Source organism: Scyliorhinus torazame, chromosome 8, assembly GCF_047496885.1.
Source record: "Scyliorhinus torazame isolate Kashiwa2021f chromosome 8, sScyTor2.1, whole genome shotgun sequence".
NCBI classification, from domain to species: domain Eukaryota; kingdom Metazoa; phylum Chordata; class Chondrichthyes; order Carcharhiniformes; family Scyliorhinidae; genus Scyliorhinus; species Scyliorhinus torazame.
The window spans coordinates 28,661,004-29,150,607 of record NC_092714.1 but is presented as its reverse complement, the minus strand read 5'-3'; the positions used below and the strand labels follow the sequence as shown (position 1 = coordinate 29,150,607).

Sequence of the window (489,604 nt, the reverse complement as noted above, 5' to 3'; positions counted from 1 at the left end):
GAAGTGAGAAGAGACCTTCAAAGGTGGGGCTCACTCCCACTCTCCCTGGCGGGGGAGTGTGCAGACGATCAAGATGAACGTACTGCCAAGGTTCCTCTTCCTGTTTAGATCCATCCCGATCTTCATCCCCAAGGCCATTTTCCAAAACATAGACAGGCTAATCATGGCGTTTGTGTGTGTGTGTCTGTGTGTGGGGGGGGGGGGGGGGGGGGGGGGGGGGGGGGGGGGGGGTAAGAACCCGAGAATTCCCAAACCCACACTGCAAAGAGGATAAGTCAGAGGGGGCCTGGCTCTACCGAACCAACAATACTACCACTGGGCAGCAACGGCAGAAAAAGTGAGGGGCTGGGTACAAGAACCTGACATAGATTGGGTACAAATGGAGGAGGCATCCTGTATAGGAACAACCCTCCGGGCCCTGGCCACAGCAGCACTCCCATCCTCCTCAACAAGGTACACAACGAGCCCAGTGGTAGCGGCCAGGCTGAGAACGTGGACCCAGTTGAGACAGCACTTCAGGATAACCAAAAATATCCCTCATGGCTCCCAAAGGGGCAATCACAGATTCCCCCCAGCCATGCTGGATACCACCTTCAAAAGATGGAGGCGGGACGGGGGCACACTGATGGTCGGGGACCTTCTACGTAGGGGCGCAGACAGGCGACACTGGATGAAACTGACGAGGAAGTGGAAACTAGCAAAAGGACAGGAATTGAGACACCTCCAAATAAGACAACTTTGTCTACAAAGAGACAGTAGGGTTCCCCGGGGCCCCGGAAAACGCACTACTAGAGGACCTGATAGGCACAAGCAGCAAGAAGGGGGGGGGCTATGTGGGAAAATATACAGACAGCTACTGGACAGAGCCCCGGACTCCACTGGGCAGGACCAGACAAAAATGGGAGGATGAACTGGGGACAAAGGGTAGGTTGGGAGGACTCTCGAGCAAAGCACTGAGCAGCAGGGTGAACTCCACCTCCCCCTGTGCAGGGCTAAGCCTAATGCAGCTCAAAGTGGTGCACAGAGCGCACCTGACCAGAACCCGAATGAGCAGGTTCTTCCCGGAGGTAGAGGACAAATGTGAACGGTTGCCACAGGGGCCCGGCCAACCATACCCACATGTTTTGGGCTTGCCCCCAAGCTTGCTGGGTTCTGGACAGCCGTCTCCGAGGCAATGTCCAAAGTTGTGGGGAGGTGAGCGTGAAGCCATGCCCAATAGTGGCCAATCTTCGGGGTATCGGAGCAGCCAGAGCTACACATGGGGAAGGGGGCCAACGCCCTCGCTTTCCCTAATCGCACGCCGGAGAATCCTGCTCGGCTGGCGATCGGCAAGCAGCACCACCCAAAGCTGCTGACTGGCTCCCTGACGCTCTCGAGAATTTCTCCACCTGGAGAAGATTAAGTACGCCACCCCGAGGGTCAGAGGAGGGCTTCCTGGATACTTGGGGGCAGTGTTATCGGTCTGTTCCAAAACCTGTTCGAGGCCTGAAATGAGGAGTAAGCCAGGAATGAAAAAAAAGATGAAGAACCAAAGGACTGCACAACCCCGGGGGTGGGGGGGGGGGGGGGATATGGAGCTCGCTATCCAAGACATTTACGTGGCGGGGATCCGATCAAACTTATGTAAGACAGCGCCTGCTCGAAAAAGGGGCCCAGGACTTGGAGGACACTAGGTAACACCAGCTACCTCTCTGGAGGTCACGTTTCAGAGCCTTACTGCGTTCCCCGCCGACCACGAGCGACCCCCTTGTAGGCCTCCCCGAACCAGAGAGACTACCTCCAGGCTTGTGCCGCGCGGATCCGCCCGCACCATCATGGGGGGGCTGCCCGGGCTATTTTTGCGGCAAGTGCTCAACACCCCCCGACAGCACTGCCCCGGCCCGCAACGCGAACTGTAGTAACTGCGGGGCGAAAAACGACACTTCGCCAAGGTCTGCCTGGCCAGGTCTAAGAACTCAAACTCACAGACCCGATCCACAGACCCAGCGAAAGTGGCAGCGTGTCTGCCGACTCCGCCTCCGCACAACACGTGCGACTCAATGGGGGGCCGCCATCTTGGCCATCCTCCCCCACTGCGGCCGGCCACGTTCGATCCATGGGTGCCGCCATCTTGGACCCCATTGTCCTCACCGCCCGCCACACTTGACCAAGGGGGGGCCGCCACCTTGGCCGCCATCTGCTACACTGCCCAAGCTGTACGAACGACATGGACAGCAGCCATCGCGGGGGCCGCCCCAGCATCTCCCGGTCACGCCGCCGGCTACCCCCAGCTCAGCGCGGTCACCCTGGACCAGTCGCGAACCGAAGAACCTCCGGAGCTCCATGATGACCGTCCGGGTAAACGGGTACGAGACACCTTGCCTTTTCGACTCTGGGAGCACAGAGAGTTTCATTCACCCGGACATGGTAAGTCGTTGTTCGCTCCCAATATTCCCGACGCGACAAACTATCTCCCTCGCCTCTGGGTCGCACTCGGTGCAAATCCAAGGGTGCACTACTGCAACCCTAGCGATCCAGGGCGCGCTGAGTACGCTAATTTTTAAAACTATATGTGCTCCCAGACCTCTGTGCTCCTCTCCTCTTAGGACTCGATTTTCAGTGCAACCTCAGGAGCCTAACTCTTAAATTCGGTGGGCCCCTGCCCCTCCGCTCACCATATGCAGCCTCGCGACCCTAAAAATCGACCCTCCCCCCCCCTTCTTTGTGAACCTCACCGCTGATTGTAAGCCAATAGCCACCAGAAGCAGGCGGGTGTAGCATGCAGGACAAGACGTTCATTAGGTCCGAGGTCCAGCGTCTCTTGCGGGAGGGGGCATAGAGGCCAGCAAATAGCCCCTGAGAGAGCTCAGGTGGTGGTCGTCAAGACCGGGGAAAAAGTTCCGGATGGTGGTTGATTACAGCCAGACCATTAACCGGTTTACGCAATTCGATGCGTACCCCCTTCCCCGGATTGCAGACATGGTAAATCAAATCGCGCACTACCTCGTGTTCTCTACGGTAGATCTGAAGTCTGCATATCACCAGCTCCCAATCCGCCCGGCGGACCGCCACAACACGGCGTTTGAGGCCCGACGGCCGCCTTTTCCATTTCTCTCCGGGTCCCCTTTGGCGTCACAAACGGGGTTTCGGTGTTCCAACGAGCAATGGAACCGAATGGTGGACCAGTACGGGCTGCGGGGCCACACATTTCCGTACTTGGACAATGTAACCATCTGCGGCCATGATCAGCAGGACCACAACGCCAACCTCCACCGATTTCTCCAAAACCGCCCAAAAACTCAACCTCACCTACAACAAGGAGAATTGCGTTTTCCGCACAACCAGGCTAGCCATCCTCAGCTACGTCATGGAAAACGGGGTCCTAGTGCCCGACCCTGACCGGTATGGGCCCCTCCCTCCTCCAATTCCCTCTCCCTCTCTCTGCCCCAAGGCCCTGAAGAGGTGCCTCTGGATTTTTCTCCTATTACGCCCAGTGGGTCCCCCAGTATGCGGACAAAGCCCGCCCACTATTTAAGGCCACCATTTTTTCCAACTGGCAGCCGAGGCTCGCTCGGACCTTCAAACTGCATCAAGGCGGACATCGCCAAAAGCTGCAATGCGCAGCGGTGGATGAGTCCGCCCCCTTCCAGGTGAGAGAGCGATGCCTCAGAGGTCGCTCTCTCGCCTCCACTTTCAACCAAGCAGGCAGACCCGGTAGCGTTCTTTACCCGCATCCTCACCACCTCTGACATTCGACACTCCTCGATCGAAAAAGAAGCCCAAGCCATCGTGGAAGCCGGACGGCACTGGAGGCACTACCTCGCTGTGGTAGGAGGTTTACCCTCATCACCGCACAACCAGGCTGCCTTTATGTTTGACAATACGCAGCAGGGCAAGATCAAGAATGACAAGATCTTGAGGTGGAGGCTGGAGGCTCGAACTCTCCACCTATATACGATATAGTATATCGTCCTGGGAAGCTCAGGGAGCCCCCAGATGCTCGGTCCCGCGGCACATGCGCCAGCGCACAAGATGACCGATTACGTGTTATCCACGATGACCTCTGCCACCCGGGGTCACCCGACTCGCCCACTACATCAAGGCCGCAACCTGCCGTACTCCATCGAGGAGGTCGAAGCTGTAACCAGAGACTGCAAATCTGTGCGGAGAGGAAACCGCACTTCTATTGACCAGATAAGGCCCACCTGGTAAAGGCGTCCCGGCCCTTTGAACGCCTTAGTATCGATTTAAAAGGGCCCCTCCCCTCCAATAATCGCAACACGTACTCCTGAACATCATAGACGAGTTCTCCCGTTTTCCGATCGCCATTTCCTGCCCCGATATGACCACTCCCACAGTCATCAAAGCCCTGCACAGTGTCTTCACCCTGTTCAGTTTCCCCAGCTATGTCCACTATGTCAGCACGTCATTGATGACGATGAACACCTTGCCAAGGTCATCCCCACATCCCCACTACTTGCCTTCAAATAACCGCGCAACCTCAAATGAACCATTGTTTGCAGCAAACTACCCAGTCTTCAGAACAGTGACCACGACGCCACACAACCCTGCCATGGCAATCTCTGCAAGACGTGCCAGATCATTGACATGGATACCACCATTACACGTGAGAACACCACCCACCAGGTACGCAGTACGTACTCGTGCGACTCGGCCAACGTTGTCTACCTCATACGCTGCAGGAAAGGATGTCCCGAAGCGTGGTACATTGGCGAGACCATGCAGACGCTGCGACAACGAATGAACGGACATCGCGCAACAATCACCAGGCAGGAATGTTCCCTTCCAGTCGGAGAACACTTCAGCAGTCAAGGGCATTCAGCCTCTGATCTCCGGGTAAGCGTTCTCCAAGGCGGCCTTCAGGACGCGCAACAACGCAGAATCGCCGAGCAGAAACTTATAGCCAAGTTCCGCACACATGAGTGCGGCCTCAACCGGGACCTGGGATTCATGTCGCATTACATTCATCCCCCACCATCTGGCCTGCGAAATCCTACCAACTGTCCTGGCTTGAGACAATTCACACCTCTTTAACCTGGGGTTACCCCATCTCTGGATCTGTAAAGATTTAACCACCTGCTAATGGTCGCATTCCAAGCGTTGTTGGCATCTTTGAATTTGTCTAGATATGTGTTTCTGGAACATACCTCTTCATTCACCTGAGGAAGGAGCAGCGCTCCGAAAGCTAGTGACATCGAAACAAACCTGTTGGACTTTAACCTGGTGTTGTAAGACCTCGTAATGTCCACAGCGACAGGGGCTCGTCGTTCATGAGCGACAAACTGCGTCAGTACCTGCTCAGTAAGGGCATCGCCTCGAGCAGGACTACCAGCTATAACCCCAGGGGAAACGGGCAGGTGAAGAGGGAGAACGCGACGGTCTGGAAGACCGTCCCACTGACCCTACGGTCCAGGAATTTCCCGGTTTCTCACTGGCAGGAGGTCCTCCCTGATGCGCTCCACTATATTAGGTCTCTCCTTTGCACGGCCACAAACCAGACCCCTCATGACCGCTTGTTTGTTTTACCTAGGGGAGCTACCTCAGGGGCCTCGCTTCCGCCCTGGCTGATGACACCAGGTCCAGTCCTCCTCCGAAAACATGTTCGGAGCCATAAGACCAACCCCCTGGTAGAGAGGGTCCAGCTCCTGCACTCCAACCCACACTATGCGTACGTCGAACATCCCGATGGCCGGCAGGATACCGTCTCCGTCCGGGACCTGGCGCCCGCAGGCTCCGACACCACAACCACTACTGCATTCCCCACACTAGGTCCCATCCAACCTCCCATGTTCAGCGCCCCTACCCCTATCCAACCTCCCATGTTCAGCACCCCTACCCCTATCCAACCACCCATGTTCCCCGATATGGTTCACGCACTCCCTCCCACCTGCCGCACCGGTCCACAGGAATGAAGCTCCGGAATAGCCGCTCCAGGAGTCCACGCCTGTGCCTGCTCCGTGCCCAGCTCCACAGCCACCCGAAACGGCTGCAACACCAGTGCTTCGGCGGTCGCAACGTACGATCCAGGCACCAGGCCGACTGAATCTGTAAACCCGTCACCCCCGCCGGACTTCATTTTTTAAACAGGGGGTGAATGTGGTGAATGGAACTACTGTTAATTCACCAGTGCACTGTGATATCATGTTACTGCTGTATCGTGTTACGTTATGTGTTTAACCCTGTGGGCTCCACCTATGGGCCATTGTACTGCTTCACCCACAGAGGGATATGTCGGGGCATGTACGGGCTCGCCCATGGCTCCACCCCTTACAGGAAGTATAAAGGCAGCTGACCTGCGGGGCCGCATTCATTGTTGTACCGGTCACAGGCAGGCTCAGTTGTAAGCTGATTAAAACCACAGTTTACTTCTCAACGTGTCTCTCAGTGAATTGATGGTCGCATCACCCGCCTGGTTGTGGGTTGCCGCCAGAGCTACGTCCGACGCGTCGCTCTTGACCTGGAAGGGGAGGGACTCGTCGATAGTGTGCATCGTGGCCTTTGCAATGTCTGCTTTGATGCGGCTGAAGGCCTGGCGGGCCTCTATCGACAAGGGGAAAGTTGTGGATTGGATCACGGGACGGGCTTTGTCTGCGTAGTTGGGGACTCACTGGGCGTAGTGACTGAAAAACCCTAGGCAGCGCTTCAGGGCCTTGGGGCAGTGGGGGAGGGGGAACTCGATAAGGGGGCGCATGCGTTCAGGGTCGGGGCCTATAACTCCATTTCGCACTACGTAGCCGAGAATGGCTAGACGGTTGGTGCTAAACATGCATTTATCCTTATTGTATGTTAGGTTAAGGATTTTAGCGGTCTGGAGACATTTTCAGAGGTTGGTGTCGTGGTCCTGCTGGTTGTGGCCGCAGATGGTGACATTATCGAGATACGGGAACGTTGCCCGTAAACCGTACCGGTCAACCATTCGGTCCATCTCGCGCTGGAAGACCGAGACCCCGTTAGTGACACCGAAGGGAGCCCTTAAGAAGTGATAGAGCCGCCCGTCTGCCTCGAAGGCAGTGTATTTGCGGTCACTAGTATGGAGGGGTAGCTGGTGGTAGGTGGACTTGAGGTCCACCGTGGAGAAGACCTTATAATGCGCGATCCTGTTTACGAGGTCAGATATACGGGGGAGAGGGTACGCGTCCAGCTGCGTAAACCTGTTGATGGTCTGACTGTAGTCGATGACCATCCTATGCTTCTCCCCGGTCTTTACCACCACTACTTGAGCTCTCCAAGGACTGTTGCTGGCTTCAATGACCTCTTCCCTCAGTAACCTTTGGACCTCTGACCTAATAAAGATCCGGTCCTGGGCACTGTAGCGTCTGCTCCTGGTGGCGACGGGTTTGCAGTCCAGGGTGAGGTTCGCAAACAGGGAAGGCGGATCGACCTTAAGGGTCGCGAGGCCGCAGACAGTAAGGGAGGTTATAGGGCCGCCGAATTGGAAGGTCCGACTTTGCAGGTTACACCGGAAGTCTAAACCCAGGAGTGTAGCCGCGCAGAGGTGGGGAAGAACATAAAGGCGGAAATTTTTGAATTCCCTTCCCTGGACTGTGAGGTTTGCTAAACAGAACCCCTTTATCTCTACAGAGTGAGAACCGGAGGCTAGGGAGATTCTTTGATTAACAGGGTGGATAAAGAGGCAACAGCGCCTTACCATGTCGGGGTGCATAAAGCTCTCCGTGCTCCAAGAGTCAATCAGGCAGGACGTCTCGTGGCCGTTGATGAAGACGGTCGTCGTTGCTGTTGAGAGTGCTCGAGGTCGAGTTTGGTCCAGGGTCACCGAGGCCAGACGCAGTAGTTGTGGATTTTGTTCAGGCAGAGCGTGGTCGGCCGAGCTGGGGTCCTGGGGCATCCAAGATGGCGTCTCCCATTGGTCGCGCATGGTGGTCGGGGGTGGACAAAATGGCGGCGCCCATCCATCCAGCGTGGTGTCCGAGGGACAAGGCGGCGGCGCCCGGGGTCCGCACGTGGGCCTGGGATACGAATTGGCGGCGACCGCTGGTCGCCGGGGGCCCCTGGAGAAGTTAGCTGTGGTGGTCCAGAGTTGCCGCTGGAGACCGCAGCCACCGCTCGTGCCTGGCAGACAAAGAACAACAAAGAACAAAGAAATGTACAGCACAGGAACAGGCCCTTCGGCCCTCCAAGCCCGTGCCGACCATGCTGCCCGACTAAACTACAATCTTCTACACTTCCTGGGTCCGTATCCCTCTATTCCCATCCTATTCATGTATTTGTCAAGATGCCCCTTAAATGTCACTATCGTCCCTGCTTCCACCACCTCCTCCGGTAGCGAGTTCCAGGCACCCACTACCCTCTGCGTAAAAAACTTGCCTCGTACATCTACTCTAAACCTTGCCCCTCTCACCTTAAACCTATGCCCCCTAGTAATTGACCCCTCTACCCTGGGGAAAAGCCTCTGACTATCCACTCTGTCTATGCCCCTCATAATTTTGTATACCTCTATCAGGTCTCCCCTCATCCTCCTTCGTTCCAGTGAGAACAAACCGAGTTTATTCAACCGCTCCTCATAGCTAATGCCCTCCATACCAGGCAACATTCTGGTAAATCTCTTCTGCACCCTCTCTAAAGCCTCCACATCCTTCTGGTAGTGTGGCGACCAGAATTGAACACTATACTCCAAGTGTGGCCTAACTAAGGTTCTATACAGCTGCAACATGACTTGCCAATTCTTATACTCAATGCCCCGGCCAATGAAGGCAAGCATGCCGTATGCCTTCTTGACTACCTTCTCCACCTGTGTTGCCCCTTTCAGTGACCTGTGGACCTGTACTCCTAGATCTCTTTGACTTTCAATACTCTTGAGGGTTCTACCATTTACCGTATATTCCCTACCTGCATTAGACCTTCCAAAATGCATTACCTCACATTTGTCCGGATTAAACTCCATCTGCCATCTCTCCGCCCAAGTCTCCAAACAATCTAAATCCTGCTGTATCCTCCGACAGTCCTCATCGCTATCCGCCATTCCACCAACCTTTGTGTCGTCTGCAAACTTACTAATCAGACCAGTTACATTTTCCTCCAAATCATTTATATATACTACAAAGAGCAAAGGCCCCAGCACTGATCCCTGTGGAACACCACTGGTCACAGCCCTCCAATTAGAAAAGCATCCTTCCATTGCTACTCTCTGCCTTCTATGGCCTAGCCAGTTCTGTATCCACCTTGCCAGCTCACCCCTGATCCCGTGTGACTTCACCTTTTGTACTAGTCTACCATGAGGGACCTTGTCAAAGGCCTTACTGAAGTCCATATAGACAACATCCACTGCCCTACCTGCGTCAATCATCTTAGTGACCTCCTCGAAAAACTCTATCAAGTTAGTGAGACACGACCTCCCCTTCACAAAACCGTGCTGCCTCTCACTAATACGTCCATTTGCTTCCAAATGGGAGTAGATCCTGTCTCGAAGAATTCTCTCCAGTAATTTCCCTACCACTGAAGTAAGGCTCACCGGCCTGTAGTTCCCTGGATTATCCTTGCTACCCTTCTTAAACAGAGGAACAACATTGGCTATTCTCCAGTCCTCCGGGACATCCCCCGAAGACAGCGAGGATCCAAAGATTTCCGTCAAGGCCTCAGCAATTTCCTCTCCAGCCTCCTTCAGTATTCTGGGGTAGATCCCATCAGGCCCTGGGGACTTATCTACCTTAATATTTTTTAAGACACCCAACACATCTTCTTTTTGGATCTCAATGTGACCCAGGCTATCTACACACCCTTCTCCAGACTCAACATCTACCAATTCCTTCTCTTTGGTGAATACTGATGCAAAGTATTCATTTAGTACCTCGCCCATTTCCTCTGGCTCCACACATAGATTCCCTTGCCTATCCTTCAGTGGGCCAACCCTTTCCCTGGCTACCCTTTTGCTTTTTATGTACGTGTAAAAAGCCTTGGGATTTTCCTTAACCCTAATGACCTTCACGAATTGGCCCTTTTTGCCGCACCCCCTGCGGATGGATGTGCGGGCCGGGCAGTGCTGGCGGGGGTGTTTTTCCTGCCCGCAAAAGAAGCAGCGGGGTCCATCGGGGTTGGCGGGCTGCCTTACAGCGCAGGCCTGCGGGGGAGCGGGGAAGTACTCTGGGGCGGCCGCTATGGGATTCCACGCTGCCCAGGGGGCCGCCACACGGCCGGGCACGAAGGATCGGGTGTTCTTGGAGGCAACGTCCATGGTCCCTGCAAGGGCCCATGCCTCCCTAAGTCCCAGGGTGTCTTTCTCTAAAAGACGCTGGCGGGTTTCTGAAGCGCTCATACCTGCTACAAAGACGTCCCGGACTAGGAGTTCCGTGTGCTCGCTCGCCGAAACTTGCGGGCAGCCACAGCTTCTGCCCAGCACCAATAGCGCGCGGTAGAATTCCTCCAACGATTCCCCGGAGTTTTGTCATCTTGTTGCAAGCAGGTGACGAGCGCAGACCTGATTTACTGGGCGAATATTGTGTTCTTTTAAAAGTTCGATTGCTGCATCAAAATCTTCCGCCTCCTCGATGAGGGTGTAGATCTCAGGGCTTACTCTTGAGTGCAGGACGTGCAGTGTCTGCTCCCCCGAGGGTGTGCCTCCAGCCGTCTCAAGGTAGCCTTTAAAACACGCCAGCCAGTGTTTAAAAATCGCCGCTGAGTTCGTCGCGTGGGGACTGATTTGCAGACACTCCTGCTTGATTCGGAGGTCCATTCTTTCTACTTCGTTCTAGCTTATTAAATTGATGCACGATCAATAACTACTAAAACGACTGAAGGCTTTAATAAGCTAGAGCTGTTCCCCAGCAGCTCAGGTACAGAATGAGGGCTGCTGGGACGGCACGGGTTCTTATACCTCGCCTATCAGGGCGGAGCTATTATACTATACAGCCAATGGTAAACCCCTAGGTTTAACCAATGGTACTTCAGCCTTTCAGGTACCGTAATACCTGATAATACCACAGGGCCAAATGGCCTCCTTCTGCACTGTAAATTCTTTGAAAAATCTATGAAAAATAAGATATAGGAGCAGAATTAGGCCATTCGGCCCATTGAGTCTGCTCCAATATTCAATCATGGCTGATATGTTCTTCATCCCCATGTTTGTGCATTCTCTCCAGACTCTCTGATCCCCTTATTAATGAAGCAATCCCCTTATTAATCAAGAACACCAGATTTGTGCTTGGGGTGATGTTACTTACAGGGCTCCAGACCAAGAGCTGGAACGTGGAATTAGACAGATAATTATTTCTTAAAATATAAGGACCAGGAGTCGGCAATTTAGCCTCTCGAGCCTGCTCCGCCGTTCAATACGATCATGGCTGATCGCATCCTGGCCTCAACTCCCACCTTCCTGCCTGTTCTCTATAACCCTATAACCCATTACTAATTAAAAATCTGTCTAACTCCTCTTTAAATTCACTCACTGTCCCAGCATCCACCACACTCTGGGGTAGCAAATTCTACAGATTCACGACCGTTTGGGCGAAATAGTTTCTCCTCATTTCGGTTTTAAATTTGCTACTCCTCATCCTGAGAATGTGATCTCTCATTCTAGAATATCCCATAAGAGAAACATCTGCCCCACGTCTACTTTATCTATACCTTTTATCATATAGACCTCAAATTGATCTCCCGTCATTTTTTTAAACTTTAGAGAGTTTAGGCCTGACCTGCTCAATCTTTCTTCATGGCAGTGGTCAGAAGTGTGTGAAAATACACACAATGAAGTAATGAAACTTTACTGCAGTCAGAGCTTTTGGTTCATTATAATGCTAAGATTAAGTTGCAACTTGCTTGCGACTTGGTGGCACGGCAGCACAATGGTTAGCACTGTTGCTTCACAGCGCCAGGGTCCCAGGTTTGATTCTCGGTTTGGGTCACTGTCTGCGCTGAGTCTGCACGTTCTCCCCGTCTCTGCGTGGGTTTCCTCCGGGTGTTCCGGTTTCCTCCCACAAGTCCCGAAAGACGTGCTTGTTAGGTAATGTTTCGCACATTATGGCTGGAATTCTCCCGTCATCAGGATTCACTTTTCCCGCTGGCAGCACCCCCCCACCAGCAGGTTTCGCAGCAGCGTGGGGTGGTTTCAATGGGAATTCCCATTGGCAAGTGGCGGGAGGATAGAACTTCATGAACATTCATTGCAGTCTCAGCTACATCTCACGAAGATTTCTTTTTATGATGTGGAGATGCTGACGTTGGACCAGGGTGGGCACAGTAAGAAGTCTTACAACACCAGGTTAAAGTCCAACGCATCACACAAGCTTGCCACCCGCACATTGATTTTGTATACACCTCCCGCTGCCTCAGGAAGGCAGACAGCATTATCAGAGACCACTCCCACCCAGGCTTTGCCTTCTTCCAGATCCTTCCATCAGGCAGAAGGTACAGAAGTCTGAAGACCCGCACATCCAGACATAGAAACAGCTTCTTCCCCACAGCTACAAGACTCCTCAACGACTCCCCACTCGGACTGATCTGTTCCCTATAAGAACACTATTCACGACGCCCTATGCTGCTCTTGCTCAAGTATTTGCTTTGTTTGGCCCCTTGCTCCGCACTGTAACCAATCATTGTTTGTCAATGTACCATTTGTCAATGTTTCTCTGCTGATTATTCTTGTGTCTACTATGTACGTACTGTGTACGTTCCCTTGGCCGCAGAAAAATACTTTTCACTGTACTTCGATCAAATCAAATCAAAATCAAGTCGCCATTATCTTGTCTTGATCAGACTGAACCCCTTGTGCGCACAGCTTGTCTCCCAGGAAGGTGATGCTGAGCACCCGACTTGACGTTTCTCCCTGTTTAATTTTAGACCCTTTTTTCTGATACTCTTTAGGATCCTTAGCTGATGCTTATCGTGTTCCTCCCCAAATAACAATGTCATCTACAAACACACAGATCCCCGGGATTCCTTAAATTATATGCTCCATGGCACGGTGAAATATCTCTGAAGGCGAGGTGATGACAAATGGCATTGGTAAAAATACTATACCTCCCGAAGGGTGTGTTGAATGTGCACATTCTTGTGCTCTCCTTATCTAGCTTCAATTTCCAGAAGCCTCATGACCCGTCCAATTTGCTGAAGCAGACTGCTCCTGCCATTTCACACATTATCTCCTCCCTTTTTGGTATAGGGTAGTGTTCCCTTTTAATATTCAGATTCAATCCGTCGGATCCAGGCAGATTCTTACGTCCCCATTACGCTTCATTACACAGACCATGGAATTAACCCAGTCTGTAGCGGCTTCAATATGTTTATGACACCCAAGGCAGTCATTCTCTCTAACTCTACCTTTAGTTTATCCCTCAATGGCGCCAGCAGATGTCTTGGCGCATGAATCACAGGCTTTGCATCGTCCTTCAACTGAATCATGTACATATATGGTAACGTACCAAAACCGTGGAAAATTTCAGGGGAATCATTCAATATGGAGTCTCCTGAGGGTTGAGAGTCTGTCACAGCATTGTCCACACTATAGACTCGTCGGACTAGCTGTAGCTCCTCACACATCTCAACTCCATTTAAGGACTTGCAGTCCGCCACCACCACAGAAAATGTCAGCTTGTACCTTTTGGTTTTGACATCGACTTCGAGCTCACATGCTCCCAACGACGATATTTCATTCCCATTATAATCTCTTAATAGTACCGTTCAGGTAACTATTTTCTGCTGAATTCACAGCTTTTTTACATCAGACAGGTTGATGAGGTTGGCCCTCGCACCAGAGTCGAGCTTGACTGTTAATACTCTGCCATTTAATTTTAATGGCACCGTCCATTTATCTGTATAATTATCTGCCTTCCAGTTACCATTACTGCAGATTGGTACAAATATACTACTGTTTGATATACTTTGAGTCTCCTTGGGCTGGATTCTCCATTTTTGGGACTATGACCCCACGCCGTCGGGAAAACTGTGGTGTTTAACGCCAGGAAAACTGGCGTCAAAAGGCCACAGATTCTCCGTTTTGCTGGGGATTAGCAGGCAGCTGTTGTCGAGCTCCCACCTCTAACTGCCGATACAGCCCGTTGCACATCCGGGTCAGAGGCTGCGCATGGGCATGGTAGCGGCCTCCAGCAGCCACGCTGTGCTCCATGGCGGACTCAGCCCGCGGAGCTGGACCGGCAAAATAGTGCCCCACATTGGCCGCTCGAGCGCCCGGACCGCCCGCATACATTGCCCCCAGCCCCGAATGAAGCCCCCCCCACGACCGCCGATCGGCCACCCCCCGACTATGGCAGCTACCACACGAGGATCCCAAGCGGTGGTACCATGAGAGATCCACGCCATCGGGAATTTGGCGGGTCGGGGATGGAGCATCGCGGGGCGGGCCTGAGGAAATGGCCTGAGGCGGTGGATAATCGGGGCGGCATTCTCCACGAGTATACTGCCGATTTCCGGGGGGGGCGGAGAATTGAAGAACCAGCGCAGCTCCCGATTTTGTGTGCCAAAACGGATTCCGTCGTCGGGGAGCGGTGTGCCAGCCCCTTGTCTTTGCTGGAGATCACTTCTACAAAGAAAATGTTTTCTAGACACATCTCATCAATGGCACTGATACTCTTTATTTGGTCAGGCCGTTTTCTTGCATAACGTTGGGCTGCAAAATGAATGCTGCCATTACAGATGGCACAAGTTTTTTCATAAGCAGAGCACTGCCGCGGCATATGCTGTTTGCCACATCGTGGACATAAAATGGAGGAACTGGTTGGTCACTCAAAATGGCCACCCGCACTGAGAGCACATTTCTTAATTCAACTACATCACCACGCATTCGCTGCCTCTTCTGATTTCGCACCAAAACTACGGAGATTCAACGTGTCGGGCTGCTTTGCAGCCAACTCACTAGCATGACATATTTGAATGGCACTTTCAAGTTTCAGGTCTACTTCGCGTAGTAATGCTTTATTATTAGAGATTCCAAAAACCATCCGGCCCCTTATCATCGCCGACTGGAGTGTTTCGAAGTTGCATAACTGCGCTTTCAATCGCACGTTAGTGAGGAAACTATCGAATGCCTCTCCCGCAATCTGGGTGCGCATGCGGAATTTATAGGTCCCAAAGGTTTTTCTTTTTCTTGGGGAGCAATGCTGATAGAATCTTTCAAGCACTTCTTCGAAGCTTTTGCCGTCAGCTTCATCTTCAAATGCAAACGTATTGAAGATCTCAATTGTTTGGGGACCTGCTACAGTGAGCAGCAACGCAATACGCCTCTCATCGGGGAGTGCTGCAGACCAAGGGCTGTAACATAAAGTTTAAACTGCTCCTTAAACACCCTCCAATTTTCATCTACATTACCGGTAAACCCAAGCTGTTGAGGTGCATTGATACCATTCATTCCAGGCTTCAAAGTTTTACCGCGAGTTGAGCACGAAATGTCAATAGCTTGCAAGGTTAGTCGCAAAGATTTGTTTCTTTTCTTATCCTGCAGAGTTATCTTCTGTGTTTCAAATGTTCTTGTCCAGAATCTTCAAGCTCTGGTTAAATCATCATTCCTGGTACCATGTCAAGTTCTGCAGACTGGCTGAAGTGAAAGAGGTACTACAGAACATGTAGTTTAAATAATTTATTGTACAGCAAACTGCATAATTAGATAACTAGGATCAATTAACTAACAAACAACTAACACGAAACAACTCGTGTGGACCTACTGCAAATATGTCTATTTCCCAGCATGATCAGCCCTTAATCCCGGATCACATGGTGATGTGATGAGTTTACATTGCCACCTCGTGGTTGGAGGTCGTGCACAAAATTATGCACAGACTTACATTATGCATATCATCACAACCTTGAGGAGGACACGTAGGGAGTAATTGCTGAACTATTGAACTGACCTGGCTTCTCTTTTCCATGAACATAGAACATAGAAAATACAGCACAGAACAGGCCCTTCGGCCCACGATGTTGTGCCGAACCTTTGTCCTAGATTAATCATAGATTATCATTGAATTTACAGTGCAGAAGGAGGCCATTCGGCCCTTTGAGTCTGCACCGGCTCTTGGAAAGAGCACCCTACCCAAACTCAACACCTTCACCCAACACCAAGGGCAATTTGGACATTAAGGGCAATTTATCATTGGCCAATTCACCTAACCTGCACATCTTTGGATTGTGGGAGGAAACCGGAGCACCCGGAGGAAACCCACGCAGACACGGGGAGGACGTGCAGACTCCGCACAGTCAGTGACCCAAGCCGGAATCGAACCTGGGACCCTGGAGCTGTGAAGCAATTGTGCTATCCACAATGCTACCGTGCTGCCCTTGAGAACAAATAAATCTACACTATATCATTTAACCGTAATCCATGTACCTATCCAATAGCTGCTTGAAGGTCCCTAATGTTTCCGACTCAACTACTTCCACAGGCAGTGCATTCCATGCCCCCACTACTCTCTGGGTAAAGAACCTACCTCTGATATCCCTCCTATATCTTCCACCTTTCACCTTAAAATGAAAGGTGGAAGATCGTAAGTAGATTCATAGAATCATAGAATAAACAGTGCAGAAGGAGGCCATTCGGCCCATCGAGTCTGCACCGGCTCTTTTTTGAAAGAGCACCTTACCCAAGCCCATGCCTCCACCCTATCCACCCTATCCCCATAACCCAGTAACCCCACCCAACACTAAGGGCAATTTTGGACACTAAGGGCAATTTATCATGGCCAATCCACCTAACCTGCACATCTTTGGACTGTGGGAGGAAACCGGAGCACCCGGAGGAAACCCACGCACACACGGGGAGAATGTGCAAACTCCGCACAGACAGTGACCCAAGCCGGGAATCGAACCTGGGACCCTGGAGCTGTGAAGCAATTGTGCTAAACACCATGCTACCGTGCTGCCCCAGATTGCAGAGGCCTCAGATTCATCATAGAATCCCGACAGTGCAGGAGGCGGCCATTCAGGCCATCGTGTCTGCACACTGGCCCCTGCTCCGATAGAGCACCCTACCTAGGCCCAAACCCCCACCCTATCCCTGTAACCCCACCTAATCATTGGACACTAAGGGACAATTTTTTATGTTTTTAATACATTTAGAGTATGTCATGTGAGAGTACCTTAAAGAAATGGGTGTTTTTTATAGAATAACTGTAGTGAGAGTACCTTTAAGAAATGGGTGTTTTTACTGCAGTGATGTCAGAGGGTGGGTAGAGCTAGGCCTTCTGTCAGCTTTTACTTCCACTTTGGGCTTGCAGCTACAGGGTGAGTTTTGTTTCGTTTTAGTTTTGGAGAAGCTGCAATCACAGCAGGATGTGTATGAATCTCTGCAAGCTTATGAATGTCCATTTGGTGATTTCAACGTGGTAACTGTTCTCAGTAGTGAAGTTAAACCTGATGTCTTTCTGTACAAAGGGTTCTTTTTGTCTTATGGGGATGTTAAAAGGAAAGTTTAAGGACTACTTAGAGTGGCGTATTCTTTGGGGGTTGTACTTGAATTAATGGTTGCTAAGATGTTCACTGTGTGTTTTAAAAAGGTTAACTGAGTTCATAGATTAAACATTGTTTTGCTTTAAAAAATACTTTTAGATTTCTGCTGCACCACACCTCTAGAGTGGGCCGTGTGCTCCCCATACCACAATCTATTAAAAGTCGTGGGTCAGGTGAACTCCATGATACACTTTGGGGTTCTCTAAACCCTGGTCCACAACAAATTGGGGGCTCATCCGGGATAAAAGTCTATCCATTGGATTGGCTTAGTGAACTTAAAGGCAGTGAGGGGTGAGCATATTGGGGTTACTTTTCAGGTGTGGTATTTCAGTTTAAGTAGGGAGTGTGTTGTGGACAATGGTTCTTTCAGAGGCTCTGACGTTTTTGGGGGTGGAGATGGTCACACGCAGTACCTTACGGACAGAGACTAAAAACAGGCTTTTAGAGTTGGCAAAAACATTGCAGTTAACATTACCTGACAAAATGCGAAAAGGTGAATTAATTATGGCGATGGCTAAGCATTTAAAATTGCCTGCGATACAGTTTGACTCATTGGAAATGGCAAAACTTCAGTTACAAATTAAACAAATGCAACATAAGAAAGAATTAAAGCAGCTTGAATACGAAAAAGAGAGAGAGAAAAAAGACAGAGCAAGAGAAAGAGATAGAGAGGAAAAAGACAAAGAGAGAGAAGAAAGGAAAACAGAAAGAATAGCCCTAGCAGAACAAAAAGAAAGAGAAAGGGAGATACAGGTCAGGGAAAAAGAAAGAAAGAGAGAGAGAAAGAGAGAGAGAGGAAAAAGAAAGAGAGAGAGAGTTTGAACTTCGGAAAATGGCCATGAAACATGACAGTCAGTTAAAATTGGCGGACAAAAAGGGAAACGTACAGTTAGAGGATAGTGATGAGGATAGTGAGAAAGAGCGTCATAGTCAAATGCTTGGTGGGGGTCTATTTAAATATGTCCACGCAGTGCCAATGTTTGATGAGAAGGAGGTGGAAGCCTTTTTCATTTCATTTGAGAAGGTATCTAAACAAATGAAATGGCCACAGGACATTGGGTATTACTGATTCAAACAGAGATGGTAGGTAGGGCTAGTGAAGTGTTTGCATCACTATTGGAGAGGGTATCTGGGACGTATGAGGAGGTGAATATATTCATCTTAGGTGCGTATAAACTAGTGCCTGAAGCCTACAGATATAGGTTTAGAAATTTAAGGAAAGAATTTGGTCAAACATAAATGGAGTTTGAAAGGATCAAACAGAGTAATTTTGATAGGTGGATTAGGGCTTTGAAAATAGACCAAACGTATGAAGCTCTCAGAGAAATTATATTTTTGGAGGAGTTTAAAAATTCAATTCCTGATGTAGTGAGAACTCATGTGGAAGAGCACAGTGTTAAAACTGCAGGGTTAGCAGCAGAAATGGCAGACAATTATGAATTAGTTCATAAATCAAACCTTGGTTTCCGACATCAGTTTCAGCCGGTGAGGGATAGAAACTGGGGAAAAGAGAAATACTCAAGTGGTAGAGGTAAAGGAGACTGATGGAAGATAATAAGGAGAGTGTACCTCAGACTAAAAAGTAAATCCAGGCGGGTGGAAAAGAAATGAAAAGTTTCAAATGTTTTCACTGTAATAAACTAGGCCATGTAAAGTCACAGTGTTGGTGGTTGAAGAAAAGCACTGGGAAGGCTGATGTGGTGAAACAGGATAAGACCGTAGGGTTTGTTAAAGTGGTAAAGGAAAGCCCAAGTGAAGTGAAGGAGGTGCAAAAGATTGTACAGCGTGATGAAGAGGTGATTGATAAGAAGGTGCCAGATCTCTTCAAAGAATTTGCTTGTGTGGGTGAAGTTTACGCATGTGTATCAGGAGGAGCAGGTAAAGAAGTCACAATTTTAAGAGATACGGCGCTGGTCAATCTTTAATGGTAAGAGATGAGGAGTTATGTAGTTTGGGAAGAATGTTGCCAGAAAAGGTGGTAATATATGGAATTCAGGGTGAGAAGAGTAGTGTTCCATTATATAAGGTAAGGGTGGAAAGTCCAGTGAAGGGTGGTGAAGTGGTAGTAGGAGTAATAGTGAAACTATCTTGTCCAGGAATACAGCTTACCTTGGGTAATGATGTAGCTGGATCGCAGGTGGGAGTGATGCCTACTGTGGTTGATAAGCCAGTGGAAAATCAGACAACTGTAGTGTTGAAGGACGAGTATCCTAGGATTTTTCCGGATTGTGTCGCAACAAGGTGCAAAGGCACAGGTAGGAGAAATCAAAGAGGGAAGATAAAGTTGAAGTGCAATTATCAGAAACGATTTTTGATCAGATGGTTGAAAAAGAACAAGAACAGATGGAGGATGAGGCAGATATTTTTAGTTCAGGAAAATTGGCGGAGTTACAACAGAAAGATATAGAAAGAAAGAATACATGGAAGAGGAATCTGAGTGTATACCGGAATGTTATTACCGTAAAAATGATGTCTTGATGCGAAAATGGCAACTTTTACATATGCAGGCAGATGAAAAGTGAGCAGAAGTTCATCAAGTAGTATTGCCGGTAGGGTATAGAAAGGAGGTGTTGCGAGTTGCACATGAGGTACCAGTGGGAGGTCATTTGGGAGTAAGGAAAACTCAAGCTAAAATACAAAATCATTTTTATTGGCCTGGACTACATAAAGATGTAGTTAAATTTTGTCGATCATGTCACACATGTCAAGTGATAGGGAAACCTCAAGCAGTGATAAAACCAGCACCCTTAATACCCATTCCAGCATTTGAGGAACCTTTTACAAGGGTCTTAATTGATTGCGTAGGACCGCTTTCTAAAACGAAAAGTGGGAATCAATATCTTTTGACTATAATGGATGTGTCTACTAGGTTTCCATAGGCCATTCCAGTACGCAATATAATGGCTAAAACGATTATGGAGGAGTTACTTAAATTCTTCAATAGATATGGACTACCCACAGAAATTCAATCGGATCAAGGATCAAATTTTACCTCAAATTTATTCAAAGAAGTTATGGATAGCTTAGGAATAAAACAATTTAAATCAACTGCGTACCATCCAGAATCGCAGGGAGCATTAGAAAGATGGCATCAGACATTAACGACAATGTTGAGGGCTTATTGTCATGATTGTTCAGAGGATTGGGATAAAGGAATTCCATTCGTACTGTTTGCAATTAGGGATGCACCTAATGAGTCAACCAAATCCAGTCCTTTTGAACTAATTTTTGGTCATGAGGTAAGAGGACCACTTAAATTGATTAAGGAAAAATTGGTGAGTGAGAAATCGGAACTTACATTATTGGATTACGTGTCAAATTTTAGGGAACGATTAAATAGAGCAGGTGAATTGGCTAGACAGCATTTAAAAGTTGCACAACATGTGATGAAACGGGTAGCAGACAAGAAATCCAAAGTTTGTAATTTTGCCAGTGGAGATAAAGTTTTAGAATTGTTACCAGTGGTAGGTGAACCTTTAAAAGCAAGGTTTTGTGGACCTTATCAGATTGAAAGAAATTAAGTGAGATGAATTATGTGGTAAGAACGCCGGATAGAAGGAAAACTCACCGAGTGTGTCATGTGAATATGCTTAAAAGGTACTTTGAAAGGGAAGGAGAGAAAAAGGAAGTTTTAATGATTCCAACTCAAAGTGACGAACCAAATCCAGATGGCTTTGAATTTGACATACCTCAAACTAAATTGGAAAACGAGGATGTTCTTAAAAATTGGGATAAATTTTCAGAGGAAAAACAGACCGACTTGAAAGAGTTATTGATATCACATGGGCAAGTTTGTGGAGATAAGTTGGGAAGCACTAAAATGGCAATACATGATGTAGATGTGGGGAATGCTGTTCCAATCAAACAACATCCATATAGACGTAACCCTTTAAAATCGGCACAGGTTAACAAAGAGATTGAGAGTATGCTTAAAAATGGCAATATTGAATTGGGTTGCAGCCATAGTGATAGTACCAAAACCAGATGGTATCCAATGGTTGTGTGTGGACTATAGAAAGGTTAATGCAGTTACAAGAACGGACTCTTATCCTATCTCATGTTTGGAGGATTGCTTTGAAAAAGTGTGACAATCAGCTTTTATTTACAAATTGGATTTACTTAAAGGTTACTGGCAGGTACCTTTATCCGAAAGGGCGAAGGAGATTTCAGCTTTTGTGACTCCAGATGGTATATACCAATTCATAGTTATGCCATTTGGCATGAAAAATGCAACAGACACATTTCAACGGTTAACTAACAAAGTTGTTTCAGGATTACCCAATTGTGCGGCATACTTCGACGATCTGGTAATTTTCAGCTAGACATGGGAAGAACATTTAAAACGTCTGATAGAGTTATTCGATCGACTTCAGGAGACGGGTTTGGTGATAAACCTAACCAAAAGTGAATTTGGAAAAGCCCAAGTGACTTTCCTTGGCCATACAATCGGACAGGGTCGAATGGTCCCACGGGATGTGGAAACAAAAGTTATTGGGGAGTTTCCGATACCCTCAACACGAAGCGACAAAATGCGATTTCTTGGCATGAGTGGATTCTACCGGAAATTTGTGCCAAATTTTAGTAGTGGGGTTGCTCCACTGACGGTCGTACTAAAGAAACGTAGCAAATTTAAGTGGACAGCGGAGTATCAACAGGCAATTGACTGCCTGAAGGCTGTGTTGACCACTGCTCCTGTGTTAGCCATCCAAAATTATACCAAACCATTCAAAGTGGCTGTTGATGCAAATGATGTGGGCGTAGGTGTGGTGCTTCTGCAAGACGATGATGAAGGACTAGAGCGGCCTATTGGTTATATTTCAAAGAATTTTAATTCTCACCAGAAAAAGTATTCAACGATTGAGAAGGAGACTTTGAGTTTGGTGCTGACTTTGCAACATTTTCACATTTCTGTGACCAGCAATCCGTCTGACACCATTATATATACTGATCATAATCCGTTGACATTTTTGGAGCGATTCCGGAATAACAATGCAAGACTGTTTTGCTGGAGTTTATTGTTAGAGTCATTTCATTTATAAATAGTACATGTGGCAGGATGAGAAAATGTGATCGCTGATGCTTTGTCACGAGTGTGATGAACAGAAGCAGGTTCGGTGGAGGAAGAAGAACTAAAATGGACTATATTATTATAAATGTTGGTGTGTTTTGTTTTGTTAAAAAAAGAAATGTATATTCACTGTCCATATTTCTTTAAGGAAAGTAAAAAGGTGAAAAATGAAACCGCCTTGAAGTTGATGGGGTTTTTTTTCTTGGGGGGAGGTGTCATATGAGAGTACCTTTAAGAAATGGGTGTTTTTTATAGAATACCTGTAGTGGGTGTACCATCAAGAAATGGGTGTTACTGCAGTGATGTCAGAGTGTGGGTGGAACTGGGCTGTCTGTCAGCTTTTACTTTCGCTTTGGGCTTGCAGCTACAGGGTGTGTTTAGTTTTGTTTTAGTTTTGGAGACGCTGCAGTCTCAGCAAGATGTGTTAAATCTCTGCAAGCTTATGAATGTCCATTTGGTGAATTCAACGTGGTAACTGTTCTCAGTAGTGAAGTTAAACCTGATGTCTTTCTGTACAAAGGGTTCTTTTTGTCTTATGGATGTTAAAAGGAAAGTTTAAGGACTGCTTAGAGTGTTGTCTTCTTTGGGGGTTGTATTTGAATTGAAGGTTACTAAGATGTTCACTGTATGTTTTAAAAAGGTTAACTGAGTTCATAGAATAAACATTGTTTTGCTTTAAAAAATACTTTTAGATTTCTGCTGCACCACACCTGTAGAGTGGGCCGTGTGCTCCCCATACCACAATCTAGTAAAAGTTGTGGGTCAGGTGAACTCCATGATACACTTTGGGGTTCTCTAAACCCCGGTCCATAACAAGTACCCAATTATTTTTTTCCAATTAAGAGGCAATTTTAGCATGGCCAATCCACCTGCCCTGCACATCTTTGGGTTGTGGGGGTGAGACCCACACAGACACGGGGAGAATGTGCAAACTCCACACGGACAGTGACCCAGGGCCGGAATCGAACCCATTTAGTGTGGCCAATTCACCTTCTTTATGGCCGTGGGGAGGAGGAAGCTGTGGTTCTGGTGGGGTGCCCATTGCTAAGTGCCAAACAGCTGGATGCTCCAAGGCAGCTGGTTTGAGGTTCAAAGTGTCCAAAGTGGGTGGTCCGATCTTGATGAGGGCTGTATTACGTGTCACTGCTCCGGTCAAGCTTCTTTAACGTGGATACGCGGAGTTGTCGATGATGTTTCTGCGAGTTTTCAACCATGTTGGGTGCGAGCAGCCCTTTGCACTACTAACTAGCCATTTTTCCCGGGTCACACTGCTGCCTATCCTCCTGCTCCAACACCACTATTTGCTGGCAGATATGGTGGGCAGTTACTAATTGGGCATCTAGTTGTTGATCATAAAGGGAGCAGAGGTCAGAGTGGAAGGGCCATTGTCAGCTTCCTCTACCACAACCCATCAAGCCGCACTAAACTCCATCCATTCTTTCTGTATACACTTTCAAGTCCCTCGATAACTAAAAAGACCTCAATTAGGTAGCCTATCGGCCTTCCCTTTTCTAGAGGAAAGATCCCAAACCTATTCACTCTTTCTTTTCAGTATACATTCCAAGCACTGGATTATTTTTTGTTGTCATTCTACGGAATATTTTGCTTGATTGAGGATTAATAGGAAAGGGACTTTTGCCTGAGAAGACAAATGTCCGGAATCATCCTCATAAAATATCTCCAGTGTTCTATTCTGGTGAGCTACTGCCATGGGAGCAATTATTGCAAATATTCTCACTGGGGCTTGTTGAAACAGACCGTCAATTGTTAGTGCAATCAGTCACCTTCCTGGCCTCAAAATCCAGGAAGCTCGCAGGAGAGCAGGAAATGTACGTGTAAGTTTTCCAGTCGGCAAAGCAAATGCCACAACTTGTTAACATTTCCTGGCAGGTCTTTACAGGCTGCTTGCTCATACAAAGTTCCAGCCCCCCCACCCCGGTCCCATGTTGAGCTTCCCAACACTGAGCTTCCCATGATGGACAGAGAGTTCATCATGACGTTCGAGTAGGACGCCGACAAATCTTGAGAGGTCGGCCCAACTTGAAATTATCAGGAGTTAAGCCTGTTGCTTTTATTTTGAAATGGGAACTCTAAAGGGCACTCCAATTGGCGTGGGCTGGGTTTTTTATGACTCATGCGGGTGTCCTGTACGACGCAGCGTTGTGTTGCTTATGGCGACTTCAGTAGGAGCTCCTGACATCCTCGCATCACATCGCGAGATCACAGTCATGCCCAATTTTAAAAATATATTCATTTAAAGGATGTGGGCTTCGCTGGTTAGGCCAACATCCATTGACCATCTCTAATTGCCCCTAAGAAGGTGATGGTGACATGCCTTCTCGAATCGCTGCAGTCCATGTGGTGTAGGTACACCCACAGTGCTGTTAGGGAGGGAGTTCCAGGATTTTGACCCAGGGCCAGCGTAGGAACGGCCGATATATTTCCAAGTCAGGATGGTGAGTCGCTTGGAGGGGGACTTCAGAATGCCAGAAGTGTCCACCCCCCATCCCCCCCCCCCCCCAACCACCGCCACCCGCCCCCACCACCTCCCACCACCGCCGCCTCACCTTGTCAATTAATGGGCTATTGACTGCAATTTTGAGAAGCCAGTTCATTTTTACACTTGGCGCATGGGTGAAATGGGCATGTGAGATGCACCTAATTGAAACTTTCTGGATCCAGGGCGGGATATAAGGGCCAGAAGCAACAGAGAATTGAAGAGGTAGGAGTTTAAAAGTGAGTTGTGAGTCGATGTATTATTAATTATTCAGTGGAGGGCAGCACAGTGGCGTAGTGGTTAGCACTGCTACATCATGGCGCCAAGGACCTGGGTTCGATCCTGACCCTGGGTCACTGTCCGTGTGGAGTTTGCACATTCTCCCCGTGTCTGCATGGGTCCCACCCCACAATCCAAAGATGTGTGCAGGGTCGGTGGATTGGTCACGCTAACTTGCCCCTTAATTGGAAAAATTAAAAATTGATTATTCAGTGAAGCTTCCTATTCATTGGCGTTAGTTTAAGAGGCTTAAATCGTTCCAGAACTGGCTTTTTGTAGACAGGCCTCATCATAATTAATGTCAACCCTCTGTCAACTGGAGGATTTGAGATGGATATTGTTTATTCTGCTGGAGGGACTTATTCAGATGAAGAGAAGAGGGTAAAAAGGAAAGGAGGACAGTTGTCCACAGACAACGTATTAGAGTCTGCCCTCAAAAGCGGGAGGCACAACCTGAGGGCCAGCAAGGGAGAAGGGACAAGAGAAGTCATCAAAGCCTGGCTGAAAGAGTCTACAGGTTGAAGTGCAGGGTCAGGCTTGAGGTGACTGAGGTCCAGTGCTAAAGAAGGCTCAACCTCTCGAGAGAGACAGTGACTTTTAATATGTTTCATGATAGGCCCCGAGATAGCTTCCAACTGTCTAGGTGGCCACTCAATGTCAGGGGCGCTGATGGTTACAATTGCATTTAATGTTTATGCCTAGGATTCATTCCAGGGTTCTGCTGGAGATCTTTGCGAGTGTCACAATCTACATAAAGCTTGTGAGGATGCACAGAAGGATGAACACCTTTATATAGTACGAGGCAGATGAGGACAGTGATCCAGAAGATTCACAGCCATTTCAGGCTTTCAAATGATTCATCAAGTCATTGATTGCACACACGTGACCATCAAGGTAACTGTTGGAGAGGCTGGACTCTTTATAAGTCGAAAGGGGTTTCACTCACTGAACGTTCAGATAGCGTGCGATCACCAACTGCTGATCCTGCAGATTTGTGGTAGGGCGCGGCACAGAGTCACGAAGAAGATGTAGAAATGAGGCAGCTTCAGGTAGCCAGGGAGACCAGACTTGATAGAAAGGAGCTTCCAGAATCACAACTCCGGATCTTTGCAAACATTCTCTTCCCTGCTCGTGGCTTATGAGGCCCTTCTGGCAACACTTTCCCCTGACCTGTCCACTGAAGTAGACTATCCAGCCCAATTGATATCCAGCATTGGTGTGCAGGCCACCTCTCTCACCATCACATGAAACACAGTAAGGACATTTCACATACTGTTACATTTTGACAATGATGTGTGACAGCTTTGTACAACATGCGACTGCACTGGAGACAGCCTGATTACTCTAATGCCCTGTTAGCCTGGATGACTTTGGCGGCTGTCCTCTGGTCGGCAGGTCCTGTGGGGGCCCTGACTGGACGGGAGAGCCCAGCGCCATAGCTGGGCACTCCTCAATCATCAGGGTCTCCTCTAATGCGATAGTCACTGGCAGCACAGTGGAAGAGCCACTGTCGTCACGAGGACTGCCCTGGGTTGAGCCCTCAGATACGAACCGCAGGTCATCCGCCAATGACAGATGGGATGCTAGTAGATGCACTCGATGCCTCTTCTGTCACTCACATTGGCAATGACCTGCTGAGGTCTGGACACAACCCCAGAACACCCTGATTAAATTCCTGGAGCTGCTGCGCCATGAGAGTCACCACTCTCTCTATGGAGGATTCTGTGTGTTCCGAGCTGAGGATCAACCCAGTACTCATGCTCTGCATGGACTCCTCCAGTACAGAGACCATGGCACAAAAACCCTCAGGAATCTCTGCCAGATCTTCACTAAACTAACATCCCACTGGACATCCAGCATTTGCCGCCTAAGAGATTACTCCAGAGGTTCATCATCTGCCTGGGGCTCAGCATCATCGTGGTATCCATTGTCGGTGCCCTGGGGTCTCTCTGCTTCCGACAGCTCCTCAGGTGAGTGTCCCGCAACACTCAGACCCACAGAGGTGCCTGGATCTGAGGTGGTTCAATGTGCAGAGAGAAGATGTAACGCGGGTGCATCTGGCTGGATATAGTCTTCCAATTTTAATAGAGAGTCTCCGACACATTCATTGGTCTGGAGGATGCTCCATCTGAGGGAAGAAAAACATAATTGAGTTTCATAAACATTTAAGATTCAGAGCACGTGAATTCTTCTAAAATTCTGGCATTTGAAATTTGACTAAACAATGACTTCTGAATGGACATACATAAGGAATGAGTATAATTTCATCTCAGTCTTACACCCATTTCCCTACAATTCTCATACCCTTCCCCAATCATTTGTTCATTTGACTGCTGCCTCTCCACGATCAAGATATCACACACCGCACTCACACACAATCTCCAGAATCCTCTGCCAGAATGAGCAATGCCAGATTCGGTGCTCTACTGCCTGTCTGCTTTTGCTCCTGGGCAATGTGAATCCTCTTCTCCTACAAGGACAATCGTGCTTTCATAATTGTGCTTTCTCTATGCCCGAGCATTCCATCCTCTGCTGCGATATCACTGGTTTAGGTGTGCAGCACAGCGGGGGACCAGTCTACTCCCACTCAGACTTTAAAGACACAGGAAGATGCGCCAACTGCAGCTCGTAGCTTCACACTCAAGAACTCCAGCAAGTCCAAGTCCCCACTTGATGATCAATGTTACATGGGGCCTTATTGCTCACCCTGGCAGAGTGGAGAAAGGCATTTACCCTCTTCCTGCACTGCACCTAGGTCCTTCTGATGACCCAGGCTTCTGACGAGAGGTGCCACCTCTAACCAAGCCTCCTTCATTAGATGGCATCTCCCGAAAACAATATTTTGTGTTGATCACTGACAGTCATTAGAGAAGGGGGAGGTGGGGGGTGGGGGGGGGGGGGGGGGGGGTGGGGGGGGTGCTGATTCGCTTAGGCAATTTCCATTCAATTTGCCATTGCTTCATGTTCCTGAGGAGTTTGCCAGCTTCAATGTTCCAAAATACTCTTTCCCATGGTTCTTCCTCACCTAAATGTCTTCATGCGGTTTTTTTTTCGACCCCTGCCCACGGCTGAACATATTTAGATGCCCCCCCTCTTCCCACCCTCCCCCACTCCAGCAGCACTGGCCCGCTCTCAGTGTGAGTTTCTCACTGGCTGGCTGCTAATTCGCCAGCCAGCGGGTGATTGTTTCCTGTCACCAGTCGCAGGCAGGCGCGGATTTCCCATCCATCTCTGTTCCTGCCAATCGTACTCGCATATCATCCAAAAAATTCAGGCCGTGGAGTATTTAGGTTACTCTGAGACTTTGCATGGGACATGGAGCCTCATGGTGGCATGTGAGAATTCAGATATTCATCCTCTAACCTCACAACTTGTAATGGATCTAAATTCCTGACAGGCCATTTCGGAGGCAAGAAAGAGGGACACTATTGGCTCACTTGGCCTGTTCACATTGTTAACCTACTCAATGTGTGCTGAGAAATTGGAGACTATAGCTGTCCATGTCAGGTCATCTTGGAACTAAGTCGATACGAAAGAAAAATCAATTATGTACATAAGGACAAGACACAGTCCAGAAAAAAATTGTTCCAGCCCTACTCATGTCTCCTACCTCACCTCTTCACTCCAGTACATTGACGACTGTATTGTTGCCATTTCTTAAACCATTTGTATATATAAATGATTTGGAGGAAAATGTAACTGGTCTGATTAGTAAGTTTGCAGACGACACAAAGGTTGGTGGAATTGCAGATAGCGATGAGGACTGTCAGAGGATACAGCACAATTTAGATTGTTTGGAGACTTGGGCGGAGAGATGGCAGATGGAGTTTAATCCGGACAAATGTGAGGTAATGCATTTTGGAAGGTCTAATGCAGGTAGAAAATATACAGTGAATGGTAGAACCCTCAAGTGTATTGAAAGTCAGAGAGATCTACGAGTACAGGTCCACAGGTCACTGAAAGGGGCAACACAGGTGGAGAAGGTAGTCAAGAAGGCATACAGCATGCTTGCCTTCATTGGCCGGGCATTGAGTATAAGAATTGACAAGTCATGTTGCAGCTGTATAGAACCTTAGTTAGGCCACACTTGGAGTATAGTGTTCAATTCTGGTCGCCACACTACCAGAAGGATGTGGAGGCTTTAGAGAGGGTGCAGAAGAGATTTACCAGAATGTTGCCTGGTATGGAGGGCATTAGCTATGAGGAGCGGTTGAATAAACTCGATTTATTCTCACTGGAACGAAGGAGGTTGAGGGGCGACCTGATAGAGGTCTACAAAATTATGAGGGGCATAGACAGAGTGGATAGTCAGAGTCTTTTCCCTGGCGTAGAGGGGTCAAATACTAGGGGGCATAGGTTTAAGATGAGAGGGGCAAGGTTTAGAGTAGATGTACGAGGCAAGTTTTTTACACAGAGAGTATATATTGGATCCAGAGGCGTGACGTCAAACCCAGATGGCAGCTGGGGACTTTAAATTCAGTGAACTAAATAAATCAGGAACAAATATCAGTAATGGTGACTATGAAACCGCTGGATTGTGATTAAAAGTCTGCTGGTTTGCTAATGCCCATTAGTGTCCTTCCTGTGGAGGATACCTGTCATCCTTACCCGCTCTGGTTCGGTGTGACTCCAGACCCACAGCAATGTGGTTGACATGAAACTGCTCTCTGAAGTAGCCGAGCAAACCATTCAGTTGTACTCACCACCACCTCAGGACAATGAAGGCTAGCCTGACCAGCGATGCCAGTGTCGCATGGGTCTGTGCTGCCTCTCCGCAGCATCACACAGTAACAGATACCCAGCAATGTATTGCTTACGCAAAGCAAATCCCAAGTGGTCCATGAACGTCATCTGAACCTGCAATGTTTGCAGCCTTGAAAACCACTTTCATGTATTTTTCATTCTGTCCAAGTATCGGTAGGATTTCCTGCCCTGTGTATTTTAAAATATTACTGAGGTCACATGATGGAGAGTCTAGCTGAGGAAGTAACAGTGCTCACTGACATGTGAGCGGAGAGCTTGAGACCCAGCAGAAATTTGACTCTGATTGCCCAGGAGTGAGTAAGTTGTCACTGTATCCTGATATCAAAGAGACAGATGTATAATGTCACGAGGCTCACTTGGATGATCGGATGAGATGGACTGATGTGTCTGGCATGTGTTATTTATTGAAGCAGTTTTCAAGTTCAAAGTCAGCTCACTCCAGTTCTTCAGTAATCCACTACCACAAGGCGCAGTAATCAGGCTGATTCTCTATCAATGTCTACACAAAGTTACACAAATTTGCAGATGTTCATGCAAAAATCCACCTTCAATAACTTTAAGTCTACTTTGAATGGGTGGCACGGTAGCACAGTGGTTAGCACTGTTGCTTCACAGTGCCAAAGTCTCAGGTTCGATTCCCGCTTGGGTCACTGTCTGTGCGGAGTCTGCACGTTCTCCCTGTGTCTGCGTGGGTTTCCTCCGGGTGCTCCGGTTTCCTCCCACAAGTCCCGAAAGACGTGCTTGTTAGGTGAATTGGACATTCTGAATTTTCCCTCTGTGTACACAAACAGGTGCCGGAGTGTGGCAACTAGGGGCTTTTCACACAAACTTCATTGCAGTGTTAACGTAAGCCTACTTGTGACAATAATAAGATTATTATTATTATGAGGTTCTATACACCTTGGAGGAACATTTTTTCGAATGGAATCTCGAGCAAACCCTGACAAAATAACAGCCACTGCATTCTATCTTGATAACAGGAGCACTAAGCGCACCTTGACAGTGACCTTCCACATGTCATGTATGACATGACCCCATTTTGGTTTGTTGCAGAGTCCAGATGGACCGCACACTAATCTTCCCTTATCACCTGAATCTGGTAGCTGCAGAGATGAAGACAGGGATCACCAAGGTCCAAAAACTAGCAAGCACAAGCTGGGTAGAACCAGCATCAATTCTTTGGACATCAGTGCTGGTAATTCCTTACCCTGGAGCTGAGTACTGATAGGACACTGGACCAGATCCCAACAGGGATCGGCGCTGGGGCCTCTGTTGTTTGTAGTGTACATAAACGATTTGGAGGAAAATGTAGCTGGTCTGATTCGTAAGTTCGCAGACGACATCAAGGTTGGTGGGGTGGCAGATAGTGTTGAGGATTGTCAGAGGATACAGCAGGACATAGAAAGGTTGGGCGGAGAAATGGCAAATGGAGTTTAATCTGGACAAATGTGAGGTAATGCATTTAGGTAGGTCTAACATCGAGGGGAAATATACTGTAAATGGCAAAACTCTTAGGAATATAGAAATTCAGAGAGATCTGGGCGTGCAGGTCCACAGATCTTTGAAAGTGACAACACAAGTGGGCAAGGTAATCAAGAAAGCATATGGAATGCTTGCCTTCATTGGACGGGGCATCGAGTATAAAAACTGGTATATAAAGTCATGCTACAGTTGTATAGCACTTGGAATATTGCGCACAATTCTGTTCACACTACCAGAAGGATGTGGAGGCTTTGGAAAGGGTGCAGAGGAGGTTTACCAGGATGTTGCCTGGTCAAGAGGATGTTAGCTATGCGGCGAGGCCTGGGTAGAGTGGATGGGAAAGCACACTTTCCCAAGGTGGAGGGTTCAGTCACTAGGGGACATAGGTTTAAGGTCCGTGGAGCAAAGTTTAGAGGAGATGTGCGAGGCAGATTTCTTACACAGCAGGTGGTGAGTGCCTGGAAATCACTGCCAGGGGAGGTTGTGGAAGCAGATACATTAACGGCATTCAAAAGGCATCTTGACAAATACATGGATAGGATGGGTATGGAGGGGTCTGGCACTAGGAAGTGCTGAAGGTTTTGGCCAAGGGTGGTGTAGCCATCTGGGAAGCACACTTCCCGATTACAAAATGGACACTTTGCAAAGATTGCAGGGGAAATGGACAATACTGTCCATGCCAGACACATCAGGTGCAGGGTTTGTCTGTTGATTGGAGCCGTAGCACCCAGACAAGACCGATACTGCAAAGCCATTACCATACTAATGAGCCATCTCCGGGGACAAAAGAGTAACATTTAAGTAAACGATACCAAGGCAGACACCCCGGCGCCAGAGCAGACCAGAACAAAGCAGGCCAACGGCCACCCAGGACGTGCCCAGCCATCAGGGCACCCAGCCCTCTATTGGAGGAAATTGATAGGAACGATTGGGAAATGGCCCAATTAATTGTGGCCAAGTTCACGGCCCGCCCAAAAGCACGCAAAGCCCCCTTTGGGTATAAGAAGAATCTCCCAAGAGAGAATCTCTCTCTTGTGGCTCCGGCTCTCACCAAGGAGAGACCTGCCCTACAGCAACATCAGAACAAGTAAGTCTAAGGTCAACGCACGCTACCAGACAAACGCTCTTAGCTGTTATTCCATACCAGTTCAACCCCAGCAGCCTCAGAACCGAACAACGGCCATTGTTCCTCTGACTGAGTGGGCACCCGAAGCTAAGTAGAGGCTTTAGCAGTAGTGATAGTTTAGTTTGTAGAGTTTTATGCATGAGTATATTTGACTGTGTGTGTAAATAAGTGAGCATTGAGTTTGAACTTACTAACTGGTATATCGAGTCTTTGATCAGTAATTGGTTTTGAACATTGTGGCGGGATCGAAAGATACCTGCCGACTCTAGAGCAAACGTAATTAGAACCATATTGGCCGCCATCTTCAGAGCCAAATTAAGAGAAACACAATTAGCAACATTTACTGGCGACTCCACCGGGACTCGACCTAGAAGTGGCCTAACCAGTCCGAGAGAACCCAAAATTTGAATTGGAATCCAATTAGAAACAGAAAAACCACAAGTTTGAGAACAATACTGATCAAACCTCCGAGATTCGGAAGTGTGTTAATGCATGCGTACTAACAGGGATATAATGTAAACCTGAGAGATTTTGTAAAACTCTCGGGAGCTTTGTAGGCCGGAAAATAGCGTAAGCCATACCCGTGTTTACATCACCAGTTTATCACCCCCTGTTCCAAATTCAGTAGAGAACCCAGATAGAGAAAATGGCAATGAAGGCAATTGCCTTATGAACTCCCAGGAATTTGAGGTCGCAGCAACCAGTAGAGTAGGACGGTGTCCTCTATGGGAAGAGGAAATCAGAAAGTACCTCAAAGGGAAGGGATGGCCCCTTTGGAGTGAATTCTGCGTGAATGACGAAACAGGTCCCGGGAGTATAGGACATACTTGGTGGGAGAACCTGTCAGAGATCCGCAAGAAGAGCTTAGGGAAAGCTCGCAAGCCGATGGCAATCGTGTCCTGCTTGGCACAATTGCGAGGCACAGAGGAGGTCGTTAGGACGCTCCGTAGAGAGATAGAGGAGAGAGACAGAAATAGTGAGGGAGATGTGAGCAAGTTTGAGAAAGAGAATAAAGATTTGAGAGAACAGTTAGCAGCGAGGGACAGAGAGGTGGATGATGCCAAACGGCACACCAGTCTTGTCTTGCCCATTTGAGTAGTTTTCGACCCAATATGATAAGGCCTACCAGGACACGCAACGTGAGGTCTTGGTAAGACAAGGAACCGAGCAACACGTAGGGAAATTTCAGAAACAGTGCAATGATTTAAAAGCAGCCCTACGAGCGCTCCACACTTCCACGACGGAACAAAGGCAGAGCTCCGTAGATCACGCAAAGTGCCGGAAGCAAATTGCAGAATTGCAATCTCTGCTTTCTGTCCAGAATGGGTTTCAAAGTACATTTGGTCCCCAATTAGACCAGGTAAACGGCCCCGATTGGCAGGAGTTAAATGAGACTGCCCACAGATACGTACATGGGACATGTACGCAAGAAAAACCCCAAAAGAGAAAAGCACCCCAACCCCCGACTGAACAGGCAGAACACACCCCGATGAACCCTGTAACCACACACCGCAGGGCCGCAGCAGAAGGAAACGCAGATTTCCTGTATACAACCCCGTTAACCGTGACCCAGTTACGGAACCCGTGTGGAAAGATTACACCGTTCCTTCTCACATCAGACCCCCACCAGTTTCTCGCTAGAGTTAATAACAGAGGAGACCCCGTAGAAGGCCTAAACAAGTTTCGGCAAACGTAGACAGAGCACCCCACAGCGTTTGCTGTACGCTTGTGGATACATGACACAGCAGTTTTCGGAGAGTTAGCCCGCGCCCATTTGTCCCCAGACTAACATGACCAAATGGACTTGAATCCTAGTCTCTCAGGCGATAGACGCAGGACAGAGAGCTTGCGCAAATTACGACCCCTCAGATGAGGCCCACAACAAGAAATGGGTTTGGAAGAGATTGTCCCGTGCGTGGGAACAATCAGTCCAAGGCAAAACCGCATTTGCAAAACCCGAGGAAGATCAGGCAGACGTGAATCCAGTTAAAGCGCACCAGAACCCGCATGGGTAACTGAGAGCAGGAACAGCCCACCACAGCTAAAACCTCAGGAATGCTATAACTGTGGACAATTCAGACACTTTGCACGAGAGTGCAACACGCCCCAAAAGCAGCAGAGAAGCCAACAGACAGACACCCTAAATAAGAATAGGGCAAAGCCAATCCAGAGCATTAGCGCCCGTTCAGAAAACATAGACATGAACGGCACCAACTGACGGTGTTCTAGCTCCCCAACTTGGGTCTGCGACACCCTTTGGGACAAGTCCGGTAGACCGGTTGTAGCAGGCAAAGTCCGGGGACACCCCGTAGAATTTCTTTGGGACACAGGAGGGTCCCGCACCACACTCAATTCCTCCACGATGTTTCAGCGGGACACGTGGCCCACAACAGACACCATCACACTCAGCGGCTTTACAGGTCATTTACAACAAGGACACATCACAGCCCCTCTAGCGATACAAATAGGGAACATTACAACTAAACACCCCGTAGTTTTGGTCGATCTACCCCAGACAGCTGAACACATCCTAGGAATCGATTTTATGAGTTCCCACAACCTCTCTTTTGATCCAGTTAATAAATGTGTTTGGAGAATGGCAAAGACAGCACGAATCCTGCCATGCTCACAGTTGGAGACTATGAAAACAGGAATAGCTCAGTAGGAGACTTCTGGTTCGACCCTCGAGCCATTTGTCAGGACAGACAGGTTAGGGAAGTTCTGCAGCAACACAAAGCAGCATTTGCACAGCACAAGCACGACTGTGGCAAAATAGCTGGGTTAGTGAATATTACAGGTCCTGATCCCAGACCCCGAAAGCAGTATGGTTTTCCCCAAGAAGCAGAGGGAGAAATCTCCAAAGTAATAGAGAGTTTGCTGGATCAAGGCGTACTCAGATCAATAGTCTCCACAAACAACCAATTTGGCCCGTCAGGAAACCCGATGGATCATGGCGGCTGACCATTGATTACCGGGAACTGAACAAAGTAACCCCAGTAGCAGCCCCCACCATAGCCACGAGTCCTGAGACCATGCTCAAACAGGGACTCCAGTCAAAAGAAATTTTGGTTTTGGACATTAGCAACGGCTTTTGGTCCATTCCATTGGATAAAGCGTGTCAGTACAAATTCGACTTTACATTCCCGGGACAACAATATACATGCCTTCCTCAAGGCTTCCACAACTCCCCCTCCATTTTCCACCGACAGCTGGCAAATGGACTAACAACATTTTCCTGCCCTGATTGTCTGGTCCAGTATCCAGACTTGCTACTACGGACAGACACAAAGGGAGAGCACATTTCGCTTCCCGCTGAACTCCTAGCACTCCTAAAAGAAATTGGATGTAAAGTCAACCCAAGAAGGCCCAGATTTTGCAGAAAAAGTGATTTACTTGGGTACAGTAATCACACATTGTAAACGCGAGATCGAGCAAAAGAGAATTGACTCGATCGTCAAATTGCCCTTTCCCCATAATGTCTCAGCCCTCCGGTCATTTCTAGGACTGGTTGGCTACTGCAGAAACCATATCGACGGTTTCGTCACAAAAGCAGCGCCCCTATCCGAACTTCTCAAGAAACAGGCACCTTGGGAATGGCTTCCACAGCATACGGATACCGTGGATGCTTTAAAAAGAGCCCTCAGCACAGCCCCCGCATTACAGATCCACTTTCCCCGTACGCAATTGAAGTTGCAAGCACCGACCGAACCTTTTCGGCTGTACTCCTCCAGGAACGCCATGACCGATTAGGCCCCATGGCAAACGCCTCACGCGTGTTAGATCCTGTCGAGCAAGGATTTTCTGCCTGCGAAAGGCACCTGCTCGCAGTTTTTTGGGCAATACAATACTTTTCCTACATTACAGGACTCAACCCCATCACCATTCTCACTGAACACACCCCAACACAGCTACTGTTAGACGGTTGACTTAAAGATGGCACAGTCAGCCAAATCTGCGCAGCCCGTTGGACCCTTCTTTTACAGGGACGGGACATTACAGTTAAAAGAACCAAGACCCACACCTTCCCAGCCAATAATTTGTAATATGCAGGAACCCCACATGAGTGTGCGATCATCACCACAAAACACAACACAGGCCCATTTATACCTAAGACAGCTCCCAGGAAAACAGATAATACACCCCAGAGACCCCAGCCCACAGACACGTGTGCATCCCTGAAAATTTATGTGGATGGCTCCTCCACAGTTTTGAACGGAAAGAGAATTACCGGTTGCGGCATTTATGTAGAGGACGTGCAGGGACGCGCCCTAGATGAGATTTCATTAAAGTTGCCAGGACACTTAGGCTCGCAGGCAGCAGAACTGGCAGCCATAGCGTACATTGTAGACCACCCTGACTCGTTTCCGACCCCAGCAGACATCTATTCGGACAGTTTGTATGTCTGTAATAGTTTAAGGGAATTCCTACCCCTGTGGGAAACTAGAGTATTTGTTTCCGCAGACGGAAAGCCCCTACCCTCAGCCCCATTACTCTGACATATCCTAGAGACAGCTAAAGATATAAAATATGGCGTAATTAAGGTTCGCAGTCACCACCGTTCTTCCCCCCCTGGTAACGTTAAAGCAGACGCCCTAGCGAAGGCAGGTTCCAGGCATGGTTCCTTTTGGAACCCCCCCCCGAGAGCACCCCAGTACACGCGGTTCAGGTCTCACAGACCAACACTCAGGATCTAGCAAAGGCACAGAAGGAAGATGAGAAAATCAGTGAAGTTTTAAAGGGAACCTTCCCAGCCACATATGACAAGTTTAAAAATGCACTCACCACACACGATGGTGTGATTTTAAAAGAAGGCATTTATGTAGTTCCCAGCCAGGACAGGAACCAGATTATTTGTCATTCCATGACAATCATGGACACCAAGGCATTGAACCCACCCTAGCCCACCTCAGACCGCTCTGCTGGTGGCCTGATTTAAAAGCCGATGTTACTCACTACATCGAAAATTGCTTAATCTGTGCCCAGAACAATCCGGACAGATACGTAAGAAAGGCTCAGCTTAGTCATACCCGTCCCGTTAATGGCCCCTGGAAGAATTTGCAGATAGATTACATAGGACCCCTACCCCCCTGCAGAAATGGTTACAAGTATGTGTTGGTGGTCATCGACACCTTCACAAAATGGGTGGAAGCTTTTCCATCGAGAACGAATACGGCCAAGACAACAGCTAAAATACTAACACAGCACATCTTTACAAGATGGGGCCTCCCACGCAGCATAGAGTCCGATCAAGGCTCCCATTTTACAGGCCGAGTAATGAAAAACGTCCTCACAATTTTCGGAATCAGGCAAAAATTTCACATAGCACACCACCCCCAGTCAAGCGGCATTGTAGAGAGGATGAACAGAATCTAAAAGCCACGCTCAGGAAAATGGTGCAACAGAACAACTGCACCTGGGACTCAGTTCTCCCATTTGCTTTAATGTTCCTAAGAAACACGATATCCACATCCACGGGATACACCCCTCACACCCTCATGACTGGACGCCCCATGAAAGGGACAGAGAATTTATTAGGACTGGATTTGGCCAGCCCCGCAGTCACCGCCCTCACGCATGAAAATGCTGTACAGCAGTTACTTGAGAATATAAAGGCAGCCCAACTCGCTGCAGCTGTGAGACTTGGGACCAGGAGGAAACAAAGCAAGGCTTGTTTCGAAAAAAAGGTACACGCCACCGAGTTTGTAGTAGAGCAGCAATGATGCTTTCCCTATACAACCCCAGTTCATTCCTTTCCCCCAAATTTTCCGGGCCATACTCCATTGCAGACAAAGTAAGCCCCTCGGTATACAAAATCACATATCCCAATGGCATGTCTGCGTGGTTCCACATAAACCAGCTTAAGGCTTATGGCTCGCCGAACAACCATTCACACCACATCTTGCTTGCAGCAGCAGACGAGCACGCCCCGCCCATAGATGACGTATTCCAACCCTCCCCCAGCCAGTCCAGCCCGTCCTCAGATACATCTTCAACCCCACCCACAGAGGCACGACTCCGCCTCTCCCTTCCTTCAACCAGCAGCGACAGTGATAGCGACAGCAATGATGACAGCCACAGCACACCACATTATAATTATACCCCTGCACCAGGCCTCACTCCCAGTGAATCCGAGCATGATTCCAGCGATCCCTTCGAAATCACATACATCAAAGCCACAGACCCAGACCCACCGCCCGACGATTATGGATTACAACCTGGTAGCTCCAACCTCGACACACGATTCTGGCACCGAGACAATTCATTCAGGCTCATCCGGAATGATGAGATGGACCCCAATTTGCCCCAAGCAGCTTTAGCCAAACTACTCCAGTCAAGAGTATGGCAGCCGGGAGAAGATGATGACATAGAGTCTGACTCCCACCAAACGAACCCCTTTGCGACCCTGTTCTCTACTGAGCAATGAGGTGTCCAGATGATGGAAAAAAAGAACCGATGGAGAGATACGGTGTCCTTTCTGATGGAACCTGCACCATGTTTGTTGTATGTTTGTTCATTTAATGTCCATGTTCGTTGTTTGTAAATTTGAAAGTTTTTCATGGCCCCACGCCACCACTCTTTTAACGCCCATTGGCAGTTAATGGAACAAGTTTGTCACCAGTCAACCATTCAGAGGACCTAGTTTGTCGACAGACACCACTGATAGCTACTCTCCTGATTCGATCACGAGAGGCAGCCCCCCACGACGACCACATTCTTACCCGTTCTTGCCGGTCGCTCAGGCAGTGGAGGAACGGCACTGGTCCCTGCCCTGCCTGAGGACCTCCCTCTGGTCAGCTACGCTCGGGTAGAGCACAAACGGCACTGATCACCGTCCTACCTGGGGATTCCACCCATTTCTTACCCGCCGCGGCCCATACGCACCCCATTTTCGCACTTTCAGTTCAAAATTCTTTTGTTTGTTTTTGGCGATACCTTCGGTTGCTTCCGTATGCTATTTACATCCTCAAACACTAGGATGGTAGATCGCACAGGCTGCGAGACAGCTCGCACTATGTCAGTATTTTACTCGGATGTCTTGTCCCAAATATTTGGTTTAAAAAAAAAATGAGGGAGTCACAGATAGTGATCAATCATAATGGGTAATTAGCAGCAAAGGACAGACAGACAGGCATACGAGATCTTAAGCAAGATAACAACAGATATTATGCTTGTGTCCATAGAACTCCGGAACCTCAGGAACCCCAGAGGAAGACAAAGAAGAAGACTGAAAGACGGAAAGATGAAGACGACCTCCATCTTTTTCACCTGGATCTTAGCGGGATCCCTTCAGTTGCGCGCGGACGCTACCCCCTGACCCCTACAACACAGGCCGTGAATGATTCCCACCCTTGCCACACAGAACCCCGAGATAATTAGCCCTAAGACAGTTAACGATACCCCGACCTGGTGTGATAAGTTTATCACCTGGTATTCACTATCCTACATTGTAGAAGCCCTCTTAGTACTGGCGATACTTTGCAGTGTCGTGCAGACACTTAGAATCAGAAAATGGCGAAGGAGAGCCTATCGCTCTCGCACCCCGGTATACACGTTTAGGTCCCCTATTTTCGGACTTCACCAAACCCCCGAACCCCTTGACATGAATTAAAGTGCATCCGCTTCTCTTTATGTGTGTTTTGTTCAATAAAGAAATGTAAGCCTCTGTGCCTGACTGTCAGGCCAGAGAAACCTGTGTTGCTGTTTTTTTGTACATTTAACATGTTGTGGAATTATTGTTGATTGTTTGAGGGAGGATAGTTTATTGAGGATAGTTAGAGGTTCCGTTTTTTAAAATTTTGTAATGCATGCCTGAACGTCATAGCGCCCCGTAGAGTTTTATACTGATGTATGTAAGTAAAATGATTTTAGGTAAAGAATTGCATTTCATAGGATAGGGCAGTGTAGAGCGCACAAACTGCTTCTGGGTGTCCCGCTTGTTCAGAGAACGAAGACGACGCAGTAATGTGATCCTTCACGCTTCGCGTTGAGGATCACAAGGAGGGTGTGTAGCCATCTGAGATGGCCACTTCCCGATTACAAAATGGACACTTTGCAAAGATTGCAGGGAAAATGGACAATACTGAGAAAGCAAGCAGGTGCAGGGTTTGTCTGTTGATTGGAGCCGTAGCTCCCAGACAAGACCGATACTGCAAAACCATTACCATACTAATGAGCCATCCCCGGGGACAAAAGGGTAACATTTAAGTGAACAATACCAAGGCAGACACCCCGGCGCCAGAGGAGACCAGAACAAAGCAGGCCAACGGCCACCTAGGACATGCCCAGCCATCAGGGCACCCACCCCTTTATTGGAGGAAATCGATCAGAAAGATTGGGAAACAGACCAATTAATTGTGGCCAAGTTCACGGCCCGCCCAAAAGCGTGCAAAGCCCCTTTTGGGTATAAGAAGAATCTCCCAAGAGAGAATCGCTCTCTTGTGGCTCCGGCTCTCACCGAGGAGAGACCTGCCCAACAGCAACATCAGAACAAGTAAGTCAAAGGTCAACGCACGCTACCAGACAGACGCTCCTAGCTGTTATTCCATACCAGTTCGACCCCAGCAGCCTCAGAACCGAACAACGGCCATTGTTCCTCTGACCGAGTGGGCGCCCAAAGCTAAGTATTGACTTTAGCAGTAGTGATAGTTTAGTTTGTAGAGTTTTGTGCATGAGTAGATTTGACTGTGTGTAAATAAATGAGCATTGAGTTTGAACTAACTAACTGGTGTATCGAGTCTTTGGTCAGTATTCGGTTTTGAACCTTGTGGCGGTATCAAAAGATACCTGCCGACTCTAGAGAAAACGTAATTAGAATTAGGGAAGGCGACCATATTGGCTGCCATCTTCAGAGCCAAATTAAGAGAAACACAATTAGCAACAGTGGTCAAAACATTTTTTTTTAAATTTGTAAAACTGCGAGGAAGGGATACTTCACCGCAAGAGTGACTCTGTTGAAACAAACTTTCATTTAAACACAGAATTAACCATATTAACATCAAAGAAAGAGCTTTACAATTAACAGTTAAACAGTTCTCAACAAAAGAAAAAACATGAATTTACTGGGCACTATTTAACTGGACATGTGGTGGGGAAACACTTCTCTGCAACGGTACTTTGCCATTTTCTTTGGCCAAGGGGAGTTTCTCTCGGTCAAGGGCACACTGAGAGTCATTTCCTGCTGGCGAGCCCCAAGGCTCCTCACAGATTGGGGCGCCATTTTGTCTGTCCAGGTTGGCTGGGTTGCACTGTCAGGCTACCAGGCTGGAAGTGCCAAAATGCCTGGATGCCAGAGGGAGTGCCAGCGTGCCACCCTGTCCTCTCCCTGACCACCCATGGAGTCTCTAATGGCCTGGGACGCCATCCTAGGTGCCATTACGCCTGGAGGAAGCCAGTACTAAACGGCACCCTGGTGAGGTCTCCCAGGTCTCTCAGGCACAGCCATTAGGTTCTGGGCACGGGGAGAATATGGCGCAGACATAGCCTAATGGCTCATTTAAATATGCTGATCTGGATCACACCCAGTGAGGGCGAGATTCAGATTGTGACGTCTCGCGAGATTCTCGTGAGATTTAACGGCTTCGCCCTGACACCAAGTCAGGCCCGATGTAGCTGTTAATTTTATACTTGGTACTGACTCCAATTTAGCAACCCACACATAAATAAAGTTAATAATCTAATCTTTTATTCTTGTCACAAGTAGGCTTGCATTAATATTGCAATTAAGTTACTGTGGAAAGCCGCTAGTCGCCACACTCCAGCGCCTGTTCGGGTACACTGAGGGAGAATTCAAATGTCCAAATTACCTTACAGCACATCTTTCGGGATTTGTGGGAGGAAACCGGAGCACCCGGAGGAAACCAGCTTCGAGCAGTAGTCCAAGCACTGAGTAGTTAATATTTTAAGTTTAACTTTCGCTGTTGATCAGTGTCTTAGTCCATTTTGGTAGGTCTGCTGATTATGCAGACACAGGGAGAAGGTGCAGACTCCACACAGACAGTGACCCAAGCCGGGAATCGAACATTGCGCTGTGAAGCAACAGTGCTAACCACTGTGCTACCGTGCCACCCAATAAAAGCCTCCCTTCCCCCCTGCGCCTCAACAATGTCTTACAACACCACTTGAAGTTATAAAAGCCCAGTTTGGACCCATGTGCTTAACCTTTGGTAAAGCAAGTTCATATCTGATGAAGCTAAATGGAGTTCACAAGGAGTAACAAATACATCATGAGAAAAAACTTTCTAGTGTGCTTGAACACAGAATAGAGAACAGAGCGCAGAGCAACTTCTTGTCCAATTCACAAATGAGACATCACAGTGATACACTCCATTATCCTTATGCAATTATCTGGCTTAACCACTTGAGTGTAAAAGTATTGTTATTGTTCTGCATCTACATCAACGATAAGAAAGAGAGAGTGATAAGGATGCATGGCTCCTGTCTTCCAGGTTCAGTCGTGGTCAGGTTTAGCACCCGCAGGAAACCCAGCAGCCAAACGGAGGTGAGGGCTGCTTCATTGTAAATAAAAGGATCTTTACAGCACTGCATGTGGTCCAAGAGGAGCGGGAGAAGCCCACCAAACGTAGTTTCTTCCCTGTTTGCCACCGAGCCCCACCCACCCACTGCCCCTTCAATCTGAAAACCTCTGCTCACCTGGGATCAGGGATCAGGGTCCCCAGTATCAGGAATTTGATTCAGCTTGCGATGGGGGAACCAGAAACAGCCAATCAGCATCCATCCCCACCCTGCTCCCCCATATTGGAACCCAACCCCAGGGGTTACTGACCTTCCCCTTGTGGCCATGAATCGGCGATCACTCTCAACATCTGGACCCCCCCCCACCCCCCACACTTTCTCTAACCCAGCTGGATGATTCCTACCTGCTCCTGGCCTACAGACTTCCCCAGAGCGTCCCTTACCCAACAGGGGCTTGAGCTTGTCAAGCAGGTTGACTTCCGAATGGGTGTCTGCTTCCAAGAAAAGGAATATAGCATGAAATCAGAACTGCACAGCTTTCAGGGAGATCTGGGTTTATCAAACAAAATCCTCCCCTAGCCCAGTCAAAATTGGATCCACAGCAGCAACCCAATACAACAACTACTAACATCTATGATCCTGTGATTTATATAGCACCTCTAATACAGTACAAATGTCCCAAGGTGCTTCTGAGGATCATTATTAAACAAAATACAACACCATGCCACCTATGGGGATGGTAGGGCAGGTGGCCAAAAGCTTGGATGATGAGGGAGGTTTTAAGGGGTGTTGTAAAGGAGGGAAGTAAGGTAGAGACGTGGAGAGGAGTGGCATAGGTGCGCAGTGGTTAGCACTGCTGCCTCACTGCGCCGAGGACCTGGGTTCGATCCTGGTCCCGGGTCATTCTCCATGTGGAGTTAGTGCATTCTCTCTGTGTCTGCTTGGGTCTCACCCCCACAACCCAAAAAGTTGTGCAGGATAGGTGAATTTGCCAGACTAAATTGCCCCTTAATTGGAATAAAAGAATTGGGTCCTCTAAACTTTTTTTTAAAAAGTGAGGTGGAGAGATGCAATTTCAGAGTTCAGGTCCTGGACAGCGGAAGGCACAGTTGCCAATGGTTGAGTGCTGAAAACCAGGGATGATCGAATGGCCAGAATCCTCGGAGAGTTCTCGGGCTGGGTGGATTATGGGGATAGGGAGGGGTGAGGCCATGGAGAAGTCTGTGAATTTGAAAACAGAGGTGTTATTTAACCAGGAGCCGATGAAGAACCGTGAGCACAGAAGTGATGGTGCAAGGGACTTTGTGCAAATTCAGTAATCGGCAGCTGAGTTTATGAAAACCGTAAACTTACGCAGCGTAGAATGTGAGAGGCTGACATGCTGCCAGATGTGGAAGTAACAAAGGCATTGATAAAGCTTTCAGCAGGAGATGAGGTGACAAAGGGGCGAAGTTGGACAAATTGCGGAAGTGAAAATAAGCAGTCTTGGTGATGATGCAGATACATGGCCAGTATTACATCTTGGGATCAAGGATGTGAATAGTCTGCTTCAACCTTGTCGGGAATGGAACCTGTGGCGAGGGAACAAAGCTTATGGTGGGGGCAAAAGTCAATGACTGTCATCTTCTCGGTGTTTAGTTGGAAGAAACACAGTGATAGCACAATGGTTAGCACGGTTGCTTCACAGCTCCTGGCTTGGGCCACTGTCTGTCTGGAGTTTGCACGTTCTCTCCGTGTCTGTGTGGGTATCCTCCAGGTGCCCCGGTTTCCTCACACAGTTCAAAGATGGTTAGCACAATTGCTTCACAGCTCCAGGATCCCAGGTTCGATTCCCGGTTTGGGTCACTGTCTGTGCGGAGTCTGCACATCCTCCCCGTGTCTGCGTGGGTTTCCTCCGGGTGCTCCAGTTTCCTCCCACAGTCCAAATATGTGCAGGTTAGGTGGATTGGCCATGCTAAATTGCCCTTAGTGTTTAAAATTGCCCTTAGTGTTGGGTGGGGTGACTGGGTTATGGGGATAGGGTGGAGGTGTTGACCTTGGGTAGGGTGCTCTTTCAAAGAGCCAGTGCAGACTCGATGGGCCAAATGGCCTCCTTCTGCACTGTAAATTCTATGATTCTATGATAAATTGCCCTTTGTGTCCAAAAAGATTAGATGGGGTATTGGGTTACGGGGATGGAGTGGAGGTGTGGGCTTAAGTAGGGTGCGCTCTCCAAGAGCTGGTGCAGACTCGATGGGCCGAATATCCTCCTTCTGCACTGTAAATTCTATGATTATATCTAACACTCCATCTGATGCTTCAGAGACAGTGCAGTGATCAAGAAATGTTTTGTAATGTAGAGCTGAGTGTTGTCAGTTTACATATAGAAACTGACACCATTTTCAGATGATATCACTAAGGGTCAGCATTTAGATGCGAATTACAAGGGGCCAAGGATCAATCCGTGGGGGATATCAGTGTAGTAGCTGGAAGAGCAGCTATGGGTGGGTATACTATGGCTACAATTAGACAGATTAGAATTGCACCAGGTGAGAGCAGCTCACTCAGCTGAATGGCAATGGAAATGACTTGGAGGTGAATGGTGCGATCAACTATGTCCAAGGCTGTAGATAGGTGAAGAAGGACAAGGAGACCTTTGTTACAGTCACGTAGGATGTCACTTGTGACTTTAATAACAGCTAAATTGATACTGTAATGGGAAAGAAACCTGATTGGTGTGATTCAAAGGTGGAACACCAGGAAGGTGCACACTGATTTGGGAGCAGACAACATTTCAAGGACTTTGGAGAGAACGTTGGAGGTGTTTGCAAGGATGGAGATGTTAAGGGTTGTTTTTTTCAGGAGAGCTATGTCAGCAGTACAGTTGAAGGAGAGAGAGAGACAACGGGCACGATTTAACTAAACGGGAACAAAGTTCCATAGCGAGCGCGTTTAGCTGCATGTTTCGTGGCGTTCGCAGCGGGGACAAATGCATTATCGAATGACATCAGCAGGGAACACGTGGCTGAGGCCGCATGCAGCCCCGTTTTGTGCACTGAGGAGGCCCCCATGAGTGCCGTTCTGTCTGGTCCCTGTTGGTGGAGACAAGTACTGAATGGCGCTCATCCAAGGTCTCTGAGGCGAAGGGGATAGATCCCAAATGCCTCAGCTGCCTCGGGAAACTGCGTATTAAAGTGAGACGAGCTGTCCCGCTACAATCGGTGGGGTTTACATCGCAACCTCTCACAAGATCGTGTTAGATCTCGCGAGGCTTTGCGAGCTGGGTAGATCCCGGGAGCAGGATCTACCGCCTTTTATCGGCCACATTGCGCCTCAGCGCGCTGCCTTTCGGGCACAGTGTGGCTGATCACTCTCGCCCAATATTTGAAGAGAGAGTGTCATTGACAATATCAGCCAAGCCTGGGAGCCAGCAAGAGAGAAACATATCAGCCATGATTGAATGGCGGAGCAGACTTGATGGGCCGAATGGCCTAATTCTGCTCCTATATCTTATGGACTTTAATGGTTAGCAGTTTAGTTGGAATAGGGTCCAAGGAGCAGGAGGTGGAGGATCTTATGAACAAGATGAACTCTGTGAGGATGTGATGAGAGATTAGAGAAAAAATAGAGAAGGATGTGGGTTGTTGTAGGGTGGAAGAGTGAGTACATAATGGGCTAGGGAGGTGAGCAGCAGAAGCAGCTGTTCTAATTGTATACATCGTAGTGATAAAAACAGTCCATCTGCTCCCTGCATATGCTGTTGGAGGTGAGATCAGAGGAGGTAGGGGCAGAGACTTAAGAAGAAGGTTTGCAATAACGAAAAGTAGCCATGTATCTTTGCAGTCTAGGATAAAGTGGGGATACATTGTAGTTTTGGTAGACTGAGAGGAGTATCCAATAATGCTTTATGTTATGAAGCCCAATCTGGCAGTGAATGTCCACTATATCCATTCAAGTGTATCTCTCTTGCACTTAAGAGAACGGAGATAGGGTCAGACCAGCCCAGAGATGAGTCATCCACTGAATTTTCCTTCCTCCTTTTGGAGACAACTGACCTCCCAGCCTTCCCATACCAGCCTCCCCGAACAGACGCCTGAATGTGGCGACTAGGGGCTTTTCACAGTAACTTCATTTGAAGTCTACTTGTGACAATAAGCGATTTTCATTTCATTTCATTTCCAATCAGCATCTTCTTACAGCAGCGGGAGCGAGATCAGGCATTCAAGTTATGCAAATTAATTAAATGGAGTTGCCCCAGTGGAATAGCACAGTGCAATGATGCTCCACCATTGTATGCATCAACGTCATGTGAGAATGACCTTTCAGAATTTCCATCCCATTTCCTCAAATTAATGTTTCCAAGTAATTTGGGATAAAACATGAAAAAGTGACAGCCTCATTGTCTACCTTGTAGATCCATGTTTGCTGTGGTTGGCCGGGGTTCAAACTATTCTTTATTGGGAAGTAGCTGGTACACTGCCCATCAAATTGTCAAACTTGGTTCTAGATCTGGTCCTGTGTAATGAGGCAGGATTGATTAATGATCTCATAGTTCGGGATCCTCTTGGAAGGAGCAACCACAATATGGTGGAATTTAAAATACAGTTGGAGAATGACAAGGTAAAATCAAACACTAGTGTTTTGTGCTTAAACAAAGGCGATTACAATGGGATGAGAGAAGAACTAGCTAAGGTAGACTGGGAGCAAAGACTTCATGGTGAAGCAGTTGAGGAACAGTGGAGAACCTTCCGAGTGATCTTTCACAGTGTTCAGAAAAGGTTCATGCCGACAAAAAAGAAAGACGGTAGAAAGGGGAAAAATCGACCGTGGATATCTAAGGAGGTGAGGGAGAGTATCAAATTGAAGGAAAAAACATACAAAGTGGCAAAAATTAGTGGGAGACTAGAGGACTGGGAAGTCTTTAGGGGACAACAGAAAGCTACTAAAAAATCCATAAAGAAGAGTAAGGTAGACTATGAAAGTAAACTGGCTCAGAACATAAAAGCAGATAGCAAAAGCTTCTACAAATATATAAGACAAAAAAGAGTGGCTAAGGTAAATATTGGTCCTTTGGAAGATGAGAAGGGAGATTTAATAATAGGAGACGGGGAAATGGCTGAGGAGCTGAACAGGGTTTTTGGGTCAGTCTTCACAGTGGAGGACATAAATAACATGCCAGTGACTGATGGAAATAAGGATATGATAGGTGAGGACCTTGAGATGATTGTAATCACTAAGGAGGCAGTATTGGGCAAGCTAATGGGGCTAAAGGTAGACAAGTCTCCTGGCCCTGATGGGATGCATCCCAGAGTGTTAAAAGAGATGGCTAGGGAAATTGTAAACGCACTAGTGATAAATTATCAAAATTCACTAGACTCTGGGGTGGTCCCAGAGGATTGGAAAGTAGCAAACGTGACACCACTGTTTAAAAAAGGAGGTCGGCAGAAAGCGGGTAATTATAGGCCGGTAAGCTTAACTTCGGTTGTAGGGAAAATGCTGGAATCTATCATTAAGGAGGAATTAGCGGGGCACCTGGAGGGAAATTGTCCCATTGGGCAGACGCAGCATGGGTTCACAAAGGGTAGGTCCTGTCTGACTAATTTGGTAGAATTTTTTGAGGCCGTTACCAGTGCAGTAGATAACGGTGACCCAATGGATGTGGTATATCTGGATTTCCAGAAACCTTTTGACAAGGTGCCACACAAAAGGTTGCTGCATAAACTAAAGATGCATGGCATTGAGGGTAAAGTGGTAGCATGGGTAGAGGATTGGTTAACTAACAGAAAGCAGAGAGTGGGGATAAATGGGTGTTTCTCTGGTTGGCAACCTGTAACTAGTGGGGTCCCTCAAGGATCAGTGTTGGGCCCGCAGTTGTTCACAATTTACATAGACGATTTGGAGTTGGGGACCAAGTGCAATGTGTCAAAGTTTGCAGACAACACTAAGATGAGCAGTAAAGCAAAAAGTGCAGATGATACCAGAAGTCTGCAGAAGGATTTGGATAGGTTAGGTGAATGGGCTAGGGTCTGGCAGATGGAATTCAATGTTGCCAAGTGTGAGGCTAGCCATTTTGGGAGGAATAACAGCAGAATGGATTATTATTTAAACGGTAAGATGTTAAAACATGCTGCTGTGCAGAGGGACCTGGGTGTGCTGGTGCACGAGTCGCAAAAAGTTGGTGTGCAGGTGCAACCGGTGATTAAGAAGGCTAATCGAGTTTTGTCTTTCATTACTAGAGGGATGGAGTTCAAGACTAGTGAGGTTATGCTGCAATTGTATAAGGTGTTGGTGAGGCCGCATCTGGAGTATTGTGTTCAGTTTTGGTCTCCTTACCTGAGAAAGGACATATTGGCACTGGAGGGAGTGCAGAGGAGATTCACTAGGTTGATCCCAGAGTTGAGGGGATTAGATTATGACGAGAGGTTGAGTAGACTGGGACTGTACTCATTGGAGTTTAGAAGGATGCGGGGGGATCTTATTGAGACATATAAAATTATGAAGGGAATAGATAGGATAGACAGGGCAGGTTGTTTCCACTGGTCGGGGAAAGCAGAACTAGGGGGCATAGCCTCAAAATAAGGGGAGGTAGATTTAGGACGGAGTGTAGGAGGAACTTCTTCACCCAAAGAGTTGTGAATCTCTGGAATTCCTTGCCCAGTAAAGCAGTTGAGGCTCCTTCTTTAAACGTTTTTAAGAAAAAGATAGATGCCTTTCTAAAGAATAAAGGGATTCAGGGATATGGTGTACGGGCCGGAGAGTGGAGCTGAGTCCACAAAGATCAGCCATGATCTCATTAAATGGCGTAGCAGGCTCGAGGGGCCACATGGCCTACTCCTGTTTCTAATTCTTATGTTCTTATGTTCTTCACAAACCAGATCCGCAGCAGAAACTGTAACATTTAGAACTATGTGCCACAACTTGCAAATTACAGATTTTGCTCGCTTGGGAGTTGCTCTTTTCCTGCGTGAATGTGTGACAATTCTCACTGGAAGGTGTACGTAGGAGCTGGGAGTTTCAGATGATCGCCCCTGTGAGAGCAATTAGTGGCTGCGGGCAGAGTCAGACATCAATAGTCTTGTGGAGACATGTGGAAACACAAGTTCACCTCTTAGGGTGGGCAAATTAAAGCAATATTGGATACCTGTGTGTGTGGAAATAAGAAATTCAACTTCTGAAAAGTTAAAACACCCAATGAGAGGCATTTAGCATTGTGCACAGACTTACAAATTCGAATGAATGTGCCACAGTGCCTCAGAATGAAAACAGAAATGACGGGGGCCCCCGCCGTGTCTCGAATTCTCCGCCACCAGAGATTAGGTGGGGGCGGGAATCGCGCCGCGCTGGTCGGCGGGAATCGCGCCGGTCGGCGGGAATCGCGCCGGTCAGCGGGCCCACCCTCGGCGATTCTCCGGCCCGCGATGGGCCGAAGTCCCGCCGCTGTCAACCCTCACCCGCTGGCGTGGATTAAACCTCCTTTTGAACGGCGGGACGGGCAGGCTCCGGGGTCCTGGGGGGGCACGGGGCGATCTGGCCCCGGAGGATGCCCCCACAGTGGCCTGGCCCGCGATTGGGGCCCACCGATCCGCGGGGAGGCCTGTGTCGTGGGGGCATTCTTATTCTTCCGCCTTCACCATGGTCTTCACTATGGCGGAGGCGGAAGAGACCTCCTCCCCTGCGCATGTGCGGGGATGCCGTGAGCGGCCGCTGACGCTCCCGCGCATGCGTCGCCCGGCGAAGACCTTTCGGCGCCGGCTGGCGTGGCGGAAACCACTCCGGCGTGGGCCTAGCCCCTCAAGGTGAGGGCTTGGCCCCTAAAGGTGCGGAGACTTCCGCACCTTTGGGGCGGCCCGACGCCGGAGTGGTTCCCGCCACTCCATTATGCCGGAACCCCCGCTCCACCGGGTAGGGGAGAATCCCGCCTGGGGTCTCTGAACTGGGATTATTTTAATTAAACGATTCTTTGAAAATGTCAAAGGGTCTTCTTTGTAGCATAAGCAGCATGCACTAGAGAAATCATCTTTAAAATGAGCTATAGGGCGGCACGGGAGTGCAGTGATTAGCACTGCTGCCTCACGGCACTGAGGACCGGGGTTCGATCCCGGCACTGGGTCACTGTCCGTGTGGAGTTTGCACATTCTCCCCGTGAGTCTCACCCCCACAACCCCAAAAAATGTGCAGGGTAGGTGAATTGGTCATGCTAAATTGCCCCTTAATTGGGAAAAAAAGAATGAGATACTCGAAATTTATTTTGCAAAAATTGAGCTATGATTCAAAAAAAAAAGAAACATGGTGAAAATTGGTGGAGTACCGTAAGAGTAAACAAAGCAGACATCACAGGACAGGCACAGACAAGGAACGCCAATCGACGCATTTTAACTCATCCAGCTCATGGATGGGGTCTTTTTGTAAGAAAGAAAGACTTGCATTTACATAGCACCTTTCATAACCAGAAAGTCCAAAAGTGCTTTATATTTTTAAGTTAAATCACCGTTGTAATGTAGGAATCACAGCAACCAGTTTACTGATGGCAAGCTCCCACCAAAGCAATGTGATAATGAGCACATAGTTGATTTTTCGTTGGCCAGAACACTGGGAATAAATATTGGCTAAACCACTCAGTTCGCCATTATATTGGCGTGCGTGGGGTCTTTTAAACCTGACTGACAGGACCTCAGTGTAGCATCTCATCTGAAAGGCAGAACCTCTGACAGTGCAGCACTCCCTCAGCTCTGAAGCGTGGCCTAATAGTAATAATAATAATTGCTTATTGTCACAAGTAGGCTTCAATGAAGTTACTGTGAAAAGCCCCTAGTCGCCACATTCCGGGCTCAAGAGGCTAGGCTCCTGGGGGTGGTTTAGCACACTGGGATAAATCACTGGCTTTTAAAGCAGACCGAGCAGGCCAGCAGCACGGTTCAATTCCCGTACCAGCCTCCCCGAACAGGCGCCGGAATGTGGCGACTAGGGACTTTTCACAGTAACTTCATTGAAGCCTACTTGTGACAATAAGCAATTTTCATTCATTTCAAGAGGAATAAATGGTACCACTGAGCGTGACGTGGAGTATGTATTAGTCCATGTTCACGTTCAATGGATCTGTGCTCAGAGCTGGTTTCAACATATCTGCGTATGGTAACAATGTGCTTTAGAACATAGAACATAGAACGATACAGTGCAGTACAGGCCCTTCGGCCCACGATGTTGCACCGACATGGGAAGTCAAAAAACAAAAGCCATCTAACCTACACTATGCCATTATCATCCATATGCTTATCCAATAAACTTTTAAATGCCCTCAATGTTGGCGAGTTCACTACTGTTGCAGGTAGGGCATTCCACGGCCTCACCACTCTTTGCGTAAAGAACCTACCTCTGACCTCTGTCCTATATCTATTACCCCTCAGTTTAAGGCTATGTCCCCTCGTGTTAGCCATTTCCATCCGCGGGAGAAGGCTCTCACTGTCCACCCTATCTAACCCCCTGATCATTTTGTATGCCTCTATTAAGTCTCCTCTTAACCTTCTTCTCTCTAATGAAAACAACCTCAAGTCCATCAGCCTTTCCTCATAAGATTTTCCCTCCATACCAGGCAACATCCTGGTAAATCTCCTCGGCACCCGCTCCAAAGCTTCCACGTCCTTCCTATAATGAGGTGACCAGAACTGTACGCAATACACCAAATGCGGCCGTACCAGAGTTTTGTACAGCTGCAACATGACCTCATGACTCCGGAACTCAATCCCTCTACCAATAAAGGCCAACACTCCATAGGCCTTCTTCACAACCCTATCAACCTGGGTGGCAACTTTGTTGTATGTACATGTATGATCTATGTACATGGACACCGAGATCCCTCTGCTCATCCACACTTCCAAGAACTTTACCATTAGCCAAATATTCCGCATTCCTGTTATTCCTTCCAAAGTGAATCACCTCACACTTCTCTACATTAAACTCCATTTGCCACCTCTCAGCCCAGCTCTGCAGCTTATCTATGTCCCTCTGTAACCTGCTACATCCTTCCGCACTGTCGACAACACCACCGACTTTAGTATCGTCTGCAAATTTACTCACCCACCCTTCTGCGCCTTCCTCTAGGTCATTTATAAAAATGGCAAACAGCAACGGCCCCAGAACAGATCCTTGTGGTACACCAATTGTAACTGAACTCCATTCTGAACATTTCCCATCAACTACCACCCTCTGCATTGCTGATCCCCGACACTCCCCAAATTCAGGGGATATATGCAGATAATCTTCAAGCTTGAACGTAACTGTTGAGAAATTATTCATACACAAGTTCACGGTGCAGTTGTTATGACATCCTGCTTATGACTCTCCGATATGACTTTGCACATGTTTTCCGAGTTGCTCCCAGTGTTGGGAATCCTGCCCTGGTGAACACCAGCTGCCTTTGACACACATTGTGCAACTTATCCACAATGAAATTGTGGTTTGAAGTGAAAACTGTTTCTGTGTAAATACACTAACATTCCAAAAAAATGTATGTGGACATGTACTGACTGAACCTGTTATACAGACAGTCACGGCTAATTGTTGGTTTGTTGTTAAGGGGCCTTAACAGTAAATCAGTCTGTCTTCTTGGTTTCAGAATGCTAGGTCTCTCCAAACCAGCAAACTTCATAGTCGCAGATGTAGTCATCTTGTCAGTGGCTCAGAATGTTTTGAGGCCTATTAATGACTTACCTGTCAAGTTAAAACGAACACTGTCATCTGAATTCAGCAGGTATAGCAGAAAATTATTGAGTGTTATCAGCTGAATCACATGTCCACATCCATCATTTGCAGGCTGCTGGAATTTAAAAAACAGGCTGCTGTGCTGATGAATCAATGTAATAAATAATCAGAGAGAAGCATGTGTTCTTTCTGCTCATTTAAACATCAGTTCAGTCTCATGAATTAATTAGTTGCACAAATGTAAAATCAGTTCCTGTTACATGAATAACTCTTGCTTCGGGGCAGCAAATGCGACTTGTGGGGGCAGGGTCAAGCAGCAAGTTCGCATTGCACAGTGCAGGAGCCAGGCCGGGAAGGATTTTAACCCCTTGGCCTCCACTCTACATCGTGCACCAGAAGCCGGTGAAAGTTGCGACATGGCCAACGGAGAGATTAGGGTTTTGGATGACATGAAGCAATGGCTTCCATATGAACACAACAGTACTGTGCTGGTCGTCCACTGATCTCGCCCGCCTGATTTCCCCGGCTGGCAGGCTGCTTCTGTGCCTCCAACTTGCCAGTATTGTCCAGTATTGAGGCCAGTTGTCCAATTGGCAGTAGCCCTTCCACCAGCATTAAGCAAATGCAGTGTAAAACACAATGGAAACAAGTCCCAATTTAGGCCTGTGAATTAGGGTTTCTGCTCACCCTGAATGCAAAATCTCCATATGTCAGCAAATGACTCTTATATCATGCGCACAAACTTTGAAACTGAATCTGAGAAGATTGGACACAATTGTATGTCACTTAGATTCCAGAAAGTCTACAACATTTTGGGCACATTTTCACCAATGGCACTCAACACGGCACGGAATGAGAAAATGCAATATTTTGCCCTGTTGTGACATCCGGCATCTGAACAAGATACAGCACAGATTTCACATCTTGTTTATATTGGGAGATTGAAGAGGTGCAGAGAGAGTCAGTCCAGATGTTGTGGGTCAGCTCTTGTTCTTAAAATTTTTTCTCAGGCTATGGGTCTGGCCGGCAAGACCAGTGTCTATTAGAGTTTTTTGAAAGAGTTTTTACAGCACAGAAATAGGCCCTACGGCCCATCCTGTCTCAAGCAGTCCTTTAAACAGCTGAGGGGCGCGATTCACCAGAAAAAATTCAAGTGCGATCTCGTGTGGGTTCGGGGGGTGGTTTCACGATGGCTGCAATGCCGAGATGGAGACCGCGATTCAACGTCAATTCGCCATTTGTTTTTGCCTCGGGGAGTTCCTCCCCCATCGAGGCCACACTTTGAAACTTTCCCAGCACTGGGGGGCTGAAGTTGCCCGCTAGACTGCTTCCTCAGAGATTGAGGGTCATCTTGAAAGCCTACCCTGACCTCTACACCCCCCCCCCCCCTTTCAGGGCCCTTGGTTTCAGTACCTCCCCCTCCGCCCCTCCAACATATCTGTGGCCCATTCATACCCCGTCACCCGCCCTTTCATAGGCATGCACCCCACGTTGAGGCCCCAACACTTGGCAGTGCTAACCTGGCATCCAGGGCACCTCAGCACTGCCAGCCTGAAACCTTGTAAGTGCCCCTGGAAGTTCTGATGGGGCACCCTGGCAGTGCCAGGTTGGCAGTGCCAGGGTGCCAGGCTGGCAGTGTCACGGTGCCCGGGTGCCAGCCGAAGTGCCAAGGGTACGACCTTGCCCTGTCCTCAGCCACTCTGGGGGCTGTATTGGCCTCTGAGACCCCTGAGGTGCCATCACGCTTGACCCATAATTGTGGAAATCTGTACTGATTGGTGCTGGACTGAGTTGTCGCATGCACAGTCGTTGACTCCCGGGCACCCGGTGAATGTGGTGTCAGGATATTTAAATGAGCCTAATTATGCATTTAAATATAATTATCTGGATCACCACCGGTGAGTGCGTGATCCAGATCCGGATCGTGAAGGGGGCGCAAAGCTCAATTTGGTCCTCTCCCATGATTCACCCGTCATATCCATCTCTGCATTGGGTGCGATGAGGTGGGAAAATCACAGCAAAAATAACTAAAATCCTGTTGCATATTAAAGATTTTATATTAGCACAAGGGTATGAAACAAGGACATGAAATACTTCCCCATCCCTCATTGAAGCAAGGGGGTTGCCGAAGGATTTGGACAGGCTTGGAGAGTGTGCAATGAAGTGGCAGATGGAATACAATGTGGAAAAGTGTGAGGTTATGCACTTTGGAAGGAAAAATTTAAGCATAGGCTATTTTCTAAATGGGGAAATGCTTAGGAAATCAGAGGCACAAAGGGACTTGGGAGTCCTTGTTCACGATTCTTTTAAGGTTAACGTGCAGGTTCAGTCGACAGTTGGAAAGGCAAATGCAATGTTAGCATTCATGTCAAGAGGGCTAGAATACAAGACCAGTCTGAGGTTGTATAAGGCTCTGGTCAGACCCCATTTGGAGTATTGTGAGCAGTTTTGGGCCTTGTACCTAAGGAAGGATGTGCTGGCCTTGGAAAGGGTCCAGAGGAGGTTCACAAGAATGATCCCTGTAATGAACAGCTTGTCGTATGAGGAACAGGTGAGGACTCTGGATCTGTACTCGTTGGAGTTCAGAAGGATGAGGGGGGATCTTATTGAAACTTACAGGGTACTGCGAGGCATGGATAGAGTGGACATGGAGAGGATGTTTCCACTTGTAGGAAAAACTAGAACCAGAGGACACAATCTCAGACTAAAGTGACGATCCTTTAAAACAGAGGTGAAGAGGAATTTCTTCAGTCAGAGGGTGGTGAATCTGTGGAACACTTTGCCGCAGAAGGCTGTGGAGCCCAAATCACTGAGTGTCTTTAAGACAGAGATAGATAGGTTCTTGATTAATAAGGGGATTAAGGGTTATGTGGAGAAGGCAGGAGAATGGGGATGAGAACAAGATCAACCATGATTGAATGGTGGAGCAGACTCGATGGGTCGAGTTGTAGCCATGTAAAATGGCTGACTCCCGATTAGAATGGTCAAACCCCGATTTAAAATGGCGAACGGAAGAGGCTGATGGGAAAATCAGCCAACAGGACTCAAACGGACAGCTGCAGGTAAAACAGTGTATTCGCCTCTGGGGAAGTCAGTCCAGACTGATACCTGCAGCCATCAACATCACAACAACCCAGCCATCTGCATTTTAATCAGCCATCCCCGGGAACAATTGCTACAAATTAGCAACATAAAGCCGACCCAGACCTTTCGGCGCCAGCAGGGGCTGACACAAAGAAAGGTAAATGACCACCCCCCGATCAAGGAATCGCTCCAGTATTGGAGCATATCGAACCAAGTGATTGGGACCAAGTCCAATCACTTGGAACCAGGTACAAGGTCCGCCCCAAGAGGCGGGAAGCCCGTGGGGACTATAAGAATAGGGGCCAAGTTCAACTCGACCCTTCTTTTCCTGCTCGCAGCCTTCGAGACCCTTCTACAAGAAACTGTAAGTTTTACTCCAGCGATCGCTACCAGATAGGCACTCCTGACTATCGACTTGTTCCAGCTTTTGAATCCCGCAGGCTCAGAACCAATTCGAAAGACCATTCGTATCCCTGACCTGGTGGGCCATTTCCAAAGTTAAGTATTGGCCTATTAGTGGTAGGTAGTAGTCTAGAAGTAGGATTATTGTATAAGTATTAATTGCTGTATATAATAAATGAGCATTGATTTAACTCTTACTAAGCGGTGTGTTGCATTATTAATCATTACTTGGACTTGAACCACGTGGCGGTATCAGAAAGATACCTGGCGACTCATGAGCAAAGGTGACAGAATTAGAGCTAATAAACTAAGGCTAAAACGAGCAACAGAGTGGCCTAATTCTGCTTCTATGTCTTATGGTCTTATGGTCTTATTGTGAGTTGCCTTCTTTAAACCGCTGCAGTCCGTGTAGTGAAGGTACTCCCAGAGCGAGTTCAGGGATTTAGACCCAGAAAAGAGAAAGAGACAGTGGAGTAAATTCAACTCAGAATTGTATGGGATTGGAGGGAAGCTTGGAGATGGTGGGGTTCCCATGCTTCTGCTGTCTTTGTGTTAGGGGCCATGCGTTTGGGACATTATCTTTAATGACTAGTGCTATAGTTAGTCTTGTAACTCAAAAAAATTCAATGTCTCTTAATTTAGCATTTCACCTGAGGCGGAAGGCAGAAATTCCGATCCGTACTGTACATGCAGTTAGCTAATTCCTCTCTGTTCTTTAAAAATTCATTCAGGGGATGTGGGCGTCGCTGGACCAACATTCACTGCTATCCGCAGTTGCCCTTGTGAAGGTGGTGGTAAGCTGCCTTCTTGAACCACTGCAGCTCCTGAGACGTAGGCACAACTACAGTGTTGTTAGGGAGGGAATTCCAGGATTTTGACTCAGCGACAGTGAAGGAACGGCGATATATTTACAAGTCAGGATGATGAGTGAGTTGGAGGGGGCACTCCAGGTGGCGGGGTTCCCAGGTATCTGCCGCTCTTGTCTTCTAGGTGGTAGTGGTCGTGGGTTTGGAAGGTGCCTGAGGAAGCTGCAGTGGGTCTTGTAGATGGTACACACAGCTGCCAACATTCATCCGTGGTGGAGGGAGTGAATGTTTTAAAAAGTGGCAGCAGTCAAGTGGGCTGCTTTGTCCTGGATGGTGTCGAGCTTCTTGAGCATTCTTGCAGCTGCACTCATCCAGGCAAGTGGAGAGTATTCCATTACACTCCTGATTTGTGCCTTGTAGATGGTGGACAGGCTTTGGGGAGTCAGGAGGTGAATTACTCATCGCAAGATTCCTAGATTTTGATCTGCTCTTGCAGCCACAGTATTTATATGGCTAGTTCAGTTCAGTTTTTGATCAATGGTAACCTCCAGGATATTGATAATGGAAGATTCAGCAATGGTAATGCCATTGAATGTCAAGGGATGATGGTTAGATTTTCGCTTGTTGAAGGTGGTCATTGCCAGGCACCTGCATGGTGCGAATGTAACTTACCCGAGCCTGGATATTGTCCAGGTCTCCCTGCATTTGAACACAGTCTGCTTCAGTATCTGAGTAGGCATAAATGATACCGAACATGGTGCAGTCATCTGCATACATCCTCACTTCTGACCTTTAGGTGGAAGGAAGGTCATTTATGAAGCAGCTGAAGATGCTTGGGCCTACGGTACTACCCTGAGGAACTCCTGCAGTGTTGTCCTGGAACTGAGATGCTTGTTTAAATGTAGTCATTGTTTAATAGGTTAATGCCTATGTTCCACATAGTACAGAAAGGAATTATGTGGAAATGTTTGTATAAAACAGCACCAATACTGATTTCTACCTTGATGTCTGCAACCCTGAGCACTGCCTTGGACTATTAGGCAGCGGCCCAAATTTCCATAGGTTGGCTTAATTCCATCTTGTGATCCCGATGACAGATGCTGATCCACGTAGCCAAATGACACCAACATAACAGCAAATAGAACAAAGGCAAAGATGTTTCTAAAAATAATTACAGGATACCAACTGCTATACAGTTTCAGCTTTCAAGCTACACAGTAGGTGGATGTAGTCAGACAGTGCGCTGGAAACCAAGTGCATGCCAATGAAGCTTGTCATGTTAAGTAAAACATTTCAAGGCAGATTGTTGGATGAGGTGCAAGTCACCATAGGGCAAGAGGTGGGAAGCAGCAGGTGAGCAACCCAAGGTCACGGCTAAGCAGATTGTTCCAGAGGAGGATTGGCAGAGACCTGAGAGAAGCTTGGCTCCTCTCACCTGTGGCAAGGGGAGGAAGGAATGCTCAGGGAAGGACAGAAGGAAAGATCAGAGTATATGTAATGTGCCGTGACCTTGAATCAAAATGCAAGTGCTGGAAAGTATGAGATGCTAATGGAGAACATGGAAGAAAAGAAAACAATCGATAAATGAGCCTGACAAGGGATCTGTCAGATGTGGCCCATTTGCACACCCATCTTATGTAATGCACTTAACACTGGGAACTCAGCAAAGCAAACATTACAAAGTGGTGAAGACATGTTGATAAGAAAATGGCCAGTCATCAGAGCAACTTCAGAACAAGAGCTCACTCAAACTATGAAAGGAAACTTCAATCTAGTCTTCCCTGAATAAGAACAGGCGCCTCCCTAAATCAAAGCGTGGTCAGGGTAAGTGAGGGTGGGAGGAGAGGTTGGGGTTGGGTGAGCAGTTCTGAAGAAGAGTCATATTTGACTCAAAACGTTAACTCTGTTCCTCTCTCCACTGACAGACCTCCCGAGTGTTTCTACCACTTTCTTTTTTAAACATGGGTTATTCATTAATTGATCCAGAAAAGCAGCATGTTATCCAATCGATTCCACAAAGCACTGACAATGAGCTTGGTTTTGACTTTTTGTCTTTTCCTGGCCCCACAAAATAGTTTCACATTTCCAATGGCTGTATCCTTTCTCCGCAGCCACCCCGTTGGAAAATGATCACAGCATGCGTGTCGCACTCCCCAACGATCCACAAGCTAAAATGGCAGTCACCATCAGAAAGTTTGTTAGCCAATCGTAGGCTCCCTCAGTTAGGTTACTGACTTCATTTTGAGGCTGTTATTGTACCATTAGCATCACGCGATACAAGTTAAAGACAACATAGAACATAGAACTTAGAACAGTACAGCACAGAACAGGCCCTTCGGCCCTCGATTGTGCTGAGCTTTGTCCGAAACCAAGATCAAGCTATCCCACTCCCTGTCATTCTGGTGTGCTCCATGTGCCTATCCAATAACCGCTTGAAAGTTCCTAAAGCGTCCGATTCCACTATCACAGCAGGCAGTCCATTCCACACCCTAACCACACTGAGTAAAGAACCTACCTCGGACATCCCCCCCCTATATCTCCCACCCTGAATCTTATAGTTATGCCCCCTTGTAACAGCTACAACCACCCGAAGAAATAGACTCTGAACGTCCACTCTATCTATCCCCCTCATCATCTTATAAACCTCTGTTAAGTCGCCTCTCATCCTCCTCCGCTCCAAAGAGAAAAGTCCTAGCTCCCTCAATCTTTCCTCATAAGACCTATCCTCCAAACCAGGCAGCATCCTGGTAAATCTCCTTTGCCCCCTTTCCAATGCTTCCACATCCCTCCCATAGTGAGGTGACCAGAACTGCACACAATATTCCAAATGTGGTCTCACCAGGCTCCTGTACAGTTACAGCATTACCCCACGGCTCTTAAACTCAAGCCCCCTGTTAATAAACTATAGGCCTTCTTCACGGCTCTATCCACATGAGTGGCAACCTTCAGAGATCTGTGGACATGAACCCCAAGATCTCTCTGTTCCTCCACATTCCTCAGGATCCTCAGAACAAGGCCAGGAATGGGGCTTGAATCTGAAACAAGGACAGGAGTGAGGCCCGAATCTACAACAAGGCCCGTAATGAGGGTCTGGTTTAGCACAGTGGGCTAAATAGCTGGCTTTCACTGCAGAGCAATGCCAGCAGCGCGGGTTCAATTCACGCACCAGCTTCCTCGAACAGGCGCCGGAATGTGGCGACTAGGGGCTTTTCCCAGTAACTTCATTGAAGCCTACTTGTGACAATAAGCAATTATTATTATCATTATTATTATGAGGCTTAAATCTAGAGCAAAACCCTGAGTGTGGCTTGTATCTAAAATAAGGGCCTTGGCTCCTGATCCAGTATGGAAACCTCTACAGGTAACCTATGGCATGTGCGAGAAAGCTGAGATAAAATAAAGTTTCTTCAACCAATAAAATTGAAGCATTTTTGCTGAGCTAACCTCCAGGGAGTAGGTTCATCAGGAAATTGGAAAGAGCCTGCAATTCACGACTTTACAACCCCTGCTCCGCCCACTCCACCACCCACTCTGTGGAGTTTTACCCTTGCAGTATGTAGTATGTCAATGGTATCAGTGGTTGGGTGCCCACTGGGAGGTCGAGGCTGATTGAGAACTGGACCTCTAGCCAAGTGGGGCGCTTGTCGGTGATGGCTACAGCAGCAGTTAACTCCGTGTCGGGAATTCTGAAATTGACTGGGGAAAAGGGGGCGGAAGGCTGGTGGTAGAGATGCCAATCCTCCAGGATAGACCTGTAGCCTCCAGGAATTGAAGGCCAACCTCAGGACACTGCTGTGCACAACACTGATGGAAACAATCACTGAGGCATTTACAGGGAAATCAAAATTTTGCAAATGTGGCAAAAGCAATTTGGCTGACAGTCAAGCATTATCCAATTTGGAATTGAGTCTTTTTGCTTTCCAATAGGTTAGGAAGGCAGTGCATCAACACAATAGATGTATTGGCTTATTAATGGCTGGGACATGAGGCAAGTCATAGAAGCAAATCTCCAGGGCTAAATTCAATGGCATTTGGCAGCCCAAACCGGTGGTAACTGGAGGTGAGATTGATATGATGTTGACGGCTCTTCTTCTTTGGCAATCACTCGCTAAGGAGTATGGTTGTCCACCTAAAAATCTCTGTGTTACTGGTCATGGGTCCTGTGGGTGAGAGCTGAGTGCGGTGAAGGGGGAGGAGGTTAACATAGCCAAGGTGAGCAGAGCCTGGGGTGGAAGAGGGTGGGGGTGAGCACAGCCAAGGTTCTGCGCGGAGGGTGGGGAATGGAGAGTGGGCAGGCAAACTATCAGGGTTGCCGGTGAAGCGAGGCTGCCAACTTGAGGCTGGGGGAGGTGGAGGCGGGTTTGAGGGTTGAGTGCAGGAGTGTTTGACAATACTCAACAGTGGTGAACATCTCAGCCTTCATCACTATTGGGACTAATGCAGATTATTTCTGTAAACCATTGTAATTGTTTATTCCAAAGCTATTTACCTTAAACAAGACATCCTGACCTGATACCAACATCTTTCAGGAACAAGGGACAGGATTCTCTGACCCCGACGCCGGTCCGTCGATTCTCCGGTGACCGGAGAATCGGTGCCATTGGCCCTGGCGCAGTCGGCGGATTCTCCGCGCGAGGTGGACCGTGTGGCCTCCGAGAGAGGCCGAGTCCCGCCAGCGCCATTCACATGTGGTCTTACCTGGCAGGACCTTGCTGTCCATCCTGCGGGGAGCGGCCTGGCGGGGGGGGGCGAGGGCAGATCCGACCCCGAGAATGGCCTCCACCATGGTCTGGCCCGCAATCAGGGCCTACCGATCAACGGGCCGGCTTCTCCTGGTGGTGGCCTCTTTGCCTCTGCACCGGGCCCCTGTAGCTCTCCGCCATGTTGCGTCGGGGCCGGCGCGGAGAAGGAAGCTAGCGCACATGCACGAGTTCACGCCGGTCACAATGTGCATGCGTGAATTTGCGCCGACCGCAGCGCGCATGTGTAGGCCCGCGGCATCTGTTTGACGCCGGTATCGGCAGCTGGAGCTGCGCGAGTCGCTACAGTGCTGTGCTGGCCCCCTGTAGGGCTCAGGATCGTTGCACCTGGGGGCCTGTTAACGCCATCGCAAAATGCAACGGCCTCAGTATCAGAGAATCCCGCCCAAGCTTTACATAGAAGCATAATTAGAAAATAGAAGCAGGCGGAGGCCATTCACGCCTACTCCGCCATTGATGATCAAGTTCAATACACTGATCCAGCCTTCCCCCCATATCTCTTGATCCCTTTAGCCCCAAGAGCTATATCTAATTCTTTCTTGAAATCGCACATCATTTTGGCCTCAACTACTTTCTGTGGTAGTGAATTCCACAGATTCACCACTCTCTGGGTGAAGAAATTTCTCCTTATCTGAGTCCTGAAAGGTTTACCCCTTATCCTCAAACTATGACCCCTAGTTCTGGATTCATCCACCATCGGAAACATTCTTTTTGAATCTAACCTGTCTAATTCTGTTAGGATTTTATCAGTTTAAATCAGATCCCCTCTCCCTCTTCTAAACTCCAATGAATATAATCCTAACAGACTTAATCTCTCCTCACGTGACAGTCCTGCCATCCCAGTAATCTGCCGAGGATCTGCACTCCCTCCATCGCAAGAACGTCCTTCCTTAGATGAGGACACCAAAACCGCACATAATATCCCAGCTGTGGCCTCGCCAACGCCCGATACAATTGCAGTAAAACATCCCTATTCCTGTACTCAAATCCTCTCACCATGAAGGCCAACATACCATTTCCCTTCTTTACTGCCTGCTGTACCTGCGCGCTTACTTTCAGCGACTGATGCACGAGGACACCAAGGTCTCGCTGAGTATCTACCCCTCTCAATTTACACCCACTCAAGCAATAATCTGCCTTCCTATTTTTGTTACCGTTATCAACCATTATCTTTCCATAGTTAGTTGAACTCTCTCACTGTGCTTATTACCCAGGCCTTCAAGATACACTTCAAGCACTCATGACTGACATCACATTGTCATGTATTTCTTTGCATGAGAACTTCACATATTAAAAGAGATGCTGTGAATTCCTCTCATAATATTTCAAAGTTCATGTTGGGAAGTGTATGGCTCCATGGTACAAAGTTACTCGACTGTTAATACTTTAACTTTCCACTTTGCTCACATGGATGAGCAGGGTAACACAGAGAGCAACTTCCCCACTTCCATGTTCAACCCTGTGTAGGATTATATTCATTGGAGTTTAGAAGAGTGACAGGGGATCTGATGCACCAGATGCCATTCTCCAGTTTACTCCACAATGTCAGTCTCACTGTTATGATTAAGGAACGGGCAGCACGGTAGCACAGTGGGTAGCACTGTTGCTTCACAGCTCCAGGATCCCAGATTGAATTCCTGGCTTGAGTCACTGTCTATGCGGAATCTGCATGTTCTCCCCGTGTCTGCGTGGGTTTCCTCCGGGTGCTCCGGTTTCCTCCCACAAGTCCCGAAAGACGTGCTGTTAGGTAATTTGGACATTCTGAATTCTCCCTCAGTGTACCCGAACAGGCGCCGGAATGTGGCAACTAGAGGCTTTTCACAGTAACTTCATTGCAGTGCAAACGTAAGCCTACTTGTGACAATAATAAAGATTATTTTTTAAAAATCAGAGCCATTAAAAACCCAAAAGCATAAAATATAAGTAGTTAGTGAAAGTTCCGTGAATTTGTACAATTCCACAAAATATACACAGTTGCATATAACACTGACTCATTCTGTGTGTGGAATGCACTGCCAGCAGAGGTGATGGAGTCAGTCATTCGGGACATTTAAGTGACTCTTAGACAGGCACATGGACAGCAGTAAATTGAAGGGGTGTAGGTTAGGTTGATCTTAGATTCGGATAAATGGTCTGCACTGTTCTATGTTCTATGTTCATAGTCATTCAGTTACCATTCAATTCATCAGTTCAGTCATGGAAAAGGCTCTTAAGTCTCCAACAGCTATGGAAATACATCTTTGCTCAATCATTGATCAGAAGAATATCTTCCTCCCCCCATAAGAAGAATGAGAGAAAAGGCTGTCTTTCTTTATCATTTACAAAATTGAATTCTGACAAATATTTCCTCTGTTGGCCACCTTGGCAGCTATGTCTCATTTGGTGCAGTTTTATTTCAACTCCAACTCATGCTGAAATTTGCGGGCAAGGGATGCTGTGAATATTTTTGTACAACTAAATGGGAGTGGGTGATGGGGGGATGGGGATGTGGAGCACCAAAGAAAGTGGGCAACAAGTAGGTCTTAAAAGGTCTTCTGTGGCAAATCAAAGTCTCAAACTAGGTTTTTGTTCCAATTTGGAGGTTACGGAGACCTCTGACACCATAACAGGTACCATTTCTCCCTGAAAGCTTCCTGTTCTCTGTTGAATTTAGTGCTATTGGCAATGGGTGCTGGCTTGAAATGAGAGATCAAGTTATATTTGAGATATTAGCTTGAGCTTCCATGACTGTGCACAGAGCAGGTAGAGAATCATGGGCAATATGCTACCCGCAGCCTGCCAAGTCCTGTTGGACCTCGTTTCACTACCTTTATAAAGAGCCAAATTTCCATATTGGTAACTCTACCCCCAACAATCCATGCGATGCTATCAAATGCTGCTCTTCCATTGTCCAAGTACAGCTATGGGAATAGCTCTAAAAGTTAACTCTCCCAGTCAGTAGCCTTGCTTATTGAAAGCGTGGATCATCCAATGACCGTGGATTCTTGGCACTGGTAAGTTTCCAGATAATAACCAAATAAAATCAGGATGGTGGCTAAGTAGCTAAGTTATCTGTGTTCGATCTGCCCTCCTGCAAAAAAGACTCTACTCCAGGGGAATTAACACATAAGAGCTTGCCCATGATGCAATATTGGAAAGGTGGCAGGGGTTGGAGGGGGACCTTCAAGAGTAAAGGTTGACCTCTGCCCTCATTTATCACATTGCTGTTTGAACAACCTTCATGTGTGTCAGTTGACTGCTGGGGTTCTTCTACATTATAACAGCGAGTACACTTGAGAAGTATTTAGTAGATTATGAAGGAATTTGGAATGTTCTGTTGTCATGAAAGACACTGGGGTGAATTCTCTGCCAGCGGAATTCTCCATTCTGTCGGCGGCAGACTCCCGCCCAATTGTGTGGGGTGGCCACAATGGGAAGTCCCTTAGCCAGCGGCAGGAACGGAGAATCCCGCTGCTGGTAATGGCACGCCCCCCGAGGAACCCGCGGCTGTGGAGGCGGAGTTCACCCCACCATATCCAATGCTTTTTCCTTTACAATCATTCGACATTTGAAACTTGTGACACTGAGAGTATCATGATGGATGATGACTTAAATCAGGGTGCAATGGGCTGATACCAGGGTAGCTTCAAGGGCGAGGGAACGTTAACAGGAAACCTGCAACTTCAAATTGATGTCACGGTTCCACAGAAACAGCAACTGCTCAGAAAACTTCCTCAAGCTGTAAAAGGGCTTGTCAAAATGTAAACTAATAAATCTTGCTTATAGGCAGTCTTTGCACAAGTCAATATTCTGACTTATGACTTCAATGGTGGTGGTAACTAAAGTGTTATGGGCCAGGGTTTAGAGAACCCCAAAGTGTATCATGGAGTTCACCTGACTCACAACTTTTAATAGATTGTGGTATGGGGAGCACACGGCGCACTCTCCACAATGTTTATTCTATGAACTCAAGTTAACCTTTTTAAAACATACAGTGAACATCCTAATACCATCAATTCAAATACAACCCCCTAAGAATACAACACTAAGTAATCCTTAAACTTTCCTTTTAACATCCATAAGACAAAATAAAACCTTTTAACAGAAGCACATCAGGTTTAAATTCACTACTGAGAACAGTTATCACTCTGAATTCACCAAATGATCAAGAGATAGTCTTTACATGGCAGAGAGAACAACATTACACCTTCTCTGGCTGGCTGCAGTTCCAACACTGAAACGAAACAAAAAAAACACAGAAACACCCAAGCTTTTCTCAAAGTGAAACTAAAAAGCAGAGCCAGAGCTCAGCTCCACCCACACTCTGGCATCACTGCAGTAACTTTAGCAGACTACCATTTCTTAAAGTGACATTCTCATGACAAAAGAGGGCGATAAAATGCACTTATGTATCAGTTCAATACCAATTAATAACAGACTTTAAATATAATAATCACATACTTTGAACCAATGGTGGTGTTTCTGCCTGAACTAGCAAAAGCAAAGCTATTCATCATTATGGATGCAAAGAATTGTTTTGCATTGGGTGAAGAATTCAGGCTGCTGACTAACTTTCCAACACCATCGGGAAGATACAGAGAGCTGTCGAGCTTTGCAGTATCTCAGCAGGAGGCTTCATTGAAAAAGTGGCTGTCGTGGGGGATGATTTTGTATTCTTCAGTTTAGAATAACCTAAGGCACCATTGCAGCAATCGTGGATGAACAATGAGGCACGTAGAGCTTTCAGGCACATTCTAGAACATACCACTGGCACATGGAAACAGCAGTACCTTCACAAAGGGCAGCTTGCAGTGCAGTTCTTTGAAGCTGTCCGATATTATTGTCATCCATTCGCATCATAACTTTTAGCATGAGGTGGCCTGATCATTGAGGAAGGCCAGAGCCAAGACAAAATTCCTGACAACAGGGTATCTGTCACCAGTGGAACACCAGAGCAGCAAGGAAGATACAGCAGGCATTAACCCAGAAGACATTCATCTCGGGCTTTCAGCTGAAAGGAACTTTAGGAACAATATAAACATAAGCTTTGAGGAAGAACTTCAAGTACCTTCAGCAACCCAATCAGTTCCCCTTCTTCGGCTAACATCCATGTGAACTAAGTCCTGCAACACTGCTACCTTCTTCTTTACAATCAAAAGAAAGCTCTTTGAGTAAAATTCAAATACATTACAACCGTTTTTTCATTTACTTTGTATCACGTGTCAGTAATGCTGGTGTTTATAGTTGCATTTCGTCCATCTATCATTGGTGCACAGTGTGTGAGCTCAGACCCCTAACCTGCCACTTCTGCTAAGTAGCATAACAATGGAAAGTTTAGGCGTGGAGGTTGACTGGTGGATTTCAGCAGGAGCCCAAAGGATTCAATTGGCTTTGTTTTCTGAGAGAACGATTTGCTGTCTGAGACCACTTGATAGTTTTCAGTGGGGTCACAGCTCAGAATACAAGCTGGAGTTTGTAATTGTCACCGGCCCCATATGACCATGCATAGTAAACATTTAACGAGCTATGAGGTTGTGTAAACGCTTTTAGGAATCAGATGTAAAAGCAATACAACATATGAGGAAACATTTTGTGCCGTCATTATTGAGTATAAATCTATGGGGATCAGCTCTCCTGCAACTGAAACATTAATGCCTCTAATTCTATTTACAGATTGACCCCTTGTGCCTTTCTGTTTGTCTTGGTTGGTGCATGAACAATGGCATGACTCTCCGGAAAGATTTCTAAGTCTGGAAGCGAGCGTGAGCTGCCGCGAGCTCCCCGGCTTCTCGGCCTGGCGAGGCTGGGAATGCTATTGAACGTTAATTGGTCCACTTAATAAGGCCCCACGGGATTCACGCCAGAAATGAAGGCTCGCCAGCCAATTTGCTGGGACCGCACTCGCCAACCCCCCACTAACAATCACGAGCAGCACATAAACTGCACACACAGCTAGCCCCACTGAGCTGACAGACATGGCGCCGAGAACACCGGCCCCAAGATTTGGAGACATGGACCTCGGGAGGCTCCTAGATGTGGTGGAGGCCATGAGGAATATCCCGTTCCCCCGAGGATCCCAGAGGGTGAGCCACATGGCAACCAGCGCCGCGTGGGACAAAGTGGCAGGGGCCGTCAGCTCGGGAAGCGTGACCAGAAGGACTGGCTCCCAGTGCCGCAAGAAGGTCAACGACCTACACCGAGCAGCACGGTGAGTTGACACCAATGCTCCACTTCAAGACCTTTCTGCCCCCACGTGAGCATCCACCCTCCAACCCTCTTGTGGCCCCTAACCCTCCCTGTGAGCCACGCATGCGGCAAACAATGCCCCCTCTGTGACTCCGCAGGAAAAGCTCTGCCACAATCGCCGGGCGAGGGCCCAGACTGGCAGAGGGCTGCCAGACATAAGAACCCTCACGATTTTCGAAGAACGGGCCCTGGAGGTGATGGAGGTGGCCGAGGACAGGGCGGTCACCAATGTGGAGGTCGATGCATGGCACAGAGGTGAGGATCTACTAGGCCCCACCTGGAAGACCTGTCACACGAGTTGTTAATACCGTACAGACTGACCCATCCCTCCCACTGACCTCGTGTTAATTCTCCTGCAGGTCCTCCAACCGATAGTGCCGGTCCATCCGGAGTGCCCCCTCCCCTGCCTCCCCTGAGACCACCTCGGAGGACAGCCCCGAGGATGCCACGATCAACCAGTCACAGCTGACATCCCCACCCTCCACAAGCACAGATACACACCTCGGTGGGCATTGTTAGTGGTCAGGCTTCTTTAGCACAATCTGGTAAGGACCAAACAATCACTGATGCACATCAGGTGGAGGCAGGAACCTCCAGGCGAGACAGCAGTCGGAGGTCGGCTGGATCCCAGGACCCAGCTGGGTCCAAGCCAGATGCTGAGCCTATGGAACATATTATCCCAGAGCTGTTGGAGATGCTAGGGAGCGACCGGGATATTCAGAGGGAGATAGATGTCAGCGACACTCCAGCAGATCCATACATGATTGGAGGAGTCAGTGATGGCACAGGTGATGCTGCCAGCAATGTGTGGCACTGAGGCCAACACTGCTAGGGTGGCGACCATAGCGGAGAGCCTGGTGTACGACATCAGCAGCATTAATGAAGGTGTCCAAGGTGTGGTGGAGTCAGTGAAGGCCATGGCTGAGGGTCTTGGCAGAATGTCAGATTCGCTGGGGGATGTCACCCAGTACCAGGCTGGCCTTGATGACGTTCTGCGGGGCATGTCCCGCTCTCAGATGGGAATGGCCGAGGCGCTGCGGAGCTTGTCCCAGTCGCAGGTGGGCATTACTGAGGTGCTGCAGAGTCATGGCCCAGTCACTGGGGGATGTGTCCCAAACACTGAGCAGCATCACCAAGAGAGGCGGCACGATGTTGTGGACAATGGGGAGCCCCAGGACTGGCAGAGCTGGGGCTCGAACCAGCTGCCCCTCCGCCCTGTGGTAAACCCAAGGACCCTATGGGTCCCAACCGGGAGGAGGCATCGCTGGTCATCACGCAGACAGCACACGGAACAGGGTGTCATGTACATGTGCCGCCAACATGTGTGCTGCAATCCTCTGGCCCCAGAACCCCCAGAGGACACCTGCCAGGGGCATCAAAGGCCATGGTAAGCAACTGGCTGCCTCCTCCTCTGATGTGCATCCTGGGGACACACCTAGACATAGTGGTTGAGCTAGGAAGGCTTGGCACATTGAGGATCACTGAGGGCACTGGGAGGGGGGGGGGGGGGGGGGGGGGGAGGGGGGGTTGGGGGGGGGGGGGGGAGAAGGCAGGGGGGCTAGGTAGGGGGTGGTGGGGAGAGTGCGGTGGCACCATTGGAAGAGCAAGGCATCGTTGGGCACCTTTGAAATATTAAAAACCCTTCACTGCAATCAGTATGATGCCTCTGCCACTTACTTCTGCAATGAGGGGAAACCTCCGAATCCTTGGCCCATCTCTCCAGGTAACCCCCTCCCGCTGGCTTGTTGATAAGTTTGATTTGGATCAGGTGAAAAATAGCCCATCACCAATTGCACAGCTTAGTGAAGACTGTCACGCTGAGGATCACGAGCCAGCAGTGCCCCAGGAAGACCCAGATACCAATGAGGAGGGGTCAAATCCATGAAGACATTTGGCTTGACCAAGGATATACCGAAGATGCAGCCCATGCATGGGAGATGAGCGAATGTCAGTGCCACTGGTGCCTTCGCTTGTCTAGGGATGTGGTACCTCATATTTTCCGTATTTCCCATGAAGAACACATGCCGTATAGTCTTGGAGGGCGCCCGTGTATTAATGAACCACGTATAAGTTCTGTGACGTTGTAGGAGAATTCTGTGAGGCACCACTAGGCTGCCATTCAGGAGCAAACGGGTAAGTAGATGGGTTCACCAGGGTGTGCGCGCATCCCTGACATCACACACTCATTCCTGTCTAGCACGCATTTCAAACATCACTGAGTGGAACCAACTTCCTTCACTCAGCGTCACGCATGGGGCGATTGGGAATGAATAAAGGAGTGGCGTTCAACCTTCAACATGGAGATGAAGTAAAGGTGCAGGGAGACTTTGGTACTCAATGATGAATATCTTGACCCAAATCACACAGTCATGAAATAAAGACCATTGCAAAGTGTCACGACACAAGGAACAGATTTATGCGCGGCAGCACCAGAATAATCGCGAACCTGAATGAACATTTACCATGAGGACACATAATGTCTGCCTGAGATGCAGTGGTCACAGGTGCCTTGTCCAGCCATCATTTTCAAATAGGAAATGCCTTTGTTCTCGTCACTGATGTGGACCTGAAGCCTAAGTCAGTGTCATGAGATTATGTGAATCTCAATGGAACTAAAGGACAAGATGGGAGATAATTGTGGGGGGTGGGGAGGGAGGTGTAATTTGGATCCCTTGAATTAATGTGGGACCTTGCATCAAATCATACAATCAATTAGTCATTCAATATATGAAGAGGGATAAATGCAAAATATATTCACAATAATGCAGATTCTATACTGTGATTGAACACCTACACTACCTTTGTGCATTCAAAACTACTCAAATTTCCTACTCTACCATTACACCTAGGTGCAGCCCCGACAGCCGCAGCAAAGTAGGATGCAGCCTAAAATTTCAATGCCACGTGGTCTGAGATTACTTTGACGAGTGTCCTCTGGTGGCCCAAGGCCTGGATGGCCTTGGTATAGAATCATTGAATCATAGAATTCCTACAGTGCAGAAGGAGGCCGTTAAGCACTGGCCTTCTGAAAGAGCGCCTTCCCTAGGCCCACGTCCCTGCCCCATCCCCGTAACCCCATAGCCCCACCCAACCTACACATCTTTGAACACTAAGGGGCAATCAAGCACGGCCAATCCATCTAACCTGACAGTGGGAGGAAACCGGAGCACCCGGAGGAAACCCACGCAAACATGGGGAGAACATTTAAACTCCACAGAGTGACTCAAGCAGGAATCGAACCCGGGTCCCTGGCGCTGTGAGACAGTGGTGCTAACCACTGTGCCACCGTGCCTACCGCCCCTAACTATGCTGAGGGTTTACTGCTCTGTAGCATGTGCACCTTCCTCGGCCCGACCTGCTGGAGTTGATGGTGTCACAGTCAGACAATGGGTTGGAGTGGCAGGACACCTCGGGTATCTGGCTGGTGCTCTTCCTCACTTTGGGTACTTGAGGGCCCCTCCTTGACGGAGGTCAAAGTGCCCATCTCCCTCTCGCCTAGTTAATGCTGGAATGCACTCATGGCAGGAACAGTGTGTGCAGTGTGAATTCCGCAGAAACTACTGACCCATGACAATGTCCCTACTTGGGACATTGGAACCGGTTCTGGGGGCGGTGGGACCATTACAAATCGGATGGTCTCCACCTGGGCAGGACTGGAACCAATGTCCTAGGGGGTGCTTTTGCTAACACTGTTGGGGAGGTTTTAAACTAATGTGGCAGGGGGATGGGAACCAGATTAGGAAGTCAAAGGTCAGTAAAGAGGCAGCAATGAAAGCCAGTAAGGTACTAGATAATAAACGCAATGTGACTAAAGGGAAGAGTAGACAGGGAAGAGATGATGAACACAAAGGGACAGATGGTCTGAGGTGCATTTGTTTCAATGCGAGAAGTGTAGCAGGTAAGGCAGATGAACTTAGGGCTTGGATTAGTACCTGGGAATATGTTATTGGTATTATGGAGACTTGGTTGAGGGAAGGGCAAGACTGGCAACTAAACATCCCAGGGTTTAGATGCTTCAGGAGGGATAGAGAGGGAGGTAAAAGGGGTGGAGGAGTTGCATTATTGGTCAGAGATGATATCACAGCTATGATGAAGGAGGGCACGATGGAGGATTCGAGCACTGAGGCAATATGTGTAGAGCTAAGAAATAGGAAGGGTGCAGTAATATTGTTGGGACTTTACTACAGGCCTCCCAAAAGCGAGCGTGAAGTAGAGGTACAAATATGTAGACAGATTATAGAAAAATGTAGGAGCAATAGGGTGGTCGTGATTGGAGATTTTAATTTCCCCAACATTGAATGGGACGCATGTAGTGTTGGAGGCGTAGATGGAGCAGAATTTGTAAGGAGAGTTTTTTAGAGCAATATGTAAATAGTCCAACTCGGGAAGGGGCCATACTGGACCTGGTATTGGGGAATGATCCCGGCCAGGTGGTTAAAGTTTCAGTCGGTGATTACTTTGGGAATAGCGATCACAATTCCGTAAGTTTTCGAATACTCATGGACAAAGGCAAGAATGGTCCTAAAGAAAGAGTGCTAAATTGGGGAAAGGCCAAGTATAACAAAATTCGGAAGGAGCTAGGGACTGTGGATTGGGAGCAGCTCTTTAAGGGTAAATCCACATTTGAAATATGGGAGTCTTTTCAGGAAAGGTTGATTAGAGTGCAGGACAGACATGTCCCTGTGAAATTGAGGGATAGAAATGGCAAGATTAGGGAACCATGGATGACGGGTGGAATTGTGAGACTAGCTAAAATGAAAAAGGAAGCATACATAAGATCTCGGCGACTTAAATCTGATGAAGCTTTGGAGGAATATCGGGAAAGTGGGACAAATCTCAAACGCGCAATAAAGAGGGCTAAAAGGGGTCATGAAATATCTTTGGCTAACAGGGGTAAGGAAAATCCCAAAGCCTTTTATTCGTATATAAGGAGCAAGATGTCGATTTCGGCGGGAGAACAGCTGGGGCAGGCCAGTCGATTTCGGCGGGAGAACAGCTGGTGAGTCAGTTTCAGCGGGAGCATTGCGGAAGGAGGTTGCTGGGAGGTAAGTCAACCTTTAAAAGCACTTGTCTTTGCAGGGGCAGGCCAGTCGATTTCGGCGGGAGAACAGCTGGTGAGTCAGTTTCAGCAGGAGCATTGCGGAAGGAGGTTGCTGGGAGGTAAGTCAACCTTTAAAAGCACTTCTCTTTGCAGGGGCAGGCCAGTCGATTTCGGCGGGAGAACAGCTGGTGAGTCAGTTTCAGCGGGAGCATTGCGGAAGGAGGTTGCTGGGAGGTAAGTCAACCTTTAAAAGCACTTATCTTTGCAGGGGCAGGCCAGTCGATTTCGGCGGGAGAACAGCTGGTGAGTTAGTTTCAGCGGGAGCATTGCGGAAGGAGGTTGCTGGGAGGTAAGTCAACCTTTAAAAGCACTTGTCTTTGCAGGGGCAGGCCAGTCGATTTCGGCGGGAGAACAGCTGGTGAGTCAGTTTCAGCGGGAGCATTGCGGAAGGAGGTTGCTGGGAGGTAAGTCAACCTTTAAAAGCACTTGTCTTTGCAGGGGCAGGCCAGTCGATTTCGGCGGGAGAACAGCTGGTGAGTCAGTTTCAGCGGGAGCATTGCGGAAGGAGGTTGCTGGGAGGTAAGTCAACCTTTAAAAGCACTTGTCTTTGCAGGGGCAGGCCAGTTGATTTCGGCGGGAGTGGAGCTGGCTGGTTAGTCAATTTCAGCAGGAGCTGAGAATTTTTTATTTTTTTTATTTTAAATTAGTTTTTTAGGCGGGAACAGGAAGTCGACCCGCGGACGTCTGGGAACACCCTCACCAATTAATTCTGGTGGAGAGGAAACCCGAGACACTACACGTGTAGTGTCTCCCACCCGCCCTCCTCCTCTAACCTAATAATAAAACCCATTGGTCTGAGGTAAGTACCATATTTTATTATATTATTATTTTTTATAAAAATTTAATTTAGTTGTTAGCCAGATCTTGGTAGAAAGTTAGAGGAATGGCAGGGAAGGGAGTGCAATGTTCCTCCTGCAGGATGTTTGAGGTGAGGGATGCAGTTAGTGTCTCTGCTGATTTTACCTGCAGGAAGTGCTGCCATCTCCAGCTCCTCCAAGACCGAGTTAGGGAACTGGAGCTGGAGTTGGAAGAACTTCGGCTCATTCGGGAGGCAGAAGGGGTCATAGATAGCAGCTTCAGGGAATTAGTTACACCAAAGATTGGAGATAGGTGGGTAACTGTAAGAGGGACTGGGAAAAAACAGTCAGTGCAGGGATCCCCTGCGGTCGTTCCCCTGAGAAACAAGTATACCGCTTTGGATACTTGTGGGGGGGACGACTTACCAGGGGTAAGCCATGGGGTACGGGCCTCTGGCACGGAGTCTGTCCCTGTTGCTCAGAAGGGAAGGGGGGAGAGGAGCAGAGCATTAGTAATTGGGGACTCTATAGTCAGGGGCACAGATAGGAGATTTTGTGGGAGCGTGAGAGACTCACGTTTGGTATGTTGCCTCCCAGGTGCAAGGGTACGTGATGTCTCGGATCGTGTTTTCCGGGTCCTTAGGGGGGAGGGGGAGCAGCCCCAAGTCGTGGTCCACATTGGCACCAACGACATAGGTAGGAAAGGGGACAAGGATGTCAGGCAGGCTTTCAGGGAGCTAGGATGGAAGCTCAGAACTAGAACAAACAGAGTTGTTATCTCTGGGTTGTTGCCCGTGCCACGTGATAGTGAGATGAGGAATAGGGAGAGAGAGCATTTAAACACGTGGCTACAGGGATGGTGCAGGCGGGAGGGATTCAGATTTTTGGATAACTGGGGCTCTTTCTGGGGAAGGTGGGACCTCTACAGACAGGATGGTCTACATTTGAACCTGAGGGGCACAAATATCCTGGGGGGGAGATTTGTTAGTGCTCTTTGGGGGGGTTTAAACTAATGCAGCAGGGGCATGGGAACCTGGATTGTAGTTTTAGGGTAAGGGAGAATGAGAGTATAGAGGTCAGGAGCACAGATTTGACGTCGCAGGAGGGGGCCAGCGTTCAGGTAGGTGGTTTGAAGTGTGTCTACTTCAATGCCAGGAGTATACGAAACAAGGTAGGGGAACTGGCAGCGTGGGTTGGTACCTGGGACTTCGATGTTGTGGCCATTTCGGAGACATGGATAGAGCAGGGACAGGAATGGATGTTGCAGGTTCCGGGGTTTAGGTGTTTTAGTAAGCTCAGAGAAGGAGGCAAAAGAGGGGGAGGTGTGGCGCTGCTAGTCAAGAGCAGTATTACGGTGGCGGAGAGGATGCTAGATGGGGACTCTTCTTCCGAGGTAGTATGGGCTGAAGTTAGAAACAGGAAAGGAGAGGTCACCCTGTTGGGAGTTTTTTATAGGCCTCCTAATAGTTCTAGGGATGTAGAGGAAAGGATGGCGAAGATGATTCTGGATATGAGCGAAAGTAACAGGATAGTTATTATGGGAGACTTTAACTTTCCAAATATTGACTGGAAAAGATGTAGTTCGAGTACAATAGATGGGTCGTTTTTTGTACAGTGTGTGCAGGAGGGTTTCCTGAAACAATATGTTGACAGGCCAACAAGAGGCGAGGCCACGTTGGATTTGGTTTTGGGTAATGAACCAGGCCAGGTGTTGGATTTGGAGGTAGGAGAGCACTTTGGGGACAGTGACCACAATTCGGTGACGTTTACGTTAATGATGGAAAGGGATAAGTATACACCGCAGGGCAAGAGTTATAGCTGGGGGAAGGGCAATTATGATGCCATTAGACGTGACTTGGGGGGGATAAGGTGGAGAAGTAGGCTGCAAGTGTTGGGCACACTGGATAAGTGGGGCTTGTTCAAGGATCAGCTACTGCGTGTTCTTGATAAGTATGTACCGGTCAGACAGGGAGGAAGGCGTCGAGCGAGGGAACCGTGGTTTACCAAGGAAGTGGAATCTCTTGTTAAGAGGAAGAAGGAGGCCTATGTGAAGATGAAGTGTGAAGTTTCGGTTGGGGCGATGGATAGTTACAAGGTAGCGAGGAAGGATCTAAAGAGAGAGCTAAGACGAGCAAGGAGGGGACATGAGAAGTATTTGGCAGGAAGGATCAAGGAAAACCCAAAAGCTTTCTATAGGTATGTCAGGAATAAGCGAATGACTAGGGAAAGAGTAGGACCAGTCAAGGACAGGGATGGGAAATTGTGTGTGGAGTCTGAAGAGATAGGCGAGATACTAAATGAATATTTTTCGTCAGTATTCACTCAGGAAAAAGATAATGTTGTGGAGGAGAATGCTGAGCCCCAGGCTAATAGAATAGATGGCATTGAGGTACGTAGGGAAGAGGTGTTGGCAATTCTGGACAGGCTGAAAATAGATAAGTCCCCGGGACCTGATGGGATTTATCCTAGGATTCTATGGGAGGCCAGGGAGGAGATTGCTGGACCTTTGGCTTTGATTTTTATGTCATCATTGGCTACAGGAATAGTGCCAGAGGACTGGAGGACAGCAAATGTGGTCCCTTTGTTCAAAAAGGGGAGCAGAGACAACCCCGGCAACTATAGACCGGTGAGCCTCACGTCTGTAGTGGGTAAAGTCTTGGAGGAGATTATAAGAGACAAGATTTATAATCATCTAGATAGGAATAATATGATCAGGGATAGTCAGCATGGCTTTGTGAAGGGTAGGTCATGCCTCACAAACCTTATTGAGTTCTTTGAGAAGGTTACTGAACAGGTAGACGAGGGTAGAGCAGTTGATGTGGTGTATATGGATTTCAGCAAAGCGTTTGATAAGGTTCCCCACGGTAGGCTATTGCAAAAAATACGGAGGCTGGGGATTGAGGGTGATTTAGAGATGTGGATCAGAAATTGGCTAGCTGAAAGAAGACAGAGGGTGGTGGTTGATGGGAAATGTTCAGAATGGAGTACAGTCACAAGTGGAGTACCACAAGGATCTGTTCTGGGGCCGTTGCTGTTTGTCATTTTTATCAATGACCTAGAGGAAGGCGCAGAAGGGTGGGTGAGTAAATTTGCAGACGATACTAAAGTCGGTGGTGTTGTCGATAGTGTGGAAGGATGTAGCAGGTTACAGAGGGATATAGATAAGCTGCAGAGCTGGGCTGAGAGGTGGCAAATGGAGTTTAATGTAGAGAAGTGTGAGGTGATTCACTTTGGAAGGAATAACAGGAATGCGGAATATTTGGCTAATGGTAAAGTTCTTGAAAGTGTGGATGAGCAGAGGGATCTAGGTGTCCATGTACATAGATCCCTGAAAGTTGCCACCCAGGTTGATAGGGTTGTGAAGAAGGCCTATGGAGTGTTGGCCTTTATTGGTAGAGGGATTGAGTTCCGGAGTCGGGAGGTCATGTTGCAGCTGTACAGAACTCTGGTACGGCCGCATTTGGAGTATTGCGTACAGTTCTGGTCACCGCATTATAGGAAGGAAGTGGAGGCTTTGGAGCGGGTGCAGAGGAGATTTACCAGGATGTTGCCTGGTATGGAGGGAAAATCTTATGAGGAAAGGCTGATGGACTTGAGGTTGTTTTCGTTGGAGAGAAGAAGGTTAAGAGGAGACTTAATAGAGGCATACAAAATGATCAGGGGGTTGGATAGGGTGGACAGTGAGAGCTTTCTCCCGCGGATGGATATGGCTGGCACGAGGGGACATAACTTTAAACTGAGGGGTAATAGATATAGGACAGAGGTCAGAGGTAGGTTCTTTACGCAAAGAGTAGTGAGGCCGTGGAATGCCCTACCTGCTACAGTAGTGAACTCGCCAACATTGAGGGCATTTAAAAGTTTATTGGATAAACATATGGATGATAATGGCATAGTGTAGGTTAGATGGCTTTTGTTTCGGTGCAACATCGTGGGCCGAAGGGCCTGTACTGCGCTGTATTGTTCTATGTTCTATGTTCTATGTTCTAAGAGGGTAACTAGAGAAAGGATTGGCCCACTCAAAGACAAAAGAGGGAATTTAAGCGTGGAGTCAGAGGAAATGGGTGAGGTTCTTAATGAGTACTTTGCATCGGTATTCACCAAGGAGAGGGACATGACGGATGTTGAGGCTAAGGATGGATGTTTAAATACTGTAGGTCAAGTCGGCATAAGGATGGGGGAAGTTTTGGGTATTCTAAAAGGCAAACGTGCACCACTGTTTAAAAAAGGAGGTAGGCAGAAAGCGGGTAATTATAGGCCAGTGAGCTTAACTTCGCTAGTAGGGAAGATGCTGGAATCTATCATCAAGGAAGAAATAGCGAGGCATCTGGATGGAAATTGTCCCATTGGGCAGACGCAGCATGGGTTCATAAAGGGCAGGTCGTGCCTAACTAATTTAGTGGAATTTTTTGAGGACATTAACAGTGCGGTAGATAACGGGGAGCCAATGGATGTGGTATATCTGGATTTCCAGAAAGCCTTTGACAAGGTGCCACACAAAAGGTTGTTGCATAAGATAAAGGTGCATGGCATTAAGGGGAAAGTAGTAGCATGGATAGAGGATTGGTTAATTAATAGAAAGCAAAGAGTGGGGATTAATGGGTGTTTCTCTGGTTGGCAATCAGTAGCTAGTGGTGTCCCTCAGGGATCAGTGTTGGGCCCACAACTGTTCACAATTTACATAGATGATTTGGAGTTGGGGACCAAGGGCAATGTGCCCAAGTTTGCAGACGACACTAAGATAAGTGGTAAGGCAAAAAGTGCAGAGGATACTGGAAGTCTGCAGAGGGATTTGGATAGGCTAAGTGAATGGGCAAGGGTCTGGCAGATGGAATACAATGTTGACAAATGTGAGGTTATCCATTTTGGTAGGAATAACAGCAAAAGGGATTATTATTTAAATGATAAAATATTAAAACATGCTGCTGTGCAGAGAGACCTGGGTGTGCTAGTGCATGAGTCGCAAAAAGTTGGTTTTCAGGTGCAACAGGTGATTAAGAAGGCAAATGGAATTTTGTCCTTCATTGCTAGAGGGATGGAGTTTAAGACTAGGGAGGTTCTGCTGCAATTGTATAAGGTGTTAGTGAGGCCACACCTGGAGTACTGTGTTCAGTTTTGGTCTCCTTACTTGAGAAAGGACGTACTGGCACTGGAGGGTGTGCAGAGGAAATTCACTAGGTTAATCCCAGAGCTGAAGGGGTTGGATTATGAGGAGAGGTTGAGTAGACTGGGACTGTACTCGTTGGAATTTAGAAGTATGAGGGGGGATCTTATAGAAACATATAAGATTATGAAGGGAATAGATAGGATAGATGCGGGCAGGTTGTTCCCACTGGTGGGTGAAAGCAGAACTCGGGGGCATAGCCTCAAAATAAGGGGAAGTAGATTTAGGACTGAGTTTAGGAGGAACTTCTTCACCCAAAGGGTTGTGAATCTATGGAATTCCTTGCCCTGTGAAGCAGTAGAGGCTCCTTCATTAAATGTTTTTAAGATAAAGATAGATAGTTTTTTGAAGAATAAAGGGATTAAGGGTTATGGTGTTCGGGCCGGAAAGTGGAGCTGAGTCCACAAAAGATCAGCCATGATCTCATTGAATGGTGGAGCAGGCTTGAGGGGCAAGATGGCCTACTCCTGCTCCTAGTTCTTATGTTCTTATGTTCTTATTAAGGTGGACAAGTCCCCAGGTCCGGATGGGATCTATCCCAGGTTACTGAGGGAAGCGAGGGAAGAAATAGCTGGGGCCTTAACAGATATCTTTGCAGCATCCTTGAGCACGGGTGAGGTCCCGGAGGACTGGGGAATTGCTAATGTTGTCCCTTTGTTTAAGAAGGGTAGCAGGGATAATCCAGGGAATTATAGACCTGTGAGTTTGACGTCAGTGGTAGGCAAACTGTTGAAGAAGATACTGAAGGATAGGACCTATTCACATTTGGAAGAAAATAGACTTATCAGTGATAGGCAGCATGGTTTTGTGCAGGGAAGGTCATGTCTTACAAACCTAATAGAATTCTTTGAGGAAGTGACAACTTTAATTGATGAGGGAAGGGCTGTAGATGTCATCTACATGGACTTCAGTAAGGTGTTTGATAAAGTTTCCCATGGCAGGTTGATGGAAAAAGTGAAGTTGTATGGGGTTCAGGGTGTACTAGCTAGATGGATAAAGAACTGGCTGGGCAACAGGAGACAGAGAGTAGTGGTGGAAGGGAGTGTCTCAAAATGGAGAAAGGTGGCTAGTGGTGTTCCACAGGATTCCGTGCTCGGACCACTGTTGTTTGTGATATACATAAATGATCTGGGCGAAGGTATAGGTGGTCTGATTAGCAAGTTTGCAGATGATGGCAAGATTGGTGGAGTTGCAGATAGCGAGGAGGACTGTCAGAGAATACAGCAAAATATAAATAGATTGGAGAGTTGGGCAGAGAAATGGCAGATGGAGTTCAAGCCAGGCAAATGCGACATGATGTATTTTGGAAGATCTAATTCAAGAGCGGACTATACGGTCAATGGAAGAGTCCTGGGGAAAATTGATGTACAGAGAGATCTGGGAGTTCAGGTCCATTGTACCCTGAAGGTGGCAACGCAGGTCGATAGAGTGGTCAAGAAGGCATACAGCATGCTTGCCTTCATCGGACGGGGTTTTGAGTACAAGAGTCGGCAGGTCATGTTACAGGTGTATAGGACTTTGGTTCGGCCACATTTGGAATACTGCGTGCAGTTCTGGTCACCACATTACCAGAAGGATGTGGATTCTTTCGAGAGGGTGCAGAGGAGGTTCACCAGGATGTTGCCTGGTATGGAGGGTGCTAGCTATGAAGAAAGGTTGAGTAGATTAGGATTGTTTTCGTTGGAAAGACGGAGGTTGAGGGGGGACCTGATTGAGGTCTACAAAATTATGAGAGGTATGGACAGGGTGGATAGCAACAAGCTTTTTCCAAGAGTGGGGGTGTCAATTACAAGGGGTCACGATTTCAAGGTGAGAGGGGGAAAGTTTAAGGGAGATGTGCGTGGGAAGTTTTTTACACAGAGGGTGGTGGGTGCCTGGAACGCTTTGCCAGTGGAGGTGGTAGAGGTGGGCACAATCGCATAATTTAAGATGCATCTAGACAGATATATGAACGGGCGGGTAACAGAGGGACGTAGATCCTTGGAAAATAGGTGACAGGTTTAGATAAAGGATCTGGATCGGCGCAGGCTGGGAGGGCTGAAGGGCCTGTTCCTGTGCTGTAATTTTCTTTGTTTGTTCTTTGTTCCAAGGCAATGACCACCCTTCTCATGGAGACTTCCAAGAGCTCGCGTGGCAGAGCCATGACATCAGACAGAATGTGGACAAACTGCTCCATCCTTCTTTCCAGTCTGGTGACGGCCTCTAACAACTCTTCCAGTCTCTGCATCCCCAACATTGCTCTCAGGGCCAATTCCAGAGGTTTGTCATTGACCTCAGGCTCAGCAGGGGCCTCAGGCTCAGCAGGGGCCTGGTCTCTAGCAGAACTCAAAGCATCAGAAAACTCAGCTGTCACTGTGTCCTCCTCCTATGGACATGCGCCTGTGATTTTATCACCAGACTGTGACCCTGACCCTACTCTAGAACAACATCAAGGTGTGTTTATCTGTGACAATGGAGGCAGGAGAATTGCGTGACCTGTCTTCATTTGATGATTCCTCTACTTCCTCATCTGAGGTGCTTTGGACTGAGGCAATTGGTTGGCATCTATCTCTGCCTTTTCTTGCTGGCGGGCTGCCATAGAGGTAAGAAACAGTTAGTGAATGACTAGGCAGATTCCTGCACCATAGGTCACTCATAGTCACTGTCCACCTGCTTCTGATGTATACTCGATGGATCCTCACTGCTTTGTTGGAGGAGGACGATCAGACCTCCATGCAGGAGTGATCTCCTGTTGGTTTAGCTCAGTGGGCTAGACAGCTGGTTTGTGATGCAGAACAAGGCCAGCAGCGCGAGTTCAATACCCGTACCAGCTGAGAATTCTGAATTCTCCCTCCGTGTACCCGAACAGGTGCCGGAATGTGGTGACTAGGGGCTTTTCACAGTAACGTCGTTGCAGTGTTAATGTAAGCATGCTTGTGACAATAAAATTATTATTATTGTTATTAACTCTGTCCTCGCCAGTCGCTCTGCCGCTTTGCTCCTTATAGGAGGAGACTGTCCTGAGCCCTGGGACTCCCCTTACAGCCTTTGCTGCCTCTCGTCAGTTGTGGCCAGTGTTGTTCTGGATAAAGGTAGCTGGATTGACTGTGAACACCATGGACGAACGAACATTTCAGAAGCATACACACCTGTTGTGTGCGCTGAGCCCACCCCAGTAAGGGATTAAGATGTTGTTTGTGCAGGAATGTACATGAAATGGTGATCTTAAAGCAGCTGGCGACATTCAATGCTAATGACCCATCTGCTGGTATCATGTGACACCCCTGTGGACTCTAACCATTAGACTGCCTGATGTCCTTATGTGAGTGTGAGTTCAGAGTGAGGAGCCAGTTACCCTGGCCGTCCGTATTAGATATTCATTTGTTTTTGTACTGAAAAGTGATCTATTTTTACGTGATACGGGTGTAGAGTTCCCCAGAAACTTCCTCCCAGGACAGTGTGGTCAGGTGGGAGGACAATCGGGTGAGAAAATCCACCCCACCGCCAAATGGAAATCATGACTACACGCTCCAAAATTGAGACATTGCACAGTACTCCGGGTGTGGTCTCACCAAAGCCTAATAGATTTGCACACTCTAATCCCCTTATAATAAAGTCTAATATTCCATTTGCCTTTCCAAGTGTTTACTAGACCTCCATGCTGATTTTCTGTGTTCCTTGCACGAGTACACCCGAGAGTCTCTGAACATTAACATTTAAAAGTTTAACGCCCTGCAAATAATATTCTGCTTTTTTGTCACATTTCCCATATTTGACACCACCTCGCTGTCCACTCAAAAAGCCCTTTTCCATATCTTGCGGGTGGGAATGCAGCATCTAAATGGCTGCCGGAGTCCTTTAAACTGCTCTCAGCTGACGCACATGAGAGGATACTCCCTTAGGAAGCCTCGGCAGCTCTGAAATGGAAGGTTCAATGACCAGGCAAGATCAGTCAGCAGTAACTCACATCCTGCTTTAATGTTCCGGAGATTCACAGAGATTCAGGAAAGATGATGATCTAAATCAGGAAGTAGTGCTAGGTGGTAGCAAGCTTGGTTTTTGAACATGTTACTGTCTTCATACTGATGCCATTTTTAAAAATGAAGGCAGTAATGGTGTTGAGAGAGATTTAGGCCTGAAAGGATAAACTTTTGGTGACATTCACCGCACCCCCCCCCCCTACCCTGCAGCATGTAATAATAATCTTTATTAGTGTCACAAGTAGGCTTACATTAACACTGCAATGAAGTTCCGGTGAAAGGCCCCTAGTCGCCACACTCCGGCGCCTGTTTGGGTACACTGAGGGAGAATTCAGAATGTCTAATTCACCTAACAAGCACAAGGGGCTTTTCACAGTAACTTCATTTGAAGCTTACTTGTGACAATAAGCGATTTTCATTTTCATCTTTTTGGGACATGTGGGAGGAAACCGGAGCACCCGGAGGAAACACACGCAGACACGGGGAGAACGTGCAGTCTCCGCACAGTGACCCAAGCCGGGGATCAAACCCAGGTCTCTGGCGCTGTGAAGCAACAGTGCTAACTACTGTACTACCGTGCTGCCGATATTCACCTCCGGCAGTGCATTGGCTGCTGGCGGGATCGTCCGGTCCCACTGATGACTACAGTGTTTTGCATGGTGTGCCATTCTCAGCTTTGGGGAAGATTGATTGCCATCAGCGGAATGAAGATTCCGCCGGGGGAAAGAACCGGAAATTCCAACCTGCCTTCCATTTTGCAGAGAAATGCAAGAGGGATATTGGATTAGAAACACTCACAAATCTGAGAAAATAAAAACGTGTCCATTTAATCAGGTGATGCACTTTACACAATATGCAGTCTGAAGCCCCCTGTAAATAACGTATCTCAACAGGAGTCTCCTGTACATAACGTATCTCAACAGGAGACCCCTGTACATAACGTATCTCAACAGGAGACCCCTGTACATAACCTATCTCAATAGGAGTCCCCTGTGCAAAACGTATCTCAACAGGAGTCCCCTGTACATAACGTATCTCAATAGGAGAGCCCTGTACATAACGTATCTCAACAGGAGTCCCTTGTGCATAACGTATCTCAACAGGAGTCCCCTGTACATAACGTATCTCAACAGGAGTCCCTTGTGCATAACGTATCTCAATAGGAGTCCCCTGTGCAAAACGTATCTCAACAAGAGTGCCCTGTGCATAACATATCTCAACAGGAGACCCCTGTACATAACGTATCTCAACAGGAGTCCCCTGTGCATAACATATCTCAACAGGAGACTCCTGTACGTAACATATCTCAACTGGAACCCCTGTGCATAACGTATCTCAACATGAGGCCGCTGTACATAACATATCTCAATAGGAGACCCCTGTACATATCAAATCTCAACAGGAGTCCCCTGTGCATAATGTATCTCAACAGGAGACCCCTGTACATAACGTATCTCAACAGGAGACCCCTGTACATAACGTATCTCAACAGGAGTCCCCTGTGCATAACATATCTCAACAGGAGACCCCTGTACATAACGTATCTCAATAGGAGTCCCTGTGCATAATGTATCTCAACAGGAGACCCCTGTACATAAAGTATCTCAACAGGAGACCCCTGTACATAACGTATCTCAACAGGAGACCCCTGTACATAACGTATCTCAACAGGAGTCCCCTGTACATAACGTATCTCAATAGGAGTCCCCTGTGCATAATGTATCTCAACAGGAGACCCCTGTACATAACGTATCTCAACAGCAGTCCCCTGTACATAACGTATCTCAAAAGGAGTCCCCTGTGCATAATGTATCTCAATAGGAGTCCCCTGTACATAACATATCTCAACAGGAGTCCCCTGTACATAACATATCTCAACAGGAGTCCCCTGTGCATAACGTATCTCAACAGGAGCCCCCTGTACATAACATATCTCAACAGGAGCCCCCTGTCCTTAACGTATCACAACAGGAGTCTCCTGTACATAACGTATCTCAACAGGAGACCCCTGTACATAACATATCTCAACAGGTGTCCCCTGTACATAACGTATCTCAATAGGAGTCCCTGTGCATAACGTATCTCAAAAGGAGACCCCTGTACATAACATATCTCAACAGGAGACCCCTGTACATAACGTATCTCAACAGGAGCCCCCTGTACATAACATATCTCAACAGGAGACCCCTGTACATAACATATCTCAACAGGTGTCCCCTGTACATAACGTATCTCAATAGGAGTCCCCTGTACATAATGTATCTCAACAGGAGTCCCCTGTCCATAACATATCTCAACAGGAGACCCCTGTACATAACATACCTCAATAGGAGTCCCCTGTACATAACGTATCTCAACAGGAGTCCCTTGTGCATAACGTATCTCAACAGGAGTCGCCTGTACATAACGTATCTCAACAGGAGTCTCCTGTACATAACATATCTCAACAGGAGACCCCTGTACATAACATATCTCAATAGGAGTCCCTGTGCATAACGTATCTCAAAAGGAGACCCCTGTACATAACGTATCTCAACAGGAGCCCCCTGTACATAACGTATCTCAATAGGAGTCCCCTGTGCATAACGTATCTCAATAGGAGTCCCTGTACATAACATATCTCAATAGGAGTCCCTGTGCATAACGTATCTCAAAAGGAGACCCCTGTACATAACGTATCTCAACAGGAGCCCCCTGTACATAACGTATCTCAATAGGAGTCCCCTGTGCAAAACGTATCTCAACAAGAGTGCCCTGTGCATAACATATCTCAACAGGAGACCCCTGTACATAACGTATCTCAACAGGAGTCCCCTGTGCATAACATATCTCAACAGGAGACTCCTGTACGTAACATATCTCAACTGGAACCCCTGTGCATAACGTATCTCAACATGAGGCCGCTGTACATAACATATCTCAATAGGAGACCCCTGTACATATCAAATCTCAACAGGAGTCCCCTGTGCATAATGTATCTCAACAGGAGACCCCTGTACATAACGTATCTCAACAGGAGACCCCTGTACATAACGTATCTCAACAGGAGTCCCCTGTGCATAACATATCTCAACAGGAGACCCCTGTACAAACGTATCTCAATAGGAGTCCCTGTGCATAATGTATCTCAACAGGAGACCCCTGTACATAAAGTATCTCAACAGGAGACCCCTGTACATAACGTATCTCAACAGGAGACCCCTGTACATAACGTATCTCAACAGGAGTCCCCTGTACATAACGTATCTCAATAGGAGTCCCCTGTGCATAATGTATCTCAACAGGAGACCCCTGTACATAACGTATCTCAACAGCAGTCCCCTGTACATAACGTATCTCAATAGGAGTCCCCTGTGCATAATGTATCTCAATAGGAGTCCCCTGTACATAACATATCTCAACAGGAGTCCCCTGTACATAACATATCTCAACAGGAGTCCCCTGTGCATAACGTATCTCAACAGGAGCCCCCTGTACATAACATATCTCAACAGGAGCCCCCTGTACATAACGTATCACAACAGGAGTCTCCTGTACATAACGTATCTCAACAGGAGACCCCTGTACATAACATATCTCAACAGGTGTCCCCTGTACATAACGTATCTCAATAGGAGTCCCTGTGCATAACGTATCTCAAAAGGAGACCCGTGTACATAACATATCTCAACAGGAGACCCCTGTACATAACGTATCTCAACAGGAGCCCCCTGTACATAACATATCTCAACAGGAGACCCCTGTACATAACATATCTCAACAGGTGTCCCCTGTACATAACGTATCTCAATAGGAGTCACCTGTACATAATGTATCTCAACAGGAGTCCCCTGTCCATAACATATCTCAACAGGAGACCCCTGTACATAACATACCTCAATAGGAGTCCCCTGTACATAATGTATCTCAACAGGAGTCCCTTGTGCATAACGTATCTCAACAGGAGTCGCCTGTACATAACGTATCTCAACAGGAATCTCCTGTACATAACATATCTCAACAGGAGACCCCTGTACATAACATATCTCAATAGGAGTCCCTGTGCATAACATATCTCAAAAGGATACCCCTGTACATAACGTATCTCAACAGGAGCCCCCTGTACATAACGTATCTCAATAGGAGTCCCCTGTGCATAACGTATCTCAATAGGAGTCCCTGTACATAACATATCTCAATAGGAGTCCCTGTGCATAACGTATCTCAAAAGGAGACCCCTGTACATAACGTATCTCAACAGGAGCCCCCTGTACATAACGTATCTCAATAGGAGTCCCCTATACATAACATATCTCAATAGGAGTCCCTGTACATAACGTATCTCAATAGGAGTCCCCTGTACATAACATATCTCAATAGGAGTCCCTGTGCATAACGTATCTCAAAAGGAGACCCCTGTACATAACGTATCTCAACAGGAGCCCCCTGTACATAACGTATCTCAATAGGAGTCCCTGTGCATAACGTATCTCAAAAGGAGACCCCTGTACATAACGTATCTCAACAGGAGCCCCCTGTACATAACATATCTCAACAGGAGACCCCTGTACATAACATATCTCAACAGGTGTCCCCTGTACATAACGTATCTCAATAGGAGTCCCCTGTACATAACGTATCTCAACAGGAGACCCCTGTACATAACATATACCTCAACAGGAGACCCCTTTACATAACATAAATCTCAACAGGAGACCCCTGTACATAACATATACCCTGACATGAGACCCCCATACATGACATATGTTTCAACAGGAGCCCCCTGTACATAACATATACCTCGACAGGAGACCCCTGTACATAACATATATCTCGACTGGAGGCCCCTGTACATAACATATATCTCGACTGGAGACCCCTGTACATAACATATATCTCAAATGGAGACCCCCTGTATATAACATATATCTCAAATGGAGACCCCCTGTATATAACATATATCTCGACATGTGGACTCACAGAATGCAACTGTCCAGTAAAAGTAGTTGGTTTAATAAAGCGTAAGCTGTTTAATGTTCCATTCCTTTCTTTCTGAATGCTCCCTCAGTCCTTAGGAGATGCTCCACTGAGCAGCTTGACTTGACAGTTCCATCAACATTGAACATTTCCACATGTTTGATTGAATGGGAACAGTCAGCAGCAACTATGTCTCATACACAGAGCTTCTCTCAAGTGGTTCACACGATGCTCTTCAATCACGTTATTGAGCATTCAATTGCATTTCCATCTTTCCACATCTTCCATCATACACCATTAGGCTGCACTTAGCATGTAGAATAGCTTTTCCTTCCAATGGCCTTGCACCCTGTTTCACAAAAAGCCATCCTGTTTGTATTACAGGCAGAAGCAGGCAAAGCAACTGTGCTTGTCTCCTTGCGTGTATTCACATCAAGATTTTTATTTTCTCCACTTCGTCCATATTTAACTGTGTGGGATATGTTTGCATATCACTGTAAAGGTGATGCTCCAGTCATAACGCTAGCAATGTCACATCAGCAGAGGTGCTGGGGGTCTAGAACGTCTAGGGCGGGATTGAACGGGGAAAAAAAATCAGTGTCCACCCCTGGGCGCATTTAGCGGGGTGTTCCTTGGTGGCTTCAGTGGCGAGAAACCCCCGTTATTCAATGTCACTTGTCGGGTTTTTGTGCCCTCAGCGGGGAATGCGGGTGGCAGTGCTAAGGTGCCAGGCTGGCAGTGCCAAGGTGCCCATGTGCCAGAGGGAATGCCAGGGTGTCACCATGCCCTGTTCCCGACCACCTGGGGTCGTCCAGTTCAGGCCTCGCTGGGGAGGCCTTTAGTTCCCGGGCCGCGGGAGAATACGGCGCAGACATATTTAAACGAGCACAATAGCTCATTTAAATTTACTGATCTGGTTCAAGCCCAGTGAGGGCGTTTCGAGCGTCGCAAATTTCGCGAGAGGCCTCTTGAGAGATTCAACGGCCTCGTCCCAACACCAAGTCAGGCGCGACCTGCTGGTCATTAAACCGTGCTCCTAGCTAAGGTTCACGGAGCCATATTGTGTTTGTTTTCTGGACCATTTCTGGGTCATTTTGGTATGTTTTCCCAGAAAGCCCTTTAGATTCAGAGTACGATCTCTTACCAAAATTCAACCATTTCCACATCTAAAGCTCGTAAAAGATACGTAACTAAGCTGACTGCCCGCAAATATTTGTCCCAACTTAATTTCGGGAAACCATAAGTATTTCAGCTTTGAGAAGCTTTTGGATGGCAATATACCTAAAACTCTTGCACATGTTGGAAACGCAAAAACCAGCAGCTGGTTGTGCTTGCTCGTCACAATTGAACAGGCTTCACAGGTTGATAGGCTTTTCCTCCTGAATTGTCATTCTTTTATCATAAAAAGTATCGATACCAGTGCATCACGTGTACTATGGGATATGACTGGAGAAATGGACTCGGAACTACCTGGATAATAGTCCACATTTTTCATTCTAGCAGTTAATGTAGGAGAAAATATAATGATTATACAACCCAATGCTGTTTTAAGCATGAGCAAACCTCCATCCATGTGGTACAGCAGCCTGAAGGGTTCTAAATATGCACTATCGGGATTTTATTTTAAGAGAGAGGAATTTGGAATTGGGCCACAGCGAGCTGGTTGAGTATACATTCTTGGTAACATAAAAACTGGGGCCTGTTTATTTTTCTAATTGCGAGAAATTTTCAGGACAAATTCTATTCCCTTGTGACTTTTTGCTTGCACTAAACAAGCATCACAAGTCATGCTTGACAAGCTTTATATTTGTGCTTCCCCTTGACAATGTCTTTTGCCTCAGCAGAAATTAGGCAAGTTTATCAAAATGTTAAATAGCCCGACTTCAAAGTCATTTAGTTGAGAAGATCGAAAGGAAGGAAATCTGAAGTAGTGGAAAATCTACGCAAGTGTTGTGGAAGAACTTCTTTATCTCAAAGAAAACATGCACAGTGGGCTAAATAGCTGGCTTCAATGCAGAACGAGGCCAGCAGCGCGGGTTCAATTCCCGTACCAGCCTCCCCGAACAGGTGCCGGAATCTGGCGACTAGGGGCTTTTCACAGTAACTTCATTGAAACCTACTTGTGACAATAAGTGATTATTATTTTAATTATTTTTATTAATTGCAAATAATAAGTTGCTGAGAGGAATAGTTAAGGCAAAAATATTGAAGTCATTCAGAAATGCAGTTGACCGCTATGATGGTCAGTTAATGCAGCAGAGGTTTTCAAAATTAATTTACGGGATGTGGGTGTCACTGGTGAGGCCAGCATTTATTGCCCATCACTAGTTGCCATCCCAATTAAGGGCCAATTTAGTGTGGCCAATTCACCAACCCTGCACATCTTTTCGTGTTGTAGGGGTGAAACCCACGCAGACACGGGGAGAATGTGTATACTCCACAGCCACCCAGGGCTGGGATTGAACCTGGGTCCTCGGCGCCGCGAGGCAGCAGTGCTAACCACTGCGCCACCATGCCGCCCTGACACCTCATTTTTCGGTATGCCTGGAGTTGCTCCTGGCTTACTCTCCTGCACTCTTCATTGAACCAGTGTTGATTCCCTGCCTTGGTGGCATGGTAAAGTGAGGGATATTCCGGGCCATGAGGTTGCAGATTGTGGTTGAGTTCAGTTCTGCTGCTGCTGATGGCCCACAGCGCCTCATGGATGCCAAGTCTTGAGTTGCTAGATCTGTTCGCTGTCTATCCCATTTAGCACGGTGGTAGTGCCACACAACACAATACAATGTCAGGTATCTTCAATGTGAAGACAGTCACTTTTACCGATACTGTCATGGACAGGTGCATCTGCAGCAGGCAGACAGGGTAGTTAAGATGAGGTCAAGTATGTTTTTCCTTCTTGTTGGCTCCCTCACCACCTGCTGCAGTCCCAGTCTAACAGCTATGTCTTTTGTGTCCCAGCCACCTCAGTCTGTGGTGGTACGACTGAGCCACTCTTGGTGATGGACATTGAGATCCCCTAACCAGAGCATATTCTGCACCCTTGCCACCCTCAGTGCTTCCTCCAAGTGGTGTTCAACATGGAGGAGTACTGATTCAACGGCTGATGGTAGACGGTACTTGGTAATCAGCAGGACGTTTCCTTGCCCATGTTAACCTGATGCCATGAGACTTCACAGGGTCCAGAATCGATGTTGAGGACTCCCAGCGTTATTCCCTCCTGACTGTATACTACTGTGCCGCCACCTCCGCTGGGTCTGTCCTGCTGGTGAGACAGGGCATACCCAGGAATGGTGATAGTGGGGTCAGGGACATTGTCTGTAAGATATGATTCTGTGCATATGACTATGTCAGGCTGTTGCTTAACTAGTCTGTGAGACAGCTCTCCCAACTTTGGCAAAAGACCCCAGATGTTATTAAGAAGGACTTTGCAGGATCGACACGGCTGTCGTTTCTGGTGCTTCGGTCAATGCCGGGTGGCCCATCCAATTTCATTTCTGATTTGTGTTTTTCAAGTGGTTTAATACAACTGAGTGGCTTGCTAAGAGTAAACCACATTGCTGTGGGTCTGGAGTCACATGTAGGACAGACCATAAGGACAACAGATTTCCTTCCCTGAAGGAACAAGATGAGTTTTTGCGACAGTCGATTAATCGTCATCATTAGACTTTTAATTCCAGATATTGTGTTGAGTTAAAGTGGTGGGATTTGAACCCGTTACCCCAGATATTACCCTGGGCCTCTGGATTACTAGTCCAATGACAATACCACTGTGCCACCACCTCCCCCTGAGCTTCAATGGGCTAATCTTCCTTTCCCTTCCTCCCTTCCCCTGCCCTCTTGTTTTCTTCTAAATCACAATGATCATCATTAAGGACAGCTTAAAAGCCTCTTTGCTCCCCCTCATTCATTGCTCCACTCTATAGAGCAATACTAGAACATCATTTTATAGGAACAGGTCATTCAAAGAACAAAAAAATAAAGAGCAAAGAAAAGCACAGCACAGCACAGCAACAGGCCCTTCAGCCCTCCCAGCCTGTGCCGATCATGATGCCCTCAACATCTTCTGGCAGCACATTCCAGGCACCCACCACTCACTGTGTGAAAAACTTACCCCGCACATCTCACTTAAACTTTCCCCCTCTCACCTCGAACCTGTGCTGCCTTGTAATTGACACTTCCACCCTTGGAAAAAGTCTCTGACTATCTACCCTGTCCATGCCTCTCATAATTTTGTAGACCTCTATCGTGTCTCCCCTCAGCCTCCGTCTTTCCAGTGAAAACAATCCTAGTTTATTCAACCTCTCATCATAGCCAACACCTTCGAGACCAGGCAATATCCTGGTGAACCTTCTTTGCACTCTCTCCAAAGCTTCCACGTCCTTCTGATAATGTGGTGACCAGAACTGCACGCAATATCTAAATGCAGCCGAACTTGAGAAAGGACGTACTGGCACTGGAGGATGTGCAGAGGAGATTGGATTACGAGGAGAGGTTGAGTAGACTGGGACTGTACTCGTTAGAATTTAGAAGGATGCGGGGGGATCTTATAGAAACATATAAAATTATGAAGGGACTAGATAGGATAGATGTGGGCAGGTTGTTTCCACTGGCGGGTGAAAGCAGAACTAGGGGGCATAGCCTCAAAATAAGGGGAAGTAGATTTAGGACTGAGTTTAGGAGGAACTTCTTCACCCAAAGGGTTGTGAATCTATGGAATTCCTTGCCCAATGAAGCAGTAGAGACTCCTTCATTAAATGTTTTTCAGATAAAGATAGATAGTTTTTTGAAGAATAAAGGAGTTAAGGGTTATGGTGTTCAGGCCAGAAAGTGGAGCTGAGTCCACAAAAGATCAGCCATGATCTCATTGAATGGTGGAGCAGGCTCGAGGGGCCAGATGGCCTACTCCTGCTCCTAGTTCTTGTGTTCTTATGAACCAAGGTTTTACACAGCTGCAACATGTTTTCCCAACTCTTGTACTCAATGCCCTAGCTGATGAAGGCAAGCATGCCATATGTCTTCTTAATATGGCCTCCTGTGTTGCCACTTTTTGGGGAACTGTGGACCTACACGCCCAGATCCCTCTGTGTGTTAATGTTCCTAAGGGTTCTGCCATTTACAGTATAATTCATACCTAGATTTGATCCTCCAAAATGCATCACCTCGCATGTGTCTGGATTTGACTGCCATTTCTGTGCCAAGTGTCCAATCTATCTAGATCCCATTGTACCCTTAGGCAAACCTCGACACAATCAGCAACTCCGCCAATCTTTGTGTCTTTTGCACATTTACTAATCACCCACATGTTCCTCCAGATCATTTATATATACTGCAAACAACAGAGGTTCCAGCACTGATCCCTGCGGAACGCCAATAGCTACAGATCTCCATTCTGAAAAACACCCTTCCACTGCTACTCTCTGTCTTCTATAACCAAGCCATTTCTGTACCCACATAGCCAGCCCACCCCGAGTCCCATGTGATTTTAGTTTTTGTACCAGCCTGCCTTGATTCCTGTCATGATTAACCCAGCTACCTACCTCTCCCTTTATTCCTCAATCTTTTATCTCTCCACAGACACAACCAAAGGTTCCTTGGTGGCATTTATACTCTCCTTCCCTGTGATTTAAATAAAGGTTTTCTATCCTTCTGGAGGTGAAATTTCCCCCTGATTTCAGTTCTACCTCTTTGACTATTCAGCCCGTTTTCTATTGTGAAAAAATTGACTGGATTTAATTCAATTTAATTTAATCATCTTGAACAACTTGTTTATCTTGCACATTCTGTACTAGCTAAGAGATTCAGGAAAGAACAAATGAGTAGTGACTGATTTGTGAGTCAGGCATTGAGCTACATTCGTTAGTGCCTGTGGGTCTGCCTGCGAGCTGTGGCCTTTTGAACTTCACGGTATTTCTAATTTTTACATTACGTGTTGGAGGTTACAGTCATGTTGCTGTTGTTGCTGAAACCCTTAAAAATGTGTTGAAGAGGGATATTCTAGGATTCATGAATAAACATTGAAGTAAATTCTGCATTTTTAAAACTACATTTCAATCTTTGTACTGTGCAGGAAGCACATTACAATGCCAGAAGATTAGCTGCTGTTTGATAAGAACATAAGAACTAGGAGCAGGAGTAGGCCATCTGGCCCCTCGAGCCTGCTCCACCATTCAATGAGATCATGGCTGATCTTTTGTGAACTCAGCTCCACTTTCCGGCCCGAACACCATAACCCTTAATCCCCTTATTCTTCAAAAAACTATCTATCTTTATCTTAAAAACATTTAATGAAGTAGCTTCTACTGCTTCACTGGGCAAGGAATTCCATAGATTCACAAGCCTTTGGGTGAAGAAGTTCCTCCTAAACTCAGTCCTAAATCTACTTCCCCTTATTTTGAGGCTATGCCCCGAAGTTCTGCTTTCACCCGCCAGTGTAAACAACCTGCCCGTATCTATCCTATCCATTCCCTTCATAATCTTATATGTTTCTATAAGATCCCCCCTCATCCTTCTAAATTCCAACGAGTACAGTCCCAGTCTACTCAACCTCTCCTCGTAATCCAACCCCTTCAGCTCTGGGATTAACCTAGTGAATCTCCTCTGCACATCCTCCAGTGCCAGTACGTCCTTTCTCAAGTAAGGAGACCAAAACTGAACACAATATTCCAGGTGTGGCCTCAACACTGATCCCTGAGGGACACCACTAGCTACTGATTGCCAACCAGTGAAACAACCATTAATCCCCACTCTTTGCTTTCTATTAATTAACCAATCCTCTATCCATGCTACAACTTTCCCCTTAATGCCATGCATCTTTATCTTATGCAGCAACCTTTTGTGTGGCACCTTGTCAAAGGCTTTCTGGAAATCCAGATATACCACATCCATTGGCTCCCCGTTATCTACCGCACTGTTAATGTTCTCAAAATATTCCACTAAATTAGTTAGGCATGACCTGCCCTTTATGAACCCATGCTGCATCTGCCCAATGGGACAATTTCCATCCAGATGCCTCGCTATTTCTTCCTTGATGATAGATTCCAGCATCTTCCCTACTACCAAAGTTAAGCTCACTGGCCTATAATTACCCGCTTTCTGCCTACCTCCTTTTTTAAACAGTGGTGTCACGTTTGCTACTTTCCAACCCGCCGGGACCACCCCAGAGTCTAGTGAATTTTGGTAAATTATCACTAGTGCATTTGCAATTTCCCTAGCCATCTCTTTTAGCACTCTGGGATGCATTCCATCAGGTCCAGGAGACTTGTCGACCTTTAGCCCCATTAGCTTACCCATCACTACCTCCTTGGTGATAACAATCCTCTCAAGGTCCTCACCTGTCATAGCCTCATTTCCATCAGTCACTGGCATGTTATTTGTGTCTTCCACTGTGAAGACCGACCCAAAAAACCTGTTCAGTTCCTCAGCCATTTCCTCATCTCCCATTATTAAATCTCCCTTCTCATCCTCTAACGGACCAATATTTACCTTAGCCACTCTTTTTTGTTTTATATATTTGTAGAAACTTTTACTATCTGTTTTTATATTCTGAGCAAGTTTACTCTCATAATCTATCTTACTCTTCTTTATAGCTTTTTTAGTAGCGTTCTGTTGCCCCCTAAAGATTTCCCAGTCCTCTAGTCTCCCACTGATCTTTGCCACTTTGTTCGTTTTTTCCTTCAATTTGATACTCTCCCTTATTTCCTTAGATATCCACGGTCGATTTTCCCTCTTTTTACCGTTCTTCCTTTTTGTTGGTATAAACCTTTGCTGAGCAATGTGAAAAATCATTTGGAAGGTTCTATACTGGTCCTCAACTGTTTCACCATAAATTCTTTGCTCCCACTCTACCTTAGCTAGTTCCTCTCTCATCCCATTGTAATTTCCTTTGTTTAAGCACAAAATACTAGTGCTTGATTTTACCTTCTCACCCTCCATCTGTATTTTAAATTCCAGCATATTGTGATCGCTCCTTCCGAGAGGATCCCTAACTATGAGAAACTGAATCAATCCTGTCTCATTACACAGAACCAGATCTAGGACCGCTTGTTCCCTTGTAAGTTCCATTACATACTGTTCTAGGAACCTATCGCGGATACATTCTATAAACTCCTCCTCAAGGCTGCCTTGACTGACCTGGTTAAACCAATCGACATGTAGATTAAAATCCCCCATGATAACTGCTGTACCATTTCTACATGCATCAGTTATTTCTTTGTTTATTGCCTGCCCCACCATAATGTTACTATTTGGTGGCCTATAGACTACTCCTATCAGTGACTTTTTCGCCTTACTATTCCTGATTTCCACCCAAATGGATTCAACCTTATCCTCCATAGCACCGATGTCATCCCTTACTGTTGCCCGGATGTCATCCTTAAATAACAGAGCTACACCATCTCCCTTACCATCCACTCTGTCCTTCCAAATAGTTTGATACCATTGGATATTTAACTCCCAGTCGTGACCATCCTTTAACCATGTTTCAGTAATGGCAACTAAATCATAGTCATTCACGATGATTTGCGCCATCAACTCATTTACCTTATTCCGAATACTATGAGCATTCAGGTAAAGTACACTCACGTTGGCTTTTTCACCTCTGTTCTAAATCTTAATCTAAATCTCGATCAATAACCTCTCCTAAGTGATATTTCCTCTTAACTTTTCTCCTAATTTTCCTTGTCGTTGAACCCATATCTTCATGTAACAACCTGCTGCGTCGCTTACCATTAATGTTTTCACTTCCCGTTTTATTCCTTTTAGTATTCCTGGTCCTATTCACTGAGCTCCCCTCAGTCACTGTACCTTGTACTGTCGCCCTTTTTGATTTTTGACTATGGCTTCTCTGCCTTACACTTTCCCCCTTACTGCCTTTTGTTTCTGTCCCTGTTTTACTACCTTCCAACTTCCTGCATCGGTTCCCATCTCCCTGCCACATTAGTTTAAACTCTCCCCAACAGCTCTAGCAAACACCCCCCCAGGACATCGGTTCCAGTCCTGCCCAGGTGCAGACCATCCACTTTGTACTGGTCCCACCTCCCCCAGAACCGGTTCCAATGTCCCAGGAATTTGAATCCCTCCCTCTTGCACCATCTCTCGAGCCACGCATTCATCCTATCTATCCTGACATTCTTACTCTGACTAGCTCGTGGCACTGGTAGCAATCCTGAGATTACTACCTTTGAGGTCCTACTTTTTTGTTTAACTCCTAACTCCCTAAATTCAGCTTGTAGGGCCTCGTCCCATTTTTTACCTATATCGTTGGTGCCTATGTGCACCACGACAGCTGGCTGTTCACCCTCCCCCCCCCCCCCCCCAAAAATGTCCTGCAGCCGCTCCGAGACATCCTTGACCCTTGCACCAGGGAGGCAACATATCATCCTGGAGTCTCGATTGCGTCCGCAGAACCGCCTGTCTATTCCCCTTACAATTGAGTCCCCTATCACTATAGCCCTGCCATTCTTCTCCCTGCCCAGCTGTGCAGCAGAGCCAGCCACAGTGCCATGAACCTGGCTGCTGCTGCTTTCCCCTGGTGAGTCATCTCCCTCAACAGTATCCAAAGCGGTATATCTGTTTTGCAGGGAGATGATTGCAGAGGACACCTGCACTGCCTTCCTACTCTTGCTCTGTCTTTTGGTCACCCATTTTCGATCTCCATCAGTACCTTTCACCTGCGGTGTGACCAACTCGCTAAACGTGCTATCCACGACGTCCTCAGCATCGCGGAAGCTCCAAAGTGAGTTCATCCGCAGCTCCAGAGCCGTCAAGCGGTCTAACAGGAGCTACAACTGGACACACTTCTTGCACGTGAAGGAGCCAGGGACAGTGGACGTGTCCCTGAGTTCCCACATCGCACACGAGGAGCATGACATGGTTCTGGGATCGCCTGCCATATCTTAAACCTTCGGTCAACTTCAACAATTACAATTTCCCCCCCAAAATTAAATAAATAAATAAACCACGAAGAACAAAATAAATAAATAAAACAATGAAAAGAAACAGAAAAACAGAAACACTACTTACCAGTCACTTACCAGGGATAAAAAGCACTTCCTCCCCACCCAGCTTTGAATTCCCACCTAGATTCAAATTCCCAAACTCACTCTTGGTTCTGTCTCACTCTGGCTGTGTCTTCTCTGGCTCACTGGGAGAACTCACTGGGAGTGAGTTTACAAGTTGCTCTTTTTAAACTGTCCTGAATTGACTCCCCTCCCCCACCTGCTTTTAGATCAAGGGAAATTTAATTGACTGACACTTAACTGCCAACCAGTTATGTGAGTGGGTGGGGCAGCCCTTGTTAACCTACACTGCACAATTCTAGCTTAATTTAAATTAATTTAAACTCCTGAAATTTAAAAGGAGCTGCCTTACTGATTTGATTCAATTCCCACCTAGATTCAAAGTCCCAAACTCACTCTTGGTTCTGTCTCACTCTGGCTGTGTCTTCTCTGGCTCACTGGTAGAACTCACCTTGTTTTCTCAGCTTGTTTTCTACATCCACTCAGAGAGGCCTGCTTCCTGTCCTCATTGTACCATATTTGACTTCCTTTCCTTATCTAATGGCCTGTTGAACCATACACAATTCAGGTCAACGGCAAGTGGTTGACCTCCTTACAGACCTCCGACAATGTCATGACTGGAAGGTCTTCAGATTTTGTCTCCTTTATCGTCGGAAAACACAGATGATGTCTGCTCACCGCCTCTCTTTAGAACCGCTGATGAGATTGTGAGGAAATCACAGGGGCAAGTCTTGTTCTGCAGTACATTCATAATGCATTGCAGCAAGGCACGGCTCTGCACCAGCCTTTTATTTAATCTTCCTGTTTCATATTATCCGAATGTTCTCTAACCTCTCCTTCCCCCACCCACACCACCATCAAGCCTCCATCTGCTTTGCAGGAATGGGACAATCTCACGCTGCCTTCCAGGTGATACTTGGGATGCCTTGATTCAAATTCAAATGAATGAATTTAAACATGAATTTCCATCCTCCCAATAAACTTTATTTATGACGCAGTAGATTGGTTAATCGTCACCCACATTCTACCGTGGCAGTGGAGAGCAGCAATGAGTAGAAACAATGAACTCGTTGAGAGGGAGTCACATTTGAAGGGCTTGAATTTGGATTTTTTTTTGTCTTATTTACGCAAGAGACTGGGAAGAGTCCAATTCAGGTCATTTTTTTTACACAACAACCTGTAGGAACAGCTGATGAAAACTAACAATCATATCCCTTTTCGTCCACAATTCAGTTTTTTTCTTTTGGGCAGGGAGCTGTTATTTTCATGTTTGGCAATCTCCCCCAATTTCCTAGGCCCAGAGGGTTTAGGTTGACCTAGTCAAGGCCATAGGAGCTGTCAGGTGTGTGTCAGATACACCTGAAGCTTCATCAGCTGAAAGCGCGCAACGTTTCAGCATGGTGCACTGGTAATCTGCCCACGTCTTGCCCAACCAGTGCCACCCGGTCAAGCAATGGGTTTTAGGCTTCTAATGGGCCCACCCCTCTCAGTCCCATTAGCGAGTCAGAACGGAGCAATGCCTGCTTCAGCTATTGGAACCACAGAGGAACGAGACGATGCCAAGTAGATATGAACATCAGAAATGAGAGGCAGAGTGGGCCTCACAAGCCTACTCCATCAGTTAATAAAATCATGGTTGATCTTCTTTGTGGCCCTGACTCCACTTTCCTCCCTGCCCCACATAACCTGAATTGACTCTCTTGTCGATCAAAACCTGTCCAATTCAACCTTGAATAGATGATAAAGCCATTGTCATGCCCAGAATAATTCAATATTTTGAAATATTATATTTACAATTCAAATTCTCTATCATATTAGAATAGGATTTGCGATTCACTGATATACAAAAAGGAAACAAGTCCCTCAAAAATAATCAAGATGTGGAGATGCCGGCATTGGACTGGGGTGGGCACAGTAAGAAGTCTTACAACACCAGGTTAAAGTCCAACAGGTTTGTTTGGAATCACTAGTTTGGAATCACTGGACTCACCTGATGAAGGAGCTATACTCCGAAAGCTAGTGATTCCAAATAAACCTGTTGGAAAAATAATCAAAAGTATTGTTTTAATATCTGACAGGTTTCTTTCAAGGGGATTGGAAGATCCACACAGCTTAACCTGAAAGATTATTGTACCTGCTTTCGACATGGTACTGGTAACAATAAAGGAGCAATGAAAAGATTCAAAGACCTGCAAGAGCATTGTTGGCTCTTAAGTCAATGACCGATGGAAAGATACAGAGGGAAATCAATCAAAAAAATAGTGAAAGGAATCGAGGGAAGGAGATTGAAAATAATTATTTGTGTTCAAAGGTAGAAGTTTCAAGATTATCAATCAAAGAAGTAATGTTACCAAATTTTCCTGGTTTTTTTTCTTTGTTCGTTGACAGGACGTGGGCCTCACTGACTAGGCCAACATTTATTGCCCATCCCTAAGGGCATTTAAGAATCAACCACATTGCTGTGGATCTGGAGTCACATATACGCCAGGCCAGGTAAGGATGGCAGATTTCCTTCCCTAAAAGACTTTAGTGAACCAGATGGGTTTTTAAGACAATGGTTTCATGGTCATTAGATTTTTAATTCCAGGTTGTTGTTGAATTTAAATTCCACCAACTGCCCCGGAGCATGAAGCCATGTCCCAGAGCATTACCCTGGGTCTCTGGATTACTATCCAGTGATAATACCACTACGTCACTGTCTCTCCTATAAAAACCAGTCCCATTCCCTTAAACCTGGCTCATTTATGTTGGAGCAAAATAATACAGGATGAAAAGTCACACATGACTAGGACGTGGTTATGATTTTCACATCTTGGATGAGAATCATCCAAACGGTTATCAGTCTGAATGAGCAAGCCAAGAGGCCAGTGTACCCCAGCCAAAAAGCAATAAATTATGGACCAAATGTTAAAGGTGCTAGTGGCAGCCATTTAGCATTGCCACTGCCCACTCTCTGCTACTGCTAGAGCTCGCAAGCACAATTTTTATGATGGTGGTTCCCTGTCTCTAGTGACTCTTACACCACTAGACTAGAAAGGCTTGAGGTTCATAAGGAGGAGGTGTCAGAAATTCTGGAAAGTGTGAAAATAGATAAGACCCCTGGGCCGGATGGGATTTATCCTAGGATTCTCTGGGAAGCTAGGGAGGAGATTGCTGAGCCTTTGGCTTTGATCTTTAAGTCATCTTTGTCTACAGGAATAGTACCAGAAGACTGGAGGATAGCAAATGTTGTCCCTTTGTTCAAGAAGGGGAGTAGAGACAACCCCGGTAACTATAGACCTGTGAGCCTTACTTCTGTTGTGGGCAAAGTCTTGGAAAGGTTTATAAGAGATAGGATGTATAATCATATGAAAAGAAATAATTTGATTAGAGATAGTCAATACGGTTTTGTGAAGGGTAGGTCGTGCCTCACAAACCTTATTGAGTTCTTTGAGAAGGTGACCAAACAGGTGGATGAGGGTAAAGCAGTTGATGTGGTGTATCTGGATTTCAGTAAAGTGGTTGATAAGATTCCCCATGGTAGGCTACTACAGAAAATACAGAGGCATGGGATTCAGGGTGATTTAGCAGTTTGGATCAGAAATTGGCTAGCTGGAAGAAGACAAAGGGTGGTGGTTGATGGGAAATGTTCAGACTGGAGTTCAGTTACTAGTGGTGTACCACAAGGATCTGTTTTGGGGCCACTGCTGTTTGTATTTTTATATATGACTTGGAGGAGGGCGTAGAAGGATGGGTGAGTAAATTTGCAGATGACACTAAAGTCGGTGGAGTTGTGGACAGTGCAGAAGGATGTTACAAGTTACAGAGGGACATAGATAAGCTGCAGTGCTGGGCTGAGAGGTGGCAAATGGAGTTTAATGCAGAAAAGTGTGAGGTGATTCATTTTGGAAGGAATAACAGGAAGACAGAGTACGGGGCTAATGGTAAGATTCTTGGTAGTGTGGATGAGCAGAGAGATCTCGGTGTCCATGTACATAGATCCATGAAAGTTGGCACACAGGTTGAGAGGGTTGTTAAGAAGGTGTACGGTGTATTAGCTTTTATTGGTAGAAGGATTGAGTTTTGGAGCCGTGAGGTCATGTTTCAGCTGTACAAAACTCTGGTGCGGCCACATTTGGAGTATTGCGTGCAGTTCTGGTCGCCGCAGTATAGGAAGGATGTGGAAGCATTGGAAAGGGTACAGGGGAGATTTACCAGAATGTTGCCTGGTATGGAGGGAAGATCTTATGAGGGAAGGCTGAGGGACTTGAGGCTGTTTTCGTTAGAGAGAAGAAGTGACTTAATTGAGGCATACAAGATGATCAGAGGATTAGATAGGGTGGACAGTGAGAGCCTTTTTCCTCGGAAGGTGATGTCGAGCACAAGGGGACATAGCTTTAAATTGAGGGGAGATAGATATAGGGCAGATGTCAGAGGTAGGTTCTTTACTCAGAGAGTAGTAAGGGTGTGGAATGCCCTGCCTGCAACATTGGTGGACTCGCCAACCCTAAGGCATTCAAATGGTCATTGGATAGACATATAGACGCTAAGGGAATAGTGTAGATGGGCTTTAGAGTGGTTTCACAGGTCGGCGCAACATCGAGGGCCGAAGGGCCTGTACTGCACTGTAATGTTCTATGTTCTACTTCACTTATGTTGCAGTGCAGTCTTCAAATTGTGCTACTTTATTCAGTACAATTATGGTATGGCCTGCCATCTAGGGGAACCTGGTTGAGCACTCAAACATGAATAAAATGGGCAGATTGAGGACTGAACTGGTTGTCACTGAATGTGAACTTAGCACTGGGGGTGTGAAAGAAAAACGTGAGCAAGCTCTCTGACAGAATGGCAGTGTTTTAGATCCTATCTTCTTCTGCAAGGATCCTGAGAAGTTCATGAAGCAATTTTCATTCAGTTAGGGCCCCTTACGTATATGAAAACCGCAGTGAATTTTTTGTAGGGGAAGATGTTGAATTGTTTAGCCAAAAGCCTTTGTTAGCTGTAGGTCAGTGCAAGTACACTCAACTGTGAATTGAAAGGTTATGGGTTCATTTTCACTCCAGGCACTTGAGCATAAAACCTAGGCGCCAGTGCAGTACTGCGGAAGGGCTGCATTATAAGAAGGGTACAAGGCATTAAACTGAATCCTGTCGACTATCTCAAGCTAAAAGGCCCCATTGCACAATTTCAAAAAGGAACAGGGGATTATTATCCGGTGTCCTGACCAACGTTTATTGTCAACCAGCACCACAAAGCGAGATTATCCGGTCATAGAATCGTGGAATTGTTAAAACACAGAAGGAACCCATTTCCAATTCTCTGAAGTCCAACTTCCTGTGTGCTAATCCCGAGCCTTTTCACCATTCCTCTGTAATTAATTTTTCTTCAGGTAATTATCCAATTCCCTTTTGAAAGTTACAATTGAATCTGTCTCCATCTGCCACCACACTCTCAAGCAGTGCATTTCAGATCCTGTTTTTAATTCCCTGATGGGATGTGGGCTTCGCTGGCTAGGCCAGTGGTCACTGACCCTCCTAACCACTCAGTAGTGTGAAAATGCTTTTCCTCAGGCCACCATTGCCTCTTTTGCCAATGACCTTAAATTGATGTCCTCTGGTTCTTGATCCTTCCGCCAAAGGGAACAATTTCTCCCACTCTATTCTGTCTAATTTGGATATTCTGAATTCTCCCGAACAGGCGCCTGGGTCTGGTGACTAGGGGCTTTTCACAGTAACTTCATTGCAATGTTCATGTAAGCCTACTTGTGACACTAATGAATATTATTATTATTAAAAGGTTGCTCCAATAAATTGAGGCAAATCTGTGGAAAGATTTAAGGATGAGAAAGAATGAACTTAAAGTGAAAAGGGGCAAAGTGCTATTGTCACATTACAAGGAAAAGGGCAATGTATCCTGTGTGAGAGGGGACCTAGACCATAGTAGTTTGGATAAAGAACAAAGTTGTGAAGGTGGAAGAAACAACCTGTGAGAAATCAATTGTAGTGGTTATGAAAGTGTGGATTAGGACATTACTTTTCAGAATGACGAAGGTGGAGGTGCGGCTAGGAAAGCTCTAGAAGTGGTAATGTGCAAATAGCTGGGTTTGTGAAGTATGAAAATTCAAGGAAGAAATGTCCCCCTATTTAAAGCATCGATGACTTGAGAAATTACTTTAAATCTGGAAAATGACCACATTTATGAGAGAATCTGCAGGTCCCATAGACAATTATCACATATTGCCGACACTTTCACTGGCTTGAGCTGTGGCCTAATTAGGTATGAACATGGCTCTGTGTTCCTTCTTAATTTATTATCAAGGTCATCCGTATTTCTGATAATATCTGATACTTCAAATACAGCTGGTATCTAATCAATTGATATGCTGAAATCTGCCTTTCTGAAATGTTCCTCTGTGATGAACGGTTATTGTATTACTGTACCCTTATCATCATGTAAGGTGATGTCCCCTTTAAGACCGGGCTTGGAACCCTGGGGGACTCCGCCTCTGGCTCCGCCCACCTGGGAGTCGTATATAAGGGGCCGCCATGTGGGCGGCACCCAGTAAGCACCCGTCTTGGCACCAGGCTAGTTCTTAGCTTATTAAACCCTTCTTTACCGTTTTACTCTCAAGCGTCGTTATTGAGGGTACAACATCCTCACCATTAATTCCTCAACACATGGGTTTGAGTAACTTATTAAAGAGGTTCTCTCTTAGAGACATTTGTTGATTCCAAGACTCCTCACCTGTTATAAAAAAATCCACGATGGGCATTTTGATACCAAACTGCAAAAAGGCACCAGTCACTAAAATTAAGCACAGTAGGAATGGCACATGAGAGAAACTGATGAATGTACAAGGCTCTGTGCAACCTTACCCACATGACGTCATTGTCATAAATTCTTTAGTACCAAAGGCAGCACCAATTCCCTAACTCCCCGCACACCAAATCGGCCCCCCCCCCACCCATCCTCAACATCTCCCTCCCCAACCTCTTCACAAAGAACCAGGAGTATTGACTCTATGGGTACCGAGCTCAGACTACGCCTATCTGTTAGGTCGAGAAACACATAACCATGAATATTCTATAAAGCTGTGTCTCAGGTACGAGGAAACCATCATTATTGCTGAACATTTGGAATTTTACATTTGTCTTGATGAATGCAAGATGACAAGCATGTTTTTTTTTCAGCCATAGTCAAGTTCTGTACTACCAGGTGACAAGAGAATCTCCAGCTACTTAATTCACTCAGGCTTTAAGCAGTGAAGGAGAGAATCATAGCGAGGCCCAATTGTTACAGCCTTGCTGCAGGCTTGGTGAGCAGGGCAGGGCAGGTCACTTTCTTTCCACACATTTTCCCCCACCTTGAAGAGACCCATTGCTGTGGGTCTGGAGCCACACATAGGCCAGACCACGTAAGGATGGCTGGGTAGCACTGCTGCCTCAGCACCAGGGACCCGGGTGGGTTGTGTGGTGATTGCATGCTCTCCCAATGTCTCCAGGTGCTCTACTTTCCTCTCACAGTCCAAAGATATGTAAGGTAGGTGGATCTGCCAGGCTAAAATTGCCCCTAAGTGTCCAGTGATGCGTGGGGATAGGACAGGGAAGTGGGCCTAGGTAGAGTGCCCTTTCAGAGGGTCGGTGCAGACTCGATAGGTCAAATGACCTCCTCTGCACTGTAGGGATTCTAGTGAAACAGATGGATTTTTACAACAATCAACAACTATTTCACGGTCATCATTAGATTTTTAATTCCAGATTTTTAATTGAATTCAAATTGGATTTGAACCTGGGTCCCCAGAGCATCACCCTGGGTCTCTGGATTTTAGCCCAGTGACAATATCACAACGCCACGGCCTTTCCCTCAAATATGCAGTGAGTCAAATTCCCCCTGAGACAAATTTCATGTCCATAGTCCCTTTAATAGTAATTGAGGAGAGAAGGTGACATCTGCTTGCAATGCTGGTCAGATTCCAGGTGCACTGTGCCACGAATCTCCTGATGGGATCTCATCTGTGTTAACGGGAGTGCAATCCTCCAGTGCTTTCCAATTGTCTGCTTGTGTGCTTTCGTTGAACCACAAATTCATTTGTTACAGTTTCCAATGTAGCACACCCAAGACATATTCATAACACAAACTTCCATTAAAAAACGGTTTCATTAGTTACAATGGTAATGCCCATCACCAACTCTGAGGGAACCACTTAAAAAGCACTCTCTCGTGCATTTGTTGAATGAATCCCTAGCAGTTTATTACCATCTTCACATATGCTTCACCATCTGCCTGTATATTGAAGGAGTATGCAGGTCATTTCCAATCAGTTTTCTCTTTGTTAAGTCTACTGCACCACAAGACACAGATTCCGACCATATTGCCGGCAGCGTGTGGTCTGCCCAATTGGCCACATTCGGTATGTGGACTTAATATCCTATCGTTGGAGTAAATGTAAGCCTGTCCCAGTGAGGAGGGGGGGAGAGAGTGGGTAGCTTTAGTATACTGGCACTCTCAAAAATATTAACAAAATGCATCTGAGGCATAATGGTGTTCTGATCAGGGATAAAGTGACCAAAAATATTATTGTGTCATCGCTCGTTTAACTCATTAATGTCAAGTGGATTTGCTCAGGAGTAGGCCACTGCTCTCCTACGGAACCCTTCTCTTGCTGCCACCCAACGTCCTCTATCATTCTTCTCATTCTTTTTCAGTTCACCATTGGCCCATTCTCACCACCTTCTCTTGTTGAATTACCTACTGGTACTGACCCTCTTTCTACCCTTCTCCCTGCCCCCATTCCTATCCTCATACCATTTCATCACTGTCCTCGTGTGTGTCCTTCCTGTATTTTGCCTTCTAATGTTTTATTTTCTCACTCATTCAGCGCCTCCTTCTAGTGCTTTCCCAAAAACTCTCTTGCTGATTTAACTGTGTAGCCATCTGGGATGGCCACTTACAGCCAGGAGCAGAGAAACCCGCAGAGCATAGCAGGTAAAATGGACAAAGCAAGACTCAGGCAGGCTCAGAGCCTGAAATGTATATTTACAAGCAAGGAGTCCAGACGGTATCGAAACTCCGACCAATTAGCATTTTGATGGGCCGATTAGCATTTGATGGCCCATCTCACCAAGACAAAGGACTGGTACTTGAGCGAGCGGTACAGTCCCGGACATTTCGGCGCCACTTCCTGTACTAGGGAAGCGTAAACAACAGGGTCAGTGACCGCTTGGGACACGCCCAGCCATCCAGGCACCCGCCCATTTATTGGTTAGAAATCGAACAGAGTGATCAGGGATCACCCAATTAGTGGGGTCCAAACTGAAGGACCGCCCAAAAGAGCGCAAAAACCCCCAAGCATAAGAAGAGAGTCCGCCATGTGTTCGTCCTCTTTTGTACCTGGCGCCCGGCTACGACCATCTCCAATCACAGCACCACCAGAAGCAAGTCCAAGTTCAACGCTCGCTACCAGACGGATGAGCCTAGCTGAGCAGCAGTTACTCCTACAGACTCGATAGATCCAGAATCGAACAACGGCCACTGTTCCTCTGACTTAAGCCAGGTGTCTGAAGTTAAGTACAGGTCGTCTTAGTCGATAGATGTAGTTAACTAGTAGTGTATGTTACATGCCTAATTGTGTGTGGAAATGACCTTTTTACACCTTGACCTTGAACTAACTAACTGGTGTTTGGCTCTTTGATCGATAGCCGGTTGAACCTTGTGGTGGTATCATTCGATACCTGGCGACTCTGAGCATTAGAATATAGATATCAAAAGAAGGGAGTGCAAACTCACTGATTGCCGTAGTTACAGCAGAGCCACAGAAAAGGCAACAGCTGCATCCCATTCCACTCTGTCAGTACTCATACCCCACTACCTCATTGGCCCTCTGATGTTTCCATGTTCTCCTGCCATTTCACCTCATCAGAACTCTCTTCCTCGCACATTGGAGATAGAACATAGAACATAGAAAAATACAGCATAGAACAGGCCCTTCGGCCCACGAGGTTGTGCCAAACTTTTGTCCTAGATTAAGAACAAATTAATCTACACCCCATCATTCTACCGTAATCCATGGACCTACCCAATAGCCGCTTGAAGATCCCTAATGTTTCCGACTCAACTACTTCCACAGGCAGTGAATTCCATGCCCCCTACTACTCTCTGGGTAAAGAACCTACCTCTGACATCCCCCCGATATCTTCCACCATTCACCTTAAATTTATGTCCCCTTGTAATGGTTTGTTCCATCTGGGGAAAAAGTCTCTGACTCACTACTCTATCTATTCCCCTGATCATCGTATAAACCTCTATCAAGTCGCCCCTCATCCTTCTCCGTTCTAATGAGAAAAGACCTAGCACCCTCAACCTTTCCTCGTAAGACCTACTCTCCATTCCAGGCAACATCCTGGTAAATCTCCTTTGCACCTTTTCCAAAGCTTCCACATCCTTCCTAAAATGAGGCGAGCAGAACTGCACACAGTACTCCAAATGTGGCCTTACCAAAGTTTTGTACAGTTGCATCATCACCTCATAGCTCTTAAATTCAATCCCTCTACTAATGAACGCTAGCACACCATAGGCCTTCTTCACAGCTCTATCCACTTGAGTGGCAACTTTCAAAGATCTATGAACATAGACCCCAAGATCTCTCTGCTCCTCCACATTGCCAAGAACCCTACCGTTAACCCTGTATTCCGCATTCATATTTGTACTTCTAAAATGGACAAGCTCACACTTTTCAGGGTTAAACTCCATCTGCCACTTCTCAGCCCAGCTCTGCATCCTATCTATGTCTCATTGCAGCCGACAACAGCCCTCCTCACTATCCACAACACCACCAATCGTCGTATCGTCTGCAAATTTACTGACCCACCCTTCAACTCCTTCATCCAAGTCATTAAATAAAATCACAAACAGCAGAGGACAAACAGAGGATGGCACTGGATAATCTATCTGTTGCAGGGTGTTAGATACCCTTTGGTAGGTCTTGATGCAATCTCTGTGGTCTTAAGTAGGTAACTGTATGTATTATTTACAAGAACAATGCACATATATGGTATATACAGTAAAGGATTCAAGCTAGGAGCTGTCTTTGTGCTTGCTTGTACACACAGCTCTGTCCAACAGTAGACAGGCGCTTGAATGCAGGTCATATGTATCCAACATTACTGTGTGGATGGCCCTATGCTCTGTCTCACATTAACCCTATATGTGCCAGACCCTTATCTACAATAGCCATAAAAACTCAACCAGTTTACTAATCGCTTTCAAAGAAGGGAACTTGTCTGGCCTACATATGACCCCAGTCATAGAGTGTTAACCATACTTTCCCTCAGGATAGCCAAGGATAAATAATAAATTAATCAGAACTGCCCGTCTCCAAATAAAAAAAAGTGATCATTTCCATTTTCCATTTCACATGAGTGATTATCAAATCCAATTTAACACTCAGCAGCATGATGAGTTATTAAGGCAGGCAGTCGAAAATCTGGTCAAAGCGGCATGTTTCAAATTGAGTCTTACAGGGTCAAAGGTAGATAGAGAGGTTAGTGAATAGGTTTAGTAAGAGGATTACAGAGTGTAGGGCCTAGACAGCTGAAGGTAAGGGGCTGATGGTGGAGCAAATGAGGGACGTGGAAGACGTCAGAATTGGAATGGGTTAGAGTTGGAGGAACAAAGATATTTCAGAGGGTGTAGGGCTGGAAGAGGTTACAGAGATAAGGGAGTGGCAATGGAGGGCTTTTAAAGTCAGGAGCCAACACAGATCACTGATAACAGGGGTGTTGGGTGAACAGGATTTGGTGTGAGTTTAGTACAAGCAACAGAATTTTACATCAGCTGGGGATAACCAATAAAAATGCAACTTTACCAGTATCATTGTTGTCTATTTTTTCACGGGATCTGTACATGGCCGCCAATATTTATTGCCCATCCCTAATTGCCCTTGAGAAGGTGGCGAGCTGCTTTCTTGAACCGCTGCAGCCTGTGTGGCGTGGGTGCACCCACAGCGCTGTTAGTGGAGGAGCTGCAGGGTTCTGACCCCAGCCACAGCCTGAGAGAAAATAAAAGTAAAATAAAGGTTTTAGGTTCTGCTGAAGGATTTCTATGCAGTCTGCCTCTTCTCCTTCCGGGTGATTGCGGTTCTGCTCTGCATTTACTTCACATTTTACACTTCACACAAACTTTGCTCTGTTACCTTTCACCCAGATGGCGGCTCCAAATTATTCATGATTGACTGTGAATATTTATATCAACATTTCACATAAAATTTCCATAAAATTCACAGGGTCATTTTAAAAATGGAAATTTAATTAGCACTCCACTTGCCTTGCCACTTTCAACGCGGGTTCCACCTTTGCATGAACTAACATGGGAAATTGTACATCGCGAACACCATGAATTTTCTCAATTCTCAGTTATGTTTTAGTATCTGTTACTGTCTCGAGAGTAATTAACACCCTGCCTGCATCACTAGGAAAAGCACAGTAGTCTATGTGAGTATTGGAGCAGGAGAGCTCATAATGACTATTACAACTCAGTACTTTCTCAAAAGAATATCATCTGAGTATTATGCACAATGGGGTGGTCTTGTGGTGCATTGGGTAGTGTTTCTGTCTGCTGTCTCTGAGCCAGAAGCTCTGGGTTCGAGGCCCAGCCCAGGACCTGATGACCTTGGAAGATGCATTCATAACATGGCAAAACAATTGAACCTGTAAATATCTTGTACTATACCTGTGCCAAGGGGTTGTAGATAGTGTCGAGGGCTGGTGCAGGTTACAACAGGACATTGACAGGATGCAGAGCTGGGCTGAGAAGTGGCAGGTGTAGTTCAACCTAGGTAAATGTGAAGTGATTCATTTTGAAAGGTCGAATTTGAATGCTGAATACAGGGTTAAAGGCAGCGTTCTTGGAAGTGTGGAGGAACAGCGGGATCTTGGGGTCCACGTACATAGATCCCTCAAAGTTGCCACCCAGGTTGATAGGGTTATTAAGAAGGCGTATGGTGTGTTGGCTTCATTAACAGGGGGATTGAATTTAAGAGCCGCGAGGTTTTGCTGCAGCTTTATAAAACCCTAGTTAGACCACACTTGGAATATTGTGTCCAGTTCTGGTCACCTCATTATAGGAAGGATGTAAATGCTTTGGAGAGGGTGCAGAGAGGATTCCGCAGGATGCTGCCTGGACTAGAGGGCATATCTTATGAAGAAAGGTTGAGGGAGCTCGGGCTTTTCTCACTGGAGAGAAGAAGGAAGAGAGGTGACTTGATAGAGGTGTACAAGATGATGAGAGGCATGGATAGAGTGGATTGCCAGAGACTTTCCCCAGGGCAGAAATGGCTGTCACGAGGGGACATGATTTTAAGGTGACTGGAGGAAGGCATAGGGGAGATGTCAGAGGTCGGTTCTTTACGCAGAGAGTGGTGTCTGTGGAATGCACTGCCAGCGGAGATGGTGGAGTCAGAGTCATTAGCGACACTGAAGCGACTCTTGGTCAGGCACATGGACAGCAGTAAATTGAAGGGGTGTAGGTTAGGTTGATCTTAGATTAGGATCAATGGTCAGCACAACATCATGGGCCAAAAGGCCTGTACTATGCAGTATTGTTCCATGTTCTAAGGGGTAAGGAGTGGGAGAGTGTCCTGGTCAGCCATGCTTAAAGTGGAGTGGTGCACCTCCAGCTACAGTTTCTGGTGGCCATTGACCTCTTCCAGGAAAAAAAAACTAGCTACAGAAAGTGTTTTGCCTGCCTCATTCACCTCTAGGTGCAGGAAGAGTGTAAGGAACAAACTCAAGATCTAGATTCCGTGGGTTATATTCCACATTCAGAATGTGGAGCTTTGCAGGTGGTGAGAATCCAATTCAAAGCTCAGTTGGCCTGCGGACATTTCCTTCCATTAAAGTAAAGAATAGAAAATTTGGCGGGGAAATGTCTCGAATTTAATCCTCAAAAGCACCAGCAGCTCATGAACTTTTATGTTGTGGCCACAGACTAGTACAATCCACCCTGACAAGTAACGTTCAACAGTTCACTGGTCTGCTTCAGGCAATTTAACCTGCCTGAGATCCTTTCAGTCCTGCTGATTCGGAAGCATGAACAATCCTCTCCAAACCCAGCCCTGGATCCACTCCCCTCTGATGGCGCGGGGGGGGGGGGTCTTTGGAAAGTTTGTCTCTCGAGGCGAAGCTGATGTTTTTGCGCAGGAAGCGTGATTTTTTTTTCTCAGGGGGTGCAAAGCCACAAACAATGTGCTTTGATATTTTATCGCACCACTTAAAATAGAGCCTTCAAAGCAACAAGCATGATCCAAAATTGTTTCTTATCGTCACTCATGACCTTGTGGATGTCATTAAAGGCCCATTTTCTTTGCTGGTGACAATAGGATGTTATAGATTTCTCATCTGAAGGAGCAACCAGTGTCCTAGCCTGCAGAAGGCCACATCAATAACTCCATTGAAGAAAAGTAAGTTAACGTTCGAACATCTTCATCTCCCCATTTTTCCTTTCTAAACTACCATGGTTGCACACTGTCTGTGGTTCCAAATCATCAGAGCCTTTTCTCGGTAACATGTTTGAAGTGGTGAAGGTCATTCAAAAAGCTAGTCAGCGAATGGTCATTTTCATGAGCATTCATTCTTCTTTGATAATGGTGACCACTGCAGTATCTTAAAAAACATTTTGTATCATGGTTGACAGAGATTTGATAGAAGTATTCAATATTATGATAGGTCTGGGCAGAGAAATAGAGAAAGTGCTCCCACTCATGAAGTGATTGAGAATGAAAGGGCACAGATTTAGAGTAATTAGCAAAATAAGCAAAGATGACACAAGGAGAAACTCGTGCAGAAGAGTGGTGGTGTGCCAGTAAACTCATTTGTCAGGCCAACCTTTAAAGTGGTAGAAAATTCCACCACACTATTCTCCGCACATTTCAAAGAACAAAGGACAATGAATAAAGAAAAAAGAAAAGTATAGCACAGAAACAAGCCCTTCGACCCTCCAAGCCATGCTGACCACGATGCCTAAATTTTAAAAAACCTTCTGCCCTTACTCGGTTCATATCCCTCTATTTCCACCCTATTCATGTATCCATCCAGATGCCTCTTAAATGTTGCTAATGTGCCTGCTTCCACCACATCCTCTGGCAGCGCGTTCCATTCACCCACCACTCTGCATGAAAAACTTACCCCGCACATCTCCCTTAAACTTTCCCCCTCTCACTTTGAACCTGTGCCCCCTTATAATTGACATTTCATTTGAGAATTTATATATTCTGTTGGTAAAATGTTTATCAAGATCCAATTTTGAATGGCAGAGATAGAAGAGTCATCTGAATAAACAGGGAAAGTCTAAAAGAGGAAAATGGGTAACTGTGAGAATTATTTAAATTATTCAATGTGAGATTATTAGTTAATTAGTACAGTGAGTACAGAACACAGAGCTAAATTCTGTTGGACCTGGTGAGAGTATACTCATGGTTATTGTAATTAAGCAGCCTAACTGATCATGAGTTCAAACCCCACAATGGCAAATAGTGAGTGAATTTGTGAGTTAACAGCAGGCAACAACTGTTAAACCTCTAGTTTGTTATAAACATCTAATTGTTTCAGTAATGCCAGAGTGGGACTAACATCTTTGCTGGTGGGATTGCTAGTGCTGTTGGGTGGAGTTTAAACTAATTCGGCAAGCGGAGAGGACTCAGACTGTTGGCAGAATAGGGACACAGCTTAACACAGAAAAGCAAATAAGTCAGTGGAAATACAACGATAGTAAGTTTCAAGAGAGCAAGACCAGGCTGGATGGCCTCTACTTTAATGCCAGGAGTTTTACAGGTAAAACGGATGAGTTAAGGGTGAGGATTGGCATGTGGAATTATGATATAGCAGCCATCACGGAGATGTGGTTGAGGGAGGGACAGGATTGGCAGCTCAACATCCGGGATATAGAATATTCAGGTGAGATAGAGGAAGGGTCAAAGTGGAGGAGGCTTAGCGTTATTACTTAAGGTGTCAGTTACTACAGTAAGGAGAGATGATGGCTGTGATTTAATGGCCACGTCATGCTTAAGCGAGAGCGCGACGAGGCTGTTGAATCGCGGGAGAGGCCAAAAGCGAGAGCCGCGCCGGGCGCCGATCGGTTTGCGATCTAACTGGCCCGCTCCCATTGCCGAAATCAGGATCCCGCCGTAGCGTGGCGAGAAACCAATAATCACCACTTAAGCCAAACCTCCATACAATTAACTGGAGCAACCCCCTATCTAACGGCCTCCCGTGATCTAACAGCCTCTGCAGTAAATGGTCACGCAGGCACCGATTAGTATCCCCTTTTAAAAATGAAGTGATAGTGGAAAGGCTGCTGCATGTACCCAAGGGGGTGAGTAGCTGTCTTCGCTCACAGGCAAAGGGGCCGGGCACCGAGGTTGCTGCCCTGGTGCTCAGAGGGGGGTGGGGAGTTCTGGGGCCATCCTCAATCAAGGTGGTCCGCCACCGTAGGGGGAGTGGGAGTTGTGGAGCAGGTTGGTGCGTCCTGCCCATGGCCTCGGCTGAGGAGAGGTGGGGAGGTGTTTCAGTGCCCGCGTGTCCACCATGCCACCCCCGGATCGTGTGTTTCCATTCCGGTGGCAACCCAAATACCTGCCGCCTGCTGCACCAACCCACCCAGAACTCCCATTGACCGTGGAGGCCTCTGGATGCGCGCCTGAAGGCTATTGCACAGTGGGAATTGGCAATCGTAATAAAGTGAGTACCTCACATTTCCCAAGTGGATCCCCTTGGGTAGGCGTGCCATGTAGCACGTGGGAGTTATTGTCCAGATTCCCAATCAGACCATGATGCCTGGACATTGCCTGAACACTGCAGGAAGCAACACCAGGGACACAGCGGCAACATCCAAACACCCAGCGGCCAGGGTCAGCACCAGGAACATTTTGGCGGCTGGAAGGTGGGTGAGTGCACCAGGGAGGGGACCAGCGCCCTGTCCAGATAATGTTACCTGCAGGTGTCTGAGGTACAGGGTGTGTGGTCCGGTGACCAGGGGTCCCAGCTGCAGCTGGGGCTGCATGGGCAGGGCGTGCCGGTTGGCAGGGGTTGTGGGGGGAGGGCGGGGGGAGCGATGGGGGACATGGACGGCTCCGGAGTGGAAGACATCGCTGGTTGTCAGTCTCGCACCCTCTCCCAAATCCACGGTATGGATGATATCGTGGACCCCACGGAGCTTGTCCGAGTGGTGCTACCGGCAGGCCAAGGGGCCGGACACCGGAGGAGGAGGCGGCAGCCCATGTGCAGGGCCCCGCTCCACACCCTGAGGACCCGGCCGTCCATCAGGCCAGGGAGGGTCGCAGAGGGGGTGGCCAGCAACAGCCCAAGGTGTAGAGGCGTTGCTAATCTTTTAAACAGATGATGGGCAGCATGTGCCGCAGGAGGCTCAACAAGGGGATGGTGCAGCACTGTGCCATGTCCTCCAAGATGTGGCACCATGTGGAGGCGAAGGATACCCGCTCCCGGTGGCTGTCAGGGTCACCGCAGCTCTGAATTTCTAAACCTCAGGATCATTTCAGGGCTCGAGCGGGGACTTGTGTGGCATCTCACAAGCTGCAGCCTACAAGTGCAGCCGTGAAGTCACGGATGCCCTGCTTGCCCGGACAGAAAACCATAAAAAGGTCTTACAACACCAGGTTAAAGTCCTGAGGAAAGTTACCTGAGGAAGGAGCCTGAGGTCACCTGAGGAAGGAGCAGCGCTCCGAAAATTAGTGTTTGAAACAAACCTGTTGGACTTTAACCTGATGTTGCAAGACTTCTTACTGAGCCCACCCCAGTCCAACGGCGGCATCTCCACATCATGAAAAGGTTGACATGGACCAGGTCCAATAAGATGCCTGGGCAACAGGATTGTCCACCATCAATGGATTTCTCCAGGTCCAGGGGGTAATAGATGGCACACATGTCGCCTTGTGCTCACCAGGCCGTCAGGGAGTGCCCTACATCAACAGGAAGTGGTTCCACACCCTGAACATCCAGCTCAGGTGCAACCACCACATGATAATCATGCACGTGTGTGCCCGCTTCCCAGGGAGTGTGCATGATAGCTACATTCTGGAGCAGTCGGACATCCCTAACCTCTTCAAGAATCACCGCAGGATGGTCGGTTAACTCTTGGGGGGATAAGGGGTACCCGCTGAGGACCAGGCTAATGACGCCAGTAAGGAGGTCAGTGACCGATGCGGAGACCCGATACAATGAGGCCCAAGCAACCACCTGATCTGTCATTGAGCGGCACATCAGATTCCTCAAATGCAATTCTGATGCCACGACCACTCTGGTGGTGCACAGCAGTACACCCTCACCCACTTCACCTTTAAGGCCTCGTCTGTCATTTCCCCCTCTCCCCAACCCCACCTCTTCCAGCCCCCCGGAGGGAGGAGTCCAGGACCTCCATGTCCGGGGAGATGGGACATGGGATTGGTGCTCGGCCTGCAGAGCGGAATAAACTGCCATAGGCGTCATATTGATCGAAGTCAACAAATTTGAATCGGTAACAAAAGTGTCCCCAACTACCTTACACTCCCCATGCTGCTACCCCACCCACCCCAACCCTCCCCCCACCCTTTCCCCCACAAATGCACCCTCCCCCCTTACCCTCCACTTCCCCCCCACCCCCCACACCCTCTCTATGATCCCAACATGCTGAGCCTTCCCTGCTCTACCACTGCATCTAGGTGTGTCCCCAGGATGCACATCGGACGTGGAGATAGCCAGTTGTTTACTACACCCCGTGATCTTCGATGCTCCTGTCGGACGTGCTCTGGGGGACCTGGAGCCGGAGGGTCCCGGTGCACATGCCGGTGGCACATGCCCCACTGTGCCTAAATAGAGTGAACGTGGAAAGGATGTTTCCGCTAGTAGGAGAAACCAGGACCTGAAGGCACAGCCTCAGACTGAAGGGATGATCCTTTAAATCAGAAATGAGGAGTATTTTCTTCAGCCAGAGGGTGGTGAATCTGTGGAACTGTTTGTCAGAGAAAGCTTAGGAGGCCAAGTCACTGAGTGTCAATAAGACAGAGATAGTTAGGTCCTTGATTAGAACAAAGAACAAAGTGCAAAGAACAAAGAGCAAAGAACAAAGAACTATACAGCACAGGAACAGTCTCTTCAGTCTCCAAGCCTGTACCGGTCATGATACCAACCTTAGCCAAAACCCTCAGCACTTCCTTGTGCCGTACCCCTCTATACCCATCCCATCCGTGTGTTTGTCAAGATGCCTTTGAACACCGTTAATGTATCTGCTTCCACAACCTCCCTTGGCAACGCGTTCCAGGCACTCACCACCCTCTGTGTAAACAAACTGCCCACTGACCTTAAACCAATGCCTCCTGGTGACTAACCCCTCCACCCTGGGAAAGCGTGCCTGTCCATCCACTCTATCCATGCCCCTCATAATCTTGTAGGCCTCCATCAGGTCGCCCCACAACCTCCGTCGTTCTACTGAAAACAGTCCGGGTCTATTCAGCCTCTCTGCATAGCTAACACCCTCCAGACCAGGCAACATCCTGATAAACCTCTTCTGCACCCTCTCCAAAGCCTCCACATCCTCTGGTAGTGTGGTGACCAGAATTGTGCGCAATATTCCACGTGCGGCCTTATCAAGGTTCTATACAATTGTAGCATGACTTGCCAGTTTTTATACTCGATGCCCCGTTCAATGAAGGCAAGCATTCCGTATGCTTTCTTGATTAATAAGGGGATCAGGGGTTATGGGGAGAAGGGAGGAGAATGGGGATGAGAAACGTTTCAGCCATGGCGGAGCAGACTCGGTGGGCCAAGTGGCCGAATTCTGCTCCTATGTCTTATGGTGCCATTGTCAAGGGGGGTGGAACACAGGGGAGCTGGTGGCCGCCGTCCCCACTCGTAGGATGGCTCTGGGTCGACATCCAATGCCCCCTCCTCCTGGTCGGTAGGGTTCACCTCAGGATGGAGGTACAGCTGGATCGAGCGCCGGCTGTCCCTGCGTCATCTGGCTCTGCCAGCCCTGACGGCTCCCCAATGTCTGCAGCACAGTGTCAACACCCTCAGTGATGCTCCTCAGTGACTGAGACATGCTCTGCAGCACCTTGGCTATACCCACCTGAAACTGGGACATGCTCTGCAATGTCTCAGCTATACCCACCTGAGACTGGGACATGCTCTGCAGCACCTTGGCAATGCCCACCTGAGACTGGGACATGCTCTGCAGCACCTTGGCAATGCCCACCTGAGACTGGGACATGCTCTGCAGCACCTTGGCAATGCCCGCCTGAAACTGGGACATGCTCCGCAATGTCTCAGCTATACCCACCTGAGACTGGGACATGCTCTGCAGCACCTTGGCAATGCCCGCCTGAAACTGGGACATGCTCCGCAATGTCTCGGTTATACCCACCTGAGACTGGGACATGCTCTGCAGCACCTTGGCAATGCCCACCTGAGACTGGGACATGTTCCGCAGTGTCTCGGCTATAACCACCTGAGACTGGGACATGCTCTGCAGCACCTTGGCAGTACCTGCCTGAGACTGGGACATGTTCCGCAGTGTCTCGGCTATACCCACCTGAGACTGGGACATGCTCTGCAGCACCTTGGCAGTGCCTGCCTGAGACTGGGACATGTTCGGCAGCATCTCAGACATGCCCACCTGAGACTGGCACATGCCTGCAGTGCTTATCGAGCTCTCCTCCGAGTTGCTTTCTTGGGAGGTGGGGGTTAGGGGGGAAACCACCTTGGATGGGCCAGCGCCTTCGGCTGCAGTGAGGGTAGTGATGGTCTGGAATGCACTGTCTGGGAGGGTGGAGAGGCAGTTTGCCTCACATCCTTTATAAACTACCTGGATGAGTATTTGGCACATCTTCGCATTCAAGGTTATGGGCCAAGTGCTGGCAAATGGAATTAGGTGGGCAAGTCAGGTGTCTTTCATGTGTCGGTGCAGACTCGATGGGCTGAAGGGCCTCTTCTACACTGTAATATTCTGTGATTCCCCGATTCTGTGAATGCCATTCAAGAAAGGAACATGTCGTCACTCGCCTACACGTAACCCTTGTTCCATGCTATGTAGATGATTTTTATTGCCTTCAAGGCACCCAAGAATAGCTTTGCTCGGTGTTCACTAAGAGAGAACAGCTGCTGTGGGATATTTTATATTTGCCCAAACAGCAGACAATGCATTAATCTACAACCAGAAGAGAAGAACAGGCTGCCTAATAATCCAGCAGCCCCTTACCCAGTACAGCTCAGTTTAGATCAGGGGCAGAATCCCTATTATGCTGGTGGGATTATTTGGGGGGTTTGGAAGATGATTCCTTGCATGGTGCCCCCTCTAGTTGTTGTTTACCAGAGTGAACCAATTGACATTCCCTTCTCGGGTCCTTGGACAATTTGCATGGGAGGGTGGGAACGTGGATAAATCCATTCAGTCAAAGGAAGGTGTTTAATTAAACAGACCATGGCTTTTGAGAGCTCACTGACACTGCTTTTTCAGGCTGGAGCAAGCACAGAAACGGAGACGAAACTGGGAAGGTGGTCACATTAACCACACACCCTCCCCAATCGCTCACTTTTTTCCTCAAGGCGGTTGCAGGGGGTGAGGAACCGCACTGAGTAGAGCCCTCTGAAGGATGGGAAGAAGAGGAAAACTGCACAATGAAGCAGACATGGATGGAGGGAAAAGTGGACGAGGAGATCAACAGCAGAAATGTGATCCCTCCACCCTGGAAACAGTGCTCCAAGACAATCCAGGACATCAGGAGGGCATGACAGGCATCAATCAGGTATCAATCCCCACACTCTGACTTGCCCTCATGATCTATTTGGGATTCCTCCTGAGGTCTCCAGTATCACAGATGCCAGTCTTCAGCCAACTTAATTCACTTCATGTGATATTAAGGAACAGTTGAAGGTACCTGCTAAACCAAAGGCTATGGGCCACGGCAACATCCTGACAGCAGCACTGAAGACTTGAACTTCAGAACTAGATGTGCCCCCAAAGAAGCTGCTCCAGCACAGCTACAACACTGGCATCTAACTGCATTGTGGAAAATTGCCCAGGTACGTCCTGTCCACAAAAAGCAGGGCAAATCCAACCTGACTAATTACTGCCCCATCCGTCTGCTCTCAACAAACAACAAAGAACAAAGAAATGTACAGCACAGGAACAGGCCCTTCGGCCCTCCAAGCCCGTGCCGACCATGCTGCCCGACTAAACTACAATCTTCTACACTTCCTGGGTCCGTATCCTTCTATTCCCATCCTATTCATATATTTGTCAAGATGCCCCTTCAATGTCCCTATCGTCCCTGCTTCCACTACCTCCTCCGGTAGCAAGTTCCAGGCACCCACTACCCTCTGCGTAAAAAACTTGCCTCGTAGATCTACTCTAAACCTTGCCCCTCTCACCTTAAACCTATGCCCCCTAGTAATTGACCCCTCTACCCTGGGGAAAAGCCTCTGACTATACACTCTGTCTATGCCCCTCATAATTTTGTATACCTCTATCAGGTCTCCCCTCAACCTCCTTTGTTCCAGTGAGAACAAACCGAGTTTATTCAACCGCTCCTCATAGCTAATGCCCTCCATACCAGGCAACATTCTGGTAAATCTCTTCTGCACCCTCTCTAAAGCCTCCACATCCTTCTGGTAGTGTGGCGACCAGAATTGAACACTATACTCCAAGTGTGGCCTAACTAAGGTTCTATACAGCTGCAACATGACTTGCCAATTCTTATACTCAATGCCCCGGCCAATGAAGGCAAGCATGCCGTATGCCTTCTTGACTACCTTCTCCACCTGTGTTGCCCCTTTCAATGACCTGTGGACCTGTACTCCTAGATCTCTTTGACTTTCAATACTCTTGAGGATTCTACCATTCACTGTATATTCCCTACCTGCATTAGACCTTCCAAAATGCATTACCTCACATTTGTCCGGATTAAACTCCATCTGCCATCTCTCCGCCCAAGTCTCCAGACAATCTAAATCCTGCTGTATCCTCCGACAGTCCTCATCGCTATCCGCAATTCCACCAACCTTTGTGTCGTCTGCAAACTTACTAATCAGACCAGTTACATTTTCCTCCAAATCATTTATATATACTACAAAGAGCAAAGGTCCCAGCACTGATCCCTGTGGAACACCACTGGTCACAGCCCTCCAATTAGAAAAGCATCCCTCCATTGCTACTCTCTGCCTTCTATGGCCTAGCCAGTTCTGTATCCACCTTGCCAGCTCACCCCTGATCCCGTGTGACTTCACCTTTTGTAATAGTCTACCATGAGGGACCTTGTCAAAGGCCTTACTGAAGTCCATATAGACAACATCTACTGCCCTACCTGCATCAATCATCTTAGTGACCTCCTCGAAAAACTCTATCAAGTTAGTGAGACACGACCTCCCCTTCACAAAACCGTGCTGCCTCTCACTAATACGTCCATTTGCTTCCAAATGGGAGTAGATCCTGTCTCGAAGAATTCTCTCCAGTAATTTCCCTACCACTGAAGTAAGGCTCACCGGCCTGTAGTTCCCGGGATTATCCTTGCTACCCTTCTTAAACAGAGGAACAACATTGGCTATTCTCCAGTCCTCCGGGACATCCCCTGAAGACAGCGAGGATCCAAAGATTTCTGTCAAGGCCTCAGCAATTTCCTCTCCAGCCTCCTTCAGTATTCTGGGGTAGATCCCATCAGGCCCTGGGGACTTATCTACCTTAATATTTTTTAAGACACCCAACACCTCGTCTTTTTGGATCACAATGTGGCCCAGGCTATCTACACCCCCTTCTCCAGACTCAACATCTACCAATTCCTTCTCTTTGGTGAATACTGAGGCAAAGTATTCATTTAGTACCTCGCCCATTTCCTCTGGCTCCACACATAGATTCCCTTGCCTATCCTTCAGTGGGCCAACCCTTTCCCTGGCTACCCTCTTGCTTTTTATGTACGTGTAAAAAGCCTTGGGATTTTCCTTAACCCTATTTGCCAATGACTTTTTGTGACCCCTCCTCGCCCTCCTGACTCCTTGCTTAAGTTCCTTCCTACTTTCCTTATATTCCACGCAGGCTTCGTCTGTTCCCAGCCTTTTAGCCCTGACAAATGCCTCCTTTTTCTTTTTGACGAGGCCTACAATATCACTCGTTATCCAAGGTTCCCGAAAATTGCCGTATTTATCTTTCTTCCTCACAGGAACATGCCGGTCCTGTATTCCTTTCAACTGCCACTTGAAAGCCTCCCACATGTCAGATGTTGATTTTCCCTCAAACATCCGCCCCCAATCTATGTTCTTCAGTTCCCGCCTAATATTGTTATAATTAGCCTTCCCCCAATTTAGCACATTCATCCTCGGGCCACTCTTATCCTTGTCCACCAGTACTTTAAAACTTACTGAATTGTGGTCACTGTTACCGAAATGCTCCCCTACTGAAACATCTGGTGGGTGAGTAAATTTGCAGACGATACTAAAGTCGGTGGTGTTGTCGATAGTGTGGAAGGATGTAGCAGGTTACAGAGGGATATAGATAAGCTGCAGAGCTGGGCTGAGAGGTGGCAAATGGAGTTTAATGTAGAGAAGTGTGAGGTGATTCACTTTGGAAGGAATAACAGGAATGCGGAATATTTGGCTAATGGTAAAGTTCTTGAAAGTGTGGCTGAGCAGAGGGATCTAGGTGTCCATGTACATAGATCCCTGAAAGTTGCCACCCAGGTTGATAGGGTTGTGAAGAAGGCCTATGGAGTGTTGGCCTTTATTGGTAGAGGGATTGAGTTCCGGAGTCGGGAGGTCATGTTGCAGCTGTACAGAACTCTGGTCCGGCCGCATTTGGAGTATTGCGTACAGTTCTGGTCACCGCATTATAGGAAGGACGTGGAGGCTTTGGAGCGGGTGCAGAGGAGATTTACCAGGATGTTGCCTGGTATGGAGGGAAAATCTTATGAGGAAAGGCTGACGGACTTGAGGTTGTTTTCGTTGGAGAGAAGAAGGTTAAGAGGAGACTTAATAGAGGCATACAAAATGATCAGGGGGTTGGATAGGGTGGACAGTGAGAGCCTTCTCCCGCGGATGGATATGGCTGGCACGAGGGGACATAACTTTAAACTGAGGGGTAATAGATATAGGACAGAGGTCAGAGGTAGGTTCTTTACGCAAAGAGTAGTGAGGCCGTGGAATGCCCTACCTGCTACAGTAGTGAACTCGCCAACATTGAGGGCATTTAAAAGTTTATTGGATAAACATATGGATGATAATGGCATAGTGCAGGTTAGATGGCTTTTGTTTCGGTGCAACATCGTGGGCCGAAGGGCCTGTACTGCGCTGTATTGTTCTATGTTCTATCTACCACCTGGCCGGGCTCATTCCCCAATACCAGGTCCAGTACCGCCCCTTCCCTAGTTGGACTGTCTACATATTGTTTTAAGAAGCCCTCCTGGATGCTCCTTACAAACTCCGCCCCGTCTAAGCCCCTGGCACTAAGTGAGTCCCAGTCAATATTGGGGAAGTTGAAGTCTCCCATCACCACAACCCTGTTGTTTTTACTCTTTTCCAAAATCTGTCTATCTATCTTCTCCTCTATCTCCCGCTGGCTGTTGGGAGGCCTGTAGTATACCCCCAACATTGTGACTGCACCCTTCTTATTCCTGATCTCTACCCATATAGCCTCACTGCCCTCTGAGGTGTCCTCTCGCAGTACAGCTGTGATATTCTCCCGAACAAGTAGCGCAACTCCACCTCCCCTTTTACATCCCCCTCTATCCCGCCTGAAACATCTAAATCCTGGAACGTTTAGCTGCCAATCCTGCCCTTCCCTCAACCAGGTCTCTGTAATGGCAACAACATCATAGTTCCAAGTACTAATCCAAGCTCTAAGTTCATCTGCCTTACCCGTAATGCTCCTTGCATTAAAACATATGCACTTCAGGCCACCAGACCCGCTGTGTTCAGCAACTTCTCCCTGTCTGCTCTGCCTCAGAGCCACACTGTCCCTATTCCCTAGTTCTCCCTCAATGCTCTCACCTTCTGACCTATTGCTCCCATGCCCACCCCCCTGCCATACTAGTTTCAATCATCAGTAAAATGATGGAAGGTGTTGCTGATAGTGCTGTTGAGAAACACTTGCACAGACATAACCTTTTAATTGATGCTCAGTTTGGGTTCAGCCAGGGTCACTTGGCTCCTGACCTCATTCCAACCTTGGCGGAAAAATGCACAGAAGAGCTGAACTCAAGAGGTGAGGTGAGAGTGACTGCCCTTGACATCAAGGCAGCATTTGACCAAGTGTGGCATCAAGGAGCCCAAGAAAATTTGAAGTCAATGGGAATCAGGTGGAAAACTCTCAATTGGTTGGAGTAATACTTAGCACAAAGGAGGATACTTATGGTTCTTTAAGGCCTATCTTCTCAGCTTCAGGACATTACTGCAGGAGTTCCTCAGGAGTTCGCCATGTCCAAAATATCATAAAATCTTTCATCAATTACTTTCCCTCCCTCATAAGGTCAGAAGTGGGGATGGCCACTGATGATTTCACAGTGTTCAATGTCATTTGCAAATCCTCTGATACTGAAACAATTCATGTTGATATGCAGCAAGACTGGGACAATATTTAGGCTTGGCCTGATAAGTAGCAAGTAACATCACATCACACAAGTGTCAGGCAATGGTCATCGCCAACATGAGGGAATCTAACCATCATCCCTTCCCATTCAACAGCATTACCATTACTGCCCCCATCATCAACATCCCAGGGGTTACCATTAACAAGAGGTTTAACTAGAACAGTCATTTAAATACTATGGCTACAAGAGCAGGTCAGAGGCTAGGAATTCTGCGGTGAATCCTGACTCCCCAAAGCCTGTCCACCATCTACAGGGCACAAGTCAACAGTGTGATGTTAATACTCTTCACTTGCCTGAATGGGAAGCTTGACACCATCCAGGACAAAGCAGCCAACTTGCTCATCACCCCATCCACTATTGTAAACCTTCGTTCCCTTCACTATCAATGCACAGTTGCAGCAGTGTGTCCTTGGACAGCACTTTCCATACCCACGATCATTACCATCTAGAACGACAAGTTCAGCAGATGCATGGGAACACCACCACCACCTGCAAGTTCCCCTCCAAGCCATATGCCACCCTGACTTGGAACCATATCACTGTTCCTTCACTGTCACTCAGTCAAAATCCTGGAATTGCCTTCCTAACAGGTGATCCCAGAACAGGTGAACTGGAGCAGTTCAAGTCAATGGGCTCACCACCGCCTTCTCAAGGGCAATCAGTGACTGCAAAAATTCTGGCCTTGCCAACAATGCCCACATCCCATGACAGAATAAATAAACACTTACCTGCACAACAGGCATCATGTTAACACCCCTTGCAGCTCCACTGATTCCTCTCTCTCCTCCCCCCCAGCATCCCTCATCCCCACTTGAGCAGCCATCAATCACACCTGCCTTCAGCCTATCCTTACGCATGCCTCACAGTTACCCTCCTCAAGCTGTATCCTTCCCTCTCTCCACATAAAACATTACAAGCACTCACACCTCTCTGCTTTATAGAAGAGAGCACACTACCTGACTCAAGTAAAGATCAGGTGGCCATCTCGGCATGCCCACCTGCTCCACTGTGAATGAGGTCTTGTTCCAGGTAATTCCCGACGTCAGTCATGGGAGTGCGAACCTCCTGATGCTCAGATATGTTGAAATAACTGATCCTCTGTTGCAGACTCTTTGTTGGCAGGGGGGGGGGGGTCTAACTTCCTTCCAGCTGGATCTCTGTGTCCATGTCCTCTGCACTGAGGAGGGCCATGTGGCTGAAGAGAGGGCAGTGGGTGCAGCACCTCCTGCTGGCTGCTATTAGTGTCACTTCTGCACCTGACCCTCAGAGGCGGATGGCAGAGCTGCAAAAGCTGCTGCAATGCCATGGTGAAGACTGGCAGCAGGAAGGTACTGAGGGTGAGTAAAATGAAACGCAATTGGCAATTACCCGTCAAACTGCATTCTCTAAGAGAAGAACTATGGTCGCACAATGGCTGGGGCTGGCGCACTTCAATGTATTTGATCAAAGCCTTCCCAGCTTGTCAGTTTCACTGAAGAATCTCTTCCTATTCTGCACACATCTCGGTGGCTTTGGTGAGGTTCTGACCGGTCAGAACACTGCTCCCATGGTTGGAAAATTAGGGCTAAAGGACCTCATTATTGACTCCTTAACAATCGCAACAACCTCTTAACTGCTTGCCCAGCAGATCCAAGGAGCTTCCCGGATCATTTTGAACGCCACCCTGGAGAAGGCAGGCAGACAGTGGCTTGACATTGGGAGCCCAAACCAACATCAATTTCTGTGATTTTCCCATCCCATTCACTTCTGAAACTGCCTCCAACTGCCTCCCCTCAATGTTCAGGCCCCGAAGTGGACCTTAAGGTTGAAATGCAAGGTGATTCATGGGCAGAGCTTTCCAAGTCTCGTGAGGATGTATCACACACACTAGGCACTCATTACAAATGGTGACCTGGGGTGGCACGTGACACACAGATTAGCATTGCTGCCTACAGCGCAGAGGACCCGGGTTCAAATCCCGGCCCTGGGTCACTCTCCATGTGGAGTTTACACATTTTCCCCATGTCTGCGTGGGTTTCACCACCACAACCCAAAGACGTGCAGGGTAGGTGGATTGGCCATGCTGAACTGCCCCTTAATTGGGAAAAAAATAATTGGGAACCATAAATTTAGAAAAATAAATAAATAAATGGTGACCTTACCTGTGACTTTCCAAAGCTGTTTGCTTTTTGTGAGCACTCAGCTAATCATCAGGGTCAGAAACCTTATACCCAATATTTGGACGCAATGCCGCTTGATGAGTCAACACTGCCCATTAGCTCCATTTTCTGCAAAGTAGAGATTGGATTGGATTGGATTGGATTTGTTTATTGTCACGTGTACCGAGGTACAGTGCAAAGTATTTTTCTGTGAGCAGCTCAACAGATCATTAAGTACATGAGAAGAAAAGGGAATAAAAGAAAATACATAATAGGGCAACACAACATATACAATGTAACTACATAAGCACTGGCATCGGATGAAGCATACAGGGTGTAGTGTTAATGAGGTCAGTCCATAAGAGGGTCATTTAGGAGTCTGGTGACAGTGTGGAAGAAGCTGTTTTGAGTCTGTTCATGCGTGTTCTCAGACTTCTGTATCTCCTGCCCGATGGAAGAAGTTGGAAGAGTGAGTAAGCCGGGTGGGAGGGATCTTTGATTATGCTGCTCGCTTTCCCCAGGCAGCGGGAGGTGTAGATGGAGTCAATGGATGGGAGGCAGGTTTGTGTGATGGACTGGGCGGTGTTCACGACTCTCTGAAGTTTCTTGCGGTCCTGGGCCGAGCAGTTGCCATGCCAGGCTGTGATGCAGCCCGAGATGTTTATTTTTGTTCAGTAAAAGGTTAAACTGGAGTTGGTGCACACAGATTTAGATGTTGCGATCTGGGTGGCACTGCTTGCAAAGATGATGAAATGTAATTGCTTACAGGTTTAAAAATGTGAACATTTCGCAGCAGGGAACTGGCACTAATTAGATAGCTCTTTCACAGCGCTAATATAAATGTGATGGGCCAAATGGCCTCCCTCTATGGCGCACAGGTCGGCAGGCTTGACTTTTATCTTCCACCAGAAGCATACAACGACCACAAGCCAAGCATGGGATTGTCTTTGCAAGCCGTTTACAGAGCCCACAACGATGAGATGGGGGTGGGGTGGGGGGGGGGGGGGGGGCGCTTAAATCAGAGTGAGGCCATTCACAGGTAACGTCAGGAAGCTGATGGAATTCTGGAATTCTCACCAACTCTTGCACCCCCACCCCCGCCCCTCCCCACCCTACACCCGGAAAAATAATTAAATTCTGTTGAGATTGGATGTTGAACTGAAAGTTTACAAACTGAGACTGGTACATTTTTATTCGTGAAATCGCTTAAGGAGCCAAGCCAAGGAGTCGAGATTCAGATCAACCATGATCCAATTGGTGGCACGGTGGCGCAGTGGTTAGCACTGCTGCCTCATGGCGCCGAGGACCCGGGTTCGAGCCCAGCCCCAGGTCACTGTCCGTGTGGAGTTCGCACATTCTCCCTGTGTCCACGTGGGTCTCACGCCCACAACCCAAAGATGCGCAGGGTAGGTGAATTGGCCACGCTAAATTGCCCTTTCATTGGAAAAATAAAATAACCATGATCTAATTGAAAGACAGAAGATGTGGAGTAGTCCACTCCTGCACGTGGAACCTGCTTTGTTTATTTACTCGTTTTATGGGCTGGCAAGACCAGCATTTGTTGCCCATCTCTCATTGCCCTTGAGAAGGTGATGGTGAGCTGCCATGTGGGACCCCTGCAGTCCACAGTGCTGTCAGGGAGGGAATGCCAGGAGCTTGGCTCAGACACAGTGCAAGGGACATATTTCCCAGTCAGGGTCGTTGAGTGGCTTGACGTGAACACTGTGTGAAAAGAAACATCACTCAATATTTGGAAATGGGAGCCGAGCCTCTCACAAAATGTGTTTCCCCTTTAAGAAAACGGTCATAAAATTGATACACTTTCTCCTCCCCATCTGCCGGCTTTCTTAGCAATCTGGAGATCACTTTCTCTTATGTTCCAGCACAGGGCGCTGTGCTCAGTCGTTTTTCGCAGGTTGCTTTGTTCGCTGGTTCAATGTTCATGTCCATGTTCAACTCTGAAGAATTCATTTAATCCGCGGTTTTAGTGACGTTTCCTTTACGTGGACATTTGGATGCTGTTTTTTTTTCTCTTTCATTTCTTTTCCGTTTGATGTTGGATCCCCAGCATCCTCCCCCCTCCCCCCCCCCCCCCCCTCTCCCTCTCCTCCTCCCTTGTGCCAATACAGAGTCTGCATCGATTCCTCCCCCCTTTGCCCAACTCTTGTGGCTGGCAATGGTGAAGGGGCATCTCGGATCTGCCCCTCAACACCCTGGGCTGTGATGTGAATGCCCCCGATTTTTCGGTGAGTCCTTTAACCTTTCTCAAACTCCGGACCAAATGTGTGTGTGTGTTGTAATAGAGAGAGAGAGCGCGAAAGGGGCGAGGGGGTGGGAGGAAGAGGGAATGATCGCGACCGAGTGAAAGTGACATTGTTAGAATGGGTAAAATGCTCGCTGAGATTTCTATTCTTGCATTGCACTGCAGTCAGTTTACCTGCGGTGTCTCGATGATGTTTTATCGTGTGTTTGGGGGGGGGGGGGGCGATTAGGATGAATAGAGAACACAGAAGATCAATACATAAATAAATTAGAGAGGCTGGGGGGCAGGAAAACAAGTTCCACAATTTATATTTTGTGCTATTTGGATGCCAGAGTCCATTGTACATTCAAGTGACGATTCAGGATAGAAGAAGAGGAGCATGGGGGGGGGGGGGGGGCACACATTTGTAATATTTAGTTAAAAGGCGGAGGCTATTACATTTTTTCCCTCTAAAACGCTATTGGATTATGTCAGCTACCATTCTTAAATACAGTCTAGAGCAGCAGTGTTAAGCCCAGGTTACAGTTATGAGATGGGAGTAGGTGGGTGGTGGGTTGGGGGGGGGGGTTATTAATGCTAACGCGGGTGCATGAATGTGCGGGCAGAATATGGGAGAGCTTAATGTATGCAGACAGAGGGTGATAGAAGTATTGTCAGATCTCTTGCTCACGGAGAGCTTCCCATTTCTGGTCAGGCTGCCTGGTGTCTCCATGGCTACAGTGTCGGCATCAGCACCGGGGACAGCGCTTTCTGCTCAGCAGCGGGATGGTGGGAGGGGAGGGGGAGAAGGGGGGGGGGAGGGGAAGGGGGTGGCGAGGGGAAGGGGGGAAGTAACTGAACGGGTCAGTTTCAGTCCCGGGGGAGTGATTGAGTTGCGCTCTGGAGCGCTGCCAGGGAGATGTATCCAATCGATAAAGCAATTGCTACCCAAACATTGAAAGTTTCTCTCAGCCGTTTCCCTGATGAAGCCTTCATTGTAAACTTCATTGAAAATTCCCAACCAGCCACAACAGCAACCCCGGAACTCGAGTAAAAAACAACGCCGTTTTCCAAATAGATTGCCATTTTAAAAAGGGTTGGGGGGGTGGAGTTGTAAATTAATTGCCCATAAAATGGGATTTCTCTTTTTCTGACAATCTCCAAGACGATGCTGCTCCTGTGTTACATTTGACAGCAAGCGTGGCCCAGTCCCATTAGTTTTATAATTACAATGTGTGTGGGGGGTTAATCTACCCCGAATGGGTGAGGTTTGTGGATAGATGCCCCTTCGGATGGGGGATTTGGGGAAGCATGGGCGATGCATAATATTTTAAAAAAATAATCCATGCAGCTTGCAAATGCTCCTTTTGCCTAAAAGAAAACAGGCAACACGAGCAGAATGACTCGCCAAGGCCAATTTTCCAAAAGCTCATTCATGACGGTTTCTGGGGCGTGACAGTTCCTGAAGTGGACAAGGGGGCTGCTGACTTCTTTAAACGTAAAGAATCAAAGCGATCGATGTGTGACGGCTGAATTAGACAGGCAGAGAGTGGCGGAGTGGCAGCTCACTGGGCTGCAGTCGGACCTTGTGAGGGATTACATAACACACGGGAAACATGGTGGTTGTATTTGGACAACGCCCACTCACTTTTCGATTCAGCGTGTAGAGATTAAAGCGGTGCTGTTCCTCCATCGCTAGCTTCGTTATAAAGGCTAACACGTCTGTCCCAATTTGCCCCACGGGCACAATTTTAAAAAAAAAATCAAATCCAGGCAGAAATAACTTTTGGTCGAAATTTGTACGGTAGGAGAGACTACCAGTTACTACAAAAAAACAGCATTATTTATAGACCGTAATTGATCATTTTGGAGTTTTTAAGCCAGTCCCTTCTTTAGCCTGCTTGCAAACATGTAGATTGGTAACAGGGAAGGTGTGTAAGGAAGAGTAGAAGAGAAAGGTACAGGAGTTCCTCAGGGTAGTGTCCAAGGCCCAACCATCTTCAGCTGTTTCATCAATGACCTCCCTTTCATCATAAGGTCAGAAGTGGGGATATTTGTGGATGACCGCACCATGTTCAGCACCATTCGCGACTCCTCAGATAATGAAGCAGTCCATGTCCAAATGCAGCAAGACCTGGACAATATCCAGGCTGGGCTGACAAGTGGCAAGTTACATTTGCGTCACACACGTGCCAGGCAATGACTATCTCCTACAAGAGAGGATCTAACCACCGCCCCTTGGCATTCAATGGCATTACCATTGTTAAATCCCCCACAATCAACATCCTCGGGGTTACTATTGATCAGAAACTGAACTGGACTAGCCACATTAATACTGTGAGTACCAGGGCAGGTCAAAGGTGAGGAACTCACCTCCTGACTCCCCAAAGCCCGTCAACCATCTACAAGGCACAAGTCAGGAGTATAATGGAATACTCTCCACTTGCCTGGATGAGCGCAGCTCCAGCAACGCTCAAGAAGCTCAACACCATCCAGGACAAAGCAGCCCGATTGATAGCTCCCTCTTCCACAAACATTCAAACCCTCCACCACCGACAAACAGTGGCAGCCGTGTGTACCATCTACAGCATGCACTGCAGTAACTCAACAATGTTCCTGAGACCACCAAATCCACGTGTTCCAAATCCACGACCACCAGCATCTAGAAGGATATGAGCAGCAGATACCTGGAAACCCCACCACCTGAAGGTTCCCGTCCAAATCAATCACCACCCTGACTTGGAAATATATCGCCATTCCTTCCCTGTCACTGGGACAACATCCTGGAACTCCCTCCCTAACAGCACAGTGGGTGTACCTACACTTGAAGGCCTGCAGCGGTTCAAGAAGGCAACTCACCACCATCGGGCAGCATGGGTTCAAGTTGCCTTCTTGAACCGCTGCAGGCCTTCAAGGTTCAATTCCCTGCTGGGACACTGTCTGTGCACGTTCTCTCCGTGTCTGCGTGGGTTTCCTCCGGGTGCTCCGGTTTCCTCCCACAGTCTAAAGACGTGCAGGTTAGGTGGATTGGCCATCCTACATTGGCCTTAGTGTGCAAAAAGATTAGGAGGGGTTATTGGGTTCGGAGGATAGGGTGGAAGTAAGGGCTTAAGTGGGTCGGTGCAGACTCGATGGGACGAATGGCCTTCTTCTCCACTGTATGTTCTATGTTCAATGTTCACCACCTTCTGAAGGGCAACTAGAGACGGGGAATATATGCTGGCCTAACCAGTGCCGGCCACATCCCGTAAATTAATTTTTAAAAAGAGTAGGGTTCAACAGCATCAGATCATGAACTCTGTCCACTATTTTCAACCCCACCCCACTTCCAGTGCCAGTTTGTATCTAATTCTCATGTTTTTGCCTTCAAACAGTCCCTACCCTTTTCCTACTGTTAACACATTCTACTATTCTGCTTGCAGACATTGCTGACCTTTATTCCACTATTAACACCTACTTTAATCTTTAATGCTATCATTACCACTCCTTCTGTCTTGTTTTCCATTACATCCCTTGTCATGTAATCTCTCCCCACCTCCAACCGATCCCTGGCCTTCCATTTTGCTTCCACTTGCCCCTCTGCCCTTTACAACAGCATAAAACACATCACATTTCTACCCTTCCCCTGTTCTGATAAAGGGTGGAAATGTTAACTCCACAGATGCTGCCAGATTTCCAGCATTTTTTCTTTCTATTTTAGATGAGTTAGGGTGGGAGTAAACTCTTGAGAAGTATAAACAACAGCATCTTGTTCTGTAAATCCAATGTACTTTCATGATGAACCCATACAGATATTTACATCGGGGAGGTTTTGGACGAGCTTAAAAGAGCTCATTAAGCTTTAATTCAAACTCAATCGAGTAGACTTAGACTATAGATTTGACACTTGGCTGCCTCTTGAAAAACTGCAGATTCGAGTATAAAATAACCGCTTTATTCCCAAAAACATCTCATCTCCAGGTCTGTACTTACACTCAGTCACAAAAAGGAAACTCAACTCGAATGTTGCTTTAATTGTTCTTAAGGAAGCTGAGCAGTTTCAATTTGAATGCACATTTCTTAACTTTGCCTTTGACACTTGGGAATTTTTGCAGTTCTGAAAACTGATATTATTTTGATTGTTTTTTTTGGCATGATCATTGCAGCTAAATCTGACTGCTGTTTGCTTTTCGACTTCCCATTTGTCAAATCCCCAATTGCATGATTGCCAGACAGCACCACAAATGTGTTCTCAGAAACATCTGCATCTTTTTGGATGAACGTTCTTGATGAAATGCTTCACAGCTCCAGGGTCCCAGGTTCAATTCCCGGCTTGGCTCACTGTCCGTGTGGAGTCTGCATGTTCTCCCTGTGTCTGCGTGGGTTTCCTCGGGTTCTCCGATTTCCTCCCACATTTCCCGAAAGACGTGCTGTTAGGTAATTTGGACATTCTGAATTCTCCCTCGGTATACCCGAACAGGCGCTGGAATGTGACCACTAGGGCTTTTCACAGTAACTCATTGTAAGCCAACTTATGACAATAAAGATTAAAAAATAGTATGGACCCAGAGCAGAGATGTGCTCATTCACTGGCTCTAATATGTCAATTTGCCATTATTAGTACAGTAGAGCGTGCCATTCCGGAGGTTGAGGGCTAAGGCCATGTAAATGCAAATTACACTGCATCTGACCTCTCTGTGACCTGGGAGCAGCCAGTGTTGACAGTGGTAGCGAAGGTAAACAGATCTTTCATCTCCTGTCAGTGACATCTCACACCAGAGCTGTACTCTGCCTTAACGCTATCATTTTGCTTCCACTTCCCCTACTTAATGTCATCTTAACTCATCTGTTGCATTTAGAGATTCCCTTTATGGATTGGAACCACAAGGACTGAGCGTGGCAAGATGTTTATGGCGGGAGGTGTTCATAATGTGTAGCAATGTGTTATAAAGAGCCACCTACTGAAGGATTCATCTCTGTTCCACAATATGGAAAGACGAGAGCAAAACATTTTTCAGCACAGCTGTTTTGCAAAAAAACTGTTTTGTCAAGTGGAGTCATTGAACTAAATTTATTTCTGACATATTACACGGATCCCAAATTTTACAAACTAATCTCAGTGGCAGTTCACTCATCAGAGGGGCTGTGGGTTTGAGTCTCACTGCAGGATCTTTGAGCAGACAACCTACGCCAATATTTCAGTGCAGTACTGAAGGAGTGATGCACGTTTTGGAGGAGTCATCCCGTCCAATGTAACATTAAACCATGTTCCCATCTTCCCTTCCAGGTGGATATAAAATATTCCACAACATTATTTTGAAGAAAAGCGGAGAGTTCTTCTGTTGTTTTGACAAATATTTATCCATCGACGGGTATCTTGAAATCAGGTTACATGGCCATTATTAAATTGCTGCTTGTGGAAGCTTGTGTGCATAAAGAGGTTGTTGCATTTCCTAAATCATGACAGTGCCCCCATTTCAAAACGCACATTATTAGCTCTAAAGCGCATTGAGGTGTCTTGATATTTCAAAAAGTTGTCATATAAATGGCAGCCTTCCTCCTAATTATTCTTTCACAGTATGTGGGCGTCACTGGCTAGGCCAATGTTTATTGACCATCTCTAATTGCCCTTGGGAAGGTGGCGGTGAGCTGCCATCTTGAACCACTGCAGTCCATCTGGCGTTGGTACACCCACTGTGCTGTTAGGAAAGAAGCTGCAGGATTCTGGACCTGAAGATGATGCTTCAGTTTAGGTCTAGCACACGCTGTATTCTCAGAGGCAATGTTAAGCTGCGCTTTTTGTCAGATATTAACATTTCATGACCTTATTTGAAGAACAGGAATTCTCCTGAATGCCTAGCTAACATTGCGCCGTGTTAAACAATATCACCAAAACATATTAACATAAAATTTGCTTCATTGTTATTTCTAGGGTCGAGTTGGCACACAATGGATGGCAGATTTCCCTACATAACAGTTACTGTGCTTAAAAAATAACATACAGTATGAACCACTGTAAAATGTTTCCATGACAGAAAAAGGCACGATATAAATGCAAGAATTTTTGTTGTTGTTGTTGTTTTGAAATCAGGTTTTCACTGGATTATCATTACATTTTACACCACTCGCATTATTTAGTTTCTTTCTCTGAGAAAATGAATGGATAATATCAATGAACCTCATACCTGAGAATCCAGAGTATGACTTCCATTTAAACTTTTTTTCTCTACGTTTAAAAATATTGTCTAAATATATTTTGTGAAATGAGCATTGACATTGCCTACAAAGCAACCGTCACTTTCCCCAATGTAATTCATTGCATTTGAGGTGTTTTCAGAGATTTCCTTTCAATAGAGTGCTATATATAGCAAGCCATCCTTTTGTTTTTTAAGGTTTAACAATAGCATTATTAGCCACCTAATGAAAACACTTCACAAGTGGTGCTGCTTTTATCTATGTTCCAGTTTCGCCTCCACCATCACACCACCATTTTATGAAGAGAGTACAATGCATGGAACAAGCAATTCATATCAATTTTATTTTAAACATTGGACTGGTCGGTGCGTTATACTACGTGATAGTAATATCTTGTTACTCTTTTGCTTACTTCCAGAATAGTCTGATGGCTGTTGTTCAGTAAAACTGTCAGTCTTCAAATTAAGCAAATAACATTTATTGAATAACGAATATAAATATCTATGAGTTTGTTCACTCTTCTACAACTATAACTGAAGATTAGGTAAATAAGAATAAGTATATATAATGATTAACTACACTTGCCAACTAAGCTATATCTCTAACATTCTGTTCACTAGTCACTCCTGATACGAAGAGGCCGGAATCTCCTCTGAGTGCAGTCTATATACACAGATCTGGTCCTGCGATCTAGTGGTTGTCTAGCACTATTATACAGATGTTAACCCCTTTCATACCAGCAGATATCCAGATCACTACATCCCCCTTTTTTCAACATATCTATGCGACAGAGAAAATTGTATAACAAAATAAGTATAAATCATGAGATGTATATTTGTACAAGCAAAACGTGAGTAACGACTATACACAATAATACAGTATTTTATAAGTTCAGTCTATTAGATTTTCTTTGTCGTGTCGATCTTCTTAACTGACGAGGTGGTGAATCTGAAACTTTGACAATCTTGTGGATGCAATCTGATTTTCTGGTATGCAGTAGATTGTCACAAAATGAAATGAAAATGAAAATCACCACAAGTAGGCTTCAATGAAGTTACTGTGAAAAGCCCCTAGTCGCCACATTCCAGTGCCTGTTCGGGGAGGCTGGTACAGGAATTGAACCGTGCTGCTGGCCTGCTTGATTTGCTTTAAAAGCCAGTGATTTAGCCCAGTGTGCTAAACCGGCCCCTGCTGGTTTATGAGTCATTGAAGTTTAAATGAGTCATTGAAGTTTAAATTTGGAAAAATTGGTTGTTGAGGCCTAATTTTCTGCAAAGCACGTCTCTTACATCAAAAAATCATGCCTTCTGCTGATTTTACAATGTAGGAACGTGGAGCTGCTTGCTTAATGAATTTAGCTGGAGCAGACCATCCTACTTCTGGATTTTTGATTCTGACAAGGTTATCCTTTGTCAGTGGTTCCAATTGAGCTGTATGTTGGTCATAGCACGATTTTTGTTTTGAACGTTGTTCTTCAATCTTCTTCAGAACAGGCAAATGGTCTGGATTCTGCAGTCTGATCGCTGGTAAGGTAGTTCTGAGATCCCTGTCGAATAACACTTGAGCTGGCGAGAGTCCTGAAGATAGAGGTGTAGCTCTGTATTGACAATAAAGCAAGATGGATGTCTGACATTGAGTCATTTGCTTTACTAATCAACTGTTTGATTATGTGAACATCCTTCTCTACCTTTCCGTTGGACTGAGGGCAGTGAAGACCGGATGTCACATGCCTGAAATTATATTTCTTCAGGACTTCTGACCATTCCAAACTTGCAAAACATGGACCATTGTCTGACATTACTGTATCCAGTATTCCATGCCTTGAGAAAGTTTCTTTACACGCTTTCATTACTGAATTTGATGTCAAGTCTGGAAGTTTCATAACTTCTGGGTAGTTAGAATACTAATCCATTAGTAAGACGTAGTCTCGACCAGTTCAATGGAAAAGGTCGATCCCTACTTTGGTCCAAGGAGATGTGATCAGTTCGTGCTATTGAAGGGTCTCCTTGCATTGGGCAGGTTGGTGTCTTTGAAAGGTTTCACAGGTTGTTATCATGTCAGTGATGTCCCTGTTTATCCCCGGCCAGTAGACTGCCTGTCGTGCTCTTCCTTTACATTTTCCGATACCGAGGTGTCTCTCGTGAATTTTTTCTAGAATGTCGGATCGAAGACATTGTGGGATAACAATTTGGCCTAGTCTCAATAATAGACCATTAACTGTTATTAAATCTGATTGTATGTTACGGTATTGAGGACATCGCCCCTTCAGCCACCAAGTTATAGATGGTGCATGACCCTTTGAAGTGTAGCGTCCTTCTTCGTCTCTGACTTAATTAATTGTAGCTTTTCATCTGATGCAGGAAAGTTCTCCGCGCGGAGTTGAGCCTGAGCTTCTCCATCTCGTATGAATTCCATTGGTGTGCTATCTGTTGCAATGGAACGTGATAAAGTGTCTTTAATTGTTAGCTCTTTCACAGGTGTATAAATTGAAATCATACCTTCGTAATTTCATCATTATCTGCTGAAGTCTGGGTGTCATATCGTTTAGATTTTTGTCAATGATGTGGACCGACAGCCTGTGATCTATTTCAACTGTGAAGGTTGGGAGTCCATAGACATAATCATGGAATTTGAGTATTCCTGTCAATAGACCTAGACATTCCTTCTCTATTTCTGCGTATCTGCACTTTGTTGCTGTCATTGCTCTTGAAGCATATGCTACAGATATCCAATCAGAATGTTCATCTTGTAAGAGAACTGTGCCTATCCCATCCTGACTTGCATCAGTGGATATTTTAGTTGCTCCTTTCGAATTGAAGAAAGCGAGTATTGGTGCAGTCATAAGTTGTGTTTTGAGATCTGTCCACTCCTTTTGATGACTGCGTCCACACAAAAATAGTAGATTTTCTGATTAGATTTCTCAATGCAGTTGTTCTTGCTGACAAGTTGCAGATAAACTTGCCAAGAAAATTGACGAAGCCCAAAAATCTAAGAACAGCTTTCTTGTCTTCTGGAATTTTCATGTTCTGTATTGCTGCTATCTTATGATCATCAGGTCTGACACCTTGATGAGAAATGGTATCTCCCAAGAATTTCAATGAAGACAGTGCAAATGTGCACTTTGCTTGATTCAGTTTGAGTTCAAACTTGTTGATGCGTTCGAATACTTGTTTTAAATGGTGAATGTGTTCTTCCCTGGTTGTGGACCAAATGATGATGTCGTCAACGTACACCCTCACACCTCCAATTCCTTCTGTCATTTGCTCTATGATCCCGTGGAATATCTCAGATGCTGATATGATACCAAACGGCATACGGTTGAAGCAAAATCGTCCAAAGGGGGTGTTGAAAGTACATAATAGTTTGCGCAAGTTGTCGAGTTGCATTTGCCAAAATCCCTGTGACGCGTCTAACTTCATGAAGATGCGAGCCTTTGCCATCTCAATTGTGATTTCTTTGCACTTTGGTATGGGATAGTGTTCCCTTCATATATTCTTATTGAGATCTTTAGGATCAATGCAGATGCGAAGGTCTCCTGACGGATATTTTACGCAAACCAATGAGCTGACCCAGTCAGTCGGTTGTGTGACTCGAGATATAATACCTTGGGTTTGAAATTGGTTGAGTTCTTGTTTTAAGCTTTCTCCCAAAGGAGCAGGAATTCGCCCAGGCGGCTGAATAACTGGCTTGGCATCCTTCCTGAGTAACATTTTATACTGGAACAGTAATGTGCCCATGCCTCTGAATACGTCAGGGTACTGTTGTAAGATTTGTTGGATTTCTTCATCCAAACTTGGTGTAAATTGAGTTGCTGTGTATATTCTTTGTACAAGCTGCAAGTCTTTGCATGTTTGTGCACCTAAAAGTGAAGATTTATCATTGTTTACGATTTCAAATCTTAATAATTTCTTGATTTTATTGTTCAAGACTTTGAAATGGCATGATCCTATTGAAGAGATCAGGTTGCTGTTGTACTCCTTCAGTCTACATGTAGCTGGAAGTATCTCAGGTTCTCCTGGAATCTTACTGAGATCCAATCTTGACAGTAGATTTGCTGAAGCTCCTGTGTCAAGTTTAAACAAAATAGGACAATTGTTAACTTGAACGACAGAATTCCATTCATTGTTAGTGTTGATAGAATTGACTTGATGAGAATTGCTTGGCGCTTCTTCAGGTTCCTCACATCTTTCTATGATTCACACGAAAAATGTATTTTCGAGTGAAAAATTGTCATAGTGTGATGAAAAATTCTCTTTGGTTTCTTTCTCTGTTGAATCCACACTCCGAACGTTGATGTTCCTGTATTTTTGTTTCGGAGTCTGAAATTGGAGAGAAGATCTACACTGTGATGCATAATGATTTAGTTTTCAACACTTAGAACAGTGTTGTTCAAACTTTTTTTCTGGGGACCCATTTTTACCAATCGGTCAACCTTGTGGACCCACGCTGGCCGACCTGCGCGACCCACCATTTTCTCTTACCTTGTTTGCTGTTGACAAAAATGGAGGAAATGGTTTTGGGTCCCTTTGGCCCTCGTACACGCTCCTCCAATGGAACCTGTTGGATGAAGGTGAAGCCTTCCGGTGTCGGAAAGTATGGAGTCTCCATCTGTCCAAAGTTCTGAATTTTTTTCCTGTAAAATGTTATCAAATAAACCGCCCCCCCCCCCAAACTTGTAAAAAAAAATAATAAAATGAGTAAAATAAATGAAAAAAATTAATAAACCCCCCCGAACTTGTAAAAAAAATAAAATGAATAAAATAAATGAAACAAATAAAAATTAAATGAATAAAATAAATGAATAAAAACCACTACAGAACTTGTAAAACAAAAAGCTGCAACCGTTTTAAAAAATAGCGGCCGCACTGCGCATGCGCGCCGATCATCGTGCGCGCATGCGCAATGCGACCAAATTTTATTTTTAACATGTTCGCGGCCGCTTGCAGCCGGCGGTATGAAAAGCCGGCTGCTGCGCAGGGATTTGCGTGATCGGGAGCGCCGCGGACAACGGCTCCGTGACCCTCCCAACACCCGCCCGCGGGTCACGCCCCCGACTTTGAAGAGACTTAGAACATTATTTACCATGAGCTGGACATTTCCTCTTTATTTTTTTTGTGAAAACTTTTAGTACCCAATTCATTTTTCCAATTAAGGGCCAATTTAGTGTGGCCAATCCACCTACCTTGCACATCTTTGTGTTGTAGCGACAAAACCCACGCAACATGGGGAGAATGTGCAAACTTCACACGGACAGTGACCCAGAGCCAGGATCGAACCTGGGGCCTCGACACCTTGAGCGACATTTCCTCTTTAAATGGACGGTCTCGCATCTAAAACACGTCATGACGTCGACGTTTTGACGCATGAGTCACTTCCGTGCATGCACAGACCGGTTCTCTTCCGTCTCGCATTTTCTGATGAAGTGTGCACGTGCAGGGTTCGAGTGCACGCGCGCAAGATGGCTGCCATCCGAAACGTGCTTTTGCATCGATTGCAACACCATTTTTACACACTCAACCTCGTGGTGGATTTTCGCGCCTTTTTCATGGGTATAATATTCATTGTATTGATTCTTGCTCTGTTCATAAGCATTTTTCTATGGCTAATTGGAATGTTCAATCTTGCTGTCTTAAAAGCCTTTCTCTTAAATTTTCATCATTTATACCATATACAATTTGATCATGGCTTAACAAGTCATGCAGTGCTGCAAAGTTGCAAGATTGAGCTAGCAGTTTTAGATCTGTGACAAAGCATGTAAATGATTCTCTGTTTTCTGCAATCTTTTGTTGAATATGAAACGTTCAAATATTTCATTTGTCTGTACTTTGCGGTCAATAAATTTACTGAACATTACGTCAAATTTGACTTTGTCTTGACCTTCAGAATATTGAAATGAATTATATATTTCAATTGCATGCTGTTCTGCCATTGATAGAAGCAATGCAATTTTTATAGCATCAGTTGCGGTAGTTAAATCAGTAGCTTCTAAGTAGATTTGAAATTGTTGCTTAAACAGTTTCCAATTAGAGTTTAGATTACTGGTTGTCTTGAGGTGATGTGGAGCTTGTGTGTGGTCCATCAAGGTGGTTTTCTGCAAAGGATCCATTTGCTGCGATGCTTTGGCAGTTAAATAGCTACTACTAATTTATTTTCTTTATCTTCTTTTTCTATCTAGCTAGTTTTATTTGAAGCCAAAATCTGGTACCATGTTATATTACATGATAGTGATATCTTGTTACTCTTTTGCTCACTTCCAGAATGGTCTAATGGTTTTAGTTCAGTAAAACTATCAGTCTTCAAATTAGCAAATAACATTTATTGAATAACGAATATAAGTATTCTATAACTATAACTGAAGATTAATGTTTAACTAGACCTGCTCACTAAGCTATATCTCTGACACTCTGTTCACTAGTCACTCCTGATACGAAGAGATTGGAATCTCCTCTGAGTGTAGTTTATAAGCATAAATCTGGTGCTGCCATCTAGTGGTTGTGGCACTAATATACAGATGTTAACCCTTACATACCAGCAGATATACAGATCACTACACAGTGTTGGGTAAAAGGTAATACAGGACAGGAACTGAATTGATAATTTTTCTTTTAAGAATTTACAGTGCAGAAGGAGGCCATTCCCCCATCGAATCTGCACCAGCCCTTGGAAAGAGCACACTACTCAAACTCATGTCTCCACCCTATCCCCATAACACAGTAACCCCACCTAATCTTTTGGACCCGAAGGGGCAATTTAGCATGGCCAATCCACCTAACCTGCACATCTTTGGACTGTGGGAGGAAACCGGAGGAAACCCACGCAGACACAGGGAGAAAGTGCAAACACCACACAGTCATCCCCGGCTGGAAATGAACCCGGGACCCTGGAGCTGTGAGCCAGCAGTGCTAACCACTGTGCCACCGTGCCGCCTGGTTTTTTTTCGCCCCCATGTTCCTGTCATGAACCTCCTGTCGTGAAAGTTCTAATGAGCTTTATGAAAAACCCGTCTTTAAACATCGCAGCTCACCCAAACCTGTCTAATCAATTACTCAGTATGAAACAGTTATTACTTTATTGTTAATATTGGTATTAAAAATGTTGCCACGTATCATTAAAATAATGTTTATGAGGTTACTCAGAAATGTCATGGTGACAGCGTTATCTCCCAGCTCCCTCCCATGATAACAAATAGTGTTTCTCGTGTCTCGCACTTCCAGTTTACAGAAGAGAATGATTAATTTGTGTAATAATGATAAATATTAGAAAATTCATTGTTTGGGGGAAAGTCCACGAATATAGAAAAGAAAGTGTGTGCACATTATTAGCACTGCACTGCCTACTCAGCACAAAGCAAAATCACTACTTAGAAGGTTAAAATGGATATTTGGATATTTTATATCAACAACATCAATAACGTGCATTTATAAAGCATCTCTAACATGGTGAAACATCCTAATAAACTTCACAGGAGCATTTTTTAAAAATATTGAACACTGGGCCTCATAGTTGGGCAGCGGGGTAGCACAGTGGTTTGCACTGTTGCTTCACAGCTCCAGGGTCCCAGGTTCGATTCCTGGCTTGGGTCACTGTCTGTGCGGAGTCTGCATGTTCTCCCTGCGTCTGCGTGGATTTCCTCCGGGTGCTCCGGTTTCCTCCCACAAGTCCCAAAAGACGTGCTTGTTAGGTAATTTGGACATTCTGAATTCTCCCTCAGTGTACCCGAACAGGCGCCGGAATATGGTGACTAGGGGCTTTTCACAGTAACTTGATTTGATTGATTTTGTTTATTGTCACATGTACCGAGGTACAGTGAAAAGTTACCGCAGAGCAGCTCAACAGATGATTAAGTACGTGAAAAGAAAAGGAAATACATAATAGGGCAACACAAGGTACACAATGTAACTACTTAAATACCGGCATCGGGTGAAGCATACAGGGGTGTTAATGAGGTCAGTCTATAAGAGGGTCATTGCAGTGTTAATGTAAGCCTACTTGTGACAATAAATATTACTAAATTATAAGGAAATATTAAAACAGGGAGATCAAAGAAGCCAATTTTTAAGAATTTTGACCAACTGACGCTGAAGGAATGGATATATTTCCAAGTCAGGACGGTGAGTGGCTTGGAGGGGAACTTGCAGGTCATGTCTTCCCATATGTCTCCCGTCCTTGTGCTTGGTAGAGGTCATGGATTTGTAAGGTGTTGTCAAAGGAACTGTGGCGAGTTGCTGCGGTGCCTCTTGCAGATGTATCTTCAAACCGTCTTGAGCCTCTTATGTCAGAATTGAAGAGTGTATTTCCCTTCCACCAATCAGATCATTGCCAATTCAATCCACCCATTTCCCCAACCAATTGTAGTCCCCCGCAAGCTGCTGTTCAAAAACAGGAGCCAATCTAATTATCGAGCATAATCCCATTGACGAATCAGATCTAAAATTAGACTCTCTATTAAATCTCATCAATCAGTCTCAAAAGTTAACAATTATATTCAATGGAAAGAAAATTTTGCGGAGTACTGACAGTTCCTCACCCACGCCACGATCTATATAATAATAAACTTCAGCACATAATAATTACACAAATAGTTTGATAATTCACAAAAAGAAAATGCCAGCTTTCAATCATTCCAGCGTCGCCATGCGACACAAAATCAAGAACATTGACTTGTTCCAGCTCTTGTTTCAGACAGAACAAAACACAATCCTCAGGGCAACTCAGACCAAAGATGCTAAGAATTGATGTGATTAATCCATGGGGAATATCAGCTCTTTTGCATTTTGCTTCCATTTTTCATTCACCCACAGGATGAAGGTGTGGTTGATAAGGCTCCCATTTATTGACTAATTTAATTCTTGAGCTGTTGTTTTTTTATTTATGGTATGTGGGCTTCGCTGGCTAGGCCGGCGTTTATTGCCCATCCCTAAGTGCGCTTGACAAGGTGGTGATGAACCACCTCCTTTAACCACTGCCTGCCATCTGGTGTAGGTACGCCCATAGGGCTGTGAAGGAGGGAGTTCTAGGATTTTGACCTCGCGACAGTGAAGGAACAGCAAAGATATAATTCCAAGTCAGAATGGTGGGTGGCTTGGAGGGCCACCTGCTGCTGGCGGTGTTCCCATGCTATTGCTGCCCTTCATTTTCTTGGTTGCAGAGACCCTGGGTTTGGAAGGTTCTGTCAAAGCAGTAGTCTGTGAGATAGCTCTCCCAATTTTGGCACAAGACCCCAGATGTTAGTAAGTAGATCTCTGCAGGGTCAACAGGGCTGGATTTGTCATTGCCAATTCTGAAGCATGGGTCAATGCTGGGTGAGTTGTCCAGTTTCATTCCATTGAGATTTAACTGGGGTTTGATACAACTGAGTGGCTTGCTAGGCCATTTCAGAGTGCATTTAGAAGTCAACCACATTGCTGTGTGTCTGGAATCAAATGTAGGCCAGGCATGGATGGCAGATTTCCTTCCCGAAAGGACATTTGTGAACCAGACAATCGATGATAGTTCCATGGTCAACATTCCCAAGACCAGCTTTCAAGTCCAGATTTATGAATTGAATTGGTGGAATTTGAATATTTCACCCCAGAGCATTAGCCAGGGCCTCTGGATTGTTAATCTGGTGACATTAACAGTGTGGCACTTCCTACCCCGATTCTGTTTTCCCTCACGTTCTGTTTTCCCTCACGTTCTGCCTTTCTACAGCTCTCCTTTGGGATCATCGCGCAGGAATCCATTGTACATGACTCACAAAATGACAGAATGCAGGTACTGCAGGTATTAGGAGTGCAAATTGAACGTTTATTGCAAGGGGGGGGTAAAATATAAAATAATAATAATCTTAAAAATAATAATCTTTATTCCACAAGTAGGCTTACATTAACACTGCAATGAAGTTACTGTGAAAAGCCCCTAGTCGCCACATTCAGGCACACAGAGGGAGAATTCAGAATGTCCAAATTACCTAACAGCACTTCTTTCGGGACTTGTGGGAGGAAACCGGAGCACCCGGAGGAAACCCACGCAGACACGGGGAGAACGTGCAAACTTCGCACAGACAGTGACCCAAGCCGGGCATTGAACCTGGGACCATGAAGCAACAGTGCTAACCACTGTGCTACAGTGCCCCCTTCCAGTAGGGAAGTCTTGGTGGAACCACACAATCAGGCTGGGCTAGCAATAAATGCTAGCCCAGCCTGCGACTCCCACATCCTATAAATTAATTTTTTTAAACCCTGTGGTGCAGTGGTCAGCACTGCTGCCTCATGGTGCCAAGGTCCCAGGCTCAACCTCAGCCCCGGGTCACTGTCCATATGGAGTTTGCACATTCTCCCTGTGTCTGCGTGGGCCTCACCCCCACAACCCAAACATGGGCAGGATAGGTGGATTGGCAACACTAAATTTTGCCTCTTCAATGAATAAACACTAGAGTTCTGAGTGCGGGTTTGGGCACCTTACTTCAGGAGGAACATTCTTGACTTGGAAGCAGTACAGAGAAGGTTTGGTCGACTAATTCCTGGGAAGAAGGGGTTGTCTGATGAGAAAAGGTTGAGCAGGTTGAGACTATATTTATTTGAGTTTAAAAGAGGTGATCTTGTTGGGACATATAGGATACCGAGGGGGTTTGACAGGGGGTTGCTGAGAGGATGTTTCTCCTCGTGAGGGAACGTAGAGCTCGGGGCACAGCGTCAAGACAAGGGTCCCCCATTTATGACAGGAGGAGAGTAATTTCTTCTCTCTGAAGGTCATTAGTGTTTGGAATTCTGTCCCTGAACAAACAGTGGGGGCTGGGTAAATGAATATATTCAAGGCTGCGTGGTTGATTGACGGGGAGGGTCAAAGGTTATGGGAAGCAGACAAGAATTAATTTGTTCCACTAAATTAAGGCCATAACCAGGTCAGCCCTTCTCTCACTGTACAGGAAAGTAGGCCCGAGAGGCTGAGTGGCCTATTCCTTCTCCAGTTTCACTTCTTGTTTGGATTCCTCCCCACTGTAGGCCTGAGCTCAGGCAATATTATCAGGCCCAGCCCACATCTGCTCCACTCCTTAGCTTAGTGTTATAAACACCCGAGTTAAAACAGGGGAAACCCAGTCCTTCACCACTCCTCCCCAGGTCAAAATTCCAAAAAAGAGAGGAAGTATGAAACTTCAGGACTGTAAACAGCTCTGAACTCACTGTTAAAAGCTTCAAGGAGTCAAACTTTAAGGTCGTTGATTTGGCCTTTTGCATAATGGGGGCGGGATTCCCCCCTCCCCCTCCCCCCACGGCAGGTTTTCCAGTGACGGAGGCAACTCACCATTAGCCAGCGGCAGGATCTTCCGGTACCACGAATGACCACGGCATTTTGTGTGGTTCACCGTCCCGCCGTGGGGAAATCGCCTTCGGCACGACAAGAAGATTCCACCAACAGGAAGGACCAGAAAATCCCACCCTGGATTTTGGAGTTTTGGGGGAAAAAAATCCAAGGTCTTGATTCTTAGATGCACCAAAATAAAATGTGCAAGAGTCAAGCAGGGAGAAGAGAAGAAGGAAGAGGAGTAGGGTAAAAACAAATAGCAGATACAGAAAAAGATTGGGACGCAGTGCTTAGCATTGGTGCCTCACGACGCCGATGACCCGGGTTCGATCCCGGCCCCGTGTCACTGTCCGGGTGGAGTTGGCACATTCTCCCCGTGTCTGCGTGGGCTTCACCCCCACAACCCAAAGATGTGCCGGGTGTAGGTGGATTGGCCACGCTGAATTTCCCCTTAATTGCAAAAAAAGGAAAAAGATTGAGAGAAAGGGAGATGGAATTAGAGAGAATGCATCAGAGAGACAAGGGAAGAGTTTTTTTATTGTCAGTGGGTGGCACCACAGGAGATTACCTCATGTATTCTAAAATTTCAAAGGATGTACTGTGTCACGCTGTAACAGCTGTAATTGTGGGCATATTAATAGTTGCTAAAGTAAAAGCTTTTTGTGAATTACTTTCGTTATTTAATCATTTAAGGTGCTGAAGGCTGTTCTAGTTTTTTCTGAGCAAACTTCGACTGATTTGAAGCTTTGGGTTCACGTTGTGCATAACATTATTGATGGCATCTCACCTGTTTTTTTTAAATCTTTTTTTCTGGGGGGGGCGGGGCGGCGGGGGTCGGAGGATGATTGGAAGCTCTGGGCAGAGGAGGCATAAACCTTCCTAGCTGCCTCAGCAGAAGCATGCCTGCTCCCTCCTGGTCCCATGTGGTATTACAGAACAGAAGGAAGACATTATGTCCATCAAATCGCACGGTGGCACAATGGTTGGCAGTGCTGCCTCAGCATTAGGGGCCCGGGTTTGATTCCAACCACAGTTGACTGTCTGTGTGGAGTTTACACATTCTCCTCTTGTCTGCGTGGGTTTCCTCTGGATGCTCCGGTTTCCTCCCACAATCCAAAGATTTACAGGTTAGGTGGATTGGCCATGCTAAATTGAACCTTAGGATGGGGTTGCAGGAATAGGGCAAAGATTGGGCCTAGTTAGGGTGGTCTTTTGGAGGGTCGGTGCAGACTTGATGGGTCGAATGGTCTCCTTCTGTACTGTAGGTATTCTATGATAAAATCCAAGGAGAAAGTCAATAAAAGAAAGTGAGGACCACGTACTATAAATGACACTATTTTGTAAAGTGGAGATAAGCAGAAAGAACTTGCTGTCATTTACACAAATCCTTAAAGGTGAATTAAATGGATAAAGTGGTTATGAATCAAACAGAATGTTCATAGAATCCCTACGGTGCAGAAGGAGGCAATTCGGCCCTTCGAGTCTGTACTGGCCCTTGCTCCGATAGAGCACCCTACCAAGGCCCAAGCACCACCCCTATCCCCAGAACCCCATCTAACGTTTTTGGGCAATATTAGCATGGCCAATCCACCTAACCTGCACATCTTTTGACTGTGGGAGGAAACCGGAGCACCCGGAGGAAACCCACGCAGACATGGGGAGAAAGTGCAGACTCCGCACAGACAGTCACCCAAGGTCGGAATCGAACCCGGGTCCCTGACGCTGTGAGGCAGGTGTGCTAACCACTCTGCCACCGTGCCGCACTTCGGTTTATAAATAGTCATTTAGAATACAAGCACAAAGAGATCGTGCTCCCACTTCATAATCCACGGATTCAAAATCAGCTGGACGATTGTGGACAATTCCATGCACCGCATTCCAGGGAAGATGCGCCAGTTGCACCTAGAAAGGGCACAGAGGAGGTTTACCAGCATGATACTGGAAACGTAGGGCTGCAGTTATGGAGAGAGGTTGAAAAAGTTAGAACTGTTATCCTTGGGATAGATCAGATTAAGAGATAACCTAAAAGATAATTTCAAGATGAGGAGAGGTTTTGATAGATAGGGGAGATACTTCTGGGGAGTGGATCAATAACCTGGAGAGCATTGACAATACACCTAGAGGGGGGAGGTTTCTGAGGTTCCATGTACATTTTGGGGCTTCTCCTGGCTCCAGCTTTTCCTCCAGCAGAGGTTAATCTGAGAGGAAAGCCCCGATGTCCTTCCCATCTAGGCCTCTGGGTAAGAAAGCAGTTGGGTCCCGTTGGTGCTAGCTGAGCCTTGTCTGCATATCAAAAGAAAGACCCCAGAAGCAGTGGTTAAAATCAGAACCTGTGGAACAGGCATGGAACAGGTCAGCACAAAGAGGAATTTTAACTACCCACTTGAACGGCAATACACAAATATGCATCTCCCACATTTACAGCAAGCGTCTGTAAAATTGAGAAGAGAATTAATGAATTCAATGCAGATTTCATTATAGACAATCATACACTCACACAAAGAAATGTGTGAATTTACACATATATAGTCACAGCAGAACAGTTAGGAAAACCTTTCCGGATTTGCACGTCAATGGGCTGTTTGTTGTCAATACTTGCCTTCTGCTGTAGTCCTGAATTCCTACAGATAGGTTTACATTAATCAGGAGCACAAGGTGCAAATCAAGTTCAGGATTATTTATTCGCATTGTTACTGTGTTTGTCAGCATGCTTTGTCACAATGTTTCTTCTTTGTGCTTTGCTTGCAAGTTGCAACAAGTCTATTTTACACCACTTACATTCCATCATATTGAAAGAAGCAAATGCACTTGCTGCTCTGGGAATCTGATGATTTGTGATCTCCTCACAATGGGTAATGCGATGGGCCAACAGTGTTGTGGCCAACAGATCTTAACTCACTTTCCAGAACAGTCACCGATGAGGGTCTAACTCACTTTCCAGAACAGTCACCGATGGGGGTCTAACTCACTTTCCAGCGCAGTCACCGATGGGGGTCTAACTCACTTTCCAGCACAGTCACCAATGGGGGCCTAACTCACATTCCCGCACAGTCACTGATGGGGGTCGAACTCACTTTCCGGCACAGTCACCGTTGGGGGTCTAACTCACTTCATAGCACAGTCACCGATGGGGGTCTAACTCACTTCATAGCACAGTCACCGATGGGGGTCTAACTCACTATCCAGCACAGTCACCGATGAGGGTCTAACTCACAATCCAGCACAGTCACCGATGGGGGTCTAACTCACTTTCCAGCACAGTCACCGATGAGGGTCTAACTCACAATCCAGCACAGTCACCGATGGGGGTCTAACTCACTTTCCAGCACAGTGACGAATGGGGGTCTAACTCACTTTCCAGAACAGTCACCGATGGGGGTCTAACTCACTTTCCGGCACAGTCACCGATGAGGATCTAACTCACTTTCCGGCACAGTCACCGATGAGGGTCTAACTCACTTCCCAGCACAGAAACCGATGGGGGTCTCACTCACTTTCCGGCAGTCACCGATGAGGGTCTAACTCACTTTCCAGCACAGTCACCGATGGGGGTCTAACTCACTTTCCAGCACAGTCACCAATGAGGGTCTAACTCACTTTCCAGAACAGTCACCGATGAGGGTCTGACTCACTTTCCAGCACAGTCACCGATGGGGGTCTAACTCACTTCCAGCACAGTCACCGATGGGGGCCTATAACTCACTTTCCCGCACAGTCACCGATGAGGGTCTAATTCACTTTCCAGCACAGTCACCGATGGGGGTCTAACTCACTTTCCAGCACAGTCACCGATGGGGGTATAACTCACTTTCCAGTACAGTCACCGATGGGGGTCTAACTCACTTTCCAGAACAGTCACCGATGGGGGTCTAACTCACTTTCCAGCACAGTCACCGATGGGGGCCTATAACTCACTTTCCCGCACAGTCACTGATGAGGGTCTAATTCACTTTCCAGCACAGTCACCGATGAGGGTCTAACTCACTTTCCAGCACAGTCACCGATGGGGGCCTATAACTCACTTTCCCGCACAGTCACTGATGAGGGTCTAATTCACTTTCCAGCACAGTCACCGATGAGGGTCTAACTCAATTTCCAGCACAGTCACCAATGAGGGTCTAACTCACATTCCCGCACAGTCACCGATGAGGGTCTAACTCACTTTCCAGCACAGTCACCGATGAGGGTCTAACACACATTCCAGCACAGTCACCGATGGGGGTCTAACTCACATTCCCGCACAGTCACCGATGGGGGTCTAACTCACTTTCCGGCACAGTCACCGTTGGGGGTCTAACTCCCATTCCAGCACAGTCACCAATGGGGGTCTAACTCACTTCATAGCACAGTCACCGATGGGTGTCTTACCCACTTCATAGCACAGTCACCGATGGGGGTCTAACTCACTTTCCAGCACTGTCACCGATGAGGGTCTAACCCACTTTCCAGCACAGTCACCAATGGGTGTCTAATTCACTTTCCAGCACAGTCACCAATGGGGGCCTATAACTCACTTTCCAGCACAGTCACCGATGAGGGTCTAACTCACTTTCCAGCACAGTCACCGATGAGGATCTAACTCACTTTCCAGAACAGTCACCGATGGGGGTCTAACTCAATTTCCAGCACAGTCACCGATGAGGATCTAACTCACATTCCCGCACAGTCACCGATGGGGGTCTAACTCAATTTCCAGCACAGTCACCAATGGGGGTCTAACTCACTTTACAGCACAGTCACCGTTGGGGGTCTAACTCCCATTCCAGCACAGTCACCAATGGGGGTCTAACTCACTTCAAAGCACAGTCACCGATGGGGGTCTAACCCACTTCATAGCACCGTCACCGATGGGGGCCTAACTCACTTTCCAGCACAGTCACCGATGGGGGTCTAACTCACTATCCAGCACAGTCACCGATGGGGGTCTAACTCACTTTCGAGCACTGTCACCAATGGGGGTCTAATTCACTTTCCAGCACAGTCACCGATGGGGGCCTAACTCACTTTCCAGAACAGTCACTTATGTGGGTCTAACTCACTTCCAGCACAGTCACCAATGGGGGTCTAACTCACTTCAAAGCACAGTCACCGATGGGGGTCTAACCCACTTCATAGCACAGTCACCGATGGGGGCCTAACTCACTTTCCAGCACAGTCACCGATGGGGGCCTAACTCACTTTCCAGCACAGTCACTGATGAGGGTCTAACTCACTTTCCGGCACAGTCACCGATGATGGTCTAACTCACTTTCCAGCACAGTCACCGATGGGGGTCTAATTCACTTTCCAGCACAGTCACCAATGGGTGTCTAACTCAATTTCCAGCACAGTCACCGATGAGGATCTAACTCACTTTACAGCATAGTCACCGTTGGGGGTCTAACTCCCATTCCAGCACAGTCACCAATGGGGGTCTAACTCACTTCAAAGCACAGTCACCGATGGGGGTCTAACCCACTTCATAGCACAGTCATCGATGGGGGTCTAATTCACTTTCCAGCACAGTCACCGATGAGGGTCTAACTTACTACCAGCACTGTCACCGAATTGGGTCCAACACACTTTCCAGCACAGTCACCAATGGGGGCCTAACTCACTTTCCAGAACAGTCATTTATGTGGGTCTAACTCACTTCCAGCACAGTCACTAATGGGGGTCTAACTCACTTCATAGCACAGTCACCGATGGGGGTCTGACTCACTTTCCAGCACTGTCACCGATGGGGGCCTAACTCACTTCCAGCACTGTCACCGATGAGGGTCTAACTCACTTTCCGGCACAGTCACCGATGAGGGTCTAACTCACTTTCCGGCACAGTCACCGATGATGGTCGAACTCACTTTCCAGAACAGACACCGATGGGGGCCTAACTCACTTTCCAGCACTGTCACCGATGAGAGTCTAACTCACTTTCCAGCACAGTCACCGATGAGGCTCTAACTCACTTTCCGGTACAGTTACCGATGAGGGTCTAACTCACTTTCCGGCACAGTCACCGATGAGGGTCTAACTCACTTCCCAGCACAGTCACCGATGAGAGTCTAACTCACTTCCCAGCACAGTCACCGATGAGGGTTCTAACTCACTTTCCAGCACTGTCACCGATGAGAGTCTAACTCACTTCCCAGCACAGTCACCGATGGGATTCTAATTCACTTTCCAGCATAGTCACCGATGGGGGTCTAACTCACTTTCCAGCACAGTCACAGATGAGGGTCTAACTCACTTTCCAGCACAGACACCGATGAGGGTCTAATTAACTTCCCAGCACAGTCACCGATGGGGGTCTAATTCACTTTCCAGCACAGTCACAGATTAGGGTCTAACTCACTTTCCAGCACAGTCACAGATGAGGGTCTAACTCACTTTCCAGCACAGACACCGATGAGGGTCTAACTCACTTTCCAGCACAGACACCGATGAGGGTCTAACTCACTTCCCAGCACAGTCACCGATGGGGGTCTAATTCACTTTCCAGCATAGTCACCGATGGGGGTCTAACTCACTTTCCAGCACAGTCACCAATGGGGGTCTAATTCACTTTCCAGCATAGTCACCGATGGGGGTCTAACTCACTTCCCAGCACAGTCACCGATGGGGGTCTAACTCACTTTCCAGCACAGTCACCGATGGGGGTCTAACTCACATTCCCGCACAGTCACCGATGAGGGTCTAACTCACTTTCCAGAACAGTCACCGGTGGGGGCCGAGCTCACTTTCCAGCTCGGCTACCGATGAGGATCTATCTTACTTTCCAGCACAGTGACCGATGGGGGTCTAACTCACTTTCCAGAACAGTCACCGATGGGGGTCTAACTCACTTTCCAGCTTGGCTACCGATGAGGATCTAACTCACTTTCCAGCACAGTCACCGATGAGGGTCGAACTCACTTTCCAGCACAGTCACCGATGAGGGTCTAACCCACTTTCGTGATCAGTCACCGATGAGGGTCTAACGCACTTTCCAGAACAGTCACCGATGGGGTCCTAACTCACTTTCCAGCACAGTCACCGATGAGGGTCTAACTCACTTTCCAGCACAGTCACCAATGAGGGTCTAACTCACTTTCCAGAACAGTCACCGATGAGGGTCAAACTCACTTTCCAGCACAGTCGCCGATGGGGGTCTAACTCACTTTCCAGCATAGTCACCGATGAGGGTCTAACTCACTTTCCAGCACAGTCACCGATGGGAGTCTAACTTACTTTCCAGCACAGTGACCGATGGGGGTCTAACTCACTTTCCAGCTCGGCTACCGATGTGGATCTAACTCACTTTCCAGCACAGTCACCGATGAGGGTCGAACTCATTTTCCAGCACAGTCACCGATGGGGGTCTAACTCACTTTCCAGCACAGTCACCGATGAGGGTCTAACTCACTTTCCAGCACAGTCACCAATGAGGGCCTAACTCACTGTCCGGCACAGTCACTGATGAGGGTCTAACTCAATTTGGTGATCAGTCACCGATGAGGGTCTAACTCACTTTCCAGCATAGTCACCGATGGGGGTCTAACTCACTTTCCAGCATAGTCACCGATGAGGGTCTAACTCACTTTCCAGCACAGTCACCGATGGGAGTCTAACTTACTTTCCAGAAGAGTCACCGATGGGGGTCTAACTCACTTTCCAGAACAGTCACCGTTGGGGGCCTAACTCACTTTCCAGCACAGTGACCAATGGGGGTCTAACTCATTTTCCAGCACAGTCACCGATGAGGGTCTAACTCACTTTCCAGAGCAGTCACCGATGGGGGTCTAACTCACTTTCCAATACAGTCACCGATGGGGGTCTAACTCACTTCCAGCACTGTCACCGATGGGGGTCCAACTCACTTTCCAGCACTGTCACCGATGAGGGTCTATAACTCACTTTCCAGCACAGTCACCAATGAGGCTCTAACTCACTTTCCAGCACAGTCATCGATGAGGGTCTAACTCACTTTCCAGCACAGACACCGATGAGGGTCGAACTCACTTTCCAGCACTGTGACCGATGAGGGTCTAACTCACTTTCCAGCACAGTCACCGATGAGGGTCGAACTCACTTTCCGGCACAGTCACCGATGAGGGTCTAACACACATTCCAGCACAGTCACCGATGGGGGTCTAATTCACTTTCCAGCACAGTCACCGATGGGGTCCTAACTCACTTTCCAGCACTGTCACCGATGAGGGTCCAACTCACTTTCCAGCACAGTCACCGATGAGGGTCGAACTCACTTTCCGGCACAGTCACCGATGAGGGTCTAACACACATTCCAGCACAGTCACCGATGAGGGTCTAACACACATTCCAGCACAGTCACCGATGGGGGTCTAACTCACATTCCCGCACAGTCACCAATGGGGGTCTAACTCACTTCAAAGCACAGTCACCGATGGGGGTCTAACCCACTTCATAGCACAGTCACCGATGGGGGTCTAACTCACTTTCCAGCACAGTCACCAATGGGGGTCTAACTCACTTTCCAGCACAGTCACCGATGAGGGTCCAACTCACTTTCCAGCACAGTCACCGATGGGGGTCTCATTCACTTTCCAGAACAGTCACCGATGAGGGTCTAACTCATTTTCCAGCACAGTCACCGATGAGGGTCTAACTCACTTTCCAGCACAGTCACCGATGAGAATCTAACTTACTTTCCAGAACAGTCACCGATGGGGGTCTAACTCACTTTCCAGCACAGTCACCGATGAGGGTCTCACTCACTTTCCAGAACAGTCACCGATGGGGGTCTAACTCACTTTCCAGCACGTACACCGATGAGGGTCTAACTCACTTTCCAGCACGTACACCGATGAGGGTCTAACTCACTTTCCAGCACATTCACCGATGAGGGTCCAACTCACTTTCCAGAACAGTCACCGATGAGGGTCCAACTCACTTTCCAGCACAGACACCAATGAGGGTACAACTCACTTTCCAGCACAGTCACCGATGGGGTCTAACTCACTTTCCAGCACAGTCACCGATGAGAGTCTAACTTACTTTCCAGAACAGTCACCGATGGGGGTCTAACTCAGTTTCCAGCATAGTCACCGATGGGGGTCTCATTCACTTTCCAGAACAGTCACCGATGGGGGTCTAACTCACTTTCCAGCTCGGCTACCGATGAGGGTCTAACTCACATTCCAGCACAGTCACCGATGGGGGTCTAACTCACTTTCCAGCACAGTCACCGATGGGGGCCTAACTCACTTTCCAGCATAATCACCGATGAGGGTCTAACTCACTTTCCAGCACAGTCACCGATGAGAGTCTAACTTACTTTCCAGAACAGTCACCGATGGGGGTCTAACTCACTTTCCAGAACAGTCACCTTTGGGGGCCTAGCTCACTTTCCAGCTCGGCTACCGATGAGGGTCTAACTCACTTTCCAGAGCAGTCACCGATGGGGGTCTAACTCACTTTCCAGAACAGTCACCGATGGGGGCCTAACTCACTTTCCAGCTCGGCTACCGATGAGGGTCTAACTCACTTTCCAGCACAGTGACCGATGGGGGTCTAACTCACATTCCAACACAGTCACCGATGAGGGTCTAACTCACTTTCCAGAGCAGTCACCGATGGGGGTCTAACTCACTTTCCAGAACAGTCACCGATGGGGGTCTAACTCACTTTCCAGCACAGCTAGCGATGAGAGCCTAACTCACTTTCCAGCACAATCACCGATGAGGGTCTAACTCACTTTCCAGCACAGTCACCGATGAGGGTCTAACTCACTTTCCAGAACAGTCACCGATGGGGGTCTAACTCACTTTCCAGCACAGTCACCGATGGGGGTCTAACTCACTTTCCAGAACAGTCACCGATGGGGGTCCAACTCACTTTCCAGCACAGTCACCGATGAGGGTCTAACTCACTTTCCAGCACAGTCACCGATGAGGATCTAACTCACTTTCCAGCACAGTCACCGATGAGGGTCTAACTCACTTTCCAGCATATTCAAAGATGAGGGTCTAACTCTCTTTCCAGAACAGTCACCGATGAGGGTCCAACTCACTTTCCAGCTCGGCTCCCGATGAGAGTCTAACTCACTTTCCAGCACAGTCACCGCTGAGGGTCTAACACATTTTCCAGCACAGTCACAGATGAGGGTCTAACTCATTTTCCAGCACAGTCACCGATGAGGGTCTAACTCACTTTCCAGCACAGTCACCGATGGGGTCTAACTCACTTTCCAGCACAGTCACCGATGAGGGTCTAACTCACTTTCCTGAACAGTCACCGAAGGGGGTCTAACTCACTTTCCAGCTCGGCTACCGATGAGGGTCTAACTCACTTTCCAGCACAGTCACCGATGAGGGTCTATCTCATTTTCCAGCACAGTCACCGATGAGGGTCTAACTCACTTTCCAGCACAGTCACCGATGTGGGTCTAACTCACTTTCCTGAACAGTCACCGATGGGGGTCTAACTCACGTTCCGGCACAGTCACCGATGGGGGTGTCACTCACTTTCCAGAACAGTCACCGATGGGGTTCTAACTCACTTGCCAGCTTGGCTACCGATGAGGGTCTAACTCACTTTCCAGCACAGTCACCGATGAGGTTCTAACTCACTTTCCAGCACAGTCACCGCTGAGGGTCTAACACATTTTCCAGCACAGTCACCGATGAGGGTCTAACTCACTTTCCTGCATAGTCACCGATGGGGTCTAACTCACTTTCCAGCACAGTCACCGATGAGGGTCTAACTCACTTTCCGGCACAGTCACCGATGAGGGTCTAACACACATTCCAGCACAGTCACCGATGGGGGTCTAATTCACTTTCCAGCACAGTCACCGATGGGGTCCTAACTCACTTTCCAGCACTGTCACCGATGAGGGTCCAACTCACTTTCCAGCACAGTCACCGATGAGGGTCGAACTCACTTTCCGGCACAGTCACCGATGAGGGTCTAACACACATTCCAGCACAGTCACCGATGAGGGTCTAACACACATTCCAGCACAGTCACCGATGGGGGTCTAACTCACATTCCCGCACAGTCACCAATGGGGGTCTAACTCACTTCAAAGCACAGTCACCGATGGGGGTCTAACCCACTTCATAGCACAGTCACCGATGGGGGTCTAACTCACTTTCCAGCACAGTCACCGATGAGGGTCCAACTCACTTTCCAGCACAGTCACCGATGGGGGTCTCATTCACTTTCCAGAACAGTCACCGATGAGGGTCTAACTCATTTTCCAGCACAGTCACCGATGAGGGTCTAACTCACTTTCCAGCACAGTCACCGATGAGAATCTAACTTACTTTCCAGAACAGTCACCGATGGGGGTCTAACTCACTTTCCAGCACAGTCACCGATGAGGGTCTCACTCACTTTCCAGAACAGTCACCGATGGGGGTCTAACTCACTTTCCAGCACGTACACCGATGAGGGTCTAACTCACTTTCCAGCACGTACACCGATGAGGGTCTAACTCACTTTCCAGCACATTCACCGATGAGGGTCCAACTCACTTTCCAGAACAGTCACCGATGAGGGTCCAACTCACTTTCCAGCACAGACACCAATGAGGGTACAACTCACTTTCCAGCACAGTCACCGATGAGGGTCTAACTCACTTTCCAGCACAGTCACCGATGAGAGTCTAACTTACTTTCCAGAACAGTCACCGATGGGGGTCTAACTCAGTTTCCAGCATAGTCACCGATGGGGGTCTCATTCACTTTCCAGAACAGTCACCGATGGGGGTCTAACTCACTTTCCAGCTCGGCTACCGATGAGGGTCTAACTCACATTCCAGCACAGTCACCGATGGGGGTCTAACACACTTTCCAGAACAGTCACGATGGGGGTCTAACTCACTTTCCAGCACAGTCACCGATGGGGGCCGAACTCACTTTCCAGCATAATCACCGATGAGGGTCTAACTCACTTTCCAGCACAGTCACCGATGAGAGTCTAACTTACTTTCCAGAACAGTCACCGATGGGGGTCTAACTCACTTTCCAGAACAGTCACCTTTGGGGGCCTAGCTCACTTTCCAGCTCGGCTACCGATGAGGGTCTAACTCACTTTCCAGAGCAGTCACCGATGGGGGTCTAACTCACTTTCCAGAACAGTCACCGATGGGGGCCTAACTCACTTTCCAGCTCGGCTACCGATGAGGGTCTAACTCACTTTCCAGCACAGTGACCGATGGGGGTCTAACTCACATTCCAACACAGTCACCGATGAGGGTCTAACTCACTTTCCAGAGCAGTCACCGATGGGGGTCTAACTCACTTTCCAGAACAGTCACCGATGGGGGTCTAACTCACTTTCCAGCACAGCTAGCGATGAGAGCCTAACTCACTTTCCAGCACAATCACCGATGAGGGTCTAACTCACTTTCCAGCACAGTCACCGATGAGGGTCTAACTCACTTTCCAGAACAGTCACCGATGGGGGTCTAACTCACTTTCCAGCACAGTCACCGATGGGGGTCTAACTCACTTTCCAGAACAGTCACCGATGGGGGTCCAACTCACTTTCCAGCACAGTCACCGATGAGGGTCTAACTCACTTTCCAGCACAGTCACCGATGAGGGTCTAACTCACTTTCCAGCACAGTCACCGATGAGGGTCTAACTCACTTTCCAGCATATTCAACGATGAGGGTCTAACTCTCTTTCCAGAACAGTCACCGATGAGGGTCCAACTCACTTTCCAGCTCGGCTCCCGATGAGAGTCTAACTCACTTTCCAGCACAGTCACCGCTGAGGGTCTAACACATTTTCCAGCACAGTCACAGATGAGGGGCTAACTCATTTTCCAGCACAGTCACCGATGAGGGTCTAACTCACTTTCCAGCACAGTCACCGATGAGGGTCTAACTCACTTTCCTGAACAGTCACCGAAGGGGGTCTATCTCATTTTCCAGCACAGTCACCGATGAGGGTCTAACTCACTTTCCTGAACAGTCACCGATGAGGGTCTATCTCATTTTCCAGCACAGTCACCGATGAGGGTCTAACTCACTTTCCAGCACAGTCACCGATGTGGGTCTAACTCACTTTCCTGAACAGTCACCGATGGGGGTCTAACTCACTTTCCAGCACAGTCACCGCTGAGGGTCTAACACATTTTCCAGCACAGTCACAGATGAGGGGCTAACTCATTTTCCAGCACAGTCACCGATGAGGGTCTAACTCACTTTCCAGCACAGTCACCGATGGGGTCTAACTCACTTTCCAGCACAGTCACCGATGAGGGTCTAACTCACTTTCCTGAACAGTCACCGAAGGGGGTCTAACTCACTTTCCAGCTCGGCTACCGATGAGGGTCTAACTCACTTTCCAGCACAGTCACCGATGAGGGTCTATCTCATTTTCCAGCACAGTCACCGATGAGGGTCTAACTCACTTTCCAGCACAGTCACCGATGTGGGTCTAACTCACTTTCCTGAACAGTCACCGATGGGGGTCTAACTCACGTTCCGGCACAGTCACCGATGGGGGTCTCACTCACTTTCCAGAACAGTCACCGATGGGGGTCTAACTCACTTGCCAGCTTGGCTACCGATGAGGGTCTAACTCACTTTCCAGCACAGTCACCGATGAGGTTCTAACTCACTTTCCAGCACAGTCACCGCTGAGGGTCTAACACATTTTCCAGCACAGTCACCGATGAGGGTCTAACTCACTTTCCAGCATAGTCACCGATGGGGTCTAACTCACTTTCCAGCACAGTCACCGATGAGGGTCTAACTCACTTTCCTGAACAGTCACCGATGAGGGTCTAACTCACTTTCCAGAACAGTCACCGATGAGGATCTAACTCACTTCCCAGAACAGTCACCGATGAGGGTCTAACTCACTTTCCAGCACAGTCACCGATGAGGTTCTAACTCACTTTCCAGCATAGTCACCGATGAGGGTCTAACTCACTTTCCAGAACAGTCACCGATGGGGGCCTAACTCATTTTCCAGCTCGGCTACCGATGAGGGTCTTTTGTAAGGGCCACGAAGAATCCAGCAAGAGTTTTAAGGATACAAAGTAATAACATTTATTTACTATAACATATATACATAACAGTAGCAGTAACTTCCCTTGCTACCTGCTCCTTCCTGCTGGTTCCTGAACTGGCCAGCTTATTTATACTAGGAGTTTCTCCGCCCCCCTCATTGGGGAGGTTCATACTCCCACAGGATTGTGGGATAGTCATTAGTCCCCAGCCAATCGTAAGTAGGCAGGTTATAACATCCCTCTCCCCCAAAGTCCAAGGAATCCACCGAAGACCCTGGCGAAGGAAGGCGTCGGACTCGTTTGGCCGCAGGCCGGACGCCATTTGCACGCGGCGCTGGATCAGGTGGCGTGTAACGAGATGGAGACCGGCGCTTCCGTGATGAACGACGCGGTTGTACATCCACGGCCTGTGGACCCGAGGATTCCCCCTCTGATGCATCCTGTGACTCCATCTCGGAGTCAGAGTCTGCTGCCTCCGTCATGTCAGCGTCTCTATCTCCATTTGGTCCCGTAATGACCTGCGCAGGCTTCGAGTGAGGCACCAGTGGAAGATTTTGAGGACTACCTTCCCTTGTCTCTGGTCTTTGCGGCTGTTGAAATGAGCTCCGGGGGCGGGGAATCTTTTGAGGGGATGATCTTCTGGACCGGACGTGGTCTACATGTTTTCGCTGGAGACGACCCTGGGCTTGCACTTGGTAAGATATAGGGCCCGTTTGGCGAAAGATTACACCAGGAACCCATTGGGCACCACCAGCAAAATTCCGCACGAATACTGGGTCACCGGGCGCAAACTGCCGAATCGGCCGATGCCGAGACAATCCCTGTCCCTGCCGTTCTTGTGTGCGGCGTACTTTTGCGCCAATGTCCGGGAAAACCATACTAAGGCGGGTGCGAAGTCTCCGGCCCATTAGGAGTTCTGCGGGAGCTACCCCAGTCACTGCATGGGGGGTGGTCCTGTACGTAAACAAAAAGCGAGCCAGTCTCGTGTCCATTGATCCTGAAGACTGCTTCTTTAGGCCTCTTTTGAATGTCTGCACTGCACGCTCTGCCAACCCATTTGAAGCTGGGTGGTAAGGGGCAGTGCGGATATGGCGGATGCCGTTCATCTTTGTAAACCTAGCAAACTCCTCACTCGTGAATGGAGTGCCATTATCCGTGACCAGCACCTCGGGGAAGCCATGCGTACTAAACGATAAACGCATCTTTTCAATTGTTGCGCAGGACGTTGCCCCCTGCATCTTATGCACCTCCAGCCATTTGGACTGGGCGTCAATTAGTAGAAGGAACATGGATCCCTGAAAAGGGCCTGCGAAATCTGCATGCAAGCATGCCCAAGGCCGCCCTGGCCATTCCCAGTGATGTAGGGGCGCGGCCGGCGGAAGCTTCTGATGCTCCTTGCAAATGGAGCAGTTTTGGGCCACCTTCTCAACGTCGGTGTCGAGGCCTGGCCACCAGACATAACTCCGGGCCAACATTTTCATCTTGGTCACGCCTGGATGCCCATTGTGCAAGTCTGATAATATCAGCTCCTGGCCTTTTTCCGGGACAATCACACGCGTCCCCCACAAAAGGATGCCATCTTCTACGCTGAACTCTGACAGCTTGGAGGAAAATGCCCGCAACTCACCTGGGAGCTGTCTATGCTGCCCACCATACAGGACTATGTGCCGAACCTTTGACAAGACTGGCTCCGTCTGGGTCCACTCACGGATCTGTGATGCCGTGACAGGCAAGGTGTCCATAAAATTTAGGGTTGCAACCACCTCACCGGTCGTGGGGGTCGACATGGGGCCGGTCGATGAAGCCAATCGGCTCAGTGCGTCGGCATTTGCTATCTGCGTACCTGGTTTGTGCTCCAGAGAATACTCGTATGCAGCAAGCAACAAAGCCCAGCGCTGGATCCGTGCAGAAGCAATGGGCGGTATTGGCTTATCCTCTCTGAAAAGTCCCAGCAGGGGCTTATGATCAGTCACGATGGTGAAATGGCGGCCGTACACGTACTGGTGGAAGCGTTTCACCGCAAAAACCACTGCCAGGCCCTCCTTCTCGATCTGCGCGTACTTTTTCTCCACTGCAGTCAATGTGCGGGAGGCGAAAGCTATCGGTCGCTCGGCCCCGTTCTCCATCTTGTGGGACAGGACGGCCCCAATACCATACGGGGATTCATCACATGTGACGAGCAAAGGCTTTCCCGGATCGTAGTGGGTTAGTAACCCAGACGACGACAATTGTTGCTTTACCCGCCGGAAAGCGGTTTCTTGCGGCTGACCCCAAACCCAGGTGTGATTTTTCTTTAGCAGCAGGTGCAAAGGGGCCAGCATAGTTGCCAGATTGGGGAGGAACTTCCCGTAATAGTTTACGAGACCGAGAAAAGAACGAAGATGCGAAGTGTCAGTCGGGGTGGGGGCATGTTGAATTGCACGCACCTTCTCTGCGACGGGGTGCAGACCCTCGCGGTCCACCCGATAACCTAGGTAGACTACTGCTTTTGCCTGAAATACGGACTTTGTGCGACGTAAACGGACTCCAGCCTCCGAAAGGGGTCTAAGGACAGCCTCCAGATTTTCCAAATGTTCTTGCTCCGACGTCCCTGTAATCAAAACATCATCTAGGTAGACAGCCACACGTGGTAAACCTCTCAAAATGCCCTCCATAACACGTTGAAAAATTGCGCAGGCAGAGGATACTCCAAAAGGCAACCGTGTATATTCATACAGGCCCCGGTGTGTATTTATTGTTACATATGCTCTGGAGGCAGGGTCCAGCTCCAACTGCAGGTAGGCGTGACTCATATCTAATTTTGTGAATGAGAGTCCACCTGCAAGTTTCGCGTAGAGATCCTCTATGCGAGGCATTGGATATCAGTCGAGTCGGGAAACTGTATTCACTGTAAGTTTATAGCCGCCACATAAGCGAACTGTGGCATCTGGCTTCATTACAGGTACAATTGGTGCTGCCCAGTCAGCAAAACGGACGGGCCTGGTAATCCCCAAACTCTCCAAACGCGTGAGCTCCCCTTCTACCTTCTCGAGCAAGGCGTAAGGCACTGGGCGCGCCCGGAAATAGCGCGGCGTGGCTCCTGGTTCAACTTGGATACGGGCTACGGCCCCTTTCATTTTCCCCAAACCAGGCTGGAATACGTCTGGGTATCGTCCTAGCACCTCAGTCAACCCTTCAAAAACTGTTTGGAGGATGTGCTGCCATTGCAACCGCAAATGGCGCAACCAGTCATGACCCAACAGGCTGGGCCCATGGCCACGCACCACGATAAGTGGGAAACGCCCCTCCTGGCGTCCATAGACAACAGGGGTCATTGTAGTTCCTGCAACGTCCAGTGGTTCCCCCGTGTAGGTGGCCAACCTGGCCTGTGAGTCAGTTAATGTAAGGGTCTGTATACCCTGCTTGAGGCGGTCGAATGTCCTCTGGGCGATCACGGAGACCGCTGCGCCAGTATCCAACTCCATCTCAAGCGGGTGGCCATTGACCCGTACTGTCACCTTAATCGGGGCCACAAGGGGAGCTGCCACACAATGCAGCTGCAGGCAGTCGTCCTCCGTCTCCACGTCCTCAGGAGTAGTCGCCGCAGGTTCATCCACATGGAAGGTACGGCCTCTGGGCTGGTCCCAGTTACGGCCCCTGGGCTGGTCCCAGTTTTGGCCGGAACGACGGCGCCTCTGGCGTCCCCAGGACCGCCGTCCGCGACGGGGTCGGCGCCTACAAGTCTGACACGGACATGGCTCCTCATCCATTGGCTCTGGAGAAGGCTCCCTTCGGGGAGGAATGTCCGATGGCCACTGACGTCGGTCTGGACGTTGCCTCGCCCAAGGGTACCCGCAGGCGTGCGGGGGGACGTTTATGGGCGGAAACGGTTGCGCCCCAAGGCATGCACTTCCATTCCCCGTAGCTCCTGTACTCCTCGCTCTGCGCTCTCTCGGAACAAGACTATTTGTATGGCCTGTTGAAAAGTCAATGTTGGCTCCGCTAACAACTTTCTCTGGGTTGCTGCATTGTTAATATTGCAAACCAAATGGTCGCGTAACATTTCTGACAAGGTCTCACCATAGTCACAGTATTCCGCAATCCCGCGTAGCCTGGATAAAAAAATCGGCAAGGGATTCTCCAGGGGTCCTCTCAGCGGTATTAAACCGGTAACGCTGGACTATCGTGGACGGGGTTGGGTTAAAGTGTTGCCCCACGATATTCACAAGTTCATCAAACGTTTTGGTGTCCGGCGCAGCTGGGTACGTAAGGCTCCTAATCACCCCAACGTATGCGGGCCGCGGGCGGTGAGCAATATAACCACCTGGCGCTCGTTTTCAGTGATATTGTTTGCCCGGAAATAGTAACGCATCCGTTGTGTGTACTGGTTCTAGCTTTCCAGCGCAGCATCAAAAACATCCAAACGTCCGTACAGAGGCATGGTATAATAGAAAACAACTTCCAACCTGTATCCAACAAAAATCCAGGGAGGTGGCTTCAGCAGTGTAGACAGCTATTCACTTTTACCTTCGTCGCCAGTTTTGTAAGGGCCACGAAGAATCCAGCACGAGTTTTAAGGATACAAAGTAATAACATTTATTTACTATAACATATTACACACCATTCTGGGTGGTTTCTTGTGTTTAGTGGTTGTGTTCGACATGATATTGGTTATTGTTGTATGACTGTAATGTTGTTGAATTGTTTGTGTGTTGTAAGACCAGGTTGGTTTACACACAACAGTAGCAATAACTTCCCTTGCTACCTTCTCCTTCCTGCTGGTTCCTGAACTGGCCAGCTTATTTATACTAGGAGTTTCTCCGCCCCCTCATTGGGGAAGTTCATACTCCCACAGGATTGTGGGATAGTCATTAGTCCCCAGCCAATCGTAAGTAGGCAGGTTATAACAGGGTCTAACTCACTTTCCAGCACAGTGACCGATGGGGGTCTAACTCACTTTCCAGCACAGTCACCGATGAGGGTCTAACTCACTTTCCAGAGCAGTCACCGATGGGGGTCTAACTCACTTTCCAGAACAGTCACCAATGGGGGCCTAACTCACTTTCCAGTTCGGCTACCGATGAGGGTCTAACTCACTTTCCAGAACAGTCACCGATGGGGGTCTAACTCACTTGCCAGCTCAGCTACCGATGAGGGTCTAACTCACATTCCAGCACAGTCACCGATCAGGGTCTAACTCACTTTCCAGCTCAGTCACTGGTGAGGGTCTAACTCACTTTCCAGCACAGTCACCGATGAGGGTCTAACTCACTTTCCAGCACAGTCACCGATGAGGGTCTAACTCACTTCCCAGAACAGTCACCGATGAGGATCTAACTCACTTTCCTGCACAGTCACCGATGATGGTCTAACTCACTTTCCAGCACAGTCACCGATAGGGGTCTAACTCACTTTCGAGCACAGTCACCGATGGGGGTCTAACTCACTTCCAGCACAGTCACCGATGGGGGACTTACTCACTTTCCAGCACAGTCACTGATGGGGGTCGAACTCACTTTCCAGCACAGTCACTGATGGGGGTCTAATTCACTTTTAGGCACAGTGACCGATGGGTGTCTAACTCACTTTCCAGCACAGTCACCAATGAGGATCTAACTCACTTTCCAGCACAGTCACCAATGAGGGTCTAACTCACTTTCCAGCACAGTCATCGATGAGGGTGTAACTCACTTTCCAGAACAGTCACCGATGAGAATCTAACTCACTTTCCAGCACTGTCACCGATGAGGGTCGAACTCACTTTCCAGCACAGTCACCGATGAGGGTCTAACTCACTTTCCAGAACAGTCACCGATGAGAATCAAACCCACTTTCCAGCACAGTCACCGATGAGGGTCGAACTCACTTTCCAGAACAGTCACCGATGAGAATCAAACCCACTTTCCAGCACAGTGACCGATGAGGGTCTAACTCACTTTCCAGAACAGTCACCGATGAGAATCAAACCCACTTTCCAGCACAGTCACCGATGAGGGTCGAACTCACTTTCCAGCACAGTCACCGATGGGGGTCTAACTCACTTTCCAGCACAGTCACCGATGAGGGTCTAACTCACTTTCCAGCAGTCACCAATGAGGGTCTAACTCACTTTCCAGCACAGTCACCGATGAGGGTCTAACTCACTTTCCAGAACAGTCACCGATGAGAATCTAACTCACTTTCCAGCACAGTGACCGATGAGGGTCGAACTCACTTTCCAGCACAGTGACCGATGAGGGTCTAACTCACTTTCCAGAACAGTCACCGATGAGAATCAAACCCACTTTCCAGCACAGTGACCGATGAGGGTCTAACTCACTTTCCAGCACAGTCACCGATGAGGGTCTAACTCACTTTCCAGAACAGTCACCGATGAGAATCTAACTCACTTTCCAGCACAGTGACCGATGAGGGTCGAACTCACTTTCCAGCACAGTCACCGATGAGGGTCTAACTCACTTTCCAGCACAGTCACCAATGGGGGTCTAACTCACTTTCCAGCGCAGTCACCGATGAGGGTCTAACTCACTTTCCAGCACAGTGACCGATGAGGGTCTAACTCACTTTCCAGAACAGCCACCGATGAGAATCTAACTCACTTTCCAGAACAGTCACCGATGAGGGTCTAACTCACTTTCCAGAACAGTCACCGGTGGGGGCCGAGCTCACTTTCCAGCTCGGCTACCGATGAGGGTCTAACTCACTTTCCGGCACAGTCACAGATGAGGGTCTAACTCACTTTCCAGAACAGTCACCGATGGGGGCCTAACTCACTTTCCAGCACAGTCACCGATGAGGGTCTAACTCACTTTCCGGCACAGTCACCAATGAGGGTCTAACTCACTTTCCAGAACAGTCACCGATGAGGGTCTAACTCACTTTCCAGCACAGTCACCGATGGGGTCTAACTCACTTTCGAGCACAGTCACCGATGGGGGACTTACTCACTTTCCAGCACAGTCACTGATGGGGGTCGAACTCACTTTCCAGCACAGTCACTGATGGGGGTCTAATTCACTTTCCAGCACAGTGACCGATGGGTGTCTAACTCACTTTCCAGCCCAGTCACCAATGAGGATCTAACTCACTTTCCAGCACAGTCACCGATGAGGGTCTAACTCACTTTCCAGCACAGTCACTGATGGGGGTCGAACTCACTTTCCAGCACAGTCACTGATGGGGGTCTAACTCAGTTTCCAGCACAGTGACCGATGGGGGTCTAACTCACTTTCCAGAACAGTCACCGATGGGGGTCTAATTCACTTTCCAGCACAGTCACTGATGGGGGTCGAACTCACTCTCCAGCACAGTCACCGATGGGGGTCTAACTCACTTCCAGCACAGTCACCGATTGGGGTCTAATTCACTTTCCTGCACAGTCACCGATGAGGAACTAACTCACTTTCCAGAACAGTCACCGGTGGGGGCCTAGCTCACTTTCCAGCACAGTCACCGATGAGGAACTAACTCACTTTCCAGAACAGTCACCGATGAGGGTCTAACTCACATTCCAGAACAGTCACCGATGAGGGTCCAACTCACTTTCCAGCAGTCACCGATGAGGGCCCAACTAACTTTCCAGCACAGTCAACGACGAGGGTCTAACTAACTTTCCAGCACAGTCAACGATGAGGGACTAACTCACTTTCCAGAACTGTCACCGATGAGGGTCTAACTCACTTTCCAGCACAGTCACCGATGAGGGACTAACTCACTTTCCAGAACTGTCACCGATGAGGGTCTAACTCACTTTCCAGCACAGTCACCGATGAGGGACTAACTCACTTTCCAGAACTGTCACCGATGAGGGTCTAACTCACTTTCCAGCAGTCACCGATGAGGGTCCAACTCACTTTCCGGCACAGTCACCGATGGAGGTCCATCTCAGTTTCCAGCACAGTCACCGATGAGGGTCCAACTCACTTTCCAGAACAGTCACCGATGGAGGTCCATCTCAGTTTCCAGCATAGTCACCGATGGGGGTCGAACTCACATTCCAGCACAGTCCCCGATTGGGATCTAACTCACTTTCCAGCAGTCACCGATGGGGGTCTAACTCACTTTCGAGCACAGTCACCGATGGGGGTCTAACTCACTTTCGAGCACAGTCACCGATGGGGGACTTACTCACTTTCCAGCACAGTCACTGATGGGGGTCGAACTCACTTTCCAGCACAGTCACTGATGGGGGTCTAATTCACTTTTAGGCACAGTGACCGATGGGTCTCTAACTCACTTTCCAGCACAGTCACCAATGAGGATCTAACTCACTTTCCAGCACAGTCACCAATGAGGGTCTAACTCACTTTCCAGCACAGTCATCGATGAGGGTGTAACTCACTTTCCAGAACAGTCACCGATGAGAATCTAACTCACTTTCCAGCACAGTGACCGATGAGGGTCGAACTCACTTTCCAGCACAGTCACCGATGAGGGTCTAACTCACTTTCCAGAACAGTCACCGATGAGAACCAAACCCACTTTCCAGCACAGTCACCGATGAGGGTCCAACTCACTTTCCAGCACAGTCACCGATGGGGGTCTAACTCACTTTCCAGCACAGTCACCGATGAGGGTCTAACTCACTTTCCAGCAGTCACCAATGAGGGTCTAACTCACTTTCCAGCACAGTCACCGATGAGGGTCTAACTCACTTTCCAGAACAGTCACCGATGAGAATCAAACCCACTTTCCAGCACTGTGACCGATGAGGGTCTAACTCACTTTCCAGCTCAGTCACTGGTGAGGGTCTAACTCACTTTCCAGCACAGTCACCAATGAGGGTCTAACTCACTTTCCAGCACAGTGACCGATGAGGGTCTAACTCACTTTCCAGAACAGCCACCGATGAGAATCTAACTCACTTTCCAGAACAGTCACCGATGAGGGTCTAACTCACTTTCCAGCACAGTCACCGATGAGGCCCTAACTCACTTTCCAGCTCGGCTACCGATGAGGATCAAACTCACTTTCCAGCACAGTGACCGATGGGGGTCTAACTCACTTTCCAGAACAGTCACCGATGGGGGCCTAACTCACTTTCCAGCACAGTCACCGATGAGGGTCTAACTCACTTTCCGGCACAGTCACAGATGAGGGTCTAACTCACTTTCCAGAACAGTCACCGATGGGGCTCTAACTCACTTTCCAGCACAGTCACCGATCAGGGTCTAACTCACTTTCCAGCTCAGCCACCGATGGGGGTCGAACTCACTTTCCAGAACAGTCACCTATGGGGGTCTAACTCACTTTCCAGCTCGGCTACCGATGAGGATCTAACTCACTTTCCAGCACAGTCACCGATGAGGGTCTAACTCATTTTCCAGCACAGTCACCGATGGGGGTCTAACTCACTTTCCGGCACAGTCACCGATGAGGGCCTAACTCACTTTCCGGCACAGTCACTGATGAGGGTCTAACTCACTTTCCAGAACAGTCACCGATGAGGGTCTAACTCACTTCCCAGAACAGTCACCGATGGGGGCCTAAGTCACTTTCCAGCTCGGCTACCGATGAGTGTCTAACTCACTTTCCAGCACAGTCACCGATGAGGGTCTAACTCACTTTCCAGCACAGTCACCAATGAGGGTCTAACTCACTTTCCAGAACAGTCACCGATGAGGGTCTAACTCACTTTCCAGCACAGTCACCGATGGGGTCTAACTCACTTTCGAGCACAGTCACCGATGGGGGACTTACTCACTTTCCAGCACAGTCACTGATGGGGGTCGAACTCACTTTCCAGCACAGTCACTGATGGGGGTCTAATTCACTTTCCAGCACAGTGACCGATGGGTGTCTAACTCACTTTCCAGCCCAGTCACCAATGAGGATCTAACTCACTTTCCAGCACAGTCACCGATGAGGGTCTAACTCACTTTCCAGCACAGTCAATGATGGGGGTCGAACTCACTTTCCAGCACAGTCACTGATGGGGGTCTAACTCACTTTCCAGCACAGTGACCGATGGGGGTCTAACTCACTTTCCAGAACAGTCACCGATGGGGGTCTAATTCACTTTCCAGCACAGTCACTGATGGGGGTCGAACTCACTCTCCAGCACAGTCACCGATGGGGGTCTAACTCACTTCCAGCACAGTCACCGATTGGGGTCTAATTCACTTTCCTGCACAGTCACCGATGAGGAACTAACTCACTTTCCAGAACAGTCACCGGTGGGGGCCTAGCTCACTTTCCAGCACAGTCACCGATGAGGAACTAACTCACTTTCCAGAACAGTCACCGATGAGGGTCTAACTCACATTCCAGAACAGTCACCGATGAGGGTCCAACTCACTTTCCAGCAGTCACCGATGAGGGTCCAACTAACTTTCCAGCACAGTCAACGATGAGGGTCTAACTCACTTTCCAGCACAGTCACCGATGAGGGTCCAACTCACTTTCCAGAACAGTCACCGATGGAGGTCCATCTCAGTTTCCAGCACAGTCCCCGATTGGGATCTAACTCACTTTCCAGCACAGTCACCGATGGGGGACTTACTCACTTTCCAGCACAGTCACTGATGGGGGTCGAACTCACTTTCCAGCACAGTCACTGATGGGGGTCTAATTCACTTTTAGGCACAGTGACCGATGGGTGTCTAACTCACTTTCCAGCACAGTCACCAATGAGGATCTAACTCACTTTCCAGCACAGTCACCAATGAGGGTCTAACTCACTTTCCAGCACAGTCACTGATGGGGGACTTACTCACTTTCCAGCACAGTCACTGATGGGGGTCGAACTCACTTTCCAGCACAGTCACTGATGGGGGTCTAATTCACTTTTAGGCACAGTGACCGATGGGTGTCTAACTCACTTTCCAGCACAGTCACCAATGAGGATCTAACTCACTTTCCAGCACAGTCACCAATGAGGGTCTAACTCACTTTCCAGCACAGTCATCGATGAGGGTGTAACTCACTTTCCAGAACAGTCACCGATGAGAATCTAACTCACTTTCCAGCACAGTGACCGATGAGGGTCGAACTCACTTTCCAGCACAGTCACCGATGAGGGTCTAACTCACTTTCCAGAACAGTCACCGATCAGAATCAAACCCACTTTCCAGCACAGTGACCGATGAGGGTCTAACTCACTTCCCAGAACAGTCACCGATGAGAATCAAACCCACTTTCCAGCACAGTCACCGATGAGGGTCGAACTCACTTTCCAGCACAGTCACCAATGAGGATCTAACTCACTTTCCAGCACAGTCACCGATGAGGGTCTAACTCACTTTCCAGCACAGTCACTGATGGGGGTCGAACTCACTTTCCAGCACAGTCACTGATGGGGGTCTAACTCACTTTCCAGCACAGTGACCGATGGGGGTGTAACTCACTTTCCAGAACAGTCACCGATGGGGGTCTAATTCACTTTCCAGCACAGTCACTGATGGGGGTCGAACTCACTCTCCAGCACAGTCACCGATGGGGGTCTAACTCACTTCCAGCACAGTCACCGATTGGGGTCTAATTCACTTTCCTGCACAGTCACCGATGAGGAACTAACTCACTTTCCAGAACAGTCACCGGTGGGGGCCTAGCTCACTTTCCAGCACAGTCACCGATGAGGGTCTAACTCACTTTCCAGCACAGTCACCGATGAGGGTCCAACTCACTTTCCAGAACTGTCACCGATGGAGGTCCATCTCAGTTTCCAGCACAGTCACCGATGAGGGTCCAACTCACTTTCCAGAACAGTCACCGATGGAGGTCCATCTCAGTTTCCAGCATAGTCACCGATGGGGGTCGAACTCACATTCCAGCACAGTCCCCGATTGGGATCTAACTCACTTTCCAGCACAGTCACCGATGATGGTCTAACTCACTTTCCAGCACAGTCACCGATCGGGGTCTAACTCACTTTCGAGCACAGTCACCGATGGGGGACTTACTCACTTTCCAGCACAGTCACTGATGGGGGTCTAACTCACTTTCCAGCACAGTCACTGATGGGGGTCGAACTCACTTTCCAGCACAGTCACTGATGGGGGTCTAATTCACTTTTAGGCACAGTGACCGATGGGTGTCTAACTCACTTTCCAGCACAGTCACCAATGAGGATCTAACTCACTTTCCAGCACAGTCACCAATGAGGGTCTAACTCACTTTCCAGCACAGTCATCGATGAGGGTGTAACTCACTTTCCAGAACAGTCACCGATGGGGATCTAACTCACTTTCCAGCACAGTCACCAATGAGGGTCTAACTCACTTTCCAGCACAGTCATCGATGGGGGTCTAACTCACTTTCCAGAACAGTCACCGATGAGAATCTAACTCACTTTCCAGCACAGTGACCGATGAGGGTCGAACTCACTTTCCAGCACAGTCACCGATGGGGGTCTAACTCACTTTCCCGCACAGTCACCGATGGGGGTCGAACTTACTTTCCAGCACAGTCACTGATGGGGGTCTAACTCACTTTCCAGCACAGTGACCGATGGGGGTCTAACTCACTTTCCAGAACAGTCACCGATGGAGGTCCATCTCAGTTTCCAGCACAGTCCCCGATTGGGATCTAACTCACTTTCCAGCACAGTCACCGATGGGGGACTTACTCACTTTCCAGCACAGTCACTGATGGGGGTCGAACTCACTTTCCAGCACAGTCACTGATGGGGGTCTAATTCACTTTTAGGCACAGTGACCGATGGGTGTCTAACTCACTTTCCAGCACAGTCACCAATGAGGATCTAACTCACTTTCCAGCACAGTCACCAATGAGGGTCTAACTCACTTTCCAGCACAGTCACTGATGGGGGACTTACTCACTTTCCAGCACAGTCACTGATGGGGGTCGAACTCACTTTCCAGCACAGTCACTGATGGGGGTCTAATTCACTTTTAGGCACAGTGACCGATGGGTGTCTAACTCACTTTCCAGCACAGTCACCAATGAGGATCTAACTCACTTTCCAGCACAGTCACCAATGAGGGTCTAACTCACTTTCCAGCACAGTCATCGATGAGGGTGTAACTCACTTTCCAGAACAGTCACCGATGAGAATCTAACTCACTTTCCAGCACAGTGACCGATGAGGGTCGAACTCACTTTCCAGCACAGTCACCGATGAGGGTCTAACTCACTTTCCAGAACAGTCACCGATCAGAATCAAACCCACTTTCCAGCACAGTGACCGATGAGGGTCTAACTCACTTCCCAGAACAGTCACCGATGAGAATCAAACCCACTTTCCAGCACAGTCACCGATGAGGGTCGAACTCACTTTCCAGCACAGTCACCAATGAGGATCTAACTCACTTTCCAGCACAGTCACCGATGAGGGTCTAACTCACTTTCCAGCACAGTCACTGATGGGGGTCGAACTCACTTTCCAGCACAGTCACTGATGGGGGTCTAACTCACTTTCCAGCACAGTGACCGATGGGGGTGTAACTCACTTTCCAGAACAGTCACCGATGGGGGTCTAATTCACTTTCCAGCACAGTCACTGATGGGGGTCGAACTCACTCTCCAGCACAGTCACCGATGGGGGTCTAACTCACTTCCAGCACAGTCACCGATTGGGGTCTAATTCACTTTCCTGCACAGTCACCGATGAGGAACTAACTCACTTTCCAGAACAGTCACCGGTGGGGGCCTAGCTCACTTTCCAGCACAGTCACCGATGAGGGTCTAACTCACTTTCCAGCACAGTCACCGATGAGGGTCCAACTCACTTTCCAGAACTGTCACCGATGGAGGTCCATCTCAGTTTCCAGCACAGTCACCGATGAGGGTCCAACTCACTTTCCAGAACAGTCACCGATGGAGGTCCATCTCAGTTTCCAGCATAGTCACCGATGGGGGTCGAACTCACATTCCAGCACAGTCCCCGATTGGGATCTAACTCACTTTCCAGCACAGTCACCGATGATGGTCTAACTCACTTTCCAGCACAGTCACCGATCGGGGTCTAACTCACTTTCGAGCACAGTCACCGATGGGGGACTTACTCACTTTCCAGCACAGTCACTGATGGGGGTCTAACTCACTTTCCAGCACAGTCACTGATGGGGGTCGAACTCACTTTCCAGCACAGTCACTGATGGGGGTCTAATTCACTTTTAGGCACAGTGACCGATGGGTGTCTAACTCACTTTCCAGCACAGTCACCAATGAGGATCTAACTCACTTTCCAGCACAGTCACCAATGAGGGTCTAACTCACTTTCCAGCACAGTCATCGATGAGGGTGTAACTCACTTTCCAGAACAGTCACCGATGGGGATCTAACTCACTTTCCAGCACAGTCACCAATGAGGGTCTAACTCACTTTCCAGCACAGTCATCGATGGGGGTCTAACTCACTTTCCAGAACAGTCACCGATGAGAATCTAACTCACTTTCCAGCACAGTGACCGATGAGGGTCGAACTCACTTTCCAGCACAGTCACCGATGGGGGTCTAACTCACTTTCCCGCACAGTCACCGATGAGGGTCTAACTCACTTTCCAGAACAGTCACCGATGAGAATCAAACCCACTTTCCAGCACAGTGACCGAAGAGGGTCTAACTCACTTTCCAGCACAGTCACCGATGGGGGTCGAACTTACTTTCCAGCACAGTCACTGATGGGGGTCGAACTTACTTTCCAGCACAGTCACTGATGGGGGTCTAACTCACTTTCCAGCACAGTGACCGATGGGGGTCTAACTCACTTTCCAGAACAGTCACCGATGGGGGTCTAATTCACTTTCCAGCACAGTCACTGATGTGGGTCGAACTCACTTCCAGAACAGTCACCGATTGGGGTCTAATTCACTTTCCTGCACAGTCACCGATGAGGAACTAACTCACTTTCCAGCACAGTGACCGATGGGGGTCTAACTCACTTTCCAGCACAGTGACCGATGGGGGTCTAACTCACTTTCCAGAACAGTCACCGGTGGGGGCCTAGCTCACTTTCCAGCACAGTCACCGATGAGGAACTAACTCACTTTCCAGAACAGTCACCGATGAGGGCCTAACTCACATTCCAGAACAGTCAACGATGAGGGTCTAACTCACTTTCCAGCACAGTCACCGATGAGGGTCCAACTCACTTTCCAGAACTGTCACCGATGGAGGTCCATCTCAGTTTCCAGCACAGTCACCGATGAGGGTCCAACTCACTTCCCAGAACAGTCACCGATGGAGGTCCATCTCAGTTTCCAGCATAGTCACCGATGGGGGTCGAACTCACATTCCAGCACAGTCCCCGATTGGGATCTAACTCACTTTCCAGCACAGTCACCGATGATGGTCTAACTCACTTTCCAGCACAGTCACCGATGGGGGTCTAACTCACTTTCGAGCACAGTCACCGATCGGGGACTTACTCACTTTCCAGCACAGTCACTGATGGGGGTCGAACTCACTTTCCAGCACAGTCACTGATGGGGGTCTAATTCACTTTTAGGCACAGTGACCGATGGGTGTCTAACTCACTTTCCAGCACAGTCACCAATGAAGATCTAACTCACTTTCCAGCACAGTCACCAATGAGGGTCTAACTCACTTTCCAGCACAGTCATCGATGAGGGTGTAACTCACTTTCCAGAACAGTCACCGATGAGAATCTAACTCACTTTCCAGCACAGTGACCGATGAGGGTCGAACTCACTTTCCAGCACAGTCACCGATGAGGGTCTAACTCACTTTCCAGAACAGTCACCGATGAGAATCAAACCCACTTTCCAGCACAGTCACCGATGAGGGTCGAACTCACTTTCCAGCACAGTCACCGATGGGGGTCTAACTCACTTTCCAGCACAGTCACCGATGAGGGTCTAACTCACTTTCCAGCAGTCACCAATGAGGGTCTAACTCACTTTCCAGCACAGTCACCGATGAGGGTCTAACTCACTTCCCAGAACAGTCACCGATGAGAATCAAACCCACTTTCCAGCACTGTGACCGATGAGGGTCTAACTCACTTTCCAGCTCAGTCACTGGTGAGGGTCTAACTCACTTTCCAGCACAGTCACCGATGAGGGTCTAACTCACTTCCCAGAACAGTCACCGGTGGGGGCCTAACTCACTTTCCAGCACAGTCACCGATGAGGGTCTAACTCACTTTCCGGCACAGTCACAGATGAGGGTCTAACTCACTTTCCAGCACAGTCACCGATCAGGGTCTAACTCACTTTCCAGCTCAGCCACCGATGGGGGTCGAACTCACTTTGCAGAACAGTCACCTATGGGGGTCTAACTCACTTTCCAGCTCGGCTACCGATGAGGATCTAACTCACTTTCCAGCACAGTAACCGATGAGGATCTAACTCACTTTCCAGCACAGTCACCGATGAGGGTCTAACTCACTTTCCAGAACAGTCACCGATGAGGGTCTAACTCACTTCCCAGAACAGTCACCGATGGGGGCCTAAGTCACTTTCCAGCTCGGCTACCGATGAGTGTCTAACTCACTTTCCAGCACAGTCACCGATGAGGGTCTAACTCACTTTCCAGCACAGTCACTGATGGGGGTCTAATTCACTTTCCAGCACAGTGACCGATGGGTGTCTAACTCACTTTCCAGCCCAGTCACCAATGAGGATCTAACTCACTTTCCAGCACAGTCACCGATGAGGGTCTAACTCACTTTCCAGCACAGTCACTGATGGGGGTCGAACTCACTTTCCAGCACAGTCACTGATGGGGGTCTAACTCACTTTCCAGCACAGTGACCGATGGGGGTCTAACTCACTTTCCAGAACAGTCACCGATGGGGGTCTAATTCACTTTCCAGCACAGTCACTGATGGGGGTCGAACTCACTCTCCAGCACAGTCACCGATGGGGGTCTAACTCACTTTCCAGCACAGTCACCGATGAGGGTCGAACTCACTTTCCAGCACAGTCACCGATGGGGGTCTAACTCACTTCCAGCACAGTCACCGATTGGGGTCTAATTCACTTTCCTGCACAGTCACCGATGAGGAACTAACTCACTTTCCAGAACAGTCACCGATGAGGGTCTAACTCACATTCCAGAACAGTCACTGATGAGGGTCCAACTCACTTTCCAGCAGTCAGCGATGAGGAACTAACTCACTTTCCAGAACAGTCACCGATGAGGGTCTAACTCACTTTCCAGAACAGTCACCGATGGGGGTCTAATTCACTTTCCAGCACAGTCACTGATGGGGGTCGAACTCACTCTCCAGCACAGTCACCGATGGGGGTCTAACTCACTTTCCAGCACAGTCACCGATGAGGGTCGAACTCACTTTCCAGCACAGTCACCGATGGGGGTCTAACTCACTTCCAGCACAGTCACCGATTGGGGTCTAATTCACTTTCCTGCACAGTCACCGATGAGGAACTAACTCACTTTCCAGAACAGTCACCGATGAGGGTCTAACTCACTTTCCAGAACAGTCACCGATGGGGGTCTAACTCACTTTCCAGCACAGTCAACGATGAGGGTCTAACTCACTTTCCAGCACAGTCACCGATGAGGGTCCAACTCACTTTCCAGAACTGTCACCGATGGAGGTCCATCTCAGTTTCCAGCACAGTCACCGATGAGGGTCCAACTCACTTTCCAGAACAGTCACCGATGGAGGTCCATCTCAGTTTCCAGCACAGTCCCCGATTGGGATCTAACTCACTTTCCAGAACAGTCACCGATGAGGGTCTAACTCACTTTCCAGCACAGTCACCGATGAGGGTCTAACTCACTTTCCAGCACAGTCACCAATGAGGGCCTAACTCACTTTCCGGCACAGTCACTGATGAGGGTCTAACTCACTTTCCAGCACAGTCACTGATGAGGCTCTAACTCACTTCCCAGAACAGTCACCGATGAGGGTCTAACTCACTTTCGAGCACAGTCACCGATGGGGTCTAACTCACTTTCGAGCACAGTCACCGATGGGGGACTTACTCACTTTCCAGCACAGTCACTGATGGGGGTCGAACTCACTTTCCAGCACAGTCACTGATGGGGGTCTAATTCACTTTCCAGCACAGTGACCGATGGGTGTCTAACTCACTTTCCAGCACAGTCACCAATGAGGATCTAACTCACTTTCCAGCACAGTCACCGATGAGGGTCTAACTCACTTTCCAGCACAGTCACCGACGGGGGTCTAACTCCCATTCCAGCACAGTCACCGAAGGGGGTCGAACTCACTTCATAGCACAGTCACCGATTGGGGTCTAACTCACTTCCAGCACAGTCACCGATGGGAGTCTAATTTACTTTCCAGCACAGTCACTGATGGGGGTCGAACTCACTTTGCAGCACAGTCAACGATGAGGGTCTAACTCACTTTCCAGCACAGTCACCGATGAGGGTCCAACTCACTTTCCAGAACTGTCACCGATGGAGGTCCATCTCAGTTTCCAGCACAGTCACCGATGAGGGTCCAACTCACTTTCCAGAACAGTCACCGATGGAGGTCCATCTCAGTTTCCTGCATAGTCACCGATGGGGGTCGAACTCACATTCCAGCACAGTCCCCGATTGGGATCTAACTCACTTTCCAGAACAGTCACCGATGAGGGTCTAACTCACTTTCCAGCACAGTCACCGATGAGGGTCTAACTCACTTTCCGGCACAGTCACTGATGAGGGTCTAACTCACTTTCCAGAACAGTCACCGATGAGGCTCTAACTCACTTCCCAGAACAGTCACCGATGAGGGTCTAACTCACTTTCCAGCACAGTCACCGATGGGGTCTAACTCACTTTCGAGCACAGTCACCGATGGGGGACTTACTCACTTTCCAGCACAGTCACTGATGGGGGTCGAACTCACTTTCCAGCACAGTCACTGATGGGGGTCTAATTCACTTTCCAGCACAGTGACCGATGGGTGTCTAACTCACTTTCCAGCACAGTCACCAATGAGGATCTAACTCACTTTCCAGCACAGTCACCGATGAGGGTCTAACTCACTTTCCAGCACAGTCACCGACGGGGGTCTAACTCCCATTCCAGCACAGTCACCGATGGGGGTCGAACTCACTTCATAGCACAGTCACCGATTGGGGTCTAACTCACTTCCAGCACAGTCACCGATGGGAGTCTAATTTACTTTCCAGCACAGTCACTGATGGGGGTCGAACTCACTTTGCAGCACAGTCACCGATGGGGGTCTAACTCACTTCCAGCACAGTCACCGATGGGGGTCTAATTCACTTTCCAGCACAGTCACTGATGGGGGTCGAACTCACTTTCCAGCACAGTCACCGATGGGGGTCTAACTCACTTTCCAGCACAGTGACCGATGGGGGTCTAACTCACTTTCCAGAACAGTCACCGATGGGGGTCTAATTCACTTTCCAGCACAGTCACTGATGGGGGTCGAACTCACTTTCCAGCACAGTCACCGATGGGGGTCTAACTCACTTCCAGCACAGTCACCAATGGGGGTCTAATTCACTTTCCTGCACAGTCACCGATGAGGGTCTAACTGACTTTCCAGCACAGTCACCGATGGGGTCTAACTCACTTTCGAGCACAGTCACCGATGGGTGACTTACTCACTTTCCAGCACAGTCACTGATGGGGGTCGAACTCACTTTCCAGCACAGTCACTGATGGGGGTCTAATTCACTTTCCAGCACAGTGACCGATGGGTGTCTAACTCACTTTCCAGCACAGTCACCAATGAGGATCTAACTCACTTTCCAGCACAGTCACCGATGAGGGTCTAACTCACTTTCCAGCACAGTCACTGATGGGGGTCTAACTCACTTTCCAGCACAGTCACCGACGGGGTTCTAACTCCCATTCCAGCACAGTCACCGATGGGGGTCGAACTCACTTCATAGCACAGTCACCGATTGGGGTCTAACTCACTTCCAGCACAGTCACCGATGGGAGTCTAATTTACTTTCCAGCACAGTCACTGATGGGGGTCGAACTCACTTTGCAGCACAGTCACCGATGGGGGTCTAACTCACTTCCAGCACAGACACCGATGGGGGTCTAATTCACTTTCCAGCACAGTCACTGATGGGGGTCTAACTCACTTCCAGCACAGTCACCGATGGGGGTCTAATTCACTTTCCAGCACAGTCACTGATGGGGGTCGAACTCACTTTCCAGCACAGTCACCGATGGGGGTCTAACTCACTTTCCAGCACAGTGACCGATGGGGGTCTAACTCACTTTCCAGAACAGTCACCGATGGGGGTCTAATTCACTTTCCAGCACAGTCACTGATGGGGGTCGAACTCACTTTCCAGCACAGTCACCGATGGGGGTCTAACTCACTTCCAGCACAGTCACCAATGGGGGTCTAATTCACTTTCCTGCACAGTCACCGATGAGGGCCTAACTCACTTTCCAGCACAGTGACCGATGGGGGTCTAACTCACTTTCCAGAACAGTCACCGATGGGGGTCTAATTCACTTTCCAGCACAGTCACTGATGGGGGTCGAACTCACTTTCCAGCACAGTCACCGATTGGGGTCTAATTCACTTTCCTGCACAGTCACCGATGAGGAACTAACTCACTTTCCAGAACAGTCAACGGTGGGGGCCTAGCTCACTTTCCAGCTCGGCTACCGATGAGGATCTAACTCACTTTCCAGCACAGTGACCTATGGGGGTCTAACTCACTTTCCAGAACAGTCACCGATGGGGGCCTAACTCACTTTCCAGCTCAGTCACCGATGAGGGTCTAACTCACTTTCCGGCACAGTCACCGATGGGTGTCTAACTCACTTTCCAGCACAGTCACCGATGGGGGTCTAACTCACATTGCAGCACAGACACCGATGGGGGTCTAACTCAATTTCCAGCACAGTCACTGACGGGGGTCTAACTCACTTCCAGCACCGTCACCGATGGGGGACTAACTCCCATTCCAGCACAGTCACCGATGGGGGTCTAATTCACTTTCCAGCACAGTTACTGATGGGGTCGAACTCACTTTCCAGCACAGTCACTGATGGGGGTCTAACTCACTTTCCAGCACAGTGACCGATGGGGGTCTAACTCACTTTCCAGAACAGTCACCGATGGGGGTCTAATTCACTTTCCAGCACAGTCACTGATGGGGGTCGAACTCACTTTCCAGCACAGTCACCGATGGGGGTCTAACTCACTTCCAGCACAGTCACCGATTGGGGTCTAATTCACTTTCCTGCACAGTCACCGATGAGGAACTAACTCACTTTCCAGAACAGTCACCGGTGGGGGCCAGCTCACTTTCCAGCACAGTCACCGATGAGGAACTAACTCACTTTCCAGAACAGTCACCGATGAGGGTCTAACTCACATTCCAGCAGTCACCGATGAGGGCCCAACTAACTTTCCAGCACAGTCAACGATGAGGGTCTAACTCACTTTCCAGCACAGTCACCGATGAGGGTCCAACTCACTTTCCAGAACTGTCACCGATGGAGGTCCATCTCAGTTTCCAGCACAGTAACCGATGAGGGTCCAACTCACTTTCCAGAACAGTCACCGATGGAGGTCCATCTCAGTTTCCAGCATAGTCACCGATGGGGGTCGATCTCACATTCCAGCACAGTCCCCGATTGGGATCTAACTCACTTTCCAGAACAGTCACCGATGAGGGTCTAACTCACTTTCCAACCCAGTCACCGATGAGGGTCTAACTCACTTTCCAGCACAGTCACCAATGAGGGCCTAACTCACTTTCCGGCACAGTCACTGATGAGGGTCTAACTCACTTTCCAGAACAGTCACCGATGAGGCTCTAACTCACTTCCCAGAACAGTCACCGATGAGGGTCTAACTCACTTTCCAGCACAGTCACCAATGAGGGCCTAACTCACTTTCCGGCACAGTCACTGATGAGGGTCTAACTCACTTTCCAGAACAGTCACCGATGAGGCTCTAACTCACTTCCCAGAACAGTCACCGATGAGGGTCTAACTCACTTTCCAGCACAGTCACCGATGGGGTCTAACTCACTTTCGAGCACAGTCACCGATGGGGGACTTACTCACTTTCCAGCACAGTCACTGATGGGGGTCTAATTCACTTTCCAGCACAGTGACCGATGGGTGTCTAACTCACTTTCCAGCACAGTCACCAATGAGGATCTAACTCACTTTCCAGCACAGTCACCGATGAGGGTCTAACTCACTTTCCAGCACAGTCACCGACGGGGGTCTAACTCCCATTCCAGCACAGTCACCGATGGGGGTCGAACTCACTTCATAGCACAGTCACCGATTGGGGTCGAACTCACTTCCAGCACAGTCACCGATGGGAGTCTAATTTACTTTCCAGCACAGTCACTGATGGGGGTCGAACTCACTTTGCAGCACAGTCACCGATGGGGGTCTAACTCACTTCCAGCACAGTTACCGATGGGGGTCTAATTCACTTTCCAGCACAGTCACTGATGGGGGTCGAACTCACTTTCGAGCACTGTCACCGATGGGGGTCTAACTCACTTCCAGCACAGTCACCGATGGGGGTCTAATTCACTTTCCAGCACAGTCACTGATGGGGGTCGAACTCACTTTCCAGCACAGTCACCGATGGGGGTCTAACTCACTTCCAGCACAGTCACCAATGGGGGTCTAATTCACTTTCCTGCACAGTCACCGATGAGGGTCTAACTCACTTTCCAGCACAGTGACCGATGGTGGTCTAACTCACTTTCCAGAACAGTCACCGATGGGGGTCTAATTCACTTTCCAGCACAGTCACTGATGGGGGTCGAACTCACTTTCCAGCACAGTCACCGATGGGGGTCTAACTCACTTCCAGAACAGTCACCGATTGGGGTCTAATTCACTTTCCTGCACAGTCACCGATGAGGAACTAACTCACTTTCCAGAACAGTCACCGGTGGGGGCCTAGCTCACTTTCCAGCACAGTCACCGATGAGGAACTAACTCACTTTCCAGAACAGTCAACGGTGGGGGCCTAGCTCACTTTCCAGCTCGGCTACCGATGAGGATCTAACTCACTTTCCAGCACAGTGACCGATGGGGTCTAACTCACTTTCAAGAACAGTCACCGATGGGGGCCTAACTCACTTTCCAGCTCGGCTATAGATGAGGATCTAACTCACTTTTCAGCACAGTGACCTATGGGGGTCTAACTCACTTTCCAGAACAGTCAGCGATGGGGGCCTAACTCACTTTCCAGCTCAGTCACCGATGAGGGTCTAACTCACTTTTCGGCACAGTCACAGATGAGGGTCTAACTCACTTGCCAGCACAGTCACCGATGGGGGTCTAACTCACATTGCAGCACAGACACCGATGGGGGTCTAACTCAATTTCCAGCACAGTCACTGACGGGGGTCTAACTCACTTCCAGCACCGTCACCGATGGGGGTCTAACTCCCATTCCAGCACAGTCACCGATGGGGGTCTAATTCACTTTCCAGCACAGTTACTGATGGGGTCTAACTCACTTTCCAGCACTGTCACCGATGGGGTCTAACTCACTTTCGAGCACAATCACCGATTGGGGTCTAACTCACTTCCAGCACAGTCACCGATGGGAGTCTAATTTACTTTCCAGCACAGTCACTGATGGGGGTCTAATTCACTTCCCAGCACAGTGACCGATGGGGGTCTAACTCACTTTCCAGCACAGTCACCAATGAGGGTCTAACTCACTTTCCAGCACAGTGACCGATGGGGGTCTAACTCACTTTCCAGAACAGTCACCGATGGGTGTCTAACTCACTTTCCAGCACAGTCACCGATGGGGGTCTAACTCACATTGCAGCACAGACACCGATGGGGTTCTAACTCAATTTCCAGCACAGTCACCGACGGGGGTCTAACTCACTTCCAGCACAGTCACCGATGGGGGTCTAACTCCCATTCCAGCACAGTCACCGATGGGGGTCTAATTCACTTTCCAGCACAGTTACTGATGGGGTCTAAATCACTTTCCAGCACAGTCACCGATGGGGGTCTAACTCACTTCATAGCACAGTCACCGAAGGGGGTCGAACTCACTTCATAGCACAGTCACCGATTGGGGTCTAACTCACTTCCAGCACAGTCACCGATGGGAGTCTAATTTACTTTCCAAGCACAGTCACTGATGGGGGTCGAACTCACTTTCTAGCACAGTCACCGATGGGGGTCTAACTCACTTCCAGCACAGTCACCGATGGGGGTCTAATTCACTTTCCAGCACAGTCACTGATGGGGGTCGAACTCACTTTCCAGCACAGTCACCGATGGGGGTCTAACTCACTTTCCAGCTCGGCTACCGATGAGGCTCTAACTCACTTTCCAGCACAGTCACCGATGAGGGTCTAACTCACATTCCAGAACAGTCACCGATGAGGGTCCAACTCACTTTCCAGCAGTCACCGATGAGGGCCCAACTAACTTTCCAGCACAGTCAACGATGAGGGTCTAACTTACTTTCCAGCACAGTCACCGATGAGGGTCCAACTCACTTTCCAGAACTGTCACCGATGGAGGTCCATCTCAGTTTCCAGCACAGTCACCGATGAGGGTCCAACTCACTTTCCAGAACAGTCACCGATGGAGGTCCATCTCAGTTTCCAGCACAGTCACCGATGAGGGTCCAACTCACTTTCCAGAACAGTCACCGATGGAGGTCCATCTCAGTTTCCAGCATAGTCACCGATGGGGGTCGAACTCACTTTCCAGCACAGTCCCCGATTGGGGTCTAACTCACTTTCCAGAACAGTCACCGATGGGGGTCTAACTCACTTTCCAGCACAGTCACCGATGAGGGTCTAACTCACTTTCCAGCACAGTCACCAATGAGGGCCTAACTCACTTTCCGGCACAGTCACTGCTGAGGGTCTAACTCACTTTCCAGAACAGTCACCGATGAGGGTCTAACTCACTTCCCAGAACAGTCACCGATGAGGGTCTAACTCACTTTCCAGCACAGTCACCGATGGGGTCTAACTCACTTTCGAGCACAGTCACCGATGGGGGTCGAACTCACTTTCCAGCACAGTCACTGATGGGGGTCTAATTCACTTTCCAGCACAGTGACCGATGGGTGTCTAACTCACTTTCCAGCACAGTCACCAATGAGGATCTAACTCACTTTCCAGCACAGTCACCGATGAGGGTCTAACTCACTTTCCAGCACAGTCACTGATGGGGGTCTAACTCACTTTCCAGCACAGTCACCAATGAGGGTCTAACTCACTTTCCAGCACAGTCACCGATGAGGGTCTAACTCACTTTCCAGCACAGTCACTGATGGGGGTCGAACTCACTTTCCAGCACAGTCACCGAAGGGGGTCTAACTCACTTTCCAGCTCGGCTACCGATGAGGCTCTAACTCACCTACCAGCACAGTCACCAATGAGGGTCTAACTCACTTTCCAGAACAGTCACCGATGGGGGTCTAACTCCCATTCCAGCACAGTCACCGATGGGGGTCTAATTCACTTTCCAGCACAGTTACTGATGGGGTCTAAATCACTTTCCAGCACAGTCACCGATGGGGGTCTAACTCACTTCATAGCACAGTCACCGAAGGGGGTCGAACTCACTTCATAGCACAGTCACCGATTGGGGTCTAACTCACTTCCAGCACAGTCACCGATGGGAGTCTAATTTACTTTCCAAGCACAGTCACTGATGGGGGTCGAACTCACTTTCTAGCACAGTCACCGATGGGGGTCTAACTCACTTCCAGCACAGTCACCGATGGGGGTCTAATTCACTTTCCAGCACAGTCACTGATGGGGGTCGAACTCACTTTCCAGCACAGTCACCGATGGGGGTCTAACTCACTTTCCAGCTCGGCTACCGATGAGGCTCTAACTCACTTTCCAGCACAGTCACCGATGAGGGTCTAACTCACATTCCAGAACAGTCACCGATGAGGGTCCAACTCACTTTCCAGCAGTCACCGATGAGGGCCCAACTAACTTTCCAGCACAGTCAACGATGAGGGTCTAACTTACTTTCCAGCACAGTCACCGATGAGGGTCCAACTCACTTTCCAGAACTGTCACCGATGGAGGTCCATCTCAGTTTCCAGCACAGTCACCGATGAGGGTCCAACTCACTTTCCAGAACAGTCACCGATGGAGGTCCATCTCAGTTTCCAGCACAGTCACCGATGAGGGTCCAACTCACTTTCCAGAACAGTCACCGATGGAGGTCCATCTCAGTTTCCAGCATAGTCACCGATGGGGGTCGAACTCACTTTCCAGCACAGTCCCCGATTGGGGTCTAACTCACTTTCCAGAACAGTCACCGATGGGGGTCTAACTCACTTTCCAGCACAGTCACCGATGAGGGTCTAACTCACTTTCCAGCACAGTCACCAATGAGGGCCTAACTCACTTTCCGGCACAGTCACTGCTGAGGGTCTAACTCACTTTCCAGAACAGTCACCGATGAGGGTCTAACTCACTTCCCAGAACAGTCACCGATGAGGGTCTAACTCACTTTCCAGCACAGTCACCGATGGGGTCTAACTCACTTTCGAGCACAGTCACCGATGGGGGTCGAACTCACTTTCCAGCACAGTCACTGATGGGGGTCTAATTCACTTTCCAGCACAGTGACCGATGGGTGTCTAACTCACTTTCCAGCACAGTCACCAATGAGGATCTAACTCACTTTCCAGCACAGTCACCGATGAGGGTCTAACTCACTTTCCAGCACAGTCACTGATGGGGGTCTAACTCACTTTCCAGCACAGTCACCAATGAGGGTCTAACTCACTTTCCAGCACAGTCACCGATGAGGGTCTAACTCACTTTCCAGCACAGTCACTGATGGGGGTCGAACTCACTTTCCAGCACAGTCACCGAAGGGGGTCTAACTCACTTTCCAGCTCGGCTACCGATGAGGCTCTAACTCACCTACCAGCACAGTCACCAATGAGGGTCTAACTCACTTTCCAGAACAGTCACCGATGAGGGTCCAACTCACTTTCCAGCAGTCACCGATGAGGGTCCAACTAACTTTCCAGCACAGTCAACGATGAGGGTCCAACTCACTTTCCAGAACAGTCACCGATGGAGGTCCATCTCAGTTTCCAGCACAGTCACCGATGAGGGTCCAACTCACTTTCCATAACAGTCACCGATGGAGGTCCATCTCTGTTTCCAGCATAGTCACCGATGGGGGTCGAACTCACTTTCCAGAACAATCACCGATGGGTGTCTAACTCACTTTCCAGCTCGGCTACCGATGAGGGTCTAACTCACTTCCAGCACAGTCACCAATGAGGGTCCAACTCACTTTCCAGATCAGTCACCGATGGAGCTCCATCTCAGTTTCCAGCATAGTCACCGATGGGGGTCTAACTCACATTCCAGCACAGTCACTGATGGGGGTCTAACTCACTTTCCAGAACAGACACCGATGTGGGTCGAACTCACTTTCCAGCACAGTCACCGATGGGGGTCTAAATCACTTTCCAGACCAGTCACCGATGAGGGTCTAACTCACTTTCCAGAACAGTCACCGAAGGAGGTCGAACTCACTTTCCAGAACAGTCACCGATGTGGGTCTAACTTACTTTCCCGCTCAGTCACTGATGAGGGTCTAACTCACTTTCCAGCACAGTCACCGATGGGGGCCAAACTCACTTTCCAGCTCGGCTACCGATGAGGCTCTAACTCACTTTCCAGCACAGTCACCGATGAGGGTCCAACTCACTTTCCAGCACAGTCACCAATGAGGGTCTAACTCACTTTCCAGAACAGTCAGCGATGAGGGTCTAACTCACTTTCCAGCACAGTCACCGATGGGGGACTAACTCACTCTCCAGCACAGTCACTGATGGGGGTCTAATTCACTTTCCAGCACAGCGACCGATGGGGGTCTAACTCACATTCCAGCACAGTCACCAATGAGGGTCTAACTCACTTTCCAGCACAGTCACTGATGGGGGTCGAACTCACTTTCCAGCTCGGCTACCGATGAGGATCTAACTCCCTTTCCAGCACAGTAACCGATGGGGGTCTAACTCACTTTTCAGCACAGTCACCGATGGGGGTCTAACTCACTTTCCAGCACAGTCACCGATGAGGGTCTAACTCATTTTCCAGCACAGTCACCGAAGGGGGTCTAACTCACATTCCAGCACAGTCACCGATGAGGGTCTAACTCACTTTCCAGCACAGTCACCAATGAGGGTCTAACTCACTTTCCGGCACAGTCACTGATGAGGGTCTAACTCACTTTCCAGCACAGTCACCGATTGGGGTCTAACTCACTTCCAGCACAGTCACCGATGGGGGCCTAACTCACTTTCCAGCACAGTCACTGATGGGGGTCTAATTCACTTCCCAGCACAGTGACCGATGGGGGTCTAACTCACTTTCCAGCACAGTCACCAATGCGGGTCTAACTCACTTTCCAGCACAGTCACTGATGGGGGTCTAACTCACTTTCCAGCACAGTGACCGATGGGGGTCTAACTCACTTTCCAGAACAGTCACCGATGGGGGTCTAACTCACATTGCAGCACAGACACCGATGGGGGTCTAACTCAATTTCCAGCACAGTCACCGACGGGGGTCTAACTCACTTCCAGCACAGTCACCGATGGGGGTCTAACTCCCATTCCAGCACAGTCACCGATGGGGGTCTAATTCACTTTCCAGCACAGTTACTGATGGGGTCTAACTCACTTTCCAGCACAGTCACCGATGGGAGTCTAATTTACTTTCCAGCACAGTCACTGATGGGGGTCGAACTCACTTTCCAGCACAGTCACCGATGGGGGTCTAACTCACTTCCAGCACAGTAGCCGATGGGGTCTAATTCACTTTCCAGCACAGTCACTGATGGGGGTCGAACTCACTTTCCAGCACAGTCACCGATGGGGGTCTAACTCACTTTCCAGCTCGGCTACCGATGAGGCTCTAAATCACTTTCCAGCACAGTCACCGATGAGGGTCTAACTCACATTCCAGAACAGTCACCGATGAGGGTCCAACTCACTTTCCAGCAGTCACCGATGAGGGCCCAACTAACTTTCCAGCACAGTCAACTATGAGGGTCTAACTCACTTTCCAGCACAGTCACCGATGAGGGTCCAACTCACTTTCCAGAACTGTCACCGATGGAGGTCCATCTCAGTTTCCAGCACAGTCACCGATGAGGGTCCAACTCACTTTCCAGAACAGTCACCGATGGAGGTCCATCTCAGTTTCCAGCACAGTCACCGATGAGGGTCCAACTCACTTTCCAGAACTGTCACCGATGGAGGTCCATCTCGGTTTACAGCACAGTCCCCGATTGGGGTCTAACTCACTTTCCAGAACAGTCACCGATGGGGGTCTAACTCACTTTCCAGAACAGTCACCGATGAGGGTCTAACTCACTTTCCAGAACAGTCACCGAAGGGGGTCGAACTCACTTTCCAGAACAGTCACCGATGTGGGTCTAACTTACTTTCCAGCTCAGTCACTGATGAGGGTCTAACTCACCTTCCAGCACAGTCACCGATTGGGGTCTAACTCACTTTCCAGCTCGGCTACCGATGAGGCTCTAACTCACTTTCCAGCACAGTCACCGATGAGGGTCTAACTCACTTTCCAGCACAGTCACCAATGAGGGTCTAACTCACTTTCCAGAACAGTCACCGATGGGAGTCTTTCTCACTTTCCAGCACAGTCACTGATGGGTGTCGAACTCACTCTCCAGCACAGTCACTGATGGGGGTCTAATTCACTTTCCAGCACAGTGACCGATGGCGGTCTAACTCACATTCCAGCACAGTCACCAATGAGGGTCTAACTCACTTTCCAGCACAGTCACTGATGGGGCTCGAACTCACTTTCCAGCAGAGTCACTGATGGGGGTCTAACTCACTTTCCAGCACAGTGACCGATGGGGGTCTAACTCACTTTCCAGAACAGTCACCGATGGGGGTCTAACTCACATTGCAGCACAGACACCGATGGGGGTCTTACTCAATTTCCAGCACAGTCACCGACGGGGGTCTAACTCCCATTCCAGCACAGTCACCGATGGGGGTCTAATTCACTTTCCAGCAGAGTTACTGATGGGGTCTAACTCACTTTCCAGCACAGTCACCGATGGGGGTCGAACTCACTTCATAGCACAGTCACCGATTGGGGTCTAACTCACTTCCAGCACAGTCACCGATGGGAGTCTAATTTACTTTCCAGCACAGTCACTGATGGGGGTCGAACTCACTTTGCAGCACAGTCACCGATGGGGGTCTAACTCATTTCCAGCACAGTCACCGATGGGGGTCTAATTCACTTTCCAGCACAGTCACTGATGGGGGTCGAACTCACTTTCCAGCACAGTCACCGATGGGGGTCTAACTCACTTTCCAGCTCGGCTAGCGATGAGGCTCTAACTCACTTTCCAGAACAGTCACCGATGAGGGTCTAACTCACTTTCCAGAACAGTCACCGATGAGGGTCCAACTCACTTTCCAGCAGTCACCGATGAGGGTCTAACTCACTTTCCAGCACAGTCAACGGTGAGGGTCTAACTCACTTTCCAACACAGTCACCGATGAGGGTCCAACTCACTTTCCAGAACAGTCACCGATGGAGGTCCATCTCAGTTTCCAGCATAGTCGCCGATGGGGGTCTAACTCACTTTCCAGAACAGTCACCGATCGGGGTCTAACTCACTTTCATGCTCGGCTACCGATGAGGGTCTAACTCACATTCCAGCACAGTCCCCGATTGGGGTCTAACTCACTTTCCAGAACAGTCACCGATGTGGGTCTAACTCACTTTCCAGCACAGTCACCGATGAGGGGTCTAACTCACTTTCCAGAACAGTCACCGATGTGGGTCTAACTTGCTTTCCAGCTCAGTCACTGATGAGGGTCTAACTCACTTTCCAGCACAGTCACCGATCCGGGTCTAACTCACTTTCCAGCTCAGTCACTGATGAGGGTCTAACTCACTTTCCAGCACAGTCACCGATGAGGGTCTAACTCACTTCCCAGAACAGTCACCGATGAGGGTCTAACTCACTTCCCAGAACAGTCACTGATGAGGGTCTAACTCACTTTCCAGCGCAGTCACCGATGGGGGTCTAACTCACTTTCCAGCACAGTCAGCGATGAGGGTCCAACTCACTTTCCAGAACAGTCACCGATGAGGGTCTAACTCGCTTCCCAGAACAGTCACCGATGAGGGTCTAACTCACTTTCCAGCACAGTCACCAATGAGGGTCTAACTCACTTTCCAGAACAGTCACCGATGAGGGTCTAACTCACTTTCCAGAACAGTCACCGATGAGGGTCTAACTCACTTTCCAGCACAGTCACCGATGAGGGTCTAACTCACTTTCCAGAACAGTCACCGATGAGGGTCTAACTCACTTTCCAGAACAGTCACCGATGAGGGTCTAACTCACTTTCGCGAACAGTCACCAATGGGGGTCTTACTCACTTGGCAGCTCGGCTACCGATGAGGGTCTAACTTACTTTTCAGTGCAGTCACCGATCAGGGTCTAACTCACTTTCCAGCTCAGTCACTGATGAAGGTCTAACTCACTTTCCAGCACAGTCACCGATGGGGGTCTAACTCACTTTCCAGAACAGTCACCGATGTGGGTCTAACTCACTTTCCAGCACAGTCACCGATGAGGGGTCTAACTCACTTTCCAGAACAGTCACCGATGTGGGTCTAACTTGCTTTCCAGCTCAGTCACTGATGAGGGTCTAACTCACTTTCCAGCACAGTCACCGATCCGGGTCTAACTCACTTTCCAGCTCAGTCACTGATGAGGGTCTAACTCACTTTCCAGCACAGTCACCGATGAGGGTCCAACTCACTTCCCAGAACAGTCACCGATGAGGGTCTAACTCACTTCCCAGAACAGTCACTGATGAGGGTCTAACTCACTTTCCAGCGCAGTCACCGATGGGGGTCTAACTCACTTTCCAGCACAGTCAGCGATGAGGGTCCAACTCACTTTCCAGAACAGTCACCGATGAGGGTTTAACTCGCTTCCCAGAACAGTCACCGATGAGGGTCTAACTCACTTTCCAGCACAGTCACCAATGAGGGTCTAACTCACTTTCCAGAACAGTCACCGATGCGGGACTAACTCACTTTCCAGAACAGTCACCGATGAGGGTCTAACTCACTTTCGAGAACAGTCACCAATGGGGGTCTTACTCACTTGGCAGCTCGGCTACCGATGAGGGTCTAACTTACTTTTCAGTGCAGTCACCGATCAGGGTCTAACTCACTTTCCAGCTCAGTCACTGATGAGGGTCTAACTCACTTTCCAGCACAGTCACCGATGGGGGTCTAACTCACTTTCCAGCACAGTCACCGATGGGGGTCTAACTCACTTTCCAGAACAGTCAACGATGGGGGTCTAACTCACTTGCCAGCTCGGCTACCGATGAGGTTCTAACTTACTTTTCAGTGCAGTCACCGATCAGGGTCTAACTCACTTTCCTGCTCAGTCACCGATGGGGGTCTAACTCACATTGCAGCACAGTCACCGATGGGGGTCTAACTCACTTTCCAGAACAGTCACCAATGAGGGTCTAACTCAATTTCCAGCACAGTCACCGATAGGGGTCTAACTCACTTTCCAGCACAGTCACCGATGGGGGTCTAACTCACTTTCCAGAACAGTCACCGATGGGGGTCTAACTCACTTTTCAGCACAGTCACCGATGGGGGTCTAACTCACTTTCCAGCACAGTCACCGATGGGGGTCTAACTCACTTTCCAGAATAGTCACCGATGAGGGTCCAACTCACTTTCTAGAACAGTCACCGACGAGGGTCTAACTCACTTTCTGGAGCAGTCACCGATGGGGGTCTGACTCACATTCCAGCACAGTCACCGATGGGGGTCTAATTCACTTTCCAGCACAGTCACCGATGGGGGTCTAACTCACTTTCCAGCACAGTCACCGATGGGGGTCTAACTCACTTTCCAGCACAGTCACCGGTGAGGGTCTAACTCACTTTCCAGAACAGTCACCGATGAGGATTTACCTGACTTTCCAGAACAGTCACCGATGAGGGTCCAACTCACTTTCCAGCTCGGCTACCGATGAGGCTCTAACTCACTTTCCAGCACAGTCACCGATGAGGGTCTAACTCACTTTCCTGCACAGTGACCGATGGGGGTCTAACTCACTTTCTAGAACAGTCACCGACGAGGGTCCAACTCACTTTCTGGAGCAGTCACCGATGGGGGCCTGACTCACATTCCAGCACCGTCACCGATGAGCGTCTGACTCACATTCCAGAACAGTCACCGATGGTGGTCTAACTCACTTTCCAGAACCGTCACCGATGGTGGTTGTCGTGTTATTCACCCTGGGGTAACACGGACTGCAACGGATGCAGATGAACTGTAAAGCAGACACCAAGCGTTGATTCAATTCGATTTATTGATCTTCTGTCACAATGCACACAGCTGGCTGTGGGTTGACACTCTACTACTCTAAGTGTACTAACTCTAACTTATAGACCAGGCTAGCTCTTATCCACGTGTAGAAGGTGCTGACATGATATATACACCCTGACTGTCACTACAGTTGTCACCAGTGGAAAGAGGCTGAGTGTTGATGCCTCGTGTATTTTATAGTTGGAAGCCCCCCTCTGATGTTCTGTCTGGTGATAGGTTGTGTTCTGTCCTGTATGTTGATTGGCTAACCAGGGTGTCTGACACTGCCTGCTTTTACCTCATGATGGTGCATGGGTGCATATTATGACATCCCCCTTTTTAAAAAAAAATTGTCGGTTGCTTAGAGCATATACGACATATTTACAGACATAACTATTTACAGCAAATGGTGAGTGAATGTATATGTATATGTAAGGTGTCTAGCGTGCAGATACAGAACAATATGTACAAAGGAAATATTTATAAGTCCAATCTCTGGGGCTGGCGTCAGATCCTTGCCGACCGCCTGAGAGGTGGAGGCGAGGACGACGGCGCCTTGACAGGCGGGATTGCAGCCAGAGCGGTGGCCTCGTGGAGCAAGGTGTCCGGCATAACGACAGCTGGGAACGTGAGATCCGGTGGTGGGCAGGCAAGCTTGCGTAATGCCGTTCTATTGCGCCTGACTATGGATCCATCAGCCACGGTCAAGTGTACTAACTCTAACTTACTAGACCAGGCTAGCTCTGATCCACGTGTAGAAGGTGCTGACTGATATATACACCTTGACTGTCACTACAGTTGCCACCAGTGGAAAGAGGCGGAGTGCTGATGCCTCATGTGTTTTATAGTTGGAAGCCCCCCCTCTGGTGTTCTGTCTGGTGATTAGTTGTGTTCTGTTCTGTGTGTTGATTGGCTAACCTGGATGTCTGTCACTGCCTGTTTTTACCTCATGATGTGCATGGGTGCATATTATGACAGGCGTCTAACTCACTTTCCAGCACAGCTACCGATGAACCAGGTGCCAATTATTTTAAACAGAGATTAAGAGCATTGACAAGAATAGCCAGAAGGGTGAATCTAAATGTGGGGGCGATTCAGCGGCCTTGACATGCCCGACCTGGTGTCGCGACGAGGCCGTGAGGTTTGCCATGGTCGAAACGGGTTCACAAAATCTCGCGAGATGTCGCGATCTAGATCTTGCTGTCTCTGGCCATGATCCCGATCTACATATTGAAATGAATCATTAGGCTCATTTAAAAATCCATTTGCGGGATTCTCTCGGCACCCAGAACCTAACGGCCGTGTCAGGGAGCCCTCGCCAGGGCGCCGGTTAGTACTGGTTTCCACCAACTGGACAAGTCTTAATGGCACCTGGGTGGAGGGAGGGTTTCACAGGCCATTAGAGACCCCAGGTTGGTCGGGGACAGGTCAGGGTGACACCCTGTCACTCCCTTTGGCACCAGGGCCCCTTGGCGCTGCCAGCCTGGCACCCTGGCACTGTCACCCTAGCACAGCCAAGTAAGCAGGGCTCTGCCAGGGTTTTGGGGTGGCAGATCTACAACATTGCCTTAAATAGTGGTGGAAGCGGATTGCGTGATAACTTTTAAAAGGCAAATTGGAGGTGTAACTTCGAAAAAGAAACACTTGCAGAGTAATGGGAAAAGAACAGTTGAGTGGTACTAAATTAGATAGGGCTTTCATTGAGCCGAAACAGCCAGGATGCGTTGAATGGCCTCCCTCTGTACAGTGTGATTCAGTAGTTCTATGTAGCTCTGTATTAGAATGTCACCCATCCTCTTCCATCACTAGTACAGTGTCGCCCTTCAGCAACCCCACTGATCCGTGCAAAAGCAACAGTGAAGTGCACACATCTCTGCCTCAATGCTGACTATTTTTGATCTCCCAGCATGTTGAAGCTAGGCCAGATGTCTGACCGAAAGAAAGCTTCTAGAAGCAGTGTGAGCACTCGTGAGTGATGCTCCCACTGTGCCTATGATCAACCTGATTAAGGGTTCCACTGCAGACGCCGCTGAAGTAGTCATCTGTTCCATGGCTGACTGCAGTGCAGAAAATGGTTTACCCATGAGTACACAGACACAGGTCACAGACTGTTCATACATCCCACAAGCCCTTGCAGTGTGCCTCTCAGGAGTCGAGTGGGGACCAAGGTGGAGTGTTCAGCTGAAACACCAGTTTAACCCACATTTAACAGAAGATGCCATTTTGTGAAAGGAGTTTTTTAAAAAACCTGCGCTCAAAATGGTTACCCTGAGGATCATGATGGGGCTGATTGCCACTTTAGATGCCTCCTGCTGCTCCTTAAAGAGGCGACGCGGCATTCTGGTGGCTACGCTTGTCCAAAGGCTCTCTCCTAATTGCGACCAGCTGATTGGGAGTAAACATGGCAATGATCTGAATTTCAAGCATCATTTAAAGGGCTCCGCAACACTTAAGAGGATGTTCACTATTTCATGTTCACGTGGAGCTGTGAAGAACACCTATGAAACACATTGGAAACCTTTCTGGGATACTTTGACATGATGTCAGCGACGCTGTAGCAACATTTATTCTGGAAATTTGCTGAGGACTTGAACTGAAAATAGGAAGTGTTGCGCCACTCTACCCTATTGGTCATGGCCATCCTTTGGGGCTCGCCGCCCCTCCCCCTTGTTCTGGACAGGGAATGCGGCGAAACCTGGCAAAACGGCACCGGCCTCTGTAGGGGAGAGAGGCTTGAGGGTTGTCATAATATACATCAGTACATTATGGTGCAATCACATACACACACTGATGGACATGCAGTAGGACCAATCAGCATACATAACACCGCAGCCAATCACCAGTGAGAGCACAAGCACTATAAAGACAGGGGACAGGAGAGTTCCCGCTCATTCTAGCAGCAGCCAGCCCAGAGCACAGAGCTCACAGCCTGCATCACAGACATTCACCATGTGCTGAGTGCCTCACCATAGCTAGTGATAGGAAAGGGTCCATAGTTAAGCTGGTATTGCTTATACCCACGTTTACAGTATGTTAGCATAGTTGAACAGTTAATAAAATAGTGTTACACCACTTCCAGCATTGTTGGCTTGTTTGTGAACCAGAACACCCAACACGACAAAGCTACTTCCTCAACCATGATGTCCAAATTGCCCAGGGGCATAGAGAATACTTGAAAAGGCAATAGTTTGTAGAGCTATGAAAGAAATAACCTCCCTTGCTCTCTAAGGCCTGTCGCAACACAAGACGGATAAGCCCATGTGCCTTTTGAAATGACCATGGGAGTGAGCCAATTTGGGTGGTAGTTCCGAAGGATCGCAACAGTCACAATAGCCTTTGTCTGTGCTGTATGACTCGGAACCAGAGATGTGCTTCTGTCTGGTAGAGGTGGTGTTGATGATGTTGGGTATTGCAAGGACACTGCGGTGACGGCAGCCTGAGTATCCACTCCTAATGGAAGAAAAGATCGACAAATGTTAACATTTTACTTCAAACAAACACCTACACGGCCTACTCACAGGGAATGATACTCCCTGGGAGGTGATTGAAGTTGTGAAATGTGCCTGTGCGACAGTATATCAGTGGGATATTACATGACAAGGATAACATGATCCAAGCCATTTAGTCAGGAGATGCCTCCAGTTTCACTGCCCAGGACATGCTTGATGCTGCCTCGGTCTACATTTCCCAGTCTCTTCCTGAGAGAACCCAGGGAGTGAGTCTGCTTTGCCCCGATCATCCACCAGCTTTTCTTTCAGGCAGAAGATTAGAGCAGAGATAATGAAAGAATGTAGAGTAGACCACTAAAAATAGAACACAGCTGCAGAGGCATACTGGATACTGGAAATTTAAGATGCACAGGTTAAATTGTGCAGCTCTCTATTCCGAGTTTGGAGTTTTGTTCAAATGAAATGCAGAGCAGATAGGGACAGAAGTTAACACAAGCAAAATGCTGCAGATATTAGAAATCTGAAATAAAGAAAGAAAATCTAGTGAGGGGGGAAGAAAGCAAATGGATATCCAGTTTATCCAACATTTTCTGTTGTTAATGCAAAGGTTAATACAAATGATTCTTGGTACTTCCGGTTTTCCAAACAATTAAAATTCCTTGGGAATAATTGCGATTTGGCGAGTGTAATAATGAATCGACAGCACAATTTACATCCTTCCAGAATGACTCCAATGGGAATAAAAATCAGAAGTGATGTAAAGTAGGATGCGGACTCACTTTCACTATCGTACAAAGTCAAGCCCGACCTCCTAGGTTGATTGCCCCTTTTAAGAATTGTTGCTGCACACACAGGCTGCCAGAAACACTTGCTAATTGTAAGTAGAGTGTGCATATTGGGCAGGACTGAACCTGCTTCGCATTCTGGCACTGTTTTGTATGGATGGCCACACAGGCCTCGTTGTATCGGGTCTCCTCATCAGTCACTGGCCTCCATACTGGTGTCATTAGCCAGCACCCCAGCAGGTACCCCGTATGCCCCAAGAACCCACCTGTCTTCCTGGGGTGTCTCTCGAAGACACCGGGGATCTCTGACGGTCCCAGTATGTAGATGTCATGCACACTCCCGATGAAGTGTGCACACACGTGCTTGATCTTTAGCTGGTGGTTGCACACAAGATGAACGATCAGGGAGTTTAACCACTCCTGGACTGCCCGGTGGGCGCAAAACGATGTGCATGCCATCTATTACCCCCTAGACCTGGCCACCCTGCCGAAGGCGGAGAATCCTGCTGCCCGGGCATCTTGATGGGCCTGGTCCAGGTCAAAGTTTGTATAGTCAGCTGCCCGGGAAAACACGGTATCCATGGCTTCACAGATGCACTTGTGGGCTGTTGGTTTGGATATGCCGCACAGGTGCTTGCTCGAGCCCTGGAATGAACTGGAGGGATAAAGGTTCAGGGCTGTGGTGACCTTGAAGGCTACCAGGAGCAGGTGGCCTCCTCCTCCACATGGTGCAAAGTCTGTAAAGACACGGCACAGGTGCCGCACTGTCCCCTGTTTGAGGCGGAGCCTCCTGCGACACATGCTGGCCGACATCTCCTCAGACGACCAGCGATGCCGACATACCTTGGGCGTTGCAGGCCCCCCTCTGGGTCCTTCCCTGAACTGATGGGCGGCCAGGTCCTCAGAGTGTGGGGCGGGCCCCTGCACATGGGTTGCCACCTCGAGCCTCTGTCGACACTGCTGCCACCGCCTTCTCCGCCGTCTGGCCATCTGGCCTGCCATCACCATTGCGAGGGCAGCTGTTGCGGGATCCACAATATCATCCATCAGGTGATATCTGTAAGGAATTAGAGAGAGAGAGAGAGAGACCGGCAATCAGTCATAGGCACCCCAGGATCCTCAAGTCCCCCAAGTCTCCCCCACCCTTACATTCCCGCCTCCTCCCAGGGAGCCATCCAATGAGACGGTTGAGCCTGGAGACCCCGTCCTGCGCACGCACCCGCAGCTACAGCGGGGGGGGGGGGGGGCGGTCCTGAGCACACCAGACCCCAGACCCTGGACTCCAGACTCCCACTGGGAACGTTGCTTGGACCTGCGCAGGGTCCCTCCCCGATCCACACACCCACCCTGTGGCCACGGGGATGTTCCCCGTGCTGAGGTCCAGCTCCTGGGTGGTTGATTGTTGGCTGCTGCCTCTGCGGTGTTGATGCCTCTAGTGTTCAGGCAGAGTGTCCAGGCCTCAAGTTCTGATTAGGGTGTTGGGCAGGAATACTCGCCTGTGAGATCGCACATCTACCCACGGGAATCCCCTTGGGAGCTGTAAAACGCTCACAAAATTAATACTATCAATTCCCTATTAGCAGTAGCAGCCAGAGGCCACCACGGTCAGTGAGGGTTAAACTGGAGGTGCTGGGCAGGACAGACAGCCAGCAGTTGAAGTTGCCCCTGGTATGGGTATACACTATCGGAGGGGTAGCATGTTGGACCCGTGGGTGTTGGGCCCATCACCCCCCAGCCCAGGGGCGATCCCCCACCGATGGAAACCGACTCCCCCCACCAACCGTGGGCTGATTGCTCGGTTTCCAAGATGGCCACTCACCTCCTCTGATCCCCGCAGCAGCCATTGCCCTATCTTCACTTTTCAAATAGGTGTGCTTAAGTTCACCTGCGTGAGCGCTGACTGGGGAGCCGGTTAGATCACGGGAGGCCATTTGATAGGGGATCCTTCCCATTAGTGATATGGAGATTGGCCTTAATTGGTGATTATTGGTTTCTTTCCGCATCACAGCAGGATCCGGATCTTGCCAACAGGCGCAGGCTGGTTAGATTGGAAACCAATCAGCGTCCGGCGCAGTTCCGATTTTGACCACTCCCACGATCTAACCGGCTCGCGTGGGTTCCCGCCCGGCATGACGCGGCTGTTAGATCGCGGCCGAAATCTCTGAAAATGCATCATTACACCATCCCAACATTCTTCACAGGAGTGTTATCAAGTCAAATTTGACATTGAGACACAAAGTGATATTACTGCTGATGACCAAAATCTTAGTCAAAGGGGTAGGTTTGAAGGAGCTTCTTAAGGAGGAAAAGGGAGAGATGTAGGGAGGATATTTCAGAGTTTAAGGTTGAGGTATCTGGAGGCGAGGCCACCAGTTGTGGACATTGGGGATTTGCAAAGTGCCAGAATTGGAGGAGCCCAGAGATCTCAGGGATTGAAGGGCTGGATGAGGTTACAACTGATCAAAGGCCATGTTGGGATTCGAACACAAGGGTGAGAAGTTGAAATATGAGGCATTGCTGGACTGGGAGGCAATGCAGGTCAGCGAGCACACTGGGCTATGGATTGATGAGCAGGTCGTGGTGCAGGTTAGGACATGGGCAGCATTGTTAGCTTCCCATCATAGACTTTACATCTGAGATCCTCCTGAAAGTGGTCTATGGTCTGAAGGTTCAGAGGGAGCACTTTTTGCCATTTGTTTCCTTGCCTGTTATACAAGGTGATCCTGCAGGTCATGTCTATCTGTCCCACTGAACATTGTTTGCCTCTTCTCCATTCCTTCAAGCAAGGTTTTCATGGCCTCATCTACAAACTAGACTTTGTGCCTGGATGGCTGCATTCTTCGACAAGATCGCTGCAGTAACAGCTGGTCTGCTCTCTCCTGTACTATTTCAGCATTTTAACTGCCTCGTCAGTAATCCAATGAGTAACTTGGTATGATTTCCCAAAGAGCGGGCAATAAAATGCACTTGCCCAAATCAGTGAATTCCCGGGATAAGCACCTTTCTTTGTAACCCTCAGGGTAACATTTGGTTAACCCTTGTTTAGTGCACCAAAGGTTACTGATATTTCACCAACAGTGCACCAACAATTATTGATATCGACAGTAGATTAACGGCATGCAACTGGGGAAATGTTTAACCTTATCTGCCCTTGAGAAAATGCCAGAATTGGGTTAAATGCTGAGAAGTACAGACTGGGAAGGCCAGGATTGATTCTGGCCCCTCCAACAGTCAAATAGCACTGGCTCTTTTGGCTCACATACAAAAACGATGCTGCTGGGTAAATTGGCAAAGGCAGATCAACACTGTTGAAGCAAAAAGCAATGTGCAGATAGCTTTGTCCCACTGAATAAATTCACAGAATCTTCACAATGCTGAATAAAATAGATTAAAAAGCGACTTTTTTTTATATTCGTTCTGGGATATGGACATCAATAGCAAGGCTAGCATTTATTGCCCATTCCTAATTGCCCCTGAAGGCCACCTGCGGAACTTAATTGGACGGCTGCAATCCACAAATGAAGATAACGTAGTTATTATTTCACCCATAGCAGGCTATTGTCATGAGATCTGAACAATTAAAACAGGAACCCTGCCATCAAGGATCTCTGCCATTAACAGCTCCAAGGTATGCAGGGTCATACGACCATACCAGTTAAGAGCAGGAGTAGGCCACTCAGCCCTTCAAGCTTGTTCCGCCATTCAATAAGATCATGGCTGATCTGATTGTAACTTCAACCCCACATTCCTGCCTACCCGCCCGGATAACCTTTCACCCCCTTGCTAATCAAGAATCTGCTTCCACCATCTTTTGAGCAAGATAATTCCAAAAATCTGAGAGAAAAAAACTTTTCCTCACCTTTGTCTTAAATGGCGACCCATTGACAGTGACACCTCCCCCCCCCCTGCAGTTTTAGATTCTCCCACAAGAGGAAATATCCTTTCCACATACACCCTGTCAAGGGTCAGGATTGGGCTTAAGGCCAGGGAGAGAACTCTTATGTTCCTGGCACTGTGGCGGGTACACCCTGTCAAGGATCAGGATTGGGCTTAAGGCCAGGGAGAGAACTCTTATGTTCCTGGCACTGTGGCGGGTGGGGGGGGGGGGGGAGTGGAGGCAGTTGGAGATTTTTCATCTTCTCCATGTATCATCCATATCAAAGCTCATTTCAGCTCCTCGAACTCACCATCCCGCTCAATGCTCACCCTGGATTTCTTGTTTGACTCCATTCAGTTCAGTTTCTACCCGGCACAAGGCCAAAGTTACCGATTATATCCATTGTGATTATAACTGGGACACACTCCTTGACCTCTTCAAACTCACCGACGCATGACACACAAGAGGCAACTTCATGCAACCCACTTGATGCTGAATATTCTCTCAATATAAATCAGTGTATCATTACCAAAGTCTTTTTTTTCCTGCCCTGGTAATGTCAGTGAGCAAATATTCCAAGTTCTGACCCTTGACCATTAATTTTCTCCATATCGCTATGCTTTTCCTAATCCCCAGCCCATTATATTCAAAATCTTTGTCCTCAATGACAAATAGCTTCCTGGCTTCACCTCAACTCTACCTCAGCATCCAGCATTCTTCATCCTCCAACGCTGGCATGTTGTGCATCTGCCCCAGCCCTTCACTGTACTATTTACAGATATAACACTTTTTAATACAACTTTGATAATTTGGACACTTCTCCTTTATAATTTCCTATCCTTGCTTATTTAGCCTGTTTGGTTAGGGGCTTTAGTCCATTTCTATGACTTTGATGTTAGGATTTGAAACGTAAATGATGCATGCTCTGGGATTATACACAAGTGATGGTGTTATTACAGCAAATTAATTCATAATACTTTTTTGCCATGGGCTGACTTGGGCTGCATAATTTTTTTTTAAATCGAAAAGATATTAATGAAATGTTTTTGTGCCCAGAAACCTTGATGTCTTTGCTGTGATGCTCAAATCAGCGCTAATAATTTTCACTGATGCTAAAATGTAAAGATCCTATATGCTGGGACCTGAAAAAATGCACCAAGTTATTATTTTTGATATTAAAAAAATAATGGAAAGATGGCACTCGTAGCACGGGTGAACAAAATCATATGGCATCCTGGGAGGATAACTACAAACATTACTTCTTGGATCACAATGAATGCGTTTCTTTTTTGTGCGTCCCTCTTCAATTCTCAATGCTTTGGATACATCACCAGCTTTAGCTGATTGATGCGATACAGAACCGGACAGGACAGAAGAGTATGCATTTCAAAAACCAGGCAATGGTCACCCAATGCTTTGTCCAAGGCCTAAGGAAGTCAAGGAGACATATCAATCTTTAATGTCTTGAAGAATGTCGCTGGGATTGGTCTGTGGTGGGAACTTTCTTAAATAACAAAATCGGTTTTGTTGCTCTTCCATCCTTACTCATAACTGGAATCTTTCTGTGCAGTTGGCTTGACCACATGGCTCGGCCGCATGCCATGTGACTTACCACGTTCACTTATCTCCATTGCTGCCTTTTATTATTAATCTGGTAGAAGCTCATGTGAATCATAGAATCTACTTTGCAGAAGGGGGCCATTCGGCCCATCGTGTCTGCACCGGCCCTTGGAAAGAGCACCCTACATAAGCCCACACCTCCACCCTATCCCCGTAACCCAGTGACGCCATCTAACCTTTTTGGACACTGTGGGCAATTTAGCATGGCCAATTCACCTAACCTGCACATCGTTGGACTGTGGGAGGAAACCGGAGCACCCGGAGGAAACCCACACAGACACGGGGAGAATGTGCAGACTCCACAGAGTGACCCAGCAGACAATCGAACCTGGGACCCTGGAGCTGTGAAGCAACAGTGTTACCATTGTGCTACCGTCCCCCCCCCCCCCAAGAACCTGCTGCCTTTTGCCACTGTTAAGCTTACAATGTCGGACTTTAATTGAAACTTTATGTGATGTTTTATCATATTCATAATTCAAATGGCAAAGTAATGACGGAAAACTGAATTTAAGAAACATACGCTGGGAGAGTGCTTTCAATTATAACTCAGACATTTGCCCAGGATAAGAAAGAACCAGACAGACCCAAGTTTGAACATCAGTCTGTAGTGAGTCGCCTGACACAGCAGAAGGGGTGTCACAATTAGCTTCAGCAAAGTATCATCATCATACAGGTTCGAATTTGAAGAATGCCATTTGGCCAAGGAATGAGAATGTAATTGGTGCCCTGCGTTATAACCCACACAGGGTTTACAGGGTAGGGATGATTAACTACCCCGAGGATCTTGCAGAATACGACCTTCCCCAAGAAGAGGACTGGGGACCCTTAACAATACTTGGCTTTGTGTAAATAGACTCGGCCAGTAAGGCACTTTCCAGAGATGACCCATTAGGAAACTACTGTAGCTGTATATAATAGTTTGTGTAAAATAAAGTAAGTATTTTAAAAATAATAATAATCTTTATTGTCACAAGTAGGCTTACATTGCAATGAAGTTACTGGGAAAAGCCCCTAGTCGCCACATTCCGGCACCTGTTTGGGTACACAGAGGGAGAATTCAGAATGTCCAAGTCACCTAACAGCACGTCTTTCAGGGACGTGTGTGGGAGAAAACCGGAGCACCCGGAGGAAACCCACGTAGACACGGGGAGAACGTGCAGACTCTGCACAGGCAGTGACCCAATCGAGAATCGAACCTGGGACCCTGGAGGTGTGAAGCCACAGTGCGAACCACTTTGCTACCGTGCTGCCCAAACCGAACCTACTCGGTCTGGACTCTCCGTTGCCCTTACAAAACTGGCGATGAGGATAAAAACTGGATAGCAATCGACGCTGTTGAGCCACCTCCCCATACCTCTTGGATACAGGTTGGAAATTTCCTTTATTATGCCTCTTTTCAGACATTTGGATGTGATTGATGCCTCCACCATCGATGAACAGTAGCAGCCGTGTGTACCATCTACAAGGTGCACTGCAGTAACTCACCAAGGTTTCTTAGACAGCACCTTACAAACCCACGACCGCTATCATCTAGAAATACAAGGGCAACAGATAACTGGGAACACCATTGCCTAGAAACTGCCCTCCAAGCCACACACCATTCTGACTAGGAAATATATCACTGTTCCTTCACTGTCAAAATCCTGGAACTCCCTACCTAACAGCCCTGTGGGTGTACCTACACTATTCTGACTGCAGCGGTTCAAGAAGGCAGCTCACCGCCAGCTTCTCAAGCGCAATTAGGGATGAATGCTGGACCAATCATGAGATCACATCCCAAGAATGAACAATTATTTTTAAAATGCTCATTGTAACAATCAAAATGGCTGAATTTTTACCGTGGGCTGCAGGACCCCAATATCAGGCTGAGAAGTGGAACCTGCAATTGCTGTGTGGGGGACAGGCTCATCGATGTTTCCACATGCGTTGTCCTAACTGGCCACCCGCTGACCTGCTGTCCAATTAAGAATGACAGGCAAGGTTCTGACACTGCTGGCCCAATCAGGGGGCCAGCAGCTCTGAAAACTCAGCAGTACCAGTGGGAGGTGTGGGTGCTGCCATGGAGGGTCGGGCACTCAGGGTCATCTGTGGACATAAGAATTTAATGAAATCTGGGGGTCAGGGGTTGGGTTTGTTGGGCCCTCAGGGGCCCGTGGCCTCCTATTTTGGAAAAATTCCAGAGGCTCCAGAAAATAGCCTTTAATATGTGTGGCGATATGCCTGTGCACAGTTTTGTATACAGTTGCCTATCAATGTACATAGTTATCAATGCGACCTCCAACCAGCTGGCAGCGATAGAGATCTACCATGTGACTTGAGATATTCGGCAGTTGATAGTAAGTCGTACAAGAGGATAGTCGCATTAAAAGTAGCTCCAGGAGAATTCACTGAATTCATTTATTTTGGTACCGTTTGTATCATAGTTTGTTAGTTATCTTTCCATGTGTTCATCTTATTAACAAATTACATTACTAGTCAAAGAACTAGATGTTCTGTGTGCATCTGTACTATGGCCACAACACAGAACATAACACAATATGGGCCTTTCATTTTGCAAACTGGTTGCCCATGCCCATGGTGTGGTCTCCATCCCAGGATGGTAAAATGTTGCCCAGGCAGGCCGCTGAAAATGATAAAGACTCCGAGGAGTCCGTGAGGATGATAAACGCTTCTTCAGTCAAACACACAAACAGTGTCTACTCTACACTAAGATATAATGTAGTGGCAAAACTAATTTATTTGGAAGCATGCTGTGCTATATTAGAGGCTGTCTTTACTAATATGCATAATTGTATTAATTACTTGCCTCCAACTCATTCATCAGATGTTCAATTCAATGGTGTTTCAAATGTCAAAGAAAATGTGGTAAATGCTGTTATAACTATTTTCAAAATGATTAAAGTGAGAGTGTGACAGACCATGGGCAGTGTGGGTGGACAAAGCATTTCTACACCATTCCTCTGTTCTGCCTGCAAGATGAATGGGTTCTTAGTAGAAAGATTCAAGGTCGAGTGAGAATTCTGCTGGAACAATCTGAATGTTAACTCCTTGTGCTGTGGAAGAAGCTCAGTTTTACACACCCCACAGAGGGGAATTTCTATTGCCTGAAGCTGCAAAGTCCACGTTGAAACCGTTTATGAAATGTGAAGACTTATTTCCAAGCATGACAAAAGCCAAACCCTCACAGGTGACAGCTATTTACACAGCTGTTAGACCATAAGACCATAAGAATAGGAGTAGAATTAGGCCACTCGGCCCATCAAATCTGCTCCGCCATTCAATCATGGCTGATAGTTTTCTCATCCCCATTCTCCTGCCTTCGCCCCATAACCCCTGATCCCCTTATTAATCAAGAACCTATCTAACTCTGTCTTAAAGGCACTCAGTGATTTGGCCTCCACAGCCTTCTGCGGCAAGAGTTCCACAGATTCACCACCCTCTGGCTGAAGAAATTCCTCCTCATCTCTGTCTTAAAGGATGATCCCTTTAGTCTGAGATTGTGTCCTCTGTTTCCGTTTTTTACTCCAAGTGGAAACATCCTCTCCACGTCCGCTCTACCCATGCCTCGCAGTATCCTGTAAGTTTCAAAAAGATCCCCCCTCATCCTTCTAAACTCTATCGAGCACAGACCCAGAGTCCTCAACCGTTCCTCATACGACAAGCTCTTCATTCCAAGGATCATTCTTGTGAACCTCCTCGGGACCCTTGCCAAGGCCAGCACATCCTTCCTTAGATACGGGGCACAAAACTGTTGCATCAGACTGCCAAAGATGGCCAAAGTTACAAGAACATCTGAAGACTTAAGGAGGTACATCAATAATCCACGTTGAATAGCTGCACAGAAACAGTTCAATGGGAAAAAGGCAAACTACTGCTTCCCCTTTACCTTGGCAAGACAATCGCACCTTGTTGTACCACAGGTGGTGTTAGGCTTTTCATCAATATTGAGAGGTCAGGAAGTCTGTTAGAGAAGACTGAGGTGAAACACAATTTAGCATATTCTGGTCTTTAAAGTTCTACTTTTTTCATCGAGATTCGAATAGCAACATGCCTTTACAATGTTGAAGGAAGGGGCGAAAGGTCGGGGGAAAGCTACGAAGAACATAGCATTACTCCTAAAAGCGGAACATTCACAAGTCCATGCAGTAGAAGGTTTAGGATTTTGAGCTATAAAACCCTACTAATTTTTTTAAAACCTCGAAGGACTGAATTTGTTTTAACTGGCATTAGGATCATCAGTTGCGCTTCACCTACCAGGTACGACCAATGAATGTTTGTGAATTAAGCAGAATTCATTAAGCAAAATGTAAATAAACTTAACAAAAAGCAGTGAAACCAGCTTGGACAGTCTATCCCCAAGGACCCAGGATTCTCCAATGCTAACAGCACAGCTGAAGTCTGTTTTCTTTTGTCTCAAAAGTAATGAAGTCTCTGGGGAAGTTTACAATTGAAGTGATGGTAAAATTATGCCAACAAGGACACTTAGGGCAGAATTTTCCCCCAAAACTCCTGTGTGTTTCTCCCCAGAGAAACAGCCAGGTTTTCCTTCCAGATCTTATGACATTTTGTCACAAATAATCAGGGGGACGCTGGCATCGATGCTTCAGTGCCTGTCACCCCACCACCATCGCTGGCATCAGGACTTCAGTGCCCTCCCCACCACCATCGCCGGCATCCCAACATAGTGGGAGGTCCCCCAATTGGGTTCCCTGGTGGATCCGCCCCCTGGCAATGCTACCCTGGCATATTAGATTGGCGCTACCAGACTAGCACTGCCAGGATGCCATGAGGCAGTGCCAGAATATGTCCTGCCATGTCCCTGACCACCTGGGGGGGGTGGGCTAAACTGACTTCTGCGCCCCCGGCATGGTCATCTCAACTGTCAGAGAGCCGCCAGTGGGTGAAGAGGTGGTGGCCATAACGGGATTTACATCCGCGGCGAATGGACCCGGAATATCCGCCCGCTCCTCCCTCCAGCCAAATGTCTAAATTTTACCCCCACGGCTCACTATTCAGCACTTCCATTTTTGGGAATGGTCCAAATTCGATTGGCCATAGGAAGCAACTCATCCTGTGTAACCTCATCTTTGCAACCCTTGCGTTATGGGTCATAAACGGAGACACAGCTCTATCTCTTTAATTATATTTTCTCTTTAATTGTAATAGTAACTTACTCCAGTCACTTCTTTATTTTGTGGCTTTTATTTATTTTATTTATTTATTTATTCTGCAATTTTGCCGTCCCTGGGTTCCCCTCCACATTTCACCCGAAAGTTGCAAACCAAGTCCTGACCTGACAATAAAAAAAAGTGACATATGTGACACTGGGCTGATCAAATGTAAAAGTTTCTAAGTGTGGTAGCGAGCGGGAACAGTCGGGTGTTTCGCGACAGCCGATCTGGCAAGGCCAACACCAACATTTAACGTTACTTAAGGATCTTAACGATCCCGGAATCCCATGGGCTGTCCCGCAACTGTCCCGCCAGCTGATTCATCCGCGCTCGGCAGCTCGCCGCTAACGAGGGGGAGCAGCCCTTCAACCGATCCCGCAGAGCCAACCCCAGGCAGCATGCTGCCCTGCCACCACACAGGCCAGCTCCATGATTCGGAGATGCTGATCTGGCCTGGACGTGGCGGAGTTCAGACGAGATACCCTGTTCCCCCAATGGGTCTGATGGCAGCCAGTGCTGCCTGGGAAGCATGGCAGCAGTCGTCAGTGCGGGGAGTATAACTAGCAGAACCGCCACTCGATGTCATATTAAGCTCAACCACCTCCAACGGGCCACACAGGTGAGTTGGCATTGGCTCCCATTCACTGGTCCCTCCTGCCAACCCTCCCCCCCCCCCCTACCACCCCCACCCCCACTCAGGTAGCCCACCCAAGGCCCTATGGTGTCACTACACCACACACCCCAGCACAATACCGTGCCTGCGCCCCAGCACACCCTGGCACCCACCTGTGCACCCCATCCATGCTTAGCAGTGGTGCCCATGCCTGACCCCCACCATACACCCACCCCCCCACCCACCCGTGATGCATTGAGTGTGTGGCTCACAATGCCCTCTCCCTGTCACCATGGGAAAGAGCCCAGGCGAGTGGCGGGGTGCCAGACATCAGAATCTTCACCCCCTACGAGGTACGGGCCCTGGAGATTTTATCATAGGGTCAAAAGCGTCTAACCTTCTAAACAGAGGCATAGCGAGCGAGTAAGGCGTACCTCATCCCAAGCGAGTGAAGGCAGCAACATTCGATTGAGGAGGCAGAGCTGCACATCGACAGCTTCCAGTTAATCCTTGTCGCCAGTTTAGGAAGGTCAACGGAGTCATTCGAGTAAAAATAAAGTGCTGGTTTATTCACAACAGAAACGTATACACACACAGGACCCAGTTAGGCTTTCCCGGTCCTTTCTCTGGAGGCCTGTTCCAACCAGGCCGACCTTATATACAACAAACCCTGTCCTGTAGTTAACAGGGGAGTCCATACACCTCGAGCCACAAGGGGACTATCGTCAAACCTGTCCCATGTGCTTCGTGTGGGATATTACAGTAATGCCATACTGTCGGCGATGAGTTCAAGCCTCACTTCAGGATTCAAGCAGAGTTTGGGATGCCAACTGAGTTCAGCATTTTGTGATCGAGGTGGCAGACGTTAGTGTGGCATTAAACTGAGGTTCTGTCTCCCTAAGTAGGTGGGCATTAATGATCCATTAAAAGAAGAACTTGGGGTTCTCTTGGTGTCCTGTTTAAATGTTCTTTACTCAATACATCGTAAAACACGTTAATTGGGCATTTGTTGCTTGTGTGAAAAGTGACTGTTCCTGATTTGGGGGGGGCGGGAGGTGCGGCGGGCAGGTGGGGGGAGCCTGTGGGGGGGTTAAAGCCCTGGAAATTCGGGTCAACAACACGGCACAATCCGACCCATGTCCACATTTAACAGGGGTGTGTTTGGCAGTAAGCAGGAAATCTCAAGGGAGCTGTAGGCTAAGTAACTTCAATATTCAAATAGTCAATTAATTGTGGATTTAAACCCAGAATTTTCTTTTTCATAACCAGCACATAGATTCCCAAGGGGTGCAAAACCTTCCTGAGTCAACACGGGACGAACAACAGAGAGTCATTGATCAATAAATCTGACTGCTTTGAAAGGTTTTAAACAGTGAAACTGCAAAGAGTCTGGCCGGCCTATGCGAAAGGCTTGTGCTCGCAGGGCAAGTTCAGAGATTCTGGTCTCAGTGCTTCGCGGTTGATTTCTAACCTGTTGAAGGCATTTCACCTTGTTTGGATATTCCTCATCATGATCAGATGTTGCCTGCTGTCAGCCTTCACTGTAGGTTTGGGGGGGCAGCTCCTGCAGCTCCACCTTGGATTTCGGATGAGGAACAATAGGAAGAGCAACAACCCCAGAAGCAGTAGGAGCCAAACCAGCCTCGGCATCAGCCGTCTCCTCCACAATCACATGTTAGAGGGGCTGGGCAGAATGGGGGTGAGACAGGGTCTACTGGCAGAGCACAGTGCCTCCCGGGGGTGGGGGGAGGGGGGGGTTCTGGAGTCACAAGTAGGCCAGACCAGGTAAGGATGGCATATTTCCCTCGCTGGAGGACATTAGTAAACCAGATGGGTCTTTACGACAATGGTTTCATAGTCAGTATTCAACTTTTAATTCCAGATTTGAACCCAGGTCTCCAGATGATTATCCTGGGTCTCTGGATTATTCATCCAGCAACAATATCATTGTGCCACCACCTCCCCAGTTCTCACAGTTCTTCGCAATTGTGTAATTTTGAAAAGGAGACCTGAAATTGAGACTCACTCAGTAATATTATAACACAATCGCGAATATAATAGAATGTCTGAGTTACCTCCATAAAATTCTGGACGTATTAATATCTGATGGATGTTACACAGGGATAGAACTAAACAACAAACTGTCCAAGGTATCACCAAAAGCCCTTCTTTGAAAAGCCATGATGTGGAGATGCCGGCGTTGGACTGGGGTGGGCACAGTAAGAAGTCTCACAACACCCGGTTAAAGTCCAAGAGGTTTATTTGGAATCACAAGCTTTCGGAGTGTAGCTCCTTCATCAGGTGAGTCACTCAGGTGAGCAATGCTCTGAAAGCTAGTGATTCCAAATAAACCTGTTGGACTTTAACCAGGTGTTGTAAGACTTCATATTGAATCATGGTGGTTCAAGGAATTCATTGCCATACAAGAATGTCCTCCCCACTATCATGTCCTTCCACACCACACACATACTATTGCAGAGATGTGAACCATGTGGGGAAGCATTAAGCCCAATTTTAACACTACCCATATGACTGGACCATGGGTAGTTGACATGGCAGCCACATACTGCTGCATGCACAATGTGTCATAGCTGTGACTATTTTAACCGAGCAGTTATTATTTTGGTAGAGACAGGCAGTGGCCGCTAAATCTATTAAATTCAGGATTTTATGACTCAGTTAGGACCCCTACACCATTTTCACAAACTATTGTGGAAGTGCCCTCTATTGCTTTGCCCCTCAGTAAAACCTGGTAGGGTTTGTGCCTCAGAACTACTGAAGCTGCCCGATTTGCCAACACAGCTTCCGGCTTCTAGATCACTCCATCTGTCACACCCAGTAGGCTTTTTATGCTTATAATGAGACATTAGGTTCATCGAAATGGAGGAACACGTGCAGAATGAGGAGCAGCGAGATCAGTCTTATTAACCTGTGCCAATAGTATCTAGTTCTATCAGAAGACACCAGAGAGAGCAGCTCACAGGAGGCCACACCCAGTGTACAGGCCGAGAGACATTTGCCTGGATCTATAAGACATAGGAGTAGAAGTAGGCCATTCGCCCATCAAGCCTGCTCCGTCATTCAATGAGATCGTGACTGGTCTGATGTGATAATCCTCAACTCCACTTTCCCACCTTATCCCCATTACCCTCTATTCCCTTACTGATTGCCTTGAACATACCCAACGACCCAGCCTCTACAGCTCTCTCCGGTAAAGAATTCCACACATTCAGCACCCTCTAAGAGAAGAAATTCCTCCCCATCTCTCTCCCAGGTGGAGACCCCTTCCTGGTCGTAGACTCTCCCACAAGGGGAAACAACCTCTCACTATGGAGCCGCTGGCAGGGGGGCTTCAGCGGAGGCTGGGGGCACTGGTGAGGGGTGGTCCGGGTGTGGTGAGGCTGGCTACAGGGGAACAGTTTCTGGCAGGCTTGTTCCACGCGCGGCCTGCGCCGTGTTGCACGGCGCAAACGCCGCAGGCCTCCGCCGTGAGCATGCGCGGCCACGAACCTGGCCATTCTCCAGCCGTATCCACAGAGGGCTTTAAGCTGCACGCCTGCTAGCCCCTCACCGGACGGAGGATCGGTGCGGGGGGCGGCGTCGGCTTTCCCACCAGACGGAGAATCCAGCCCATTTTATCTCAATAAGGATCGCCACTCATTCTTCTAAACTCTAATCTATCGGAGGAGAAAATGCAAGAGAAGATTGAATTTCTTCAGACCAGCTGCCTCAGCCCTTTTGGATGCTCGGGTCTGACCGCTCACTGATGTACGTCAGATGGAACCATGATCACTGTTGACTGAGCACACAGCTTTGAGGGAATATGTTGCTTTGGGTCAGACTCCTAGTGACTTGTCACAGAGCAGCAGGAGCAAAGATCAAGGAGCAGATAAAATGGAAGAGGACAAGTTCACCTCGTAAAATAAATTTAATTTTAAAAAAAAAGGAACTGGTTTGAACCCCTGGTTGCCAAGATACCACTAGTGTGTTGCTAAGCAACAGAACTCAGTAGCTGTTATTGAGACTGTGTATTCCATCTCTTGAGAAATTGGTCACGGTAACATAAAGATGTATGAGGAATAATGGAAAGGATTTATTATTGTTTTAAAAATATGAATTGTAAAGAAGAGAGAGGAGAAAATTAAAAATAGGCAGAGCTGGATTAAGGGAGTGATGGAATAATCGTGAGTGCAGTTTAATGCAACAATACGTAAGGTGTTTTTTTTTAGATTAACACATGAGAGGAAACGTTATCCTTTGTCACCTCCAGACGTACCTATTCCAAGACTGTCCTGGCTAGCCTCCCATTCTTCAGCACCTGTGACTTGCAGTTCATCGAAAACGCTGTTGGCTGGATTGTGGCCCACACCCAATCCCTTTCACTATTATCATTTCTGACCTACACTGCTTTCCCTGACATCCCATTTGAAATTCTCACCCTTGAGGTGAGCGGGACTTCTGCTCAGAGGCGGGATGGCCGGCCCTGAGCAATAACCTGGCAGCCAGCCAATTAGTTCTGCCGAGTCAATGAGCGTGGCCAATTATCTGGCGGGGGGTTGGGTATGAAGTCACCAACCCTGCTATTACTTCGCAGTGGTCGAAGGTCTGCACGCCAGATTTACACAGCAAATGGAAAAGCATCCCTCCCCGCAAGCCAGCAGCATCATGTCACGTGTCGGAATGCAGGATTGTGAACTTTAACTGTTGACACCCCTACCCCACCTGCCGCACTTCACCTTCCCTCAATCAGCCTACTGTGACCCTTGTGCCATCCACCGTCATTCCTGATGAGTCGACCTAGAGCTGCCCCCGGTCCCAATGAAGCTGCCCCCCTACACCCTGGGCCCGTCTACTCACCCCGCCCCACCTTCCCCATCACCCTTGACCTACCAACTGCCACCCTTGACTCTCCCTCTATTCCCATTGACCTGCCTCAATCACCCTTGACCGTCCCGCACTCATGCTTGATTTGCTGTCAGCAGAAATTGACCTTTCCTCTGTCATCCAGATCCCTCCTTCTGTCCCGCATGACCTTTCTGAGGGCCCCCATGGCCTGACTTCCCTCTCTCCAAAACCTGTGCCTTGACCTCCCCCCACGGATAACTATCAACCTTCCTGGACAGTCACCACCACCACAGCTCAGCCTTCTCTCCACCAACGTTCCCCATACAAGGAAAGCAGTACCCAACCATTCCAAATGCACCAAGAAGCACGTTCCCCATACAAGGAAAGCAAGAACAAAGAACAGCACAGCACAGGAACAGGCCCTTCGGTCCTCCAAGCCTGCGCCGACCATGCTGCCCGTCTAAACTAAAATCCTCTACACTTCCGGGGTCCGTATCCTTCTATTCCCATCCCTATTCATGTATTTGTCAAGATGCCCTTAAACATTACTATCGTCCCTGCTTCCACCACCTCCTCTGGCAGCGAGTTCCAGGCACCCACTACCCTCTGTGTAAAAAACTTGCCTCGTACATCTACTCTAAACCTTGCCCCTCGCATCTTAAACCTATGCCCCCTAGTAATTGACCCCTCTACCCTGGGAAAAAGCCTCTGACTATCCACTCTGTCTATGCCCCTCATAATTTTGTAGACCTCTATCACGTCACCCCTGAACCTCCTTTGTTCCAGTGAGAACAAACCGAGTTTATTCAACCGCTTCTCAGAGCTAATGCCCTCCATACCAGGCAACATTCTGGTAAATCTCTTCTGCACCCTCTCTAAAGTCTCCACATCCTTCTGTTGGTGTCCTTCTGGCACCAGGAAGCACATTCCCCATACAAGGAAAGCAGTACCCAGCCATTCCAAATGCACCAGGAAGGCTACCTGGCCGGCTGCATGCCACCTTTAACCAGTTGTGAATCTGAAGACACGTGTTTGGAACCATAGCACCATAGAAAGGTTACAGCACCGAAGGAGGCCATTTGGCCCAGCTTGTCCATGCCAGCCCGAGGACAGCCAGAGCCCTTTCTAATCCCACCTTCCTGCACCCAGCCCATAGCCCCGTATCTTACAGCACTTAGGTACAGATCCCGGTACTTTTAAAAAAAGTGTTTAGGGTCTCTGCCTCCACCACCATCTCAGGCAGTGAATTCCAGACTCCCACAACCCTTTGCTTCAAAAAACTCTTCCTCAGGTCCCCTCGACACCTTTTGCCACTTATCTTGAATATATGCTCCCAAGTTCTAAAATTCTCCACCAAAGGAAACAATATGAAAATGAAATGAAAAATGAAAATCGCTTATTGTCAGTTACAGTAAGTTACTGTGAAAAGCCTGAGTCGCCACATTCCGGCGCCTGTTCGGGGAGGCTGGTACGGGAATTGAACCGTGCTGCTGGCCTGCCTTGGTCTGCTTTAAAAGCCAGCGATTTAGCCCAGTGTGCTAAACTGGCCCCTTAGACAATATTTTACTGTCCGCCATATCTTTTCACCTCATAATTTTGCACACCACATTTAAGTCACCCCTCAGTCTTCTTTGTTCCAAGGAAAATAACCCCAACCTCTCCTCATAGCTACACTTTTCTAGCCCTGGCAGCATTCTTGTAAACTTCCTCTGCACTCTCTCCAGAGCAATAACGTCCTTCCTGTAATGTGGCGACCAGAACTGCACACAATACTCCAGTTGCAGCATCACCAGTGTTTTGTACAATTCCAACATTATATGCTTACTTTTATATTCTATATCCCTGCCAGTGAAGGAGAAAATTCCATCTGCTTTCTTTACAACCTTGTGTAATTGAACTGCTGCCTTTAGTGACCTGTGTAGTTGTACGCCAAGATCTCTCACTTCATCTACCACTCTTGGTACATTCCCTTTTATTTTGTATCCCTATAACTGTTTGACTTCCCTAAATACATGAACTCACACTTCTCTGTGTCAAATTCCATCTGCCACTTTATCACCCCTCCACCAACCCATCTGTATAATTCTCGTTTGTTGCCAACTTAATCGTACAGGTACAATTTAATATGTAAAGATGTGTTTTAATGAGCATGTATGACATACTAAGGTGTTGAAAATAGGTTCCCACCATTTGCCGTTGTGCACTATGATTCACCGCTGCCAACTCACTCTGAAACGTTCATCCCACCATCAGGAAATTAGCATTTCGCCTCTCACAAAATTAGATGCCCTCGTTTCCTGTGCCCATAACCTGGGACTCACGGCCTTTGAGAGTGGAGGGTGCAGAGATGATCTCAAAAGGAAATTGGATGGGTACATGAAGGAAATAAACTTGCAGTGCGATGAGGGTGGGGCAAGCAAATGGGATTGACTGGATTCTTCTGCAGAGAGCTGGCATAGAGTCTGTAACTCCATTGTCCATCTACATTCTCATTCCCTCAAACTGGAAATAAGGCCGATAGGATTGCCTGGTGCCAGGTAATTTATTTCAAATATCCCGACAGAGAACCCTTTCTAGCGATGTGATATATTTATTACTGTCTTTTTAAGTATACTCAGTGTCATCCTCAACTGTGCCCTATTGAAATGCCATTTAATATACCTCTTGCAAAGTACTCAACATGGCACACAAATCCTCAGAGTGCTCCTTGATTACACCAGTAGTCAGTGTATTCCTATAGAGCTAAATGCAAATGTATAATAGCTCTCTGACTAAGCAACCATCTAGCAGAAAAGGGGGTTGTAAATCTCAGCTTCAGAATGTACCGTATAATACTCACAACAGAATAATTCCACAAAAATAACTTTTCAGAAATGTGTATGCACTGTGCAGGTACCTGCTTAAGGCAGCATATGGTGCAATATATTCACAAAAGGACACCGTGTGCCAGAAAGAAAAATACGGAACTCCCACCAAAATAAAATAGAGAAGTGAGTCAGACGGCAATTATTTTTTTAAAAGAGTGAATAATTTAATTCTCTCTCTCAATTTGGGAGGTGGGGGGTGAATTCTCAGATCTTTAAGGAGAGGGGTATTAGGCCCAGGAGTGGAATTGTCTCAATTTCATGTGCAGTTTAGCACCCTTGGCTTGGAAATCCGAAGGTTATCGTTTGAAGCTCCACTCCAGAGACTTGGGACGGGATTTTTGCTCTGATTTGGAAACGAGGCAGAGGTGGGCAGGCGTGGAATTTTGTGCCACAAACCGGCGCTTTCAGTTTGCCAGCACCATTGCGCCTCTGAGCCAACCTTATGGTTGGATTGGTGTGGGAAAGCTCTCTCCATTCACAAGCAGTGGGTAGCTTGTTAAGGTCACTCAGAAATCAATTAAGGCCATTGATCAACAGTCCATCTGGAATTTTCGATTCACCCTGTGGGCCTTCTGCAGTATTGGACAGATGAAGGATGCCTAGAGCTGACCTCCTGGCTGCAGATCTGGTGGCCAATGCTCCAGAAAGACTTTGAGGCCCTTCCGCCTACATCTATGGCTGTTTTTTTACTTCAAAAGTTTCAAAAGTGTTGAGAGGACACCTCAAGATGGAAGCATCCTCTCCCTCCCTTACCTGCAACTGCAAGCTGCAGTTTCCATTGGCTCTCCAGCATTGAGAGCTCACTTCATGTCCCTAATTGACCACCACTTGGGGTTGCGATCCACATTTGACCCTGATGCCAGGTTCCCGTCCCACCCCCAGATGCTGCCCTTGATCACAAAATCAAGGCTGATACTCCAGGGCAGTACAGAGGGAGTGCTGCACTGTCAGAAATCCTGTTGTTTGGGCGAGATGTAAGTCCAAGGTCCCATAGCCCACTCAGGTGGACAGATCCAATGTCACTTTTCACAGAAGACTGGGGGTGAGTTACTCCAGCATTTATCCCCCAACCAGCTTTGCTTAAAAAAAATGTCATTTAGTCGTTATCGTATTGCTATCCACAGGACTTCAGAATCAAATGTTATTGATCTATTCCTGCTCCCGTTTATTGTTTCCATGGGGAAGGTGGGAATATAGACCATGAAACAGGTCAGCCATGATCTTATCGAATGGCGGAGCAGGCTGGAATTTGGCTCCTACTTTGGCTCCAATTTCGTATGTTTATATTTAACCTCCAATGGAATTAGATAGCGTAATAATCACCAACATCATTTTATTAATTAGGTGAGATAAAGTTGCCATAATCCCAAATGACCATTGGCTGTTTTCCCCTTTGAGGGGGAGAGCTGACTGGCAGTGGTTTAATCTGAGGATCACCACACCTCAGGCGAGAGGCAAGGTTGAGAAGGTGGGGCCTTCATGAATAACATCAACCGGTACGGGAATTGAACTTGTGCCATTGGCCTCGCTCTGCATCACGAACCAGCTGTCTAGCCAACTGAGCTAAACTGGCCCCCAACTATTATTAACCAATTCTTACTGTATGTTAACTAACAGCTCAAAAGAGTACATGAAAATCACAGAAAAACTGAAGCTTGGCCAGAATCGGATAACAGTTTTAACTCTTACAAAACCTGAAGAATTCAAATTGAGACTGAAGACTTTTTAGAACTTTTTTAAATAACGAACAAACTTTTGAAAGCACTATTTACATAATTGCAAGGCACTTTATGCCCAATAAAGTGTAATCACTGTTGTGCAGCTGGATTTTTATCCTCGAGGCAGGTAACAGGATTGGGAGATTTCCCTGTTTGCCTTGGGAGAAAGTGTTTGCAGAGGCGGGATGTTCGTTCTCATGTGATGGGAGTGGGTAACTGGAGTCTGGCCCTCTGCTCCCGGAAACTGTTGGAAGGCAGCCACTGGGGCTGCCGATAGCTGAGGCAGTCTGCCTGAAAGATGTGCTTCAGTGCTCTGGGACTTTGTCCTAATTATTTTATTTAATACTGAGTCGCGTAGCCCTCGCAACCTCTCCCTACCCCTCACCCCCATACCCACCCTCCATGCGCCATTAATGCTACCTTGAGCCCTCTACCAATTTCCATGACTCCTCTTCCCTCCATTCCAACCTATGCCTCTCCACCCATCCCCATTGGCCCTCCTTATCTTACAAGGCAACCTTTGGCACTTGCATGCCCATTTACTCTGTATATAATCTGCACAAAGCCAATGAACTCTATAATATCAATGGTATGTATAAATATAAAAGTCATTTATTGATAACCTTCAAAGAAAACACTGCATTTTCCATAGACCTATATCATTGTCAATCATTCAGACCTTTAAAGTATCCATAGCAGAAACTAAAGGCACTTGACACCTTATTATCTTGAAGAGTAAAATATATCTAAGAGAAAGAACTATTCATCAAGAAATGTTTTCCTTCTGTGCATCTGTTTCAATAAAGTAATGGATGTCTTGGCTGAGAGACAATGGGGCGATTCTCTGGCCTCCCAGCCACATATTTCTGTGTTGGGAGATGTGCACCATTCGCTGGTGGCAGGATTCTCTGCTTCCACTGCTATCAATGGAATTTCCCATTGAAGCCATCCCAGACTACCGGTAATCCTGTGGGCAGGGATGCGCTGCTGGCAGGACCAAAGAATCCCGCCGTCAGTAAGCGGACTGAGACTTTCTGTTGCTTGGCTGAGAGCCCAGAAAGCTACTAAAGTACTAGAACACCTGCTCCCCAGACTGAACATTATTTGATTGATGGCTCAGGGTCTCGGATCTCTGCTGTCAATTTCACAATGTGGCATCAAGGGTTTGTGGTGTCTTTACTGTGGAATGACTAACACTTTTATTAGCTTCCAGTGAAAACTAGGTTTTTATGAGATCCTCCCTCATTCTTCTGAACTCCAATGAATACATAGATTTCATAGAATTTACAGTGAAGAAGGAGGCCATTCGGCCCATCGAGTCTGCACCGGCTCTTGGAAAGAGCACCCTACCCAAGGTCAACACCACCCTATCCCCCATAACCCAGTAACCCCACCCAACACTAAGGGCAATTTTGGACACTAAGGACAATTTATCATGGCCTATCCACCTAACCTGCACATCTTTGGACTGTGGGAGGAAACCGGAGCACCCGGAGGAAACCCACGCACACACGGGGAGGATGTGCAGACTCCGCACAGACTGTGACCTAATACAACCTAATCGACTCAATCTCTCCTCATACGTCCATCCTGCCATCCCAGGAATCTGCCTGGTAAACCTTTGCTGCACTCCCTCTATAGGAAGAACATCCTTCCTCAGATAAGGAGACCAAAACTTCATAAAATAGTCAGGTGTGGCCTCACCAAGACCCTATATCATTGCAGCAAGACTCCTGTACTCAAATCCTCTCGCAATGAAGGCCGGCATACCGTTTGCCTTCTCTATCGCCTGCTGTACCTGCACACTTACTTTCAGCAACTGGTGTGCGAGTCTGTCACGGTCCTGTTGCACATTCCCCTCTCCTAATTTATGACCATTCAGAGAATAGCCTGCCTTCCCGTTTCTGCTACCTCATATTTATGCCAATTATTCTGCATCTGCTATTCATTTACCCACTCACTCAACTTGTCCAAATCACACTGAAGGATCTCTGCATCCTCCTCACAGCTCACCCTCCCACCCAACCTGGTGTCATCTGCAAATTTGGAGATATTACATTCTGTTCCCTCATCTGAATCATTAATATATATTGTGAATATCTGGGGTCCTAGCAATGATCCCTGCAGTATCCCGCTAGTCACTGCCTGACAATTGGAAAAAGAGCCGTTAATTCCTACTCTTTGTTACCTGTCAGCCAACCAGTTCTCTATCAATTTCAATGCACTACCCCCAATCCCATGGGCTTTAATTGTACACGCTAAGCTCGTATGTGGGACTTTGTCAAAAGCCTTCTGAAAGTCCAAATATACCACATCAACTGGCCCCGCCTCATTAACTCTACTAGTTACATCCTCGAAAAATTTCAGTAGATTTGTCAAACGTGATTTCCCCATCATAAATCCATGCTGGCTCTGTCAGATCCCACCACTGTTTTCTAAGTGCTCTACTATAAAATCTTTTAAAATTGATTCTAGAATTTTCCACATTACCGACCCCAGGGTTGCTGATCTATCATTCTCTGTTTTCTCTCGATCTCCCTTATTAAATAGTGGAGTTACATTAAGTGCCCTGCAATCTGTAGTAACTCCAGAGTCTATAAAATCCTGGAAGGTGACCACCAATGCATCCACTATTTCTAGAGCCACTTCCTTCAGTACTTTGGGATGTAGATTATCAGGCTCTGGGGATTTATCAGCCTTAAATCCCATCAATTTCCTCAACACCATTTCTCTACTAATATTGATCTCCTTCAGTTCCTCCCTTTCACTAAACCCTGCTTTCCCCAGCATTTCTGGTATATGATGTGTGCCCTCATTTGTGAAGACAGAACCAACGTATGCATTTAGTTGCTCAGCAATTTCCTAGTCCTCCAATATCTTCACCAATCTTTTTCTCTTCCCGTACCTATAGAAACTTTTACAGTCAGTTTTTATGTTGCCTGCAAGTTTACTCTCGTACTCTATTTTCCCCTTCTTAATCAATCCCTTGGCCCTTTGCTGAATTCAAAACTTCTCCCAATCCTCAGACCCATTGTTTTTCTTGGCCAATTTGTACGCTTCTTCCTTGGATTGAATAATATCTCTCATTTCCATTGTTAGCTATGGATTGGCCATCTTTGCTGTTTTACTTTTCTGCCAGACAGGAATAAACAATTTGTGCAGTTCCTCTATGCACTCCTTGAATGTTTGCCATTGCCTATCATCCCTTTAAGTAACATTCCCCAATCGATCATAGCCAACTCGTGCCTCATATCATCACAGTTTCCTTTATTAAGATTCAGGACCCTAATCTCAGAATCTACTACTTCACTCTCCACCTTGATGAAAAATTCTATTATGGTCGTTCATCCCCAAGTGGTCTCACAGAACTAGATTGCCAATGATTCTGTTCTCATAATATTATATAATAATATATTCTTTATTAATGTCATAAGTAGGCTTACACTCACACTGTGTTGCCGATTTCTCTTTCCTATGCTCTTTACTCTGGCTCTGTCCCAATTAGGGCAATCAGTGAATTTGCCTTCTTTCTATATTGTCTATGTCCGAATGCTTAGAGTCGCCAGGTATCGAATGATACCACCACAAGTTTCAACCGGCTATCGATCAAAGAGCCAAACACCAGTTTGTTAGTGCAAGGTCAAGGGTACTTTATTTACATACAATCAATCATGCAACATAAACACTACTAGGTCACTACACCTATTACTAAGATAACCTGTACTTAACTTCGGGCACCCGGCTTAGGTCAGGAAACAGTTGCCGCTGTTCAATTCTGGATCTCTCGGGTTGAAGTGGTAACTGCTGCTCAGCTGGGCTCATCCGTCTGGTAGCGAGCGTTGAACTCGAACTTGCTTCTGGTGTTGCTGCAGTTGGCAATGGCCGTGACTGGGGTACCAAGGCCAAAAGAGAGCGAGCATATGGCGAACTCTTCCTTTATACTCGGGGGCTTTCACGCTCTTTTGGGCGGTCCTTCAATTTGGGCCTTACTAATTGGGTGATCCCTGATCACTCCATTCGATTCCTTAGCCAATAAGTGGGCGGGGATCTGGATGACTGGGCGTGTCTCAAGCGGTCATTGATCCCGTTGTTTGTGTTTTCCTTGGACAGGGAGTGTCACCGAAATGTCTGGGACTGTCCCGGTAGCTGGAGTACCAATCCTTTGTGTTGAGGGAGATGGCCCATCACCTGCTAATCGGCCTGATTAACATGCTAATGGGACGGGGTTTCGATACCGTCTGGACTTTGCTGACAAATATGCATTTCAGGCTCAGATACTGCCTGACTCTTGGCTTGTCCATTTTACCCATCAGTTTTTGCGAGTTGCTCTGTGCTTAGTTGGAAGTGGCCATCCCAGATGCCTACAACTGCAATGAAGTTACTGTGAAAATCCCCTAGTCACCACACTAGGGCGCCTGTTCAGGTATACTGAGGGAGAATTCAAAATGTCCAATTCACCTGACAAGCACATCTTTAGGCACATGTGGGAGGAAACCAGAGGACTGAACAATACCCAGTCTAGGATGGCCTGTTCTCTCCCTGGTTCCTCAACGTATTGGTCCAGAAAACCATCGCCCGTGTACACTCCAGGAATTCCTCCCCTACAGTATTGTAACTAATTTGATTTGCCCAATTTATATGCAAATTAAAATCACCCATAATGACAGATGTTCCTTTATGCATGTGTCTCTAATTTCCTGTTTAATGCCATTCCCAACATCACCACGACAGTTTGGGGGCTATATACAATGCTCACTCACATTTTTTTCCCCCTTGGTGTTTCTCAGCTCAACCCATACAGATTTCACTTTGTTGGAGCGAATATCCTTCCTCACTATTGCGCTAATTTCCTCTTTAACCAGCAATACAACCCCACCGCCTTTCACTTTTTGTCTGCCCTTCCTAAATACTGAATACCCCTGGACATTCAGTACCCATCCCTGTTCATCCTGCAGCCATGTCTCCACAATCCCCATTATATCATCCCATTTACATCTATTTGCACAGTTCGTTCACCCACTTTATTGCGAATGCTCCACGCGTTAAGGCACAAAACCTTTAGTCTTGTCTTTTTAACATTATTTGTCCTGCTTCCAATATTTTTCACTGTGGCCCTGTTTGAATCTCTCCCTTGGTTTCTCTGCTTATCACTTTTCTTATTCCCTTTCTGTCTTTTGTTTTTCCCCTTCCTCCCTCCTCCTTTGACTCCTTGCACAGGTTCCCATCCCCCTGCCTTGTGCTCCGGGTGCTCCGGCTTCCTCCCACAGTCCAAAGATGTGCGGGTTAGGTGGATTGGCCATTTTTATTTTTTTAAATTAATTTATGGTATGTGGGCGTCGCTGGTTAGGCCAGCATTTATTGCCCATCTGTAGTTGCCCTTCAGAAGGTGCTGATCAGTTGCCTACTTGAATTGCTGCAGTCCCTGAGGTGTAGGTACACCCAGTGTGCTGTTAGGGAGGGCGTTGCAGGATTTTACCCCCAGCACTAATGAAGGAACCCTCTCCAACCACTCAAGCAAATATTACTTCTCGGATATCAGTCCCGGTCCTGTCCAGGTGTAACCCGTCCAGTTTGTACAGGCCTTACCTCCCTCAGAACCAGTCCCAATGTCCCAGCAATCTGAAACCTTCTCCCTCACACCATCTTTTTGTCACGTATTCATCCGATATACACTGCTTCAGCACGTGACACTGGAAGTAATCCTGAGATCACTACCTTTGAGGCCGATTTCTCAACTTTCTTCCTAACTCCCTATATTCTGCTTTTAGGACCTCATCCCTTTTTTTTACCTCTGTCGTTTGTTTCAATATGTACCACAACCACGGGCTGTTCACCCTCCCTCCAAAATGTCCTGTAACCGCTCCAAGGCAACCTTGACCCTAGCACCATGGAGGCAACATACTATCCTGGAGTCTCGTTTGCGGCCAGAGAAACACCTATCTATTCCCCTTACAATTGAATCCCCTATAACTATTGCATTCCTACCCTTTTCACACCTCTGCAGCAGAACCGACCGTAGTGCAACGAATTTGGCTGTTGCTGCTTTCCCCTGAGAGGTCATTCCCCTCAACAGTATCCAAAGTGGTATATCTGTTTGGCTGGGGAATGGCCACAGGATATTCCTGCTCTGCCTGCCCAGCTCTCTTGCTCTGCTTGGTGGCCACCCATCCCCTTCCTGCCTGTGGAGTCTGAGCCTGTGGTACTCTCTATACGTGATATCCACAACACTCTCTGCCTTGCGGATGCTCCACAGTGCCCCCAGTTGCCGCTTCAGCTCCAAAACCCTGGCTTACAGCCGCTGTATCTGGAGACACTTCCTGCACATATGCTGGACCTGAAACACTTGAAATATTCCCGGCTTCCCACATGGAACAAGGGGAGCAAACCACGGCTTTGAGATCTCCTGCCATGACATACATCTTTAAATTAAACCTTTGGAAGGTGCTTGATATCAGATTATATCCCATTCTCTAGGACCCTTCTTCCAGGTCCTCGTTACTACCAATTATCGCCCTTACAGATTATAAACTACAAAAAGTATTTTCAAAGTATAAGTGATGAAGCAGTAAGATTCACCTGACCTTACCCATTACTTACCAACCTGGAGAGCGATTCTCCGACCCCCCACCGGGTCGGAGAATTGCCGGGGGCCGGCGTGAATCTCACCCCCGCCGTGTCGCGAATTCTCCGCCACCGGAGAGTCGGCGGGGGCGGGAATCGTGCCAGTCGGCGGGAATCCCCCGGCGATTCTCTGGTCCACGATGGCTGAAGTCCCGCCGCTGTCAACCCACGCCAGCCGGCGTGGATTGAACCACCTTTGGGATGGCGGGACAAGGCGCCGTGGGCGGGCTCCGTGGTCCTGGGGGGGGCATGGGGCGATCTGGCCCCGGGGGTTGCCCCCACGGTGGCCTGGCCCGCGATCGGGGCCCAACGATCCGTGGGCGGGCCTGTGCCGTGGGGGCACTCTTTTCCTTCCGCCTTCGCCATGGTCTCCACCATGGCGGAGGCGGAAGAGACCCCCTCCACTGTGCATGCGCGGGGATGCCGTGAGCGGCCGCTGATGCTCCCGCGCATGCGCCGCCCGGCAAAGTCAGTTCCGCGCCAGCTGGCGGGGCGGAAATCAGTCCGACTCGGGCCTAGCCCCTCAAGGTGAGGGCTCGGCTGCTCAAGATGCGGAGACTTCTGCACCTTTGGGGCGGCGCGATGCCGGACTGATTCGCGCCGTTTTTGGTACCGGTCGGCGGACATCGCGCCAATATCGGAGAATCCCGCCCCTCCTCTTTCTCCTGTAGCCTTAACTTCTGCAGCAGGGCAAGACCACTCACTGAAGATTTAAAAAAGTTACAAAGCAAGGAGTAAAAACAAAAAGCATCTCCTCCCACTTTGCACTGAATTCCCATTCTGTTTTAAATTCCTGATCACCGCACTCGCTCTGGCTGTGTCTCACTCCAGGGGCGAAATTCTCCCCGAACGGCGGGATGCCCGCCGACTGGCGCCAAAGCCGGCGCCAATCAGACGGGCATCGCGCCGGCCCAAAGGTGCGGAAGTCTCCGCATCTTTGGCGGCCTAGCCCCAACATTGAGGGGCTAGGCCGACGCCGGAGGGATTTCCGCCCCGCCAGCTGGCGGAAATGGCGTTTGTAGCCCCGCCAGCTGGCGCGGAAATGCGGCGCATGCGCGGGAGCGTCAGCGGCCGCTGTCAGTTTCCCAGCGCATGCGCGGGAGCGTCAGCGGCCGCTGTCAGTTTCCCGCGCATGCGCAGTGGGGAGAGTCTCTTCCGCCTCCGCCATGGTGGAGGCCGTGGCGGAGGCGGAAGGGAAAGAGTGCCCCCACGGCACAGGCCCGCCCGCGGATCGGTGGGCCCCGATCGCGGGCCAGGCCACCGTGGGGGCACCCCCCGGGGTCAGATCACCCCGCGCCCCCCCCCCCCCAGGACCCCGGAGCCCGCCCACGCCGCCTGGTCCCGCCGGTAAATACCAGGTTTGATTTACGCCGGCGGGACAGGCAATTCCTGGGCGGGACTTCGGCCCATCCGGGCCGGAGAATCCAGCGGGGGGTCCCGCCAACCGGCGCGGCCGGGTTCCCGCCCCCGCCCAATCTCCGGGAGCGGAGACTTCGGCGGGGGCGGGGGCGGGATTCACGGCGGCCAACGGCCATTCTCCGACCCGGCGGGGGGTCGGAGAATGACGCCCCAGATGTGGTATCTCCCACTGCTCGTGCGCCAAACTCACTGGGCATGGAAGTGCCACAGCCTACTATAGTGGGCATGAGGTGTCATGGGATGGTGGGTGGAAGGGAAAAGCTTGGCATAGAGGCAGAAGAGGCCTTAGGGGTAGGTGCGGGCATGGATGGGGCACGGGGACTGTTTTGAGTATGAGCCAGGATGAGGGATGGAGGGCCTTTGTGTTTTTAATTTGATTGGATCAAAGTCCCACAGCACAAAAATGGGTCTTTTAAACAACCTGTCTCTGCACCGTAGCAGTCTGTGTGGCTGCTGCTGCACCTCTTCCTGGAGGAAACCCATACCTACCCCAGCAATGAAGGTCCCACCTTTGAAGGCACTCTCTCCCTAGGAATGCGGGCCGAAATGGGGATTTTTCCCGAATCTTCCTACCTGCCTCCAGGATGAAAATCCAGGCCACTTTCTGTGCGCCTCATCTATCAAAACCTTTATTTATTGTGCAAAACTCTATTAGGTTACATCTCAACCTCTCCTTTTCAAGTTAAAAAAAGAAAACCAGGCTGTTCATTCTTTCTAAATAGGTAAAACTTTGCATTACTGGGAGCATCCTTGGACATACCTTTGTAACTTCTCCTTGTTCTCTTTAGAATATTGTGAACAGAACTGTACACACAGCTGTGAGTTTGGCCTAACCAAGGTTTGATACACGTTTAGCATAGCATCCCTGTTTTCCAATTCCATCCCTCTAAAATTAACCTTCGTGCTTGGGTTGTTTTATTTTTTTGTGAATGTGCAACCTTTTGTCGTTTGGTAGTACATAGCTGGACACTCACATATTGCTAAAAAAAAGGGGCATGTCGAAGCTTTTCACCTTGCACTCATCAGGGCACTTCGCAAGAATACCAGTGTATGGGGAAAACAACAATTTATATTCTATTCGTCGCGAATGCTGACTGGTTGGCAAGTAAACTCAGATTCGTAGAGGCATTGCCATGGAGAATGTACCAGTTGATGAAATAAGGCACGTCAAAGGGATCAGCCAGGATTCTCCATCGTGAGTCTGCCCCGCTACTGCTGCCAGCGAGGACGGAGAATTTGGCACGCACCCAAATCTCCTACTCACTGCAGCGGGACCGGAGAATCCGGCTGCCGTGAATGGATGGAGAATTCCGCCCTCCCTGGGGATAATGGCTCCCCTGATCAGATCATTTCATGTTATATATCACGCACACTCATGCATGGGCCCAAGGCTGTCACCTCTGACCCTGAAAAGTGCACAGTCCACCTCAGATTACCCTGGAAGGACAAGATATTTCATTCAAAGATTTGAGCAACAGGTGAAGCTAGCTGTTTCTGTGCAGTAGCAACACATGTGGTTTTCGCCACTAACAGGCTGCCGTCAAGTCAAAAAGACGTTCAGCCGAACACACAAATGAGTAACATGAATTTCAATGCCAGCATGATGTTAGGTATGTAGGCCGTACGTCTCAAAGACTGGCAGATTGTATCAAACAGCGGGTCCCTTCCATTTTTCACAACGGGCTAGGTACAGACGGCACCCAACCAGCCCTGCTTGCAAATCTCAAAAGACACTGTCCAACAATAGATGTGATTCTGTGATTAGACAACATTTGCGAAATAATCCTTCAAAAAAAAATGTTTTTTCCAATTAAGGGACAGCTTTGTGTGGTCAATCCACCAACCCTGCAGATCTTTGGGTTGTGGGGGTGAGACCCACACAGTCACAAGCTCCACACAGACAGTGACCCGGGGCCGGGATTTAACCCGGGTCCTCGGTGACGTGAGGCAGCAGTGCTAACCACTGCACCACGGTGTCGCCCTGCGCTAAATAATCCAAGGTGTGCTGAGAATTACACTGACAACCAATTGAAGATTGTCATTTCGGCTCACAGTGTGGCACATTTTCATGTACGGGAAGCTACATTTATTAATGCACAAAGCCTTGTTCTTTGCAGACAGAAAGAAGGTGTTTTTTAAAAATTAATTCTGGTCATCACTGGCTAGGCCAGCATTTGTTGTCCATCTTTAATTGCCCTTGAATTGGGTGGTTTGCTAAGCCATTTCTGAGGGCATTTTAAGAGTCAACCACATTTCTTCCTTCATTCTTCCATGGGACCTGGGTATCGCTGGCAAGATCAGCATTTGTCATCCATCCCCATTGTCCTTGAACTGAGGGCAGTTAAGAGTCAACCACATTGCAGAATTTTTTTCCCAGAAGGACATCTACACACATTGCGCCTGTTTCAACTGAACAAGATAAATGACAGCCTCTCGTGGATCTATTCCCCAGGGCAATGCTTTTACCAATCAGGGTCAAGTTGCCTCTTCTAAATTTCAAACAATGCCTGGCAGTTATCTGTCAGTCACCATCAACTGATGCATTCTCCATGGCAATGCTTCTTTGAATCAGAGTCCACTTGCCAACCAATCAGCATTCTCTTCTCATACAATATAAATTGTTGCTTTCCCCTTTTTACTGGTATTCTTGAAAGTGTCCTGATCAGTGCACGATGAAAAACTTCAACGTGTCTCTTTTTTCAGCTTTGTGACTCGATATGTGACCTCTTTATTTCTCTTCCCAATATGTAATACTTCACACTTATCTGTGTTGAAATTTATTTGCCAATTACATGAAATTAGTGAAGTGAGTGTTGTTTATAGGGTGTTACTCTGTTCATCAGCTGTTTGTAAAATAAATCTGCTTAATGACTAGTCTCATTAACGTTTTTTCATATTGCCTATTGATAGACTGGAGAGGTGCACACAAGGGCATGTATTTAATAAATGGTGGGGGGGGGGGGGGGGAGCGGGGCGGGGAAATGTTCTCCTTGTGCCTAATATGGAAGTAAAATATTAGCATTTGGGGGGAACCAATGTCGGGAGACAATTTCCATTGGAATTTCCAAATTGGAAGCTGCCAGGTTTTGGGTGCACACTCCTGAATTGGGCATTGACGTTGGCAATCCAATGGGAAGCGCCTCAAACTCTAGGAAGAAATGACTCCTGCCGATCATGAGGTGCCAATTAATAGAGTTCATTGGGGAAGGGTCGTGTAGGTGGTTAACCTGCATCTCCAGGTTATTACCCATCATTTGGGCATGGTCACTGGCTGATAACATTATTGAGTAATTAATCAGGCAGGACTACTAAAATAGAAAGCGTGAAAGGGGTCGAAGGGCCAACTGGGAGTTAATTTCCTCTGTTGGTGCATCAGCAAGCATGCATGCTAAGAACCTCCGCTATTTTGTCATTAACTTGTTTATTTTAAGTCTGAGCAGACTGCAAATAAAAAACAAAGGAAATTGATGCAAATATACTATCTAAAGGAAATTAAACCTTCTTTTAGGTTTCTATGGAGAATATGAATTGAGATTTATGGATAGATTGGTTTTATTGTGCCAGCTGGCCTTTGATCACACCTCTTGTTAATCTCAAATGAACTGTGCCGCGGCCCTGGACCAGAATGGCAATTTAAAATGTGTTGCTCTGACAGAATGTGGCATGAATGTTTCCCAGTGGAATCCAGTTGAATAAATTCACGAGAACATTCATTAAGGAATCTTTGGCTCCAATACAAGAAAATAATTATTTTGTATAAGAATGCTATTAGCTAAATAAAATTATACTTTCAAATCACAAGAAAGGTCGTTTATCTCCTTACGTTGCTGGTTCAGGGACATGGGATAAAGTGGGGAAAGGAATTCAGAGCCAATGCTATTTATTCCCATAAATATGATTTAGATTCTGCTCACAGTTTTACAATGTTCTTAGTTTGACTCCCAGTAATAAAATTATATTTTTTTCATTGAGTTATACAAATTTGCAGATAGTTATTTTCAACATTTTGGACACGGCGCCATGCATCTGAAGTGCACTAGAATACAAAATAGTCCATTTGAATTGCTTCCAGGTAAACGAAGTTTTAGGCATAATATTGTGCAATCATGCACCATAATCTCACAGTGCAGAGATACATGGCCAATGCTTCAAAGTCTTCCTGCACAAGATGTTATAATGGATTACGGGAGTCCAGGTGTTCAGTGAGTGAGTAAGAAAGAAGGATGGCCTTCATACGGAGCATTTCACGAGCTGGCGATTGAGAGGGTTAATCATTGATAAGGGTGTCGCACTGAGATAACAACAGTGAAGAAGGGGGAGATCAGAACCAAGCCACTGCTCCCACGCACCGCCCAGTAAATCCTTACCGAACACAGGCGAGTTGTCTACCTTAACTTCAATAAGCTATTTCTGCATAGCCTGGGGAAGCTAAAGAGAAGATTATGGGGTAAAAATTAGTCAGTTGTAATGGCACAAAACAAGCAATGTGAGACTAGCTGCATGTTATATATTGTACCTGATGCACAGTTTAAATGCAGTCAGTGGAGTTTATTGGGCATCTGGTTCAATACTCTCCCTTCAGTGTTCTACCCCTCTCTTTTTAAATGTAAAATATTTTTACTTTTTGGTGTTCAAATTCAACATTTCATTTTAAAGTTAAAGTCAAAATCTACTGCCGTTTCATCTTTGTCAGAATTTGCTGGGATATTAAAACTCACAATCAGTACCAATTGTGTTTCAGGCTAATGTAGAAAAGGGGTCATTTTCCAACCTTGTGTATGTTTTAAAACATTTTTTTTAACAGGATGTGGGCTTCGCTGGCTAAACCAGCATTTTGTCCATCCCGAATTGTCCTTGAGAAGGTGGTGGTGAACTGCCTTCTTGAACCATTGCAGTCCATGTGGTGTAGGTACACCCACAGGGTCATTAGGGAGGAAGTTCCTGGATTTTGATCCAGCAATAGTGAAGGAACGGTGATATATTGTCAAGTCAGGATGGTGAATGACTTGGAGGGGAACCTCCAGGTGGTGGGGTTCCCATGTCTCTGCTGCTCTTGTTCTCCTATATGGTTGTGGTCGTGGGTTTGGAAGCTGCTGCCTAAGGAGACATGGTGAGTTACTGCAGTGTATCATGTAGCTGGTACACACTATTGCTACTGTGAGTCGGTGGCGGAGGGAGTGAATGTTTGTGGAAGGGATGCCAAGCAAGAGGGCTGCTTTGTCCTGGATGGTGTTGAGCTTCTTGAAAATTGTTGGAGCTTCACGCATCCAGTCAAGTGGGAAATATTCCATCACTTTCCTGACTTGTGCCTTGTAGATGGTGGACAGGCTTTGGGGAGTCAGGAGGTGAGTTACTCGCCACAGAATTCCTAACCTTTGGCCTGTTCTTGTAGCCACAGTATTTATATGGCTCGTCAAGTTCAGATTCTGGTCAATGGTAACCCCCAGGATATTGATTGTGGGGATTTAGTGATGGCAATTCCATTGAATGTTATGGGGCAGTAGTTTGATTATCTCTTCTTGGAGATTGCCATTGCCTGGCACTTGTGTGGCGCAGATGTTACTTGCCACTTGTCAGCCCAAGGATGGATATTGTCCAGGTTTTGCTGCATTTGCACATGGACTGCTTCATTATCTGAGGAGTTGGAAATGGTGCGAAACATTGTGCAGTCATCAGCGAACATCCCCACATCTGACCTTTTGTTGGAAGGATCATCATTGATGAAACAGTTGAAGATGTTTGGGCCTAGGACACTACCCTGAGGAACTCCCGCAGTAATGTCCCTGGACTGAGATGACTGACTTCTAACAACCACAACCGTTTTCCTTTGTGCCAGACTTTACTCCAAACAGTGGAAAGTTTCCCCCCTGATTCCCATTGACTCCAGTTTTGATAGGGCTCCTTGATCCCTTCCTCAGTCAAATGCTTCCTTGATGTCAAGGGCAATTACTCTCACCTCATTTCTGCAGTTCAGCTCTTTTGTCCATGTTTGAACCAAGGCTGTAATGAGATCAGGAGCTGAGTGACCCTGGCAGAACCCAAACTGAGCGTCAGTGAGCAGCTAGTAGGTAGCCTCACTCAGGGTCCCTGGTACAGCAGCCATTAGAATTACCCACATGTTTACCGTCAAGCGCGGGGTATCTGAAGGTTACTCCTTTAAATCTCAGCATGATTCATCACGCAGACCACTGAACAAATCAGACAAGTGGATGGATGCCAGGGGAAGCCCATAATTTCTCACACACTTGGATTTCTAGTCTCTGAAATGGCGACACAAGACAGCGCAAAGTTAATATAATTCATCCTCCGGGCGTGGATGACTCTACCTAGGTCGACATTTGTTGGCTGTTCTCAGTTGTCTTCGAAAGGCGATGGTGAACCTTCTGCTTGAATTATTGCAGTACAAAGTAGTAACATTTGCTGAAATTTTCCGACAGCCCCCGCTGGTCAGATCTTTCAATCCCACCGACAGCGATCCCCCAACGTGGGGGTCCCGGTGGTGGAGGGCGCAAACAACGGGAAAACCCGTTGACAGTGGCAGGACCGGAAGACCCCGCCATCAGCCAATAGCAGGCTGCCCCAGCCGGCGCAAAACACACCGCTGTTGGGGGTGGGGGGAGAGGCAATTCCACCCACTGACTCAGCAACAGTGATATTTGTCCACTGTCGTGTAAGTACGCAAAAATAAAATAGAATATTTCTTTAAGCGGTATGAAACTTCTAAGTGTTGACGTTCACAGAGACTTGGGTCTATTTGTACAAGGAAAGCAAAAAGCGAGCAAGCAATTTGAAATGCAAATAACACGTTGGCCTCTCTGGTAAGGAGATTGGTGTACAAGAATAACAAAGTATTGCTACACCAGTAAGGGGTTTTGGTGAGAACGTACCTGGATATTGTGTGCAATTTTGGGGCAAGATTTTGCGGTCCCAGAAATTCCTGCCCAAAGGCAGCGGATCTTCTGCTGGTCCTGCCTCCTGCCGTGATTCCCATGGTGGACAGGGTCCAAAAATCTAAGCCTCGGACTCAATATCTAAGGAAGGATTGTGTTTGCATTGGAGGCAGTAGAGCGAAGGTTCACTCGATTGGCCCCTGGGATGACAGGGTTGTCCTACGATGCGAGGCTGAGTAAATGAGATCATATCCAATGAGAGGTGATCTAATTGAAACATGATGGGATGTGAGAGGATAGCTATGAAACATTGTTCATGCTACCTGGGAAACCTAGGTCAAGGGAATCCAGTTTCAGGATCACATTGGACTGAAATGAGGATAATTTGTTTCAACCAAAAGGTTGAGAATCTTTGGAATCCTCGACCTGAGAGGGTTGTGGGTGCTCCATCGTTGATTATATTTAAGACTGAGGTAAACAGATATTGAGTCTCTCAGAGAATCAAGGGAGATGGGAAAGTGGAGATGGAGCTGAAGATCAGCCATGATTGGACCGAATGGCGGAGCTGGCCCGATGTGTGGTATGGACTTCTCCTATTTCTTATATTCTTATAATAATAATTTTATTGTTACAAGTAGGCTTATATTTACACTGCAATGAAGTTACTGTGAAAAGTCCCTAGTCGCCAGATTCCGGCGCCTGTTCGGGTACACAGAGGGAGAATTCAGAATGTCCGAATTACCTAACCGCACGTCTTTCGCGATCTGTGGGAGAAAACCAGAGCACCCGGAGGAAACCCACGCAGACACGGGGAGTACGTGCAGACTCCACACAGGCAGTGACCCAAGCTGGGAATCGAACCTGGGATCCTGGAGCTGTGAAGCAACAGTGCTAACCACTGTGCTACCATGCTGCCCACACTGTGTGTGTGTGGCGTATATGAAATTGATGGTGACCTCTTGCAGCCATGGCCCTGTTCCTTCCAGGGGTACAGGCCACAGGTGATGGCCGGACACTTTTCCAAGGTGGAGATTGGACTAAAAGTTACAAGTTTTCTCACACAGATACTGTTAATGGTTTCAATGGCTGATCTCTCTCAGGATTGTCTCGGTGAAAGTCACACACCAATCCTTCCCTGTCAGGTTTTGTGCCGGGCGCCAAGAGGCCTAAAGCAAAGGGGCATGTTTCTCTTCAAGTCGAACTAACAGGCTTTGAAACCGTACTGATGTTCAGTCCTCGTCTCTTGGAAAGAAACTGTGTGCCTTATTTTGTTTGTATTTGTGTGATTGAGTTGACTTATTAGCCCATGGGAAGTCATGGGATTGGGCCAGACCATTTAAAATAGTGTGAGGTCTTCAGAACTATTTAAAGGGATATTTCAGAATGATTTTAAGGCTCATAATCACAGAATTAGTGACTTTTCAGTGTCAATTGTTAATAAAGGGCCTCGTAGCAAACAAAGATTGGCCTCAGCTCCACTTGGCTGGGAAAAGGAAGAAGTCCACGACTTCCATTTTCAGGAACTTCTGCTGGAAAGTAAGCGTAACTGGATGTCAAATGAGCACAGGATGCAGCTAGATGCTGATGGGCTCCGTAGATGAATGTTGCTGGAACCACAATGTTTACAAACATCAACCACATCAAAGAGAGTTAAGTGCATTCCAATCACGCCCCTTCATGCTTGAGTGATTTTGAAGTGCTGAACTGGAAATTGTTGGTGCTTAACTCTCTTTGATGTGGTTGATGTTTGTAAACATCGTGGTTTCAGCACTTAGACTTACTCATCCATGAAGGAGATGAATGAAGCAAGGCTCACAGCTGCTTTGTGGAAGCTGTCAATCACAGCCCACTACCAGAAATGAATGAATGGCTTGCTGCTAATGCATCTGTGGGATTTAAACACTCACAGCTGTTCTCTTTCCAAGAATGGACACGTGATGCCTCCTGGTAAGTGTTACAGCTGTAATTCTTTTCACTACCCTTGCCTGGACTGCTCTCGAACTTCAAGACAGGGGTTCTCTTTTCTGGGGAAGTCTGTGGGGGAGTTCCTCTAGTTAGTAAATTTACCAAAATTTGCTGGACTTTGGGGTGATTCTGGTTCTTTGGGAAACAGCAAATGTGATGCCATTGTTTAAAAAAGATGGTAGACAAAGGTGGGTAACTATAGGCTGGTTAGCTTAACTTCTGTAGTGGGGAAAATGCTTGAACCTATCATTAAGGAAGAAACAGAGAGACATCTGGATAGAAATTGTCCATTGGGCAGATGCTGCAAGGGTTCATGAAAGGCGGGTCATGTTTGACTAATTTAATGGAATTCTTTGAGGACATTACGAGGGCAGTGGACAACGGGGTACCGGTGGATGTGGTGTATCTGGATTCGGAAGGCAGTCGACAAGGTGCCACACAAAAGACTGCTGCATTAGACAAAGGTGCATGGCTTTACAGATAATGTATTAGCATGGATAGAGGATTGGTTAACTGACAGAAAGCACTAGTCATTGGCCAGTGGTGTGCCTCAGGAATCAGTGTTGGGTCCGCAATCATTTACAATTTACATCGAAGATCTGGTGTTGGGGACCAAGTGTGACGTGTCAAAGTTCGCAGATGACGCTAAGATGAGTGATAGAGCCAAATGTGCAGAAGACACTGAATGTCTGCAGAGGGATATAGATAGTTTAAGTGAGTGGGGAAGGGTCTGCCAGATGGAGTACAATGTTGGGAAATGTGAGGTTATCCATTTTGGTAGGAATAACAGCAAACTGGATTATTATTTAAATGGTAAAGCATTGCAGCGCGCTGCTGTGCAGAGGGACCTGGGTGTCCTTGTGCATGAATCGCAAAATGTTGGTTTGCAGATGCAGCAAGTAATTAAGAAGGTGAATGGAATTTTGTCCTTCATTGCTAGAGGGATGGAGTTTAAAAACAGGGAGGTTATGTTGCAGCTGTATCGGGTGCTGGTGAGGCCACACCTGGAGTACTGTGTACTAGAGGGTGTGCAGAGGAGATTCACTGGGTTGATTCTGGAGTTTAGAGGATTAGCTTATGAGGAAAGACTTATACTCATTGGAATTTAGAAGAATGAGGGGGAATCGTATAGAAACATATAAAATTATGAGGGGAATAGATAGGACAGAAGCAGGGAGGTTGTTTCCACTGGCGGGTGAACTAGAACTGGGGGCATAGCCTCAAAATAAGGGGGAGCAGATTTAGGACTGAGTTGAGGAGGAACGTCTTCACCCAGAGGGTCGTGAATCTGTGGAATTCCCTGCCCAGTGAAGCAGTTGAGGCTATCCTGTTAAATGTTTTTAAGGCAAAGGTAGATTTTTGAACAGTAAAGGAATAAAAGGTTACAGTGAGCGGGTGAATCCACAAAAAGATCAGCCATGATCTTATTGAATGGCAGAGCAGGCTCGGGGGGGTGGGGTAGGTGGCCTACTCCTGCTCCTAGTTCTTATGTTCTTAGGGAGTCCCTGTGGGGGTTCCTTTAATTAGCAGATCCCTATGGGGCGATCTCCCTTTATACGGGGTCCCTGTGGGGGTCCCTCTAGTTAGGGGGTCCCTGTTGAGGGAGGGGTCTCCGGACGGAGGATTCCTCTGGTTAGGGGGTCTTTATAGGGGGGTCTCCCTATGTCATCTCTGGGGGGTCCTTCTAGTTACGGGGTTTCTGGGGGGTGGTCCCTCTTAGGGGGTGTCTTCATATTTAGGGGCTTCCGGGGGGGGGGGCAGGTCAGGTCACCCTCCGTACTTGGTGGAAGGGGGGGGTCACCCAGAAAATCCGGTGGTGGTTGGCCTGCTTTGCGATGCGGCGAGGTGGGGGAGGGGGGGTTGAATTGCGGTGCCTGGGGGGAGTGGTCGGCCACAGGACCTCGCTTTCGGGCCGGCCGCTCAAAATGGTGGCCCGATAGCGGGATTCCCTCGGGAATCCATCGTATTCCTCGCCATGCATAAATTTGCATGGTGAGGGATACTGAATTGCTCCGTGATTTGCGCTCTGCAATTCAGCTCCAACGGGAGTACAATAGTCTCCGAAACGGAGGATTTCGCCCCAGCTTACTGAGAGGTTTTATTTCACCTGGAAAACAAGCATTTTTAAGATATACTGAAGCAAGACATTGCTCCTAATTTCTGTCCTTCCCTCTCCCCGAGACTGTAATGAATGCCAAGTGGCTTCTGCTGAGATCTAATATTAAATACCAGCTTCTGCAGATAGATTATGCCTCTTGCTTTGGTTTTTATTGAGGGCCTGACAGATGTATCAGCTACTCGCGTAAAGAGCAGCCTGAATGGTAGAAGATGAAGAGTAAACATAGTAATTATTGCAAAGGTGCAGTAATTATTCAGTGTCCGGAATCCTACTTGACATTTCTGCAGCCTATTGGGTGGCCCTGCAAAGCCCTTGCCCATGGCTGACCGGAGCTATTAATGTTTAAACATGCAGTTCGTGCTTAACATAGGCTGAGTAAGGGCAGCACGGTGGCACAAGTGGTTAGCGCGGTTGCCTCATGGCGCCGAGGTCCCAGGTTCGATCCCGGCCCCGGGTCACTGTCCGTGTGGAGTTCGCACATTCTCCCCGTATTTGCGTGGGTTCTGCCCCCACAACCCAAAAGATGTGCAGGATAGGTGGATTGGCCACACTAAATTGCCCCTTAATTGGGAAAATTGAATTGGATACTACATAGGCTGAGTAATGAAGCTTTCAATTCTTCGCATCAACAGTAGATGCATCATAGCACCTGGAGAGTAATTGCAGACATTATCCCATGAGTAACTAGAGCTACAGAGATGAGGCCATTCAGCCCCAAAAGGCAATCGCAGCAGACAAACTGGATGTAGTTAGAAGCAAAAAAAATCAATCATTCTCATGTCTACCTGAGCCTGTAGGACTTGACCTTAGTGACGGGCTTACTTCCCAGAAATATTGTCATTTAAATTTATTAAAATATCAGCTACGAGGAAAAATTGGAAATTGCAAGGGGATTTTCCCTTGGAACAGTGAATGCTGAAGGCAGATTTAACTGAGGTATGTAAAGGTGTGAGGGGCCCAGATAGTTTGGATAGGAAGGGGCTATTTCCCTAAACAGGGAGGCCAACAATCGGGGGGGGCATAGATTCCAAGTCATTGGTATTAAAGGGGAGTTGACGAATAATCTATTTTCACCCAGAGGGTGTAGGGGTTCTGAAACTCATTGCCTGAAAAGGTGGTGGAGGCAGAAATCCTCAATTAATTCAATAAACCCTTGAGGTACTGAGATCTACAGGCTACAGGCCAAGAGCTGGAGGGTGGGATTAGACTGGAGAGCTCCTTTTCAGCTCGTGAAAATGAAATTAAATGAAAATCGCTTATTGTCACAAGTAGGCTTCAAATGAAGTTACTGTGAAAAGTCCCTAGTCGCCACATTCCGGCACCTGTTCAGGGAGGCTGGTACAGGAATTGAACCATGCTGCTGGCCTGCTTTAACAGCCAGCGATTTAGCCCAGTGTGCTAAACCAGCCCCTTGATAATAATCACTTATTGTCACAAGTAGGCATCAAATGAAGTTACTGTGAAAAGCCCCTAGTCGCCACATTCCGGCACCTGTTCAGGGAGGCTGGTACGGGAATTGAACCGTGCTGCCGGCCTGCCTTGGTCTGCTTTAAAAGCCAGCGATTTAGCCCAGTGTGCTAAACCAGCCCCTAGTGTGAACACAATCGGCCAAATGGCCTCCTCCTGTCCTGTGAATATTTCTAAACTTCTAAATAAACTGACCAGCATAGAATTTTCTCACATGCTGCCTTAAAGCAACTGTGACAACAAAAGGCGATTATTATTATTATCAGCCACAGTTCATAAGGAACTAACAACCCTCAGTTGTTTTACCCAAAGTGGTCATTCTTCAGAGGTGAGCTGACACACTGTGCGTCAGGAAGATATAGTTGCAATCAATGATTTGTCTTCATATCTATCTATATTGCCTTTCATTATCTAGCCCCAAAGACAAATCTACCAGACCACATATGACTTCAGTGAAACTGATTGAAGCAGTCAAAAGCAGAAGCATTTTATCACAAGCTAGAATTAAGTTGCATACATCAGAAAATGGGCCAAATAAATGGGCAGAAGGTTTTCTGAACCCACTGTTCAGAAACTGCTCAGCCCACCCAGTCCGTGCTGTGTTACTAATGGTTGGAACAAGCCTCCTCCCAGCTTTTCTCATTTAATCTATCATTATAACCCTCTATTCCCTTCTCCCTCGTATGCTTGTCCAGCTTCCCCTGAAATGTATTTATACTCTACACTTCAACCACTCCCCACGGTAGTGAGCTCCAGATCTCATATTGATTTATATACTTCCCCACTAGAGAAAACAATCTCCGTATCCCCTTCCTTCTTAATACACTCTTGAAAATCCACATCATATTTATCCAGGGTATGCACTTTTATTTCCATTACACTTCTATGCATTGCCTTAGACAGTGTTCCCCAATATTAAAGATGCTTTATATCAGTGCCTTTCAAACTATTTTTCCCAAGACCCACTTTTGCCATCCAGCCGACCTCTGTGACCCATGGCAGCCGACCTCGGCGACACATGCTCTGCTCACTTACCTGCTTGGTCCTCATGATTTCACTCCAATCAGGTTCACAGGAGGACAGGGCAATGCGCCTATCAGGTGCAGAGTTCAGCCAGTTCCTTTGTGCCGCCTTCATCTTTGTGAGAATGGAAAATCCAATCTCGCACATGTCGGTCGTCGTGAAGGGCAATAGCAATACAATTTGTGGTTTACTCAGTGCTGGTTACTCCTGGGAGATGCTTCTCCAGAATACTGACAGCCTCGTGGGCTTTTGGACTGTGTTTTTTATGTTTTAATGTGCTGTCACAGGTCAACAATAGCCTGATTTGGAGTCAGCTGTGAATTAATAACTAACTCTGGGCTTTGAATTATCTGTGCTCACAGGACCATTTTGTCCTCTTATCACATGCATTATGTTGAGAGCATCTTAGTCACATTGTGTCGTGGTAATATTCTATTTTATGGCACAGATGATATTTTACTTCCATAACCTTTACATCCATGTATATGTATGATGTAATTTATTCTCTTAAAATAGCAGAAGAGGGATCCTATAAAATCAGATTTGCTTCTCGTTAATAAGACACCAGTAAGCCAGTTTGATGTAAATAAACATTTGCGGTCCAGTGATCATAATGTTCTTAATGGAATCGCAAAAGATTAGTCTGCAGGTACAGCAGATAATTATGAAAGCTAATAGAATGTTACCTTTTATTGCGAGAGGAATAGAATACAAAAGTAGGGAGGTTATGCTTCGGTTAACCAGGGCATTAGTGAGACCACATCTGGAATGTTGTGTACAGTATTGGTCCCTTTATTTAAAGAAAGATGTAAATGCATCGGGAGCAGTTGGGAGAAGGTTTACTAATACCTGGAATGGCCGGGTTGTCTTATGAAGAAAGGTTAGACAGACTAGGCTTGTATTCGCTGGAGTGTAGGAGATTAAGAGACGGCTTGATTGAAACATAAGATCCTGAGGGGTCTTAACAAGGTGAACGTGAAGAGGATGTAGCCTCTTGTGTGAGAATCTAGAACGAGGTGTCACTGTTCAACAACAATTGGTTACGCATTTAAGACACGGATGTGGAGCAAAAAAAGGGAACTGAGGGGAAACTGTGGTGGCAGAACGTGGCAGATTTACTAAATCACTGTTTTGATTATTTTAGGGACTGTGGTGGACTAAGATATCTAAGGTGAGGGTGAAACATGAGGCAGAGAGCAGACCAGAAGCCATCAGTAGCATGACGAAAGGCACATGAGAAAGGATTTGCCAACTGAAGGCAAGTAAGGCTCCAGACACCGACAGGGTTCATCCAAGAGCCACTGGCTGAGAGGATTCCAAATTCCCTGCCCTCAAATCTCTTTGAAATTGCGTGACATTTCATGAGCTGGAATGTAGCAAGTGTCATCCCCATGTTTTATATTAGAACAAGCAAGCGATGAATCTTCAAATTGCAGACCGTATTTCAGTTGTGGAGAAAATGTTTGACATCTGGAAGGAGAGATTAGAGATTTGTCGGAATTCTTTCAGAGATGTCCGGTGGATAGGAATGAGGCAGCCTGTGCCATCAACCTTGACTTCAAAAAGATATTTGGCACTGTCCCAAATATCCGACTGATGCGCAAAGCACATGACTGTTGGAAAGGTAGCAAAGCACAAGGCTGGATATATGACTGGTTTAAAGCCAGATAGTAAAAGATAGCGACGTGTAGGAAGGTGTCAATGGTTGAGGCATCTTTGTTGATACCAAATTGAATGTAATGGTGAGTGATGCTAATGATTGTGTAATAACCCAAATGAATTTGGTCAGGCCAGGTGAGTAAGGAGAGAGGAGGCTGGTAGAATTCAGCATAGAAATATGCAACATCAAAAAATTACCTAAAATTATTAAGTGTAGATTACATATTAATGGGAATACGTGTGGGAAGTGACAAAGCAGGAAAAAGACCAGGATAGTTTGACGATAGATCATTATCTATACTGTGCACAGTGGTTAGCACTGTTGCTTCACACCACCAGGAACCCGGGTTCGATTCCCAGCTTGGGTCACTGGCTTACATTAATGTAAAGGCTTATATCAACACTGCAATGAAGTTACTGTGAAAAGTCCCTAGTCGCCACACTCCGGCGCCTGTTCGGGTACACCAAGGGAGAATTCAGAATGTCCAATTCACCTAACAAACACGTCTTTCGGGACTTGTGGGAGGAAACCGGAGCACCCGGAGGAAACCCAACCCGACACAATGAGGAAGTGCAGGCTCCACACAGACAGTGGTCCAAGCCGGAATCGAACCCGGGTCCCGAGCGCTGTGAAGCGACAGTGCTACCGTGTCACCCTCTGGAGATGGAGGACGTCCGGCAGAGGGCTACACCTAATTCATGAATTTAGCGAGCTGAAGAATATAGGAATGCGAACAGCTCATTCTGACCCTCGAGCCTGTATCACCAATCCCCATGAGATCATGGCTGATGTTTACTTCAACCCCACTTATCTGCCTTTGCTCCATACCCGTTCTGACCCTTCACAAAAATTTGGGCCCAGAACATTACTTTTCAGGGAAGAGTAGGAAGAGGAGAAACTCGATGGCAACATCAAAGATCTTCCAGGAATAGAGAAGCTCTCCTATCAGGCACAAGATTTGAGGACCAGAGGATGCTGCTTAAAGTTAAGGTTGGTTGAAGAAAAACAACAGGAAATTTACACAACTTTTTTTTTTACGAACTGGGTAATACAATCGTGCAACGGATTATCAGCAGGGATGGTCAAGGAGGGTTTTGAAGACAGACTCAATGAATTCCAATTAGGAAAGAGGGTACTAGTTTTAGAATTACGGTAAGGAAACTGATGGGAGCTTTGTAAGGATAGGCTCAATTGAGAAATAGTTTTCTCTTAGTCAGAACATTATGGTGTAAATTAACATACTTCGAAATCGTTAAGCGAGCTTCATAAATTCCACAAACATATCAGAAACTTGTTAGAGCTGCTAGTACATTTATGGATTTTTTGATCACTTGAAGATGCTTTCGGATATCTACCTAAAACATTAACCTTAATTGGCGTGAATTATGTGTAACCTTCAAAGAATGCAGAGAATACCAAGTGGGTGAACTGATTAGTTACAGCAAATGGTGCCAGGGAATTAGCCAATCATCTACTTAACGTGGTGAATCAGTGTGAAACAGCAGTCAACAAGGTTAGATTGGGCAGCCAAAAGCAGATAAATTTATGTCTGAACTGGGCACAGTAGCCCAGTCAGGCCATGCTATGATGGGATGGGTCTTTGGGGTCCTGTTTCAAATTATATATTCCTACATTAACATAGAATCAGACTGCACAGGAACGATGTCATTCCACCCATTATGCTGTCTCTTTGAAAGATCTTTCCAAGTAGTCCTATGTTCTTTACCATTAGCCCTGCTAATTTGCCCAAGTTATGTTCATTTTGTGATGTTGTAACCCCAACATGATGTGGGTGCTCATAGAACAAAGAATTGCATTTATATAGCGCCTTTAACATAGCGCAATGACTCATGTTGCTTCACAAGCATGTTGTCATCAAGTCTTGACTTTAACCCTGAGCTCTCTTTATTAAGCTCAAAATGTTAGGTTAAAGAGGTAGGCTTTAAAGAGTGTCATTAAAAAAAGAGGAAAGGGAGGAAGAGTGAGGGATGGATTGCCAAAGCTTTGAGGCTTTGGTAGCTGAAGGTATTGCCCCAATAGCGAACTGATTCAATTTGAGATGCTCAAGATGCCAGAAGTGGAGGAGCGCAGGGATCTTGATGGGTTGAAAGTTTGGAGGAGTTTATAGAAAGGAACGAGGTCATGGGGGTATTTGAAAACCAGGATGAGAATTTTAACATCAAGGTATGGCTTAACCGAGAGGCTGCATAGGTCAGTGAGCACAGGGGTGATGTGGGAACAGCGCTCAGGGCGTGTTAGCCTTGGGCAGCAGAGTGTTGGGCGTCCTCAATTTACAGAGAGTAGAATGTGAGAGGCCAGCCAGGAGTGTGTCGGAATAGTCAAGTTTGGAGGTAACAAAGGAATGGATGAGGGTTTCCCAGAAAGTGACGTGTGCCTGGGGTGAAGTTGGGCAGTGTTGCTGAGGTGAAAATAAGTGGTCTTAGTGATGGCACAGACACATAGATGGAAGCTTATCTCAGATTCAAAAGTAATCCCTAGGTTGTGAACAGTCTGGTTTAGCATCGGACAGTGGCCAGGGAGTGGGGTGAAGTTAATGACAAGGGAACAGAGTTTGTGGACGGAAGCCAAGACAATGGTTTTGGTATTCCCAACATTTAGTTGAATTAAATTTCTTTGTATCAAGTACTGGATGTTGGACAATCAGCCTGGCAGCTTAGAGAAAGTAGAGGAATCAATAGAGGTGGTGATGAAAAAGATCTGGGTGTTGTCAGCGTACATGTGGCAACTGTTGCTGGCTTTTAATAATAGCACTGAGGGACACCCCGTCATGTAAAAGTCAGGGGTAAGCCCACCTCCACTTGGCTAACTTGCCCCACAGCCATTAAAAGACCAACGGTCCATTAATTAGCTAGAGGCGGGACATCTGCCCCTCACCAAGAGGAAGGCCCACCTCCGAGACCTGCCAGTCAGTCAGGGGGTTGGCAACTCTCATGTCCCTGGAGCACCACCAGCAGCGGGTGGCCAGTAATGTGACTGCAGAGCGGCTGAGAGGAAGGCATTCAGCATTGGAGCTTGGATGCAAATTGAGTCAAGGCTCTTACTGGGCCATGCTGGTGTAGGCCCTAGTGAGAGGGCACAGATGGTGGGTGATATGGTTGGATAGGGCTGGGGGTTGGATTTCATGCAGGGAGGGTTCACATCTCCTCGTCAGGTTGTGGTAGATTGGCCAGGCACATCGGCTTTGCGAAATGTTAATAATGTTTTACATTGTGCGTGTGGACCACTAATGGTGAAAGTACTTTTTAGCATCCATCAACAGTTAGAAGATTCAAAATTCAGCCGTGTAATAAAAGCCGGCAGCTGGAAATTCACACCTGGGAAAGATCCTGCTTTATAAGCAGGAAATTCAATTGGGGGAAATGCTGGTGTGGTAATGAATTAGTAATCCAGAGGCCCGTCTAATGCTCTGGGGATATGGATTCAAATGGCTGGTGGAATTTAAATTTAATGAACAAATCTGTAATATACAGCTAGCCTCTGATCATTTTCATGGTCACCGTTCCTTTGATTGTTGTAAAAACCCATCTGGTTCATTACCCTTTTAAGGGAGGAAGCCTGCCATCGTTACCTGGTCTGGTCTACATGTGACTCCAGACACACAGCAATGTGGTTGGCTCTTAACCGCCTTTAATTCAAGGACAATGGGGATGGACATTGCCAGCGATGGCAAGATTTCATGAGAGAATAAAGGAAGAAAATGGTAAGGTTCCAACACTGTATGGGGAAATTGATACGTTTGCCTTTCAAAAATAATTTAGGATTAAGTTAATAGTCACACAGAGGAATGTGAGTTAACAATCACAGAGAACACATCATGGGTGCACATCCTGTAACATGGCTTCCCCCATTGAAGCAAATATCCTCAAAAATCCTAGCGATATTAGGCAGCAATATTTTTGATACTTTGGTCCTTTGGCTGTGCCATCTCCCATGATGTGTTCGCGGTCAGCTTTGCTTCCCATTGGGAAATGCAGCATGTGGACATGGCCCTATTGAAAGAACTTTTTTTAATTCATTCACGGGATGTGGGCATAGCTGGCTGGACCAGCATTTATTGCCCATCCCTACTTGCCCTTCAGAAGGCGGTGGTGCCTTTTTGAACTGCTGCTAGTCCTTGAGGTGTAAGTACACCCACTGTGCTGTTAGGGAGGGAGTTCCAGGATGTTGCCCCAACGACAGTGAAGGAACGGTGATATATTTCCAAGTCTGGGTGGTGAGTGACTTGGAGGGGAGCCTCCAGGTGGTGGGGTTCCCAGGTATCTGCTGCTCTTGTCTTTCTAGATGGTCGTGGCCCTGGGTTTGGAAGGTGCTATCTAAGGAACCTTGGTGAGTTACTGCAGTGCATCTTGTAGATGATACACATGGCTGCCACTGTTCGTCATGTTTGTGGAAGGTGGAGCAATCCAGCGGGCTGCTTTGACTTGGATGGTGTTGAGCTTCTTGAGTGTTATTGGAGCTGCACTCAACCGGGCAAGTGGGGAGTATTCCATTATACTCCTGACTTGTGCCTTGTAGATGGTGGACAGGCTTTGGGGGGCCAGGAGGTGAGTTACTCGCTATAGGATTCCTAGCCTTTTACTTGCCCTGGCAACCACGGTATTAATGTGGCTAGTCCAGTTCTGTTTCTGATCAATGGTAGCCCCCTGATGTTGATTGTGGGGGATTCAGCGATGGTAATGCCATTGAATGATTGAATATCAAGGGGCACTAGTTAGATCCTCTCTTGTAGCAGATGGTCATTGCCTGGCACTTCTGTAGTGCGAATGTAACTTGCCACTTTTCAGCCCAAGCCTGGATATAGTCCAGGTCTTGCTGCATTTGCACATGGACTGCTTCAGTATCTGAGGAGTCCAAATGGTGCTGAACATTGTGCAGTCATCGGTGAACATCCCCACCTGACCTTATGATGGAAGGGAGGTCACTGATGAAGCAGTTGAAGATGGTTGGGCCTAGGACACTACTACCCAGAGGAACACCTGCAGTGATGTCCTGGAACTGAGATGATTGACCTCCAACCACCACAACCATTTTCCTTTGTGCCGGGTATGACTCCAACCAATGTGGAATTTTCCCCTGATTCCCATTGACTCCAGTTTAGCTCGGGCTCCTTGATGCCATACACGGTCAAATGCTGCCTTGATGTCAAGCGCAGTCACTCTCACCTCACCTCTGGCATTCAGCTCTATTGTCCATGTTTGAACGAAGGCTGTAATGAGGTCAGGAGTTGTGACCCTGGCTGAACCCAAACTGTGCGTCCGTGAGCAGGCCATTGCTGAGCAAGTGCCGCTTGATAGGACTGTTGATGACTCCTTCCATCACTTTCCTGATGATGGAGAGTAGAGTGATAGGGTGGTAATTGGCTGGGTTGGATTTGTCCTGTTTCTTGTGTACAGGACACACCTGGGCAATTTTCCACATTCACGGATAGATGCCAATGTTGTAGCTGTACTGGAACAACTTGGCTAGGAGTGTGGTAAGTTCTGGAGCACATGTCTTCAGTTCTATTGCTGGGATATTGTCAGGTCCCATAGCCTTTGCAGTATCAGCCATTTCTTGATATCGCGTGGAGTGAATCGAATTGGCTGAAGACTGACATCTGTGATGCTGGGGACCTCCGGAGGAGACCGAGATGGATCATCCACTTGGCACTTCTGGCTGAAGATTGTTGCGAATGCCTCCGCCTTGTCTTTTGCATCATTGAGGATGGGGATATTTGTGGAGCCTCCTCCTCCAGTGAGTTGTTTAATTGTTCATCACCATTCACGGCTGGATGCGTTAGATCTGATGCGTTCATTGTGGAATCACTTAGCTTTGTCCATTACTTGCTGCTCATGCTGTTTGACACACAAGTAGTCCGGTGTTGTAGCTCCACCAGGTTGACACCTCATTTTTCAGTGTGCCTGATGTTGCTCCTGACATGCTCTCCTGCACTCCTCATTGAACCAGGGTTGATCCTCTGGCTTGGTGGTAATGGTAGAGTTGGGGATATGCTGGGCCATGAGGTTGCAGATTGTGGTTGAGTACAATCACAGTGCTGGGCTGAGAGGTGGCAAATGGAGTTTAATGTAGAGAAGTGTGAGGTGATGCACTTTGGAAGGAATAACAGGAATGTGGAATATTTGGCTAATGGAAAAGTTCTTGAAAGTGTGGATGAGCAGAGGGATCTAGGTGTCCATGTACATAGATCCCTGAAAGTTGCCACCCAGGTTGATAGGGTGGTGAAGAAGGCCTATGGAGTGTTGGCCTTTATTGGTAGAGGGATTGAGTTCCGGAGTCAGGAGGTCATGTTGCAGCTGTACAGAACTCTGGTACGGCTGCATTTGGAGTATTGCGTACAGTTCTGGTCACCGCATTATAGGAAGGACGTGGAGGCTTTGGAACGGGTGCAGAGGAGATTTACAAGGATGTTGCCTGGTATGGAGGGAAAATCTTATGAGGAAAGGCTGATGGACTTGAGGTTGTTTTCGTTAGAGAGAAGAAGGTTAAGAGGAGACTTAATAGAGGCATACAAAATGATCAGAGGGTTAGATAGGGTGGACAGTGAGAGCCTTCTCCCGCGGATGGAAATGGCTAGCACGAGGGGACATGGCCTTAAACTGAGGGGTAATAGATATAGGACAGAGGTCAGAGGTAGGTTCTTTACGCAAAGAGTAGTGAGGCCGTGGAATGCCCTACCTGCTACAGTAGTGAACTCGCCAACATTGAGGGCATTTAAAAGTTTATTGGATAAACATATGGATGATAATGGTATATTGTAGGTTAGATGGCTTTTGTTTCGGTGCAACATCGTGGGCCGAAGGGCCTGTACTGCGCTGTATTGTTCTATGTTCTATGTTCTATAATTCTGCTGCTGCTGATGGCCCACAGCGCCTCGTGGAGGCCCAGTCTTGAGTTGCTAGATCAGTTCAAAATCTATCCCATTTAGCACGGTGGTGGTGCCACACAACACAATGGAGGGTATCCTCAATGTGAAGATGTGACTTTGTCTACACAGGGACTGTGCGGTGGTCACTTCTATCAATACTATCATGGACAGATGCATCTGCAGCAGGCAGATTGGTGAGGATGAAGCTAAGTATGTTTTTCCCTCTTGTTGATTCCCTCACCACCTGCTGCAGTCCCAGTCTAGCAGCTATGTCCTTTAGGACCCGGCCAGCTCAGCCTGTGGTGATACTACTGAGCCATTCTTGGTGATGGACATTGAAGTCCCCCAATCAGATCATATTCTGCATGCTTGCCACCCTCAGTGCTTCCTCCACATGGTGTTCAACATGGAGGAGCACTGATTCATCAGCTGATGGTGGCCTTAGTGGTAATCAGCAGGAGGTTTCCTTGCTCATGTTTAACCTGAAGCCATGAGACGTCAAGTGTATTTATATTGTGTACTCTACGTCTTCCTGATGTGCCAACCTGCCTTACAGCGAATTCTACACACAGCAAGATCCCACAAACATCAATGAGGTAAGTGACCCAGGGAATCTGGTTGAGGTACTTGTTGAGGGGTAGATGTTGACAAAAGACACCCAGTAGAACTTTCCTGCTCTTCTTCAAATAGATCCACAGGCCCAGTTGAAAAGGCTGACTCACTTTAACATCTTATCTAAATGGCAGGACCTCCAACCGTGAAGTACTCCCTCCGTACCTAAGTCTCAGCCTTGCTTGTATGTTCAAGTATCGGACTCCATGACCTTCTGACTCACAGGCAAGAGTGTCACCACTGAGCCAGTGTTGAGATCTCGACCACAGTGCAGCATCCTCTAAAATTCCACTGGGATTTTGCAGCAGTATTTTTTGGTGTTGCTTTAGTCCCTGGCTTCACTTTAGAAAATGGCTTTCTTTGACCACCCTGCCCTCACTTTGAAATAAAATACTCACACCAGCATGAAATCATACCAGGAGCATGTATCTTCCTTGGACAATGTAAGCTAAGCACCCACGTTGCAGTCAAACAAATCTAATTTTAGCTTTGCACTTTGTACCAAAGCAAACACTGCCCTTAAAAGTGATTGACATACAAGTAGCTTTGTGTTGCTATCCCATCAGATAATCAATACCTCTTGTGTGAGATTGCCATTAGCTGGCAATCTAACTGATGCCCTAAGCTCTCTGAACAGCTTACACCCTGCTGTAGCACTGCCCACATGTATGAAAACCATCCAGGGAGACAATACTAATTTTACTCATCAATCAGTCACTGTGGGAGCGTGGAGCCCCACGAAATCGCAATACCATTTCAGCTCGGGTTACTGAATTATCCTTCATATCCCCTGTGCAATAATATATGATGTGGAGATGCCGGCGTTGGACTGGGGTGAGCACAGTACGAAGTCTTACAACACCAGGTTAAAGTCCAACAGGTTTGTTTCGATGTCACTAGCTTTCGGAGCGCTGCTCCTTCCTCAGGAAGGAGCAGCGCTCCGAAAGCTAGTGACATTGAAACAAACCTGTTGGACTTTAACCTGGTGTTGTAAGACTTCGTACAATAATATATGAGAATTTGGAATTTGCAGAATAGTCTCGCCTGTGTTTGGTAATAATGCTCTTTTACATTTGTATACAACCTTGGATAGACCACACTTGGAGTACTGTGCACAGTACTAGACTCCATAAAAACGACATAGGGACACTGCAAAGATGATTTACTATAATGATACCAGAACTGGTATCAGTTATACTGTTATGGGGTGGGGTTTACTGGCTGTGCGCGCCGGAGGGAAATTCTGGTCCCCTGCCGGCGTACGGGTTTCCCGGCATCGAGGGGTGCAGTCAACGGGAAATCTGGTTGACAGTGGCAGAAAACACGCTGAAAAACACGCAGCGGGGTGCCCGGTAAATCCAGGCTACCAAGATTGTTGGGGAGGGTTTGCGATGGGTGGGGTGGGTGCCGGGGTGGAGATGGAAGTGGGGGGGGGGGGAGGGGGGCGGCGGCGGTAGTGAGAATCCTTGTAGAGAGAAACCTTTAGCTGTAGCCCCAGCAGCCAGGTGGGCCTGTAGTCCAGCTTGTAGTCAGTCCACCTTGCTGCTGGATGCACACCTCCACCTCCAGGCTGTTAAACTGCCCCCTTTGCTGTTTGTATTAACTCTTAATGAGCCTAAACCCTGCCAACCCTAACTCTCCTTCACCAAAATAGCCAGCACCAGGAACAGCTTCAGAAAACCAGCATACTGGCCAGCGCACATACCCTCAAGCCCCGTCCCTCTCTGTTCCTGCCCACAGCTGGGCCTGAAAGTTTAGCCTGCCTTTTCCACTTGCAGGCGTGACCAGACTAAGGAGCCATCAATATAAGATAAAAGTAAGGTTGTCATAATCCCAGGTGACCATAGGCTGCTTTCCAGTTTAAGGTCTCTGCCTCTACCACCAACCTGGGCAGTGAATTCCAGACTCCCACTACTTCTGCATAATAAAGTTATTCCTCATGTCCCCGAAACACCTTCTGCCACTTATCTTGAATCTCTAGGCAGCACGGTAGCACACGTGGCTAGCACTGTGGCTTCACAGCGCCAGGGTCCTAGGTTCGATTCCCCGCTGGGTCACTGTCTGTGTGGAGTCTGCATGTTCTCCCTGTGGGTGCGTGGGTTTCCTCAGGGTGCTCCGGTTTCCTCCCACAGTCCAAAGATGTGCAGGTTAGGTGGATTGGACATGCTAAATTGCCCTTAGTATCCAAAAAGGTTAGATGGGGTTATTGGGTTGCTGGGATAGGGTGGAAGTGAGGGCTTAAATGGGTCTGTGCAGACTCGATGGGCTGAATGGCCTCCTTCTGCTCTGTATGTTCTATGTCCCCTGGTTTTAGAATTCTCCACCAAGGGAAACTATTTTATCCTGTCCACTCTATCTGTTCCCCTCATAATTTTGTACACCTCAATTAAGTCACCCCTCAGCCTTCCTTGTTCCAAGGAAAATAACCCCAACCTATCCAATCGTGTCTTAATTGGCTCTTTGGAGGAGCAATTCGCCTAGAGCCACTCCCCGGGCGCGATTCTCCGATCGTGGGACCGAGTGTCCATGCCATTGTGAACGCCGTTGCGTTTCATGATGGCGTGAAACGGGCGCGGGCAGTAGTGATTCTGGCCCCCACAGGCGGCCAGCATGGCGCTGGAGCGGTTCAGCCTCACTTCACTGGGGGCGGCGCCAACCCACGTATGTGCAGTGGCGACGTGACAACCTGCGCATGCGCTGTGGCTTTACGGAACGCGCGGCCCCGACGCAACATGGGTTCTGGGGCCGCACGTGCAACAAAGTAGGCCCGGTGGGGAGAGGCCGGCTCGCCGATCGGCGGGCCCACATCGCGGGCCAGAAATCGGAGCCCCCCCCCCCGGGGACAGAGCCCCCTCCCCTCACCACAGGCCGCCCCCCGACCCTTCGCGCAGAGTTCCCACCGGCAGCGACCAGGTGTGGACGGCGCCAGCAGCACTGGGAAAATCAGGCCCCCCGCCTTCTCCCCCTGCACATCCTCCATGTTCAGATAATAATCCAATTCCCTCTTGAATGTCTCAATTGAACCTTCATCCACCACACTCTAAGGCAGTGCTTTCCCCATCTGAGCCACCCACCATTGCTTCTTTTGCCAATAACCTTAAATCTGTGTCCTCTGGTTCTCGATCCTTCCACCAGTAGGAACAGTTTCTCCCTGATTACTCTCTCCAGACCCCTCATGATCCTGACTACCTGCTCTCAATCTTCCCTTCTCCAAGGAGAACGGTCCCAATTTCTCCAATCTTTATACGTAGCTGAAGAGGGAGAGCAGCGAAGTTTCACCAGATTGAGTCCTGGGATGGCAGGATTGTTGAATGAGGAGAGATTGGGTCAACTGGGCCCGTATTCACTGGAGTTTAGAAGAATGAGAGGGGATCACATTGAAACTGGAACACACATTTCGAGATGGACACCTGCGTCAGAAAACTTTCTCAAAACCTCCTCCAGCTTTACTAGGTTTTCTTTTTCTGTGGTTCCTGTGATTAGTACATTGTCTAAGTATGCTGCCACCTTAGGTAGTCCTTGTAAAATTTTCTCCATCACGCAATGAGAAATGGCACATGCTGATCAGACTTTGAAGGGCAGGTGTGTATATTCATATATACCCTTATAGGTGTTACTCATGATGTACTTACTGGATGACCTGTCCAGTTCTAACTGGGGGTAGGCATTGCTCATATCTAGTTTGGTGAAGGTTTGACCCTCTGCCACTTTGACATATTGACGTCCTGTGCATGTCATGGGGTACCGATCTAAACATGAGGCTTTATTAACCGTTACTTTATTGTTCCCACACAGGCGGACCAACGTGTCCGCATGAGGACGTGGACTACTGGTGCAGTCCACTCTGCGATCTGCACTGTGGTATTACCCTGAGGCTCTCTAACCGCGCGTGTTCGGTCTCTACTTTGGTAAGTAAAGCGTATGGGGCTGGCTGTGCCCTGAAATATTTCGGTAGGGCATCGGGGTCCACAGAAATCTTTGCCCTTGTCCTCATTGGGAGAGATATTTTAAGATCCCCAGCTGGGCGGGCCTCCGCCGGCTCGACACGGCAACCCGTATTCTACACAGCCCACGGGGAGATCAATCAGCGACCCCCCGCGCCCACCATGGACCTCATCGGGGTATCAAAGAAACGTGTACAATTCTGACAGGGCTCGACAGAATATGAACAGGGATGTTGTTTCCCGGCTGGGAGGTCCAGAACAAGGGGTCATAGTCTCAAGATACCATAGAATCATAGAATTTGCAGTGCAGCAGGAGGCCATTCGGCCCATCGAGTCTGCACAGGCCCTTGGAAATAGCACCCCACTTAAGCCCATACCTGTAACCCAGTAACCCCACCTAACGTTTTTGGACACGAAGGGCAATGTAGCATGGCCAATCCACCTAACCTGCACATCTTTGGACTGTGGGAGGAAACCAGAGCACCTGGAGGAAACCCACGCAGACACGAGGAGAACGTGCAGACTCCGCACAGACAGTGACCCGAGGCCGGAATTGAACCTGGGACCCTGGAGCAGTGAAGCAACTGTGCTAACCACTATGGTACCGTGCTGCCCTATTGGGTAGGCCATTTAGGTCTGAGATAATGCAAAACGTCTTCACTCAGAGAGTGGTGAACCTGGCTGTGGAGGCCAAGCCATTGAATGTATATATATATATATATATGCATTTTTTATAATTTTGAAAAATATATTTTATTCCAAACAGAATCAATAGCATACACAAACAACAACTAAAATATAAACATGTTCCAACAAGATTGTCAATTTCCCATTTTTTCTCCCATAAACTACCCCAACACCCCTTCCCCCCACCAGCTGGCAACAAATAGATCCTTAAATACACACAGAAAGATCCTCCATTTTACATAAACCCATCTTCCGAGTCCCTGACAGTAATTCTGATCTTCTCCAGTTTTAAAATTTCATACAAATCCCCCAGCCACGTCGAGACCCCCAGCGGCACTGCCAACCTCCAACTCAGTCAGATTCGCTGCCCGTTAATCAGAGAGGCGAACGGCATGAGATCGGGCACCCTCTCCTGCAGCAGCTCCGGCAGGTCCCAAACACCAAAAATCACCACCAACGTCTTGCCGACGTTCTCACCCCCACTATTTCTGACAGAATCTCGAAAACTACTGTTCAGAAACCCCTCAACTGCGTGCACACCCAAAACATATGTGCATGATTCGCCGGCCACCTTCCACATCTCTCACATACATCCTCCAGCTCCTGGAAAAACCCACTCATACAGGCCCGAGTCATATAGGCCCAATGCACCACCTTAAACTGTATAACACTCATCCTAGCATAAGAAGAGGTTGAGTTTATCCAGGACCCCGCCCAAGTTCAATCCCCAATTATCCCTTCCATCCCACCTTAACCCCTCCACTGGCACCTTCTCCATTTCCAGAATCCACCCATAAATGTCGCCACCCCACACCCCCCTTCCCCCAACCAGCTGATCCGGAGTGAACAACTTATCCAACAGCATATCCTTTGACAGCTGAGGGAAAGAGGGCAGCTCCTTTCAGGCAAAATCCCAGGCCTGAAAATATCTAAATTCACTTCCCCTTGGCAACTCAAATTTCCCTTGCAATTCCTCTAGCCTCACAACCCTCCCCTCTACGAATAAGTCCCAAACCCTCTCTATCTCGCTCTATCCCTTCCCCATAACAGTACATCGCATCCATTTCTCCTGGAATAAACCTATGGTTCCCACCTATTGGAGCCAGTGCCAACATACTCCCCATACCAAGGTGCCGCCTCACCTGGTTCAATATTTTGAGAGATGCCACAACCACAGGACTACTAATGTGCCTACCCAGGGAAAACTGGAGTTGGGCCACCACCAGGGCCCACACATGAGGCCTCCTCCACCTGCACCTATTCTGACCCCTCCTCCCCCCAGCAGCGTCTCACCTTCTCCATGTTTGCCAGCCACTAATAGTACAACAGGTTTGGGAGTGCCAACAGCCCCGCCCTCTGCCGTCTCTGCAAAAAGGCCCTCTGAATCCTAGGTGTCTTGCGCACCTAAACAAATTCCAATTTCAATTTGTCCACCCTCTGGTAAAACACAATTGGAAGGTATATTGGAAGGGACTGAATAATAAACAAAAACCTCGTCACAATGTTCATCTTCACGGTCTGTGCCCTCCCCGCCAGGGACAATGGCAGGGCATCCCACCTCTTCAAATTCCCTGAGACCCCCCTCTACCAGACTGGCCATTTTCAATTCTGCATTGCGGTCCAGTCATGGGCTATTTGTGTACCTAGATACCTTATCTGGCCACCTTGAATGACAGAATCATACTCCTCTCCTGAGTATTCACCAGAAAACTTCACTTTTCACCACATTGAGTTGAAACCCTGAAAATGCACCGAACGTCCCTCGTAGATCCATTATTTTCCCCATGCACTTCAGCAGGTTTGAAATGTATAGCAATAAATCATCAGCATACAGTGACACCGTATGCTCCCTATATCCTCTTATAATGCCCTTCCGCTCTCTTGAAGTCTACAGCGCAATGGCCAAGGGCTCAGTAGCCAATGGCAAACAGCAACAAGGACAGTGGGCATCCCTGCCTTGTCCCTCTATGCAGCCTAAAGTACCCCAAATTCGTTACATTTGTCCTTCTATTCCCCGTGGGGGATGCAGACAGCAATCTCACCCATGAAACAAATGTCAGTCCAAACGCAAACCTCCTGAGAATCGCAAATAGGCACCTCCATTCTACCCGGCCAAAGGCCTTCTCCGCATCCATTGATATGATAACCTCCAGTGCTCTACCCATTGACGGGGTCATTACCATATTCAGCATCCTCCTGATGTTGCTTGACAACTGACGCCCTTTAACAAAATCCCTGGGACCAGCTCCAGCACACACCCTTCCAACTGCCTCGCTAACACTAGTACCTTCACATTTGTGTTCAACAGGGAGATGGGCCTGTATGATCTACACTTTGTCGGGTCTTTATCCTTCTTTGGGATCAAAAAAATAGAAGCGTGCGCAAATGTGGCTGACAACTCCACTCTTGCCAAAGAATCATTATAGTAGCCAGGGGCTGTTTAGCACAGGGCTAAATCGCTGGCTTTGAAAGCAGACCAAGGCAGGCCAGCAGAACGGTTCAATTCCCGTAACAGCCTCCCCGAACAGGCGCCGGAATGTGGCGACTAGGGGCTTTTCACAGTAACTTCATTTGAAGCCTACTTGTGACAATAAGTGGTTTTCATTCATTCAGATGGGGCGCCAACTCTGCCGAAAACGTTGTCAAATTCTACCAGAAAGACATCTGGCCCCGGTTACTTCCCCGATGTTTTTCCCGGTGTCGTCACCAATCCTCCTCTAGCCTGCCTCACTTGTACAATCTCACGAGCAGCTGCCGGCCACCTCAATGAATGGGCAGGCAGCTGCTGAGCCTTCTCCCCATACTCATAATGAACCCCCTTCACATGGCAAAGCTCACCTACCACCTTCCCTGTCATCACTAGGTCAAACTGACACTGCAGTTCCTTTCAGCCAGCAACTCCCTCATTGGGGCCACTGAGTATCACCTATCCACCTCAACAATAGCATCCCACAACCTCTGCCTCTCCTCCCTCTCAACTATGTCCCAGTGGGCCTTATAAGATATAACCTCCCCCCGGACCACCACCTTCAATGTCTCCCAGAATGGGGAGGAAGAAACCTCTATATACGGGAGTATACTCGATGGACATGGGAGAAGAAGGAATACTCCCTCTCTGCCCGATGCCTAAACCTCCACGAGTCCACCCCCCCCACCCCCCATCTGATCCATAAACACCCCCAGCTCTTTGCCATCCCCGACCTGGCCATTGACTTGGGGCTGGAACTATCTATCCTATTGTCAAACCCACAATTAAAATCGCCACGCTGTTTCTGTTTACTAGCATTCACTGCTAGCATGGTGGCTCCCACCTGGAGATCAACACAAAGATCCCTACCCAAACCACCCAAACTATCCTTCTTCCACTCGGCTTCCACTGCCTTACTCTTCCAAAATGGCCTGCTGCAACCCAAAATTCTGTACCATCCCCTCATCAACCCAAACTAATGCAAAACCAACATGTGCAAAAGACAAACATTTACAAATATTGCATATACATATCACTCCATAAAACCATTACAAAAACAACATGGGCAAGACAAACAACATATCAGTTACAAAACTAGTATATACATAAAACGTTGTAAATCAGAAGAATTCACATTATCCCTCCCCCAATCCCTGCCCATTGATGAAGTTCTCCGCCTCCCTCGGTGTCATAAAGTTCCCTGCCCTTGAAAGTCACCCAAAGTTTGGCCGAGTGCATCACCCCAAACTGAATCTTGCTCCAAAAGAGCGCCGCCTTGGCCTTATTGAACCCTGCCCGTCATTTGGTCAACCCGGCCCCAATGTCTTGGTAAAGCTGGTCTAATTCCACTCCCAACTACAGTCTCGAATTGCCTTTGCCCACCTCAGAATCTTCTCCTTCTCCTGGAACTTGCGCATACGCAAAATCACCGCCTGCGGTGGCTCCCCAGCTCACAGCTTTTGTCGTAGTGACCGATGGACATGAACTACCTCCGGGGCCTTCTCGAAGACACCCGCCTCGACCAACTATCTTGAATACCTTTGAAAGGTAGCCCATGGCACTTGTTCCCGCCACACCCTCTAACAGGCCTACAATTCGCAAATTCTGCCGCCTGGACCGATTCTCCTTCGCCTTCGCCCTCAGCACCTTGCAGGCCTCCCCCAGCATCGCCATCTCTGCCTCCAATAACACATGCCGGTCACTTTGGTCTGACACCGCCCTTTCCACCTCTCGGATCGTCGTACCTTGTGACTCCAGGAGCTTCTTCATCTGGTACAAAGTCTCGCAAAGAAGGGCTACTGCCCCCTCAATCACCCTGGACCAGTTCCCCTGCATCTCCTTTCACTGTTTCCGAAACCACCCCCCCTTAATAAAGTCCATAAACCTCGCCACAGGCAGTGTGACAGGCGACTACGGCCATTTTCTCCATTGGTGCTGCACCACGCGTGTCCTCCAACTCCTGATCTAGGCCTCTTACCGACTTTTGCCGGGTGTGATATCGCGCCGACATTCCACTCTGGGGGCGAAACCAACACCCTCCATTCACTTCGCACTTTTTGCATAAAAATCACCCATTAGCTGGGTAGAAAGGGCTAAAACCAACTCCTCCAAGCGGGAGCCAGCTTGTGTGCGACCAATCAGCTCATGGCCGCCACCGGAAGACGCCACTGAATATATTTCAGAAGGAGATAAATTTATTTCTGGACGTTAAAGGCATCAAGGGTATGGGGAGAGCATGGGAGTAGGGATTTGAGATAAAGGATCATGTTGAATGGCGGAACAGGCTCGAAGGGCCAAATGACCGACTCCCGCTCCTATTTTCTACGTTTCCTCATCCCAGGAACGATTCTCGTGAATTCTTTCTGCACTCTCTCATGCCTTCACACCCTTCCTAAAGTGTGGTGATCGGAACTGGACACAATATTCCTGTTTAGGGTAAAGTTTAAATGGCAAAATTAGAATAAACTCTGGTATTATCTTCATGATATCCTTAACCCTTTAAGGAAGTTGGCAAGAGGAGAATGCGGTGAATTTAATGATTATTCTTCCCCTATCCCTGCAAAGCAACAAATTGTCACCTCCCAGTTTCAGCCCCACTTCCATTGTCTTGCAATATGTTTGTTTATTTTGAATTTCTCTTTCTTCTTACAAGTTCCCTTTTAACTTTGATTTTGCTTTTCCTGCTGCCCTGCAACAGAATATTAAAAATAAATGCATTCATAGCCATCGGACTAACGATATCAGAATTAACTCTACATGCATCTTTCTGTAATAATAATAAGCTTTGTCACAGGTAGGGTTACATTAACACTGCAATGAAGTTACTGTGAAAATCCCCTGGTCGCCACACTCCGGCACCTGTTCGGGTACACTGAGGGAGAATTCAGAATGTCCAGATTACCTAACAAGCACGTCTTTCGGGACTTGTGAGAGGAAACCGGAACACCCGGAGAAAACCCACGCAGCCACGGGGAGAACGTCCTCACAGACAGTAATCCAAGGGGGAATCGAACCTGGGACCCTGGAGCTGTGAAGCTATTGTGCTAACCATTGTGCTACCCAGAAATGTTCACAATGTCAATGTTCTCGAGAGCCCAAGGCATTTGGAAATTTGTAACATTGGGTGGGATTTAGTGGCGTCACACTGGCGGGAAATTCCAGTCCCACGGCGGCGCACGGATTTCCCGGCCTCAAGAGGTGCTGTCAACAGGAAATCCCGAGGACAACGGCGGGACCGGTAAACACGTGGCGGAGTGGTCAGTAAATCCCACCCATTGTCTGGAAAACTGTTCAGAAAGCTTCTATTTGATCCTGGAGCCTGTGCACGCACACTGGTTGAGTTAATGTGGTTGAGCCGTTGTGTGCCAAGGTCCATTCTCTGGAAACTGGGGAGTTGCGACAGGCAATCAGTCTTTCTGAGATGGAAAGCCACCTTTTCAGGAGTGTCTTTGCACTCTGAAGGCTGCACAGTCACTTCATTTACTTTATTTACAGTGTCACTGCTGAATTCTGGAGTGCTACAAAGAGCGATGTCTTAAGGCAACTGCAGCATCAGCTCTTTTGGTAGCCAGCATAGCCACATTCACAGCTGCCTTTGCACCAGATGTCTTCAGCTACAGCACTTTAAAATGCCACCTAAGACAGTCCCAAAAAGCCAAGAGAATGGTGCGCAGGAACATAAAGGGAAACATTACAAAACCTCAACATCTAATGACAGTAATAAGCTGGTGAACGGGTTAGAACACACTGAGGTCTATATTTATCGCTCATCACTGTCTTGAGCCCAAAGCATTCCCGGTGGTAGGTGAAACCCAGAAGGAATGCACACTTCTTTCATTATTGTTGCCTTCAATTGATCAAAGATACTGAGCCAGACAGCTGGCTGGCCGCCATTTATTGCCAGAGGAGCCTGTCAAAGGGGCAATGTTCAGATGATGCAGTGACACAATGTCTAAGAGCAGCAGTGTCACAGAGCATGGACCGTCTGAACGGTAATTAAATTGCTTGCAGGTGGCCAGCCCACACAATTACAAGCTGAGAGCAGAGAATCACATTTAGCGAGGATAATAGTGACAACATTCTTTTGTTCTCACATTAGTTTGATTTGTAACACTGAGGCTTCCATTACCATCCTCTGCTGACAATAATCACCTCGCGGCTTGTAATTGACCAAAACATCCCTTCTAATAGGGTAATGACTGTAATATCAAGAGACGGAGCAGTCTGTCTTCGGTTGTTACAGATTTTTCCGGAATGATTTCTGCATGATAGGAAAGAAATATTCAATTTTGCACTTCCAGTGAAATGATGAGGTATAAATGAAATCAAATGGTGAACTCCCTCTCTCGCTCAGCTGCTAAGTGAGCCATAGACAAGATCCAAGCTTCGAGTTTCCCAGTGTCTTCTCGATTAGGAACATATGACTAACAGCAGGCCATTTAATCTCTTTACCCGATTGTTTCACTCACCGGGCTCATGGGCGAACTAAAAGGAGGTTGTGTGGCATAGTGGCAGCGTCCCTATGTCCTGACCAGAAGCTCTGAGTTCAAGTCCAAAGTCAGGACTTGTTGGGCCATGGAAGGAGTATTCATAAAACGCTTCAACAGGCTGATAATCAGATCAGGAATCTTTCCACCACTTCCCCTACTATTCCCCAAAAGGAAACAGGTCTGTGTGTGAAAGTACGCTTAAAAAATGAATGATCTGCAACCCACCTTTGCCCCATCTCCCTTAATAACTTTGGTTAATAAAAATCTGTAAATCTCAGATTTAAAGTTCACAATTAATCTCACACTTATTGCCGTTTCTGGAAGAGAGTTCTAAACTTGTGTGTGGAAATGATTCCCAATTTCACTTCTAAAAGGTCTGGCTTTAGTTTTTAAATAGAGGCCTAGTCTCGTCCCCAACCAGCAGAAATAGTTTCTATCTACCCAATCCCGTTGTCCTCAATGTGATGATATGTATAATGTAAGTTTGTACATAACGTTATGCACGACCTCCGACCACTAGGTGGTATTGTAAACCCATCACGTCACCCTGTGATCTGGGAGTGGGGAGTTGGTCGTACTGGGAGATAGAAATATTTGCAGTAGTTCCACGAGAGTTGGTAAGTGTTAGTTGTTTGTTAGTTAATTTATCCTAGTTACCTTACCACGCAGTTGTGTTACAATAAATTATTTTAAATAACATGTTCTGAGGTACATCATTCATTTTGGCCAGTCTACAGAACATGACACTCAATATCTTGAAATCTTCAATCAAATCATCCTTGACCTGTTAACTTGCAAAGAATAGTTTAATCCATGGAGTCCAGGGTAAATTTGTGCCAGGGGTGAATAGTGCCCTAGTGGTAATGTCTGGTAATCCAGAGACCCAGGCTATTCTTATGGGGACATAGGTTCAATTTTCATGCAATGGGGTCATCTTTGCCCATCCCTAATTGTCCTTGAACTGATTGGCTTGCTGGTTAGGTTCAGAGAGCATTTAAGAGTCGACCGCATTGCTGTGGATCTGGAGTCACATGATGACAAATTTCCTTCTCTCAAGGGCATTAGTGAACAGGTTGGGTTTTTACGACAATGGTTTCATGGTCATCTTTAGACTTTTAATTCCAGGCTTTTTTTTAAATTGAATTCCCATTTCACCATGCATGACCTCCACTTACAGATCCAGGATGGGTCTGGAAGATCAGCTGGAAATGTTCAATGTGTTCAATAATTATATCCTTCATTATGGAATCTATTAATTTCTGCACGACGGATGTTTGAGAAACTGGTCACTAATTTCCTGGGTTCCCTCTCTCTCCATTCCTCAGCTGACCTGAGTTGTCATGGAATTCATGATATAATAGTTGGCATCAATGCGTCGGTCCTTTCGGTTTCCCAAGTTCCATCTTCTGGAATTCCCTCTCTAGGTATATTTGTTTTGCTATTCCCTCCCAGAGCTCCAAGATCTCGGAGGGAAGGGCGTCCCGTATCTGAAGGGGTCTTTGGATTGAGGTGCAGCCCCCACTTCCCACGTGAGATGGAGAAACGTTTATTTCTCTGTTTCCCACCCGACTCACACCCACTCCAACCTGCCTAGAAATTTGAGGCTGGGCAGCAAAAGGCCATTAAGAGACCATTAAGTGGCCACTGAAGGACCTTAGTAGATGAACGGGTGAAGTTCCCGCCCGAGAGCCCACCCGCCCAAGCATGAAATTGCGTCTGAGTTTGGGCGGGATCCGGGGGCGGATGGAATCCAGTCCATGGAATGTTTACGCTTCTCCCTGCCTTAGAACCCACTTTAGGGGTGTGTGAAAATTCTGCCCTAGGTTTCACTGTCATTCTGTGGTTCTTGATAAATGTCTGACACATAAGGGAAGCTATTCTGTTCCTGCCTTTTTTATTAAAGTTGGCACACTGTGCACCATGTATGTACATCTTGCGAATGGCGGATGTTTTCCAATCTTCTAAGGTTATCCCCAAATTTATATTTTTAATGACCTCCCTGGAGGTTGTGGGTGTCATGCTCAGAACTTTCTGGATGGGTATATAATGTCTGGTATCGCTGCAACTCTTAACAGGGGCTGGAGTATCGATTTCAAAGAAAGAGGTGGGTAGTGTCAAACTCACCTGCTGCAGCTTCCTCACTCCCGGGCACCAACCCAGGTATTTCTACCCAGAGGCAGTCAGAGAGTCACAGGCTTTAGGCAGCACAGGGTCATTTATGAAGTGGCCAAGTAGGGAATGGGTGAGGGATCATCACTAAGGAGAAAGTCAACAATGGCTTCAGTGTGGTGGGACCTGTGGGAACTGGCATGAAAATTTGTATTTTCAGGGAACCTCACAGCTACACGCAAGTTCACAAATCTCCTAAACCTTTTTTTAATAATCATACAAACATTCACATTGGGAGCAGTCGTCCAAATGACCCTTCAATCTCCACCATTTGATAAGATCATGGTTGATCGGATTTTGGCCTCAACCCTACTTTCCTGTCAAGCATCTATAACCTTAGACTCCGCCATTAATTTAGAATCTTAGATATATTCAACGACCCCATCTCCACTGCTCTCTGGATTCCACAGACTAACGACCCTGCGAGAGAAAAATATCCTCCTCCCTTCAATCTTAAATGGGAGGGAGGCCTCTTTAAAGGTGTCCCCGAGTCCTGGTCTCTCCCACAAGGGGAAACATGCTATCAGCATCCACCATGCCAAGTCCCCTCAGGATCTTATATGTTTGAATAAGATCACCTCTCAGTCCTCTGATCTCCAGTCCATACAGATGTCTAACTTTACTACATAAGATAAACCCCTTCATCCCAGAAATTAGTGGGATCGACTGGGATGTGTACCCTCTAACCCTGTGCCTGTGCGGAGAAAGCCGGACAGGGAAAAAAATAATTGGATGAAAGTGAACTTATTGATGGCGCAAAATCCCAGCGAGTCTTGAATAAAGCTCATTAAAGCAGAACACTTTTGATTTGACTATTACAAAACCCACATGTTTGCAGATGCAAAGTTAAATTTAGCTGACGCGAACTCCGTTTCTACACAGCAAAGGCTAGAGATTAATTTTCAGGGTTGATAAATACTTACTGTAAGCATGGAAATCTATTCCCTTTTGCTGTACAAGTAATGTGCCTCATTGCGCTAGTGCTGAGCAATAAATACCCTGGGCTGTTTAGCACTGGGCTAAATCACTGGCTTTGAAAGCAGACCAAGGCAGGCCAGCAGCACGGTTTGATTCCCGTAACAGCCTCCCCGAACAGGTGCCGGAATGTGGCGACTAGGGGCTTTTCACAGTAACTTCATTTGAAGCCTACTTGTGACAATAAGTGATTTTCATTTCATAAATCCAGAGGTGTTTAATGGGAATAGGTGCCTGGTAGTTTTTATTTAAGGACTCGGATATAGATTTTCATTAGCACTGGAGTAATGTCAATGGCTCAGTGTCACCATGGCAACCTCCAAGCTATCGTCACTTCATACTATGTTGATCAGTTGTCAGCTCTTTGTGAATTCTGGCATGCTGCTGCAGTGTTCCTTCAAATAGTAGATCTTACAGTGCTAACTGTGCATTTTCAATATCTCAGCGGTGCAGATGGAGTGCTGCACTGTCAGAGCTGCCTTTGTTTGAATTACATGATCTCAGAGGCAAAGACCATAAGGTATAGAAGTAGAATTACTCCATCGAGTCTGCTCTGTCATTCAATCATGCTGATATTTCCCACCGCACTTGATTCAAAGAGAAGGGCAAATCTTGCTGGTAACTTCGACAATCTTTAGCCCTTAATCAAAAGTTAAAAACAGATTAATAATAATAAATAGAAACAGAAAATGCTGGAAAGGCCCAGCCGGTCTGGCAGCATCGGTGTAGAGAGAAACAGAGTTAACAGTTTGAGTGTGCTGCTTATTTCCTTGATCGCATCCTGCCACGAGTCATGTGAGAGTACCTTTAAGAAATGGGTATTATCAGTGATGTCAGAGAGTGGGTGGAGCTGGGCTGTCTGCCAGCTTTTTACTTTCGTTTTTGAGCAGGCTGCAGGGTGTGTTTTAGTTTTGTTTTCAGAGCTGGATCGCTGCAGTCACAGCCAGAAGGTGTATGAATCTCCCTCTGTAATCTAAAGACTGTAAATCGATCCTGGTGATTTAAAACTAATAACAGTAGTGACTTTAACCTAATGTGCTTCTGGTTAAAGGTGTTTTAAGTCTTATGGATGTTAAAAGGAAAGCTTTAGGAATTACTTAGTGATGTAGTCTTTGGGGGTTGTATTTGAATTAATGGTTGCTAAGATGTTCCCTGTATGTTTTCAAAAGGTTAACTTGAGTTCATAGAATAAACATTGTTTTGCTTTTAAAAAATAAGTTTCCATTTCTGCTGTACCACACCTGTAGATTGGACCATGTGCTCTCCATACCACAATCTATTAAAAGTTGTGGGTCAGGTGAACTCCATGATACACTTTGGGGTTCTCTAAACTATGGCCCATAACACCCCCCCCCCTGTTTGGCTGGAAAGGCTGCCCTCTTCTTCCTGTCCTTGGGAGAGCTCCCTTCACCACAGTCCATTTGATCCTTCAGCCAGACCTCCAGCTGAGGGTGAGACACCTGGCTGGGGGTGGGGGGGGGGGGGGGGGGGGGGGGGCGGTTGCGGACAGCTTTGCCAGATCTTCCCACGCCATTCCTGAGATTAACGCAGTCTCAAAAATTCATCTCCGGACCAGCCATTCTGACTACTACCAGGATCCTCTTCATTGATACCCTTCCTCAGACAGATTGGCACATCACCACGCTCGCTTGATTGGTCAGAAAGCCTGGAAGTGGGAAGCTAATGCAATCTCAGTAAATAGTTGTGGCAAAGTCCACTCCGATCCCAATGGGGTGTCCTCCCAAATCTAATCCAATCCAATCCACCCACTATAGATGCCGACATTCCAGCAGGGACTATTACTTGAAAAGCCGACCGAATGTCTTCGAGATATGCAAGATAACTTTAATAACCTGTACGGGACATACAGTGGGGGGATGACATGGGGGGCATGGTAGCATCACAACTCCAGGGACCCAGGTTCGATTCCCGGCTTGGGTCACTGTCTGTACGGAATCTGCACGTTCTCCCCGTGTCTGCGTGGGTTTCCTCCGAGTGCTCCGGTTTCCTGCCACAAGTCCTGAACTGATGTGATTGTTAGGTGAATTGGACATTCTGAATTCTCCCTCTGTGTACCTGTTATGGGCCAGGGTTTAGAGAATACCAAAGTGTATCATGGAGTTCACCTGACCCACAACTTTTAATAGATTGTGGTTAAGGGGAACACAACATAGTAGAACATAGAACATAGAACATTACAGCGCAGTACAGGCCCTTCGGCCCTCGATGTTGCGCCGACCTGTGAAACCACTCTAAAGCCCATCTACACTTTTCCCTTATCGTCCATATGTCTATCCAATGACCATTTGAATGCCCTTAGTGTTGGCGAGTCCACTACTGTTGCAGGCAGGGAATTCCACACCCTTACTACTCTCTGATTGAAGAACCTACCTCTGACATCTGTCTTATATCTATCTCCACTCAATTTAAAGCTATGTCCCCTCGTGCTAGACATCACCATCTGAGGAAGAAGGCTCTCACTGTCCACCCTATCCAATCCTCTGATCATCTTGTATGCCTCAATTAAGTCACCTCTTAACCTTCTTCTTTCTAACGAAAACAGCCTCAAGTCCCTCAGCCTTTCCTCATAAGATCTTCCCTCCATACCAGGCAACACAAGGGCCTACTTTACAGGTGTGATGCAACAGAGATCTAAAGTACTTTTAAAACAAAACCATGTTTATTTATGAATCCAGTTAACACTTTATAAACCCACAGTAAACATCTTAACAACTATCAACACCAATAATCCCCACAGATACAATATTCTATAAGTAACCCTTCATAACTTTCCCAACAACATCCATAAGATTTTTTTTACTGAAAGACAGCAGGTTTAAATTCTCTGCAGAAACAGGTATTACTTTGAAATCCTCTAATGATTTGGAGACAGTGTTTAGATTGCAGAGAGAGATCAATATACAGCTGTTTGCTTTGCCTGCAGCTATCCAGCTCTGAAAACGAAACTAAAACACACTGAAGCTGCCTGCTCAAAAACATAAGTGAAAGACAGCTAGCCCAGCTCTCCCCACACTCTGACATCACTGCAGCTATTTGATAAACACCCATTTCTTAAAGGTACATCCACTACAGCTATTTGATAAACACCCAGTTCTTAAAGGCACTCTCACATGACCGTACCCGAACAGGCGTCGGAGTGTGGCAACTAGGGGATTTTCACAGTAACTTAATTGCAGTGTTAATGTAAGCTTACTTGTGACACTAATAAAGATTATTATTGTTTTCCCCATGGACCTTGCAGATTATGAGCTCCCCCATTAGGGGTGAGGTAGTTTACCTGTACTTCTATAAACAGTCGGCCAGTCTGGAGACGACTATCAGGGGAGAGAGTACCTGGTGAGGTTCTACTGGGACTCATGTATATAATTGTTGTAAAATAAATGTTGTTTACTTTTTGCTTACTTGGACTCCCCTTGCCTTATTAAAAGAAGATTCCAGAAATCCTGCCAGTTAAATTCACATTCATATCATATCAGTGGCAAATTGATTGCTCATCATCCCCATTCCATATCATCAATCAACTGGCCTGCAAGGATTCCATTGCATTAACTAAAATGAATCAAAAATATTGGGCCCGGGCATATATTTATTTGCTCTTGGGATGAGTGTCAATGGCAACTCCAGCATTTGATGCCCTTCCCTCATTGCCCTTGGAGAGGTGGTGAGTTGCCTTCCGGAAGCACAGATGTCCACGTGGTGTAGGTACACCCACAATGCTGTTAGAGAGAGAGTTCCAGGATTTTGTCCCAGCGACAGTGAAGGAGCGCCGATATATTCCCAAGTCGAGATGGGGAGTGACTTGGAGGGGAACATGCCGGTGGTGGGCTTGCATGTGCTTGCTGCTCTTGGTAGATGTTGCAGGTTTGGAAGGCGCGGTCGAAGGAATTTTGATGGGTTGCTGCAGTGCATCTTGTAGATAAAATACTCAATCACCATTTTATAGTCTTTATTTTACATGCAGTATGTTGACTCATCTTATTTTGTACAGTTAAATAAGGAAAGCATAGAGCAAGTTGGGAAGCAGAGAAATGGATTAGACTGAAGCTTCTCTGCAGTGATGACTGGGGAGTTAGAAGATGGAAAACCAAGGTACTATAGCACCACCACTGGCAGGTTGGTGAAATTACATAGTCACTTTACACCAGCAGTTTGCATTATTAATGTAGACATACATAGAAATATACCTAGAAAATAGAAGCGGGAGAGTCCATTTGAACTTCCAGCCTGCTCCGCCGTTCATTATGATCATGGCTGATCATCAAATTCAATACCCTGATCCCTTGCTCCCTTTAGCCCCAATAGCAATATCTAATTCCTTATTGAAATCACAAAACATTTTGGCCTCAGCTACTTTCTGTGGTAGCAAATTCCACAGATTCACCACACTCTGGGTGACAAAATTTCTCCTCACCTTAGTTCTAAAAGGTTTTCCCCCTTATCCTCAAACTATGACCCCTACTTCTGGACACCCCACCATCGGCAACATTCTTTCTGAATATGCCCTGTCTAATCCTATTAGAATTGTGGAGGTTTCAACGTGCGATCCCCTCTTACTCTTCTAAACTCCAATGAATATAATCCTAACCGATTCAGTCTCTCCTCATATGACAGTCCCGCCATCCCAGGAATCAGCCTGGTAAACGTCCGCTGCACTTCCTCCATAGCAAGAACATCCTCCCTCAGATAAGGACACAGAAACTGCACACAATACTCCAGGTGTGGCCTCACCAATACCCTATACAATTCCAGTAAAGCATCCCTATTTCTATACTCAAATCATGAAGTTTCCTGCAGTAAAAGATTGGGCAAAGATCATTGAACATGAATGTGTTGGTTCATATAGAAATAGCCACAGAGCGTCATTTCAAAGTTCATCGTCTCGTTGTGCACTCGGCCTCAAGTATCCATTGCGTTATTGCTTTTATTTAGCTGACTGGCTGCATGTAAAGAAAACAAAAAATGACACAGTTTTCCGCATGGGTTGATGGTGCAGGAAATGTGAATAGTTTTTGCCACTGCCTTTCCAAATAGCCACAAGCTGATGAGAGGCAGAGAGAAAGAGAGACTCTCTCAATGTTACAATCCATAGAATCCCGACAATGCAGAGGAAGGCCATTCAGCCCCTCGAGCCTGCACCGACCCTCCAAAAGAGCACTCTGCCTCGGCCATTTCTCCCGCCCTATCCCCATAACTCCCCACGTTGATTGTGGCCAATCCGCCTAACCTGCACATCTTTGGGCTGTGGGGCGAAGCTGGAGCATCCAGAGGAAACCCACATAGACACGGGGAGAGCGTGCTAGCCCCACACAGAGAGTCAGCCGAGGCTGTACCCAAACCCGGGTCGAACCGGAAAGTGTATCTAACTTGGGGAAAGTCTTTTTTTCATACTTTCATGAGAAATGGGAGCCACTGCCTCGGCCAGCATCTGCTGCCTATCCTTAATTGCCCTTGAGAAGGTGGTGGTGAGTCACCTTCTTAAACCGCTGCAGTCCATATGATGTAGTTACACCCACTATGCTGTTAGGGAGGGAGGTCCCGTGACAGTGAAAGAACAGCAATATATTTCCACATCAGGATGGTGAGTGGCTCGGAGGGGAAATTCCAGGTGGTGATATTCCCATGTACCTACTGCCCTGTCCTTCTGGATGGTAGAGATCATGGTTTGAAAGCTTCTGTTGAAGGAACCTTGGTGAGTTGCAGCAGTGTACCTTGTATATTGTATACACCGTTGCCTCTGTGCATTGGTGGTGAAGAGAGAGAATGTTTAGGATGGTGGCTGGGGTGTCATTGAAGTGGGCTGCTTTGTTCTGGATGGCGTTGAGCTCATTGGGTGTTGTTAGAGCTGCACTCATCCAGGCATTACTTTTATTACTCAGCCAAGCAGTGGACAGTATTCCAGCACAATCCTGACTCATGCCTTTTGGATGACAGACATGCTTTGGGGAGTCAGGAGATGAGTTGCTCGCCACAGTATTCCTAGGCTCTGACCTGCTCTTGTAGCCACAGAATTTAAAAGGCTGGTCCAGTTACGTTTCTTGTCAATGATAACACTCTGGGTGTTGATAGCGGGGGGATTCAGCAAAGATAATGCCACTTGGCGATGGCTCGATTCTCTCTTTTTGGAGGTGGTCATTGCTTGTCACAACCACCAGTTAGCGGCCCAAGCCTGAATGCTGTCCAGGTCTGGATTTGGACTGCTTCAGAATCTTAGGAATTGTGAATGGTACTGAACAGAATTGCTACGGCACAGAAGGAGGCCATTCAGGCCATCGTTTCTGCACTGGCTCTTTGAATGAGCAATTCACCGAATGCCATTGCCCCAGCATCTCCCCAGAACCCTGCACATTCTTCCTTTTCAGATTGAACATTGTGCAGTCATCAGCGAAAATCCCCACTTCTGACCTTATGATGAAGCAACAGAAGATGGTTGGGCCGAGGAACTACACTGAGGAACTCCTCCAGTGATGCCCTGGAGCTGAGATTATTATGGGCTAGGGCACGGTTGATTCCAGCCCTCCTTGACCTGGAGTTGCAACACAATTGAATTACCCAATAAATCTATGAAAAAAACCCCAAATCTTTATCCCTTGGCTGCCCAATAATTACCGTCGCCTGGTTTGTAAATTTAAACACAATTACCTTTTATTTATAACAAGAACTATAATTAAAAAGGCAGAAAATACAGCTGATTGACTATTATCTAATTCCTAGTCTCCCATTTTAACTTCTACACGCACATGCATGCACACACACACACACAACAAACAAACATAGAGGGGAAGAGAGGGATGAAAATAATAATTAAAATAAAAGATAGTCTTTGTTTCTGATGGGTGCTTCGAGCACACTTTCCTTCAACCCAGGCTTTCAGGTCACACTTTCTGCCTTCCAGTCTGTAATGGTTTTCACTGTAGATTCATTCAGGTCTCTGCAGTTTCAGGAATACAGCAGTAATCACGAGCATAAGAGAGAGAGAGAGCAGGTCCCTTCCCCTGAGTGTCCAGGGACCCGACTGAGTTTTCCTTGAGTCTCTGGAAATCATCCCACTCGATCGGACCCAATCATCACCTGTTACTGGGCAGAATAGGGCCTTTTGGCCACTTCCTTGGCCACCAGCCAATCAATCGATTTGAGTCCCACCCCATCTCTCGGGTGCCATAGAGTCTGAGTTCTATTGCTCGAAAACTAGCACCATGTACTGTGTTGCAACTTGTTGCATTTTTCATTCCCTCTGCTGCTTGACTCAAAGATACATGTCCATTAAGCATCCATAGTCTCGCTGCCCCATATTGTGTTGGAATCTGAGTCATTCAATGTTTTCAAGAAAGAGATAGATATATTTTTGGTTGTAAAAAACGGGTTAAATGGATATGGGCAACAGGTGGGGAAGTGGATTTGAGACCAGGGAGTGATCAGCCATCATTTGATTGAATGGTGGAGCAGACTCAAGGGATAGAATTGCCTATTTCTGCTCCTAATTCTTATTTTCCTATGTTTCTAAAATGATAACGTTAAAAAAAAAAAGAGAAAATTAGGAATCAACAGGAAATACCCTCACAAGATGGCCAGCCTCCAACAACCTGAACCATCTTCACTTGTGCTAGGTATGACTCCAACCAGCGGAGGTTTTCCCCCAGATTTCCGTTCATTTCAGTTTTGCTAGGGCTCCTTGGTGCCACACTCAGTAATATGTGGCCTTGATGTCAAGGGCAGTCACTCTCACCTCAGCTGTGGAATTAAGCTCTTTTGTCCCTGTTTAGACCAATGCTGTTAATAGGTCAAGAGTTGAGTGACCCTAGCAAAACTGAACTGAGCGTCAGAAAGCAGGTAATTGCTGTGTAAGTGCTGCTTGATAGCTCTGTCAATAACATCTTGCATCATTGCATTAACCGTCTAGAGTAGACTAATGGTTTAGATTTGTCCTGCTTTTTGTGGACCAGCTCATACCTGGGCAATTTTCTACATTGTTGGGTAGATGCTATGTTGTAACTGTACTGGAAAAGTTTGGCTAGGGTGCACTTAGTTCTGGAGCACAAGCCTTCAGCATTGCCAGGATGTTGTCAGGAACCATAACGTTTGCAGTACCCAGTGCCTTCACCCGTTTCTTGAATTGGCAGAAGACTAGCATCTGTGATGCTGGGGACCTCATGAGGAGGCTGGGATGGATCATCCACTCGGCTCTTCTGGTTGAAGATTGTTGCAAATGCTTCAACTTTATCTTTTTACACTGATGTGCTAGGCCCTCCCATCATTGAGGACGGGGATATTTGTGGAGCCTCTTGTTAGTTGCCACTGGATGTGGCAAGACTGCAGAACTTTGATCTGATTTGTTGATTGTGTGATCATTTAGTCGTGTTTCCGCTATTTTGCACTCAAATAATCCCGTGTTGCAGCTTCACCAGGTTGAAACCTCATTTTTCAGTATGTCTATTGCTGCTCCTGGTATGAACCAGGGTTGTTCCCCAGCTTGACGGTTATGGTAGAGTGGGGGTTATACCAGGCCATGAGGTTACAGATTGTAATTGAATAAAACTATGCTGCTGCTGATGGCCTGCAACACCTCATGGATGCCAGTCTTGAGCTGCTAGATCTGTTTTTAATCTACCCCATTTAACATGGTGGTAATGCCATACAACACAATGGAGGGTATCCTCAGTGTGAAGATGGGACTCTGTCTTCACAAGGACTGTGCAGTGGTCACTACTACTGATACTTTGATGGAAAGATGTATCGGAGATAGGTCTAGTAGGTTCTTTTCCCTCCTTGGTTGCCCCACCACCTGCTGCAGGCCCAGTCTCGCACCTGTGTCCTTCAGGACTCGGTCAGTAGTGGTAATAGCAAGACACTCTTGATGATGAGCATTGGAGTCCCCCACCTAGAGTACATTCTGTACCCTTTCCACCTTAGTGCTTCCTCCAATTAGTGTTCAACAGCTGAGGGATGGTGGGAGGTGAGGGGTTGGGGGGGGGGGGGGGGGTGGCAGTAAGTGGTAATCAGCAGGAGGTTTCCTTGCCCATAATGTAATGAGATTTTGTGGGATCCAGAGTCGATATAGATGTTTCCTAGAGCAACTCCCTCATGACCGTGCTGCCATCTCTGGTGGGTTGACCTGCCTGTGGGGCAGGACATACTCCGGAATAGTGATGGTGGTATAATGAATGATTCTGTGTTTGACTACGGCAGACTGCTGATTGACTAGTCCGTGAGACCGCTCTCCCAATTTTGACATGCGTCCGCAGATGTTAGTAAGGAGCACTTTGCAGGTTGACAAGACTGTGTCATTGTCGTTTCTGGTGGCTATGTCGATGCTGGTGGCCCATCTAGTGTTATTGCTACTTGACCCCTTCTGGAGCAGTTTGGTACAACTGTGTGGCTTGTTAGGCTATTTCACAGGGGAGTTAAGAGTCTACCACGTTGCACTGAGTTTGGCGTCACATGTAGGCCAGACCAGGTAAGGACAACAGATTTCCTTCCCGAAGTTGGGGTCAGTGAACCGGGTGGGCGGTATGGCAGCACAGTGGTTAGCACTGTTGCCTCACAGTGCCAGGGTCCCAGGCTCGATTCCCAGCTTGGGTCACTGTCTGTGTGGAGTCTGCACGTTCTCCCCGTGTCTGCGTGGGTTTCCCTCCGGGTGCTCCGGTTTCCTCCCACAAGTCCCGAAAGACTGGATTGGATTGGATTTGTTTATTGTCACATGTACTGAGGTACAGTGAAAAGTATTGTTCTGCTTGCCGCTCAAACAGATCATTTAGTACATGGAAAGAAAGCACATAATAGGGCAACACAAGATCCACAATGCAAATACATAAACACCGGCATCGGGTGAAGTATACAGGGTGTAGTATTAATCAGGTCAGTCCATGAGAGGGTCGTTTAGGAGTAACAGTGGGGAAGAAGCTGTTTTTGAATCTGTTTGTGCGTGTTCTTCGACTTTTGTATCTCCTGCCCGATGGAAGAAGTTGGAAGAGTGAGTAAACCGGGTGGGAGGGGTCTTTAATTATGCTGCCCGCTTTCCCCAGGCAGCGGGAGGTGTAGACAGAGTCAATGATGGGAGGCAGGTTTGTGTGATGGACTGGGCGGTGTTCACGTGCTTATTAGGTGAATTGGACATTCTGAATTCTCCCTCCGTGTACCCGAACAGGCGCCGGAGTGTGGCGACTGGGGAACTTCCACAGTCACTTCATTGCAATGTTAATGTAAGCCGACTTGTGACACTAATAAAGATTGTTATATTGCTATGTGTGTCAGTGGTAGTTTTGTGGTCACGATTACTGAGACTAGCTTTCAATTGCAGATTTTAAAAAGCTAATTAATTTACTTTTTATTAATGAATTAAATTTAAGTTCTACCAGTTGCCATGGTCTGATTTGAAATGGTATCCAGGGCATTAGTCTGGATCTCTAGATTGTTAGGCTAATAGGAACACCGCTATGCCACCACCTCTGTTCACCATGCCCATTAATATGGTTTTCCTCCATTATTTCTAAGGTTGTCCCTTCTTGCGGTCGCCAGCCATCACCTACCACCTAAATTGTTGGGCAAATGATCCATATCCTGAGCCTCTGCAGAGAGTGCGAGGAGTGGTGTCGCTCCTTCAATTTTCCCAACTCTTTCTATCCGAGAAGAACAAACAAGCCTCTCTACCCACCTTCAGTCTTAAACCTGATGTTTAATGCTGGAGAGCAAAGGGTTGGTTTAGCTCGGTAGGCTGGACAGCTGGTTTGTGATGCGTGGGTTCAGTTCCCGTACCAGCTGAAGTTATTCATGAAGGCCCCGCCTTCTCAACCTTGCCCCTTCGCCTGAGGTGCGGTGATCCTTAGGTTAAATCACCGCCAGTCAGCTCTCCCCCTCAAAGTGGAAAGCAGCCTATGGTCATCTGGGACCATGGCAATTTTGCTTACTTTATTCTACCCATGCAGGGAAGGTGTTCCCGACGGTAGGTGTTTCCAGGACCAGGGGTAACAGTCTGAGGATTCAGGGTAAACCATTCCGGACAGAGTTGAGGAGACATTTCTACACCCAAAGAGTGGTGAGCCAGTGGAATTCATTACCGCAAGAAGTAGTTGATGCTAAAACATTGAATATATTCAAGAGGCGGCTGGAAATAGCACTTGGGGAGAATGGGATCAAAGGTTATGGGGAGAAAGCAGGATGAGGCAATTGAGTTGGATGATCAGCCATGATAGTGATAAATGGCAGAGCAGGCCCGAAGGGCCAAAAGGCCTCCTCCTGCTCCTATCTTCCATATATCTATGTATGAGCTGCCAAGATGGGTACAGAACTGGCTCGGTCATAGAGGTCGCTGGTTAGTGGTGGAAGGGTGCTTTTCTGAATGGGGGGCTGTACCTAGTGGTGTTCCACAGGGATCATTGCTGGGGTCTTTGTTGTTTGTAGTATATATAAATGATCTAGAGGAAAATGTAGCTGGTCTGATTCGTAAGTTTGCCATCGACACAAAGATTGGTGGAGTTGCGGATAGTGAAGAACATTGTCAGAGGGTACAGCAAGGATAGAGGTTGGTTGGAGACTTGGGCAGAGAAATGGCAGATGGAGTTTAACATAGATCATATCATAGAATCATAGATCATATCATAGAATTTACAGTGCTGAAGGAGGCCATTCGGCCCATCGAGTCTGCACCGGCTCTTGGAAAGAGCACCCTACCCAAACTCACACCTCCACGCTATCCCCATTACCCAGTAACCCCACCCAACACTAAGGGCAATTTTGGACACTAAGGACAATTTAGCATGGCCAATCCACCTAACCGGCACATCCTTGGACTGTGGCAGGAAACCGGAGCACCCGGAGGAAACCCACACACACATGGGGAGAACGTGCAGACTCCGCACAGACGGTGACCCAAACCGGGAATCGAACCTGGGACCCTGGAGTTGTGAAGCAATTGTGCTACCCACAATGCTACCGTGCTGCGTTTAATCTGGACAATGTGAGGTAATGCATTTTGGAAGGTCTAATACAGGTGGAACACTTAGGCGTATTGACAGGTAGAAAAATCTGGGTGTACAGAGCCACAGAAATGAAACGAAAATCGCTTATTGTCACAAGTAGACTCCAAATGAAGTTACTGTGAAAAGCCCCTAGTCGCCACATTCCGGCGCCTGTTCAGGGAGGCTGGTACAGGAATTGAACCGTGCTGCTGGTCTGCCTTGGTCTGCTTTAAAAGCCAGCGATTTAGCCCAGTGTGCTAAACCAGCCCCTGAGCAGTCACAGATCACTGAACGTGGCAATGCAGGTGGCTGAGGCAGTCAAGAAGGCATACGGCATTCTTGCCTTCGTCAGCCGGGACATTGAGTTTAATAATTGGCATGTCATGCTGAGCGAGAACCTTAGTTTGGCCACATTTGGAATATTGCGTACAATTCTGATCGCCACACGACCAGATGTGGATGCTTTGGAGAGGGGACAGAAGAGGTTTACCAGGATCTTACCTGGTCTGGAACGGATTAGCAATGAGGAAAGGTTGGATAAACTCAAATTGTTTTGACTGGAACAACAGAGGTTGAGGGGCGACCTGTTAGAGGTTTACAAAATTATGAAAGGCATGGACAGAGTGGATAGTCAAATGTTTTTTTCCCAGGGTGGAAAACTCAATTACTAGGGGACATAGATTTAAAGTGCGAGGGGCAAAGGCTAATTTTAATAATCGTTATTGTCACAAGTAGGCTTACATCAACAGTGCAAGGAAGTTACTGTGAAAAGTCCCCAGTTATCACACTCCAGTGCCTGTTCGGGTACACAGAGGGAGAATTCAGTCAGTCCAATTCACCTAACAGCATGTCTTTCGGGACTTGTGGGAGGAAACTGGAGCACCCGGAGGAAACCCACTCATACACGGGGAGAACGTGCAGACTCCACGCAGACAGTGACCCAAGCCGGGAATCGAACCTGGGACGCTGGCGCTGTGAAGCAACAGTGCTAACTTCCGTGCAGTGAGGCAGGTTTTTTACATAGAGGGTGGTGACAGCCTGGAACTCACTGCCGTGGCAGGTGGTGGAAGCAAATAGGATAGCGGCGTTTAAGAATCATCTTGACAAGTACATGAATAGGATGGGAATAGAGGGGTATGGGCCCCAGAAGTGCTGAAGGTTTGAGTTTAGACAGTCATTTATATCGGCACAACATTGGAGGACCAAATCGGCTCTCTGTGGTAGACAGGTCTGCCCTCTGTGGTACGGGAGTCTGCTCTCTGTGGTACGGGAGTCTGCTCTCTGTGGTACGGGAGTCTGCTCTCTGTGGTACAGGAGTCTGCTCTCTGTGGTACAGGAGTCTGTTCTCTGTGATACGGGAGTCTGCTCTCTGTGGTACAGGAGTCTGTTCTCTGTGGTACGGGAGTCTGCTCTCTGTGGTACAGGAGTCTGCTCTCTGTGGTACGGGAGTCTGCTCTCTGTGGTGTTGGAGTCTGCTCTGTGGTGCTGGAGTCTGCTCTCTGTGGTATGGGAGTCTGCTCTCTGTGGTACAGGACTCTGCTCTCTGTGGTACAGGAGTCTGCACTCTGTGGTACTGGAGTCTGCACTCTGTGATACGGAGTCTGCTCTCTGTGGTACGGGAGTCTGCTCTCTGTGGTACGGGAGTCTGCTCTCTGTGGTACGGGAGTCTGCTCTCTGTGGTAAGGGAGTCTGCTCTCTGGGGTACAGGAGTCTGCTCTCTGTGGTACAGGAGTCTGCACTCTGTGGTACTGGAGTCTGCACTCTGTGATACGGAGTCTGCACTCTGTGATACGGAGTCTGCTCTCTGTGGATCGGGAGTCTGCTCTCTGTGGCACTGGAGTCTGCTCTCTGTGGTACTGGAGTCTGCTCTCTGTGGTACGGGAGTCTGCTCTCTGTGGTACGGGAGTCTTCTCTCTGTGGTACAGGAGTCTGCTCTCTGTGGTACGGAGTCTGCTCTCTGTGGTACAGGAGTCTGCTCTGTGTGGTACGGGAGTCTGCTCTCTGTGGTACAGGAGTCTGCTCTCTGTGGTATAGGAGTCTGCTCTGTGTGGGACGGGAGTCTGCTCTCTGTGGTACAGGAGTCTGGTCTGTGTGGTACAGGAGTCTGCTCTCTGTGGTACAGGAGTCTGCTCTCTGTGGTACGTGAGTCTTCTCTCTGTGGTACGGGAGTCTGCTCTCTGTGGTACGGGAGTCTGCTCTCTGTGGTACGGGAGTCTTCTCTCTGTGGTACAGGAGTCTGCTCTCTGTGGTACGGGAGTCTTCTCTCTGTGGTACAGGAGTCTGCTCTCTGTGGTACGGGAGTCTGCTCTCTGTGGTGTTGGAGTCTGCTCTCTGTGGTACAGGAGTCTGCTCTGTGGTCGTACCAGATATTGCGGTACCTGAGAGGCCGACGTCATTGGTTAAGACCCTGGAGTCTACCATTGGCTGTATGACGTAGCTCCGCCCTGAAGGTGGGGTATAAGAGATGGCACCGTCCCAGCAGCCTTCACTTTCTGTACCAAAGCTGCTGGGGCATTCTAGTGCAAGTTCTAGTGCATTAAAGCCTCAGTTACTGATTACCTTCGTCTCGAGAGTAATTGATTGCGCATCAATTTAATGCACTAGATTTAAGCTGGAATGATGGATCTCCGGACCAAGCCGGAGTGCCTTCAACTCAGCCCCCACGCGGAGAACCTGGCTGCTATATTTAAACACTGGCTGGCGGGTTTTAAAGGGTACCTGGAGACGGCCGGAGGTGAGCCCACAGAAGGGCAGAAAATGCACCTCCTGCGCTCAAGGGTCAGCCCTGGGATCTACCCCCTTATCGAGGACGCGGAAAACTACGATGCCGCCATCCTACTACTGAAAAGACATTATATCCGCCCTGTAAATCAGGTCTACGCTCGCCACCTGCTTGCTATGAGATGGCAAAGCCCCGGGGAATCGCTGGAATACTTCTACCGGGCGCTACTGGTGCTGGGCCAAAACTGTGGCTGCCCGCCAGTTTCGGGGATCGAGCACACGGAACTTTTAATAAGAGGTGCTTTGTGGCAGGTATGAGCTCCTCGGATACCCGCCGAAGACTCCTAGCGAAGGAAACCCTTGGACTCAGAGAGGCACGGGCCCTGGCAGGGTCCATGGATGTCACCTACCTAAACGCGCAGTCCTACATGCCCGACCGCGCGGCGGCCCCCTGGCCCATGTTGCACCCCGCAGCGGCAGCCCCACAGACCCCCCCCCCCGTTCAGGCCCCGACCGGCCAGCTCTCACCGTCCCACGCCATGGCCGCAGTCTCCTGCGCCTCCGGAACGCCGCAGCACGCCCCGCTCTAGCGCTCACCTCCACCCCCCTATCCTAGGGCCAAGTGCGACCCACGGGCGCGGCCATCTTGCCCCCCGGACACCACGCTGGACGGGTGGGCGCTGCCATTTTGTCCACCCCGACGCCATCTTGGATGGAGCCCCAGGCCCCCAGCACGGTCGACTACACGCTGCCCGACCAGACCTCGCAGCTGCTTCATCTGGCCTCGGTGACACTGGACCAAAATCGACCCCGGAGGCTCGCAAAGGCTACCACGACGGTCCTCCTCAACGGACACAAAACGTCTTGCCTGATTGACTCTGGGAGCACGGAAAGCTTTGTTCACCCCGACTCGGTAAGGCACTGTGCACTTGTAACCCACCCTGTAAACCAGAGGATCTTCCTGGCCTCCGGGTCACACTCGGTGGAGATAAAGGGGTTCTTCCTAGTGAACCTCACTGTCCAAGGTAGGAAATTCGCCAATTTCCGCCTTTATGTCCTGCCGCACCTCTGCGTGGCTACCCTCCTGGGGCTGGACTTCCAATGCCACTTGCAAAGCCTGACCTTTAAATTCGGCGGCCCTATACCTCCCCTTACTGTCTGCGGCCTCGCGACCCTCAAGGTCGACCCACCTTCCCTGTTTGCGAACCTCACCCCGGATTGCAAACCCGTCGCCACCAGGAGCAGACGGTACAGTGCCCAGGACCGGACCTTCATCAGGTCAGAAGTCCAAAGGCTTCTGAGGGAAGGGGTCATCGAAGCGAGCAACAGTCCCTGGAGAGCCCAGATAGTGGTGGTAAAGACCGGGGAGAAACATAGGATGGTCATTGACTACAGCCAGACCATCAACAGGTTTACGCAGCTGGACGCGTACCCTCTCCCCCGTATAGCCGACCTGGTGAACAGGATCACACAGTACAAGGTCTTCTCCACAGTGGATCTCAAGATGCCTACCACCAGCTACCCCTCCATAATGGTGACCGTAAGTACACTGCCTTCGAAGCAGATAGGTGGCTCTACCAATTTTTAAGTGTTCCCTTCGGTGTCAGTAATGGGGTCTCGCTCTTCCAGCGAGAGATGGACCGAATGGTTGACCGGTACGGCTTACATGCAACGTTCCCGTATCTGGATAACGTCACCATCTGCGGCCATGACCAGCAGGACCACGACACCAACCTCCGAAAACTTCTCCAGACCGCAAAAATCCTCAATCTGACATATAACAAGGATAAATGCGTGTTCAGCACCGACCGCCTAGCCATCCTCGGCTACGTAGTGCGAAATGGAGTTATAGGCCCCGACCCTGAACGAATGCGCTGCCTCATGGAGTTCCCCCTCCCTCACTGCTCCAAGGCCCTGAAGCGCTGCCTCGGGTTTTTCAGTTATTACGCCCAGTGGGTCCCGAACTACGCAGACAAAGCCCGACCCCTAATCCAGTCCACAACCTTCCCCCTGTCGACGGAGGCCCGACATGCCTTCAGCCGCATCAAAGCGGACATTGCAAAGGCCACGATGCGCGCCATCGACGGGTCCCTCCCGTTCCAGGTCGAGAGCGATGCGTCCGACGTAGCTCTGGCGGCCACCCTCAACCAAGCGGGCAGGCCCGTGGCTTTCTTCTCCCGCACTCTCCATGCTTCCGAAATTCACCACTCTTCGGTCGAAAAGGAGGCCCAGGCCATAGTAGAAGCTGTGAGACATTGGAGGCATTACCTGGCCGGCAGGAGATTCACTCTCCTCACGGACCAACGGTCGGTGGCCTTCATGTTCGATAACGCACAGCGGGGCAAGATTAAAAACGACAAGATCTTGCGGTGGAGGATAGAACTCTCCACCTTCAACTACGAGATCTTGAACCGCCCAGGGAAGCTCAACGAGCCTCCTGATGCCCTGTCCCGTGGCACTTGTGCCAGCGCACAAGTGGACCGCCTCCGAGCCCTCCACGAGGACCTCTGCCACCCAGGAGCTACTCGCTTCTTTCACTTCGTAAAGACCCGCAACCTGCCCTACTCCATCGAGGAGGTCAGGACAATCACCAGGGACTGCCAAATCTGTGCGGAGTGCAAACTGCACTTCTACCGGCCAGAGAGGGCGCACCTGATAAAGGCTTCCCGTCCCTTTGAACGCCTCAGCATGGATTTCAAAAGCCCCCTCCCCTCCACCGACCGCAACACGTATTTCCTGAACGTGATTGACGAGTACTCCCGGTTCCCATTCGCCATCCCCTGCCCAGACATGGCCACAACCATCATCATCAAAGCCCTCCAGGGTATCTTTACACTGTTCGGGTTCCCCGCGTACATACACAGTGATAGGGGGTCCTCCTTTGTGAGCGACGAACTGCGTCAATTCCTGCTCAGCAAGGGCATCGCCTCGAGCAGGACGACCGGTTACAACCCCCGGGGAAATGGGCAGGTAGAGAGGGAGAACGGAACGGTCTGGAAGACCGTCCTACTGGCCTACGGTCTAGGGATCTCCCAGTCTCCCGCTGGCAAGAAGTCCTCCCGGTGGCCCTCCACTCCATCCGGTCGCTGCTCTGTACAACTACCAATCAGACACCTCATGAACGTCTCCTTGTCTTCCCCAGGAAGCCCTCCTCCGGGACTTCGCTCCCAACCTGGCTAGCAACACCCGGACTCATCCTGCTTCGGAAGCACGTGCGGGCGCACAAGTCGGACCCGTTGGTCGAAAGGGTCCACCTGCTGCACGCTAACCCCCAGTACGCCTACATGGCGTTCCCGGACGGCAGGCAAGACACAGTCTCCCTTCGGGACATGGCGCCCGCCGGAACCCCACGTGCTCCTGAGCCATTACCCCCACCCCCACATCCCCCGCAGCAGTGGGAGGGGTCAGTACTCCCGCCACTCCTGCCTTGGCCCGCCCACCCACCGGCGCCCCCTGCAGGCCCCCCCCCCCTCCCCACCCCCCGCGTCAACTGCCTGCCCCAACAGCGCCGCCCAGGGGTGACAAAGCTGCCGAGGAGGCGGAAACTACATTCCCGGAGTCACAACCACCGGGACCCACACCAGGATCACCACCAAAGCTCCGGCATTCCAGAAGGACGACCAGGCCACCCTGAGACTTATTGCTTCATCCTGACTTTCACAATAAATGAACATTTTGCACGAATCTCGACTGCACAGTGCCTCAATACTTGGTCCTACCATGTGAAATGCTACTGTTTTGTTTCCCCATTGGCCACCCCCCCCCGCCAGACTCCTTTTTAACAGGGGGTGAATGTGGTAGTACCAGTTATTGCGGTGCCTGAGAGGCCGACGCCATTGGTTAAGACCCTGGAGTCAACCATTGGCTGTATGACGTAGCTCCGCACTGAAGGCGGGGTATAAGAGATGGTGACATCCCAGCAGCCTTCACTTTCTGTACCGAAGCTGCTGGGGTAAAGTTCTAGTACATTAAAGCCTCAGTTACTGATAACCTTCATCTCGAGAGTAATTGATTGCGCATCATGCTCTCTGTGGTACGGGGGTCTGCTCTCTGTGGTACGGGGGTCTGCTCCCTGTGGTGTTGGAGTCTGCCGTATGTGGTACAGAATTCTGTTCTCTATGGTGTGGGAGTCTGGTCTCTGTGGTACAGCAGTCTGCTCTCTGTGGTACGGGAGTCTGCTCTCTGTGGTACGGGAGTCTGCTCTCTGTGGTACGGGAGTCTGCTCTCTGTGGTACTGGAGTCTGCTCTCTGTGGTACGGGACTCTGCTCTCTGTGGTACGATGGTCTGCTCTCTGTGGTGTTGGAGACTGCTCTCTGTGGTACTGGAGTCTGCTCTCTGTGGTACGGGAGTCTGCTCTCTGTGGTGTTGGAGACTGCTCTCTGTGGTACTGGAGTCTGCTCTCTGTGGTACGGGAGTCTGCTCTCTGTGGTACGGGAGTCTGCTCTCTGTGGTACGATGGTCTGCTCTCTGTGGTACTGGAGTCTGCTCTCTGTGGTACAGGAGTCTGCTCTCTGTGGTACGGGAGTCTGCTCTCTGTGGTACGGGAGTCTGCTCTCTGTGGTACTGGAGTCTGCTCTCTGTGGTACTGGAGTCTGCTCTCTGTGGTACTGGAGTCTGCACTCTGTGGTACGATGGTCTGCTCTCTGTGGTACTGGAGTCTGCTCTCTGTGGTACTCGAGTCTGCTCTCTGTGGTACTGGAGTCTGCTCTCTGTGGTACTGGAGTCTGCACTCTGTGGTACGATGGTCTGCTCTCTGTGGTACTGGCGTCTGCTCTCTGTGGTACGGGAGTCTGCTCTCTGTGGTACGGGAGTCTGCTCTCTGTGGTACTGGAGTCTGCTCTCTGTGGTACTGGAGTCTGCTCTCTGTGGTACTGGAGTCTGCTCTCTGTGGTACTGGAGTCTGCTCTCTGTGGTACGGGACTCTGCTCTCTGTGGTACTGGAGTCTGCTCTCTGTGGTACGGGAGTCTGCTCTCTGTGGTACTGGAGTCTGCTCTCTGTGGTATAGGTGTCTGCTCTCTGTGGTACGGGAGTCTGCTCTCTGTGGTATGGGAGTCTGCTCTCTGTGGTGTTGGAGACTGCTCTCTGTGGTACGGGAGTCTTCTCTCTGTGGTACGGGAGTCTGCTCTCTGTGGTGTTGGAGTCTGCGCTCTGTGGTATAGGCGTCTGCTCTCTGTGGTGTGGGAGTCTGCTCTCTGTGGTACGTGAGCCTGCTCTCTGTGGTGTTGGAGTCTGCTCTCTGTGGTACGGGAGTCTGCTCTCTGTGGTACGGGAGTCTGCTCTCAGTGGTGTTGGAGACTGCTCTCTGTGGTACAGGAGTCTGCACTCTGTGGTACGATGGTCTGCTCTCTGTGGTACGGGAGTCTGCTCTCTGTGGTACGCGAGTCTGCTCTCTGTGGTACGGGAGTCTGCTCTCTGTGGTACGGCAGTCTGCTCTCTGTGGTACGGGAGTCTGCTCTCTGTGGTACTGGAGTCTGCTCTCTGTGGTGTTGGAGATAGCTCTCTGTGGTACGGAAGTCTGCTCTCTGTGGTACGGGAGTCTGCTCTCTGTGGTGTTGGAGATAGCTCTCTGTGGTACGGGAGTCTGCTCTCTGTGGTACGATGGTCTGCTCTCTGTGGTACGGGAGTCTTCTCTCTGTGGTACGGGAGTCTGCTCTCTATGGTAAGGGAGTCTGCTCTCTGTGGTGTTGGAGACTGCTCTCTGTGGTACTGGAGTCTGCTCTCTGTGGTACGGGAGTTCCATCTCTGTGGATGTTGGAGTCTGCTCTCTGTGGTACGGGAGTCTGCTCTCTGTGGTACGGGAGTCTGCTCTCTGTGGTGTTGGAGACTGCTCTCTGTGGTACGGGAGTTCCATCTCTGTGGTGTTGGAGTCTGCTCTCTGTGGTACGGGAGTCTGCTCTCTGTGGTGTTGGAGTCTGCCCTATTTGGTACAGAATTCTGTTCTCTATGGTGTGGGAGTCTGGTCTCTGTGGTACAGGAGTCTGTATTCTGTGGTATGGGAGTCTGCTCTCTGTGGTATAGGTGCCTGCTCTCTGTGGTGTTGGAGACTGCTCTCTGTGGTACGGGAGTCTGCTCTCTGTGGTATGTAGTCTGCTCTCTGTGGTACTTGTGGTGTTGGGTGCTCTGGTGCACAGATGAGCCAACACAGTTGTATGTGGTACAACTCTATTTTATTATAACTCTTATAATACAGTTCGTTCTGGATACTCTGCACGTGCTGTCTCCCTGAGTGTCTTTGGCAATAGCTGTGTCCTGGTTCTCCTCTGCAGCTCTTACTGACCACCAGGGGTCGTGTCTGTGCTTTTATATCTTTCTGTCATTGGTTGTGGTGTTGTGTGTTCTGATTTGTCTGTTGGTGTGTCTATCATGATGTGTGTGTTTGAATATCATGACATCCCCCCTTTTTACAAAGACAAGTGCCTACGTGGTTATAAATATAATTGTGTCGTGAGTGCATCTAAGAGTGTGCATTTGTGTTGTGTACAGCGTGTGTTTATGACGTAACTATTTACATGGGGCGATGTCGGGTGCGTCACACTAACAAGGTTGTACCATAACAAAACTTGGATGCGAGAGAAAAAAAAAACTTGAACATTGGTCCGGTCAGACGATATCTGGAACAATAAACAACAACAGGTTATAATACAGAAGTGTTTGACTTTTTGAACGTATTAACAGCGTTATAAGTCCAGTCTAATGGGTGACCGCCTCAAGAATGGGCTGGTCCTCAAGCCGGTTCAGCTGTGGAGATTTGGGGTCACACTGGTTCACCTTGGACTGTTGGAGGTGATGCTGTTGCCGAAGTCTCTACTTTACCATTTGTTGTACTTCATGCAGTGCTTGGTTTTTTTCATTCTTGCAAATATAACATTCAACATCTTTGTTAGTGGTGCCCTGGCTGTGGTTTGGTTCTGGTGGCGATGGAAGGGGCATGATCCGTGGCATCTCCACGAAGTCATCCTTGGGAACCAGTGGAGGATCCGGCGTGTGCGTACGGTGCAGTTGCGAGCGTGGAAGGCGGCACAAAGCCCGCTGATTGCGCCTACGCACCAATCCATCCGCCCTGCATGCCAGGAACAAGGTGGAGTCTGTTTTCTTTTTATGTTTGTGGTGGACGGCATCTTGTAGCCGATGGGTCGTTGCCATCGAAGTAGCACCATCACTAATATCATGCAAGGCGATGACTGTGCCAGATGTGGAAGTTGGCCAAGACCGTGTACGCTGGTTCCGGCCTTCTGCTGTGCCGGAAGGGCGACTCCGCAGAGAAACGTCGAAGCATGTCGCCTTGGAGAGAGAATTATTGCTCGCATCAACGTCTGGCGATGGCGCGAATTGGTGTGTCCATCTTGGACCGCCGGTGCTGGTTGCCACTGCCGACCCAGTGGGACTGCCACGCGATCCATTCCCTGTCGCCGTGGCATCTGCCGTCACCCTGAGCGTGCCATCACCGAGGCCGCGACACCGCCCGTCCGGAGCAAGGTCTGGCGTGCGCAAATCAGAGTCGGCGCTTGGCTGCTCCCCATCTGGAGTCCGGTCTGCCTTCCGCCGATGCCCCCCGTCCGGAGTCCCAACAGGTTCACTGGAGGCAGCCGAGATTCCCTGAAGCTGCACTTCTGGAGTCGGAACATGCAGGAATGCACCAACCAGTGGAGAGGCTCGAGCCATCGAGGGTGGAAGCGGTGCGCCGCCACCGCAGTCGTCAGTGGTCCCACCGTGATCGTTGAGTGCCTCGGTACGCACTAGGCGAGGTCTGTCACCTTGCACCTTTTGCATGGGAAGTGGGATGCTGTCGTCACTCGTCTCACATCCCGTGGATAGATCGTCATTAGCAGCTTGCTGTTCACTAGGGTTGGGTAAATTGTCAGAGTTTTCATCTGGTGGTGCACGCCATGTCGGTGGACTGTCATTGTCTTGCCATTGTCCTTCATTTGGGCTTTTCTTCTTTGGAACTTTAAATCTTCCCCCAGACATTGCAGAACCTTGTTTATTACCCCCAAATTCTCCCATATGTATGGTCTCGAATATAGGATCCACTGTTTCTATCGACATTGTACCATTTTCCAAAGAACATTCCGTTTCACTTTTCTTCTCAGGTACCTCATATGTAACTTTGTTTAATGTACATGCCTTCATGGTCTCTGGGTCTGATTTTGCTGGGACTGGCATGGTCACGGTCTCTCTTTTACTGTTCTCAATTGCCCACATTATACTCCCCATACATAACTGCTTAATCACTGGGGTTAGTGTGGTACAATGGACAATCGGGTCGACCTTATCTGCATCTTCACCATTAGTGGAAAGCACACTTGGTTCACTTGACACTGCTGTGGGTTTTAAATTCGTTATCTGGCTACTCGATGTCGGTGTCCTCAGGATTCTTGCTCCAATGTTCTGCTCAATAATCAGTGGAGTGTGTATAGGTTCAATGCAATTAATGTTCCCCTCCAGGTTTGAAGAGTCATTACTGACTAACTGCTGGTCTCCGAAGTTGGGATTTTGCGGCATTGTGTTGAAGGGAGACATTTGTCCCTGCTGTAGATATGATTCAGGTTGTGTTATTTCCATTACCTGAGGATCAATGTCTTGTCCATTTTTTCGATCCGTACTAAAACACTGGCAATTCTCAGTCTGCTCCTTGCAAGTTAAACATTCAATTAATTTCGTTAGCAAATCCTCAGCATCCTTCTGTGGCCGTGCAGCATTATTAATCTCTGTTCGGCTACAATGATCCTGAAGGTCAGCGCATAAACCTTTTTTCTTCGGGCTTGGACGAGGCGATTCCTTTGGCTTGTCTTCAGTTGGGCTTGAACAGTCTTCAGCGCTGTGCCCTTTATTGTAGCATGAGAGACCGTCATGGTCATGCTGCTGTGTAGTGGAGCATGGTAGGCTGTTATAGCCTTCTTGCTGTTCACGGGAGCATGGCAGACTTGCATCGTCTGCCGCTGGTTGGTCAGGAGAGGTTGCTAGACCCTCATGGTCTTGTTCCTCCAAGGACTGCGCTCTGGAGTCTTGCGTTCCTTCCATCGTGGAGTCCGTCCACGAGCTCTCTGTGGAGGCTTGTGACACTGGAGTCACTTCTTGTTCGTGCAAGGACTGCGCTCTGGAGTCTTGCGTTGCTTCTATCGTGGAGGCTGTCCACGAGCTCTCTGTGGAGGCTTGTGACACTGGAGTCACTTCTTGTTCGTGCAAGGACTGCGCTCTGGAGTCTTGCATTTCTGCAATTGTGGAGTCTGTCCACGAGCTTGCTGTGGAAGCTTGTGACACTGGAGTCACTTCTGGTTCATGCGAGGACTGCACTCTGGAGTCTTGCATGTCTTCTTTCATAGAGTCGGGAACGTTGAGCGGGACGTGGACCACGCTCTGTGTGGCAGCAGGGCACTCTCCGTGTGCTTGCACCGCTCCCTGTCTGTTAATGTCAGGCTGCAGCATCATCCGGTACTGATAAGTTGGAACGTCATATCTGCTGGATTGAAGATCCTCAAATCCGAAAAATGAATCCGCATCTGCGTCGGATTCAATGTGGGGGCCGCCAATGTGCAACACGAAAGGTTCGTCCGAGTCATAGTCATATAGGACCACGGAGCTATCATTGGGCTCGCGAGGTCCGGAAACACTGTAAAAATCGTCATCGAAGTATTCAAGGTCGGAATCATCGGCTTGTGCGTAGGTAACTGCTTGTCGGAGGGTTCTTCGGAGGTTAAATTCATCTCCTGGGTCAATTTGCGGCACTGTGCTGTCATTCCAGGTGAAGGAAGGTTGTTTTACAGCTTTAACAGATTTTTGTTTTTTTGATTTGGGACGTTTCCCTTTTAAATTGGATTTGGGACATTTCCTTTTTAAATTGATCCAGTCTTGGGCCTCTGACATCCTGACGCTCGGTATGTATCACGTAGGAAGCGACTGCGCATGCTCAGATCGCTGTTCCTTTACCGATGGCCGTTTTCTTGACTGCGCATGCGCAGCATCTCGCGCATGCGCAAACGAAACTTCCGGTTCTGCGCACTGCTCGCGCAACTGTGCTAGCGTTATACCTTTAGCAAGATGGCCGCCGACCTCGACCCAGCCTTTTCTCAGGCCCGGGATTTCGGGCTCCGGGATCCCAGCCACGAGGTGAGTACTGCAGCTTTTCTTACCTTTAAGTCCCCATTGGATTGCGTATTCTTCACAGTACTTGGCGAATTTGCCCATGACTGCCTGGTAATCGTGCCTTTGCTGCCTCCTGAAGAACCTGAACCTTCTGAACATTGCTCTTGCCCTTGCACCGGCGACGGTGAGGAGAAATTCAATTTTTTCCTTATCAGCCAGGTCCTTGAGTTCAGCTGCCGCCAGGAACAACTCGAACATTTGCCGGAATCGCCGCCAGTTTTCGTGGAGGTCGCCGTCGCACTGGAGCGCCTGCGGAACCGGGAGCTTGTACATCATGCCTGGGCACTGCTGGTTGTCTCTGTACACTGAGGTATGCCGGCAGGTATCGATCCACTCCTGTACCATGTGGTGTTGGGTGCTCTGGTGCACAGATGAGCCAACACAGTTGTATGTGGTACAACTCTATTTTATTATAACTCTTATAATACAGTTCGTTCTGGATACTCTGCACGTGCTGTCTCCCTGAGTGTCTTTGGCAATAGCTGTGTCCTGGTTCTCCTCTGCAGCTCTTACTGACCACCAGGGGTCGTGTCTGTGCTTTTATATCTTTCTGTCATTGGTTGTGGTGTTGTGTGTTCTGATTTGTCTGTTGGTGTGTCTATCATGATGTGTGTGTTTGAATATCATGACAGTACTGGAGTCTGCTCTCTGTGGTACGGGAGTCTGCTCTCTGTGGTACGGGAGTCTGCTCTCTGTGGTGTTGGAGTCTGCCCTATGTGGTACAGAATTCTGTTCTCTATGGTGTGGGAGTCTGGTCTCTGTGGTACAGGAGTCTGTATTCTGTGGTATGGGAGTCTGCTCTCTGTGGTATAGGTGCCTGCTCTCTGTGGTGTTGGAGACTGCTCTCTGTGGTACGGGAGTCTGCTCTCTGTGGTATGGGAGTCTGCTCTCTGTGGTACTTGTGGTGTTGGGTGCTCTGGTGCACAGATGAGCCAACACAGTTGTATGTGGTACAACTCTATTTTATTATAACTCTTATAATACAGTTCGTTCTGGATACTCTGCACGTGCTGTCTCCCTGAGTGTCTTTGGCAATAGCTGTGTCCTGGTTCTCCTCTGCAGCTCTTACTGACCACCAGGGGTCGTGTCTGTGCTTTTATATCTTTCTGTCATTGGTTGTGGTGTTGTGTGTTCTGATTTGTCTGTTGGTGTGTCTATCATGATGTGTGTGTTTGAATATCATGACATCCCCCCTTTTTACAAAGACAAGTGCCTACATGGTTATAAATATAATTGTGTCGTGAGTGCATCTAAGAGTGTGCGTTTGTGTTGTGTACAGCGTGTGTTTATGACGTAACTATTTACATGGGGCGATGTCGGGTGCGTCACACTAACAAGGTTGTACCATAACAAAACTTGGATGCGAGAGAAAAAAAAAACTTGAACATTGGTCCGGTCAGACGATATCTGGAACAATAAACAACAACAGGTTATAATACAGAAGTGTTTGACTTTTTGAACGTATTAACAGCGTTATAAGTCCAGTCTAATGGGTGACCGCCTCAAGAATGGGCTGGTCCTCAAGCCGGTTCAGCTGTGGAGATTTGGGGTCACACTGGTTCACCTTGGACTGTTGGAGGTGATGCTGTTGCCGAAGTCTCTACTTTACCATTTGTTGTACTTCATGCAGTGCTTGGTTTTTTTCATTCTTGCAAATATAACATTCAACATCTTTGTTAGTGGTGCCCTGGCTGTGGTTTGGTTCTGGTGGCGATGGAAGGGGCATGATCCGTGGCATCTCCACGAAGTCATCCTTGGGAACCAGTGGAGGATCCGGCATGTGCGTACGGTGCAGTTGCGAGCGTGGAAGGCGGCACAAAGCCCGCTGATTGCGCCTACGCACCAATCCATCCGCCCTGCATGCCAGGAACAAGGTGGAGTCTGTTTTCTTTTTATGTTTGTGGTGGACGGCATCTTGTAGCCGATGGGTCGTTGCCATCGAAGTAGCACCATCACTAATATCATGCAAGGCGATGACTGTGCCAGATGTGGAAGTTGGCCAAGACCGTGTACGCTGGTTCCGGCCTTCTGCTGTGCCGGAAGGGCGACTCCGCAGAGAAACGTCGAAGCATGTCGCCTTGGAGAGAGAATTGTTGCTCGCATCAACGTCTGGCGATGGCGCGAATTGGTGTGTCCATCTTGGACCGCCGGTGCTGGTTGCCACTGCCGACCCAGTGGGACTGCCACGCGATCCATTCCCTGTCGCCGTGGCATCTGCCGTCACCCTGAGCGTGCCATCACCGAGGCCGCGACACCGCCCGTCCGGAGCAAGGTCTGGCGTGCGCAAATCAGAGTCGGCGCTTGGCTGCTCCCCATCTGGAGTCCGGTCTGCCTTCCGCCGATGCCCCCCGTCCGGAGTCCCAACAGGTTCACTGGAGGCAGCCGAGATTCCCTGAAGCTGCACTTCTGGAGTCGGAACATGCAGGAATGCACCAACCAGTGGAGAGGCTCGAGCCATCGAGGGTGGAAGCGGTGCGCCGCCACCGCAGTCGTCAGTGGTCCCACCGTGATCGTTGAGTGCCTCGGTACGCACTAGGCGAGGTCTGTCACCTTGCACCTTTTGCATGGGAAGTGGGATGCTGTCGTCACTCGTCTCACATCCCGTGGATAGATCGTCATTAGCAGCTTGCTGTTCACTAGGGTTGGGTAAATTGTCAGAGTTTTCATCTGGTGGTGCACACCATGTCGGTGGACTGTCATTGTCTTGCCATTGTCCTTCATTTGGGCTTTTCTTCTTTGGAACTTTAAATCTTCCCCCAGACATTGCAGAACCTTGTTTATTACCCCCAAATTCTCCCATATGTATGGTCTCGAATATAGGATCCACTGTTTCTATCGACATTGTACCATTTTCCAAAGAACATTCCGTTTCACTTTTCTTCTCAGGTACCTCATATGTAACTTTGTTTAATGTACATGCCTTCATGGTCTCTGGGTCTGATTTTGCTGGGACTGGCATGGTCACGGTCTCTCTTTTACTGTTCTCAATTGCCCACATTATACTCCCCATACATAACTGCTTAATCACTGGGGTTAGTGTGGTACAATGGACAATCGGGTCGACCTTATCTGCATCTTCACCATTAGTGGAAAGCACACTTGGTTCACTTGACACTGCTGTGGGTTTTAAATTCGTTATCTGGCTACTCGATGTCGGTGTCCTCAGGATTCTTGCTCCAATGTTCTGCTCAATAATCAGTGGAGTGTGTATAGGTTCAATGCAATTAATGTTCCCCTCCAGGTTTGAAGAGTCATTACTGACTAACTGCTGGTCTCCGAAGTTGGGATTTTGCGGCATTGTGTTGAAGGGAGACATTTGTCCCTGCTGTAGATATGATTCAGGTTGTGTTATTTCCATTACCTGAGGATCAATGTCTTGTCCATTTTTTCGATCCGTACTAAAACACTGGCAATTCTCAGTCTGCTCCTTGCAAGTTAAACATTCAATTAATTTCGTTAGCAAATCCTCAGCATCCTTCTGTGGCCGTGCAGCATTATTAATCTCTGTTCGGCTACAATGATCCTGAAGGTCAGCGCATAAACCTTTTTTCTTCGGGCTTGGACGAGGCGATTCCTTTGGCTTGTCTTCAGTTGGGCTTGAACAGTCTTCAGCGCTGTGCCCTTTATTGTAGCATGAGAGACCGTCATGGTCATGCTGCTGTGTAGTGGAGCATGGTAGGCTGTTATAGCCTTCTTGCTGTTCACGGGAGCATGGCAGACTTGCATCGTCTGCCGCTGGTTGGTCAGGAGAGGTTGCTAGACCCTCATGGTCTTGTTCCTCCAAGGACTGCGCTCTGGAGTCTTGCGTTCCTTCCATCGTGGAGTCCGTCCACGAGCTCTCTGTGGAGGCTTGTGACACTGGAGTCACTTCTTGTTCGTGCAAGGACTGCGCTCTGGAGTCTTGCGTTGCTTCTATCGTGGAGGCTGTCCACGAGCTCTCTGTGGAGGCTTGTGACACTGGAGTCACTTCTTGTTCGTGCAAGGACTGCGCTCTGGAGTCTTGCATTTCTGCAATTGTGGAGTCTGTCCACGAGCTTGCTGTGGAAGCTTGTGACACTGGAGTCACTTCTGGTTCATGCGAGGACTGCACTCTGGAGTCTTGCATGTCTTCTTTCATAGAGTCGGGAACGTTGAGCGGGACGTGGACCACGCTCTGTGTGGCAGCAGGGCACTCTCCGTGTGCTTGCACCGCTCCCTGTCTGTTAATGTCAGGCTGCAGCATCATCCGGTACTGATAAGTTGGAACGTCATATCTGCTGGATTGAAGATCCTCAAATCCGAAAAATGAATCCGCATCTGCGTCGGATTCAATGTGGGGGCCGCCAATGTGCAACACGAAAGGTTCGTCCGAGTCATAGTCATATAGGACCACGGAGCTATCATTGGGCTCGCGAGGTCCGGAAACACTGTAAAAATCGTCATCGAAGTATTCAAGGTCGGAATCATCGGCTTGTGCGTAGGTAACTGCTTGTCGGAGGGTTCTTCGGAGGTTAAATTCATCTCCTGGGTCAATTTGCGGCACTGTGCTGTCATTCCAGGTGAAGGAAGGTTGTTTTACAGCTTTAACAGATTTTTGTTTTTTTGATTTGGGACGTTTCCCTTTTAAATTGGATTTGGGACATTTCCTTTTTAAATTGATCCAGTCTTGGGCCTCTGACATCCTGACGCTCGGTATGTAGCACGTAGGAAGCGACTGCGCATGCTCAGATCGCTGTTCCTTTACCGATGGCCGTTTTCTTGACTGCGCATGCGCAGCATCTCGCGCATGCGCAAACGAAACTTCCGGTTCTGCGCACTGCTCGCGCAACTGTGCTAGCGTTATACCTTTAGCAAGATGGCCACCGACCTCGACCCAGCCTTTTCTCAGGCCCGGGATTTCGGGCTCCGGGATCCCAGCCACGAGGTGAGTACTGCAGCTTTTCTTACCTTTAAGTCCCCATTGGATTGCGTATTCTTCACAGTACTTGGCGAATTTGCCCATGACTGCCTGGTAATCGTGCCTTTGCTGCCTCCTGAAGAACCTGAACCTTCTGAACATTGCTCTTGCCCTTGCACCGGCGACGGTGAGGAGAAATTCAATTTTTTCCTTATCATCCAGGTCCTTGAGTTCAGCTGCCGCCAGGAACAACTCGAACATTTGCCGGAATCGCTGCCAGTTTTCGTGGAGGTCGCCGTCGCACTGGAGCGCCTGCGGAACCGGGAGCTTGTACATCATGCCTGGGCACTGCTGGTTGTCTCTGTACACTGAGGTATGCCGGCAGGTATCGATCCACTCCTGTACCATGTGGTGTTGGGTGCTCTGGTGCACTGATGAGCCAACACAGTTGTATGTGGTACAACTCTATTTTATTATAACTCTTATAATACAGTTCGTTCTGGATACTCTGCACGTGCTGTCTCCCTGAGTGTCTTTGGCAATAGCTGTGTCCTGGTTCTCCTCTGCAGCTCTTACTGACCACCAGGGGTCGTGTCTGTGCTTTTATATCTTTCTGTCATTGGTTGTGGTGTTGTGTGTTCTGATTTGTCTGTTAGTGTGTCTATCATGATGTGTGTGTTTGAATATCATGACAGTACTGGAGTCTGCTCTCTGTGGTACGGGAGTCTGCTCTCTGTGGTACGGGAGTCTGCTCTCTGTGGATCGGGAGTCTGCTCTCTGTGGTACGGGAGTCTGCTCTCTGTGGTGTTGGAGACTGCTCTCTGTGGTACGGGAGTCTGCTCTCTGTGGTATGGGAGTCTGCTCTCTGTGGTATTGGAGTCTGCTCTCTGTGGTACGGGAGTCTGCTCTCTGTGGTATTGGAGACTGCTCTCTGTGGTACGGGAGTCTGCTCTCTGTGGTACGGGAGTCTGCTCTCTGTGGTACGGGAGTCTGCTCTCTGTGGTACGGGAGTCTGCTCTCTGTGGTACGGGAGTCTGCTCTCTGTGGTGTTGGAGTCTGCACTCTGTGGTACGGGAGTCTGCTCTCTGTGGTACGGGAGTCTGCTCTCTGTGGTACGGGAGTCTGCTCTCTGTGGTACGGGAGTCTGCTCTCTGTGGTGTTGGAGTCTGCACTCTGTGGTACGGGAGTCTGCTCTCTGTGGTACGGGAGTCTGCTCTCTGTGGTGTTGGAGTCTGCTCTCTGTGGTATGGGAGTCTGCTCTCTGTGGTACGGGAGTCTGCTCTCTGTGGTATGGGAGTCTGCTCTCTGTGGTACGGGAGTCGGCTCTCTGTGGTATGGGAGTCTGCTCTCTGTGGTACGGGAGTCTGCTCTCTGTGGTACGGGAGTCTGCCCTCTGTGGTACGATGGTCTACTCTCTGTGGTACTGGAGTCTGCTCTCTGTGGTACGGGAGTCTGCTCTCTGTGGTACGGGAGTCTGCTCTCTGTGGTATTGGAGTCTGCTCTCTGTGGTACGGGAGTCTGCTCTCTGTGGTACTGGAGTCTGCTCTCTGTGGTACGGGAGTCTGCTCTTTGTGGTATTGGAGACTGCTCTCTGTGGTACGGGAGTCTGCTCTCTGTGGTATGGGAGTCTGCTCTCTGTGGTATGGGAGTGTGCTCTCTGTGGTATTGGAGTCTGCTCTCTGTGGTACGGGAGTCTGCTCTCTGTGGTACGGGAGTCTGCTCTCTGTGGTATGGGAGTGTGCTCTCTGTGGTATTGGAGTCTGCTCTCTGTGGTACGGGAGTCTGCTCTCTGTGGTACGGGAGTCTGCTCTCTGTGGTACGGGAGTCTGCTCTCTGTGGTACGGGAGTCTGCTCTCTGTGGTGTTGGAGTCTGCACTCTGTGGTACGGGAGTCTGCTCTCTGTGGTATGGGAGTCTGCTCTCTGTGGTGTTGGAGTCTGCTCTCTGTGGTATGGGAGTCTGCTCTCTGTGGTACGGGAGTCTGCTCTCTGTGGTATGGGAGTCTGCTCTCTGTGGTACGGGAGTCTGCTCTCTGTGGTATGGGAGTCTGCTCTCTGTGGTACGGGAGTCTGCTCTCTGTGGTACGGGAGTCTGCCCTCTGTGGTACGATGGTCTACTCTCTGTGGTACTGGAGTCTGCTCTCTGTGGTACGGGAGTCTGCTCTCTGTGGTACGGGAGTCTGCTCTCTGTGGTATTGGAGTCTGCTCTCTGTGGTACGGGAGTCTGCTCTCTGTGGTACGGGAGTCTGCGCTCTGTGGTACGATGGTCTACTCTCTGTGGTACTGGAGTCTGCTCTCTGTGGTACGGGAGTCTGCTCTCTGTGGTACGGGAGTCTGCTCTCTGTGGTATTGGAGTCTGCTCTCTGTGGTACGGGAGTCTGCTCTCTGTGGTACTGGAGTCTGCTCTCTGTGGTACGGGAGTCTGCTCTCTGTGGTGTTGGAGTCTGCTCTCTGTGATACGGCAGTCTGCTCTCTGTGGTACGGGAGTCTGCTCTCTGTGGTACTGGAGTCTGCTCTCTGTGGTACGGGAGTCTGCTCTCTGTGGTGTTGGAGTCTGCTCTCTGTGATACGGCAGTCTGCTCTCTGTGGTACGGGAGTCTGCTCTCTGTGGTACTGGAGTCTGCTCTCTGTGGTACGGGAGTCTGCTCTCTGTGGTGTTGGAGTCTGCTCTCTGTGATACGGCAGTCTGCTCTCTGTGGTACGGGAGTCTGCTCTCTGTGGTACGATGGTCTGCTCTCTGTGGTACGGGAGTCTTCTCTCTATGGTACGGGAGTCTGCTCTCTATGGTAAGGGAGTCTGCTCTCTGTGCTGTTGGAGACTGCTCTCTGTGGTACGGCAGTTCCATCTCTGTGGTGTTGGAGTCTGCTCTCTGTGGTACGGGAGTCTTCTCTCTGTGGTACGGGAGTTCCATCTCTGCGGTACGGGAGTCTGCTCTCTGTGGTAGGGGAGTCTGCTCTCTGTGGTAAGGGAGTCTTCTCTCTGTGGGACGTGAGACTGCTCTCTGTGGTGTGGGAGTCTGCCTTCTGTTGTACAGTAGTCTGCCCTCTGTGGTACGGGAGTCTGCTCGCTGGGGTATGGGAGTCTGCTCTCTGTGGTACTGGAGTCTGCTCTCTGTGGTACGGGAGTCTGCTCTCTGTGGTACTGGATTCTGCTCTCTGTGGTACGGGAGTCTGCTCTCTGTGGTACAGGAGTCTGCTCTCTGTGGTACGGGAATCTGCTCTCTGTGGTACGGGAGTCTGCTCTCTGTGGTACGATGGTCTACTCTCTGTGGTACTGGAGTCTGCTCTCTGTGGTATGGGAGTCTGCTCACTGTGGTACGGGAGTCTGCTCTCTGTGGTACTGGATTCTGCTCTCTGTGGTACGGGAGTCTGCTCTCTGTGGTACGGGAGTCTGTTCTCTGTGGTACTGGATTCTGCTCTCTGTGGTATGGGAGTCTGCTCTCTGTGGTACGGGAGTCTGCTCTCTGTGGTATGGGAGTCTGCTCTCTGTGGTACGCGAGTCTGCTCCCTGTGGTGTTGGAGACTGCTCTCTGTGGTGCGGGAGTCTGCTCCCTGTGGTACAGGAGTCTGCTCTCTGTGGTGTTGGAGACTGCTCTCTGTGGTACGGGAGTCTGCTCTCTGTGGTACTGGATTCTTCTCTCTGTGGTACGGGAGTCTGCTCTCTGTGGTACGGGAGTCTGCTGTCTGTGGTACGGGAGTCTGCCCTCTGTGGTACGGGAGTCTGCTCTCCATGGCACTGGAGTCTGCATCTGTGGTACTGGAGTCTGCTCTCTGTGGTATGGGAGTCTGCTCTCTGGGGTATGGGAGTCTGCTCTCTGTGGTACGGGAGTCTGCTCTCTGTGGTACTGGAGTCTGCTCTCTGTGGTACTGGAGTCTGCTCTCTGTGGTACGGGAGTCTGCTCTCTGTGGTGCGGGAGTCTGCTCCCTGTGGTACGGCAGTCTGCTCTCTGTGGTACTGGAGTCTGCTCTCTGTGGTACGGGAGTCTGCTCTCTGTGGTACGGGAATCTGCTCTCTGTGGTACGGGAGTCTGCTCTCTGTGGTACGGGAGTCTGCCCTCTGTGGTACGGGAGTCTGCTCTCCATGGCACTGGAGTCTGCATCTGTGGTACTGGAGTCTGCTCTCTGTGGTATGGGAGTTTCCTCCCTGGGGTATGGGAGTCTGCTCTCTGTGGTACGGGAGTCTGCTCTCTGTGGTACGGCAGTCTGCTCTCTGTGGTACTGGAGTCTGCTCTCTGTGGTACTGGAGCCTGCTCTCTGTGGTGCGGGAGTCTGCTCCCTGTAGTACGGCAGTCTGCTCTCTGTGGTACTGGAGTCTGCTCTCTCTGGTACGGGAGTCTGCTCTCTGTGGTACGGGAGTCTCCTCTCTGTGGTATGGGAGTCTACTCTCTGTAGTATGGGAGTCTGCTCTCTGTGGTACGGGAGTCTGCTCTCTGTGGATCGGGAGTCTGCTCTCTGTGGTATGGGAGTCTGCTCTCTGTGGTACAGGAGTCTGCTCTCTGTGGATCGGGAGTCTGCTCTCTGTGGTACGGGAGTCTGCTCTCTGTGGTACGGGAGTCTGCTCTCTGTGGTATAGGAACCTGGGGTGAAATTCTTCGGAAACGGTGCAATGTCCTCCGACTGGCGCCCAGAACGGCGCAAATTAGACGGGCATTGCGCCGCCCCAAAGGTGCGGAATGCTCCGCATCTTTGGGGGCCGATCCCAAACCTTAAGGGGCTAGGTCGGCGAAGGACGAATTTCCGCCCCGGCAGCTGGCGGAAAAGGCCTTTGGTGGCGCGGAAATGACATCCCCGGGCGGCGCATGCGCGGGAGCGTCAGCAGCCACTGACAGCTTCCCACGTATGCGCAGTGGAGGGAGTCTCTTCCGCCTCCGCCATGGTGGAGACCATGGCGGAGGCGGAAGGGAAAGAGTGCCCCCACAACACAGGCCTGCCCGAGGATCTGTGGGCACCGATCGCGGGCCAGATCGTCCCGCGCCCCCTCAAGGACCCCGGAGCCCGCCCGCGCCGTCACGTCCCGCCGGTAAGGTAGGTGGTTTAATTTACGCCGGCGGGACAGGCACTTTAGCGGCGGGACTTCGGCCCATCCGGGCCAGAGAATCGCACGGGGGGGCCCACCAACCGGCGCGGCGCGATTCCCGCCCCCGTCGAATCTCCGGTGCCGGAGACTTCGGCAACCGGCGGGGGCGGGATTCACGCCAGCCCCGGCGATTCTCCGACCTGGCGGGGGGTCGGAGAATCTCGCCCCTGCTCTATGTGGTACGGGAGTCTGCTCTCTGTGGATCGGGTGTCTGCTCTCTGTGGTATGGGAGTCTGCTCTCTGTGGATCGGGAGTCTCCTCTCTGTGGTGCAGGTGTCTGCTCTATGTGGTACGAGTCTGCTCTCTGTGGAATGGGAGGCTGCTTCCCAATTTAGGAGTCTGCTCTCTGTGGATCGTGAGTCTGCTCTCTGTGGTACTGGAGTCCGCTCTCTGTGGTGTAGGAGTCTGTTCTCTGTGGGACAGGAGTCTGCCCTCTGTTGTACTGGAGTCTGCTCTCTGTGGTACTGGAGTCTGCTCTCTGGGGGACAGGAGTCTGCTCTCTGTGGTACTGGAGTCTGCTCTCTGTGGTACTGGAGTCTGCTCTCTGGGGGACAGGAGTCTGCTCTCTGTGGTACTGGAGTCTGCTCTCTGTGGTACGGGAGTCTGCTCTCTGTGGGACAAGAGTCTGCTTTCTGTGGTACTGGAGTCTGCTCTCTGTGGGACAGGAGTCTGCTTTCTATGGTTTGAGAGTCTGCTCTCTCTGGTACTGAAGTTTGATCTCTGTTGTACGGCCGTCTGCTCTCTGTCGAATGGGAGTCTGCTGTCTGTGGTATTGCAGTCTGCTGTCCGTGGTACAGGCGTCTGCTCTCTGTGGTACGGGTGTCTGCTCTCTGTGGTACAGGAGTCTGCTCTCTGTGGTACAGGGGTCTGCTCTCTGTGGTACAGGAGTCTGCTCTCTGTGGTACAGGCGTCTGCTCTCTGTGGTACGGGTGTCTGCTCTCTGTGGTACAGGACTCTGCTCTCTGTGGTACGGGTGTCTGCTCTCTGTGGTACAGGAGTCTGCTCTCTGTGGTACAGGCGTCTGCTCTCTGTGGTACAGGAGTCTGCTCTCTGTGGTACGGGAGTCTGCTCTCTGGGATACTGGAGTCTGCTCTCTGTGGTGCAAGAGTCTGCTCTCTGAGGTACAGGAGTCTGCTCTCTGTGGTGCAAGAGACTGCTCTCTGTGGTACAGGAGTCTGCTCTCTCTGGTGCAAGAGTCTGCTCTCTGTGGTGCAAGAGTCTGCTCTCTGTTGTACAGGAGTCTGCTCTCTGTGGTACGGGAGTCTGCTCTCTGTGGTGCAAGAGTCTACTCTCTGTGGCACGGGAGTTTGTTCTCTGTGGCACGGGAGTTTGTTCTCTGTGGTACGGGAGTCTGGTCTCTGTGGTACAGGAGTCTGCTCTCTGTGGTACGGGAGTCTGCTCTCTGTGGTACGGGAGTCTGCTCTCTGTGGTACGGGAGTCTGCTCCCTGTGGTGCAAGAGACTGCTCTCTGTGGTATTGGCGTCTGCTCTATGTGGTACAGGCGTCTGCTCTCTGTGGTACGGGAGTCTGCTCTCTGTGGTACGGGAGTCTGCTCTCTGTGGTACGGGAGTCTGCTCTCTGTGGTGCAAGAGACTGCTCTCTGTGGTATTGGCGTCTGCTCTCCGTGGTACAGGCGTCTGCTCTCTGTGGTACAGGAGTCTGCTCTCTGTGGATCGGGTGTCTGCTCTCTGTGGTACGGGAGTCTGCTCTCTGTGGTACGGGAGTCTGCTGTCTGTGGTACGGGAGTCTGCCCTCTGTGGTACGGGAGTCTGCTCTCCATGGCACTGGAGTCTGCATCTGTGGTACTGGAGTCTGCTCTCTGTGGTATGGGAGTCTGCTCTCTGGGGTATGGGAGTCTGCTCTCTGTGGTACGGGAGTCTGCTCTCTGTGGTACTGGAGTCTGCTCTCTGTGGTACTGGAGTCTGCTCTCTGTGGTACGGGAGTCTGCTCTCTGTGGTGCGGGAGTCTGCTCCCTGTGGTACGGCAGTCTGCTCTCTGTGGTACTGGAGTCTGCTCTCTGTGGTACGGGAGTCTGCTCTCTGTGGTACGGGAATCTGCTCTCTGTGGTACGGGAGTCTGCTCTCTGTGGTACGGGAGTCTGCCCTCTGTGGTACGGGAGTCTGCTCTCCATGGCACTGGAGTCTGCATCTGTGGTACTGGAGTCTGCTCTCTGTGGTATGGGAGTTTCCTCCCTGGGGTATGGGAGTCTGCTCTCTGTGGTACGGGAGTCTGCTCTCTGTGGTACGGCAGTCTGCTCTCTGTGGTACTGGAGTCTGCTCTCTGTGGTACTGGAGCCTGCTCTCTGTGGTGCGGGAGTCTGCTCCCTGTAGTACGGCAGTCTGCTCTCTGTGGTACTGGAGTCTGCTCTCTCTGGTACGGGAGTCTGCTCTCTGTGGTACGGGAGTCTACTCTCTGTGGTATGGGAGTCTACTCTCTGTAGTATGGGAGTCTGCTCTCTGTGGTACGGGAGTCTGCTCTCTGTGGATCGGGAGTCTGCTCTCTGTGGTATGGGAGTCTGCTCTCTGTGGTACAGGAGTCTGCTCTCTGTGGATCGGGAGTCTGCTCTCTGTGGTACGGGAGTCTGCTCTCTGTGGTACGGGAGTCTGCTCTCTGTGGTATAGGAACCTGGGGTGAAATTCTTCGGAAACGGTGCAATGTCCTCCGACTGGCGCCCAGAACGGCGCAAATTAGACGGGCATTGCGCCGCCCCAAAGGTGCGGAATGCTCCGCATCTTTGGGGGCCGATCCCAAACCTTAAGGGGCTAGGTCGGCGAAGGACGAATTTCCGCCCCGGCAGCTGGCGGAAAAGGCCTTTGGTGGCCCTCCAGCTGGCGCGGAAATGACATCCCCGGGCGGCGCATGCGCGGGAGCGTCAGCAGCCACTGACAGCTTCCCACGTATGCGCAGTGGAGGGAGTCTCTTCCGCCTCCGCCATGGTGGAGACCATGGCGGAGGCGGAAGGGAAAGAGTGCCCCCACAACACAGGCCTGCCCGAGGATCTGTGGGCACCGATCGCGGGCCAGATCGTCCCGCGCCCCCTCAAGGACCCCGGAGCCCGCCCGCGCCGTCACGTCCCGCCGGTAAGGTAGGTGGTTTAATTTACGCCGGCGGGACAGGCACTTTAGCGGCGGGACTTCGGCCCATCCGGGCCAGAGAATCGCACGGGGGGGCCCACCAACCGGCGCGGCGCGATTCCCGCCCCCGTCGAATCTCCGGTGCCGGAGACTTCGGCAACCGGCGGGGGCGGGATTCACGCCAGCCCCGGCGATTCTCCGACCTGGCGGGGGGTCGGAGAATCTCGCCCCTGCTCTATGTGGTACGGGAGTCTGCTCTCTGTGGATCGGGTGTCTGCTCTCTGTGGTATGGGAGTCTGCTCTCTGTGGATCGGGAGTCTCCTCTCTGTGGTGCAGGTGTCTGCTCTATGTGGTACGAGTCTGCTCTCTGTGGAATGGGAGGCTGCTTCCCAATTTAGGAGTCTGCTCTCTGTGGATCGTGAGTCTGCTCTCTGTGGTACTGGAGTCCGCTCTCTGTGGTGTAGGAGTCTGTTCTCTGTGGGACAGGAGTCTGCCCTCTGTTGTACTGGAGTCTGCTCTCTGTGGTACTGGAGTCTGCTCTCTGGGGGACAGGAGTCTGCTCTCTGTGGTACTGGAGTCTGCTCTCTGTGGTACTGGAGTCTGCTCTCTGGGGGACAGGAGTCTGCTCTCTGTGGTACTGGAGTCTGCTCTCTGTGGTACGGGAGTCTGCTCTCTGTGGGACAAGAGTCTGCTTTCTGTGGTACTGGAGTCTGCTCTCTGTGGGACAGGAGTCTGCTTTCTATGGTTTGAGAGTCTGCTCTCTCTGGTACTGAAGTTTGATCTCTGTTGTACGGCCGTCTGCTCTCTGTCGAATGGGAGTCTGCTGTCTGTGGTATTGCAGTCTGCTGTCCGTGGTACAGGCGTCTGCTCTCTGTGGTACGGGTGTCTGCTCTCTGTGGTACAGGAGTCTGCTCTCTGTGGTACAGGGGTCTGCTCTCTGTGGTACAGGAGTCTGCTCTCTGTGGTACAGGCGTCTGCTCTCTGTGGTACGGGTGTCTGCTCTCTGTGGTACAGGACTCTGCTCTCTGTGGTACGGGTGTCTGCTCTCTGTGGTACAGGAGTCTGCTCTCTGTGGTACAGGCGTCTGCTCTCTGTGGTACAGGAGTCTGCTCTCTGTGGTACGGGAGTCTGCTCTCTGGGATACTGGAGTCTGCTCTCTGTGGTGCAAGAGTCTGCTCTCTGAGGTACAGGAGTCTGCTCTCTGTGGTGCAAGAGACTGCTCTCTGTGGTACAGGAGTCTGCTCTCTCTGGTGCAAGAGTCTGCTCTCTGTGGTGCAAGAGTCTGCTCTCTGTTGTACAGGAGTCTGCTCTCTGTGGTACGGGAGTCTGCTCTCTGTGGTGCAAGAGTCTACTCTCTGTGGCACGGGAGTTTGTTCTCTGTGGCACGGGAGTTTGTTCTCTGTGGTACGGGAGTCTGGTCTCTGTGGTACAGGAGTCTGCTCTCTGTGGTACGGGAGTCTGCTCTCTGTGGTACGGGAGTCTGCTCTCTGTGGTACGGGAGTCTGCTCCCTGTGGTGCAAGAGACTGCTCTCTGTGGTATTGGCGTCTGCTCTATGTGGTACAGGCGTCTGCTCTCTGTGGTACGGGAGTCTGCTCTCTGTGGTACGGGAGTCTGCTCTCTGTGGTACGGGAGTCTGCTCTCTGTGGTGCAAGAGACTGCTCTCTGTGGTATTGGCGTCTGCTCTCCGTGGTACAGGCGTCTGCTCTCTGTGGTACAGGAGTCTGCTCTCTGAGGTACAGGAGTCTGCTCTCTGAGGTACAGGAGTCTGCTCTCTGTGGTATAGGTGTCTGCTCTCTGAGGTACAGGAGTCTGCTCTCTGTGGTGCACGAGTCTGCTCTCTGTGGTACAGGAGTCTGCTCTCTCTGGTGCAAGAGTCTGCTCTCTGTGGTGCAAGAGTCTGCTCTCTGTTGTACAGGAGTCTGCTCTCTGTGGTACGGGAGTCTGCTCTCTGTGGTGCAAGAGTCTGCTCTCTGTGGTACAGGAGTCTGCTCTCTCTGGTGCAAGAGTCTGCTCTCTGTGGTGCAAGAGTCTGCTCTCTGAGGTACAGGAGTCTGCTCTCTGTGGTGCAAGAGTCTGCTCTCTGTGGTGCAAGAGTCTGCTCTCTGTGGTACAGGAGTCTGCTCTCTCTGGTGCAAGAGTCTGCTCTCTGTGGTACAGGAGTCTGCTCTCTCTGGTGCAAGAGTCTGCTCTCTGTGGTGCAAGAGTCTGCTCTCTGAGGTACAGGAGTCTGCTCTCTGTGGTGCAAGAGTCTGCTCTCTGTGGTACAGGAGTCTGCTCTCTGAGGTACAGGAGTCTGCTCTCTGTGGTGCAAGAGTCTGCTCTCTGTGGTACAGGAGTCTACTCTCTGTGGCACGGGAGTTTGTTCTCTGTGGTACGGGAGTCTGCTCTCTGTGATACAGGAGTCTGCTCTCTGTGGTACGGGAGCCTGCTCTCTGTGGTACGGGAGTCTGCTCTCTGTGGTACGGGAGTCTGCTCTCTGTGGTACGGGAGTCTGCTCTCTGTGGTGCAAGAGACTGCTCTCTGTGGTATTAGCGTCTGCTCTCTGTGGTACAGGAGTCTGCTCTCTGTGGTATAGGAAACTGGGGCGAAATTCTCCGGAAACGGCGCGATATCCGCCGACTGGCGCCCAAAACGGCGCAAATCAGACGGGCATCGCGCCACCCCAAAGGTGCGGAATGCTCTGCATCTTTGGGGGCCGATCCCCAACCTTAAGGGGCTAGGTCGGCGCCGGACGAATTTCCGCCCCGCCAGCTGGCGGAAAAGGCCTTTGGTGCCCCGCCAGCTGGTGCGGAAATGACCTCTCCGGGCGGCGCATGCGCAGGAGCGTCAGCGGCCGCTGACAGCCTCCCACGCATGCGCAGTGGAGGGAGTCTCTTCTGCCTTCGCCATGGTGGAGACCGTGGCGGAGGCGAAAGGGAAAGAGTGCCCCCACGGCACAGGCCCGCCCGCGGATCGGTGCGCCCCGATCGCGGGCCAGATCGCCCTGCGCCCCCCCCCCCAGAACCCCGGAGCCCACCCACGCCGCCTTGTCCCCCCGGTAAGGTAGGTGGTTTAATTTACGCCGGCGGGACAGGCACTTTAGCGGCGGGACTTCGGCCCATTCGGGCCGGAGAATCGCGCGGGGGGGCCTGCCAACCGGCGCGGCGCGATTCCCGCCCCTGCCGAATCCCCGGTGCCGGAGACTTCGGCAACCGGCGGGGGTGGGATTCACGCCAGCTCCCGGCGATTCTACGACCCGGCGGGGGGTCGGAGAATCTCGCCCCTGCTCTCTGTGGTACAGGAGTCTGCTCTCTGTGGTAAGGGAGTCTGCTCTCTGTGGTACGGGAGTCTGCTCTCTGTGGTGCAAGAGTCTGCTCTCTGTGGCACGGGAGTTTGTTTTCTGTGGTACGGGAGTCTGCTCTCTGTGGCACGGGAGTTTGTTCTCTGTGGTACGATGGTCTGCTCTCTGTGGTACGTGAGTCTGCTCTCTGTGGTACGGGAGTCTGCTCTCTGTGGTAAGGGAGTCTGCTCTCTTTGGGATGTGAGTCTGCTCTCTGTGGTGCAGGAGTCTGCTCTCTGTGGTGCAGGAGTCTTCTCTCTGTGGTATGGGAGTCTGCTCTCTGTGGTAATGGAGTCTGCTTTCTCCGGTTTGGGAGTCTGCTCTCTGTGGTGCAGGAGTCTGCTCTCTGTGGGATGTGAGTCTGCTCTCTGTGGTGCAGGAGTCTGCTCTCTGTGGTACGGGAGTCTGCTCTCTGTGGTACGGGAGTCTGCTCTCTGTGGGATGTGAGTCTGCTCTCTGTGGTACGAGAATCTGCTCTCTGTGGTACAGGAGTCTGCTCTCTGTGGTACGGCAGTCTGCTCTCTGTGGTATCGGAACCTGGGGCGAAATTCTCCGGAAACGGTGGGATGTCCGCCGACTGGCGCCCAAAACGGCGCAAATCAGACGGGCATCGCGCCACCCCAAAGGTGCGGAATGCTCCGCATCTTTGGGGGCCGATCCCCAACCTTAAGGGGCTAAATCGGCACCGGACGAATTTCCGCCCCGCCACCTGCCGGACAAGGCCTTTGGTGCCCCGCCAGCTGGCGCGGAAATGACCTTTCCGGGCGGCGCATGCGCGGGAGCGTCAGCGGCCGCTGACAGCCTCCCACGCATGCGCAGTGGAGGGAGTCTCTTCTGCCTCCGCCATGGTGGAGACCGTGGCGGAGGCGGAAGGGAAAGAGTGCCCCCACGGCACAGGCCCGTCCGCGGATCGGTGGGCCACGATCGCGGGCCAGATCGCCCCGCGCCCCCCCCCCCCCCAGAACCCCGGAGCCCGCCCAAGCCGCCTTGTCCCCCTGGTAAGGTAGGTGGTTTAATTTACGCCGGCGGGACAGGCACTTTAGCAGGGGGACTTCGGCCCATCCGGGCCGGAGAATCGTGTGGGGGGACCTGCCATCCGGCGCGGCGCGATTCTCGCCCCTGCCGAATCTCCGGTGCCGGAGACTCCGGCAACCGGCGGGGGCGGGATTCACGCCAGCTCCCAGCGATTCTACGACCCGGCGGGGGGTCGGATAATCTCGCCCCTGCTCTCTGTGGTACGGGAGTCTGCTCTCTGTGGTATAGGAACCTGCTCTCTGTGGATCGGGAGTCTGCTCTCTGTGGTACGCGAGTCTGCTCTCTGTGGTATAGGAACCTGCTCTCTGTGGTACGGGAGTCTGCTCTCTGTGGTATTGGCGTCTGCTCTCTATGGTACTGGAGTCTGCTCTCTGTGGTGCAGGAGTCTGCTCTCTGTGGTACGGGAGTCTGCTCTCTGTGGTACGGGAGTTTGTTCTCTGTGGTACGGGAGTCTGCTCTCTGTGGTACGGGAGTCTGCTCTCTGTGGTAAGGGAGTCTGCTCTCTGTGGTATGGGAGCCTGCTCTCTGTGGTATGGGAGTCTGCTCTCTGTGGTAATGGAGTCTGCTTTCTCTGGTTTGGGAGTCTGCTCTCTGTGGTATAGGAACCTGGGGCGAAATTCTCCGGAAACGGCGCGATGTCCGCCGACTGGCGCCCAAAACGGCGCAAATCAGACGGGCATCGCGCCGCCCCAAAGGTGCTTTCTGGGGTATGGGAGTCTGCTCTCTGTGGATGTAATTTCCGCGCCAGCTAGCGGGCCACTCCGTACGGGAGTCTGCTCTCTGTGGTATGGGAGTCTGCTCTCTGTGGTATGGGAGTCTGCTCTCTGTGGTACGGGAGTCTGCTCTCTGGGGTATGGGAGTCTGCTCTCTGTGGTATGGGAGTCTGCTCTCTGTGGTACGGGAGTCTGCTCTCTGGGGGACTGGAGTCTGCTCTCTGGGGGACAGGAGTCTGCTCTCTGTGGGACAGGAGTCTGCTCTCTGTGGTACGGGAGTCTGCTCTCTGTGGCACAGGAGTCTGCTTTCTGCGGTTAGGGAGCCTGCTCTCTGTTGTACTGGAGTCTGCTCTCTGTGGTACAGGAGACTGCTCTATGTGGATCGGGAGTCTGCTCTCTGTGGGATGTGAGTCTGCTCTCTGCGGTACAGGAGTCTGCTCTCTGTGGTGCAGGAGTCTGCTCTCTGTGGTACGGGAGTCTGCTCTCTGTGGTACAGGGGTCTGCTCTCTGGGGTGCAGGAGTCTGCTCTCTGGGGTATGGGAGTCTGCTCTCTGTGGTGCAAAGGTCTGCTCTCTGTGGTACGGGAGTCTGCTGTCTGTGGTACGGCAGTCTGCTCTCTGTGGTACAGGAGTCTGCTCTCTGTGGTACAGGAGTCTGCTCTCTGTGGTACTGGATTCTGCTCTCTGTGGCACGGGTGTCTGCTGTCTGTGGTACAGGAGTCTGCTCTCTGTGGTACGGGAGTCTGCTCTCTGTGGTACAGGAGTCTGCTCTCTGTGGTATAGGAACCTGGGGCGAAATTCTCCGGAAACGGCGCGATGTCCTCCGACTGGCGCCGAAAACGGCGCAAATCCAACGGGCATTGCGCCGCTCCAAAGGTGCGGAATGCTCCGCATCTTTGGAGCCGATCCCCAACCTTAAGGGGCTAGGTCGGCGATGGACGAATTTCCGCCCCGGCAGCTGGCGGAAAAGGCCTTTGGTGGCCCGCCAGCTGGCGCGGAAATGACATCCCCGGGCGGCGCATGCGCGGGAGCGTCAGCGGCCGCTGACAGCTTCCCACGCATGCGCAGTGGAGGGAGTCTCTTCTGCCTCCGCCATGGTGGAGACCGTGGCGGAGGCGGAAGGGAAAGAGTGCCCCCACAACACAGGCCTGCCCGAGGATCTGTGGGCCCCGATCGCGGGCCAGATCGCCCCGCGCCCCCTCCAGGACCCCGGAGCCCGCCCGCGCCGCCTTGTCCCGCCGGTAAGGTAGGTGGTTTAATTTACGCCGGCGGGACAGCAACTTTAGCGGCGGGTCTTCGGCCCATCCGGGCCGGAGAATCGCACGGGGGGGCCTACCAACCGGGGCGGCGCGATTCCCGCCCCCGTCGAATCTCCGGTGTCGGAGGCTTCGGCAACCGGCGGGGGCGGGAAGCACGCCAGCCCCAGCGATTCTCCGACCAGGCGGGGGGTCGGAGAATCTCGCCCCTGCTCTCTGTGGTATAGGAATCTGCTCTCTGTGGATCCGGAGTCTGCTCTCTGTGGTACTGGAGTCTGCTCTCTGTGGTGCAGGTGTCTACTCTCTGTGGTACAGTAGTCTGCTCTGTGTGGTACCCCAGTCTGCTCTCTGTGGTACTGGAGTCTGCTCTCTGTGGGACAAGAGTCTGCTTTCTGTGGTACTGGAGTCTGCTCTCTGTGGGACAGGAGTCTGCTTTCTATGGTTTGAGAGTCTGCTCTCTCTGGTACTGAAGTTTGATCTCTGTGGTACGGGAGTCTGCTCTCTGTCGAATGGGAGTCTGCTGTCTGTGGTATTGGAGTCTGCTCTCTGTGGTACAGGAGTCTGCTCTCTGAGGTACAGGAGTCTGCTCTCTGTGGTACAGGAGTCTGCTCTCTGTGGTACAGGAGTCTGCTCTCTGAGGTACAGGAGTCTGCTCTCTGTGGTGTAGGAGTCTGCTCTCTGTGGTACGGGAGTCTGCTCTCTGTGGTACGGGAGTCTGCTCTCTGTGGTACGGGAGTCTGCTCTCTGTGGTACTGGAGTCTGCTCTCTGAGGTACAGGAGTCTGCTCTCTGTGGTGCAAGAGTCTGCTCTCTGTGGCACGGGAGTCTGCTCTCTGTGGCACGGGAGTCTGCTCTCTGTGGTCCAGAAGTCTGCTCTCTGTGGCACGGGAGTTTGTTCTCTGTGGTACGGGAGTCTGCTCTCTGTGGTAAGGGAGTCTGCTCTCTGTGGTACGGGAGTCTGCTCTCTGTGGTGCAAGAGTCTGCTCTCTGTGGCACGGGAGTTTGTTCTCTGTGGTACGGGAGTCTGCTCTCTGTGGCACGGGAGTTTGTTCTCTGTGGTACGATGGTCTGCTCTCTGTGGTACGTGAGTCTGCTCTCTGTGGTACGGGAGTCTGCTCTCTGTGGTAAGGGAGTCTTGCTCTCTTTGGGATGTGAGTCTGCTCTCTGTGGTGCAGGAGTCTGCTCTCTGTGGTGCAGGAGTCTTCTCTCTGTGGTATGGGAGTCTGCTCTCTGTGGTAATGGAGTCTGCTTTCTCCGGTTTGGGAGTCTGCTCTCTGTGGTGCAGGAGTCTGCTCTCTGTGGGATGTGAGTCTGCTCTCTGTGGTGCAGGAGTCTGCTCTCTGTGGTACGGGAGTCTGCTCTCTGTGGTACGGGAGTCTGCTCTCTGTGGGATGTGAGTCTGCTCTCTGTGGTACGAGAATCTGCTCTCTGTGGTACAGGAGTCTGCTCTCTGTGGTACGGCAGTCTGCTCTCTGTGGTATCGGAACCTGGGGCGAAATTCTCCGGAAACGGTGGGATGGCCGCCGACTGGCGCCCAAAACGGCGCAAATCAGACGGGCATCGCGCCACCCCAAAGCTGCGGAATGCTCCGCATCTTTGGGGGCCGATCCCCAACCTTAAGGGGCTAGGTCGGCACCGGACGAATTTCCGCCCCGCCACCTGGCGGACAAGGCCTTTGGTGCCCCGCCAGCTGGCGCGGAAATGACCTTTCCGGGCGGCGCATGCGCGGGAGCGTCAGCGGCCGCTGACAGCCTCCCACGCATGCGCAGTGGAGGGAGTCTCTTCTGCCTCCGCCATGGTGGAGACCGTGGCGGAGGCGGAAGGGAAAGAGTGCCCCCACGGCACAGGCCCGTCCGCGGATCGATGGGCCACGATCGCGGGCCAGATCGCCCCGCGCCCCCCCCCCCCCCCAGAACCCCGGAGCCCGCCCAAGCCGCCTTGTCCCCCTGGTAAGGTAGGTGGTTTAATTTACGCCGGCGGGACAGGCACTTTAGCAGGGGGACTTCGGCCCATCCAGGCCGGAGAATCGTGTGGGGGGACCTGCCATCCGGCGCGGCGCGATTCTCGCCCCTGCCGAATCTCCGGTGCCGGAGACTCCGGCAACCGGCGGTGGCGGAATTCACGCCAGCTCCCGGCGATTCTACGACCCGGCGGGGGGTCGGATAATCTCGCCCCTGCTCTCTGTGGTACGGGAGTCTGCTCTCTGTGGTATAGGAACCTGCTCTCTGTGGATCGGGAGTCTGCTCTCTGTGGTACGCGAGTCTGCTCTCTGTGGTATAGGAACCTGCTCTCTGTGGTACGGGAGTCTGCTCTCTGTGGTATTGGCGTCTGCTCTCTATGGTACTGGAGTCTGCTCTCTGTGGTGCAGGAGTCTGCTCTCTGTGGTACGGGAGTCTGCTCTCTGTGGTACGGGAGTTTGTTCTCTGTGGTACGGGAGTCTGCTCTCTGTGGTACGGGAGTCTGCTCTCTGTGGTAAGGGAGTCTGCTCTCTGTGGTATGGGAGTCTGCTCTCTGTGGTATGGGAGTCTGCTCTCTATGGTAATGGAGTCTGCTTTCTCTGGTTTGGGAGTCTGCTCTCTGTGGTATAGGAACCTGGGGCGAAATTCTCCGGAAACGGCGCGATGTCCGCCGACTGGCGCCCAAAACGGCGCAAATCAGACGGGCATCGCGCCGCCCCAAAGGTGCTTTCTGGGGTATGGGAGTCTGCTCTCTGTGGATGTAATTTCCGCGCCAGCTAGCGGGCCACTCCGTACGGGAGTCTGCTCTTTGTGGTATGGGAGTCTGCTCTCTGTGGTATGGGAGTCTGCTCTCTGTGGTACGGGAGTCTGCTCTCTGGGGTATGGGAGTCTGCTCTCTGTGGTATGGGAGTCTGCTCTCTGTGGTACGGGAGTCTGCTCTCTGGGGGACTGGAGTCTGCTCTCTGGGGGACAGGAGTCTGCTCTCTGTGGGACAGGAGTCTGCTCTCTGTGGTACGGGAGTCTGCTCTCTGTGGCACAGGAGTCTGCTTTCTGCGGTTAGGGAGCCTGCTTTCTGTTGTACTGGTGTCTGCTCTCTGTGGTACAGGAGACTGCTCTATGTGGATCGGGAGTCTGCTCTCTGTGGGATGTGAGTCTGCTCTCTGCGGTACAGGAGTCTGCTCTCTGTGGTGCAGGAGTCTGCTCTCTGTGGTACGGGAGTCTGCTCTCTGTGGTACGGGAGTCTGCTCTCTGTGGTACGGGAGTTTGTTCTCTGTGGTACGGGAGTCTGCTCTCTGTGGTACGGGAGTCTGCTCTCTGTGGTAAGGGAGTCTGCTCTCTGTGGTATGGGAGCCTGCTCTCTGTGGTATGGGAGTCTGCTCTCTGTGGTAATGGAGTCTGCTTTCTCTGGTTTGGGAGTCTGCTCTCTGTGGTATAGGAACCTGGGGCGAAATTCTCCGGAAACGGCGCGATGTCCGCCGACTGGCGCCCAAAACGGCGCAAATCAGACGGGCATCGCGCCGCCCCAAAGGTGCTTTCTGGGGTATGGGAGTCTGCTCTCTGTGGATGTAATTTCCGCGCCAGCTAGCGGGCCACTCCGTACGGGAGTCTGCTCTCTGTGGTATGGGAGTCTGCTCTCTGTGGTATGGGAGTCTGCTCTCTGTGGTACGGGAGTCTGCTCTCTGGGGTATGGGAGTCTGCTCTCTGTGGTATGGGAGTCTGCTCTCTGTGGTACGGGAGTCTGCTCTCTGGGGGACTGGAGTCTGCTCTCTGGGGGACAGGAGTCTGCTCTCTGTGGGACAGGAGTCTGCTCTCTGTGGTACGGGAGTCTGCTCTCTGTGGCACAGGAGTCTGCTTTCTGCGGTTAGGGAGCCTGCTCTCTGTTGTACTGGAGTCTGCTCTCTGTGGTACAGGAGACTGCTCTATGTGGATCGGGAGTCTGCTCTCTGTGGGATGTGAGTCTGCTCTCTGCGGTACAGGAGTCTGCTCTCTGTGGTGCAGGAGTCTGCTCTCTGTGGTACGGGAGTCTGCTCTCTGTGGTACAGGGGTCTGCTCTCTGTGGTGCAGGAGTCTGCTCTCTGGGGTATGGGAGTCTGCTCTCTGTGGTACGGGAGTCTGCTCTCTGTGGTGCAAAGGTCTGCTCTCTGTGGTACGGGAGTCTGCTGTCTGTGGTACGGCAGTCTGCTCTCTGTGGTACAGGAGTCTGCTCTCTGTGGTACAGGAGTCTGCTCTCTGTGGTACTGGATTCTGCTCTCTGTGGCACGGGTGTCTGCTGTCTGTGGTACAGGAGTCTGCTCTCTGTGGTACGGGAGTCTGCTCTCTGTGGTACAGGAGTCTGCTCTCTGTGGTATAGGAACCTGGGGCGAAATTCTCCGGAAACGGCGCGATGTCCTCCGACTGGCGCCGAAAACGGCGCAAATCCAACGGGCATTGCGCCGCTCCAAAGGTGCGGAATGCTCCGCATCTTTGGAGCCGATCCCCAACCTTAAGGGGCTAGGTCGGCGATGGACGAATTTCCGCCCCGGCAGCTGGCGGAAAAGGCCTTTGGTGGCCCGCCAGCTGGCGCGGAAATGACATCCCCGGGCGGCGCATGCGCGGGAGCGTCAGCGGCCGCTGACAGCTTCGCACGCATGCGCAGTGGAGGGAGTCTCTTCTGCCTCCGCCATGGTGGAGACCGTGGCGGAGGCGGAAGGGAAAGAGTGCCCCCACAACACAGGCCTGCCCGAGGATCTGTGGGCCCCGATCGCGGGCCAGATCGCCCCGCGCCCCCTCCAGGACCCCGGAGGCCGCCCGCGCCGCCTTGTCCCGCCGGTAAGGTAGGTGGTTTAATTTACGCCGGCGGGACAGCAACTTTAGCGGCGGGTCTTCGGCCCATCCGGGCCGGAGAATCGCACGGGGGGGCCCACCAACCGGGGCGGCGCGATTCCCGCCCCCGTCGAATCTCCGGTGTCGGAGGCTTCGGCAACCGGCGGGGGCGGGAAGCACGCCAGCCCCAGCGATTCTCCGACCAGGCGGGGGGTCGGAGAATCTCGCCCCTGCTCTCTGTGGTATAGGAATCTGCTCTCTGTGGATCCGGAGTCTGCTCTCTGTGGTACTGGAGTCTGCTCTCTGTGGTACGGGAATCTGCTCTCTGTGGATCCGGAGTCTGCTCTCTGTGGTACTGGAGTCTGCTCTCTGTGGTGCAGGTGTCTACTCTCTGTGGGACAGTAGTCTGCTCTGTGTGGTACCCCAGTCTGCTCTCTGTGGTACTGGAGTCTGCTCTCTGTGGGACAAGAGTCTGCTTTCTGTGGTACTGGAGTCTGCTCTCTGTGGGACAGGAGTCTGCTTTCTATGGTTTGAGAGTCTGCTCTCTCTGGTACTGAAGTTTGATCTCTGTGGTACGGGAGTCTGCTCTCTGTCGAATGGGAGTCTGCTGTCTGTGGTATTGGAGTCTGCTCTCTGTGGTACAGGAGTCTGCTCTCTGAGGTACAGGAGTCTGCTCTCTGTGGTACAGGAGTCTGCTCTCTGTGGTACAGGAGTCTGCTCTCTGAGGTACAGGAGTCTGCTCTCTGTGGTGTAGGAGTCTGCTCTCTGTGGTACGGGAGTCTGCTCTCTGTGGTACGGGAGTCTGCTCTCTGTGGTACGGGAGTCTGCTCTCTGTGGTACTGGAGTCTGCTCTCTGAGGTACAGGAGTCTGCTCTCTGTGGTGCAAGAGTCTGCTCTCTGTGGCACGGGAGTCTGCTCTCTGTGGCACGGGAGTCTGCTCTCTGTGGTCCAGAAGTCTGCTCTCTGTGGCACGGGAGTTTGTTCTCTGTGGTACGGGAGTCTGCTCTCTGTGGTGCAAGAGTCTGCTCTCTGTGGCACGGGAGTTTGTTCTCTGTGTTATGGGAGTCTGCTCTCTGTGGTACAGGAGTCTGCTCTCTGGGGTACAGGAGTCTGCTCTCTGTGGTACAGGAGTCTGCTCTCTGTGGTACAGGAGTCTGCTCTCTGTGGTACGGGAGTCTGCTCTCTGTGGTACAGGAGTCTGCTCTCTGTGGTCCAAAAGTCTGCTCTCTGTGGCACGGGAGTTTGTTCTCTGTGGTACGGGAGTCTGCTCTCTGTGGTGCAAGAGTCTGCTCTCTGTGGCACGGGAGTTTGTTCTCTGTGGTACGGGAGTCTGCTCTCTGTGGTACAGGAGTCTGCTCTCTGGGGTACAGGAGTCTGCTCTCTGTGGTACGGGAGTCTGCTCTCTGTGGTACGGGAGTCTGCTCTCTGTGGTACAGGAGTCTGCTCTCTGGGGTACGGGAGTCTGCTCTCTGTGGTACAGGAGTCTGCTCTCTTTGGTACGGGAGCCTGCTTTCTGTGGCATGGGAGTCTGCTCTCTGTGGTACGGGACTCTGCTCTCTGTGGTATAGGAACCTGGGGCGAATTTCTCCGGAAACAGCGCGATGTCCGCCGACTGGCGCCCAAAACGGCGCAAATCAGACGGGCATCGCGCTGCCCCAAAGGTGCGGAATGCTCCGCATCTTTGGGGGCCGATCCCAAACCTTAAGGGGCTAGGTCGGCGACGGACGAATTTCCGCCCCGGCAGCTGGCGGAAAAGACCTTTGGTGGCCCGCCAGCTGGCGCAGAAATTACATCCCCGGGCGGCGCATGCGCGGGAGCTTCAGCGGCCACTGACAGCTTCCCACGCATGCGCAGTGGAGGGAGTCTCTTCTGCCTCCGCCATGGTGGGATCTGTGGGCCCCGATCGCGGGCCAGGCCACCGTGGGGGCACCCCCCGGGGCCAGAACGCCCCGCGTCCCCCCCAGTACCGCCTTGTCCTGCCGGTAAGGTAGGTGGTTTAATTTACGCCGGCGGGACAGGCACTTTAGCGGCGGGACTTCGGCCCATCCGGGCCGGAGAATCGCACGGGGGGGCCCGCCAACCGGCGCGGCGCGATTCCCGCCCCCGTCGAATCTCCGGTGCCGGAGACTTAGGCAACCGGCGGGGGCGGGATTCACGCCAGCCCCCGGCGATTCCCCGACCCGGCGGGAGGACGGAGAATCTCGCCTCTGCTCTCTGTGGTACGGGAGTCTGCTCTCTGTGGTACTGGAGTCTGCTCTCTGTGGTGTTGGAGACTGCTCTCTGGTACGGGAATCTGCTCCCTGTGGTACTGGAGACTGCTATCTGTGGTACGGGGGTCTGCTCCCTGTGGTACGGGAGTCTGTTCTCTGTGGATCGGGAGTCTGCTATCTGTGGCACTGGAGTCTGCTCTCTGTGGTACGGGAGTCTGCTCTCTGTGGTACGGGAGTCTGCTCTCTGTGGCACTGGAGTCTGCTCTCTGTGGTACGGGAGTCTGCTCCCTGTGGTACGGGAGTCTGCTCTCTGTGGCACTGGAGTCTGCTCTCTGTGGTACGGGAGTCTGCTCTCTGTGGTACGGGAGTCTGCTCTCTGTGGCACTGGAGTCTGCTCTCTGTGGTACGGGAGTCTGCTCTCTGTGGTACAGGAGTCTGCTCTCTGTGGATCGGGAGTCTGCTCACTGTGATATGGGAGTCTGCTCTCTGTGGTACGGGAGTTTGCTTTCTGTGGTTAGGGAGCCTGCTCTCTGTTGTACTGGAGTCTGCTCTCTGTGGTATGGGAGTCTGCTCTCTGTGGTACGGGAGTCTGCTCTCTGTGGTAATGGAGTCTGCTTTCTGTGGTTTGGGAGTCTGCTCTGTGGTACGGCAGTCTGCTCTCTGTGGTAATGGAGTCTGCTCTCTGTGGTACAGGAGTCTGCTCTCTGTGGTACGGGAGTCTGCTCTCTGTGGTAATGGAGTCTGCTTTCTGTGGTATGGGAGTCTGCTCTGTGGTATGGGAGTCTGCTCTCTGTGGTATGGGAGTCTGCTCTCTGTGGTACTGGAGTCTGCTCTCTGTGGTACGGGAGTGTGCTCTCTGTGGTACAGGAGTCTGCTCTCTGTGGTACGGGAGTCTGCTCTCTGTGGTAATGGAGTCTGCTTTCTGTGGTGTGGGAGTCTGCTCTGTGGTATGGGAGTCTGCTCTCTGTGGTACAGGAGTCTGCTCTCTGTGGTAATGGAGTCTGCTCTCTGTGGTATGGGAGTCTGCTCTCTGTGGTATGGGAGTCTGCTCTCTGTGGTACTGGGGTCTGCTCTCTGTGGTTTGGGAGTCTGCTCTGTGGTACGGGAGTCTGCTCTCTGTGGTATGGGAGTCTGCTCTCTGTGGTAATGGAGTCTGCTCTCTGTGGTAATGGAGTCTGCTCTCTGTGGTACGGGAGTCTGCTCTCTGTGGTAATGGAGTCTGCTCTCTGTGGTAATGGAGTCTGCTCTCTGTGGTGTGGGAGTCTGCCTTCTGTTGTACAGTAGTCTGCCCTCTGTGGTACGGGAGTCTGCTCTCCATGGCACTGGAGTCTGCATCTGTGGTACTGGAGTCTGCGCTCTGTGGTATGGGAGTCTGCTCTCTGGGGTATGGGAGTCTGCTCTCTGTGGTGCAAAGGTCTGCTGTCTGTGGCACGGGAGTTTGTTCTCTGTGGTATAGGAACCTGGGGCGAAATTCTCCGGAAACGGCGTGATGTCCTCCGACTGGCGCCGAAAACGGCGCAAATCAGACGGGCATTGCGCCGCTCCAAAGGTGCGGAATGCTCCGCATCTTTGGAGCCGATCCCCAACCTTAAGGGGCTATGTCGGCGATGGACGAATTTCCGCCCCGGCAGCTGGCGGAAAAGGCCTTTGGTGGCCCTCCAGCTGGCGCGGAAATGACATCCCCGGGCGGCGCATGCGCGGGAGCGTCAGCGGCCGCTGACAGCTTCCCACGCATGCGCAGTGGAGGGAGTCTCTTCTGACTCCGCCATGGTGGAGACCGTGGCGGAGGCGGAAGGGAAAGAGTGCTCCCACAACACAGGCCTGCCCGAGGATCTGTGGGCCCCGATCGCGGGCCAGATCGCCCCGCGCCCCCTCCAGGACCCCGGAGCCCGCCCGCGCCGCCTTGTCCTGCCGGTAAGGTAGGTGGTTTAATTTACGCCGGCGGGACAGCAACTTTAGCGGCGGGACTTCGGCCCATCCGGGGCGGAGAATCGCACGGGGGGGCCCACCAACCGGGGCGGCGCGATTCCCGCCCCTGTCGAATCTCCGGTGTCGGAGGCTTCGGCAACCGGCGGGGGCGGGAAGCACGCCAGCCCCGGCGATTCTCCGACCAGGCGGGGGGTCGGAGAATCTCGGCCCTGCTCTCTGTGGTATAGGAATCTGCTCTCTGTGGATCGGGAGTCTGCTCTCTGTGGTACTGGAGTCTGCTCTCTGTGGTGCAGGTGTCTGCTCTCTGTGGGACAGTAGTCTGCTCTGTGTGGTACCCCAGTCTGCTCTCTGTGGTACTGGAGTCTGCTCTCTGTGGGACAAGAGTCTGCTTTCTGTGGTACTGGAGTCTGCTCTCTGTGGGACAGGAGTCTGCTTTCTATGGTTTGAGAGTCTGCTCTCCCTGGTACTGAAGTTTGATCTCTGTGGTACGGCCGTCTGCTCTCTGTCGAATGGGAGTCTGCTGTCTGTGGTATTGGAGTCTGCTCTCTGTGGTACAGGAGTCTGCTCTCTGAGGTACAGGAATCTGCTCTCTGTGGTACAGGAGTCTGCTCTCTGTGGTACAGGAGTCTGCTCTCTGAGGTACAGGAGTCTGCTCTCTGTGGTACAGGAGTCTGCTCTCTGTGGTACGGGAGTCTGCTCTCTGTGGTACGGGAGTCTGCTCTCTGTGGTACTGGAGTCTGCTCTCTGAAGTACAGGAGTCTGCTCTCTGTGGTGCAAGAGTCTGCTCTCTGTGGCACGGGAGTTTGTTCTCTGTGGTACAGGAGTCTGCTCTCTGTGGTCCAAATGTCTGCTCTCTGTGGTACGGGAGTTTGTTCTCTGTGGTACGGGAGTCTGCTCTCTGTGATGCAAGAGTCTGCTCTCTGTGGCACGGGAGTTTGTTCTCTGTGGTACGGGAGTCTGCTCTCTGTGGTACAGGAGTCTGCTCTCTGTGGCACGGGAGTTTGTTCTCTGTGGTGCAAGAGTCTGCTCTCTGTGGTACTGGAGTCTGCTCTCTGTGGTACGGGAGTCTGCTCTCTGTGGTGCAAGAGTCTGCTCTCTGTGGTATTGGCGTCTGCTCTCTGTGGTACAGGAGTCTGCTCTCTGTGGTATAGGAAACTGGGGCGAAATTCTCCGGAAACGGCGTGATGTCCGCCGACTGGCGCCCAAAACGGCGCAATTCAGACGGGCATCGCGCCACCCCAAAGGTGCGGAATGCTCCGCATCTTTGGGGGCCGATCCCCAACCTTAAGGGGCTAGGTCGGCGCCGCACTAAAGGCCTTTTCCGCCAGCTGGCGCGGAAATGACCTCTCCGGGCGGCGCATGCGCGGGAGCGTCAGCGGCCACTGACAGCTTCCCACGCATGCGCAGTGGAGGGAGTCTCTTCTGCCTCCGCCATGGTGGAGACCGTGGGGACAGGCACTTTAGCGGCTGGACTTCGGCCCATCTCTGTGGTATGGGAGTCTGCTCACTGTGGTATGGGGTCTGCTCTCTATGGTACTGGAGTCTGCTCTCTGTGGTACAGGGGTCTGCTCTCTGTGGGACAGGAGTCTGCTTTCTGTAGTTTCGGAGTCTGCTCTCTGTGCTACGGGAGTCTGCTCTCTGTGGTACGGGAGTCTGCTCTCTGTGGTATAGGAACCTGCCCTCTGTGGATTGGGAGTCTCCTCTCTGTGGTATTGGCGTCTGCTCTCTGTGGTACTGGAGTCTGCTCTCTGTGGTACAGGAGTCTGCTCTCTGTGGGACAGGAGTCTGCTTTCTGTAGTTTCGGAGTCTGCTCTCTGTGGTACGGGAGTCTGCTCTCTGTGGTAAGGGAGTCTGCTCTCTGTGGTACGGGAGTCTGCTCTCTGTGGTACGGGAGTCTGCTCTCTGTGGTACGGGAGTCTGCTCTCTGTGGTATAGGAACCTGCTCTCTGTGGATCGGGAGTCTGCTCTCTGTGGTATTGGCGTCTGCTCTCTGTGGTACTGGAGTCTGCTCTCTGTGGTACGGGAGTCTCTTCTCTGTGGTACGGGAGTCTGCTCTCTGTGGTATGGGAGTCTGCTCTCTATGGTACGGGAGTCTGCTCTCTGTGGTATGGCGGTCTGCTCTCTATGGTACTGGAGTCTGCTCTCTGTGGTACTGGAGTCTGCTCTCTGTGGTACAGGAGTCTGCTCTCTGTGGTAAGGGAGTCTGCTCTCTGTGGTGCAAGAGTCTGCTCTCTGTGGCACGGGAGTTTGTTCTCTGTGGTACGGGAGTCTGCTCTCTGTGGTACAGGAGTCTGCTCTCTGTGGCACGGGTGTTTGTTCTCTTTGGTACTGGAGTTTGTTCTCTGTGGTCCTGGAGTCTGCTCTCTGTGGTACGGGAGTCTGCTCTCTGTGGTGCAAGAGTCTGCCCTCTGTGGCACGGGTGTTTGTTCTCTTTGGTACTGGAGTCTGCTCTCTGTGGTACAGGAGTCTGCTCTCTGTGGTGTAGGAACCTGCGGCGAAATTCTCCGGAAACGGCGCGATGTCCGCCGACTGGCGCCCAAAACGGCGCAAATCAGACGGGCATCCGCCGCCCCAAAGGTGCGGAATGCTCCGCAGCTTTGGAGGCCGATCCCCAACCTTAAGTGGCTAGGTCGGCGCCGGACAAATTTCCGCCCCGCCAGCTGGCGGAAAAGGCCTTTGGTGCCCCGCCAGCTGGCGCGGAAATGACCTCTCCGGGCGGCGCATGCGCGGGAGCGTCAGCGGCCGCTGACAGCCTCCCACGCATGCGCAGTAGAGGGAATCTCTTCTGCCTCCGCCATGGTGGAGACCGTGGCGGAGGCGGAAGGGAAAGAGTGCCCCCACGGCACGGGCCCGCCCGCGGATCGGTGGGCCCCGATCGCGGGCCAGATCGCCCCAGCGACCCCCAGGACCCCGGAGCCCGCCCGTGCCGCCTTGTCCCGCCGGTAAGGGAGGTGGTTTAATTTACGCCGGCGGGACAGGCACTTTAGCGGCGGGACTTCAACCCGTCCGGGCTGGAGAATCGCGCGGGGGTCCCGCCAACCGGCGCGGCGCGATTCCCGCCCTTGCCGAATCTCCGGTGCCGGAGACTTCGGCAACCGGCGGGGGCGGGATTCACGCCAGCCCCTGGCGATTCTCCGACCCGGCGGGGGGTCGGAGAATCTCGCCCCTGCTCTCTGTGGTACGGAGGTCTGCTCTCTGTGGTATAGGAACCTGCTCTCTGTGGATCGGGAGTCTGCTCTCTGTGCATCGGGGTTGTGCTCTCTGTGGTACGGGAGTCTGCTCTCTGTGGTATAGGAACCTGCTCTCTGTGGTACGGGAGTCTGCTCTCTGTGGATCGGGGTTGTGCTCTCTGTGGTACGGGAGTCTGCTCTCTGTGGTATTGGAACCTGCTCTCTGTGGTACGGGAGTCTGCTCTCTGTGGATCGGGGTTGTGCTCTCTGTGGTACGGATGTCTGCTCTCTGTGGTATAGGAACCTGCTCTCTGTGGTACGGGAGTCTGCTCTCTGTGGATCGGGGTTGTGCTCTCTGTGGTACGGGAGTCTGCTCTCTGTGGTATTGGCGTCTGCTCTCTGTGGTACTGGAGTCTGCTCTCTGTGGTACGGGAGTCTGCTCTCTGTGGTACGGGAGTCTGCTCTCTGTGGTGCTGGAGTCTTCTCTCTGTGGTACGGGAGTCTGCTCTCCGTGGTACGGGAGTCTCTTCTCTGTGGTACGGGAGTCTGCTCTCTGTGGTATGGGAGTCTGCTCTCTATGGTACGGGAGTTTGCTCTCTGTGGTATGGGGGTCTGCTCTCTATGCTACTGGAGTCTGCTCTCTGTGGTAAGGGAGTCTGCTCTCTGTGGTGCAAGAGTCTGCTCTCTGTGGTACTGGAGTCTGCTCTCTATGCTACTGGAGTCTGCTCTCTGTGGTAAGGGAGTCTGCACTCTGTGGTGCAGGAGTCTGCTCTCTGTGGCACGGGAGTTTGTTCTCTGTGGTACGGGAGTCTGCTCTCTGTGGTACAGGAGTCTGCTCTCTGTGGCACGGGAGTTTGGTCTCTGTGGTACTGGAGTCTGCTCTCTGTGGTACGGGAGTCTGCACTCTGTGGTGCAGGAGTCTGCTCTCTGTGGCACGGGAGTTTGTTCTCTGTGGTACGGGAGTCTGCTCTCTTTGGTACTGGAGTCTGCTCTCTGTGGTACAGGAGTCTGCTCTCTGTGGTGTAGGAACCTGCGGCGAAATTCTCCGGAAACGGCGCGATGTCCGCCGACTGGCGCCCAAAACGGCGCAATCAGACGGGCATCCGCCGCCCCAAAGGTGCGGAATGCTCCGCAGCTTTGGAGGCCGATCCCCAACCTTAAGTGGCTAGGTCGGCGCCGGACAAATTTCCGCCCAGCCAGCTGGCGGAAAAGGCCTTTGGTGCCCCGCCAGCTGGCGCGGAAATGACCTCTCCGGGCGGCGCATGCGCGGGAGCGTCAGCGGCCGCTGACAGCCTCCCACGCATGCGCAGTGGAGGGAATCTCTTCTGCCTCCGCCATGGTGGAGACCGTGGCGGAGGCGGAAGGGAAAGAGTGCCCCCACGGCACAGGCCCGCCCGCGGATCAGTGGGCCCCGATCGCGGGCCTGATCGCCCCGCGCCCCTCCAGGACCCCGGAGCCCGCCCGCGCCGCCTTGTCCCGCCGGTAAGGTAGGTGGTTTAATTTACACCGGCGGGACAGGCACTTTAGCGGCGGGACTTCAACCCATCCGGGCTGGAGAATCGCGCGGTGGGTCCCGCCAACCGGCGCGGCGCGATTCCCGCCCTTGCCGAATCTCCGGTGCCGGAGACTTCGGCAACCGGCGGGGGCGGGATTCACGCCAGCCCCTGGCGATTCTCCGACCCGGCGGTGAGTCGGAGAATCTCGCTCCTGCTCTCTGTGGTACGGGAGTCTGCTCTCTGTGGTATAGGAAACTGCTCTCTGTGGATCGGAGGTCTGCTCTCTGTGGTATAGGAAACTGCTCTCTGTGGATCGGGAGTCTGCTCTCTGTGGTATAGGAAACTGCTCTCTGTGGATCGGGAGTCTGCTCTCTGTGGATCGGGGTTGTGCTCTCTGTGGTACTGGAGTCTGCTCTCTGTGGTATGGGAGTCTGCTCTCTGTGGTATGGGAGTCTGCTCTCTGTGGTACGGGAGTCTGCTCTCTGTGGTATTGGCGTCTGCTCTCTGTGGTACTGGAGTCTGCTCTCTGTGGTACGGGAGTCTGCTCTCTGTGGTACGGGAGTCTGCTCTCTGTGGTACGGGAGTCTGCTCCCTGTGGTACGGGAGTCTCTTCTCTGTGGCACGGGAGTCTGCTCTCTGTGGTATGGGGGTCTGCTCTCTATGGTACTGGAATCTGCTCTCTGTGGTCCTGGAGTCTGCGCTCTGTCGTATTGGAGTCTGCTCTCATTGGTAGGGGAGTCTGCTCTCTGTGGTACTGGAGTCTCCTCTCTGTGGTATTGGCGTCTGCTCTCTGTGGTACTGGAGTCTGCTCTCTGTGGTACAGGAGTCTGCTCTCTGTGGGACAGGAGTCTGCTTTCTGTAGTTTCGGAGTCTGCTCTCTGTGGTACGGGAGTCTGCTCTCTGTGGTAAGGGAGTCTGCTCTCTGTGGTACGGGAGTCTGCTCTCTGTGGTACGGGAGTCTGCTCTCTGTGGTATAGGAACCTGCTCTCTGTGGATCGGGAGTCTGCTCTCTGTGGTATTGGCGTCTGCTCTCTGTGGTACTGGAGTCTGCTCTCTGTGGTACGGGAGTCTCTTCTCTGTGGTACGGGAGTCTGCTCTCTGTGGTATGGGAGTCTGCTCTCTATGGTACGGGAGTCTGCTCTCTGTGGTATGGCGGTCTGCTCTCTATGGTACTGGAGTCTGCTCTCTGTGGTACTGGAGTCTGCTCTCTGTGGTACAGGAGTCTGCTCTCTGTGGTAAGGGAGTCTGCTCTCTGTGGTGCAAGAGTCTGCTCTCTGTGGCACGGGAGTTTGTTCTCTGTGGTACGGGAGTCTGCTCTCTGTGGTACAGGAGTCTGCTCTCTGTGGCACGGGTGTTTGTTCTCTTTGGTACTGGAGTTTGTTCTCTGTGGTCCTGGAGTCTGCTCTCTGTGGTACGGGAGTCTGCTCTCTGTGGTGCAAGAGTCTGCTCTCTGTGGCACGGGTGTTTGTTCTCTTTGGTACTGGAGTCTGCTCTCTGTGGTACAGGAGTCTGCTCTCTGTGGTGTAGGAACCTGCGGCAAAATTCTCCGGAAACGGCGCGATGTCCGCCGACTGGCGCCCAAAACGGCGCAAATCAGACGGGCATCCGCCGCCCCAAAGGTGCGGAATGCTCCGCAGCTTTGGAGGCCGATCCCCAACCTTAAGTGGCTAGGTCGGCGCCGGACAAATTTCCGCCCCGCCAGCTGGCGGAAAAGGCCTTTGGTGCCCCGCCAGCTGGCGCGGAAATGACCTCTCCGGGCGGCGCATGCGCGGGAGCGTCAGCGGCCGCTGACAGCCTCCCACGCATGCGCAGTAGAGGGAATCTCTTCTGCCTCCGCCATGGTGGAGACCGTGGCGGAGGCGGAAGGGAAAGAGTGCCCCCACGGCACGGGCCCGCCCGCGGATCGGTGGGCCCCGATCGCGGGCCAGATCGCCCCAGCGACCCCCAGGACCCCGGAGCCCGCCCGTGCCGCCTTGTCCCGCCGGTAAGGGAGGTGGTTTAATTTACGCCGGCGGGACAGGCACTTTAGCGGCGGGACTTCAACCCGTCCGGGCTGGAGAATCGCGCGGGGGTCCCGCCAACCGGCGCGGCGCGATTCCCGCCCTTGCCGAATCTCCGGTGCCGGAGACTTCGGCAACCGGCGGGGGCGGGATTCACGCCAGCCCCTGGCGATTCTCCGACCCGGCGGGGGGTCGGAGAATCTCGCCCCTGCTCTCTGTGGTACGGAGGTCTGCTCTCTGTGGTATAGGAACCTGCTCTCTGTGGATCGGGAGTCTGCTCTCTGTGCATCGGGGTTGTGCTCTCTGTGGTACGGGAGTCTGCTCTCTGTGGTATAGGAACCTGCTCTCTGTGGTACGGGAGTCTGCTCTCTGTGGATCGGGGTTGTGCTCTCTGTGGTACGGGAGTCTGCTCTCTGTGGTATTGGAACCTGCTCTCTGTGGTACGGGAGTCTGCTCTCTGTGGATCGGGGTTGTGCTCTCTGTGGTACGGATGTCTGCTCTCTGTGGTATAGGAACCTGCTCTCTGTGGTACGGGAGTCTGCTCTCTGTGGATCGGGGTTGTGCTCTCTGTGGTACGGGAGTCTGCTCTCTGTGGTATTGGCGTCTGCTCTCTGTGGTACTGGAGTCTGCTCTCTGTGGTACGGGAGTCTGCTCTCTGTGGTACGGGAGTCTGCTCTCTGTGGTGCTGGAGTCTTCTCTCTGTGGTACGGGAGTCTGCTCTCCGTGGTACGGGAGTCTCTTCTCTGTGGTACGGGAGTCTGCTCTCTGTGGTATGGGAGTCTGCTCTCTATGGTACGGGAGTTTGCTCTCTGTGGTATGGGGGTCTGCTCTCTATGCTACTGGAGTCTGCTCTCTGTGGTAAGGGAGTCTGCTCTCTGTGGTGCAAGAGTCTGCTCTCTGTGGTACTGGAGTCTGCTCTCTATGCTACTGGAGTCTGCTCTCTGTGGTAAGGGAGTCTGCACTCTGTGGTGCAGGAGTCTGCTCTCTGTGGCACGGGAGTTTGTTCTCTGTGGTACGGGAGTCTGCTCTCTGTGGTACAGGAGTCTGCTCTCTGTGGCACGGGAGTTTGGTCTCTGTGGTACTGGAGTCTGCTCTCTGTGGTACGGGAGTCTGCACTCTGTGGTGCAGGAGTCTGCTCTCTGTGGCACGGGAGTTTGTTCTCTGTGGTACGGGAGTCTGCTCTCTTTGGTACTGGAGTCTGCTCTCTGTGGTACAGGAGTCTGCTCTCTGTGGTGTAGGAACCTGCGGCGAAATTCTCCGGAAACGGCGCGATGTCCGCCGACTGGCGCCCAAAACGGCGCAATCAGACGGGCATCCGCCGCCCCAAAGGTGCGGAATGCTCCGCAGCTTTGGAGGCCGATCCCCAACCTTAAGTGGCTAGGTCGGCGCCGGACAAATTTCCGCCCAGCCAGCTGGCGGAAAAGGCCTTTGGTGCCCCGCCAGCTGGCGCGGAAATGACCTCTCCGGGCGGCGCATGCGCGGGAGCGTCAGCGGCCGCTGACAGCCTCCCACGCATGCGCAGTGGAGGGAATCTCTTCTGCCTCCGCCATGGTGGAGACCGTGGCGGAGGCGGAAGGGAAAGAGTGCCCCCACGGCACAGGCCCGCCCGCGGATCAGTGGGCCCCGATCGCGGGCCTGATCGCCCCGCGCCCCTCCAGGACCCCGGAGCCCGCCCGCGCCGCCTTGTCCCGCCGGTAAGGTAGGTGGTTTAATTTACACCGGCGGGACAGGCACTTTAGCGGCGGGACTTCAACCCATCCGGGCTGGAGAATCGCGCGGTGGGTCCCGCCAACCGGCGCGGCGCGATTCCCGCCCTTGCCGAATCTCCGGTGCCGGAGACTTCGGCAACCGGCGGGGGCGGGATTCACGCCAGCCCCTGGCGATTCTCCGACCCGGCGGTGAGTCGGAGAATCTCGCCCCTGCTCTCTGTGGTACGGGAGTCTGCTCTCTGTGGTATAGGAAACTGCTCTCTGTGGATCGGAGGTCTGCTCTCTGTGGTATAGGAAACTGCTCTCTGTGGATCGGGAGTCTGCTCTCTGTGGTATAGGAAACTGCTCTCTGTGGATCGGGAGTCTGCTCTCTGTGGATCGGGGTTGTGCTCTCTGTGGTACTGGAGTCTGCTCTCTGTGGTATTGGCGTCTGCTCTCTGTGGTACTGGAGTCTGCTCTCTGTGGTACGGGAGTCTGCTCTCTGTGGTACGGGAGTCTGCTCTCTGTGGTACGGGAGTCTGCTCCCTGTGGTACGGGAGTCTCTTCTCTGTGGCACGGGAGTCTGCTCTCTGTGGTATGGGGGTCTGCTCTCTATGGTACTGGAATCTGCTCTCTGTGGTCCTGGAGTCTGCGCTCTGTCGTATTGGAGTCTGCTCTCATTGGTAGGGGAGTCTGCTCTCTGTGGTACTGGAGTCTGCTCTCTGTGGTATGGGAGTCTGCTCTCTGTGGTACTGGAGTCTGCTCTCTGTGGTACGGGAGTCTGCTCTCTGTGGTACGGGAGTCTTCTCTCTGTGTTACGGGAGTCTTCTCTCTGTGTTACGGGAGTCTGCTCTCTGTGGTACTGGAGTCTGGTCTCTGTGGTACGGGAGTCTTCTCTCTGTGTTACGGGAGTCTTCTCTCTGTGTTACGGGAGTCTGCTCTCTGTGGTATGGGAGTCTGCTCTCTGTGGTCCTGGAGTCTGCGCTCTGTCGTATTGGAGTCTGCTCTCATTGGTAGGGGAGTCTGCTCTCTGTGGGACAGGAGTCTGCTCTCTGTGGTACGGGAGTCTCTTCTCTGTGGTACTGGAGTCTGCGCTCTGTGGTATGGGAGTCTGCTCTCTGTGGTATGGGGGTCTGCTCTCTGTGGGACAGGAGTCTGCTCTCTGTGGTACTGGAGTCTTCTCTCTGTGGTATGGGAGTCTCTTCTCTGTGGTATGGGAGTCTGCTCTCTGTGGTATGGGAGTCTATTCTCTGTGGTATGGGACTCTGCTCTCTGTGGTATGGGAGTCTGCTCACTGTGGTGCAGGAGTCTGCTCTCTGTGGTATGGGGGTCTGCTCTCTGTGGTACGGGAGTCTTCTCTCTGTGGTACGGGAGTCTATTCTCTGTGGTATGGGACACTGCTCTCTGTGGTATGGGAGTCTGCTCACTGTGGTATGGGAGTCTGCTCTCTGTGGTATGGGGGTCTGCTCTCTGTGGTACGGGAGTCTGCTCTCTATGGTACTGGAATCTGCTCTCTGTGGTCCTGGAGTCTGCGCTCTGTCGTATTGGAGTCTGCTCTCTGTGGTACGGGAGTCTCTTCTCTGTGGTACGGGAGTCTGCTCTCTGTGGTACGGGAGTCTGCTCTCTGTGGTACGGGAGTCTGCTCTCTGTGGTATGGGAGTCTGCTCTCTGTGGTATGGGTGTCTGCTCTCTATGGTACTGGAATCTGCTCTCTGTGGTACGGGAGTCTGCTCTCTGTGGTATAGGAACCTGCTCTCTGTGGATCGGGAGTCTGCTCTCTGTGGTATTGGCGTCTGCTCTCTGTGGTACGGAGTCTGCTCTCTGTGGTACGGGAGTCTCTTCTCTGTGGTACGGGAGTCTGCTCTCTGTGGTATGGGAGTCTGCTCTCTATGGTACGGGAGTCTGCTCTCTGTGGTATGGGGGTCTGCTCTCTATGGTACTGGAGTCTGCTCTCTGTGGTACTGGAGTCTGCTCTCTGTGGTACAGGAGTCTGCTCTCTGTGGTAAGGGAGTCTGCTCTCTGTGGTGCAAGAGTCTGCTCTCTGTGGCACGGGAGTTTGTTCTCTGTGGTACGGGAGTCTGCTCTCTGTGGTACAGGAGTCTGCTCTCTGTGGCACGGGAGTTTGTTCTCTGTGGTACTGGAGTCTGCTCTCAGTGGTACGGGAGTCTGCTCTCTGTGGTGCAAGAGTCTGCTCTCTGTGGCACGGGTGTTTGTTCTCTTTGGTACTGGAGTCTGCTCTCTGTGGTACAGGAGTCTGCTCTCTGTGTTGTAGGAACCTGCGGCGAAATTCTCCGGAAACGGCGCGATGTCCGCCGACTGGCGCCCAAAACGGTACAAATCAGACGGGCATCCGCCGCCCCAAAGGTGCGGAATGCTCCGCAGCTTTGGAGGCCGATCCCCAACCTTAAGTGGCTAGGTCGGCGCCGGACAAATTTCCGCCCCGCCAGCTGGCGGACAAGGCCTTTGGTGCCCCGCCAGCTGGCGCGGAAATGACCTCTCCGGGCGGCGCATGCGCGGGAGCGTCAGCGGCCGCTGACAGCCTCCCACGCATGCGCAGTGGAGGGAATCTCTTCTGCCTCCGCCATGGTGGAGACCGTGGCGGAGGCGGAAGGGAAAGAGTGCCCCCACGGCACAGGCCCGCCCGCGGATCGGTGGGCCCCGATCGCGGGCCAGATCGCTCCGCGCCCCCCCAGGACCCCAGAGCCCGCCCGCGCCGCCTTGTCCCGCCGGTAAGGTAGGTGGTTTAATTTACACCGGCGGGACAGGCACTTTAGCGGCGGGACTTCAACCCATCCGGGCTGGAGAATAGCGCGGTGGGTCCCGCCAACCGGCGCGGCGCGATTCCCACCCTTGCCGAATCTCCGGTGCCGGAGACTTCGGCAACCGGCGGGGGCGGGATTCACGCCAGCCCCTGGCGATTCTCCGACCCGGCGGTGAGTCGGAGAATCACGCCCATGCTCTCGGTGGTACGGGAGTCTGGTCTCTGTGGTATAGGAACCTGCTCTCTGTGGTACGGGAGTCTGCTCTCTGTGGTCTTGGAAACTGCTCTCTGTGGATCGGAGGTCTGCTCTCTGTGGTATAGGAAACTGCTCTCTGTGGATCGGGAGTCTGCTCTCTGTGGTATAGGAAACTGCTCTCTGTGGATCGGGAGTCTGCTCTCTGTGGATCGGGGTTGTGCTCTCTGTGGTACTGGAGTCTGCTCTCTGTGGTATGGGAGTCTGCTCTCTGTGGTATGGGAGTCTGCTCTCTGTGGTACGGGAGTCTGCTCTCTGTGGTATTGGCGTCTGCTCTCTGTGGTACTGGAGTCTGCTCTCTGTGGTACGGGAGTCTGCTCTCTGTGGTACGGGAGTCTGCTCTCTGTGGTGCTGGAGTCTTCTCTCTGTGGTACGGGAGTCTGCTCCCTGTGGTACGGGAGTCTCTTCTCTGTGGTACGGGAGTCTGCTCTCTGTGGTATGGGGGTCTGCTCTCTATGGTACTGGAATCTGCTCTCTGTGGTCCTGGAGTCTGCGCTCTGTCGTATTGGAGTCTGCTCTCTGTGGTACTGGAGTCTGGTCTCTGTGGTACGGGAGTCTTCTCTCTGTGTTACGGGAGTCTTCTCTCTGTGTTACGGGAGTCTGCTCTCTGTGGTATGGGAGTCTGCTCTCTGTGGTCCTGGAGTCTGCGCTCTGTCGTATTGGAGTCTGCTCTCATTGGTAGGGGAGTCTGCTCTCTGTGGGACAGGAGTCTGCTCTCTGTGGTATGGGAGTCTCTTCTCTGTGGTATGGGAGTCTGCTCTCTGTGGTACGGGAGTCTGCTCACTGTGGTATGGGGGTCTGCTCTCTGTGGTGCAGGAGTCTGCTCTCTGTGGTACGGGAGTCTTCTCTCTGTGGTACGGGAGTCTATTCTCTGTGGTATGGGACTCTGCTCTCTGTGGTATGGGAGTCTGCTCACTGTGGTATGGGAGTCTGCTCTCTGTGGTATGGGGGTCTGCTCTCTGTGGTACGGGAGTCTGCTCTCTATGGTACTGGAATCTGCTCTCTGTGGTCCTGGAGTCTGCGCTCTGTCGTATTGGAGTCTGCTCTCTGTGGTACGGGAGTCTCTTCTCTGTGGTACGGGAGTCTGCTCTCTGTGGTACGGGAGTCTGCTCTCTGTGGTATGGGAGTCTGCTCTCTGTGGTATGGGGGTCTGCTCTCTATGGTAGTGGAATCTGCTCTCTGTGGTACGGGAGTCTGCTCTCTGTGGTACGGGAGTCTCTTCTCTGTGGTACGGGAGTCTGCTCTCTGTGGTATGGGAGTCTGCTCTCTATGGTACGGGAATCTGCTCTCTGTGGTATGGGGGTCTGCTCTCTATGGTACTGGAGTCTGCTCTCTGTGGTACTGGAGTCTGCTCTCTGTGGTACAGGAGTCTGCTCTCTGTGGTAAGGGAGTCTGCTCTCTGTGGTGCAAGAGTCTGCTCTCTGTGGCACGGGAGTTTGTTCTCTGTGGTACGGGAGTCTGCTCTCTGTGGTACAGGAGTCTGCTCTCTGTGGCACGGGAGTTTGTTCTCTGTGGTACTGGAGTCTGCTCTCAGTGGTACGGGAGTCTGCTCTCTGTGGTGCAAGAGTCTGCTCTCTGTGGCACGGGTGTTTGTTCTCTTTGGTACTGGAGTCTGCTCTCTGTGGTACAGGAGTCTGCTCTCTGTGGTGTAGGAACCTGCGGCGAAATTCTCCGGAAACGGCGCGATGTCCGCCGACTGGCGCCCAAAACGGCACAAATCAGACGGGCATCCGCCGCCCCAAAGGTGCGGAATGCTCCGCAGCTTTGGAGGCCGATCCCCAACCTTAAGTGGCTAGGTCGGCGCCGGACAAATTTCCGCCCCGCCAGCTGGCGGACAAGGCCTTTGGTGCCCCGCCAGCTGGCGCGGAAATGACCTCTCCGGGCGGCGCATGCGCGGGAGCGTCAGCGGCCGCTGACAGCCTCCCACGCATGCGCAGTGGAGGGAATCTCTTCTGCCTCCGCCATGGTGGAGACCGTGACGGAGGCGGAAGGGAAAGAGTGCCCCCACGGCACAGGCCCGCCCGCGGATCGGTGGGCCCCGATCGCGGGCCTGATCGCCCCGCGCCCCTCCAGGACCCCGCAGCCCGCCCGCGCCGCCTTGTCCCGCCGGTAAGGTAGGTGGTTTAATTTACGCCGGCGGGACAGGCACTTTAGCGGCGGGACTTCAACCCATCCGGGCTGGAGAATCGCGCGGGGGTCACGCCAACCGGCGCGGCGCGATTCCCGCCCTTGCCGAATCTCCGGTGCCGGAGACTTCGGCAACCGGCGGGGGCAGGATTCACGCCAGCCCCTGGCGATTCTCCGACCCGGCGGGGAGTCGGAGAATCTCGCCCCTGCTCTCTGTGGTACGGGAGTCTGCTCTCTGTGGTATAGGAAACTGCTCTCTGTGGATCGGGAGACTGCTCTCTGTGGATCGGGGTTGTGCTCTCTGTGGTACTGGAGTCTGCTCTCTGTGGTATGGGAGTCTGCTCTCTGTGGTATGGGAGTCTGCTCTCTGTGGTACGGGAGTCTGCTCTCTGTGGTATTGGCGTCTGCTCTCTGTGGTACTGGAGTCTGCTCTCTGTGGTACGGGAGTCTGCTCTCTGTGGTACGGGAGTCTGCTCTCTGTGGTGCTGGAGTCTTCTCTCTGTGGTATTGGCGTCTGCTCTCTGTGGTACTGGAGTCTGCTCTCTGGGGTACGGGAGTCTGCTCTCTGTGGTACGGGAGTCTGCTCTCTGTGGTACGGGAGTCTGCTCTCTGTGGTGCTGGAGTCTTCTCTCTGTGGTACGGGAGTCTGCTCTCTGTGGTACGGGAGTCTCTTCTCTGTGGTACGGGAGTCTGCTCTCTGTGGTATGGGGGTCTGCTCTCTATGGTACTGGAATCTGCTCTCTGTGGTCCTGGAGTCTGCGCTCTGTCGTATTGGAGTCTGCTCTCATTGGTAGGGGAGTCTGCTCTCTGTGGTACTGGAGTCTGCTCTCTGTGGTACGGGAGTCTTCTCTCTGTGTTACGGGAGTCTTCTCTCTGTGTTACGGGAGTCTGCTCTCTGTGGTATGGGAGTCTGCTCTCTGTGGTCCTGGAGTCTGCGCTATGTCGTATTGGAGTCTGCTCTCATTGGTAGGGGAGTCTGCTCTCTGTGGGACAGGAGTCTGCTCTCTGTGGTACGGGAGTCTTCTCTCTGTGGTACGGGAGTCTTCTCTCTGTGGTATGGGAGTCTCTTCTCTGTGGTATGGGAGTCTGCTCTCTGTGGTATGGGGGTCTGCTCTCTGTGGTACGGGAGTCTGCTCACTGCGGTATGGGAGTCTGCTCTCTGTGGTGCAGGAGTCTGCTCTCTGTGGTACGGGAGTCTTCTCTCTGTGGTACGGGAGTCTATTCTCTGTGGTATGGGACTCTGCTCTCTGTGGTATGGGAGTCTGCTCACTGTGGTATGGGAGTCTGCTCTCTGTGGTATGGGGGTCTGCTCTCTGTGGTACGGGAGTCTGCGCTCTGTCGTATTGGAGTCTGCTCTCTGTGGTACTGGAGTCTGGTCTCTGTGGTACGGGAGTCTTCTCTCTGTGTTACGGGAGTCTTCTCTCTGTGTTACGGGAGTCTGCTCTCTGTGGTATGGGAGTCTGCTCTCTGTGGTCCTGGAGTCTGCGCTCTGTCGTATTGGAGTCTGCTCTCATTGGTAGGGGAGTCTGCTCTCTGTGGGACAGGAGTCTGCTCTCTGTGGTATGGGAGTCTCTTCTCTGTGGTATGGGAGTCTGCTCTCTGTGGTACGGGAGTCTGCTCACTGTGGTATGGGGGTCTGCTCTCTGTGGTACTGGAATCTGCTCTCTGTGGTACGGGAGTCTGCTCTCTGTGGTATAGGAACCTGCTCTCTGTGGATCGGGAGTCTGCTCTCTGTGGTATTGGCGTCTGCTCTCTGTGGTACGGAGTCTGCCCTCTGTGGTACGGGAGTCTCTTCTCTGTGGTACGGGAGTCTGCTCTCTGTGGTATGGGAGTCTGCTCTCTATGGTACGGGAATCTGCTCTCTGTGGTATGGGGGTCTGCTCTCTATGGTACTGGAGTCTGCTCTCTGTGGTACTGGAGTCTGCTCTCTGTGGTACAGGAGTCTGCTCTCTGTGGTAAGGGAGTCTGCTCTCTGTGGTGCAAGAGTCTGCTCTCTGTGGCACGGGAGTTTGTTCTCTGTGGTACGGGAGTCTGCTCTCTGTGGTACAGGAGTCTGCTCTCTGTGGCACGGGAGTTTGTTCTCTGTGGTACTGGAGTCTGCTCTCAGTGGTACGGGAGTCTGCTCTCTGTGGTGCAAGAGTCTGCTCTCTGTGGCACGGGTGTTTGTTCTCTTTGGTACTGGAGTCTGCTCTCTGTGGTACAGGAGTCTGCTCTCTGTGGTGTAGGAACCTGCGGCGAAATTCTCCGGAAACGGCGCGATGTCCGCCGACTGGCGCCCAAAACGGCACAAATCAGACGGGCATCCGCCGCCCCAAAGGTGCGGAATGCTCCGCAGCTTTGGAGGCCGATCCCCAACCTTAAGTGGCTAGGTCGGCGCCGGACAAATTTCCGCCCCGCCAGCTGGCGGACAAGGCCTTTGGTGCCCCGCCAGCTGGCGCGGAAATGACCTCTCCGGGCGGCGCATGCGCGGGAGCGTCAGCGGCCGCTGACAGCCTCCCACGCATGCGCAGTGGAGGGAATCTCTTCTGCCTCCGCCATGGTGGAGACCGTGGCGGAGGCGGAAGGGAAAGAGTGCCCCCACGGCACAGGCCCGCCCGCGGATCGGTGGGCCCCGATCGCGGGCCTGATCGCCCCGCGCCCCTCCAGGACCCCGGAGCCCGCCCGCGCCGCCTTGTCCCGCCGGTAAGGTAGGTGGTTTAATTTACGCCGGCGGGACAGGCACTTTAGCGGCGGGACTTCAACCCATCCGGGCTGGAGAATCGCGCGGGGGTCACGCCAACCGGCGCGGCGCGATTCCCGCCCTTGCCGAATCTCCGGTGCCGGAGACTTCGGCAACCGGCGGGGGCAGGATTCACGCCAGCCCCTGGCGATTCTCCGACCCGGCGGGGAGTCGGAGAATCTCGCCCCTGCTCTCTGTGGTACGGGAGTCTGCTCTCTGTGGTTTAGGAAACTGCTCTCTGTGGATCGGGAGACTGCTCTCTGTGGATCGGGGTTGTGCTCTCTGTGGTACTGGAGTCTGCTCTCTGTGGTATGGGAGTCTGCTCTCTGTGGTATGGGAGTCTGCTCTCTGTGGTACGGGAGTCTGCTCTCTGTGGTATTGGCGTCTGCTCTCTGTGGTACTGGAGTCTGCTCTCTGTGGTACGGGAGTCTGCTCTCTGTGGTACGGGAGTCTGCTCTCTGTGGTGCTGGAGTCTTCTCTCTGTGGTATTGGCGTCTGCTCTCTGTGGTACTGGAGTCTGCTCTCTGGGGTACGGGAGTCTGCTCTCTGTGGTACGGGAGTCTGCTCTCTGTGGTACGGGAGTCTGCTCTCTGTGGTGCTGGAGTCTTCTCTCTGTGGTACGGGAGTCTGCTCTCTGTGGTACGGGAGTCTCTTCTCTGTGGTACGGGAGTCTGCTCTCTGTGGTATGGGGGTCTGCTCTCTATGGTACTGGAATCTGCTCTCTGTGGTCCTGGAGTCTGCGCTCTGTCGTATTGGAGTCTGCTCTCATTGGTAGGGGAGTCTGCTCTCTGTGGTACTGGAGTCTGCTCTCTGTGGTACGGGAGTCTTCTCTCTGTGTTACGGGAGTCTTCTCTCTGTGTTACGGGAGTCTGCTCTCTGTGGTATGGGAGTCTGCTCTCTGTGGTCCTGGAGTCTGCGCTATGTCGTATTGGAGTCTGCTCTCATTGGTAGGGGAGTCTGCTCTCTGTGGGACAGGAGTCTGCTCTCTGTGGTACGGGAGTCTTCTCTCTGTGGTACGGGAGTCTTCTCTCTGTGGTATGGGAGTCTCTTCTCTGTGGTATGGGAGTCTGCTCTCTGTGGTATGGGGGTCTGCTCTCTGTGGTACGGGAGTCTGCTCACTGCGGTATGGGAGTCTGCTCTCTGTGGTGCAGGAGTCTGCTCACTGTGGTACGGGAGTCTTCTCTCTGTGGTACGGGAGTCTATTCTCTGTGGTATGGGACTCTGCTCTCTGTGGTATGGGAGTCTGCTCACTGTGGTATGGGAGTCTGCTCTCTGTGGTATGGGGGTCTGCTCTCTGTGGTACGGGAGTCTGCTCTCTATGGTACTGGAATCTGCTCTCTGTGGTCCTGGAGTCTGCGCTCTGTCGTATTGGAGTCTGCTCTCTGTGGTACGGGAGTCTCTTCTCTGTGGTACGGGAGTCTGCTCTCTGTGGTACGGGAGTCTGCTCTCTGTGGTACGGGAGTCTGCTCTCTGTGGTAAGGGAGTCTGCTCTCTGTGGTATGGGGGTCTGCTCTCTATGGTACTGGAATCTGCTCTCTGTGGTACGGGAGTCTGCTCTCTGTGGTATAGGAACCTGCTCTCTGTGGATCGGGAGTCTGCTCCCTGTGGTATTGGCGTCTGCTCTCTGTGGTACTGGAGTCTGCTCTCTGTGGTGCAGGAGTCTTCTCTCTGTGGTGCGGAGTCTGCTCTCTCTGGTACGGGAGTCTCTTCTCTGTGGTACGGGAGTCTGCTCTCTGTGGTATGGGAGTCTGCTCTCTATGGTACGGGAGTCTGCTCTCTGTGGTATGGGGGTCTGCTCTCTATGGTACAGGAGTCTGCTCTCTGTGGTAAGGGAGTCTGCTCTCTGTGGTGCAAGGGTCTGCTCTCTGTGGCACGGGAGTTTGTTCTCTGTGGTACGGGAGTCTGCTGCCTGTGGTACAGGAGTCTGCTCTCTGTGGCACGGGAGTTTGTTCTCTGTGGTATTGGAGTCTGCTCTCTGTGGTACGGGAGTCTGCTCTCTGTGGTGCAAGAGTCTGCTCTCTGTGGCACGGGTGTTTGTTCTCTTTGGTACTGGAGTCTGCTCTCTGTGGTACAGGAGTCTGCTCTCTGTGGTGTAGGAACCTGCGGCGAAATTCTCCGGAAACGGCGCGATGTCCGCCGACTGGCGCCCAAAACGGCACAAATCAGACGGGCATCCGCCGCCCCAAAGGTGCGGAATGCTCCGCAGCTTTGGAGGCCGATCCCCAACCTTAAGTGGCTAGGTCGGCGCCGGACAAATTTCCGCCCCGCCAGCAGGCGAAAAAGGCCTTTGGTGCCCCGCCAGCTGGCGCGGAAATGACCTCTCCGGGCGGCGCATGCGCGGGAGCGTCAGCGGCCGCTGACAGCCTCCCACGCATGCGCAGTGGAGGGAATCTCTTCTGCCTCTGCCATGGTGGAGACCGTGGCGGAGGCGGAAGGGAAAGAGTGCCCCCACGGCACAGGCCCGCCCGCGGATCGGTGGGCCCCGATCGCGGGCCAGATCGCCCCGCGCCCCCCCAGGACCCCGGATCCCGCCCGCGCCGCCTTGTCCCGCCGGTAAGGTAGGTGGTTTAATTTACGCCGGCGGGACAGGCACTTTAGCGGCGGGACTTCAACCCATCCGGGCTGGAGAATCGCGCGGGGGTCCTGCCAACCGGCGTGGCGCGATTCCCGCCCTTGCCGAATCTCCGGTGCCGGAGACTTCGGCAACCGGCGGGGGCGGGATTCACGCCAGCTCCTGGCGATTCTCCGACCCGGCGGGGGGTCGGAGAATCTCGCCCCTGCTCTCTGTGGTACGGGGGTCTGCTCTCTGTGGTATAGGAACCTGCTCTCTGTGGTCCGGGAGTCTGCTCTCTGTGGTATAGGAACCTGCTCTCTGTGGATCGGGAGTCTGCTCTCTGTGGTACGGGAGTCTGCTCTCTGTGGTGCTGGAGTCTTCTCTCTGTGGTATTGGCGTCTGCGCTCTGTCGTATTGGAGTCTGCTCTCATTGGTAGTGGAGTCTGCTCTCTGTGGTACTGGAGTCTGCTCTCTGTGGTACTGGAGTCTGCTCTGTGTGGTATTGGAGTCTCTTCTCTGTGGTACGGAGTCTGCTCTCTGTGGTACTGGAGTCTGCTCTCTGTGGTACTGGAGTCTGCTCTCTGTGGTACGGGAGTCTGCTCTCTGTGGTACGGGAGTCTGCTCTCTGTGGTACAGGAGTCTTCTCTCTGTGTTACGGGAGTCTGCTCTCTGTGGTACTGGAGTCTGCTCTCTGTGGTACGGGAGTCTGCTCTCTGTGGTACGGGAGTCTGCTCTCTGTGGTACTGGAGTCTGCTCTCTGTGGTACGGGAGTCTTCTCTCTGTGTTACGGGAGTCTGCTCTCTGTGGTACTGGAGACTGCTCTCTGTGGTACTGGAGTCTGCTCTCTGTGGTACAGGAGTCTGGTCTGTGTGGTACGGGAGTCTGCTCTCTGTGGTCCTGGAGTCTGCTCTCTGTGGTACGGGAGTCTGCTCTCTGTGGTACTGGAGTCTGCTCTCTGTGGTATTGGAGTCTTCTCTCTGTGGTGCAGTAGTCTGATCTCTGTGGTGCAGGAGTCTGCTCTCTGTGGTACAGGAGTCTTCTCTCTGTGGTACAGGAGTCTGCTCTCTGTGGTATAGGAGTCTGCTCTCTGTGGTATAGGAGTCTGCTCTCTGTGGTGCAGTAGTCTGATCTCTGTGGTGCAGGAGTCTGCTCTCTGTGGTGCAGTAGTCTGATCTCTGTGGTGCAGGAGTCTGCTCTCTGTGGTATGGGAGTCTTCTCTCTGTGGTATGGGAGTCTGCTCTCTGTGGTACGGGAGTCTTCTCTCTGTGGTATGGGAGTCTGCTCTCTGTGGTACTGGAGTCTGCTCTCTATGGTACTGGAGTCTGCTCTCTGTGGTCCTGGAGTCTGCGCTCTGTCGTATTGGAGTCTGCTCTCTGTGGTACGGGAGTCTGCTCTCTGTGGTACTGGAGTCTGCTCTCTGTCGTATAGGAGTCTGCTCTCTGTGGTACGGGAGTCTGCTCTCTGTGGTATGGGAGTCTGCTCTCTGTGGTCCTGGAGTCTGCGCTCTGTCGTATTGGAGCCTGCTCTCTGTGGTACGGGAGTCTGCTCTCTGTGGTATGGGAGTCTGCTCTCTGTGGTACGGGAGTCTTCTCTCTGTGGTACGGGAGTCTCATCCCTGTGGTATGGGAGTCTGCTCTCAGTGGTATGGGAGTCTGCTCTCTGTGGTATGGGAGTCTGCTCACTGTGGTACTGGAATCTGCTCTCTGTGGTCCTGGAGTCTGCGCTCTGTCGTATTGGAGTCTGCTCTCTGTGGTACGGGAGTCTGCTCTCATTGGTAGGGGAGTCTGCTCTCCGCGGTACGGGAGTCTGCTCTCTGTGGTATTAGAGTCTGCTCTCTGTGGTACGGGCGTCTGCTCTCTGTGGTATGGGAGTCTGCTCACTGTGGTACTGGAATCTGCTCTCTGTGGTCCTGGAGTCTGCGCTCTGTCGTATTGGAGTCTGCTCTCTGTGGTACGGGAGTCTGCTCTCATTGGTAGGGGAGTCTGCTCTCTGTGGTACAGGAGTCAGCTCTCTGTGGGACAGGAGTCTGCTTTCTGTGGTACGGGAGTCTGCTCTCTGTGGTACGGGAGTCTGCTCTCTGTGGTATGGGAGGCTGCTTCCCGATATAGGAGTCTGCTCTCTGTGGTACGGCAGTCTGCTCTCTGTCATACAGGAGTCTGCACTCTTTGGTATGGGAGCCTGCTCTCTGTGGTACAGGAGTCTCGTCTCTGTAGTAGGGGAGTCTGCTCTCTGTGGTATGGGAGTCGGTTCTCTGAGGTATTGGAGTCTGCTCTCTTTGGTACTGGAGTCTGCTCTCTTTGGTACGGGAGTCTGCTCTCCGCGGTACGGGAGTCTGCTCTCTGTGGTATTAGAGTCTGCTCTCTGTGGTACGGGCGTCTGCTCTCTGTGGCACAGGCGTCTTCTCTCTGTGGTACAGGAGTCTGTGCTCTGTGGTAGGGGAGTCTGTTCTGTGTGGTACTGGAATCTGCTCTCTGTGGCACAGGAGTCTGCTCCCTGTGGCACAGGAGTCTGCTCCCTATGGTGCAAAAGTCTGCTCTCTGTGGTACGGGAGTCTGCTCCCTGTGGTACTGGAGTCCGCTCTCTGTGGTACGGCAGTCTGCTCTCTGTGGTGCAGGAGTCTGCTCTCTGTGGTACAGGTGTCCGCTCTCTGTGGTATGGGAGTCTGCTCTCTGTGGTACGGGAGTCTTCTCTCTGTGGTACGGGAGTCTTCTCTCTGTGGTACGGGAGTCTCTTCTCTGTGGTATGGGAGTCTGCTCACTGTGGTACTGGAATCTGCTCTCTGTGATCCTGGAGTCTGCGCTCTGTCGTATTGGAGTCTGCTCTCTGTGGTACGGGAGTCTGCTCTCATTGGTAGGGGAGTCTGCTCTCTGTGGTACAGGAGTCAGCTCTTTGTGGTACGGGAGTCTGCTCTCTGTGGTACTAGAGTCTGCTCTCTGTGGGACAGGAGACTGCTTTCTGTGGTTTGGGAGTCTGCTCTCTCTGGTACTGGAGTTTGATCTCTGTGGTACCGGCGTGTGGTGGTATGTATTAGGGGTCATGTGGGACTGTGAAGCCGTGATGCTATTGGCTGACAGATCCCGGGTCCTGGTTGGCTGTTGACTCCTGGCTCCGCCCTGAAGGCGTAGTATAAGAACCCGAGCTTCTCCCCGCCGCTTCATTCTGTTGCTGAACTGCTGGGGACAAGTCTCGCTTAATAAAGCCTCATCGACTTCATCACTACTCGTCTCTCTCGTAAGTCATTGTGCGCTACAATTTATTAAGCGAGCTTAAAGGACTCTGGAGCTCAGGATCGCCCCGGAATGCCTGCGGTTCAGCCCCCACGCAGCGAACTCGGCAGCAGTTTTTAAACACTGGCAAGCTTGTTTTGAAGGCTACCTCCGAACGGCCCCCGGCCGGATCACAGAAGACCAGAAAATGCAGGTCCTGCATTCGAGGGTAAGCCCGGAAATTTACCCTCTCATAGAAGACGCAGAGGATTTCCCGACGGCGCTCACAGCACTGAAGAGCATCTACGTTCGCCCCGTGAACCAGGTCTACGCACGCTACCAACTCGCAACGAGACGGCAAAGTCCCGGACAATCGTTAGAAGAATTCTACGCCGCGCTGCTAATTTTGGGACGGGGCTGCAGCTGCCCTCCGGTGAACGCGATCGAACATATGGACATGCTAATTCGCGATGCGTTTGTGGCAGGTATGAACTCTCCCCAAATCCGCCAAATACTTTTAGAAAGAGAGTCGCTAGGACTCTCAGAGTCACGGGCCATTGCAGCTTCCCTAGATGTGGCCTGGCAAAACGCCCGCGCCTACGGCCCCGACCGCGCGGCAGCCCCTTGGGCTCCGTGGACCCCCGTCGCGACAACCCCTCCCCCCCTCCCTCACAGGCTTGCGCGGTTAAAGCGCCAGACCATCCCGGGGGGCACGCTGCTATTTCTGCGGGCAAGCGAAACACCCCCGGCAGCGCTGCCCGGCCCGCGCAGCTATTTGCAAAAGCTGCGGCAAGAAGGGCCATTACGCGGCTGTGTGTCGGTCCCGGGGGGTCGCCGCAATCCCCGGAGAAGAACGAGCCCAGCGCATCCCAAACGCTCCCCAACCCCCCCCCAGCGCTCCATGTGCGACCCGCGGGCGCCGCCATTTTGGGTCCCGAGCACCACGAGGGGAGGATGGGCGCCGCCACCTTGTGACCCCCCAGCCACGTGCGATTCATGGGGGCGGCCATTTTGTCCACCCCCGACCACGTGCGATCCATGGGGCGGCCATTTTGTCCACCCCCGGCCGCGTGCGAGTCATGGACGCCGCCATCTTGGATGACAACAAAGGACCCCACATCGACGGCTCCACGTGGTCCGAAGAAGACGCCGAGACACTACGACCACGACTGGCTTCGGTGACGCTGGATCAATCACGGCCCCGGATGCTCCAGACGACGACAACAACGGTGCTGATCAACGGACACGAGACATCATGCCTGATCGACTCCGGGAGCACCGAAAGTTTCATCCACCCCGACACGGTAAGACGCTGTTTTCTGACCATCCATCCAAGTACGCAAAAGATTTCCCTAGCTGCAGGATCCCACTCCATAGAGATCAAAGGGTTCTGCATCGCGAACCTAACGGTGCAAGGGAGGGAGTTTAAAAACTACAGGCTCTACGTCCTTCCCCAACTCTGCGCGCCCACATTACTGGGATTAGATTTCCAGTGTAACCTGCAGAGCCTAACATTTCAATTCGGCGGCCCAATACCCCCACTCACTATCTGCGGCCTCGCAACTCTCAAGGTTGAACCGCCGTCCTTGTTTGCAAACCTCACCCTGGATTGCAAACCAGTCGCCACTAGGAGCAGACGATACAGCGCCCAGGACCGGATATTTATTCGGTCTGAAGTCCAGCGGTTGCTGAAGGAAGGCATAATCCAGGCCAGCAATAGTCCCTGGAGAGCCCAGGTGGTAGTAGTAAAGACCGGGGAGAAGCAAAGGATGGTCATAGACTATAGCCAGACCATCAACAGGTACACACAGCTAGATGCGTACCCTCTCCCCCGCATATCCGACATGGTAAATCGGATTGCCCAGTATAAGGTTTTCTCCACCGTGGACCTCAAGTCCGCCTACCACCAGCTCCCCATCCGCCCAGGTGACCGCAAGTACACAGCCTTCGAGGCAGACGGGCATCTATACCACTTCTTAAGGGTCCCATTTGGTGTCACGAACGGGGTCTCGGTCTTCCAACGGGAGATGGACCGAATGGTTGATCAGCACGGGTTGCAGGCCACGTTCCCGTATCTCGACAACGTAACCATCTGCGGCCACGATCAGCAAGACCACGACGCCAACCTCCAAAAATTCCTCCAGACCGCTAACGCCTTGAACCTCACATACAACGAGGAAAAGTGCGTTTTTAGCACAAACCGGTTGGCCATCCTGGGATACGTAGTGCGCAATGGGATAATAGGCCCCGACCCCGAACGCATGCGCCCCCTTATGGAATTTCCCCTCCCCCACTGCTCCAAAGCCCTGAAACGTTGCCTGGGGTTCTTTTCATATTACGCCCAGTGGGTCCCCCAGTATGCAGACAAGGCCCGCCCGCTAATACAGACCACTACCTTCCCCCTGTCGACAGAGGCTCGCCAGGCCTTCAGCCGCATCAAAGCGTATATCGCAAAGGCCACGATGCGCGCCATCGACGAGTCCCTCCCCTTCCAGGTCGAGAGCGACGCCTCCGACGTAGCTCTGGCGGCCACCCTTAACCAAGCGGGCAGACCCGTGGCCTTTTTCTCCCGAACCCTCCACGCCTCAGAAATCCGCCACTCCTCAGTGGAAAAGGAAGCCCAAGCCATAGTGGAAGCTGTGCGACATTGGAGGCATTACCTGGCCGGCAGGAGATTCACTCTCCTCACCGACCAACGGTCGGTAGCCTTCATGTTCGATAATGCACAGCGGGGCAAAATTTAAAATGACAAGATCTTAAGGTGGAGGATCGAGCTCTCCACCTTCAACTACGAGATCTTGTACCGTCCCGGAAAGCTGAACGAGCCGTCCGATGCCCTATCCCACGGCACATGTGCCAACGCACAAATAGACCGTCTCCAAGCCCTCCACGAGGACCTCTGCCACCCGGGGGTCACTCGGTTCTACCATTTTATAAAGTCCCGCAACCTCCCCTACTCTGTGGAGGAGGTCCGTACAGTCACCAGGAACTGCCACATCGGTGCGGAGTGCAAACCGCACTTTTTCAGGCCGGATAGAGTGCACCTGATCAAGGCTTCCCGCCCCTTTGAACGCCTCAGTCTGGATTTCAAAGGGCCCCTCCCCTCTACCGACCGCAACACATACTTCCTGAACGTGGTGGACGGGTACTCCCGTTTCCCCTTCGCCATCCCCTGCCCCGACATGACAGCGGCCACAGTCATCAAAGCCCTTGGCACCATAGTCACACTGTTCGGTTGCCCCGCATATATCCATAGCGACAGGGGGTCCTCCTTCATGAGTGACGAGCTGCGCCAGTTCCTGCTCAGCAAGGGCATAGCCTCGAGCAGGACGACCAGCTACAACCCCCGGGGGAACGGGCAAGTAGAGAGGGAGAACGGCACGGTCTGGAAGACCGTCCTACTGGCCCTACGGTCCAGGGATCTCCCAGTTTCCCGGTGGCAGGAGGTCCTCCCAGACGCTCTCCACTCCATCCGGTCGCTGCTGTGTACCACCACTAACCAAATGCCGCACGAGCGCCTCCTTGTCTTCCCCAGGAAGTCCTCCTCCGGAACGTCGCTGCCGACCTGGCTGGCGGCCCCAGGACCCATTTTGCTCTGGAAACATGTGCGGGCGCACAAATCGGACCCGTTGGTCGAGAGGGTTCACCTTCTCCACGCGAACCCGCAGTACGCCTACGTACCCCGACGGCCGACAGGACATGGTCTCCCTCGGGACTGGCGCCCGCCGGCAACACACACACCCCCCCGACACTGATCATCCCCTCCCTGCCACCGGCGCACCCCGCGACCGCCCCCTTCCCGGGAGGATCGGTCCTCCTCCCGTGCCCGCCCAGGAGTAAAACAGGAACGAACACCGAAATGATCCCGGAGACGACAACGCCGGAACAAGCACCTGCACCACCACCGGGGCTGAGGCGATCGACAAGGAAAACCAGACCGCCCGCTCGACTCGTGGCATCGGCGTGACACCAAGAAGGTTGTTGGACTGTAACAAAAAAAAAATTTTCTCTTACTAAGATTGTAAATAGTTTCACAAACCTTGTACATAGCCCAGTGTAGGGCTAAAACTGTAATAACATGCCCGCAATTTTCCTCCCAGGACCAACCTTGTAAACCCCTACCACCATGCGAACCACCACCCCGCCGGGTTCATTTTTAACAAGGGGTGAATGTTGTGGTATGTATTACGGGTGATGTGGGACTGTGAAGCCGTGATGCTATTGGCTGACAGATCCCGGGTCCTGGTTGGCTGTTGACTCCTGGCTCCGCCCTGAAGGCGGAGTATAAGAACCCGAGCTTCTCCCCGCCGCTTCATTCTGGTGCTGAGCTGCTGGGGACAAGTCTCGCTTAATAAAGCCTCATCGACTTCATCACTACTCGTCTCTCTCGTAAGTCATTGTGCGCTACAGGGCATCTGCTTTCTGTCGTATGGGAGTCTGCTGTCTGTGGTATTGCAGTCTGCTCTCTGTGGTACGGGCGTCTGCTCTCTGTGGCACTGGAGTCTGCTCTCCGTGGTACAGGAGTCTGCACTCTGTGGTACGGGAGTCTGCTCTCTGTGGTACAGCAGTCTGCTCGCTGTGGTACTGGAGTCTGCTCTCTGTGGTACGGCAGTCTGCTCTCTGTGGTACAGAGTCTGCTCTCTGTGGTACTGGAGTCTGCTCTCTGTGATACAGCAGTCTGCTCTCTGTGGTACAGAGTCTGCTCTCTGCGGTACAGGAGTCTGCTCTCTGTGGTACAGCAGTCTGCTCTCTGTGGTACAGAGTCTGCTCTCTGTGGTACAGGAGTCTGCTCTCTGTGGTGCAAGAGTCTGCTCTCTGTGGTACAGGAGTCTGCTCTCTGTGGTACAGGAGTCTGCTCTCTGTGGTACAGCAGTCTGCTCTCTGTGGTACAGAGTCTGCTCTCTGCGGTACAGGAGTCTGCTCTCTGTGGTGCAAGAGTCTGCTCTCTGTGGTACGGGAGTGTGCTCTCTGTGGTGCAAGAGTCTGCTCTCTGTGGTACAGGAGTCTGCTCTCTGTGGTGCAGGAGTCTGCTCTCTGCGGTACAGGAGTCTGCTCTCTGTGGTACGGGAGTCTGCTCTCTGTGGTGCAAGAGTCTGCTCTCTGTGGCACGGGAGTTTGCTCTCTGTGGTACTGGAGTCTGCTCTCTGTGGTACAGGAGTCTGCTCTCTGTGGTACTGGAGTCTGCTCTCTGTGTTATAGGAACCTGCTCTCTGTGGTACGGGAGTCTGCTCTCTGTGGTATAGGAACCTGCTCTCTGTGGATCGGGAGTCTGCTCTCTGTGGAAGGGAGTCTGCTCTCTGTGGAAGGGAGTCTGCTCTCTGTGGAATTGGCGTCTGCTCTCTGTGGTACTGGAGTCTGCTCTCTGTGGTACAGGAGTCTGCTCTCTGTGGCACGGGAGTCTGCTCTCTGTGGTACTGGAGTCTGCTCTCTGTGGTACAGGAGTCTGCTCTTAGTTGTGCAGGAGTCTTCTCTCTGTGGTACGGGAGTCTGCTCTGTGGTACGGGAGTCTGCTCTCTGTGGTATGGGAGTCTGCTCTCTGTGGTACGGGAGTCTGCTCTCTGTGGGACTGGAGTCTGCTCTCTGTTGTACAGGAGTCTGCTCTCTGTGGCACGGGAGTCTGCTCTCTGTGGCACGGGAGTCTGCTCTCTGTGGTACTGGAGTCTGCTCTCTGTGGTACAGGAGTCTGCTCTTAGTTGTGCAGGAGTCTTCTCTCTGTGGTACGGGAGTCTGCTCTCTATGGTACTGGAGTCTGCTCTCTGTGGTACTGGAGTCTGCGCTCTGTCGTATTGGAGACTGCTGTCTGTGGTATGGGAGTCTGCTCTCATTGGTATGGGAGTCTGCTCTCTGTGGTACGGGAGTTTGTTCTCTGTGGTACAGGAGTCTCCTCTCAGTGGGACAGGAGCCTGCTTTCTGTGGCTTAGGAGTCTGCTCTCTGTGGTATGGGAGTCTGCTCTCTGTCGTAAGGGAGTCTGCTCATTGTGGTATGGGAGGCTGTTTCCCGATATAGGAGTCTGCTCTCTGTGGATCGGGAGTCCGCTCTCTGTGGTACAGGGGTCTGCTCTCTGTGGTACGGGAGTCTGCTCTCTGTGGTACGTGAGTCTGCTCTCTGTGGATCGGGAGTCTGCTCTCTGTGGTACGGGAGTCTGCCCCGTGTGGTACGAGATTCTGCTCTCTGTGGTATTGGAGTCTGCTCTCTGTGGTACGGGAGTCTGCTCTCTTCGTGTGGGCGTCTGCTCTCTGTGGGACAGGAGTCTGCACTCTGTGGTGCACGAGACCGCTCTCTGTGGTGCAGGAGTCTGCTCTCTGTGGTAGGGGAGTCCTATCTCTGTGGTACAGGAGTCTCCTCTCTGTTGAAGGGGAGTCTGCTCTCTGTGGTATTGGAGTCTGCTCTCTGTGGTGTTGGAGTCTGCTCTCTGTGGTGCAGGAGTCTGCTCTCTGTGGTGCAGGAGTCTGCTCTCTGTGGTACAGGTGTCTGCTCTCTGTGGCACAGGAGCCTGCTCTCTGTGGTACTGGAGTCTGCTCTCTGTGGTACGGGAGTCTGCTCTCTGCGGTACGAGATTCTGCTCTCTGTGGTACGGTAGTCTGCTCTCTGCGGTACGAGATTCTGCTCTCTGTGGTACGGGCGTCTGTTCTCTGTGTTGGGCATCTGCTCTCTGTGGTTCTGGAGTCTGCTCTCTGTGGTACAGGAGTCTGCTCTCTGTGGTTCAGGAGTCTGCTCTCCGTGGTACGGGAGTCTGCTCTGTGTGATATGGGAGTCTGCTCTCTGTGGTTTGGGAGTCTGCTCTCTATGGTACTGGTGTCTGCTCTCTGTGGTACTGGAGTCTGCTCTCTGTGGTACTGGAGTCTGCTCTCTGTGGTACGGGAGTCTGCTCTCTGCTGTACGAGATTCTGCTCTCTGTGGTACGGTAGTCTGCTCTCTGCGGTACGAGATTCTGCTCTCTGTGGTACTGGCGTCTGTTCTCTGTGTTGGGCATCTGCTCTCTGTGGTTCTGGAGTCTGCTCTCTGTGGTACGGGAGACCGATCTCTGTGCTACAGGATTCTGCTCTGTGTGGTCCTGAAGTCTGCTCTCTGTTGCTCAGAAGGGCAGGGGGGAGAGGAGCAGAGCATTAGTCATTGGAGACTCCATAGTTAGGGGGATAAATAGGAGATTCTTTGGGAACGAGAGAGACTCGCGGTTGGTGTGTTGTCTCCCAGGTGCCAGGGTCCGTGATGTCTCGGATCGTGTTTTCCGGATCCCTAAGGGGTTAGGTTGGGCAGCCCCAAGTCGTGGTCCACCTAGGTACCAACAACATATGTAGGAAAAGGGATAGGGATGTAAGGCAGGAATTTAGGGAGCTAGGGTGGAAACTTAGATCTAGGACAAACAGAGTTATTATCTCTGTGTTGTTACCCGTGCCACGTGCTAGCGAGGCGAGGAATAGGGAGAGAGAGGAGTTGAACACGTTGCTACACGGATGGTGCAGGAGGGAGGGTTTCAGATATCTGGATAATTGGGGCTCATTCTGGGATTGGTGGGACCTCTACAAACGGGACGGTCTACACCTGGACCAGAGGGGTACCAATATCCTGGGGGGAAAATTTGCTAATGCTCTTCGGGAGGGTTTAAACTAGTTCAGCAGGGGCTTGGGAACCTGAATTGTCGCTCCAGTATACAGGAGGTTGAGAGTAGTGAGGTCATGAGTAAGGTTTCAAAGTTGCAGGGGTGTACCGGCAGGCAGGAAGGTGGTTTAAAGTGTGTCTTCTTCAATGCCAGGAGCATCCTGAATAAGGTGGGTGAACTTGCGGCATGGATTGGTACCTGGGACTTCGATTTTGTGGCCATTTCGGAGACATGGATAGAGCAGGGACAGGAATGGTTGTTGCAGGTGCCGGGGTTTAGATATTTCAGTAAGCTCAGGGAAGTTGGTTAAAGAGGGGGAGGGGTGTCATTGTTAGACAAGGACAGTATTACGGTGGCAGAAAGGACGTTTGATGAGGATTTGTCTACTGAGGTAGTATGGGCTGAGGTTAGAAACAGGAAAGGAGAGGTCACCCTGTTAGGGGTTTTCTATAGGCCTCTGAAAAGTTTCAGAGATGTAGAGGAAAGGATTGCAAAGATGCTTCTGGATAGGAGCGAAAGCAACAGGGTAGTTGTTATGAGGGACTTTAACTTTCCAAATATTGACTGGAAACGCTATAGTTCGAGTACTTTAGATGGGTCCGTTTTTGTCCAATGTGCGCAGGAGGGTTTCCTGACACAGTATGTAGATAGGCCAATGAGAGGTGAGGCCATTTTGGATTTGGTACTGGGTAATGAACCAGGACAGGTGTTAGATTTGGAGGTAGGTGAGCACTTTGATGATAGTGACCACAATTCGATTACGTTTACTTCAGTGATGGAAAGGGATAGGTATATACCGCAGGGCAAGAGTTATATCTGGGGGAAAGGCAATTATGATGCGATGAGGCAAGACTTAGGATGCATCGGATGGAGAGGAAAACTGCAGGGGATGGGCACAATGGAAATGTGGAGCTTGTTCAAGGAACAGCTACTGCGTGTCCTTGATAAGTATGTACCTGTCAGGCAGGGAGGAAGTGGTCGAGCAAGGGAACCGTGGTTTACTAAAGCAGTCGAAACACTTGTCAAAAGGAAGAAGGAGGCTCATGTAAAGATGAGACATGAAGGTTCAATTAGGGCGCTCGAGAGTTACAAGTTAGCTAGGAAGGACCTAAAGAGAGAGCTAAGAAGAGCCAGGAGGGGACATGAGATGTCTTTGGCAGGTAGGATCAAGGATAACCCTAAAGCTTACTATAGATATGTCAGGAATAAAAGAATGACGAGGGTAAGAGTAGGGCCAGTCAAGGACAGTAGTGGGTCTATATAATCCTGTGGAATGTATCAGTATCAATCTGAGGCACCGTGTAAGATTACTCTGACATTTAACAATATATTTTCTCACGTCGAACATCAAATAACTTTCATGAAATCTGTCTCTTTCTGACTAGACTGATGATCAATTTCCATGGAGCAGGACGTCGAGAGTTCTATGACCACACGGCAGCCAAGGCTGCCAAAACAAGTGCGAGAGGATGTCCCAAAACAAATAACCATGGGCAATCACCCAGTCAAAAAGAGCATCCAGAGGTATGTGCGAAAGGACGGAAAGTGTAACGTCCACCAAGGGAATGTCAGAGAGCGGTACCGTTACCTAACCGATATCTTCACTACATTAGTGGACTTAAAATGGAGGCTAAATCTACTCATTTTTGTCATGGTCTATACTACCACTTGGCTTTTCTTTGGAATGATCTGGTGGATTATTGCTTACATACGAGGGGACCTGAACCACATAGGGGACGCTTCATGGGTGCCCTGTGTTAACAATCTCAATGGCTTTGTCTCAGCGTTTCTCTTCTCCATCGAGACTGAAACCACCATTGGATATGGGTACAGATTTATCACAGACAAGTGTCCGGAAGGCATCATTTTACTTCTATTCCAGTCTGTCCTGGGATCAATAGTCAATGCTTTCATGGTTGGTTGCATGTTTGTGAAAATATCGCAGCCCAATAAGAGGGCCGAAACATTGGTCTTCTCCACACATGCAGTGATCTCCGTACGCGACGGGACATTGTGCCTAATGTTCCGAGTTGGGGATCTGAGGAGTTCCCACATTGTAGAGGCTTCAATTCGTGCGAAGCTGATCAAATCAAGGCAAACGAAGGAAGGAGAGTTCATCCCACTCAATCAAACAGATATAAACGTTGGCTACCACACGGGGGATGACCGGCTCTTCTTAGTTTCACCGCTAATAATCAGCCACGAGATCAATCAGCAGAGTCCATTCTGGGAAATATCTAAAGCCCAGTTGGCTAAAGAAGAAGTGGAGATTGTAGTAATCCTTGAAGGAATGGTGGAGGCAACAGGTAAGAAATTTACTTCAGTAATGGTGTCTAATCCATTATTCTGCTTTCTTCATTCCTCCTTTAACAGAAACCAACAGGGATTGTGTCAGTGATCTAATTCTGAAAATGGTGGATGGCACGGTGGCGCAGTGGTTAGCACTGCTGCCTCACGGCGCCGAGGATCCGGGTTCGATCCCGGCCCTGGGTCATTATCCGTGTGGAGTTTCCACATTCGCCCCGTGTCTGCGTGGGTCTCACCCCCACAACCCAAAGATGTGCAGTGTAGGTGAATTGGCCACGCTAAATTCCCCCTTAATTGGGAAAAAAAAAGAATTGGGCACTTTACATTTATATTTAACGGCCAATATTTATACCCATCCCTAATTCTCTTCAAGAAGGAGGTGGCAAAACCTGCATACCCTCCACCTCCTCCCCACCGCCCCCAACACGCACACTTGAATATAACTGAGTGGCTTGCTAGGCCAATTCAGAGGGCAATCCCACTGCAGTGGATTCGCATTTAGGCCAGGCTGGGCAAGGACGGCAGATTTCCTTCCGCAAAGGACATTGGTGAACCAAATGGAATTTTCTTTTGCAACAATCCAGCGTCTTCATGATCGCCCTGACTGATACTAACTTTTTACTCTGGATTTACTTCACTGAATTTGAATTTCCCAGCTGCTGTGCAATTTGAGCTCATGTCGCTGAATCACCACAATACTGAGGATGTTGACGATCTGAAATTTAAAAAAAACAGAAAGTGCTAGAAAAACTCAGCCTGTCTGGCAGCATCTGTGGAGCGAGAAACAAAGTTAACATAGAATAGAATTCACAATGCAGAAGGAGGCCATTCGGCCCATCGAGTCTGCATCGGCCCTTGGGAAGAGCACCCTATTTAGGCCCACACTCTTTCCCAGTAACCCGACCTAACCTTTTGGACACTAAGGGGCAATTGATCTTGGCTAATCCACTTAACCTGCACATCTTTGGACTGTGGGAGGAAACCGGAGCTCCCGGAGCAAACTCACACAGACACGGGCAGAATGTGCAGACTCCGTACAGACAACGACCCAAGCCGGGAATTGAACCTGGGACCTTGGAGCTGTGAAGCAACTGTGCTACCCACTGGGCTACCGTGCTGCCCAACATTTCAACGGCAATATGACTCTTCTTTGGAACTGAAGAAGACTTGAAACATTATCTCTGGGTGAGATTCTCTGGCCTCGCAGCGACGGGAGCTACCACTGTCCATGGGATTGCCCTTTGGAACCAAACACGCTGCGAGGAAACCGTGGTGCGGGTTCGCTGTCGGCGGGACTGGAAGATCACACCAGCATGAACGGCCGGAAGATCTCGGCCCCCCCGTTTCTCGCTCCATAGAGGCTGCCATGCCAGCAGAGGTTTTCCAGTTTCCTAGACCAGTAAGATAACCATTATACTGTTGTGCCCCGCAAGGTTTCAGTTTCACCCCATTCACTTCCCCCCAGTTCTCATTCTAGTCCAGGTGGTAGAGCTCTTACCTCAACTGCAGGATTTCCATGTACGTTTTGATGCACATCAGTGTGGCAATGCCCATGGTTACTCAACCTGGTGCTGTTTATGGGATCTTGCTGTGTAGGAAGACTTCCGTGCTGCTCACACAATAACAATTTTCTGCCACTGTTGCAGTTATTTTGTTAGCTGTGCTTTATGCCGTTGGATTTATCTGGCCCCGCTCAATTTGTATTTTGTTTTACAATGGATTTACTCTCAGGTAGAGCCTATAAGAATCGGTCAAATAAATGAAAGCACAAAAGGGGTCAGTGGAAAAGGAAATCATGCACCATGTAAAACCAGCTGCTGGTTCGTTATCTCCCTTTTCATGCTTTAGCCACAGACCAACTTTACGACCTTTGACACCATAAATCACACCGTACGTAGTTGGCAGGAATGGACTCCATGGACCAAATGACTGATTCTCAGCCTGGACCCAGAACCTGCTCACTTCCAATCTATTGCAGATTTGCCACAACACAGCCAATTGAAAAAAAAATCTAGACATGCATTGTTATTGGTTGTCAATAGGAAAAGTATATAAGACTGTTTAAGAGCATTAACGTTTAAAACATTATACGAGGCCAATCGAGCCATTGTGCCTCGCGAGGCGTGATGTCCATTCACACTGGGGAGAAGCCCTTTACCTGGTCTGTGTGGGGGAAAGGATTCCAAAATTCATCCCACCTGCAGAAACACCTGCGAGTTCACAAGTAATTGCTGGGGTTCGACTCTGCTGATTTTGCTGCGGTTAATCACATCTCGGACTGAACCATGTTCATTCTGACAGTTGGTGTTAGAAAGGAAGTTAGACAAAGGGGAACCAGTGGACGTAATCTATTTAGATTTCAAGAATGCCACTGACATTGTGGCATATAGGAGGATGTTAAATAAGTTAAGAGCCCGTGGTGTTAAGGGTAAGATACAGGTATGGATAGACTGGCAGAAGACCGTCGGGAATCCCGGAAGAGGCCTTGCGCAGGATCTACCTACGGGGATGGGACAGGTCCTGGCCAGAGAATCGCGCCCAATATTTCTAGATAAAGGGTAATTATCATAGTTTTTATTAAGTGCAGATAAGTTGCCCCATTTGATATGGAACCAAATGCAGCAAAAATAAAGAAACTACATCAATAATTAAAGATGAGGGATACAGCCAACAATGCCTTTTGAAGGTGTGAATTGATTTGTTTTTCAGCCTTGCTAAAGGAATAGAGGAATAGGAATATCTTGCTCCCTGCGAGATATATTCATTTATTTGAAAACCTTTTTTTATCCATTTCCTCTCAAATTATTTTTCTTTGGTAAATTGTGTTGATCAATTGAAGGCTATTAGTTCTAGACACTGTAACGCTGGGCAACAAGCAGCAGCCAACACTCTCAAGTCACATTCAATGTGCTGAAAATTTAAATCGGAACAATAAATTCAGAAAATCAGTCAGCATTTCTAGGAAATTATCATGATAATAGCTGATTGTGGTTATGGATTCGAGTATTAGATACTATACGGTACACTCTGTACTACATACATCACCTGATCTGGGCGGGAGTTAAAGGTCAAATAGCACATGCTAGAGATGGTCAGGATACGGCTTCGGATGCATTGCAGATGTGTGTTCATGTCAGGAAAATATGTTATCAATAAAATTCGTTCAACAGCAAAAGTCAGTTGCCGTCCATCATAAAAACAAGACAGAGGGGAAGGCGAAATTAATTATGCTTATAGTTGACATTTTTCAGAGTTCACTGAAATTTTGGAGCAGGATCTGGGTCTAGAGAATAGCAAATGATGGGTAAACTAACCCACTCTGACAGTAGAGAGCAGTACTCGGAGAGATAAAACATTCCAAGGTATTTCACATGTCCCCAGTTAGGACAAAGGGAGATTTTAGGATGGAGAACCAAAACCTTGGTCAAAGAGGTCAATTTTAAGAGGCATTTTAAAGAAGAGAAGTGGACAGACTTCCAGAATTTAAGGGGCAGGATTCCCCGTTTGAGAGGGTATGTTGATCAGCTGGAGCTGAATCACCTCTGGCTTGTGCTGGGAGTGGCGCCCAGTGGTGATTCACTGTCCCTTGCCATGGCGGAGATCGTGAGGGATTCCATCCTTAATCCTGCTGGGGCAACCATTTTGGGGGGGGTGGCCCGATAGTGAGGTCGAGCGACTGGCCCCCTCCCCCACTCGCACCGCAAATCCAAACCCCCATTACAGTAATTGCTGGGAACCCGTCCACCACAGAATGTAAGCATGAGAATGACCCAACCCCTCCACAGCAGAGGCCTCCAGCAGAGACGCCCCCCAGACTAGACCCCCCCCCATAACAAAGACCCCCTTATAACAGAGACCTCCCCATAACAGAGAACCCTCATAACAGAGAACCCCCATCTTAAGAACCCTGACATGGAAATAGCCACAATGTTTATAAACATATATCTATGATCGACAGCTCTTGACCACACCACAAGCAGTTAAGTGCTTTCTGCTGAGAAAAAGAGAAAGCGAAAGCACTTAACTCCTAAATGTTTATAAAAATTGTGGTCAAGTTCAAACCAGGCTCCTTGAGATCCATTCAAGTGTGAAGGGAAATGACATCTGACTGTCTGGAAGTTGTTAATTGCAGCCTAATAAATGCTTTTACTCGTTCAAGTGCATAAAACCCTTCAGGTCAAAGGATCTGATGGAATTTTCAGAATCTCTGTTATGGGGGTCTCTGATATGGTGGATTCTGATGTGGGGGTGTCTCTAGTGTGGTGTATCTAATGGAGTGTCTCTGGTGGGAGGTCTAGTAGGGGGTCCTAGAGGGGGTTCTCTGGTGGGGGTCTCTAGTCAGGGTCACTTGTGCAGGGTCTGGTGGGGGGCTGGAGGGTGGGGGGTGGGGTGGGCAAAATTACATTATGGGAGGTGTGCCCTCTGATGGATTTTGGGGGCACCTACCCCCTTGGGGGAAATTACTCCCTTGGTCCACCGGAAAGTCCACAGCACCAGGGCCATGCTGGGAAATACTTGTACCAATCCATGCCCACATGAATCCCAGCCCAGAAGGCTGGCGAATCGTGGAGGTGTGGAGAATCCAGTGCCCAGCCCGTTACTAAGATGCAAATGGGTAAATTTGATCTATTCGCATCTTCCCGCTTACACGGGGGGGCAAACCTTTATGATGCTGCCAGAAGGAAACCTGTTTCTTCCCAGAGGCTGGATTGTCCATTGCACCAGAAACTCCGCTATCAGCGGCGGGCAGGGGAAAATTCACCCAAGGTCCACGCCAGACAGGTGAAGGCACAGTGGTGGGATGAAAGAAATGACGGATGCGACAGAGGCCAGAGTTGGAGGCAGACAGATTTCTCGGAAGGTTGGACAGCTGGAAGAGATGAGGTGTGACAAAGGGAAAATAAAATGCCGATTGGAATTTTACAATCAAGGCGTTGGGGAAAGATATTTTTCCAGTGTTCTCTTGCCGATTTATCAATGACTATTTTATATTTCTGTCCCCTTACACAACATCAACGGTTCAGCAATCGGACTCAGTGGGTCCAATTTTAACACTGGGCAAGTGGGAGGGTTTTGAGCAAGTTCAAATCTGATCCAATATTGAATCTGAACGTCCCATTGTCCATTAATATGCACGGATCAATATTTCAAAATGATCTAAAGCTAGCAGTGAAGTTGCTACAAAGCTAATGAAGATGGTAAATTATAAAGCTGAATAGTGTAGGACACCGGAGGGTTTGAAATCTGGGTGGACTGCTAGCAAAGTTGAAAATGTAAAGTGCTTCACAAGAGGATGAAAAAAATCCAGGAACTGACTATAATTTAAATGGAAAGATGTTGGTGTGTAGAACAATACATGATGGCACGGTGGCTCCTACTGCTGCTTCACAGCATCCGGGACATGGGTTTGATTCACGGTTTGGGTGTGGAGACTGCACGTTCTCCCCATGTCTGCGTGGGTTTCCTCCGGGTGTTCTGGTTTCCTCCCACGAGTCCCAAGAGAGGCGCTTGTTAGGTGAATTGGACATTCTGAATTCTCCCTCAAAGTACCGGAGTGTGGCAACTCAGGGATTTTCACAGTAACTTCACTGCAGTGTTAATGTAAGCCTACTTGTGACAATAATAAAGATTATTATTATTAAAATGAAAGCAATCTAGGGCTGCTAATTGATGGTAAATTGAAAATTGGTGATATAGACTCAAGCAGGTGAGATGTTGGGATGCATTAACATTAATATGAACATTAATATGAATATCAATCCCGAGTATCAAGGTAATCCTTGCAGTTTATGGTTCATTGGTGTGACCACACTGAGAATACTGTGTGTATAACGTTGGTTGCCATGGTACAAAAATGGATATTGCAGCTATTGAAAGGTTACAAAAGTAGGCAACTGGGATGATTGGGGAAATGGAAGGGTTGGATTATGTAAAAGTAAAATTGAACATACTCACATTGGAAAAGAGAAGGTTTCAGAAGTAATATCAAAGTTGTTTGGGATTCCAAAGAGACTACATGTTGCAGACAGCAATAAGCTGTTTTACGTTGACCGGAACAGCCAAACTCCTGGAACGATCAGCGCCTGAAGCAAGTTCAATTCAAACTAATCTGCAGAATCACATTTACAGGGAGCACATCAATGGAATATTCTAGGGAGAGTTTGGGAGCAGTTCTGATTCATTCAAATGCAAATACGGTAGATTTCCTTCAGTAAACAATATACAGTAAATGTGGTTCGTGGGAAATTCTTGGTAGGAACAGGTGACTTCGGTCAATGGTTCTCAAACCTCTGCAGGTTTTAAACTCCTCACCTCATGCCTGGATTTCTTGCAGACTAATTGATAAGCGATTGATTACTCTGATTAGTCAACAACACTTTTATTGTTATATTCTGCGACTCTCAGGGTCGCAGATGACCGACTAGCTGGGCGTTGCCACATTTGCATATCAATTCCTAAGTCACCATTCCAACCTCATACAAATGCTCACACAATCACAGAATGCGATAGTATACAGCCCATCGAGTCTGCACCAAAATATGAAAAATACCTGGGGCTGGATTCTCCGTTCCGCCGTGACACATTTCTGTCTCAACCCGCCGGCGGGATTCTCCGTTACGCCGGCCGGTTAATGGGGTTTCCCGTTGTGGGGCAGACCCACACCGTCGGGAAACCCCCAGGCTGTCGGCAAAACGGAGCAACCTACCGGCAGAGAATCCTGCACCTGACCTGCCTACCTAACCCCATTTGCCAGCACTTGGCCCATAGCCTTGAATGTTATGACCTGCCAAGTGCTCATCCAGGTACCTTTTAAAGGATGTGAGGCAACCCGCCTCTACCACCCTCCCAGGCAGTGCATTCCAGACCGTCACCACCCTCTGGGTAAAAACGGTTTTCCTCAAATCTCCCCTAAACCTCCCACCCCTCACCTTGAACTTGTGTCCCCTGGTAACTGACCCTTCAGCTAAGGGAACAGCTGCTCCCTATCCACCCAGTCCATGCCACTCATAATCCTGTATACCTCGATCAAGTCGCCCCTCAGACTTTTCTGCCCAGTGAAAACAACTGAAGCCTATCCAACCTCTCTTCATAACTTAAATGCTCCATCCCAGGCAACATCCTGGTGAATCTCCTCTGCGCCCCTCCAGTGCAATCACATCCTTCCTATAATGTGGCGACCAGAATTGCACACAGCACTCCAACTGTGGCCCCACCAAAGTTCGATACTACTCCAACATGACCTCCCTGCTTTTGTAATCCAAGCCTCGATTGATAAAGGCAAATGTCCCACATGTCTTTTTCACCACCCTATTAACCTGCCCTTCTGCCGTCAGAGATCTATGGACAAACACACCAAGGTCCCTTTGTTCCTCAGATCGTCCCAGTGTCAGACCATTCATTGAATACTTCCTTGTCACATTGCTCCTTCCAAAGTGTATCACTTCACATTTTTCGCTCTGTTCACTGGCGGCGGGATTCTCTTCTCCCGCCGCTGTCAATGGGAATTCCCATTGAAGCCAACCCACACTGCCGGGAAACCTGCAGGTAGCAGTGCACTACTGTCGGGAGCAGAGAACCTACCCCCAGCGGACGGCGGAGAATTCCGGCACTGATATCTTTCAGCCGTCATTCAGCTTTTCTTTAGCCAGATCATACTGTCTGATTTCCTGCCCTGCTTGAAGCTCTCTGTCTTTCCTTATCTCCTTCGTCTCTTGCTACCTTGTATCTCTGGAGTTCAAGTTGAAGCCTTCACAATTCTTGTTCTTTTACTTTCCTCTATCTCTTTCTATCTCAAGCTGCTTCATCTGCAACTGAATTCTAGCCAACTCAAGCTGTGCTCTAATATGATGTCATGTAAAAAACGGAAAGGGCTGGAAAATCTCGGCGGGTCTGGCAGTACCTGTGGAGAGTGTAACAGTTAATGTTTTGAATCCGTTCAAGCTGCGCTCTAACTGGGTCAGGTTTTCATTTCCAATCGCAGATGCACCTCGGATGTTCAAAATAGTGAGGGGCGTAGGCAGAGTGGGCGGAGAAAACCTGTTTCTATTGGCGGAAAAATTAAAAAGCAGAGGACAAGGCTTAAGGTGTTTGACAAAAGAACCAAAGGATAAATGAGGGAAAATTACCAGTGAGTGGTTACAATCTGCGGGATTGGGCCTAGGTAGGGTGCCTTTTCAGAGGGTCCATGCAGACTTGATGGGCCGAATTGCCTCCTTCTGCACAGTAGGGATTCTATGATTCTACGATCTTTCCATCAGTTCTGGTCTGTAAGTGGACACACTCTGTGTAGATGGCCTGAAGGCATATGACAACAGTAAAGAGAAGAATTTGCCAACGTGTATCAAAGCGGATCTCATAGGGTTCCAATGTTGCTCCACCATCGGTGACTTTACCCACCAGATGGATGAAAGTTGCTCTTGAGGAGAGTTGCACGAGCTCAAAAGGTCTTTGGCTGTAACCATTCAAAAACAAAGACATTCAAGAAACAGGCTGAAACTCTGGCGGAGTCTAAAAATAAAAAGCATTTGACTGCACTCGCTGATCATACCCAAATCATTCGGTCAGTATGAAGACGTTATCAACAAAGTTACAACCTCCACAGCAATGGACTGTGTGTCCATTGATGTTAATGTGTTTTGCTCACTATCTGCTGTTGGATCCTTTAGAGGGGTAGTGCTATTACTGTGGAACAAGACTGTGGCAAATCACTGTTGGCTTGTAACCTCACACTACATGTGAGGTTACAAGGGCAGCACGGTAGCACAAGTGGCTAGCACTGTGGCATCACAGCGCCAGGGCCCCAGGTTTGATTCCCCGCTGGGTCACTGTCTGTGCAGAGTCTGCACCTTCTCCCCGCGTCTGCGTGGGTTTCCTCCGGGTGCTCCGGTTTCCTCCCACAGTCCAAAGACGTGAAATGTTAGGTGGATTGGCCATGATAAATTGCCCTTAGGGACTGGGTTACGGGGATAGGGTGGAAGTGAGGACTTAAGTGGGTCGGTGCAGACTCGATGGACCGAATGGTCTCCTTCTGCACTGGATGTTCTATGTAATTCTATGAAATACATAAGAGCAGATGAGGGGGAGATGGTAATTACAACCTAAATGAGGTGCTATTTACTGGGTGTAGTGTAAACTGTAACCTGACACTAGCTAGAGATTTTAACAAGGTGCAAACTCTTGAGTAACAACTTTTTTCTGCCCAAAATGTATGGAACGTTAAACACTCAGAGGCAGCCACCTTCTCCAATGGAAATGGCTATCGCTTTTTTTGGCTGATTTTAACCATTTTAAACGTGGGTTCTTTGGGTGGTGGGAACTGTATTGGGACAGTTTTAGAAGACATAGAACTCCAAATTCGAGCATGGTTTTAAGGTGATTGGAGGAAGGTATAGGGAAGATGTCAGAGGTAGGTTCTTTACACAGAGAGTGGTGGGTGTGTGGAATGCACTGCCAGCAGAGGTGGTGGAGTCAGAGTCATTAGGGACATTTAAGCGACTCTTAGACAGGCACATGGACAGCAATAAATTGAAGGGATGCCTGTACTGTGCTGTACTGTTCTATGCTCTATGTTTCACTGACAAACTACAGTTCACTTCTCAAATGCAATTTTGGTCACCATATGCCAAGAATATCCAAAAACATTAAAATGTGTTCAGAGTAAAGGTGGCCAGAGTGATTCCAGGGCATTAATATATGAATAAAAGAAAGGCAACATTGATTTTCACTGCAGAATGGAATACTGAATAGAAACATGTTGCAGTGTTTGAAAATAGTCAAAGGTATATGTCAGGCTGAAATAAGTAAATTATCTTGGACTTACACATAAGACTCTATTATACGGAATGCATAAGCCTTGGCCAAGTTGAAGCTAAAATAAATCTTTTTCAAGGGATAACGTATTCCACAGCTGGTTAACTCAGAACAAAGAATAATACAGCACAGGAACAGGCCCTTCGGCCCTCCACGCCTGTGCCGACCAATATACCTGCCTAAAGTAAAACCGTCTGCACTACGGAGTCCGTATTCTTCCATTCCCACCCTATTCATATATTTGCCTAGATGTCCCTTAAATGCCGCTATCATACCTGCTCCCACCACCTCCCCAGGCAACAACATATATTTACCACCCTCTGTGTAAAAAAACGTGCCTCGCACATCTGTTCTAACCTTTTCCCCACACACTTTAACCCTCTGTCCCCGAGTACTTGACACTCCTACCCTAGGAAAGACCATCTGACTATCCATTCTGTCCATGCCACTCATAATCTTGTAGACCTCTATCAGGTCGCCTCGCAACCTCCGTCGTTCCAGTGAGAACAGACCGAGTTTATCTAACGTCTCCTCACAGCTAATGCCCTCCATACTAGGCAAAATCCTAGTAAATCGCTTCTGTACCCTCTCCAAAGCATCCACATCCTTCTGGTAGTGTGGCGACCTGAATTCCATTTATATTTAATGCCCCAACCGATGAAGGCCAGCATGCCGTATGCCTTCTTGACATCCTTATCCACATGCGTTGCCACTTTCAGTGATCGGTGGACATGCACGCCCAGACCCCTCTGCCTGTCATGCTTGCGAGAGTTCTACCATTTATTGTGTAATTCCTACATGCATTGGACCTTCCAAAGTGCATTACCTCACTCTTGTCCAGATTAAACACCATCTGCCATTTCTCCTCCTAAGAATTCAACCAGTTTATATCCTACTGTATCCTCTTCACTATCCGCAACTCCACCAATTTTTGCGTCATCTGCGAACTTACTACCAGGGTTGTTGACATCTTCCAAAGGGATTCCAAGCTTTTGGGAAGAGGGATTGGATTTTATTGTGATATTCATGGATACTTGGAGGTGGATGAAAGATCCTAGGGCTCCATTAATCAGGATATTAACGTGTGACGAGGGAAGGGTTAAAGTCTATCTTGAAATAACCATACAGGGAATCTCAATGGAATAGCGTGGGTGTGCTGCAAACCTGTTTTGTTTTGTTTTTGCAGACAGAACCTTTCATCATAACTCCTTTATAGATCTGATTAAAACTTTAGAAAGGAGATGGTAAAAGAAAGGGGCACTGGAGTGTACAGGTGGGAACCCGGATGTCGGATTGGCCTGGGTTCTCCAGGAATTAATGATCAATCTCTAGGACACTGTTGTGTACAACCCTAGAGAAAAATCATTGGGACGTTAGAAACGATTGTGGTTGTGATTTAACGGAAAAATCTCTAAAGTGTCATTTTGTACGTGATTGGTGGGATGTTTCTCAACACCACGTTGGCGCGATCGCGGCCCGTATTTAACGACATGCTGAAAATGAGCCCCCATGAGCTTCTCACCTTTAATGGCTGTCTCGCCATCGGATTGGCCAGCCATGCGCCTCAGTGTCTCACCGCTAACAAGAGGGGGCTGCTTTAAAACACTCCCTCAATACTCACTCCTGGTCAACACACAAGCATGGCAGTGCACACACCTACTCCTCGCTTTGCCGACCTGGCCAGGCTTCTCAGCGCCGTTGATGCGGGTCCTCCAAGGGGGTTGGAGGACCGGCAGCACAGCCACCAATACCGCCAGGAGGCAGTGGCAACAGCTGTCAGTGCAGGCAGCATGACAAGGAGGACCTGCGTCCAATGTTGGAAGAAGACCAATGATCTCCACCAAGCTGCAAGGGTAAGTTACTGCCTCTCTCCTGGCATTTGGTGGGCAGCACGGTAGCATAGTGGTTAGCACAATTGCTTCACAGCTCCAGGGTCCCAGGTTCGATTCCCGGCCTGGGTCATTGCCTGTGCGGAGTCTGCAAATTCTCCCCGTGTGTGCGTGAGTTTCCTCCGGGTGCGCCGGTTTCCTCCCACAGTCCCAAGATGTGCAGGTTAGTTGGACTGGCCATGCCAAAATTGTCCTTAGCGTTGGGTGGGGTTACTGGGTTATGGGGATAGGGTGGAGGTGTGGGCTTGGGTAGGGTGTTCTTTCCAAAAGCCGGTGCAGACTCGATGGGTCGAATGGCCTCCTTCTGCACTGTAAATTCTATGATTCTATGGTCAGTTCCGCCTGCCACCCCTCAACTTCCCAAACCACCCTCCCCAACAAATTACTGGCTGGCACCTCGCACCCTCCCCACATCCGATCTTTGTGCTTGTTCCTCAGCACTGCCTGGCACCCACCAGCACAACTTCTTCATGTCCAGGTGCAGGGCCCATTGATGGCATCTGCTATAGACACTCCTGACCCATGAAGCATGCTGCTCACAATGTCCTCTGTCTGTCCCAATGTCCTCTATTAGCCCATAATAATTGGGAAAGGGTTAAGATGGGGGGAGGGGGGGCAGAGTACCAGTGATTCAAGTCCTCATCCCCTATGGGGAACGGGCCCTGGAAATCACGCGGTTGTCCGAAGAGAGAGCAGTCACCGGCAGCGAGCTAGGCCTGCGCTGTAGAGATGAGGATCCACTGCCCCTTCACCCAGATGAGCTGTTTCAAGTGAGTTGTTTGTGTCAGGCAAAATGATCCTTCTCTCTCACTGAACACATGTCCATTCTCTCGCCGTCTGACGGAGCTGGGCCATCCGGAATCAGTCCCCCCTCCCGCCACCCAAGAGACCACCTCTGAGGAGAGCTGCAAGGAGACCACCATCGAAGAGTCACAGCGACCACCCCAACCTTCCACCAGCGCAGACACACAACTCGGTGGGCGACATTAGTGGTCAGACCTCTGAGGCACAATTTGGTGAGCACCATACAATTACTGATGTACCTCAGGTGGAGACAGGAATTGGAGGTTTGCTGGATCCCAGGACTCAGCTGTGTCCCAGCCAGGTGCCGAGCCTCTGGGCAAAGTTATCCCAGAGTTGATGCAGCCGTGATATCCAGGAGGAGGTGTCAGTGACATTCTAGCGAGTGTGTAGCCGATTGGAGGAATCCTAAAGGCTACGGGCACTGGAGATGATGCCGACAATGACTGGCACCGAGGTCAACACTACCCGGGTGGTGACCACAGTGGAAAACCTGGAGCACGATGTCAGTATCTTAAGTGATGGTACCTAAGGCATGGCTCAGTCTGTGACGATCATGGCTGAGGGCCTCTTCATCATGTCCCAGTCGCAGAGGGACATGTCCCAGATGCAGGTGGGTGAGCACTGCAGAGCATGGCCCAGTCACTGAGGACCGTGGCTGAGGGCACAACACCATGGTGCAGACAATGGGGAGCCACAAGGACTGGCAGAGCCAGATGCCCCAAAGGCCTCTGGAGCTCACTCCAGCTGCCCCTCCATCCCGTGGAGACGCCCAGGGTCCGAGGGGCGGCATGAGGGAGGAGGAAGCATTGGACGCCACCAAGGAGACAACGGCTGTCTCCAGTTCTTCCGAATTCGCCTCCTGACACCGGCACATCTCAAGAGCAGCGGGCTTAACAGGGTGGTTTGGAGATGCGAGTGACACTGGAAAGTTGGCCGAAGCCCCTCGGTTCTAGGCCCTTGTGAGGAAATCCACCAAGAGCATCAAAGGTCACAGGGTACGTAAACAGCATGGTGCCTCCACCTCTGATGTGCATCTTGGGCACACACCTAGACATAGCAGGAGATCACAAAAGATCAAGAAGAGAGGGGATCACTGAGTGGGCACGAGGGGTGCAGTGGTGGTGGTGGGGAGACTATCTGTAGCTAGGAGGAATGAAAATGTTAAATATCCACAATTAAAACCTGTTACACCTGACACATGTGACACCTCTATCACGTTAATTTTCAGAGCAAGCCTGTCTACACCCCTGCTGCCCGGACATAGTGGTTCAAGATCAAAGTCCCCGGTGTAGATCCCGTTCAGAGGATGGGAGTGAGGCACTGTCAGCAGAGACACAGGACTCAGACTTCAGCATAAACTGAGGAGTACCAGAGCTTACCGCATAGCGAGTGATCGTCACTCTCCTGCCTTGTATACACCCGCTGGTGGTGCCAACACAGACCCATCACTCTGGGGTCATGTTACACAGACCCTTAGAGGGTGAAACAGGGTAGTCAGGGGCAGGGTCGGGGGTTGTGTGGAAGGGTTGGGTAATGGGAGGAGGAAAATGGGTGGGAAGGAGAGGAATGGGAGGGAGAGGGGAGTGGAAGTAGGGATGTGGAAGGGGGATTGGGATGAGGGGGGGGGGGGGGGGGGGGGGGAGGAGTGAGCTGACAGACAAATCCGAGAATCGGTTGAGGATGAGGGCCTTCCTGTTCCTCAGGCCTGCCGGACACTTACTGCCACCTGTCCTCCTCCAGTTCCTCTGCGGGTCTTCCCCAGGCTCGTCCTCCATCCTCTCCTCCTGCTCAGACAAAGCTGATGTCCCTCCTCCTCCAGCATGCTGCCCTACTGCTGTGCCAGAGTGCGGAGGGCACAGCATACCACCATAAAGTGGGCGACCCTCTGGGAGGGTGTACTGCAGGGCGCCACCAGAGCGATCCAGGCATCGGAACCGCATTTTGAACATTCCAATGCACCGCTCAATGATGGCAGAGATGGCAACATGGGGCTCATTATACCGGGTCTCAGCCTCGGTCTCCAGCCTCCACACCGGCATCATTACTTTGGTGAGGCCACAGCTTCAAGTCTAAAGCTGATGCTCCCGAAATTGTATAGTCCCAAAATGGAAGAATTCCACCCGTAGTTACAGGAAGAGACCTCTGAAGGCAGAAGGGCATGTTACTAAGGTGGTGAAAAAGGCATAAGGGACACTTGTCTTTATCAACTGAGGAATAGATTACAAAAGCAAGGAGATCATGTTGGAGTTGTATAGAAATTTGGTGGGGCCACAGCTGGAGTGCTGTGTGCAGTTCTGGTCGCCACATTATAGGAAGGATGTGATTGCACTGGAGGGGGTGCAGAGGAGATTCACCAGGATCTTCCCTGGGATGGAACATTTAAGTTATGAAGAGAGGTTGGATAGGCTTGGGTTGTTTTCACTGCAGCATAGATGACTGAAGGGCAATCTGATCGAGGTGTACAAGATTATGAGGGGCATGGACAGGTTGGATAGGGAGTAGCTGTTCCCCTTCGTTGAAGGGTCAGTTACCAGGGGCCACAAGTTCAAGGTGAGGGGCAGGAAGTTGAAGAGGAATTTGAGGAAAACACTTTTTACCCAGAGAGTGGTGACGGTCTGGAACGCACTACTTGGAAGGGTTGCCTCGCATCCTTTAAAAAGTACCTGGATGAGCACTTGGCACGTCATAACATTTTTGGGAATGGGCCAAGTGCTGGCAAATGGGATTACATAGACAGGTCAGGTGTTTTTCATGCATCGTTGCAGACCCGATGGGCCGAAGGGCCTCCTTGGCACTGTATTGTTCTGTGATCATTGGCAGGACGTCAGCAGGTAGCCCTTATGCCCCAAGAGCCAACCCGTTATCCTGCAGTCATCCTCGAAGACACTGGGGACCTCGGAGTGTCCCAGGATGTACCTACCATGCAGGCTCTCTGGGAAGAGTGCACACTCGTGCTTGATCCAGAGGCGGTGTTGCACATGAGTTGAATATTCAGGGCTCGGACCGCTCCCTGTTTTGGAGGGAACTCCAGGATGCCCTGGTGCGTGCAAAGCAACATGCGTGTCATCAATAACCCCCGGAGCATCCCGGCAATGGTGGAGATCCTGCAGCCACTTCAGGATAGTTTGAATAGTAGTGCACTATTAGCAAATATTCTTTACCTTCAAGACAGAATAAGTCTATCCCAACCTTTTGCCAAGGAATTGACACAATTTCGCCCATTTCCATCGGTTCCTTTGCTTGTCGATACTGATACCATTGACAAGTGGTACACTTTTCCACCATTGTCATATATCTTTATTTATTCCTGGCCAATATACAGTATCTCGCGCTCTTCTCTTGCATTTCTCGATTCCAAGGTGACCTTCATGAATCTTTTGCAGTATTCCTTTGTGCAGAGACTGTCGAATAACGCTTCTCTCTTGCCTTCGAAATAAACCATTTGCTACACTTAGCTCTGATCGCATGTGATGACCCTTGGAACATGAACCTTTCAGCCAACCATTGTTGAGATTGTGTATCGCCATTTGCAAAACTTCATCTTTCTCTGTTTCTTCCACAATCAGCTTTGGCTTCGCATCTGACATTGATAGTGTTTCTGTCATCATATTCACATGAACTTGCACATCCTCTCATCCTCTCCAATGGAACTGTCATCTAGCGCTACTGGAACACGGACAGCACATCTGCTACTACAATGTGCTTGCCCGGTGTATAGATCAAGTCAAAGTCATACCTCTGAAGTTTCTTGACTATGTCCACCAAGGGTCTATGATCTGTCTCTACAATGAAAGTAGGTAGACCATGCACGTCACTGTGGAATTTCTCTAATCCATTGACTAACCGGGCTGGTTTAGCTCAGTGGGCTAGACAGCTGGCTTGTAATGCAGAACAAGGCCAGCAGCACAGGTTCAATTCTCGTACCAGCCTACCCAAACAGGCGCCGGAATGTGGCGACTAGGGGCTTTTAACACTGACTCCATTGAAATCTACTTGTGACAATAAAAGATTATTATATTAATATAACCCTAGACATTCTTTTTCTATTTGAGCATTCAGATTCTGTCATGATCTGGAAGCATAAGCTACTGGTTTCCAATCATTACCATTTTCTTATTGCAGCAAAACTGCACCTAGACCATCCTTCAATGCATCTGTCGAAATCTTGGTATTTTTTATTGGATCAAAAAATATTAGAACTGGAGATGTCGTTAGAGTTGTTTTTAATGTGATTTCCCCTCTTGTTCCTGTTTGTCTGTCCAAGTGAAGTTATTCACTTTTTTCAGGACATCTCTAAGCTGTCTTCGTTGAAAGGTTTGGAATAAATTCGTTGAGAGGTTTATAATAAATTTACCAATGAAATTAATCATGACTAGTACTCTCAGTACTTCCTTTTTGTCTGTTGTTCAAGACATAGCTTGGATCTTCATATCATCAGGCTTCATTCCTTGAGCAGACATCCTGTATCCTAGGAACGTTATTTCCTTCACAGCAAACTGACATTTGGCCTTGTTGAGACGTAGCCTATTTTTCTTGACATTCTACAATACCCTTGTTAGCCTTTCATTGTGTTCGTCTTGTGTGGAAACCCAAATGATGATGTAATCTACATATACTCTAACACCCTGAATGCCTTCAACAATGTGTTCCATCGCTCTGTGAAATATTTCTGAGGCTGAGATTATGCAAAAGAAGAAAGCAATATTTACCAAATGGAATATTGAACGTATAATACTCGGTACTTTCTTCATCTAACTTGAGTTGCCAGAACCCTTGCGAAGTATCAAGTTTGCTGAAATATGTCACACCAGACATTTCACTTGTGATCTCCTCTCGCTAAGGTATCAGATAGTGTTCCCTTTTTATGTTTGCATTGAGATCTTTAGGATCCATGCATATCCTGAGATCATTATTTTGTTTTTTAATGCACATCATCAAATTAACCCAATCTGTCGGCTCTTTGATCTTTTTGATCACACCAATTTGTGTCATCCTGTCTAATTCAGCTTTTAGATGGTCATGTAATGGTGCTGGAACTCTTCTTGATGCATGTATCACTGGTTGAGCATCATTTTTTAATTGAATCTTGTAGGGGAAAGGCAACATACCAAAACCCTGAAAGGTTTCTGGAAAAACCTACACAATGGACTCCACCGATCCACTGTGTGTGCTTAGTGCTCAGTCAGTGCTATCCACTCATTTTACCAGTTCTAGTGCTTCACACGCTTCAACACCTAGCAGCAACTCACGATCTTTAACTACTGTGGAGAATTTGACTTTGCAAACTTTATCTTTTACGGACATTGAGCTCACAAATGCCGAATGTGTCAATTTTATGATCATTATAGTCCTTCAAGAAGACAGGCTTATTTAATATTCTGGGATTTAATTTCATAGCTTCAATATCACTGATGCTAATGAGGTTCGTTATTGCTCCTGTGTCTAATTTAACATTGATGAATGATTTATGTCTTAAAAAGAAACTGACCAGTTATCTTTTGTTACTGTTGCAAAATCATTTTTATAACTTTTTGTTTCTATAGGCGACATTTTACTCTGTTTGGCTTCGCTGGCCCTGTCTTCATTCGAGATTACATCGATGAAAAATGTGCCCTCTAAGTTAATATCATTGATGGACTTTTCTAGATTAAATTTCTTATTTGTAAAATATTGTTTGGCATTAAGGTTTTTACATATCTTTTACACATAATGGCTGCTTCTGGCAAGTGTTTAAAACCACATTTTATTTTCGATTGCGTCAAAACATCAATGGTGTCAGCATCGCCGCAATTTTCACGCCCAAACTCCATACATTCACTGTGTTTATATCTAACTCCTTCTAATTCTCCGGTCATTGGAATTCTCTGTTCCTGGCGGCAATGCACCCCGGCCCACGGGTTTCTTGGTGGTTTGGGGTGATTTCAATGGGAAATACCATTAACAAGCGGTGGCAATACTGAATGCTGCCACCAGCGAACAGCACACCGCCAAGAAATACGAAGCTGGGGGACCGGAATTCCAGCCCACATCCTTCCTCAGATAAGGAGGACAAAACTGCACACAATATTCCAGATGTGGTTTCACCAAGGCCCTGTATCATTGCAGCAAGCCATCCCTGCCCCTGTACTCGAATCCCCTCGCTATGGAGGCCAACGTACCATTTGCCTTCATTACCGCCTGCTGCACCTGCATGCTTACCTTCAGTAACTGGTGTACGAGGGCATCCAGGTCTCGTTGCACTTTCCCCTTTCCCAATTTATAGCCATTCAGCTAATAATCTGCCTTCCTGTTTTTGCTACAGAAGTGGATAACCTCACATTTATCCAAATTATACTGCATCAGCCATGCAGTTACCCACTCACTCAGCCTGTTCAAATCACACTGAAGGATCTCCGCATCCTCCTCACAGCTCACCCTCCCACCCAGCTTTGCGTCATCTGCAAATTTTGAGATATTAGTTCCCTCATAAGACTGGATGTGTTGGCCGACTATTGGTTGTGGTATGGGGAAAAGCCATGCGATGAAACCTCTATTTACTCACAGTTTGGCACCATAAATACCGGGCAAATGAACCTTGCACCATTGCCCCTTGTGTCATTTAATACCTCCCGCCCTTCGCACTGTCATAGATCTTACTCTTTGGTCATTTCTCTACCATACTTTCCATTTCTCTTTAAAAATCTATTAAGTCTCCAACATCTTCTAGTCTGATGAGCTACTTGTTGTGTTTGGTCCTTTGTACTTCACAAAGGAACTCACCAAACACTTCGACTTGTCCAAACCTGAATCTTTTATTGAGTGTCGTGTGGTAAGATAGCAATCTGATACAGAACACATTATCATGGAGTCTGCTAACTATTCCTCTGGAACCTGCACCTAGCACTGACCATTCACATGTGTGTCTTACTACCCTTTCAATCTGCTTCTGAAGGTGGTTAGATGTGTTCCCTGAATATCGGATTCACAGGTCACATGACTTTGATCTGGGGACTGCATGATGTGCCTGTACCGCCGCCACCTGCTGGTTGGAGGTCACACACAATCCAGCTATGATATAGCCCATAGGTATATCGCCACACTGCTGAGTGCTTCCAGCATTTTCTGTTTCTAGTTCAGGTTTCCAGCTTCCATAGTATTTTGGTTTTAGCAATTCACTGCCAAGTTGTGGTGAATTAGAGCCGTTTGTGAGAATCAACAATCCTCTTTCACATAAATGCCCTCAAGAGTTGACAGTGAAAGGAGACATTTATCTTGTTTCCATTAGTATGAACACGGGATCCAGGAATGAAAGGGAGACAAAGGGCCTCCCTAGGTGTCATCCAATCTCCAGTCACTTTTACTTAGAATCTCAAAGCCATTTGCATGTCTAAAATCAGAATGAACATAGCTGACGACAGTAACGATAGTTCCCGGCTTGGGTCACTGTCTGTGCGGAGTCTGCGTGCCTGCGCGGGTTTCCTCCGGGTGCTCCGGTTTCCTCTCATAAGTCCCGAAAGTGCTTGTTAGGTGAATTGGACATTCTGAATTCTCCCTCAGTGTACCCGGACAGGTGCCGGACTGTGGCGACTAGGGGATTTTCACAGTAACTTCATTGCAGTGTTAATGTAAGCCTACTTGTGACATTAATAAAGATTATTTTTATTATTAAATGAAAGGTTGTCATCAAAGCTTTTATTATAGTTATAATAAACTGCCATCCAGTAGCAGTGACAAATATTAATAACGCTATGTAGCAAATGGTCAGTAGCTTGGCATGGGTGCATAAGCCACTCTGATAATAAACTTGTTTCAACATAAGTGAGCAGATATAAACCACTTAAACTCTGAAAAGATCGAGCGCGGATTGATGAGTTGCCAATTGGCTGCATAACCACAGAAAACCAGTGCCAATGTTTTATGCACCGTCACTCCGGCCTTTAGAACTGTAGCACGACATTGGATCTAAGCACTAAATGGCTCAAAATCAGACAGAAAAAGACTGGCTTTCCAATATTCAGTGGTAGGTCTTGAATGGTCGGCAGCACTACAAGAACACAACAAAAACATTGGGAGAATGCCAACGCTATACAGCAATTGTTTGCTCTCTTGTTATCTATCCTCAAACATACTACAGTCCCCATAGCATAAAGTGGATGTATTCATGCTAATGCAGTTTGCCCACTTATTCAGTGGCTGGCAAATTCATCTAAATTGGTCAAGACATTTCATAGAATTTACAGTGCAGAAGGAGGCCATTCGGCCCATCGAGTCTGCACCGGTTCTTGGAAAGAGCACCCAACCCAGCCGCACACCTCCACCCTATCCCCATAACCCAGTATCCCCACCCAACTAAGGGCAATTTTGGACACTAAGGGCAATTTAGCATGGCCAATTTCACCTAACCTGCACATCTTTGGACTGTGGGAGGAAACCGGAGCACCCGGAGGAAACCCACGCACACAGTGGGAGAACGTGCAGACTCCGCACAGACATTGACCCAAGCCGGGAATCGAACCTGGGACCCTGGAGCTGTGAAGCAATTGTGCTAATCACGATGCTACCGTGCTGCCCTACATTGTAGAAGAGGACGCATTGAATTATATAGAATTTCCAAATCCATTTGGCCCAACAGGTTTATAGGAGGTTCTGTTCAACATGGACTTCCTCTCATCACAGTTCAGTTAACCTTATCTGCATGTCCTGCTAATGATCTAACTCTTCCATCCTGGTGTGCTTATCCAGCCACCCCCCCCCTGTAAATGCATTTATCTTACCTATCTTACCTACTCCTGGTGATAGCGAGTTCCACCTTCCCACCATTGTTCAGGTGTAGAAGATTCTCCTGAATTCCTCATTGAATTTATTAGCTTATATTTGTGGCCCTAGCTTTGGTCACCATAGCAAGTGGAAAGACTTTCTCCTTATCTACCCTGCCGAACCCTTTTATTATTTTAAAGACCTCATTCAGGAAACTTCTTCAGAAGAACATAGAACTAGGAGCAGGAGTAGGCAATTCAGCCCCTCGAGCCTGCACTGCCGTTTAATACGATCATGCCGGATCTCGTCTTGTCCTCAACTCCACTTTCCTGCCCATTCGCCATTACCTTCAACCCATGAGTAATAATCAATCTTCACTTTCCCAGAGAAAAAGAGCCCCAGACTGTTCAACTTTTCCTGATAGTTATAACTTCTCGGCTCTAGTTTCTTGATTAATCTGATCTCACATTAAATGTATCAGAATCACAAAATCACACGGTGCAGACGAGGCCCTTCAGCCCATCGAGTCTGCACTGACACCTGGAAAACGTCTGCCTACCTACCTAATCCCATTTGCCAGCACGCAGCCCATAGCCTTGAATGTTAAGATGTGCCAAGTGCTCATCCAGGTACGTTTTAAAGGATGTGAGGCAACCCGCCTCTCCCGCCCTCCCGCGCAGTGCGTTCCAGGCCGTCACCACCCTCTGGGTAAAAACATTTTTCCTCAAATTCCCCCTAAACCTCCTGCCCCTCACCTTGAGCTTGCACCCTCTCATGATTGGCCCTTCAACTAAGGCAACAGCTGACCCGCTCCACCCTGTCCATGCCCATCATTATCTTCGATCAGGTCGCCCCTCAGTCTTCGCTGCTCCAGCGAAAACAACCCAAGTCTATCCAACCTTTCTTCATAACTTAAATGTTCCATCCCAGGCAACATGCTGGTGAATCGCCTCTGCACCACCTCCAATCACATCCTTCCTATGATGTGGTGACCAGAATTGCACACAGCACTCCAGCTGTGGCCCCACCAAAGTTCTATACAACTCCAACATGACCTCCCTGCTTTTGTAATCCAAGGCTCAATTGATAAAGGCAAGTGTCCCATATGCCTTTTTCACCACCCTATTAACCTGCCCTTCTGCCTTCAGAGACCTATGGACAAACACACCAAGGTCTCTTTGTTCAGAATTTCCCAGTGTCAGACCTTTCATCGTATGCTTGCTTGACAAATTACTCCTTCCAGAGTGTATCACCTCACACTTTTCAGGGTTAAATTCCATCTGCCACTTATCCAGACATTTGACCAACCCCTCTATATGTTTCTGTAACCCAAGACACTCAACCTCACTGTTAATCACCCGGCCAATCTTTATGTCATCTGCAAACTTATTGATCCAACCCCATAGTCATCTATGTTGTTTATATAAATGATGAACAATAGGGACCCAGCACAGATCCCTGTGGTACGCCGCTGGTCACTGGCTTCCAGTTACTAAAGCAGCCGTCTGGCATCACTCTGTGTCTCCTACAGCTAAGTCAATTTTGAATCCACCTTATCAAATTACCCTGTATCCCCATTTGCCATCTTTATAAAGTCTCCCATGTGGGGCCTTGTCAAAGGCTTTACCGAAATCCACATAAACAACATCAACTGCACCTGGTGGTCACCTCAAAACATTCAATCGAATTTTGATTGATTGAAACTCTGCAAAGTCTCATCTGCTTCAGGTAGTTGATAACAGTTAACAGTGCAAACAGCTGCTGGGGTTTTGAATCAGCTGTGCACACTGTTGGAAACTATGAGGAGTAGGGTGGCACGGTGGCGCAGTGGTTAACACTGCTGCCTCACGACGTCAAGGACCCAGGTCCGATCCCGGCCCCGGGTCTCTGCCCGTGTGGAGTTTGCACATTCTCCCCTTATCTGTGTGGGTCTCACCCCCACAACCCAAAATCCAGCCCTCAGGTTTCCAGGAGGTGTGAGGTGGCTTCAAGGGGAAATCCCACTGACAGCGACGGAAGCAGAAAATGGTGCGCTGCCTCCCGCCGCTGGGAAGCAGGGAGCTGGGAGGCCGGAGAATCCAGCCCCAGATCGGGTTCTGCTCCAATCTCTTGGTTCTATTTATGTAGTTTATTGCTCTTTTTATGTTACAAAGCGAGATGTTAATTGGCCATAAACAGTATGCTCAATATGGTACAAGCAACACCTGTATAATTGATGCTTATGTGACAACAAATAGCTAGCACCATTTGCTTAATGCAATATAGGTGACTGACTGGGACAAGCAAGGAGAATCTACATGGGAGGTGAGGTACTTATACAGTCCATACCTTGTGTTGCAATTTGTTTATAATTATGTTTCTCTCTACTGGTATAGTTACCAGAGAATATTAAGGGGTATGACATATGGTGGAATAAAACTGGATCAGTAACTGGTTAAAAAGGAGAAATCAGATAGCCAGACAGTGGGAGGGAATGCTAGTGAATAGTTTTTATATATTTTATAGCTTTTACGTATGAAGACATACATTGTGACCATATGCACAATAAGTGACTTAAAACATAGCAAACTCTAAGTTCTGCCTTCGCTTTTCAAAAAACTTTTACAGGCTAATGAAACCAACCAACTTTATTTACAATTTAATAATTTACAGAAATAAACACATCTTGCACTGTTAAGTATTATTCATTACCGTCTTTTACATATAAATAAATTGTCTTCCAACTACCGTTTATGTCATGGTACAGAAAATGTGTTTGAAGAATGAATCATTTCTGTTGGGTTTTTCTGACCTTGTGGAGGAGCCAGGATTTACAACCAACTCCAACACAAGAAAACAAAACACAGTTTATTTGACTTTGGACCTAGTTACTGCAGTTAGACTTAATGGACTTAAAGGGAGACAGCCTAGGAACGGTATAAAACAATCCTTTAAATAATGTTTCTATCCTTACAAAACAGCATATTCCACTACTTACCCATGTCTGACGCCTGGGGCATTCTGCTAGCAACTATACAAAACTAGGAACTGCCTATAAAGGCCTAATTTATCCTTTCTTCTTAAAGAAAACAGTGCAAAATGCTTTAGACACGCATCACTTCATTAATATTTCCCTTTGTGAGACTGTGCATATTGCAGGCTTTCATGCATCATCTTTCCACCTAAACCAGTGCTAGCACATTGTAAGGACACTTTGAATTGCTCATCAGGCTTTATTCAAAGGAATAGCATAGTAACAATACCAAATGGTCATTTGGTAGTATCGAACTTGAGTCTTGCTGAAAAAAATGAGACCTTTTTTTGTCAAAACTTTTCATCTTGCACTCATCAGGACAGTTTGAAAAGTGTACTAGTGTCAGGGAAACAACATTTTTGTACTGTATGAGAAGAGAGTGGAGTTGACTTGGAGAATGCACCAGTTGATTGACAGCTAACCGCCAAGCATTCTATTAAATTTAAACCAGGCAGCTTGACTCTGGTTGGTCAAGGCATTGCCCTGAGGACTGAACCAGAAAATGGCTGTCAGTTATTTTGTTCAGCTGAAATTGGCACAATGTGTGTACATGCTCTTTCGGGCTGCAAAGAACAGACCCGTGTATTTTTATCTGTAGCTTTCAGTACACGCAAATGTGCCACACTGCGAGGCCGGCAGACAACGTTAAATTGGTCATCAGCGTAATTCTTCGCACACTGAGGATTATTTGCCAATGTCCAATTGCAGAATCACATGTGCTGTTGGACACTATGTTTTGCGTTTTGCAAGCATGGGGTGATTGGGCACGGTCTGCACCATGCCTGCTGTTTGATACAATCCACCAGTCTTTGGGATGTATGGACTACATACCTAGCACCACATTCACACTGAAATTCATATCCCATATTACTGATTTCTGTGATAGACAGAATGTCCCTTTGGGTTGACAGCAGCATCCTGTTAGTGGAGAATGCCACTTCTGTTAGCAGCATAAAACCGATAGCTTCATATTTTTCTGAGATCTTTGAGATACTTTGCCCTTCTGAGGTAGAATGGGTACTTTTCAGGGCCAAAAGAGCCCATTCATGAGTTTGCGTGATAAGCAGATTTCTCAACTAGTACGTCTCGGAAAGGAATTAATTTGTCCTTTTAGAAAAGGAAATCTCCAAGCCTACACGTGATTCCAGAACCACAGTTGACTCTTAAATGCCCTGAAATGCCACTCAATTGTATCCAAACAATAAAACGTCACTAAAAAGGAATGAAACGGGATGGACCACCTGCCATTGATCTAGGCACTGAAAATGACAAAGCCAAGCCCAGTCCTGCCGACTGTGCAAAGTCGTCCTTAATAACATGTGGGACTTGTACCAAAGTTGGGAGAGCAGTCTCACAGACTAGTGAAGCAATAGCCTGACATAGTCATACTCCAGAATCATACCTTAAAAATAATGTCCCAGACATCACCACCAACATTCCTGAAGTGGCAGTACAGTGGTTTAGAGTCGGAGTTGTCCTGGGAATCTTCAACACCAACTAATGATGATAATCTTTATTTCAGACCTTTATTTCAATTTCAGGCCTTATGAGGCCTCATGGTGTCAGGTAAAAGGAAACCACCTGCTGATGACCACACTCCACTCACACCTACCCCCTCCCCCTCTCAACAACTCCACCACCATCACTTCAACAGGTGAATCGGTACTTCTCCATGTTGAACCATCACTTGGAGGAAGCACTGAGGGTGGCAAGGGTGCAGAATGTACTCTGGATGGGGGACTTCAATGGCCATCGCCAAGAGTTGCTTGGTCGTACCATCACAGACCGAGCTGGCTGGGTCCTGAAGGACATAGCTGCTGGACTGGGAATGCAATACGTGGTGAGGGAGCCAACAAGAGGGAAAAACACACTTGACATCACTCCCACCAACCTGCCTGCTGCTGATGCATCTGTCCATGGCAGTATTGGTAGATGCGCAGTCCTTGTGGAGACAACGTCCCATCTACACATTGAAGATACCCTTCCTCATGTTGTGTGGCACTACCACCGAGCTAAATGGGTTAGACTTCAAACAGATCTAGCAACTCGAAACTGAGGATTCTAGAGGCACTGTGGGCCACCAGCAGCAGCAGCAGAATTGGATTCGACCACGATCTGCAACCTCATGGCCCGGCATATCTCCCACTTTACCATTACCACCAAGCTCACCACTGCCTTCACAAGGGTAATTAAGTAGAGCCAGTAAATGCTGGCCAAGCCAGTGATGTCTGCATCCTTAAATTAATGAATAATTATAGGAAACCTATCAGGCGGGATTCTCCATTGCCTCACGCCAAAATTGTAATCGACGATCGGGCAGCAAATCGATTCCAACGCAGGAATCGAGGCCGGCACTTGTTTGACGCCAGTTGCGATTCTCCACCCCCGCCGAAATGGCGTCATTGTGATGAGTGTCCGGCCCACTTGCGGTGCTCCATTCCCAATGGGCCGAGTTCCCGACGGCGCGGGACGCGTGTGGCCAAACAAACCGTGAACCTGGCGTGGTGGTTGCGGACTGTATCCAGCGCCGCCAAACTCGGCCAAGGTCCGTGCCATTGGCCTGGGCTGGGGGCCCGGTGGGGGTTGGACAGGAGGTGGCCAGGGGGTGGGATGGGGGGTCGCGGATGGTGGGTTGCGTCCGCGGCGAGCCGGCGCCATGTTGTACGGCACGACCGCTGCAGGTTGTCAGCCTTGTGTATGCGCAGCCCGGGACCCGGCCATTCTCCAGCCGTTCTCGACCCGATCTGCGGGCATTTCACGCGGTGCTGGTGTTAGCCCCTCACCGGTACCTGAATCAGTGAGGGGTTCGCGCCGATTTGTTTGATGTGAACCTCCCGCGGATTCTCCATTCAAGCCGGTATTTACCCGCAGGAACGGAGAGTCCAGCCCATCATCCGCATGTTGGAAATGTGCAGGAGTAGGAGGTTACATGTCATTCTATCGAAGAACTTTTCTCATGGAACCCAACAAAGATGTTTGAGAGTGCTGAGCCTAGAGGGGATCCCATGTGAACACTATTTATCTGGGCAAAGATGATGACGCGAAAGCTGAACTCAACTGTGTGAGTAGCCAAATTTTGAAATTTGCTGGCAGTTTCTCCATCAGTCTACTGCAAGCATACCTTCACTGGTCAATACACACATTGGGATTCTTACAGTTCCACACGCGATAAGATTGGCCTTATTGACAATGCCGTGAATGGGGTCTGAACCATTTCCTAACCATGCAAGCTTGATGCTGAAATGAGTGCGTCTAAGTCACCCTGCAGGATAATAGCTCCCCATCTCAGATCATTTTGCGCTGTATATTCTGCAAACTACTGAATGTGCCATCATCTTTTGCCCTGAAAAGTGCCCAGCCTGCCTCAGATTACCTTGGAAGGTTAAGGTATCTCAGAGGTTTGAACCACAAGTGAAGATACGCTGCTACTTCGCAGTAGCAACTCGAGTCGTATTCACCACTAATGGGATGCTGCCATCAAGCAAAAAAGGCATGTGGCCTATCACACGTAAAGTAAATGGGATATGAATTTGAGTGCGAGTGTGATGTTAGGTATGTAGACCATGCGTCCCAAAGACTGGCAGATTGTATCAAACAGCGTGTCCCTTCCACTGTTCACAATGGCTAAGGTACAGATTGTACCCAACCAGCCCTGTGCTTGCACAAGCCGAAACACAGTGTCCAACATTAGATGTCATTCTGTGATTGGACAAGGTTTGCTTAACAATCCTAAGAATTACACTGACAACCAATTTAAGATTGCCAGTCGGGTCCCTGCAGTCTGGCATATTTGCTACAGCACCCTGTCCTTTTCAGCCTGTTAACTGTCAGTCACTATCAACTGGTGCATTCTCCATGGCAATGCCACGCTCGTCTCTTGCAGCATAAATTTATTGTGTCCCCTGATATTGGTATTCTTGCAAACTTTCCTGGTGAATGCAAGAGGAAAACCTTTGTCAAAAAAAAGTCTTATTTTTCAGCAGTACTCAAGTAGCAATATTGTGATCCTTAGACAAAAGAGCAAAGCATCATATTTTCCTGATAGTAAAATGGAATATTACAGCTTTCACATGCTGAAATGAGATGCTCTTAAAGCACACCAGTCCGAAATATACTGGCAGAAATTGACTGTTTAGCACAGGGCTAAATTGCTGGCTTTGAAAGCAGACCAAGGCAGGCCAGCAACACGGTTCAATTCCCGTACCAGCCTCCCCGAACAGGCGCCGGAATGTGGCGACTAGGGATTTTTCACAGTAACTTCATTTGAAGCCTACTCGTGACAATAAGCGACCTGGTGCTGGTCCTATTATCCTACAGCCAAGTTGGTTAGGGCTGTTTCCTGAGCATGCTGGGCGAATGTCTAAAATTTGATTTGATTTGATTTATTGTCACATGTACCGAAGTACAGTGAAAAGTATTTTTCTGCGGTCAAGGGAACGTACACAGTACGTACATAGTAGACGAAGACAGAATAATCGACAGAGAAACATTGACAAACAGTGATTGGTTACAGTGCGGAACAAGGGGCCAAACAAAGCAAATACATGAGCAAGGGAAGCATAGGGCGTCGTGAATAGTGTTCTTACAGGGAACAGATCAGTTCGAGGGGGAGTCGTTGAGGAGTCTTGTAGCTATGGGGAAGAAGCTGTTCCTATGTCTGGATGTGAGGGTCTTCAGACTTCTGTATCTTCTGCCTGATGGAAGGGTCTGGAAGAAGGCAAATCCTGGGTGGGAGGGGTCTCTGATAATGCTGTCTGCCTTCCTGAGGCAGCGGGAGGTATATCCGACAAATCCCCAAGATCCATTGGTCTCTATCCTAAAGGAGGTAGCTGTAGAGATAGTGGATGCTGGGATTTTCCAAAATTCTTTTGATTCGGGAAAGGACTCAGAAGGTTGGAAGTTACCAAATGCAACATCGGTATTCAAGATAGGAGGATGGGTAAAAACAGAAAATTACAGGCCAGTTAGCTTGACACCGGTCATCAGGAAAGTTAAAGAAGTTTTAACAATGCATTTAGAGAATCAGAATGCGATTAGACCTGCCACGTCCTTCCAGCATTTCACAGAATTGTTGTGGTGCAAAAGGAAGTATTCTACCCATTGGCTCTGCACTGGCTCTCTGAATGAGCATTATTCATAGAATCAATCGAAATCCGACATGCAGAAGGAGGCCATTCGGCCCATCAACTTTTCACTGACCCTCTGGAAGAGCCCCCTACCCAGGCACACTCCCCTACCCTATCCCCATAACCCATAACCCCCACCTAACCTTCACATCTTTGGGCTGTGGGAGGAAACCGGAGCACCCGGAGGAAACTCACACATTGACACGGAGAGAGCGTGCAACCTCCACACAGTCACCCCAGGCTAGAATTGAACCCAGGCGCTGCGAGGCAGCAGTGCTAACCACTGTGCTTCCCACTCCGTGCCATTCACTCACCTTTTACCCATAACCTTGCACAACAGTCCTCTTCAAATAATCATTGAATGCCCTCTTGAATGCTTCCTGCTTTATTTCCGAATTCCAGGATCTGCAGCATTTTGCTTTTATTGTAACATGGTTTTCTTGTTTGACAAATTCATGAGGGTTGTTTAAGGACGTAACTAGCAGGGTAGATAAATAGGAACCAGTATGTGCAGTGGACTTGGATTTCCAAAAGGCACTGAATAGGTGCTACGTAAAAAGATAATAAACAAGATAAGAACTCATAGAGTTGGGAGTGACGTATTTGCATGGATAAAGATTAGTTAATAGGGACAGGAAACAGAAACTGGCAAATAAATGGGGAATTTTCATGTTGGCAGGCTGTGATTAGTGGATCAGCATTGCGACCTCAGCTATTTACAATCTATATTAATGACTTAGACAAGTACCTAGAGGGCTGCATTTTACATGTTCCGCAGTTTATGTTTCCAATAGGGCAGGTACCCACACCACCACCTTCCCACCTACCCCCATAATGTTGTGGTGTGGGGGGTGGGGGGGGAGGGTGGGGAGGTAGTGGTTGGACTGAAACTGGCAGCCCACCCTCCATATTTAAATAGACAATCAAAGGACAATTAAGTTTGTTACCAAGTCCATTTACTCTGATAATATGCTGCCCAGATCTTTAAATGGTTTGCATGGACAGTCAGGCGAGAATGGGCGACGTGATTTTAAAAATAGTTTCTTCAAACGCCGGAAGGAAGGGGGTGGCTCTATCTTTTGGGGCTGCCTTTGACGATTGCGGTGGGCGGCCTCCGATCTAAGATAAAACCCGCATTTCCTCCGACCAACCTGCAGGCTTAGCCCCTTCCTCCCTGTCGCTTCCCCCACCTCCCTGACCTGTCCAAACCTTCCCTGCCCAAGACCGCAGACTTTGGGATTCATGGGCCTGCTTTCTCTTCCTCTTGCATTTAGGGCAGCGGCCACTCATCAATCAGATTGGCCGTCTGCTCCCGAGGGTGTGATTCACTCCCCAGCGGGAGGAGAAAATACCACTTGGCCCTTGCTTACCTCACCCAAAGCATGTTTATGGCTGTGGTGTGGGCCAGCATGGAACAAGTTGGCTGACTTTCCTTCGGGGAGCGAGGGAGGGATGGTCAAGCCCAGGGGGTAGCGTATCTAAGCTAGGTGGGAATGCAAACTGTGAGGAAAACAGAAAGAGGCTGCAAAAATATATAAGCAGTATAGGTGAGTGGACAACACATTGGAAGATTGAGTATATTGTGGGTAAGTGTGAGATTATTCACTTTGGTTGTAAGAATATTAAAGTAGGACATTAATTCAAAGGCGTGCGGCTTGTAAATATTAATATTTGGAGAGATGTGGTTGTACTTAGATATGAAACATGAAACCTTGTGGGACCCTTTTACCTTTTAGTAAGAATCGGTAGTTGAGTTGATGTGAGGCGTCAGAAATACAACTTTATTATTGTTAATTACTGACTTGAATGCACTTGGATAAGAATTAAATAAAAATCTAGAAACAAAATATCAAACAATACATAAAAAAGTCAAGCACATGCCAAAATGCATAAGCACAAAGAAATCATTTTAAACACAGACAGATAGATGATTCAAGAATTCAGGAACAAAGACCTCAACCACGAGGTCCTACTTTTCAGGGAATTCTTATCTCTGGTTTAACCCCTCATTTACTTTCATTGGCTTCTAATTCTCAGCTGAGACCTCCTGGTTTGTTCAAATGGTTGTCTGCTTCTTAGAGGATGATTTGTTAATCAAACATTGGACATTAATTAAGATTGACTGGTGCCTATCAAAATTAATTTAGAATCTGCATGCACAGTCTTAGGAAAATTACTGGATATGTTTTCTCACACCTGCTGTGTTACACAGCTTCCTGGAGACCTTGCCAGAACTAATTAGTTAATTAGACAGAGAACAATACGTTCTCAGTGCTTGATACACTGAAATACAATGGTTAATTCATTATATGAGACACTGACTGAGTTCCCACAGTCAAGACAGTTTTAATATTCAGCACTCTTTAGCTTATCATAGACTTATCATAGGCTTATCATAGAATTTACAGTGCAGAAGGAGGTCGTTCAGCCCATCGAGTCTGCACCGGCTCTTGGAAAGAGCACCCTACCCAAGGTCAACACCTCCACCCTATCCCCATAACCCAATAACCCCACCCAAGGGCAATTTTGGACACTAAGGGCAATTTATCATGGCCAATCCACCTAACCTGCACATCTTTCGACTGTGGGAGGAAACCGGAGCACCCGGAGGAACCCCACGCAGACACGGGGAGGATGTGCAGACTCCGCACAGACAGTGACCCAAGCCGGAATCGAACCTGGGACCCTGATGCTGTGAAGCAATTGTGCTATCCACAATGCTACCATGCTGCCCTTGATGCATTCAAGGAGCTATATGCATTCAAGTAGCTCCTATATGTATAAAACTATGAATAAAACAAGACTCTATCAGTCCCCCCTTTGATTCTTCTAAACCTTTTTTTAAATAAATTCAGAGTACCCAATGATTATTTTTTTCCAATTAAGGGGCAATTTAGTGTGGCCAATCCACCTACCCTGCACATCTTTGGATTGTGGGCGTGAAATCCACGCAAACACAGAGAGAATGTGCAAACTCCACACGGACAGTGACCCAGGGCCGGGATTCGAATCCAGGTCCTCAGCGCCGTAGTCCCAGTGCTAACCACTGCACCACCTGATTCTTCTAAACCTAATAGAATAAATCACAATTAAAGCAAAGCGAAAAGGAGAATAAAATAAAACAAATAAAAGCTAAAACGAACACATTCACAGTTGCCTTTGATAGTTCCTTTGTTTAGGAACAACCTTCAACACTGGGATGGGCAAGCCTTGAAAGAATCACAAGCACTTTGGGCTAATAGTAAGAACCGCTCATACCGTGGTGGTATTTGTTTAAGCGAACACAGAGGCACTATTTTAGGGCTTCTTGACGTTCTCTTGCAGGTACATCAGAAACAAAACATACATAGCAAAAATGACGACAAAAAACATGACCAAGCCTTGCACCATTGAGGCTGCCAAGGACCCTAGCTACCCAATAGCCCAGCCCCAAGGGTGCTGGACTCGGGTTGCTTGAGTTTTTCAACCTCCTTCTGGATGTGTTTTGCCAAATCAGTGATCTTTTCGGAGCTATCTGGAATGTAAGTACAACATTCTGACCCAATCAGGGCACATGTCCCACCTCTCTCGGCGAGAATGTAATCAAGAGTCATTTGATTTTTCAAGGCCCCAGTACAGAAAGGTAGCATTTCAGCGGAAATCTTGATCAGGGCTGCGGAGGTATCATTAACTACCTTTTCTACGATGACTGTCATTTTATTAAACTCTTTGGCTACCTTGGCATCACCAAAAATAGGAACAAACAAAGCAAACAACCTGTTACGTGCAGTAATGGCACGTTGACTTTTTTCCCCCTGCTACCTCTAATAGAGAAGGGGAATGATGAACAGCGGGTATCACATATCCCAGATAACATGATCCTGCCCAAAAACGTGGAAGCCAAGGATAGGATCTGTGGTCTCAAACAAAAGAAGTTCCATTGGAGGAAGTAAAGTGGGCAACACCTTCTGGGTACCAGCGGTCTGAGAAATTCCCACGGCTGGTAGAATTGTATAGGCATGTCAGCGGGGAAGAACCGAGAACGGCCTCTATTAATGTTGGAGTACATTTGTAAGCCCTACTTACATTAAAATAGTGGGTGCAATGACTATATCCCATCTCCAGGTCCTTAGGGTGATGACTTGTCAAACATACTGGCCCCGTCTGAATGAAGGTGGTTGGGAGGTTTATATCAGGAGGATTCTGGTCCCTGTCGTAGTTGGGTTAGTACCACCCTGAAAAGGTAGTCAGGGGGTAACCCACAGACCACCACAACTGAGCCTCCCCTCTCAGGAAGACCCAGGACTTGGTTCCCCGACATGTGGTGCCTCCCTCATGAGTTTGGGAAGAACGGCTGAGCTTTGGAAAATGTACCATTCTGCTGTTTCAGAAATAATAAAAGGAATAGACAAAAATGGAATACCCTCCGCTGAGTGGGTGGGAGTAGCAATGCATACCCAACAATTGGAAACATTGAAATCTTTGGCATACACCTTGGACATATAGAGAAAAGTGTTATTTAACTCCTTGCGAACCCTTTGGCCATGTCCTGTTAAACTGAAAAGACAACCAAAAATGAAAATTGCGGAAAACATTTTACAAAAATTAGATTCAATCATAATGAACTCGTTTAACATGTGAGGCATGGACACAGGACTTCTTTCTTTGGATCGTCACAGCTGCTGAGGTTGCGTGAAGCACCTTATAGGGTCCCCTCACTTGACTCTTGGCACAAGGTCGTGCCCGCCTTCAGGAGGGTCACCCTGGGCTGCCAATACCTGTAAGGAAGCAGAACTGACGGCATTTGTTAGATTTTGACAATATTTGAGTAATGCATCACTCATCAAATGACAATCAACTTTTCATAAGTCAATAGTCCCTGGCAAGAATATGGGTCTGCCAGTAATTACTTCAAATGGACTCAAGCCCGTGCTTCTCTGATACTGCACAGGACTAGTGGTAAGGCTTGAAGCCATGGCATTCCTTCTTGGTGATACTTAGATAATCGCTCTTTCAGAGTCTGGTTCATACGTTCCACTTGTCCTGACGATTGTGGGTGATAAGGGCAATGTAGCTCCCATTTAATGTTCAATAGCTTACAATCTTCTTTGCAAACAGCACCTGTAAAGTGGGTTCCGTTGTCTGAGTCTATGTTGGTTGGTACCCCCCACCTGGGAACATAGTCTTTGCATAGAACCTTAGCCATGCGGCTGGCTGTAGCTCTCCTGGCCGGGATGGTCTTTACCCACCTGGAGAACTTGTCCACCATTAACAGTGTACCTTTGACATGGTGGAAGGGTAATGTAATCAACCTGTATATGCTGGAATTGTCCTGCAGGGGCAGGAGGTCTTAACTGAGGCACTGATGTTATAGGTCCTGAATTGTTCTTCTGACAGGTGATGCAACGGTCTGCCACCACCTGGACATGTTTCTGGAATCCTCGATCCCACCGGCTTTTCTGGAATCTGTTGGGGGGGCAAGGTGCCCACATGAGTGGATCTGTTGGGCCAAAAAGGACATCAGTGACTGTGGCGCAATGGTCTGTCAGTCTCTGCTTGTCTCCAAATGCCATCTTCACGTAACTTGATACCTGCTTCCATCCATGTCCATTTTTCTTCTCATGAACACTCACTCTGCATTTTAGGTAGGTCTTGTAACAGGCTGCGCACTTCCAGTCTGTAGATTTGTTTTGGTCTCTCTGGAGAATTGCATTGGGAGGCGGTTTCTTTCGCTGCCTGGTCAGCGAGAGCGTTTCCTTGTGCTTCTGTGATGTCCTCTTTAGTTTGGGCCTTACATTTCAGAATGGCCACTTCTTTTAGCAGTTTTAAGACTTCTAGTAGGACCATAGAGCCAGAGATGTTTACAGCATGGAAACAGGCCCTTCGGCCCAGCTTGTCCATGCTGCCCAGTTTCTATCACTAAGCTAGTCCCACTTGCCTGCATTTGGCCCATATCCCTCTATACCCAACCCTGCCCATGTAACTGTCTAACTACTTTTTAAAGGACAAAATCATACCCGCCTCTACCACTGCCTCTAGCAGCCCATTCCAGATGCTCACCATCCACTGTGTGAAATAATTTCCCCTCTGGTCTCTTTTGTATCTCTCCCCTCTCACCTTAAACCTATGCCCTCTAGTTCTAGATTCCTCTACCTTTGGGAAAAGATGTTGACTATCTCCCTTATCTATGCTCCTCATTATTTTATAGACCTCTATAAGATCACCCCTAAGCCTCCTACACTCTAGGGAAAAAAAGTCCCAGTTTATCCAGCCTCTCCTTAAAACTCAGACCATTAAGTCCTGGTAGCATCCTCGTAAATCTCTACTGCCCTCTTTCTAGTTTAACAATATCCTTCCTATAATAGGGTGACCAGAACTGCACACAGTATTCCATGTGTGGTCTTACCAAAGTCTTGTACAACTTCAACAAGACGTCCCAACTCCTGTATTCAATATTCTGACCAATAAAACCTAGCATTCTGAATGCCTTCTTCACCACCCTGTCCACCTGCGACTCCACCTTCAAGGAGCTATGAACCTGTACTCTTAGATCTCTTTGTTCTGTAACTCTCTGCAACTTCCATTAACTGAGTAGGTCCTGGCCTGATTCGATCTGCCAAAATGCATCACCTCACATTTATCCAAATTAAACTTCATCTGCCATTCATCGGCCCACAGGCCCAATTAGTCAAGATCCTGTTGTAATCTTATATAACCTTCTTCACTATCCACTATGCCACCAATCTTGATGTCATCTGCAAACTTACTAACCATGCCTCCTACATTCTCATCCAAATCATTAATATATATAACAAATAACAGTGGACCCAGCACCGATCCCTGAGGCACACCGCGGGTCACAGGCCTCCATTTTGAAAAATAACCCTCCACAACCACCCTTTGGCTTCGGTCGCCAAGCCAATTTTGTATCCAATTGGCTATCTCACCTTAGATTCCGTGAGATTTAACCTTTTGCAACAGCCTACCATGTGGTACCCCATTCCCATTTCAAATAGATGTTCCTGCAGTGGAAAGAAATCCTCTCCTCTTCCATAATTGGCCAAAGTCATGAGCTATTCCAAAACCATACCTTGAGTCTGTATAGATATTAGCTGTCTGGTCTTTTGCCACACAACACGCTTCGGCTCGGGCCCTTAACTCACCTTGTTGGGCTGATGTCCCGGGGGGGCAAACTTCCCTTTGCCATAATGGTGTACAGGCTTGTGACTGCCCATCTTGCCCTCTGAATGCCATTTTCAACAAAGGCGGACCCATCTGTAAATGGTAGCACAGTGGTTAACACTGTTGCTTCACAGCACAAGGGCCCTAGGTTCGATTCCCAGCTTGGGTCACTGTCTGTGCGGAGTCTGCACCTTCTCCCTGTGTCTGCGTGGGTTTCCTCCGGGTGCTCCGGTTTCCTCCCACAAATCCTGGAAGACGTGCTGTTAGGTGAATTGGACATTCTGATTTCTACCTCAGTGTACCCGAACAGATGCCGGAGTATGGCGACTAGTGGCTTTTCACAGTAACTTCATTGCAGTGTTAATGTAAGCCTACTTGTGACAATAAGATTGTTAAATTTAAACCAAGTCTGGGTTTTGTTCCGGAACTTCTTCTACCAGGCACGTCTCCTCATTTCCTCTGTGATTTCAACACAGTCAAAGAACAAAGAAAAGTATAGCAGAGGAACAGGCCCTTCGGCCCTCCAAGCCTGTGCCGACCATGCTGCCTGTCTAAATTAAAATCTTCTGCACTTCCGGGGACCGTATCCTTCGATTACCATCCTATTCATGTATTTGTCAAGATGTCCCTTAAATGTCACTATCGTCCCTGCTTCCCCCACCTCCTCCGGCAGCGAGTTCCAGACACCCACTACCCTCTGTGTAAAAAACTTGCCTCGTACATCTACTCTAAACCTTGCCCCTCTCACCTTAAACCTATGCCCCCTAGTAATTGACCCCTCTACCCTGGGGAAAAGCCTCTGACTATCCACTCTGTCTATGCCCCTCATAACTTTGTAGACCTCTATCAGGGCGCCCCTCAACCTCTGTCATTCCAGTGAGAACAAACCGAGTTTATTCAACCGCTCCTCATAGCTAATGCCCTCCATACCAGGCAACATCCTGGTAAATCTCTTCTGCACTCCCTCTAAAGCCTCCACATCCTTCTGGTAGTGTGTCGACCAGAATTGAACACTATACCCCAAGTGTGGCCTAACTAAGGTTCTATACAGCTGCAACATGACTTGCCAATTCTTATACTCAATGCCCCGGCCAATGAAGGCAAGCATGCCTTATGCCTTCTTGACTACCTTCTCCACCTGTGTTGCCCCTTTCAGTGACCTGTGGATCTGTACACCTAGATCTCTCTGACTGTCAATAATCTTGAGGGTTCTACCATTCACTGTATATTCCCTACCTGCATTAGACCTTCCAAAATGCATCACCTCACATTTGTCTGGATTAAACTCCATCGGCCATCTCTCCGCCCAAGTCTCCAAACAATCTAAATCCTGCTGTATCCTCTGAAAGTCCTCATCGCTATCTGCAATTCCACCAACCTTTGTGTCCTCTGCAAACTTACTAATCAGACCAATTACATTTTCCTCCAAATCATTTATATTTATTACGAACAGCAAAGGTCCCAGCACTGATCCCTGCGGAACACCACTTGTCACAGCCCTCCAATCAGAAAAGCACCCTTCCATTGCTACTCTCTGCCTTCTATGACCAAGCCAGTTCTGTATCCACCTTGCCAGCTCACCCCTGATCCCGTGTGACTTCACCTTTTGTACCAGTCTGCCATGAGGGACCTTGTCAAAGGCCTTACTGAAGTCCATATAGATAACATCCACTGCCCTACCTGCATCAATCATCTTTGTGACTCCTCGAAAAACTCTATCAAGTTAGTGAGACACGACCTCCCCTTCACAAAACCAGGCTGCCTCTCGCTACTGCAGTCATGCTCTTCTCCTCCCCCCCTCTTGCTCCTCGGGAAGTGGGAGCATAGATGATGGGTTTACTGGGCTTGCCTGTTGGAAATGGTGATCAGGGACTTCCAAAACTGCTATCCACCTGGTCCATCTGGCTGTGGTGATTTTTGCGACTCTATTCATTGAGAGTAACGCATGGACCGTGTTAGGGCATATAATGGTCAGTTTTTGGTCTAGGACAATGCCTGCAGTAGCCATTACAGCCTGAGACTTGGCCTCCATGGCTCTCAGGCAACTTCCCCACCCAAGGGCTGTGTCCAGTTTTCCTGAATACTACCCAATTGGTATCTATTGATCCCCATGTTCCTGGGCTAGAATTGCTGTCATGTATCCTTCTTTCTCATGGTCAAACAAGGTGAATGGGTTCCTTTTGTTTGGAATTCCTAGTGTTGGGGCCTGTTTCAGATTCACAAAGGCCTCTTGCTGTTCTGTTGTGAGGACGACATCCTCTTTTTATTTTCGATTTCCTTTCAAAATGTCATTCAATGGCTGTGCCAACTGCGTGCACGAATCAATCCAATTTCTGTTAAAGTTACACAAACCCAAAAAGGATCTCAGTTCTTGGACAGTGTCCCAAAGGACTCACAACGTACGGTTAGCCCATTTAAAGGCAAAACAGTATAAGACCGATGCAGTAAGAACAGTGGACGGGGAACAAAGAATTACCCGAGCCAATTATGACCTACGGTTGGTCCCTGAACCAGCTGAACCGGAAAAGATTGATTGATGGTCAAAAGAATAACCTAATCCCAAGAAAGGGGGAATGGGAACATGGAAAGAGCTTGAGCCATTACAAAATATTTACAATCTCCACCCATTGGACGCTACCCCATTGAATGTTTTTAAGTAAAAGATAGATAGATTTTTGGACAGTAAAGGAATTAAGGGTTATGGTGAGCGGGCGGGTAAGTGGAGCTCAGTCACAAGAAGATCAGCCATGATCTCATTGAATGGCGGAGCAGGCTTGAGGGGCCAGTTGGCCTACTCCTGCTCCTAGTTCTTATGTCCTTATGTTCTGAATAACCGACTCACGGACGCTCAATTTAGATTCCGTCAGGTCCATTCGTAGCTTGACCTCATTATAGCCTTAGTCCAAATGTGGACAAAAGCCCTGAACGCAAGAGGTGAGGTGAGAGTGATTGCCCTTGACATCAAGGCAGCATTTGAACGAGTGTGGCATCAAGGAGCTCTTTGCAGAATTGGGGTCAATGGGAAGCAGGGGGAGTCCTACCTGGCACAAAGGAAGATGGTTGTGTTTGTTGGAGGTCAATCATCTCAATCGCAGGACATCACTACAAGAGTTCCTCAGCGTAGTGTCCTAGACCCAACCATCTTCAGCTGCTTCACCAAATACCTCCCTCCAACCTTCTTTTGTCTGTTGAATAAAGGCCATTTTGGTCTGTTCCATAAATTAACAGCTTCAAGTCTAAAGCTGATGCTCCTGAAATCGCATAGTCCCAGAATGGAAGAATTCTGCCCGTAGTTAGAGGAAGAGATCTCTGAAGGCAGAAGGGCAGGTTAACAGGGTGGTGAAGAAGGCATATGGGACACTTGCCTTTATCAATCGAGGCATAGATTACAAAAGCAGGGATGTCATGTTGGAGTTGTATAGAACTTTGCTGAGGCCACAGCTGGGGTACTGTGTGCAGTTCTGGTAACTACATTATAGGAAGGATGTGATTGCACTGGAGAGAGTGCAGAGGCGATTCACCAGGATGTTGCCTGGGATAGAATATTTAAGTTATGAAGAGAGATTGAATAGGCTTGTTTTTATTTTGCTGGAGCAGAGATGATTGAGGGGCGGCCTGATTGAGCTGTACAAGGTTATGAGTCATGATGTGGAGATGCCGGCGTTGGACTGGGCATTGCTGAGTGGCATTGATAGGCTGGATAGGGAGCAGCTGTTCCCCCTTGTTAAACGGTCCGTTACGAGGGGACACAAGTTCAAGGTGAGGGACAGGAGGTTTAGGGGAGATTTGAGGAAAAAACTTTTATACCCAGAGGGTGGTGAAGGTCTGGGATGCACTACCTGGGAGGGTGGTATCATAGAATTTACAGTGCAGAAGGAGGCCATTCGGCCCATCAAGTCTGCACCGGCTCTTGGAAAGAGCACCCTACCCAAGCCCACACCACTCTATCCCCATAACCCAGTAACCCCACTCAACCGACACTAAGGGCAATTTTGGACACTAAGGGCAATTTAGCACGGCCAATCCACCTAACCTGCACATCTTTGGACTGTGGGAGGAAACCGGAGCACCCAGAGGAAACCCACACACACACGGGGAGAACGTGCAGAGTCCGCACAGACAGTGACCCAGCCGGGAATCGAACCTGGGACCCTGGAGCTGTGAAACAACTGTGCTAACCACTGTGCTACTGTGCTGCCCCTTAGAGGCGGGTTGCCTCACATCCTTTAAAAGGTACCTGGATGAGCACTTGGCACGTCATAACATTCAAGGCTATGGGCCAAGGGTGGCAAATGGGATTAGATAGACAGGTTAGGTGTCTTTCATGCGTCGGTGCGGAGTGGATTGGCCGAAGGGCCTCTTCTGCACTGTATTATTCTGTAATTCTGAGGCGGATTTACAGTTATTGGGGACTTGCATCTGCTTCACTTTTGAGATCCACTGCTGGAACCATCTGTGCCATGGCCCGTTGTGTTTCATTGTCAATGTGCCCCGGGGAAGAAGCAACAAAGGCAATCATCAAACAGTTCCCACTACACAAAGCACAGACGTATTTTTTTGGCAAAAATATACTTTATTCGTAAAATATCTGAAAAAACATTACAAACATTTGAAAATGGCCATCACACAAAGTGCAATAAGATTCAGGTTCTCTACATTGTTCATGTTGCACTCTGAGGTGCTTAATACAGCCAAAGAAACATTACAGGCATTTTAAAATGGTCACTATAAATGATGTAAAGGGATATAAGTTCCCTACATAGATCAAGTTGCACTCTGAGGTGCTTCAATTTGATTGTGATAGATGGAATATTCACTGTTTACATTCACTGTGGGTCAGGCAGTCCGAGGGGGTTCTGTACAATTCCCAGCCCCTCAGTTCACTATGACTGACAGGTCTTAGCCAGCAATCTTTCCCCATTGCGCTTCTGTGGTAGCTGCCCCAGGCGTTAGTGCGTCCCTCAGCACATAATCCTGGGCATTGGAATGTGCCAGTCTGCAACACTCAATGGGGGGGCAACTCTTTCCACTGGAAGACTAACACATTTCTGGCAGATCAAAGAGCGTCTTTCATCAAGTTGATGATCCTCCAGCAACGGTTGATGTTTTTCTTGGTGTGTGTCCCTGGCAACAGCCCGAAGAACACAGAGCCCTGCAGATCGGAGCTCCCCGAGATGAACCTCAACAAAAACCACCTCAGCTCCCCCCAGACTTTCCTTGCAAGGACAGTTCCACAAGGAGGCGGAGAACAGTCTCCTCCCCACCATAGTTACCTACACCTGGCATGTAAGTACACTCACTCTCAAGCCTCAAACTTGAAGAGCTGCAACTTCAGTACTGCCAATAGAGCGACACTCCAGTACAAACCAGTGCCTTTAATGTAGAGGTTGGGAAAATTGGAGGGAAAAGATTCTGATTGGAAATATTCCCTTTTCTCTCTCTGCTACAGACTAGGTCCACCAAACTAAGAGTCGAGCCTCCTTTAAAATGACTTTTGTTGCAGATGATATTTTACAGACATCAATGATAGCTTGATAGTAAAACAGTGATGCAGTATTATATCACAGTGATGTGTCAGATCTTTGCAGTGGAAAGGCACAGGTTGCTGATCTGCAGGGCAATGTTAAGGCAAGTATCAGCAGCCCCTTAGAGCAAGAATCAGAACTGCAGCTGGCTAGAGTTAGCTGTTAGCTCCAAGTGATACTGACAAAAGCTTGGGAGCAAATCAGGCATTCACCCTGCAGGGCATGTTGAGGAAGAAAATTCTTTAAAATGTAACACACATCAAAAGAAATGTAGCTGCGATTACACAAGTATTTTCTCTCATTGGGGTGATCACATTTGCATCACTTACCTTATACACCGAATACATAAATGTCATTGCAGCTGTTCAATAGCAACCTTGTTATGCAACATCTGCCACGTGAATTCCCGTGCAGTTTGATGCGGAATGTACAACAAAATGTTTAGGGGTTTGATATTTCTGAAATCATAATATCTGAACCATTTAAAAATTATAACATGCTGTAGTAAATAATGATGTACAAAATAAGGCCTTCATGGGATTGGTTGAAGTCAGGAGGGAAGGAAAGAAAAGTGTCTTGTGTCAATTTCATTGTACAATAGAATGGTTCTAATTTGACATTCTATGTGAGTGGTGGTGTTCTTATTGAAGGCACCATGAGCGTGCATTCCAATAGGCAAGGAAGCATGGGATGTTTGTCTGAAATTCCTTGTTAATATTATTGTTAGTAATTTATGGGCTACATGGTTGCATTAAGTCATAATATTGGGCATTCATGATTTGAGACTCACCAGTGTGACTGTCGAGCCATAGCATCACCACAATATGTTTCCTCAGACTTAACCTCAGAAATTGCTGGTGGCAATATTAACACACAAATGTTTAAAGCATTTGGACCACATTCCTCTGTCCATTATTAGAATGGAGTCCTTAAGTATGTTACTGAGAGATGACTTTCCTTCCCCCCCCCCTCCCCCCCTCTCATTGTGAGGAAGTAGTTGCCCATATTCGCCAGTTAAGACAAGGAACTCAATGTCTGGAGGAAACTGCTCGTGTGAGCCGAGATGTTCATATGTTTAGACAAACATACCAGACTTAGCAGATCTCATTTACTTTGTCAAGCGTAGTGAAACGTTTGAGAACAATAAATTGGTAAGAACTCATTGCCGGATGTAATCCTTCTAAAACTGATCATAAGACGTTGCAGGATTCTGTGCATTTGTGCTCCATCATATTGAATTGCAGCTATTTGTTTGGGCAAATTCTCAACTCAACAGCATAAAGCTTTCACAGGGGGCTTTAAGAACCAACTCATATCTTATTCGTTTCTTCAAGGTCATCTCCTATTCACGTCAAAGTTGAACATGATAAAGTAAAATTATCAAGAAACGTCAAATTTCAAATAGTTCAACCATAATAACTTTATTGCAGCAATGGATAATTAAGTATGTTTATATCTTAGACCTATTGCAAACCGAGGATGGAATACACTGTAAACTCAGCAGAAAATCGGCAGAAACAATAGGAAAAGGGGGAAAAAACAGCTCACCCTGTTTGTCCACAGTCTTCACTAAAATTACAATGGGAGAGTGGAAACATTCTGTGAAAAAGTTATCCCAAGAGGTTTCTGCATGGCAAAAGAGGTACTGGGAGGAAGAATCAACAAATTCCTCACTGTGAATTCAAAATTAGTGTTGATAAAGGTTTGAAGGTACATTTTGTTTGCATTAATAACATGGAATTTTTTATTTAAATGTTTTATAATTTAGTATACCCAATTCATTTTATCCAATTAAGGGGCAGTTCAGCATGGCCAATCCACCTACCCCGCACATCTTTGGGTTGTGGGGACGAAACCCACGCAGACATGGGGAGAATGTGCAAACTGCACATGGACAGTGACCCAGAGCCGGGATCGAACCTGGGACCTCGGCGCTGTGAGGCAGCAATGCTAACCACTGCGCCACCGTGCTGCCCAACATGGAATTTTTTTAATCATCATATAGGAATTTGGCATTTGGCAAATTAGATTTTTTTTTCCGGGCAAGAGAAATTGGATGACTCTGTGTCAAATCATCCAGACTCGAAGCGTTAGCTCCCTTCTCTCTCCACAGATGCTGTCAGACCTGCTGAGATTGTCCATTTTTTTCTGTTTTTGTTTCAGATTCAAGCATCCGCAGTAATTTGCTTATAACTTTTTTGACTGCTTTTTACTGTCAAGGAAGTGTAACGGGGAATTTCATGTTCATGCACGCCTGCCTGAACCAATCATGATTGAACATTTTCCATACTACATTGGGAAGAGCAGTAGGGAGCTATATTGAAAATGGGGCTTACACTTGAGCACTTCCCGTGCTTACAAGATATTGAACCGGGTTCTGTGCTTTCAATGATGACATAACTATTGGCAATTGTCATCATTACAGTTGTGAAACAGCAGAAACATCTGGCATCTGCATATTCTGCACATGTGAAGATGAATGTGGAAATCCAGAAGTTACTGCCAGTGAATCACTGTTCCTCCACATGGCTCGGTGCTGATGTACCACTAATGGTAACCTTTAGAAATCATTTGAACTGATCTGAAATATTCCTTTAATGCTTCCCATTCCAGTTAAAAAAACATTCCTTGTTGAAAGAAGTGTTACTGGATGTTTTATGGTATATACTAAGTTCTAATCACTTGTGAACAACCTCTCTGGTCCTGAAAAACCTAATTTTATATTTGTCGACTACCAAATTTCTATATTATGATAATTCCATGTTTTTAATATTCAAAAGAAACTTTTAAAAGTTTGATATTTCAGCTTCCAATTTGTTACTAAGTGTATGTCCCAATCTTTATTTCTCTTTCTGTAAAATGTACAAGAAGTGCATAATGATCAGTGCATTTTAGTTTCTGGTTTGCTGTCAGTGAGACTTCTTCAATGTGATTGGTTGCATGGTCTGCTTGATGACATCACTGTTGCTGGATGCTGGATATCCTCCATAATTGGAGCCACGATAAAATTAATATCAGGAAAGAGGAAATCCAGCCACAAGATCTTAGTGCACTGCTTTCTTTGATCAGTGAGTTCACTATGCAACTGATCGCATAATCGGGGCCAAAATGGCTGGAAAACTATCTTGTTCAAGTGTTAGTGTATGCATACTTAACTAAATATTTGCATGATTGCTATTTTTACCGACACTCTAAACTATTTGCATTTATGTATCACAATTTTCATTTATATATCACTTTTAACAGAGCAAATGTCACACAGTGCTTCAGAGGAACGTAGTCAAAGTGTCAGCGCATCACAGGAGACATTAGGACAGGTGATCAAAAGCTAAGCAAAGAGCAGAAGGAGAACGGGGGTTATAGTTTATCCATACTGTTTAAGGGTCAAAGTAGATGAGCGTATCAAAACAATATGAGCTCTATAATTAATACACATAAAAGATAAAAAGTATTTATTCATCGTGGATGCATTTCTTTTTACATAGGTATGACATGCCAAGCACGGAGTTCATACGTTACCACTGAGATACTGTGGGGTTACCGCTTCATGCCTGTCCTGTCGTTGGAGGAGGGATTTTATGAGGTTGATTACAACAATTTTCACGAAACCTACGAGATAAAGACCCCGTCCTGTAGCGCCAAAGAAATGGCGGAGATGGTCAGCAAGGTGGAGCTGCCCCTTACCTGGTCAGTCTCCACCAAGCTCAACGAGGAGGAGGAGGAGGAAGAGGAAGATGAGGAGGCGCCAGCTGAGGAAAAGGGCCACGAGGAGCAAACGGAGCAGAACGGGGAGGTTACAAATCTAGAGAACGAATCCAAGGTGTGAGGCGGAAGAAAAGTCTGTTTGCCGCAAGAGAGACAGGAATATCATGTGTTTGTTTGCGTAGTAATGAAAGAGATCAGAGTGTGAAGCGTCCACCTGCCCAACACACTGAAGGATTAGACATTTGAACAGAGGAAAACATTAAAGAAATGGGAGGGGAGGGAGGAATGGTGGAAAGGGCAGGGTGTGGAGGAGGAAAATGGTCTGAATTAACAGGCCAGTGTTTGATTTACAAGGGGATTTTTACTTTCTTAATATAGACACAAAACCTGTGTTCAATATAGAGCTTGGCTAAAAGGCCTATCAGCCACAATAGAGCATACATGTGTTCTGAAGCTAGTTAGAATTCCACGCTGGAAGAGCAAACTGTCAGCTTTTTTAAGCATCCAGCCTTTTGAGTAGCGAGCACATATTCCTGATGCTCTGCTGTAGAGTGAATGCAGCTAAATGGTCCCTTTCTATGTTTCAAAAAATAATATATATGTGTATAAACAGACTGTTTAGGCAGTGATATTACTAGATTCAAACAAGATCTCAGGAAGGTTGATGGGCAGGTGGAAGATGTGGCATATTTTAAGAGGCGTTGCTATATTTTCACTGAAGCTACTGCAAGAACTATTTTTGGATGTTGTTTACAAGTGGCTTTCTTTTTTAAACCTAGTCGCCCTTTGTAATTTCCAATGTTACTTCCTTTGAAAAGAAAGGCCCGGCATCCTTTCAAAGTCTCACACCCGCCCTCCCAAATCACACAGGAGGCCTGGTCCGTTTTGACCGCGAAACTCTCAATTAAGGCGGGGGGAAAAAACCACCATCGCGTCCCGCAGCCCGGTGCTTGCAATATTTCGATGCAAGTCAGCAACATGGATGTCGCCAAACAACCAGGAACGCGCTGACGTGTAAACTGAATCCTGGGAAGGTGGTAAAGTTGGAGCGGAATAAGTCAAGCTTGTGCCATCGTCGCCAGCAGACCCATTATCAAAACTGGCTAAACGACCAAGGGGTTGCCCACTCACAAAATTTCGACTACCCTTTTGAGAAGGAGAAGAACCCACTGTATATTTTCAGCATTTTAGTTGCATTTTTTTTAATTTCAAGATTGAAAGATGTCACGTCAAAACAAGTACAAAAACCTACATCACCTACAATATGTTACTGTGTAAACATACACACCATGGGAACCAGCTAGGGGATTTTGGGACTTTTTGGCGAATGTCGATGATTTGTACAGAAATGGAGCACTTTAAATCTGAGCATCAGTTTGATAGGGTGTGACTTTAAAACATCTGTTTGAAGTGTAGGGGGGGGGGTGCTGGCTAAACGGGACATCCTGTAATGTGGTCTAATCCTTTCACATTGTAAAACTGCATTATTGCCATTTCTTATTCTGCCCTGTACATAACTATTGGGTAGTTCAGTGAATTCAGGGCTGCCATGTTCGGCCTAGGATTTGGAGAACAGGCCTCTTTTAAAGTGAGCTCTCCCGGGCGTTTGTAAAATATGCACTCGGCCAAAAACCTTCTTTCCTTAAAGTAGAAATTCACGTTCCCCTGCTTACTTCTCTGTTGCTGTGACGGTGCCAAATTATTACGCTTCAGGTAATTATGCTTTTTTAAACATTTTCTTTGAACATTTCCCTTGAACAGATATAAAAGTAGTGAAAATGGAAAGGCCATTTAGCTGACAGACAAGCATCATCCAATTGAGTAATGGGTCTTTTTGCTTTTCATTGGTTCCGTGAGGCAGTCACAAGGATGGATGTGTTGGCCGACAAATGGCTGGAGTCTGGGGCAAGTTATGTGATGAAACCTCAAGGAATACATTGAATAGCGGTTGGCAACCCTATCTGTATCCTGCATCAACCCTTCCCCCCCTCCCCTCATTCCTCCCTCCACCCCCACCACCCCTCCATCACCCGTCTTGTTGTATGCTTAAAAGACGAGTGGCCGTAATTCAGAAAATCAAGAGATATGCAGATAACATGGGAAACTAAGGCAAAAGATCTGCCATGACCTTATTAATATCAGCAGATTAAAGGGCCGTATGGTCTGAACCTCCTCCTAATTTGTATGTTACATTGACACACAGAGAGAAGCTGCATGCTGTGTGTGACTTTTCAGCTTCAAACTCACAAGAGTTTTGAAGAATACAGTTTCGATACCACCGGGAATAGAAACAGATCTGGCCAGTAGCTTCCAAATCACTGCTTTTTACAACACGGTAAGTTTTCATTCTAATATTTTTAAAGGTACAGCCGCAGTTTATATCTGAAAGGGATGTTTTATACTTTCCTTTGTTCTTCTACATCTTTGTAGAATGATGCTCAGGACGCCTTGAAGTGCTTTACAGACAGACAATAAATTACTTTTGAAGTGTTGTAACTTAGGGAGTGAGGCAGCCAATTTCCATGGAGCAATCCCCCCACAACAGCAATGTGATAATAACCAAGTGGTTCCGTGGTGATGTGTTTTGAGGGGCGAATAATGACCAGGACACAAAGTGAGAACTTTCCTGATCTTCTTCAAAATCGTGCCATGGGATCTTTTAAGTTCACCTGAGAGGAAAGCGAGGTCTTGGTTTGACAGCTCACCAATAAGCAGACACCTCCAATAGTGCAGCTTCCTTCAGTATTCGACTAAAGGGTCAGCCGAGATTTTGTCCTCAGGTTCCTGGAGTGGGACTTGAACCCACAACCTTCTGATTCAGAGATAAGAGTGCTACCAGCTGAACCACGGGCCGACACAGAACCATCCTGTTTACTTGATCTCATTATAAACATGAACAAGCAGCCCTAGTTCACAACTAGGATTGCCAACTCTGCCAAAGTTGGGTGTATTCCTGGAGATTTCATCATGTGTCCTCCAGTCTCCTATTGCCCCTCCTCCACGACTGGTCAACACCACGGCCATCTTGGGGCACACTGTCCTCCCAACCAAATCAGTAAGCAAACAGACCCTCCATTAACAAATTGCATGAAACGCAGCTTCAGTTAAACATATCTCCAATATAATTTTAGATAAACGAAAGTGTGTTGTGTTTTTTTTTAAACCTGTTGATTTTTCTTCTCCAGGATTACTTATAGCAGTGACCTGGGTTTCAGTCTTTAACTGAAGGTTTGGCAACACCAGTCACAGCCCAGCCACCATTTTCACAAAACTGCAGTCAGTATGTTTTGAGAAAGCATTTCTCATTTGCAGAATGTGTGTGAAGGTAATTCAGGTAAGCAGTGGAAGGAACGTGCCTCTCCGCAAACATTCCCACTCCTGCCAGTAGTCACCCCGCTCCAGAACTGCATTTTGCACATTCTGTGTGCTTTACGAGCCCTCACTCAGACTTTCCTCAATCGGACTTTACACGTGGAGACGGAAGCTGCCAGCAATTTGAATGGTGGAGGTGGCAATTTTGAAAATTGTGCCATATAGTTAACACTGAACGTACACCATCATTATCATCAGTCTTATAGTAACCCTTCGGAGCACCAAACGTCTGAAGTGCTTTTTTGATTCTGCATAACAGCTAGAATATGAATTTCTGTACATTTTTTATGCTGAATGTTTTCAAGTGAAATTAAAGAAATGCACGACAGCACATCTGATTGGTCTTTCTTTCTAACTTGTTTTCCATAAAGTGACAACCTTTTAACATTGACACAGGCAAAATCATTACGACATTCCTCAATGGATTCAAGTTACACCGCCAATGAGAATCGTCAAGAAACAAACCACATAGTTTGAGAAAAAAATACATTCCTTCAACAATTATCTCCAAGTCACTTTGATGCGTGTTCTTCTGGGTACAAAGTAAGGAAATGTCTTACTTAAGTTCTCCTGATTTCCTTACTTAATCTTGGTGGGTAGTTGCCTGAACCTCAGAGAAATGGTAGTTAACTATGCTTCCCTGGTGATCTCACATCAGTTATTGTTTCCCTATTCATTCATGGGAATTTATTTATTTCCCATTCCTAATTGTCCTTGAGCTGAGTTGTTTGCTCAGTCAATTCAGGGGCATTTTCAAGAGTCAATTGTAAATCTGGAGTCACATGTTGGCCAGCCCAGATAAGGATGGTAGAAAATGGGTTTTTACAACATTAGACCCATGCCAGCGCGATGCTCTGCGGCCCCTGCTCTGCGCACTCCTGTGGGGTCTACTGTAGGCATGGTCTTTGGGGGGGCCATGTGCTGCCCGGCCGGCAGGGTGGCACCCAGTTTTGGAGGGGGGGGGGGGAGAAACGGCCGTTGATTCTCTGCGCAACCACTGGCCAAGGGGGGGGGGTTAAGTGGGGTGCACAGCCAGATGGGTGCCTTGCAGGCTGCAGCAATGGCGCCCATGCCTGGACACACCTCAATCCCATGGCCCATCCCCTTGTCACCCCCCCCCTGCGCTATACCCCGCATCCCTGACACATGCCCTTCCCCCTCCCCTCCCAGCCAGCAGCAAGACCGACAGCCCATGGCTGCGTCTTTGGGACCATGTCTTAACTCTTCTTTTACCCCCATCAGCCACGGCGCCTGTTTCTCGATTTTAAATGCTACGAGTGAATCACGGCGTCAGTACTTCTGCCTGACATAGGCGGAACTGGCGCCGGCATCAATTTTCTGCTCAGGTGCGATTCTTCACCCAATCGCGTTTTGCGATTCCAGTGTCTCTGGACAGAGAATCCCGCACAAAGCGTTTGTAAAAGTCAGGGACCCCTAAAACTTTTTCCTGAAAGATTGGTCTCAAAAATTCAATTTATAGGGGTATATACTGCAACATTCATGCCACCCAAGTGCCAAGCAATGATCAATTCCAACAAGAGAGAATCTAATCATTCCACACTTGACATTAAAGGGCATCACCATCACTGAATCCCTTACTATCAACATCCTGGGGGTTACACTTGACCAGAAACTGAACTGGGCCAACCGTATAAATAATGTAGCTCCAAGAACAGGTCAGAGGCTAGGAATTCTGTGGTAAGTAACTAACCTCCTGACTCCCCAAAGCCTGCCCACCGTAGCGGTTACAAGTCAGGAGTGTGATGGAATACTCCCCATTTGCCTGGATGAGTGTAGCTCCAACAACACTCAAGAAGCCCAAACCATTCGGGACAAAGTAAACTGTTTGATGGACACCTGAACCACCACCTTAAACATTCACTCACTCCGCTGCCAACCCCTAGAGGCAGCAGTGTGTGTACCATACACAAGATGCAGTGCAGCAACCCGCCAAGCCTCCTTCAACAGCACCTTCCAAACCCATGACCTTTATCATCTACACAGACAAGGACATCAGTTGCATGAGAGCACAAGTGAAAAAACTCTTCATTAAGGGTGTTCCACTGGCCACTCTTCAATCTCCTGGCAGTTGCCCACGTTGAGGGAAGATTCGAAGATTATTGGAAGCCTTCCATTTTCTCCAAACTCACTTAAGAAATTTGGGATGCAAGCCATTCAAACTGGGTGACTCGTCCACTTTAATTGTAGCCAACTTTCCCAGTACACCCTATCAATTTTTTTACCCCATCAATTATCTCTGCCATCTTCACCTTTACAGTATTTTGTCAGCATCCTTTTCCTTAGTAAAGACCAATACAAATAAATCCCTATTACCCCACACCTACTAAAAGCTTCATGCCCATCTCATTTTGGGGGGCACGGCACCACAGTGGTTAGCACAGTTGCTTCACAGCTCCAGGGTCTCGGGTTCTTTTCCCGGCTTGGGTCACTGTCTGTGCAGAGTCTGCACGTTCTCCCCGTGTCTGTGTGGGTTTCCTCCGGGTGCTCCGGTTTCCTCCCACAGTCCAAAGATGTGCAGGTTAGGTGGATTGGCCATGATAAATTGCCCTTAGTGTCCAAAAGGGTTGGCTGGGTTACTGGGTTGCGGGGATCGGGTGGAGAGGTGGGCTTGGGTGGGGTGCTCTTTCCAGGGGCCGGTGCAGATTGGATTGGCCAAAATGGCCTCCTTGTGCACTGTAAATTCTATGACCTCTCCCTTAAATCTTCCTCATTTAGACTCTCCAAGTCCAAATCATCAGCATGGTGACAAGAATGCATTGTTGCTCTTCGCCCTCCTTGACTTCTCTGTGATCCTCGATGGTTTAATGCACTACGTCCCCCATCAGCTCTCCTTTGTGGTCCACCTCGATGATAGCAACCCTGCTTGTCCCAACAGTACCAGCACATCTGCTAAAATTGTTTCTCCTCGCATGCCTGGACCTTCACCTCCAGTGTCTACCTAAGGTTCATCCTTGAAGCCCCCCCCTCCAGATCACAATGTCACTGTAATATTGTGGATAAATGTGGGCTTGGGTTTGATGTGTAAACGGATGATGCTTAGTTGCTCCTCTCCATTACTATCTAGGCATCAGGTTGTGAATGAGCCAGTGTTTTCGTTGATATTGAGTCAAAACAACTGAAGACATTTGGGAACTCCTGTTCAATGAAAGATGCACAAGGCAAGGCAAAAATAAAATTTCAAAATCCAATTCCCAGTGGCTATGAATTCATTGAGTGATTAGTTTTAATTTGCATAGACTATTTGATTAAATTTTTTTCCTTTTATACTTAAAAGAAGTCAAACATCAAACCTATCTTTATGAAACCCAGAACATGTATTTAATATATAACTACAGACTTATATTAGCTTGATTTAATTTACATATAAATAGGCATTTCCTAAGCCTCAAACTGGAGATTTTATTTATGAATCTATTAAGTGCATAATTAGCCCAATTTATATAATCATGCTTAAATGCTTGGCATACAGGCAAAATTCCAAGGTGGAACAGTGTCTAAGAGAATTTAATTTAAGGATGCTTCCTAATAGTTGGACACGTATGTGTCAGAAAAATCTGTTACTGGCTCAATAAATGGTAAATGTACGAATGTTCATTCCTGACATGTAATCATGGGGCTACTACCTATCCCATCAAAATCTGGTTATTATTCAACATGAATAGGCCAGGAACATGCATCAAGAAATGACTAATTATTGCAGGATCCCTTAAAAGTGATACTTAGATACTTAAAAAAATATATATATATTTGAGGTGAACATTTGCATCCACAATCAAAAATTATTTTATTGGGGCAGCACAGTGGCAGGGTGGTGAGGTGGCACAGTGGTGGGGCTACATGGTAGCACAGTGGTATGGGTGGCACTTTGGCACAGTGGTGGGGTGGCACGATGGCACAGTGATAGGGGTGGCACGGTGTCACCGTGCCTAGCAGCGCCAGAGACCCTGGTTTGATTCCAAGCTCAGGTGACTGTGTAGCATTTGCATGTTCTCCCCGTGCCTGCGTGGGTTTCCTCCGGGTGCTCCGGTTTCCTTCCACAATCCAAAGATGTGCAGGTTAGGTGGATTGGCCGTGCTAAAATTGCCCTTAGTGTCCAAAGCTGTGTAGGTTAGGTTAAGGGATTATTGGGATCGGCAGAGGATTGGTGCAGACCCGATGGACTGAATGTCCTCCTTCCGCACTGTAGAGATTCTATGATTTTATGTACAGATCTCCAGAGTTCCCACTATCCATGCCTTAAGTCACAGTTAGATCATCTGGTTTCCTTATATTTGCTTCACTGGCTGTGAATGGCTTTAGGTCTCAACCCCTTTCATACCATCAGTGACAGTCCAAAAGTACATCAACTGAATCTGCAAAGGCTGGTGACTGAGAAAAACTGGGAACAAAATAAAGGTATTTTTCCCTGACACCAGACTGTACAAATCGAGTATGATTACCTTGGACTTGTTGCTATCTGCTCAAGTGTCAATGCAATGACACACTGTCAATCTTACATAAAAATAGCTTGAAGTGACCCGGACTTAATATCAACTTCCATACTGTGGCTTTAGTCTGCACGACTGCAACAGCTTACAAATCTACAATATCAGCAGACCACCATCAATTTCCCCTCTAAGTCACACACCATCATGGTGTAAAGTAAAGTCACCACAGTTCCAGATGACCAGAGGCTGCTTTCCCCTTTGAGGGGGAGAGCTGACTGGTGGTGATTTAATCTGAGGATCACCACACCTCAGGCGAGGGGCACGGTTGAGAAGGCGGAGCCTTCATGAATAACCTCAGCCGGTACGGGAATTGAACCCATGGTGTTGTCATCACTCTGCATCACAAACCAGCTTTCCAGTCAACTGAGCGAACTGACCCTCTGATGTCTGAATCATTCATTCGAAACTGGGTCAAAATCATGAAGTTCCCTCTCCAACACAATCGTGGGAGCACCATTGATTTAACGATGGCAGTAGTTCACGGCAAAGGTCCACTCCCATATTCTTAGGGAAACAAGTAGTGGGCAAAAAAAATTAGGTGGTTTCCACTTCTAAAGAGCAAATTAAAACAGAACATTTTACGATTGGACTATTATGTTGTGTACATAACTGATCTCAGCAGAATTCATTCGAGACACCAACTCAGCCTTGTAAACAAAATAGCAGCCAATTCATCCAAAACCACCGCAAATGGCCATTTACAGACTGGGCAATAATGTAACGCTACTTCCATAGGCAGGGCTGTAATATAAATGGGAAGAGCAGCAAAGAGGAAAATTCTGTGATAGGATTCATTTTTATTGTTAGACTATAAATCTAATATGATGATCATTAATTATAATGCTGGAGAACCACGAGTGTTAAGAATTGGAGAAAATTAAGAATAAAAAATAAAATTGTGATAAAATAAAATAAAAAGGGAACTTGATAATGTCAGCTGTCTGAAGGGGGTTTTGCTATGCGAATTAGCATATCTGTGAGAAACGCAAGTCTTTACCTATGTAGCTCGGGGAAAACAAAGGGGTGTAAAAGAGCTAAGGAATTGGCACTTATATGCTAAAAGCTAGGTCCACAGGGTGGGTAACATCAATGAGAAAGAATGATATATCCACAGCACAATAACTGGAGAAATGGACACAGTAGACCTGCTGCAGAGAACAGTATCCCCTGAAAACAGGGCAGCCGGTTAAAATCCACAACTCAAATCAAGAAGATGACACCTTGGTTGAAAGTGAGGAAGATTTTCCCAAACGTGGACAAATAACCTGTAAGTGGTAATTATCTGCTGGATTTAACTCATAGAGTTATATAGTATTGGGTGGTGTTTGGGAACAAGGGGTGCCTCAGAAATTAGGAAATGTAGGTAGTTCAGGAACAAAGGGGTAACTCACTGTGTGTATAACCATCAGTGAAGCTAAGTGCACTGTTGTACTGTATTATAGTCCTTCTTGTCATGTGTTTTTCTTTTAAGTTGATAAATATTCTTGATTAATTGATCAGAAAGTGACTGGTCTGTTCCCTCCCTGGTGTGCATATCTTTTCTCACAGTAAACCACATTGAAGGTATACACCACTAAGAACCAATATTCCCAGTTACCCTTCTGGGTTTTGGTATACCCTCGCATTTAACATCTGCGAGGTCCTTAGCAAGAACCTTAACATACTGACAAATGAGGTATCAATCTGAAGCTGCGTGCCAAACAATATAAGAATCAAGTGATAGACAGAGTTAAGCAGTCCCACAACCAATGGATCAGATGTAAGATCAGTAGTCCTGCCATATCCAGTCTTGAATCAGAATTTATAGTGCAGAAGGAGCCCATTCGGCCCATCAAGTCTGCACCATCCTTGGAAAGAGCACCCTACCCAAGTCCACACCTCCACCCTATCCCCGCAACCCAGTAACCCCACCCCACCTTTTTAGACACGAAGGGCAATTTAGCATGGCCAATCCACCTGACCTGCACATCTTTGAACTGTGGGAGGAAACCGGAGTACTTGGAGGAAACCCACGCAGAATGATGGTGGACAATTAAACAACTCACTGGAGGAGGAAGCTTCACAAATATACCCATCCTCAATGATGGAGGAGCCCAGTACATCAGTGAAAAAGACAAGGCTGAAGCATTCGCAATAAGCTTCAGCCAGAAGTACCAAGTGAATGATCCATCTTGGTCTCCTCCGGAGGTCCTCAGCATCAACCAATTCTATTCACCCCATGTGATGATATCAAGAAATGGCTGAAGGCATACGGTACTGCAAAGGCTGTGGGCCTGACAATATTCCGGCAATAGCCTTGCTGTGTCCTAGCCAAGCTGTTCTAGTACAGCTACAACACTGGCATCTACCTGGCAATGTGGAACACTGCCCAGATATGTCCTGCCCACAAAACATAGGACAAAGCCAACCCAGATAATTAACGCTCTATCAGTCTACTCTCAAACATCAGTAAAGTGAAGCGGTCATCAACATGCTACGAAGTGACTTATGTAGCAATAACCTGCTCACTGATGCTGAAATTGTGTTCTGCCAGGGTCACTCAGCTCCTGACCTCATTACAGCCTTGGTTCAAACATGTACAAAAGAGCTGAACTCCGGAGGTGAGGTGAGATTGACTGCCCTTAACATCAAGGAAGCATGTGGGTGTACCTACATCTCAGGGATAACAGCAGTTCAAAAAGGCAAATCACCACCAGCTTCTGACAACCTTTATTATTGTCACAAGTAGGCTTACATTAACACTGCAATGAAGTTACTGCGAAAATCCCCCAGTCGCCACATTCCGGCGCCTGGTCGGGTACACTGAGGGAGAATTCAGAATGTCTAATTCACCTAACAAGCACGTCTTTCAGGACTTGTGGGAGGAAACCGGAGCACCCGGAGGAAACCCACGCAGACACGGGGAGAACGTGCAGACTCCGCACAGACAGTGACCCAAGCCGGGAATCAAACCTGGGACCCTGGTGCCGTGAAGCAACAGTACTAACCACTGTGTTACCGTGCCGTTTCTGAAGGGCAACTGGGGATGGACAATAAATGCTGGCCTAACCACATCCCATAAATGAATGTTTTTGAAAAAATTGACAGAGTATGGCATCAAGGAGCCCTCACAAAACTGGAGTCAATGGGAATCAATGGGAAAATTCTCCACTAATTGGAGCCATACCGATCACAAAGGAAGATTGTTGTGGTGGTTGGAGGTCAGTCATCTCAGTCCTGGGACATCTCTGCAGGAGTTCCTCAGGATAGTGTTCTAGGCACAACCATCCTCAGCTGCTTCATCAATGAATTCCTTCCAACAGAAGGTCAGATGTGGGGATGCTCACTGCTGACTGCACAATGTTCAGCACCATTCGAGACTCTTCAGACACTGAAGCAGTCAACGTGCAAATGCAGCAAGACCTGGACAATATCTAGGCTTGGGCTGACAAATGGCAAGTAACATGTGATGTGTTGGGTGTTCTGGATCACAAACAGGTCACCAACACTGGAAGTGGGGCAACTCTATTTTATTATAAGGTTAACTATATTAACATACTTGAACTGTGGGTAAATGCAATACCAGCTTTAACTGTTGACCCTTGCCGAGTCCTAACCAGGTGATGCACTCAGCACATGGTGAATGTCTGTGTTGCAGGCTGTGAGCTCTGTGCTCTGAGCTGGCTGCTACTAGAATGAGCGGGAACTCTCCTGTCCCCTGTCTTTATAGTGCGTGTGCTCTCACTGGTGATTGGCTGCAGTGTTGTGTATGCTGATTGGTCCCACTGCATGTCCATCAGTGTGTGTGTGTGTCTGCACCATAATATACTGGTGTGTATTATGACATACCCCCTTTTATATCAAGAACATGTGCCTGCGTGACAATAAATATTGTGTAGTGAATGTACCTGACTATGTGTGTGCGTGTTATTTACATGACTATGTACATGAGGCTAATCTATTTACACGGGAAGGTGCCTGGTGCAGAGAAATAGGGTGTCACACCAACAACGAAATGAACATTATATACAAACTACTGGAACGATGAAACAGGATAACAGAACAGATCAAAGAGTCCAACATCGTAAAACTCATAAGTCAAGTCTCTGAGGTGGGCGACAAATTCTTGACCGCCTCAAGGGTGGGTCAGGGGCCACCGGCTGAGGAACAGGCTGGGCCACGGCAGAGTGAGGAGGATGCAGAGTATTCGGAATCTCCACATAGTCCAGGTTGGGGACAACAGGGCGTGGAACCGGTGGAGGATCACGTAGCGAGCGTGGAACGAGACGAAGGGCACGCCGATTGCGGCGGCGAATGGAACCATCTGGCAGACGAACCAGGAATGAGCGGGGAGATACCTGCCGAAGAACCACAGCAGTTGCAGACCAGCCACCCTCCGGAAGATGGATGCGGACGTTGTCATCCGGCGCCAGAGCAGGGAGATCAGTCGCCCGAAGGACAGGAACGTGGTCGAGGTCTGGGACGTGAATGGATGGCACCATGGTCCTGAGGGTGCGACCCATGAGCAGCTGGGCTGGCGATAGGCCCGTGGAGAGTGGGGCCGAACGATAGGCCAGCAAGGCGAGGTAGAAGTCGGATCCTGCATCGGCAGCTTTGCAGAGTAGCCGTTTGACGATGTGGACGCCCTTTTCCACTTTGCCATTGGATTGGGGGTGCAGGGGACTGGATGTCACATGCACAAAGTTGTACCTACTGGCAAAGTTGGACCATTCCTGGCTCGCGAAGCAGGGGCCATTGTCCAACATCACAGTGAGTGGGATGCCGTGACGAGCAAAGGTCTCCTTTCAGGCACGGATGACCGCCGATGATGTGATGTCGTGCAGGTGTACGACCTCCGGGTAGTTCGAAAAATAGTCTACAATCAGAACATAGTCCCTGCCGAGCGCATGGAACAGGTCAACGCCTACCTTAGACCAAGGGGACGTGACCAACTCATGGGGCTGTAGGGTCTCACGTGGTTGGGGCGGCTGGAACCGCTGACAGGTGGGGCAGTTGAGCACTGTGTTGGCGATGTCCTCATTGATGCCGGGCCAGTACACAGCCTCTCGGGCCCTCCGTCGACTACTCCACGCCAAGATGGCCCTCGTGTAGCTGTTCCAAAACGAGCTGGCGCATGCTGTCCAGCTTCAGGAGGACACCATTGACTACTGCCAGATCGTCTCTGATATTGTAGAACTGCGGGCATTGGCCCTTGAGCCACCCATCCATCATGTGGCGCATGACACGCTGTAGTAGGGGGTCAGCCGCAGTCTTGTGGCGAATGTGGATAAGGCGTTCATCCGTGGCCGGCAGATTGGAGGCCGTGAAGGCCACATGAACGTCAACCTGGCAGACAAACCCCTCTGGGTCACACGGGGTGTTGACTGCCCTGGACAGAGCGTCGGCTATGATCAGGTCCTTGTCCGGGGTGTACAGGAGCTGGAAATCGTACCGGCGGAGTTTAAGCAGAATGCGCTGGAGGCGAAGGGTCATATCATTCAGGTCTTTTTGTATAATTGTATAATGTTGACCAGCGGGCGATGGTCGGTCTCAACAGTGAATTGGGGGAGGCCTTACACGTGATCATGAAATTTGTCGACCCCAGTCAACAGGCCTAGGCACTCCTTTTCGATCTGCGCGTAGCGCAGTTCCGTGGGGGTCATGACACGTGACGCATATGCAACGGGGGCCCATGATGAGGCCTCATCGCGTTGCTGGAGCACGGCCCGAATGCCTGATTGGCTGGCATCCGTTTAAATTTTTGTTTCCTTCGTGGGATCAAAAAATGCCTATACCGGGGCCGTGGTAAGCTTGGTCTTAAGCTCCTCCCATTCGTGCTTGTGGGCGGGAAGCCATTGGAAGTCTGTCGTCTTCCTGACCAGGTTCCGGAGAGCTGTGGTATGGGAGGTGAGGTTGGGGATGAACTTCCCCAGGAAGTTGACCATGCCCCAAAACCGGAGGATCGCCTTCTTATCCGCTGGCTTCTGCATGGCCGTGATGGCTGCCACCTTGCCCGCATCCGGCCGCACACCCAACCAGGAGATGTAGTCCCCTAGGAACTTGAGTTCCGTCTGGCCGAAGGAACATTTGGCTCTGTTGAGGCGAAGGCCTTGGTCCCGTATTTGTTTGAAAACGCGCTGGAGGCGACTGATATGCTCCTGCGGGGTGGTGGACGAAATGATGATGTCGTCAATATAGACGCGCACACCCTCAATGCCCTCCATCATTTGCTCCATGATCCGGTGGAATACTTCTGATGCCGATATAATCCCAAACGACATCCTGTTGTAGCAGTATCTGCCAAACGGGGTATTAAAGGTACACCGTTTTCTGCTGGATCTGTCTAGTTGAATTTGCCAGAATCCTTTTGAGGCGTCCAGTTTGGTGAAGATGTTGGCCCGAGCCATCTTGCACGTGATCTCCTCGTGCTTGGGGATAGGGTAATGCTTCCTCATTATGTTGCGATTCAGATCCTTTGGGTCAATGCAGATCCGGAGCTCACCGGAGGGCTTCTTTACGCACACCATGAAACTAACCCAGTCGGTTGGTTCCTTCACTCTGGAGAGCACTCCTTGGTCCTGGAGGTCCTGCAGCTGCTGCTTGAGGCGGTCCTTGAGGGGTGCTGGGACTCTGCGAGGTGCATGAACCACAGGCGTGGCGTCTTGTTTGAGCAGGATTTTGTAAGTGTATGGAAGCGTGCCCATACCTTAGAAAACATCGCGGTGCTGGTCGATGACGGCATTGAGTTGCGCCCTGAAGTCCGCATTCTGGAAGGCAGACGTGTCCTCTGGAGAGAGAGAGTGTACTCGTTGAACGAGGTTTAGGAGTTTGCATGCCTGTGTGCCTAGCAGAGAGTCCTTTGAGGAGCCCACGATCTCGAAGGGAAGGATGGCTTTTCGCAAGTTGTGCGTCACTTCGAGTTGGCATAAACCGGTAGTAGGAATGACGTTGCCATTGTAGTCCACTAGTTGGCAGGTCGACGGAAGAATGGTTGGTTTAACCCCAAGAGTCTGAAAGTCTGACCACGCTAGGAGATTAGCGGAAGCACCAGTGTCCAGGCGGAATCGTATCTGGGATCGGTTGACCGTCAGGGTGGCACACCACTCGTCGTCTGGATCAATGCTGTGCACCAACAGCGGCTGGTGGTTTTGATTCGGGGACAGCCTGTTCTTTGTTATAACAGTGACTCGAAAAGGTTCCCTCGGGTCCTCGGTGTCACTGATCTGCGGGAAGTCGGAATCGGACTCGGTGAACGTGGGTTGAATTGCCTGATGGTTCCTGTGAGGCTGGCTGAAGCGATGCGAATTGGCAGGCTGAGCTGCTCGACAGCAGGCAGCATAGTGGCCAAGTCTGCCACATCGTAGGCATTGTCGTGATTTTGCAGGACATTGCCGCTTTAAATGGGCGGAGCCACAGTTGCCGCACACCGTGACGTCAGTACGCTCATTGCGCCACCGCGCATGCGCGATGCGGTCCTGCATGGTGCGCGCCTGCGCATCACGTTCCTCCACGTCACCTTCCCCTCGTTTGCCGCGTACAAGCGCGGGAGGCCGCGAAAAGCGCACAAAATGGCCGCCCTCATCCAGGCTGCAGCCTTGGAGGTGTTCAATTGTTTGGACCCGTTCCACCTCGTGGGGACCTTGCCGCGCCGTTTCAGCCGCCTGTATGTGGGAGTACCGGCCGGTGGCATTTTCATGCAGGACACAGGTCTCGATGGCAGTCGCTAGGGTGAGTTGCTTAATTTTGAGGAGCTGCTGACGCAGGGGGTCCGACAGAACACCAAATACGATCTGGTCGCGTATCATGGAGTCAGAGGTGGGCCCGTAGCCGCAGGACAGCGCAAGGATGCGGAGGTGTGTTAAAAAGGATTGGAAAGGCTCGTCCTTACCCTGCAAGCGCTGCTGGAACAGGAATCTTTCAAAGCTTTCATTGACCTCTATGCTGAAGTGGGTGTCGAATTTGAGGAGAACCGTCTTGTACTTTGTCTTGTCCTCGTCGACTGCGAATGTGAGGGAATCGAAGATGTGGATGGCGTGTTGCCCGGCTGTGGAGAGAAGCAGAGCAATCTTCCTGGTGTCCGAGGCGTTCTCCCTGTCCGTGGCTTAGAGGAAGAGCTACTACAAACATTGACTTCCTTCACTACCAACTCACATTGAAAGAAGAGTGTACCATCTACAAGATGCACTGCAGGAACTCACCAAGTCTACTTAGACAGTACCTTCCAAACCCACAACCACTACCATCTAGAAGGATCAAGGCAGCAGATACATGGGAACATCGCCACCTGTAGGTTCCCCTCCAAGTCACCGACCATCCATATCGCCCTATCTTCCCTGGGTCAAAATCCTTGAACTCCCTCCCTAACAGCACAGTGGGTGTACCTACACCACAAGGACTGCAGCGGTTCACGAAAGCAGCTCACCACCACCTTCGAGAGCAATTAAGGATGGGCAATAAATGCTGGCCTAACCAGCGAAGCCCACATCCCATAAAAATTAATTTAAAAAAGACAATTGCTGTGGTATTTAGAGCACGAAAACAGGCTATTTGACCAAGCTGTTCTGTGCCATTGTTTATGCTCCACACAAGTTTCTTTGCTCTCTATTTAATCTTACTCCATCAGTACAACAAAGTTTTCTTCCCCCCCCCCCAACATTATAAATCACTCTCTTGGAAAGAGGTTTTCCCTCAATTCAATGTTGGATTTACTAGTGACCACCCCATATTTAAGACCCCTAGTTTGAATCCCCCCTCCCCCACAAGCAGAAACATTTCCCCTACTTATTAAGCCCTTTCATCATTTCAATTACCTCAACTTTGGCGGGGTATTTCAAGGAAGTCCAAAGCACACAATTTCTGGAAAGGTTTCAATTTTAACTCATGTTTCTGATACAATTTAAATATTTTTATACTTTACATTTGGTAAACTCTTAATGTTAAAGATATGAGGAGGAACGGCGACATTAAGTTTTGACCAAAGTCCATCACAAGCGGCATAGTGGCAAAATTATTAGCACTGCTGCCTCACACCATCAGGGACCCGGGTTCAATTCTGGCCTTGGCTGACTGTGTGGAGTTTGCACATTCTCCCCGTGTCTGCGTGGGCTTTCTCTGGGGGCTTGGTTTCCTGCCTTAGTCACAAAGATGTGCAAGTTAGGTGGATTGGCCATGATCAACGTGTGGTGTTATGGGGTAGGGTGGGGGTGAGGGCCTAGGTAAAGTGCTCTTTTGGAGGGTCGGTGCAGACTCAGTGGGCCAAATGTCCTCCTTCTGCACAATATGGATTCTATGGAACTTCCATAAAAATTGCCTTAACAGTCTCTTACCTACATCTCAAGGGAGCACAGTGGTTAGCACAGTTGCTTCACAGCGCCAGGGTCCCAGGTTCGATTCCTGCTTGGGTCACTGTCTGTGCGGAGTCGGCACATTCTTCCCGTGTCTCCGGGTGCTCCGCCTTTCTCCCACAAGTGCCGAAAGACGTTCTGTTGGGTGAATTGGATATTCTGAATTCTCCCCCTGTGTCCCCGAACAGGTGCCGGAATGTGGCGACTAGCAGACTGTCACAGTAATGTCATTGCAGTGTTAATGTAAGCCTACTTGTGACAATAATAAAGATTATTATCTCAACCACCCACTGGACCCAGAATTCAGATCTCACCCAAATCCACATCTTTCACAGAGACGCACTGACCTCCATTCCCCCAGTTCATTCTGCCGTTTTTCTCCTCATCCTCCCTCAACTCAACCCAACAGCCCACAACTCCGTTCAAACTGGTACCCTTTTAGCCTACCCCCTCAGTTCTTGCTGACACTATTCTCTGATCTCATCTCAGGCTGGCACGCTACTCCCCGAGTGAATTTGGTCACCCTTTCCTTCCTCAAGTGAGGTTTCCAGCTTCTCTTTTTCCACTCAAGAGTCTGTGCCCTTCCTTCACCCTCCTTTTTCCTCTTCACCGCCATCCATTTCTTCTCTTTCCTTCCCTCCGGGCCTGCTCGAGTCTAGCTCCGAAGAGGAAGAATATTAGTTACTGTGTACTGCAGGCAAGAGATCTTCTTCCTGCAGGAGTCCCAGCTTGAAGTAGCCAGAATCAGTTCCACAATGCTCATAAAAATACTCTCAGGGGAAGAAAGGCGAGAAACCCAAGAGCTTTTTTTGTCAGCCAACTTCTGGCACACTGGCCAGGCACGCAAAGTGATGACTAAGTGCATAAGCAATATCATAATATGTATACATTAATTAATGTGTTTATTCTGCACTTGTATTAAATGTGAGCGAAAAATGAGAAACCACACTGTTGCGTACATCACCTCAAAGCAATTAGGTTTCCCACTGAGAATCGGTGTCTGCCGAGATTAAATAACAAACACAATGACGAGTACATTTTCACAAGGCAGCTACTCATTTAGCCTTTCTGTGCCACGGGCAACCGTGAAAGCATCATTTAACTTCATAATAAAATGATGCCTGTTAATTTTAATCCCCTGTACCCTAACAAACGACAGATAAAGACTCAAGAAATGTCAGACTGAAAACACCAGCTGATTCATCGAGACTGCCCCAGGAAATTCTGATGCAATGAGGAAGTTTGAGGGTCCCAGGTACCTCCTAATAATCTCCCAGGATACAACATTGAGAAACGATATTAGCACAGATGATGTGGAATCTGTGTGGATCGAGTTAAGAAATACCAAGGGGCAAAAAACATTTGGGGGAATGGTATACAGACCAAACTGGAGTGGTAATGTTGGGAATAACATTAGACAGGAAATCAGAGATCTATGTGTTAAAGGAATATCTGTAATTATGGCGGAGTTTAATCTGCATATTGTCATGTGAGAGTACCTTTGAGAAATGGGTGTTTATAAATGGGTGTGTATATAAATACCTGTAGTGAGAGTAACTTTAAGAAATGGGTGTTTATTACTGTAGTGATGGTGGAGCTGGGCTGTCTGTCAGCTTTTTACTTTTGTTTTAGGCTGTTTGCTGCAGGGTGTGTTTTTGTTTCGTTTTCAGAGCTGGATAGCTGCAGTCACAGCCAGAAGGTGTATTAGAGTCTCTCTCTGTAATCTAAAGACTGTAAATCGATCCTGGTGATTTAAAACTAACAACAGTAGTGACTTTAACCTGATGTGCTTCTGGTAAAAGGTGTTTTAAGTCTGATTGGATGTTAAAAGGAAAGCTTAGGACTTCCGGTGGTGGCAATGAGTGAGTGAGCCGCACATTTGGGGGCTCTCACTCTGGCGGGATTTGAGGACCTGGTTCCCCAGTTTTGCGGGGCTGTGGAACGCTGAAAGGACAGAGCGAGCAGAGCTGCATGGAACTGCGGGAGAGCAGAAAGCAGCGCAAACGGGAGAAGAAGGGACAAAAGCAAGGTGCAGGGGAAGCTGACCCGGGAGCAAAGATGGCGGACCTGCGGACCTCGGACCCGGCGATCCAGCAAGTGCTGGAAAACATGCTGCAGGTGATATAGAGCAGTTTTGAGTCGTTGAAGCGGGATAACTTGGACCCACTTCAGAAGGTAATGGATCAGCTAAACCAGAGACTGGATGCCCAGGACGAAAAAGTTAAGGAGCTGGGGGAAGCAGTGGAGGAGCAGGTGGGACCGCAGATGATTGCTGCGCTAGAAGTCGACGGGTTGAAGGAGAGACAGAGAAGACTGCTGGACAGAGTAGAGGAGCTGGAAAATAGAGCCTGTAGACACAATCTGAGGATCATCGGCCTCCCGGAGGGGGCGGAGGGAGCTGATGCCACAGCGTTCGTGGCGGACCTGTTGATGCAGCTGATGGGGGCTGAAGCCTGTCCGCGACCGCCGGAGCTGGAGGGGGCACACAGAGTACAGGCGAGACAGGTGCGTCCGGGGGCCCCCCCCCCCCCCCCCCCCCCGATGGTGATTAGGTTCCAAAGGTTTGAGGAGAAGGAGCGGGTGCTGCAGTGGGCAAAGAGCGCTAAGAGCAGCACGTGGAATAACAGTGTCCTTCGCATTTACCAGGACCTAAACCAGGAGGTGGCCAGGCGGCGAGCAGCCTTTAAACAAGTTAAGGAGGTGTTGTTCAAAAAGCACGTGAAGTTTGGTCTGCTCTTCCCGGCTCGTCTTTGGGTTACGCATCAGGGCCAACACCACTACTTTCCGAGCCCGAAGAAGCGATGGACTTTGTGAGAGATCAGGGGCTGGTCCCAAAAAAAGGACCCACGGATGCAAGCTGGGGTCTGAGAATTACTGGTTGAAGGGACGCCTACTGTGCCTGGACTGCTGGTCGACTGTTTACTGCTTTAAAGGTGCCTTGTGGTGTATTTTTTGTTGGCAGTTAGGGGGGGGGGGGGGGGGGGAGTTATTTTGCTAACGTGAAGGGGATCTGAAGTAGGTAATGGAAAGGAGGTCGGGGGTGGAGACGGCCAAGAGGCGAGCCAGGAATGGCGCGGCGCATGGGCCGGGGGCGGTCCCAAGAAAGGTTATGGCTGACTGGCGTGGGGTGGGGGCCGTGTGCCCCCCAACCAGGCTGATCACCTGGAATGTCAGGGGACTAAATGGGCCAGTTAAAAGGGCACGTGTGTTTGTGCACTTGCGGGCTCTAAAGGCGGACGTAATTATGTTGCAGGAGACACATCTGAAAGTGTCTGACCAGACTAGGCTAAGGAAGGGCTGGATCAGCCGGGTCTTCCACTCGGACATGGATTCTAAGTCCAGGGGATTAGCAATTATGATCAATAAACGGGTACAATTTGAGACGGAGGGCGTAGTCGCAGATGGCGGGGGCAGATTCCTTATGGTAAGGGGCAAGCTGGAGGGGAGGAGAGTGGTGCTGGTGAACATATATGCTCCGAACTGGGACGACATTGACTTTATCAAAAGAGTGCTGGGGAAGATCCCGGACCTAGACTCACATAAGTTGATATAATGGGGGGGTGGGGGACACGACTTTAATACGGTCCTTGACCCGGGGCTGGACCGGCCATGTCCCAGAACGGGCAGACTCAGTAGGGACTGTGTAGGGGAGGTAAAGAATACGGAATACTCGGCAATCACTATCTCGGACCATGCCCCGCACTGGGTGGACCTGCAGGTCCGGGGGGGTTGGGGGGGGGGGGATTACCAACGCCCGCAATGGAGGTTAGACGGAGGACTGTTGTCGGAGGAGGGGATATGTGAGAGACTTCGGAAGTGTATGCAATATTACGTGCAGGTGAACGATACGGGGGAGGCTTCAGCAGCGACCCTGTGGGAGGCGCTCAAGGCAGTAGTGAGGGGGGAGCTGATCTCAATTCGGGCTCACAGGGTCAGGGCGGACAGAGCAGAAATGGACAGATTGGTTAGGGAAATTCACCGGATAGACGAGGAGCATGCGGGGTCCCCGGGGAAGGACTTACTCAGGGAGAGATGGAGATTGCAGGCAGAACTGGGGGTGCTATCCACGAGTAGGGCCGTGGAACAACTTAGGAAGGCGAGGGGCGTGGTGTATGAGCATCTGGAGAAGGCCAGCAGATTGTTAGCGCAGCAACTCAGGAAGAGGGAGGCGGCCAGGGAAATAAGTAGAGTGGTTGATGGGGAGGGGAGCAGAGTGGAGGACCCGGCAGGACTGAATAAGGTATTTCGGGACTTCTATAGTAAGCTGTACACTTCAGAACCCCCGGAAGAGCCGGAGGAGATGAAAAGGTTCCTGGATGGACTAACCTTCCCAAAAGTAGGCAGGGGACTAGTGGACGGGCTGGGGGCCCCGATTAGAGCGGAGGAGGTATTGGGGGCCTAAAGGCCATGCAGTCGGGGAAAGCCCCGGGACCGGATGGATACCCAATAGAGTTTTACAAGAAGTTCTCGGAGATAGTGGGACCGGTCCTGACAAGGGTTTTTAATGAGGCAAGGGACAGAGGGACCCTGCCACCGACGATGTCGCAAGCCACCATCTCGCTGATATTGAAGCAGGACAAGGACCCGGAATCCTGCGGGTCATACAGGCCAATCTCCCTGATCAATGTGGATGCCAAGCTCCTGGCCAAGGTCCTGGCGATTAGAATTGAGGACTGCGTACCGGAGGTGATTGGGGACGATCAGACAGGGTTTGTGAAAGGCAGGCAGCTGACAGCTAACTTGTGAAGATTGCTTAATGTGATCATGATGCCCCCGACAGGCAAGGAGGTGGAGGTGGTGGTGGCAATGAACGCTGAGAAGGCCTTCGACCGGGTGGAGTGGGGCTATTTGTGGGAGGTGCTTGGACGGTTTGGGTTCGGGGAGGGACTGGTTAATTCGGTCAGACTATTGTACCAGGCCCCAAAAGCTAGCGTAAGGACGAACAGGATAATGTCAGATTATTTCAGACTACATCGTGGGACCAGACAGGGGTGCCCACTCTCCCCGTTGCTGTTCGCACTGGCGTTGAGAGCTGCGAAGGGGTGGAAGGGAATGACTAGGGGGGGGATGGAACATAGGGTCTCTCTCTATGCGGACGACCTGCTCCTGTACATGTCAGACCCACTGGCCGGGATGGAAAATATACTCGAAACATTGAGGAAGTTCGGTTGGTTTTCAGGGTACAAATTAAGTATGGCCAAGAGTGAGATGTTTGTGGTGCAGGCAAGGGGCCAGGAGAATAGACTGAAGGAGCTGCCATTTAGGCTGGTGGAGGAAAGTTTCCGGTACTTGGGGATACAGGTGGCACGAGACTGGGGCAGGTTGCATAAGTTAAATTTGACTAGGGTGGTGGAACAAATGAAGAGGGAGTTTCGGAGATGGGATGTACTCCCGCTGTCACTGGCGGGGAGGGTGCAGACTGTAAAGATGACAATCCTCCCTAGATTTCTGTTCATCTTCCAGTGCCTCCCGATCTTTATCCCACAGTCCTTCTTCAAAAGGACTGGCAAAATCATCATGAGCTTTGTCTGGGCGGGAAAATCATCGCGGGTGAAGAAGGCGATGCTTGAAAGGAGCCGCAGCGAGGGGGGACTGGCATTGCCGAGTCTGATCAACTACTACTGGGCAGCTAACATAGCCATGATAAGGAAGTGGATGGTGGGTACGGGGTCTATCTGGGAGCGAGTGGAGGCGGCTTCGTGCAGGGGCACCAGTTTGGCAGCCCTGGTCACGGCTCCCCTACTGCTGTCGCCGGCCAGGTACTCCACCAGCCCGGTAGTGGGGGCGGCCGTGCAGATATGGGGCCAGTGGAGGAGGCATGTGGGGGGGGGGTGTCTGTCTGGGCTCCAATATGTGATAACCATCGAGTCACCCCCGGGAACATGGATGGAGGGTTTCGAACATGGTGGCGGGCGGGGGTGGGCGATATGTTCCTGGAGGAACATCCTGGAGCTTTGCGAGTTTGAGGGGCTTGGAGGAGAAATTTGGGCTCGTAAGGGGAAATTACTTTAGGTACTTACAGATACGGGACTTTGTATGCAGACAGGTCCCATCCTTCCCACGCTTCCTGCCAATAGGGATCCAGGACAGAATAGTCTCTAGAGAAGAAGGAGGAGAGGGTAGAGTCTCGGATATTTACAAGGTGCTCATGAAGGGGGAAGAGTCCCAGACGGAGGAACTGAAACTCAAATGGGAGGAGGAACTCGGCGGGGAGATGGAGGATGGGCTGTGGGCGGAAGCCCTGAATAGGGTAAACTCAACCGCAACATGTGCCAGGGTCGGCCTGATTCAATTTAAGGTCGTTCACCGGCCCACATGACGGTAGCTCGGATGAGCAAATTCTTTGGGGTAGAGGACAAGTGCGCCAGATGCGCAGGAGGACCAGCGAACCACGTTCACATGTTTTGGGCATGTCCTAAGCTTAGGGGGTACTGGGAGGGATTTGCGGATGTCATGGCCCAGGTGCTGAAAACAAGGGTGGTGATGAGTCCAGGGGTGGCAATTTTCGGGGTTTCGGAAGACCCGGGAGTCCAGGGGGAGAAAGAGGCAGATGTTCTGGCCTTTGCTTCCCTAATAGCCCGGCGGCGAATACTGCTGGCATGGAGGGACTTAAAACCCCCGAAGACCGAACTATGGCTTTCGGACATGTCAAGTTTTCTGGGTATGGAAAAAATCAAGTTCGCCTTGAGGGGATCTGTACTGGGGTTCGCCCGAAGGTGGCAACCATTCATCGACATCTTCGCGGGAGAGTGAACGTCAGCAGGGGGGCCGGGGGGGGGGGGGGGGGGGGGGGGAGGGGGGGAAATTAGAGTAGAGTAGGAGGGATAAATAGGCGGGTAGTGTCTATGGGAGAGGAGCGGGTATGTGCATTATGGTTTGGTTGAAGTGTTGGCTTTTCAGTGATGTTTGCATATTTCTGTAATCTGTAACTGTTTACAATGCCAAAAAATACCTCAATAAAATTGTTTGTTAAAAAAAAAAGGAAAGCTTAAAGGTGTTGTAGTCTTTGGGGGTTGGTTTTGAATTAATGCTTGCTAAGATGTTCACTGTTTGTTTTAAAAAGGTTAACTTAAGTTCATAGAATAAACATTGTTCTGCTGTATAAATTACTTTTCAATTTCTGCTGCATCACACCTGTAGAGTGTGCCATGTGCTCCCCATACCACAATCTATGAAAAGTTGTGGGCCAGGTGAACTCCATGATACACTTTGGGGTTCTCTAAACCCTGGCCCATAACAATATAGATTGTGTGAGTCAAATTAGTCACAGTACAATAGAGGAAGACTTCAGGGGTGTGTACAAGATGGTTTTCTGGACGAATACGTTGAGGAACCAACAAGGGAACAGACCATCTTGGACTGGGTATTGTGCAATGAGAAAGAATTAGTTGGCAATCTAGTTGTGAGAGAACCCTTAGGAATGAGTGACCATAATATGATAGAATTCTTGATCAAGGTGGATAGTTGATTTTGAGACCTGCTCCTGAATCTCAATAAAGGTAACTATGATGGTATGAGGCATGAGTTGGCTATGATGGACTGGGAAATATTACTGAAAAGAAGGACAGTGGACAGGCAATGGCAGGCATTCAATGAACGAATGGGTGAATTCAAAAAATTGTTTATTCCTATTTGATGCAAGAGTGGAAAGGGAACTGTGGCCAAACCATGACTTAGCAGGGAAATTAGAGATAGTATTAGATTCAAAGAAGCATACAAAATGGCAAGAAAAAAAAATAGTCCTGAAGATTGGGAGCAGTTTAAAATTCAGCAAAGGCAGACCAATAAATTGATTAAGATGGGGAAAATACAATATGAAAGTAAACAGGCGGGGAACATAATAACTGACTGTAAAAGTTTCTATAGGTATGGAAAGAGAAAAAGATTGATAAAAATGAATGCAGGTCCCTTCAGTCAGAAATGGGGGAATTCATAATGGGGAACAAAGAAATGGCTGATGTACTAAATTCGTACTTTGTTTCTGTATTCACCAAGGAAGACATGAATAATGAACCGGAGGTTCTGAGAAACACAACCTTTAGTGAGGAGCTGAAGGAAATCAGTACTAATAGAGAAATGGTTCTGGAGAAATTGATGGGATTATAGGCTGATAAATCTCTAGGCACTCATAATCTTCATCCAAGAGTATTTAAGGAAGTGGATATGGTGTATTTGGAACTTTCAGAAGGCCTTTCAACAAAGTCCATTGATGCTGGGCAAGTTGGCTCAGGAGAGAACACTGTTGTTGGACTGTTTTTTTCCACTGGATTTGGAGGATCTTGCGAAGATACCAGTGGTGGCATATCTCCAGTATTTTGAGGTCTGCTTTAGGTTGCCCAAGTATCCAAAGCATACAGGAGCTCAGGGATCATTGCTGCCTCGTAAACCATGACCTTAGCCTCAGGTTCTCAAATACTCCTTTCCTAAGTAAGCTATCATATTGGAGTCAGTGGTGAATTTCATTGTCTATGTCTGCCCTCATCGAGAAGAAGCCGCATATATACACCCAGTCATGTTACTGGACCTTTCTTGCTTCACAACTCCAACCAAGTGGATTCGGTCTTTGTCCCCTCAAGATCACCCTCCCTTACCAACATTACAATGATTTTCACAATCAAAACTGCACCCCGCCTCCCTTTAACTTCCCTTCCTTACCTTTTCCAAACACTTTGTACCCTTGAATATCAAATGTCGAGTTCTCACCATTTTTAAACCACATTGCCATTATTACCACATCAAATTCCCACGTGGTTAGTCTAGTCTAGTATTTCCTTATGTAGCTCAGTGTCAATGCACCTGTGAAGCATCTCGGGGTGATCTATTACATTATAGTGCTATATAAATGCAAGATGGTGTGATTGTTGGCGCCCTGGCCAATATTAATCCTTCAACGACCATCAATTAAACAGGTAACCTGGTCATTAACACATTGTGTACATTAAGACCATAAGACATAGGAGCGGAAGTAAGGCCATTCGGCCCATCGAGTCCACTCCACCATTCAATCATGGCTGATTGCAAATTGACTGCTGTGTTTCCTACATCACACCAGTAATGCCAAAATACTTAATAAACTGTAAATGGCTTTTGGGTGCCCTGTGATTGTACAAGTGCTATATATGTGCAAGTCTTTCTGTCCTTTGAATACTTGCAGCAACTTTGCACCTTGGGTCACATGCCCTGATAATTTTGTTTGTTTTCCAATCACTTTCTTGTGCTTTAATTGTACAGCTGCAAGACTTACTATCCCGCAGGGCTGACAGCAAATGCAATTAAGAGTATACCACACTGAGCCATGTAAAAGATAACACTGAGGTATGGGAATGACCCTCAGCATCTGGACTTTGCTGCCAGGGGAGCTGTTGAATAATAAGGAAAGTAATTGAGAAGAAATACTTTGAGAGATGTTTGGAATAAAAAAAAACACATTTCACTTGTGTGATGAATGATAACTGTATAACTGTACCTTTAATGTGATGATCCCTTTAAGACCGAGTTTGGAACCCTGGGGGACTCCGCCTTCGGCTCCGCCCCCCCCCAGGGAACTGTATATAAGGTAATGTTCAGTGGGCAGCATGCAGTGAGCACACTACTCGGCAGCTGTCTGGTTCTCTGCTAATTAAAGCCTTTGGATTGTCAATCTTCCCTCTCGAGTCGTAATTGAGGGTATCTCAACTTGAATTCAGTCCATTCTGTCTCGTTTTCTGATCTGAAACTGGATAACAGTTAGATAGTACGAAATGCACGGCCATCTTGGATGGAGGAAATTGGCCAGCGATTGCTCTCTAATGATCCATTCTGGAAAGTGAAAACGGTCTCTGTGGATAGGTTCTAGGTTCCCAATGCTGTTCTTCAAAAATCCGTTTATTGGGGGTAGGTGGGAATGTGAAGTTGAGGTTACAATCAGATCAGCCATGCCTGAATGGCAGAGCAGGCTCGAGGAGCTAAATGGTCTTCCCCCCCGCTCATAACTCATATGTTTGCATGCGTGAATATAATTCAGGGTCAGCAATCAGAGGACCACAAAGCTGGCCAACAATGAGAGAGGACATAAAAACAAAGTACTGTGGATGCTGGAGATCTGAAATAGAAAGTGCTGGAAAAAGTCAGCATCTGTGGCGAGGGAAACACTGTCACCGTTTTTCAAAAATTCATTCATGAGCGGTAGGTGTCGCTGGTTATGTAGTGATCTGCATATCTGCTGGTATGTAAGGGGTTAACATCTATAAGTAAGTGCTAGACACCCACTAGGTGGCAGCACCAGATCCATGTGTATAAACTACACTCAGAGGAGATTCCCGCCTCTTCGTATCAGGAGTGACTAGTGAACAGAGTATTAGAGATATAGCTTAGTGAGCAGGTGCAGTTAAACATTATTTATATACTTATTCTTATTTAGCTAATCTTCAGTTATAGTTGTAGAAGAGTGAACAAACTCATAGTTAATTTATAATCGTTACTCAACAAACAGTATTTGCTTAATTTGAAGACAGAGTTTTACTGAACATCAACCATCAGACCATTCAGGACTTAAGCAAATGAGTAACAAGATATTACAATAACGTAATATAACATGGTACCAGGTCTTGGCTTCGAAAAAACTAACTAGATAGATTAGGAAAATCAAGAAAAGAAATTAGTAGCAGCTATTCAACTGGGGAAGCTTCGCAGCAGTCGGATCGTTCGCAGAAAACCACTTCGATGGACCACATACAAGCTCCATGTCACCTCAAGACAAGTGGTAATCTATATTCTAATTGGAAATTATTTAAGCAACAATTTCAAATATACCTAGAAGCTACTGATTTAACCACCACTACTGATGCTCAGAAAATTGCATTGCTTCTATCACTGGCAGGACAGCATGCAATTGAAATATATAATTCATTTCTATACTCTGAAAGTCAGGACAAAAGCAAATTTGACGTAATACCAAGTAAATTTGATGACCACTGCAAAATTCAAACGAATGAAATTTTTGAAAGATTCATATTCAACAAAAGATTGCAGAAAACTGGGGAATCATTTACAAGCTTTGTCTCCGAATTAAAATTATGAGCACAATCTTGTAACTACGCAGCATTGCATGACTCGCTAATCCGAGTTTAAATTGTGTACGGCATAAATCATGAAGATTTAGGAGAGAGACTATTAAGACAGCAAGATCTTACGCTACAACCAGCCATCGAAAAATGCTTAGCACATGAACAAAGTAAAAACCAATACAATGAATATTTTAACCGTGAAAAAGACACGGAAATCCACCACAAGGTTGAGTGTGTTAAAATGGTATCCCAATCGATGAAGAAGCACATTTCGGATGGCAGCCATCTTGTGCGCGTGCACTCAAACCCTGCACATGCGCACTTCGTCAGAAAATGCAAGTCAGAAAAAAAACGGTCTGCGCTTGCGCGGAAGTGTCTCATGCATCAAAAAGATGACATCATGACGTGTTACCGATATGGAACCGCCCATTTAAAAAGGAAATGTCCAGCTTATAGTCAGCAATGTTCAAAGTGGGGAAGACTGAATCATTATGCATCACAATGTAGATCTTCATTCCAAGTTCAAACTCCAAAACAAAAATATAGGAACATCAACGTTCGGAGTGTGGATTCAGCAGAGAAAAAAGCCAAAGAGAATTTTCCGACAGATGATGACAATTTTTCACTTGAAAATACATTTTTCGTGGGAATCATAGAAAGAAGTGAGGAACCTAAAACAACGTCAAGCAATCCTCATCTAATCAACACAATCAACACTAACAATGAATGGAATTCTGTAGTTCAAGTTAACACTCATCCCATACAGTTTAAACTTGCCACAGGAGCTTCAGAAAATCTACTGTCAAGATTGGATCTCAGTAAGATTCCAGGAGAACCTGAGATACTTCCAGCAGCATGTAGACTGAAGGAGTACAACAGCAACCTGATCTCTTCAACAGGATCATGCCATTTCAAAGTCACCAACAAACAAATAAAGAAGACACTGCGATTTGAAATTGTTACGAATGAAAAATCCTCATTGTTAGGCGCACAAGCATACAAGGACTTGCAGCTTGTACAAAGAATATACACAGCAACTCAAGCTACACCAAGTGTGGATGAAGAGATCCAACAAATCTTACAACAGTACCCTGACGCATTCAGAGACATGAGCACATTATCGTTCAAGCATAAAATTGTACTCAGGAAGGATGCCAAACTAGTTATTCATCCGCCTAGAGAATTCCTGCTCCTTTGCAATAAAGGTTAAAACAAGAACTCGACCGACTTCAAACCCAAGGTATTATATCTCGAATCAGACAACCGACTGACTGGGTCAGCTCATTGGTTTGTGTAAAAAATCCGTCTGGAGACCTTCGCATCTGCATTGATCCTAAAGATCTAAATAGGAATATACAAAGGGAACAGTATCCCATACCAAAGCGCAACAAAATCACAAGAGAGATGGTGAATGCTCGCATCTTCACGAAGTTAGACGCGTCACAGGGATTTTGGCAAATGCAACTCGACAACTTGCGCAAACTATTATGTACTTTTAACACCCCCTTTGGACGATTTTGCTTCAACCGTATGCCGTTTGGTATCATATCAGCATCTGAGATATTCCACAGGATCATGGAGCAAATGACGGAAGGAATTGAAGGTGTGAGGGTGTACGTTGACGACATCATTATTTGGTCCACAACCAAAAAAGAACACATCAAACGTTTAAGAAAAGTATTTAAACGAATCGACAAATTTGGACTCAAACTGAATAAAGCAACGAGCACATTTGCACAGTATTCATTGAAATTCCTGGGAGATATTATTTCTCATCAAGGTGTCAGACCTGATGATACAAAGATAGCAGCAGGACACAAGACATGAAAATTTCAGAAGACAAGAAAGCTGTTCTGAGGTTTCTGGGTTTTGTCAATTTTTTGGGCAAGTTTATTTCAAACCTGTCATCAAGAACAACTGCATTGAGAAATGTAACCAGAAAATCAACTACTTTTGAGTGGACGTAGAGTCATCAAAAGGAGTGGACAGATCTAAAAACACAACTTATGACTGCACCGATACTCGCTTTCTTCGATCCGAAAAGAGCAACTAAAATATCCACTGATACAATTCAGGATGGGATAGGCGCATTTCTCTTACATCAAGATGAACATTCTGATTGGATATCTGTAGCATATGCTTCAAAAGCAATGACAGCAACAGAGTGCAGATACACACAAATTGAGAAGGAATGTCTAGGTCTATTGACAGGAATACCCAAGTTCCATGATTATGTCTATGGACTCCCAACCTTCACAGTTGAAACGGATCACAGGCCATCGGTCCACATCATTGCCAAAAATCTAATCGGCCTGACACCCAGACTCCAGCAAATAATGATGGAATTATTAAGGTATGATTTCAATTTAATTTATCCACCTGGGAAAGAGCTAATAATTGCAGACGCTTTATTGCGTTCCATTGCAACAGAGAGCACACCAATGGAATTCATACGAGAGATAGAAGCTCAGTCTCAACTATGCACGGAGAACATTCTGGCATCAGATGAAAAACTGCAATTAATGAAGCAAGAAACAAAGAAAGAAGCAACACTTCAGAGGTTCATGCACCATCTACAGCATGGGTGGCTGAAGGGGCGATGTCCTCAATACCGCAACATACAATCAGATTTGACAATAGTTAATTTTTTTTAAATATATTTTTATTCTCCATTTTCACATTTTATTCAAAATTTACACCCCACCAACAAACAGTAAACGGTAACGAATACAATGTCAATCCCCTTATTAACAACAACGATCCCATCCTCCCACCAACCCCCAAACAATGGCCCGCCTGAGAAATATAAGCATCAAATAAAACAAAACCTCCCAAAGAAAAAAAAAGAAAAAAAGATAAAGGAATCAGGAATCGCCTATGGCCACCATTGACTTATCCCCAACTAATATTCAACGCCATCCAATCCCCGAAAGAGTACCGTGAATGACACCCATGAATTGGAGACCCCCCCCCGCACACACACACACCCTCCCAGACTCCTCCCCTCCACTTCCTCTTGTAAACTCCTCCCCCCAACTTTGGTTCCTTCCCCCAACTTTTCACCCTGGCTAGACTCACCGAAACCTCTTCTACCAGGCTCTGATGTCCACAGCCCCTCCCCCACCTCACTCCCGTTCACTGGCCGGCTTAAAGCGGCCAGCGTGGAGGCCCCCGCCCGGGTCTCCTTTCCCCTTGCCCGGTGCCAGGAGAACAAAGAAATCCCCATTAGCACACAACCCCCGCATACACACCCAAGCCCCAAAGAACCATCATTGCAAATGAAAGTCCCAACTCTTCCCTTGTCCAAATATACAGCGTGACTCATTTAATACATACACCAACACGCAGTGAAAAAATAAAGTTACATGAGGCTACATCGGTACAAGACCCGCTCTCAGTCCCATTTCTCAATTCTGCCACAATCCTTCTGCCTTCGCAAACCCCTCCGCCGCCCCAAAATAAAAGTACTTGGATTTGTAGGTCACCCTCAACTTAGCTGGATACACTATGCCGCACTGCACCTTGCTGATATACAGTGCCTTCTTCACCCGGCTGAAGGCCGCCCGCCTCCTTGCCAACTCCACCGTAAAGTCCTGGTATATGCGTATACCAGCTCCAGCCCCCTGCACCACCCGCTTCTGTTTTGCCCAGTACAGGACCTTCTCCTTCACGCTCTACCTACAGAAACAAACAGTTACTACTCTTGGCGGCTCACTCGCCTTTCGTATAGGCCTCCACGACCTATGAGCCCGATCCAGTTCGGGATCGTCCCCCTCCCCCAATAGCTCCGCCAACATCGTGGCAAAATACTCTGTCGGCCTCGGGGCTTCCACCCCTTCGCGCAGACCCACGATCCTCAGATTCTGCCGCCTGGATTGGTTTTCTAGGTCTTCCATTTTGGCTCGCAGACTCTCGTTGGTCTCTATCACCCTCCGCAGCTCCTTCCCCATCGAGGTGAGTTGATCACTGTTGCTGCGATCATGCCTCTTCTACTTCCTTTAGTGTCTCACCTTGCTCCCGCACCTCCACCGCTGCACTCGATACCGCCGCCCTCACCGGGGCAATCGCCTCCTCCACCAACACTTTCAATATCGCCCCCATCTCCTTCTTCATCACTTCCATGTGCTCTGTGAACTGTTTTTCAAGTTTCACGGCCATCACTTTGGTCATTTCTTCTGCTGTGAGCGTTGCGGCCTCCCCCGGTGCCCAGCCTCCGCTTTCCTTACAGTTCCCGGGCTGACTTTTCCACTCACCAGCGGACTTTCATTAACCCCCTTTTTCACAGCTGTTTTTTTCCCAAACTTAGACTTTCTCCTCACTGTGCCTTCCGACAACTTTTTCAGCCTCCGTTGCCCCTGGGACCGGTCATTAAAACCCCGAAAATTCTATTCCTGAGCGGGCGCCCTCCAGTGTGCGGCTGCCTCCCGCCCGCCGTCAGCGGAAATCTTAACAATAATTAATGATCTATTGTTGAGACAAGACCAAATTGTTATACCACAAAGTCTTAGATCTGACATTTTAGAGAAAATCCACGAGGGACACCTCGGTATCGGAAAATGTAAAAGAAGAGGGGCAGCACGGTAGCCTTGTGGATAGCACAATTGCTTCACAGCTCCAGGGTCCCAGGTTCGATTCCGGCTTGGGTCACTGTCTGTGCGGAGTCTGCACGTCCTCCCCGTGTGTGCGTGGGTTTCCTCCGGGTGCTCCGGTTTCCTCCCACAGTCCAAAGATGTGCAGGTTAGGTGGATTGGCCATGATATATTGCCCTTAGTGTCCAAAATTGCCCTTAGTGTTGGGTGGGGTTACTGGGTTATGGGGATAGGGTGGCGGTGTTGACCTTGGGTAGGGTGCTCTTTCCAAGAGCCGGTGCAGACTCGATGGGCCGAATGGCCTCCTTCTGCACTGTAAATTCTATCTATCTGTGAAAAGAGCACGACAGGCAGTCTACTGGCCGGGGATAAACAGGGACATCATTGACATGATAACAACCTGTGAAACCTTTCAAAGACACCAACCTGCCCAATGCAAGGAGACCCTTCAATAGCACAAACTGATCACACCTCCTTGGACCAAAGTAGGGATCGACCTTTTCCATTGAACTGGTCGAGACTACGTCTTACTAATGGATTATTATTCTAACTACCGAGAAGTTATGAAACTTCCAGACTTGACATCAAATTCAGTAATGAAAGCGTGTAAAGAAACATTCTCAAGGCATGGAATACTGGATACAGTAATGTTGGACAATGGTCCATGGTTGCAAGTTTGGAATGGTCAGAAGTCCCGAAGAAATATAATTTCAGGCATGTGACATCCGGTCCTCACTGCCCTCAGTCCAACGGCAAGGTGGAGAAGGATGTTCACATAATCAAACAGTTGATTAGTAAAGCAAATGACTCAATGTCAGACATCCATCTTGCTTTATTGTCATACAGAGCTACACCTCTATCGTCAGGACTCTCGCCGGGCTCAAATGTTATTCAACAGGTATCTCAGGACTACCTTACCAGCGATCAGGCTGCATAATCCGGATCATTTGCCTGTTCTAAAGAAAATGGAAGAACAACGTTCAAAACAAAGATCGTCCTATGACCAACGTACAGCTCAATTGGAACCACTGACAAAGGATGACCTTGTCAGAATCAAAAATCCAGCAGGAGGATGGTCTGCTCCAGCTACAATCATTAGGCAAGCAGCTCCACGATCCTATATAGTCAAATCTGCAGAAGGCACATGATTTTTCGACGCAACAGGCGTGCTTTGCAGAAAATAAGGCTTCAACAACCAATATTTCCAACTTTAAACTTCAATGACTCACTGTTTCAAGAAAATTTACTCCATACCAAGAGATCAGATGACATGCACAAAACTGTCAAAGATTTAGGCTCACCACTTCATCAGTTAAGAAGGTCAACACAAAGACGACACAAACCTAACAGACTGAACTTATAAATATTATCTTCTGTATAGTCATTATTCAACTTATGTTTGTACAGATATACATCTCATGGTCATGATTTATAATTACTTGTTATACAATTTTCTCTATAGCATAGAAAATGTGTTTTAAAAAATGGGGGGGGGGTGTAGTGGTCTGTACATCTGCTGGTATGTAAGGGGTTAACATCTGTAACTAAGTACCAGACAACCACTAGATGGCAGCACCAGATCTATGTATATATGCTACACTCAGAGGAGATTCCCACCTCTTCGTATCAGGAGTGACTAGTGAACAGAGTATTAGAGATATAGCTTAGTGAGCAGGTGCAGTTAAACATTATTTATATACTTATTCATATTTATCTAATCTTCAGTTATAGTTTTTAAAAAATATTTTTATTCTCCTTTTTCACATTTTCTCCCAAATTTACACCCACCAACAATAAACAATTAGTAATAACGAATGCAATGTCAATCCCCATATCAACAACAACAATCCCATTCTCCCACCAAACCCCCAAACAGCAGTCCGCATGTTAACATAAACAAATAACAAAAAGGAATCACCCATAGTCACCAGTAACACATACAATCCCCCTCCCCCCAACTCTCCCAACCCCCCCCAATGTTCGATGTTATCCAATTCTTGAAAGTGCATAATGAATAACGTCCATGAATTGTAGAATCCCTCCATCCTTCCCCTCAGTTCATACTTAACCTTCTCAAGAGTTAAGAATTCCAACAGGTCCCCCAACAGGGTGGGGAGGTTGCTCTCCATCCCAACAGGATCTGCCTTCGGACGATCAACGAGGTGAAGGCTACAACATCTGCCTCCGCTCCAGTTTCCAACCCCAGCTGGTCCGACACCCCGAATATGGCCTCCTGAGGGCCCAGGTCCATTTCACGTGCACCACTTTGGAGATTATCCTAAAAACCTCCTTCCAGTAATCCTCCAGCTTTGGACAAGACCAAAACACATGAACATGATTCGCGGGGCCCCTCCCGCAACATTCACACACATCTTCTACCCCCTCAAAGAGCTGGCTCATCCTCGCCTTGTGAGGTGTGTTCGGTATACCACCTTCAGCTGTATCAGCCCCAACCTCGCGCACGAGGTGGAGGCGTTCACTCTCCAGAGCACGTCACACCAGAACCCCTCCTCCATACCCTCTCCCAACTCTTCCTGCCAATTTGCTTTGATCCCTTCCAGTAGTGCCTTCTCCTCTTCCAAAATAGCCCCGTAAACCGCCGACACTACCCCTTTCTCCAGTCCCACTGTCGTCAGCACCTCCTCCAGCAATGTGGAGGCCGGCTCCACCGGGAAGCTTTGTATCTCCTTCCTGGCAAAATCTTGAACCTGCAAGTATCCAAACATTTTCCCCTGCTCCAGCCCATACTTCATTCCCAGTTCCTTTAGTACTGAAAACCGACTCCCAAGAAACAAATCTTTTAGTGTCTTAATCCCCTTCTCCACCCATTTCCGAAAATTTCTGTCCCATTTTCCTTGCTCAAATCTGTGGTTCCCCCGAATTGGCATTTCTCTTGACCCTGCCCCCAACCCAAAGTGTTGCCGAAACTGCCTCCAAATTCTCAATGAAGCTATTATTACTGGACTCCCTGAGTATTTCCCCGGGGCCGTCGGGAGCGACGTTGTATCTTCAGTCATAGTTGTTGAAGAATGAACAAACTCATAGTTAATTTATAATCGTTATTCAACAAACAGTGTTTGCTTAATTTGAAGACTGAGTTTTACTGAACATCAACCCCATTCTGGATGGAAGCAAATGAGTAACAAGATATTACAATAACGTAATATAAGTTAGGCCAGCGTTTATTGCCCATCCCTAGATTCTCTTGAGAAGGTGGTGGTCAGCTATCTTCTTGAACTGCTGCAGTCCATGTGATGTAGGTACACCCACAGTGCTGTTAGGGAGGGAGTTCCAGAATGTTGCCCCAGCGACAGTGAAGGAACGGCGATATATTTCCAAGTCAGGATGGTGAGTGATTTGGAGGGGAACGCCCAGTTCCCATGCATCTGCTGCCCTTGTTCTTCTAGATGTTGGCGGCCTTGGGTTTAGAAGGTGCTATCCAAGGAAACTTGGTGAGTTCCTGCAGTGCATCTTGTAGATGGTATACACAGCTACTACTGTGCATCAGTGGTGGAGGGATAGGATATTTGTGGGAGGGGGAGCAATCAAGTGGGTTGATTTGTCCTGGATGGTGTTGAGCTTCTTGAGTGTTGTTGGAGCTGCACTCATCCAGGCAAGTGGAGAGTATTCCATCACACTCCTGACTTGTGCCTTGTAGATGGTGAACAGGCTTTGGGGAGTCAGGAGGTGAGTTACTCGCTGCAGGATTCCTAGCCTTTGACCTAATCTGGTAGCCACAGTATTTATATGGCCCGTTCAGTTCAGTTTCTGATCAATGGTAACTGCCAGAATGTTGACAGTGGGGGATTTAGCGATGGTAATGCTTTTTAATGTCATGTGGTGAATGTTTCAAATCCAATATGACTCCTCATCAACACGGAGATGAAGAGATATTTCATGTGATTTTTAAAAGCAAGTGAATAAAATTGTAAGTGAGAGAAGAATATTCACAGATGTTGAAATTCTTAAATGGGAAATGCCACCTTCCAGCAGCTCATGTTATACATCACCAAAGATAATGTGTCACTCATAATAATAATAATCTTCATAAGTGTCACAAGTAGGCTTACATTAACACTGCAATGAAGTTACCATGAAAATCCCCTAGTCACCACACTATGGCGCCTGTTTGGGTACACTGAAGGAGAATTCAGAATGTCCAATTCACCTGACAAGCACATCTTTCGAGATTTGTAGGAGGAAACCGGAGCACCCGGAGGAAGCCCATGCAGACACGGGTGTGGTATCATCATACATGAAGGTAATGTAGGGGTTCATGAAATGTGTACAGACAGCCACTAGACGGAGCTATCCTAGAAGTATATAAGGGATGACGCTGAGCATTGTGGGAGAGATGGTTGGAGTGGGTGGTAGGAGCAGGAGCTGGCCAGGGGACTGAAGATAGTGAGAGAGCAAGAGAGTAGTTTAATCTGTTAGTGAGTTAGATATTAGATGAGTTTAGTTTGTGTGTGATTAATCAACTATTTGTTTCTTAGGGATAGGTGTCAAATCCAATTGTAGTGTTTAATAAACAGTTTTGTTAATTTACAAGACTCGTTGTTCTCCGATCAACACTACACATTGAAGTCACCTGGTTAGAGCAAGGCAGAGAACAATACATGGTGCCAGGAGTTTGTCCCTGAAAACTGAAAAACTACAGGCAGACCTGGCTCTTCCCATCATCTGTATCCCACGAAGATGTCAGGTGACTGCTCAGATAGGACTAAATACAACCTCTTATAATTATCTATTCACCAGGGAATCTCCAGCAATCATACTGATGTCCCATTAACCCTCTATATGTAAACAGGTCAATCGTTAGAATCAATAATGAACTCATCTTTTATGACTTCTTAATTACAACTTTAGCAGGCACAGTTTGGAGATCTTAACCTAGGTTCTTTAATAATATTACTGCCAGAAATATATATACCTTAACCCAGGCTTTTAATAACATTACTGCCACAAATATAAAATATAATAGGTGCGATTGAGGGGACTAAAATGAAAGTCCACTGAACGGCGTGTTTAGTGGGATGTTTCTCAGCACTGCAGGCCCCACTTTCAACTGCACTTTGCCATTTTTTTTCACCCGTCAATGATACTCTTTAAGTAATTTCCTACTTACGATTCGGGCGCCATTTTTAAAGGCAGCACCGATCTTTTGACCCTCCTTGGGACCCCCCACCTCACCCAACATACCTCTTATGGTGTCCTCGGGGCCCCGCCTCACGTCACCTCTTATGGGCAAGACCTCTCCTGGCTGGACCCTTGGCATTGGCAACCTGGCACCTGGGCACATTGGCACCCTGGCAGTGCCCCTGTCAGCCTGGAAGTGCCACTGTTGTGCTTTCTTTTTATACTGTGGCTCTGTTCTAATTATGGCAATCAGTGAGTTTGCCCTCCTTTCTTTTGGTATCAAAATGCTCACAGTCGCCAGATATCAAATGATACCACCACAAGGTTCAACCGGCTATCGATCAAAGAGCCAAACACCAGTTTGTTAGTTCAAGGTCGAGTACTTTATTTACACACAATGGATCATGCAACATATACTACTAGTTAACTACACCTATCAACTAAGACAACTTGTACTTAACTTCAGGCACCCGGCTTAGGTCACAGAAACAGTGGCCGCTGTTCGATTCTGGATCTATCGAGTCTGTAGGAGTAACTGCTGCTCAGCTGGGCTCATCCGTCTGGCAGCGAGTGTTGAACTTGGACTTGCTTCTGGTGTTGCTGCAATTGGAGATGGTCGTGGCCGGGGCGCCAGGTCCAAGAGAGGACGAACATATGGCAAACCCTTCGTCTTATACTTGGGGGTTTTCGCACTCTTTCGGGCAGTTCTTCAGCTTGGACCCCACTAATTGGGTGATCTTTGATCACTCTGTTCGATTCCTAACCAATAAATGGGTGAGTGCCTGGATGGCTGGGCGTGTCCCAAGCGGTCACTGACCCCGTTATTTATGTTTCCCTTGAACAGGGAGTGGCGCCGAAATGTCTGGGACTGTACCGGTCGCTCGAGCACCAGTCCTTTGTCTTGGTGAAGATGGGCTATCAAATGCTAATTGGCCCCATCAAAATGCTAATTGGTCGGAGTTTCGATACCGTCTGGGCTTCTTGCTTGCAAATATACATTTCAGGTTCTGAGCCTGCCTGAGTCTTGCCTTGTCCATTTTACCCACTAGGCTTTGTGAGTTTCTCTGTCCCTAATTGTATGTGGCCATCCCAGATGGCTACACCACCCAAGCACCAGGCTGGTGCTGCCAGGGTGTCAGGCTGGCAGTGCCATGGTGCCAGAAGTGCCTGGGCGCCACCCTTCCCAGTGCCCAACCACCCGGGGACCTCAACTCTTCAGCGAGACCCCTTGAGGTGCCATCACGGCTAGTTCACGACCAGTTCACCAGTACCAAACGAAGCCCAGTTGAGGACTTGCTAGCGAGGCCAGTGACTCCCGGGTCCCGGGTGAATTGGGCAATTGCATATTTAAATGAGCACTAATGGCTCATTTAAATATGCACACCTGGCTCTGGCACAGCGAGAGTGAGATCCAGATCACGACGTGCCGCGAGATTCCATAGAATCTCATGAGACGTTTTGAGCGTCGCGATTCTCTCGCAAGATTCAACGGCCTCGTCCTGACACCAAGTAGGGCGTGTCGAAACTGCTGAATCACGCCAGATACATAACAATTTCTACATACATCACACTAAATCTACTCTTTCCGAAAGAAAAAGCTCCATCCTTGATCATCTTCGATTGCTATAATCTGTCTGTTCTGGTACCAGTCTTACAAATCTTTTTTGCACTTTATCTCGTGATTCCCTGTCATCATTATTAGCACCAAGATAAGAACAATGTACACAACTCTAAGTGTAACCTGACCAGGATCCTACATATGTATAATATAGCTGCACTAGTTTTGAATTCTATAGCCTGAGATAAATCCAAATACTTTGTCAGAAATTTTAATTACTTTCCTGACCTGTGGTACTGCTTTTTAATGATTTGTTCACCTATATCTCAAGATCTCTTTACTCTCCTATTATACGCCTTTCAATGTTTTCCTCTACCTTACTAATATAGATTAACATAGAATTTACAGTGCAGAAGGAGGCCACTCGGCCCATCGAGTCTGCACCGGCCCTTGGAAAGAGCACCCTACCCAAGGCCAACACCGCCACCCTATCCCCATAACCCAGTAACCCCACCCAACACTAAGCGCAATTTTGGACACTAAGAGCAATCTTGGACACTAAGGGCAATTTATCATGGACAATCCACCTAACCTGCACATCTTTGGACTGTGGGAGGAAACCGGAGCACCCGGAGGAAACCCAGCACACACGGGGAGGATGTGCAGACTCCGCACAGACAGTGACTCAAGCCGGAATCGAACCTGGGACCCTGGAGTTGTGAAGCAATTGTGTTGTCCATAAGGCTACCGTGCTGCCCCATATTAATGGTAAAAGGGTAGTTAAGTAAAAAGTGGGACCTATCCGAGATGAAGGGAGCTTATGTGTAGATGCAGAGGCTGTTGGAAGGGTTTTAAATGAATATTTTGTCTCCGTGTTTACAAAGGAAAGGGGTGATGCAGATATAGTAGTCCAGAAAGAACACTGAGATATTGGATGGGACAATCATAAAGAGAGAGGAAGTACTCAAAGGGATGGAATCCTTGAAAGTTCATAAGTCACCAGGGCCAGCTGGATTGTTTCCGAGGCTGCTGAAGGGACTCAGGGAGGAGATAGCAGATGCTCTGAGAATGATTTTCCAATCCTCACTAGACACAGGGGAGATACCAGAGGATTGGAGAAATGCAAACGTGGTTCCATTGTTTAAAAAGGGATCAAAGGAAATGCCAAACAATTATAGGCCAGTTAGTCTTACGTTGGTGGTGGGCAAATCAGTGGAATCAATCCGGAGAGATAGAATTAACTGTCACATAGAAAGGCATGGACTAGTCAGGAATGGTCAACATGGATTTGTGAAAGGAAGGTCTTGCCTCAAAAATTTGACTGAATTCTTTGAGGAAGTGACAAGGGTTGTGCCGTGGATGTTGTGTACATGGATTTTAGCAAGGTGTTTGACAAAGTCCTACATGGCAGATTGGTCAACAAAGTAAAAGCCCATGGGATACAGGGCAATGTGGCAAACTGGATAAAAAGTTGGCTTAGTATAAGAAAATGGCCGATGGATGCCCTTGCAAATGGAAAGTTGTTTCAAGTAGTTTTCCACAGGGCTCAGTGTTGTGACCCTTACTGTTTGTGTTATATATCAACCATTTGGATGTGAACATGGGGGGGGGCATGATTGGGAAATTTGAGACAACGCACAGATTGGCCGAGTAGTGGATAGTGTAAAGGATAATCTCCAAAATGATATAATTGGGTTGGTGGAGTGGGCGGTAAAGTGGCAGATGGATCATAACACAGAGAAGTGTGAGGTCATGCAATTATGGAGGTCAACCAGAACACAACAAATGGGAACATACTAAGAGTAGATGAAGCGAGAGATCTTGGCGAACAAGTACACAAGTCCCTAAAGGCAACAGTTCAAATAGACAAAGTTGTAAAGAAGGCATATGGAATGCTCTTCTTCATCAGCAGAGGTATAGCATATAAAAATAAGGATATAATGTTAGAATTGTATAAAACACTGGTGAGGCCACAACTGGAGTATTGTGTGCAGTTCTGATCGCCACATTACAGGAAGGATGTGTAATGTCCTTTGGATTTCGGCGGCAGCGGTGCGCAGGGGCCTTCTTGGAGGTGAGTAGTGTATTTAAAAAGCCTTACCTTTACAGGAGCAGCCCTTTGGATTTCGGCGGCAGCGGTGCACAGGGGCCTTCTGGGAGGTGAGTACTTACTTTAAAAAGCCTTGCCTTTACAGGAGCAGCCCTTTGGATTTCGGCGGCAGCGGTGCGCAGGGGCCTTCTTGGAGGTGAGTAGTGAATTTAAAAAGCCTTGCCTGGTCCCGTGTCTGTTCTTCTTTTCTGTTTTATTTGTTTTTATATAAGGCTGGAACCGGAAGTTCGACCCGCGGACCTCTGGCAAGTCCCCCCCCCCCCCCAACCAATAAATTCTGGTGGAGAGGAAACCCGAGACACTACACGTGTAGTGTCTCCCACCCGCCCTCCTGCTCTAACCTAATAATAAGACCCATTGGTGTAAGGTAAATGCCAAATTATATTATTATTATATTATTAGCATTGTACAGGTCAAGGTTCGGAGGTGGAGGAGCAGTCTCTGTCAGCGAGAGAACCTGAGAACATCTAAGACACTCAGAAGGTAAGAATGTAAGTAAGTGATTTTTACTTATTTTTACTTTTATACCTTTTTTCAAATTGTGTGTGTCGGGGGGAAACTGAAGTGACATCACAGAAAAGCTGCGGCCAGAGTGGCTGGTTGGGATTCTAACCTAAATTTTAAAAAAATTTGAGTATTTGGGAACTAATTAAACATAATAACTTAATTATAATTTAGAGGATATCTAAGCCAGAGATCGGAGAGTATTATAGTTAGCTATCGCATTTCTATTAGAAATCTAGTGCTAGGAAACAGATAGTTGACAGTAACTTTGAAATTTAAAAAAAAGTATTTTAAAAAAAGACAAATTTTAATTTTAAATTTAATTAATTGACGCAATGTCAGTTAGAGGGGTGCTGTGCTCTGACTGTGAGATGTGGGAGGTCCGGGAGGCTTCCAGCGTCCCGGATGGCTTCATCTGCAGAAAGTGCACCCAACTGGAGCTCCTCACAGACCGCATGGTTCGGTTGGAGCAGCAATTGGATGCACTTAGGAGCATGCAGGTGGCGGAAAGCGTCATAGATCGCAGTTATGTAAATGTGGTCACACCCAAGGTGCAGGCAGAGAAATGGGTGACCACCAGAAAGGGCAGGCAGTCAGTGCAGGAATCCCCTGTGGTTGTCCCCCTCTCGAACAGATATTCCCCTTTGGATGCTGTCGGGGGGGATAGCCTATCAGGGGAAAACAGCAGCAGCCAGAGCAGTGGCACCACGGCTGGCTCTGATGTTCAGAAGGGAGGGTCAAAGCGCAGAAGAGTAATAGTAATAGGGGACTCTATAGTCAGGGGCACAGATAGGCGCTTCTGTGGACGTGAAAGAGACTCCAGGATGGTATGTTGCCTCCCTGGTGCCAGGGTCCAGGATGTCTCCGAACGGGTAGAGGGAATCCTGAAGGGGGAGGGCAAACAGGCAGAGGTCGTTGTACATATTGGTACTAACGACATAGGCAGGAAGGGGCATGAGGTCCTGCAGCAGGAGTTCAGGGAGCTAGGCAGAAAGTTAAAAGACAGGACCTCGAGGGTTGTAATCTCGGGATTACTCCCTGTGCCACGTGCCAGTGAGGCTAGAAATAGGAAGATAGAGCAGATAAACACGTGGCTAAACAGCTGGTGTAGGAGGGAGGGTTTCCGTTATCTGGACCACTGGGGGCTCTTCCGGGGCAGGTGTGACCTGTATAAGATGGACGGGTTGCATCTAAACCGGAGAGGCATAAATATCCTGGCCGCGAGGTTTGCTAGTGTCACACGGGAGGGTTTAAACTAGTATGGCGGGGGGTGGGCACGGGAGCAATAGGTCAGAAGGTGAGAGCATTGAGGGAGAACTAGGGAATAGGGACAGTGTGGCTCTGAGGCAGAGCAGACGGGGAGAAGTTGCTGAACACAGCGGGTCTGGTGGCCTGAAGTGCATATGTTTTAATGCAAGGAGCATTACGGGTAAGGCAGATGAACTTAGAGCTTGGATTACTACTTGGAACTATGATGTTGTTGCCATTACAGAGACCTGGTTGAGGGAAGGGCAGGATTGGCAGCTAAACGTTCCAGGATTTAGATGTTTCAGGCGGGATAGAGGGGGATGTAAAAGGGGAGGCGGAGTTGCGCTACTTGTTCGGGAGAATATCACAGCTATACTGCGAGAGGACACCTCAGAGGGCAGTCAGGCTATATGGGTAGAGATCAGGAATAAGAAGGGTGCAGTCACAATGTTGGGGGTATACTACAGGCCTCCCAACAGCCAGCGGGAGATAGAGGAGCAGATAGGTAGACAGATTTTGGAAAAGAGTAAAAACAACAGGGTTGTGGTGATGGGAGACTTCAACTTCCCCAATATTGACTGGGACTCACTTAGTGCCAGGGGCTTAGACGGGGCGGAGTTTGTAAGGAGCATCCAGGAGGGCTTCTTAAAACAATATGTAAACAGTCCAACTCGGGAAGGGGTAGTACTGGACCTGGTATTGGGGAATGAGCCCGGCCAGGTGGTAGATGTTTCAGTAGGGGAGCATTTCGGTAACAGTGACCACAATTCAGTAAGTTTTAAAGTACTGGTGGACAAGGATAAGAGTGGTCCGAGGATGAATGTGCTAAATTGGGGGAAGGCTAATTATAACAATATTAGGCGGGAACTGAAGAACATAGATTGGGGGCGGATGTTTGAGGGCAAATCAACATCTGACATGTGGGAGGCTTTCAAGTGTCAGTTGAAAGGAATACAGGACCGGCATGTTCCTGTGAGGAAGAAAGATAAATACGGCAATTTTCGGGAACCTTGGATGACGAGTGATATTGTAGGCCTCGTCAAAAAGAAAAAGGAGGCATTTGTCAGGGCTAAAAGGCTGGGAACAGACGAAACCTGTGTGGCATATAAGGAAAGTAGGAAGGAACTTAAGCAAGGAGTCAGGAGGGCTAGAAGGGGTCACGAAAAGTCATTGGCAAATAGGGTTAAGGAAAATCCCAAGGCTTTTTACACGTACATAAAAAGCAAGAGGGTAGCCAGGGAAAGGGTTGGCCCACTGAAGGATAGGCAAGGGAATCTATGTGTGGAGCCAGAGGAAATGGGCGAGGTACTAAATGAATACTTGGCATCAGTATTCACCAAAGAGAAGGAATCGGTAGATGTTGAGTCTGGAGAAGGGGGTGTAGATAGCCTGGGTCACATTGTGATCCAAAAAGACGAGGTGTTGGGTGTCTTAAAAAATATTAAGGTAGATAAGTCCCCAGGGCCTGATGGGATCTACCCCAGAATACTGAAGGAGGCTGGAGAGGAAATTGCTGAGGCCTTGACAGAAATCTTTGGATCCTCGCTGTCTTCAGGGGATGTCCCGGAGGACTGGAGAATAGCCAATGTTGTTCCTCTGTTTAAGAAGGGTAGCAAGGATAATCCCGGGAACTACAGGCCGGTGAGCCTTACTTCAGTGGTAGGGAAATTACTGGAGAGAATTCTTCGAGACAGGATCTACTCCCATTTGGAAGCAAATGGACGTATTAGTGAGAGGCAGCACGGTTTTGTGAAGGGGAGGTCGTGTCTCACTAACTTGATAGAGTTTTTCGAGGAGGTCACTAAGACGATTGATGCAGGTAGGGCAGTAGATGTTGTGATATGGACTTCAGTAAGGCCTTTGACAAGGTCCCTCATGGTAGACTAGTACAAAAGGTGAAGTCACACGGGATCAGGGGTGAACTGGCAAGGTGGATACAGAACTGGCTAGGCCATAGAAGGCAGAGGGTAGCAATGGAGGGATGCTTTTCTAATTGGAGGGCTGTGACCAGTGGTGTTCCACAGGGATCAGTGCTGGGACCTTTGCTCTTTGTAGTATATATAAATGATTTGGAGGGAAATGTAACTGGTCTGATTAGTAAGTTTGCAGACGACACAAAGGTTGGTGGAATTGCGGATAGCGATGAGGACTGTCTGAGGATACAGCAGGATTTAGATTGTCTGGAGACTTGGGCGGAGAGATGGCAGATGGAGTTTAATCCGGACAAATGTGAGGTAATGCATTTTGGAAGGTCTAATGCAGGTAGGGAATATGCAGTGAATGGTAGAACCCTCAAGAGTATTGAAAGTCAAAGAGATCTAGGAGTACAGGTCCACAGGTCATTGAAAGGGGCAACACAGGTGGAGAAGGTAGTCAAGAAGGCATACGGCATGCTTGCCTTCATTGGCCGGGGCATTGAGTATAAGAATTGGCAAGTCATGTTGCAGCTGTATAGAACCTTAGTTAGGCCACACTTGGAGTATAGTGTTCAATTCTGGTCGCCACACTACCAGAAGGATGTGGAGGCTTTAGAGAGGGTGCAGAAGAGATTTACCAGAATGTTGCCTGGTATGGAGGGCATAAGCTATGAGGAGCGATTGAATAAACTCGGTTTGTTCTCACTGGAACGAAGGAGGTTGAGGGGCGACCTGATAGAGGTATACAAAATTATGAGGGGCATAGACAGAGTGGATAGTCAGAGGCTTTTCCCCAGGGTCGAGGGGTCAATTACTAGGGGGCATAGGTTTAAGGTGAGAGGGGCAAGGTTTAGAGTAGATGTACGAGGCAAGTTTTTTACGCAGAGGGTAGTGGGTGCCTGGAACTCGCTACCGGAGGAGGTAGTGGAAGCAGGGACGATAGGGACATTTAAGGGACATCTTGACAAATATATGAATAGGATGGGAATAGAAGGATACGGACCCAGGAAGTGTAGAAGATTGTAGTTTAGTCGGGCAGTATGGTCGGCACGGGCTTGGAGGGCCGAAGGGCCTGTTCCTGTGCTGTACATTTCTTTGTTCTTTGTTTTGTTGATGTAATTTCCCTGGAGAGAGTGCAGAGGAGGTTTACAGGAATGTAGCCAGGGCTAGAGAAGTGTAGCTACAGTGAAAGATTGGATAGTTTGAGGTTATTTTCCTTGGAACAAAGAAGGCTAAGGGGTGACTTGATTGAGATGTAAAAGATTATGAGGGAAAGAGATAGAGTAGACAGGATCAAATTGTTTCCTTTGGCGGAGAATTCTAGAACTATGGGGCAAAGATTCAAGATAAGTGGCAGAAGGTGTAGAGGGGGCATGAGGAAGAATTTTTTTACGCAGAGGGTAGTGGGTGTCTGGAATTCGCTGCCACTAGGGTGGTGGAGGCAGAGACTTTAAAACTTTTTAAAAAGTACCTGGATCTATACCGTAAGTAAGGGGCTGGCTTAGCTCACTGGGCTAAATCGCTGGCTTTTAAAGCAGACCAAGGCAGGCCAGCAGCACGGTTCAATTCCAGTACCAGCCTCCCTGAACAGGCGCCGGAATGTGGCGACTAGGGGCTTTTCCCAGTAACTTCATTGAAGCCTACTCGTGACAATAAGTGATTTTCATTTTCATTTAATTTCATAAGTGCTGTAAGATACAGAGCTATGGACCGGGTGCAGGAAGGTGGAATTAGAAAGGGAAACTGGGTGTCCTCGGGCTGGCATGGAGAACATGGGCTGAATGGACTCCTTCTGTGATGTGACTTTTCTATAGTTCTAATTACCTCACAGTTAGCTATGTGAGCAACCCCCCATTTCCCCTTCTGCCAGTCAGCCAATCCTCTATCCATGACAAGATCTTACCCTTAACACCATGGGCTTTTAACTTATTTAACAGTCTCCTATGCGGCACCATGTCAAAGGCCTTCTGGAAATCTAAATAAATCACGTCCACTGGTTCTCCTTTGTCTAACTTCCTTGTTACCTCCTCAAAGAACTCTAACAAGATTTGTCAGACACGACCTCCCTTTGACAAAGCCATGCTGACTCAGTCCTATTTTACCATGCACTTTGCGATCTCATGTTTAAGAACAGACTCTAAAATCTTACCAATGACCAAAGTCAGGCTAACCGGCCTATAATTTCCCGTCTTCTGCCTCCCTCCCTTCTTAAACAGTGGTGTTATATTAGCCACTTTCCAGTCCTCTGGGACCCTTCCTGCCTCCAGTGATTCCTGAAAGATCATCACTAATGCCTCCACAATTTCCTCAGCTATCTCTTTTAGGACCATGGGGTGTAGTCCATCCGGTCCAGGTGACTTATCCACCTTCAGACCTTTCAGTTTCCCCAGAACGTTCTCCTTAGTAATGGCCACTGCACTCACCTCTGCCCCCTGGTTCTCCTGGAGCTCTGGCATCCCACTGGTGTCTTCCAACTTTTTGCATTATGTTGCATTCTTCCGTAGTGTTAGCTAGAACCCCAAGTTTGGTATCACCTGCAAATTTGATAGCGTTACTTGTTCCCGAGTCCAAATCATTGACACTATGATGAATAACAGTCCCAACACTGCTATTATGGCACTCTGCTTTTTAGTTCCCTCCAATCTGAATAACTACCCTGACTGCTCTCTATCTTTTAGCCAATTTGCTATCTGTTCCTGTTTGTCTGCCTAATGCAAACTTACGGTACCTTATTGAGGGCCTGATGAGAATCCAAGTGTGTGACAATTACTGCATTGTATTTAATTATTTTTTCTATTACTTAGCAGGTTAGTTTTGCATGTTAACTGTTCAGAATCTATGCACTGTCTGATTATATTTCCTATCTAAATGCTCTATCGATTCTTCTAGCATAGATTCCAGTACAGTTACCAAGTCACATATAGTGAGATATCGAAGAATGAGAGCTCTGGATAGAGCAGATAGAGTTGAGCGTGATGTGGAAGTGAACTTGTAGTTTGCGGAGTTCCCACGTGTCTGCTGTCCTTGTAATTCTGCGTGTCAGACATCACGGGGGCTGTTGAAGGAGCCTTGGTGAGTTGCTGTAGTGCACCTTGTAGATGGCACCACTGCTGCCATTGTGCTCCAGTGGTGCAGGAAGTGAATTGATTACAGAGATGGATGGGGTGCTAATCAAGGGGCTGCTTTGTCCTGGATGGGGTCAAGTTCCCTGAGTGTTGTTGGAGTTGCCCTCACCCAGGCAATTAGAGAATATTCTATCACACTCCTGACTTGGACAGGCTTTGGGGAGTCAGGAGGTGAACACAGAATTCTCAGCCTCTGGCCTGCTCGTAGCCACAGCATGTATTATACGAACATACAAATTATGAGCAGGAGTGGGTCATTCAGCCCCTCGAGCCTGTTCTTCTCTCCCATTCAATGAGATCCTTATTTTCTATGATTTCTTAAGAACCCTGGTGGTGTGACCTGTGAGTGTCTTGAAACTTGAAACAATGGTTCTTAGTGCTGTATATTTGTTTGAAATAATGTGAGGAACAATGTACAGCCAGCGAGGAACCATCCAGTCATTGTGTAAACAATTAATAAGGAATATTTATTAAAGTAAAAGAAAAGAAAAAACACATGACAAAATACTAAAATACATTATAACACTTAAGAATTGAGTAACTAAACACACTGTTTTATCCCTCTTGCTCCCAAAATATACCCAAGTTCCCTGAACTCACTGAAAAAATCATTTTCCCATGCAACATCCAATGTTAGTAACTCTATAGGTCAAATCTAATTAATAATTACCATTCAATACCGCTTAGGTAGCCAAGCCTGGGAAGCCTGGTTCAGCGAAGACACAAAACTGCATCTTTTAGAGGAGTGTCATAATATACAATCGATGTATATAATGGAGTGCAGACAGGCTGTGATTGACACACAGGATGACCAGTAAGCACACAGAACAGAGCAGCCAATCACCAGACAGGACACGACCACTATAAAGCCAGAGGGCACCAGTTTTCCCACTCTCTCGGGACCCAGCCACTGGGACAGTCAGAGTTAGTGAGCTGGCCAGTGCAAACACCATGTGGTAGCTAGTAAATCTGGTTAGGCTAGTGTCACGTCTCCAGTCAAGTCAGCATAGTGTCAACCCACAGTTGAACATGTATAATAGTTTAGATGTTAAATTAAATTGTGTTGCATCTTATCAAGTGTTGGAGGTCTGTCTCTCGCTACACTGCATCAAGTGCAGTCCACATCGACCCAGCCTACCCAACACATCATGGTACCAATGAGTGATGCTGAAAATTGACGGAACTATCTTGAGTGAATCAGCGTTGACCAGCAAACAGATGGACCTACCTTGAGTGAATCAGCGTTGACCAGCAAACAGCCATCCAGTGACATGGAAAACATCCGCCCTCCTCTGCTGCTCCGCATCGCCGGAAACCTCGGTGCAAATTGGAAGATCTTCAAACAAAAGTTCCAACTCTATCTAGAAGCCACCGACCTAGAGACCGCATCTGACGCCAGGAAGATCGCACTATTCCTCTCCACAGCCGGGGACCACGCCATCCACATCTACAACTCCCTTACATTCGCTGAAGGCGAAGACAAGACAAAATTTAAAACAGTCCTGCTGAAGTTCGACAGCCACTGCGACATTGAGGTGAATGAGAACTTTGAACGATACGTTTTCCAGCAGATGTTTCAGGGTAAGGATCAACCTTTTCAATCCTTTCTGACCCATCTCCGCATCCTCGCGCAGTCATGTAACTATGACTCAACCACTGATTCCATGATCCGGGATCAGATTGTTTTCGGGGTCCACTTCAATTCCCTTCGCCAGCAGCTCCTGAAAGTCAAGCAGCTCACCCTCACCATCGAAATGTGCTTTCTCCACGAACATGCTAACAATCGGTACTTCTACATCAGGGCGGCAGAAACGGCAAAGCTAACCTCCCACGAGGCGGAACGGGTGCAGGCCATCGCACAAACGCAGGGCCTAAGTATCGACGAGAGTGGTCATTTCGCGCACTTTTCCCGGGCCCCTGCGCATGCGCGCCACGACTGAGGGGACGGCGAGACCGATGACCAGATTGCGCAGGTGCGTACGTCATTCAACCGCACTGCGCATGTCCTCACAGTCAACAAGGGTCGCATCCGGTTCAAACTGGACACCAGCGCATCGGCGAACCTCATCTCCAAATCCGATCTCGACACCATCCGCGTCAGACCAAGCATTCTTCCACCGGCCTGCCAGCTCCTTGACTAAAATGGCAATGCCATAGCTGCCAGTGGTTCATGCCAACTCGGAGTTTCCAATAAGTCATTTAAAGCGACACTGCGATTTGAGATCGTGGGACCTGACAGAGCACCCCTGCTCGGTGCTCGGGCCTGCAAACTCCTGAACTTGGTTCAGTGATTCCACACCATGTCATCCTCACAGGCGACGGCCTCACCTGATGAGAACTTCCAGGCTGAAATTGATGACATCATCACGCAGTACCACAGCGTGTTCGATGGAATGGGCACACTCCCATACCGATACAAAATCCTGCTCAAACCAAACGCAACCCCTGTGATCCACGCACCACGTCGGGTGCCGGCACCCCTCAAGGACCGCCTCAAGCAGCAGTTACAGGACCTCCAGGACCAGGGCATCATATCAAGGGTCACAGAACCCACGGACTGGGTCAGCTCCATTGTCTGCGTCAAGAAGTCGTCAGGGGAGCTTCGAATCTGCATCGACCCCAAGGGTATAAACCGCGACATCATGAGGGAACATTACCCAATACCAAAACGAGAAGAGTTGACCAGCGAGATGGCTCATGCCAAACTCTTTACGAAGCTGGACGCCTCCAAGGGGTTCTGGCAAATACAGCTGGATGCATCCAGTCGCAAGCTGTGCACATTCAATACCCCGTTCGGTCGCTACTGCTACAACCGGATGCCTTTTGGCATCATCTCTGCCTCAGAGGTATTTCACCGCATCATGGACCAGATGATGGAGGGTATCGAGGGGGTGCGCGTGTATGTTGACGATGTCATAATCTGGTCCACAACTCCTCAAGAACACATCGATCGCCTCAAGCAGGTATTCCACAGAATCTATGAGCATGCCCTCCGACTCAAATTCCTTGGTGACCACATCTCGCAGCAAGGCGTGCGGCCAGATGCTGACAAGGTCTCGGCAATCAACGCCATGAAGACCCCAGAGGACAAGAAGGGGGTCCTCCGCTTTCTAGGGATGGTCAACTTCCTCGGGAAGTTAATTCCCAACATGGCGGCACAAACCACAGCCCTCCGCAATCTCGTCAAAAAGCCGACGGAATTCCAGTGGCTGCCCGCTCATGAGAACAACTGGCGTGAGCGGAGGGCAAAACTCACCACAGCCCCGGTTCTGGCGTTCTTCGACCTACCAAAGAGACCAAAATATCCACTGACGCAGGCCAGGACGGTATTGGGGCAGTGCTCCTCCAACCGGATGACTCCTCCTCATGGGCCCCAGTTGCGTATGCCTCCAGAGCCATGATGCCCCCTGAGCAATGGTATACTCAGATCGAGAAGGAATGCCTGGGCCTCCTAACGGGAATCGACAAATTTCACGTGTACGGCCTCCCAAAATTCACGGTTGAGACGGACCACAGGCCATTAGTCCACATAATCCAGAAGGATTTGAATGACATGATGCCTCGGTTACAACAAATCCTTCTCAAGCTACACAGCTATGATTTTGAACTCGTCTGCACGCCAGGCAAAGAACTCATTGTTGCAGATACCCTTTCCAGGTCTATCACCACACCGTGTGAACAAACTGACTTTGTCTGCCAAATCGATGCGCAGGTGCAATTGTGTGCCTCCAACCTTCCGGCCACTGATGAGAGGGTCATCCAAATTCGTGAGGAAACGGCCAAGGATCCTCTGTTACAGCGTGTGATGCAGCACCTCACTAATGGCTGGCAAAAGTTTTACAACGTCATTGACGACCTGACGGTGGTGGACGGCATCCTCATGAAGCTCGATAGGATTGTGATTCCGCAGAGCATGCGAGCTATGGTGCTCGGCCAACTCCGTGAGGGTCACCTGGGGGTCGAGAAATGTCGACGCAGAGCTCGAGAGGCAGTCTATTGGCCGGGCATTAGCCAGGACGTTGCCAACACGGTCCTCAACTGCCCCACGTCAGAAATTTCAGCCAGCTCAACCCAAAGAAACTCTGCAGCAACATGAGATAGTGACCTCCCCATGGTCCAAAGTCGGTGTCGACCTTTTCCACGCCAAGGGGTGTGACTATGGTCGACTACTTCTCCAATTACCCAGAAGTGGTGAAACTGTCCGACCTCACATCGAAGGCAGTGATTAAAGCATGCAAAGAAACGATTGCCAGGCATGGGATACCGCTCACGGTGATGAGCGACAACGGTCCCTGTTTTTACAGCCAGGAATGGTCTGATTTTGCCCGCCTATACAACTTTCGTCACGTAACCTCCAGCCCCCACTACCCGCAGTCAAACGGGAAGGCTGAAAAAGGTGTCCATATCGTCAAGAGATTACTATGCAAGGCTGCAGACTCAGGCTCCGACTTCAACCTGGTGCTGCTGGCATACAGAGCATCCCTGCTGTCCACTGGGTTGTCTCCTGCGCAGATGCTCATGAATCGCACTCTGCGAACCACGGTTCCAGCCATCCATGTTCCAGACCTTGACCACCTCACGGTCATACAAAAGATGCAGCAGTCTCGGGCCCAACAGAAATCAGCATACGACGCTCATGCCACGGATCTCCCCGAGCTGGTCCCAACTGATCGTGTTCGTGTACAGTTGCCTGACGGCGGCTGGTCCGCCACAGCTGTGGTGGTCAAGCAAGTGGCCCCGAGATCGTTCCACGTCCGCATGGCTGATGGCTCCTTCCTACGACGCAACAGACGGGCGCTGCGCAGAGCTCCACGCCCCGCCACCTAACCATGATGTCCCGCCTCACACAATGCTTCCTCCGGACGTGCCCTACCACGAGGTCACCGATCTACCAGCAATTCTGCAGACCTCTGCGACCACCGCATTGGCGGCGGTCCCGCTTATCCAAGTGCAGGCGGCCCCTGATCCACCCTTGAGGCAGTCCACCAGAATTCGGCGCCCGCCGCAGAGACTAAACCTATAGACTGAACTTTTGCATAACTGTGTTACCTTATCGTTTTGACCTCTGTAAATATTGTTGTTACCGTTTCATCTGCCCTATATCTGCATGAGCGACACCTTCCTGTGTACATAAGGTCATTTTAGCACATTCTGTATATAGTCGCGCACATATACACATCCACACGCACATGCACCTTAATATTTATTATCTCAACACACACAATACAAAATGAAGTGGGGGGGGCGTAGGGGGAGGATATCATAATATACATCTATGTACACAATGGAAGACAGGCAGTGACTGACACACAGGATGACCAGTAAGCACACAGAACAGAGCAGCCAATCACCAGACAGGACACAACCACTATACAGCCAGAGGGCACCAGTTTTTCCCGCTCTCTCGGGTCCCAGCCTCTGAGACAGTCAGAGTTAGTGAGCTGGCCAGTGCAAATACCATGTGGTAGCTAGTAAATCTGGTTAGGCTAGTATCAGGTCTCCAGTCAAGTCAGCATAGTGTCAACCCACAGTTGAACATATATAATAGTTTAGATGTAAAATAAAATCGTGTTGCAGGTTGGAGGTCTGTCTCTCGCTACACTGCATCAAGTGCAGTCCACATCGACCCACCCTACCCAACACATCAATCATAGATTATCATAGAATTTACAGTGCAGAAGGAGGCCATTCGGCCCATCGAGTCTGCACCGGCTCTTGGAAAGAGCACCCTACCCAAGGTCAACACCTCCACACTATCCCCATAACCCAGTAACCCCACCCAACACTAAGGACAATTTTGGACACTAAGGGCAATTTATCATGGCAAATCCGCCTAACCTGCACATCTTTGGACTGTGGGAGGAAACCGGAGCACCCGGAGGAAACCCACGCACACACGGAGAGGATGTGCAGACTCCGCACAGTGACCCATGCCGGAATCGAATCTGGGACCCTGGAGCTGTGAAGCAATTGTGCTATCCACAATGCTACCGTGCTGCCAAGGAGAATATCTGCTACCTGGGGTGGATCTCGGTGTTAAATGGAACAGGTCTCTGAGGCTCGGATAACAGATAGAACTGGCCTGTCTGGCTGTTAGATGGAGAAGTAGCCTGTTTCTCCTATGGGGGTGCTACCTATACAGTTCAATTTCTCTGATATTCCCATCTGTGGATTCTGCTGTCTACTTCTCTCAAATGTCTTGCCTTTTGAAGTTATCCTTTGTATAGCCTCACTGATCCCTGGTAAACAATGTTTCTGATGTGGCCATTCACACCTCAATGTCTCTAGACTCCTGCTAACCTTGTTACTGGGCAAATCACATTTCATTATTCCTCTAGTTGCCTGCTGGTGTTGTTATTTTCTGTTATTGTATTTTCATCTCAAATTCACTGTTAATCTCGCTAACATACCACATTTCTGACAGATTAATTCCCCAGTCTCACTCTCTAGAGGACCAACACTCACTTTATATCCTCTTCCTTTGTGAGTAAAGCTTTCTATAGATATGTCAGGAATAAAAGAATGACTAGGGTAAGAGTAGGGCCAATCAAGGACAGTTGTGGGAAGTTGGGCGTGGAGTCCGAGGAGATAGGAGAGGTGCTAAATTAATATTTTTCATCAGTATTCACACAGGAAAAAGACAATGTTGTCGAGGAGAATACTGAGATTCAGGCTACTAGACGAGAACGGCTTGAGGTTCATAAGGAGGTGTTTGCAATTCTGGCAAGTGTGAAAATAGATAAGTCCCCTGGGCCGGATGGGATTTACCCTAGGATTCTCTGGGAAGCTAGGGAGGAGATTGCTGAGCCTTTGGCTTTGATCTTTAAGTCATCTTTGTCCACAGGAATAGTGCCAGAAGACTGGAGGATAGCAAATGTTGTCCCCTTGTTCAAGAAGGGGAGTAGAGATAACCCCGGTAACGATAGACCAGTGAGCCTTACTTCTGTTGTGGGCAAAGCCTTGGAAAGGTTTATAAAGAGATAGGATGTATAATCATCTGGAAAGGAATAATTTGATTAGAGATAGTCAATACGGTTTTGTGAAGGGTAGGTCGTGCCTCACAAACCTTATTGAGTTCTTTGAGAAGGTGACCAAGCAGGTGGATGAGGGTAAAGCAGTTGATGTGGTGTATATGGATGTCAGTAAAGCATTTGATAAGGTTCCCCACGGTAGGCTATTGCAGAAAATACGGAGGCATGGGATTCAGGGTGATTTAGCAGTTTGGATCAGAAATTGGCTAGCTGGAAGAAGACAAAGCATGGTGGTTGATGGGAAATGTTCAGATTGGAGTCCAGTTACTAGTGGTGTACCACAAGGATCTGTTTTGGGGCCACTGCTGTTTGTCATTTTTATAAATGACCTGGAGGAGGGCGTAGAAGGATGGGTGAGACCATTTGCAGATGACACTAAAGTCGGTGGAGCTGTGGACAGTGCGGAAGGATGTTACAAGTTACAGAGGGACATAGATAAGCTGCAGTGCTGGGCTGAGAGGTGGCAAATGGAGTTTAATGCAGAAAAGTGTGAGGTGATTTATTTTGGAAGGAATAACAGGAAGACAAAGTACTGGGCTAATGGTAAGATTCTTGGTAGTGTGGATGAGCAGAGAGATCTCGGTGTCCATAGATCCCTGAAAGTTGCCACCCAGGTTGAGAGGGTTGTTTTGTTGTTTTTTTTAAAAAATATTTTTATTCTCCTCCTTTTTCACATTTTCTCCCACATTTACACCCATCAACAATAAACAATAATCAGCAAGATATGTCAATCCCCATAATAACAACGATCCCATCCGCCCACCAACCCCCAAACATCAGCCCGCATGTTTACATAAACAAATGACAAAAGGGAATCAGGGATTACCCATAGTCACCCTTAATCTACACAGCCCCCCCTTCCCCCCCCCTCAACTAATGTTCAATGTTATCCAGTTCTTGAAAGTGCATAATAAATAATGCCCATGACTTGTAGAACCCCTCCGAGCTTCCCCTCAGTTCGAACTTAACCTTCTCAAGGGTCAAGTATTCCAACAGGTCCCCCCGCCACGCCAGGGCACTGGGTGGAGAGGCTGCTCTCCATCCCAGCAGGATCCGCCTTCGGGCGATCAACGAGGCGAAGGCTATGATATCTGTCTCCGCATCCGTTTCCAACCCTGGCTAGTCCGACACCCCGAATATGGCCTATTGGGGACCCGGGTCCAGTTTCACACACACCACCTTGGAAATTACCCTAAACACCTCCTTCCAGTGCTCCCCGAGCTTTGGACAGGACCAAAACATATGAACGTGCTTCGCGGGCACCCCCTGCAACGCTCACACACATCCTCTACTCCTTCAAAAAATTGGCTCATCCTCGCCCTCGTGAGGTGCGCTCTATATACCACCTTCAGCTGTATCAGCCCCAACCTCGCACATGAGGTGGAGGCATTCACTCTCCGGAGCACCTCACACCAGACCCCCTCCTCTATAACCTCTCCCAGCTCTTCCTCCCACTTTGCTTTGATCCCTTCCAGTGGTGCCTTATCCTCTTCCAGAATAGCTCCGTACACCGCTGACACTGCCCCCTTCTCCAGTCCCCTTGTCGTCAACACCTCCTCCAGCAATGTGGAGGCCGGTTCCTCTGGGAAGCTCTGTATCTCCTTCCTGGCAAAATCCCGAACCTGCATGTACCTAAACACTTCTCCCTGCTCTAGCCCATACTTCGCTTCCAGCTCCCTCAATCCTGCAAACCGACCCCGAAGAAACAAATCTTTTAGCGTCTTAATCCCCTTCTCTTCCCATTTCCAAATACTTCCATCCCACCTCCCTGGCTCAAATCTGTGGTTCCCCCGAATTGGCATTTCCCTTGACCCTACCCCCAACCCGAAGTGTTGGCGAAACTGCCTCCAGATTTTCAATGAAGCTATTATTACCGGACTCCCTGAATATTTCCCCAGAGCTATCGGGAACAGTGCTGTTGCAAGTGCCTTCAGCCCCGACCCCCTGCACAAACTCTCCTCCATTCTGACCCACTGAGAATCAACCCCTCTGACCCAGCTCCGCACCTTCTCCACGTTCGCCGCCCAGTAGTAGTACAACAGGTTCGGGAGACCCAAACCCCCTGCCTGCCTTCCCCTCTGTAGCAGCACCTTTCTTACTCTGGCCACCTTCCCTCCCCATATGAATGAGGTAATCCTTCCCTCAATCTCCCTGAAAAAAGACTTTGGCAGGAAAATCGGTAGGCATTGAAAAATAAACAGGAATCGCGGCAACACATTCATTTTAACCGCCTGTACCCGACCCGCCAGTGACAGAGGAAGGGCATCCCATCCCGGCTTTCACTCTCCCCACCAAACTAGTGATGTTGTACCTGCGAAGCCTCCCCCACTCCCGGGCAACCTGCACCCCCAGATACCTAAAATGAGTCCCTGCTCTACGGAATGGCAGCCCCCCCACCCCTGCCCCCCCCCCCCCCCCCCCCCCCCCGGCCGAGACACCACAAAGTACTCACTCTTGTCCAGGCTCAACTTGTACCCCGAGAAAGACCCAAATACTCGTAGCAGCTCCAATATTCCTCCTATCAACGCACTCTGCTCCGACACGTACAGCAGCAAGTCGTCGGCATATAAGGACACCCTATACTCTATCCCCCCCGCACTATTCCTTTCCATGCTCCCGAACTTCTCAGTGCAATGGCCAATGGCTCAATCGCAAGTACAAATAGCAGGGGGGACGTAGGACATCCCTGTCTCGTCCCACGGTGGAGAGAAAAGTACCTTGAACTGATTTTATTTGTGCGAACACTCGCCTTCGGTTCCTTATATAATAGCTTTACCCAGTTCATAAACCTTGGTCCAATCCCAAATCACTCCAGCACTGCCATCAGGAACCCCCATTCTACTCGATCAAACGCCTTCTCGGCGTCCAATGCCACAACTACCTCTGTTTCCTTTCTTTCCGCCGGTGCCATAACAACGTTCAAAACCCTCCTAATGTTCGAAAACAGCTGCCTCCCTTTCACGAACCCCGTCTGATCCTCCCCTATCACCTTCGGGAGGCACTCCTCCAGCCTACCCGCCAGTACCTTCGCCAACACTTTTACGTCCACATTCAGAAGTGATATGGGCCAATACGACCCACACTCCGTCGGATCCTTATCTTTTTTTAGTAACAGGGAAATCGGTGCCTGCCCCAAGGTTTGCGGCAACACCCCCTTCCCTATCGCCTCCTCAAACAGCCCCACCATCAGGGGTGCCAACCTATCCTTAAATTTTTTATAATATTCCACCGGAAACCCATCCGGCCCTGCCACCTTCCCCGACTGCATCCACCCAATCGCATCCTTTATCTCCTGCTCCACTATTGCTCCTTCTAATGTAGCCCTGTCCCCCTCCCCTAGCCTCGGGTACTCCAACCCATCTAGAAATTCCTGCATCTCACGGTCTCCCCCGAGTGGATCTGACTTGTACAATCTCTCATAAAACTCCTCAAAAACCTTGTTAATCAGCACTGGGGCCACCACCAACTTCCCTGACCTATCCTTCACCTGAAGAATTTCCCTTGCCGCTACCTCCCTCCGGAGCTGACCTGCTAACATACACCTTATCTCCATGTTCATAAACTGCACCCCTTGCTCATCTCAGTTGGCGCACCGCCTTCCTGGTGGACAGTCGGTCGAAGCTCGCCTGTAGTTCCTTCTTCTTTTCCAGCTTCGCCGGGTCCCCATCCTCTGCATTCCTCCAACATCTCATCTATTACCCTCTGCCGCTCCAACCTCACCTCTTTATCCACCCTGGCCTTAAACAAAATTATCTCACGTCCCACCACCGCTTTTAGAGCCTCCCAGACGACTGCCTTCGACACCTCACCCGTCCATTGAAACCTACATATTCTTTAATTACCTTTTCAATTTTCTCACAGAACACTTGGTTCCCCAAAAGCCACACATCCAGTTTCCACCCCGGTCTCTGCGCTGCCCCCTTCTCCAGCACCATATCCACCCAATGTGGAGCATGATCTGACACTACAATTGCAGAGTATTCCGACCCCTTGACTCCAGCCAGCAAAGCCTTCCCCACCACAAAAAAGTCGATCCACGAGTATACCTTATGGACCGCTGAGAAAAACAAATACTCCCGTTCCCTTGGGTGCAGGAACCTCCAAGGGTCCACCCCTCCCATTTCCACCATTTGCACAGCCAGCGCCTTCGCCCTTCATGATGGGACCAGCGAGCGCGGCCGTGATCTGTCCAACCTTGGCTCCTGCACCAAGTTCCAGTCCCCCCCCCACAATCAGCTCATGCGTGTCCAAGTCGGGAATAGCCCCAAACACCTTCCTCGTGAATCCCACATCGTCCCAATTGGGACCGTATACACTTAACAGCGCCACTAATCTCCCCTCCAGTGCCCCTGTCACAATCACATGTCGACCCCCCTGATCTGCCACCACCTTCTCCATCTGGAAGCGTACCCTTTTGCTGACCAGCACCGCTACCCCTCGAGCCCTTCCATCAAATCCGGAGTGAAACACTTGGCTAACCCAGCCCTTTTAAGTCTCACCTGGTCCTTCACCCTCAAGTGAGTCTCCTGCAGCATTGCTACATCGGCTTTCAAACTTTTAAGATGTGCAAGCACCCTTGACCTCTTGACCGGACCTCCTAGCCCTCTCGCGTTCCACGTGATTATCCTTACTGGGGGTCCCCCACCCCCCCTCCACCTTTCATATCCACCATCACCATACCACCGGGCCCTGCCCCATAGGCCTGACCCGCCCCTGTCCATTGTTAACATCGAACCCCTTCCCCCCCCCTCCCAAGAACCGCCCCTACAAAAACATCCCCCAACATCCATCCCTCCACTCCCTCTTGCTCGCCTCGTCGGCCTATTGAAGCCTGCTATCCAGGCTCCAACGTCCGCAGTCCTCCTCTCACCTCACCCCCGTTCACTAACTGACTTTAGTTAGCTAGCGCGGGTGGCTCCCCCCGCCAAGACCTCTCGGCCCCTTACACCCAGTCCCAGAGAAAGAAACACCAAAACAAACCCAACAATCCAACCCCTACAATTCACTAACATAACATTCAACCGTCGCAACACAGAACGCCATTAACATGAACTCTGTAACAATGCAAAGAGAAGTAAATTTCAATACAAATCAGTGAAAAGAAATTTGTAACATTTGTACATTTTCCAGCCGCTCAAACACAGTCCACAGTCTCTCTTCCAGTTCCGCTCTTCACGTCTGTCCCAAGCCTTCTGCCCTCACGAACGCCTCAGCCACCTCCGCTGTCTCAAAATAAAAGTCTTTGGCGTTATATGTTACTCTCAACTTCGCTGGGTACACCATACCAAATCGCACCCCCTTCTTGTACAAAGCCGCCTTCACTCGCCCAAACGCCGCTCGTCTTTTTGCCAACTCCACCGTCAAGTCCTGGTAGATCCGAACCGCAGTACCATCCCATAGCACCTCACGCTCCTGCTTCGCCAAGCTTAATACTTTCTCCTTCATGCAAAACTTATAGAAGCAGATAATTACTGCCCTTGGCGGCTTGTTCACTTTGGGCTTCGGCCTTAATGACTCATGATCTCGGTCTAGCTCGTACAGGGTGGGGCTCTCACCCTCCCCCATCAGCTCCGCCAACGTCTTAGCGAAGTATTGCGTTGGCCTTGGGCCCTCTGTCCCTTCGGGCAAGCCCACAATTCTCAAATTGTGCTGCCTTGAGCGGTTTTCCAAGTCTTCCAGCTTTGCTCGGAGTCCTCTGTTAACCTCCACCACCCTCCGCAGCTCGTCCCCCATCGAGGTGACCTGGTCGCTGTGTCGTGACACGGCCTCCTCCACCTCCTTCATCTTCTCGCCCTGCTCTCTCACCTCGGCCGATGCCTTTGCCACCTCCACCCTCATCGGGCCGATTGCCTCCTCCAACAATGACCTCAACACGACCGCCGTCTCTTTCCTCAAGGCCTCCATGTGCCTCATCAAATGTTTTTCCAGCTTCACCGCCATCACCTCGGTCATCTTCTCCACCGTAAATAGTGCGGCCCCGCCTTGCAGTTCGGCTTCCGCCATCCTGTCAACGCTTTTGCTCGTCTTCTCCTTCGGCGACGAACCCGCGTTTCCTCTTTTCTTCGATGCTGCTTTTCGCATCCTTTAGCGGCTTATTGTTTTTTATCTTCTTCCTTTTCTCCTCTCTCCCCCTTCACCCTCCTGCCCTTCATCAATCTGACATTCTTCTTTTTTGAAAAAAAAAGGTGGGGAGAGAGAAAAAAAAAGAAAATTTTTCCAAACTTCCTTAAATCTTCTTTCCTTCTCCTCTACATTCACCTGAGACCAGGCTTCAACCTTCTTTCTTCTTCCTAGGTGGGAGCCATCCGACGTGGAGCACCCTCCCTACATGGTGCCCTGGCCTCGGGCCTGCCGCCTCGGCCTCCTCGTAGCTCCGCACCCACTGCTCTGACCTGCTGCACGGGGCCCGGCGCCTTGGCCCCCCACCGCCCGGCACCCGCGCGGGGTTCTTCGCCGGTTTTTAAACCGGCCCTGCTGGCTGCTTGTGGCGGCCCCAAAGGCGGACGATAGTCGGGGAGTGCGTGAGGACTCAGGGATTTCCCCGAAATCGCCGCGAATCGCGGCCACCGGCCGGAGCTCTTGTTGCTGCGGCCGCCCTGCTCGCCCAAGCCACCGGAAGTCCTGGTTGAGAGGGTTGTTAAGAAGGCGTACGGTGTGTTAGAGTTTATTGGTAGAGGGATTGAGTTTCGGAGCCATGAGGTTATGTTGCTGCTGTACAAAACTCTGGTGCGGCCGCATTTGGAGTATTGCGTGCAATTCTGGTCACCGCATTATAGGAAGGATGTGGAAGCATTGGAAAGGGTGCAGAGGAGATTTACCAGAATGTTGCCTGGTATGGAGGGAAGATCTTATGAGGGAAGGCTGAGGGACTTGAGGCTGTTTTCGTTAGAGAGAAGAAGGTTAAGAGGTGACTTAATTGAGGGATACAAGATGATCAGAGGATTAGATAGAGTGGACAGTGAGAGCCTTTTTCCTCGGATGGTGATGTGTAGCACGAGGGGACATAGCTTTAAATTGAGGGGAGATAGATATAGGACAGATGTCAGAGGTAGGTTCTTTACTCAGAGAGTAGTAAGGGCGTGGAATGCCCTGCCTGCAACAGCAGTGGACTCGCCAATACTAAGGGCATTCAAATGGCCATTGGATAGACATATGGACGATAAGGGAATAGTGTAGATGGGCTTTGGAGTGGTTTAGATGGGCTTTAGAGGGCCGAAGGGCCTGTACTGCGCTGTAATGTTTTATGTTCTATGTTCTATGTTGTACCTGGAGAATGTGTTTTTGTATTTTTAGCTACCTTTATCTTGGCACTGTAATTTCTCCCTCCTTCTTAATCTTTTAGTCATTCTTAGCTGTTCTTTGGGGCGCAGTTCAATGGACTCGTTGCACCCGACTTTCTGTCGAGACAAGGCCATTGAATCTCTCGAGACCTCTCACAGGATTCTCGACACTCAAAGTGTCTTGCAAGATGTTGCTATCTGGATCTTGCCCACTCTGGGCGTCATCCAGCTATGCAAATTTAAATGATCCATTCGGCTCATTTAAATTTGCATTTGCTAGGGTACCTGGGGAGGCAGTACCAGCGTGGCAGTACCATGGGTCGGTGCCTGAAGTCTGCCATTCACATGGAAAGGGGGGATGAGGGAGTATTATGGGTGGAGGGTGAAGGGTGGGCATGAAGGGGCCTCATAAAGATTGGGGATGAAGGTTGGGCTTCTGAAAGGGGGGTGAAAGGAGGGGTGGGTAGGCCTGATAATAATAATCTTTTTATTGTCACAAGTAGGCTTCCATTAACACGGCAATGAGGGTACTATGAAAAGCCCCTCGTCGCCACATTCCGGTGCCTGTTCGGATACACAGAGGGAGAATTCCGAATTGTCAGCTGGTACGGGTAACTGAATCCGCGCTTGCTGGCCTTGTTCTGCCTCACAAACCAGCTGTCTAGCCCACGGAGCTAAACCAGCTCTGTAAAAGGAGGCCCTCAGTGACCCGATAGTGGGGTGTCCTCACTTGGGTGGGGGTAATGTCCATGTGTGCAGGGAGGGTAACATTGCCCATTGGTGGAGGGCGTGGAGGTCCCTCAAGCTCACTTCAAAATGGCGCCCGATCTCTGAGGAACAGGTCTGGCTGGCGAGTTCTGTTCCCCAGTGTGATCTAGCTTGGAGAGAATCTCCCCAAGGCCCAAAGAAATGCCTAAGCGTGGCTGAATATCAAAATGGATCTCACCCAAAAAGCCGATGGTAAAGACCCCGCTCAACTTGCCCAAGGTGATACCTCGAGATTTTTTCATTGAATTCCGTCCATAATTATACTCTGCCCAATTTCTGAACTGCCACTTATTTTTACGGAATTACATTTTCAATTCGACACTATCGCTCATCATGCTGGCAAGATCACCCAGACCCACCAACAGCACACCGCTGCTGCCTTTCTCCCGGCAACAAGGGCTGCATTCAATGGAAAACCCTGTTGACAATTGGCCAATAGCAGGCCACTGCCGCGAACGCGGCAGGTTGCGTGGTAAATTTATTTTGCTTCTCTAGTTAGCCATGGATGGTGCGTCCTTCCATTAGAGTCTTTCTTTCTGACTGGAATATATTTTTTCTCTGAGTGTTCTGATATATCTCTGTAAATGTCTGCACTTGCCTCTCTATTGACTATCCATTAACCTAATTTCCTTGTTTACTGCAGCCAGCTCTGTCTTCATGCCCTTATAATTTCTGTTATGTAAGTTTAAAACATTAATCTTAATCCATTCTTCTCTCGCTCAAATTGAATGGGAAATTCAATGATATTATGATCACTGCCTTCACTATATGCTATTAATTAGCCATGCCTCATTGCACAGTATCAGATCTGGCATCACATGCTCTCTGATTGATGCAAAAGCGTGCTACTCTAAGAAACTGTCCCAAAAACACTCTTATCAACTCATCATCCAAGCTATCTTTGCCAATCTGATTTATCCAATTTATATGTAGATCAAAATCACCGATGATTATCGCCATAAATTTCTCACAAGCCCCAATTTTCTCTTCTTGCATATTGCGTCCCACAGTGTGGTTACTATAACTGCCCCCATCTTACCTTTACTATTTCTCAACTCTCCCCAATCGATTCTATATCTTCAGAACTAAGGTCAACTGTCTCCATTGTACCAATGAAAGCATCGAATCCCTACAATGGATAGTCAATAGAGATGCAAAGTAGGCCATTCAGCCTATCGGGTCTGCACAGACCCTCTGCTCTGAAATAGCACTCTGCTCATGTACATTCCCCCGTCCACCCTATGCTATTCCTGTGACCTAACCTGCATATCCTTCATTAACAGAGCCACCTCTACATTTTCCAAGCTTCCTCTCCTTCCCAAATGTCATTTGGGTACCATTCCTTATCTTTTTAAAAATATATATATTTATTAAAGTTTTTTAACACAATTTTTCTCCCTTACAAACAATAACCCACCCCCAGTAACAAAAAAAACGAGAAATCGCGCAGAGCAAGATATATACATGGCAAAATGATATATTTACACAGCTTTGTACACTGGCCCTCACCCGTACGTGCCAGTTTCCCCAACCCTTCATGTTATCTCTTGCTCATCCACCCTCCCAGGGAGTCCCCCCTTTCCCCCCCCCCTCCCAGGACGTTTCCCCCCCCCCCCCCCCCCCCCAAGTTGCTGCTGCTGCTGACCGACCTTCCTCTAACGCTCCGCGAGATAGTCTAGGAACGGTTGCCACCGCCTGTAGAACCCCTGCGCAGACCCTCTCAAGGCGAACTTAATCCTCTCCAACTTTATGAACCCAGCCATATCATTTATCTAGGCCTCCAGGCTAGGGGGCTTCGCCTCCTTCCACATTAGCAAGATCCTTCGCCGGGCTACTAGGGACGCAAAGGCCAGAATGCCGGCCTCTTTCGCCTCCTGCACTCCTGGTTCGTCCACTACTCCAAGTATTGCTAGCCCCCAGCTTGGCTTGACCCGGACTTTCACCACCTGAGATATTGCTCCCGCCACTCCTCTCCAGAACCCCTCCAGTGCCGGGCATGACCAAAACATATGGACATGGTTCGCCGGGCTCCCTGAGCACCTTCCACATCTGTTCTCTACCCCAAAGAACCGACTCAACCTCGCCCCCGTCAAGTGCGCTCTGTGGACCACCTTAAATTATATCAGGCTGAGCCTGGCACACGAGGAGGAGGAATTAACCCTACCTAGGGCATCAGCCCACAGACCTTCCTCGATCTCCTACCCCAGCTCCTCCTCCCATTTACCCTTCAACTCTTCTACCAGCGCTTCCCCCTCTTCTTTCAACTCCTGGTGTATTTCTGACACCTTGCCCTCCCCGACCCATACACCCGAGATCACCCTATCTTGAACTTCTTGTGCCGGGAGCAACGGGAATTCCCTCACCTGTCGCCTCACAAAAGCCCTCACCTGCATATATCTAAAGGCATTTCCCGGGGGTAACTCGAACTTCTCCTCCAGTGCCCCTAGGCTCGCAAACGTCCCGTCGATGAACAGGTCCCCCATTCTTCCAATCCCCGCCCGATGCCAGCTCTGGAACCCCCCGTCCATCTTCCCCGGGACAAACCGGTGGTTACCCCTGATCGGGGACCACACCAATGCTCCCATTGCACCCCGGTGCCGTCTCCACTGGCCCCAGATCCTTAGCGTTGTCGCTACCACCGGGCTCGTGGTATACTTTGTCGGCGAGAGCGGCAGCGGTGCCGACACCAACGCCCCCAGGCTCGTTCCTTTACAGGACGCCATCTCCATCCTCTTCCATGCTGCCCCCTCTCCCTCCATAACCCACTTGCGGATCATCGCCATATTTGCTGCCCAGTAGTAGCTCCCCAGGTTTGGCAGCGCCAACCCTCCTCGGTCCCTACTGCGTTCCAGGAACCCTCTCCTTACTCTCGGGGTCTTATTCGCCCACACAAACCCCAGAATACTCCTGCCTACTCTCTTGAAAAAGGCCTTAGTGATCACGATGGGAAGGCACTGAAACACAAACAGAAACCTCAGAAGGACCACCATTTTGACCGACTGCACTCTACCCGCCAGCGAGAGCGGTAACATGTCCCATCTTTTGAAATCCTCCTCCATTTGCTCCACCAACCTCGTCAGATTCAGTTTATGTAGGGTCCCCCAACTCCTGGCTATCTGGATCCCCAGATACCGAAAGCTCCCCTCCGCCCTCCTCAGCGGTAGGTCCCCTATCCCTCTTTCTTGGTCCCCCGCCTGTAATACAAAGAGGTCACTCTTCCCTACACTGAGCTTATAGCCTGAAAACTCCCCAAACTCCCTTAGAGTCTGCATGACCTCCACCATCCCCTCCATTGGATTCGCCACGTACAGCAACAGGTCATCCGCATATAGCGACACCCGATGCTCTTCTCCCCCTCGGACCACCCCCCTCCATTTATTAGACTCCCTCAATGACATGGCCACTGGTTCGATCGCCAATGCGAACAACAGGGGGGACAGGAGGCACCCCTTCCTCGTCCCTCGGTACAGTCGAAAGTACTCCGACCTCCGCCGGTTCGTCACTACACTCGCCATCGGGGCTCTGTAAAGGAGCTTAACCCAATTGATAAACCCCACCCCGAACCCAAACCTACGCAGCACCTCCCAGAGGGACTCCCACTCTACTCAGTCAAAGGCCTTCTCCGCGTCCATAGCTGCCACTATCTCCGCCTCGCCCTCCTCCGATGGCATCATGATCACGTTTAAGAGCCGCCGCACATTGGTGTTTCGTTGCCTGTCCTTTACAAATCCCGTCTGGTCCTCGTGGATTACCCCCGGGACACAATCCTCGATCCTCGTGGCCAGCACTTTTGCCAACAACTTTGCATCCACATTGAGGAGCGAGATCGGCCTGTACGATCCACATTGCAGTGGGTCCTTGTCCCGCTTTAGGATCAAAGAAATTGTCGCTTCCGACATTGTCGGGGGCAGGGTCCCCTCCTCTCTTGCCTCATTAAAGGTCCTCACCAGTGACTTCCGGGTGCGGCGATGACCAGCTAAGTCGCACGTTTCAGCACCTCCCGTTTTAACGGACTCTTGGGCTCTTATCGGGAGCCCCAACGGCAATTTTTCGAAGGCTAAACTCACTGTGAGACGACATAGAAGGGAGTCCCCCCGGATGTGAATGGACAGAAGAGATAATAGTGGCCAGATTGCGGAGGATCCTCTGGAGCAGCGGCAAAGGGAAGTGTGAAGCAAGATGGCGGCGGAGGGAGGCCAGTTTGTATGGGGCCTGGAACAGCAGGAGTTCCTCCGGCGATGTGTGGAGGAGCTCAAGAAGGAGGTGCTGCCGCCGATGCTGCAGGCGATTGAGGGGTTAAAGGAGGCGCAGAAGACCCAAGAGATGGAGCTCCGTGGAGTGAAGGCAAAAGCTGCCGAAAACGAGGACGAGATACAGGGCTTGGTGGTGAAGACGGAGACGCACGAGGTACTGCATAAGAGGTGTATGGAGAGACTGGAAGCCCTGGAAAATAGCTCGAGGAGGAAGAACTTAAGAATCTTGGGTCTTCCCGAAGGGGCAGAGGGAGCCGACGTTGGGGCGTATGTGAGCACGATGCTCCATACCTTAATGGGAGCTGAGGCCCCGGCGGGCCCCCTGGAAGTGGAGGGAGCGTATCGAGTCCTCGTGAGAAGACCAAAGGCAGGAGAAATACCTCGAGCAATAGTGGTGAGGTTCCACCGCTACAAGGACAGGGAGATGGTCCTGAGATGGGCGAAAAAGACACGGAGCAGCAGGTGGGAGAACGCGGTGATCCGCGTGTATCAGGATTGGAGTGCGGAGGTGGCGAGAAGGAGGGCGAGTTTCAATCGGGCCAAGGCGGTGCTCCACAAGAGGAAAGTGAAGTTCGGAATGTTGCAGCCGGCAAGACTGTGGGTTACACACCAGGGTAAACACCACTACTTCGAGACGGCAGAAGAGGCGTGAACATTTATTGAAGAGGAGAAGTTGGACTAGATTGGAGAAAGAAAGAATGTTTGAAATGAAGTAGTGAGGTGGTGGGCAAGGGACTGTGAATCAGATGGGGGAACATTTTATTTCCCCTCGAAGGGGGGGGGACATGAAGAAATGTGGGCGCCGGTGGGGAAGGGGAGGGGGAAGGAGAGAGAGAGCTGTGCTATCAGGGGCGGGGCCGAGAGGGAAGCGCGGGCTTTGTTCCCGCGCTATGGAAATTGTGGCGGGAAAAGGGGGCGCAGGAAGGAGGGGGCCTCACATGATGGGAGGCTAAGGATAAACGGGGGAAGCCAAGGTCAGCCAGAGTTTGCTGACTTCCGGAAGCAATATGGGGGGAGCAACTAAGCTAGAGAGGGATCTAGCGGGGGGGAGGTTAACTGGGTTGCTGCTGCTAAGGGGAAGGGGGAGCTGATACGGGATGGGATGGTCGGGACGGGAGGGCGCCGTCGGGGGGATAAGCGGGTGCGTGGGAACCGGGTGAGGAGCTGGTCTAAAAAAGGGGATGGCTAGTCGACGAGGTGGGGGGGGTAAAGAGCCCCCCAACCCGGTTGATCACGTGGAACGTGAGAGGGTTGAATGGGCCGATTAAGAGGGCAAGGGTACTTGCGCACCTAAAGAAGCTAAAGGCAGACGTGGTCATGCTTCAGGAGACGAACCTGAAACTGGCGGATCAGGTCAGATTAAGAAAAGGATGGGTGGGACAGGTATTCCACTCGGGCTTGGATGCGAAAAATAGAGGGGTGGCAATACTGGTGGGAAACGGGTATTGTTTGAGGCGAAGACCATAGTGGCGGACAGTGGGGGTAGATACGTGATGGTGAGTGGCAGATTGCAAGGTGAGGCGGTGGTGCTGGTGAATGTATATGCCCCGAACTGGGATGACACGAACATTATGAAGCGTATGTTGGGGCGCATCCCGGACCTGGAGATGGGAAAGTTGGTAATGGGGGGGGGACTTCAACACGGTGCTGGACCCAGGGCTGGACCGGTCCAGATCTAGGACCGGGAGGAGGCCGGCAGCGGCCAAGGTGCTTAAGGGCTTTATGGAGCAGATGGGAGGAGTGGATCCCTGGAGATTTACTAGGCCAAGGAGTAAAGAGTTTTCCTTCTTCTCCCATGTCCACAAAGTGTACTCCCGGATAGACTTCTTTGTCCTGGGAAGAGCGCTGATCCCGAAGGTGGCAGGAACGGAGTATTCGGCTATAGCCATTTCAGATCATGCCCCACATTGGGTAGATCTGGAAGTAGGAGAGGAAAAGGAACGGCGCCCACTCTGGAGATTAGATATGGGACTGTTGGCGGACGAGGGGGTATGTTTAAGGGTGAGGGGATGTATTGAAAGGTACCTAGCGATTAATGAAGACGGAGAGGTCCAGGTGGGAGTGGTCTGGGAGGCGCTGAAGGGGGTGGTTAGAGGGGAGCTGATCTCCATAAGGGGAAACAAGAGGGTAAAGAAAGGGAGAGATTGTTGAGGGAGATTTTGAGGGTGGATAGGCAATATGCGGAGGCTCCAGATGAAGGGCTATACAGGGAAAGACGGAGATTGCACACGGACTTTGACTTGTTGACCACGGGTAAGGCGGAGGCACAATGGAGGAAGGCACAGGGAGTGCAGTATGAATATGGAGAGAAGGTGAGCCAGCTGCTGGCCCAACAACTTAGGAAGAGGGGGGCAGCGAGAGAGATCGGAGGGGTTAGAGACGAGGACGGTAAGATGGAACGGGGTGCGGAGAGGGTGAACGTGGTGTTTAAGGTATTTTACGAGAGACTATATAAGGCTCAACCCCTAGAAGGGAAAGAGGGAATGATGCGTTTCCTAGACCAGCTGGAGTTCCCGAAGGTTGAGGAACAGGAGATGACAGGACTGGGAGCGCAGATTGAGGTGGAGGAGGTGGTAAAAGGAATTGGGAACATGCAGGCAGGGAAGGCCCCGGGACCGGATGGGTTCCCGGTGGAGTTCTATAGGAAATACGTGGACCTGCTGGCCCCACTTCTGACGAGAACCTTTAACGAAAGGGAAAGGGGGACATTACCCCCGACGATGTCGGAGGCGACGATATCGCTGATCCAGAAAAGAGACAAAGACCCGCTGCAGTGCGGGTCATACAGGCCTATTTCCCTCTTGAACGTAGATGCCAAGCTTTTGGCCAAGGTGATGGCGACGAGGATAGAGGACTGTGTCCCTGGGGTGGTGCATGATGATCAAACGGGGTTTGTTAAAGGGAGGCAATTGAATGCTAATATCCGGAGGCTGCTGGGGGTGATGATGATGCCCCCACCGGAGGGGGAGGCGGAGATAGTGGTGGCGATGGATGCAGAGAAAGCATTTGACAGAGTGGAGTGGGACTACCTGTGGGAAGTACTGAGGAGATTTGGATTTGGAAAGGGGTTCATTAGATGGGTTCAGCTCCTGTACAGGGCCCCGGTGGCAAGTATGATTACAAATAGGCAACGATCTGACCACTTCCGACTATATAGGGGTACAAGACAGGGATGTCCCCTGTCCCCGTTACTGTTTGCATTGGCAATTGAGCCACTGGCCATAGCGCTGAGGGGCTCTAGGAAGTGGAGGGGGGTACTTAGAGGAGGAGAAGAGCACCGGGTGTCATTATACGCGGATGATTTGTTGTTGTATGTCGCGGACCCAGTGGAGGGGATGCCTGAGATAATGCAGCCACTCAGGGAGTTTGGAGAATTTTCAGGATATAAATTGAACATGGCGAAGAGTGAACTGTTTGTGATGCACCCCGGGGAACAGGGCAGGGGAATCGACAATTTACCGTTGAGGAGGGTAACAAGGGGTTTCCGGTATTTGGGGATCCAGGTGGCCAGGAACTGGGGAACCTTGCATAAGCTTAACTTGGCACGACTGGTAGAGCAGGTGGAAGAGGACTTTAGGAGGTGGGACATGGCGCCCCTGTCATTGGCGGGCAGGGTGCAGGCGGTTAAAATGATGGTCCTTCCGAGGTTTCTTTTTGTGTTCCAGTGCCTCCCTGTACTGATTACAAAGGCCTTTTTTAAGAAGGTGGACAAGAGTATTATGAGCTTTGTGTGGGCTGAAAAGACCCCAAGAGTAAAGAGGGGGTTCCTGCAGCGCAGTAGGGACAGGGGGGGACTGGCACTGCCGAGTCTAAGTGATTATTATTGGGCCGCCAACGTGTCAATGATAAGTAAGTGGATGAGGGAAGGGGAAGGAGCGGCGTGGAAAAGACTGGAGATGGCGTCCTGTAGGGGAACTAGTTTAAAAGCACTGGCAACGGCACAGTTACCGTTCTACCCGAAGAAATACACCACAAACCCAGTGGTGGTGGCAACTCTGAAAATTTGGGGGCAGTGGAGATGAAATAAGGGAGTGACGGGTGCCTCAGTGTGGTCCCCGATAAGGAACAACCATAGGTTCGTCCCGGGAAGGATAGATGGGGGATTTAAATCTTGGCAGAGAGCAGGAATTGCAAAATTGAAGGACTTGTTCTTAGACGGGACGTTCGCGAGTCTGGGAGCACTGACAGAAAAATATGGGTTGCCACCTGGGAATGCATTTCGCTACATGCAAGTGAGGGCATTTGTGAGGCAACAGGTGAGGGAATTTCCGCAGCTCCCGGCGCAAGAGATCCAGGACAGAGTGATTTCGGGGGCGTGGGTGGGTGATGGTAGGGTGTCAGATATATACAGGGAAATGAGAGACGAGGGGGAGACGATGGTAGAGGAGCTGAAGGGAAAATGGGAGGAGGAGCTGGGGGAAGAGATTGAGGAGGGGCTGTGGGCAGATGTCCTAAGTAGGGTAAACTCTTCGTCCTCGTGTGCCAGGCTCAGCCTGATACAATTCAAGATTCTACACAGGGCGCATATGACTGGAGCAAGGCTGAGTAGATTTTTTGGAGTGGAGGATAGGTGCGGGAGATGCGCGGGAAGCCCGGCGAACCACACCCACATGTTTTGTCATGTCCGGTATTGCATAGGTTCTGGGTGGGTGTGGCAAAAGTGATTTCAAAGGTGGTGGGGGTCCGGGTCGAACCAGGCTGGGGGTTGGCTATATTTGGGGTTGCAGATGAGCCGGGAGTGCAGGAGGCGAGAGAGGCCGATGTTTTGGCCTTTGCGTCCCTAGTAGCCCGGCGAAGGATTCTACTTATGTGGAAAGAAGCTAAACCCCCCGGGCGTGGAGGCCTGGATAAATGACATGGCAGGGTTCATAAAATTGGAGCGGATAAAGTACGCACGAAGAGGTTCGGCTCAAGGGTTCACCGTTCCTCGACTATCTCGCAAGGCGAGAAGGGAAAATAGGAAAGGTAGCAGCAGCAACCCATGGGGGGGGGGGGGGGGGGGGGGGGGAGGACTCATTTGGGTCCTCAGGGGTTTTTATGTGTGTGTTTATATATTAGTTATTTATATTAGATGTTACGAAGTTACTATTTTAGTTACTATTTCTGTTGTTTCTTATTTTGTTGTTGCCAGTTGCCGATAGTCAGCACATTATTTATTTCAAAAACGATCAATGTATATTATTACAAAGTTGTAAAATGGGAAATTTTTGTTTTTGTTTGATCGAAAAACTTTAATAAAATATATTTTTTAAAAGAAAGGTCCTCACCAGTAGCGGGGCCAACAGGTCTGCGTACTTCCTGTAAAACTCCACCGGGAATCCGTCCGGTCCCGGGGCCTTCCCCGCCTGCATGATCCCCAAACCCTTGCTCAGCTCCTCCAACCCAATTGGTGCCCCCAAACCAGCCATCTCTTGCTCCTCCACCCTCGGGAATCTCAGCTGATCTAGGAATCGTCTCATCCCCTCTTCCCCCGCTGGGGGCTGGGATCTGTACAGCTCTTCATAAAAGGCCTTGAATACTTTGTTTATTTTCGTCGCACTCCGAACCGTGGCTCCCCTTCCATCTTTGACTCCCCCTATTTCCCTCGCTGCCATCCTCTTACGGAGCTGGTGTGCCAGCATCAGACTAGCCTTTTCCCCATACACGTAGGTCGCCCCCTGCACTTTCCTCCACTGTGCCTCTGCCTTCCCTGTGGTCAACAGGTCAAACTCCGTCTGGAGCCGTCGTCTTTCCCCAAGTAATCTTTCCTCCGGGGCCTCTGCGTATCTCCTGTCCACTCTCAAAATCTCCCCCACTAACCTCTCCCTTTCCATGCCCTCTGTCTTCTCCCTATGAGCCCTAATGGAAATTAGCTCTCCCCTGATCACCACCTTCAACGCCTCCCATACCACCCCCACCCACACCTCCCCGTTGTCGTTGGCCTCCAAGTACCTTTCGATAGACCCCCTCACCTTCCCACACACCACCTCGTCCGCCAGCAGTCGCACATCCAGCCGCCACAATGGGCGTTGGTCCCTCTCCTCTCCCAGCTCCAGTTCCACCCAGTGCAGGGCATGGTCCGAAACGGCTATAGCCGAATACTCCGTCCCCTCCACCCTCGGGATGAGCGCCCTACCCAGAACAAAGAAATCTATCCGGGAGTAGGCTTTGTGTACATGGGAGAAGAAAGAAAATTCCCTGGCCTGCGGCCTTGCAAACCGCCATGGGTCCACTCCCCCCATCTGACCCATAAACCCCCTAAGTACCTTGGCCGCCGCCGGCCTCTTTCCAGTCCTTGATTTGGAGCGGTCCAGTGCTGGATCCAACACTGTATTGAAGTCCCCTCCCATTATCAGGCCTCCTATCTCCAGGTCCGGAATGCACCCCAACATGCGCTTCATGAATCCTGCATCATCCCAGTTCGGGGCGTATACGTTTACCAACACCACCCACGTCCCTTGCAGCCTACCGCTCACCATTACATATCGCCCTCCATTGTCCGCTACAATAGTCTTGGCCTCGAATGACACCCGCTTTCCCACCAATATTGCCACCCCTCTATTGTTCGTGTCCAGCCCCGAGTGGAATACCTGTCCTACCCATCCCTTTGGGTACCATTCCTTATCATCCTGCAGCCATGTCTCTGTAATGCCAACAGATTATATGTACTTATTTGTACCTGTGCTGTCAATTCATCTGTTATGTTACAAATGCTACAGGCATTCGATTCAAAACCTTTAGTTCTGACTTGATTTACTGACTTCTAGCCTATCTCCTGGTGCACCTTTCGGTTTGTACAATTTATCCCTTACAGCAGGCATTGTCAAACTCAGGGGCGCAACCCACAGGTTGGTCACGGGCGGGTGTCGGGAGGGTCGCGGAGCCATCCGTCGAGGTGCTCCCGATCGCACAAATCTGCGCACAGCAGCCGGCTTTTAATAATGCCGGCTGCTAGCGACCTTCAAAATGGCCAGGAACACATAAAAAAAAGAAATGTTACAGTGTAGAAAGAGGCCATTCAGCCCATCGTGTCCGCACCGGGAAGGAAAGAGAAAAAAGATAAACTAACCCTTCATTTTAATCCCTTTCCAGCATCCGGTCCCTAGTCTTGCAGGTTGCAGGACTTTGGGTGCCGATCTAGGACTCGTCAGAATACTCATTCCAGCCTGGTTCAGGTGAGGTACAGTCCCCACTTTCCCTGGTACAGGTGCCAGGGTGCCATGAATCAAAACCTATACCCCTCACACAAATCTATGAGTCATACATTTCACTCTGTAATCTGGTTTACTGTAGACAAATTTGTTACTGGCTCCGGTAGTAATCCACAGATTACCACTGATGAGGTTCTGCTTTTTAATTTAGCCATTATTTGCTCATACACGCTCAGCAGAACCTCATTCCTAGTTCTACCTGTGTCACTGGTACCCACGTGCACAATGACCACTGGATCCTCCCCCTCCCACTGCAAGTTGCTCTCCAGCCCAGAGAAGATGTCCCAAACCTGGCATCGGGTAGGCCGTCCGGATTCCAGCTCCTGGCTGTAGAGAACTGTGTCTTTCCCCCTCACTATACTGTCCTCAACTCCCATCATATTCCTATTTATTCCCCTTGCTTGAGTGGCTTCCTGTGCTATGGTCAGTTTGCTCGTCCACCCTGGAGCCATCACTTTCACCCATACAGGCTGCAGGAACCTTCAACCAGTTGGACAATTGCAAAGGCTGAGGCACCTCCCCCCCCCCCCCCCCCCCCCCCCACTTCTACCTTCTGTGTCCCCATACCTGCCTCACTCACAGACACACCCTCCTGTCACTGACCACTAACCAAATCATAAACCCCCTTCTTAAGGGGAGTGGGGGGTGGGGGGGGGGTTGACCACTTCCTGGTACAAATTCCAGCTAATTTTTAAAAATTTGATTGACAGGATGAGGACGTCGCTGGTTAGGCCAGCATTTATTGCCCACCCTTATTTGCCCTGGAGAAGGTGGTGGTGAGTTGTCTTCTTGAACCGCTACAGTCCCTGAGGTGTAGGTACACCCACAGTGCTGTTCGGGAGGGAGTCCCAGTATATTGACCCATGCGATAGTGAAGGAACGGCAATATATTTCCAAGTCAGGATGGTGAGTGACTTGGAGGGCACCCTCCAAGTGGTGGGGTTCCCAGGTATCTGCTGCTCTTGACCTTCTAGGTGGTAGTGGTTGTGTGTTTGGAAGATGCTGCCAAAGGAATCTTGGCCACTGTTTGTCAGTGGTGGAGAGTTTGAATGTGACAGGAAGGGGTAGCAATTAAGTGGGCTGCTTTGTCCTGGATGGTATCGAGCTTCGAGTGTTGTTGGAGCTGCACTCATCCAGGCAAGTGGAGAGTATTCCATTACACTCCTGACTTGTGTCTTGTGGACAGGCGTTTGGGAGGTCAGGAGGTGAGTTACTCACCATCGGATTCCTAGCCTTTGTCCTGCTCTGATAGCCACGGTATTATTATGGCTAGTCTAGTTCAGTTTCTGATCAATGGTAACCCCTAAGATGTTGATTGTGAGAGATTCAGCAATGGTAATGCCATCGAATGTCAAGAGGCAATTAGATCCTCTCTTGTAGGAGATGGTCATTGTCTGGCACTTGTTTGCCGCAAATGTAACTAGACACTTATCAGCCCAAGCCTGGATGTTGTCCAGGTCTTGTTGCCTTTGGATTGGAGTTGTTTATTGTCACGTGTACCGAGGTACAGTGAAAAGTATTTTTCTGCGAGCAGCTCAACAGATCATTAAGTATATGAGAAGAAAAGGGAATAAGAAAATACATAATAGGGCAACACAACATATACAATGTAACTACATAAGCACTGGCATCGGATGAAGCATACAGGGTGTAGTGTTAATGAAATCAGTCCATAAGAGGGTCATTTAGGAGTCTGGTGACAGTGGGGAAGAAGCTGTTTTTGAGTCTGTTTGTGCGTGTTCTCAGACTTCTGTATCTCCTGCCCGATGGAAGAAGGTGGAAGAGTGAGTAAGCCGGGTGGGAGGGATCTTTGATTATACTGCTTTCCCCAGGCAGCGGGAGGTGTAGATGGAGTCAATGGATGGACTGCTTCATTATCTGATGAGTCATGAATGGTGCTGAACATGTTCATCCCCACTTATGATGGAAGGGAGGTAATTGATGAAGCAGCTGAAGATGGTTGGGCCTAGGACACTCCCCTGAAGAACTCCTGCAGTGATGTCCTGGAGCTGAGATGATAGACCTCCAACCACCACAATCATCTTTCTTTGAGACACATATGACAACAACCAACGGAGAGTCATGAAGTCATATAATCATGCAGCACAGAAAAGGCCCTTCAGCCCATCTCTTCGACGCTGGTCAGAAACAACCACCTAACTATTCCAATCCCATTTTCCAGAACTTGGCCCATAGCCTTGTATGCCCTGGGATCGCAAGTGCACATCTAAATACTGCTTAAATGTTATGAGGATCTCTGCCTTCACCACCCTTTCAGGCGACGAGTTCCCACCACCCTCTGGGTTAAGACGTTTTGCCTCACATCCCCTCTAAACCTCCTGCCCCTTACCTTAAATCTATGCCCCCTGGTCATTGACCCCCTCCACCAAGGGGGAAGGTCTGTTCCTGTCTACTCTATCTATGCCCCTCATTATTTTATACATCTCAATCATGTCCCCCCTCAGTCTCCTCTGTTCCAAGAAAAACAAACCAAGTCTATCCAATCTCTCTTTGTAACTAAAACCCTCCAGCCCAGGCAGCATCCTGGTAAATCTCCTTTGCACCCTTTCCAGTGCTATCACATCACTCCTATAATGTGGTTTCCAGAACAGCACACAATACTCTATAAAACGTTAGTTAGACAACAGCTAGAGTTCCAGCGTAACTTCCCTACTCTTAAACTCGATGCCTCGGCTAATGAAGACAAGTATACCATATGCCTTCTTAACCACTGTGTCCGCCTTCTCTGCTACCTTAAGGGACGGGTGTACATGCACACCAAGACCTCTCTGATCCTCGGTGCTACCCAGGGTCCTGCCATTTTTCATGCATTCCCTTGCTTTGTTTGTCCTGTCCAAGTGCATCACCTCACATTTTTTCAGATTGAATTCCATTTGCCTCTGCTCAGCTCATCTGACCAGCCCATCTATATCCTCCTGTAATCGAAGGCTATCCTCCTCACTATTTACCACCCCAATTTTCATATCATCTACAAACCTACTGATCAACCCACCTACATTCATAAGAACATAAGAACTAGGAGCAGGAGTAGGCCATCTGGCCCCTCGAGCCTGCTCCACCATTCAATGAGATCATGGCTGATCTTTTGTGGACTCAGCTCCACTTTCCGGCCCGAACACCATAACCCTTAATCCCTTTATTCTTCAAAAAACTATCTCCCAAAGCGAGAATCATACCCCTAGACCAACGAGCCCCGTTCATACCTAAATCATTTACATAAACCACAAACAGCAAGGGCCCCAACACTGATCCCCGCGGGACCGCACTGAATACAGGCTTCCAGTCAGAAAAACACCACTTGACCATCGCCCTCTGCTTCCTGCCACTCGGCCAATTTTGGGTCCAATTTGCCAAATTTCCTTGGATGCCATGGGCTCTTACCTTCTTCGCTATCAGTCTCTCATGTGGGACCTTATCAAAGGCCTTGCTGAAGTCCAAGTAGACTACGTCAATTGTATTTCCCTCATCTATACACCTGGTCACCTCTTCGAAAAACTCAATCAAGTCGATCAGATATGACCTCCCCCTAATGAAACCATGCTGACTGTTCTTGATTAACCCCTGCCTCTCCAAATGCAGATTAATTCTGTCTCTCAGAATTGCTTCCAATAGTTTCTCAATCACAATTAGACTGACTGGCCTGTAGTTTCTTGGTTTATCCCCTCCTCCCTTCTTGAATAATGGTGCCACATTGACTGTCCTCCAGTCCTCCGGCACCTCTCCTGTGGCCAGAGAGGAATTGAAAATTATTGCCAGCGCCCCTGCTATTTCCTCCCATGCCTCACTCAACAGCCTGGGATACATTTCATCTGGCCCTGGATATTTGTCTCCCTTTAAGCCTGCCAAACTACTCAGAACCTCCTCTCTGTCTTTTTAACCTCTTTAATTTTATTACAGTCCTTCGCCCCGATTTCTATACCCACACTGTCCCTCCCGCGAGTGAATACTGACACAAAGTATTCATTTAGAACCCTACCAACATCCTCCGGCTCCACACACAAATTGCCACTGTGGTCCTTAATGGGCCCTAGATATCCTTTTACCCTTAATTTACAAGCAAAACAACTTAGGATTTTCCTTTATTTTACCTGCCAGTATCCTTTCATGTCCTCTTTTTGCTCTCCTAATTTCTTGATTGGAATAAGTCGTCGCCCTATTTCCTTCTTGAATGCATCCCACTGTTCTGGTTTACCCAAAAGTGTCCGTTCCAGTCCACTCTGGCCAAAGCATATCTGATCCCATTAAAATCGGCCTTCCCCCAGTTTAGAACTTTGATCTCAGGCCCATCGTTGTCCTTTTCCATAACAATCTTGAATCTAATTATGATCACGCTCTGCAAAATGTTCCCCCATTGATACTTCAACCACTTGCCCAGCTTTATCACTGAAAATTAAGTCCAGGACTGCCCCCTCTCTTGCAGGTCCTTCTATGTACTGGCTTAAAAAGTTCTCCTGGATGCATTTTAAGAATTCCGCTCCCTCTAAACCTTTAACACTATGGCTACTCAGTTAATATTGGGGAAGTTGAAATCCCCACTATTGCTACCCTATTAGGGTAGGGCAGCACGGTAGCACAAGTGGATAGCACTGTAGCTTCACAGCGCCAGGGTCCCAGGTTCGATTCCCTGCTGGGTCACAACGATAGGGTGGAAGTGGGGGCTTAAGTGGGTTGGTGCAGACTCGATGGGCCGAATGGCCGCCTTCTGCACTGTATGTTCTATGTTTCATGTATTACTTTTACACTTCTCTGAAATCTGCCTACATATCTGCTCTTCTATTTCTCTCGGACTGTTAGGGGGCCTATAGAAAACTCCTACCAATGTGATAGTTTCCTTCTACACATATGGCCTCAATTGAAAAGCCTTCTAAGATGTCATTCCTCTTTACTGCTGTAATTGATTCCCTGATCAAAATTGCGATACCCCCTCCTCTTTTGCCTCCTTCCCTGTCCCACCAGAAGATTCTATATCCTGGAATATTGAGCTGCCAATCGTGCCCCTCTGTTAACCATGTCTCTGTGACAACAATAACATCATATCCCCATGTTTTAATTTGTGCCCTCAATTCATTTGCCTTGTTTGTCAAGACTCTTTGCATTAAAATAAATACCATCCAATCTTGCCAAACTCCGTTCTAACTTAACTGGTCTAGTCACTCTATGCCTTCCTCGCTCGCTTGATGTCTCTCCTAATTTTGGCTGTGCATCTATCCCTGATGAACATTCTCCCTGGATCCCAGACCCCTGCCAAGTTAGTTTAATCCCTCCCCAACAGCACTAGCAATCCTCCCTGCAAAAACACGTCCCATTTCTGTTTAGGTGCAAACCATCTGCCTTGTACAGGTCCTACCACCCCCCAAAACAGTCCCAGAAATCTAAAGCCCTCCCTCCTGCACCATCTCGCCAGCCACACATTCATCTTGACTAGCCTCCTACTTCTATACTCACTAGCACATGGCCCCGGAAGTAATCCAGAGATTATAACCTTCTGGGCCCTGTTTTATAATCTACTTCCTAGCTCTCTAAATTCTGCTTTCATCACATCATCCCTTTTTCTGCAATTATCATTGGTACCAATGTGTACCACGATATCTGTCTGTTTTCCCTCCCCCTTTACTATGCCCTGCAGCCGTTCAGTGACATCCCTGACCCTGACACCAGGGAGGCAACATACCATCCTGGAGTCACTTTTGCGGCCCCATAAACACCTGTCTATTCGCCTTACAATTGAATCCCCTGCCACTATAGCTCTGACATTCTTCCTCCTCCCCTCTTGTGCTGCAGACCCACCCATGGTGCCATGAAGCTGGCTGTCACTGCATTTCCCTACACAGTCATCTCCCCCAATGGTATCCAAAATGGTACATCTGTTAGAGAGGGGGGTGGCCAGGACTCCTGCACTACCTGCCTTCCTCTACTCTGCCTGGTGGTCACCTATGCCCTTCTGCCTGCTCAATCCCTATCTGCGGTGTGAACGTGCTGCCCATGTCTGTTCAGCATCGCGGATGGTCCACAGTGAATCCACCCTCAGCTCCAGCTTCAAAACGCAGTTAGCCAGTAGCTGCAGTTAAGACACACTTCCTGCACACATGATCACCAGAGACAACAGAAGCTTCCATGATTTGCCACATAGCTCTTTTGTCCATGTTTGAACCAAGGCTGTACTGAGGTCAGGAGTTGAGTGACCCTCGCGAAACCCAACTGAGGGTCAGTGAGCAGGAAATTGCTGAGTTAGTGCTGCTTGATAGCACTGTCGATGACTCCTTCCATGGCTTTGCAGAAGATGGAGAGTTGACAGAGTAGAGAGTAGGGTGGTAAATAGCCAGATTGGATTTGTCCTGTTTCTTGTGTACAGGACACACCTGGGCAATTTTCCACATTGCCGGGTAGATGCCAATGTTGCAGCTGTACTGGACAGCTTAGCTAGGGATGCGGTAAGTTCAGGAGCACAAGACTTCAGTACTATTGCTGGAATATTGTCAGGGCCAATAGCCTTTGCAGTATCCAGTGCCTTCAGCCATTTCTTGATATCATGTGGAGTGAATCGTATTGGCTGAAGACTGATATCCGTGATGCTGAGGACCTCCGGAGGAGACCGAGATGGATCATCCACTCGGCACTTCCAGCTGAAGAGGTTGTGAATGCTTCAGCCTGGTCTATTGTGCACGTGAGCTTGGCTGCTCCATCGTTGAGGATGGGGATATTTGTCCACCACCATTCACAGCTGGAGGTGGAAATGGTTAGCAGCTTCAAATTCCTAGGGGTACACATCACCAAAAATGTGTCCTGGTCCACCCACGTCGACGCTACCACCAAGAAAGCACAATAGTGCCTATACTTCCTCAGGAAACTAAGGAAATTTGGAATGTCCACATTAACTCTTACCAACTTTTACAGATGCACCATAGAAAGCATCCTATCTGGCTGCATCACAGCCTGGTATGGCAACTGCTCGGCCCAAGACCGCATGAAACTTCAGAGAGTTGTGAACACAGCCCAGTCCTAAGATTAGAGAAATTAATGTGTGGCTCAAAGATGTGTGTGGGAGAAGTGAGTTCCGGTTCTAGGGGCACTGGCACCTGTACTGGGGAAAGTGGGACCTGTACCGTTGAGATGGTCTACACCTGCTGGGGCTGATTTTCTAGCGAGCTGCATAACTTGGGAAGTTGAAAGTTTTAAACTAAGTAGTGGGGCAAGGGATCAAATTTGGGAAGATGTGGTATAGCAAAACATAGAGACATGGCAAGAGATAGGTGTTGATATGGGAAAAGATAAACAGACTGTGACAGGAAGGGACGAGTACAAATCTAAGAGTAAATCAGCAGATAAGGCTAGATGCTACAAAAATAATAAAAGGCCAAAACTTAAGGCTCTGTATCTGAATGGACATAGCATTGAAAACAAAACAGATGAACCGATATACAAACTGATAGCCATTAGAGACATGGTTACACGAATACATAGATTGGGACCTGAATATTGACACTTCAGTCTTGGCTATAAGTTTCTGCTCTACGATTCTGCGTTGCCGCGCGTCCTGAAGGCCGCCTTGGAGAACGCTTACCCAAAGATCAGAGGCTGAATGCCCTTGACTGCTGAAGTGTTCCCTGACTGGAAGGGAACATTCCTGGCTGGCGATTGTCACGCGATGTCCGTTAATCCGTTGTTGCAGCATCTGCATGGTCTCGCCAATATACCACGCTTCGGAGCATCCTTTCCTGCAGCGGATGAGGTAGACAACGTTAGCCAAGTCGCACGAGTATGTACCGCGTACCTGGTGGGTGGTGTTCTCATGTGTCATGGTGGTACCCATGTCGATGAGCTGGCACGTCTTGCAGAGATTGCCATGGCAGCGTTGTGTGGTGTCGTGGTCGCTGTTCTGAAGGCTGGGTAATTTGCTGCAAATAATGGTTTGTTTGAGGTTGTGCGGTTGCCCTCAAACAAGGCAGCGATCATAATATGATTGAATTTTACATTCAGTTTGAGAGAGAAAAGAGTTAATTGAAGACTCGCATTTTAAATTTTAAGGGCAATTACGGGAGCATGAAAGCAGAGCTAGCTGAAGTAAACTGGCAAATGTGCTCAAGAGATTAGATCAACAGATGTTCAGTGGCAGACATTTAAAGGCATATTTCAGAATACACAGAATAGACACATGCCGACGAGAAATAAAAAATATGTATTTGCACAATGGCACAAGTCAGAAGACTAGAAAGAATATAGAAAACAAAGAATGACAAAGCTGAGGGAAAAACTAGAGAGAAAACTAGCCAGTAATATAAGGACAGTCAGCAAGAGTTTCCACAGATATTTAAATAAGAGTGTACAAAGTGAGCATTGGTCCTGTACAAAGTGAGTCTGGGGAATTGGTCATGGAAAGTTAGAATATGGAGGATGAATTAAACATGCATTTTGCATCTGTCTTCACTATGGAGGACACAAATAACATCCCAAAATTAGCTGTAAATCAAGAAATGGAAAGGAGGGAGGAACTCAGGAAAATTACAATCACCAGGGAAGTGGGACTGACCAAATTGTTGGGTCTTTGGTCTGACAAATCTCCTGGTGCAAATGACCTCACACTAGCGTCTTGAAAGAAATGCTTAATTAGAAAGTTGATGCACTGGTTTTACTTTTCCAAAATTCCCTAGATGAGAGGAAGGTTCCGTTCGATTGGAAGGTAGAAAATAGAATTCCTTTATTCAAAAAAAGAGGAAGACAGAAAGCCAGTTAGCTTAACATCTCTCATTGAGAAAATATTAGAAGGCACTACTAAAGATGTTGTAGAAGGGCACTTGAAAAAATTCAAAACAATCAGGCAGAGTTAACATTGTTTTATGATAGGAAATCATGTTTAACAAACTTATTGGAGTTCTTTGAATGAGTCACGTGCTGTGGATAAAGGGGAACGAGTGGATGTGTGCTGAATATAGGAAATTATTAGATACATGTAATATATCTTTTAGCAGTAACATTATTAAAGAACCTAGATCGGTGTGTCTGAATAATGTGCAATTCAGACGTCGTAAAAGTGATATAATCATTCATTCCAACCATATACTCGTTTACCTATATGGCATTAATGGAATTGTTTATAGAAAGAAGGCTCACTGTGGTGTAGATAATTAAAGGGAGTGTGTTAAGCCTCGCTTCAGATGGTCATGAGACAGTTAGTGGGTTAGAGGTGATGTAATTGATGGGAGGAGCTAGGTCTGCAGCAAGCAGTTTAGCTGTCGGATGTTTAAGTCAGACAAGGACAACAGGATTTCTGGGCTGTACCCGAAAAGGTCGGTCTCTACTTTTCTGAAAAGAAATTTCTCCACAAGAGTATAGGAAGTAACCCTCTGCCATTAACATTATTTATAAGTGGTTTTTGATCTGTAATGGGTTTTGCTTAATTGGAAAGAGAGAAGCTATAATTTAGTAGTTAAAGTATTTCTTTTTTTTTTAAAAGAACTGTTTAACTGTTAATAGTAGAGCCATTTTTCTGTAATGTCAATGTGGTTAATACTGTGTTAATAAAAATGTTTGTTTTAATATAAAATATTCCTATTTATCAGTGGAATCACTGCTGTGGTACAAATTATCCTTCCCTGTTTTACAAATTGAAAAATTGTTGGGGTCTCGTCTGGTTTCCTAACAAAAAGTGGGGTCTGGTCCGGTACCATAACAGATGTACTGTACTTAAGAATTCCTAGGGCATTTGATAAGGTGCCACTTCAAAGGTTACTATGTTAAATAAAAACTCATGGTGTTAGGGTAATATATGACATGGACTGAAGATTGGCTAGCTAAGAGGAAATAGTGGAAATAAATGGGTCGTTTTCCGATTGGCTCGATGTGACAGTGGTGCGCCACAGCGATCAGTGTGCCACAGCGATCAGTGCTGGGGCCTCAGCTTTTTGCAATTAATATAAATGACTTGGATGAAGGGACTGAAGGCATGGTTGCTAAATTTGCTGAGGCCACAAAGATAGGTAGGAATGTTAATTGTGAAGAGTACATAAAAGGGATATAGATAGGTTAAGTGAATGGGCAAAAGTCTGTCAGATGGGGTATAATGTTAGGAAATGTGAAATTGTCCATTTTAGCAGGGACAATAAATCTCATTTGAATGGCAAGAGATTGCAGAGTTCTGAGGATCTGGGGGTCCTGTTGCATGAATCACAAACTGGTATATAGTGCATGAATCTCAAACAGCATGTAATTAGGAAAATTAATAGGATGTTATCATTTATTGTGAGGGGAACTGATTACAAAAGTAGAAAGGTGGTGTTTCAGTTAAAGAGAGCATTGGTGGGTACCGTATACGGTATTGGTATATTGATAGTGCAGCTCAACAAGATGTAAATGCTTGAAAAAGCTCAGAGAAGGATTGCCCGGCTAATACCTGGAATGGGTGGGTGGGTTTTCTGATAAGGAAAAGTTGGAGAGTTTAATAATCTTTATTAGTGTCACAAGTAGGCTTACATTAACACTGCAATGAATTAAGTTACTGTGAAAATCCCCCAGTCGCCACATCCACTAGAGTTTAGAAGAATAAGAGGTGACTTGATCAAAACCTTCAAGATCCTGAGGGGTATTGGCAGGGGCAATGTGGAGAGGATGTTTTCTCTTGTCAAGAAAATCTAGAACTAGGATTCATTGTTTAAAAATGTAAACATTTAAGACAGGAGAATTTTTTTCTGTCGGTCATGAGTTTATGAAACTCTCTTACTCAAAGGCAGTGGAAGGAGAGTCTTTGAATATATACAAGGCACAGGAAGAAAGATTCTTGATTCAACGGGGGGTGAAAGGTTATTGGGGGTAGGCAGGAATGTTACAATCAGATCAGCCATAATCTTATTGGATGCCGGAGCAGGCTAGAGGAGGCAAAGTGGCATACTCCCAATTCGTACGTCTATCCAGGCTGTGACTGGGTACATATAATGAACCCAGAGTGTCGCATATGAAATGCAACCATCTGTCACTCAGAGGTACATACAACCACCTCAACAAGATATCGGAAAAGGCTTCAAAAACTTGAAAGATTGCCACTCTAGGTTACTTGCAGTGAAATCATGGGACTTAAATACGAGTACCTCTAGGGTTGTAATCTCAGGATTACTCCCTGTGCCACGTGCCAATGAGGCTAGGAACAGGAAGATAGTGCAGCTCCACATGTGGCTAAACAGCTGGTGTAGCACGGAGGGTTTCAGATAGCTGGACCAGTGGGATCTCTTCCGGTGCAGGCACGACCTGTACAAGGACGGGTTGCATCTAAACTGCAGGGGCATAAATATTCTGACCGGGAGGTTTGCTTGTATCACATGGGCGGATTTAAACTAGTTTGGTAGAGGGGTGGGAACCGAAGCAAAGGTGAATTAACTGAAAGGGAACTAGAGAATAGGGCCAGTAAGGCTCAGATGAAGAGCAGGCAGGGTGTGGTTGCTGATCAAAGAGGGTCTGGTGGACTGAAGCATTTGTTTCAATGCGAGAAGTGTAACAGATAAAGCAGATGAACTATATTGGTCTACTGGGCTCAACAGATGCTGCTTTGCCATCTGGGCTGAAGCTCACTCCTGTAGGCTCTTGAGCACTTTTGAGGTACTTCCATAGAAGACTCCCATTACAATTAGGCAAGTAATACACTAAAGCACATGTTCGAAAGTAAAATCCCAAACTGAGGTCAGCGAATTGACAAGTAGGCTGATCGAATGGAGTAATGCTTTGGGCTGCAACAGAATGCGTCAGTTGGGAGTTTGGTGACTGAGGGAAGTTAAGGATTAATTTCTATCAAAAGTCTAGTCTTTCTTTAATTTAGTAATTAACTAAAAGAAGAAAGGAAAACAGCAGCGTTGTAAGTATGTCCTAGAAGCTGTGGAGACAAAGTCCTTGAATATGTTTACAGTTGGGATCGATAAGCTTTTATCTTCCGGGAGAGGAGACAGACGAACCTGCAAGGGACACCCTGTACTGCTGTAGTGGGCTGAGTTTGAAAAAGAAATCCAGGAGACACATCACAGGAAAATGATAAGTTCATTAGTTGGGGAGAAGCTCATGTTATTTAATTAGCTTTAATTAGAAAAAAAACATTTTTTAAAGAAGTAGCTCCTTGAATTTCAGTAACACTAGCAATAGAGTCAACTTAAGGTGAAATAAGATAAAAAGCAAACAAAAAATAAATGTTAAGAACAGAGCCAGGAGGAAAAAGAAGAGCAAGACAGAGCGTGGCTGGGGGGGGGGGGGGGCGGGGGGCGGTGCAGGGGGAGAGATGGATAAAGGAGTTCAGGAAAGAGTGAGACTGAGAGCGGAATGCTGGTTTGGATCTTCTGAAGTGACGTCAGGATTCATAAGTGACGCACCACGCATGGAGGCAGCTGATAGCGTGAGTATGGTCAGCATGGTGGCCCAGTGGTTAGCACTGCTGCCTCACAGCACCGAGGTGCCAGGTTTGATCCCGGCTCTGAGTCACTGTCCTTGCGGAGTTTGCACATTCTCCCCGTGTTTGCATGGGTTTTGCCCCCACAGCCCAAAAGATGTGCAGGGTAGGTGGATTGGCGACGCTAAATTGCCCCTTAATTGGAAAAAATTAATTGGGTACTTTACATTTTTTTTTAAAAGGTAAGAATTTACTGCTTGTCGCTTGTAGATTTGTAAGGGCAATTGTAACAATGATGAGCAGGGAAGGGCTCTCGAGTAATTGATATTATTTGACATTAAGTATCTTCCAAAAGGTTTAATTTAAAAGAATAAGTCATAGCACGAGACCTCAAATCTGTGGTGTGCTTTTCATGTTCGATGTGGGAAGCTGGGAACATTTCCAGGGCCAATGCGTGCATGAAGTGTCTCCAGCTGCAGCTCCTGAAAGCATGGGTTTCAAGGCTGAAGCGGCAGCTTGGGACACCTAGAGGCGGAGAGAATTGTGGATAGCATGTATAGAGAGGTAGGTGACACCACAGACAGGAAGGGAATAGGTGACTGCCAGGCAGAGCCGGAGGACTAGGTAGGCAGGGATCTCCTGTGGTTATTCCCTGCAAAACAGATATACCACTTTGGATCTGTTGAGGGGAATGGCCTTTCAGGGGAAAGCAGCAACAGCTAAATGCATTGCACCACGATTGGCTCAGCTGCCAAGGGGAGGAGGAGGAAGTAGGGAATGCAATAGTTACAGAGATTAATTTGTAAGGGGAATAGATAGGCATTTTATGTGACTGCAAACCAGACTACAGAATGTATGTTGCTTCCCTGGTGCTATCAAGGATGTATCAAAGTGGTTACAGGATATTTTGGAGGATAAACAGACAGTGGTCACGGTACACATTGATATAGGTATTAAAAAAAGGAACAAGGTCCTAAAAGCAGAATATAGGGACTTAGTAAGCAAGTTGAAAAGTAAGACATCAAAAAGGTAGTGATTTCAGAATTACTACCAATGCCATGTGCTAGTCAGAGTTGATATAGCAGGATCTAGTGGATGAATCTGTGGCAGAAGAATTATTCAAGGGGGAGGGTTTCAGATCTCTGGGGCATTGGCAACAGTTCTGGGGGAGGTGGGGCCAGTAAAAACTGGATGGGTTACACCTGGGCAGAACTGGGACAGATGGACTGATGGCATAGGGGAGTCTTTGCAAGGGTGGTTGGGAAGGGTTTAAACTAAAATGGCAGGGACATGAGAACCTAATCAAAGAGTTGGAGGAGGGTGAATCCAGGACAAGAACAAAAGACAGCAAGGGAAATAAGTGATCGGCAGAGAAATCAATGGCCAGGTTCAAACAGGGACTCTGAAAAATAGTGGAATGGGATGTTAAAAAGACAAGCCTGAGGGCAGCACGGTGGCTCAGTGGTAAGCACTGCTGCCTCACGGCGACAAGGACCCGGGTTCGATCCCAGCTCTGGGTCACTGTCCGTGCGGAGTTTGCACATTCTCCCCATGACTGCGTGGGACTCACCCCCACAGCCCAAAGATGTGCAGGGTAGGTGGATAGGCCACTCTTTGAGGTCCACCAACAAAGCAAAAGAAAGGAAACAAACTGAGGGACAAAGCAAAAAAAGGGCTGCTCCTGTTAGGGGCACTGCCCGAACATAACAAAGATCAATGGAAACTTAAAAATATCAAATAAGAGTGCAGTTAGTGAGGTCAATAAAGCACCCCAACCCCTGCGGTGCCCACGGAAGGTCTCGATGGTGGCCATGGCCGTGGACACCGCATCCTCTTTCCAGGGACACCCGACCGCGAATGTGCCACGGAAGAGGGGCAGACAAGTCTGGCCTGACGACCCCCTCGATCGCCCGTTGCCTGGACCTACAAATGGCGTGCTTCGCCAGGCCCAGGAGCAGGTTCACAAGGAGGTCCTCTGCCTTCCCCGCACTGGGTGCCACTTAATTGGAAAAAAAATTGGGTACTATAAATTTTTTTTTTTTTTTTTTTTTTAAAAGACAAGCCTCAACTTTTTGTGCCTTAGCGTGCGGAATATTCGCAACAAAGTGGATGAATTAATCACGCAAATAGATATGAACGGGTATGATACAGACATGATTACAGAGACATAGCTTCAGGGTGACCAGGGATGGGAACTGAACGCCCAAGGTTATTCAATATCTAGGAAGGACAAAAATGAAAAGGTAGGGGATGAAATTAATGCAATAATGAGGAAACATATTAGCTCCGACGATATGTAATCTGTATGGATATGGACAGAAACTTTTGGTGGTGGTTGTACAAATACCCTCAAACTGTAGTGGTAATATTGGGAATGATACGAAACATGAAATTAGAGGTCAAGAAGGAGAAATTATGGGTGATTTTCATCTGCATATAGATTGGGCATATCAAGTTAGTGACAATACAGTAGAGGAGCAATCCCTGGACCAATACATTGAGTAACCAACTAGGAACATCCCAAAAGACGTGCTTAAGTGAATTGGACATTCTGAATTCTCCCTGTGTACCCAAACAGGTGCCGGAGTGTGGCGACTCGGGGACTTTCAGAATAACTTCATTGTCGTGTTAATGTAAGCCAACTTGTGACATTGATAAAGATTATTAGGAACAGGCCATCCTAGACTGGGTATTGTGCAATGAGAAAGTCCAGGGAAAGGACTGGACCACTTAAGGACAGTGGGCGGAATCTATGTGATGAGCCAAAGGAAATGGGCGAGGTACTAAATAAGTACTTTGCATCAATTTTCATCAAAGGACTTTGTGGAAGATGATTCGCGGGTAGGAGTCTGGGTCATGTTGACTTGGAAAAGGAGGTATTGGGTCTTTTTAAAAGCTATTAAGGTCGACACGTCTCCTGGGCTGGATGGGATTTACCCCAGAATACTGAGGGAAGCAAGGGATGATTGCTGGGGCCTTGACACGGCACAACATCGAGGGCTGAAGGGCCTGTTCTGTGCTGTTCTATGTTGACTGACATCTTTGTATCCTCATTGGCTGCAGGTGATATCCCAGAGGACTGGAGAATAGCTAATGTCGTACCGGTTTAAGAAAGGTAGCAAGGATCATCCTGGAAACTATAGGCCGGTGAGCCTCACGACGGTAGTAGGTAAATTATTGGAGAAAATTCTCAGGATCAGGATTTGTACCCATTTGGAAACAAATGGACTCATTAGCGATAGCATGGTTTTGTGAAGGGGAGGTTATGCCTCACTAACTTGATCGAGCTTTTTGAGGAGGTGACAAAGATGATTGATGAGATGAGAGTGGTGGAAGTTGTTTACATGGACTTCAGTAAAGCCTTTGACAAGATGCCTCATGGCAGACTTGTACAAAAGGTTAAGTCACAGGGGTCAGAGGGGAGGTAGTAAGATGGGTACAGAACTGACTCGGTCGCAGAAGGCAAAGGGTAGCAGGACAAGGGTGTTTTTCTGAATGGAAAGTTGTGATGTGTTCCACAGGGACCTGTGCTGGGACCTCTGTTGATTGTAGCATACATAAACTATTTGGAGGAAAATGTAGCTAGTCTGATTAATAAGTTTGTGGATGACACCAAGGTTAGTGGAGTGGCAGATAGTGTTGAGGATTGTCAGAGGATACATCAAGGCATAGAATGGTCAAAGACTTGGGGCAGAGAAATGGCAAACGGAGTTTAATGCAGACAAATGTGAGGTAATGCATTTTGGTAAGTCTACGAGAGGAAATGGCAAACTCTTAGGAATATAGAAAGTCAGAGAGATCTGGGTGTGTGCAGGTCCACAGATCTTTGAAAGTGGCAACACAAGTGGACAATGTAGTCAAGAAGGCATTCAGCATGCTTGCCTTCATTGGACGGGGCATTGAATATAAAAACTGGCAAGTCACACTGCAGTTGTATAGAACCTTGGTATGGCCGCACTTGGAATATTGCATCTGGTCGCCACACTACCAGATGTGGAGGTTTTGGAGAGGGTGCAGAGGAAGTTTACCAGGATGTTGCCTGGTCTGGAGGATGTTAGCTATGTGGAGAGGCTCAATAGACTCAGACTGTTTTCATTAGAATGGAGGTTGAGAGAGGTCTACAAGATTATGAGGGGCATGGATAGAGTGGATGGGCAGGCACTCTTTTCGTGGAGGAGACAATCACCAGGGGGCATTGGTTTAAGGTCCGTGGGGCAAAGATTAGAGGAGATGTGCAAGGCAGGTTTTTTCCCCCCCCACAGAGGGTGGTGAAGTGGCCCTAGAAATAGTGGATGTATTGGTGGTCATCTTCTTTGGAACAGTTCCTACAGGTTGGAGGGTAGTTAATGTAACCCCATTATTTAAAAACGGTGGTAGCAGGAAATTATAGACCAGTCAGCCTGATGTCAATAGTTGGCAAAATTCAAGAGTCCATTATAAAATATTTAATAGCTGAGCAATTGGAAAACAGTGGCAGAATCAGACACTCAGCACAGATTTACAAAAGGGGAAAATCATGTTTGACGAATCTACTGGAATCCTTCAAGGATATAACTAGCAGAGTTGATGAGGGGGAATCAGTGGATGGGGTTTATTTGGACTTTCAGAAGACGTTCGACAATGACCCACGAAAGAGATTAATATGTAAAATTAAAGCACATGGGATTGGGAATAGTGTATGGGGATGAACAGAAAACTGGTTGGCAGGCAGGAAATAAAGAGTAGGAATGAACAAGTGTTTTTCCAAATGGCAGTGGGTACTGCAGGGATTGGTGCTGAGACTCCAGCTATTCACAATATATATTAATGATTTAGATGAGGGAACTAAATGTACTATCTACAAATTTGCAGATGACACAAAGATAGTTAGGAGGCTGAGCTGTGAGAAATATGCAGAGGTGCGACTGTGATTTGGACAAGTTGAGTGGGCAAATGCAGTATAATGTAGATAAATGTGAGATTATCCACTTTGGTAGCAAAAACAGAAAGATTATCTGAATGGTTATAAATTGAGATGGGAGTGTGCAACGAGACTTGGGTATCTTCATCCACCAGTCACTTAAAGGTAAGCAGGTGGTAAAGGCAGCAAATGGTATGTTGGCCTTCGTGCAAGAGGATTAGACTGCAGGGGCAGGGATGTCTAGATGCAATTTTACAGGGCCTTGGTGAGGCCACACGTGGAATATTGTGCGCAGTTCTGATATCTTTATCTGAGGAATGGTGTTCTTGCTATAGAGAGTTTACGGCGAAGGTTTACCAGACTGACTCCTGGAATGGCAGGACTAACTTATGAAGGGAGATTGAGTTGGTTAGGTTATATTTGCTAGATTTCATAAGAATATGGGGGATCTCAAAGAAACCTGTAAAATTCTAACAGGACTAGACAGGGTAGATGCAGGATGTTCCCTGAAGGTGGGGGAGTCCATAACCAGGGGTCACAGTCTGGGGATATGGGGTAGACCATTTTAAACTGAGATGAGGAGAAATTTCTTCACCCATAAAGTGGCAATTGTGTGGAATTCGCTACCACAGAAATTAGTTGAGGCCGAAACATTATATGTTTCTAAGAAGTTAGATCTAGCTCTTGAGGCAAAGTGATCAAAGGATAGTGCTGGTGGTTGGGTGGGGGAGAACAGAGCTAGGACAGGCTATTAAGATGGATGATCATAATGAATGGTGCAGCAGACTCCAAGGGCAGAATTGTCTGGTCCCTGCTCTATTTTCTATGTTTCTATGACTCGATAAATGTGAGGAGTAACATTCAGCTGCACAGTCACTTTTGATCAGGCTACTGATGGGAAAAGTTTGCTCCATCTTCAATTTACTAACTAGCATTGGCAGAGGACTACAGTAGGGCTCTGAAAGGGAATGGGGTGCGGCACAAGGAATAGACAGGTGTTCGGAGGTCTACTTTTAACGTTAACCATTTTTTTGTTAATCAATAGTGACTACTATTGATTTATAGTAATTACACAAGCAAAAATATAAACTATTCCACTTTTTAATGATAAATAGCATTTGAAAAGGCTGTAAAATCCATAAGGTTTAAAAACTCGAGGTCTTAAATCAGGAATTGTGAACCTGTAAACATTATAAGATACCATTTACAAGGCAGCATGGAATTTGCTAAAAAGAAAACAAGATTAACTTTTGAGAAACTGCAAGTTATGTTTCAATGTCACCGAAGTGGAGTATCCATGAAAGAGGTCCTTTGCTGTCATTTTTCATGTGCTGATAACCTCATTTGTGCTCAGAATGGATGAAGATAATATTTTCTGTCACCACCTTCCCTCAAGCAACCATGAACTCAAAGCCATTACATCAGTAAAAACCTTTGATATATTTGGTATTTTTACACAAGTACCGAATTCATGTATTAAGACTATCGGCCAAGTGCCAATAAAACAGCAATAAGATGAAAGCTATGGCACAAGCACTGATACCCAGAGTCTAAATCATAAGCTTCAGAGACGTTTACTTGAGCTTTGAATAGATTAACTGATACAAGT

At 48.9% G+C, this 489,604-nt stretch overlaps 1 protein-coding gene across 4 annotated transcripts; it reads left to right on the top strand.

The window, feature by feature from the left end:
- Positions 1 to 129,658: 129,658 nt before the first annotated feature.
- Positions 129,659 to 399,457, top strand: LOC140427709 (G protein-activated inward rectifier potassium channel 2-like). 4 transcript variants are annotated; one of them, XM_072513239.1, is made up of 4 exons: positions 129,659 to 130,016; positions 254,087 to 254,199; positions 349,067 to 349,987; positions 395,538 to 399,457. In XM_072513239.1, the coding sequence occupies exons 3-4, from the start codon at positions 349,084 to 349,086 to the stop codon at positions 395,876 to 395,878; spliced, it is 1,245 nt and encodes a 414-aa protein (XP_072369340.1). In that variant the 5' UTR covers positions 129,659 to 130,016; positions 254,087 to 254,199; positions 349,067 to 349,083; the 3' UTR covers positions 395,879 to 399,457. The 4 variants fall into 4 exon arrangements, with proteins under 4 accessions (XP_072369340.1, XP_072369339.1, XP_072369338.1 ...); XM_072513238.1 differs by lacking the exon at positions 254,087 to 254,199 and adding an exon at positions 145,877 to 145,939; XM_072513237.1 differs by lacking the exon at positions 254,087 to 254,199.
- Positions 399,458 to 489,604: the final 90,147 nt, after the last annotated feature.

Excerpts from the sequence above, each read along its gene's own strand:
- LOC140427709 (XM_072513237.1), top strand. The coding sequence starts at position 349,084 with ATGGAGCAGGACGTCGAGAGTTCTATGACCACACGGCAGCCAAGGCTG. Across the intron at positions 349,988-395,537 it reads AGGAATGGTGGAGGCAACAG|GTATGACATGCCAAGCACGG; the intron begins GTAAGAAATTTA and ends CTTTTTACATAG.